General features: G+C 46.4%; 4 protein-coding genes, 1 non-coding gene and 1 pseudogene across 7 annotated transcripts; 3 read left to right on the top strand and 3 right to left on the bottom strand.

The window, feature by feature from the left end:
* Positions 1-387: 387 nt before the first annotated feature.
* Positions 388-194,479, top strand: LOC119379294 (U-scoloptoxin(11)-Sm5a). Of its 3 annotated transcripts, XM_037648562.2 has the most exons (6): positions 388-533; positions 46,789-46,918; positions 175,137-175,264; positions 189,738-189,902; positions 192,021-192,239; positions 194,221-194,479. In XM_037648562.2, exons 3-6 carry the CDS (start codon positions 175,157-175,159, stop codon positions 194,419-194,421), a joined length of 693 nt encoding a protein of 230 aa, XP_037504490.1. In that variant the 5' UTR covers positions 388-533; positions 46,789-46,918; positions 175,137-175,156; the 3' UTR covers positions 194,422-194,479. The 3 variants fall into 3 exon arrangements, with proteins under 3 accessions (XP_037504490.1, XP_049267886.1, XP_049267885.1); XM_049411929.1 differs by lacking the exon at positions 46,789-46,918 and having other exon boundaries at positions 406-533; XM_049411928.1 differs by lacking the exon at positions 46,789-46,918 and having other exon boundaries at positions 406-533; positions 175,137-175,276.
* On the bottom strand, positions 6,756-17,598 carry LOC119383257 (uncharacterized). Its single transcript, XM_037651323.1, has 3 exons — positions 15,763-17,598; positions 12,927-15,584; positions 6,756-6,869 (listed from the first exon to the last, which is right to left on the bottom strand). The coding sequence occupies exons 1-3, from the start codon at positions 17,596-17,598 to the stop codon at positions 6,756-6,758; spliced, it is 4,608 nt and encodes a 1,535-aa protein (XP_037507251.1).
* Positions 142,711-142,783, bottom strand: Trnat-ugu (transfer RNA threonine (anticodon UGU)). The gene has a single exon. It is a non-coding gene; the product is annotated as a tRNA-Thr (tRNA).
* Positions 194,480-225,677: 31,198 nt separating the features above from the next.
* Positions 225,678-256,111, top strand: LOC119379293 (signal peptide, CUB and EGF-like domain-containing protein 3). Its single transcript, XM_037648560.2, has 7 exons — positions 225,678-226,064; positions 226,242-226,328; positions 226,425-226,524; positions 226,581-226,669; positions 239,616-239,731; positions 242,286-242,442; positions 255,845-256,111. The coding sequence occupies exons 1-7, from the start codon at positions 225,983-225,985 to the stop codon at positions 255,976-255,978; spliced, it is 765 nt and encodes a 254-aa protein (XP_037504488.1). The 5' UTR covers positions 225,678-225,982; the 3' UTR covers positions 255,979-256,111.
* An 89,900-nt stretch (positions 256,112-346,011) lies between these two features.
* Positions 346,012-347,733, bottom strand: LOC125757492 (uncharacterized). The gene has a single exon (XM_049413089.1). It carries the CDS (start codon positions 347,731-347,733, stop codon positions 346,012-346,014), a length of 1,722 nt encoding a protein of 573 aa, XP_049269046.1.
* An 83,345-nt stretch (positions 347,734-431,078) lies between these two features.
* LOC119379292 (mitochondrial sodium/calcium exchanger protein-like) lies at positions 431,079-433,845 on the top strand (annotated as a pseudogene).
* Positions 433,846-487,377: the final 53,532 nt, after the last annotated feature.

The following is a 487,377-nucleotide window of genomic DNA, read 5'->3' as shown; positions in this document are numbered from 1 at the left end:
CGAGCGGTACGACCTTAGACGCCAGAGGCAGTTTTCGTTATTTTCCTGCCGAAGTGCGCGCGAAAGGGCAAAACAAATCCGCCTGTATTTGGCCAGAGGCTCAAACTCCGCGCGCAGTTTTCCCGCCTCCGCCTCGAACTGGCGGCGACCGAAATGCGCTCTGGGGGTCCCGTGGCACGGGCCTGCAATCTTAATGACCTGCGATGAACTCTGGCGTGGTACACTCGGCGGTTTACTACACAGCGCCTCTCTCCCGCGTCACCTCAGTGTGCCCTCGGCGGGAAGAAGCCAGCGCAGGTGATTGCGAGGCGGACGCGCTTCGCGATTGGTTCAGCCGCGGCCCACGTGAGAGGCCCGGGCCCAATAGAAATGGGCCCGAGCTCAGACCGCGCGGCGAGTTGAACAACGTCGGGTTGGGGCACCGGTGCTGAATCAGTTCGACGATAGCCCGCAAACCGGCGAGCGAAGGTCCCGGCGCTCCGAGGTGTCCCGTCTCTCGCCTTCGACTTCGTTGCGCGTTGTCCCGAAAAGCGGTGAGCGGGCCCCCATCTCCTCTTCTTTGCCTCCTCCTCAACTTGGACGCTCCCGACGCGCGCAGCGCGCGCGCGCGCCAAGTGTGAGGAGGTTTTAGAGTATAGTTTTTCTTGCCCTGATTAAGCGAAAAGATATCCAGGAACACAGCAGCCTATATCGACGCACAGCAATATCCGTAGTGTACGCGCCGTTTGGAGTACCGATGAAGTTGATCCCATGGAAATCGAGGCGTAATTAAGGAAAAAAGAAACAGTAGTGAAACACTGCGTAAAGAAAAAAAGCACACAAACAAGAACAAAGGCGATACCACAGTGTCGCCTTCGTCCCTGCACTCGTGTGTGCGCCGTGTTCTTTCCGCAGTGATTCACCAACAAGCCGAATTCTGTAGAGAAAAGGGAAACGAAAGAGGAAAAAAAAATAGCGCGCAAACTCACCTACAAAGAGTATTTTGGTGAAATGAGGACTAGAAAGTATGGTAATGCCATGGAGCGGCGGCACAAACTCCGTTAGGAACTTTTCTTCCGCGCATTTTCTGAGCGGAATTTCCTAAATCAAGCTTATTTCTTTTTACTTTCGGCGTTGTTCATCGAAGCGTAATCTACAAGAACAAAAAAAAGACACTTTTTCCGAGAACTTGCTTTACTGCGGAGTCGCCAACTATTACGAAACGCGACGCCTCTTGAACCAAGCGCAGTAGTCGCAAACGAATTCGTTGGTTTGATTTTGCCACGTGGATTTTAGTGTGTAGTACACTTCGCCTAGTTGCATAAGACACCTGTTGCGCAAGTTCCTTCGAAAGCAGCTTGGAGTGTTACTCTGACAAGAAGCGTGAAGTTTCTGTTTCACAGTATTATTATTATTATTATTATTATTATTATTATTATTATTATTATTATTATTATTATTATTATTATTATTATTATTATTATTATCATTTGCATACACAGAGGAAAGATGGAGAGAGAAGGCTGACAACTGCCACCTAGAGGGTTACAACACCTGCCTACTCTGTCGGGAGGAGGGAAGAGTTAGATGAAAGGAAGGTAGGAGGAAAGAAAGAGGATAGAAGATGGAAAGTAAAGAAAAAGATGACGAAGACCTGAAAAAAAATAAGTAAAAACACGAGAAAAAAAATTTTTAAACAGGTTGCCAGATCCGTTTGATCCATAAAAGTCACCACAGTGAGATGGACCTGATCGCGTCGAGAAGCACACCCTCTCGGAAAGAGGTAATCGTGAATGGTCGTGCATTTAAATCGAAGAAATATATATTCCTTTTATATTCCTTATTCCTTTATATTCCTTAATCAGCAAAGCCCGCTACGTAACCAATGCGGGACAGTGTAATATAAGATGCTCAAGTGTTTCACAGGAGCCACAAGATGCACACAAAAAACTGCCCACACGTCCTTGACCTGTATATAAGCATTCGCGCACCAACACAGAGTCAACTCTTAGCTTATGTAAGAGTGCTCTGAAACGACGAGTCAAGCCACGAGCACGAACACGGGGAGAGAACGATCCGTTCGCAACACACTGGTCTAGTTGCTGCTTTAGGAGGTGCCGGCGTATAAGCAGGAGAGCATTGTACATCATACACGAAATTTCCGGGCAATCACACTCATCATGCTTACAAGTTGAAGCGAGGCGATCAGCCTATTCATTTCCAGCAATGCCTACGAGCGAAGGCAACCACTGGGCAGCGAGGGACACCCCACGAGAGAGATTTTTGTCGGCAGATTCTGTGATACTGCATAGAATAAGAAAAATAATGCAAGACTAATTCCAAGCATAAACCGTCAACGAGTGCGTTGGTGTAGCACGTAGCGCACCTAGCCTAGGGGACTAATTCATGAAAAGCAGTTTTTGAAAAGGGGAAAAAAATGTCTGCAAATATGCGTGGGACTGAACAAAGAATATCCATTCGGACAACACTTAGGTGTGCTGGAATGAACTTTATATAAAGTGCACTAAAAACATCTTTCGTTTTACTATTTTTCGTGTGTGCTGCAGGTACAAAAGAGCTACAGAAATGGAACGCGGGCCCCGGCAGAAACGTGTGCTTCTCCGCCGTACTCTCAGAACTAACAGAGAAGCCACTTATACAGGAAGCAGCTTGTGCACCTTTAAAATACACACACACACACACACATATATATATATATATATATATACACACACACACACACCAGAGAGAGAGAGAAAATTAAGGATGCCATAAGGCCTTGGTCGACAGCCGCTAAAAATTAAATGCAAATGCGCTTTCACAGATGAGGCAATACTGAACAAAAGGAGATTATTGGCACCATAATATTGCTCCCTGTTGGGTTTTTTTTTTCGTTTTGACAGGCCTTTTGTCCATATTACTAATACACCTATCTTACTAACACACTCACATTTTAACGGATTCATACGAAAACAGTGCACTTGTGAAGTTGGACTGTCAGGGAAAGGCAACAATTAAGCATAACATAGGAAAATCACAAACCGGCTGAAGGCACTGCTGCCAATGGTGAGCTCAGTGTAAGTGCCGCAGAAGATGTATAAACTGCACAGTGCGACGCTGCACGATCGTATAAATTATACAAAACCTGAGAGTGAACAACCTTTTTATTTCAACGCCTTCTGACGCCTTCTCAAAGTAATGGCCTGTGTGAGTCTGCCTTTGTGCTCTAAAGGAGGACGCTGCAAAACCGCTCTTTTCAGCCACACGTGGAGTGAGTGACTATTCACACAATGTATGATGTGAATGTGAGGATTGATGATTTTAATGTGCTTTCAAAGGAGAGTGAAAAATATTCCGTGAAACCTGGAGAACTTAATGCTATAGTACAAGGCGAACCTACCATCTAATTATATTTTGATTACCGTATTGTTGCCTGAAAAAGCCGAGAGAAGACAACTGAGCCAAATATTCTATTCCAGAACAATAACGCTGTTTACGAGATAAGTTTATTTCATTGCGTGCTGTTCCCTGCACATGCGCTAACAATTATCTATAGATTCATGCCAGCACGACTAAAATAGAACAGCTGAGGAACCAGAGCAACTTGCATCTGTCTTCCTGTGTACGTGTTCTTGCCTATCTCCGCCTTCACTTGAAACATTGTACATAGAAGTTAGGCTGTGGATACGCTACGGTGGCGCATAGCCATATATTAAAAGCTTTCCGAAAACGAAAGGCGCATGTCGTTACCTATTTCAAAATGCTCGTAAATACAATCCTAAAGGCTGCGAGAGTCCAATGAACTTGAAACAGGCGGTTCGGCTCCTCTTTCCAAGGAACGCTAAGCAATGTTCACGACCGTGTCTATTGAAGAGGCGTGCTACACGGAAGTTATGTTTACTAAAAGTGTCCGTGAGGCCGCTGTCGTATCTCTGCGTTACACGTAGAGAGCACAATGCAAGAAAGTATATACGCAAACTTTTCTTTCTTACACGATGCTTTGGCCTCGCTTCGAAGCCATATCACACTACTTTCGTACACAAATTTTGTCCGTTTCGTAATAGAACACGCTATCATCTGGTTTACACACACACTAACTGATACATTAATACTTTAGAAAACGTACAACGTAAAGCTGTGAGATTCATTCACAATATTTACAAGCCCTCCCCTACAAACCTCTTGGCTGATGCAGGCCTATAGAAACTCTGTCTGTCAGGAATACACGAATGCATGACCGTTTTAGGATGGATAAAGCTAAGCACATCCTTCAAGGAACAGCGTAAAAAACGACAGGACACACAGAAATAGACACACACAGCGCTGTGTGCGTCTTCTTAATGAACTGTCGTTTTTCTTTTTTTTTGCGCTGTTCCTTTCTTAAGGTATGTACAACCAGCAAGACCAACTAGTACGTTTCTTTGCTCTCATCGCGTATGTCGCGAGACAGACCAAACAATACGAAGCAAGAAGAGCGTTCACAGCGACACATTAAAGTTCTCACTTTTACCACGGGTGATCGAAGAATGAAACATTCCCAACGCACTAGTAATTTCCTACCAGTCACTTGCAACATTTATTAACCATTTGAAAACATCACACTGACGACGCCACCTAGCACCATCGCATTTCCTCGTCGTAATTCCTGTTCTCCCTGCGCGTAATAGTTATGCATGTCAAGCCGCAAATATGGCCACTCGCGTGTTATTGCCTTCATAGCACACAAGTGACATCGCGTATTACGCTTCTATGATGAGTTCTACATTTTTCATAAGTCCCTTATAAGTTATTGCTTGTATAAATTTAGTTATATTGTATTTATGGTACACTAATACTGTTTTAGTAGCTAAAAGGTGTGAATAGTAGATTTTCATTGTTATTTTTGCGATACAGTATACGTAGCTTTCCTGCAACCACGCAGCTGTTTATTTTGGGGGAAATTAATATAGAGTATCCAGCTACGACGCACTTTACAATGATTGCATTGTTTTGGCATCTAAACAACAAAATTTATTTAAGATTTATGTACGGGCAATGTATAGCTGCATCGAGGATGACCATTTTATATCCGCCCTTACCACCCGACAATTTGTTTGTTCGGATAAAATTCGAGCAGGATTTTCAGATTAGGCAATGCGTATGTTAAATATCCACGTTTTTAAAGGGGGAATCATAACGGCTATTACAGTCGGCGAAAGCTTACAATCGCAGGGGCAAATACACGGCCGCCCAACTCAAAGCGGAAAGTCTGTCGGAAGCGTACTGTACGTCTTTTTACACTGGCTTCTCTAGAAATATATTTGAAGCGCGGAAGCGAAAATCACCAGTGGAATAGGTCGATATTGCGCTGACTTCTTAGGTTGTCACCGAGCACAGATATCTCAGTGGTATTGTTTAAACTTGTAGAAGTTGAAAAATAAAAGTTATGCATCGCTGTCACAGAAATTGCTCAAACAATATGGCCTGTCGTCTACCATTTCAAATCATTTTTTTCACTCTGGTTCTACAAAAATTGGCCTAGTATTAGGTGGGGTGACAACCTTACGAAATTTGCAGAAAGCAATGAGGTCAGTGAAGCACGATACGAATAACGACACGGAAAAGGTATCCGTCCTGCAGCGGTCACAGAAAATGAGGAGACAGCGATGATAGCGACGATGATAACAGTGTAGATTATTTAACGCTCGAATGCAAGAGCAGTTATCCGCAGATGCAATGAGGGGTGATAGCAAAACGTACGCCGCTAAGGAAAGCCAACCGAGTCGCCGAAGAAATTCGGCCTTCTCTTTCTCGACAGTTCCAGCGTTTCAATCTCGTGTTTCACATTTTCCGCACTTCTTTTTTTCTCCACTGACAAAGCGTGCGCGTTTTCGACAATTCAAACGAAGAGCACAAAATGGGCAGGCGAACGTACACGTCTTTTGTCGGGAGTACTCCGGCTGCCTCTCCGGAAAGCGGCCGATGAATCAGGCCTGTCGTTGGCGTCTTTGTGCATCGCGAGCCGCAGGGCGCAGTCATGATGAATTGGCGCTCGGCATCTCTTAGGATGGCATCGGCCACCCAGTGGTGCTCTTTTCTTGCTTGCCACGCGAATTCTCGCGGAAAACGCGACCCGCGTAGCGTCTGCTGCTTGTTGTTTACTCGGTTGAGACAGCGGCACACTCGCGCCCTTTTCCTCCGGCAGCTCCCGCTGCTGAGTCCATCGGTCGGCGCAAGAGTGACGTGCCGCTTCGGCGATAACCACTGGTAACATCAGCAACGTTGGGAAGGAAAAGGTGGAAACATTGCGTCAGTCTGAACGTCAATATGAAATGTCTTAAAGTGGGCGTTCCTTTACGCTCCATGGAGATATTTTTTTGTCTTCTAGAAATTCTACTTTTTGTTTTCAATTTTTAGCAACTGCAGAAATACAGTACACGCCTCTGCTCTTTGTGCGAGGCGTGTACAAAACCAGGCCACGAAGATGCCAGTGCGAATCATTCTTTGGCTCATTCTGCAAGCACTCTGCGGGCGATTGATAGTTATACATTTTCTTTCTCGCCACGATTCGGACATCATGTAACAAAATAAATTTGTTGTGTAGGAGAGGTTCCCACATTCACATAGAATACGTTGAAATCTACGTGGTTCCTTAGTGGCCTTAGTGGCGTTAATAAATGAGCCGTTTGCACTTTCTTGTATACATACGAAAAATAAACTCTCCAGCCACTTTGCTAAAGATAAACTTTAAAAGCTATTAACTGACCCGACGTTTCGGGACCGATTCGGTCCCTTCCTCAGGGGGCAAGAGCATGTCGGATATTCTCCCCATGTATCGCCATGGCCAGACTTCCAGTCTGGCCATGGCGATACATGGGGAGAATATCCGACATGCTCTTGTGACTAGGTTGCTGTGGCGCAAAAAAAGAGAGAAAAAGTTGAAGACATTTCCTCTTCAAAGCTGGGCGATCAATTCACTTTCCTTTTCTTTTTTGCATAATCTAAAGCCATCGTTTTCTTATTATTTTAATTTGTGGTTTGGATGTTTCTATAGATTTTCTGTGGTGTAAACGTAGACCTCAACTTTCTTAAGTTCATTTGAATATCTGATTATTGATATTGCAGCAAGGATTCCCCAGCTCGGGTAGGGGCTAGCGCATCGATGAGCCAAGTTACGCAAGAATGCGCGCCAAACTTTAGATGAAAGTAAATGTTGAACGGTCTTTGAAAGAGGGCCCACTGAGCAGGCGACCACAGCTGGCACAACTTTCCTAACCAAGGTCAACAAAGAAAACGTATCCTATTTCTGGAAGAAGCAAAAGACACGTTTCTCGACATCCTCTGTCATCGATAGAGCCCAAAGACGAGGCGAAATGAATGTCTGCCGAGCCTGGGCCTGAGAGCTGGTCATTTTCGTTGCGCTCACTCTAATTCCGTAAATGAACATGCCACGACACAGGTCTGCGCGAGCGCCGTATTTGCTGATAACCAAACCGAAGCGAGCATAGATTCGTCTTCAGAAGCACGATTATTAAGGCGAAAGCCTTAGATGCATGAAGCGCGAAAATTGACCGGAGTCCCGCGTCGACGTCTCCCGTCGGCGTCCACACGAGCGATGCAAAAAACTCACCATCACGTGATGACGTCACAGATCGCCAAAATTTGTGACGTCATCCCATGCATGTTAGCTAGATCAACGGGGGGCCGATCACGGAGGCAGTGCAAAACCAAGTGAAGTCCTTCCGATCCTCGAGGCAATGTAAAACCACATTAGGTTCAGAAAGCTTTCGGAGGGTGGCGGCGCAGGAACAATACATCGACTGAGAAGAAAAAGAAGATGGCTCTTGCCGTCTTAGGTGTGTGCATAAGGGACCCTGCATGTTTTAGATGCGAAGTATCTTATGGCGGAGTTCAATCCCGTGGTGGTGGTGGTGTGCGGCGTGACCACCCTTACTGCGCATGCGCATACCCTCTCCACTTCCCCTCTCCCCCTCTCCATTTCCCCTCTCCACTTCCACTCTCCCATTCCCCCTCTCCACTTTCCCTCTTTCCCCCTCTCCGCTTCCCCTCTCCCCTCCCCTTTCCACTCTTCCTCTGAAACGCGGACTAGACATGCCGAAATTCTCTCCTGTGCAACGCCGCGATGAACACCAGCGCATGCGCGTCCCCTCCCCCTCTCTCTCCTCTCCTACGCTGCCCCCCTCTCGCACGCCTGCCGACCGCGTTCCCCGCTCGCCCTGTGAGAATTAACGGCCAGGCTAGAGGGAAGACAAGACGCGCGTAGCGTTCCTCTTCGCGTTCCACGACGCGAGGTCGGTAGCATGCCCAAAGAACGCCAACGGAACGCGATCGTGCAAGTGCTCCGGCTTCGCATCGCCTCATGGTCCCCTTTAGCGGGAAATGGTGTATTTTTTAAGCAGCGACCAAAGTGCCCATATAGCCCAGTCACAGCAGATACATAGCATGAAAAGGACAACGGAAGATAAATGAGAAATGGGTAAAAAATATCCTCGCTACCACAGTCGTCACAAAACGCTTTGTCAGCCATTCCAATGCGAAAAGAAATGGACTTCGTGAAAGCCGCTCTTAGCTGAAACCGGCTAAGCAGAGCGGCCTCTTCTTTGGAGGAGTCCGGTCGGCATCTGAAAACGTAGTAAAGTGTTAAAGTAGTGTTGCCGGTTGTTCTGGCTACTTGCTGTGTGCCAAACGGAGCGCGTAAAATCTTGTCGTGGATGAACATGATAAAGTATCAAATATGTTGGCTGATTGATGCAGTTAGCGTAAAATTTAATGCTTTCGCTTTTAGTATAGTCATTTGAAGAAGTGAAAAACATGATGAGCAGCGGTAGCCTTCGTCACTAGTCTTTCGTCACTGACGTGACCTTCTGTCATTACGTCCTTCTGTGTACAGAAGAACGTATTGACGGCAAGGTATATTGATGAATTCTGATACTTCTTTTTAGTCGTGCACTTGGTCTATGAAAAGTATTGCAGCGAAGTTGCGTATGGCTGGTGTTTGATGTATTTTTGTGCTCGTGCGTCAATAATACTAAAAAAATACTTGAACGCTTGAGCTTCGCCTTTAAGAGTAGAACGCAATAGCGTAATCGGGACCCATGCGCATCGCCTTCAACCGTGCTGCAAGGAAAGGAACATTTCTGCGCGTAACAATGACGGTTTCAAACTATCCTAGAATGTCTGCTGCATGTGCAGTTGTGAAGTGCCCACTACGCCATAATTCTTACTTTTGCGAATTGGCGAAGTACCCACTACGCGTCTGTAAGGTGCCACGCGCAACTGTGCAGCTGCACACTTTGTAACAGGTGGGCAGCTTTAAACCACCCACTCGCTGCACAATTCACAAGCTTTGACGCCTGGCGCGGTTCTACAATTCTGTCACGCAATATTACATGAGTTAAGGAGACTCCTCCCAGTACATGGCATTCTTACAGCGTTATTCTACGAAGCAGTTTCAAGCGCTGGGGCAACTCCGTGGTAGAACACCTGCTTGCCACGCAGAAGGCCTTGGTTGGTTCGATTCTCACTCGGACCGAATATTTTTTATTATTTTTTTTACATCTATCTCGAATTTTCGCTCACGGACAACGCCAATTTTTCGCTCACAGCCAACGACGCTGAAGCCGGAATTTCCGTGAAACGAGCTCTTTAACGATATCGCGTGAAAGGGTGAGCGTGGGCTGATCCCGGAGATAGTGAGACACCAAGTCGAGTCTCTGCATCAAGAACCCCATTCGCTTGCACTAGCTGCATTGAACATTCGCTCGACGCGACTACACTCCGTGTATCTGTCGCATGATGTCATGAAAGATATGCCTGTCTTGTGTCACTCGTAAACGTGGTCAGATGCATTGTTTAAAGTCGATGGGTATACTCGAATTCTTTGTTGACAATACATGCACTCACGAGCAGGCGGCTTTGCCATATTCGCAAAAGGATAAAATGCATGTACAACTGTACAACCGTCACTCGCAAGAGGACGATGCGACCACCTGCTAGGATTTCTGTGCCGCACAAACGAAAGACGGAAGTGCGATATCCACAGGTTATTTCGAGGGACATCCAAAGGTGATATCGAGACGTTCATGACCGCAAACTTTGCATGGATTAGCCGTGATGCCACTACGTCTGGGATCATCGTTAGAGACTTCAATGTGGCCATATTAAAGCCAGACAAGTATTAAATCACTCAGGTTGCGCTAGAAGAGTTTGGTTCGAAGTGCCACGCCAACCCATGTCACTCAACAACGGTCGTGTATAGATTTAACTCTGGCCAAGAATGTGGGTAAGGTTTTAGCCGATTGAATCATTGTTTATTGCAGTAATCGCAAAGCTGCCGCCATTACCAAATGATAAAATAAATACATGTACCCTTGTATAACTCTGTGTGATGTGGCTCGTTGGTCGTCCACGTTCACAGAGTGGAAGGGCGCCCTAACTTTTTTTTTATGATGGAGGAGTTTGAATGAATTTTCGGTACTTGCGGTTCAAGAACGTTTCATTAAAGATCGGTGTGCCAGAGTTCTTGCATTCAGCTCCTGTGAGAATGCGGTGAGAATGCGGCAGCAGCCATAGCCACCGAACAGCCGCGGTGATACGAAGAAATGAGTGGCTCCCGAATACAAACAAAGGATGAATAACGTAGTAGGCGACATGTTAAGAGAAGAAGGCGGTCTGATGTCGCTGTCGTTCACGCGAATACTTTTCCCACCGCAGCTCATCTTCCCTTTCATCTATTTATAAACTGCAACATTTGGCACAGGAACAATCGCTGAGCCAGAAAGCCCAGGTAACTCTAGGAGAGAGCTGACCTGGATTCACTGTCTCCATAGGAACGGTTGGTGTGGAAGAAGAATGCGAACGGATGGCCCGGAAGCATCCATTACAGCTGCCTTTCCGATGCTTATTTTTGCGCCTTGGGTTTCCTACTCCGTCCGTTACAGAGCAAACACCAGATATTGAGTGTCACGTAAGCATGATTTATTCCGTGGGAACAGCGCGTGGCGTTTAATCAGTGGGTGAAGTCTGGCACTCTTTCTGAGAAATCTGTGTCTCTTTCGGTGCCGGTAGCGAAAAAACATCACAGCATATCCCCGTGGTGAATGATGATGAGTGGGGCGAAGCTCCGGAGGATATCATCGGTAAACCGTGAATCTTCTGTGTAACGCCCCATCAATCGTCATATAAAGAGTGAGAAACACTGTGTGTATATTACAAACATCGAACTTTTATTTTTCTTAATTAGATGATGCTTGGCCTGCGTTGTCCCTTCATTATCACGGCTTTATGGTCCGTGAAATGAAGGGATAGCGGTTCCTGTACGGGTTGCAATTGGAAATTTGAAAATACCAGGTCTATACGCGTCCCTCGGATGGTCGTTGGTTTCATATGATCAAAGTACGTGCACGTGAGAGCATATTTGGCTGCCATATGTTGTATTAACCACTCATTGTTCTTTTCGGTAATATCGATATTCAGGTCACCAACTAACACAAATGGTCTATTCTTGTACTTGTCATAATTACACGATGCCGTGTCAATGAATGTCTTGATATTCCCGCTCGACAAATTGGGTGCAAGGTACATGGTCATGATGATGCATCCATTAAAATCGATGGCAGCATATTCACCGTTGTGGCTCTGTGTCGTTGGTAGTAGTTTCAGATCTTGTGCCTTTTCTGTCTGTTTGACGTATACGGCCACACCACCTGCAGGACGCTCTGCATCATCCATGCACACGACTCGAACGTGTCGTTTGATATACGGTCTTTTGGCGTTCCTCGTCTCGGTAAGATAGAGAACGTCCACCGCAGTAAGTATGAGAGAGAGAGAGTGATTCGTGAAAGAAATGAAAAGGGGCGCTATTTTCTGCCTCCCGTCGCGGGGGCACGGCTCAGCGCCCTTAGGAATGGGGAAGGGGAAGTAAAGATGATAGAAGAAAGGAAGATAGAAGGAGTGATTAGCGTGGCAAGTGTGTCTTGTCCACGAAGGCGGGAGCACGAAGCCAAAGGGCTCGTCTATAAGCTGGCGAGGTCCGCAGAAGCCGCAAACTCGAGGAAGGCTCGCAGGGCTTGCAGCTTTGAACGTGCAGGAAAGAGAAAGTCCTCCACCGTTGTGGCAGGGAGCCCGAGCAGGCGATAGCGGCGCACCATCAACCGTCGTTCAGCGGCCAGGGCAGGGCAGGCGCAAATTATATGGTCCAAAGTTTCATCGTCACCGCATCTGCGGCACGCAGGCGATGAGCAGCGACCCTTGGAAAACATGCGTGCCGCAGGCCAAGCACTGCCGGTCCGCAGGCGAAGCAGTAGCCACCGCTCGCGTCTCTCCAGGCCGGTCTCTGGTAGGGGTGGCGGTGGTTTGCCGCTTGCCACGCGCGTGTCAGGGTGGGCCGCTGGAAGCAGCTGCCGCAGTCGTTGCCGGGAGTAGTCCGACAGGGCTATCGCCTTGGTGACTGGGGTGTCGCCGTGGTGTGCTGCCTTAGCGGCGGCGTCGGCCTCCTCGTTACCGGCTATCCCAACGTGCGAGGGAAGCCAGTGAAGGGACAGACGCACACCGCTAGTTTTGATGGCGGTTAGCTTGGCGTGCAGTAACGCCACGGTAATGCCGGCTTGGTCTGGCTGCAGCAGCGCTTGTAGGGCTGGCCGGGAGTCGCACAGGATCGCCACGGGCAGCTGGGGTGACATAGCAGCGAGGTAGTCAGCTGCCAAGTGAAGGCCAGCCAATTCTGCTGCAGTGGAGCTGGCGTGGAAGGGAAGGCGACACCGGATGGTCGTCCCAGTCGTTGGTATGACACAGGCAGCCGCGGCCGAGCGGGGGCTGTCCCGGACTGACCCGTCCGTGAACACCAGGAGGTGCCCCCGCAGCCTGTCGTGGAGCTTCGCCACGGCTGTCTGGTGGAGCTCGCACACCGGTGTTCGCCTTTTGCTGAGGTTGCCCAGCTCCAAATGCACGTCCAGAGGCTGCTGGTGTGGTGGAGGGGGCTGGATAGGACAGGGAGCCGCGGGCACCAGTTCTTCATAGAGTGTGCAGATTTGTCCCATTCGTGAAGCTGGTCGGCTCCGCAGTCTCCGTAGCAGGGCATCGCCCCCTGGGGCCCTGTGGAGACGGTCCACATGATTCAGCGCCTGTCGCAGCATAAGGAGAGACAGCGGCCACGTCTGGGCCTCTGCCAATGAAGCAGCCACGGGCGACTGGCGCGGGAGTCCCATGAAGCGCCGAATCGCCATGCGGTGTTGCCGCTCCAACTGCTCCTTGCGGTGTTGCGCCAGCTGCACCAGAGGCAGTGCGTAGGTTTGCACTGCCGTTGCAGCCCCCTGGTAGAGCTGAAGTGCCAGTCGCGGGGTGCACCCTTGGCCCCTGCTCAACAGCTTGCCCACAGCAGTCTGAACCCTGGTGGCCTTGAAGGTCGCGAGTTTGACGGCTGGTATCCAAGTGAGGCGGTGATCGATCTTTAGCCCCAGGTACGTCACCGCCTTGCTCCACGGGATTGGCCGGTCTCCCAACACAAGCCTTCGGATGGCCCTCCGCGCAGCGACTCTGGGGTGAACCAGCAGCGCCTCCGTCTTCGTGGGGGACACGATCAGCCCGATCGTTCTGAAGAAAGAGGTCACAGCATCCAGGGAGCGTTGCAGGGAGCGCCTGATGGTAGTGAGGTTCCGCCTGGGCCCCCTAACCCACAGTGCCACGTCGTCTGCGTACAAGGAGCACTGCGTGGGGTAGCGCTTGTCAACCGGTAGCATTCCAGGTAGCCCTGCCAGCACCAAGTTGAACAAAAAGGGGCTCAGGACAGAACCTTGTGGGACGCCGGCTGTCACTGGCCTTGGATCGCTGACCGCGCGTCCAACTCTAACCCGGAGGGTCCGTCCGGCTAGGAAGGCACGGATGAAAGCACGCAGAAAGCCCGTGATGCCGAGTGCGTCCAGAGCACTTTCTATGACCATATGTGGCAGGCCGTCGAAAGCGCTTTGGACATCCAGCAGTACAAGGAGGGCCACCTCGCCCTTGCTCCTAGCCTCCTCCAGGGTGGAGACGACGTCCGCAATTGAGTCTGCTGTGCAGCGGTGGCGCCCGAAGCCTGTCTGCTGCTCTGATAGGAACTCCGTTGCCCCAGCAATCCAACTCAAGCGTGCCAGAGCTATGGCTTCCATGAGCTTGCAGGCAGCAGAGGTAAGAGAGACGGGCCTGTAGGATGCAATGGCTGCACCAGGGCGGCCATGTTTCCGGACGGGCACCACCACAGCAGTCAGCCAGGCCTCAGGTAGGGTGCCGCTCTGCCAAACGTCATTGAAAGCCCTCAACAGGCGTTGTCGTGCAGCCACGTCCAGGTTACGCAGCATCTGGTATGTGATGCCGTCGGCGCCGGGGGCACTTCGGCGCTTGGTTCTGGCCAGAGCAGCATTCAGCTCGTGCTCGAAAATGGGCTCCTGGCACAGAGCTGCAATTTGGCTGGCAGTCCAGGCAGGGTGGTGGCCTTGCGGCGGCTTGGGGGTAGGCGTGGTGGTGATGGCCGCAGGTCGGGCTAATGGCAGTGCCGCGAAGCGATCGGCCAGCCGTTCTGCCAGTTCTTGCTCACTGATGCCCAAGCGGATGGCCACTGCAAGTACGGGTTGCCGCGCCATTGGTCCGATGACGAGAGACCGTAGAAGCCGCCATGCTTTTGCGCCACCTCTCGCCTGGCTAAGAGAGTGGCAGATGCCCTGCCAACTCTGCCGTCTGCGACGGTTGGCATGTCGCCGGCATACCGCATCGACACGGTTGAAAAGTGTTCGATGATCTGGGCGCTGGGCCTTTAGGTACTTTCTCTCAGCCCTGCGTCTGGCAGCCCGTAAGTTCAGGTGGCGGAGGTCTGGCACAGGATGGTTCTCGGGCACCCAGGACTGGATTGTGGCTGCTTGCGCTGCTGCTGCCACCAGATCCAGGAAGTCCTGTGTCTTCGGGGCCTCTTTGAGCTGCTGCCGGAAAGCTCGCCAATCGACTGTCCTGCACTGCCTGGTCCTTGGGATCTTCCCTCCCGCCGGTGTGATGACGATCGGCAGGTGGTCCGAACCCCAGCAGTCAGGCTGCGTTGCCCAGTGGTACCGGTCTCCCTCGCTAGCCAGGCTGACGTCGATGGCGGTGCACGAGGGTCGACCTGTTTTGCGGACGAAGGTGAAGGACCCGGTGTTCAGGACTTGCAGGCCCAGTTGACGGATAACGTCCACCAGATCCCTTCCTCGTGACGAGCAGGTGCGACTCCCCCACATGGTGTGATGAGCGTTCATGTCACCACATAGAAGGTAGTTGTGTCCGAGTCGAGCCGTCAGCTGTAGCAGATCAGCGGCGTTCCACCGCTGTCCCGGACGCACATACACAGAGGCCACTGTCGTATCAACACCACGTAACCGCACTGTCACAGCACAACACTCGAGGGCACCCCCAGTGACATCGGCCACGTTAATGTTCGCGTGTGGTAGTTCACGTCGCACGTACACCGCACATCGTGGTCGACCCTGGGGATGTGCACTCACCATGCACGGCGCGGCTTGGCACGAGTCGAGGATACATGACGTGGCGCTATGGTAGCCGATGTATCCGGGAAGTCGCAGGTCGGCTGTTGCTACGTACACCTCCTGCAAAGCGAGCACGTCATACTCGCTCCGCGAGAGGTGCAAGGAGAGGTCTGCATGCCGCCGCCGCAACGAGTTAGCGTTCCACTGAAGCACACACGGGCGGCGGCGGCGGTGGTTCCCTGCTGGTTGCAGATGATTGTTAGCCATGGTGGCTGTTAGGAGGGTGCACGCCACCTGCCTGAAGGCAGATGGAGCGCAGCTGGTTCTCAGGAGGCAGCAGGTCCGCAACTGCCCTTAAGAGGAGCCTCAGGTTTGCGTTCTCCTGATCAGCATGAGGCTGCGAGGTTGCCTTCGTGGGTGGGCGAGGCTTGGCTGAGCCCTGCTTCTTGGGACCAGCAGGCGGCTCCCGCTGTTGTGCGCCTGTTGGGCGCGGATCCTTCGATGGAGCTCCCACCGCTGCAGCGTAGCTCTTGCCTGTGGTCTGGTTTAGTTGAGGACCACTCGTCCCACTAGAGCTTGACCGCAAGGCTGCTTGAGCCTCGCGATGAGGCAGGTACGTGGGAGATGACGCCTTGATGGTGGCCAGGCGCCGCTCTCTTTGCCACAGCTGGCATTCCGCGGAGTCAGCTGAATGTGGCCTACCGCAGTGCAGGCACTTAACCTTGCTGGTGCAGCTGGCGTCCTTCCCATGGTGGTTACCGCAACGCAGGCACCGCTCTAGTCTCCGGCAAGCTGCAGTGATGTGTTCATAGCGTCCGCACCGCAGGCACTGAAGTGGACGAGGCCGGGATGGCCTCACTTCGAACGCCATGCGAAAAAGGTGGACACGGGCGGGAGGGACGGGGGAAGCGAACCGCAGTATCAGTGATGTCCCTTGTCGCCTGGCTGCAATCACCGGCACCTCGGACGTCACTGCAGCCAGCAGGGCCTCGTCAGTGTAGTCGCCGTCGACGCCCTGCACCACACCGCTGCTTTGTGAGCGGTCAGCGGGAGGGCGGGCAGTCACGGGTATTCCCGCGAGCTCCGACGTGGCCAGTAGGCGATCCATCAATTCTGCTGTAGATGCGTCGGCTGCCACGATGTTCTTTTTCGTGTTTACTCGCACCTCCTTGACGCCGGGCAGCGCAGAGAGAGCTTGCGCAATGGCAAGGCGGGAGGTGCGGTGAAAGGAAGCACCGGCGTTGGCCGGTCGGAAAAGAACTGTGCCGGAATCCAGCGGCGACAAGGCAGAGCGCAGCATGGTGTCTGCAGCTGCAAGCACTCCTGTAGAAGCGGCCTGAGTCGCAGTGGGCGGTTTGGCAGGCTCAGGGACAACGTGGGCAGTAGACGGGTGCGCGGCAGGAGTGGCCGCAGGTGCGGTGGGAGAGCCGATGTTCCCAACTGGTCGCGGAGCCGTCGAGGCGCGCTGGCGACGCTTCTGCGATTTTGAGAACACGGTCTGAAACTCGTTCTCGTTGGTTCCATCGGCGTCGGGGGTGTCGGGTTGCTCCTCGGCAACCGTATCACTTGGCGGTGCGGTAGGCGACATAACCGTGACACGTTCGGTTGCTACTGCTTGCATTTTGCGCGAGGCACCCTCGTCGTCGCTGCCCGACTCGCTAGGACGCGAACGCTTGCGCGTAGACGTAGTGTCCATGTCATCGAGCTCAGGTTCCGTGTCTACCGGCAGTGGTACGTTCCGCGAGTCAGAGACGAGCGCGGAAGAAGTCATGGGCCTACCGACTGTGTTGGGAACGCCGGGAAGGGCTGTTTGAAGTGCAGCCGAAGTATCCGAAGAGACAGCGGTGCGGACGGTTGGGCAGGAGGCTCCCGAGGTCGCCAGGCCCCTTGCGATTGCATTGGCTGCGGCAGCAGGCGCCGGTAGGTGAACCGCCGTAGGTTGCTTGCCGACGACCTTGTAGAGTCGCTGCGCTTGTTCATGTCTCAACCGCACCGTGTTGGCGTTGGCGATAAGGTTCCACAGCATACGGGTACACGCGACGCTCTCCGAACGCCTGTGCGACGATGTGCGAACGAGGGAGCGCCGTGCGCGTTCGACAGGCGTCGCCGAAGATGGTGGAGACTCCTCTGCCATGGTAGCCGTGATGACGGCTGCGTCAGAGACGCGCCGGTGACAGAAGACACTGTCGCAGGATTCAGGTCACGAAAGCGGTGACAGTGATCCAAATGCAATGTCCGTGATGAGCACTCTGGTCGAAAGAACTCAAACAGTGAAGGGTGAGGCTTGTTTCAGCTAAGTATGGGGTCCCGTTCCACATCGTGTACAAGCTTGACATAAAACCAGCTAGGCTTACATGGTAGGCGGGAAACTACAGAAGGCAACAAGTAAAGAAAACATAAGAGAACGGCAATCTTTTGCCAAGACGTTCGACCACTGCAAAGTTAACGGCTATCTCGTGGGTGGGTCTCTGTAGCCTTGTCTTCCAGCGAAAGAAAAATCACACCATCTCCCGCTAAAGGGGACCTGAGGCGATGCGAAGCAGCGTTTCGGCATGTAGAGCCCGCGTTTCAGAGGGGGAAGGGAGAGAGGAAAAGGGGGAGGGGGAGAGGGGAGGGGAGAGAGGAAAAAGGGAGAGTAGGAGGGGAAGTGGAGAGAGGGAAATGGTAGAGGGGAAGTGGAGAGGGAGAGGGGAAACTCGAAGTAGAGAGGTGGTGGGAGAGGGGGAGTGGAGAGGGAGAGGGGATGGTTGGAGAGGGTGGTCACGCCGCACACTACCACCACCACCGGATTGAACTCCGCTATAAGATGCTTCACATCTAAAAAGCGCGTCAAGAGGGAGCCTCATGGCGCGTTACTTCTGAAATGCTGTCTTCGGGCGTCGTTGAAAACACGAGACGTAGTGAAGAAGAAAGAACGCCACACAGGCGAACATGCACGAGTCTCGCTCGTCAACGTCTTCTTCTACTGCATACCAGAACGCGCGCTTCTCACGAACTAGAGGTGGCTACTACAAACAAACGAACAAACGGAGGATGGACAGACCCACGGCATAAGGAGCTTCACCCCTAAAAGAAATCATACAGTACAGCCCCGTGCCCCATGAAATTCCTTATCAATACGTGATATATGTATAAAGCGAGAGTTCCATACAACCGGGCATGACCAACTTTATGAAACATTGCGGCTGCGTCCCGTGCTACGGAGGCCTTTCAAATGCGGAGCAGGATTTACAATTCAGAAAGACATAGCAGGAACAATGATGGCTTCTATAGAATCAATTAAAGCGTAGCATGCGTCGTTATGGAAGCTAAGTCGATATATAAAGTAACAGTAGTACAGGCATTATAGGCGTTGTACTACTTTTACGAGACGTTGTGGGCTCAACAAGACAAGAGTGACTTGCGAAAGAAGGCAAAAGGTCGGGCACTGCGTCGTTGAGGTTTTGCGCCACTAATTGGTACAGGAAACATTTGAGTACTTTAACGAGTATCTATAGACTACATAGCTACCTTGCTTAGCCACATGAAAAGCGAAAAAATAACGATCAAGACATTGGCCAGGCAATGCCGTTCACAGTATGCTTAGAAAACGTATTCAAATCACTAGACCGAAACGGACTAAGAGATTATCTCGGCACGTTACGGTTTGAAGATCGCATTCTGCTCCTCAACAATTGAAGGAAGTCATTTATAATCCCAACAGGGAAAGTGTTGAGGTAGTGTTGAAGATCAATACGGACAATACAAAAGCAATGATGAATAGCCAGTAGAAAGAGCGAAAATTAACGATTCGCAACCAGCCTTTAAATCTGTGCACGCATGTTCGTTCAGGTCACTCGGTAACAGGGGACTCGACTCACGAAAGGTTACCGCCACAATGGTTCATTGGTTACGGTGCTGAGCTGAACGGAGCGAGCGACGGAACGGAAATGGCATGCGTAACATCAAGAGAAAGAAAGACGGCTGTTTTGATCAGAGAGCGAACAGGGATAACCGATATCCCAGTTGAAACTAAGAGGAGAAAAAATGGAGATGAAAGAGACAGCTTCTTTAGTGAGTACTGCAGAAGTCCACTCCAGATGCCACTCCAGATGGGTATGAAGAAGAATCAAGAGATATACATAGACACAGAACATTAATTAGGTGACGCAATAGAATTGGGAAGACATTAAAATAAAGTGAGGAGCCATTCCACTCTGTGAAGATGGGTGACCAGCAAAGCTGTTTACCGCGCGACGCAGAGGTTACGCAGAATTTTCAACAAAGTTAGGAACTAATTTATTTTCTGTATTGTTGGCGTGTTCTTTCTAGCGTTCGTCAGCTTCTTGAGAGGCCCCTTAAAACCGGAACGCACGTATGGCATAACATTTTCGCAAAGCCGGAATTTTTCTTATGTGTGCAGCCATCAGCACGCTTAACACGAACGCTCCGCAGCGTGGCCTGAAACAATTTGATTGACGCCAGCGCCGCGTACCTTTGGGTTCTGTTGCCGAGATGTTACCAATACATGCCGACGTACTATCCAAGTATACTGACGTATTATCTCGGCAACAGCGCCCAGCACTTCGCGGCTGGCATCAGTCAAACCAGTCCAGGCCACGCTGCGGAGCGTTCGTGTTAAGCGTGCTGACGGCTGTACACTCCTCCATGTCGGCTTGAGATCTTGTCCTGCAGAGGGATTTAATACCCCTACCACGAAAGTCAGCGAAACCTTCATAGAGAATGTTTTTACATTTGTCTTGTAGTCGGGGTACAACGCATTCATACGGTTGACATATATTCACATTCCGGAAGCATGGGCGTGTGGCCCAGTGGTTAAGACACTCTCCTTCGAAGTGTGGGGCCCGTGTTCAAATCCAGCCCCGCCAGAAAATTTCATTTTGTTTGCATTTATTTCTGAGAGTCTCCTGTCGGCGGACACGAACAAATCCCACCAACGAGTCATATATAGCCTCGTTGTACAATGTAATCGTATCGGGCAACAACAGGGGCGATTGGAGCCCGTTGGGAAGAGCCTTCCGCCCTGGAGCCGGCGTAAAGTAGGCTGACGGTGATGATTTCTTTACGGCTTAGAAATAAAGCTAGCTCTTTTTAGATGCGAAGTATCTTAAGGCGGAGCTCAATCCGGTGGTGGTGGTGGTGGTGGTGGTGGTGTGCGTTCTGACCACCCTTACTGCGCATGCGCATACCCTCTCCACACACCTCCTCTCCACTTCCCCTCTCCCCTTCCCCTCTCCACTTTCCCTCTCCCCTTCCCCTCTCCACTTTCCCTCTCCCCTTCTCCCCTCCCCCTTTCCACTCTTCCTCTGAAACGCGGGCTAGACATGCCGAAATTCTCCCCTGCTCAACGCCGCGATGAGCTCGAGCGCATGCGCGTCCCCTCCCCTTCTCTCTCCTCTCCTACGCTGCCCCCCTCTCGCCCGCCTGTAGGCCGCGTTCCCCGCTCGCCCTGTGAGAATTAACGGCCAGGCTAGATGGAAGATACGACGCGCGTAGCGTTCCTCTTCGCGTTCCACGACGCGAGGTCGGTAGCATGCCCAACGAACGCCAACGGAACGCGATCGTGCAAGTGCTCCGGCTTCGCATCGCCTCATGGTCCCCTTTAGCGGGAGATGGTGTAATTTTTCTAACAACGTAGGCTTTGCCAGCCACTTATCTTTTGATCTGTTAGTGCGTTGCGAAAAACGTTACGGGGATCACGCTTGACCGAAGCTCTTGCTGGACAAGAAGCTCGACTCACTACATAAGGCTAGACCACTTTCCAGGAATGCCCCATCCTCTCTAACGCCTGATATAATGTCAGGGAAAACTGATATAATGTCAGGAAAAAGAATGAATGACAGCTTGCAAAGAGTGGAGCGTTTCTCTCTCTCTCTCTCTCTCTTTTTCAGGAGCGTGCGTCACTTCTAGTGGGATAAGCTTGGTAAAGAAGCATGCCTTTGAACTGCAGTCGTTAAAAGCTATAAAAGGACGCCATTAAGGCTTCTGCAGACGTAAAGGACTGTCGTACGTGCTTTCTGAACTAAAGCGAGTGTTTCTGCAACCTTTTACAACATCTATGCTCGAGGCGCCCCGTAACAAGGATCTTCATTCCGAGAAGATATGGACGTCGCTCTCACGTTTCTAGGAAAGTTGATGACATGCTTAGTGAGAAAATGAAGCGGTCTCACTTAAATTCGATAATTATTGTATGGCTTTGCATACACCCATTTCCTCAGAAAAGGAACACAGACAGACAGACAGACAGACAGACAGACAGACAGACAGACAGACAGACAGACAGACAGACAGACAGACAGACAGACAGACAGACACATGCTTAGTGGTGAAAAAATGAAACTGTCACACACACACACACACACACTTACGTCCGTGTTAAGAAGCAGTATGCGAATGACCATCGTGCAGTCGTAGGTGCAATTATGAGACGTGCAGTGCGAGTGAGGAAAACCGGAGGCCGTGCAGAGAATAAAAAGAAAGTGATGTGGCGGATTCTGGCATTCATTAAACGCACGTGTCGGTTGGAACGTAATACTAGGAACATGAAAGAAAATGATTAAGAATAGAAGTGGTTAGCCAGTGTAAATAATGGTTGTGTATCGTGTGCTACGCAAATCAGTAAAAGAAATAAAAAGGGCTCCAGGAGAAAAGAGAAAAGCAAAACTGAGAAAAAGGGTGCGCTCCCTAACGCGATGCAAAGCGGGTAACTTAAAGTTCGCCGCACACTATATCTGTCCTGAAGTTGAGAAACGCGTTTAGAGCGTTCTGCGGTGAACATTGCGTTGATAAATGTCTGAGGGTTCTCTCCTCCGTCAGGGAAATTCGTCCAGTTTGCCAAGCGCTGTCGAGAGCGCTTTGTTAACAACCCCGTAATGAAAGAAGTCCCAACGGATATGACTAATCACCCTTTTCAATGCGGAACTGAGGAATGAATCAGCATTGTTTAGTATCTGTTCTGTTATGTTTCTTGAGCTCGCGGAAACTCCGAGAGAAATCGCAGTGACAGACGCGGATGAAAGCTTTAGATTCATATGTTGCTAAATTCAACATTCACGAGTAAGGGAAACATCGTTGCTTCGTCGGTTCCCGACAGTCGTGTTTGGTACACAATAGACACCTCGATGGCCAATAAACCGGTTTCATCTGCACCCTCATTGAATGCCGCCATGCGGCTCGGTATCGACTAACTAATTATGTTGGCTTTCTCGAGTGCGCGGTGGTGAAGAGTAGATTGATGACTGCGACCCGAACATGGAGGAAGTTTTTTCGTGTCTAGAGAGAGGATAACTCGCCTTGACAACCGCTGCCACACAGCAGCTGTGGGGCTAGGTAGTCGCAGGGAATGAGGATAGAGGTAGAGCCGTAGCATAGATTCATAAAACCTATATGTGTCGTGGGCAGACTACAACCTGCGGTCAGGTTGGCTTTCCTCTCATTCTGTTTTCATTGAGTTTTATTAAGATTCCGGAGGCCTTTTAGCTAGTTATAAATTATTAGGCATGTCCGTGACGTTCTTTACCTCTACACATTGTCTGTTGGCTTTCTGAAAATCGATCTTCTCAGTAAGCTGCACATCGAACACCGTCGTCACCAATGGTGCATTGTTTTCAGGTGCGTTTAAATACTCAGATACCTGAGTCTTCCAATGTGTTTACTTAACTAAGTATCAAACGTCACTTGTGCACACTTTAATTTGCTTTTTCGCAGGAGCTTTTCTTGAAGGGTGTTTCTTGCGCGCATGAAGGAGCAGCCCGTGAATTCAGTTTTTGTTTTCATGAAATACATCTTTAGCTAAGAAGAAAGCCTGGTAAACTACGAAAAAGCGGCGTATTATAGATAATCTCTTCGCAGCCCAGGTTGCAGCACTCTCCAGACGAGTTTCATTGGAAATGATGGGTGGTTTTTGAACTTCAGCTGACGTAATTGATGCAGGAAAAGGACGAGAAACATTTTAGAAACGCTAATTTGCTTAACATTTTCGGCTGGTGGACACACACACACACACACACACACACACACACACAGTGCCTCGGTCTATTTAGCCGGACTAGGGAGCTTTAGCTTCTATGAGGAAGTCCGCAGTTGATAGTTCTTAAGTACCCTTGTATATTGCAAAACACACATTTTTCGCAGTATTGCCTAACTATAGCCATTTTAACATGGTTGTCACTTTTTACGTCGGTATGCACTATCAGAACGTATTCCCAGGCGACCTGTGGAATCCGCTCACTCCCAAGGGAAGTGGATAAAAATATATGACACATATAATGCTTTCCTGCCCATTTTCTTCGGGACGCAGCAACGCTCCGGTGTGCTCAAGTTCGTCAGCCTTACATCTTGCCAAAATGTAGAGCCGCGCGCTTTTTTGCGCCTAGTACCGTAAAATCGAAAGCTCTTGAGACGGTCGTGGCCTTGCATTTGCTTCGGGCTTTCTGAAACTCTGAGCTGGCCTTCTACAAAAAAAAAGAAAAAAAAAAGCGCTATCGACGAGGCCCCTTTATAGTCATGTGTATCGCCCGGATGAGGAAGTCGTCAGAGAGACGTAGTGACGTACACAGTCGGCGAAATACAACATTTTGAAGTGATATACGCGTAACTACAAATTGTATCAAATAGGGGAGAATTTTAGCGAAAAACGCAAAGCAAGTCAGGTGGCATCAGACTGTTCGTGCCGCTCGTTAAATTAGCGCTTTTTTTCAAACAAAAATACAAAATAAGCTTCAGCAGGGATTGAAGAGTATGAAAACATGTTCGCATCTTCCTTTATATTTCTGGCTGTTTGCATGATACTTTGGTAACGCCTTAAGTTCTTTTGCTTTTCCGGATTGAGAAACTGGCTGCGTTTCTGAAGTAATTGTCGTAGGGCCGACTCTCCACCGAGAACCCTCATAAATAATGGAAATTTAAGGAATATTTTAGAGCAGCGCTACGTTTTCCTTGCTTTAAACTGCGCAAAGTATTACTGCGTCTGTTATATGTCCCATTCCTTTCTTTTCGCTTCGAGCGCGTAGTTTTTTATTCGCTTTTATTACGGATTAAAATCCCTTAAGCAAAGAGCGCTTACCAGGAGCCCAGATACCTTTAATAAGGCCTCACACGATCACTTAAACTTTTTTGGTTCGTTTCTCGTCGAGCTCAGCCCTCCCAACTTCGCTCCGAGAAAGAACGATCTCCTTTCGTATGGAAGTACACCTCGTCTTGTTAGTTTCAAACGACAGAAGCCCTCTTTTCTTACCCATCATATATTCGTGTTTTTGTAATCAGGACACGGAACTGCGCGGTTATTTCTCACACATAACTCGGGTTTCAGACAAATCACTACATGCACGGTGGTTTGGAAGGGCATGAAAATATTTTATTTTTTTTTTAAGCTTTCATAAATACTTTTCGAATTACTGAATTCTTTAAATATATGTTATGAAAAAATCCGTAAACAGGGGGTGGGTGCTCGAGCCGACGTTTCGACAAGTGGACTTGTCTTCTTCAAGGCTGGAACTGATTTCCTTAGCTGTAGTGTGTATATGCTTCGTGCGCTCTCCACCACAAGGGAGATGGGGAGGGCAATGTTGCCAGAGTGGGGGTGGGGCAGGGAGAGGCCGCCGTGACGAACTGGGCGAGTCATTAGGAAGGCGAAAAAAAAAAAGGAGCAAAAAGCGGGGGGGGGGGGGTATACGTTTCGCTGACTGATTGTCAGTGGAAGCACGTGGCATTTTACGAATTGTAGGTTCGAAATTCCTAGAAGGGCTTAACTTTCGGAATTTTCTTTTCTTTAACGTAGCTAGAGTACTCTACACTCTAAGAAAAAAAAGAGTATGCGTGACTCTTTTCGGAGAGTTCTGACTTGCCACGTATACGACTCTCTTTAAATAGTCACGGTGACTCTCTTGGTGGGTCAGGGTCGGCTCGCTCTAGAAGAGTCCCCTGACCCTCTAGGAAGAGTGCAAAGACTCTCATCGGGAGGATCACGTTTTCACTCATAGGGAGTCGGACGACTCTTGCCGGTAACGATCCTAGGGGGGTCAAGGGACCCACACCAAAGCATCAAGCGACTCCACAAGTAGTTTAAGCTACTCATTTGATCCTTGCTCTACTTTTGCGCGACTACTGTTGAAAATAGTGGAGTATTCATTTTAAGCAAGTCCAATAATACTTGCCGTTCTGCCCAGCGACTGTAAAAAAAGAATAGTTCAGTTTTAGCATTATTTTAATAAAACTCGTCCAAACAACACATATTTTCCAACAAAGTTATACAGAAAGCTCGAAAAGATGGTCTGTGATTTCCAATTAAGAAGTTTGGGTATTCCTCATTTACATGCTTCTATGAGTATAGCCAACTAAAATGTGTGACTGTGATGTGCACAGTGTCATATGGTGCTAAATGAACAGCAGAAATCGCCATCATGTTTCCATATTTATTCCTTGTGATTAAGAATAAATCAAAAAGTGGTGACGGCTGGAAGCATCAGACTTGTGGCTTGCTAGGTTGTCGCTCCTGTCCAGCGTGAGCACCATGAAAAACGGTATCTGAAAAGCAGAACGTCATATTATGATGAGAAAATGAAATTGCAGTAAAGGTTTGCACAACCTACACAATAAGTGGTTCACACAGACATAATAAAGGCTAACAACAAAACAACAAAGCACATCCTCCGGCGGCCAGGGGCATGCCGTGAGCGGTTATTGACCGCACGTTTTACAAACGTAACCCATCCTTAAATACTCAGATAAACAGATGCGAGTACTAGGGCCCGAACGACACCCAGCGCGTGCGTACGCCGTCTACGTCGAGATCAGGCATGTCAAATGCTAGAATTAGCGCACATAACTCCCACAATCACGTACACTCACTCGATTCTGTTATAACGCCCAACGTCATCGCACTGTATGCAAACCACGAAAACAGCAAACAGAAACGAGGGAAAAGAGTGCACGCCGGCGGCCGCAACAACGCGCGCCGTCGAAAGTCTAGAGCTTTTTCACTTTCACCGGCGAGGCGTGTCCAACTTGAATGACTACCGCGTACTTTCTGGAAGCCACCGTACTATATCTGCACCTCAAACTACCGTCTTTCAGCCAACAAAAACCATTACATATAGTGCGTCTGAGCGTTCTGTACACAGGCTTTTTTTTTTTCACGTTCCCACGCGTGGAAGCACGCCGCACACACAAGGTCGATGGAAATGTTATTATGAAGTAGACTAAAGGGCATCTCAAAACGCCATCTGCACCTTCAGTAGTGCAGACACGGCGTGCGATCAGCAAGAAATGACCTTTGATTATTGTTTGCATCGCTCACTTTATGGGAGCTTGTACAGCAACGCGCATAACGGTGGCAACTCGTTAACTGACAGCTATAGTTGGCCATCCGCAACAGCCCCGCGGACACAGGCTGCTGTTGGAAATGGCTGGCAGATAACTTCCGCAGAGCTGCTGCAGACGCCCAGCTAAAGCTGTATAATTAGTGCCTACGAAAGCAGTACACTCACCGTTAACTGGCGCCCGTTGTCCGTATCCACAGCTCCATGAATATTCCGCCCTCCAAGCGTCACTTCGTGCACGGAGCCGGCGTCAATACCACCGAAGACGCGCAACCAACTCATCCACGCAACGCATTCCAATAGACCAGCAGACTGAGACGACTGAGAGAGGAGAGCGGCGCGCCACCCCGGCGCCAACCCCGTCTGCGTCGCCGAGCAATGCGCTACAACGGCGCCAAAGGGCGAGCGTGCGATATGTATGGCGTATACGGCGGCTCTTCCGTATACCGAAGCCAATCGAAACGCGCTTCAGGAGGGTCCAGTGACTCCTTCCCAAATGCGAACTCTTTTTTTCTGCCTGTACCTTCCAAAAGGGGTCAGATGGACACCCGAGGAGAGTCACGGTTCCATGACCCTCTTTTGACTCTCTTTTTTCTTAGAGTGTAGCTACGTTAAAGAAAAGAAAATTCCGAAAGGTCTTAAAATTAAGGTCAGATGTGCTCTTGGTACCCTACCGCCTAAACTATTAGCGAAATGGAACAGCATTTTAGAAAGCGCGTCTTTGTCATTATTAGACATTTTAAAAGAACATTGCGGAAATCAACTTGCTTTAATAACCAACCAACTTAATAGCGTTAAACTAGCTGAAGAGGCAACTGAAGAACTTGCCCAATTTCTAGAACGCAGAGAAGATAAATTGCTGATCAAGGAAAAGCGCAAAGAAAATCACGCTACGAACTCTGCCCTCAATAATTCGATGAACACGGTAGAAAGCTCCGCAATTCCGGCCCAACACCCAGAACGCCGTAGCGAAGTGGTAGACATATCACAAGTCCAGTCGATGTAGATCTGCTCAAGCGCGGCCTTACATTTTGTTCCACAAACAATGCAGTGAACGAGTACGAGCTCCACAACAATATAACTGAGTTTTCAAGACGTTTGCGCATCAAGGAATTTTTCTTGTTTGATAAGGCAGATACGGAAGACGGAAGCAGTGACTCTGCGTCCGCCAAGCACTTGGACACCAGATACAGAACAATGCCAAGATCAATATATAAAGCTAGTGTCAAGGGAAACTCTGAGCACAGCTAAACGGAGTCGAAAGCCGAAGAACTTAACTTACGCAGAACACGAGGTCTTGAAACAACTTTCAAACAGAAAGGACATTGTTATAAAACTAGTGGACACGGGTGGTAGTATAGTAATCTGGCCTATAGAAAAATATAAAAACGAAGCTATCAGACAACTCAGCAACAACACGAACTATCGAAAATTAGCCTGGGACCCGACTCAAGAATATAGTAAAAGCATACAACATACGATGACGGATTTTCTAGCCAGGGAATTAATCACACACTTTGAGCACCGGTTCCTGATGCCTAAAAACAAGCAAGCAGACCGCTTCTACCTTCTTCCGAAGATTCATAAGGTGTCCATAGATGAACTGCTTATCGCGCAAATCCCGGGCAGGCCTATAGCATCTAACAACAATACACCTACTGAATCGCTATGATATTTCTAAATCGTTATTTATCTAAAATACCATCTAACCTGCCGTCTTTTCTTCAAGATACACCTCATTTCCTTCGAATAATAGATTCTATTAACGAAACACTAACACTCTCGGATCAGGCCATTCTGGTAACATTAGACGTCTGCTCCTTGTATACGAATATACCAATCGCTGAAGGGATTGAAGCGGTCTCAAAATCACTTATAGAAAACAAGCAAAGACACAATGCTGAAGTTTACCTATCGTTACTGAGATCAGTCCTGACGCTAAATTATTTTGAATTTGATTCGTCCTACTACCTGCAAACTTTCTGCACTAGTACGGGACCCCCTTTTGCGCCAACATACGCCAACATTTTTATGGGACAGTTAGAATCAGAGCTGTTGGAATCTTGTCCAGTGAAGCATTCCACCTATCTCCGTTACATAGACGACATATTTATCATATGGTAAGATGGCGTAAGTGCACTAAACGCATTCATTGACCACTGTAACAAGTTTTACTCTAGTATTAAATTTACCATGCACCATTCTTCCAGTGAAATTACCTTCCTAGACACGACGGTTTCTATTGAAGCAGGAAAATTAAAGACGACGCTTTACAGAAAACCGACAGACAGCCGACAGACATACCTAGCTTGGGATGTAATAATAGCGAAAGTTGGGCTAGTTGGTGGTTCATGCCTAGATACACTAGTCATCACCCGCGACACTGCAAACACGGGATATTTGTAGGACAGGCGAGGCGTATAAGAAGGATCTGTAGCGATGACAGTGACTACGTTCACCACTTAAGCAACCTAATGGAAACATTAGTTAAAAGAAATTACCCTCAAGATGCTCTAAACAAGGTCTACAACGAAGCATGTCAACTAGATAGGAAATCATCACCAGCTCAAAGGGCCCCCGTAGCACAGCCCAACCAGCCGCCAGCATTTATAACCAAATACTCAAATGCGCTACCAAACATAAGTAATATCCTCCGTAAGTATTACCCAATACTGGCAACCAACGAGCGCCTTAGAAAAGCGTTCCCCGGAGTACCAAAGTTCGTGCATCGCTGCGATAGGAATTTTAAGGACATGTTAGTGCATACAAAAGTAAACCCTCATTCTACTGCCCACATAACATCTTGTTCTCGTCCAAGGTGTAAGACTTGTAAACACCTTCAAGATGGTGTTATAGTTGAAAACACCAGAAGTGATTACGTCCATCATATAAAATCTAGTTTTACCTGCACTAGTTCAAATGTTATCTACATGACCGAATGTTCATATTGTCAAAAACGGTACATTGGCGAAACGGGACAACCTGTTAATGAAATATTAAACGGGCATCGCACGGACACGGCGAAGTTACCCAAAGCAGTGGCACAGCATTTTAATGTAGCAGGTCACAACTTCGAAGATCTCAAACCTTACATATTTCAGTCAAACTTCCGGCCCCCAAGAGACAGAAAATATACGGAGTCATACCTTATTCACAAGTTCAATACACTCCAGCCAGCAGGTATTAACGTTTTTGAGGGGGCTCTTGAATCTATTCGGTATGGTACATACACAACGAAAACCAATGAGAGTTAAGCCCTTCAAGGAATTTCGAACCTACTATTGTTCAAATGTCACGTGCTTCAACTGACAATCAGTCAGCGAAACGTATACCCTCCCCTCTCCCCCCCCCCCCCGCTTTTTGCTCCTTTTTTGCTTTTTTTTCGCCTTCCTAATGACTCGCCCAGTTCGTCACGGCGGCCTCTCCCTGCCCCATCCCCACTCTGGCAACATTGCCCTCCCCATCTCCCTTGTGGTGGAGAGCGCACGAAGCAAATACACACGATAGCTAAGGAAATCAGTTCCAGCCTTGAAGAAGACAAGTCCACTTGTCGAAACGTCGGCTCGAGCACCCACCCCCTGTTTACGGATTTTTTCATCGCAAGCTTCCATCTTCCACTTCTTGCCGTTTTTTTTTTTTATTATATGTTGTCACTTAAGGAAAGGGCGCTATGCACATTATAGCTGGTAAAATATAATCTGCAATGTGAAGCGTTAAAAACATCTATATGACATAACATGCCAGATCAACTGCGATTGCCGTAAAACGTCACATTATTTGGTGTAAGCACTATGCAGCTTTACGCCATCGATCTGCGCCTTGTAGGCAGTCATGGGCAGTAACTTGTCACTAGTAACGCGTTAGCGGTAACTAGTTAAACTTGTAACTGTAACCAGTTACTTTTTAGTTGGAGGAACTTGTAATTGTAACACTTACTTTTTTCACAGCAACTGTAAAAGGAAATACCGTTACAATTACTTCTGTCCTTATAAAAAATTATCCAACAGCAACACTCGTTAAAGGCTTTTCACTTTTTCGAAGTTTATTCTTTACCATATCATCTCCAGCCCTCAACTTTTCAGAATTGGGCTCCCCTCACAGTCACTAAAAGACGATGATCTTCCCTGCAGAAGACCGAGGTCGGTGGTCGGTCATTAACGCATCATGTAAATCAAGCATGTTGCAACTAAACAGAGTGCTAAGTTCACGTCCGTTTTTTTTTTTTTTCGGCATATATGTCTTCTTTTTCTCACTTGAGCGTCTAGCTCCGTTCTTGGGTGGAGGAGCATTAGGACGCCATGTTAATCGTGTTTGATAGGTGGCTAGAAACCAGCAAAACGTTAAACGGCTAAGAGCCAGAAATACCGTGAACTAGCGAAGAGATTTTTTAAAACTTCTTTGGAACTGGTGGTAAATTTTCACTCCGACTTAACGCAACAATTATTAACAAAATGACAGACGTTTCGCCTCCTATGCAGGTGGCATCCGAAAAAAAAAAAAAGACCGAGGTCGACCACTCTACTAGTCACACGTCCTTGGAAATGTCTAGTGGGGGGCCGGGGTCGTTTTTGCAAGCCGATGCGCCGCAGAGAGTAAACCACGATTCTAGGAGTTTTCTTTTCCCTCACCTTCGTTCACAAACCAGCGTCAGCAGTGTTCAGCAAGCTCCGACTTGCCCCGCCACGGTGGTCTATAGTGGTTGTGGCGCTCGACTGCTGACCCGAAGGTCGCGGGATCGAATCCCGGCCGCGGCGGCTGCATTATCGATGGAGTCGAAAATGTTTGAAGCCCTTGTACTTACTTTTAGATGCACGTTAAAGAACCCCAGGTGGTCGAAATTTCCGGAGCCCTCCGCTACGGCGTCCCTCATAATCATGTCGTGGTTTTGGGACGTTAAACCCCAGATATTATTAACAAGATCGGTCTTAGAACGCGTTGCATGGGTTGCTTTAGCAACATTCCGTTTGTGTTCTTTAGGCCTCGTTGATCCTTTCCTGTCCGTTTCGCCGATGCCCGCGTCGTACTTTTAGATGACACCGCCATGATCGTCCGCAGGTGTGCGGTCTTTGGATTTCGCGAACACATGTCCCAAGGTATATGTAATAACGGGGCTTAAAAACGGCTTGTATGCCCAGCGGGCGCGAAGCTCTCCGAACAGAGTCAGACACACCTTGAACGTACGGAACAGACGCAATGGACGTCGTCTCCACCCGTGATGCCCTGTCCGTTGCTCTTCACATGCGCCGAAACATCTTTGGACACTGCCGTCGTTCCAGCGCATCAACCACGTTTTCCACTTCAAGTATGAGGCGTACAAAATGATTGCTTGTGTTGAGCCCCCTTTTCCGTTTCCTTCGTCCAGGGTGCAGTTTTGAGTATACCCGCATGCCTTCGTACGTTCTTATTAAATAAATTCTATCATTTGATTTGTGATCTATTAGATTTTTTATACAGTAACGGAAAAGTAACGACGTTACTTTTTCACAGTAACTGTAACTGTAACAGGTTACTTTTAGAGACTGTAACTGTAACAGTTACTTTTTTGGCTTAGGTAACTGTAACACTTACTTTTTACTGGTAACGTGCCCATGACTGCTTGTAGGTCCAGCTGCTGAACCGCTCCATCACAGATGAGCGCGTACGACGCACTGCCTTCGCGCCACATTGTTTAGAACCCGTTCAGTCCCGAATTACGATGGAGGACATGACTCAACAACACTTTATCCCAAGCGTTCACAGCAAAGTGAAGGAAAGTCAGTGGAATGAGCGTCGTGCGCCTTCTAATCAGTACTCATAGTTATTGCGTAATTGTACCTCTTGGTTCAGTAAAGAACAACTTAGTCCATCTCCTTTCTTTTTAGTTGAAAAGAATTGACTGACCCGTTCAAGGTACAAGAACAAATTAGATATTGGCTGCAAGCGTAGCGAGAACCAAGTACATTGGGATGCGTTCGCCATTGCTAACAGAAGGCCAACACGTCGAAAATGTTCTAGATGTCTTTACCAAAGTGTTTTTTTTTATTTGTGAGGAGGTCTTCTACCACACAGCCACGTTACTTCTTGGCTTTGTGAGATTTGCTGTAAGGCATATAGATAAAACTTTATGGATTTTATGGTCTATGGAGTTATGGTCTATGGGTTTATGGAGTTTATGGATTTTATGGTCTTTTATGGATTCACCTAAGACGACTCGAAGGCGAGAGCCATTTTCTTCTTTTTCTTCTCAGTCGATTGTGTTGATCCTGCCCCGCTACCCTCCGAAAGCGTTGTGCACCTAACGTGGTTTTGCACTGCCTCCGTGATCCGCCCACCTTTGACCAAACGTCGACGCCATGTGATGACTTCATCATGTGACGTCACGTTATGTGACGTCATGATAACGTCACAGATTGTGGCCATCTGTGACTTCTTGCGTTTGATGAGGTCACTTCTTGCGTTTGATGAGGCATCTAAGGTTTTCGCCTTAATAAATTCGAGTGAAACTAAGGCCTCTAGCTGGGCTTCTTACCAGAACTGCTGCATAGATTCTGAAAACTTGTCCGTCACCCAACGATCACAATTTGCAGGTTGTTCTGACTTCGGTCCAACCAGGGCCGTACCCAGGAATTTTTTTCGGGGGGGGTTTGCGTGTAGAACGGCTGCCATTTTTTAAGATTTATACTGGCTTATTTTCGTGAATAAAACAAGTACATCGCTTACTTGTAATAATTCGATGGTACTTTTCAATTATTTGTACCCAAATAAAGAAATTGGTATGTCAACCTCAAATTCTGGTTAAAGCAAGAAATAAGTTTGGACAATAGCACCACCAAAGCCGGGGACACCGCGACCAACGGCTCCTGATGAAGTAACACAATGTAACCGCGGTTCAAAAACGGTATGTATGTGTTACAAGCTGCCACTGTAGCGTCGCCAGCGCGAAGTCGGCGACGGGAATGGCAGCAGGTTAGGTCGTTCCGTACGTAAGCAGAGACAGTGAAGAGATCAGAGACGTGTGAGGGGAGGCGAACCAGAATGTGTAGGTGCCATGCCACTCACCTTCCTTGGGCGCCCAGTGGTAAAGGCGTCACTTTGCCCAGCGTTGACTGTAGAACAAAGGTCACTAGTAGTTGCACTGCGGCCACCATCATTTCCCGGCGGCGCATGGGTGTCCTGCTTGTGTTCGTTCTCAGGTGATTCATATAAACCGGTGCATTCTCCTGAGTCGCTACAGAAGTTCGGACGCGCTTGGCTTTCCACCAGTGCTGAGGAGGGCGAAGTTTTATCCTTCGAAGGAGGCGGTTCTTCTCCGTCCGCTTCATCGGTTCGAACTTTCTTGAAGTAAGACGCAAGACTCCTTTGCTTCGTTGTTGCAGAGTGTCTTTTCATTTTGCTGCCGCAATCCTGTGCACGCACACAGAAGTGGCCAGTGGCTCCAAAAAGACGTTTGCGACTGCTTCGACTGCCTGGCGTGAACGGCGGGCGATGTTTTCTTCCTCTCTTATCCACTTTACAGTGGCTAGAATGTAGAAGTGTGATGAACGCGCCGGCTCCCGCGTGGCGCATGTGTTTTCTGAACGCCGCTACAGCTGGTGTGCATGCAGGCCCATTATTGTACTCCAGCTGCAGCAAACTGGATTAACGCTACTTAAAGACCTTTTCACAGAAGACTCCATGGGCACTGCATACTCCCCTTAATATACGTGAACCCCCAAGAATGCACTGCCGAGACATTTGCACTCCCGTGGTACAGTCCAGAAAGGAGGTGTTGCTCCGTTCCTGTGAAAAAGTCACCTTTTCACAGACGGCTCCCTGGGCGCCTGCATAATTCTCTCTGGGCTGCGCTAATTAAATAGCCGTGACCCCCCAAAAATGCACTTTGTAGGCTGTGACGTCAGCCTCTGTACTCCCGCGCGCAGCCCAGCTTGGCGGCGTTTTCTCTCCTGTGAAAGTTGACCGCTGGTGCCGGATTGTGTGCCAGCTGTATCCTCGCTTTGTGCGCTTTGTAGGGAGGCGCATATACCTTCTGTGTACAGAAGAGGTAGATTTCCTTGCGTGTGGTTAAGGTTGTTCGAAGTTGCTCGGATATGCCAGTCTTTCAGTAGATGTCATCTTCGATGATTCGTTTCGGTGGCGAGGACTACAGTTTGAGAAAAGTTTACCCTGCAGCCTGCGTCCTCGGAATGCGCCGCTGAGTTTTTCCGCTTAGGGGTTTCGTTCCCTGGCAAATTTGCGCACGTCGTGTTGGTGTTGCCGTTGCTGTCGAACTGTTTACGTTCACAGAAGGAGACGCGCTTTTCATAGGAACCCAAAGCCGACACGTGCGGTCCGCACAGACGGATAACTTCTCCAGCGGCAATGCACAAGGAAAGCATCTGGAATCAATAAAGGAGCTGCTACGGGGTGAAAGACGAAGGAACGCGAGGGCGAAGTGCAAAGCTGTACAAATAGGGCAGGTGCGAGGGAGGGAGCGCTGAGGTGTTCTGGTAAAAGGGTAGGTTTGAAGAAAGGAAGAAGAGGGAAGCAATGCCAGGAAAGTTGCAGTGTAACTTTGGCAGCTGGTGGTCGCTGTGAAGGCGTGTAAATATTTTAGTATCACCCGAAAACTTAAAGCATCAAAAAAATTTCGGGGGGGGGGGGGGTCAGAACCCCCTCAACCCCCCCCTAGTTACGGGCCTGGGTCCAACCCATCTAAAAATGTTTAGTATAGGATCGGCTTTGTTCCAGGGCACATTCAACGCATTCTGCTGTAGCAACACGCGGCGCGTTCAACTCAAAATGGAGCCATATTGAGTATTCAGGGGTTACATTTGCCCACAACGCAATTGCAGAGGCCTTTTGTTTGCCACCACTGGATATAAAACCAAAGAAAACACGTGCGCATGTGCGCACAGAAAGACACTGCCATAGCTTTGGTCACAGGGCAGCACGACGCATGCAAGGGAATGTTGTATATATACTGTATACGGGGTGTCTCCGAAAAGTAATCTCAGTGAGTCGATTAGAAAAGGTGTACAACACCATTAAAGGTTTCAAAATAGGCTCCTCCTGCGACAATACATCGCTTCCAGCGAGATTTCCAGGCATCGAAGGCGTCACGGTAGGTCTCCTCCGGAACGTCCTTTAAAGCCTTGGAGCAAGCCTCTTTGACTTTGTCAACTGTACCGAAATGATGTCCTTTCACGGTAGATTTCAAGCGCGGAAACAAAAGGAATTCTGGAAGAGCCATGTCAGAACTGTAGGGCAGCTGGGGAACCCTTGGTACTTTTGCATGGACAAGGAAGCGGGTCAAGACGAAGGCGGCGTGGACTGGCGCGTTGGCATCGGTGATGGTTGTTGACGGCTGTCCAGCGCGGGCTTCATCGCTGACCTCTACGACCTTCTAAACAGGCCTTATGCTGCCGCTGCACTTGACGTTGCGACTAATAATTATCAATGAATGTCTCTATCATAGGAAAAGTTTCCACTTCAGACTCGCCGAGTTTCGCGCAAAACATGATGGCAATCCTTTGTTCCAACGAGCGCTGCGTTGTCGCTTGCACGGGAAATTAAAACAAGTTTCGCGGAAAAGGCCTCTCCTTATTCTCCAGATCGTAGCATACGACAGTGCGACCGCACGTGCTTAAGTTAACTTCCCCCCTCCACCAATATCAAGTGGTCCTAGCCTGTTGTAAGGTATAGACGCTTTACAATTTGATCACTGACATTACTTTTCGGACAAACCCTGTACTACATGACGCCGAGAGTTCATGAATGACAAGAGGAGGCGCGTTATATTACACAAGAAACAACAAAAAAGATTACCTGTCACTCTTTTTGGTGAACCTTGACATACCGCGTGTATGTGGCATGTCAAGACTCACCAAAAAGAGTCACAGGTAATTTTTTTACAGTGTATATTAACCCTTTACTGCACAATTTTTTGTTTCGTCATAATATTATCCACGGAGTTGCACGGAAGCATACCAATAGTTGCACTACCATCGAAATTTCGTAGATTTTTACAATTTGTATTAGCAGAAAAAAGGCACGTTGAGTATTCGCAACAACGAGTAAGTACAGAACAATTGTTGAAGGGGAAAGATACTCAGTGCGTTTCGAACTCATTTGCACATGTCTATGAGTGGGTGCACTCATGTTGTGTGGTTCAAAAGAAAGCAATTGCTTGTTGGACAAAGCTCGTCTCCACACTTCTAGCAGTAGTACATCATGCAGGTTCCCGTGCAGCCAGGAAACTTGCAGCGCCTTTCCACATCAGACTGAATATATGAAGGAGGAGACAGACCGTAACAAAGCGAATAAAATTTGTGGCAGAATAGAGGTTAACACAGCTTTAGACTTAACAGGAAGCTTGTGTAATTTCAGAGTAGGCAGAACTTTTCTTACACGTTCCGGACTCGGTCGAGGAGCGAAGAGGAAGAGGATCACGAGGGCATGAGAGGCGGAGACGCTCGGAATTAACTATCGCATTTAGTTGCGGAAATGCAACAACACGTATAGGCGGCTTCAAAGGGGCTTTCCTTTTGTTTTCATTGCCATTTATTGGAATGTTGCGTAAATGCAACAATGTGCAGTAAAGGGTGGCGCTTCAGATTTCTTTTTATAAAACATCGAATCCTTCAGAATTATTATATTTCCCGACGCTCGCATTGAATTCATTATCTGAATTCTTAAAATTGGACGCATCTAGAACGTTACTAGCGCTTTCTGTGAATCTAACCTCACCCACACACATTAAAACACGGACGAGAAGGCATCCCATCAGATTAAACAGTGCGTGTATATAGTCTAATTCACGTCTAAGCCCCGTCCGTAAGCGAATATACTGCACTTCAACCCACGGGCCAGCGCTATCTCCATTGGCAGATATAGGCGTCACGAATGCGACAGGAGCCTTAGGTGGGGGAGGTTCCTTAGAATAAGAGTACGCTGCTTTGCTCCACGAAACATGACTCAAGGGAGCGTGGGAGCTGGCAGACGATGTGGTCGCAAGATTATCGAATCTCTCCACACGTGCGCCACGCGGCCAGAGGCCGCACAACTCCCGACGAGTGGCGCGTACGCCCTAATTCTTTAATGAGCGTTCGCTTAAATCTCCGAGCAGCGTCGGTAAGACAAATTAACTGCGCGCTTTCCTTTCCACGCATGCTCGCGTATTTTTGTGTGCAAGCCTATTAGCGATCGTGCGTGCGTGAGCGTGTACTCACTCACTCACTCACTCACTCACTCACTCACTCACTCACTCACTCACTCACTCACTCACTCACTCACTCACTCACTCACTCACTCACTCACTCACTCACTCACTCACTCACTCACTCACTCACTCACTCACTCACTCACTCACTCACTCACTCACTCACTCACTCAATGCCAACTATTAAGTCTACTGAGTGAATTTTACAGCTTTACTCTGGAAAGAAGAAACTAAGACGGGCAAAGTGTGCAGCACTGCAGCTTAAACAGCTTAAGGGCTAACTGCCGCCCGGATACTTTATTGACTAAAACACATGTCTCTTTTACAAACAGCGAATGAAACCAGGAAGAGCGCTTCTACTATCGCTTTCAACTGCACCTAGATGCTATATATTTTGCTCATTGAGCCAATGATTCTCCAAAGAATTAATTTGAATACGAAACTTGTTAAAGTGTCATTTGGGAACTAACTTACGAACTTAGTAAGGCGATTCGGAAGTCGAATTCCGCGAAGCGTCTCTTTTGTTGACCCGTGCCCGCTGGCTTAATCTCGGTTTCGTTACTCTCGTTCAGATTACTTTCATTATGTGTACGCTTAGTGTATTCCACCCCCCTTCCTCCCCACGGGGTACTAAGCTTTCCATCTCTAGGGGATTCAAAAAGCGCGAAAGCCTCGCTAAGCTTATCGCATGAATCATCAAGATCCTTTTTGGCATTGTTAAGCGAAATCTGTCTACGCAGCTTCAGGCGTGCGGAATTCTTTAGGGCAACGAAAAGAGCAAGGAAGGAAGAAATGCCAAACGAGAACAGAGAGTGCTAAGCGCCTCTGAAAAGCAAAACTAGAACTCTTCGAACAAAAGAAATACAAAAAAAAAAAACAGGAGCCACCAAAGACGCGCGAAACCGCTTCCCACGCGCATCCTTCGGCAGCGCCTTTCTCAAACCCCTTAGAGGCGCATTCGCGTTTGCTCAGCAAAGACAAAAAGCAAACAGAGCTCGCTGACTGCAGCGCTCAACGAGTGCCCTGTTTCGCCTCTTCTTTTATCAAGTCAAATGGTCGGTAGCAATTCGGACGTCCAGCTTGACTCATCGCGATCTGGAACAGAGTGCTATTCATTACAGCGTTCTTCGTGGGCGGCCACTCGGCAGTCTGATCTCGAATTTCGCGATAAGCTCACGTCTCACCAATGCTTTCTTCTCGATTATTCATTTCTCTTTCTTTTTTCTTCCTATCGGTCGCTTTCTTGTGCGCCACCGCCATTCTCTCTGCGTGCGCCCTAACGTTCCCAACAACTTTATGCATTACATGTATGCAAATCTAGATAAGCGGTGCAGTTTGTGTTGGTAGCTGTGAAGTACGATTTCAACTGCGTAATAAAAATGGGAACGTATTTCCTAGCGATCTACTTCAGTTTTTATTCGGCTCCACGCGGTTACTCAGCAGGTATGCAGGGTGCTAGAGACGGAAGGATTTTCAAGGAAGTAGCTCTAAAAAACGGCTAAATTGACGATCGCGTAAAAGTTACAACGCGTCAGTGTTCGCCGTTGCTGAGATGAAGAGTGGCGTATGCCCACCAGCCTAAAGGAAGACAAGAAGTACGACTGTTCATAACAGAGGTCACTTGCTACACTGATGTCCTGTCACTTTTACTATCTTTGTGCTGTCGCCAAATCAGTCATTGAGTAGCTTAGTGGAGCGGAAACTTGGGCTAGTTGGTTTTTCAAGCCAGAAGGCGGCCTCAACAAAATCATGCGAGCCTACGGGATCTGTACGATGGACTAGCGCCGTCAACAGGGCGAGCCACGCGAACGCCGCAATGGCGAAGCGAACGCGCAACTCGTGGGCCTCGAGCTACGCTTGACAGGTCACATATTTTCTAAAATTCTAACACGCAAATATGTCAGTGGAGCCGTGGTGGACCCACGCATGAAAGACTTTAGTGCTAAAAAGCAAAAAAGATAAGTCTTGTGATTTCAATTCTTGTTTATAACCAGATTAGTAGAGTTGTGTGATCTGTTACCCAACAAAGTAATGTATGCAATTTAAGATCTTAAAGTGATTTGTTGATATACCCGTACCAGCCGCGGAGGTCGCATTTCCATGGAGCGAAATGCTAGAGGCCCGTGTGCTTAGATTTAGGTGCACGTTAAAGAACCCCAGGCGGTCGAAATTTCCGGAGCCCTCCATAATCATATCGTGGTTTTGAGACGTTAAACCCCAACAATTATTACAGACACATACAGAAAATCACAAGGGAAACATAGGAGAACCGCAGTTCCGCTGTTTCTGGGTATTTCGCACTGGGTGGAACTGGGGTAACTTTTTCTTTAATTAGTGCTCGTTCATTTAGACACCTTGCGAGCGCGCCGCTGTAGCGCTTGCTTGCTACGTAAGTTTCTTTACTTTAGCGCCACAGATTTGAAACGCAGGAAAACGTAAATAGCAATGATTTAGCGGGCTAGAAATTTTTAAGCACGATGTTTTCGAATGCGATGCAGAATGTGGTGTCGAAAGCCCTGCAATTATCCATGGGGTGAATTTAATTAGGCAAATAATTTTTCACAATTAACTAAGCGTTCACAACAACACAAGCGTTGGCAACAACAACAGAAACTTACCAGTGTGTGCGAGGCGACTACTAACAAAACGCTTTTGGTAGCGTCTACGTATCTCGCGGCACGTTTTCTTTTTTTTAATTAACTCGGTCCGAGTTCTCTTGCACACATTGTGCAATTTCTGTGAGCCCGCTGTTCGTTGCCTGTATACAGGTCACACGAAGCAAGAGTACTTTCGCTGTGGTGCTCTTAATTATAACAAACCAAAAGCAATCTGCGCACACTGCCAGAAGCTTCCTAGTAGCTCACTCTACAAAGGTCCCCTCCCGACTTTGAAAGATCTCTCTGCATTTTAACTGTAAGTTACCATGTGTAATGGTGGTAATGTTCGTTTTTACTTTAGAAGTTTACGAAAAATTCCAAAAACGGACGTTTATCAAATGTTGTGAGATTAAGACTGTATAGCCGGCAGAAGAACCCGGGGTAGTTTTGGCTAATTATTGCCACGAGAGTCATTCGTTGCTTTTAGGGGGCGCATTAGAGGAGAGAGAGAGAATACAACTTTATTGTCGTCAGACATTACGGAGGTAGGTGATCCGCCAGGCTGAGCCTGGTGGCCACCTCCTCTGCCCTCTGTATGGCCTGGACCTGAACTTCCACCGCATTAGAGGAAAACAAGGTTATACACGATGTCCGCTAATGAGATGCGACCTTTCAATCGCCGAATAGCGCTTCCCCAAGCACCTGGTTTAGGCGTGGTAGCCTCATCATTTTGCCGCGTCCATTTAGAAGAACCTTCCGCAAAAGACCGTCCAAAAGACTCTGCTACTTTCCATCAAAGCCTCGTTAATAATTTCCTCCTTATTAACGCACGAACGCTCGTTAGCACGTGCCAGGAAACGACGCAGTCGGGTAACTTGGACGTACGGGGCACATGAGAGAAATCGAGGTCTTTCCATTCTCAGCATCTCCGATACTGGAACCGCCGGCTTCACTACCGCGGCCGATTGACATCACTAATTTTTTCCGCTTACGATGGTACTGCTTACACCTTATCACAACTGATGCCAACATCTCTTCTACGCAGGAGCTGAGAAAGATACATATGTACGTGTTTTTCCGCAAATAAAGCAGTTGTAAGTGGCACTGTCCTGTGTCCTTTCCCGTGATTGTGTTCTCTAGCGCCTTAAAGCAAATATGAAGGCACACGAACTCGCCCAACAAAAGGTTGCCTTAAAAGGACACTGAAGAGCAAGTCGATTTTTCTCATATTAGTGAAGTACTCTTTCACGATACCATAAACACCACGCTTGCTGCGAGAAGACTGTTAGTAAGCGAGAAAACGCGCAAAAACAAAATGTGGGTGGCGACGCCACCTTGAAGTTTCCGCACCATTCGCCGTGACGTCACATGGTTTGACGGCGCCTACTAGGGATACGTAGTTCCTGATCGGTAAAAATGAAGTACATAGTCCTCTGAGGGGGCCATAGACTTAACATACCAAGTTTGGAGTAATTTTGTTGAGCCAATGGCGCCAAAATATGACAAATACACTTTGAAATCTCTGACGTCACGCGGGGAGATTTCGGCGCGCAATTTAAAAATGTAACTTTGAACTTTTGTCCTGTATTAATAAACCTATGATGGCAAAATTAACGACGTTAGAGTTCTGAGTGTACAATTTATGAATCTAAACTGATTCATTGTTTCTCTTTAGTGTCCTTTATTACGATGGTGCGTGCCTGAGAAGTAGGGCGCGAAATGTCAGAAGATTCGCTACAACAGCGTGAGATCACGCCTGCGGGCGAAATTTCTGAAAATAATCTGATTTTTTATTGCGATAGTAATTATATGCACACTCTAAACGTGTTTTTGTCGTCGCTGTCGCCGTCATGTTCTATATAAAGTCCACATCGGTAACATCGCCCCGTGCATCGTATGCTATACCCGCAGGAAGAAGTGCGCGAGCACTGGCGACGAACGCGGCTGAAGGAGCGATAAAAGGAGCCTTCGATCTCCGTCGCACGGAGGGCGCATGCAATAACATCACCCCGCGTGTGAGACCTGCCGTCGATTGCTCCTCAAGCAGAGGGAAATTGCCCCCCTCCCTTCCCCCCCCCCCGGTCTTTCGTCGGGCGAAGGACCATGAAGGGACGCCGGGGGATGGATGTGGGGGGGTGGGGGCTGCGTCGCTCGAGCAGCAACTGCGAACTTTGATCATAAGGGCGCTGCTGCGAGCGCTGGCACGCGCGCTACCTCGGCAGACATCAGCAAACGGCTCGCATACCCGTGTACGCACTGTGCTCTCACCGCTTATTTCGCGTTGAGATGACAGACGGCACGAAAACCGCTTCGCTCCCTGGAGTGTCCGTATTTCTCTTACACCGGCATTTTGTAGAGTTAAGCGAGATCGGCTCCCAAAGAGTTAGCTGCTAGCCTTACTTCATATAACACTACAATTTGTTGCTATCGCATTCATTGCTTCGCCCTTGCAGCAAAACAGATTTTTTTTTTCACTGAAGTCTTCAAACTAGTTATGCCTTCATCAAAAAAGGCTTAATTACGCTTTAACATTTACAAATAAAACTGACCACTTGCCTTCTGGCATAGAATAGCTTCTTGTTTTATTTATTTATTTTAAAGCGCCTTACAAACCAAATTTACAAAACCCAAACTCGCATCCCTTCCTGGAAACATAGCCGCCTATCAGACGGCGCTCGAGCGTCTGTTACAAGAACGGCGCCTACAGCGCTGTCTCGCTATATTTCAAAAGCAGGCCGTACGCCTTTTCATAGCGACCTTGTAACGCGGTGTGTGGAACCATCGCGATCAAACGGCTGCCTTACGCAATGTAATTCTGTCTATCGTCCCGCTCGTAACATTTGCGCTGGCCGATGAATGGCAGCATTTACAGACGAGGCCGCAGAAATCTGTTGGCGCCACTTTTGCCAATATCTATCTGCGGTGGCCGCGCAGCGCCATAAACAGCATCGTATAAGCGGGCCATTAGGTGCCGCACGGCTCTGGTTTAGCGCGTTCAGTGAGCAAACAGGGCGCCTACTCGATAACGTCACCCTGAGGACGGCGCCCTGTCCTGGGAGCGCGGCAGGCCAGCGTCGTTACGCTGCGGCGTCAAACATGGTCTGCGCGCAAGGATTCACGTGCGCACAAACACTGCTCCCGCCAAGTGCGCGCACGCTAAGAAGCAAGAGTGCGTTTGTGTGATGCCCCCCCTCCCTTCTCCTCGCACCTTAGCGTGCCATCAAATCAGACGTGATTCAGCTTGCAGGGCCAGCGCTGCGATTCCTTTCTATACGCAAGATGGAAGCCGCCATGAAAAATATTTGGCACCACTTGTTATTTATTGCTCGCAGACGGGAAAGTAGGCAGCGTTCGAGACGGCTATAGCATTACACAGTTGAGAACTACTTATATACTCATATATACACGCGAAAGGGTTATACACTCACTAACATAGAGGTAAAATAAATAAATGTGAAGAGAAAAACAGGCAAACTAAAGCAGCAAAACAACTTCGCACGCACTCGCATTAAGTTGCATGTACGACTAGAGAAAAAAATACGCGTGTATTAAGGTAACTGATAATAAAGCCAAGGAAAACACAGCACAAGTTATTTGTAGCTCTAGATTGATCGAAAAAAAAAACATGCCACTGATGGAAGTTGAAACCACAACCTGCTAATTAAAGCCCGTTGCATTACGTTTCATGCACTTTCAGCGTTCAACAGAAGCATGAAAAAGACAGAGACAGAAAATACTAATTAACAGTAAGAAGGCTCGTCTTCAACTGAATTTATTACGCAGAAAGAACAGGTTTTTTTATGAATATTCACACGCCAGAACAGTAATTGTGGCGTATACATGAAGCCACTTATCATAAATGCACGGTAGACAGGTTTTCAAAAAGATGACCTGTTTCTTTCGTCGACAATGCGCAAGAGGCTGCGCTTACACATTTTTCATATTCTTTCTTTATCCAAAAAGCTTCGTGCGCCAGACTGCATTTTTCATCCTTAAGCCTGCCCAGGACGCGCGCGCCGTAGAAAAGTGATGTGCCCTGGCATGGCTCACAACGTCAGCTAAGTGACCTGCTCCCGCTATCGCCCTAACCTGCGCACGGTGCTTTCTCAATCTGTCGTTAATGCAACGACTGGTCTGGCCGATGTAATATTTGCCGCATGACAGAGGAATGCAATAAACGACCCCTGCACTGCACGCAAAAGGGGTAGCCTGCTTTTTTGCGTTTTTTTCCCCCACTTATTTACAGCACACGCGTCGTGAGGAGGTATAAGAATCAAAATGCTGTCAAGTACGCGAAACTTTTTTTTCATTAAAAAAGAAACATGAAAAATGTGATAGCACAGCCGCTCTATCGTATTGATGACGAAAGAAACACCTTTCTGAAAACCTGTTTGCCCTGCATTTATGATGAGCGGCTTCATGCGTGCGCAACTATTCTCGTTCTGGCGTCGGTTGGCCTATGAACAGTCAGTCTAAAAGTCGTTCCTTTCGTGCAATAAAATCAGCGGAAGACCAGCGTTCTTCCTGTTATTTGGTATTTTCTGTCTCTCGTGTTTTTTTTTCCCCCTTTTTTCTGTTAAGCGCTGGGAATGCATCCAACGTCAGTGTTCCAACTGGCCCAGCTAACCGCTTTAAGCGTTGCTTAATAAACTGAAGCTTTTAGCTAGTTGGTTCTGCATATTGAAAAGGAAACAGCGCGATTTTTTTTTTCAGACGGGAACAAGGGTACAGAGGAAACGACACCGACAAGTGCTGACTTTCAACTGAAATTTTATTGCACACGAAAGGTATATATGTTGCGGGAAAATTTGTCAACGGAAACATTAAAGCGTGACATGACTTCCTGGCATGATTACACGTGCTCCTCTAGATATGACAATTCTTTCTGCGACAGACAGACAGATTCTTTGCTGAATCATGTTGAGCCTTCATGCGCTATTTGGTCGGCTTCAATGATTTCTCAAGTGCGTTGGTCTTGATGTCTGCCGATAATGAAACGTTGCATTGCATACGTAACAAACAAATGCCACTCTTCAGGTAGTCCTCTCATGAAACACTCCCTTCACAAACACACATCCATATTTAAACTTTTTTTAGCGCGCACAAAAGACTGAAACACACATAAATCTACTAATCAAATGAACTCGGTTACAGCTATCTGCAGCAAAACCCGCCACTGTCGTCTAGTGGTAATGGTGCTCGACTGCTGACCCAAAGGTCGCGGGATCGAATCCCGGCTGTGGCGGCTGCATTTCGATGGAGGCCAAATGCTTGAATCCCGTGTACTTAGATTTAGGTGCACGTTAAAGAACACCAGATGGTCAAAATTTCCGCAGCCCTCCACTACGGCGTCCCTCAAAATCATATCGTGGTTTTGGGACGTAAAACCCCAACAATTAATTATCTACAACAAAATCCTGTAGGGCTGTCGGGGAACATATCCGTTTACGAGTAATCACAACGGGTAAATGTTTTCAAAAATGAAAGTTCATATCTGTCTAAGTGACTACATCGTAAATGGATTCATTATTGATCTCATAGCACACGATCTAGAAGGGCTCCAAACAGGCGCCTGTAGTGCCGTAGTAGTTGAAGGCTGTCTTCGTCGCTCAGTGTACAGAGCGATGTGTGTGGGCCAAGGCAAGACGTGAAGTTGAAGACCAAAGCCAACAAAAAATCAGTCTCGCCAATGCGGGGAAACATTGATTTTTTTTCCATAGGAAGAAAGCTTTAATTGAAGTAGAGAAGACGTTAGGCCACATCAAGAGATAATAAAAAAGTTTTTTTTCTTCGAGCTTGCTGGTGCACAGGTAAGCACCACCTTATAAAGCGGATGCTCATAGCATCCATCCATTCATTCTAGTGCTCCGTAGCATTAGGCTGACTACAGCGCGTTGCCAAACATTATACCAAAATGGCCGCACAGGCAAATGCGTCCAGGATTTAGAGACCATAAGCGAGCATTACAACCATGTAGATGCTTCCAGGCTGACGTCAGCGGTCACAACCGTTAAGATCAACAAATGCGTAGGGTCACGTCCCTATTTTTCGGTCTATACCGCTGACTTGGTTCAGAAATTATTCAGCCTCGTCGTTTAGATCTAGGGAATGCGTTTTTGGCCAGTCCGAACACGCAAGCGGGCGTCGTCTGCAGCTCAGTGTTCTGTGCCTGTCGTCTACGGAATTCTGTGCACAAGGGCCACTAAATGTGATGTTTGTCTCTCGATGCGCAGGGCGTGTCCAGTCTAGGCAGCGCGGCGGGCGCAGCTCGAAGCGAGCACCACAAGAGACCCCGATCAGCAACGCTCGGAGCCCGTTGACGTCACCAGTCGCAGGAGTCTCGCGTGCCTACAGCGCAAAGCTGTAAGTCGCCCCTGATGGCACAAATCTTGCTTGCGCCCGCTGCCGTGGCTACGACGAACGGCAAATGCTCGAGCGAGGCAAAGGAGGCCGGCACAAAAGGAATGGGCCTCGTGGAAAGACGGCTCGTGCGCTCCACTTACCCCCGTCTCTGTTGCTCGAAAGTGTGCCGCATTTTATTGTTGTTCTAGTTTCTCTCGTTTTTCGTTCTTTTTTACCAGTAAGCTCCGTTCGTGCCGCCTCCTGATAACGGGCTCGCATCGTGCTCACAATGCAGGGTCACGTTACGGTGCGGCGAGCTTTTGCGAAACAATTTTACAGGTGTCGCAGTTTAAAACAGCACACTTATTTGTACTGTTCGTTCCTTCTATGCTTGTTGTCCCACCTTTCTGTACCCAGAGTCCAAACTGCATGCCGGAAGATAAACACAGCTTGTAGACATACGCAAATATAGCGTAGAGGTGCGCGCGCTTGCAGGGAGAAGAAGGAAATGTTCAGGTGGCAGCGCTTTCGAGAAACGACAATATCTGTTCTTAAACGCCCCTCCGCCTGCGCTTGCTTGCATTCCCGCCTTCCTGCGTAAGATTTTTACTGAAAAAGTCTCAGTGTTTGCTTGCAAAGTGATTTGTTTTCCTAGAAGCCTTTCGCAAGACTTCGGGAAAGGCAATGCGCGCAGGGTTTATTTTATACTTTGCTCTAAACGTTCCGTTACTGAACGAAAAGGTTTTTTTTTCCTTTTTTGTCAGATTAAGACCGGTGCAGTTCGCATGCTGACCCGAACTTCGCAGGATCGAATCCCGGCCGCGGCAGCCGCATTTTCGATGGAGGCGAAAATATTTGAGGCGCGTGTACTTACATTTAGCTGCACGTTAAAGAATCCCAGGTGGACGAAATTTCCGAAGCCCTCCACTACGGCGTCCCGAACAATCATATCGTGGTTTTGGGTCGTTAAACCCCAACAATTATATATACTGTTCGCATGCTGCCTACGAAATCATTGCGCAAGCTTGATTGTTTGCCTAATTATTTTAACATGCTTCAAGACTGCAAGACATCGGGCTGTGTAAACGAATATTGAGAGCGCCTCACAATTTAGGCTGCAATAGCACATTCTTGATGCGGTAAAAGACACAGGTTTTGTGTACGGAGCCAAGGCAATTTTTCACAGTTGCGGTTCATGAAGATGCGACGTCCACGGCCCTCACTTAACCTCTTATCACTGCCGAGCAGTGATCAGCGGGTGCAGTATTGCTTCGGATCATCGGGCCATCTCATTTAACCTAATTTCTTATCATTTTTAACAGTTCTTTTAACCCTAGTTATCGAATGACCCACCGGAAGGAAACGGGCTTTTTTCTCAGTTGATTGTTATCCTATTTTCCTATTTTATAAAAAAAACGGTAAGATCGTTGCATGCAACCTTTCGTTTAGTAATTTCAACCGTCGCAGTAGAGTGGGCCCGAAGAATGAGCAGTCTGTGGGCCGTAACAGGTGCCTCCCTGGTTTGACTTCCTGGTGCGACTTCAAGGCCCTTTCCATGCACTTCACGTAAGGCACATGGGCAGAGAAATGTGCGGGTCGCCCTTGTTGACTATACTGTAAAAAGTAAAAGTGCGAAAAAACTACGCGAGAACGGGGATTGCATATATTAGTAAAGAAATATCTCGGTATGCCTTTCTTCTGCTCTCAAAAAAAAAAAAAAGGAAAGAAAAGCACGCCAGGCCTGTACGGAACACGCAGCACAGTCGAAGCGATAGCTGGAAGAGTGGCCCTTCTAGAGCACGTTGTAAACTCTCTGGGACGAGTGCATGCTACAAGTACACTTGTAAGTTACCCTTGTAAGTTACCCACTACGCCACAAATCATAATTTTTGCGAAGTAGGGGAGCCCCCACTATGCCAGTATTCGTCATTTTGCGAAGAAGCGAGGCACCTGCTGCACATCTGTAAGAATTATGGCTGAGCTCTTTGTAATGAGTGGGAAGCTTCAAATCTTTTTAATACAGTAGAATATAGCTGATAAGTTTTTCACGGGAACCGGAAAATGAAACGCATTATGCAAAAATCCTACTAACCAAAGAGGTTTAAAAAAGCAGGAAAACATGCATACTCCAACAGCAACACACTTTTAATGGACAGCATTGAAATAACTGGTCAATTTGCACTGCACTTTCTTCTTGTCAACGTCTAGGAGTAAATTCTTCTGAAAAGAAAAAAAAAAAAAGAAGCTGCAGTTTGCTCCCTCAGCTCTGCAATCGACACAAGCTACGAAGTGCGTCCACGTGTTCGATTGCGTCGGCTGCTACTGAACACCGGCCGCCATGGCTCCTTCCGGCTTCTAATGCATCGTCGTCGTCCCCACTATCGTCCGCAACTGCCGCCACACCGCAAGACCACGCAGTGACATCTTGCACGGTTCGCTAGATGGCGCTGCGCATCGCCTCGCGCATCATCACCATCATTGGATGCAGCAGCCGCGCCTGGCAGCGATCTTTTCGGCTCAAAACCGACGCAAATGTGCAGATCGTAGGTTGTTGGAACGCGGTTTCATCTAGTCTATACCGAAGAATAAACGTAGGATTTCTTGATATATCGGTCAACATCCAGTTTCGCGGTCGTATTATGAAATTTTGGGCAAAAATGTGACCGTATTAAGCGCATGAAAATGCATTATTTCTAAGGGATGTTGGCCGGCAATAAAAAGAAAAAAAAAAGGTATTAGGCCAAGATATGTATTATGTAGAATCGTGTCATTGAGATTCCACTGTAGTCATGATCTAATTTATAATTTATGAATTTTCTTGAAAACTACCCGGTTCTTGGCCAATCCCCCAGCGTGGGTGTGGGCAGCGGATACAAGGCTGTACTCTAATATTCTACACTAAACCACCCACTCGTTGCGCAATTCGCATTGTGTGACGCCTGGATGTTATTTTACTCTTCTACCACGCTATATTACATATTGTAACGAGATTCCTTGCCCGACATTACGTCTGTATAGGGTCTTTTTGCCAAGGAGTTTCAAGCGCCGGCGTAGCTCGGTGGTAGAATACTCGACTGAAACGCAGAGGGCCCGGGTTCAAATACCACTCGATACTGGATTTTTTCATTTCGCGCGACAGCGGCTCCGGACAAAGTTTATTTATTTATTTATTTATTTATTTATTTATTTATTTATTTATTTATTTATTTATTTATTTATTTATTTATTTATTTATTTATTTATTTATTTATTTATTTATTTATTTATTTATTTATAAATCCTACAATCCCTGGTTGGGATTTTGGTAGGGTGGGAAGATAGACAATACACGATCTGGTTCAATGATGTTTGTAGAACAAGCATAGCAGGCGCAACAGGGTCCCGTATTTCGCGAGACCGCAAACAGACGACGAAGTGCAACAAAGGAAATGCAGTTATACATCTGTCACACACATAGATACGCACGCACATATGTATTGCAATCCTCAACGCAATTATGTGCATATACAATCGAAATACAGAATATAGGTTTGTAAAATAACGAAGCATTAAACACACATAGGAGGCTCAAAAATAAATGTGTACTCATACTAAATACACGTATATACATATACACAAATGTAGATGAAAAACAGGTTTATGAGCACAAACTTGAAGTAAAAGTTGCCATCGAAGGCTGCAACACTTGGTCATTTGTTAATAAATTCCAATCATTGACCATTTTTGGGAAAAATATTATTTAAAGGAATTATTACGTGTTTCATACGGTGTTAATGTAATATCATGCCGTTGTCTTGTGCTATATTTGCAGGTGAATGGAATTATAGCACAAGACAACCTTAACATGTCCCATTAATATTTGATAAAGAAATTTCAAATGCGAATGGAGGTTTATCGTGGATAGAGTTTGCAGATTAGCTCTGGTTAACAGGTCTGTTACTGATGTGCGTATGTATAAAGCGAACTGCTCTTTTCTGAATCATTTCCAGTTTATCAATATTCGTTTTAGTATGTGAGTCCCAGATAATAGCAGTGCAGTCTAACCTGGGCAGAATAACAGATTTATATGCAAGGAGACGTACTGTGGAGGTGGATACTTTTAGTGCCCCGCGACGAAAAAAAAAAGTTGGCGTTGTGTGTGAGCTATGACTTGGTCGATGTGTTTATTCCGCTGGAGATCACTTGTTATGAGACGTTCTGAGTATTTGTACTCGGTTTATTCGGTAAGGTAATTGCTGTTGTAGCCGTAATGATAAGTGAGGGGCGGTTTTTGTGAGTGGTTGTCATTGCTACTGTTTTTTTTTTCAAGATTGAGCGACGTCTTCCAATTTTCACACTATGACACAACCTTCCACAAAGCTTGATTTAGGTGCAGCTGGTCAGTCGGGTTTTTAACCACGTGGTATAGAATGCAGTCATCGGCGTAAAGTTTAATTTTTACCGGGATGCCATCAATGATATCGTTTATAAATATAGGTGGAAGTGGTCCGAGTACCAAGCCCTGTGGGACACCAGATGACACTAAAGTTCTAACCAAACGATGTTAGTTAAAAGAAGCAATTTGTTGATGTTTGTTGATGAGCAGTAAAGTATGATGAAATCCAGGATATTAGCTTAGAGTTTTGAAGTACTGAGTTTGATCCATAAAGGAGTTTAGTATGAGAAACCGTGTCAAAGGCTTTACGAAAGTCTAGAAAAGTAGCGTCAGTTTGATTACCGCTATGAATAGACACCGCAAAATCGTGTGTAGTTTCCACTAATTGAGCTTGTGTGGAAAATCCCCTGCGAAACCCATGTTGTCCTTTGGTGAAGAAGTTTTGTTCGTCGACAAAATCTGAAATGTGTTTATGTATTACATCTTCCATCAGTTCACAAGCGTTGAGACTAATGACATGGGACGGTAATGTTTAACAGAGCATTTGCTCCCATTTTTGTGTTGAGGTATGACCTTAGCTATTTTTCAGTCTTTAGGATCCTCTCTCTCTTGCAACGATTTCGAAAACAATACGTGAAGGTACTCAGCCATCCTCTCCGCATACCATTTTAAAAATTAGTTTGGCCTATTATCGGCACCACACGATTTCCTTATCTATTTTTAAGAGAAAGTTAAGTATTCCTTCTTCACTAATGGCAATATCTGGTACTGGCGGAGAAGAAAGACAGAAATCGGGCAATAAATTGCTGTATTTGGTGAAAACAGATCGGAACTGAGCATTGAATGCGTTTGCTATCTTTGAGCTGTCCTGAGTAATAGAGTCACCAATGTCAAAAGCCGTGGAGGAACGTGACGAAGGAGTAATAAATCGCCGAAATTTATCCGGGGATGCCGAGACAGAGCACGGAAGTAGTGCACTAAAGTAATTTTGTTCGAAACGTCACCTTGAAGTTTGACGGTTAAGGTAGATATTTCCTGCCCTTGGGAATCCGTTAAAGAGCCCTTCTTTAATTTTTTAAGCTTTTTTTTTCAGCTGTAATGTAGATCGAGTTATCTAGGGCCCTTTATTTATTTTATTTTTTTGACAATACTTGGCACAGAACGGTCCATGCATTCCATAATAATATCATTTAAATGGTCCCAGAGATTGTTTACGCTAGCATCACTGCTTGCAAACGTGTCAGAAAGAAAAGACAACATATCTATTATAGAAACATCATCTGCCCTGGAAAAGTTTGGAAAATGGCAGGTTCTTCTATGTGCGTTCATAAATTCACCGGTGAGTGTTAGCAATATCATTTGATCATCAGAGATGCCAGGAATCTAACACAAGATGCGGGAAAGGCACGAATGAAGAACAAATCAAGTATAGATCTAGTTTGACCTTGTATCCTAGTGAAGTCATGAACAATTTGTAATAAATCGAAGGCAAGTACTAAGTCAATAATTGCTTCACCTACTCTGTCGCTTCGCTTCTTGACAGTGAACGAGTTCCTATCAATGTTTGGTACATGAAAGTCACCAGCTAAAAAAATTCGATATCCTTGTTTTACATGAATGCTCATATATTCTTGTAATTCAATAATATCAGTGGGTTCCGAGGAGGGTTACCTGGTAAATAACACCAATAACATGCTTAACATTTCCGTGACAAGTTTTGCAGAAAAGAGCTTCGACGTTAGGTATGTACATCGGGCATTTTAATCATGTTCAAAGAATTTTTGAAAAGAATGCCAACTCCTCCCCCTCTTGCTCCGCGATCCTTTCTGAATACATTGAAACCAACTGGCGCAAATCGAAGACCGAATCGTTTAGCCAAGTTTCTGTTAGTAGTAGAATACCGGGAACATGGGAAAATATAATAGTTTACAGTTCTGTAGTTTTGTTTATTATACTACGCCTCCCAAAACGCGCAATGTTCAGAACAGTGTGGTTCACGGGAAAGTCAAGTCACTCAGAACATTGCTACAGCTGTATTGGTAGAGTTGATGCTTGGATGTGCCATAAAGTACCGTATGTGCCGTCGCCAGGTGTTTTGTCACATCTCATATACTCTACGTATGGTGTGCTTATTTGCACTTGTATAACCTAATATAAAGCATCCCAGCGTTTGACATTCGCACCTCCTGAAGATAGCGATATTAGGTTATACGTAAAATGATAAAAACAATGGCATGAATCAAAAACGTTAAACTGCCGAAAAAGATGACACAGGGAAAATAAAAGAAAACAGAAGATGTATGTTAATGAAACTGCCTTATTATTTTTTTTTTCACAAAGACATGTCTAGACTAATTATATCTGTACTTCTTTGTTTGATTGCTTGTAAAGTTTCGGCAAACTAATTTCTTTTCATAGAGAAAGCGACGTCTAAAACAAACTCTGGATACATTTGAGCGTGTCGCGATTTTTTTTCAAGAAGAATGTGTAATTTTCTGTTTACGGTGTGGTATCCGTGCCTGTCCAATATGGGGCTAGGTTTAGCAGCCGAAGTACGTACAGCGCGTGGCTCGCAGCGTAGCACCATATATAGTAGTCACTTGCTGATGGCGTCTACACTTACGAAGATGCTCGCACGATAACAAACTTGTTCGTGCCACTTGATCAACGCGACCAGCGCACGTGTCCCATACTCGCGGGCATAAAGCACACCGTGTAAAAGCAGCTGCCAGCCTTTGTAAGAGGCCGGCAGAGCGTGTTACGGCGTTTGCTTTGCACTCGAGAATCTCGCACTTCTCACATTGTGAGCATTTGACAATTTCGGCTTTGCGCTAACGTATGCACGTGTCCAGTGTTTTCTCCGGCGTGAAAGCTGCTCTAGAAGCAATTTGGTGTGCATCAAATATAAGACCTGGATAGCAAGGAGGACCTTCGATGTCTTTTAAGGAGGATTGTGCCTCGCTTGTGGCACAAGAAAGGCGCGAGGGGGCTAGCCACCACATCTCGCCCGATGTGGCGGATACCACGAAACGATCGCAAATAAGGCCTTAGCATAAGCTCTGCCGCTTTTCACACTTCCTCGTACCTTCGAAGGCGTGGAAAATAGGTCTCTCGGCGTCAACAGAGTATTCAACGCGAGGTCGCCTATTTTTGGTTGGGGCAGTTTAGAGGCGCGGAATAACAATCTCGACGAACACCATATATTGTTGGCTTGTTCCCTTTTTCGGGGCTGCTACGTTGGTCATTGGACAGCTTTTTTCCCGGCCACCTTTTTTCACCGTAAATGTTCTTGTTTTTGGTGAAAATAAAGTTCTTTGATTGATTGATTGATTGATTGATTGATTGATTGATTGATTGATTGATTGATTGATTGATTGATTGATTGATTGATTGATTGATTGATTGATTGAAATTAGGCACGAAAATGTTTGCATGGCCGTTTCCGACTACCTCATGGGACACAAAAACAATGATACGTTAACGTCCAGGGTTAATCTATAGAAATTGCTGACGGTATTTTAAATAATTTCATTACCGCAAGCTCCGTCATTCTTTCGTAGACCATGGGTGTTCTTCAATAATGCCATTAGAATTTGCTAATTTCAACATTCCGATTTGTGCAATTTCGCTCTTCCTCGTCTTTTACTGGACCTTTCACGTTATCGCGCCTCCTCCCTACAACTGACCACTGCAGAGAAATAGCGACGAACCTTTTAAAGTTTTCACAGCGACTGTATCCCCAACGGTATAGCGTGACCCCCGTTCCGGCAATGCAGGCGCCACGTGCTTGAGTCGTTGATCTTCGCCGGCTTTTACCCGGACGGAGAACACGAATAGCTTTCCGCTAAAAGCAGCGCGTCACAGCCGTTGTCATTCTCGTCAGGTGCACCGTGATGAGCGTTGACAGCGACCAGCTTCTGTCGCAGAAGACAGACAGGGCTGGATCGTTCATAAAAGCGCCCCCTCATCGACCTTCCAGAGAAGCGTCGAAGGCGGAAGTTGATTCCGGTACAACGCGTGCGGCTATTTACAAGATTATCAATCAATCAATCGAGTAGGTATTACGCAATATGAAAAGTACAGTGGGCGCAAACCTTATAAGTTGCGCAACCACTGTCAGCTATGTGCCTAACATGTCTTGGACTTTGTCCGACTTTTCCGTAACATTTACACTAAATTTATAACGGAACGTCAAATCACAGACTTGAGCGCCAAGATACCTTCGGCGAAGTGTAATGTAGAAAACAAAGACACGAAATGGTTGAAGCCTGATGCATACTTAGCATTATGTAACACTGAGTGTCCATGATAAAATAAAAGAATTCCAGCACAGCATTACAATCGCAACTACTTGACAAGTAAGCTCATTGCCTGCCTTTTTTTAATGATTAACCAAGGCCTGCGTCTCCTCACTCACCCTCGCATTCCTTCATTTCTTGGGTTTATTTGATTTCTGGGTGTATTAAAATCACATAGCAGGGAGCACTTGGGCCCATATTTTGTAACCATTGATATCATTTCGCACTCTTTTCCTTCTTCATCCCTGACTCGCAAGTCACTGCGACACCAGAATAGTCAGGATTGGCCGTGCGGAGCTGTGAATAAAAAAAAAAAACCTATATCGTTACAAAACATGTTTCCTGTACTGTATGAGAGTCCTCGTACAGCAGAACGCCCTGGTTCTGTTTTGACCATCTGGAATCATATTTTGTAATCCCACATTCTATTTCTCATTCTATCTTCTATACTATTTCTCATGCTTCATTTCTTATCATATGTTGCACCGAGCGGTCGATACGAGCGATAACGGCTACGCGGCGGCATCCAAGTCAATGAGGAAGGACGACATGAACGAATGGAAAAACCGATAATTACAAGATATTGCTTTTGGGTTGCCTTCATCTGCGCCAAAAGCTTAGTACGCGAATTGTTTTGCTTTCCTCTCGCGTTGAAAGGCGGCGAGCCGCAGCATAAATTCGGACCCCTGGCCTTCTACGCAGCAGTAGAACGTCATAAACACGAAGCCACAGTGGCAGGATGGTCATCGGGTTACGTAATCTTTTTCAATAAAGGCGACGCTTTTTGTGGCCGGAAAAGAACACTACGTTACCGCTTGATTATGTTTGTATCCTGACCAGATGTTTCATGGTCAGTGGTTTTTGATTCCCCAAACATGCAAGTTAGATATGAAACTGGTTTTCGGAAAGTGTTCCATATGGAGCGGCAGTGCAGTCGTGGTCGAGACGCGCATGTTACATAAGAACGCCGATCAGTGACATGGAGAACAGAAACAATACTACCTGCCTTGTTTTTACTAGCAATATCTTCTTTCAACACCATTTTAATGTACATCTGCCTTTGAATCCATTGAAAAATTAACTCGCAAATGATTATGTAAAACTTTCATCTATGATATATTAACCCAGCTGCCTGCGGAACTCTATGGGCGGATAAGGTCATACTCTTGACATCAGCTATAGAGGAAAAATTCGGCAGATCCCACGTACCATGGGAATCGATGTTATGCGATGCACGCGGCGGGAAGGTTATTGTGCGTAATTTTTTACATGGAGGGAAACGTTACGAAATGACGCTAAATATATGTGCAATGGTACACACACACACACACACACACACACACACACACACACACGTTGAAGAGTCGCACATGTGTTATATAACCAGTTGTTTACAGTTGCGTAACGATGCCAACAGCAACATGGGTATTAACAACACTAGACGCGGTAAGCTATGTAGTGCCTATACTTGTCCGTTATGATGTAGAACGCACGCACGTTTCACGAGCCCGTGTGCACGTGTGGAAGGGGTTCTTGCAAGTTCTCAGGTAGATGATGGCAAGTATTGTAAATGATGTGCGCAACGCCGACCTCGCCGATTCAACTGCTTGTCTGTGTGTGTTCTGTGTCTGGCGGCCGGTGAAGTGGGATGCGGCCTACGTCGAAGTTGTGCATCGCAGTGTTCTTACATGTGCCCACGCCTCCGCACCTGCAATGAAGCCGCTTGCTGTGGACGATACAGTGGGCTCATGGCTCCAGGTTTTAGAAAGTGCTAACACGTCAGTTTCTGTGGGCAGAGCGTCTTTTTCGAGGTCGTGCACGTGTGCGTGCAGACTGTACGTTGAGAGCGGTGAGCGTGGGGTGATTGTTGTGGTTGTGGCATCGTATGAAGGTGGTAGCCCGGTCCAAGACAATGTCTAGAGGCCTGTTTGCTAGCCGGGTCATGTCGTCGACAGACTGTCTGTCCATAGAGCCGGTGACATTTCGGAACCTGAAGTCACCTTTTGCGTTGATGAGGTATAGGCCATCGAGGCTGGTAGCCCTGGAAAGTGCTATATACGTAGACCAACTCCAGTGGTTGGCGCTTATCGAATCCGCAGACTTCCTGGGCGCATATTTTTCCGGCGTATTTCGGGGTTGTGGTGGTTCGCATTACCATGGGCACCCATTTCAATTCTGTTGAAGGGTGTGCGGCAGTGATGTGTTTCGTCCTGGCTGGGACGAGAATGCCTACCGTGGACGTTGGAAATTCAACCCACAGTCGCACGAGGTTGCCGTGTTCGTCATGCTCGATGTACCACAAAGTGCTCATGTTTCTATTAACGAGGCCGTCGCTTACGTCGATGTTGGCCGTGGTCATGTACGGCTTGCCGATGCTCAGACAAATTGAGGCCGGCAGGCCACCCATGTCGCTTGCGTTCATATTGGCCACCTTGGTCAGGACATCACTGTGCACTTGCTCGTTCTTAAGCGAGCTATGTTATCGCATGCAGCATGGCATAACACGTTGTCCGCAGCGTCGAGGCAACGTTCATTATAGCAGTGGACGTGCGCATTGTTGTAGTATAGCCATAGGCGTGCGCAGGGTTCCCCGTTAGGGGGGGGGCGAAGGTTCATCGCAGCGCCCACCCACCCTACTAAGTCAATGATGGGGCAGATTTTGCGCCCCCCCCCTCTTAGGTGACTAGAGGGGTCAATGTACGGGGCAGATTTTGCGCCCCCCTCTTAGGTGATTAGGGGGGGCGGCCGCCCTCCCCCCCTGCCCCCCTGTGCGCACGCCTATGAGTATAGCCGTATGCCGTCAGGGCACTTAGCGGTGGCTCCTTCAAGTGTAACAAAGCGGCTCTCAACCAATCTGACGTCATACTCGTCGGCATGAGGCCATCACCCAGCCTCATAAGAAATGAAAAGAACACTGCGTCATTCTGGCGGACCACGTGGACGAGTGGATGGAAGTCAAGCGTCTTCCAGGGGAGTTCTGTCTTCAGCTCCCTCACTTGCCTTGCGTTTCAATGTGTGTGTTGATTGAGACTGCATCACCTGTGGCACGTACACGCATAACATAAACTGTGGCATGTTGGTATGTGCCATACGTGCGTGAGAGAAAGGATTTCATGAAGTACGCAACAGGCGTTTTGCGTCATTCATGTCATGACCAGTGATTCGTGTTCGTCATACACTGATCCCCTGCTATGCCAATTTTGTTATGCTACAAGTTATGGAGATGACCAGGAGAGCGCCCACACGTAGACAGACAGACAGACAGACAGACAGACAGACAGACAGACAGACAGACAGACAGACAGACAGACAGACAGACAGACAGACAGACAGACAGACAGACAGACAGACAGACAGACAGACAGACAGACAGACAGACAGACAGACAGGACAGACGATAGACAGACAGACAGATAGATAGATAGATAGATAGATAGATAGATAGATAGATAGATAGATAGATAGATAGATAGATAGATAGATAGATAGATAGATAGATAGATAGATAGATAGATAGATAGATAGATAGATAGATAGATAGATAGATAGATAGATAGATAGATAGATAGATAGATATAGATTCTTTTTTTTAGGGAGCGGAGGTGAGCCGTGCGGTTCGCTCAATTTCTCTGGCACATAGCCTTTAGAAGTTAGAGACACTCCCTAGGGATTTTCCACTAACCTCGACCTTAAACAGCTCCGCCGTTAAAAATGAACACGTTGATGTGGCATACAACGTTTGCTCAACAAGGAAAATCCTCCTGGTTTCACAATTTAAAAAAAATAATAGGACTACAGTAAACATAAGGCTAGGTTTCTGTAACCTTTAGTTACCTTCTTCAAGAAAGTTCACAGCGAGGTTGATCAGTTATATGTCGCAAAAAAGGCGATGTTTAAACTACAAAGCGGCCAGTGGTTTCAAGGGCCCGCGCACGTCGTAGCAAGCAGTAAGCTCCTCAGGCAATCATCAACTATAAAGTCAAACTTATCGGCGCTTGGAAATAAGAACAAGCACCGGACATTCTGCGGTCTTCTCCATTTCACTGGAGAGTTAACGCGAACTCATCGCGCTCTACGAAGCACACAAGAGCAACGTGGCCCGAGGGCGCAGCGCGACCGCAGATTCCCGCAGGAATGCTTGATTTACTGGTGGTCTTTTCTCTTTGGACGCATGTGCGAGAGGACTACGTGGGCTTGAGCCGCCGCAGATCCGCCGAGCTTCGAGAATCCGTGCCGAGCAGCAGGGCCTTGCCGATGTGCGTCCCGTATTCTGTCAAAACGGATGTTTTCGCCTCCGCGATCGAACAAGTGTGCCCACGTCTTGGCGGTGAAGGGGCTTTGCGCCGCCCGCGAGTGCCGGTCGCGATGTGTCGCTGCCGATGCTTGATCATACTGAGAAAGGGGACGCGGGATGGCGTGCTAGCGGCCACTCGGCACCACAGGAGTAAGCCGCTCGTTTGCCGGAGGCGGGATCTAGTCAGAAATCACGCGGTGAGACAGGCGCGGCCTCGGAACGCCCATATGGCCTCCTTCAGGAAAGGTATTCATAGGGCCCATCTGCTAAAAATATTTGCCTTCACAGGTAGATAGACATATTTGCTATATATATATATAGCGTACTTATAAATTTATACGTGTTTGTGCCCGATGGCCATAATGTATCTGCTCAGGTTTAAAGCTGCTCTTGTTCAAAAGGAAAAAAACATGTTCCTTTCCAAACAGTCTTGCTCTTTTTCAAACAAAAAACAACAATGTAACGACTAAACAAGAAAATGTGCAAACCGTTCGCCTTAAGGTTCAAGCGCTTCTTCACGGAGGCGATGTTGACACTTTCTGGTAAGTCGAGTCTGAGGGCAGGCAATCCTTCGACAGCTGTCCCGGGGACAAGCGGTCACGCAGCTTCATCACTGTTTCGGCTCCATGAGTACGGATTCAGTCGTGTGTGAGGTTATTCCACCGTTGGCGAAACTCTAGAATCTCCAAGGACATTACGTCATATAATATAGAATACCTTGTTGTGCCTCGTGCTTTGGGCTGCACAGACGCCTATAACGATAATGCCTGCTTCGAGATGTTTTACATCTGAATGTGAGGTGCCAGACGAATGACGACACCCTAATATTTTTCCCACTGCCGGTTACCGCTGCCCCAACAGCTCCAAGCACCTGCAATCGCAGACGAAGGCACCACAGGTTCGCGGGAAAAAAAGCTGAAATAACACCACTCAGAGCAAGCTCTCCTGGCAGATTTCACGAGATTAGCGTTCTTAGGCTCCTTCAGCAACGTCCTGCCGACGTGTTTGCTTATACAACAACAAGAAAAAACTCATACGATTACCATCCATTTATGCAAATGGCACTCTCTTGAGAACGGATCGCCATTTGTTTTTTTCTTGCTCGGAATATGAAATTGAAATACCCGATTCACATTTATCGGGGCTCTTGATAACATCTTAAGTCTGATATCAGGACTAAATTGTCTAGGTGCTTCCAGAAGCAGAAATAAACAAACATCCACCTTCACAGAGTGGAATGGCTCCTCTTTTTTTTTTTCCTTATCTTGACGAGTGTGTTTATCCTTGCTTCAGTACTGATCCTCCTCGCCAGACGGCATTTCTCCAAGCTCCAAATTACTTCTAGGTGCCTCGCTGAAACGGCTGGAAAGCCAGAAAGAAAACTGGTCTCACCATTTCAAGTGCTAAATATGCTGCCACGCACACATGGATGGTCATCAGAGATTACCGTGCTCGAAACGTGTGGGCGGACTATAGTTCTTATTCATTGTCATGTCAAAGGCAGCGCTCTCGTTGAGACAGACAAACACAGAAAACAAGTAATATCACAAACACGGGCGCTGATGCCTGCCCGTGTGTATTGTGCGTGTTGTATTTCGTGTTTATCTATGTCTCAACAACAGCCCCGTCGTTGAAATTATGTAAATAAGTTCTACCCGAGTTTTTTTTAGACCGCAAACTATCGGAATCGGCTCATATTTTTGCTTGGGTGGAAGAAGGAAACTTTTGGTCTGACGATTCCGTAAATAGCATTTGCACTGATATGGGCCGATCTCGAAGTTAGTGCAGTCTAATAATGTGGGCCGATTCCGAAGATAGCGCTGAAAAAAAAAATATGGGTCTAACCCCATTCGCGACGTTCTTCAGTTTTAAAGAAATCTATTAAATTTTATCATGCGAACAATATTAATCCGGCACCACTTCGATATATGTCTCATTTATAAGAAGATGGTGATTTTGGCACGTAGAACACACGAATTCAATTGTTCTAACTTCTAGAAGCGTTCGGCTCTTTGCTTGCATTGATGGTCGTTGTCGACTGTTTCTGCACAATTAATTTTATGTGAGGCCGTCTTCCAGACACTCTAGCAACGTGATTTTTCTTAACGTGTAGGAAAGTCTTGTTTCTGGCGCAAAGTTTGAAACAAACAGATAAGAGACAGCGGAGGGCCCGCTAGGAACTGTCTGTTCAAGTCCAAAGGTGCAACACGAGGTAAACTTTCGAGTATGAGTGTGAGCGGTCCCTTCTTTTCATGTTTGAAACTTTGCGTCAGGAACAACATGTTAAGAAAGCTTAAACGCAAACTATCCCAAGTAAGGTCACAAATGAAGCTGTGCGAACTCATATGGGTTAAGTTTCTTTTTAAGCGACGCAATATCCTAGGTCTAGAGCCGATTGATTCTTGACTCGTAAACACATGTTTTGTTGGGACAATGCGACGAAGTGCAAGCAACGCACAGAGCGCTCCGTTTGCAACGATTGTGTGATTCCACTGGCGTCTGTCATGTAAACATATGCAACGTTGTACGATATCGTTACGTAAGTGCATTCGCCATCCCTTGCAGACGTTCCTTCCTGCTACCTTTGTTGACTGTGCCTCGACAGTCACCACGGATCCGTAGTGACCAGTTCTATTTTTGTGCGACGAATGCTGATGCAGCCCGCACCAAATACTCGTCCGCTCCGAAATTTCTCCCTGCTTGCCCAGTTCTGCGATGACAATGTCGCCGAGGGCTAATGTAATGCTGTGACATTTAAGTAAGTTCGGCTGCACATCTGGCTTGAGCTCAATGCGAATGAGCGTGAGCACAACGCCTGGAAATGAGTTGTCAAAAACGCCAGGAAACCTTCGCAAATAGCCTCGAGTACGTTGACCACGGTGTTAACATCCTTATGCCAATGCTAATGAGAACTAACAGACAATAATGCTACAGAAAGCATAGAGGATGTTACTTGTAATTAGGATATAAATGTGAAGAAACTAACGTGCTCCGTGACGCGAACCGACAAAAAAGAGTGTTCCACACTCGCCGCCATGGCTGCGATCAGTGCTGACTAACATTCCTAGGTTAAAATACACATATACCCCATAAAGTGGACGGGAGGATGACCGCCGCCGTAGCTCAGTGGTAGAGCATCGGACGCGTTATTCGGAGGTCGCAGGTTCAGTCCCTGCCGGCGGCAAGTCATCTTTTCGTCCACTTCACTTTCTTCACATTTACGTCCTAATTACTACAAGTAACATCCTCTATGCTTTCTGTGGCATTATTGTCTGTTAGTGCTCATTAATATTGTGTCTAACAACGAAAAAACAAGCCCTTAAAAATAATCTTTCTTTATGCCAATGCTGAACGATATGAACAACGTGCGATATACGAGCGCGTTTGCGTCATTTCTTACCACTAGGAGAGGCAGGTGAATTCGTCGTTTCTTCATTTGACAGGAGATATGGCTTTTCCTATGACGTCCACTCCTTGCTTTGTCCCGGTCACGAGTTGCGCTTCTGGAGCTCCACGTGCAACAACCTCGGGCACATGTGGAATTTCCTGTTACTGGTTATTGACCTCGCTGCTCCGGAATCGGCTTCCATTGACAGTCTTGGCTCGTCACTGCTTACTGTGATAATGAACTTCGCGCGACAATCGCGGGTAATTCGGCAAACGGTGAACAAGCTGCTATTTTCAGTGGGCACGAGAGACTTGCAGCTTCGCAAATCTGTTGCTGATCTCCCCCTTCTTTCTTTCTTTGGCACGCTGTCGCTAGGTGCCCAGCCTTGGAACAATAAAAACACACCGTTTATGAACTTGCAGCGGTACTCCGTGCTTCCAGAGGCAGCAAAAACAAGGCCGCCCCAAACACGAACTTGCTGCTTTTCCGCCTTGCTGCGCATTTGGCATCTGCTTGGTTGTGCGTCCAATTTCGCTGCAATTCCCAGACCATCCCAGGCTCATAAGCTGTTACTCCCTCGCAGCTGACTAGGCCGTCTGTACTAATTCATAACCTGCTCTGAACGTGATTTTTCTTTCTCCGAATGGTCTCTGCTGTAACACGCTCTCAGTGATTTCAAATACCGGTCAGTCGCGTAGCATGTATTCTTCAGTGAACTCGGTTTCACCAGAAACCCACTTCTCGGCTAACTTAAGTACAGCATTGATGTAGTCGGCAATGGTTTCCCTTAGAGAAGTCCTACCCGGGGTACAGCATTGATGACTTCGGATTAACGTGCTCTTTCACGACGTCGACAATGACCTGGTACACCACGCAGGCCCGGACAGCTGCGGTACCGACAACGTCCACCGAAACAGGTTTGACCGCGCCTCGTTTTCAGTGAATTACTGAGTCGACACAGTATCAGATGGGCAACAGCCACGTCATCCCGCCATGAGAAGCGGACGCGTGCCTTTCAAATACGCCAGCCTCTGAAGATAGCGCAACAGCTCGAAAAGGAACGGACCGAGGTAGGAAAAGAGCGGCTGGAGATCGCCTATCATGGCCCTGCTTTTCATTTCTACAAACGTATCAATGATAATAAATATTTCCCTTATTTACACTCCGACGCTAAAAATCTTGAGCGGCAAAAAAAAAATGTTACCACGCAGGCTACGATTTGGTTGTAGCGAGTGTGGTCAGCTCTTAATAATAATGACCTCTGGGCTTTTACGTATCAAAGCCACCATATTATTATGAGGCACGCCCAAGTGGGGGACTCCGGATAAAGTTCGACCATCCTGGGTTCTGCTAAATCTAAGCGCTCTGATGTTCGGCCCCATCGCAACGCGGCCGCCGTGGCCGGGAATCGAACCCGCGCCCTCGTGCTTAGCAGCGCGACACCTTACTTGCTAAGCTACCACGGCGGACGTGCTCAGCCCTTGTCTTTTATGCTTCGCATATGTAAATCTTAGGTGAGGATCCGGGCCCACTACCATTTCAGCTATTCAGCTGAGAAGCTGGTTCGTGCATGTAAATTAAAACTCAACCTGCGTTCGTCAAAGAGGAGTCGAGACAGCGTTAACTAATCTACATTGGCGCTTCATTTCACAGTAATTTTGTTGTTTGCCATAACGCCCCACCCGCTCCCCTCTAATAATCAATCAATCATTCAATCAATCAATCATTTATTTAACGTGCCCAGGAACAACCGTGAGGTCTTTGTGCAGGCGCACGCAAAAAAAAAAATACAATAAAAATAAACTATACAATACAGACAGTCTTCAGAAATAAAAAGAGCAAATACACGTAGACAAAGAGAAATGAACACAAAAGGGGAGGAGTAAAATAAGACAACACGAGAAATATTGAAGGGGAATGAAAAATTAGATTGCATATATACAACTATGCGGAAAGACGGAGAAGGGAAGACTTTGTACATTGTGCCATACTATGTCAAAACAGTACAAAGCTCGGATAAAAACAATGATTGTGGACTATGAAAAATGTCAAGATCAAGAAAATTAACATTATAGAGACTTTGTATTCTGTGAACGGTAGAGTGTTGGAAGAAGCAGGCGGGTACATGAAACGGTCTGTTCTCTCTGGTTAACTTACGCGGAATTCGAAAATTAACACAATTGAGAAGTACAGGGCAGGATATGATACCGTGGACTAGCTTGTAAAGAAACAAGAGATCAGAACGATTTCGTCGGCAGTGAAGTGATGGCAATGATAATAATTCAGCAGTATTTGAACGAGATTTTTTAGCAAAGCGATGGTTATATATGCTAAGGAATTTTTTCTGGACTCGTTCAATGGTGTTACCGCTGGATTGAGCAATGCCGTTCCATATGACGGACGCATACTCCAGTTGACGAAGACATAGCGCGGTGTACAATTTTCGGAAGGGCATAGGAGAACGGAATTCTCTAGACAATCTGCAAACACAGCCTAGGGTGCGAAGACCCCGCAAAGCAACACGCTTAGCGTGAGCAGAAAAGTTTAACGTGCTATCAACAACAACACCAAGATCACTGATCTCATAAACCTTGCATAAGGACACAGAATTGACAGAGTATTGAAATGACACGCTAGATGTTTTGCGAGTGATAGACATGAATTTTGTCTTCGAGGCATTCAGAGAAAGGTTATTAGCGTTGCACCATTCGGAAAAAGAGCGCAAATCTGACTGCAGCAAGCGACAGTCGTTAACTGAATGAATTTCCTTAAAAATCTTGATGTCATCGGCATACAAGAGGAAAGAAGAATTACGAATGGCAAAAGAAACATCATTAACGTAAATTAAAAATAGGAGTGGGCCTAATACTGACTCTTGAGGGACCCCACTAGTCACTTTATACAAAGAAGACGTTTGGCCATTTACCGCTACATAACAATATCTATTGAGCAGATAGCTCTGCAGTAGATTCACAACCGACAAGTCAACATCAAATTGCGCAAGTTTAACCATAATCAGTGTGTGGCTGACTACGTCAAAAGCCTTGCTCAGGTCACAGTAGAGTACGTCAACCTGTCCTCTCTGAGAAATAGGTGTGGAGATCTGCGTCATGAAACTAGCAAGATTTGTGGTAGTTGAGCGGCCAGCGAGAAAACCATGTTGATTAGGAATCAATGAGCTTTTAACACTAAAAGACAATATTTTGTGAAGAGCCAGCTCGAAGATCTTTGATGTGGCACATAGTAGAGAAATCGGGCGATAATTAGAAACATCTGTTTTAGAGCCCGACTTAAATACTGGGAAAACACGAGCAGTTTTCCACATGCTAGGAAATGTGGAAGTGTCCAGGCAGTTATTAAATATCGTAGTCAGTACTGGGACAAATATACTACTATAAGCTTTTAAATAATAATAATAATAATAATAATAATAATAATAATAATAATAATAATAATAATAATAATAATAATAATAATAATAATAATAATATACTCGGACGTACGACCATTTTAACTGCAGAGCTGTTTATACAGGCCGTTAGTCTGTCCACCGTTTGCAAAAACTCGGTCTGTCTTTGGCGTGTATGTGCTACTAAAAGCGGATATGTGCCAAGCAGCTCCTAGCACAGCCGCCGATGCCTAGTGATAACCAATCGATAGCCAATCAATAGATAACCGGTAGTCGATAAATAACCAATAAATTCTAGAAAATGCTTGTATGACCTTAGCTTGACCCAAATGCATGACCGATACCTTGTGATAACCTATCGGTAGCAAATCAATAGCTAATCGATTCTCGATCAATAACCAATACATTACAGAAAATTCTTGGATGAGCTTGGCCTGACACAAAAAATGAGTGTACGATACGTTGTGATAACCAATCGATAGCCAATGAATATTCGATCAATGACTCAAATTCTAGAAAATGCTTGGTCGTGCTTACCCTAGCCATGTATAGTGTACTACAGCAAGAGTGCGGGAAAGGGAAGTGAGGAGGAGGCCACAAGCTCCGCCGCTTCCTCGTTCACTAGTGCGTCCCAATTTTCGTTTTGTGAGTGGCCTTGTGAACTAGGCAAGCTAAGACATATCCCATTGACGTCATCATGCTGCAAAACGTGCGTAAACCGACGATGTGTGCCCCTGTATCCACAAATGTGCAGTTGAGCCTCACTTGTATTTAGCCTTGATCTGATCCGTCTTGTGCTGCTGACGTGCCCCTGGGAGCTCCTTACGCACAGGACCTCAGGGATATTACCTCTTTCGCTCAAAATAATTCCTCTTTAACGAGTATGCTAGCATAGTGTCGTTGAAGTGTCATAAAGAAGGCAGCATTGGCTTTTTGCTTGTGTGATGTAGTTGGAGGTCTGCAAGACGCTTTTAAGGACACGAAGGGCTTTTTGCTCAATCCCAAGGGGTCTGGATCAAGGCATCGAACGCGTCCGAGGTTAAGGGAAAATTTCAAGGCAACTGAAACAACGAGACTAAGCGTTGAAGGAGAGAAGCAGCGTGCAAAAGGAAGAAAAGGAAATAGGAACCCACGAGCAAAACCGAGGACCTATACAACTCAAACCACCTAACAATTCCGCTTATAGATGTACTCGGAGGGTGACATAATGTAAATAAAATATATCCGTGACCAGTAAAGAACTGTGATCTTCTCACTTTTTACGTTTGAAGGAATGACGATTCTCATATTTGCAAAAGACCCAACGTGCTGAGCATTGTTTCTATAGGAGAAAACGTGTTAAAAATAAAAAATAAGGCATACGGACGTCTGCTTCTCTATTTTTAAGGGGATCAGCGTAATCTTGATCTTTGTAAGCAGGCTTTTCCACATTCTGTGTTGCAGTGAAGCCTACTCACAAAGAAACTGGCTGGCTGTCAGGCAATCGGCAGCAGATGTAAGCATGAAATGGATACCGGCAAAGCACATTGGTTGGAGAGCATACCAGCTACAATCATCTTAAAGCGGTTATTAGCCCCGAGAACGAACTCTGGCGGCGCGGCAGTCACGGTAATGTGACGTCACGGCAAGGACTCGCCTTTTTCTGCGCCCGCCACGCACCCACCCTTTGGCCTTACGGTGGTGATTACAGCTCATTCTTGCGATGCAAATCTCCCAAGGTAGAAGGTTGAACTTGTGTCCCGAAGAATTACCAATGGCATTAGGACGTTTTCAATTCACTAACTACATTGCGGTTTATCGTTCAAGTTACGTCTGCAGGAGACATTAGATGAATCTGTCCATCGTAAACAATCGCTTAATACATCCGGGACATTAAGCAAAGTAATACAGCCACACACGCAACGGTTTCAGAAATTCTGAGATGTTGGCATACTTCGATTATGTAAAGACTTATTTTCAACAGCCTGTCAGGGATTATGTGGTGGTATACCCTCATTTGCAAAACAAATAGCAGAAAGTCGAAATGAGCGTTCTGAACTGTTTTGATGGCGCACTCAACGACTTGGCCCAGGTTTATAACTAAACGTCCTCCGCCTCAGTGAGTCAACGACTGGTCTCGCACGTCATATCCACATACAGGTTGATAATGCTCAGGGGTATATCAAATGCAAGAAAAATTAATTTACGAGCTGGCTAGCTAAACTAGTACTTACAGGTGTAATAACGCCGTTGCTACGGTGCTGCATGAATATACAATCTGACGGCAATAAGTTTCCGCAGTTAACCTCAACTTGTTTTTTTAGTGAAATGAAGCCCCGAAATTATTGCGAGGGAAGCGTGAAACTCAACAACATGATGAGTGAGCGAGTACACAAAAACAAACACAACAACTGCGGCGGTGTTCTCGGGCAAGCGCTTTCGAGATATTTTGCGAAACTTAATACTGCATGCGTTTTTGTAACCGTGCGCGGGGCTTCGCACAACGGCAAAAACGCTGTCCGTAGATCGCGGATGCGTCCGATGCAGATCACACTTGTCGAGGCGAAGCCGTCATATCTTTTAAAGGAATCGCTTGTGAACAACGCAACCTAATAACGTGAATAAGGTATCTTGCATGTCAAGACCACGACATGACTGTGGGGCATGCGGCGGGTTAATTTTGACAGCATCAAGTTCTTTAACGAGCTCCTGTATTTAAGAAGAGGGCTGTTGCTTTTCACACCCGTCGGAATGCGGCTGCAGTCGTCGGGAATCAGACCTATCCCCGAGGTTGGCAGCGCCACACAACACCAAACCTGGTCACCCCTTTCAAAGTGTGCACGACGGAGCGCGGGCACCGTTGGCGATTGTAAAGAAAAAAAGTGCAGCTTTTTGACGTTTTACTGGAAACATTATCAATGCTGTTTTCGTCATTCGTCTGAAGCTTGAGACAGGCAAAAAGCGAACGCAAACAGCGGAACAGCGTACGAAGCAAGAACATGTTATGCCTGCGCGCCACGGCCGGCGTCGAAGAGTCCGTGCCGTGACGTCATCCAGGCCTCCCGCCAGGTGGCACCACCCCAACTTCTCGGGGCTAATAGTGCATGTTCGCAAGGGCACACCCCATCCCACCACGTCACACCATATGTACTCATACGGACGCCATTGTGGGATAAATCTTGGGCTTTACCTAGCGTATGCGACCGCGACGCGAGGCAGGCCTGATAGCTCACTGAGCCGGAATGAACCTCTTTTGAAATAAGCCTCGTTGCCAGTCTCGTCTCGGCCGAGCACCACCCGCGCTCCGTGGTTACGCAGCGGGGCACCATCTCTCGGAGGCGGCGCAAAACCCGCGCGGCGGAATTCACGGACCGCTCGCGTTGAAAATAGCATAGGCAAACCTGTCTCAACGCCAAAAGATGACAATGAAGTGTATGGTGGCCTTTGGAACGTCGCTATTGGAAGCGACAAATAAATCTTCAGCACACTAGAAGCTGCAGCTTCAGTTATATTCTGAACAAACATTAAGAACTCAGATGCAATATTTCTGTAACTTGTTTGGGCAGTAACTAGGGTATGTAATGCGGTCTTGTTCAAAAGCTTGAGGGCCAGAGACCGCATTTTCTTTCTTTCTACTGGTTGCCCGGATGTTCTCGTTTTGTCCTCGCAGCGGTGCCCGGACGTTCCAGTTTTATTGCCCGAATAACGGCTCTGGGTTTTGGCTCAAGGTCACTAGGACGTCGCCGACAACGGGAGCTAAAAGCATTTCATGCTTTAAAAATGTCGTCCACGCAGAAGCACAATGCAATAAATGAAACCAGCAACTGCCGAGTAGCACATTCTATTTATGTTCTTCAGTAGCTATGGTACGGCCCCGTATAGTTGGGACTCCCGAAGAGTAACGTGCCTACCAGGAAAGAAAGGAAACAACAAAGAGAACGTCAACGGCGCCGGCAAACACCAATGAAGATCGTGCGTCAAGCTCATGTGGCAAGGCAGACGGCGGTGCATGTCGAAGCGGGCAATGCGGTCTTCTAGGTGGGCCTGGCGAGCAAAGGTCACTTAATGTGCGCCTCTATGGCGGTGTCATCTTCGATATGTCGCAATAGGCTTCAGAGTCCTCACAATGGTTTGGAAGTTGATAGGCATGTTCACAACCTGCACTTAATACCAAACCTGGGCTCCTCCATGTCAACTCTGTGTCTTGGGCCAAACAGCTTCCCTCGTCATCCACCTTCGCAGAGTGGAATGGCTCACAAATTGTTTTGCACTTGACAAAGGTGAATGACATCTGACTGGCTGCCCCAGTGATGTAACAGGTAGTAGTAGTAATAGTTACTGTAGGCTATAAGGGCGAAGGTGTCTGGGTCCCCTTGTCCAGGGCCCCATTGCCCTGTGCGGCTCGCTGGGCCTCTCGACATCACAGGTAAGTTTTTAAAACTTGAAGCGTGAGAGGCCCAGAGTGGTCAAGGGTGCATCGGCACGTGCGCTCTCCACTTCCCGACCCTACATCGGTGGGGTTTGTGGCGGCACCTGGTGACGTAGAGACCAATTAGACGAGCACGGAGTGCGGCCTCCGCGATCTTCCGCGCGCCAGCGGACGGTCGTGGAAACCGGAGCATTAGCCCCGACCGCTCGGTTGAGAAGGAAAAACGCTGTTTGTGAGGAGGGTAACTTTCAGTAACCCATAGCACGGTTGACAAAAGGTGCTTCGCTTAAATTATGACGTGAATTATTTACTGTACTAGTATTGTAGCTTGACCGAATATAAATTTAAAAAAAACGTTTCAGGGACCCTTTTAGATTCCGTAAATGCACCTGAGTTAAGCCACAGCGGCCTGTGTGACCTAAGCCTAAATTGCTCTCGCAAAACGCTGACGCAAATATAAGTGAGGTTCTCACATTGCTTTTGTCAAATACAACAGGCGATACCTCAGCAATGCTGCGTTCAAGACTACCCGTGCACACAAAGACGCTGAGAACCACCCCTTCTACAGATAAACAAGAGACAGCAGCGGACGTGGAAGCTCATGTGCGAACGGGCATTCTTTCGACAGCATGGTCTGGCCTTGCATGGTGGCGGCGCAGGTGAACGAAATCGCAAAACGTGTATTCACAAATGTTCACATGCATTCACATATAAGCGAAGCTGAAGAAATTCTCTTATATGTAATATTCTTCGGCTTTAGGGAGAAGGAAATTAAGAAATAAAACATTACCTTTAACCCTTTTCATACTTCCGTCACCCAACCTAAGGGCGCGTAAGCTAGCGAGGCCGTGAGGGAGACACACCCTGTTGGCACTTATCGCTCAGTGGCTGCTCTAAGTGCTTTTTTTTTCTATCTCTCTGTAGTCGCACTGTTGCAGAAAACAAGGTATGGCCGAAACTTACCTGCGCATGCTCAGAAATGACAGCACTGCACATCAAACTGTGACACGTGCGAATATGCTCGAAAGGCACTTTTAAGCATGACATCTCGTTTTTACGCAACTAGCCGCCTGCAGGGTCCGAACCTGCAACCTGTTTCACATCTATATCACAATTACTAAAATTTACTTAAAACAGTATAATGAACCTCCCCTATACCTTCCTTGGCTTCATTCATTATAGGCTATAGTTTTCATTATTACAGTGAATGAAGTTACACGGCTGGTCACGTTGCACGCATTTCTTGCAGCAAAAATATGTTTCTTTGTCGCAAGCACACGCCAAAGTCCATTTAATGCTTAGTTTCAATTCGACACAAAATGGTTCATTATCTTTTACAAAAGCAGCGCGCTCGGAGCCCGTGGCTTCCATATTGGTGGCTGTAGCAGACGACGCCGGCAGTCGGGGCTGTGTCTAAGGCATTATTGGGAACGTAATATTTTTTTCGGAGCGGTTATTTAGCATTTCGTAAAGTCAGTGACGAAGCCACAGCAGTACTTTACTGATTTCGTCGAAGTGTAGTACAACAATGATAATAAAAAAAGGAGACGCAAAAGCGACTGCGTGCTGAGCTGGAGAGCAGTCCAACCTTGCACGTCACACGGATGCCTCGGCGCGTTGGAGCGACAATACGTCCTCGTCCCTAATAGAGGCTAATACACCGGTCATGCAGATCAAAATAGCGATGTGCCAACCCGGACGATACGCTATTTCCGTAGTTAACGCGCGGTAAACCGGCACTGCTAAAAGAGCAATAGTGATATGCCAAGCCTCAGGAATACCGTGCGTTTCTTCGTTTTCATGTCTATTTAAAACTGTGAGCAATTATCAAAGTTTGGTGGGCACTTGCAATCACGACAGTGCATCAAAAACGAGACGGCGATCCTCCACTTAACCGCTTATTGTGCTCAACGCTTTGAATTTAACAACAGCCTGACTACCCTACGCTGAAGCGACCGCTGCTGAAAGAAACTTCATGCACTGCGTCTGTACGGCGTTCTGTAAATTGTTATAAGTCTTTTGTCGTCCCCTTGATCGTTCTTTTTCTACACGATGACGCATCACTTCCGTATCTATTGACAGCTACACTTTCGTTGTTATGCCTTGTGCTTAGATAAGCAACTCTAATGTGAAATTGGCCCTTAAACAGCCCCGTGTTGCTATGCTTCGAAAGAGAGCCATTGCTTCTTTCTTTCTTCTTCGTAATTTCTGAAGCCAGCCTTTCGGAATAATAAAAATTGAAGCATCCTTTTAAAAAATTCCACGTGTTCTTGCAATGACGATTTGAATGCAAAGGAGTAGGCTCACATCATGCAGATGAGAAAAGGAGGAAACAATCCTTTATCGGGATGCCCCACAGAGAGTCGTTGTGAACCGCGATTCCTTTTCGCCCCTGAGGCCTGAAAAGCGGATCACGTGACTGCGCACTTCAAGCGTCGACAAGTCACTTCGGGGTTCGCCTCGAACTCGCAATGGGGTGGCGTCGTGCGCATCACTCTGAGTTCAATTCAATCAAGCTTCTATTCAATCAGCGGAAAATAGAAGAAGGCCCCGAGGAATAGGGTGCGAAGCACTGCCGTCGGAGCCCGCGGAAGACTCGTAACTTCCGTGCATCATTTCCGTTGCGGAAATGCGCAACGAATGCATGGGGACGGCAGACACTACTATAGAATTTCGCCACTTTGCATTCATGGTTGCGTTGATGCGCCATCGACTTGCCTGTCTCAAGAACGTTCAGTATGCTTGTGTGTTCTATTGCGTCACGCCGACTTTAGATCGACTTTAGATTACGCTCAAAGCCCCTGGCATGCTTCCTTCCGCTCTATCTCGTTTATGGAAGGCTTATGGAAGGTGTAGGGATAAGCCCCGTGAGAGTGTGTCACTTCACGTCGCCCTGTATTCGGCCTGCTTTGTTGGGCACCCCTATGTTGTAAAGCGCAAGCGTTACACTTTTTGGGCGTTGCGTTAGTTTTGCGTTATAACTACAGCCACATTTTACCAAACAGCGCACGCTAATACAGTAACTACAGGCTTATGTATCCAACAGGCATGGCCGTATTACAATTATATTACGGTTTCCGTGTCCTATTTGTTGACTCAGTACGTCTTCCCGTACTGTACTTCTGCTGAGTTTGTGAGACGTTTCCAAACATGATCTACTGGGCACCGCGTTGTCGACCCGGCGCAAAGCACCGGGGGCGACTTAAGCCCCTCTCTAATCAGGGTGTATGACTATGAACCATTGTGTGACACGTTCACAAAGTGACAAGAGAAGAAAAGGCAAAGAACGCTTAGTGCACGAAACGCGCATGCTTCACCATGCTTTAAGCTTCGCTGGAAGTGCGGAAAAGCTTACCCGAAAGCCGCCTCGCCTTTAGGGTCAAGAAGCTTTACCCGGACAGGAGAAGTGTTCCACCGCCTTGGAAGTTTTCATGCGCAGGTCCCCGACACTTGTAATAAGACGTGAACCCAGTGGCCCAGTGCATGAACTGTTTGTCTCGCTACGCGACTACTACGAGGCGAAGGCACTGGCTTCCTTGAGCGCCCGTCCACGTCATTAGTTACCTGCGCGGCACTCTGTTCTGGGAACTCAGATTGCAAATCAGGAGGGCTAGCAGTGTCATGACGATAAAGCGTGTCGCGCACATAAGGCGTATTTGGGTCAATGTGACCGCGTTTACACTGGAGGTGCGCATCGGGCGAAGCAACGTACTACGCGCATATGCTCTATTCTCGACAAGGCGCAGTATCCTCCGAAGCATCTTGTGCGCTGCACGGAACTGTAGGCCGCCGGCGGCATAAGCTCACGCTCGCGCGCTATTTGCGACAAAAGCTCCCGGCGCGTGTGCTGTTTTCAGCGCCTGGAATACAAAACTCAGTGTCTTCTTTTCCCCTCTTCGCGTATCATCGTTCCGTGTTTCGGGAAGAGAAAAGCGGCGCCTCAGAACCTTCTCCCCCCGCCTGCACTGGCCCCGAAAACTTTATGGTTAGATGCCAACTGAAGTCGTTTACTTTTTTGTTCTTTCTTTTTGAATAAAGGCAAGCGCGTTTTTTTTTTGTATGTAGGTGCACGAGTGGGAGTAGCATACAATGAATCACGTGACCGCAGCCGGGTTATTTTTTGTCGAGGAATTAAAAAAAGATCTTAAGATAGTCGAGCGCGGACGACTGCTTTGTAAGTAAAACTTTCACTCATACCGACCACTGGGGGTTGCGCATAAAGTATTAGCCGTTGTGCGTGACGAGACACACGGCGGTTATACATATGTTGTGTGTACTTTCTGTCATTTTTCCTGCAGATTAAAAAAATCATCGATGGCATGTAGCACAAATCTATTTCTTCAGCTAAATAAGTTACTCTCAGTGGCGGAAATTCTTAACTCGCACTAGTAAAGAAAATGTATACCTCACTAATTACAAAACTATGCTAATTATTTTTAGAATAATCACTTTGTGGTCCATATTACAACTTACAGCTGTAGCTGGTGACTTCAAAAGTCAGTTCCACCGGGAAAGAATTCTGAAAATGACGCCAGTTTCAATATACTGCCACATGCGTTTATTTCTGTGGCGGTCCATTTCGTGCGCAGCACGGTTTCTGTTCACCCGCCAATGTGGTCTAGTGGTTATGGTGCTCTACTTCTGACTCGCAGGTCGCGCGATCGAATCCCGGCCGCGGCGGCTGCATTTTCGATGGAGGCAAAACTGCTTGAGGCCCGTGTACTTATATTTAGGTGCACGTTAAAGAACCCCAGGTGGTCTTAAATGCCGGAGCCCTCCACTCCGGCGTCCGCCATAACCAAATCATGGTTTTGGGACGTTAAACAGCAAAACTTTTTATTATTACGGTTTCAATTCGTTTAAAGCGTCGCGTCGCTAGCGCGTCGTATATGCGTTTGAAAAAACAGTGTGCCCACTTTATCAGCTGATACGCGCGCTCCGGAGCGTACGTCTAGCGTAGAGGTTATAAATAGCGGACTGGCGAGAGTGCTGGCATTCTTTTCGCCAACACTCGTCCGCACATGCCGTTTTCGCGGCTGCCGAATAGTTTTTGCTTGAGGTTCTCCTATGGGCACAAGTTCGCCCAAAAAAGTTTATTTAATTTCGAAGTCGCCTCATTTCTGTGCCTACAGACGAAGACCTGACTTCAATGCGAATATATGCCTTCCCAAAGTTTGCCGGAAAATGCATTGGTGTTCAAGTAACCTTTTAGCATCAATGCATAATTAAAAAGAAGTCTTGCCCAAAAAGTAAGTGCAACGACAGCGCATTTTTACCGCAAGTTTCACAGCCCTTGGCTCTATACTTCTGCTAGCTCCCAAATTCGTTCTAAATGAATATGACTTGTGTAATCTCTGGCTTCAATTCGTGTATTGCAATATGCGCCCTACAGTAATCGATTAAAAAGGTCTTTAGTTTGTTTTAATGTACAGGGTCGACCCCATCTAAGCTGAACACCTCATTAGTATTCAAACCGGTAAAACTAGAACGTTTCTTATACTTCACGAGTGCAATGCCCGTTATATAACGTCTAATCATGGTGTCGACAAACACAGTAATGATTTTCCGAATTATGTATTAAACAACAGCTTCAATGAGGTCTTGAATACTAATGAGGTGCTCAGCTTAAATGTGGACGACTCTGTACATAATATGTGTTTCCATATACAGAGTCAGTAATGTCCACCTCCGAGTAATCTATATCAGTAAGTCGATTTGTGCTGTAAGTCACTCGAGACTTCTACAAAATACTTCACGTGAAAACACACACACACACACACACACACACACACACAAACACACACACGCACGCACGCACACGCACGCACGCACGCACGCACGCACACGCACGCACGCACGCACACGCACGCACGCACGCACGCACGCACGCACACACACACACACACACACACACACACACACACACACACACACACACACACACACACACACACATTCAATATGTAAAAACACTTAAAGGGGCTTCTACAATTCCGACAGATTACAGAGCAATAAACACATCGATACCTACGATATTCTTTTGCCGTTTTTCAAGCCAGTGGTAGCGAATTTCTATAACTGCGCACAGCTCCCGGACATTGAGGACAATTCGCTGCTGGCTTCTAAGCAACTCTGAATGTCGGGCACAACTAGCCGCGCTACTTCGCAATAAGGGTGTTGCGCTGTTGAGCTAGAGGACGCGGGTTCGATTGTCAGCCACGGTAGCTGCATTCCGGTGGGGGCGAATTAACCAATGTCAAATACGAAAATAAAGAAAGTTCCAGCAATGACATCAGTGTTTGGGGCTAGAGAAGACAGTTCTGATTGTCTTCCATTTATAGAATTACTGGAAACGCATCACGAACTTCGAGCCCAGGTACACACCATACCTTAACACAAATTTAAAGACATGAAAAATGCTAATGTTCGTATTCACATCGTTTCACACTTTGGAAATGGAAAGCCCCTTAGTGCTGCGCCGTAGCGGTGATAATAATACGATCATTCTTGGGGTTTTACGTCCCGAAACCACGATATGATTTTAAGGGACGCCGTAGTGGAGGGCTACGGGAATTTTTACTATCTGGTGTTCTTTAACGTGCACCTAAATCTGAGTACACGGGCCACTGGCATTTCGCCTCCATTGAAATGCGGCTGCCCAGGCCGGGACTCGATCCCGTAATCTGCGGGTCAGCAGTCGAGCACCTTAACCACTAGACTACCATGGCGGGTCCGTAGCTGTGATAACACAAATTAATAGAACAAAATAGATGTGACAAAAAGAAAATAAAGTTAAGCTAAAGCGCCATTCCAAATCAAACTTCGGCTCATGAACCCGCCACCCTCCACTACTGAGGCAGCCTGTTCTCTTTGGGGGACATCACTGTTGCGAGCGAGCCAGAAGTAACACACGTACACGCATTGTGGAACGCCTGTCGATGACCGATGCAGGAACTAGCTGGCCGCAGTAAGCGATGGTAGCGTGGGCTGTGATGCACAGGCCAGGAACTCGGACTTATCCGAAGCGATCGGTCTTGGGGCCCCCGGCTGTTTCTCGGATTCCGATCCCTACAAGGATTATTTACAGCCCCGTCTGCAGTATTTGAGAAATACAGGAATAGAAAAATACAGTATTGATCAAACTACGTGCCGTCGCGGACTCTTTACAATTTAAACTGAACAACTGTGTAGTGAGAACACTGGCTCATGGCTGAGGCATTTGTTTTCTTGTCTGTTGGCAACCCCTACGAATACGTCTACGGCTATAACGTGGCAAATGTCTTGTACTAAGTCTATAACATAGGAAGGGCCATGTACTAATATTCTTGCGCACTATAAATATTTTCATGGGGCAATGCAGACCACAAATGCAGCTTCGCGCCGGAAAATCACGATAATTCAGGACACAAAGTTACACAGGTATTCTGCATTGTTCAATTCAGTAAACACATCAGTGTCGCGAGTTCAATCACAAAATAGCGACGGCTCGGACGAGGGGTTATTGCGAAATAAGGTTTCTATCTCTCTCTCTCCCTTACTGCCAATGGTCACTGCTACGGCATTTTACTGGTGGCAAGGTCCAGCAAGGACCCCGGTACGAGTCAGTAGCAGGAGCACTAGTCAAAAAGCTCGGTGTTGTCTCGCACAACCACACGTGGCTTCAACTGACGCCTGTCATGACATCCTGCACATGCGCACAAACAGAAAGAGGTCGTATTTATATAGCCGCTCCTTCACTACGCAGCAAACTGCGACCTCGAACAAAACTGAAATATGCAGCAAAGAAATGACACATGTAGTAAACGAGGTCGTCCTATGCGACTAATCAGCGAACTGCTCAGAGGAACTGCGGAAGCTTGCTGGTTGTATTCCGGCACTGCGCATTGCAAAGAATTCGATATTCAGTGGCGGAAGCCGCTGATCAATCGCCCATGCGATTGCTTTGTCTCACGAGAAGGCGCCCAATTGTGCTCTTCGGCATTTATTTCATTATTTTGAACATAAAAGCGATAATACTTCTACAATACCCCGCAACACTAGTTTCATCTTTTGAGCTTAATATGGCCGCTGGCAAATCTCTGTACTTGCGCTGTCGCCTCTTTTCATTTCTGCTTTCTGCTCCAAAATACCAGCAAATTTTGCATTTCCATATACCGCAAGATTGAAAAAAAATAACTAAAGATGGCTGTGAGAAGCCCTTTAAGATTGGTATGTATATAGGACATGCCACTACCTTCAGAATATTGCCGTCTACTCCTCTGCGCATAATATAAAAACTGAAAGAACAAAGATGCGCCCTGTCATCATTGAAGACGATTATGTATAGCGGTGGCGGCGCTTCTGAAACAGTATTGGTATGTTATTTCCAAACTCATGAGCCCGTTGGAGCGACATATAACTTCACGAAACATTTGCTGGCCTGTCAGGTTAATCGTTGATGAGAAGTTACACTCTTTCACATGATGCTCGAAGCCGCTACGGACGCTAGATGTTGCACTCCCGAAATTCCTGGACCTGTCTACTTTGGCGTAGGCCCTCTTCGGGAAAGCGGGTAACTCAGCGGTCCGTCCGTTGCAACATATAGACGCTAAAGTTTTATGCAGCAAAGGTCGAAGGTGTTTCGCCGTCTTTCAAGCAATGAAAAACAGAGAACGTTATTCGCGCGGTTTCACGCGGCACTGGAACACACCCATTAACGTTGCTTTCTGAGGAGACCAGCGACAGAAGCATAGAGCATGTTGATCCGACTGCGTGGTGCAAAAATGAAGCAGCATTAGCAATGGTGGTTGGACAAAATTCATTAGCCTTATAAGCGTAACTGCGATGCTCGAGACATGTCGCCATTATAGCGTCATGCCTTTTTGGTGCAGCATAGCATTCGGGAGCACGCCGTTGGGCGATTCGAAGCCAAGCCGTGGTCATTACGAAACGTGGGCTCAGAAAAAGCCTGCGGTTTGCTGCGCCGCCCGCACAAGCCGTAGCAGCGCGGAGCATCTGCGTAATGACCCGGGGATCGCATCAAAGCAAAAAGTGCTTTGCGGCGGCCTCCATCTGTGGCGGAGGGGTTCGTAATTAAGTCGCCACGGGATCTCTGAAATAACGCGGGACACGACTGGCGCTGTTCGACATCGCCGGTAACCGCGCCGGCCGCAAAAACCCATGAGACGCCCCCGTCATCCAACGGTGAGGAGAGGCCTGTGCACCGGTGTTGAGTTGTGCGACGCAAACTTTTGCGTACACTCCGGCGCATACGTCGGTATTGTGGGTGTGCAGGAAGGAACGCAGCCGCTTCCATCCCATCAGGTCCCACTGACTTTGCAAGCGTGAACTCTCGCTTCGCTGTTGTCCGCGCGGTCGAGTTTTTTTTTTATAATTATTATTATTTCTGCATACCACGTTGACTTCGCCTAAAGGTATGCGAAGCGGATGTGTCGCCGGTTTTGCTTCTTTTTTTTTTTCTCTTACGCTGCCCGCGGCAATGAAAGAGCAGCCACTGCGACCGCAATTAGGATTTTCCTAGACATGCTTGCAATTCGTGGCCTGTTCATACCACGGACGACCGGCAGGCAGCGAAGCAAAAAGGAGGGTCTTCTTTGCAAGTGACCTTACGGTTAAATGTAGTGCATCCAACATATCACTGTGACGTAATCACTACGACGCCTACTGAGTCGCAGAGTATGCATCACTATATTTCTGCGACTATATGCATGCACTGGCGTCTCTCATAATCATATGGTGGTTTTGGGACGTTAAACCCCAGATATTATTTTTATATGCATGCACTATGCAAGGAAATGTCGACATGTAATGTGTTGCCTAAACCGTGGCAATCACATCGTCGATGATCAGGAAATCTTATCTCGGTCGTAACTCAGGCCACAAGAATAAAAGGCTTTGTTGCTGCTCTGCCCTCAGTGCGCGGCCGACATTGTAGCGCGTTATAGTAATGCCCGTCCCCTAATACCGATAGAAAAAGTCGAAGTTTTTGCCACAAATACGGTCTCCATCCTTGGTACAGCCTGCCGCCCCGTGAGCCACGGCCCTTATCCTCAATAAGGCTCCTATTTTGTGAGAAAATGTAAAGAACGAATTCGTTAGACGAAAAGAAAAAAGAGGAACTTAACCGAGTCAACACTGCTTCATACCATTAGGTCGCGTTAAAAAGACAGACAAAATAAAAACAACAGAAAAATAAAAGGGTGCGTCGGTGTCTTCCATTCTGCTCAGTCTCTTTTTTTCACCTAATCCACAGTAGATGAACGACTTTGCAAACCACGACAGCCTGCTTGTGCATGCATCATTTTTTTTTCCCCGCGTAACCACACAGACAATAACGAACGCGTTCCTTAAGCGTTTCCTGACCTGCCGTCAAGTAAAGCAACTGGAACAATGGGCACAGAAAGCAGCAGCAAAAACCGCAAACTGTGCACCATACCTACCATGAAAACTAACAGCCGTTGCTGCTTCAAGAGCCATCCAAAGACTAAGAGTGGCTTGATGGGCGAGTTGGTTCAGCATCTCAGTAGACTTTAGCGCAAAAAACAGCGCAATTTCTTTGTTCCTGTTCTTTTTGCGCTAAAGTCTACAAAGACCAAAGACTAAGCAAGCGCATGCACGTGAAAGATTGATCAGCCGCTTGTAGTTCCGAATTAATTTATTCGCCGCGGGTTGGCCGTTCTTGTTAAACTCGACGCCGAGATTGTTCCTAAGGCAACCTTACGATCATGCATGCGACCATCACCTACGCACTTTTTCGGCTGAATGAATGATGAAAGGTTGCAATTGTTTTAACGTGGCAGCGTTAAAGACCTGGTTTCGCAGAAATTCCGGCGTCGGCGTCGATTGTTGTGAGCGAAAAATCAGCGTTGTCCGTGAGCGAAAAATTGAGAAAGATGCAAATAAGGCAAATGAGAAAGACCTTCGGTACTACTGAGAATCGAACCCAGGTCTTCTGCGTCGCAAGCAGGTGTTCTACCACAGAGCCACGCGATTGCTTGAAAGTGGTTCGGAAAAAAAAAAAAACACGATATGAATGTCATGAAGTATAGGAGGAGTCCCCTTAACGCATCTAATATTGCGTGGCAGAAGCGTGTAGAACCGCGCCAGGCGTCAAAACATGACAATTGCGCAACGAGTGGGTGTTTTAAAGGCCCACCCATTACAAAGCGCTCATACGTAGTTAATCATCATCAGCAGCAGCCAATGCATCAAAAAGTGAGCAGTTGCCTTACGGACGCGTATAGTGGGCCCTTCGCTGACACGAAAAAGGAAGAATTATGGCGTAGTGGGCACTTCGCAACTCTACTTGTAGTAGGCATTCAAGGACATTTTGAAACGGCCAATGTTATGCGCAAAGATGTTCGTTTCCTTGCGGCACGGGTGAAGCACCCGCCGAGAACCGAAGCCAGGCTAGCAAATTGAGAAGGCGATACGCACGGGGCCCGATTATGCCCCTGACACACGGGCAAAAGTAAAGTGCTTTGAAGTAAACCACTTTTGTCGCCCAAAGGGACCATTTTCAGAAAGGAGTTGCGCCGATGACACACGGCACCGGACTAGTGCTTCAGGTGGTTCCTCAGAAGAACGCTGAAAATAAATGGCGCTTCTTCTGCGAGCGATGTATTTTTAAAAAAGCTATGCATGTAGATCACTTTTAGCGCTACCAGAACTCGAAAACGTTTGTTTTTAATGTTTGACGGCTTATAATATTGCTCACGTTCGTATATTTTTTTCTCTTTTTTTTTGCATTTTAGCAGCGACCTCGATTGGTTTTGCAACTATGAACAGTCGGTGTTTTGGTACCCACGTTCTTGCCGTCCTTTCTCACGTTTGTGTCAAAGTGCCGGCGTGCCGCGTTTTATTCATAGCGTTATTCACACAACTGTGATCACGTGATGGATTAGCGGAGTAATTAGCGATAGCGATAAAGGAAGAGTTGCGGTAATCCTGACGCTTGTTGCTCTCGGATTTCTTGATGGTTAGATTAACGCAGCGCAGGCGAAAGTCAAACGACTACTCGCCAGAGTCTTTACAAAAGAGCGCAGAGACGCGCCTTCACATTACAAGAGCGAACAAATGCATACAACAGAGGCGACCGAAGCCAGCGCACACCCGACGCGCTTCTCGCCGATGAGCGTCCCTTGCAGCGCACTCGCAGGTAGCGTGGAGTCGCGTGTTCCTCGATAAGCGAGTTGACCTTGCAGATCGGGTTTTGCAGGCACAGTGATGACAACACACATTGAAGACACCAACGTGGCGGCGCCAGTGACGTGATGCGGGCGTGCGAGAGTATAGTTACTGTAAACACAAGGAACACAAGCGTGACGCGCGCGACGACACACAACGTGTGGGTTTGACAACCGGCGACAGCCCGCACTGTGCCACTGGCTGTGTTCCAATTCTGGACAGCATCGTAGACAGTCTACGCTGACAGCTTAGAAGACAGCATCGAGGTCATGTTGTCCGACAAATGGAACGCGTCTAGAAGACGTCTACGCGACGTGACGCCACCTCGCGTCGAGAAGAGAAAGCTAAAAAAAACAAACGTAAATGTTCTTTCTTTAGCCTCTTTCGTGTTCAAACCTATGAAAAAATTAACGTAGCTTACATTGAGCGCCTGGAAATGCGCCTACTGGTGCACAGACGACCATACCGGCGTGATCCGAGCTACGCGAGCATTGCGCTCAGCCGCCATCTTGTTTGGACAGCAAAGTAGCCTGCATCGTTTTTGTCTTTCTCGAAGCTGTCTATTTTGCCGGCTACGTGAGAATTGGAATGGGACTTAAGATGGCCGCTGTCCACTTAGCTGTCTATTTAGCCGTCTACGGTGAGTATTGGAACACACCCACTGTCAACACCAACGTGGCGGCGCCAGTGACGTGATGCGGGCGTGCAAGAGTATAGCTACTGTAAACATTTACTGTTTAACAAATCGCTTCACTACTGGAAATGAACACATTTTCTCTAGGGGAAGCAATCACGGGGCAACCTAGCGTTGTGACACGCTTTCTTCTATTGATCAGCTCTGCACACTGTGTGCGAGAGTACTCCCTTACTGCCCGAAAAGTAGATGCGGGATCTGCTTTTCGGAAAAGAACTTTTGCCAGAAAGGTGTTACTCCTTTGTCGTGTGTCACTGCGCCTGAACGCCTTTCCGCAAGATGTCCCCTAGTCTAAAGGACTTTAGAGTGCCCGTGTGTCAGGGCTATTACGCTATCGCGTTCTACTCTCGAAGGCGAAGCTCAAACGTCCGCCAAGTTTTTTTGTTCTGTTTTTTTTTTTGTGCGGTACATGTCCTGACTCAAGCGCGATCTTCGTCACTCCCTTTCATGTTGCCGCAGAGAAGCTCTAATGAAAAGCTCCGTCTTAGAGCTAGTTCGCTGGAAGCATGTCGACGAAATCAGCACAGTAGGAAAACCATCATTAAAAAATCTGCAGGCCCTTTCACTAACACTAAGTAGAGCACAAGCGAAAGCCTACGCTCTCACGAAACACTAAATTAAGCGTTCTCAGTCGATTGCATTGTTACTCTCTATTACTCGTCCTCCCTCGGTCGCCAATCACAAATCGTTCGAGACGCTTAGACATGGTCACCGAGTTTACATCTCATTCACCATTAATACACTTCAACAATTCATTCACTTTAGCTCAGTTTTACATTTGATTCACTGTTATTTCAAATTTGATTCTCTTGCTTGTCTTTGCTTCTTCAATTGACATTCGATTCAGCTTTAATTAACTTAATTAATGTGTGACTCACCTTTAATGCACCACGATTCCCTTCTTATTCTCTTTTGAGTCACTTCAATTCACAATTGATTCATCTTGTGCACTGATCGCTTCTGATCATTTCGCATACTCTTACTACATTTCACGGGCCCTCACACCTTGCTTAGGCCCTCACGACCTCAATAGTAGCGACGCACTTTTGCGAGCCCGTCTCCATTAGTTTCGTGGGGAAGAGAGGATGCGCAGGGCAGTTCATATTCGCGATTAAGGCTACAGGAACGGTGGATTACCATAGCGCGACAGTACAACGCTTCCCCTGTTTCAGTATTCATTGTCGGGTATATACGCGTATCAGGGGTTCTTTTCCGTCAGTTGGGTGCTTTTATTTTAATCCACCACTCAAAAATTCGGCAGATCCCACGCGTTGTGGGAATCAGTTTCATGCGAAGCAGTCAGAGAGTGCTTCTATGCTGTATTTTTGGCTTCGAGCCAAGCGTTACGAGGTGGATCGACGTGGTTTTGTAAGTGTAGTAGCTGTGTGCACATCGTGGGCTTACCAAGCACGTCGACAACATTGGCGTTTAAAGGCTAACTTATGGTTCGACGCAGCGTCAGCCCTCACGTTAGAGTACATACGTCAGTATTATCAAAACTAAGTGCCTTTTATGGAGATAGCATGTGAATATCATACGTAACATTCGTTAATGTATTCCTCCGGGGTCGACCAATGCTTCAATATAGCTTGCTGAATCATAGGAATACAAATGTAATGTTTATTAAACTGTTATAAAAGCGGAGCCAACACTAGAACCACAGACGTTAATCTAATAGCACGCCTGTATCGTGGGAGTACATGTCTAGTGTTTATTGCTTTCTTGTAAAATTAGACAGCCAGCGCCACAACCACAACTGACGTTGCACCGACATTACACCTGCGCAGGCTGTTTTTCCAAACCAGTTTATAGACCTGGCGTGGCTCTGTGGTAGAATACCTGATTGCCACGTAGGATACTTGGGCTCGATTCCTGCTGGGATCCTAATTTTTATTCTTTCGATTCATCTGGTCAATGCTGCCGATGTCAGTTTCTCTTAACGCTCTCGCATTTAAATTACCAGTGTCTGTTCTCGCCGTTCCTGGATAGATATAAACCGTCAATCACCTATGGCGCATACCCGTTCACCGCGGCCCGTTGAAAACGGGTATGTGCCACACGTGTCTGGAGGAAAAGGTTTGCACGCGACATGATTTTCACGTTATTCATGTCATGACCCGACAGTCATATTCGTCACATCCTCTTACCCTCCCATGCCAAGTTTGGTCTACACCAAGTTAAGGAGGCAATCACGAGAGCACCCAGACGTAAACGGCTAGATTGATAGATACGTAGATAGAAACGCTCAAAGTGCCAAAAGTTCGCTAAGAAATGCTTCGCATTTAAAACGACCGATCTCGGTAATAACACAGGCACACAGGAACAAGGAATGAGACGCGAAAAAACACAGGCGTAAAAACGCACATCCACAGGACCTGGATCGAGCCCTTGACCCGAAGGTCAAGGTTTCTATACAGGCCGCGGTGATTGCATTTTGATGGATGCGAAATGCTAGGGGCCCGTGTACTAAGCGATTTCAGTGCACGTTAAAGAACACCACATGGTCAACTTTATTTCCGGAGTCGTCCACTACGACATGCCTCATGGTGTTGTGGTTTTAACACGTGAAACCCCCGATATTCTATCACTTGCCTTCATGTTAAATACATATACGGTGCGTCCCAGCTATGTTTTCCAAAGCTTAACGAAAAACAAAGCAAACACTCGTGCAATATCCAGTTAATGGGCCCATAGTGCTTGGTCACCTGTCCACTTTCGCCGATTCACTATGTTTGTGCATCAGTGATTCCGCTAATTAGAGAAACATAGCTGCAGATAAGACCAACACTACCATGGCTGACGTTAGCTGGGGTACCCTATTTATGCATACCTGTATCAACGCATATATGTATATGGTGATCAGAAGACGCCCCTTCTTCTTCACTGGGCGTTTCACTGTGTGCAGTCGGCATTTAGCGAAAATTGCCGATCTACACTTAAAAAACTCTGCTGCTTCACATGCATACGCAGCAATTAAACAAGCTATGTCTCGCATGTAAGACACGCATCCTTGAGCTATCTGCCCTATTTGTATACATTGCTTACCCTTGCAATTTTTCAAAGACGTCCTTCTTAGCGAGCCACCACCCACCCTTCCTTTCACATGTTGGCTATGTCTCTATCATCTTTCGTGTGCGCCGGCCCTCAAGGTAGTGCCGTGTAAAGCAGTACCCATGGTTATGTACAGTGCAATCTAAAAATGTGGGCTGTTCTTTTAAGCTTAAGCTGTAAGCTCCTCCTGCCCTCATGCGGTGGCGGACGATATAGAGTGTAGTGCGCAGTTTTCTGAACACATGATCGCGCAGACAACACTGACAGGCTGGATGTTTCTTTAAGTATAACAGTTTAGCAGACGAGGGCTCGCAAGTCAGTGTGCTTTGTGCACTTGCGCATCGCACAGCATAACTCGTGACTTCTCGCCGATATAAGGCGCTACCATATCATCGAGTAAATGCTCGCGCGATATTATTGATAATGATTGTTGGGGTTTAACGTCCCAAAGCCAGGATATGATTATGAGACGGGCTTCGATTCAGGTTCACTGCTGCTAGCGGTTGTTTTTCCGGAGGTTGGTTGAACTAGAGGGCTAGGCTGAACTCCATAGAGTTTCAAAAAGTCAATATTGCCCGGTAACATGAATAACGATTTCAAACTGCACTCGAAAGCGAAATTTGAGGTTAAATAGTCCTCATATATGCGCCGTTTTTGAAAATAGGCATTTGTAGGCACTTATAGGCATTTAGGCACGAACCCCAAAAATAGGCATTGATAGGCGCTATAAAAACACTACAAAAGCCCTTCTTTGCCTCTAATTCATGCTCATATATCAAAGTGGAACCACAGGAACTCAAGGAACAAAATAGCCATTTGCTTAAAATCCGGTCTCTCGTGATGACTGAGAGGAGATATTTCTATCAAGAACTTTCTATGAAAGAGTTTGCGGGGGGAAATTCACGGCACCTGCCCCCCCCCCCCCAACCCCCGTTCGTAACTGACGCCTCTGATCAATAAATATTGAGCTGGCGTATGTTTGCTAGTGCTTTGAAGTACGTGTTGATCGACGGGAGTATAAATGTGAGCCGACACGAGGCTGATGATAGTAATGCGGAAGTTGAATAGATAGCACCATAGGTCGACAAAAAAGTGTGGAGCTCAGTCAGACACACTCAAGAAATATATTTTGCGCTTAGGGCTCACTCGGACTAAGACTCACCAAAATTTTCCTTAAACGGACTCGCTGGGACTCAGACTCGCTAAAATTTTCCTCAACCAGGATCACTAGGACTCACACTCACCAACATATTACTCACAGGGCCCACTAAAACTCACGATTCGATCTGAGACTGAGTGAGTCGGCTCACGAGTGAGTTTGCCAAGCTATGACCACGGCGGGTGTCCGAGCGATATAAGAAATTGCAAGAGCGTACTACTAAGTACGAAAAAGCATGCTCGCTTTCCAGACATTACGCAACGGTGCAACACTGGTCAGCTTCTTGCCGTGATTGTTGAGTAGAAGTTTCAAAACGGTACGGCTTGGGGCCATGAAAATACAAGCTCAAGGCAAACTGCTTCATTTTGTCGGGCAATCTTCGTCACTTAGCCCTGAAGGAAGATCAGTAAAGCATTCAATAATGCCTACGAACAGCGCACATGAGCGGATGAGCCAGCTCTGCTCAGCAGCCGCCTCGCCATATCTTTGAGGAAACCGACTATCAGACTGATATGGAAGGAAAAAATGACTCATTTCTTTTCACGCGATAAATGTTTTATTTTCTTATTATGCAGTAAAAACAACCTTTCTAATCAAAACGCTGCAACAGCAAACACGATTTACAACCTTCGTTTATACAGTTTTGTCATTTATGTTCTGCTTACGCAGCCTTCCGCCACCAAGTGGTGCGGGGAAATTCGAAAATGAAGCATGTTGCTCCCTGGGAGCTGGTGGAAATATCGACGAATTTATCTGCCACTTTGGCCGCCACCACAAAGTAGCGCGTCATTAAAGGGCGATACCTTTTCGCTCAGTAGGACAGAGCACAGTTCCTGTGAAGCCACGCGCCTAGCTCGGCAAGCATGGGAATGGCTGACCACGAGTGCACGTTCCTAGCGCTGCCGGACGATATACTAGCGCACATCTTCACCTTCCTTAGCCCCATGGAAGTGATGGCCCTGTTGGCGGTTTCTCAACGCATTCGGCGCGTTGTCTGCTTCCCTGAAGTGATTCGCTACACCAGCTTCCACTTCACGCATCCTCCGGGGCTCTTCGCCAGTTTTCTTGACGCCGTTCGGGCATGCGCCATCGTTGAGCTGGACCTGAACAACTGTCTACAGCTGGGCGCCGCCACCATCGAGCGTTGCCTGCGATTTTGTGTCAACTTGAAAACACTTCGCTGTATCAACACGAAGATCCTTCCAGAAAATTTGCTAGCTCTCACAGCGAACGAGCTGAAGAATCTGACGTGTCTAGAATGGTCGCTGCTAAGCAAACAGTTCAGGCACGCAGCGACCATTCTTCAGCAGCTCAGGCAAAGGAAATTGACCTTCGGGCTGCAGCGCCTGAAGCACATGTACGTCGAGGTGTATACCGATAGGGCGATTGGCCACCTTCTGGTTTACGTGTTGCAGCATTGTCCAGAAATCACCTCCGTTCACGTGCACGAACATGATGCCAGACTCAGATGTCCTGGCCTTTCGCACTTGGTGATGGATGCCTACGCCAGACTCGAGAACTGGAAAGAGTTCACTTACACTACAGAACGCGTGGCCAGCACTCATGCGATGACATTTTGCATGCCGCGTCTGCCATCACCGGTCAGAAAGAGCGTCGCAGAACGCTGCCGAACTAATGTCGCGAAGTATAGAAATGCTAGTATGAGTAAGGAGCCGCCCCTACGCAACTGTGCTGAGCTGAACGACTCCTGTATAATACCGACATCTGAAGGCCTCATGCAGTTGCTGTTGTGCCTGGAGACTCCACTCTCATGGACGCTCCTCCGCGAGATGGCTAGAAGGAAAAATCGTGACTTGCGTGAGCTTCGCGCCCTGACGCTCGCCACCGCTCTCTGGCCCCATCATGCGCCTCGTGCGGCGATCACCTGTGCAGATGTCCGGCTGGCCGAATTCATGGCCGCTTGTTCTGGGCTCCGGGAGCTGAACCTTGCGTCGTTCCATGCGGGTGAATTCGATTGCTGCGAAGTGTTAAGCCGAGCCGTCATTCCTCACCTTCGTTCGCTCTCCTTGCCGGCGTGCGCAGTCAGCAGGAAAACGAGTATACCGCAACTGGCGAACGCGTCCTTTCGGCTGCGTGTGCTGGACGTCCGTGGTCAGAGACCCATCTGCGAACATTTCTGCGCTCGGTGCGTAAGAATTCCGACTTGCACGAGCGAGTGCCTGGCCTCGCTGCATAAGTTGTGCCCACTCGAGCGGTTGACGCTATGCGAGCTGCCGCACGTCCGCAAGCTGGATTTTCTGATGAACTGCTCTGTTCTCGATCTTCGGATACGCAGCACGGGGCCCATGGAAGATTTGTCGCCGCTGCTAAGGTTATGCCCGAAGCTACGCAGCCTCGCGCTCCACGGCAAGCACACGTCGGAGACTGCCTTGTGGTTTCTGAACGACCTTCAACCCACACAAAGTATGCGTCGCGTCTGCATTTCTCTCCACGAAATGCGTGACCAGCGAGTCAACCTGCTCCCATTGCTACAACGCCTCTTCCCGAACGCCAACACACTGCACCTACACACGCAGTGGAAGGGCAGATCCCGCTTTAACCAAATCTGGACACGGCTACCGAACGATGACTGTGCGTCGGTACTGCCGAACGACAACCTAGAGCTGTGCAATATCTGCGACTACACGGGGCTACAGAAACCGTTTCTTGGACAGTATAAGTATGCGAACCTGTGAGCCTCAGCGAATGGCTAAACACTGACACCTTTAGAGCCACTGTCAATTCTCGTGATGCTTAGAAACAAGATTCGTACGCGTGCCGAATGCGCATGGATCCCCGGTAATAACCAGTTTGTGATCGCGAAGGAACGGGCTTGTCAAATAGTATTCCGATGTTCGTATGATCCCTTCGCTAATACTTTCCGAAATCGTTTAGCTGTGTGGCCGAAAATGTGTGCCGTTTATATGTAATTTGCAATGGCTCTAATTAAAAAATACATTGAAAATTTGTCAAGCTTATGGTGAATCCAAAGACACCCTCTAGGAATGTGTAACGTCATACCATAGTAAGCGCAAATATCGATCTTAATATCGCAGTCACACGCAGTTGAAACTACTGAAGAACGGCAAGTGACGTAGCGGTTGAGATATCAACCGGATCACCCTGGCCACGTGACGTTGCCAACAAACAAGCGTGGTGCGTAGACCACACGTTATCTGTCGGGGCTGCAAATTATGAAACGCCTAGCAGATCGACGAATTGGGCTAGTTGGTGGTGGTTCATGATTTCTTGTTGCGCATCGGATTACGAGACGAGAACGAGACAGGGACTACAGGACAGGTGGTGCGCAAACTCCCATCTAGTTTATTCACATTTTGCCACGTGTCACAGATAGGTTAACAATCAGACAGGATGGATAACATGAAGGGCGGGACATAACGAAAAGACTATACAATAGAAAAGATGCCGTCGTAAGCATAGACAAATTTTCTGCAGATAAGTGTGTGTTATTTAAATGATATACACTGATCTGCCAAAAATTTGTCTATGCTTACGACGGCATATGCTATATTCTTGCATCTTTTTTTTTCTAGTCTCGTAATCCGAAGCGCAACAAGAAATTACGAAAACCCTGCGTTGCGCAAAAAAAAAAAAAGCAAAGCTTGCGCTATGTCGCGCGAGGCTTAACGGCAGCGAAGCTGGTTGATTCTCAAGTCTGCAGAAGGGTTTTGCAAGGCATCACTAGGTTATGCACAGACGCGACAGGCATTCCCAAATTCCGTGCTCAGAAACTCTCGATGAAACCGGTTATCCGCTGAACTTTCTCGACCACACGCAGACCGGGCACGGATTCGCGGCGATTTTAACGCGAAAGCGTTAAAGAGCTCGTTTCGCAGAAATTCCGGTGCCGTTGTCGTTGGTTGTGAGCGAAAAATTGTCATCTTGTCCGTGACCGAAAAAAATGAGAAAGATGCGAATAAAATAAATTATAAAAATCTTCGGGTTCGAGTGAGAATCGAACCCAGGCCGCCTGCGCGGCAAGCAGGTGTTTTACCACAGAGCCACACAATTCTTTAAAACAGGTTCGAAAAAAACAAACAAACATTATATCAATGTAGTGGAAGGAGTCTCCTTAACGCATATAATATTGCGTGGCAGAAGCGTAGAATTGCGCTAGGCGTCAAAACATGTCATTTGCGCAACGAGTGGGTGTTTTAAAGGCCCACCCATTACAAAGCGCTCAGACATATTTAATCATCATCAGCTGCAAAAGCATCCACAAAGTGAGCAGCCGAGTAGGTTCGCGTGTTGCCTTACGGGCGCTTAGTGGGCTCTTCGCTGATTCGCAAAAGGAAGAATTATGGCGTAGTGGGCACATAACAACTGCACTTGCAGTAGGCATTCTAGCATACTTTGAAACGGCCAATGTTGTGCGCACAGTCGTTCGTTTCCTTAGGGCACAGTTGAGGCATGCACCGAGAACCGAAGCCATGGCTAGCAATTGAGAAGGTGATGCGCACGGGGCCCGATTACGCTATCGCGTTCTACTCTTGAAGGCGAAGCTCAAGCGTCCTCCAAGTTTTCCATGTGCAGTAAAACCTAGGTGATACGAATCTCGCGGGGTTACCAAAAATATTTGTATCATCCGACATTCGTATCACTAGAAAACATGGAAAATTAGTATGCGACGAAAGAAAGTTGGCATACGTTTTGATTCAATGTTTCTCAGGGCCGCAGCGACGTCATGAACAGCTCTGAATGATTGCCAGTAAAGTTTTTAGACGTCAACGATCATACTTGTACTCGTAAATATACGGTGCATGCGCGTGTGTGTAATTAATGAACCAAATGTGCTGTGCCCCGTGACCGCTAGTAGCCCCTTCCTAATCTTACTACGCTTTTCTGCATGACACCAGAGTACTGCGGCGAAAGTGACTTAAGAAGCTCTTTGCACACGATAGACAGGGGCTAGAGGTGTGCACGGGCTCCGGGTAGCCCGAAAGCCCGAGCCCGACCCGGCCCGCGGGCCGGGCTCGGGCGGGCCGACGTATCTTCAGCTCGGGCCCGGGCCAGGCTCGGGATACCTGGAGTTTTATCGGGCCGGGCTCGGGCCCTGCGCAAAGCCCGACTCAAGCCCGAAATATAGAGAATGAGCGGGAACTGTTTTCCAGCACGCATACAGCGCCTTTTCCGCGACCGACCTTCACCGCTTTTCCTTTCCATTCGCTACTTTAAACAACAGGGGAGCAGGTAAACCACTGCCTCTGTTGCACTCCGACAAACAGCGAAGTAACACCATCTGAGCTAGTGATGGCGCCACGCGACTGTTCGCGTTAGATTTAAGGCCAAATCCCATATGAGTGAAAATGCACGCGACAGCGACGAGCGACCCGACGTACATCGCCTTCGTACAAGCTGACGCTTGCATGGGCATACCCCATACACGTGACGGCTTTGGCGAGCGAACTCCATTGTTGCTGGCATGAGGCCGTATACTTGTATAGCAAAAGCGCCGCACTTCGTTGAAGCCGGAATCGTTGGAGTGCTTGCTGTTTTTGCTCGACAATTTGTAATGTGTGTATTATAGACTGTTATTCGTGTGTCGTTTGATCATATTTGATATGCTCAACAAAGTGCCAAATTACCGGAAAACGATGCTTTGTTTTCGCAGCGAACCTTCAAAACGCCGGGCCGGGCCCGGGATTGTGTTTTCGTACGTCGGGCCGGGCCGGGCCGGCTCGCAGCCCTTTGCCGTCGGGCTCGGGCGGGCCTTCGACAAAGTCAGCGGGCCCGGGCCGGGCTCGGGCTCGGAAATACGGCCCGTGCACAGCTCTAATAGGGGCCAAGCTCCTTCGCCCATGACCGTTCGCCTCGTCTCTTGGCGTCTTCCTCCACTTTTAATGGGCCGTCATGACGGACCCGTAGCCCAAGTTTCAGCCTTGTTTCATAGAACGTCTGATTGCGGGGACATGACTTGCATCGACGTGGCAGGCACGTGTTAACACAGTACAAAGACGCTGCTGCCTCGAGCACGAGAGCACGCGTCAACGCGTCGGGAAAAAAAAGCGCGACTTCAACGTCATCTGTAATCTAAACGCGAAGGCACCTAGACGCCTCCAAGATTTGCGCGCACGATCTCGGAGGCAACGACGCACCGTTGATGATCGCGCAGCGCGCATGCCCGCGCCCGCGCGTGACAGCGCGGGCAGCACCTGTTCGTATCTGTGCGCTAGCGTACGTTCGTATCAAACGTCGCGGGGTGCAAATTGGTTCGCAAGAACCGTACTCCAATACATTGCAGGCTAATGGTCCTTGGCCGGGACCACATAAAAATTCGTATCCCCCGAAATTCGTACGATCCGTGATCGTACTACCGAGGTTTTAGTGTATTCCCTTCGCCGAGCAGCATATTCTGGCTGTTCCGCTTGCCGGCGATGCTTGGCAGCAGCCTCTTCGGCTCGACGTCTGCGAGCATATTACAGCTTGGCGGCACGTTGTCCTTCTTTATACGCGGCTTCTTCCGGGGTTCGTTTAGGTCTGCCCATGGCGAAGCAAAGGCGCAGCACACGCTCCCGACGTAACTGCCGGTATAGAGCGGCGACGACGAGCCGGCGCCGTGTCTAGGCAGGTGGGCGGAACTAGGCCAAGGTCGCGGGCTATGCGCAGTTGACGTGGGTGCCATGGCGATGCTAGGCGAGGTTTTCCATCGACGAGCACGGTTTTCGGATGGCTTCATCAGCTTCGCAGTTGAAACGGTCGGAATTCAAAAGAGATCATCGGGCACGTTCTTTTTGCGGAAACCGAGTTTCGAGAGATAGGGCGATAGATAACGCGCACGTATGCCAACGTTACATGCACTCGACGGAATATACCGCAATCCGCCTGGAGTAGAGCGCGCGCGCAGTCAAGCCCGTCTTTAAACTTCACTGGGCTTCACACAAGATTTGAGTTCCTCATCCAATTCGTGCAGCACAGCGTGTTTCCGTACCCTAAAGGGCGCATCAGCAGAACTTCCACTCGCCGTCACATTGGGTGGAGTGATGTGACCTGAGCAGCAATCAGGTACCACGTCCTAAATTTGAATGAACAGAAAAGGATCCGCCTGATGTCGCATAAGAATCTCTATTTTGCCAGTGTCAGTTGGTCCGTAACCTATGCGCCGTGCCGCCTAACGGTTTTCCCTATTTTTACAGCATTCCTACTGCCACAAACAGAGTCGCCAGCGACGTGCAGCTCTAACAGCGACATCATACGTGACGTTTCTGCTTAGGTCGCGTGAATATCCCGGATGTGATGGCGACAGGAAGTTTTGATTGCGCTTTCTATGTTACGGAAGCACGCTGGAGCACAATATAGCCACGCAACTACGCCAAGAAGCAAAATAGAAAGAGAAGAAAAAAAGGAGGTGGGGCTGGTCACGTCAACGTGGTTCTGCTTGGCCACTTGAGAGAACGCAAGAGGGGCTACGCTGCTCGGGGACGCTCGCAGCAGCAAAGCACGAGAATGCCGGCTCTAGCAGTGAACCTCGCTCCCTGAAGGCACGGTAACGGACAGTTCAGTTTCTTCTAACTTGTCCAATAATGAGTCGGTGTGGGAGAGAGAGAGAGAGAGAAAGAGAGAGATACGATGAGGAAAGGCAGGGAGGTTAACCAAGCTTTGTGAAATTTTCTTTCGGTAAAGCGCTCCGCAGATGGCACCTTAAAACTTCCATTCATTTGCAATGGGACCCTCCTTTTTAAAAATCGGATCTTGGAGACGACATCCGCCAGTGGTGAAAGTAAGGTCTGTTTATTGCGCTTACTTTCACCATTCCGAGAACGAAGAGGTGAACATTGTAATGTTCACGTCTTCGAGCCTAAGCCCCCTGAACATATTTCAACACTTGGTCCTCCACACAAACCTTTTATATTTCTTTAATGAGACAGTGCGATGTATTATTTACTGGCTGTTAAGGTCCCGAACGGGTGCTCGCTGTGTTGTTCGTTTTCGAAAGCCATCAGATCACCACCGTCATACTATGGTGGTGATATAAGGTTACCCAGCGCCCTTCACTCTCAACTTCACCCTTACCAAGTGGCGAAGAAGTATTACATATGCAGATTTGACGCACGTCCTCGAATTTATGTGAAGGTAAGCTTTAGTGAAGCCATTAATTAAACGATATCAAAGCGTTCACCTTGTACAACGCCTTTTATAGCATAGCGATTACGTGCCTGCCGCCCACGTGGTCCAAACGACCATTATTAGTCAGCGCCTGTGGGATTAGCCCCACTTCACGCTATATATCTCTAGGACGGCTCATCTTACTCAACAAAAAAGAAGAGCGAGTGGACGTGCCAAATTCTTGGAAATGAAAGAGCAATAGTTTCGCTTGGATAAATAAATCGTGGTTTTGAAGGCGTACATTTCTTGCACTGATGATATTTTTTCTGCCAGTCGTTGTTACTCAGCGAAATACCCGTAGGCAACACAGGATGATACCGGCACATCAACCAGGGTTGTGCAGTTAGGGCTACCATTAACCCGATTCGTTTTACGAGTGCTGTGTTTCATGTAAGCTATTCGGTAAGGCGGCAATCATGGTCAGCAAAGTCTGGGGGCTTCGCCTACAAAGTTTCGCAAAGACAGAACACCAGTGACCACTTCCATTGGCGACCAAGCTCACGCACTTATGCAAATGAGTAGTTGGAAACCAGACACGCTAGTCACGAACTTGAGCATTCAGCTGTCGCCAACATTCGTATTTTGCACGGAGTTTTAAGCACGCCACACGCGCTGAAAGTGCTGGTGTCTTATGCTCGTTTTCTTGCGAACGAAAGCCAGTGGTACATTCACGGAGAGTAAAATATTTCGCGATCCGAAGTGCGGATCACACGATATAGGCTGCGCTTCACTACTTCATATGATATAGGTTGCGCGAAAAACACACGCTTTTATTTTTCTGCGTACCGTGTCGACTTCGCCTAAAGGTATGCGAAGCGGATGTGTCGCCGGTTTTGCTTCTTTTTTTTTCTCTTACGCTGCCCGCGGCAATGCAAGAGCAGCCACCGCGACCGCAATTAGGATTTTCCTAGACATGCTTGCAATTCGTGGCCTGTTCATACAACGGACGACCGGCAGGCAACGAAGCAAACAGGAGGATCCTCACTGCAAGTGACCTCACGGTTAAATGTAATCACTGGGACGCCTACTGAGTCGCAGAGTATGCATCACTATATTTCTGCGACTATGCATGCACTGTGCAAGGAAATGTCGACATGTAAGAGTTGCCTATACCATGGCAATCACATCGTCGACGATCAGGAAATCTTATTTCGGTCGAAACTCGGGCCACAAGAATGCACGGCGTTGTTGCTGCTGTGCCCTTAGTTGGCGGCCGACATTGTACGGCGTTATGGTATTCACCGTCCACTAATAATATTGAAAAAGTCGAGGTTTTTGCCACAAATACGGTCTCCATCCTTGGTACAGCCTGCCGCCCCCTGAGCCACGGCCCTCATCCTCAATAAGGCTCCTATTTTGTGAGAAAATGTAAAGAAAGAATTCGTTAGTCATCGCACGGGTTTTTTTACGAAAAGGAAAAAAAACGAGATTCGGTTAAACTTATCGCCACCGACTTTGTGCTCCATCTAAAACTATATAGGTTCATTAAAAACGCACAGACAGAAAAAAACTGTAAAATAAAAGGGGGTGTCTGTGTCTTCCATTCTGCCATCTGTTTTTTTACGTAAGCCACAGTAGATGAACGACTTTGCAAATCCCGACAGCCTGCTCGTGCGAGCACCATTTTTTTTTCGCGTAACCACGCAGACGATAACGAACGCGCTCCTAAAGCGTTTCTTCACCTCCCGTCAAGTCGAGCAACTGCAACAATGGGTGCAGAAAGCGTCAGCAAAAATCGCAAACTGTGCACCATACCTAACATAAAGACTAACAGCCGTTGCTGCTTCAAGTGCCATCCAAAGATTGAGCAAGCGCATCACGTGAAAGATTGATCAGCCGCTTGTAGTTCCGAATTAATTTATTCTCGGCGATTCGGTCGTTCTTGTTAAACTCTACGCCGAGATTGTTGCTAAGAAAAGTTGTAAAGATCATGCATGTGACCATCAGCTACGCACTTTTTCGGCTTAATGAAAGGTTGCAATTGTTTTAACGTGACAGCGTTAAAGAGCTGGTTTCGCAGAAATTCCGGTGTCGGCGTCGTTTGTTGTGAGCGAAAAATCAGAGTTGTCCGTTAGCGAAAACTCGAGAAAGATGCAAATAACGCAAATAAGAAAGACCTTCGATTCTACTGAGAATCGAAACCAGGCCTTCTGCCTGGCAAGCAGGTGTTCTACCACAGAGCCACGCCATTGCTTGAAAGTGGTTCGGAAAAAAACACAATATGAATCTCATGTAGTATAGGAGGAGTCCCCTTAACGCATCTAAAATTGCGTGGCAGAAGCGTATAGAACCGCGCCAGGCGTCAAAACATGTAAATTGCGCAACGAGTGGATGTTTTAAAGGCCCACCCATTACAAAGCGCTCAGACGTAGTTAATCATCATCAGCAGCAGCCAAAACATCAAAAAGTGAGCAGTTGCGTAGGCTCGCGTGTTGCCTTACGGACGCGTAGTGGGCTTTTCGCTGATACGAAAAAGGAAGAATTATGGCGTAGTGGGCACTTCGCAACTCTACTTGCAGTAGGCATTCAAGGACACATTTTGAAACGGCCAATGTTATGCGCAAACACGTTCGTTTCCTTGCGGCACGGGTGAAGCATCCACCGAGAACCGAAGCCAGGCTAGCAATCGAGAAGGCGATGCGCACGGGGCTCGATTACGCTATCGCGTTCTACTCTCGAGAGGCGAAGCTCAAGCGTCCTCTTTTTTGCGTGCACGGTACATGTCCTTACTCAAAGCGCGATCTTCGCCACCACGTGGCGAAGATCGCGTTGCTGCAGAGAAGCTATAATGAGAAGCTATAATGCTGCAGAGAAGCTATAATTTCATGTTGCTGCAGAGAAGCTATAATGAAAAGCTCCGTCTAGGGCTAGTTTGCTGGAAGCATGTCGACGAAATGAGCACAGTAGGAAAACCATCATTAAAAAATCTGCAGGCCCTTTCACTAACACTAAGTAGAGCACAAGCGAAAGCCTACGCTCTCACGAAACACTAAATTAAGCGTTCTCAGTCGATTGCATTGTTACTCTCTATTACTCGTCCTCCCTCGGTCGCCAATCACAAATCGTTCGAGACGCTTAGACATGGTCACCGAGGTGTTAGTTCACATCTCATTCACCATTATTGCACTTCAAGAATTCATTCACTTTAATTCAGTTTAATATTCGATTCACTGTTATTTTAATTCAGTTTAATATTCCATTCACTGTTATTTCAAACTCAATATACTTGCACGCCTTTACTTCTTTAATTGACATTTAATCAGCTAATATTTGACTTTAATTCACATGTGATTGACCTTTAACGCACCTCGATTCACCTTAATTCTGTTTAATTCAGTTCCATTGACATTTGAGAGAGAGAGAGAGAGTGGTTTGTGAAAGAAATGAAAAGGGATTGACATTTGATTCATCTTGTGCACTGATCGCTTCTGATCATTTCGCATACTCTTACTACATTTCACGGGCCCTCACACCTTGCTTAGCGCCCTCACGACCTCAATAGTAGCGACGCACTTTTGCGAGCCCGTCTCCATTAGTTTCGTGGGGAAGAGAGGATGCGCAGGGCAGTTCATATTCGCGATTAAGGCTACAGGAACGGTGGATTACCATAGCGCGACAGTATAACACTTCCCCTGTTTCAGTATTCATTGTCGGGTATATAAGCGTATCAGGGGTTCTTTTCCGTCATTTGGGTCCTTTTATTTTAATCCACCACTCAAAAAGGACCGATCTCGGTAATAACACAGCCACACGGGAACAGGGAATGAGACGCGAAAAAACACGGGCGTGTTTCCACAGGACCGGCGACAACTATCAAACACTGCGCCAACAACACGAGAAAAACAAGCCTAAAGACAAACATAAACTTCTGATCAATATGCGTCCGCGGAGGAGTTAGCAAATATTTATAGTGTAGGAATGAGTACTACATTAGACGGGGACAAGAAAGAAGAATAGGGGGGGGGGGGGGAGAGAATCGGCCGTTGCGGGCTGATCTGTGTTGGAACACACGCAGGCTCTTCCTTGCCATTTTCGCGCTAGTCCTCACCAGGCCCGTAGGCAGGAATATTTTTTCAGGGGGGGGTCACTTAGTGGAAATCTTGACTATTTGAGAAAAACACCTATTTTCATTATTTATTTTTAGTAAAAAACCTACTTGACAAAAATTTGGCGGGGGGGGGGCGACGCGAGATTCCAGGGCCGTTCATGATGATGGTAGTTTTCTTAAACGCTACGCGGCGCTACGAAAAGCTTAAACAGCTCCGCTGTTAAAAAAAACGCCAGGCCTGCGCTGAAACCGCAGCACAGTCACAGCAAAAGCTGGAAGAGCGGCGTTTCTAGAGCCCGTTGTAAGCTCTCTTGGGGCTACAATACAAGTACACTCGAAAGGTACCCACTACGCCATAAATCACAATTTTTGTGAAGTTCGGAAGCACCTACTAAGCCATTATTTGTCATTCTGCGGAGAAGCGAGGCACCAGCTACACGTCTTTAAGGCATTATGTGCACTTTGTTGACGCGACGACTGATGACGATGAAGAATTACGGCTTAGCCCTTTGTAATGGGTCGGAAGCTTTAAACGGCCCACCAGTTATGTAATTTGCATTGGGTGACGCCCGGTCGCTATTTCCCTCTCCCGTCATGCTGTATAACATACGTTGACGTGGTAGAGAGAGGGGGGGGGGGCGAAGAACTTTACTGAGACCCCGAGGAAATGGATCATGCGCTTATGGGCTTCCTTGGCAACCAATACAAGTGCACTTGCGAGGAACCCACTACGTTATAAATCATTGTAATTTTTGAGAAGTAGGGCAGCAGGCACTGTGCCATTTTTCGTCATTCTACGGAGAGCCGTGGTACCTGCTAAACGCATGTAAGGCATTATGCGCACTTTGTTGATGCTGTGCCTGATGACGATGAAGAATTATGGCGGAGCCCTTTGTAATGGGTTGGAAGCATTCAACAACCTTCTGGTTGCGCAATTGGCATTGTGTGACGCCTGGTTACAGAATTCGCGTTGTGCGACGCTTGGTCTTATTTTACTCTTCTACCACGCTATATTGCATATGTTAATGTGGTTCCTTCCCGACATGAAGCCTGCATAGGACCTTATTGCAAAGCAGTTTCAAGCACCGGCGTGGCTCAGAGGTTGAAAACTGGGCTCCCACGCAGAGGGCCCAGTTTCGAACCCCGTTCCATCCTGGAATCTTTTTCTTATTTCGTTTTTTTTTTATTTCGAGCGATAGTGGTTACGGACACCGGCGGCGGAGGCGGCGGACAACTACGGCGCCGCCAAAAACGGCCGCTGAAATGATCTCATAACAGCTTTCGCTGTAAAATTGCAAGAGCGTACGCGGGTGTTCTTTGCATTTTGCCCCCACCGATAGGCTGCCGCCGTGGTTGAGAATCGAGCCCGCACCCCCATGCTTAGCAGCGCGACACCTTTCGTGCTATAAGCTACCACGGCGAGTGCCCGAGTGATATAAGAAATTGCAAGAGCGAACTGTCACGTACGAAAAAAAAATTTGCGTAGACAGCGGAGCTGATTGGCAGCTTCGCACTAGTGGTGCCAGGCCCGAAGGAAGTGCGGAGCTGCGCGGCCTTCTTTTTTTTCTCTTTAGTTTTCTTTCTTTCTCCCTCTCTTCATTTCTCTCTCCTCTCCCTGTTTTCTCTGTCTTTTTCGTCTCTATTCTATTTCTTTCTTTCTTTTTTCTTTGTCTCTCTCTCTCTCTCTTTCTCGCTTGGTTCCACTTTCTCTTCATCTTCGTTCTCTGTATTTCTTTCTTTTTCTTTGATTCTCTCTCTTTCTTTCTGTTTCTCTCTTTCATATTCTCTATGTACCATGCTTTGCTCTCTCCCTTCCTCCTTTCCCTTCTCCACACCCTCACGTCTCTCCTCCTCACCATCGCTTCCCTTGCGTACCCCCTTGCTAAACAAGGCTATGCTATGTCCTGTCAGCCTGCCTGGATATCCGAGTGGTTAAGACGCTCGCCTTCGGATCGTGGGAACGCAGGTTCGAATCCCGCCGCCTCGTAAGGACTTTTTTTTCGCCAATATTTTTTCTCTTGCTCTTTCTTTCCATCTCTTTCTCTCACCCCCTTGCTATAGCTTGGACAAATCGGCGCACGTGTTCTGGGAGCGAAGCTAGAGTGTACACTGTGTAGCGAAGCAGAAGACGAAGAAGGTGACGAAGAGAGCACGTGCCGGTTCGTGATGATTGTAGTTTTGGGTCACGACGGACATTTTACGCCGAGCTGGGACAGCTTCGCTGTGAAAACGAGCACGTTTTGCAAACATTACTCAACGATACCGCAGTGAGCAGATTCTCGCCGTGATAGCTGAGGGGCAGGCTCAAAACAGCACGCCATGGGACCATGAAAATACAAGCTCAAGGCAAATGCTTCATTTCGTCGGGCAACCTTCGTCGTTAAGCTAGAGGGGAGCTATTTTGTACGCGTTCTGTGACAGAACGGAACGAAACGTCACGAGAGGACGAGAGGGAGCCGCACGGTTTTGGTCGAGGCTCGTCTGACGGTCAGACGTGAGAATAGCAACCGGGAAAGGTATTGCTGTCAATCATTTTGGCAAAGAACGGGCACAGAACGGACGGAGACACCGTTTTGTCCGATACAACGGATACAGAACGGTCTCCGGACGACTTGGATTGAATTGAAACGTAAGCGCTGGGGCAGGAGAATCGAATTAGCGTGCTTTGTGTCTGGCTGACTCCAATCCCGCGCCGATAGTTAGCGAAAATTCAGCCCCCCACCACCGAACGACTCGTGAAATTGCGGCATCGCCTAGCGCCCACTCAAGACATTAACACAATTAAATTGTTAAAGTCATCGCGCTCTTCAGTTTCAAGCTTTAATTAAGAATGCCTCCCAATATTGATAGTCAACTTTAATAATTCTATATCTCTTTCATGCGTTGAAAACATTTCTGAATACCCTCAGCTCGCCTATTAGCTGTTTCCCCCCTCTCGCCCTCTCGTTACGTTTCGTTCCGTTCTGTTACAGAATGCGTACAAAATAGCTCCCCAGGGGAGCTTCGAAAAGTGAAGCGAAGACAGGGTCAAGCCACTTGTGACGCTGCGATCGGTGGTCGGCAGTATGTGGTCTATTTAGGCCCGGCGCGCGGCTCCACTGCTGTGGTGCAGAGGTAGAGTGTCCGCTCGCAAGATACCCCAGTTGAAGTTGCAGCTATAGGTGGTGCGTTTTCCTTTTTCTTTTTAACGGCGAAGCTGTTTAGCAAATCGTTACTCGTGAGTCGATCGCAAAAAACTATCATCATCATAAACGGGTATGTGCCACGGAAATTGGGTAAATCCCACTACTCACCACCGGTCCACTAAAAAAATGGGCAGAACCGACGCCTTGTGGGAATCGCTTTCATGCGAAGCAGTCAGCGAGTAGCGGTCCATACTGTATTTTTGGCTTTGAGCCAAGCGTTACGAGTTGTATCGACGTGGTTTTGTAAGTGGAGTAGTTGTGTGCACATTGGGGGCTTACTAAACTGCCGTTTAAAGGGTAACTTATTGTTTGACGTAACATTAGCACTCACTTTAGAGCACAGACGTGGATACTGTCGAAACGAAGTGCATTTTACGGTACGATTATGTGAATATCATATGTAACTTTTGTTAGCTTACTTCTCCGGGGTGGAGCAACGCTTGAATATAGACTGCTGAATCATATGAATACAAGGTATTGTTTATTAGACTTCTATGAAAGCGGAGCCAACACTGGAACCACAATTGACGTTAACCCGGCATGACGCCTGTATGTACATATGTAATGTTTATTGCTTTGCAATAAAACTAGATAGCCACCACGGCAACCACAATTGACACTGCACCGACATTACGCCTGCATCGGGTCTTTTTCCATAGCAGCTTCAAGACGTGGTGTGGCTCTGTGGTAGAATACCTGACTGCCACGCAGAATGCTTGGGTTCGATTCCGGCTGGGATCCTGATTTTTATTATTTGCATTCGTCGTGTCAACGCTGCAGATGTCAGTTTTTCTTTACGCCCACGCATTTAAATTACCAACGTCTGTTCTCGCCATTCCTGGGAAGATATAAACTGTCAATCACCTGTGGCGCATAGCCGCTCACCTTGGCCTATGGTATACGTGTGTATGCCACACGTGCCTGGAGGATAGGGTTTGTCGACGTACGCGACAGCATTTTCACGTTAATCCAGTAATGACCAGACAGTCATATTTGTCAAACCCTCTTACCCTCCCATGCCGATCTTCGTCTACACCAAGCTAAGGATGCGATCACGAGAGCGCCCAGACGTAGGCGGCTAGATAGATAGATAGATAGATAGATAGATAGATAGATACGTAGATAGAAACGCTCAATGTGCCTTGGGTTCGCTAAGAAATGCTTCGCATTTAAAATGAAGAAGGCAACAGAAGCGACGGCGTGCTCAATTATAAAAGCTAGCGTAGAGCTCGCGCCTAAATAACCATGCGCAGCCATTGGTCGTCCGAAGCTAAATCGCACTCCTGAGGAAGGATCTGAGAAGCGAGGCTTCCCGCTGCACGAGAACGAAATCGACGGCGCTGAGTAGATCCGGAAAACGTGGCCAGGGAATTGGAACACAAGAGACTGCGTCGGCAAGATCCACAACACGGGGATCGTATACACGAGAGGCATGCTGCTTACATGCGTGCTCGACGGCAAGATCCAGTCTACCGAGAAGCGGAGCGAGCTCGTGCTTCTACCGGTGGCGCCGACGCAAGGTTTCAGCGTGAGTTCCCTTCGGTGGAATTCGGTCATTCTTGACAAGACTGCGATCGCCTTTGGGTCAACACAAACTTGTCCACTCTTAGGACCGTGCGGTCAGCGGAGAAGCGCAGCCATGGCTTGCGTGTGCTGCAGGAGCTCTTCCCCCGCGATACGACCGAGCTGCTGGTAAATGTGCAGCTCTGCAGAAGATAACGCGAGACCATCCTTCGGGAGAGAGTGCCACAGTTCTGCCTAGATAAAGCCCAGTTCAACCTCGTTACAGCAATAAATATTCATGACACCGATCAGCTTCGCTGTGTATGGGCTTTGCGCGGCTTAGTGCAAGCTTGCGATCAATTTTTTTTTGTATAACTTGTTACAGCTCCATTCGTTTCCTTTTTTTATTTCTTAAAACTCGCTTCAGATGCTACGCATTGCCACAAAAAATTAACACAAAAATTTTTTTACAGTGAACATAAATATAAGTAGCGCCACCACAAGGGATTCAACAAGAACAAAGAAAAGTATGGCCTCCGAGATTTTCTGCGAATGCGATACTCGGACGCACGTCTATTCTTAGACGAAATACCAGAAGTGTTGCATTACACGTCGTCGCACCGAGGTGGTTTGTGCGCAAGTTTCATTTTCTTCGAAGGGAATAGAACATAAAACAGGGCCCCATGTAAAAGAAGTGAACTCATGGAGTGTGTGCCCACAAGCCTAATCGCGCGACGACTTGATAAGCAAGATTTCTGGGATTTTACCTAAGAAAAGGTGTGCGTCCGAGACTCGTATTCACACATAAAAACAGAAAATAAAAGAAATGTCGTAGGCCACATTTATCTTTATGTTTGTAGCGCCATGGTAATCCCGTACCGTGGAACTACAAATATTTCCGTTCACTCTCGGTCTTTCTCCTGTGGACCCCGGCTCACACCAGCGTCCCGCTTGCAGGCAACCAGGCGGCCCATACCGCGGCTCGAGGTCTCACTCACCGAGCCGCGGCCGACTCCACCCCAGAGAGAGTAAGAACACAACAGCAACCGGAATGGTCGTGGGGCGATCGCCTGACCACATTCAGCGACATCACACAACATTACAGACTAAACAGACGCAAATACCCTCCACCACACGACAAATTAAACAAAAGACAGGCCGTAACTTGGAGATTACTACAAACAGACACTTACCCCAGCCCGGCGATCCTACGCATCTGTTATCCGAGCTTGTACCCGACGGACGCGTGTAAAGAGTGCGGGGAAAGAGCCACACTGCGGCACATGCTTTGGGAATGTGCCGGGAGAGTTAATGTCGCTGCCGCCGCTCACTTCACGACGCATGTTAGACAGGGGCGAATTGCTACCACCGCGCGAGGGCAGGGGCCGACCGCCGCCGCGGCTGTGGTCACTGCTGAGGATCGGCTGCGTCGGCGTCGCTGCCGCTGGGAGGCGGCACTCACCAGCGACAAGCTGACCGACCAACTTTGGGCCGTCCGGCAAGCCGAGGATGCCGCCCGGGTGCAAGGGCTTCAAGCCGTCACCTGACGCCATCATCGACGGAGAGTGGGACGGGACAGGGGTTAATCCCCTCTTCCCCCCGCCTCGTCCGGACTTTTAATAAAGTTTATTCACTCACTCACTCTCCAATTTCTTTTATTTTCCTTGACATGTCGCGTGACATTTTGTGGCAGTGCGTAGAAGTGAAACGAGTTTTAAGAAAGAAAAAAAGAAACGCAATACAACTGTAACATCTTATATTAAACAAAAAGAAAAGAAAGAAAATGCACCATACCTGCAACTCGATAATGGGTCGTTTGAGTGGGAAGCGGGCATTATTGGTCTCGAGGCCCACCACTGGAAACGCCGGCGCCACCGTCGGCGTGACGTGCTTGGCAGGATCACGTGGTCTCAGCGGCCGCGTCGGCTGCTTGTGGAGCGCTGCCGCGTGCTTTGAAAACGAGTTTCAAGTACCACATGCGCTGCGGTCTGTTCAAATACGGAAGTTTTCTCGCATTTTCTGCTCAATTGAAACCATTTTTAATAGAGTGGCTGCCTCCGAAGGCGACGAACATGGGGCTCTACCGCTCAGTGCCGCAGTGCCGGGCTTACGCAACGGAGCCCAGTGTCAGCCTGCACCGGTAACCGCGGGACAAGAAACTGCGTGAAGCATGGGTTGTAAAGCAAAGAACCGGCAAGTAGCCATCAGCTACGAGTCTTGTGTGCAACAAGCACTTCCGCGACGAAGATTTTCGTTACTGCATCGGGACTGCGATGTTCGGTGAGTAGCAGACAGCGCGCCGGCAAATGATGCTTATCTGCCACAGGATGGAAAAGGCGCTACCTTTTACCACGTGCGATGCCATCTCAGAACCCTCCCGTGCGACCTCTTGATCGTCGGCCCCGTGCTCAGCGTCCACAAAATCGGCTGCAGATGCGCAAGTCATTGTTCAGATACGTTGAATTAAAAAAACGCACAGGGTCCATTATGCATTCGTTAAAGATGACTAGATGGCGAAAGCCATCTTCTTCTTGTCAGCCGATGTACTGATTCTCCCGCGCCCCCCTCCAAAAGCGTTCTGCACCTAACGCGGTTTTGCGCGGCCTCCGTGACCGATCACGGAGGCAATGCAAAGCGACCTTGACGTGTGAATACGTCATCATGTGACGTCACATTATGTGACGTCATAATGACGCTACACCGATCACCGGTCACGCCATCACCGATCACGGAGGCAACGCAAAGGGACCATGTCGTGTGAATACGTCATCATGTGACATCACGATATGTCACATCATGATGTCATAATGAACTTACAAATTTAGGAGGTCTGTGACGTCATGATGTTGTCATATGTTGACCTCATCACGTGAAGATTATTTTTTGCGCCACTCGTCTTGACGTTGCGACGGTCACTCTTCCTGTTTGAAGAGGCATCTGGCTTTCGCCTTCATAAGCTACGCGACGTTTGCTGGTGGACGTGCATAGCGAGAGAGTCAAATGCTGCGGCTGTGTGCTGTATTTATGTTGGCAATAACGTTTTTTTTTTTTTCAGTCAAGCTTGCGTTCCCCTGATGCAAACACTATGTGCTTTGCCCAAATTTATTTGTGCCACTCTCAAACTGACGTTGGGCCTCTCCAACCCCATCTATTTTCTTGGAGCCTCATTTATTTACGTGGGAAAGATGCCAACCTGTTGGCGTTAGACACGACACTGCTGCCAAAATTGCTGGGTACTCGCCAAATAATTACTATCCTGTTTTGCGGCTGCTGGTTGCTGCAATAACTTCTATTTTATTCACCGCTATTTCAAGTTCATGTGGGTCCTAGTTCACAGCCGACGTTGGAGAACAAGTCCGGCGAACGCTACTGTATTTTCTTTCTTTTCCTTGGCGTTGCATGCTACTGCATGCTTGGTCTCGTAGACTGCTTCTCCTTCCACCAGCAATCTCGAAGTGGTGAAGCTTTGGTATACGAATTTGTTGATGACAGAGAGCGGCAAGTTCACTGGAATGCAAAGGGAACGATAATTAAGGAGCATTAAAAAGGCGTCGCATTTGCTCACGTTTTGTGTGAGCACCAAACGAAACGAATGCGCTGAATAAAGAAACAGAAGCAGCGGCATTTGCCCGCAGAGAAGATCGATATGCAGTGCGAGACAACTTGTCAAATGACATTGAAACGTACGCGAATTTAGACCGAAAAACACAACACTGAATCGTCGAGACGGCAGGTCACAAAGTTGCCATGCGCACCGAAGCCGTAGTTGTAACGAAATTGTTTTTGAACTGCTCCGATAGCGTCCGCGCAACAGTAGTTGTTTGTGTACTCACAAATTCTCATATCTTGCGGCCTAAAGTTCAAAGCGCGGTGCCAAAACGCGCTCGTAGCAAAAGCGAAACCATCAGTACGAACATACATGCAGACGCTCATACATGCAGAGGCACCGTCAGTCGACGCGAACCCGTGCGATCGCTGGCTTGAGGCTTCTTTCAGTTATGCTCCGTTTGGTTATACAGGCAGTCTATTCTAACGAGGTATTTCACATAGTGCACTCAGCGAGTGACTACCTTTCACGCAAGCAGCCGGTTCAGGGGTCTCCAACGCGGTGACCGCGTGAAGCGGGTGCTCGGTTTTCTGCAAAGAGGCAGCGACTGTAGACTATCTTGTGCTTTCAGTTCGTCGAAAATGATTATTTTGACAGTAAAGAACACAGTTCCTTTCGAAAGCACTTACAGAAATGCCCTGGAGGGCTTCCGCGAGGTGTTTTTGTAGAGCGCCGACAGCAAAACCTATGGGGAGCGCGCCGGCGGTATCCTACCTAGCACGCAATCGAGGCGCGTCCGATAGAGGGCGACTACGTAACTCCTCGCCCCCAATACATGGCTATGCTATGCTTCACCCTTTCCCTACCTCCTTTTCCTCCTCCTCAACCTTGCTTCCCTTTCCCATCCCTTGCTATACCCTATACATGGCTATGCTATGCTTCACCCTCTCCCTTCCTCCTTCTCCTCCTCCTAAACCTTACTTCCCTTTCCCATCATTGCTACACCCTATACATGGATATGCTATGCTTCACCCTGTCCCTTCCTCCTTTTCCTCCTCCTAAACCTTACTTCCCTTTCCCATCCCTTGCTATACCCTATACATGGCTATGCTATGCTTCACCCTTTCCCTTCCTCCTTTTCCTCCTCCTAAACCTTACTTCCCTTTCCCATCCTTTGCTACACCCTATACATGGCTATGCTATGCTTCACCCTTTCCCTTCCTCCTTTTCCTCCTCCTCAACCTTACTTCCCTTTCCCATCCCTTGCTATACCCTATACATGGCTATGCTATGCTTCACCCTGTCCCTTCCTCCTTTTCCTCCTCCTCAACCTTACTTCCATTTCCCATCCCTTGCTATACCCTATACGTGGCTATGCTATGCTTCACCCTTTCCCCTTCTCCTTTTCCTCCTCCTAAACCTTACTTCCCTTTCCCATCCCTTGCTATACCCTATACATGGCTATGCTTTGCTTCATCCTTTTCCCTTCCTCCTTTTCCTCCTCCTAAACCTTACTTCCCTTTCCCATCCCTTTGCTACACAAACCCTATACATGGCTATGCTATGCTTCACCCTTTCCCTTCCTCCTTTCCTCCTCCTAAACCTTACTTCCCTTTCCCATCCCTTGCTATAACCCTATACATGCTATGCTATGCTTTCACCCTTTCCCTTCCTCCTTTTCCTCCTCCTAAACCTTACTTCCCTTTCCCATCCCTTGCTATACCCTATACATGTCTATGCTTTGCCTTCAGCCTTTCCCTTCCTCCTTTTCCTCCTCCTAAACCTTACTTCCCTTTCCCATCCCTTGCTACACCCTATACATGGCTATGCTATGCTTCACCCTGTCCCTTCCTCCTTTTCCCTCCTCCTAAACCTTACTTCCCTTTCCCATCCCTTGCTATACCCTATACATGGCTATGCTATGCTTCACCTTTCCCTTCCTCCTTTTCCTCCTCCTAAACCTACTTCCCTTCCCCATTCCTTTGCTAACCCTATACATGGCTATGCTATGCTTCACCCTTTCCCTTCCTCCTTTTCTCCCCTCAACCTTACTTCCCTTTCCCAAACCCTTGCTATACCCTATACATGGCTATGCTATGCTTCACCCTGTCCCTTCCTCCTTTTCCCTCCCACTATCCCTTTCCCATCCCTTGCTATACCCTATACTTGGCTATAGCTATGCTTCACCCTTTCCCTTCCTCCTTTCTCCTCCTCCGAAACCTTACTTCCCTTTCCATCCCTTGCTATACCTATAACATGGCTATGCTTTGCTTCATCCTTCCCTTCCTCCTTTCCTCCTCCTAAACATTACTTCCCTTTCCATCCCTTGATACACCCTATACAGTGCTATGCTATGCTCACCCTGTCCCTTCCTCCTTTTCCTCCTCAACCTTACTTCCCTTTCCCTCCTTTGCACAACCCTTACCATGGCTATGCTATGCTTCCCCTTTCCCTTCCTCCTTTTCTCCTCAAACCTTACTTCCCTTCCCATCTTTCTACACCCTATACGTGGCTATGCTATGCTTCACCCTGTCCCTTCCTCCTTTTCCTCCTCCTCAACCTTACTTCCCTTTCCCATCCTTTTGCTACACCCTATACATGGCTATGCTATGCTTCACCCTTTCCCTTCCTCCTTTTCCTCCTCCTCCAACCTTACTTCCCTTTCCCATCCTTTGCTACACACAACCCTATACTGGCTATGCTATGCTTCACCCTTTCCCGTCCTCCTTTTCCTCCTCCTCAACCTTACTTCCCTTTCCCATCCTTTGCTACACCCTATACAGTGCTATGCTATGCTTCACCCCTGTCCCTTCCCTCCTTTCCTCCTCCTCAACCTTGCTTCCCTTTCCCATCCCTGCTATAACCCTATACATGGCTATGCTATGCTTCACCCTCTCCCTTCCTCCTTCTCCTCCTCCTAAACCTTACTTCCCTTTCCCATCATTGCTACACCCTATACATGGATATGCTATGCTTCACCCTGTCCCTTCCCCTTTTCCTCCTCCTAACGCTTACTTCCCTTTCCCATCCCTTGCTATACCCTATACATGGCTATGCTATGCTTCACCCTTCCCTTCCTCCTTGTCCTCCTCCTAAACCTTACTTCCCTTTCCCATCCTTTGCTACACCCTATACATGGCTATGCTATGCTTCACCCTTTCCCTTCCTCCTTTTCCTCCTCCTCAACCTTACTTCCCTTTCCCATCCCTTGCTATACCCTATACATGGCTATGCTATGCTTCACCCTGTCCCTTCCTCCTTTTCCTCCTCCTCAACCTTACTTCCATTTCCCATCCCTTGCTATACCCTATACGTGGCTATGCTATGCTTCACCCTTTCCCTTCCTCCTTTTCCTCCTCCTAAACCTTACTTCCCTTTCCCATCCCTTGCTATACCCTATACATGGCTATGCTTTGCTTCATCCTTCCCTTCCTCCTTTTCCTCCTCCTAAACCTTACTTCCCTTTCCCATCCCTTGCTACACCCTATACATGGCTATGCTATGCTTCACCCTTTCCCTTCCTCCTTTTCCTCCTCCTAAACCTTACTTCCCTTTCCCATCCCTTGCTATACCCTATACATGGCTATGCTATGCTTCACCCTTTCCCTTCCTCCTTTCCTCCTCCTCCTAAACCTTACTTCCTTTCCCATCCCTTGCTATACCCTATACATGGCTATGCTTTGCTTCATCCTTTCCCTTCCTCCTTTTCCTCCTCCTAAACCTTACTTCCCTTTCCCATCCCTGCTACAACCCTATACATGGCTATGCTATGCTTCACCCTGTCCCCTTCCTCCTTTTCCCTCCTCCTAAACCTTACTTCCCTTTCCCATCCCTTGCTATACCCTATACATGGCTATGCTATGCTTCACCCTTTCCCTTCCTCCTTTTCCTCCTCCTAAACCTTACTTCCCTTTCCCATCCTTTGCTACACCCTATACATGGCTATGCTATGCTTCACCCTTTCCCTTCCTCCTTTTCCTCCTCCTCAACCTTACTTCCCTTTCCCAACCCTTGCTATACCCTATACATGGCTATGCTATGCTTCACCCTGTCCCTTCCTCCTTTTCCTCCTCCTCAACCTTACTTCCCTTTCCCATCCCTTGCTATACCCTATACGTGGCTATGCTATGCTTCACCCTTTCCCTTCCTCCTTTTCCTCCTCCTAAACCTTACTTCCCTTTCCCATCCCTTGCTATACCCTATACATGGCTATGCTTTGCTTCATCCTTTCCCTTCCTCCTTTTCCTCCTCCTAAACATTACTTCCCTTTCCCATCCCTTGCTACACCCTATACATGGCTATGCTATGCTTCACCCTGTCCCTTCCTCCTTTTCCTCCTCCTCAACCTTACTTCCCTTTCCCATCCTTTGCTACACCCTATACATGGCTATGCTATGCTTCACCCTTTCCCTTCCTCCTTTTCCTCCTCCTAAACCTTACTTCCCTTTCCCATCCTTTGCTACACCCTATACGTGGCTATGCTATGCTTCACCCTGTCCCTTCCTCCTTTTCCTCCTCCTCAACCTTACTTCCCTTTCCCATCCTTTGCTACACCCTATACATGGCTATGCTATGCTTCACCCTTTCCCTTCCTCCTTTTCCTCCTCCTCAACCTTACTTCCCTTTCCCATCCTTTGCTACACCCTATACATGGCTATGCTATGCTTCACCCTTTCCCTTCCTCCTTTTCCTCCTCCTCAACCTTACTTCCCTTTCCCATCCTTTGCTACACCCTATACATGGCTATGCTATGCTTCACCCTGTCCCTTCCTCCTTTTCCTCCTCCTCAACCTTACTTCCCTTTCCCATCCCTTGCTATACCCTATACGTGGCTATGCTATGCTTCACCCTTTCCCTTCCTCCTTTTCCTCCTCCTAAACCTTACTTCCCTTTCCCATCCCTTGCTATACCCTATACATGGCTATGCTTTGCTTCATCCTTTCCCTTCCTCCTTTTCCTCCTCCTAAACCTTACTTCCCTTTCCCATCCCTTGCTACACCCTATACATGGCTATGCTATGCTTCACCCTTTCCCTTCCTCCTTTTCCTCCTCCTCAACCTTACTTCCCTTTCCCATCCCTTGCTATACCCTATACGTGGCTATGCTATGCTTCACCCTTTCCCTTCCTCCTTTTCCTCCTCCTAAACCTTACTTCCCTTTCCCATCCCTTGCTATACCCTATACATGGCTATGCTTTGCTTCATCCTTTCCCTTCCTCCTTTTCCTCCTCCTAAACATTACTTCCCTTTCCCATCCCTTGCTACACCCTATACATGGCTATGCTATGCTTCACCCTGTCCCTTCCTCCTTTTCCTCCTCCTCAACCTTACTTCCCTTTCCCATCCTTTGCTACACCCTATACATGGCTATGCTATGCTTCACCCTTTCCCTTCCTCCTTTTCCTCCTCCTAAACCTTACTTCCCTTTCCCATCCTTTGCTACACCCTATACGTGGCTATGCTATGCCTCACCCTGTCCTTCCTCCTTTCCTCCTCCTCAACCTTACTTCCCTTTCCCATCCTTTGCTACACCCTATACATGGCTATGCTATGCTTCACCCTTTCCCTTCCTCCTTTTCCTCCTCCTCAACCTTACTTCCCTTTCCCATCCCTTGCTATACCCTATACATGGCTATGCTATGCTTCACCCTTTCCCTTCCTCCTTTTCCTCCTCCTCAACCTTACTTCCCTTTCCCATCCCTTGCTATACCCTATACATGGCTATGCTATGCTTCACCCTGTCCCTTCCTCCTTTTCCTCCTCCTCAACCTTACTTCCCTTTCCCATCCCTTGCTATACCCTATACGTGGCTATGCTATGCTTCACCCTTTCCCTTCCTCCTTTTCCTCCTCCTAAACCTTACTTCCCTTTCCCATCCCTTGCTATACCCTATACATGGCTATGCTTTGCTTCATCCTTTCCCTTCCTCCTTTTCCTCCTCCTAAACCTTACTTCCCTTTCCCATCCCTTGCTACACCCTATACATGGCTATGCTATGCTTCAACCTGTCCCTTCCTCCTTTCCTCCTCCTCAACCTTACTTCCCTTTCCCATCCTTTGCTACACCCTATACATGGCTATGCTATGCTTCACCCTTTCCCTTCCTCCTTTTCCTCCTCCTAAACCTTACTTCCCTTTCCCATCCTTTGCTACACCCTATGCGTGGCTATGCTATGCTTCACCCTGTCCCTTCCTCCTTTTCCTCCTCCTCAACCTTACTTCCCTTTCCCATCCTTTGCTACACCCTATACATGGCTATGCTATGCTTCACCCTTTCCCTTCCTCCTTTTCCTCCTCCTAAACCTTACTTCCCTTTCCCATCCTTTGCTACACCCTATACGTGGCTATGCTATGCTTCACCCTGTCCCTTCCTCCTTTTCCTCCTCCTCAACCTTACTTCCCTTTCCCATCCCTTGCTATACCCTATACATGGCTATGCTATGCATCACCCTGTCCCTTCCTCCTTTTCCTCCTCCTCAACCTTACTTCCCTTTCCCATCCCTTGCTATACCCTATACATGGCTATGCTATGCTTCACCCTTTCCCTTCCTCCTTTTCCTCCTCCTAAACCTTACTTCCCTTTCCCATCCTTTGCTACACCCTATACGTGGCTATGCTATACTTCACCCTGTCCCTTCCTCCTTTTCCTCCTCCTCAACCTTACTTCCCTTTCCCATCCTTTGCTACACCCTATACATGGCTATGCTATGCTTCACCCTTTCCCTTCCTCCTTTTCCTCCTCCTCAACCTTACTTCCCTTTCCCATCCCTTGCTATACCCTATACATGGCTATGCTATGCATCACCCTGTCCCTTCCTCCTTTTCCTCCTCCTCAACCTTACTTCCCTTTCCCATCCCTTGCTATACCCTATACATGGCTATACTATGCATCACCCTGTCCCTTCCTCCTTTTCCTCCTCCTCAACCTTACTTCCCTTTCCCATCCCTTGCTATACCCTATACATGGCTATGCTTTGCTTCATCCTTTCCCTTCCTCCTTTTCCTCCTCCTAAACCTTACTTCCCTTTCCCATCCCTTGCTACACCCTATACATGGCTATGCTATGCTTCACCCTTTCCCTTCCTCCTTTTCCTCCTCCTCAACCTTACTTCCCTTTCCCATCCCTTGCTATACCCTATACATGGCTATGCTATGCATCACCCTGTCCCTTCCTCCTTTTCCTCCTCCTCAACCTTACTTCCCTTTCCCATCCCTTGCTATACCCTATGCATGGCTATGCTATGCTTCACCCTGTCCCTTCCTCCTTTTCCTCACCCTCAATTCCCTTTCCCACCCATTCATATACTGTACTATAAGTAAAACCTCGGTGATACGAATCTCGCGGGGTTATCAAAAATATTCGTATCATCCGAAATTCGTATCACCAGAAAACATGGAAAATTTGCATGCGACAAAAGAAAGTTGGCATACGTTTTGATTCAGTGTTTCTCAGGGCCGCAGCGACGTCATGAACAGCTCTGAATGATTGCCAGTAAAGTTTTTAAACGACAACGATCATACATGTACTCGTAAATGTACGGTGCGTGCATGCGCGCGTGACCGCTAGTAGTCCATTCCTAATCTTACTACGCTTTTCTGCATGACAGGAGAGTACTGCGGCGAAAGTGACTTAAGAAGCGCTTTGCACATAATAGATAAGAGGCTAAGCTTCTATGCCAAGACCGTCCGCTTCGTCTCTTGGGGTCTTTGTCCACCTTTAATAGGACTTCATAACAGACCCGCAGCCCAAGTTTCGGTCTTGTTTCATAGAACGACTGATTGCGGGGACATGGCTTGCATCGACGTGGCAGGCACGTGTTAACACAGTACAAAGACACTGCTGCCTCGAGCACAGGAGCACGCGTCAACGCGTCGGGGAAAAAAAAGCGCGACGTCAACTTCATCTGTAATCTAAACGCGAAGGCGCCTAAAGGCCTCCAAGATTCGCGCCCACTATCTCGGAGGCAACGACGCACCGTGGATGGTCGCGCAGCGCGCATGTCCGCTCCCGCGCGTGACTGCCGGGTCTTCCGCGACAGCGCGGGCAGCACCTGTTCGTACCTGTGTGCTAGCGTACGTTCGTATCAAAGGTCGCGGGGTGCAAATCGGTTCGCAACAACCGTATTCCAATACATTGCAGGCTAATGGGCCTTGGCCGGGACCACAGAAAAATTCGTATCACCCCGAAATTCGTACGAGCCGTGATCGTATCACCGAGGTTTTACTGTACATGGCTATTCTATGCCTCACTTTCTCCCGTCCTCCTTTCTCTACTCCTCTCCCTCGCTTCCCTTTCCCACCTCTTTGCTATACCATAGTACGCGTGGCTATGGTATGTTCTATTTCTCTCTCTTTCTTTTATTTTCTCTTTCTATTTTTCTTTCCCTTTCTGTCTTGCTCTCTGCTTTTTCTATCACTTTTTGTGATAGAAACGTTTCTTTCTATCTCTTTCTCTCTCTGTGTAGTTCTTTCTCTGTCTTTCTACCTTTCTATGACTTTCTTCCATTTCTTTCTCTCTCTTCTCCCATTCTCTTTGTCTCTCTCTCTGTACTCGTTATCTCGCCCATCAGATTTATTGCATCTCCCGCCGGACAAATCGGCGCACGTGTTGTGGGAGCGAAGCAGAAGATGAAGAAGAGGACGAAGAGGAAGAAGACGACAATGAGAGCGCGTGCCGATTCGTCATTATAATTTCTGTTCGCACTACATTTTTTCACGCAATAAATGTTTTATTTTTCCTTTGCTACAACATTGTTTACAGTAAACAATGCTACAGCATAGTTTATAGTGAAAATCACATTACGGATCAAAACGCTGCAACAGCAAACGCGATTAACAACCTTCGTCATTTATATTTTGCGTAAGCAGCCTTCCGCCGCGAGGGCGGTGCGGAGAAATTCGAAAATGAAGCGTGTTGCTGAGGAAAAAAAAAAGACGTTAGGTTACACTTTAATTTTATTATTACGATTTCTAGTCAGGATCAGTACTCTGATCTGGATGTACAAATAAGTATTGCACTTTTTTCTTTTATTTGTTTGCTTTTTCTTTTGTCTTTAACTATTAGTTATTACTAACAATATTAAAACTTCATATCAACAATTCTTGGCCAATCCCCCAGTGTGGGTATGAGCCATGTTCAGGGGCAAAACAACAACAACAACCTAGGAGCTGACGGAGGTATCGACGAATTTATCTGCAACTTTGGCCGCCACCACGTAGTTGCGTGTCATGTAAGAGCGATATCTCTTTGCTCAGTACGACAGAGCACAGTTCTGTGCTCGGAAAGCATGGGAATGGCGGACCAAGAGTGCACGTTCCTAGCTCTGCCGGACGATATACTAGCGCACATCTTCACCTTCCTTAGCCCCATGGAAGTGATGGCCCTTTCGGCGGTTTCTCAACGCATTCGGCGCGTTGTCTGCTTCCCTGAAGTGCTTCGTTACACCAGCTTCCACTTCACGCATCCTCCAGGGCTCTTCGCCAGTTTTGTTGACGCCGTTCGGGCATGCGCCATCGTCGAGCTGGACCTCAACAACTGTGTACAGCTTGACGCCGCCATCGTCGAGCACTGCCTGCGATTTTGCGTCAACTTGAAAACACTTCGGTGCATAAACACGAAGATCCTTCCAGAAATTTTGCTAGCTCTCACAGCGAACGAGCTGAACAATCTGACGTGTCTAGAATGGTCGCTGCTAAGTAAAGGCTTCAGCCACACAGAGGCCGTTCTTCAGCAGCTCAAGCAAAGAAAGTTGACCATGGGGCTGCAGCACCTGACGCGCATGTACGTCGATGTGCATGCCGATATTATCATGGGCCATCTTCTGGTTTACGTGTTGCAGCATTGTCCAGAAATCACCTCCGTTCACGTGCACGAACAGGATACCATAATCAGTTGTCCTGGCCTTTCCCACTTGGTGATGGATGCCTACGCCAGACACGAGAACTGGAAAGTGTTCACTTATACTACGGAATGCGCGGCCAGTACTCATCAGATGGATTTTTGCATGCCGAGACCGCCATCACCGATGACAGGGACCATCATAGAACGTTGCCGAACCGATGTCGTCAGGTACGGAAATGTTAGTGTGAGTAAGGAGCCGCCCCTACGCAGCTGTGCCGAGCTGAACGACTCCTGTATAATACCGACATCTGAAGGCGTCACCCAGCTTCTGTTGTGCCTGGAGACACCACTCTCATGGACGCTCCTCCACGAGATGGCCACCAGAAAAAGCAATCACTTGCGTGACCTTCGCGCCCTGACGCTCGCCACCGCTCTCTGGCCAGATCATGCGCCTCGTGAGGCGATCACCGCCGCAGACGTCACGCTAGGCGAATTCATGGCCGCTTGCTCTGGGCTCCGGGAGCTGAACCTGGCCTCGTTCCATGTCGATGAATTCGATTGCTGCGAAGTGTTAAGCCGAGCCGTCATTCCTCACCTTCGTTCGCTCTCCTTGCCAGCGTGTGCACTCAGCAGGAAAACGAGTATACCGCAACTGGCGAACGCGTCCTTTCGGCTGCGTGTGCTGGACGTCCGTGGTCAAAGACCATTCAGCGAACATGTATGCGTTCGGTGCGTAAGAATTCCGACTTGCACAAGTGAGTGCCTGTCCTCGCTGCATGAGTTGTGCCCACTCGAACGGCTGACACTGTGCGAGCTGCCGCACGTCGGCAGGCTGGATTTTCTGATGAAATGCTCCGTAGCCGATCTTAGGATACGCAACACGGGGCCCATGAAAGATTTGTCGCCGCTGCTAAGGTTATGCCCCAAGCTACGCAGCCTGACGCTCCACGGCAAGCACATGTTGGAGACCGTCTTCCAGTTTCTCAACGATCTTCAACCCACACAAAGTATGCGTCGCGTCTGCATTTCTCTGCACAAAATGCGTGACCAGCGAGTCAACCTGCTCCCATTGCTACAACGCCTCTTCCCGAACGCCAACACGCTGCACGTACACACGCAGTGGAAGGGCAAATCCCGCTTTAACCAAATCTGGACACGGCTACCGAACGATGACTGTGCGTCGGTACTGCCGGACGACATCCTAGAGCTGTGCAATATCTGCGACTACACGGGGCTACAGAAACCGTTTCTAGGACAGTATAAATATTACAACCTGTGAGCCTCACCGAATGGCTAAACTGACACCTTTAGAGCCACGGTCAATTCTCTTGATGCTTCAAAACAATTGGCTCGTAAGCATCCCGAATGCACTCTCCGGTAATAACCAGTTTGTGACATGTTATGCAATGTTCATATGATATCTTCACAAAATGCTTTCCGAAAGCGTTCAAATGTGTGGCCGAACATGCGTGCCTTAAATTAAGTATGGCAGCTTCGCACTAGTGGTGCCAAGCCTGAAGGAAGAGCGCAGCTGGGTGTCCCTCCTTGTTTCTCTTTATTTTTTCTTTCTTTCTTCTCTTTCTTGCATCTCTTTTATGTGTCCGTTTCTTTGTATTTCCTTTTTATATTTCATTCTTTCTATATACGTTTATTTTTTTTCTCTTTCTCGCTCTTTCTATCTTTATTTCTCGTTCTTCCCACCCTTCTGCTCTCTTTCTGTCTTGCTCTCTGTTTTTTTCTATCTTTTTGTCGTGTCTGTTTCTATGTATTTATCTCTATGTCTTTCTCTGTCTTTCTATCTTTTTTGTCTTTATTCTCTTTATTGCTCTCTATTTTTTTCTTCCTCTTTCTTTCTCTCTCTTTTTTCTCTCTTTAGTTCTCTCTCTATGTTTTTCTGTCTTTTTATCTTTTTATGTCTTGATTCCCATTATTTCTCTATATTTCTAGCTTCCTCGTTCTTTCTATGGCTCTCTTTCTTTCCCGATATTTTCTATGTCTTTCTTTTTATCTCTCTCTTATTCACGTGTTCGTTTTCGTTTGACACTCGCACTTGCTGTACACGGCAGTGGGGCTTGCCCGATTCCTATGGCGCATACCCACCTGAGGAGTTTTGCACGACGGAGCACAAGTTACCGATAGCTTAAAAAGCTTCACTGTAGAGAGAATGACAAGAGCGCATGCCAGTTCACAACAAAGAGAGCGCGTGCCGGTTCATGATGATGATAGCTTTTTTTTTTTCTTTTACGACGGAGCACAAGTTACCGAGAGCATAAACGGCTTCGCTGTTAAAACTAGTGTATATGTGTAATTTTCGATGGTTCAAAAAAGTTAGAATTTGTTAAGCTTATGGTGAATCCAAAGAAACGCACTGGCAATGTGTGACGCCATACCACAGAAAGCGTAACTATATCGATCTCAATATCGCAGTCACACACAGTAGAAACTACCGAAGAACGGCAAGTGGCGTAGAGCACTGCACGGGCCCGCTTTATGAAGCCCGAGCCCAGCCCGGGCCCGTCGTTCCAAGCCCGGGCCCGGCCCGGGCCCGGGCGTTCATTACTAAACTAATCCAGGGCGCGCTTGTTTATGACCAGGCCCGACCCGGGCCCGCTAGAGGATATTAGTTGTTGATGTTGATTATTAATGATGCCGTGCGCTTTGTAGCGGGCGATCGGACGGAAAATCCGGTGTGTACATGCATCGAAATGTTGCTTTGCCCGCGGTGGTAGCTCAGCGGTTAAGCTGTTTAGCTGTTAAGTCCTAGGACGCGGGTGCGATTCTCGCGGCCACGGCGGCCGCAATTTCATGGGGGCGAAATGCACGAACACCCGTGTATATACTTATCTTGAGGTGCACGTTAGAGAACTAGAGGTGGTCGAAATTGATCCGGTGCCACTACGGCGTGCCTCGTAATCATATCGTGGTTTTGGCACGTAATACCAAGGAATATAAATGAAATGTACCGAATGTGTCGACCTCGAATAAAAGACCGAAATCTTTATTCCTCCCATGGGAACAACCGTGATCTGCCCATTGGTAGCGTTGTTATTCTATATATATATATATATATATATATACGCGATCTGGCGTGTTTATAGGGAAACCCACCACGATGTACTTGTTACTTTGACAAAGTCTGGTCCAGCAGACGAAACGTTAGTGAAAATATACAGTGCCACTCTATATATATATATCCTGGTGAAAAAAATAGCACTTCAACTGTTTTTCTATTTTTATTGCTAAGCTTTACAGAGAGCCAGCTCTTTGCATGTGTCACTTCAGCTTGGCACAGTATACCTTAGACCATGCAATGCATAACGTTCGCGTGTGCTCGAAAGCCCGACTTAGGCCTTTAATTAAGCGGGTCCGAGTCCGGCCCGGCCCGCAGCCCCAAGCCCGGGCCCGGCCCGGGCCCGCCAGAAAACTCTTCGGACGGCCCGGCCCGGCCCGCGGGCCGGGCCGGCCGGGCCCGGGCTTTCGGGCCGGCCCGGGCTCGTGCAGTGCTCTAAAGTGGCGTAGCGGTTGAGAAATCAACTGCATCACCCTTGCCACGTGACGTTGCAAACAAACAGGCGCGCTGCGTAGGCGAAACGGTATCTGTTGTGTCGGAAAATTATGAAATGCTAACGTTGCGCGAAAACGGTCGGAACTCGAAAGATATCGCCGGGCACCTTCTTTTCGCGGAAACCTATTCTGGAGAGATAGGGCGAAACATAACGCGCACGTATGCCTACGTTACACGCACTCGTCGGAACATCCATGGTCTGCGTGGAGTAGCGCGCGCCCGGTCATACCGGTCTTTAAACGTCACTGAACATGAAACTAGACTTCTGCAAGAGCATGGCACAAGCAGAACTTCCGGACCCCGTCACATTCGGGGGAGTCACGTGACCTGAGCCAGCATGTCGCACATGAGGTCATACCGCCTCCCAAATTTGAATGAACATAAAAGGATCTGACTGACGCTGCATAAGTATCGCTATTTTGCCAGTGTCAGTGGTTGGCTCGTGTCACTGCAGGGGGCCAGAAACCTACTCCGTGCTAAAGCACCTCTGCCTTCGGAAAAGTACCACCATCTGCTCTCTACTCCGCTGCCTCCTTTCCTGCGCGTCTCTTTTTTTTTCTTTTCTTTTTTGCTCTCTTTATTATGTGCTTGCGACAGGAACGCCCCCTCGGAAGCGCCACGTGAAGCATTCACATAGGGCCACTGAAGCGCTGGATGAAACACTATCGTTCCACCCAGCGCGGCTGTGGAGAGGCGCGTCGCATACATACGGAGAGCAGAGAGGAACTTTCAGCATGGCGTCTAGGCGGAAAAAACAAAAATATAAAGACGCGAAAGCGCGCGCTATCTCACGTGATTGCAGTCGCGCACTCGGAGGCGCCGGAGACAACGGAGCGGCGTTGATCGAAGGACTGGGGCACTTTTTCGAAGGTAGAGGGGCTGTACGCCACGCTGCTTCGTGGTTTTCACTATTTTGACAGGATCCCTACTAGAGCACTGCACGGGCCCGGGCCGACCCGAAAGCCCGGGTCCAACCCCGCCCGCGGGCCGGGCTGGGCCGTCCGAAGCGTTTTCCGGCGGGCTCGGGCTTAAAAGTGCGGGCCTGGGCCGGGCCCGGGCTTGAGGCTGCGGACCGGACCGAACTCGGGCCCGCTCATTAAAAGGCCTAAGTCGGACCTTCGAGCACACGCTAACGTTATGCATTGCATGGTCCAAGGCATTCTGTGCCAAGCTGAAGTGACACGTGCAAAGAGCTGGCTCTTAGTAAAGCTAAGCAAAGAAAATAGAAAAACAGTTGAAGTTCTTTTTTTTGCACCAGTATAGATATATTATATTAATACTGGTGCGTTTATTTTATGCTGTATGCTAATGATATAATTATATTGTACATGGCGATTACGTTTCCGTGACGACGTTAGAATATGAACGATTTATATTTCATCTGCTTATGGTGGCAACAAATTATTAATAAGGAGCCTCTGTTAAAAAATTGCGTAATTAATTTTTCCTACGCGAGTGTAGAAAAGAGCATTAAAGAAACTGTCCCGGGTTTGCTTCTATCCGCTTTTTCATGTTAGTTGTACACTTCTTTTAAATAAATTTTGTTGCTATGTTTTATTTTAACTATACATACTGTTATTGTAATGACTTGCCATGTGCCATATAGGCAACATTTCATTTATATTCCTTGGTATTACTACGTGCCAAAACCACGACATGATTACGAGGCACACTGTAGTGGGGACCGGATTAATTTCGTCCACCCGGAGTTCTTTAACGTGCACCTAAAGATAAGTACACGGGTGTTCTTGCATTTCGCCCCCATCAAAATGCGGCCGCCGTGGCCGCGGAAATCGCACCCGCGTCCTAGGACTTAAGAGCGAAACAGCTTAACCGCTGAGTTACCACCGCGGGCAAAGCAACATTTCGATGCATGTACACACCGGATTTTCCGTTAGATCGCCTGCTGCAAAGCGCAAGGCATCATTAATAATCATCATCAACAACTAATATCCTCTAGCGGGCCCGGGGCGGGCCTGGTCATGAACACGCGCGCCCTGGATAAGTTCAGTAATGAACGCCCGGCCCCGGGTCGGGCCCGGGCTTGGAACCACGGGCCCGGGCCGGGCTCGGGCTGGGTTCAGTCATGTACGCCCGGGCCCGGGCTGTGCTCGGGCTTCATAAAGTGGGCCCGGGCCGGGCCCGTGCAGTGCTCTAATCCCTACTGCCACAACCAGAATCGAAGCCGACTTGCCGCTCTACCAACGACGTCATACGTGACGTATCTGCTTAGGTCACGTGACTATGCCGGATGAGATGGCGGCATGAAGTTATGCTTGCGCTTTTTATGTTACGGAAGCACACTGGAGCACAATATAGCCACGCAACTACGCCAAGAATCAAAATAGAAAGAGAAAGAAAAAGAAAGGAGGTGGGGTTGGTCACGTCAACGTGGCATGCTTCTTCTGCTTGGCCACTTGAGAGAAAGCAAGGGGGGCTACGCTACTCGGGGACGCTCGCCGCAGTAAAGCACGAGAATGTCGACTCTAGCAGTGAACCTCACTCCCTGAAGTCACGGTAACGGACAGTTCAGTTTCTTCCAACTTATTCAATAATGACCCGATATGAAATTTTCTTTCGGTAAAACGCTCCCCGGATGGCACCTTACAACTTCCCTTCATTTGCAATGGCGCCCCTCCTTTTTACGAAGCGGATATTGGAGACGACATCCGCCAGTGGTGAAAGTAAGATCTGTTTATTGTGCTTACTTTCACCATTTCGAGAACGAAGAGGTGAACATTGTAATGTTCACGTCTTCGAGCCAGCCCCCTGAACATATTTTAACACTTGGTCCTCCACACAAACCTTTTATATTGCTTTAATGAGACAGTGCGATGTATTATTTACTCGCTGTTAAGATCCCAAATGCGTGCTCGCTGTATTGTTCGTCTTCGAAAGCCGTCAGGTCATCACCGCCATACCATGGTGGTGATATAAGTTTACCCAGCGCCCTGCACTCTCAACTTTGTCCTTAATAAACTTGTTGGCGTTTTACTCCACAACAACGATATGATTATGAGAAACGCCGTAGGGGAGGGCTCCGGAAATTTTGACCATCTACTGTTCTTTAACGTGCACCTAAATCTAAATACACGGGCCGCATGCAAGTCGTGATTCGATCCCGCTACCTTCGGGTCAGCAGTCGAGCGCCATAACCACTAGACCCCGTGGCGGGGTCAGCCGCACCCTTACCAAGTTGCGATGAAGAAATATATGCAGATGGTCCGCCGCGGTGGTGTTGCGGTTACGGTGCTCGGCTGCTGACCCGAAGGTCGCGGGTTCGATCCCGGCCGCCGACGGAAGCGAAATGCTAGAGGCCCATGTACTGTGCGATGTGTGCACGTTAAGGAGCACCAGATGGTCAAAATTTCCGGAGCCCCCCACTACGGAGTGTCTCACAATAATATCGTGGTTTTGGCACTTAAAACCGCAGATATTATTATTAAATATATGCAGATCTTACGCACTTCCTCGAATCCATGTAAAAAGAAGCGTTCGTGAAGCGGTTAATCAAACGATATAAAAAAATTGAAGGACACTTTGTAAATTCCAAAGTGTGTTCGGCGAAAGCCTGTGGCCATTCGACTGACTATGCCATGGTATCGTGGGAATCCACATTCTTGGTGCGCTTCTCCGAACCGCTTGCCATGGAATCATCACCGGGCCGCTTGGGAGCCTCCGACTAACTCGACTGTTGCAACGAGACGTCTGACGAAGGAGCGTTGCCGCGCACGCCGCTGTGCCATCACGTGATTGCTGATAGAGTGTGAGGAGGCACGGACAGACGCCGCCGCCGCGTTGCGCAACAGTTGCGCAACGCGCGTTGGAAGGAGCAACGCGCGACTGTTGCGCGTTGACGGACGGACGCCTCTGCCGCGTTGCGCAAAGCGCGTTGGAAGGAGCAACGCACAACTGTTGCTATGCGCCGCTGTGCCATCACGTGATTGCGGAGAGAGTGTGAGGGGGAGAGGCCACAGCTGGCACCGTTCCAGGGCACGGACGGACGGACGCCGCGAGTATGACACATTAAAGGCTTTCGCCTTAAAGGTGTTCGCCTTGTGCGACGCGTTTTATAGCATAGTGATTACGTGCCAGCTGCCCTCCTGACCCAAACGACCATGATTTGTCAACGCGCGCTGGATCAGCCCCAGTTTACCCTATATATCTCTAGGACCGGCTCATCTTACTGATCAAAAATGACGTCCGAGCAGACGTGCCAAATTCTTGGAAATGATACACCAGTAGTTTAGCTTGAATGGAGAAATTGTGCTTTTGAAGGTGCCACTTGTTGCACTGACTATATTTTACTGCCGCTCGTTGTTACCCTGCGAAAAACTTGAAGCACGCTTGAGCCTCGCCTTCAGAAGGAGAACGCCATAGCGTAATCTACCCTGTTCGCACCGCCGTCTCAATCGCTAGACTGGCTTCGCTTCTCGGTGGACACCTAAACCATGCCATAAGGAAAGCAGCGTCTGTGCGCCTGTAATACCCCTGCCATACGGCAAATATAATGGCATTTACAGCTAATTTCATTCGTTTGTAATGTTATTTATTTGCTGTCACACGGGGAAACTAATGCCATTCGATGAAAACATTTGCTGTCGAATGAGTTCCCGAAACACATTCGCATTCGATTTCGGACCGAATGCGTAGTCTCGACGCCAGGGACCTTTTAGGGAGATGACTGTTGACTTCATCATCATCATCATCATCAGCCTGTCTACGCCCACTGCAGGGCAAAGGCCTCTCCCATGTTCCGCCAATCAACCCGGTCCTGTGCTTTCTGTTGCCAAGTTATACCTACAAACTTCTTAATCTCATCTACCCACCTAATTTTCTGTCTTCCCCTCACGCGTTTGCCCTCTCTTGGAATCCAGTCAGTTACCCTTAATGACCACCGGTTATCCTGCCGACGTGCTACGTGCCCGGCCCATATCCATTTCTTCTTCTTAATTTCAACTATGATATCCTTAACCCCCGTTTGTTCCCTGACCCACTCGGCTCGCTTCCTGTCTCTTAAGGTTACACCTATCATTTTCCTTTCCATCGCTCGCTGCGTCGTCCTCAATTTAAGTTGAACCCTCTTTGTAAGTCTCCAGGTTTCTGCTCCGTATGTAAGTACCGGTAAGATGCAGCTGTTATATACCTTCCTCTTGAGAGATAGTGGTAGACTACCATTCATGATTTCATGATACCATTCATGCGTAGTGGGTAGAGCATCAGCTTCGCATGCAAGAGGTCCGTGGTTCGAATCCCGGTGCCGGACAATTCCCAACCGGAATAAAAAAAAATATTCGCGTGATGATGGAATTGTGTAAAAGGCCTGGGGTGCAGCCTCACTGGCGACCACAGCCAGCAATGCACACCCTCACCAGAGCAGGATTGGCCACCCTGGTGTAGTACTTGGCCACTACCTCCCACATGAATACACCACTTGACTGTTCACTTATGTATACGTAACTTTTGTAATTCATAAATATCTTATTCTTTACTAGATTAACTTATTACTGGTTTGATGACGTAATAGCACGCGCGAAAGTTTCTAAAAGAAAGTTACACTCAACTACAGCGGCTGGCCGCCGGCCATGTTTCATTTGCGCTATCTTGTTGTTGCCTGTATCGCGGGTGTTGATCGTCCGATTGCACGTTTTTTGGTGATCAAAGTGGTGACTTCGTGAATTAGCTGCCGCCGTCTCATTTCTGCAGCCGGAGTGTCAGTCGTGCCCTCACGTTTCAGTTCACTGTAACCACGCCCGGCCATATCGTCGACCATGTTGGTTTTCGCTTGGTTCTTAGCTTGACTTCGTTTGTGTCGTGAAGCTGTGGCAAGTTATGTAAAACGGCTGCGTTTATATTCTTGGAGCAACTTTTTAGTGATAGAAAATTAGTTTCGAGGATACGCACACGTTAGATGCAAGTTTTAATAGATTAATATTTCTCCCAAAGTCACGGCTCAGGAGCGCTAAGGTCATGGTCATCATTTCAAAATGATATTTGTTTTCATCGTGTGACAGCAGGCAGGTAAATGACATCAAGTTCACCTAATGTCATTCGTTGTAAATGACGTTAGATATGCCGTGTGACAGGGGTATTAATCAGCCCTTTCAAACTATCCTAGAATGCCTACTACAGGTACAATTGCGAAGTGCCCACCACGGCATAATCCTTCCTTTTGCGAGTTGGCGAGGGTAATAAGGCAAACACGCGCACCTGCGCAGCTGAACATCTTGTTTATGCTGTTGTTGATAATGATAATCAGTTACACATGTATGCTTTGTAATTGCTGGTTCTTGAAACCAACCACTCATCGCGTAATTCTGATGTTTTGAGGCCTGGTGTGGTTCTACGGTTCTGCCACACAATATTACATTCGCCAATGACATTCCTCATACTACGTAACATTCATGCAGTGTTTTTTTTTTTTTTCGAAGCAATTTCGACCACGCGCATGGCTCTGTGGTAGAACACCTGCTTGCCACGCAGTAGTCCTGGGTTTGATCTCTATTCGAACAGAAGATTTTTTATTTCTTTATTTGCATCAATCTCAAACTTTCGCTCACGGACAACGCTGATTTTTCCCTCACAACCAACGACTTCGACGCCGGAATTTCTGCGAAGTGAGATCTTTGACGCTGTCGCGTTAACACCCGTAGACAACAGAGGCAGATACCGGCACATCAATGAGGGTAGTAGAGTTAAGGCTGCAGTTAACCCATTTCGTTGAACGAGCATAGAGAAAAAAGAAGAGTAGCCACTCGAACCGTTTTGCGGCAGAGCAAGCAAGGGCCTGAACAACCGCCAGGTGGCGTAGTTATGCGCGCTTCCACTCGTTAGTCAGCACCTCTTACAGCCACCTCAGGAGGACCATCGAAACGCGTGTTTGGCATTAATTTTTTTTTTTTTGCAGGGAAAATATTTTACTGATGTGTACAATCCTCCACGTCGGCTCAACATTGTGTTCTGCAGAGGGCGTTCAGTGCACTACCACAAAATTCAACAAAGCCTGCACAGAAAGTGTTCTCTTTCTACATTTGTTTCGCACCGTGGGCACAACGCATTCATATGGTTTAGATATACACGTTTAGATATACACGTAGATGTACAGTCGTCAAGCATGGGTGTGTAGCCCAGTGGTAAAGACACTCGCCTTTAGCACATGAGGACGTGGGTTCAAATCCAAACACCGGAAATAAAATCTTTCTTGTTTTATTCGCTAATTTCTTTATGGCCAAGATCGTCCCTAATCTCGGAAGACATTATCGGTCTGCCCAGCCGCTCGTAGCGCTGACAGCTGTGCAATATCTCGTCCATAGGGTCCTACGGGAGGGCGGCAATCATGATCCACTCATTGTTCTGTATGGCAGCAATCATGACCAGGAAAGCCCGAAGGCCTTCGCCTACAAAGTTTCGCTTGAAAACAAAACTCCAGTGTGCACCTCCATCGGTGGCCAAGCTCGCAAACTTACGGCAATGAGCAGTTGGAAACCAGACACGCTAGTCACGAACTTAAGTATTCAGCTGTCGCCAACATTCATATTTCGCACGGGGTTTTAACCACGCCGTACGCGCTGAAAGTGCTGGCGCCTTATCCTCGCTTTCTTGCGAAGAAGGGCCGTGGATTCACGCAGAATGAAATGTTTGGCGATCAGAAGGTGCGGATTTTGGCTGGTCATCGTTCATCTTTCAAACACAGTTCTTCGCTGTCTGAAACTCAGTTCGGGAAGAGTCGTCGTCGCCACCATCGCTGAATGCGGTTGAGGAAGGAAGCTACATTCACACGCAGGAACCACTGAGTCTGCTCGTTCATTACTGCCGTCGGGATGAGCCCCCTTTTTTTCTTTCCTTCTTTTTTTTTGGGGGGGGGGGGGGCACCATACAGAGAGATTGAGAGGGACACCTGAAAGAAGCAGGAATACCGAAGGTTTTCAACAATCGGAACGGCAAGGGCCTATTAAATTTATGTTTCACTTCGTCAAGAAAATTTGATGCACGCCTCTGTTACGCGCACAGCAAATGAAAGATCCATTTAACTTCGCCAGTTATCATGCGTCCGAGGTTCTTCCTTACGCACAGCAAAATTTCTTACTGCGGAGAGCTCAGAAAGTAGAAGGAAAAAACGACGTGCTCACAAGTCCGCGGATGGATATTTATGTTTTGCAGTGCAAGCAGCAAGCTCAAGTCATTCCGGAACTGACAAGCTAATCTTGGGATTCAAAAATTTTTTTAGTGGTTTCAGATAAGCACACTGTGGGTTATAGTACTTCCTCAAAAGCTTTAAAAAAAGCAGGAAGGTGGCGGCACGGCGTTTCGAGAGGTACAGACGTCAGCGACGTTTATCGCGCGTGAAATGGTCGTCATAAATTTCGACCAAAAGCTGCGCGCTAGTTTCGTCTGAAAGGCTGATTAATATCGTATGGAATGAATGATTATCCGCGACAAGGCACGCAACACCGTCGCTTCCTCTGCTGCCTAGCAGGCTCGCCCGAGAAGTAAATATTTTTTTTTTCTGGCATGGGTCCCTACGTGGGAGAGGCCTGATGCGTGTTGAGACACGCTCTGCAGGGCTTCAGCACTGAAGTTTTTCGCACCATATGGGTGTGGACGAGCTATCTATAGGGAGTAGGTATACCTAGGCTTACCACAAACGTGCTAAGCCTGCCTTTTAGCGAACTAACCGCTCCATCACAAAAAAAGAAAAGAAGAAAAGAAAGAAAAATTTTAAAAGCGAGATAAATGTGGAGGTGGAAGAGGCGGGGGAGAGCGAGGGCTTAGCGTGCCTCTCAGGGCGCTGAAAGAGAGTTGAGTAATGAGAAAGGCAGAATGAATGGTGAAGGAAAAATAACTAGCGCATAACAAGCAAATGCTTTGCAGAGTTCTTGCGACTCATTTCACGTGGGTAGTAGCGAATGGCTGGTATATACAGGGTGCCCCAGCTATCTCTAGCCAGAGTTTAAAAATATGCCTACGCACTCAATGACGACGGGGCCAAATGCATGTTGCTCATTATTGCATGCAGTAAGTCACACTATTTTTTGCGTTCTGCTAAATTGCTTCATTAGACAAGATTAATTAACTAACCTTTGAAGCAACTAAGGGGACGAAACGTTCCAATGAGAAACCTCTAGATCAGTTCGTAAAACATTCGATTAGACAGTTTCTAAGTTCCTATCTGTTAAGCATTGGCGTTTCTCTGCTTGGTAAATGTGCCCGCGAAATACAAAAATATGCCACGAGATATGCCCGCTTGCATGCCGTGATTGCAGTGCTTCCTGACGTTCCGTGTACAAACGATATGCTTCCCTCGCGGTGGTTCATGACAGCGATAAGCAGACGCAGTGGTTATCGCTTGACAGGTGCGCCATGGCACAGCCACCACTATCGTCGCAGTAATAAAAATAATAATTGTTGGGGTTTAATGTCCCAAAACTACGATTTGCTTATCGGAGACGCCGTAATGGAGGGCTCCGGAAATTTCGACCATCTGGTGTTTTTTAACGTGCACCTAAATTTAAGCACACGGGCCTCAAACATTTCCGCCTCCACCGCTTCGGGCTAGGAAACTAGCACGACCTATTGGACCTCAAAATTCTTTCATCCGTCCTTCAATCCACCACAAATGCACCGCCGCGGCCAGTATTCGATCCCGCGACCTGCGGGTCAGCGGTCGAGCACCATAACCACTAGACCACCGTGGCGGGTCTACCGTCGCAGCCCTGTCGCCCTTTATGTGGCACCACACTCGGCCAAAATGCTATAAAACGAACAACGTTAGGGAGCACTGCAATCACGGCGCGCATAGGCGCGCGAGTGGGCATGTCACGTGGTATCTTTTATTTGTATCTGTGGTATGCCTGTGGCTTACCACAGGCATCTGTGGTAAGCGGGAAAACACTGTAATACCTAACAGATATTAATTTATAAACTGTCCAATCGGATGTTTTGCAAACTGGTCAACTTTCTTATTGAAATTTTTGCCTAGCTTGGGTGCTTCAAAAGTTAATTGATCTTGCCTAATTAAACACTTAAGCAGAACAAGAAAAATAGTGCGACTTTCTGTATGCAGTACTCAGCGGCGTGCATTTGGTCGCGTCGGCATATTTTTAAACTCTGGCTAGAGTTAGTTGGGGCACCTTGCAAGGTGGGAAGAAGGCCTCGAAATGTATTGGAAGGCGCGAGAGCCAAAGAGACTGCTTCTGCCGTGAAATTGTATAAGTAAAACGACTGTCCTTCCACTCAGTTGCGCAGCGCCATATACAGATATAGCACGAAATATACCACGTTAACTCAGCTGTCAATTCTTTCCCAACAGCGACGATAACTTTGAACAACTGTTAACTAAATTCTTGGCGTATACGCGCCAAAACCGCAGCATATATGATTATGAGGGACGCTCTGTAGCAGGAATGAGGTTTAATTTTACCACCTGCGATTCGTTATGCAGCACTTCGACATAAGCAGGTGAGCGTTTTCGCACTGCGCATCCCTCGAAGTTTAGCCATCGAAGCCATTATAATCGAACATGCGATCTCGAGGTCAACAGTCCAACGCCATACTCGCGTGCATGGTTACTGCCGGTACGTCAGCAACTTCCACTGACTGTTCTAGTTTTGGACGAAGACCCATGAATGCGCAGTGTACACGGATATTTTCCCTACGAGGCAGTTTTCCTGATGCGCAAAATTGGAGTTTTGCCCAAATAGCGCGCATCGAGCAGCTTAGCATATCCCGAAACGTCGCCTTGACTCTTTATATTGTTTGTATTATTTGATACGTCCGGCAGGCAGTGGAATTTTGCTTTCAATTGCCTATTGTAAAATCGCTCGTAAGTTCGTCCGCGTAGGCCCGAGCAACTAGAGCTGTCCGTCGCTTCTGATTACCACGCTTACTACTGCATTGGCTGACACACGAATAACGACAATTCACACAGCGCGCTAACGTAAGAGTTGTTTTTTGTCACGCTTAATAAAGAGGAGATACAATTTAGTGTTTACAAGCAGCTCCATTCTGCACTAATTTGGTAGCGCTGAAGCTCAGGGTACCTAGGCTGCTTTCAAGTTGTACAAAGGCACCGTGTCAGATTCGAAATTCGGAAGAGTCGCTCGCGGCTTGGAGAACATATTGAAAGAGCTGTTTTTCTGCGTACACGACGACCCATTGAATTCTTATTCTACACCGTGGCGCCACAGCATTGTGTTTCAGCTCTTCTTTCAGACACCCATAATGTAATAGGCAACCGACCAACATTCGTTAATCCGCTTCTCTGGTTGCAGAAGTACCGGCTCTGATGCGTTTATTATTTTATTTTCCTATCTATAACTGGTCACGTCATCCATCAATTAATTCTATTTCTTTTTTATTTCGTTTTAATGCTTTCCTAAACTTTTCTCTTTTTTTTTATTTGACTATTTAACTCACAGCGCTTTAGCCCGGAAACGTAGAAGTGTAAATAAATAGTTGGGGATACGTTCTTCTAAACCTATCTAAATATATATCCACTATTAGTGCCCTTCTCCAGTGTAATGTAGCAAACCGGATGTTCGTCCTCTGGTTAAGCGCCTCAACTTTCACATCTCACTTATCTCTCCTATTCTATTCAGACCGAGCGGATTATCACCTTCATCTTTTGTTAGAGATTTAACAAGACACGGCCTGTTCAGGACAAGCTTCCTCGCCGGTGCCTGCGGATACATTGCCGGAATCGCCAACTTCAGTGTCGAAACTAATGCTGCCGGTGCCCAGCTGCCAGTGGCGTAGGCAGAAATTTGTTTCGGAGAGGGCGGGGGGGGGCACCCCCTTGATCCGACTTGGGGTCCAGGCAGGCAAGTGTGGTCGAGTATCATTTTGTGGTCCGTATCCCATGGGAAAAAAAATGCCCCCACGCTCCCCGAAGGGAATCGTGAGGAAATGCGAATGCATTTCTTGCGCCGAGCGAGGGTACCGAGCGAGGACGGGAGAGTGGGGCGCCAGCGTTCTCGGCTCGGCGTTGGCGTTTCACAGCGGCGTCTCGAGCACACATTTCCGGATGTTCTTGAGAGGCGCCCAGCCAGCGAACGGTCGAGAGTGAGGCGCGAGCGGACGGGAGAGTGGGGCGCAGGGAGGAGAGAGAGCGAACGGCGAGAGAAGGAGCGGCGAAGCACTGCACCTACCCTCTCCTGCACTCTCTCGCACCACATGCTCCGGTTGCTAGTGGCGAGGATAAGCGCGCGCGCCCGCAGCTGTTGCTATAGGAGAGGGCGCCGCGGACAACGCCGGACGCCTGACATAGCCCGACTAAGAAATGCATTCGCATTTAAAAATTTCGGGGGGGGGGGGGAGCATGGGCTCGGTGTGCCCCTCCCCCTGGCTACGCAACTGCTAGCTGCACTTAACCTGTGACGAACATGGACGCAGAGTACATAGAGCAGAGAAAAGGAAATTAGGAAAAGGTTCGGACAGCTTCTGCATATATTCATAGGATTTCATCACAGTACGCCTGCTGCAGCGCTATCAGTGCAGCCCCTGAGAATGTCGATGGAGAAAGCAGATCAGACGTTGTAACCATTCGATCAGGAAAGAAACCCGCCACGGTAGCGTAGCCGTAGCGGGGGTTGCGTTCAGGGGCGTAGCCAAGGGGGGGGTGGGGGGGGTTCAAACCCCCCCCGAAATTTTTCAGTTTTGCTTGCGTATAGAGGCATGTACACATACAAACGCACGCACGAACACACATAAAGTATGGTTGAACCCCCCCCCCCCCCGAAAAAAATTTCTGGCTACGCCCCTGGTTGCGTTACTTAGCTCGTGGGCGCGGATTTGACTCCCGGCCACGGCGGCCGCATTTCAAAAGGGGCGAAATGCAAACAACATCCGTGTGCTTATATTTAGGTGCACGTTAAAGAAACCCAGGTGGTTGTAATTAATCCGGAGTCCCCCTCTACGGCGTGCCTCATAATCACATGGTGGTTTTGGGAAGGTAAAACCCCAGAAATTATTATTCTCCTTGTCAGGAATGGATGCGGCGAAGACACCTGTCCACAAAATTAAGCTGCTACGACGCGCCGCAACGAAAATATCCCGCGGCATTTTCTACGAGAGAAGCGTATAGGTAGCGTCATCGCTAGACACGAATCCACTATATGTGATAAAACGTAGCAGCGCGACTGGAAACAAATTGAAGGAGAAGACGCCCCCCCACACACACGCACAAACATGCGCGCACACATACACAAACAAACGCGCGCGCACACAAACACGCACACACGCACACACACACACACACACACACACACACACACACACACACACACACACACACACGCACACACAGCGTTTCTTCAGTGTGTCTTCTTCTTCGAGTCCGCGTTCGGTCGCGCTACCACGTTCTATTATGGATATCATTCAACCAGCCAGCCTATGTACTTTGGCTATCCGCGATGCGCAGCGCCTATAGGGGCGCCACTGAAAGCCGCGTAGCGGCGGCCGTTGGAACCGCTCGCGTGTCGCGTAGCAGACGCCTCATTTGCGTGCGCGCATGCGATTCGCCGGTTATGCGCGTCCCAGATAATTACTTTTGCGGCAACAGTGTGCGCAAAGGAGCCGCACTTTATAATAGTGGACATGTGTCCGATGTCACAGCTGTGTGGGACGGCAATGTCCCCATACGCGACAAGTGTTTGTCACAGACAATCGACAACAAGCTTCTCCTACGAAGTGGAGGTCATCGTAAGTACACCGCTTTCTTTATAACGTCCCGATCACTAACGCCTGCATGCGTTGACGCGTGAACCAATGTTTTTTCTCGACACAGTCGCTTCGTTTACGTGCCATGTGCTGATATAGTAGATTTTGAGGGAGCGCTGTCGCACCGGCGTATAGATTTCACAGGGTCGGCCACGTGAAGGGTCAGCGTTGGTAAAACTTTGAAACCAGCACGATAAACTTGTGAAAAAATAAACGATAAGCTTGTCGTCATCGGTGCAGAAGCGCACAGCGAACATTTTGCACCGATGATCGCATTTCAGTGCCATCAATAGGTAGAATGCAGCCGATTTCGTACAGCACACATGTGATTCCACCGCGCTTTTTTAAAGGAGCCGTCACCTGCCTTACATTCTCTCGCATTGCGCTTCGCGCCATTCGTTTTTCAAGTGAGCCAAGGTATCGCGTCTTATCAGTAATAACAACCTCATGTGAATTGTAGTGTCTACAATGCAGGCGAGGCGACCAAGTGTAAACGTAGTAGCGTTCGCTGAAAACGTAGCGATAAAAAAGAAGAAATAAAAACACGGTAATCGTTCTAACACTGCCGTAAACAAAGCGCGATTGCTTAGCTTCTACGTCGTACAGCCGCAATCCACCGCCGCCGTCGCTTTCGCTCATGAAATAGCACCGGAAACCTGTAGATGTGCGTTCCTGGCGATTTTTTGTGTGTGTTTGAGCAGCCGACAACGCAGCAGGTATTTTTCGACATCGCTGAGGCCCGCCAGAATCGTTAAATCACGATGAAAAACACATCCATCCGTGCACTCGCGTATAGACGCTCGCGGGAACACTGCTCGCCGGGCCCCGCGAGCGCTTCCGAGCCATGGCGGCAGATGGCGTCGTCGGCGCTTTGCGCATCGCCTATACGCGAACTCGAGTTACCTGATTTCACTGGAGATGTATCACAGCAATGCGAATGCATTATATAATGCGGGAGCATGTAATATGAAGGCCCATGCAGCGCATACCGGGTGAACACGACACGAGAGCAGCACATGAACGCAGAGGCACAAAGGCGTGCGTGTCCTCGTCTTGTTCGCGCAGTACACCAAGATGGCGTACCAGCAAGCCCACATCGCAGCTCCTTCTGCACATTTCTCCGTTATCCAGCAAGAAAGGTGCGCGGTGGCAAAATGCAAGAGAGAGAGATAAGACAAACAAAAATTGAGTCGAACTTTTAGATTGCAGCTGTTGCACTATAATATGAAATTGTAAAAAAAATGTTTATGGCAAGACAGCACCTTTTCTTCTTGCACTCGTATTGCAAGGAACTCTAACTTCGATGGTGCGTCTATCCCGTTTCTTAGTTAAAACAGGTAAAAACGCAGAAACCTCGAGCCCACACCTGTGAGAGTTCCGGCTCTGAGTAGCTGTGTAATAGACAGACAACTACAGGACGTGCTTTGGCAACGCGCAGAGTGTGCTGTACATTTTGTGTCGAAAGATACACGTTGAATTTGACTGCTGACAGAACTTTCTCTGCGCAGCTCGTCCGCAATGCGTAGTTTCTCGAGGAGAATCCACCTCGTCAAGCTGTACTACAGGCGGTGGCAACCTACGAAAAAATATAAGCTTCACCCATAGAAACGTGGCTCGCCTGCCATTCGCCTGTGTAAATTTGCCAAGAAACAATCAAGTGTCCGATTTAAAACCAGCGATACGAACGTATGTCCGTAGGCAAAACTAATTATCTTAAACACTCAAAACTGATCGACGTCACGAGAACGAATGAACGCGATTGGATAATGCATCTATGCAAGTTCTCTCTGACTGGAAGAGCGATGGCTGTGGGCGGAGCTTATATTTATTCTTAGATTATAGCCAACCACAGGAGCTCTTAGTCCTTTCTTTTGATGAAAAAGAAGTAGGCTAAATGGTTTCAATGGAATTGAAAGGGGTTCCCGGCGAACACCAGTGTCGGTAGCTAACAAAAATAAATAAATCTTAAAAAAAGTTTACCGCGTTCTTCGATACACGCAGAAGCGGATGACCAATGTGTTAAACCGTGCGAACTTCGTCATACCGAGTGTGGCGCCATGTACACATGACTGGCACGGCCTGTGGTTCACGTGTGCCCTTTTTTCTTCATTAACCTATCGTGTAGACCAAAACCGCATCAACTACGGCGAGCCGAGAAGCGAACCTTTTCTCTGTCCCTCGGAGACTATCATAGAGTTGGTATATATCAAAAGTTTGAATTCAATTTAATATGGTTTTCCCGTTACTGTGTGCTCAAAAGGCGCTCCGCGAATATAAAAGCGAAGAACCGAACCACCCGCTCTCATTTCGTCGAAGTAGCGATCGGTGCGCGGTCCGCTTTGTCGCCGCCTGAAGAAATCCGAATCGGGAAAAAGCTGCGCCTCTCTCAGAAGTCCCATTCATGCGAAAATAACGTCGTCGCCTCGAGAGATGTGCGAATTAAGGCGCGCTAGAAGACTGGGCAAACCAAAACGCCGAGGACTTGACGTTTCTTTTCGATGTCTCAGCAGAGCACAGCGACCGGAAGCTACGTGACCGTAATCCTCTTATCTGCCTCTGCAGCCGAGACCATGTGCTCACCACCGACACTTCACAGCTTCGTCGCATTTATACTACTCACGCATTGGCCGAGCCGGTGGTCGCGTTTATTAACGTGACCGAACTTAGCGCCTCGGCCAATATATTCGGTAAGCCCGGCAGTCTTCTCTCCAAGTTTAAGAAATAGATGCCGCCTTAAAAGTGCCGCAACTACAATGTTCTCAAAGGAAAGACTTTCTTCAAAAAGGTTGACCGTAGGAAGCCAACACTAGAGGAGAAATTATTTGTCGTTTTAAAGTTAAATGAAATGTTAGAAGGTAAAGGAAAATGAAAATGTACGAAAAACCAGCTCCCACCGGCAGCAGGTTGTTGTAGTGCTTTTTTTTTTCCTCTTTAACTTTCTTTTACCTTATAATTTCTGCACTTCAACTAAGAACAACAGCTGTTTGTCTATGCTTTTCTTAGCTTCATTAGGTGTATACGTATAACTCTATGTATAATAATAATAGTAATAATAATAATCTTTATTGTCATCTTGAGTTGTACAAAACGAATAACAGGCCTGTCAAAGCCAGACGGTGGCTTGGAGGACCAGATCCGGCACATTGGCAAACGAGAGATGACGTACATATTGGAGAGCTTGTCACGTAAAACAATCAGTGAAAGAAGACATGAAACTCATTTACGCTACATTTAAACACAATAACAAACAAGAAGCAAATTAGCGGAAGCAATACTACTTAAACAGCAGAAATGTGAAGTTAAGGATTGAACAACTTCAAACAGATTATATCCGGCATGCAAGAAACTAGAAAAAATAGTAATGCGATAAATGATGCAGCATTAAAGAGACTTTAGGCTGTTTCGTAGACTCTGTTTCGTCGTTGAAAAAAAAAACACTGTCGGGGAGGTCATTAAAAACATAATCAATCAATCAATCAATCATTTATTTAACGTGCCCAATAATAACAATAAGAATAATAATGATAATAATAATAATAATAATAATAATAATAATAATAATAATTATTATTATTATTATTATTATTATTATTATTATTATTATTATTATTATTATTATTATTATTATTATTATTCAGGTGTTATTCATGGCTCCCAGTCGCGACGCATGCTTGCTATGCTCCTGCCCGTTTTTCGGTAAGCAGCAGTTTTTCTGCTGTGAAAATTGCTCTAAACGTGTTCATGCGAAGTGTGTAACCTGGCCTGATGAAGAGCTGCAACTCCTGAAGTCTGGATCGCGCTCGTTTTGCTGCAATTTATGTGATCTGAGCCGTGCTGCTGGTAAGCCTAGCGAAGACAACTCGGCGGCGTGCATCGATGAGCATTGCAGCTCTCAAACTAGGGATGGTAAAATCGACGAATGATTAATCGATTAATCGATTAAAGGAGCACCATTAATCGATTAATCGTAATCGATTGCCGCGTTTCAATTAATCGAATTAATCGATTAAAACTATTCGATTAATCGATTACGGCACCTCCCCCCCCCCCCCCCCCACTCACAACACCGCCCTTTGGCCGGTGCGCATGAGTGTGAGGCGAGCAATCCGAGACGCAGAAGTTGAGCGCAGCTACTCTTTCTCACTACCGCGCATATTTGTACGCTAGCAGAACGAGCCCAAAGCCGGCGCCGGCGGCGGCCCTGTCCTACAGAGGCAGAAATGAACTCGCCCAGGTCTCCGTCGCCTACAGCGTCTACCTCCAAGCCCTGCCCAAGGCTTCAAGCCCCGGCAGGAGGAGGCCCCACACCGACGAAGCAGAGATGCACTTGATCGACCGCTTCTCATCGCCAACAGCCTACTTCATTCACCTCCTCGCGCCCCCCTTTCTTATATCGAGTGCTCGTTAACCGTCGGCAAAGTGGACGTGATGCTTGCTTACTATATTGCGCTATTATTACATTTTGTTGTGAACACTGTTTCCTTTGACATGTCATAATGGCGAGCAATCGCAAGAGGAGCACGGTGTATACGTTGTTCACAGAAGATTAAAAAACGACAACTGCGATGTGTGATACAGGCGGTAAGCACTGCTCGAAGCCAGCGACGGAAACTCTTTAGATATCACCTGCTGCTTCTCGCCCACATTATTAATGTGCCAAAGAGTCATCGTTAAAAAAAAAACGGCCATGAGCAAAATTACAATGCTAAAGACCCCGTTCCCGAAGGTACGAATCCGCCTCTTCAGACAAGTTATCGGCATCTCGCTACATAGCCAAGATCTTTTGTGTAACTTATCTTGAAAGTCAGGTCGCTCTTCAATTACATAAGCGATTTTTATGTTTCAAAATGTTGGACTGTTGTTAATTCGTATTCGTTCAAAAAACTGTGTCCTCTCAGGACCTCTTCCTTGGTCCCTGTGTTTTCAGCGCTATGGCTTTCTTGAATGAAAGCAGCAAGGCGGTGCGCCAACGCTCAACAGCGAAGTTTGTTGTTTTCTGTAGTTTTCAGACGTGCTAACGCATCGTCTAGTTGCTTCATTTGTTTGTCTTCGTTTTCGGCTCCGCGCTGTTTCTTCGTGTTTGATCGCACAAACTCAGCTCTCCGAGATTTTGATAAATTAGCAATTTTCTTCGCCTGCAGTCTCTATGGCAACTTTCTTGGGTATTTTATTTAACTCTCAGGTCCGCCGTGGTGGCTCAGTGGTTACGACGCTCGGCTGCTGACCCGAAGGAAGCGGGTTCGAACCGGCCGCAGCGGTCGCATTTCGATGGAGGCAGAATGGTAGAGGTCCGTGTACTATGCAATGTAGTGAACGTTAAAGAATACCAGATTGCCCAAATTTCCGGAGCCCTCCATTTCAGCGTCCCTCACAATCATATCGTGGTTTTGGGACGTAAAACCCCACATAGTATTAGTCTGTAACTCCCAGGTTTTAATTGTTTTTTTTTTTTCTTGTTTAACTGCACTATACAGTGGTCCAAGAGGTGCCACATTGTAATATGCATTGTTTATTTCTTGACTGGTTCTTATTGTCGTTATATTTTACTCCTAAGCAAATGAAAGATTATTATTTACCAATGAATGAAAGAGAGAAAATATATTAGAAGGCAAGGAGAGTGGCCTGCGCTTGTACGCCTGGGCCTCCTATACTGCGCTGGGGAAAATGCAACGGGGGAAAAATAGTGATGAAGTATGATGATGGTGACAGGAAGAAGTGATCCATATATATATAAAATAAGACAAAGGGGTCAAGGAAGCTAATGAAAATTTTCATTATACTATATACCAACTAGCCCAAATGCCCGCCTTATAGCGTACATATATATATATATATATATATATATATATATATATATATATATATACGTAGATTATGAAGAGTCTGTCTTCGGTTGCCGTAAAATAATTAGGAAAAAGGTATACGCTTCTAAAAAACTGTTTATTCGTCGACGTTTCGATCGGAGACCGATCTTCATCAGGATGAAATTTACCAGGCTTCGATGCGCTTTTATATCATCGTTCTCCGAGCCGAGAGAGAGGAAAAAATGGTTAAGAAAAAGTACATCCAGAAAAAAAAGAGGAGAGAGAGAGAAGCAAGAAACCTGACGAAAAAGAGTCGCGAATACGCTTGTGCACATACATTGACTGACATAAGAATAACACGTGTTTTTTGGAGAACAAAAAAAAAATTGTCAACACCCCACGTGCACATACTTTGGCCGACGAAACACACGTGTTTCCTGAAAAAAGACAAAAAAAGAAAGAAAACAAAAACTACGTTGATATCCAAAGATCGTCCAGGTGAGGTACATTCCTGTAGTCACTAGTCGAGTTCCAATGCTTTGAAGCCCCAACACAACATGGGTGCATTCCTCCAGCCCATTGTCGCTCCTCACGTCTTCGGCTCCCCCCCACCACATTTGCTCCAGAAGCCTGTGAGGGGATGAAGCTTCACAAGAAGGGATAAGCGCTTAAAGGCAGTCAACTCAAAAAGCTTAGTAAAAGTCCGGTATATATATACCCTTTTCATGATTGTAAAGCTAGCTTTCCTGCGATGCAGTTAGCCCAGTTCATAGCAGTTAGTCTAGTCATTTCTGCAAACAGCGTGTTCAAGCGCAGTTTGCTTGCGCTATGACGCGGAAACTGTATACTCAGCTCTATGGAAATAAACACACATCATAGACAAACCCCAGGGCATGCAGCTACGACCTCGTCTCCACTTGAAGCACAGCAGGTGCCGCCTTTAGTTCGGCGAACATGCAGCGCAAGGAAGCGCGCTCGCGGATTATGAAAATGGTCTAAGAGACCCTGGAGAAATGCAACTTTCAACTAACGCTTGCACTCCCACGTCAGCCAGCCTATAGAGGCCCCCGTCTTCTGCTGTTACGCGAAAGGACAGTCGCGAAACACAATGTGTTGTAATGAGAACTAACAGACAAAAAAGCCAAGGAAAGTATAGGGCATGTTATTTGTAGTAACTATGATGTAAATGTGAAGAGAGTAAAGTGGACGAAAAGGAAACTTGCCGCTGGCAGGGACCGAACCTGCGACCTTCGAATAACAAGTCCGATGATCTACCAACTGAGCTACAGCGGCGGTCATCCCCAGGTCCACTTTATGGGGTATATATGTTTTTCTTTGTGCTTAACAAAGAAAAACGATCCCTCAAAGTTCTCCGTTTTTTTCGTTTTTACGTTCTAATGTCTGATACATTACACACGCTGACAGTTCGGGCTTCACGGTGGTCTAGTGGTTGCGGGGCTCGACTGCTGGCCCGAAGGTCGCGGGATGGAATCCTGGCCGCGGCAGCCGCTCTTTCGGTGGAAGCGAAAATGCTTGAGGGGCGTGCACTTAGATTTAGGTGCACATTTAAAACCTCAGGTGGTTGAAGCTTCCGGAGCCCTCCAGTACGGGGTCTCTCATAATCATATCGTGGTTTTGGGACGTAAGACACCAGATAATAATAATAATAATAATAATAATAATAATAATAATAATAATAATAATAATAATAATAATAATAATAATAATAATAATAATAATAATAATAATAATAATAATAATAATAAGTGGTCTGTTTGAGGCCACTATGTTGCTGTGCAATCTCGCATGGGTGACCTCGAAAAAGAGATCACGTCAGCCTGCAATTATAGTATTATCGAGCGCTTCCACGATATCTAACGTACAAGCGGAGAAAAGGTGACGTCCCTTCGAGTGCGAGCGTCTTATTTACTTCCTCTTCCCCCTCGTCTCTGCTTTGCCTTTCGCGGGATTTCGTCATGTTGCATATTTCCGGTCCGTCTTTTCGACCAGAGTGGTAGCCGACAACGCCTCCGATTTAGGTGCGCTCGAGGAGGCAGGCTTCGAGGAAATACGACCTGCGACTGAATCGTCCATGGACGATGGCCACAGATCCTTCAATCCATGACATCATCCAAAGACGAAGGGCACCCTGTAACCACTGGGCGAAAGTGCGAATTCTCGCGAAGGCGCAAATGCGCACAAGTGATCTCTAGCGCGTCTGATAGAAAGACTTCGGTCCATATCAAACGCAACAATGCCTCCCAAACAATGAGATAACTTTTTTAAAGCACCCATAAAAATGTCGATTAATCGATTAATCGATTAAAACATTACATAGAAATCAATTAATCGATGAAAGGCTAAATCGACGAACGATTAACGATTAATCGATTAAAAATTTTAATCGACCATCCCTATCTCAAACCGGTTCCCTCTCCACGTGCACCCCTCCGGATGGCGATCTCGCCGGGCTGCGCCGTCTTCTCCTCGACGCTTTGGAGGGAATCTCGTTCCTCAGCGACGAGGTATCCCAACTACGCGAAGACAACGAGCGCCTCCGTAAGGATCACTCCCGCGGTGTTGAACAACAAGCCCGCGTGGTCGCCTCCCTTCGTGCAGAGGTCCGCTTCCTGCGTGAGGAGCTGACGCGCCGCACGGCCGGAGTGGCAGTGAAGGCACCTGTGATCCCCCCAGCGCATGTGATCGTTGAGCGATCAGTGACTTCCGAGCAAGCTGCCTGCTCTGAACCACCTCTCTCCAAAACTCTTTCATCTTCGAATTCGCCGCCAGCTGACGTACACCCGTCCGAGCGTGGCAGTGTGATGCCTGCGACAGCCTCTTATGCAGCGGTGACTGAGGGGGAAAGAAAGAAGAAACCCGCCTCTTTTGGAGCTATGACAACATCGAATATATCTGTAGCTCAACGGCCACAACGGCCAAAGGCCATTTTTGTTACGAAGCTGAGCCCGGACACCACTGTTGCTGACATCAAAAAACATATTGCTTCATTCGATCTGTCTCCCATCTCCTGCCGGCGACTTCAAACCAAATTTCAGTCCTATTCTTCGTTCTACATCGAAGTCGACAAGGAAACACTACAACGCCTGAATGACCCTTCGATGTGGCCCCTCGGATGCCTCTTCAAGCCATTTCGTGGGGAGCTGCGCAATGACATGCTTCATCCCTCTGAGCTAGTGCCTGGAATCGAAAGTGCCGTGTAACGTAGACATATTCTACCAAAATGCTCGTGGTCTACGTACCAAGACACGAGAGTTTTTCTCTAATGTTCTTTCGTCTTCTTTTCCTATTATTGCTATTTCTGAAACCTGGCTAGGCGCTGAAATTCCCTCATCTGACTTTTTTCCCCCGACCTACACCACCTTCCGCAGTGACCGAGATTTCAGTGAAACCAAGCAGAAAGGCGGTGGCGTGCTGATTGCCATTGACAATTCACTGAAATCCGTTAGACGGAAAGACCTAGAAACTATCGAAGAATCCATTTGGCTAGAAACCAACCTTGAGCGCAGTGAAAAATTGTTGATTGGATGTTTCTTTTTACCGCCCAGCATGTCCCCTGCCTCGTTTCATGATGTCATGTCTTCCATTGAACTTGTGGTATCTTCTCATAGTGGGCACAGAATTATTGTTCTTGGGGATTTCAATGCACCTGGAATTGACTGGAGCACGCTTACTTTTTCTCATTACAATCATTTCATAGAGAAAAAGTGCAGCCTGCTCTTGGACTTTCTGGCGTTTAATTCCCTAGTGCAACATAACTCAGTCGTCAATTCCAGTGGCAACGTTTTAGACCTGTGTGTGTCAAACGATCAACCCCTTGAAGTTTCCCGCTCCGACATCTCTCTTGTACATCCGGACAAATTCCACCCACCACTTAACGTAAGATTATCCGCATCAGCCGAAACAACGAGCTTCAGCAGTTACGTAAACAAATCTCCGAGATTTGCCTTCAAGCGAGGTGATTACACGGGCCTCTATCATCACTTGTCTACCGTTGAGTGGTCACAGGTTACTGACAAACCAAATGTTGATGAGCAGGTTGATCGGTTTACGGAGCTTGTACTGAGCAGCATGCGTAATTTTATTCCCCAATATACACCTAAACAATGTAAATATCCCCACTGGTTCTCATCTGAACTTATCAGTGCACTGAAGCATAAAGATCACGCACACAGGAAATCTAAATGTTCTCCATCCAGCGAGTGGAAGGAAGAGTTCAGCTTCCTTCGAACTCTCTCTAAACGCCTATATAAACGGGATCATAGTTCGTATATTGAATTCTTAGAAAAAAGCGCCTCTGACAGGCCGGCTGAGTTTTGGAAGTATGTACGTAAACGGTCCAGCAAAAGCGGAGAGTCCTTCAGACTACTGGACTCAAATAGGGTAGAAGTGTATGCCGTCGCTGACTGTTTTGCCACGCATTTCTCATCCGTTTATAAGGCCTCAGACTCTAGCACTGATATCAGACAACAGCCCAAGGCGGTTAGCTCATCCAGTGCTTTGTCGCTGGATGAAAATCTTATCTGCGAATGCATTAAGCGCTTAAAACCATCCTTATCATGTGGGCCAGATGGCATCCCCTCCGCCATACTAAAAGCTTTTGGTAGTATATTTGTCCCAGTACTAACTACGATATTTAATAACTGCCTGGACACTTCCACATTTCCTAGCATGTGGAAAACTGCTCGTGTTTTCCCAGTATTTAAGTCGGGCTCTAAAACAGATGCTTCTAATTATCGCCCGATTTCTCTACTATGTGCCACATCAAAGATCTTCGAGCTGGCTCTTCACGACATATTGTCTTTTAGTGTGAAAAACTCATTGATTCCTAATCAACATGGTTTTCTCGCTGGCCGCTCAACTACCACAAATCTTGCTAGTTTCATGACGCAGATCTCCACACTTATTTCTCAGAGAGGACAGGTTGACGTAATTTACTGTGACCTGAGCAAGGCTTTTGACGTAGTCAGCCACACGCTGATTATGGTTAAACTTGCGCACTTTGATGTTGACTTGTCAGTTGTGAATCTCCTGCAGAGCTATGTGCTCAATAGATATTGTTATGTAGCGGTAAATGGCCAAACGTCTTCTTTGTATAAAGTGACTAGTGGGGTCCCTCAAGGGCCGGTATTAGGCCCACTCCTATTTTTAATTTACGTTAATGATGTTTCTTTTGCCATTCGTAATTCTTCTTTCCTCTTGTATGCCGATGACATCAAGATTTTTAAGGAAATTCATTCAGTTAACGACTGTCGCTTGCTGCAGTCAGACTTGCGCTCTTTTTCCGAATGGTGCGACGGTAATAACCTTTCTCTGAATACCTCGAAGACAAAATTCATGTCTATCACTCGCAAAACATCTAGCGTGTCATTTCAATACTCTGTCAATTCTGTGCCGTTATGCAAGGTTTATGAAATCAGTGATCTTGGTGTTGTTGTTGACAGCGCGTTAAACTTTTCTTTTCACGTTAAGCGTGCTGCTATGCGGGGCCTTCGTTCTCTCGGATGTGTTTGTAGAATATCTCGAGAATTCAGGTCTCCCATGGCCCTACACAAATTGTACACGGCAATATGTCTTCCGCAACTTGAGTATGCGTCCGTAATATGGAATGGCATTGCTCAATCCAGCGGTAACACCATTGAACGAGTCCAGAAAAAATTCCTCAGCATATATAACCATCGCTTTGCTAAAAATGACTCTGGATCTCGTTCAAGTACTGCTGAATTATTATCACTGCCATCACTTCACTGCCGACGAAATCGCTCTGATCTCTTATTTCTTTACAAGCTAGTCCACGGTATCATATCCTGCTCTGTACTTCTCAATTGTGTAAATTTTCGAATTCCGCGTAAGTTAACCAGAGAGAACAGACCGTTTCATGTACCCGCCTGCTTCTTCCAACACTCTACCGTTCACAGAATACAAAGTCTCTATAATGTTAATTTTCTTGATATTGACGTTTTTCGTAGCCCACAATCATTGTTTTTATCCGAGCTTTGCACTGTTTTGACATAGTGTGGCACAATGTACAAAGTCTTCCCTTCTCAGTCTTTCCACATAGTTGTATATGCAATCTAATTTTTTATGCCCCGTCAATATTTCTCGTGTTGTCTTATTTTACTCCTCCCCTATTGTGTTCATTTCTCTTCGTCTACGTATTTTTGCTCTTTTTATTTCTGAAAACTGTCTGTATTGTATTGTTTATTTTTATTGTTTTTTTTTGCGTGCGCCAGCACAAAGACCTTACGGTTGTTCCTGGGCACGTTAAATAAATCATTGATTGATTGATTGATTATTAATACTATTATATTATTATTATTATTATTATTATTATTATTATTATTATTATTATTATTATTATTATTATTATTATTATTATTATTATTATTATTATTAAGAAGAAACCCGCCTCGTTTGGAGCATTGAAGACATCCACTATATCTGTAGCTCAGCGGCCACAACGGCCAAAGGCCATTTTTGTTACGAAGCTGAGCCCGGACACCACTGCTGCTGACATCAAAAAACATATTGCTTCATTCGATATGTCTCCCATTTCCTGCCGGCGACTTCAAACAAGATTCCAGTCATATTCTTCATTCTATATCGAAGTTGACGAGGACACGCTACAACGCCTGAATGACCCTTCGATGTGGCCCCTCGGATGCCTCTTCAACCCATTTCGTGGGGAGCTGCGCAATCACATGCTTCATCCCTCTGAGCTAGTGCCTGGAATCGAAAGTGCCGTGTAACGTAGACATATTCTACCAAAATACTCGGGGTCTGCGCACCAAGACACTCGAGTTTTTCTTTAATGTTCTTTCGTCTTCTTTTCCTATTATCGCTATTTCTGAAACCTGGCTTGGCACTGAAATTCCCTCATCGGACTTTTTTCCCCCGACCTACACCACCTTCCGCCGTCACCGAGATTTCAGTGAAACCAAACAGAAAGGCGGTGGCGTGCTGATTGCCATTGACAATTCACTGAAATCCGTTAGACGGAAAGACCTAGAAACTATCGAAGAATCGACCTGGCTAGAAATCAACCTTGGGCGCCGTGAAAAATTGTTGATTGGATGCTTCTATTTACCGCCCAGCATTTCCCCTGCCTCGTTTCACGATGTCATGTCTTCTATTGAACTTGTGATATCTTCTCATAGTGGGCACAGAATTATTGTTCTTGGGGATTTCAATGCACCTGGAATTGACTGGAGCACGCTTACCTTTTCTCATTACAATCATTTCACTGAGAAAAAGTGCAGCCTGCTCTTGGACTTTCTGGCGTTTAATTCCCTAGTGCAACATAATTCAGTCGTCAATTCCAGTGGCAACGTCTTAGACCTGTGTGTGTCAAACGATCAACCCCTTGAAGTTTCCCGCTCCAACATCTCTCTTGTACGTCCGGACAAATTCCACCCACCACTTAACGTAAGATTATCTGCATCAGCCGAAACAACGAGCTACAGCAGTTACGTAAACAAATCCCCAAGATTTGCGTTCAGGCGAGGTGATTACACGGGCCTCTATCATCACTTGTCCACCGTTGAGTGGTCACAGGTTACTGACAAACCTAATGTTGATGACCAGGTTGATCGGTTTACGGAGCTCGTACTGAGCAGCATGCTTAATTTTATTCCCCAGTATACACCTAAACAACGTAAATATCCCCACTGGTTCTCATCTGAACTTATCAGTGCACTGAAGCATAAAGATCACGCACACAGGAAATCTAAATGTTCTCCATCCAGCGAGTGGAAGGAAGAGTTCAGCTTTTTTCGAACTCTCTCTAAACGCCTATATAAACGGGATCATAGTTCCTACATTGAATTCTTAGAAAAAAGCGCCTCTGAAAGGCCGGCTGAGTTTTGGAAGTATGAACGTAAACGGTCCAGCAAAAGCGGAGAGTCCTTCAGACTACTGGACTCAAATAGGGTAGAAGTGCGTGCCGTCGCTGACTGTTTTGCCACGCATTTCTCATCCGTTTATAAGGCCTCAGACTCCAGCACTGATATCAGACAACAGCCCAAGGCAGTTAGCTCATCCAGTGCTTTGTCGCTGGATGAAAATCTTATCTGCGAATGCATTAAGCGCTTAAAACCATCCTTATCATGTGGGCCAGATGGCATCCCCTCCGCCATACTAAAAGCTTATGGTAGTATATTTGTCCCAGTACTGACTACGATATTTAATAACTGCCTGGACACTTCCACATTTCCTAGCATGTGGAAAACTGCTCGTGTTTTCCCAGTATTTAAGTCGGGCTCTAAGACAGATGTTTCTAATTATCGCCCGATTTCTCTACTATGTGCCACATCAAACATCTTCGAACTGGCTCTTCACAACATATTGTCTTTTAGTGTGAAAAACTCATTGATTCCAAATCAACATGGTTTTCTTGCTGGCCGCTCAACTACCACAAATCTTGCTAGTTTCATGACGCAGACCTCCACACCTATTTCTCAGAGAGGACAGGTTGACGTAATCTACTGTGACCTGAGCAAGGCTTTTGACCTAGTCAGCCACACACTGATTATGGTTAAACTTGCGAACTTTGACGTTGACTTGTCTATTGTGAATCTCTTACACAGCTATCTGCTCAATAGATCTTGTTATGTTGCCGTAAATGGCCAAACCTCTTCTTTGTATAAAGTGACTAGTGGGGTCCCTCAAGGGTCGGTATTAGGCCCACTCCTATTTTTAATTTACGTTAATGATGTTTCTTTTGCCATTCGTAATTCTTCTTTCCTCTTGTATGCCGATGACATCAAGATATTTAAGGAAATTCATTCAATTAACGACTGTCGCTTGCTGCAGTCAGATTTGTGTTCTTTTTCCGAATGGTGCAACGGCAATAACCTTTCTCTAAATACCTCAAAGACAAAATTCATGTCTATCACTCGCAAAACATCTAGCGTGTCATTTCAATACTTTGTCAATTCTGTGCCGTTATGCAAGGTTTATGAAATCAGTGATCTTGGTGTTGTTGTTGACAGCGCGTTAAACTTTTCTTCTCACGTTAAGCGTGCTGCTATGCGGGGCCTCCGTTCTCTCGGATGTGTTTGTAGAATATCTCGAGAATTCAGGTCTCCCATGGCCCTACACAAATTGTACACGGCAATATGTCTTCCGCAACTTGAGTATGCGTCCGTGATATGGAATGGCATTGCTCAATCCAGCGGTAACACCATTGAACGAGTCCAGAAAAAATTCCTCAGCATATATAACCATCGCTTTGCTAAAAATGACTCTGGATCTCGTTCAAGTACTGCTGAATCATTATCACTGCCATCACTTCACTGCCGACGAAATAGTTCTGATCTCTTATTTCTCTACAAGCTAGTCCACGGTATCATATCCTGCCCTGTACTTCTCAATTGTGTTAATTTTCGAATTCCGCGTAAGTTAACCAGAGAGAACAGACCGTTTCATGTACCCGCCTGCTTCTTCCAACACTCTACCGTTCACAGAATACAAAGTCTTTATAATATTAATTTTCTTGATCTTGACGTTTTTCATAGTCCACAATCATTGTTTTTATCCGAGCTTTGCACTGTTTTGACATAGTATGGCACAATGTACAAAGTCTTCCCTTCTCCGTCTTTCCGCATAGTTGTATATGTGCAATCTAATTTTTTTATTCCCCTTCAATATTTCTCATATTGTCTTATTTTACTCCTCCCCTTTTGTGTTCATTTCTCTTTGTCTACGTGTTTTTGCTCTTTTTATTTCTGAAGACTGTCTGTATTGTATTGTTTATTTTTATTGATTTTTTTTCTTTGCGTGCGCCTGCACAAAGACCTCACGGTTGTTCCTGGGCACGTTAAATAAATAAATGATTGATTGATATTGATTGATTGATTGATTGATTGATTGATTGATTGATTGATTGATTGATTGATTGATTGATTGATTGATTGATTGGTTGATTGATTGATTGATTGATTGATTGATTGTTATTATAACACGCAGAAGAGAAGTAGACTTGACCGGCACTAGATTGCCCGTCCAGTATACTGGTCTTTGGTTTGTGCAGTATATGTTTAATACGCGCTGTCCAACTGAAGAGGAGTTTCAGCAACCAACTAGCCCGTCTTACCGCTTTGACTGCTCTACGTCCAACAATCATCGAAGCTTGTATATGGGTGATCCATATATGCTTTGTGTGTAAATTTCGTCTTCTCCTCGCATATTTCACAACTCTAACCTGAATAAGCAAGTCACGAAGGCAGTGTGTAGATAGAACGTGAAAAAAAAATCGAAAGTAACACCTGACTTGTTATCTTCATTTCGTACGAAATTGCATGCACTGCGTAATGAACAATGGCATGCACCTGTAGTTCAGTGTTCGATTAAAATCCATATGGCGGGCACGGAACATAATGCAATCAAGACTCGGCAAACAATACAACATGCAATAACGGGTCTTACGTTTCGCTGCCTGCACGGTTTCCCTGTCGATAATAAAAGCGGGGCCCATGTGAACGCCGAAAAGTCCGAACTTGATTTTGCGAGTGTATGTTTTAAACCATTTTAACACCCTATAGGGCGTGGACACATCTCTCAGATAAAAATTTTGCATCAATTTCTTTCCTGCAGGCATGAAATTGCGAGCCTATGGATGGTACAAGGGTTTTTTTTTTTTTTATTTCATTCCGCCTCCATCACTAATTGGCCGCCGTGCTTAGGATCGACTGCATGACCTTGAGCTGAGAGCGAAAGAGAGATTAAAGGCAAGAAGGTCAACCAGACGAATGTCCAGTATGATATCTTATACGCTGGATGTAAATGGGAATAGGAAGTAGAAAAGAGTCTACACGGTCAACATGTGTCAGGATGCACAGAAAGAGTGCAAACTATCACTAAGGCCGGTGCACTTGAAGCAATTCAGGCACGCGTGATTATCCCGCCGCGCAAGCAACAGATGAGGCCACGGTTTAAGAATGTTCGCCTCAGAAAATGTCGGCTTAGTGCGGCCAGTGAACAGATGCCGCTGGTCATCGTAGTGGTGGTTTCTTAGGATCAGCAAGAAAAGCCTGTCGGTCTATTGGTCATGAGGAATGTAGTAAAAATAAGCGTTCTTAAGTTCCAAGCCGTGCGCGATGGAGTAACAATAAAATGAGGACCTGGGAATAAGCAATTGGGGCACGTTGCGCACCATTCCCATTTCACTTTTGCTGTTATGACAATTTGCGCTGAAAATATTTTGTGAACATCGCCCGCATCAGCATCGATAGGTGGTTGAAACTGGTTAAAAAAGATTTGCCCTGCTCTTTGTTCTGTATTCAAGAGTGAAAAGTAACGGACAGTTAGTCAATGAATCTGCAGGTATAGCGACAAAACTCGGGAGACGTTCTGAAAAATTAGTTCAGCTCGCATCACTGCCGTGGTGTGACAACATGGCGAATCGGAAGAAGTTTTCTGTTGCTCCTACTCAGTGCAGACTAAACATAGCACACGGCCTGAGCGCTTCGCGCCTCAGTGTCGCAAACGTTTTCGTTGACAAGACTCGGCGTGACGAACGAAAGACCGTGGTAAGCACCTTCGCCGGGTAAGAGTACTCGATCGATCGTAAGTGCTGCCGGCCCGCCCCGATGACGTCATGAATGAAAGCGCAAATCAGTGCAGGCGGTGTTGTTCTACCTAACTTCCTTGCCTGTCACAGCTCTGCAGTACGTTCTAGCTAATCACACTGGCCTTTTTTTTTCTTTGCTTTTTCTTGCCCATTGTGTAACTTTACTGTCCCGAATGCCAAGAATGCACGGAGCGAGGATGGGTAGATCAATGAAAACATACGTTAAAAATAACAACGCTGTCCCATCGAGCGAATGGTCATGCGAACTTCCTTTTTTTTTGTTTTTTTTCGAGAGTCTGCCCTTAGGCATAGTAATTCGCGGTATCAAAAATACACATTCAAATTTGCTTCTTGTATGAAGTGTAACAGTGAACGGTGGAAAGGTCCGTGAATCCTGTGGTCGAGGCCGGGTGGTCGGCAAAGCCTGAAGCCTGTTGCACGGAGGGGCGAAGACGGCTTAAATGCAGGCCTGTACAAGTCCACAGAAAGTGTGTCGCGTTGACATCGCGAATTGGAGCGTCACGAAATGGGCACGATGTACCATATGTACGGGCCACGGCACTGTTGCGCCCAGAGAGTGGTCACATATGGGATAAGCGCAACCCCGACGCGAAGCATCCGCAACGTAACCTCCTCTCAGCGGGTTAAACCACCAGGGAGGTCTGACCCACACAGAGGTATCGTGGGGTACGTCGGAGGCTTTCTTTTTCCTGAAGCATATCCGTCCGTGAGCGTCTTCAGGAAAATGCGGTAGGGGGTGTGGCTGGGGCGTAATTTGTGGGTGTGTTGCCAAATCAGATTTGACAAGGTCCGGCAAAGCGGCCCGAGACACCCACTGAACACGTATCCGTACAGTTGTGCAGGCAGCGCCATATGTGTGCAGAGAAGCGAAGAATAGTACTTCAATGCAGTTGACCTACTTTTGGCCTACGTATTTTTCCCTGCTCTCGTTTCATACCGCAGAATTACTACAAACATTTACGTATAACGAAGTATGTCCTCGCAGCTAAAAAAAAGACAACATTACAAGCTTTTCACATACGTAATTAGTGATAGCGGTCTGATAGACTTAGCATTCTATATCCCGAATACGGTCCGTAAACTTTTCCAAAGCGTTAGATTGACTGAGCAAGAGAGCTTGCCTGCGCCTGCTCGTATAGTCGGAGCGCGTTCAGTGGAACCATTTAATTTTCGACACGGGAATGTCGTTCTCCCCTGAATGGAATAATTAAGGTTTTTTCAAGTTGTCAATCCCAGCGTTTCTTTGCGGACGACAACGAGTATCTGTCGGCGCAGTGTTCCAGGACAATGGTACAGTTCGGAGCGCGCGCGATCCTCGGCTGTGCATTCAGGCCGAGATGAAAGCCAACCAATCTCGCGATGACTCCCGGAGGCGCTTTCTTAATTGGGCGTCAATGTCTCGACCTCGCTCTGAGATCGCATTCATCTTTTTTGCGCCGCTCTGAACACGGACATTGTTTCCATCAATGAATAAGCTGGAAGCACTGTATCACTGCAACCGAAATCGTTCCAGTAAGTGTAGAGAAACAATACAGAACTTGCTTTCTATAAGCTTTTTTTTTTTTCACGTTTTCATAAGATTAAAGCGTTCGCAATAGGATCGAGTGCGCGAGAAAGTTTCACGGCTCCTACTTTCAAAACAAGCGTGCATGCAGATAGAGAAGCAGCGCAACGATCGTACGACGATCTGCTCCAACGTTTGTGCGAAAAGCTCGTTACCATGCGACAGCACTATGATAAAAACGAGCAATTCGTAGACGCGGACAAACGATGCGGTCTTTTGGGCATGCCTAAATGTGTACTTGTTCACGCACTCGAGATGTGATTTCATAGAGTTGCATACACTAAAGTACGGTGGGTAAAAATATGGCCTTTGCAGCCGCGAACTTTATTAACGCCGGACAAGTTGTTATACAACGACATGTTTGTGAAAGGAGGACGCGAAACTCGTATGTGTGAAGAAATCACTGCGCGAAGTAAGAAAACCGTGCTATGAGCTCTCGCAATGGCTGCACTTGGCTTGTTAGCTCGACGACACGTGGTCGATCCTGTCCATCACCGGCGAGTGTCTTGAGCGCTCTTCTTGGAAGCAGTGCCGCCTGGAGCGGATAATCAGCCGTTGCGCAGTGACGGACCGCCGAGAGGCCACCGCCGTCACTCGATTTGGGCGCCAATCACAACAGCAGCATTAGCGGACAGGTTGCGCCCTAACGAACCTCGCCTGATCACGCCCCCAGCAGACGACCGACAGGCGCCGGGTTATTTTTCGAGCGACCGCGGCCACTCGACATGTATTGGCACGATCGGCTAATCCTGTCGCCGTCGCTTTGACTCCGCGGGACGGGCATTTTAGCCGCGCGTCCCCTGTTGTTGCTGCGTTGGTATTGACGAGTTGCGCTGCAGGATTGCAGAGCTTGGGTTAATTGGGCAAAAGATGATTGGAGCGAGTCGCTGACGTTCCAGTAGAAAAGCGAGTTCTTTGTTAACTGGATCCCCCAGCTTCCCATGAAGCGAGCCGACTTTCCTTAGCCAACCTCACAGGTCCCGAGATTGTTATTCTTTAAGAGGATGCAACTGAGCCAAGTGAAAACGGAGGCTACGCAGCGATCCAGCAGCGTTCTAATCACTTCCTTCCTATTTCGGCTTTCGCAATTAGTGCTGGGACTTAGACGGCGAGGATTACACATCGCACCTAGACTAGGAGATTCGAGGATTAGAGCATGTACGCTCATACGGGCTGGTTCCTATAGACGCCTTCAGGCGCTCCATGCTTTACGTTTCTAACACTCATAGACTTTAGTAGAAAAGCCTTCTAACTGGCGCTCAGATATTGGCGATAAAATGCGTTCTTGTCTGCAGAAATAGACACTGTAGGGAGGCTAATAGGAATCCGTTGATCAATTATCGCAGGGGTCTCAAACTCATTTCAGCTAGCGGGCCGCAGTCACGAAATTTAGTCCCGCAAGGGGCAGGGACAGGGATGAAGTTTGAAATGGGAAGGGTAGGGGGGGGGGGGGGGGGGGCTGAAGAACATGTCACCTAACGCCGCCTTTTGAAATAACGCATTTCCCATATCTCCTATATCGATCATTTCTGAAGGTTATTTGGCGTCAGGATTCGAGAAACCGACCTATGGATACTGATCTCCAGGATGACTCAAACCTGGACTCCCATTCTGAAATATAAATATTTTGTTTCACGGTCATGTTTCAACGCATGGTGATCGCATGGGGTGCCCCAAGGAAAAAAAAAGAATGCTTGAGACCAGTCCCGTTTCTGTAGCTTACCCGAACAAAGCGTTATTACTTGTAAATAACGTGTGTACCATTCAGCAAGGTCGTAAACATTTTAGTCCTTGTGAAGCCGCGGGCCGCGAGCGAAACGTCCGCGGGCTGCGTATTTGAGACCCCTTATTATCAAGGCGCAAACGAAGTGTCTTAATTGTTATTTTTATTTTTTTTAAGACAGTTTAAAAAGAAAAACATAGGAGTAAGTAGTGCTCCAAGAGACCGATCACACTCACACTGTCTTTTCTTGCTCGAAATTTTAAAGTCACAGTTTTGCCTGAAACACACAAAAAAAATCGATAGTAATAGCAATGTATTAAACAACTGCGCGAAGTTTGACTCCTATACACACAGCAATCAACACCAGCTCACTGATTAAATTAAGAGGCATATGTGTTAGTCGCGCAAAGGCAGATAGGAACAGGTATCACTCATGACCACGAGCACTCGTTGTTACAGCGCAGGCGTGACGAACAGTGCAGGCAGAGGTGAGCAAAGGTTCCGCGTTGCTCTTGTTTCAACCTGTTCAATAAACTTTGAAATGACGTGTCTTCCAACACTAGGCGTGCACACGAAGCCAACCAGCAGTCATCTCGGCTCGCCAGCTCTCGGCACCCGTCGCAGATATTACCTGCAAGGTTGCGCACGGGGTATACTGATACGCTCTGACGCATGGAGAGCTAGCCGCCCACGGCCGGGCTAGCTAAAGAGAACGGGATGGGAGCTTATCACGTTTTGTTATCTCATTTATTCCACCCTGAGCTTGAAAAAACTAACAGCGGACGGAAAACACCGACGACAAAAAGTCACATGTATGCACACGCGTGTGTGCATATGTGTGACTTTTTGTCGTCCGTGTTTTCCGTGCGCTCTTAGTTTTTTCAAGATGGAATAACAACGTGCCCAAACTGCCGCATTGCTGCACCCTGAGGGCCGAAGCATTGCTGAAGGGCGTGGTCTTTTTACAAGAGAATTGGAAAAAGAAACATTCCAATAAAAAATAGATTAAAAGTCAGTTGAAGAAGCGGATTCAGTGAATGTGAGTATAAATCATAGCCTAGATATAAAATTGGGGGCCCTTAAGCTTCGCCTTTAAGAGTTGAACGCGACAGCGAAATCCGGCCCCTAGTGCGCACTTCAACCACTAAGTGCATACTTGTTAATGTGTATTGTTACACAGGCACACAGACACACACACGCGCGCGCGCGAATGGTACATACAGGTTTTTGATCTAAAGCAAGAGTCGCATGGCCTCCAAGATAGACGCCGCGCGCTCGCCATCTCGGAGGCCATGAAGAGTCTCACAATAAAGCAGCTATGCGCGTACGCAAAAAAGTGCAGTATATGAGGTATTAACTAAAACAAAAAAATTTCAAAAACATAAAGCAAATATTCTTAAAACATAATAATATCTGGGATTTAACGTCCCAAAAAACAACCATATGATTATGAGTGACGCCGTAGTGGAGGGCTCCGGAAATTTCGACCACCTGGGATTCTTTAGCGTGCATCTAAATCTAAGTACACGAGCCTCAAACATCTTCGCCTCCATCGAAAATGCAGCCGCCGCGGCCGGTATTCGATCCCGCGACCTTCGGGTCAGCAGCCGAGCACCATAACCACTGGGCCACCGTGGCGGGGCTATTCTTAAAACTGGAACGGGGAAACAATTACATCAAGTCAAAACATTTACGCAGGTTTACGGAGGCCGTAAGTCCATTTAATGAAATTCTTACGAGAGACAGGTCGCAACATTTTTTTCAAAAGTAAAAGTCATTATAAAACATCGAAAACATTGTACACTTGTCATCTCATTACGACCTCATGACAAAGCATTTTTAGAAACTTCCTTTTTTTTTATTCACATTATGTAAGGAGATGCTGGCGCACAAATAAGGCGCCGGAGTCACTCCTTAGCTCTCGGAGTACATATGGTCCATAGACATAAAGTATTTAATTGGCTCAGTGTTCTACTCGTGCTGTCGCGAATACATTTGGCGCTTGTACAGCGAGATAGCTCACGTGGAGCTATTTCGAAACGAGGCTCATTACCGAAAAGACAGCACGTTCACTCTGTGGTCTCATCGCAGTTTAGTTAGCGTCGGCTCGAAAGAGATTCATTTTTAGCAACATTCTACGCGCGCACGCGTGTTTTGAGCCGCTGCGACAGGCGTGCCATTCGCTTCGTGACGGCTGCCATTCAGTCTTCTTCCGGTGCCATCGAGTGCCATTCGCCTTTTTTATCGATTTATTCGTGAGCTTTCCGTCGAAAATATGCCCTATACCCGAACAATATTCCCAGAGCCCGTTCGTCGTTTGTGACCCTGCGCACGTGTGTGCCTAAATGGGAGAGACAATTAAAGGCAGCATTGTTCCACGACAGTGTGACATTTCCCTCTGCCCGTGTTAAGGCACCAAAAGTCGCCCTTTCACAGAGTTTCGAATCACGATCTGCAAGTTGCAGCCTTGTAGCTTTGTTCTTCAGACGAAGTACTTTCCTGGGCGTTGACTACGGTTACCTCGCAATTATGCATGCAATTACTCGCCACCGGTGTTTGTGCATGCACGCCTGAGCAACGGGCGCTCTGTCTAAACGCGCGTGTTCCCCGTAACTGGCGGAGCATTCGAAAAACTCAGTGGAAATAGCTACAGGCGTAACGGACCGCGTTGTTCCGCGTGTTGGGAGCTGGCGCTCTTGCGAGGATTCAGCAGGAACTGTATACGGTCGATGCACTCGGCGTCATTGATGTTTATCTTGATTCTGCTTTGGGCACGGCCCGTTTCCTAGCACCGGCGCGTTGCAGTGACCTGCGGAAGCACCTAGGGAGAACAAATGTGCCTTCGCGTGGCTTAGAAATAATTGTTGGGATACTTTATTTGGTTTTGAACGCATGTTAAACAATAAACCTGCGTTGCTCCACAAGTGGTTACTTTTCAAATTGGGCCAGACGCAGGTAAAGCTTCTGGCGACGGCGTTGCGAGAGGTAAAAGAACAACCGAGTTTGGTGCTCTGAGCGCTAGTCTTTACGATATACAACTGCTTTTTGTGCCAGAATTGTGACCACTAACGCTGAACAACCTCTGATTTTTAAATGATTACCAAACCATCCATGCTGCCGTTGATATCGCAAATAACTTACGTGGTACGCTATAATATTAAACGCTACATAAACGGCTTAGCTTAGACATACTGTAGTTCTAGATATATATTATAACTCTAATATAGCTTGCATAGCGTAATATGCTACAACTGGTATACAGTAAAACCTCGGTGATACAAATCTAGCGGGGTTACCAATAATATTCGTATCATCCGAAATTCGTATCACCAGAAAACATGGAAAATTAGTATGCGGCAAAATAATGTTGGCATGCGTTTTGATTGAGTGTTTCTTAGGGCCGCACTGACGTCATGAACAGCTCTAAATGATTGCCAGTAAAGTTTTTATACGTCAACGATCATACTTGTAATCGTAAATATACGGTGCGTGTGCGCGTGTGTGAACCAGACGTGTTGTGACCCGTCACTGCTAGTAACCCCTTCTTGATCCTACTACGCTTTACTGCATGACGCCAGAGTACTGAGGCGAAAGTGACTTTAGGAAGCGCTTTGCACGCGATAGATGAAGGCCAGAAATTTTTACAATCGCTGTCTTTTGTTGCTGTTACTTTCTTATCCCGGTGGTGCTTTTTGGGAGATTTACGGCCGTTCCCGCACAATCGGGAGGTTTGCTTAAAATTTCGGGAGTCTCCTGTGCAAATCGGAGAGTTGGCATGTGTGCCCGTACGTTACGAGGCCTAGCTCCTTCTCCAAGACCGTCCGCTTTATCTCTTGGGGTCTTCGTCCACCTTTCGTGGGACTTCATTATGAAACCGCAGCCCAAGTTTCAGTCTTGTTAGAACGTCTGATTACGAGGACATGGTTTGCAACGACGTGTCAGGCACGTGTTAACACAGCACAAAGACGAACCTGCCTCTAGCACAGCAGCACGCGTCAACGCGCTGGGGAAAAAAAAAAAGAAACGCGACGTCAACTCCATCTGTAACCTAAACGCGAAGACGCAAAAAGGCCTCCAAGATTCGCGCGCACAATCTCGGAGGCAACGGCGCACCGTTGACGGTCGCGCAGCACGCATGCCGGCACCCGCCGCCACTGCCGCGTCTTCCGTGACAGCGCGGGCAGCACCTGTTCGTAGCTGTGCCCTAGCGCACGTTCGTATCAAATGTCACGGCGTGAAAATCGGTTCGCAACAACCGTGCTCCAATGCATTGCAGGCTAACGGGCCTTGGCCGGGACCACAGAAAAATTCGTATCATCCCGAAATTCCTACGAGCCGTGATCGTATCACCGAGGTTTTACTGTATGTAGTGCAGCACTGTAGCTATGTCATAGCAGCGAGAAGTCGTCAAGCGAGTCGTCAGTGGAGCCAACATTTCGGCTAGGGGATTTGAATGCGTCAGTGCAGCTATACGGCTTTGCATATCAGCATTTTTACTACGCCTAGGTCACTCTCCCTCATCCCAATACGAGTGGAGGAGCAGGAGAAAATGGTGTGTAAGGAAAGGAAACAGAATTATTTCGCATTTATCCGGATGCTAAATACGTTCTATATGCCGATGATGTCGGCATGTGTGTTTCGGCTGAAGACAGTGCAACACTTGAGCAAAAATTAACCAGATTCTTGTGAAAGTAAAGTTCTGGTCATGTTTTGATAATTTAAACATAAATACAAGTAAAACAAAGGCGGTACTATTTCGACGAAAAATAAAGCTATAAACGAAAATCTGCATTTTATGTACGGTGATAGTCAAATCGAGCTAGTAAATTATATAAAAAATCTTGGAGTTACATTTTCAAGCAGTATGCTTTGGAACAAACATATTGACAGTGTGATGGGACAATTATCTCGCGTTGTGGGTATGACATACAGCTGAAAAACAGTGTCACCATATAAAGTAAAGCTTCTACTTTATAAATCACTTTTCTATTTACACCTCACTTTTCTTTTTGGTATGGGGCTCCATAATTAACACGAACCTGCAAAAACTATACCTAATGCAAAACAAGTACAAGAGAATCCTTTTTAACTTACCGTATGATTCTCACGCAGGCGAATTGTTTCAGCAGGCTGGAGGATTACTCATCCATGACCTCTACGCTTTCAAATTAGCATTAGCAATCAGGCTCGAAGCGAAAGAAAATCGTCATTTTTTGCAGACCTCTCCCAACTACAGCCGAATATTACATTGCTTAATACACAAAAAAAAACAAATGTGGAAAAGAAAAATCCCCAGAACAAACTACTCCAAAGATAAATTATTGTACACAGTCCTTACACTACTTAACAAATATGTGAAAGCTGGCATAGATTTCGTGCACTGCACACATACTCAATTGCGCGAAATACATATGTTAAGTTTTTAATCACTTTCGGCAGTGTCATTGTTGTTATTTCTATCCCTTTTTCTTTCTTTCTTTTTTTGAGACTAAGCTCTCCTCTGTTTGCTGATGTTAGCATGCTAGTCAAGTTGCAGAAGGCTGTCTTGAAGGTCCACTTGGTGCATGATACTGCGAGGAAACAGCGCGAAAAGCGGGACTAAGTCAAAGGAACAAACAAACAAAAACAAAATTCGGCAGATCCCACGTACCAAGGGAATCCATGTTATGCGAAGCATGCGCGGGAAAGTGACTGTGGCGTAATTTTTCACATTGAGCAAAACGTGACGGAATGACGCTAGAGAAATGTGCTAATGGTATAGACACACACATATGTTGAAGAGTCGCACATGTATTATATAACCAGTTGTTTACAGGCATGCGCAACGATGCCAACAGCAACATCGGTGTTACAAACACCAGAAACGGAAAGCTGATATGTAGTGCTTATATTCTTCAATATTGGATGTATCAATATTGGATTCTTCAATATTGGATAATCTGTATCACCTGTGGCACATATCTGCATAACATAAATTCTGGTATTCGGGTATGTGCCGCGCGTGACTGAGACAAAGGGTTTCATGACGTACGCGACAGGTATTTTGCGTTATTCATGTCATGACCAGTGAATCGTGTTGTTCGTACATTGATCCTCTGCTATGCCAATTTTGGTATATTACAACCTATGGAGACGACCAGGAGAGCGCCCAGACGTAGGCGGCTAGATAGATAGATAGATAGATAGATAGATAGATAGATAGATAGATAGATAGATAGATAGATAGATAGATAGATAGATAGATAGATAGATAGATAGATAGATAGATAGATAGATAGATAGATAGATAGATAGATAGATAGATAGATAGATAGATAGATAGATAGATAGATAGATAGATAGATAGATAGATAGATAGATAGATAGATAGATAGATAGATAGATAGATAGATAGATAGATAGATAGATAGATAGATAGATAGATAGATAGATAGATAGATAGATAGATAGATAGATAGATAGATAGATAGATAGATAGATAGATAGATAGATAGATAGATAGATAGATAGATAGAAACGGCCGAGGTGCCTGAGGTTCGCTAAGAAATGCTTCGCATTTAAAAGCGCTTGTGTTGTTTGTTCCTTTGACTTAGACCCGTTTTTCGCGCTGTGTCCTCGCACTATTCAAGTTGCTACTGCTGACTGTTGCCGCTGCTGTTTTGCTCAAAGGTAGCTGCGGGCCCTTGTCAAGCTGCCTCAAGCGCTTACCTACAGCGGTCCTTCACCAATATAATGATGAAAAATAATTAATAATAATAATAATAATAATAATAATAATAATAATAATAATAATAATAATAATAATAATAATAATAATAATAATAATAATAATAATAAAGTATGAGGCCTCAGACACCACCTACCATTCCCTACGCGCCAGCTTACACCCCCCCTCCCCCACTGTTGTTAGGCTTGCACCCTAGATATCTTGCACATTTTTATTTCTGATTATTCACATAAGCGCACATTGCTTGCACAAGAAATCAAAATGACTATTTCAGTAATTAACAATGTCTTACTAAATAGCTTTTATAATAATTACTCTGTGGCAATTATTACAATACACAGACTGACCCCGATGACTTTGAAACTATCATCTACTTGAAGCGAATTCAGAAATGATGGCAGTTTCGAGATACCCGTTCCCAAAGTTTGCGACCGCGGGAAATGCATTGGTGTATCAGTAATTTTCGAGCTCCACTGCACAAGAGGACATCTTGTCTTTAAAAAAAAAAAGTAAGTGGAATGAGAGTACTTGACAACCATAATATCAAAACTGGCACTAGTTTTAATCCAAGTGGGTGTCTCTCGTGAAATTACTGGTTTCAATTCGCACATTGCAGAATGTAGAGTAATTAATTAACAAGTTAATCAGTAAAGTACTGGTAGATGTTCAATTGCCCGTTTTCATTCCCAGTGTAAGTAATGTTCGCCTATTCGAGTAATTCAGCTTAGGAAGTAGATTTAATTGTGCTGCGTACCACAGGGCAAGTAGACGCAAAGTTACACCAACCCATATTCTTTACACGATGTATCATGAAATTGTAAACATAAACACGATCTCCGGCATTATCATTAAAAATTTCTCTCTATCTGCAGAGAGAGAGAGAGGTAGAGGAAAGACAGGGAGGTTAACCAGGAATATGCTTCGGTTGGCTACCCTGTACTGGGAAGGGGAAAGGGGGTACGAAAGAGTGAAAGAGAAGAAGAGACTCGTTAACGACACTGCAAAGACACTGTCTAAAAGCAATGTGTGAGACCAGTCATAATTTTTCGTTCAGTCCGGTTTGCCGAAGAAACCGCAGCAATGCCTTTATAGCCACTCGCGCTAAAGACCGGGTAGGCCCTACGATTTTGTCCTCTGTTAGATGCCAGTTGTGTAGCTGGCCCAATGCGAGTGAGAGGGCTGCTCTTTGGGTGTCGAAATGGGTGCATTCGCAGAGAAGTTGCGCGATGGTTTCGCTGCACTGGGCTATCAACCATTCCAATGGTGAATGAATGTGCATTTGAGAATGCCACTCCAAGCCAAATACGGACGAGCAGGGTAGAATCACGTTGTGCTAGGTTGGATGGCACCTGTAATTGAAGATCTGGGTCTAAGGTATGTAGGCGTGGACTTGTAAAAGTCGGTGAATTCCACCTGTCTAGCGTTAAATGATGTTCTAGCACACGAAGGCGTCAGATCTTGATTACGGGATGACGACACTGCTGACGTCATCGTGGGCGGATCGGGCAGCTGCACCCGCTTGATCACTGCCCTGAATGCCGCAGTGACTTGGTATCCACTGGAATATTATGTTGTGTCCTTTCCCTGTGGCTTCATAATGGACGTGCCTGATTTCGGCAACGAGCTGCTCATGTGATCCGTGGCGTAAAGCGGAAAACAAATTTTGTAGGGCTGCTTTGCAATCACAAAGGATAGACCACGAATTAGGTGGTTCTTCTCAAGATAAAGGGACTATCCAAGGGCACCTCTCTCTCTGTAAAGATAACAACGAACATATCAAGATGCTTCACCGTTACTCATCTAGAACTAATCACAACAAGCATATTAACATTGCTGATCTGGCATTGTAACTAATCTGCTTTCCTTGTTTTCTGAATTCTTAGAGAGCTGGAATAATTTGTCCACAGAAATTATAAATACCGAAAGTATTGAGAAGTTTAGTTCTAAGATATTTAGTCGTATCATTTTACTTAACAATATTGTATTATGCATTCTTACAGCGTATTATTGGTAGTATTAAATAATCCTGTATTTGTATGTTGTACGGGTTAGTTCATATTTACTGCTCTTAATTTTTTATTTCGCTGACACTACTAGCCCTGCTTTTTTTTACTGTTATAAATATGCTACAACACTCATGTCGTTACCCAGTATCTGTAGCAGGCTGAAAAAGACCTTACAATGCTGACGAATAAAAATTTGATTGACACTCATCCCTGCTGACATGATCGGGGACTGAAGCTATTCAACACCGTAACAAATGATACCGCATAACGAAATTGTTGCATGCCACGTGTATGGGAATCATGGATAAACATTGCAACGATTACGAAAACTCAGGCGCGCTGCCTAACAGCATGGGCGTCAGCAACCGTGAGCCGTATACAGATGCAATAGACGCTCGAGTGCGCCAGTCGTGGAACATTTTCGAACACTGAACGGCCCACGCCTTTAGTGTTTGGTATTTCAAGGTTCGTTTGACTTTCCGCATAACTGGGCTGCGCTGCCAAGTTTTTGAACTTTCAAATGCGGTTAGTACTCTCTGAGACTACATCAGCCGTTTATTAGCACATGCACGAGGTTTGCTGAACCCGCAGGCCGCTCAGTCTTCGTTTCTGCGCACTATCCCGACCACAGAAGGCCTTGCACCCTTTAGAGCGCCCGAGCCAATAAAGTTAACTGCACTCTATTCGGATACGTCGAACCACGGTATACAGGGTAATCTAGAGAGTAGAGAACCCGAATGCAAATGTATGCACGAGAAGCAATTTCGGGACTAAACCGCCACCGGTTTTCAACCGCTGTGCTGATCTAATTTGTGTGCCTAAGCGGCTTATCGAGGGTGATTCACTCGCGAAGTCGTACTCGTAGGAGTAATTTACCGCTGGTGTCTGCCTTTTCAGGTGTGCCAACCAGACAATCGAATCCGCCACCGCTTGTGCACAATAAGCGTTCCTTGTGCACGTACTTACCGTGATTCCCCTAGAAAGTAGTGTTAAAGAAAAGCGTAGCGCTTCTTGGAAATTGAAGGTAGAATATTCGCGCGTAAATTATGTTTAAAATTTGGCTCCCGTACTAGGGCCAGGATGTAAGTCCCATACAGCAGTTTTTTTCCGCTGTTTGAACCGGTCGTTAGAGGCCATAACTCGATTTCGTTGATCTTGCTTGAAATCGATACGTACCCCGGTGGTATCAGCGTAAGCAGTTCTGTAGGGATGACCTATACAGCCGCGGCCAGGTATACCGAGCTCTTTGATAAGAGTGAATTGATCGATGGGCTACTCGGTAACAAACAGCATAGCAATTGACAACAAATGTCATTACTGGAACCACTAACGATTTTGAGATGCTGTCTTTCGTAGCTGATTGAGGCGCAGATATCCTGCTTCAGCTAAAGGAATAACAGCACGCTTTTTTGTGCATGATTGGATAGTGACCCGCACGAACACTGCATGAGCGTGTTCAACACGAGTCCACACTATAATGTGGATGTGTTCATAAATAAACGATAATGCGGGCGTCCGTCTACTTTATGAAATGACATACGGCTCTTGCGATATCAACCAACTAGCATCGTGTACGGCTACACGATATCTTGTTTGATACATTATAACGCTTGGGGTACATGCAGTGAACATTTACGAATGACCTTGCGCGCTAAGAAAAGAAAAAGAAAAGCAGCGACATGGGTCATTGAACATTCCGGGTCGTGTCACCGCTTCTTCGCTCCTGATTCTTATGTCGAAACTCCCCCTGCAGGCGTGGAAAGGCTGCTTTAGAATCACGGAGCGCTGTCCCACTTACATGATAACTTCTGTTTAATATAGCCAACAAAGATACGAGGGCAGCAATTTCTGATCTTGTGGATATGGCAATATGTAACATTTAGAATTTGTTACCAGACAAGCCTTAACAACGACAGTGGCCGCTCATTTGGCGTACGCGACTGAACCATTCGTGTCTGAACGCGAGTTGCATACACCTCGTCTAAAAGCGATAGAGGAAGCTACTTTAAAACGTTTTGCGACATCTGGCGCGTTTTGTAATACCTCGTATTTGGAGGCGCACTTGAGGTAGTTGCACATAGCGCAGCAAAGACAGGGATCTTTAAGAGGATGCGAGGCTTGTTTAGTTGAATGGACGTTGAGTAAATAGGGTGCCTCCCCTGAAAATAAGCACGAGGTCTCTCCCCTGAGAAGCATGCGAGGCTGCCGACAAATATGTTACTAAGTGATCAGAGTGAATCAGGCCCGGAGTAGTACCTTGTCTTGGTAAAGTATTTAGCCTAACCATCGTTTCAGTATTACGATGCAAATGCTGGCCGTTGCCCGGGCAGCAGTTTCCAAAAGTGAGGAAGTACACTTATGGTGCAGGCCGAGCAAGGGTTAGCTCGTTTTGTAGATATCCTAGCTGTAAGTCATTTATTTACTGCTATAAATAAGGTGGAACAGGAACTGTGTAATAATCAGTGGTTAGCGTGCCCGGCTCCATAATATGGTTGCCACATTTAGAGCACGGTGGTGGCCAAAGTTGTTTTCATTTTTCTTTGCCAAACGGTATGGGTGGGCAAAACCGAGGATCAAGAGGTGGCATGGTGACACCAATATATTGGAAATAATGGTCGGATAAAGAGAGCCGACCCACTTTCTCCTAACCGCCGCTGTAACAGTAAAACCAGAAACATTGTAAAGCGGGCTTGTCCTCAAGATTGCTCTTAATGTGAGGAAGCCAGCTTTCGGAAGTGTTCTTTCGCAAGTGTATATATATATATATATATATATATATATATATATATATATATATATATATATATATATATATATATATATCTTTTAATGCGAAGCATTTCTTAGCGAAACCAAGACACTTTGAGCGTTTCAATCTACGTAATCTACGTATCTATCTATCTAGCCGCCTACGTCTGGGTGCTCTCGTGATCACCTCCTTAGCTTGGTGTAGACCAAATTTGGCATGTGAGGATAAGAGGCTTAGAATAACAGAGAGCTGAGCTAGTTAGTAAGTATCCATTCTAAAAAGACAGGGCGTGCAAGCATGGACAAAAGAAAGAAGTCAGGACTGTCTGGTCATGGCATGAATAGCGTGAAAATCCTGTCGCGCACGTCGTCAAACCCTTTCCTCCAGACACGTGTGGCACATATTCGTATACCACGGGCTACGGTAAGCGGTTTGAGCCACAGGTGACTTACAGTTTATATTTTTTTAGGAACGGCGAACAGCAGGAATCGAACCCAAGCATTCTGCGTGGCAGTCGCGTATTCTACCACAGAGCCATGCCACGTCTTGAAACTGCTTTGGAAAAAGACCCTATGCAGGCGTAATGTCGGTACAATTTCAATTGTGGTTGCTGTATTGGCTATCTAATTTTATAACAACGCAATAAGCATTACATATGTACTCCTATGATGCAGGCGTCATGCCGGGTTAACGTCAATTGTGGTTCCAGTGTTGGCTCCGCTTTTATGGAAGTGAAATAAACATTGTATTTTATTTCTATGATTCAGCAAGCTATATTCAAGCGTTGCTCGACCCCGGAGGAATATGCTAACGGAAGTTACGTGTGATATTCACATCATCTCACCATAATGTGCACTTCGTTTCGACTATACTGACGTATGTGCTTTAACGTGAGTGCTGACGTTACGCCAGGCCACAAGTTACCCTTTGAAACGCCAGTGTAGTCGACGTGTCTGGTAAGGCCACGATGTGCACAAAACTACTACGCTTACAAAAATACATCGGTCCACCTCGTAACGCTTGGCTCAAAGCCAAAAAATGCAGCATAGGCAACTACTCGCTGATTGGTTCGCATGAAACCTATTCCCGCAAGGCGTGGGATCGGGCGATTTTTTTTATTTACATATTCGGAAGAAATATTCTCGCTGAACCCGAAGCAATATTTGCAAATGAAGATACACACGATTACAAAAAAAAACTGATAATTTATTTACTAACGTTGTGGCTGTTGGACGGTACAACAGTTTCTTCTTGTGAAGAGTTTCCTCTTCCTCTGCCTTTGTGCTAAAGTTGATAAAGGTGCGAATGAAACCTAATTACAGTTGAACCAAGAGGGAAACAACAGTGAATCAAATGTTAAAGTGAATCGAAGTCAACCAAATGTGGATTAACAGTGAAGCCGTTATTAAAGAGAATTCACGGTGAATTGAAGACGAACCAAACGCGAATTAAGTCCCAGCATGTAGGACACGTGGTGATGTTTAGGCGACCGAAAGAGAACAAGTAGTAGGCAGTAACACTGCAGTCGGCTGAGAACGTCAAAGAAATCTAGTGAGTGTCACGTGAGAGCACAAGCTTTCGCCGGTGCTCTGCTTGACAATAACTAAAGAAAGTGCAAATTTCTCTCCGAAGGCTCTGTTCTTCACCTGTTGTCTTAGTCATTTTTAATGCTTAGAAAAGGACCAGCCTTCTCGCTTTCTTCTTTTATCTTCTGAATGGGGGGTTCTAAAGTCATAAAGCGTTGTATGCTTCCTGCTACCATTGTTCTGTCGTCTGCATATTGTAATGTGGTTACCTTTGTTCCAACAATTTTCACCCCTATATCCCAAACTTCAAGGTTGCAGCTTCTGAGCACATATTTTATATATGAGTTAAGTAAGTATGATGCAAGAATGCACTCTTGCCTGACTTCTTTGTGAACCTTATACTCAGGTTTCTGAACAAGATAATGAAAAGCTTAATTAATTAATCAATCGCTTGTTTGTTTGTTTGTTTCTTTCTTTCTTTCTTTCTTTCTTCCTTTCTTTCTTTCTTTCTTTGTTTGTTTCTTTGTTTGTTTGTTTGTTGGTTGGTCGGTCGGTCGGTCGGTCGGTCGGTCGGTTCGTTCGTTCGTTCGTTCGTTCGTTCGTTCGTTCGTTCGTTCGTTCGTTCGTTCGTTCGTTCGTTCGTTCGTTGTGATGACAAATAAACAAACCCAAAGAAACACGGATAAAGCGGCTGCTATAGGAAAGGACACAACAGCACCGTGTTACCGAGAGAGGAAGAACAATTATTGCACATAGCGCAGACCAAACATTATTAGTATCAGGCACGTAGCCAGGATATTTTTTCGGGGGGGGGGGGGGGGGCAAGGTTTAATTGTTCGAAAGAAAGACTTCCCATGGCAAAAAGAAAAAAAAGTTGCCCGGAAATATAGAATTTCGGGGGGGGGGGGGGAAGCCGGGCCCCCCGGGCCACCCCCACCCCCCCTGGCGTACGTGCCTGATTAGTATTATTATTATTTTATATGCATGCACAAACACTCAAGGACGCACAGGAAAATAGGGAGAGAGCAGGCTGATAACTGCCATTTAGAGGGGCCCAAGGCCTGCCTACTCTTTCCGGAGGAGGGAACAGATAGAGGAAATGAAAATAGATAAAAAAAAGCAGGATATGAAATAGGAAAGTAAAAAGTGACTAGGACTGAAAGAAGTGAAACACAAAAAAAAAAACGTGTGATGCAGGAAACAACAAACATCAAATTCTCATGAACGAAACTTATATCATGGCAGACTTGAAGTTAGGGTTCCACTTGAGTGAAAGTTTAATTTGGCCAAAGGTTGAGCAGTTCCTGAAGTCTGCCAGTACTGAGACCTAAATGTGTACTCTAAGTACTGAAGGCCATATATACGAATTATTTCTTCAACATATAACGAAGGTTCGTCGGCAAATACGATGATAACACTAGTGCGTGCGACAGGAACCATCACGAAGAAGAAAAAACAATAAGCTAGATTGCGACCCCCCCCCCCTTTATTTCTACTTACAACGCTACAATGTTTGGCTCAGACCAACGTTGGTGTTGTTCCACTGCTCGCTTGGCTGCTCTTGTTGCTGTACTATACAGCGAAGGAGGCACAAAGAATACCCCTAGGCGCCCTCCGCAAATGGCGCCGTGAAAACATCATACCTGAAACTGCGTGCGCATAAATTCTGAGACAGCCTTGTGCAACACACATATACTGAAGTAGCAGCACGAACATGGAAGACGCCAAGGGCAGAAACCAGATGGTGGGGAAAAAACAGTGCCGTTTCTTTCAGTTCTGCGATTTTCATTCACTGTTCTGTTTCCTTCCAGAGCAAAAAAAAAAACAAATAAATAAAATAAAGCCACCAGCGATGAGGCCCTTAAGGCAACTGTAGGCGACGGCCAAGGCTGAGAAGCGAGCAAAGAAAGCTGCCGCCATGGCATCCACGCCACTGGCACTCAAAATCTGTCAAGGGGGCAACGACAGAATGCCTTCTGACATTTCACTCACACGACGAGCGCTATTGATACGACCCAGACTGGAATTCGAGAAACGTCCATTATAGATGCGCAACGCGCCCACAAAAGAACAACCAAACGTGCTAGCTCATTTTTTTTTATTAGGCGTAATTCAGTGAAAGTCGCTCGAGCATGCAACAATTTCGTCTATCCAAAAAAAAAGCAAAGTTGTAGCACTGCTGTGTTCCTAACTCTGTCGTTTCTATCTAAGTTGTTGAATGTCTAGTACACCACTGGTTTCCTCCAGATATCCAAGCTGTCAGAAATGCATTTTCCACGTGCGCTAAAAGATGTTTTAGGGCCCCGTGCGCGTTATCACAGGAGGTATTATACTTTTTTCTGCCTACCTAACGACAGCCGGCATACTCTTCAGGCTCCAAGCTGCTATAGGGGCCGGAGTGGTACGACTCGATCTCGCCGCTAGCACTCTTTCTTATTTTTTTCTTATTGAGAAGGAGAACACGAAACTTCAGCAAGACAATGACGCAATATACTGTTACCGACGTACAGAGAAAAGAGCTAAAAGGTTGAATGGTGAGGACTTGAAGGAAGAGGGCAAAATACGCTACAAAAACACTTACGCAACAGAATAGGCAGTTTTAGGATAGCGTACGCAAAGCATTGCGTTAGCGTTTTACGCCACTGCGCATGCGTCGTACGCCATCATCTTGCGGGCCCCCGTTGAGTGACGGAAATAGCGGGCGACCGCAACGAACGCTATAGCTTTGCTTACGCTATTCTAAAAATGCCTAACGCTGCGCAGTTGCGCAGCCACAGCCACCAGCTTGAGCAACTTGAAGGACAGCATATATACTCATGATTGTTGTGAATGTTGGGGCCAAAGCCAAGAAATCATCATGAGGACTCCGGATTAAAACTTGGACCACCTGGGGTTCTTTAACATGCACCTAAATCTAAGCAAACGAGCGTTCTATACATTTTGTCCCCATCGAAATGAGGCCCCGGAATCGGAACCGCGCCCTCGAGTTTAGTAGCTCGACACCTTGCGTGCTAAGCTACCACGGCGGGTCAAGGACAGCATAGCAATCAAGCTAATTTGCCGGGATTCATTGCTTTCGAATATGCTTTACGAACTGGGACAAAAGCATACTCTGATGCATCAATCAGCCCAGTTAGGTGCACTCCTGCACACTCTGACTTTCGCATTCAAACATTTGTGGAACGACAGAAATGATCTCACTGACAAATGTGACACCGGTTTTTAGTTAGATTTGCTGCATTTAAAAGAAAAAAAAAAATGATATTCTAAAGTCCGCTGGCGGTATTCGGGTTTCATAAGCACGCAATATCTGTTCAATAATTAGTAAACACCCCAAAAGACAACTTACTGATCAAGTCCTAAAGGTTAGAATTCTTCGACAAAAGATAATACGCTGCGAAGTGCTACTAACAAACATTTCAATATAGACAAAATCAACGTCTCACATTAGACATTACAACATGTATAACTTCCGGCTTGCCTGATTTTAGTTAAAAGCTGCACACTCGAGGTACTGATGTAGTTCATAAGACATGTGGGATACGTCATCTACGTCAACGTTACAAAACATTGTCAGATACAGCTTACAGAATCGTGAAGTGCGCTTTTGGTGTGTAGTTGCTAAGCTTTTCTTTTCTTTTTTTATGCTCTATTCGTATTTTTCTATTTCTATTTTTCGCTATATTCATAATCAAACACACAGTCGAAAGAGTCACTAAATTTGTCTCAACTTTTCCCCATCTCTGCGCCCAGAAGTGCTATCACTCGCCCCGTGGTGCACAGCAAATGAGTTCAACATAAATGTGCTGTATGCATGCATAGATGTATTTTGAATAAACTTACGAAGGATCCTGGCCTAAATTCACAAATATTTTCTACACACAACGCAACGCGAATGCGTAGTGAACTACACTCACTATAATGATGAACTTATGCCGCTTCTTGAAGCAAGAACAACTGATGTTTGGGGTTCTCAAGCTTCACGTAAGCGAGGAGGAAAGCGGTATTATTAAGAAGTTCGCGATAATTCTGAGCACCTATATTTCTCGTTGAGCGTCTACATATCTCAATGCACAATTTATTTATTTCCTCTGTGTGTGTGTGTGTGTGTGTGTGTGTGTGTGTGTGTGTGTGTGTGTGTGTGTGTGTGTGTGTGTGTGTGTGCGCGTGTGTGCGTGCGTGCGTGCGTGCGTGCGTGTGTGTGTGTGTGTGTGTGTGTGTGTGTGTGTGTGTGTGTGTGTGTGTGTGTGTGTGTGTGTGTGTGTGTGTGTGTGTGTGTGTGTGTGTGTGTGTGTGTGTGTGTGTGTGTGTGTGTGTGTGTGTGTGTGTGTGTGTGTGTTCTCTCTATCTCTCTATAGCGAACGAGTCAGCCAAATTGCGATGCCGCAACCTGGAAGCATCCAGCTTGTAGATGAAGATGGTCTTGTAAGCTATGAGATCAAAAGATGAACGACGTGTCGGCACTGTCTTCGTCCTTCCCGATCGCGTTCCCTGAAAACGCGGCTGGCGCTCTTAGTAATCAAACAGCGCAGCCACAGTAACCTAAAGCAATGACACAAAAAATGAAACGCGAAGCGCATCCTCGAGATCCGTGGGATGTAATGAATGAATGCTAGGTGAATTAGGGGCTGTGCCACTTCTTTCTGGTGGTTTTTCCGTCCTTCTGCATTCTTTTCTCCTACCTTACTTACGTGTCGCCGCTGATCAATACACTACCTTAACAACGGACTTTCCACGGGATCATTTGTCTCTGCAATGGGACGCAAGAAGCGCTACTTACGTTGCAAGAGGGTGGAAAAACTAACGATGGAAGGAGCTTCCGTACTTTACCAAGCACTGTGGTAAAAAGAAGAGAAAGAACTAGTTAGGTAGTAAAATGTGTTTGAGAAACAAGCTTTGTTCTATGATGGCATGACGGCCGTGTGACGGCTGCATCCTTAATTAACGCACAAATTTCACCAACGAACGAAGATGGCGCCCGAGTCGGCCACCTGTCTCACGTTCCAGCCTAAATACGCTGACAACAAAGCTTTATTTCTTCTCTACTGGGTGTCGGGTAACGCGACTCGGGACTAGCCAAATTTTCGCTTTCTGACTGACTTCGCTGCACGTAATGAACGCGGAAGTTACGCAAGAAAGAACCGAAGAAGGCTGGTAACTTACTAGCCCAGCACAGACTCCAAATGCGTCATTACGAATGTTGTACAGAACGCTCGTTTACATGGTCAGGAGAGCTTGATTAGTGCACCCATGCCCGGGGCCTCTGTAGGCACCTTCTTGGAGCACATATATATAGTATAAACGGCATTTGCATTTTCGTTGAATACAGATACAGTGACTTTTCTTGACCGTGACGCGAAAACTAACGAGGATGCTTAAACAACTCATCGGGGTGACTGCTACGTACAATTCGAAACTTGGAATTTGGTGCTCTTTTCGAGAGCGGACACTGGCGCAGACACAGATAGAAGGAAAGGTGTGTACCTCAGCACACAAAGGTCCATAAATCTCGTCATGCAGGTATTGCGCAGCCACACAAAGTGGTGCTACCACGCGATAACGAGATGACGTAGAAGAAAACACACACATACACGCACGCACGCACACATTTAAACCGGGTTCTTTTCATCAGGGAAACAGGTACCAGTTCTTGTTCTGTTCGCATCATGCATTTTGTGTGCGGATGCGAATGCGATGAAGTGCAGAGCCAGCTGAAAGTTCTCCCTATTTCCCCATGACGCAGCCACAAGACTCTCAGCAGCAATGGACCGTGGCGGCCTGCCGTGCTGGGTGCTGCTTTGCGCCGTGTGCCTAGTGCAGGCGAGACCGCGCTTCTACGGCCTGGCTCCCATGAAGCCCAGGAGTCTCACGGTGAACATCTCAGTGAGCCGCTCGATTCTTCCCTGGTCAAGGGTTAGACGAAACTGCGCCTGCTCAGAGCTCACGTTAAGTAGCGAGACTGCTCTAAATAAGGCGGGAAGGATATTCGTAAGCTCATGCCGTCGACTTGAGCAAGAAAACGGCAAGTGCTCTTGAATTTCATTTTCAAACCCAAGTATGCTCAGCGCAAATCGGTTGCCGACGCCACGTCTCTCTATTTTCTACCCGTTTATATATTACGGTTGTCTGTTTCCACTTTAAATCATGGAGCCAAAATTACAGTAAGGAGGGCGGAAGACGCCGAGGCAAAGGTATGTGACGGTGTTTGCATGACTTTGAATTCCAGCAGTTGCTAGCTTGCGTGAAGATGTTAAGGTATATTCGATGGCATTTTGCAAATGCACATCTTTACACGTGGCAATATAACTATACTTAGTGTACTTAATTACTGCTTGGTGTAGGTGCCGTCGTGCACTACATACGCCGAAATTAAGGCATATCACTTGTCGCATTGTTTTCAGGCAAATATTTTATTCTGAGAAACAGGAAACAACCCGGGCAATACGAGGTCATGGTGATGATTAGGCCATCGAAGTTTCTCAAGGCATCGGCACCTTATTGCAACCTTGCCGCAACGAAAGGAACGTTTGTGCGCGTAACAGTAGCCGTTTCAATTTATTCCAGAATGCAAACTGGATGTACAGTTGCGAAGTGCCCACTAATCCACAATTCTTCCTTTTGTAAATTGGCGAAGTACCCACTACGTGTACGTATAAGGTGCCACGCGCACCCGTGTATCTGCACAATTTGTAATGGTGGGCAGCTTTAAACCACCCACTCGTTGCGCAATTCAGATTTTTTGACGCCTGGTGCGATCCTCCTATTCTGCCACGCAATATTACATGTATCATACCAATACTGGGCTGAGAGCGGTGATTGCGTCCGAACAGTAGTAGCAGCAAGAACTGGACAGGCGCAGACAGAAAAATCCTATCAATTTTTCCCTTTTTTCTTTTTAAATTTTACTGCGTATCAAAAATTTCCCTATTTTATTATTTTTTTTAATCACGTTTCCTTTTACCCTGCATAGGCCTTAGTTTTTCATTTACAATAACCGCCGGTTTCTTGGCCAATCCCCCGTAGTGGGTAAGAGCCAGTACAGAGGTGCAAGCAAGCAAGCGTTGCAGCGACAACAGGCTAGGCAGATCAAGCTCGTGCCTCGGGCAGTGCCGGCGATGTGGCTGCAGCGCTGGACATTCCTCTTCACTACACATGAGTTAAGGAGACTCCTCCCACTACATGACATTCTTATAGCGCTTTTTTTAGCGAAGCTGTTTCAAGGACTGGCGTGGCTCCGTGGAAGCACACTTGCCTGCCACGCAGAAGGCCGGCGTTAGATTCTCACCGGGACCGAATATTTTTATTATTTATTTATTTGCACCTATCTCGATTTCTCGCTCACGGACAACGCCGATTTTTCATTCACAACCAACGACACCGCCACCGCCGGAATTTCTGCGAAACGAGCTGTTTAAATTGCGTTAAATAGTAATAATTATTTGACTAATATACACGTACACCACTGCGTAGGACAGTTTTCAAGCAGATACCATTGTCAAGGTGGCACTTTTAGTGAATTGGTTATGCATGATGAAATAGTATTGCGCAAATGACGAAACAGACACAGAATAAGGGAATAAAACCCACGGTGCGCTATACTTACAACTGATTTATTGAGAGGAAAGGATACGTGTATTTATACATGAGATGAAGCAAGCTCAAATACGCTCGATAAATAATCGGAGCCATGAGACACATAATGGATGTGTCAGCATGCCTGCCCTGTGTTTATCTGACAGGGAAATGGATTACGTTGCGTCCAGTGCGCACTGACAGAGCGCACACCGCTTCATCTCATCTATAAATGTACATATCCTTTCCCGTTAATAAATCAGTTGCAAGTAGCGCACCGTGTGTCTTGGTATTTTCTTCTGCGCCCGTGTCGTCATTTGCGCAATGTATACTATTTCAGAGATACTAATGCCCGTGTATAGATCTTGCTCAGTCAATAAGTCAGTCAGCATAACATATACAAGTCGGATTCGTCAGATGAAGAATCTTAAAATAAAAAGGCATATTCCTAGCAGTCTTCAACTCTTTTTGTTCCCCTTTAAATAGCCGCTAAGTTCTCTGCGCAACACTTAAGTTTGCAGCCTCCCTACCTACATTCTAAGAAAAGGAAAAAAAAAGAGTAATTTTACTCTTTTTTGGTGACTTGCCACATATGTAACTCTCATCAAAGATACACATTAACTCTATTTGTAGATCAATATATTCTTCGGAGAGTAGTGGGAGGCTGGACTCTCGAAGACAGAGTTAACGTGTACCCTTATAAAGAGAGTTTTATATGTGGCAAGTTAGGCTCGCCAAAACGAGTAACATGTGGTGTTTTTTTTTTTCTTAGAGTGTAGAGCTTCAGATATGTTATACGTTGTATGACAACTTGCTGGGCAGACTGTCGGGATTGACGTGTATTACAGCCCGATGTCACACCGCGAGGTCACGGCGTGATCACCGATCCGCTCCTGTGACCGTAACGCTTCTTTCTTACGCGCGCTTACTAAGCTGTCACATTCAAAAAACGCCAAATTTTGCCCACTTCTGTCAGTATCGCTGGTCATCACAGTTCATCCAGACGATATCGAGCCCACGGTCTGCCACATGCATTCTCGTCGCATCTAATTAACACTAATTGGTGTGGTTTTACGTCCCGAAACCACGATATGATTATGAGAGACGGCGTAGTGGAGGGTTCCGGAAATTTAGACCACCTGGGGTTCTTTAACGTGCACCTAAATCTAAGCATACGGGCCTCTAGCCTTTTGCCTCCATCGAAATGCTGCCGCTGCGGCCGGGATTCGGTCCCGCGACCTTCGGGTCAGCAATCAAGCGCACCTATACCCGCCGCTAGACCACCGCGGCGAGTATAATCGCATCTAACAGGTTACTTATGAACCCCTTTGCGTTCTGAAGCATTCCGATATGAGCAATCGGTCAAGGTAAGAAATGTCAACCAATAGATGTTTTGTACTTGGACGGTCATGGGTAAAAGTCGAGGCGCGGAAAGTGGGCTGGGCGCAACTCCGAGACAGAAATGACTCAGCGACCGGCGGATCAACGTCTAAGTGGTTTATAATCGCCCCGATCAGCGGCCTCGCGCTGGCCACATGATGAATGAACGGGGTCACTATCTAGCAGCTGCTCTCCGAGAGAAGTGGGGCGTCGACTCGGAGCAGCTCGGCCTAAATCCATTTATAGACGTAAACACGCCTTGCAAATATATGTAGCGTGGCGTAGGAAAACGCTTCTTACTTCAAAGATAATTGAAGCGCCTTGCATTAAATGTATATATATATACATAGAGAGAGAGAGAGATTCAGGTTGTGTAGAATTCGCTTCACAGCAGTGAATTCATTCCCGCGAGAAAGGCATCGCTATTTTCGTGGTTGCGTTTCCGAAAGCGTCATATCGGGTAAACGCGTGGCCAGTGTGTCTCCAACTGCTACAGTGTACACATGCCTGAGCTAGACAGCGTTTTAATCGGTAAATGTTTAGTATCGGTGCAGCGGTCACTTCGATTTTCTGTCGGCGGCGTGCGCCTCGTGTCACTTCCACTGCAGGAGTGCGCCACTGCTCCTCGCATTTTTAGGAGAGTAAGGAAAAGTTATGTACTGGAACCCTTTTGTCGTTTTATTGATGCGAAAGAGGATGGCCGGTAAGCCCCTACTAAATTATACATATTCATCTCAATTTTGGCTCTCTGCTTTCAAACAGAACAATTATTGCAGCCTTGTACTAATGCTCCATTTCCTCTAGAAGTCAATGCTGAAGAAATTGATGTTAATGGAAATCTTGCAACAGGACTTCCTCAAAACTTTAAGTTTTCTTTTTTTCAATAAAATCTTGTGCGATTGAGACCGATATTATGCTCTATGCGGTCGACTGGACTTACTCTGATTATTCTTAAATGAACAATTAGCAGGGCAACGCGAGAAGACACGGACAAAGAAAGTTAAGTATACGCCGGACTGCTTTCTTTGCCGATGCGGGCCTTTTCGCGTTGCCCTGCTAAGCGTTCCAGAATGCACCAACTGGCCCAAATAAAAGCGTTGCTGCATTTTTAAAGCTTAGGTTTGAGCTTATTCCATAAATAATAATGGTGTCACACGGTCCCTTTTAATCGCGATCGGGCACGATCTGGATCGAATTTCTCGATCGTGATTGGCTTCTTTCACGCAAGCTACAGAACGGAGCCAATCACTGTTTAAAATTTCGATCCCAATGGGGCTTAATCCCGATTAGCAAAGTACCGTGTGACACCCGCATAATGTCACGAATACACAATGTGTGATAGAAAGGAACGCTGCCTTAATATTTGTAGTGTTAAGGCGCAGCTGCATGAGAGTGGATAGTTAGCTAACTATAGACAAGCTAAACTAGCTAAACTATAGGCAAGCAAAATGTCAAATATTGGTGTTAGAACATAAGCTTGACCTAAGCGGCTAGCTAGGTTTCATCAGCAGGTACAAGGCTGGCTAGCTACCCTTGTACTTGCTGACAACCGTGGCCGGAAGTGTGCTAATGAAACACGATTTCACTGCCCAAACAAGCACCTTGAAAAAAACTTGTTCTTGTGCTGTTGTGACGTAAGCTAGCTGTAATAAAAAAAATAATAATAAAAAGAGAAAAAGGTGGGGGACCAGTTAGCGTTGACATCTTGTTGTGTTCCTTTGAAACATAGTCGGTGCGCCAAAGTAAATGGTGTTGCACAAAAGCGACTTGGAAGTAACAAAGGTATTGCGAGCTGTTTGTTTCGTGCACTGTACCACAGCGGTAATCTAGAGGTGTACAACATTCGCCTAATATGCAGGGGAAATACACAGATCGAATCCCAGTGCCGCCGCGAAGCCACCAGTTCCTTTCTATCGGTTAGTTCGCCCTCTCGCAGATGCGACACACCAGCGCCTCCTTTATCTTTCAGGCGCTGGACGATGCCCAAGGTTGCTTCTTTCTCTCCAATGCAACAACACGGAATCAGTAGTCATCAGCGCGTCAAAGAAGATTTGGAAGACGTCGGAATGATCGTTTACGGCAACATTACAAAAAAAAATAATTGGCAACGACCAGTCATCTAGCCGCACAATGCGGACACTGTGGCTGTAAACCTTTGTACAATAGAGCGAAAGCGCTATCCAAGACCACGAGTATTAACTGGTGTTATGATCGGCCTGCCTGGCTTGGCGCCGCTTTGACGCATGAGACGTTGCGGCTAAGACTACCCTGATTTCTTCCGGGTCAGGGGTTCCAGAGATGCCCCAAGAGCGGCGACAACACGAAGGTCGTTCGTCTAATATTCTCAGGTTGTCTGCGCCCCTCGTAAAACCCTTTGGGCACGCCTGACCGACTGACAGATTAGGAAGAGTTGTTGGCCGTCGAGGCGGCTTGCTTTGTCGTCAAGGTGCCCCGGACAAAGGACCCAGCGTCTGGGAACCGTCTGCGGATGCATTTCCCACGTTCTCCGTGGCGCCTTGTTGCCGCTGTTTCCACAATTCGTGCTCTGCCTCGCGCATACCCATCATTGCAACAGACTACGAAATTGACTTCCACGTAAGATTCAACGTCTTCGTGCTGTGCCGTGTGTGCGCGGTGGGCAGTGTTTTTCCCTCGCCATGGGACGAACTGGATGTGCCTCTTTCTTCTTTCGTGGGTTGGGAAGGAGGCGGCGTTTCACCTTTCCCTTTTGGGGACGGAGGTGAAGATGGAAATTTTCATTGGACTGTCTTGGCCTCCATTGCTTTTTCCTACAGGGAACCCTGGGAAGGCCAGCACATAAAATACGAGCGCCGATGCGCTCCCGACGAGCTCTCACAAGTTCTCTCAAGCTCTCACGAGCTCCGAGAGCTTCCATGATGCTAACCCCATCATGTAGCAACACGCTACCTGTAAATAAACGTTACTGTTAACAGCTCCGGGCTCCTCTCCTCGACATCTCCCCGGGACTCTGGCTGGCTCCGGTCCTATGGGCAGACCCCTGATTACATCAACTGGATGGCAGCGGTGTGATGCTGCTGACAACTGGAACACATCAACTGTTTAGCAGCAACGGGATGACCCATGCTTGACTCGGGCCTCAACGATATGGTGAGTGCTTGACTTTCTTTGAGTTTTGCCAGGTTTTAGCTTTTGAAGTTTTCTAAATCTGTGTGTAATCTTCTGTGCGTATAGGCTTCGTTGTACCGCTACCATACGTCACAGCTATTCACCATTTTAGCTTTCATGTTCTAAAACTGGCAGTGTTTTACCGTACGTCTAGGCTTCGCTTGTTCGCTACCTAACGTCACGGCGGGTAGAAAGTCCTCACTCGTGAAGACCATGGAGTTGGTAAAGAAGCTAGAGAGACCAGACCTCTTACTACTGTGTGAAGAGCTGGGAATTAAGGTTGGGAGAGAAGAGAGAGAGCCGCAACTGATTAGGGCAATTCAGGAATGCGGTGCGGAGGATGACGAAATTGAGGAGTGCTGGGAAGAAGTAGAAAAAAGGCAAAAAGAGGCCGAGAGAACCAAAAAGTGGGCCGAGGAAAACGAAAAAAGGGCCGCGGAAGTACGTAGGAGGGTGTCTGTAAAGGCGGTAGACCTTTTGCAGCCGTTCGAAGTCGGCTTGGACATCGCACTTTTTCTTGTGAATTTTGAGCGGGCATGCGAGGATGCCGGAATCCCCCTCGAAAGTTGGCCACGAGAATTGCTAACACTTCTCCCGCGCGAAGCCGCCGCTGTGATAACTAGACTCAGCAGAAAGGACGCTGAAGCGTATGACAAGGTCAAAGAGGCGCTGTGTAGCAATCGTCGCTTGTCACCAAAAGCATTCCGACAGCGTTTTAGGCATACGCGCAAAGCTAGGGAATCAGACGAGACCACAGCCGTAGCGAGTAGCTCAAAAGAGAAGCAGAAGGCGTTTGAGGCTAGAAAGCCGGTCGTCTGCCGCCGTTGCCAAGAGCCTGGTCATCTTTCGTTCGCCTGCCGAAAGCCTAGGAACGTTCTCTCTTTGGTGTCCCAAAACCTGCCCGAGCATTATCCCTCTCAGAATGACGTGGATATGCTTTCGAAAGGCCTTTGTTTTGGTGACGAATCGGCGGCAGCTATGACGGATCCGATGGCCTGTGAGTCTGCTCATGAGGTTCCGGAAGCAGAAAGCGCTAACGAAGCAGACTGTAAAAGTTCAGATGATGAGGCGCTTAGCTTACCACGAGAGGAAGAGGCGCTCAACATAGCGCGAGGTGATGAAGCGCTTAGATTAGCGCGAGACTCTCATCAAGGAGAGACATCTGATGGCGAGCCGGCTGGTTTAGCAAGTGTCGATTGTAGCGTAGTTTCTGAAGAGCAGACAGCTAGAAATAACGCCGAGGATAAGCCAGTTGAGCCGCCTGGAGTTTTGAGCAATGTACTTCCGAGTATTATTGCCGAGTCGGGGAGCGTTCCGTGCCGCCCTGAAAGAGAAAGGCGCCAGCGAAAACTTCGGGGAAAGGGGAAAGGTCCAAGTTGCCTCGAGCGAAGGCTGGAAACCCCGAAAAAGTTCTCTAAAAGTCAAAAGTTGCGGGTCTCGCACAAATCGAGATTAGGCATAAAGCGTGTCGCGAGGGCCAAGAAAAAGAGACGTCGAAGTGGTCGCCTGGTTTCATCATCTTTTTGGAAGGCTAAACGGTGGAGCAAGGCGAGGTGGTGCGTACGCGACTGTAACGACAAAGGTCCTCCCCCAAGTTTGCGAGAGGGTGACCGCTGCTCTGGGCGGCCCACAATGAGTAAGCTTAGGCGTCCGGGTGCGTCTTTGTCGGAGTTCGGCGCCCGCGGAACAAAGGTCACCGCCACTGTGTGCTTCGGACAGGTTGGCTTTTTGTCCCTCCGTCGCGATCTGGCCCATCGACAACTGTGGTATGCGCGTCCCCCCAGAGCACGTCTGAAAGGGTGCCGCATTAAATTACGCAGTGTCACGAAGGATACTAAGAATTTGTCTTGTATCCAGTTTTATTATTGTTTTGTTTAGCTGTCTAACGTTTGCATGTCTGCCGATGAGCAAGGACTGTGTCGATTTTTGAAAGTTTTATTTTCCTCCTCATCTTAACTGCAGACATTGAGATATTTGCTAAACTGCTTTTTTGCTTACATTTTGCAAAAGCTAGCACCCGAGTAGAGGGTTTTGCGCTGATTTTAACAGAGAAGTAGGCTGAAGGTAAAAGCCTCTGTTTAAACCTTCTGTTCTTGCAGTGAAGTGTAGGTTTTGTTTCTCTGTTTGTTTTATTTTCATACGCGCAAGTTTGATTTTGAGTTTTACTTACTGTGAGAGGCGTAATTCGTTAACTACCTCCTTTCGTTTTGTTTCGCCCGTAGCACCTGCGTGCCTTGAACGCTGTGAATCTCTCTGGGAAATGATACAAAACGTTAGGCTGTTGATTTGCTTCGCACGTAGTAGGTCTGAGTTTGTTATGGCTTCGTTATTTGATTCTTGATTTTCACGAGTGAGCGCACCAATTGTAAATTTCTAGGGAGTTTTACCAAAACTGTAACCTGGCATTTCTCGAGGTCAGTTGGGTGCTCTATATGTTTGTTGTGCCTCGGGTCTTGCGTGGTTCGTTTCTGGCGTTTGCTGGCCATGACTCAGGTCCAGAGATTGGTGCAGCCTGCGTCAACGTCTACAAGGCAGCAGATCTACGGTCTCTGCGGAGTGCCTTGGTGCTGCAACCCCTTCGAGACCTCCTGTGACGGTGGACGGGCTGTTATGATCGGCCTGCCTGGCTTGGCGCCGCTTTGACGCATGAGACGTTGCGGCTAAGACTACCCTGATTTCTTCCGGGTCAGCGGTTCCAGAGATGCCCCAAGAGCGGCGACAACACGAAGGTCGTTCGTCTAATATTCTCAGGTTGTCTGCGCCTCTCGTAAAACCCTTTGGGCACGCCTGACCGACTGACAGATTAGGAAGAGTTGTTGGCCGTCGAGGCGGCTTGCTTTGTCGTCAAGGTGCCCCGGACAAAGGACCCAGCGTCTGGGAACCGTCTGCGGATGCATTTCCCACGTTCTCCGTGGCGCCTTGTTGCCGCTGTTTCCACAATTCGTGGTCTGCCTCGCGCATACCCATCATTGCAACAGACTACGAAATTGACTTCCACGTAAGATTCAACGTCTTCGTGCTGTGCCGTGTGTGCGCGGTGGGCAGTGTTTTTCCCTCGCCATGGGACGAACTGGATGTGCCTCTTTCTCCTTTCGTGGGTTGGGAAGGAGGCGGCGTTTCACCTTTCCCTTTTGGGGACGGAGGTGAAGATGGAAATTTTCATTGGACTGTCTTGGCCTCCATTGTTTTTTCCTACAGGGAACCCTGGGAAGGCCAGCACATAAAATGCGAGCGCCGATGCGCTCCCGACGAGCTCTCACAAGTTCTCTCAAGCTCTCACGAGCTCCGAGAGCTTCCATGATGCTAACCCCATCATGTAGCAACACGCTACCTGTAAATAAACGTTACTGTTAACAGCTCCGGGCTCCTCTCCTCGACATCTCCCCGGGACTCTGGCTGGCTCCGGTCCTCTGGGCAGACCCCTGATTACATCACTGGCTATATACTATAGAGACATGGTGTTATACATAAACAGCGTGACCAAGAATTGCGTGAGCTGGTATGCCTAAAGAGAAATCCAGTACCTTTCTCGAGGTTTAATTTGTGACAGACGATTTTGCTGGATACTTGTCGTGTGTTTATTTTAATTCATAAGCATTTAAAGTGTTGACTTGGGCTAGCTGGTTGGTGCATACTATAGAAGAATTAGGTAACAGCGCAAAGAACGGGACAAACAGGCTGAGAAAGCGAAGCGCTGACTATCAACCACCTTGGTGGTTGGTAGTCAGCGCTTCTTTGCGCCATTCCTTGCGCTGCTACCTAATTCTTCTCGTAAGCCTTTCTATGCCGACTCAGCAAGAAAACAGTCCGTCCGTCCATCCCTCTATCACGTAAGACTATCATCGCTATAAAGAAATCGTTGCTGGGTTGGAAGAGGATTCGTTGGACTACGTCAACACTATGTCAACAGAATGGGACGCTATGTTTAACATGACAGCAACGAGTTTCTTCTTAGTAGTGAAAATTATGCCCTTCGATTTTTAGCATCACATTGAAGATCAGGGGTGTAGCCAGCAATATATATATATATATATATATATATATATATATATATATATATATATATATATATATATATATATATATATATATATATATATATATATATATATATATATATATATATATATATATACGCAAGCAAAATTGAAAACTTTCGGGGGGGGTGAACCCTTCCAACACTACCCCCCCCCCCCTGGCTACGCCCCTGTTGAAGATGTTTACTTAGCGACCATTCATGCCGCTTTGACTGAACAGAATTGGCGCGCAATGCTAAGTCGACGTTGTTCTCTCTTGGAACAGAAAGACTAGAGTCATCCACGTATGAAGTATATTTAGGCTCGTTATCAATGTTATTTAGATCACTAACATATACGTTAAATAAAAAAAGGACCCAGGATGCTGCCTTGAGGATGTCCACTCAGTAAATTCTTAGATGATGACAGAACGTCATTAATAGCCACGCTCTTTCCGCTTATCTGGTTATCTGCTTCTTTACAATGACCGTCCATTTGAAAGCACCGCTATGTGTCGCCTGAGCATGCGCTAGTCGACTGGTCCGCTCTCTCAAAGAACAATGCACAAAATGCCATCCCGTGCTTGTACTGAATTGTGCGCAGTGCGCTTCTTGCAGTGGTTAATGTAAACGCTCCTTTTACCCGCACGTTGTATTTGCAGGACAACCTGGTGCAGCACAATGAAGTCGATGCCACATGTCTGACGTATATACATGCATTGCAGAAGGACCGATTTGTTTTTGTTTCAAACTAACTTCTTTTTTTTTTCATGAACTATAAACCACCTAACCCCACAAGTGCTGCGGCTGCACTTTGCGGCAACTGGCAGAGGCGGGTTGTACTGTCGCTGAATCGAGTTCGCATACATAAAGGAAAACTTAATCGTACCGTCACAACATCGACGTGGCCGCCGGGCTCGTCGGATGCGGTCGCTGCTATACGCGCGCGCTTGTCGTATGAAAGGTAAACACTGGCCACCGGTGCCAACCGGATTAAAGAGGCAGCCGGGGCTGATTGCTTCCAGCTACAGTTTAGCGCAATCATCGATCGAGCGACAAGATAAAGAAATACCGTCGGAGGTAGGCAGGCGTTGCAGAAGCGACGATGCAGCATGATGATTGTGAATGTGCAGAGCCTCCCTCCGGCTCGACTCACGGATATGCTGAGCTCAATTTTACCCGCGTTTTACGCACGCAAGCCGTACGGCTGAGTGCTCCACAAACGAAATTATTCCTGCGCGATTACAACTTTCCACGAAGTGAGAACGGCGTGAAAGTGCGGGCGCCGGAGTGCAGGCGCGTGTGATGACGATGCGTACGATGGAGCCTTCGACATACGCGGCTGCCGCGCCGGTGCGGAGTTACCAACCGTACTCCGGCGGGCGCTTGGTTACCTCGCTACAACTTCGCATTTTCGTCCCTGTCAGGAAACACTCCCCCGGCTCACTGGACCTTGGAACGACCTCTCCGCAGCAGCAGTGCGGAAACAGTTTATCACTTTACAAACGAGCTGAAATAGTGACGACGCGGCCTCCGCGCTTCGCGCACTCAACCAAAACTACCTAGTATAAGTTCACATCGGCTCGTAAGTGGCGATCTAAGTGATGCGTCATTACGTCACAAAGGGACGCCGCATGATAAAATATACTGACAAGCACTCATTTACCGATGCGGTGCCCGAGAAAAAAAGAAATCACATTTACTGCGTGTATGGGTATGACCTGATAAAAAAAGTGATCGACAGCTTGCAGGCCTACTATAGCTGTTTTCCTACCAGCGACACATTTTCCTGACATCAGTATCAAATGTAGGAGGTATAACGCAAAACGTTCCTGTGGCCGACAACCATCATTTCTGCATCGACAGCCTCCAGCCACTCTTCCCATGCAGTGCTTACACTCTTGATCAGGTCCCGCTTAAAGTGCTAGATATAGCCAGGAAACCGGAAATTTTTCGTCTGGTTTCCTAGTTATAGCCAGCATTTAACAAGGACCTGATTAAGAGTGTAACATGCACTCCTCACCTCTCATTACTAGCGCCCGGCTACGGACTGTGCGAGCGCCCGTAGCACAGTTACGTAAATTCTGGTTCCTGTGGTGGCATTTTCGGGCAAACCCGTTCCGGGATTAAAAAAAAAAAGCCCTCGCGGCGCTTTTGCACTATAGGCGCTTCGAAGCATGAGTATACCATACATACATAGAGTATGTATAACCAGGCAGCATTCTTGGCGCAGTGCGAAGACTTCGCTCAGCTAGCGCCAGAAAGGCTTTCGGCCTTATACGCACGTTCGTCCAATGGCAGGTCCGAATATGACCTCCCAGGGATCCGATCTGTTTGTTCAAGTATGCGGCGTAATCATGCATGGTCTTATTACAGTGTCAAGCTGTACTATTTTTCGTGAAAAAAAAGTCACAGTTTCGCCGCAACGGCGAAGCAATGAATGCGATAGCAATAAATTGGAATGTAGCGCGAAGAACGGAAAGCAGCTCGAAATTGCCAGCGCGTCGCTCGAGCCCAAAGGACGCACGAAAAGAACACACACAGGACGAGCGCGAACTATCATGCGTCACAGCTCGACACTTGAAGCGCACTGCTCACACATAAAGCAGGACGCACGAAACGAACGAACAGGTACACACAGGACGAGCGCGAACTGTCACAGTTGTTACTTATTTCTGTTAGAACGGCGCGCTCCTTTCGCAAACGCGGCCGCTGCAGCGAGCGAAGTGATCTTCGTATGCTCTGTGACTTCAGCGCGGACATCGCGGGGAAATCACAAAACAGACACACCCCCCCCCCCGCCCGCCCCTTCTTTCCTCGGATAAGCGCACGAATGCGACCACGCCATGTAGGGCGAAGAGAAACGGCGTTCGCAGGAGCGGGGCGAGCTGGCCGACGCCTTTAAGTGCGCCCGTTTACGCCCGTTGCGCTCCTATAGCGTCATCTCGCTGGTAATGAAGAAACGCTTATAAGCGCCTGCCGTCTCTTAGTACTGCGGTAAAGGGTGTGTATATAACGCTCGCCGTTAACTACCTGGACGATCTGCGCTTTGTGGCATAGTGGTTAGAGCCACGCACTGCGGATCGTGAAGGCGCTGGTTCGATTCCGCGCTTCGGAAGCTGTTTTCGGAATTATTTTTTCTTTGGGACTTTTATATATATATATATATATATATATATATATATATATATATATATATATATATATATACGCTGCATGACGGCGGCGACAGCGACGGCAAAAACCAGCCGAGACGGTCCATATAATTGCTATCGCAATAATAGCACCCAAATTGGCCCATTTGCCAATCGATTCGGCCAATCTAGAAAGTGTGTCTCTTTATGTCACCGTGACATGATTACTCTTCATGCGCCTGTGCACTCGGATTTTGGTGTTCGTTAAGGAAGCACAGGGGATCAATCTTAAATGCCTCGTCCTGTTCCGGCGCTTACGTAATCTCGCTCAACTTCAAAGGAAACCTCCAAATTACGGTACCAGACACTTCGAGGATTGGTTAGTACCAACACCACGTTCAAACTGCGGAAAACAACGCCTTCACTACACAATTAGTAGCCGTACGATTAAACTACTATAATTCGGTACAGTTTGATCTTTTCACGGCCTCTCCCAAAGAACTAAAACGGATGTATGCGGTTTCATTATAGTATCTTGATCTAATATGCAGTACCTGTTTGATTTCGTTGGCACTAAGACGAAATTGTGAGTGGAAACTCACAATTTCTTCTTAGTGCCAATTTCGTCAAAACAAGAGAGAGAGGCGGCATCTGAAGTGACAAGAAGCGCACCAAGAAGTGCGCAGAGCATGCGTGCATGACATCGGGAACTCTGCCTCGTGGTGAGCGGCTATCCGTCAACCACATTTCTCCCATTTACTTAATATAGGCATTCCGTTCTGGGGCTGCATCTTTGGAATCTAAAGAAACAGCCCCAGAAGATGCAAAAGTGTTAGACGAATTGTTTGTGCATGCAGTGTAAGAACCAGTGCCTCTTTCGACGCTGGTCAAAACCGTCGGTGCGGTTAAGGTCGTTACGCCGAGGCAACCGGATACGTTAATCACAGGTCGCTGTGCGCTTTAACCAAGTAGTGAGTACTCACTACGCATAGCAGTTAATTAATTTCGCTGCTGTTACAACGTTTCATTGCTGACACGCGATTGACACACATCGGCGGCACGCGTCGCGGCAGCTAATTCGCCCATCGTGGCGCAGGGCCTCCCTGAGTGCATGGAAGACAGCGCTTGCGCCTATGTGCAACTCAACCTCGCCGGCATCAACTCCGAGCAACTGTGCCGCTGCTCCGACGGCCTCAGCTGCCCCCTCGACTGGGACCCGCTGGATGGCCGCACCGTGTCGCACGGCAACGACCAGTACAAGGTGCGCCCCTCATCCATTAATTGTATGCATGCGATTGTTCTTATTATTAATTACCGGCATAAATATACGCCGTTTCCACGTCTTCGAAAAGGCACCCAAACTGTCTCTTCACGGTGTTCGCAAGCAGCTTTACCACGAGACTCGTGTAACGCGCGCAAGCGAATTGGCGACCCGTTAACAGCTGAACAAGTATCAGCTGAGCAGAACAAGGTGTAGCACTTATCAGTTGTTTGATTCGTTCTAAAGTGCAGCATCCCTTTTGAAGTTATCATGAAGAATATTGTGTAATTTCATCCGAAGCCACGTTTTCTTTTCTTATTTTAAAAAAGGAAACAAGGAAGCTATAAAAACCGCATGGTTACACGTGGAAAGAGTAGTACAGCTGCAGTAGCTCTCCTGCTAGCCGCTAGGAGTGCCAGCTAGCAGGCGGCATTAATTACGGTGTGTGCCCTTACCCAGTGCATGCTTGAATTAACTGCCCCTGTTCCCTAATCTTTCGCGGAAGAAACTAAGAAGAACGCCGTGCCGCACACTTCGTAGGCGGATGCTTCCAGCGAACGAGTGTGCGCCAAAGGATCGGAGATTATGCCGTGCTCTACCATGCGTATGGACCGTATACTCGTACATGTGTGTTTGCTTGCGAAACTTTGATGCAGACATATGTTCGTACTCTTAGTACACTGTTGCTAGAATATTGCATGAGTCTTTAGGGGCTGCATCAAAAAGGTGCAACTGTCCGCCAGGTACGTAAACAACCACTTAGACCCCGCATTTACATATATATATATATATATATATATATATATATATATATATATATATATATATATATATATATATATATATATATATATATATATATATATATATATATATATATATATATGTGTGTGTGTGTGTGTGTGTGTGTGTGTGTGTGTGTGTGTGTGTTTGTGTGTGTGTGTGTGTGTGTGTGTGTGTGTATTTATGTATACGTATGTAAGCAAGCGCTTGTGCCGTTCAGCTTTTCGAATATTGCTTCACCGTCATGCGTTTTAGTTCTGATGGTGCATGTAGGGGGCTAATAATTGTTCATTAAAAACATCGGTTGTAGCAACAAAACTTAAAAAAAAATAATTGCTGCTTAAATAAATGTTCACAATAACCACTGCTTTCACTTCTGCTGCCTCTTTTTTGACCCTTAGTAATATCTACTTGCTAGGCCAAAAATCAGTAACAGGTACAAATTTATGAAAATTGGTATTCACAATTGCTTATCTGTCTGCATAAGTGTAGCGACATTTATGGCAAGTATATAGAAAGCCACTTTAATACAAAACATTCCGATAAATAAAAATAAGCCTGTAGGGTGAGTGTTCATCTCAAGTTGAACGAAACTTCTGAATTTCTCTTATTACACCTAAATGATATGCGCGTATTCGCCACTTACACTTGTTTGAACGTAAGCAGGCTTTGGCACAACCACTCAACGGTGGTTGTGCGACATCCTATAGCTGAAAAGGAATTGCAGGAGTGTCTCCAAGCTCAAGGAATTTTGCAGCAACGAAAAACCCTAACAACGCTCGCTACAAAGGCCAGAATCCAATTGTCGAAAGACCCTAGTTGGTGGCCCAGTTGTTCCCGATAAGGTGGCGCCTCTTTGTGTCACAACGGCACATTAAAGAAGTACAAAGAGATTTCATTGGCGAAACAAGAGAGAGAAGCTTTCCTAATTAAGCGAGGTCGCCTTTTGCTCACTGCGGTCGAGAAGGAAGACCGCTGGAGCAACTCTTTCTTTTTTTAGATGGGCTACAGCGCTAGACCAACTCGATCGACAGCTGTAAGCATGACAGAGCGATAGTGAAAAGCTGAGTTTATGGGCTTTAGCTGAGGCTGCGCCATAGAAAAAAGAAAAAGAAAACACGCATGGGATGAGAGGACAGCGTATCCTGCAGTCCTCATTCGCTTGTCCGAGTTTTCATTACAATATTCAGTCATAGACGAATATATTAACAAATTAATATTCGCAGAAAAGCGCCCGGCTGCGTTTCACTCCGCTCCTAGTTGAGACTACACGTATACACGACGCACTGTTTCACAGCATAGAGAACCACTAAGCCCGCTGACTCGTTTTCGCAGTACTGCGGGCGGGCGCCACGCCTGGCGCGCTGCCTGCGCGACCAGGTGGTGTACAGCACGGCGGTGAAGCTGTCGCTGCTGACGGGCATCAAGCTGGAGAACACGGCGCGCCTGCACTGCTCGTGCCCGCCCACGCACATCTTCTACCGCAACCAAACCAGCCACCAGCAGTACGACAACGGCGTCACCGCCATCGACGTCAGCACGCTCTGCAAACGCGTGCGTCTCTCTCTCTCTTTCTTCTGTGTCTCTCTCGAACTTTCATAACTGAGGAAGCATCTGCGGTGGCACAGGCCTTCACTGTCTGAGCATGCAGAAAAAGCGTGAGGTTCAGTTGAGGGGTGAGCAGAATTTTAAGTTTGTGAATTGGGTGATCGAATATGCACGTAGGTTAAAGTAGTAATGGGTTACAAATTGTATCACAATGTGACCGGGGCCATTCGCGGTGGCGAACCGCAGAGATTTTTATTATTTATTGATTGATTTATTTACAACAATAATGTTGCGGGAGAAAAAAGGTTCGCTTCATATCAATTTATAATGCAATAGTCATTTGTAGTCATTATTTTCATATATGTTCTTATTCTCACTTATACATATTACAGAATGAATTCCTGTTGCTTTAATTACATAGCATTATCGTGTCAGTCATGTTTTTGTTCTTTAGTAACGGTGAGCATTGCCTATGAAGCCACATTCTGTCTTGATAAGTTTTCTTGTGTTTTTGATGACTAAATATTCCCTTCTCATGCTGTTGCCATTTAGAGTTTTTGATGTTATAATGCCGTTAGGGACCCTTTAACAATTTTGTTGGGTTCCTAAAAGTGTAAATACATGTACCACAAAAATAATGAAATAAACTTCAAACTTCAAACTTCAAACTTCAAACCAGGGGAGAAAAACTGATCAATCAGCTTGAGGGTGTCCTGGCCACCCTACACGTATGTCAGCGTAAACGGTGGCTACAAGCAACAACTACAACTACAAAATGCACGCATAATATATTGCACATATATATGTGCAATATATTATGTGCAATATATATTATTATTAGATCTAATGAGTGCGCCGCTGCAGCACACGGGCGTAGCCGGAAATATTTTTCGGGGGGTTCAATCACCCTTTATGCATGTTCGTACGTATGTGTGTATGTGTGCGTGCAAAAATGAAAAAATTCGGGGAGAGGGGGGAGGTTGAACCCCCTCCCTCCCCCCCCCCGAAATGCTAATTTGGACTGGTTGTTAGTCCTTGGTTGGTTTGGTTCCTTCCCTGTTCCTAAGTTTTAGCTAAAGATAGGTGTTGCGAGCATATATATACCGGGTGTCCCAGCTATCTTTAGCCAAGGGTTAAAAAAATACAATATTAGAGGCAGGCTAGTGAAATCAGTTGCAAATTGCTGACAGTCACCTTGCGCACTACAGACAATTTTTTGTTTGGTAATTAATTAATTTGTTAATTAGCATTATTTAACTAAATTATTCGCTGATCTAATGGCTCGGGTGGTGCTACAGTAAGTAACCAAAGTCAACCTCCCAATGCTAATTTGGACTGGTTGTTAGTCCTTGGTTGGTTTGGTTTCCTTCCCTGTTCCTAAAGTTTTGCTGAAAGTAGGTGTTGTGAGCATTCGTATGACGCCGTTATTGGCTTTTCACACAGCCCTTTCTTGTAAATTACGCCCAGAAAACGCTCCGATTTTGTCATTTTTAGGAGTAAATCACATAAGTGAAGTTGACGAAATGCTACTCTGATTGTGTTCTGCTATAAAAAAACCATGTCTGCTTCCTATAACAAAGCAAACATTTTGACAACGAAGGGCGCAGTAGATTTCTGCCGAATTTCTTTCGCCCACGGGTTTTTTCAAGTACCGACCCAAAGTGCCCTAAGATGTTTAATTTTTTTTTCGCTGAAAGTATCTTGACGAGGAGATTTTCTTGAGACACAAATTGTAATTTTTTTTTCTTGAAATCGGAGGTGGTAGCCGAAGCTCCGGTTGGGAAAATTGGCGTGGGATGACCCAACATAGAAGGATTTAATGACTGCTTGACAAACTGACAGTTCGAGATGGTCTCGTTTTTTTATACCCTCGCGTATTTTGAGCTTTCCATCTCACAATTTTGCGTCTAATGAGTTCACACAGCATGTGTGGCCGCTACGCTCAGTGTCCGTCTCGTGGGAGTGACATATACCTGCTGTGTCGCAGCCTCCGACCTGCGAGCCCGTGGAAGAGGACGCCTGCATGGCCATCTCGGAGTCCTTCGTCACCGGGACAGTTTTCGTGAAGCGCGACTGCGCCTGCCCCGCAGGCATGCGCTGCCCGACCGACTTGGACCTGGCCGCAGACCGCGTCGAGCTAGCCAAGGGCACCTACTACCTCATGAACTGCCTCCCCGAGCGCGCCTGAATGGCGCGCCACAGCCGCCAATAAAAGCACGCGCGGCCCTCATCCGCCCTTTACCCTGCCCGCAAAGTGTTCAGTCGCGATCCATTCTGTACGCACCTCTGCCAGAAAGACCGCTGGAGGCCGCCACACTGGCGCCCGTGTCGGGCACTAGCGTGAGTCGTTCTTCGGTGTCCAAGGGTGGCACTTGTACTTGAGGCGGCGCCTACTTTGCTCTCCTCTCGCGAAAGCACCGAAGCGTGTGCGCAAATCTAGAACCACAGCAGCTGCCAACCAGGCGAAGGATCGCCGTGTGGGCCTCAATATTCTTTCTTCGCTTACTCTGACGCAGATTTGTGTGTTGTTACGTGCACAGCAGCGACGCTTGCACTCGCCCCCCTACTCTGTTCTGACGGTGCTGTTACTCTGCAGCGCGCTGCTGAGCGCACGCTCCATTAGCCTGTGCAGAGAGCCCATTAACGTGAATAAATTGTTCACTCTGGATCTCGCGCAGCATTTTACGCAACCTCACACGGGCCCTCTGGCAAACGGCGGCGGCGTGCAACTGACAAGTAGGCGCGGCTAGAACGACGTTGCGGCTCTTTTAAGCTAGTGGACATTTGGCCATTTCACTAACCCATTCACCGACGTGTACACAACGCAAGCGTAAGCAGGCTTTTAGGCTGACGAAACTTCCAAGCTTGCACTTGGTGACCTCTCGTTGACACGTGGGAGAATCGCGATTCATGTTTTTGCACACGTCGGTCACTCGGATTTCATATCGTCAGCGAAGCACTCTGCAAGCATTCAACAGCGCCAAAGTTTACTATTTCGCATATACTCTCCCTGGTTGGAAAGTCGCCATAAGTATAGGACGTCCTCGGGATGTAGAATGCTGAATCCTTGCTACCGTTATATATATATAACAATACCTGCATTAAAACGAAACTTTGTGCATCATTATCCATATATTTATTACAGCTATTGAATGACTTTCGAAATTTTAGAAATATTGCAGAGACGATAATGCCGCAAATAAACTAAACGGAAGCGATTAAATGGCGAAAGCGGGAAAGGATATGAAGCACGCGAGACAAACCTTTCGCGCAAAGTTGCACTCACGGACGTCGAAGAGCGCACATTCGCAGTTGCACGCCGCTTTCCCATCGCAAATGTCGCCCAAAAGACCTGCTCTGAGAGGACGCTCGGCGCAACATTCTACCGCCCCAGTTTGCCACTTACAGAACTCACCATGGAGGAGGGATCTCGAAGGCACCATGTAAAGTTGTGATCTCCTGTGTTAGATGGCCCCTTAAAAATCCCCCCTTAACAAGACTGAGAGATGATTTAGCGACATCCACGCGGCTCCTTCTGTAACCAAAACCATCGCTTTTCTTATTGTTGAAATGTTCATTCTTGTTACGCGCACAAATGCATATCTTTTCGTTCTTTTTCTTCCCCACTTGTTGCGGGAAAGTGCACCAAGAAAAGAAGCTAAGTAAAATTGTACGTACGTTGAGTACAGTCGAACCTCGTCATAACGATCGGGACCATAACTCATAGTTCGTTATATCCGATATTCGTTGTAACGGCAGAGATAAAAATCGGCTCTATCAAATCGACAGTCTGGCTCGAGCGCGAAACCTATAGATACAAGAACGTATTATTCTAGGCTCCAAACCCGCTGTAAACGAGGTAATCCTTACCTGTCTCCTTGCGGCATTTCAAACGTCGGTTCATAAGGGAGTGCATGACAGCCAAATGCCCATTCCGAGGCACTAGATAACCAAAATTTCGGCAACATTGGCAAAGATTTTTAAAAAATGTAGTTGTGAGTTGACTTTCTATATTTATTTTGCTTTTTATGCTATCTTTCCCGTTTTGAACCTCGCGCCAACTAAATATTTTTTGTTACAACCGATATCACGGTGGTTCTCGCATTTTCGGTGTCATTATAGAAAGGATAAATGCTACTGAAATGAAGCGCGGCCAACCAAAGGTCGTACTTAGTTCGCTATAACCGATAATTCGCTATATCAGTGTTCATTATGACGAGGTTCAACTGTATACCACGTGTGCTACAAGCGCATGTGCCCCCTGTTCAGAAGAGACGCAGCGTAATGGAATATGTGAAGGCAGAGCCCCATGGAACGAAATTCGCGACGAAGTGCACCTGAGCGTTTCGAGCGTTTCGATACTTCTTGAACTAATATGGCGCCGAACCTTAATCGCCCTCTCCATGACATTATCTGCCATTCCGATTGTTTGTCGAGATTCAACGCCACTGTATGGTGTGCAGCGTCGATTGGGAGACGCTGCGCATGGGATTCATGGACTGGGAGTTTTCGTAGTCGCCCAACAAGAACTTTTCCTCGTAATGCTATCTGGTTGTCCTCCACGGCGATGCTGTTAGTGGCTATTGTGAAGACGACGAGGTAGAACCTAGCAGCTTTGAATATACGATGCTGAGATCAGCCAATTTAATGGGAACTTGTTTTGCAAGTTAATACTATATCCAACTGGTAAGGTCGTCGCATTTCAGTCCCATGGGGTATTGGCAACGGAACTATAGAGTAGAAGCTGTACTTGTTTGGGTCGATAAAGGAATGTCAATAACGGAAAACTCGCACATCTGTTCAGTGCGTTGCTTATGGCATTAGCGAACTTCCGTGTACAATGCTTCTTTCCTCTGAAACTTGTAATGTAACCCCGTTACTTCTTGTGAATAAATGTAACCGCAGATGTACGACTATTTCACGTGTAATTGTACTACAAAGTTCATTCATTCCGTCGGAACCATAATAACATTTAATAGGTGATCTTTTCCGTTCCTTGTTTTTTATATTCACGTTCACACATTCTCTTAGGACGTTAATAACCACATGGATAGCTCGAGATTTGCGTAAACCTTTAACAGCCACAATGACTTTTGCACAAAGGTGCCGATGCATGCAAAAAACTTAGAAGTGTTGCTCTTGATGCGAGATACACACCGTTTCCACTTCTTTTTTAATGTGAATGTATCACTTTAGCTAGCACGACGGGTGTCGGATGAATGGACGATCCATCCTCATTTGTGACGTCGCACATGCACACACACGCACACAAGTGACGTAAGTGCAGCGCATATGAACACAGGATAAACATAAATAAATGTATTAACTATGCTCTGACCACGGGATTCGAACTCTGGGTCTCTAAAACATAATACCGATGCTCTAAACACCCCGCCACAACGCATATGCCTCGTAAGGCGGAATAGAACGCCTTTGAAAATGTCCGCGAGCGAGCAGGCGCGCTGAGACGCTTGGCGCGTTTTCACAATGCTGATTTAGTGCCGTCGAGCTGCCGTTATGTTATTCATACTAACGATGATAAATGGCACCAGTGAATTTCTCCTATAATAGTCTACTGGTTCGTACTTCTTTTATAATTTGAGAGCACCACAGCGCAGCTCAATGACAACTGATTTGTCGTCCGTCAGAATGAAAGTGAAGTTGGTGTACGACGCACCAACTTGTTTTAGAGCAACAGCTCCGCTCCAGGTCAGTGGAGCCCTAGACTAGGGGCCCCACCCACGTGCTTCTCAAACCCCTTTTCTTTTTTTTTTCAATAAACGTTTTTCCATTTCCCGGTACAAGCCCAGAAAACGACTTTGTGCGTGCGTCTCACCTTGAAGCTCAATCAACGTCACTTTCCCCCTCTTCCTCCTTGCACGTGCATCTTCATAGCAACGGACATGCGCAGTGTCGTTTTGTTCTCCTCTCTCGCGCACCTCTCTCCTAGAGAGGGGTGCGCGAGAGAGGAGGAAGAGCCTAGCTACTCTAGCCTAGCCGCGGGCAAATCGTCCACCGGCGGGCGCGCGTGCCTGGAGACCTCAACACCAGTCACGTGGCTTCCGCGCCGGTGATGCGAAGAGAAATGTAGGACAGCGTGCCGCTCATGGTGCGCTACTTGCCGCGCGGGAAACCACCACGACATGCTTTCCGCGCTGTACTGCTGCTATCGCTCAAGCTAGTTTTAACCGCGTTCAACCACGGCGTTTTGTTTCACAAATTTTCGCTTTCCAGAAGTCGCCATTTTTGTATGGTAGGTTTTGGTTTAGTTTATGCGGCTTAACGTCCCAAAGCGACTCAGGCTATGAGAGACTCCGTAGTGGAGGGCTCCGGACAATTTCGACCACCTGGGGTTCTTTAACGTGCACAGATATCGCCCAGTACACGGGCCGCCAGAACTTCGCCTCCATCGAAATGCCACAGCCACGGCCGGGGTCGAATTCGCGTCTCTCGGGTCAGCATGCAGAGTAACGCAAATACCGCGGCGGCTGCATATGCTAGGCTCACTTATGTGCCGACAGGGGACACTGCATAATCGTCTGTGCCCAAGATATTATATTAAGGCGAAAGCCTTAGATGCCTGATCAAACGCGAAAATTGACCGACCTTCCGCGTCGTTGTCCCACATCGTCGGCGTCAACACGATCAGTGATGCAAAAACCATCATCACGTGATGACGTCACAGATCACCAAACGTTGTGACGTCATCATGACGTCATGGCATGATTGCTTGTTCGTCAGTCAGTGCCTGCACAGATTCGTCAGTGCCTGTACAGCGGCTAACATCAAAGGACCAAAACGAAAGGTTTTATGGTCTGCACAGACTGGAAGTAGACAGGGAAGCCAAAATTTGGGCTCACAAGCTGGAGGCATAACAAAAAAATAATAAAAAATAAGAAGAAAACAGAGACGAGTATGAGGAAAGCGTATACCCCCCCCCCCCCTTTTTTTTTTGTGTCTACCGTATAGCTGTCAAAAGCGACCCACCTTAACTTTGTCCCTGTGAGTCGCTCGCAACGTGCGTGTTGGCTGCCATGTATATCTGTTTGAAATGAAATCTTGTCGTCGCCCACCAGCCGCTTTTCTGCTCTTTTTTGTCTCCGCATGTTTTGCTGAGGTAAGTTTGAGTCTGTGCACCGCTCCGCAAGTGACCACAGACAAACCAACTCTCTGAATGAAAGGAATACACGCGCTTTTCACGGCAACCAACATCACTACCACATGGCATTGCGGGGCAACGCACGCCACCGCAACGGGACAGCGTTCGGAAACAACCGGAACCGATGAAAAAGGTGCCGCGGGCTGAAAGGTGGGAACTAGAAAAAAACGAGATATAAGAGAAAACTGGAAGGTGGTGTCACGGCCGCTGATTTCAACAACGTCTTCAACAACCAGCCGCCATTTGCAGCTAGCAGGGATGAGCCCTGAAGTGATAATAAATAAAATAGCTTCTCACGTTTTGTCCATATTTTATGTTCACTGTTGAATTCGTTACATTATCATGAAAACGGCGTGACGGGAAGGGACAAAAATACTGAAAAACAGGAATGCAAGCAGTTGGGTTCGTGTGTTTTTCAGCCTTTTCATCCCTCTTTCCGTCTGACCGTTTTCATAATAATTAATCCGTAACAGCTCGCCCAATTGTCATTGAAGATATAGTCACTGAAATTTCAAAGTAACTCGAATCTCCTTCTATGAGATGGTCGCACACATGATAAGCATTATTTCATGGCAGTTGCATGCGATGCCGTATCGTATGTGTACTCTAAACATGTTTGGAGGAAAGAAAAAGTTTATCTTATTTTGTGTAAAATAAACAGTGGCCGCTGCAATTTTAGAGATCACTTTTTTTCGAAATGAAATTATTAAATCTAAAGCAACATACTCCGAGCCAAAATAAAGAATTTCGATGCATTAGGAAAGGCGCAGCGCCTCCATGTTGGTTAAGAAAAACATGCCCACGCGATTACTTCCGCAAAAAGCGATCGGTGCGCGAAGTTGCATCTTGGGCAAGGCAAGACCAAAAATTCCCAAAAGCTGCAAGTATGTATACAAGAAATATCGGTAATTAACTGATGTGTACACGCTAGATGGATTTTAGAAGAAGATTTCGGACGTCACAAGAACATGCACTCTCTCATGCATAACTGCCGCAAGCGCGCCGCGCATGTGATCCCGCGGGCGTCCGCGAAGCCAATTTCAACGTAACCGCGTTTACCTACTTGGTCATTCCATTTCGAGTTTAAAACGGATAAGCACTACACACCAAGCGCAGAGAATAAGCGGTCGATTTGGGTATTTGAGACGGCTTGCCGTTTTTTCCTGACCGTGTTCTGCTGCGACTCGCCTTTTTTCAAAGTTCGTCACGTTAGCTTCCGGTCTGACGTAACAGGGCTGACGGATTTCCGGCGCGCCCCGGTGCGCTCAGTTTCAGAATCACCTAGATCTGGGCCTTGAATTTCGGTGATTATTATCTCATATTACGTGCGTTTTTCCCAATTTTTAAGAAATGGGCTTGTCATAAATTGTCACGTCCTGCAACTCTTCCATATAAACAGCCCTAAAGTTAATAACTGAAAAGTTAATAAACATAATTTTGTTAATTACTCATTTGAATGTAAGTTTGTTGCGGCAAAGTTTTCCGCCTCGGCGTAGAGTTCGTTTGCGAAGACGACAGGGGACCGGCTGTTATAGCATTTTTATAAAAAATATGTATTCTCGAAAAACACACACACACACTGTATATTATAGCTCCAAACTACCGACGTGAATGCATGTTCTGACGTGCATGCAGGAGAACACCCTGCACTCCACCCTTCCTTGCTTGCTCGCCTTCGCACGCTCTTCCTGCTGCCACAGTGTATGGCACGCGGATCGTGATAGGATACCACAATATGATTTTAATGGAGCATCACGGTGATGGCGCGACGGGAAAATTCGGTTTATAGCCGCTGCCATATATAGTGCGTCTCGAAAATTTACCTAACCCTTGAAGAAGACCAGTCCACCGACCGAAAATATTGGGCAAATAAAAACTGAAGATAACCGCAAAGTTGTGCTTGTCGCCCTTCTATAATCATTTATACCCGGTTTTTAAAAACTATCCAGCATTTTACACATCACCTGAGACAGACAGCATAAATGTAGTCACTGATCGGGGTTACTCTAAGCGATGGGCATCATACTTGCGCGAGAAATCGAAATACGTAGTCAGTTCACTAACAATAATTGTAAATTTTCTAATTACTTACTTAGGGCAGATTCAGCCCGGGATTTCGGAAAGCATATCCACTTTGAACGAATATTCAGGGTGACACGGGTTTCTGAACGTTGATCCACAAAGCTTGAGACAAAAATAGATGGGCGCGTTTTAGTGAAAACGACGTTTTGGTGAAAAAGTAACCGGAAGAACAGTGCATTTGTTACTTATATTTGGTTTAGCAAATTCCGAGCACTCTAATCATTCTAAATGGATATGTTTTGCAAACTTCAACGCTGCAATCTGGCCATTGCAATTTATATCTATCGTTATATAAACTAATTAGGGAATTTTAGTTCATTTGTCGTTGGTGTATTTTAGCTTTTGTGCATTAAAAGGGTCATAAAGCACCCCTCGGGCTTGGTGAGGAAACACATCCTGCGGATGAACACCTCAGCCAAATCTTGCAGTCGTGCACGGCGAGGAGAGTTTACAAGCGGAGCGCCATTTTCCCCTCTTTTCATGCAGATGCCTGTGCTTCGAAGCTGCCGGCGCCTGCTCTTTAACGTCGAACAGCGATAGCATGCTATCAACATAAATCAAGAGCGGCGTTTGGATCATTTGCGCTTTTTGCCAAGGGGTGCCGCCACATGCATGCCGGCGTTAGGGTGCCTTGACGCGCGAGGCACTCTAGCCGCCGTCGCGCTCCACAGCCTGCTAACATTACACAGTGAGCCACACTCGCGCACATGAATCACAGCGGGAGATAGCGATCGCATTTCATCACGCGCGCTGACGTAACTTCCTTCCCCTGTGCCATCCCTTCCTGTGTAGCTTCCAGCGCGCTCGTCGGGACGAGAGAAGGGAGAAAGCGCTTAAAGAGCGCGACGAACCCCTGTAACTCCACTCGTTCTTCACGGATTCGAGAAATATTTGCGACAGTCTATTGGTGAGGCAACAAACTCCGATACTGAGTTCATACGATGATTGTTTGTAAAAGTTGTTCATGACCCTTTTAAAGCTTGATTGCTTCTCATTAGTATCCGCCGCGAGGAGCAGACTAGCTTTAATTATAAGCAGTACGACTTTTTGAAATTGTTGTATTTTGTAAACACATCCGTATATATCAGCCAACGCGTGCCCTATACCTGAAAGATCATAAAAATAACTTAAGCAAACTTAATTATGCCGTTAATTATTACGTAAGGCCATGTATCTTCTTTATCAGAAGCCAAACACGACGCCATAGAACAGCTATGCAGGCCATTGACTGCATTATTATTATGCCCCTTTGGGCGCGCGATGAAGCGGTTGAATATTACCTGCCCTTTGATGGTCCAAAGGGGTAGTACCGTTCCATAATTTTAGCACTATTGCCGTTTTTGACGTTATATACAGCAGTATTACTAAAATAAATGGCAAGCAGTTGTATGACTTCCATTATTTGCTGCGAAAAGGCTCCCGCTGGAATCCTGCGCTGACGTGCTATGCAGTGAAGGCGAGGCAAAGGAAAACTTCGTACGACCTTGTGGTTGTTCAGTTAGATTTTTTTTTCTCGCTTAAAACAAAACCTACTCTTTTCAAACTTCCTCTACGACATACCCACAAAGCACACTACGCAAAGATGCAAAAGTCATGTTTTTACTTGGACCGCTACATAGTGAAAATGAAGCCGCAATATGGGTCAAAACGCTATATTTCCCAACTTTGTCACAATATAGTGGCAACGTTTCTTCTTCCTTCGATCCCGCAGTATTTTTATTCCTTACTATAGGAACCTATAAAGCCCTCAATGTGAATATATTACTCGCGGAAAAATCTGTGCTCTTTCTAAGAAACGCTAAACATGTAGCATCTTGCGACTTTTCGTCAAGGCCAAACATAACAAAAGTTGAAACAAAAATGAATAAACTATCATAGTCATGAAAGAGCAGCGCCTTGAAATTAAGAAAAAAAATGTTTCGTAGTAATGGCTCGAACCAGTAATTTTATATCAATTGTTATCTACGACACAGTTTTGCTTCCGTGTCCCAAGTTCGAAGCGCCCTCTAGGCAATACAATTTTTTTCCGGAAATATAACGCCTCAATAACTGCTTCTGACATTGACATATACCAGCCCAATTTATTTTAGCATGATCGGAGATGGTCGAAAATTTGCCTGGTACACTTGATATGGAATGATATATATATATATATATATATATATATATATATATATATATATATATATATTAGAGACGTGTGTTGCACAATGAGAAATAAAAACAACCATTTCGGCAGGTGGCCAATTTCTTGTCAGGATAACCTGTCGGGCGCACTTCGTAGTAAACTCCAGGTAGAGCGTATCGCCGTAGCAGTACTCCAGATAAATTTTATTGTACCTTCAACATATGCGTCTATAAATCTTAGTGCACCGCTGTGTGTGTTTACCGGCACGAGCAGCGAGTGACACTCTCTGCTATTTTCCAAACTACCCTGTCTATCGCCGGTGCGAGTTGTACGATGACCCTAATAAAAAATTTAAAAAATATATATATAAAAGGGATGGAATGGGTTAAGCTAAGAGTTGTATATGATAGAGTGGACACTAAGGTATATGTCGTAACTTAAATTACACTAAGGAACCGGGAACGTCTGGCGTGTTGACGTCACATCCTCCTCCCCACATGCTCTCTCCCGGTCCTCCGTCCCGTTGCGCCAGCTGTGCGCCGGGTTACACTGCGTTTATTTGTTTATTTATTTATCATAGTACCCACAGCGCCCATGGGCATTGCAGAGGGGGGGGGGGTGAGGGGAAAGAATACAATGTTTCAATACATAACACAGATGATAATACTTCGAGCATAAAATATAACTTAAGTTCACAATACAATTCCGTATTCACACAACCGCGCGAATACACTAAAGTAGAGCCTGCAAAGAACCTGAAAATAATAATAATAATAATAATAATAATAATAATAATAATAATAATAATAATAATAATAATAATAATAATAATAATAATAATAATAATAATAATTAATCAATCAATCAATCAATCAATCATTTATTTAACGTGCCCAGGAACAACCGTAAGGTATTTGCGCTGGCGCACGCAAAAAAAACAAAAATAAACAATACAATACAGACAGTTTTCAGAAATAAAAAGAGCAAAAACACGTAGACAAAGAGAAATGAACACAAAAGGGGAGGAGTAAAATAAGACAACACGAGAAATATTAACGGGGAATCAAAAAATAGATTGCATATATACAACTATGTGGAAAGACTGAGAAGGGGACTTTGTACATTGTGCCACACTATGTCAAAACAGTGCAAAGCTCGGATAAAAACAATGATTGTGGGCTATGAAAAACGTCAAGATCAAGAAAATTAACATTATAGAGACTTTGTATTCTGTGAACGGTAAAGTGTGGGAAGAAGCAGGCGGGTACATGAAACGGTCTGTTCTCTCTGGTTAACTTACGCGGAATTCGAAAATTTACACAATTGAGAAGTACAGGGCAGGATATGATACCGTGGACTAGCTTGTAAAGAAATAAGAGATCAGAGCGATTTCGTCGGCAGTGAAGTGATGGCAGTGATAATAATTCAGCAGTATTTGAACGAGATCCAGAGTCATTTTTAGCGAAGCGATGGTTATATATGCTGAGGAATTTTGTCTGGACTCGTTCAATGGTGTTACCGCTGGATTGAGCAATGCCATTCCATATCACGGACGCATACTGAAGTTGTGGAAGACATATTGCCGTGTACAATTTGTGGACGGCCATGGGAGACCTGAATTCTCGAGATATTCTACAAACACATCCGAGAGAACGAAGGCCCCGCATAGCAGCCCGCTTAAGGTGAGCAGAAAAGTTTAACGCGCTGTCAACAACAACACCAAGATCACTGATCTCATAAACCTTGCATAAGGACACAGAATTGACAGAGTATTGAAATGACACGCTAGATGTTTTGCGAGTGATAGACATGAATTTTGTCTTCGAGGTATTCAGAGAAAGGTTATTACCGTTGCACCATTCGGAAAAAGAGCGCAAATCTGACTGCAGCAAGCGACAGTCGTTAACTGAATGAATTTCCTTAAATATCTTGATGTCGTCGGCATACATGAGGAAAGAAGAATTACGAATGGCTAAAGAAACATCATTAACGTAAATTAAAAATAGGAGCGGGCCTAATACCAACCCTTGAGGGACCCCACTAGTCACTTTATACAAAGAAGACGTTTGGCCATTTACGGCAACATAACAATATCTATTGAGCAGATAGCTCTGCAGGAGATTCACAACTGACAAGTCAACATCAAAGTGCGCAAGTTTAACCATAATCAGTGTGTGGCTGACTACGTCAAAAGCCTTGCTCAGGTCACAGTAAATTACGTCAACCTGTCCTCTCTGAGAAATAGGTGTGGAGATCTGCGTCATGAAACTAGCAAGATTTGTGGTAGTTGAGCGGCCAACGAGAAAACCATGTTGATTAGGAATCAATGAGTTTTTCACACTAAAAGACAATATGTTGTGAAGAGCCAGCTCGAAGATCTTTGATGTGGCACATAGTAGAGAAATCGGGCGATAATTAGAAGCATCTGTTTTAGAGCCCGACTTAAATACTGGAAAAACACGAGCAGTTTTCCACATGCTAGGAAATGTGGAAGTGTCCAGGCAGTTATTAAATATCGTAGTCAGTACTGGGACAAATATACTACCATAAGCTTTTAGTATGGCGGAGGGGATGCCATCTGGCCCACATGATAAGGATGGTTTTAAGCGCTTAATGCATTCGCAGATAAGATTTTCATCCAGCGACAAAGCACTGGATGAGCTAATAATAATAATAATAATAATAATAATAATAATAACAATAATAATAATAATAATAATAATAATAATAATAATAATAATAATAATAATAATATCTGGGATTTAACGTCCCAAAACCCCGATATGATTATGAGAGACGCCGTAGTGGAGGGCTCCGGAAATTTCGACCACCTAAGTACACGGGCCTCATACATTTTCGCCTCCATCGAAAATGCAGCCGCCGCGGCCGGGATTCGATCCCGCGACCTTCTGGTCAGCAGCCGAGCAAACTTGAAAATACCTCATGTGAGGTTATTAACGATAGCCCAGGGGCGTAGCCAGAAATTTTTTTCGGGGGGGGGGGGGGGGTTCAACCATACTTTATATATGTTCGTGCGTGCGTTTGTATGTGTGCGTGTATATATACGCAAGCAACACTGAAAAATTTCGGGGGAGGGGGGGTTGAACCCCCAAATCCCCCCCCCCCCTTTGGCTACGCCCCTGCGATAGCCGTTAAAGAGCTCGTTCCGCGGAAATTCCAGCGTCGGCGTCGGTGTCGGCATCGTTGGTTGTGCGCGAAAAATCATCATCTTGTCCGTGACCGAAAATCAAGAAAGATGCAAATAAAATATCTTAGGTTCGAGTGAGAACCGAACCCAGGCCGTCTGCGTGGCAAGCAAGTGTTCTACCACAGAGCCACTACATTTTTTTTCTTTAATGGCTGGGAATAATGCCATCAACTCTCGTCATCTATTAAAATATAATTCATCGCTTTAGAATTACACTCACATGCACATATGCACAAAACGCACATAATTTCACACAGTCCAAGGAATCTTCAAAAGTCCGGTAAACAGACACAAGCGTCCAGAAGTCCAAGCCACTCCGGAACCGGGTCAAAAGTCTCAGCAACACTATACGCACATTGGCTGCTTCTTCTGGAAAGACAGGCCTTGTCGAGTGAGGTGGCTCGCATGTTTGTCAATCATGAGCCACTTCGTCTTGAAACTGCTTTGGAAAAAGACCCTATGCAAGCATAATGTCGGAGCGGCGTCAATTCTGGTTGCAGCGCTGGCTATCTAATTTTATAAAAAAGCAATAAACATTACATTTGTACTCCTATGATACAGGCGTAATGTCTATTGTGGCTCCAGTGTTGTCTCTGCTTTCGTATAAGTCTAATAAACAATGCATTTGCTTTCCTGCGATTCAGCAAGCTACATTCAAGCGTTGCTCGACCCCGGAGGAATACGCTAACGAAAGTTGCGTATGATATTCACATCATCTTACCGTAAAGTGCCCTTCGTTTCGATAATACTCATGTCTGTGCTCCATAAGTTACCCGTAGTTGACGTGCCTGGTAAGGCCGCGATGTGCACACAACTACTACGCTTAGAAAAACACGTCGATCCACCTCGTAACGCTTGGATCAAAGCCAAAAAATGCAGTATAGACAACTACTCGCTGATTGCTTCGCATGAACCCGATTCCCACATGGCGTGGGATCTGCCGATTTTTTTTTATTTACGATACCCTCAGGGTCAACTGACAGAGGGGAGTGGTCAAAACATGAAAAACAAGATTGTAAGTATAAAGACGCAGTACAATGTTTCTGCATGATTATGCAGTAATAGTTAATGAGAGGCAAAACACATTGACTGAGAAGAAAAAGGAGATGGCTCACAATTAGTCACAAGTTTACCAACACAGTCAGTGCGAGTGCCACTCTTCGAGCCCTCTTGCATCAGGGTCGCTTTAATTTTTTTACTTCTATAATTTTCTTCTCGTAGGGTCCTCTGTGAATAATGGCTCAGGTAAACGTGCTATTGCAGATTCTACACTGCATGACAACAACCAATCCCGAATCACCTGCCCCGAGGATACAGCACACAGTACCGAGTACTCCTAGCTTTCCTTGATACACTTCTTGTACGTTCCAAGTGCTTAATATTATCGTGAGAATCTCGTCATGCCGGACCTTTCTTCGCAAATGGCAACTTCATTCCCTGAACTTCCTAAAGGTTTTCATCCAGGAACGACGCCCAGTCCCACTCCATATAACTATGATACTGTCACTTGTCCCGTTAATAGGAAGGCAATCGCCGGGCAGATTCCAAGGAGTGACGTGTAGGCCCCCCGAAACGCACCACGAAAGCGCGGACAATTTAGAGTTGGTGCTTTTAGTGCGCCAGCAAACGCTGGTTGTGGTCCAAAGACCGAGTCAGAGCCAAGAGTTGGTAACACTAACAAAATATATTCTCAGTTAAGGCAGTACAAACATACGCACTCGGCTGGTATCAATTACAGCTCACAGTATAACTCAGTGGTGTTTAAACACACGGGAACAGAACAAACAGATCACGCGCTACAAATATCCCAGGCCGTCTGCGTGGCAAGCAGGTGTTCTACCACAGAGCCACTACATTTTTTTTTCTTTAATGGCTGGGAATAATGCCATCAACTCTCGTCATCTTGTGTAGTAACGGTAGCCACCGTGCTACGAGCTGTAATTTCTCAGTTTTCTCCAAAGATTCTCGCATTTTTGAGAACATTAATAACAGTGATCAACACGTAAAGGCCTGGGGGTCTCCTTTCGGCGAGAACGGCACGTCAAGCGGCCTACTATAGGCGCGCTGCGCCGAAGAAGCTGCGAGACGGGCTGACACCATCGGCTGCGCTTCATGCTGCACTCATGGCGTCCTCCACAGTCAACAAAACGGTGAGTGGTCACGGCTCTTCTACAGATCAAGGTGCAGGAGAGCAAGTTGCAAAGAGGTTACGCGAGGATGACGAGACAGAAAATTCCACACGCTACAGCGGAGAGGACTTGGACCAAGCGTCATTCATGGTTGTGAATTACAAGATGAACAAAGGTGCTGGAATACCTGTTGTACTCAGGCCAATGTCACCTGAAGCAAGTTTCTGGAAAGTGAACCCGAACATTTTGGCATCTGCGGTAGTTGCGTCCGCACAAGAAAAAGTTATCCGTCATCGCCTCAACAAGGATGGTAGCCTTATGGTGACTGTGTCGACACTTCCTGCTGCTAATCGCCTGCTCGCCATCTCGGAATTAGCTGGTGTGTCTGTTGAAGCGCGAGTTCCTTACTCCTACTCAGCCACGTATAGGAAAATCCAGGACGTTCCCCTCGAATATTCGGATGAAGAGCTCCAGCGGTACTTACAAGCACAAGGTGTCATCTCAGCTAGAAGACAAGTCTCCTACGTCCCTTGTGATGAATTAAGGCGGAGTAGCAGAGTCTAGGCGGCGCTCTGTAATTCTCGAGTTTTCAAGAGACTCTCCTATGCCAAAGCGAATTGTTCTTGGGTTCTGCAGCTATCCCGTACTGGAATACATTGGATCAGCAACGCAGCGTTTTAGATGCCAACGACATGGCCATATTGCAAAACATTAAAACGGCCCCATCAGGTGCAAGATATGTTCTGGTGCTCATACACATAAGGAGTGCAAGTCACGAGCACCCTCTCTGTGCTAAATGTGGGGGTTCTCATCCGGCCTCGTACGGAGGGTGCCCTAAAAAGAAGGCAGCAACTCTGGCACGTCACTTGGAACAAATTCAGGGAAAAGCACCTAGACGGAATGAACCGCCACCAAACCCGGATGTAGTATTTACAAGTAGTGAACCACAGCACAAAGATACATCGCTTCCAGGAATGTCATCTAAAAAGACCTTTGCATCGGTCATAAAAGGCCATCTTGCAGAAGAATTGTCTTCGAAGACCCTACAAGCAAAGCCCCGAGGTATATCAAGTGCAGGCAACCGCCAGCACACACCTAAGAATCCACATACACCTAGCACCAGCCATGAAAAGCAGACAGACTCATCAGTGGCCAGCGACATATCAAGTCTACTTACCCCTATGATGTTTGCAGCTATCAAGGCTCTTCTTCGAGCTGCTCCTTCCTCTAAGAGCCTTCCTGAGGTGGAATCTGTTTTGGCGTCGGAGCACTTAGTGACGGCGACGTATCCCCTTCAGACACGCATTATGATGTACTGTCTGCAAATGCGTCAAAAGCGCAAAGCATGATTCGAAGGCACTCAGTATTACACTCTAAAAAGTAAAGGAGGAAATGGGGGGTCGAGGTTACTCCTTTAGGGGAGTAACTAACCTGCCTAACCCATTACTCCTTTTGGGGGGTAACTGCGACGGGACGAACCGTTACTCCCCGTAGAACTTGCTCCTTCAGGGAGTAACTGACTGGAGCAACGGATGCTCTTTCTCGATACTCCTCAAAGGAGGAACGGATAGTCTTTTCCGATACTCCCACGGGAGGGACGGTTACTCTTTCCCAATACTCCTGAAGGGAGGAACAGATAGTCTTCTTCAATACCCCCAAGGGAGCGACAGTTACTCTTTTCAATTACTCCTCTAAAGAGCAGCCGTTGCTCCTTTCCTAAACTCCTAAAGGGAGGAACGGATGCTCTTGGTCAATACTCCTATGGGAGTGACACTTGCTCCTTACAAATACTCCCGAGGGAGGAAGAGATAGTCTTTTAGGGGCGAAGCTCCTTAAGGCGGCACCCGTTCGTCCCTCGTAGTCGTCGTGATCGTAGTAGTGAGTAACAAGTCTTACGCTTTGACCTCCAAGGTGGTGCCGGTGGGAGATTTCTCCTGTGCGTTGTTGAACAATAAAAATTCGCAGCGTGCGCGTTAACTAAAAGCCGAATTCTTCTGTCTCTCATTCCCCATTAGCAGCCATTGGCATGTTCCAGTAGGAAACGTTAGTAGAAGTAGAAGTGTAAGTGTTAGCTAAAAGCCGACTTCTTCTGTCTCTCACTGCCATTAGCAGCCATTGTTTACCTCCAAGGTAGTGCCTGGTGAGATTTCTCCTGTGCGTGATTAAACAATAAAAATTTTGTTCAAAACGCCGTTGATTGATGAAATAAACCAACGAAAGACGCCAGATGTTTTGTAAAAGCAGAACGAAAGAACGCCAGATGTTTTTCTTAAAGTGTAGTAGTAGTAGTTGTATTTAGCCACCTCGCCCGATCGTCAACGGGCGAGGTGGACCGGCAACGGCGCGAGGACCCTGCCGTACGAGAGTTAAATCACACTAAAAGACATACTTTGCGGGCGATACACTCTAGTGAGCTTTCAACTTTTCGTCTTAATGTACATGATAAAGAAATTATTTCTACGAAAAACGCAAGGCACACCTTGAGCAATATGTTTGGTTTTGGGACGCTAAATGGAACCATGAGGCGATGCGAAGCCGGAGCACTTGCACGATCGCGTTCCGTTGGCTTTCGTTGGGCATGCTACCGACCTCGCGTCGTGGAACGCGCGTCCTGTCTTCCCTCTAGCCTTGCCTTTAATTCGCACAGGGCGAGCGGGGAATGCGGTCGCTCTTGGCGCTCTTTCGCTCGGGAGCGGACTTCTTCCTTGCATTTCACCGATCACAAGTGATAATGAAGGGACCACGTAAACCAACAGTACAATAAAAGTTTGATGTTTAATATACACACGATGTTTCACACTCTTTATATTATGTACTGGGCGCATTTCACGGAAGAGTTTCACGGTTTACAGATGATTCCCTCCGTAGCTTCGCCCCACTCATCATCATTCACCCCGTGGATATGCTGTGATTTTTTTCAATACTCCCAGGGGAGCGACGGTTTCTCTTTACAAGGAGGAATGGATGCTCTCTGTCAATACTCCCACGGGAGCAATGCTTGCTCTTTCTGGACACCTAAATGGAGTAATAATTACTCTTTCCCATTAGTCCCGCAGGGAGAAATGGACATTATCTCTCAATACCCTTATGGGAGCGACAGTTACTCTTTCACAACATTCCTCATCGGAGCAGCATGCAGTTAATCATCCTCAATGCCTCTCGATGGAGTAACGTTTGCTTGTATTGAGTGCTCCTGAAGAAACAGCAGTCCAGCTCTCCCATCGGCAAATGAAAAAAAGTTTTGAGGAACATGATTTTCATCGGGTTGCGCCAAGTCTGACACAAATGCTCCAGGAGAGGGCAGTAATCCAGATCTATTTGTGAGAAAAATACTTTATTGAAATCAGTCTGGCTGTTCACTGGCTCAAGATGGTTAGAGCCACACGGACGAGTGACGTCGGCCGCAAGACGCTCTGAACTTTCAGAACTTGACACAGGAGATCGAAGGTCCGCTGAGCTTTCTTGCTGAAAACAATGTTCAGCGCCCAGTATAGCGCGATTTGTGTGGCAATGGCTGCCAAAAGGCTAGTCTCCTTAATAGCAAGGCCCTCCAGGCGCACAATAAATTCCCTTGAAGTCAACAAGCTTCCATTGTATGTCACTGTCGGCACATGATGCGTCTTGGTGGGGTGCTACAAAACAAAAGGCACATTTTAACACAAGGCTTGTTGCTTCATTATTACAGCAGCTGCTTCATGTAGCAACAGATAAAACCTAATGCTTTACGACACACTGACAAATAAATGAAATTGCAACTTATTTGCAAAACATGGTTCGACACTGGTAAGAACATTCTTAACAAGTCAAAGCACTTGCAGTAAGGCTACAGGTTTATCCACAGGTTAGAGACTGGTCTCGTTTACACGGAAGCCAATTAATTGGTTCTGAAAAAAAAAACAGGGGCATTTGCTGTTTGCAGGCAGCACGTTACGCTAGCATACTTTATAAAGTAGAACCCTGCTGATACATTTTTCAAGGCCATGTGCAAAAAGAATGTAGGAGCCAGGAAATGGGGAAAAAAGTAAAAGTGAGTATCGTAGTGAAATCGACAATCATATCTCAGTGGTTATTGATGAAAAACAAAAAAATGTGCAGCGTTGGCTCCTGTACCATTTTTCCATCTGATCAGCACAATGCGAGCAAATTCGTTGTGGTAGGTGGGAGTTGAGCTGTTAGAATGAATTATCGACTTGAGAGACTTACTTTCCTGCACTAATTAGATACCCATTGTGCCACGTGGCTCCTACCATGATAACTTGAGTGTACATTTTTTCCGAATAAACCCAGTGTCTTTGGGTGGCCAGCACCTAAAACGGTATCTTGAAGCGACCTTCCGTCGTGATCCTTTCACATCCATAAACAAGATTATCGCTGGATGCACCGGCGGTAATGCAACGAGCAATGACGTTCTCAGCTCACTTGCTCAGCATTTTCGGCATAGTGCCAGGTTGGTGTGGCTTGTAAATGGCCGCATGTCTCGCAACAGTGAAAGACCAAAAACACAGCCCTTTCTCCCAAACTTCACCACCACTGCACGCATTGGCACACTCGGCCATGATCTCATCAATCGACAGAATTGTGGAGTTAAGAGCTGCATTATCGACGAAAACATTATTGTAAGCGATTCCATTGGAGGCATAAAAGAGCCGAGCATGCACAGCATGCTAGCATGACTACAGCAATGACTTGCAAGTAAACAGAGTGCGAGAAGACCATGCCGTCTCTGGTCTTGGTGGCCTTAATTTTGCCAACACCTCGCACAAAAAAACATTTTAGAACTATGTGACCTTACAGATGGCTGTAAATTGCAAAAGATGATTGAATAATTGATGATTGAATAAATGTTTAGGGGTAAAATAGACTTCAAATGTTCCCGAAAAAAATTGTGAAGTTAGAGAAAATAAGCGATTTGTCGCATGTTTGACCGTATTTTTCATACTGACGCGGTCCAAGTAAAAATCCTCGTCATGCGGCGTTTGATAGAAGACTTCGTCGTTAAGTAATGAGGAAAGTCTAATGAAATAATTTTTTTGTTTTAAGGAAGAAAATAATTTTTGAATTTGGCCCTCCGAACGCGGCCTGCATTTCATTTTGTTGCCACTTCGCCGCGAAGCACGTGGTCGCCCTTCCAGCTGACACTCGTCACAGGCAGCGGCAAGATGCGAGATGTATGTCAGTGGCTCGTGAGTGCTCGAAAGTCTTGTCGCGTTGATCTCAGGGCGACGAGTAATCAATTCGCGTTACAATGTGAGCTTGCTTGGCGGGCCCAATGGGAAGTATGGACGCCCGAGAGCAGCCTATGGCGTCGTTGGCACAATGTGCTAGAGGCCGTCTGCACAACTAGCATACACATACTGAAAGAAATAATGCACATTGTATACACGTTTTTTCGGGGTATACGTGTTGTGCAGACGGCCTCTAGCACATTGTGCCAACGACGCCATAGGCTGCTCTCGGGCGTCCATACTTCCCATTGGGCCCGCCAAGCTCACATTGTAACGCGAATTGATTACTCGTCGCCCTGAGATCAACGCGACAAGACTTTCGAGCACTCACGAGCCACTGACATACATGTCGCATCTTGCCGCTGACTGTGACGAGTGTCAGTTGGAAGGGCGACCACGTGCTTTGCGGCGAAGTGGCAACAAAAAGAATGCCGGGCACTTATGGAGCGCCAAATTCAAAAATTATTTTCTTCCTTAAAACAAAAAATGATTTCATTAGACTTTCTTCATTACTTAACGACAAGTCTTCTATCAAACGCCGCATGACGAGTATTTTTACTTGGACCGCATCAGTATGAAAAATACGGTCAAACATGCGACAAATCGCATAAGTTCACAATTTTTTTCGGGAAGATTTGAAGTCTCTTTTACCCCTAAACATTTTTGTACTATAACACACTTTCCTGAAAATCATACTACTATTAAGATTGGTTAGAGGGAGTTCGAGATAGCACAAGAAAAAATGACGAACATTGAAGAGTTTTGTAGTTTTGAAGATACGTAGCTGGTAGTGCAACACAAAAATTTCGGAATTAGTGAATAGGACATCTAAACAGAACCTCTGCGATAGCGCCAGCGTGGTTTCAAAGCTGAACACAGAAAAATAGATTTTATATACATTTTTCTATTAGGCGCGGTTTAACAAATACAAGCGAACTTCGAGGGGGCGCCATGATCGTCAAAATTTTTATCGAGCAAAAATGTTTTGCCACAATACTCTATGTCGCACAGGAAAAAGGCACAAATTTTATCAGCAAAATCTGCGATGTGCGAGCGCCACGTCTGGGACAATTGGCATGGAATGACCCAATAATAATATCTGGGATTTAACGTCCCAAAACCACGATATGATTATGAGTGACACCGTAGTGGAGGGCTCCGGAAATTTCGACCACCTGGGGTTTAACCTGCACCTAAATCTAAGTGCACGGGCCTCAAACATTTTCGCCTCCATCGAAAATGCAGCCGCTGCAGTCGAGATTCTATCCCGCGGCCCGAAGGTCGCGAGATCGAATGACAGGGTCAGCAGTTGAGTGCCATCCATAACCACTATACCACCGTGCCGGGGCTTATCCATTGAAGTTGCAACTAGCAACTGAGCAAAGAGGCTTATCCATTTGAGATGCCTGTTTTATAACGAAACTGACTACGAGCAAGACTTCGATTTGGGCGAGTTGGTACATGCTTAGCTGGGGAAAAACAGCGCAAAAAAGGACGAGGACGCAGGAACACAATACACTGTACGAGCGCTGAACTTACAACTGACATCTTTATTGCACCAACCGCTCGTTTTTACAGCGCATCAAGCCGAGCACGCCATTCCAATCAAACCGCCAATCAAATCATCAGGCATGCAAACTACATTGTCACTGAAAGCTATCACATGTACATGAATTACACCGTGCGCATGCATCTTCCACACTCAGATAAAATGAACAAACCAGTTCCTAACAAGGATGAACAAGCAACAACAACAACAAAAAAAAAAAACCAGCAATACCTTCCACGTTTTCTATGATGAAAGAAGTGAGGGCTAAATTCGGTGCAACAATGTTGTCATCAAGGCTTAGATGGGACCAAATTTGGCAATAACGTAAAATTTAGCGCTGCCGGATTTTTATAGAGTATGGACGAAGCTCAAAAATGTAACCCAACGCTGCAGTAATCGATGACAAACGCTGCTGCAACCGCTACAACATGAAGATCAAGCACTCACCGTTAAACCGATGGTGGAGACGTCAACTTCAGAGAACATGTCCAACTCCTTTATATGTTCCATTGAATCCCGCCCCGTCCACGGCGCGTCGAAAGTGACGACGGCATTTCTGTCGCCGTATGTAACGAGGCACTTCGATGACATTGGGCGACAACGGCGCAAGACAAAGAACAGTTCTCAAGCCTGCCGCGGTACATGCATTCGCTCACACATACACGGTGTAGTGTCTCTACGACTCGATTGCTCTAGTCCTGAAACACCCAAAAGTGAAACGAAGCCAGTGATTAAAACAAAACGAACTTATTCACTGATACACCAAAATAGGAAACGTCCACGCAGCTCAAAAGGTTCGCTGGCGACTGATGTTTTCCCGGTCCGCTGGGCCTGGATTCTCCTCCTTGCACCACAAACACACGCACACAAAAACAACCACCGACACTGGCATGGGCGTCAACAGGATTTTGCCTTGGGGGGTGCAAACCCGTGTTACATCGCGTCTGGGGGAGGAGGGGAGAGAGAGAGAGAGCTGGCATAGCTTGGGGTTGGGGGGGGGGGCAAGTGCCGGTGTGGCTTGAGGGGGGCAAGTGCCCCTTTTGCGCCCCCCTGCCTACGCCCATGGACACTGGTGCACGTGTCCCCGTTTTATGGCCCATTTCGGAGGGGAGAACAGTAGCGGTTTCAGTCAGGCGCGCTTTCAATGTTCCAAGGCCACGGTCGCGGGGGCCGTATGCTAGACGCGTGGCTTCCCAGCACTCCGAAACAAACTGTCCGCGCCACACGGCACGTATCCACGTGCGGTCCTCGCTGCCATGACCGCTGATTTATCAGTAGCTCTACTGATGTTTGTAATTTCTGCTGATTCAGTGAAAAGGCGACGGAATCTACTGCTTTTTGGTCTTTTTACAAAAATGAAAGGAACCTCTACGTTTTTTTTTAGTAAAGTTTACATTAATGTGATATCACCAGACAAACAAGAAATTTCCTTCTTTGCGATGTTCTCAAACGCAGCACTACTTTTGACTGACGAGTCATAGACACCATAGAGTTTCATAGAGTAAGTATTACAGGAAGCTCTATGTTATGAGCAAATACCAGCAAGTCGTGAGACAGAAATGTGAATGCACAACGCGCCCCACAGCACAGGGCCTACCTTTACCGTTCAATAAAGGTCATCCTGTCATCTCTCTTAACAATTTTAATTTAGTTATTTATTCATCCACTTATTGCTTACAAGAAACGAACGAGCATTGTTACGGCCACTAATATACATTTTCCAGGAACTGACACTTCGCAATGCTCTTAACGTGAAAATATGCTCAGTAGTGAAAGGAGATCTACCCGCTCACCCCCTCACCCCCGCGTCCCTCCCTCTCCTTCTCGAGGCATGCGGGAGTAAGTGTTGCCATTCGTCCTCCCGTTCCTCTCATTTTGACGAAGGACCAAGCCAGAGCCGGACCAAGCAGTTACCCTCCGAACTTTGCGCACGGCACGCATGCTTCTGCAGTTCGTCCTTCGAGGGAGTAAAGCGCCCTTTTTCGGATGAACTGCGCAGTTGCTCCCGAAAACTTTTTAGAGTGTACATATCAAGAAAGAAAACGAAGAAATGTGTTGTTTTGTGTGAGTTTCAGTAATTAATCGTTATTAGCGTGTAACTAATTATCTAATTATTCTGCCATCAGTCAGCCTCAATACTTGCATAAAAAGAATCAACTATTAGGCCCGAAAACCATGTACACCTTCTTTTTTGCTTGTATTCGTTTCGAGCGGAGAAAAAAAATACTCTTGACGTTGGTCCTGGAACGCGGCACGTCGAACGATCGTTTAAAATGGCAGTGTCTCCAGCAAAGTGATCCTCTGCAGCAATACACAGGGCAATGAAGTTAAATGACTGCTAGTTGTCCAATCAGGAAGCGTGCACGAATGTGCACACTGAGTTTCAGGCCATTTGAAGAAACACGCGGCATGGGACGCGCCTCCGAAGTTCGCGTCCTCAAACGAGGACGCCGTGTCGCAAAGGGGTATGCGCCACAGCGCTACTACTCATCGACGCAGCAATAATGGCTTCACCGGCAATGTCCTCACCTGCAGTTTGCATTAACAAACACCTCCGAACATGTACAATATTTCAGTGGAACGCTCGCGGTTTGCGCTCGAAGCTAACAGACCTCCGATGCCTTGTGCGAGCGTACCGCTTCCCTTCTATGGTGATTTCCGAGTCCCGTGTTGGTGAACAATTTCGGATGAATGGCTACTATTTTTATCATTCACGTCGGCAAAAGGGTATCAGCCGACTCCTAGTTGGCATACGAATCGGCATTCCTGCTTCTGAAATTGAAGTCGCACCACAAGATAGAGATGAATACGTCTGTGTAACTACAACGATAGCCTCCCAAAGGTTTACAGTCATCGGTGTATACCTTCAACCAAATTCGCCGTTTGATGTTTCTAGACTAGAAAGCTTGATAACGAAAACTTCCGCGCCGCATATTATATGCGGCGACTTCAACGCTCATAACGAAATTTGGGGCAGTTCGCCCACATGCACACGTGGAGCCAAACTTGCGGAGCTTTTAGCAAAGTATTCCATTCAACCGCTGAATGATGGTCGTGTTACTTACTTGAAGAATCCGAGGGTCACTAGTTGCATTGACCTATCGTTTGTATCAAGGAACACTACAAGGCTGTTCAGTTGGTGCACCGACTTGGAAACGCGAGGTAGTGATCACTATCCAATTCTGATATCAGCTTGTGATGCTCAGGCGTCACCGGAAAAAATACAGACAAGATCCGTTGACTGGGAAGCGTACACAGAAGCAGTAAATAGAGGAATCACAGCCGCAACCAGGAGCGCTGAGATCATTCCTACGATTTCCTACTGCCTCAGAGAAAACACACGTACCACAAGCAAGCACTGTGATGTCCCAGCCAATGATGAAGAATTTCAGAGACTAGTTGCGATACGAAGGCGAGCGGAACGAAAAGCGCTAAGGATTAAAAACATCGAAGATCTCCGTGCTTGCCGGCGTGCACAGAGACACATATCGTCGCTACTTAACCAAGCTGAAGAGGCAGAGATGGAGGAACTTTTGTGCAACTCTGGACGTCCGAAAACCGCTAGCCAAAATCTGGCGTGTAATCAAAGGAATCCGCAGAGAACCCCAGCAACTTCACCCGTTCACAGCGCTCTCACTTCATGAACAAATGCCGCTCAAGGCTGTTGCCAACGAATATTGTAGACGTCTGTCTGGATGCGCAGGACTGCTGCCAAGGACCAACAGTAACACTAATGTACCACGTTCGGCTGTACCAGCTTTGGATACTCCATTTTCCCTGGAGGAAGTGAGGGTTGCTATAATTGATTGTAACAAACGCTCTTCTCCAGGGCATGACGGAATTACTTATAAAGCTATCGCACACTTATCCAAAAACTCTCTTCTTCGGCTGCTGGAATTCAACAATGATTCTTGGACAAATGCAGAAGTTCCTGCTGAATGGAAGCTGGCAAAAATCATCCCAGTCATGAAACCAGGCAAACAGCCAACGAGCTATGCCTCTTTCAGACCTATAGCTCTTTTAAGTTGCATCGGAAAACTCATGGAGAAAATGGTACACAAAAGACTAACATGGGTACTTGAAAGCAGGAAACTGTACCCGCAAGAAATGAATGAATTTAGGCAACACCGGTCAGCTATTGACAATGTGATAGCCTTCATCTCATCAATTCAAGAAGAACTTACCCAGGGACACATACCAATTGCCATTTGTCTGGATATCAAGGCAGCACTCGACTCTGTGTCCCACAGTGCAATACTTGAAGCCCTGGTTGCCATCGGTCTTGGAGGAAGAGTATACACATGGATTGCGAACTATTTGCAAGGGCGACAACTGTTCATGAGCACCGCAGAAGGCCATACTGTTTACTACGCTATAAAGAAGGGTGTACCACAGGGTGCGGTGTTTAGCCCTTTATTGTTCAACCTTGTTCTTATTCACCTCAAGAAACAGTTACCACGTGGTGTCCACATTACAATGTATGCAGACGATATCTGCATATGGAACGCATCACCTTCTCGCTATGTCACTCAGCAGAGGTTACAGAAAGCGCTGGCAAACACCTCCCTCTATTTGACACACAGGTCTGCACCTATCTCCGGAAAATAGCGTCGTCATGGCCTTCTCTCGGAAGAGCATGAAAAAGTACCCACTAATAGTCAGTGGACGCGCTCTTCCTTATGTGCGATGCCAAAGGTTTCTTGGCGTAATCATTGACAGAAGCCTGTCTTGGTCACCACAGGTGAACAAACTTTGTGCAAGGATCTCTGCATTCTCACAAGTACTCCGCTATATGGCAGGATCACAATGGGGTAGCGGCTGCCACTCGATGATACTTCTACGCAAAGCTTACGTCGACAGTATTTTGCGCTACAGTCTGCCAGTACTACAGCGAATATCATTGACCAGCAAAAAGAAACTTGATGCCGCACGTAACAACTCTCTACGGATATGCCTTGGCCTACCAAAAGGATCTTCGTGCGCCGGAACGGTAGCGGAAGCAAGATGCTTACCTCTTGACGTACTCAGTAGGCAAGAAGTCTTACGCATTCATCTCCGACACATCACCCAAAATGGAAAACACTTCCTTGGCCGCATTGCTAAAAGCTGCGCTAACTCAAGCTTTGGACAAGCAGTCCGAGAAGTAACTGCCCCTATTCCTGTAATGATGCGAGAGCTCATGCCCTTGAATTTTCCACCTTGGACACTGTCGTCTATGCAAATCTGTTCACACATCCCCGGTATCAACTCGAAAAAGAATATGCCACAAGCTGAGATTTTGCAAATCACCCTAAAATACATCGCCAAGAAATACTCCAGTTCGGCTCACATCTTTACCGACGGGTCTTGCTCTTCCCATAGTTCGTCAAGTGGTTTATACATATCTTCAACGGACCAATGTTTCTCTTACCGTCTTGAACGACTAACGACAAGCACGTCAGCCGAACTGTACGCGATAAAGGAAGCCATTCTTTACATCCGGCGGCAACCTCCTGTACGATGGGTCGTTTTAACGGATTCGAAAGCAGCCCTACAGAGCATGAGCAACATCAACGCCACTCGTCAACAACATCCGGTGACCCGAGACATTGGTTACATCCACCACATGGCCACTGTGTCTGGTCACACTGTCATGTTCCAGTGGATTCCCGGACACTGCGGCATATACGGAAATGAAAAGGCGGATCTAGCTGCACGTAGAGGTATATGCTTAAAGGGACACTAAAGAGAAACAATAAATTGGTTTAGATTGATAAAGTGTGGTCGGGGAACTCTTGTGTAGTTTATTTCACCACCATAGGTTTATTATTAGAGGAGAAAACCAAGTTCAAGGTTTCATTTTTAAATTTCGCGCCGAACTTTGTAATTCGTGACGTAAAAGACTTCAAAGAGCATTTAACGTATTTTGGCGCCACTGGCTCGACGAAATTTCCACAACATCGCTATGTCAAGTCTCTGGCCCCCTCAGAGGAAAATGTACTTCGATTTAACCTACTGGGAACTACGGAGGACCAAGCAGGCGCTGTCAAAAATATCTGACGTCACTGCAAATGGTGCGGGAATTCCAAGGTGGCGTCGCCGCCTGTATTTTCTTTTTGCGCGTTTTCTCGCTTATTAAACGTCTTCTCGCAGCAAGCGTGGTGTTTTGGTATCGTGGAAGACTACTATACTCGGCGAACATACTTCACTAAATCAGATGCATCAGCAATGGCAAAGAAGAACGCCCACCGAGAGAGGGATCAGTTATGGAATCTTTCGCCTCAAGACCTCTTTCTCCGCTCCATAGACCCTGACTTAAAAACAAGACTTCCGCATCACCTTCCTCGTCACCTTGAGACACTCTATCATCGTCTTCGCCTCAACGCAGCATTCACCAATAGCTACATGTGCCGCCTTGGTTTGACTACTGACCCATACTGTGATAACTGTGGTGCTCTAGAAACAATAGAACATATTTTATTAGATTGCCAGGCATACAGAGAGGAAAGAACTTGTCTCGAAAGTAGAATATGCTCAACTTCCCAAGCACCGCTAGTCGGGAATATACTTGGACCTACGTCTTCTCCTTCTCAGCAACATACAATTTTAAAATTTTTGTTCCGATTCCTCGAGGACATTCACCGAATTGATAAACTGTAATTTAACTTACATCAGCATCATTACGTTGTGACATGTACATACTACGATCATATTATCTTCTTTTTTTTCTCCTTCTCCTTTCCTGCCCTCCTCCTCCTAGGGCCTTTCTGTCCTCACTCCCCTCCCCTATGCAGAGTAGCATGTAGGCGCCTTTAGGTAAGCCGGCAGAATTCTCTGTTTTTCATTAAAGAGCTTTCTCTCTCTCTCTCTATTCAAGAACAGTTAAAGTCCTGAATATTTACCAACGTATCCAGCCCTCAATTCTTGGAACGTAACTTGAATGCTTCTCTTCCAGGAAACACTCACACAAACTCCAGCGCTGATCGTGGTCGTTCTCTTCCGTCGTCGGTCCCGAATGTTTCTCTTCCAGGAAACACTCACGTAACTTGTCACTGCTCACACGGCGTCATCATCCTATTCTTCCAGATCGACGATCGACTGACCGCACATCATAAACGCGTCTTCTTCGGCTGACGGAAGCACACTCAACATAACTTCACCTTCTCCGGACCGACTGACTGCCTGCTCCCGTCGTCGGTGCACGCTTATATTTCATCGCTCCGGGGTTCCAGAAGTGCCAGAAGCGTCTAGTGTCTTTGGCGTGCAGCACAGCCAAAGCTAGGAAAAGGGCGAGATTCTACTCGTCAGTTCCAATCGCGGCGGCGTCACGGCGTTGCATCATCTTTCCTTCGTGGTCTTTCGAGACTTTGCCGGGCGTTTGATCCGAGGCTCTTGTTCGACGGCGGCCGTTCCGAAAGGGAAAGGAGGAGGCGGCGCGTCGGCGTCTTTTCATACTTGTGTTTTTCGTTGTGCGCGCGTGTTGAGCGAACGGCTGGCGCCGCGCTTTCCCGCTGTCGTCATTCTGTACGAACACATTGGGCCGGTAGAGCAAGTTCTAAGGATCATTTACAGACCGATTTAAGCTATGTGCGTAAACTCTGTAAATCACATAACATCACGTGACAGCTAGTCACGTGACTAAAATAGCAATAACCGGTCGCGTGATATGTTCTCGCCAAGAACCACTTAATTAGAACCACTTAACAGCGAGCCACGTGAATAAAATCACAACACCACGTAACAGCTAGCACTTGACACGTTCCCGCCAAAACCGCGTGACACGTGCGTGGGTAGTGTGAGGAACCGGCCGAAAAAAACGAGAAACAAAAGAGGCGCTTGTCTTATGTAGTTCTTCCTTTTCGTCCTCCGTTTCTTTCGCGCTGTTTATTAGTATGAACCGGCCGATACTGGAGTAGGATAGCCAAGCCTAACCACAACTAGTACTAATAGCAAAAACTTATCATGTCTAGGGAAAGCTTGACATCACTAGGAAAAACTTATAAAAAGATAGTTCGAACGCTGTTGGTACCAGCGTTGCGCCACGTGCAAGCTGCGCTTTTTTTTCTTTTTTGTCTTGTTTGTACTGGGCGCGACGGCGCGGTTTCAATGTACGACTTCGAACAAATCTGCATACCAGCATATATTCACTGTGGCAACGAGATGGGTTTCTGGGTCGTGTACACAGCAGTATATTCGCGTTTATTGTATTTTCAAAAACACTGAGAAGAAACGCGAGCTTGGGCAGCGCATTTTATTGTGAAAGGAATGTGGTTCAAACTAAATCCCTTAAATAAAATGCTTTAATTAAAGGGACCCTGAAACGGTTTTGACGATTTTGTACGAACACATTGGGCCGGTACAGCAAGTTCTAAGGATCATATACAGACCGATTTAAGCTATGTGCGTAAACTGTGTAAATTATTGCAAGGCTTTAAAGCTGCGAATCGCCACCGATTACAGCGGCTCAGCTGCGATCCCGCCCACTTACAGTGCATGTTGTATTGGAAGCGCGACGTCACGCAGGCAGCTGATCTGATTGGATATGTCCAGTCCACGTCACTGAACCTCCTGTGGGCAACGGGCGTCGTCTGCCTGTGTTATAACGTGCTCCGTGTTGACGAGCTGAGCGACAGTGTCTATCTCGAGGTTTCTTTTCTTCGACAAAATGATTTGCCCTAGCCGTGTTGTGTACAACTGGTGACTTGTAGCTGCGACATCGTGCAATGTTTGTGAGACATCTGGCGAGCGCAATAAGATCGGCTGGTAGTGTGGCGGCACCTGTCGGAAAAGATATCAACCACTCCGCGAGCTTCGTCTTTGTTGCCAGACGGCGTGCTGCCGGGCACACTGGGCCTCCGAGATTTAGGAGGTTAATTGCGCGCAATATCGGAGGCCATGACTGGGCGAAGTTTAAACTGTCGAAGGTCCGTCACAGCGCCCCCCTCCCAATTATGCCAATGTATGGTACAGACATTACCCCCCCCCCCGTGTCGCAGCGCCTCCTCCCTATTATGTCAGTATGTCGGGCTAACTGCGACCCGCCGACCCTCCCCCTCTTAGGTGAATAGGAGCCCCCCCCCTCCCCCCCCCCCCCCCCTATGCGCACGCCTATGATCATCGGCTCCCTGGGCGCCGGCGCCGCCATAATCCATCTCTGGGCTGTTGCTAATATGCGCTTGACTCCCCAAATATAATGCCGAGGCTGTGATGTCAGCTTTTGTACCCCCGTGCAACAGTCAAGGAGGTGATCCTCTTTAGAGTGTTGAAAAGAACGAGTAAAAACGGCGTCTTTTTGTCGCACAATGATAATCGCCATCGGGCTTGCTTGCGTTTCCTTGCTTAGCCGCCACGGTGGTCTAGTGGAAGCTCGAATGCTGACCCGCAGGTCGCGGGATCGAATCCCGGCCGTGGCGGCCGCATTTTCGATGGAGGCGAAATTGCTGGGGGCCCGTGTACTTAGATATAGGTGCACGGTTAAAAACAACAGATGGTCAAAATTTCCGGAGCCCTCCACTACGGCGTCTCTCATCTTTCTTAAAAACTCTGCACTCGCCTCATTCCTATCAAGAATGATATGCCGCTCTGATAACGCGCATGCCGTTCGTGACTTGTAAGTATCGGGCACCCTGCGATAATGCAAGGGACGGCACGCGGAATAGATGACGATGTGTCGTTGTGGGACGAAAAGACATCCTTTTTACTCGCTCTTTTGTGCAGGCTGTTTCACACTTGGGGGAAAACTCCTGCAGAAGTGTGAATATACGTTACCAAATCCAGAATTGATGTGAAATGGCAAAATACTCACGGTCTAAACCACGGTCGCGCCCACAGCGCCGCCAGCCGCGCGTCTATCTGGTCGCGCCGCCTTTGCGTGTTTCATAAGTGGTAGATGTTCTCTGGTTTCATTGCGCCTCCGAGATTGCGCCGTCTGCACCGCTAACGTCATTGAGGCTACACATTCATACAAGTGGTGCTTTTTCCGATCTCTGCATTCTGCATCAGCTGTGCGCAGGCGGAGGCTGATCTGAGCTGTTGACCGATTGGCTGTGTTTTTGTGCAACCGTACGCAACAAAGGCACAAAGGTTTGTCGCCCGTCGCGAAAAAAAGCTGCCGGCGAGTCTGCAGCGGCAAGAGGAGATGAAATGTGTTCCCCTGTCCCGTTTCTGCGCTTCAAGGTAGGATGAAGGAGGCATTGCGCCGTCCGAACTTCCCCCGTGCAAGGACTGTTAACGTGTTTACTGCTTGTGTTTCAACTGTTTGATTACCGAGTATCCGTACGTGAATGTAGTATGAAGGTGTCGACACAGTGCAAGATTCCACCGTCGATGCATCATTTCTCGTTTGGAATTGCCGCAAATATTATACTGTTCGGTAAGTTCGAGGCAGACAGGCCCATAACAAAAAGTGTGCGCCTTCACTTGCGCATCACGCGCCGATTGCCGGCCGATCACCCGCATGCTCTGCTCTTTCCTTTTGTTGGCTTGAACGATGATCGCGCGTTGCCTCGTAGCGTTGCCCGCTAAATGTGTTTGTTTTGCACACTTTCAGCTTTTACTGGTCACGTTAGAAGCACAAATGCGACGAACTGCACGAGCGAATGCGAAGCGTGCGTTCCAGGGACGTACGCAAGTTCAGGTGAAAAAACAAAACAAGCCTTGCTGCAGAGCGCCTATTTTTGGCACGGAATAGCGCGGGCATCTGTGGGTTTTAATTTTCTGTTTTCACTTGCAGCGTGCAATTGTTGCCCTATCCGAGGCCACTGTCCGAAACAAGCAGCCGGAAATGCCACCGACACACTGTGTGAGCCGTGCATCATTGGAACGTTCTGCAAGTAAGTGATGAATTTGTTGAGGCTATAAGCTGTATCTAAATATGTAACAATTCCAGGGACGCGGGCTGTCCATCTTGCGAGCCTTGCCCACCGGGCATGTCCACAGTACAACGAAGTGCACAGAACTGCACACCATGCGAAGCAGGTAAGGAAACGACGCAGCACTTGAATGGCCCATCATTTATGCAGCCCGTCACAACTGGTTTTTATATAGATGAGTGGATCAAATTTAAGCAAAATATATAGCCATACGAAGTTGCACGTTTGGCTTGCGTGTGTGGCCGTCAATTCACTCAAAAAGCTGAGCACACAGTACAGCATTAGTTTGGGAGATTTATTTTGATGACACATTTATAAGTGCATACATTTTAGTTTGATTTTAACGAAATTATTCAAGTCATTGTTTAGGCCAGGAACAGCTAAACAAAGACCGGCAACTTTCACTCAAGCAGAAACTGTACAACCATTGTATTTTGCCGGTTCAAACACATGGGGCAGAGACCTCAACAATACCACAGAAACACGAGAAGTTAAAGACCTTGCAGCGTGCGACGGAACGGAAAATGATGGGCGCAACTCTAAGTAGTAGGAAGACAGCAGAGTGTATCGGAGAACAAACAGGGGTAGTCGATATCCTAGTAGATATTAAAGGGGCCCTGCAACACTTTTCCAAGTACGTCAAATGGCTTCATTAAAAGAGCTTATTGCCTCACGAATCGACTGCCACAAAAATCTTTTGGATCTGTCAAGTACAGGCGGGGTTACAGGGATTTGTTGCACGCTTCAAGCGCTTTCTCTCTCCTTGTGTATTAGCGAGTGCGCTGAAAGGTACGCAGGGAGGGGGATGACAAGGGGGCAAGAAGATGTGTCCCTTCGTTGGCACGTGTCATGGCCTTGAGCACTTTCTTTTCTTCGAACGCATGGCTTACTTTCAGTGTGATTGCGAGCACGTGGTGGCATCCTGCGGCGGCCATGATAACTATGCAGCTCACGATGCTCAAATCAGCCAATGGCCGTGAACTTTGGGTTTGTGGCATCATTTGTCAAGAGAAGAGGGAATGATTTCCAACTGACTTCGAGAATTGTAAATTGCAGGCCGTGTGCTGTGCAATAAATAATGTTTGACACGCGTGTTCTCAGGAACCTCGACTACCGATCGGCGGAGTTTTCTGACCATGCTAAAAAAGTTTTGCAGGGCCCCTTTTAGAAATGGAGCTGTGCCGGTCATGTCATGAGACAGACAGATGATCAGTTTTAAGAACCCTGATATTTGGCTCCCAGTGTGGAGTCGGGAGGCCTAATCAGCCTCTGGTCGCTGAAAAACCGAGCATTTGTGTACTAAAGGGGGGGAGTGACAGAATAGATACCAAGAGATTGGAAGCATGGTCGAGGATGGCAAAGGGTTAGATGGAGCGACGAAATTAACAAATTTTCAGGCATAAAATGAAATCATTCAGCACAGGACATGGTGAGTTGTAGATCATTGGAAGAGGCCTTCGTCCTACTGTGGACATAAGATAGGCTTTTGATGATGATAATGGTGATGAAACAAGTACATATAGTGTTAATCTCCTGAGTGAAAAGGCTTTGTCCTAGCCACATTTTGATCGGAGTAAAATGTAAAAAACTTGAAGTCTTCAAAATTAATCTGATGATGCTCACTACAGCATGCCCGAGAATTGCATTGTGGTGTTGCAATGTAAAACCACAGAAACTGATTTGTTAAATTGTTTTTAAGAAAGGCATTTTACTTGCATAGAAGCATCAAAAGTAACAGTCACTGAAACTTTGCACTTTTTAGGAAAACTTGCAACTTTTTAAGAAATGATGGCATTTCTCAGAGCTCCAGCTAGAGCTAGTTATTTTAAAATTTGACAGCATTATAATTAATTGACCAAATTATAGCTGGATCAAAGCCCTTAGTCTGTTTCACTTTATGTGTAGTTTTACTTTCTGTAGTCTTCAAGAGCTTGGTGCAAGCGGAAAGTGTGCCTTCGGTCTCCTTCATTGCTTAAGAGCTTCTCGTTGCTTCTCTTATAAGAGAAGCACCAACACAAAGCTCAAACAAGACTGAAGTTCACAGAAAGATGTAGGCTTGAAGTAATGAAAAATCGTTTAAAAAGATGTTGCTGGAGACAATGGTTTCAACAAGAATACTTATCTTCTTTGAGACAACTGCCCCAATGAAGACAAGTCCTCTTGTCGAAACGTTGGCTCCAGCGACATCCTGTGTTCAATAATTTTTCATCTTATAACTCTTGGAACTCCAAGTATTATAAATATTGCTAGCATTTTTATATCATGACATATTTATTGTAGTTATCATCATAAGAAACAGTGTGCACCTGTAAAGACATTTTGTCCCCACATTTGTTCTCTCGTAACCAGAAATGTGCCTTTGTTCTTCTCCACAAAAGCCCATGAATGCTGCATCATATATGATGCAGCACTGAATGTGTGCCGCACAGAACCACATAGGTGTAATTCCTTGTTCAAAACATCGGAGCAGGCTGGTAAAGATGGAGTATAATTTTTAATGAAATATTTTGTGCACTGCTTTCTGGTGTAAGAAGAATTGTGAAAACGTCCTGCATATTCACAAACATTTTGCATGTTGTTTTATGCACTGCCGTCATGCACATATCAGCAGAAAGGTAACACAGAAATTATTTTGAAGTTCTGCTGCTTTATTGCTAGCATTACACAGATTCTGAGTTAAAATGTTGTATTATATTTATATATACACACTGACACAAAATTTCGAAGGCGAGATAATGAGTGAGATAGATTCGTGTGGTGACACACACGACATGTACGAAATATCAAGGGAAAATATAGCCTGGAACATACAGTAGACTCTCGTTAAACGGAACCTGAAGGGACCAGGAAAATGTGTTCCATTTAACAGGAGTTCCGTTTACTGAGAGATGAACAGGAGTGCAGTATCAAAGTATGAAACCAATTATATTAGATGCAGTTGTTCTGTTTAAGCAGCAGTTCCGTTTAACAGATTTCGGTTTACTGAGAGTCTACTGTATTTAAAATAAATTTTAAAGTCCCCGCAGGGGCGTCTGCGGAAGCAGGCGTTTGGTGTGTAGCGACACCACGGACCCGAGCTAACGGGGGGGTTTCGACCCCCTCCCACGCCTAGCCGTGCGTGGCTTTGCCGTGTCCGGGGAAAAGGGGATCCTGGGGGTTGAGCCGACGCCGAGTGATTGGACCTTTAAGGCCCCCCGGCAGAGGCAACACACCCCTTTGGCCCCGGCTTCACGTAGACGGCACCCCTGGGCTGACCCACCCAGGGGAAATCGGCGGTCGCCTTTTCCTATCCCCCTCTCTGAGCTTTCACTTTCCTATCTTCTTTCCTCGCTGTCCTGTCTTCTAATCTCTTCGGTTACTTCCCCATTTTCGTAGGCGGCCCGGGTTAACCGTGTATATGTGTCCTCTCTTGGACATAATATATTATGTTATAGCGGCATTGTACGGCTGGCGTCTACAGCCTTAGTTCATAAGTGCTGCAGCGTCCCCAAGTTGGACTCCATGGTGGGTGGCCGCCACTGCTGCCGAAACACACACAACTATAATGGAAACAGCTCCATTCCCCCGTCTCCTTGATCGTTACCCTCACAAGAGGGTACGCACCGATGAAGTGCTTAATTCTCTGACCCGACCAACAGAAACGTTTCCGAAATTTCATGTCCTTCACAGCCAGAACCCTGACAAACTCGCAAGAACTATCTCTCCATTCACAGTTGCAAAATCCTTGACCGAAGCCTTAGGGCCGGGCTACAAGGTAACCAAAATGGCGAGCGGTGACCTTCTTCTCGAAGTCACAGCGAAACAACAGTATGAAAAACTCAGCACTCTCGTATCACTTGGAAGCATAGCCATTACAGTGTCACCCCATAGGTCCATGAACACCTCACGCGGTGTCGTTTCTGAAGTAGACCTCCTTGACTTGTCTGAAGCTGAACTGCTAGAGGGATGGAAAAGCCAGAACGTAACTGATGTGAAACGAATCGTTATTAGAAGAGAAGGAAAAGAAATCCCAATGAAACACCTGATTCTTACATTTGCAACCAGTGTTGTTCCCCAAACCATTGAAACAGGCTACATAAAATTAAATGTCAGACAATACATTCCCAACCCCAGACGCTGCTTCCAATGCCAGAGATTCGGCCACGGATCACTGAGCTGCCGTGGTCATCAAACTTGTGCTAAATGCGGTGTACAAGGTCACCCCTCCGATAACTGTGCTGAGCCACCACACTGCGTCAACTGTAACGGCAACCATCCTGCATACTCACGTTCATGTCCATACTGGCAAAAAGAAAAAGACATCATCACATTGAAGTACAAAGAGAACATTTCTTTCCGCGAAGCCCGTAAAAGGTGCTCACCCTTCCACACCACACCCTACGCTGATGCGGCGCGCCGGGGGGCAACGTCGCATCGGCCTTCGCCACTCCTTCGGCCTGCACAGAGCGACCCGTCGGCTGTGGCGCCTGCCCCCACGGCGGTAGTAGTTAAGTCTACTCCGCCAACTCGCGAACAGGGACCGGCGACTCCAGGCACGTCGGGTCTCAAGGCCTCGTCTCACCAGGCGAGGCCCAAAACTCGAGCCACTAGCCCGACCGTGCGGGCATCCAGTGCCTCCGAGGAGGCAATGGACACGGCATTGGCACCACTGGTGCCGAAACACCGGCGCAGTTCTCTGGACCGCGCCAAGAAAACAAAAAAGCCAATAACGGGGCCGGATGACCGTCCTGCCTCCTGAAACAGTGTTTCACTTGAACACTCCACACTTCCTTATTCTACACACAGCACCTTTGTATGATTAATATGCACACACAAATATTACAGTGGAATATCCGAGGCCTTCTTCGAAACCTCGATGACATTCAAGAACTCCTTCACGAACTCAATCCAAAAGTGCTGTGTGTGCAAGAGACACATTTAAAACCACAACACACAAACTTTCTACGAAACTACCTCATTTTTCGAAAGGACCGAGATGATGCCACCGTATCATCCGGTGGTGTAGCCATTATAGTCAACCAATCAGTAGCATGTACACATTTACCACTACAGACGCCCCTGGAGGCAGTGGCTGTTCGAGCAGTTCTTCTAGATAAACTCATCACCATTTGCTCTCTATACATACCGCCACAATACCACCTACAAAAACAAGAATTCCAGTCCTTGGTGGATGAACTGCCGGAACCTTATCTGGTCCTTGGGGACTTAAATGCGCATAGTGGTCTATGGGGTGACTCTCGCTGCGATGCGCGAGGTCGTCTGATTGAACAGTTTCTCTTCTCTTCCGGCGCGTGTCTGTTCAATCGGAAAGAGCCAACATATTATAACCTCGCCAACAATACCTACTCGTCCATAGACCTCAGCATCACATCTCCATCCCTTCTTCCAGTCCTTACTTGGAAAGTTATTGGGAATCCCTACGGAAGTGACCACTTCCCAATAGAGCTAAGCGCTGCAATAACAAATCATGTCCTCCACAGGTTCCTAAATGGCAGACCGAAACAGCCGATTGGGAACAGTTTCGAAAACTTACCCTCTTAAGCTGGACTGACATGTGTACCTTAAGTATACAAGCTGCTGTGGACTACTTTGTAGCCTTTTTGATAGATGCTGCAAGCAAATGCATCCCACAAACAAGCGGACAGTCTCGAAAACAACGTGTCCCATGGTGGAATAATGACTGTCGAATTGCGCGAAACAGGCAAAACAAGGCGTGGAGGTTGCTTCGCGATTCTCCGACAGCAGAGAACCTTATAAACTTTAAGAACATAAAGTCCCAAGGCAGGAGGACGCGCCGACAGGCTAGAAGAGAAAGTTGGCAGAAGTTTTTATCAGGAATTAGTTCATATACACATGAGGGTAAAGTCTGGAACAGGGTCACTAGGGTAGTAGGAAGACAACCGTATTCACTTCCTCTAGTAAGCACAGAAGGTGACAGCTTGGAAGACCAGGCGAACTACCTAGGCGCACACTTCGAACAAGTGTCCAGTTCCGCACATTACTCTGAAGTCTTCCAACGGCACAAAACAAGAATAGAAAAACAGAAACTAGAGCGGAAAAGCACTAAGCACGAGGCATATAACCAGCCTTTCAGCTTAGCTGAGCTACAGGTATCACTAAGCTGCTGCAGTAATTCCGCCCCAGGTTCTGACCTTGTGGTATACTATGACATGTTGAAAAACCTACTTGCCGAAACGAAAAAAACCTTACTTTCCCTGTATAATGCCATCTGGTTTTCCGGCGAGATCCCCTCGTCATGGAAAGAGGCGATTGTCATTCCTATTCTTAAACAGGGCAAAGATCCATCCTCCGTTACGAGTTACAGGCCCATCGCGCTGACAAGCTGTCTGTGTAAACTTTTCGAAAAGATGATAAACCGCCGACTAATACATTTCCTGGAAACGAACAATCTACTCGACCCGTACCAGTGCGGATTTCGCGAGGGCAGATCCACCACTGACCACCTGTTGCGTATCGAGGCACAAATCCGTGACGCATTCGCCCACAGGCAGTTCTTTCTTTCTGTGTTCCTCGATATGGAAAAGGCTTACGACACAACATGGCACTTTGGAATATTAAGAGACCTGTCCCACCTTGGTGTACGTGGTAGAATGCTAGATATAATAGAGAGCTACTTGTCGGATCGTACGTTTCGAGTCCGGGTAGGAAATGTTCTATCAAGACCATTTCTTCAAGAAACGGGAGTGCCACAGGGTGGTGTACTTAGCTGTACACTCTTTATTATCAAAATGAATTCCCTGCGCCTCTGCATACCACGAAATATGTTTTATTGCACATACGTCGACGATGTACAGGTCGGTTTTAAGTCGTGCAACCTTTCGATCTGTGAGCGTCAGGTCCAGCTAGGGCTGAACAAGATCTCCAAATGGGCGGACGAGAATGGTTTCAGCCTTAACCCTCAAAAAAGCACCTGTGTCCTGTTCTCTCGAAAGAGAAGCCTTCATCCAGATCCAGATATTGACCTGCATGGTCAACATCTCTCCGTGAAGACGGAGCACAAATTCTTAGGCCTAATTCTGGATAGTAAGCTTACGTTCGTATGGCACATTAAATATTTAAAAAACAAATGCCTAAAAACAATGAATGTTCTAAAAGTGTTGTCACACACTACGTGGGGTAGTGACAAAAAGTGTCTGATGAACTTGTATAAAATCCTCATACGCACTCGCCTAGACTACGGGGCAATAATCTATCAGTCGGCGACACCAAGCGCCTTGAAGATGCTTGACCCTGTCCACCATCTAGGCATTCGCCTCTCTACGGGCGCCTTTCGCACCAGCCCCGTGGAAAGCCTCTACGTCGAATCGGACGAGTGGTCGCTACACCTACAGAGATCTTACCTATCTTTTGTATATTTTCTGAAGGTGAACGCAAACAAGGAACACCCCTCACACTCCACAATCAATGATTTGTCCAGTTCTGCCCTTTTCGACAACCGTCCTTCGGTGAGACAGCCGTACTCACTTCGTGTGAGGGCTCTAGCTGAAGAAATGGGTGTGCCAATTCTCGAACACTCTCTTATGGCTCCCGCTCCACATCTCCCGCCGTGGCAGTGGCAGCTTATAGACTGTGATGTTTCTTTCGTGGAAGTTACCAAGCACGCGCCACTTGCACATATCCGTACGCACTTCCTCAAACTCCAGCACAAATACACGTGTCCAGAATTCTATACAGATGCCTCAAAGTCCAATACTTCTGTGTCGTACGCAGCGGTTGGTCCATCCTTTTCCGATTCCGGTATTCTGCACCCAAACTCAAGTATCTTCACAGCGGAAGCTTACGCGATACTTGCGGCCGTTAAGCCCATAAAACAATCAAAACTACAAAAGGCAGTTATCTATACGGACTCCCTAAGCGTGGTAAAAGCTTTAAAAACTCTGAAAAAACACAAAAACCCTGTCCTTGTCTCGCTGTACTCTCTTTTATGCACGATATACACACTCGAGCAGCATGTCGTAGTGTGCTGGGTGCCAGGGCACCGCGAGATTGCAGGCAACGTGTTGGCGGATCACCTAGCAGTATCCGCCCACGGAAACAGTCCCAATACGCTCATAGCTATTCCCCCGCTAGACTTAAAACCCTTCCTCAAAAGAAAGCTCAGGGCCTTTTGGCAGACCACATGGGATATGCTGACAAGAAATAAGCTACACGTTATCAAACCGCATCTAGGTAATTGGCCGCCGGTATCGAAGTCACGCTACACAGAAGTTACACTTTGCAGACTTAGGATTGGCCACACATACAGTACACATTCATACATTTTGTCCGGAGGCGATCCACCTGTGTGTGACCATTGTGGCGACCCCCTCACTGTACTCCACACCTTACTGCAATGCATGGAACTTGACGATCTCAGAAAAAAGCATTTTTCATCAATCTACCTGCAGTTCCCACTCCATCCCGGTATGTTCATTGGCAGAGAACCACTTTTTAAATATCAGTCTCTCTTTGAATTTCTAAACGATGTCCATAACTTCAACGTTATTTTTCCAGGCGCTCGCAGCGCGGCCTCATGATTGAGGCTGTTGTTGCGGTAACTCTATCAAAGGAAGCACCTGCCTCCCGGCCTTTGGGCTCAAAGGACTTGAGGAGGCATTCGTGCAGTTATCCCGCCTCTTTATTGTAAATACCATGCTCACTCGTCATTTATCCCACACCCATAGATCACACCACTTATCACTGCCATAATTTTATACTGTATACACATCTTTTACGCTTCTTTAAAGCACGTCATTTTAGGCCTCTATACAGCCACAATACACCCGGTCATCGTAATCATTGGTCATCGCTAACACCACATAATAGACATGGCGCTCTTTGGCCACCCATGGCCCTTGCGCCACAAAACCCCACTAATCATAAATTTTAAAGTGCATGCCACGCGACTGTATTAACAAAGGAGGTCCCGCCTGCGGTGTGTAACCTTGGGACCTCCTCCTGCATATTTACCTGCAATGTATTATATTTTTGACAAGACTAATAAATATTGATTGATTGATTGATTGATTGACTGACTGAGCGAGATGCGGAGCACCTCGCGACGTTGATATCAACTCGGTTTTCGCGTAAACAACCCCTACGTCACCAGTTTGTGTTGGCTGGCTGCTGGCATGCGCCTTGCGGTAGCTGCGGCCTTGCGTGTACTGTCGGTGCTCTGTTTCACTGTTTGCTCGTCGTGCCTGTTGGCAGATGTTCCGCATCGCCTCTGTTGATAATGCAGCACTGACTCCACGATAAGTGTGAATATGCCGGGGATATATGGCGTGGTTGACTTTTGCCCATCACGTTCACATTTCAGTGCAACCATGCACAGATTTCCCGTTGATGGCCTTTGCCAGCAGAAATGGATTGAGTTTGTACGCAGTGCCGGTGTACGCACAGATTAGATGACAGCAATGGCGAGGACATTGTAAAGCACGTACAGGTGTAGCAGAAGAACTGTCAGTGTGCTGCCCACTGGCACGCACTCTAGCGCGCGGCACTCGCGGCACAGTTTTGTGTGGTGACATGGCCAGCTGGGTTTACTCGAAAACCGGAATTGCTCCTGCCTAGTTCGGTGCTCTTTGAAACCAGAACTGCGACTGGGTGCTCTAAAAACGTTTCTAAATAATTAACCATCACGCACTCGAGCAAACAAGGTTTCCAGCCGTGATAAGTGGGTCGTAAGCTACCTATAGTAAAAAAACAAAAAAAAGGTGCAAAATCTTTGTGTCAGTACTCCTTTAAGTATCATGCAGCCTGTTTTATAGCATCTGAATACCAATACCCAGCTGAGCATTATACAAATTAAAATGTCTCTTATACTTGAAAGGTTTGAACTTCACCACGGGTTTTCAGACTGTGTTTCCTAAACTCTGCTTTCATTTTAAGCATCTGCATAGGAAATTTTTCAATGTGCTTAATTGTGCATCGCACTGCCCTTTACATGCCCGCATTTGCATGGCTAAACCAATAATTTTTACCAACAGCAACCAAAGAATGGAATGAGCTACCACAAGTAATAGTACAAAAAAAAAATAAACCCCCTCAATTTCAAGCATTTAGTGACTCTTCATCTCAGAAAATAACACTGAATTTCTCTGATGTTCAAGTGTCCTGATCATGATGATGAATATTTACTGCTGATGTTCACTACAAATTCTAAGTGATTAATTAGTAATAAATAGATTGTATCATTTTGTCTCGAACTTACTTTTCTGAAAATTGTTTATTGCTGCTACCTTTAATGTGTTCTAGAAAAACTTGTTCCTGGGCATGTTGGCACCTAAGTTTGCTAAACATGTTATCTGGCGCAATGCTTAACTCTTTCGGGACCACGTAAAAAAGAAGCAATGGGGAATGGTGTCGGAAAGTTTTTTTAATTAAATCCAGTCATAGCGCTATATCTCTGTTACGTACATCAAAATGAAGCTAATGAAATGTTCTTTCATACAGATTGAAATATTACACATAAAGGTTATACATAGTAATAATAAAAAAATGTCCTTTTGAACACTTGCTCCAAGGGCAACATAAAAAAGTTGGAATAAACATAGAGACTTGTGCAAGAAAACTACAGTGAAAAAGATCCAAGATGTAAAAAACATGGCTCATTGCCTCTTTTCTTACTTTGAAAAGTTTGGTACACATATCTGCAACACTTTTTTGGTGTGCTTCAAAACAAGTGCAGTACTCATGCCCCATGGCTCTTGTGCCACTTAACGAAACAGTTCTGCACAGTAGTAAAACACAAATGTACTTTACAGGTACTGCAAAAACATTTGTTTTGAGCTCGGTTTCCTTCTGCTCATAACAGAGCTTGCAATTCTTGCGCCTGTCTACTTTCTCAGGTTTGTGAAGCGCGTGTGTCGTGGATGGGGGGGAGGAGGTGGAGCTGGCCTAGCGTCGTCAAGATTGAGAATCTCATGGGTGACTTCTTCTCTAAAAGTTTCTTGACTCTATTAAGCAGAAATAGAACAATGTGAACAAATAGCAAGCCTCTTTGGCTACTTGGGAGAGAAGCAAATGTGAAACTACGCTCACGTACGAGTACTGGCTGAAGTAACAGGTCGATCGTTGTCCGAGTCGCTTTCTGAAATAAAATCTGAGCACCAAAGTCATCTTCAGACTCCTCACTGCTTGACTCATAAAAAAAATTTTGGTGTTAAAGCAGCGGAATCACGCGATTCATATTGGTTTCTTTGTGTGGCCTGATGCAAGCCCAACGCCACGATCCGCAATGTTCGCTGCCATCGCTACCCACAGATCTCTCATGTATCGCCGCTTTCCAGAAAAATGGCACACTATGCCGATGCCCATCGTCTAGTGATAAAACTACATGCTAGATAGCAATACATGTAAAAACACGCGAAAATTTGAACTTGGCAGCGCACGGAAAGCCGTCATCCAATGGGGCGGTCCCGAAAGAGTGAAAACATGAAGAAAGGACAGAGAAAGGAGGCAGATGAGCGTTCCTCTGTCTCTTTTCTCTCTCTTTTCTTCATGTTTCAAGCATAGCACCAAAAATAGCATGTTTAGCAACCTTTAATGCGATTCCTCCACCTTCATAAATGACTTGTGATATCCCAGTTGTCTAAGTTGGTGGAAAATATATGTATATACTTATGTCATGTACTATGTTTAGTGCATGTTGCTTCATGGAAGTGGTCCTCCAGCTTTATGTCATTGTTTTTGTTCCACCTATTTTAAGAAGTTTACGATGAAGTGAATTGCACAGCTATAAAAAATTTGGCACTGCATTCATTATTGCAGTTTAACAAAGCTGAGCACAATGTAATGAAACTGTTTTGTCATTTTCCTTTCCTCTTATTGAAAACAGCCTATTCTAAATTTAACAACAAAACATTGCATTAGTTTGGGCAAATGTATGCATTGGCATATTATATACAAAACAACAAAGGATAGATTAATTTATTAATATGGGTACCATGAAGACAAGCTAGTGAGGCATAGTCAAGGCTTATACATTCTATTTTGTGTCAAAAATGCATATGAGCGTTTATGACCAGAATAATGGCTGTGTTAGTTTTACAGTGACACACACTAGCAGCTGACAAAGCAGTGGTTGCTATGTAACAGTAGTATTCTGCACAAAATTTGGCTCATGTGGCTTGCATCAGTTGAAGGCAGCAGGCAATATTTCTAGCCTTCAAAATCAGTCTGCCTCGTTTTACAGGGCAAATCTTGGCGTGGTATTGTGAATGTGTGCATTCTATCATCCATAGGTTAGCTGTGTGCCACAGATGTTTAGCAAGATTTGCTCTGACGACTGCACAATGTGCCAAATATTTGCCTGGCACTCCAAGATCCTGTCCAGAATTTCTGCTAGAATTTTAATGTGCTCATTCATCAAATGTTAATCACAGTATTTGTTCTGGAAACGCGAAAGATTGTCTTAACATGAAGAGTGATGTAATAAATTTTCTGAGCGAAGGTGCAAGGTTTCTGCCTTTCCAGACAAGCTTTTGCATGCCATAGTCATGTCCAACTTGCAGCTGTCACAATTTTTCCAAGTTCTTTCAAGTAAGAGATTGGTGGACATTTTTATTGTTTAGGTTATGCTGCCCTGCATTTTCTCATGTGTTAGTTTATTTTGTCTTATAGGCCTAGTAACTTTCCTTAATTTTTTTGATCTTGCATTTAGCACTGCTCTATATTAAATGCAGACTGCAGAAAACAAGAGCATAGGGTTTCTCATGGGTTCAGAATTGTGAGAACTTATTAGTGTAGATTTCCATGAGTGATTTTTAACATCCTCATAAATTACTAACCACATACTAGCTCAGTGGCTGTGGTGTTGTGCATAAGGTTGCAGGTTCGATTGCTGTCTACGATAACTGCAATCAAGTAGGAGCAGAATACAGAAATGTTTTTATACTGAGCTTTGGCCACATCTACCAGGAAGTGGAAACCAATGTAGATCTTTCTATTACAGCATTTATTTCATTGCCCGTGTGTTTCATTGGGATTGTTAATTCACATTCACTGACCATTACTAATTTTTATTCTGAAATGTTTGCTATTTCTCACAGGCTTCTACAAGCCTTTGCTTGGATCTGGCGCCTGCAATGCCTGCTCTCAAGGTAGCTACACCTTGCTGAGAGGTTCTACAGAATGTACAGTCTGTCCTGCTGGCTTCTATTGCTCAGTAAGTGATGTGAGCACTGTTTTGTTTTTTTTTTTTAGACCAAAACCTTTACTTAAACTGCCATTGCAAGAAAGTACAGCTGTAATGTTTATCCTTTATTTTATTTTATTTTTAACCTGAAACTTTTCGTGTTTGAACTGGTTAAACACTGACTCTACATTGGTGCAAAATTTTACTTGTGTTGCAGCACTCTCCTTCGCTGCTTTCTAATGCTTTTATATTACTATCAGTACTTACAAAAAAACGGCAGGAAGTGGAAGATGGAAGCTTGCGATAGAAAAATCCGTAAACAGGGGGTGGGTGCTCGAGCCGACGTTTCTGCAAGTGGACTTGTCTTCTTGTCGTTCCATCCTTAAAGTTCCAGCCTTGAAGAAGACAAGTCCACTTGTCGAAACGTCTGCTCGAGCACCCACCCCCTGTTTACGGATTTTTTCTTATCAGTACTTACACAACTCAGGCTTTCGGCCACCAGCCCTACGAGACACATACTTGCATGCTAGACATTGCTTGTAAAGCCGCTGTTCTGCTTGCTTCCTCTAGAGTAATCCGTTCACTGGATTGTCATGAGCTGGGGCATTTAAATCTGTCAAGCACAAGCGTGGAGCAGAGCCCCATGCCAGCGCTAGGTCTCTTGTGCCACACACAGTCGATCCATTTAGTTACGAGATATGCGTTATCCAACCTTCCTCGTTGGCACTGCGCTATCGCACCTCGTGGAAAGTCCATAGTCTTGGGAAGTGTTTTGCCCTTAACCCTTTAAGTGCCGATTAAATCGCGAAAGTTTGTGCGAGAATTGTCAAATTGTTTATAATGTCAAATGCTTCAGTAACACGTTCAAAACAGAAAAATACTTGTGAAAACATTTTACAGTAGATAAAAATGCTTGATTCATCACATTTCACACAGTCATGTAATATCCTATACCTGCGGCATTTGATGTGTATTCCGGAAGAAATTTCTGCAACTCCAGATAGTAAGGGTTCCATTTGATTTCCCGTGGACAAAATGCACTATTCATCGATAGTTCAGTTCAAACTAGATGAGGCTATCATCTGTGTGGTAGCGTTCAAAGCACGGCACTGCGCGATGTTCATTTATAACGCGCGGGAAACGCAAGGCGTACTTTTCGCCATGTAGTGTGCAAACTCTCATTCAGTAAAAGTGCCAATCGCGGAACCCATGCTGCAGTCTACGTTTTAAATAGGAAAACACCATTCGATGAGCTGGGCTCGTCAAAAGCCTCTTGAAACATTGCTGAAGACCCATGACGAACACGGGTCGTCATAAGCAAAAAAGTGACGACTGCTCATGACGAGCTCAGGTCGTCATAAGCGCTTAAGGGGTTAAAGGCAAGAAAAGGAGGCAACTATGTACCATCTTCTGTACAGGAGATGGTACTCGTGTAACAGCATAGCAGTTACTTGAGTCTTGTCATTGTTAAATGTAAGCACGTGAAGTTGTTTTGCCCCTGTTGACCCCACTGTTTCGTTAACATGCATGTCAAAACAGATCAGAGGATATTGGCCTTGCCAATCTGCCCAAGTTGATAAACATTGCTCTGTTGCAAATACAGAAGATGCTCCTGAAAAGGAGTATGCTTATTCTTGAAAGCCTCTGGAAGCTGCTGGCACATGTCAGTCTGCCTACACAGTGAAAATCCCTTGCATTTCATGAACCGGGTAATCCAATCCTGGCTAGCTTTGAATGCACTTCTTGAAAAGGCCTCAATGCCTGGCAAGTTCAGAGGCCTTTACCTTGAGCATCTCGGTGGTTGCAGACATGTGGTCTACATGGAGCTGCTTCACGAAATCAGTCCACGAGAAACCGACGACGACCCACGAGATTTCAGGACTATGTATAATGTGCCTTGATGTGAACATTGATTGTTAATTTTGTAATTGTTTTTGTAAGTATGTATATAAGGATGTAGATGCGGTCACTGACCAAGTCAAGGTGAAGAACAGAGACGTTTCGGGACCCATGCAGGATCCTTGTTCACACTCGCAAAGAGTGTGAACAAGGAACCCGTATGGGTCCCGAAACGTCTCTGTGTTCTTCACCTTGACTTGGTCAGTGACCGCATTCACATCCTCATCATGATACCTGGCCAGACGAACTTTCGTCAAACTCTTGACTAAGTATTTATATATTTAGGAGAGGATAGATGTAGTGTCGAAAGTTGACACTAGGTGTCTTTAGTTGTGTTCATCTGTCATCGAGAGATGGCACCACATCTGACTTTATATATATACACGGGTACACGCTGAAATAAAGGAGTTCTTGTATGGCATGGGTTGAGTGCGTTCGTTGTCCTCAGTCACGCCGCGTACCGATACTACAGGGGTCCTTCAAGCTTACTAATGAGTTTGGTCAATTTTTGTGGGCATTTGTGTGTGGCTTAACAGCATGGACACTTCACACTTCCTTGAGTTTATTTGAATAATATTGAGGGCAATACATCTAAGCTATGACCTTAGCATCAGTTTTGTAGGGAAGGTTAGGCTAAGGCTGCCATGATGCATCCCTTACTAATTACCTGGTTAATGCCTTGCAGTGTGCACATTGTGGTCCACTCCCTTGCCCTGATGAAGCCATTTGTCCCTCCGGGAGCATTCAGCCAACTTATTGTTACAAACCACTGTTTGTCAAGCATGGCTATTCTTGCTACATGTCTGATTCAGCGATTGGAATCATCATTGGTGTCTGCCTGTGTAAGTTCTTTTCCCTTCTTTATGGACCACTGCATGGGGAACTTTCTCAGTTTTTTTTACTTGGGAATTAATATAAAGAAAGCCATCTGCCATGGCAATGACAAGTTCATGCACTGATCATGCCTTAAATTCTTGGCTGGAACGAGCCATATTATTCCTTTTTTGTTCGCTTGTCTCCTGCGTTTTGAAGAGACGCTTAAAAAAGTAGTGATGGAAGAAGAGACTGTTTTTATATGTAAAGGAACTGACCACTACCTGTGCCATGATGTGGAAATGAGCAGACAGGGAGATTCAAGCGTGTTAGTTCCTGATGTAAGTAGGAACTAATTTTAACTTGCTACAGAAAGTCTCAAAAAGCAATGTCTTATGCCATCTGTCGAGAATCCTTTGTATACCATGGGATGAAGTCTTTCAGATTACTTTGTGTAGTTGGCTGCTGTTAAGTACGTCTCGCTTGCGATTTAAAATTGCAGTCTTTATATTGTACATACATTTCTGCTTTATGGTATGTGTGTTTGACACATGTAGGCAATTTCAGCAGACAGTCACTAGCTGCTAAACCTAGAATAGGTGGCGGTGGTGGCAGACCTTGGCATCAGCACAAAAGTGGCTTGTTGGCACCTCTTCATTTGTGCCACTGGACCATATTCTTGCTTACTACAGCCACGATAGACCGCTGCCTGCTTCAACTGCTGCACCGTCATCCCCCATATAGGACAGTCGTAACAGAACTGTTGCATAGTCTGTTTAGAATAAATGTCATGCTTAGAATAAATGCAGTGCCATAAAATGAATGCGGCCTGTAAGAGATAAGAAGTCCCTTACAGGCGCCACTTCGAGATGGAGCTTAGTCCTGACCCGTGATCTCCTGTAAACCCTCTGCTTAGCTAAAGTTTCGAACCTTTGAATATGCATTGATTGAAATGATTACAATGAAAAGAAGACACGCAGACGGACAGAGGTTAACAGGACAGAGCATGCTTTGTCCCGTTAATTTCTGTCTGTCTGTGTGTCTTCTTCATCGTAATTAATTCAGTAGGTGCATATTTGAAACTCCGAAATGAACCAACTAGCACCAGTCATTGCTTTACTGGCTAAGGAAGACATATATAATTTGAACGGGAAAAGCAGCAGTAAGAGGGAGGGTAACATTAAATTGTCCATAGCTCTGTTGATACAATGTGCTTTGCTTAAATTGTGGCATGAATGATTTGAAAATGTATCTTAATACTTCCACAAATTCAAAAAACAGTTTTAGGGGCCCTTAACATTAAAGGGGTACTGACACCTTTTTTCGAAGGCTAGTTTTACTCTGCCATACAAATCTCTTGTATGCAAAGACGGCTCTGAGCAAGTGTGAAGCTCAACAAAATGCTAAGATGTTTTAATTTGATAATAAAGTAAATTTTTCCATGGCGCACCTACTGACATTGACACTAGCTTGACATCAGGCTACAGTACAAATTCTGGTGACTTCACGCAGCAGTCTGTCTAGTTGTGATGACATTAGGTACCAAAACTTCCAAGATGGCCACTTGTGCGTCATCAAAACTTCCATAATGGCCGCTTGTGCATCACCAACGGAGCCACTGTGCGGAGCGGCTGTGGAAACGTCATTGTATGTTGTGCAAGTACGTGACGAGAAGCTCATACCGTGTTGTGACGTCAGGGTACAGTAGGAACCGAAACTAGCATTAAAAACATACTGTTATTACAGTCAAACTTCGTTAATACGTACCCGCTTTAAACGTACTAACGGTTAAAACATAGCTGCGACGAATCCCCGACCGAGTCCCATAGAGCCCAATGCATTCGCTGACCGCTTAAGCCGTAGTGGTTCGCCCTATGCCTACCGGTTAGTGCGTACCCTGCGTACCGCGGTAACTTTTTGTGCCATAAAATTTTACTGTGCTGCTCAACTTCCTGACGCCAGAATGTGCCGCGAAAGGTCTTCCGCCTTTTTGAGAAGTGCGCAGATCAGTCGATCCCCGATTCCGACTTCCGCGCGATTGCGGCGACGCCTTTGCTGGTAAGCATCGGGCGCATCGGGAAAGAACGAAGGCGAGGTGGCGGCCACCGACGAACGCGCCGACATGACTTATCGCCGACAACCTTATCACAATAAGTATCTTCAGCTATCTGCTCGGGCACGCGTGTGGCGCAGCGCTGCTTTTTAAGCCTACTGCACGCTTTTATTAGGCGACAACCTGAACGCGCTGGGCCACCGATCGCTGCCGCTTCGTCGTGCGCAGCCGTCTTCAAGGCTGAAGTTGAATTAATGGCACAAATGCTCGGTTAGGGTCGAAGAACTTCAGCCATGTACCAACTAGCCCGACAGCAAACGCTACTAAGCCGTCATAAGGCGCGCACCGCTTTATAGAAGCGAAAGCAGATCGCTGTTGCGTAGCTAGCGTTGCGGGTCGCGGGCGCCGAGGAACCTCGCTGGATTGACGCTATCACACTAAACGCACGTGTACGATACTGCAAGCGTAGCGCGGTTGTAACTATACTGCAAGCTTTTATTAGGCGGCTACACAACGCGCCTCCGTCCGCTGCCAGGACCGCTAGAGCATCGCGGAGTGCGCATCGCTTGCATGAAGCTCGTCATCGCTGCGTTAACCGAACAAGCTACTCGCCGCACCTGTGCACGATCTGGAGCGAAGTGGGTACGAACAACAGTCCCACGATAAATGCGCGCGTGCGGCACAGCAAGCGGCCCGGTAGTGACGGCGTGAGCCGAGTAGGCGACGCGCTGCACGCAACTAGCCGGGAGACGATCGGCTCCCGGCTCCACGCGGCCGTACCGCGTTTCACTGGAACTGTGTCAGTTTTCGTTTAGTGGCAGATCGCGGTTAGACGCACACACATATACCGCGGAAATCACACTGTCCCTTCTGTCGCTATGTCGGTCACTGCGTTGACCACGTATCAGGGACCCTGCAATAGTTTCGAAATGCTCTTCGGCGTCGCCACTACGCGTTATCGGGCGGTCGTGCGAGTGTGCCAGGATGTTTTCTCCACTTTGGCAAAAAGAAAGAAAAGGCTTTGCGGTGGGTACTTTAGGCAATATTTGCTGTGGCACTCTATTTATTTGGGCGATGGCGTACGCTAGGAGATGCAAATTTGTACTTGGTGTTTAATGCGTACTACCGTTTAGTGCGTAGTTATGCCGCGTTCCCGGCAGGTACGTATTAACGAGGTTTCACTGTACTTTTCCAGGGCGCATTCGCGCTTAGCACTACCTTTTCTAGGCTCTTGAGGGCTTGATCTTTCATTTGACGCAAAAAAACAACTGAAAATATTCGTGTCAATACCCTTTTAATATGTTCTATAGTGAGACTTGAACCAAAGTCCCTCACCTGAAGATCCCAATGCTCTACCTTTTACATCACAGATGCATGTGTGGCATGGGATAGTATACTTGTAATACTCTTTCCTGCACTTTGCACTGTGAGACATCTGGTTGGATGTGTCATGTTGCGCAGCAGCAACATTTTGCTCATATCATACAAAAGTGTGCCGAAAGTCTTCACTTCTTCTCGTGCAGCAGCTACAAGTATCGTTTGTGCTCTAGATATGGCACATTTGTGCTCTATGGCATATTTGGTTGGTCACTCTATATGGCTCAGAGCCGGTAGATGCGTGGGCAGCACAAAGTAGGAGCGGTAGATGCAGCGTTGCAACTCAGCCCCTTACATGGGTGCAACAGCTGCTCCAATTGCACCAATTGGATACAATTCCTTATTTTTGCAACAAGCTGAGCCAAAACTGCGAAATTTGTTGAAATTACACCACACTGCGCCAAAATGCCCAACTAGCCTCAAAATTTTCTCTTGTGGTAATTTTAGTGAGAAATGGAAGCTGCATTGGCCACCTGTAGTTCAGGCCAGAGTTCTCCAATCATACAAGTTGTGAAACTCTCCATTGGCCTAAATCGCGGGGGTATGCTGATTGTCGCATCATCTGTTAACCAAAAAAATTAACTAATAAACGCTCACGACAACACCAGTGCTGCATGCGGCATTGAGCAGCTTGCGACAAAGTCCACGGCTATCTAGTGTTTTGTATTGCTGCTCCCAGATGGACAATCTGCATGCCCCCGCAGAATCGGCCATGGGCATGTCCGCGATTTTGGAACACAGTTTTGCAACTGGTATGATTGAAGAACTTTGGTTTGGGCATAATCATCCAATCCAATCCAGATACACCGACCCTAACCCTAACCCAGCTGCGAAAAAAAATAAAAAGGAGAGCAGTTCTAAAAGTCCTTGGCCTTGTTCTATCGCGTGCAGAACGCTTTTTAAGCCACTTTTGTCGCAGTACACCGGTGCCTTGTGGGAAAGCATACTAAGATTTAGAAGAGTTTATTAATATTAGTTGTCACAGGACACAGAACATTTTAGAGTGCAGCGCTGAGGCGCCCATTCCTGCGTTGAGTGGCATCGCCATTGGCGTTGCTGCCGTCGGCGTAACCGATAGAGCGAACGAGGGCGAAAGAGGGTGAACGCGGAGTCTGTCAATTTCACGACCCATTGGCCTCTAGCCTCGCTTTCTTCCTCCGTCACGCGCGCTGGCTCCTCAGTCGGAGCTCGTGCTCATGCAGGGTTGGCACGTGCACTGTGGCTGGCTTCGCATGTTGTAAGGGGCTGTCGGCATTTCGCTTGGTTTGCAACGCCTGCAATGCACAGAGTGGTGTGTATCGTATTTGAGCGCTGACAGTTTCCGTGGCAATATGTAACAAATGTTACATCGCTACAACTACAGATAGCCAACACTTCAAGCACAGTTGGCGTTGCCCCAACACGAAGCTGCGCTCAGAATTCACATTAGGGAGTATCGTCCGTTCTTTAATTACTCATGCGTGCACATGCCATATAATGAGTACTAGTATGATTGCCAATGTCTAAAAAAAATTACTGGCAATTATTCAGAGCTGTGTATGACGTTTATGCAGTCCTGAGAAACAATGAACAACAACGTATGCTAGTTTTCATTTTTCACCACCTCCCACTCGCTCCTGCTTTACGAATCTCCTGAATTTCTAGGTTGCCAGGTTGGCAGATCCACATTAGCATTTGCATGCCTGTCAAATCATATGACAGGAGCTGCAAATGCCAATGTGGACTTCATCATTGTTTGCACTGTGGGGTGGTTCAACACACCGCTTTTATTGAAATAGCAATGCTCGCGTGCACTATGCACAAGTTAGCTGATGTTGAATTCTTTGTACATATTTTTCTTCTAAAAGTAAGCCTTCTTTGTTATACCGCTCCAAATTTGGGATTTGGTGCTAAAAAATAGAGGTATTTTTTTTCCCCTAACCTGCTCCAAATTTAGATTTTTGTGCTCCAAAAGCAACATTCTGCTGCTCCGAAAATTACTCCAAATCCTATTTCGGCTGTTGCACCCCTGCCTTTAGCAACCTTGGAGCAGCTAGAGAGGCATACCTGCAGTGCCATGGCATGGCCAGCATGGAAAGCCAGCATGTAAATACTTGTGCACGATGTCGGGAAATGGCAGCCACCAGCTCACATGCATGTGAACGCTGTTACAGCCATCTAAAACCACATGCACATGATATTTGAACAACAAGCAACTTAACTGGCAGACCCTGTCATAGAGCTGTTGAGCTGTGAACTGTACTCTGGCACTTCAGTGCACACAACATTGTGAAAAATTCTAGCTACTCATTCTCATGTTGCCGGAATACATTTGTACGCCTGTAAAGAAATTGCAAACATGCCGTGATGCTGGTGTTTATACCAGAGTGCACAAGATCTGATTGTATATGCTTTATATTGACATGCATACTTGTTCTCCTTTTTTTCGTGGCAACAGAGTTTCATCTTACTCTTACATGCATTATCGCTCGGCACAGGCCACGCCCACATATCTGGGAACCTTGTTGAATGTTTTGAAATGTTCTGCTCAGATTGCATACACAACGCATGTAGTTCAGTGCTTTCTTGAACTTGCGCAAGCACTATAGATAACTCTGGAATGTACAAGGATGCATGTACAAAAGCTGATGTGTTTCACCAAAGGTCAGATTATCGACGACTGTGCTCGCCGCTATCGTTGTACTGTGGGCATTACATCCTTTGATGGGCGCAGGGTTGCCCAATAAAGAGTTCAGTCTTTGCCAATTTGTCTGCTGTGTTCTCCTGCAGACTTAGAAGACATCCTTGAGGGCAAACAACACCTTCTGCTCATCTGGGAAACTTGCATTGCAAGAGGAATAGCTGCTATGTTGCATAGAGAAAAAGCGAAGGTGTTGCTGACAAACTTAAGCCACAAGTACAAATACCTGAATATTGGCACGACAATCGCTTACGTTGAAGAAATTGTGGAAGCATGCCTCTCGGATGCTACCACATCTACCCCAACGGCCCAAGTTTCGGAGCCAACCTCCAACATAAACGCAAGCCTTCCTTAAGAAAGAACAGCTACAAAGTCTCTGCAATAATACAGAGAATGTTCTTCAATATTTTTGAAGATTTGGCTAACAGCTGTTGCTAAGCATCACATTATAACCGAAGAATGTGCCCATCCATTCCATCAGAGCTCATACCAAGTTTTGGCACGAGAATACAAAGCCACAAATAAGCAAGTCGACAAAATGTTACATGACAGAATCATCCAGCCATTTAAAAGTTTGTGGGTGTCTCCAGTAGTGTCAGTCAAGAAGGATAGAACTTTGTGCCTCTGCGTTGATTACTGTTGCCTCAACAAAGTCACGAAGGATGTATACCTATTGCCACGAATAGACGACATGCTGGACAGGCTCTGCAGTACAAAGCGTTTCTCATTGATGGATGTGAAGACTGGATACTGGCAAATAGAAGTAGACGAGAGCGACTGAGACAAGGCCACCTTTATCACACCAGATGGCCTGCTCGGGTTCAGGGTTATGTCATTCTGGCTTTGCTCGGCACCAGCAATATTCTATCGTGTGATGGACACAGTGTTGGCAGGCTTAAAATGGCAGGCTTGCCTTGGCTACTTCGATGACGTTGTGTTTGCCCCAAAATTCAATGAACACCTTTGGTGCCTTGAAGCAATATTTAGCAATCAATACCTCTAGGTTCACCCTGAAGTAGGAAAAGTGCCGCTCACTGTATAAAGAGCTGTTGTTTTTGTGGCCACGTTATTAGCAAGTGAGGAGTCTGTCCTGATCTGCAGAAGACAGCTGCCATCGCTAACTTTCCACTGCGTGCCGACAAAAGGACAGTACACAGATTTCTTGTCCTGTGCGCCTACTATGGGAGCTTCATCAAGAACTTTGTGCAGGTTGCCAAGCCACTAACTTACCTCACAGACGTCGTGTTTAAGTGGGGAAATGCTGCTGGTTGAAGCATTTCAGGAATAGACCGATCTCGCCAGATGACCTGTGCATGCGCGAGTTTCCAACAGCGGCACTGCTGTCATCTTATACTCTAAGCGCAGATGGTGTGGCTGCTTGCTGTGTGCTTCAGGTATATTGGAGTTTTGCACGAATCTTCGGCACATAAAACGATTGGAACGCGGTGAAAAACTGTATCCGGATCTCCAATGCAAGTTATTTTATTTCAGGTTAAACTGCATCTTAGCGCTAAGAAAAAAACAGTCAATAGTGCTTACATGTGACCAGGTCGTCTCATTGTGCTGATGTGCTTGCATCGTTTCACTGAATAAATATTAGCAATAAAGAAAATGAGAAATCACGTTCTCGTCATCATGAGAGCAAAAATCTTCTTCGGTGGACGTCAGCACGCGAGCGATACAAGCCACAGTATGTGGAAAATAACTTGCCCGAGCTCCGTAGAGCTCTCCACGACTGTGAAGACTGGGGAAAAAAAACGAAGGGACAAAAAAAAAAAGAGCTTTTCGCACTCCTTTTTTTTGTCCAAGCAGCACTTTCCATGTACACTGTGTTGTCAACGTAGGACTTCAATGAAAGTAATGCCACACAACACCTGTGTTAATGAAGATGAAACTGTTGCTGTGAAGCAGGATAGAGGCGCATCTGCGGAACGGCAACTGGCCGCATGCCGTTTGCAAAAGTTGAATCTCACGGAAATTTCACGAATGGCAAAATATTTCCTGCTGCTCAAGGGATGAATGACTCGGTAAGAGATTTTGGCGACACACACAATGCGGCGGATAAGCAGTGGACCGCTCCAGCCGGCAGCGGTGGCCTCAGCCGATGGCTGGGCCCCGATATCGTCGCTAGGCCTACCGCTTCGAAACTGCAGTGTACAGTACGTTAATAAAAGCCGCCTATGCTCATGTACGAAGCTAAGTTTTGCTACCATTGTTACCGCTTTACGTTGCGTTTGTGATAATATTGCACATTGAAATGAATAGGGAAATCCCGGCGGCGGCGTTGGCTGTGATGCCGGCACGGCCAAGTTTTCGCTGTGCACTCACTCCATGGCGCGAACGGTACACAGCATGCAGTTGTAAACTGGGCTAGTATCGCAGGTCTTGTTCATGCTAGACACTCGACAGTCGTCATCGCTTTTGGTGAGAGGTCGGTTTAGGTATCGCTATATATTTAAATGATCTCTATTTGGCCTGGAAAACACTTTGTATCCAATCTGTCACTGCTGGCTGCGATCGCCCCGGTAAGGGGATCAAGCACACATTGTATGAAGTTTTGCTGTTGCTTATCGGCCCATCAGTCGCGCACAGCAAGCTTGTCATTCAGTAGGGCACTGCTAAACTGCCATGCATTGTACACATGGAATTCACAAACACATTGAACAAGAAAGTGCACGGTAGTTGCCGCTTTGTCCAACTTCGTTGACTGTTGCACACATTCTTGTCGGAGCTTCACATCCTTTGAGAACATGTGAAATCCAAGTCCTTTTGCTTCAGATTGCTGATGTAGCATCCTAGCACGAAGCACTAACTCAGCCACTGCAATTCATCGAAATACGGCTGCTAAAGCTCATTAATGCAGCTCACCAATGCATGTGCAATACGCAGCTGAACGTACCGAGTACTACAAGTACCGGCATGCACTGCAGCATTTGTGGCGTAGCGCAAATCACGGTGAGATCAGGCTATTTAAATGACTCCTTAAGTCACCACCAGTACTAGCACACTTCAACGATGATGCATGTTGTGTAGGGCAGGAGCGCGGCGTAACCCGCGGCGGGCCGACGGAGAGGCCGAACGACGGGAGGGCGCGCGGAGTACGACACGTTGCTACAATTCCTGGACGGGCTTTTCGCAGAGTCAACGAACGTGCTAGCCGAGCGGCACCTTTTCACGAGCCGCAAACAACTGCCCGGCGAAACGTTTCTCGACTTCATCACCGCGCTGAAAGAAAAGGCCCTGTCATGCAAGTTCGGCGCCACTTACGACGACAGAGTACGGGACCAAGTAATTCACGGGGTCGCCAACGCACATGTACGGGCCAAACTACTGTCGTACGGGGAAGCCCTTACGCTGCAGAAAGCCGAAGAAGTTGGACGCGACTTGGAGGCGCTCAACAAAGCCAACGCGGCGTTCGGAGAAAATGAGCGGCTCGCTCGCGGGGACGGCGGTAGCGTCCAGCGCGTCGGACGTGGCTACGCAGCAGCATCACAAAATGGCGGGTCGGCTTCCTCGGCGGCCCCGCATGTGACTCAACATGGCAGAGACCCAGCTCCCCCCAGTAGCATGAATAGAAAGCACAACAGCACTGGTGTCTCAGCATGGCACCAGGGGTCGCACGACACAACAATGCACACACTGAGATCCACACTAATGCAAGTAGCATTGGCCTTGGCTCCGTGCAAGTCCAGAGGAAGGATGGATTTGAAAGGGCTATACACCAGAGCACGCCTGTCTCGCACCCAGGCTGCTGGCGAGCCGAGCGGATACTCTCGCACCCAGACGCCGGGCTGACCGGGCTGCCGAGGCGCGCGCCGGCTGCACTAAGTAACAGGGCAAGCTGCAGTTCTGAAGCTTTAAAGTGCAAAAAAGTACCCGTTCACGCCGCTTCAGCGTATAAGAGCTCGTCTGGGCACTACTGCGTCGTCTTTGGATGCCAAAACAAGCAGCGCAACAAGAGGATAATAGCGTTGTCTGCGACGATTATACGACGCGCCACGGAAATAGTGCCGGTGCGGTATTTTCAGCTTCGCCGCGAGTGGATAACTGTGATTCAAGCAAAAAAACTAGGAGCCGAGTGAAAATGCTCGAGTAAGTACACTAAATGCGTGTATTCTGCAGTGTGGTGCCCACCTATTTCGTTTTGCGAACCTAATTTGCGTGACACGCAGCTGGGTTGAAGGCAGGCGCGAGCTTTGTGTGGGGGTGCACTTCATACCTTCGAGCGTTTCCTTTGACGAAAATGTAGTGCAAGGTAGTGCTTTCAAGCACAAGAAATCAGCATGCTTTGCCACTTTCAACGTAGTATTAAGCTTTAGTGCTTTTGATGGCATCCACGCCTTCGAGATTTCGTCTTCGAAAGGTAATAAATGGCACGGTGCTCCTCAACAGCTGGCCAGAATTTCGTGCTTTCACTGCAGTGTTCGATGTCCCCAAATTATTTGGACACGACGCATCCAGCTGCACATAATACATATATTGGCACGTAAGTAAAGAGTACTCGCGCCAGTGTCCTTTACGTCGCAGACGTAGCTAACCGGCTTAACTAATAGTAGCACAGTTTTCGCTTGTAAAACACCATCGTTACAAGAATAAAATCGCGCAGATAGCTTCCAAAAGGGATCGATGAACGTCACTGCAGGTGATACTCTCTGATAGCACGCTTTTGTGAGCAAGACGCATTATTGTAAGAGCGCTCGTGAAACAAAAATTACGTTCCGCGAAACTACCCGTAAAGCGTACTCTAATTATTACGCGATGAATGCTGAAATGATGAGCTTTCACAAAACTTTGTGCACAACTTGTAATATGGGGCAACAAAACATCGTTTCACTCTTTCGCGAGCTGCACTGCGATTACGATTCACGCGTACTACAGCGAGAACGTTTTTTTACAAATGTAACAGCGTACGTATCCGACGAGGTTGCTTCCGCAGCCCACTCAGCACGTACTGTATACATTGTGGACTTGCATGAGCAAGATGTTCTTTGATGTTCCAATAAAATCAGCGAAAATGTCCAGGCCAGAAAAGACGCGAAACACGCTCTCCGACGGGCTGAGTTTCGGGAGTTTCACGTTTGCTCTGTGCGGCGTCTGCTAGCGTGGCAGCCCGCGCACGTTGTTTCCTCGCGTGTGCGATAGATGGCGCGACGCGCGATGCAAATATGGCGATGCGCATGGAATTCGCTGTGTTCTGGTCTATAGCCCACACTAGCTAGTATCTATTGAAAGCGAGAGCTAATTATACCATGACTGAAACAGAATGCCTTGCCATTATTTGCGCCATGAGGAAACAACAAGCCCATCAGAGGTTTAAGCGATTCTGCATTTGATCTGACATGCGACGCTGTTTGCAGTGTACGACGATTCAGGACACATGGGGCAAACAAGCAATCAGCATGCAAGCTCTGCCCACATCTGACACCTCGGCATGCATGCTCGGAAGACTAGGTATCCTCTTCATTGAGTACAAAACAACCTTGCGCAGCCATTATTCATTCTGTAAGAACGTAGTCAGTAAAACCACGCCTTTACGAGTGACAAACACATTGCAACAGCCATCAGTCACTCACGACTACAAGCGGTTGCCCTAGCAAGACAGATGCTGTTGCTGATGCCGTGCACAATCGAACATGAGCTCTTCATGGAGCGCTTATTTTTGCGAACACATTTGAGCTTTGTATTCTAATGTGATGCATTTACATGTGCGTTTGGTTTTCTTGACGTCCTCGATGTGAAGGGCACAGGTGGAAGCAAAATAAGCTGGTTCGCTGAGACTGCCGGTGTCACTGCTTACCTGCAAAATTGCACCTTGGATCACAGCTCACTATCTCGATAGTGGTTTGAAAACGGCTGCAGCCTTCCAGAGATGACACTTCAAATAGGAATTACTTTATGTATGTTATGCTGCCGTGAGCGGCAATACTGGCAAATTTACCTCGGCCAAGGTGATGGAGCCATCAGAGCACTGAGGAATGGACATTACGCCACCAGCGGTGTAATGTTGGATGTCTCGCACGCTGACATTAGCTGCAGCCATCAAACCAACACGGCAGCTGCGTGGCAACATCCAGTAGGTCGCTCATGCATGCAGCATGCAAATCGACTCCTCGTGCTGTTGGGATCTTTCAAGTGTCTGTCGGATGTGGCTGTTGGCACAAATCGCCGTACGTCGAATCGCATCCAAAATCACATCATGTGTCTCACGTTTTATGTTGGCTAGCAAACTTAAAAGACACCCTTCAGGCTGTCTTGCATTATGGAGCCTCAGACTGCAAGAATTCGACATCACTGTGGTCAACAGGTGTGGACAGAAGCACCCTGATGCCATCTGCTTGAATTGCGCTGTAGACACATCACCGCAACACAACCATGCTGACAAACCTTTTCTGGGAACTATAGCACATACAACTTCACCGAACAGCGGCGAGCAGGCGCAGAATTAAGAAGCCTTGTTGAGTTCTTGTAGGGCAAGACAAACTTTGTCCCTAGGGTATTTGAAGCAGGGACTGACTTCATTCTGAAAAATGGCGTCATTGTCAAGAAGGACCTCTCACCAGTTTGCGCAACTATTTTTTCATTATGCCATCAGTGCTGTGACCGGAGTTCTGCATGTCCTAAATGACGACCCGATGGCTGAACGCCTTGGTTTTTCCAGTGTTCTCACGGGGATTCAGGAGGAAGTGTACTACTGGCCACACATGGAATGCCGACGCTGCCCATTACGTCGAGACATGTCGAGATTGTTAGATCTGCAAGACACCACTGAGATGGCCAGTGGGATTCCTACAGCCCATTTAGCCACCTTGCTGACCATTTCAGCAGATCGGCCTCGACCTATTAGGGCGCATTATATTCGCAGACGTTAACGTCCGGAAATATAATGGATTGCCATGGCCACTAACTACCTGACTTGCCACGCCAAAATTCCACCGCTGTTCTTAGAACCTGTTGTGTGCTTCAGTAGTGTATTGTCTCATATCTTATATATGAATCATTCGGTGGATCTTATTTGGACGATATATTAAATTTTTATGGTAGTAAGTTAGCACTGTATGTTTACCCTCAGTGCAGCAGAGGAAAAAAACATATTTGAAAACATATTGAATTGTTTACTCATGCAAAAATGTAACCTAGAAGCCACAAGCAAAACCGGATTATTCAAAACTGTGATGCACTGCCAGGTGAGAACAGGCAGCATGTGCATGTGTGCACAAGCAGAGCTACTATAGAACTTTGTCAAATGTGTGTTGGTTTCATTGTGAATGAATAATAGATGCTTCTTGTGATCTTATTTCTTTTTGTGGTTTCATCTTTGCAGCTATTGTCATAATGGTAGGAATCTTATCGGCCCGATACTACTACACCAGATGGAAGCGTCAATCTCAGAATCCAACTGAAATCAGCTCCCTGGTTGCAGAAAGTCGTCGGGACCCAGTCTACACTGGCCTTTAGTCATGGTTGACACAGGAATTTCTCGCAAAGTATCTGCTCACCTATGTTGACTGAATGCCTGTTTGAAAAGTATGATGTATCTACATGAATTCTGTTCCAAAGACCAGATCTGTGGCTTTGAAATGAATAGTAATGGAGTTTGATCGCCAAATCACAATCAACCCAATACATGAATGAATAAGTAGCATTTTATTATCACCTAGTAACCATACTTGGTACATACATTGTATGAAGGACCTACTCTTTTATTTTGCTACTGTTCTTTCTAAACTGCATTGACCCTGGCCTCTGGTAAGCTTAGGGTGCAATTGCAGTTGTTAAGCTATACTTGGGTTTATTGTTTTGGTCTATGCCTAGTAACTTGGCTGTATTTATTGCCTTTTTCAAGATATGGAGTGCTTGCAGGTGAAGCGTTACGAAGTGTGCAGTAGGTGCAGATTACGTTTGTCATCCGCTATATAGGACGACCTACCTGCTGACTATTAGCTAAGTATTTTCATAGGTACAGATGTCATCATTTCCATGGCAAACTGGTTTTGTGGAAATCATAGTGCTTCCATTGTTATTTGCAATGAGCATAGCTTGCTCTGAAATTCAGCATGTTCACTTGTTAAAAACATCTATAATAGCACCTATATCACATAGCGCAAAATGCAACATTATTATCAACCATCATCAAAGCTTTGAGTGCTCTTTAGTGCGATTGCCATGTATTGCATTCACATATTGTTAGTGATCGTCATGTTTAATGTTACCTAGGCCTTCTAATTGCCAGAAACTCTTGCAACAGTAAGAGAAGTGAAACTGCTTCGTAATGTTTCTCGCCAACCTCTGTGTTGAACCTTAAGTCTTGCTGTGGATGATGTGGCCCAAGGTGTAATTTGAGATTCTGGTCAGTTAAAAAAATGTTAAATTTCCTACAGCTTACGTAAGTTCCTGTGTGGATTTCCATTGGTACATCACAAAAATCTTTTTTATTTATCTTATAATAGTTCCTGGTTCTCATAAGGCACCTTAATTTTGAGTTATGCATTATAGCATATTTAAGAATGAGTAAGTCTTGAAGAGCTCCTCAGTAAAGCTTTTAAGTCGTCAAACATAGTATTATAATATGTCATATTTTTCTGTTTGTAACAGGTGCTACAAGTCTAGTGTAAGATTTGTTGTGCATTATTTCTTTTAATTGGGTTCAGATTGAATCAAGTACTGCATACTGATCCATGCAAGACAAGTTGGGAAAGAAGGAGCATTTGAAAGGCAGAAGAAAATGCAAACTAGTATCCCTTAAACGATGCATTAGAGCTTGCTGGTAAAAGTGAATAATGAACACTCACTTGTGTCAGCACAGATATGAATGGCAAGTAAAAGGTTAGTGCAATATGCTTCACTTTGAAAACCAAGTTGTGGAATGCAAAAATTAGAATTAGCCTACATTTATTGAGCAGTCACTTTTCAGGACACCACTTCCTCACTTAGAACATATGCTTGTGACAATAAGAACTCATGTCTGGGTGGGTTCAATTTATGGAGTGTAACATCATTCATCATGATAGATAAGGCATCACATGAAAATGTGAGTACATACTAGGTATTTTTAAGTATGATCAATCAAGAGTAAAGTAGGTTTCTGACACACCTGTGAAATTCTGTTCTAACTACAAGAAGGAACTAAAGGTAACTCAAGGGTACCACGCATCTTGATACGTAGTCGCAATCGCATGAAGCTGCAGACATTGTAAACAGAAAGGCAGTGAAAGTGGGGTTTTCATTTTCTCTTGACTTCTTGATTGCCTGTTGCAGCAGCGTTTCCTCATTCTTCCTGTTCACATGTTTTGTTAGTGATTTGGTGGAAATATTGCATGCTTAACAAGAGAAATCAAATTTTACCATTGAAATTTTAGACCGAAAATTATTGGTAGGCACTCATGCACAAGGGTTCTTGCCTCTCTGCTTTGCTAGGGTAAGGAGTCTAAATTCAAGGCATCATTTGCTAGATAAATGCAAGTTACAAAAGCAGTTGTGTTCTCCACATGATTGTTCAGCAACTTCTATACTTGTGCCACAATAATTTATCTCAAGCTAATGTCATTCAGCTGATGTGCACTACTGTTTAGGTGGGATGGTGGCTAGGATTACGTGGCAAAATTTTGCTGTGTCCACTGCTTAAGTTGCATGACTTGCAATAGGAATCACTTTACTCGCACAAAAGCAGTAAACTTTTTGGCCAGCATAATGTACCTGATACAGAAATGGCTATGGATATTTAAGTGTGATGATGCGGCCTTTATAATGCACTCAAAACATATACTACTCATGATAGTTATATAGGCAAAGAGCAAGCCAAGCAATTGTGCACGCAGGCATCAAAATGTATAAAAACTGATGACTTCATCAAAACACACGTATAGTCTGCTTCATTTTTTCCAGTATGAAGAAGTATCCTACCTAATGATGACATGCAGCACTTCCAGAATGTAGTACAATCATAATATGTCATGTAACCGGTATGGCTAGAGGGCACAGCAGAGAATAAGCCATCCCTCTGAGCAGTGGTTTCAGGAATAGCCACCTATTGCTAGTAGAGCAGGTTTAATAGCTACCAGTTGTCACCTGAAACTATCAAACAGCACCTACCATTTGCATGAATGTAAAACCTCATTCAGACTTTAGTAAATGCACCATGCCTTGTGTTTGCAAAATGGAAGTTGCAAAACATCGAATGTCTACTTCTCTAAAAAATGAAAATTGAGTAGTGTTCAGTAGTCGAGTAGTGCTTGATGCCTTTTAATAGTTGCACACACTTAGTTCTTTTTACTCGTAGCTTTGCTGCATATGCAGTGTATTTGCAGCACTTTATATGCAATAGGACCTGCTGTAATGGTCTTCGTTAACTTCACGTAACATTCTTTTTGGGTGAGAGTGGGTGCTGTCACTTTCTGAGATAGCTTTTTATCTAATGCAATTTTTGTACTCTGTGATTTGTGTTGCACTGTGTCCCCAACATGCTGAAGCCACATTGTGATTTCATTGTGAGAGTTGTGGTTCAATGAAGAAAGATTATTGTGGCCAGTGTTGATATTGGAAACAATGTGTGCTTGGTGTTATTGCATATTGACGTAAAAGTAATATTATCTTGAGCTGTATTTAGTAACACTTCATTTTTGTCTGGCTTTTTTTTTTCATCTTTCATGAAATATTTGCATTGCAGTATATACCAAAGTGGCAGTTCTGATGCATTGGTAATCTGTATGAACGGCTAAAACAGTGTGATCTGGACACAGGTAAAAAGAGACATGCAACATACACACAGGCACTGCTTCCAACAGTTTGTTCTTGTGGCCATGTTCCGACTTATGTACCCCATAGACGTCACCACAAATTGATCATATCTGTGCACAGTACAAGAAAGGCAGACAGTATTGTCAAGAATTTGTGAGAAACCTTGCTGGTGGCTTTCTTTCCAGTGCAGTCATGCACTGCAAGACTTCTAACTGTCATAGTTTGTTTGACACTTGAATAATTGCTGGCTAGAGCAGTAGTCTGCTTTCTAGAGAGATCGTTGAAACAGACGTCACAACAAGGCTTGATGAATTGTGTGTAAGCATGGCCATTTTAGTGCAAGAGGACCTGACCTTCGTGGAGTGTTGGGATGTGTTAATTAGATCAGGGAGAGAAATTTTTTTCGGGGGGGGGGGGGGGGTCAACCATACTTTATATATGTACGTGTGAGCAAAATTGAAAAAAAAAATTTTTTTTTTTTGGGGGGGGGGGGGTTAAGCCCACTTACCCCCTTGGCTACACCCCTGAATTAGATTTGGTAGCTTGACAATACTGACTGCCTTTCTTGTACTGTGCATAGATATCCTTTGCACAGAGTGTCTTGTGGCTAGGGGTTCAAGCATTCCAGGCAGCTTCGTCAATTTTATTTTCGAGTGCAAATTTTGAATCAAAATAATGAAAATGATGCTGTACCTAATTTAATGAGCCACAACACAAAGGCAACATTAAATGCATAAAATAGTCTAAAATTAGTTGATGCATATGCTGACTGCTGCAGGTTTTTCAGGTGAAATCAGCTATATACTGTTTTTATTAATTTATCTTAGGTGACTGTGGAAACACTTGAATGTAGCTGTAGTACACTAGTGGCTACCATTGGTCCTGACTTCAGCAGTGGTTTCCAGTTTGCAAATGGCTGACAACATGTGCAAACTTGAAATGACATGTAGCATGGTATCTTGATTTTCACAAATGCTGCAGCTACGTTCATTGTTAGTATGCATAGCCTGCCCATTTCAAGGCATAGAAAGATAGTAAGACATCACTTGAAGCCTCTCCTCTGGGTGCTTAAGTGTGTCTTTGGCAGCATTTTCTTTTGTGATGATCACTGTTACTTTTAGTTGAATAAATGGGCAGTATTGGAAGGTGGACTAACAGTTAGAGATCTGTTGAATATAATACTGATCTGAAAAGGCTTCTGATTACAATTTGTAGGTAAGCAATCCTAATTATTGCGTCGGTTTAGCGTTTAAATGTTTTAGATGTTTAGATGGCATTTTTTCATAGTATCGCAATTCTTGGCTGGTATGCTTGAATCCAGTGTCTGCAATTATTGAAGCAGTAGAGTGCTCTTAGAAGGGAAGTGCCTGAAGTGCCTACAGGCAGTGCGGAAAACTATGCTTACAGACAGATTAAACTCTGGAATCTGCCATTGAGTGCCAGTAATTTCGCATAATTCCACTATTTCAAAGAATACTTGCATTGTATTTTGTAGTTGTGAGAATGGTTTTTATGTCACTGTTTAAGTTGCCTTGCTTCGCATATTACTGTAATGTACATTTAAGAGAACTAGAATGGTTTACTGCTATTCTTTACTGTTTATCTGTGCAATGACTATGAAACTTTTAACATACTGCTGCTTTCTTTCCAATCGTCTTTTCTAAAAGTTTGCCTTCGTGCCTGATTCAACTTGTGAAGTTGTGTAAATCACGTAGTAGTGTCATTTGGAATGGCTGTGCCTAGTTTTTGATGTATTCACAATGCATATTCCATGTGAACAAAAGTTTATTGTTTGGTTAAAAGGGCTTTCATACTGAGACCTTGGTGCGTTTGTTTTATGCTCATGGCAAGCACCCTATCAGTTACATATGCAAGTGAAGTCCTGTAACCCCTGGGCTACAAGAATAGATGCCTCATCTCCCTAAAAAATAGTTAGTTTTGTAAATCCACGCTTATTGTATGTGGTGATACCATTTGTTGCTGTAATACAGACTACCCAAATAAGCCATTTATATAAGCCTTTCAGCATTAGAAGCACTGTTACAGTCGTGAATGTACCAGCTGCATTATCAAGTACAGGCCAAAGACAAATCCCTTTGCTGATGCGTACATGCGTATGCTTCTTTGGGGAATAGTTCACTTACTGCCATAACATACTTGCAAAGTACGTTTTGGGGCTTCATTCTTCCACTTTTATATATTGTTTCACATCTCGATTTTTTTTATCATTTTTGTTTACAGCAGTAGGTCTTTTTGTTGTTTTGAAGCACAAAATAAGGTCTATAACATTTCGGTGTAGTACGTTTTGTGCAGCAAAATGCATTGATACGTATGCTTTCATGTTAGAAAATGCAGGTTGGTTGTATAAGTTCATAACATCATGGAATCCTGCCTAGTTGTGACAAATTATTGTACGTGACATCATTTGCATGGGGAGCAAGTAAGGATAGCTGGAACTAAGCACTTTGGAAATGCTGTGTGTATTACGCTGTACTTGACCTATACAGGGTGTTTTAAGAAATTGTCCGAAAATCCTCAAAAAATAAAGAAAAAGATATTTGGACGCTCCTTTCATAATTACTTTTTCTGTGGCGGCAGGCATCTTAAGACGAGTAGAGGCATCAATTACAACATAAATAAATAAATTAAGTTAATTAACTTTTTAATTAGTGGAGACAGCCGGTTGGGTCAAATGCGAAAATTGCAGCCCTTCCTGCGAAGAGCCTGTTGCGGCTTTCAGATTTCACAAGAGCAGCCGCTGGCTATTAACGAATAATGAAATCTGACCAATTTCGCCGGCGAAATCGAAACTCAGAAGAGTGCAACTGCCATACTCTTGTTGGGACGTCCAGATTGAGTGAGCAGCGTTTTAACAATCATCGATTGACTCCACTTCATGGTTGTACAGGTTTCGATTGCAATTAGAGCATCGTATGGCGCACAAACGTTAACAAATGCACAAGAACAAACACCAATGCAATCACCGTAGTGAACAGTGACATTATGGTCGTCTGCTAGTTGCGCTTATTGGAGCTTCTGTTTTGGTTTCATTGGTGAACTTGGTTGCATTTCATTGTTCTACAATAATTACCAGAGGCCGATTTTTCAAGATCTCAAAGCGGCAATGGCCTCTTCGCATGAAGGACAGCAATTCTCCCATTTGATGCGACCGCCTGTTTCTGCTAATTCAAAAGGTAATTAATTAATTTTATTTAATTACTGCTGTAATTGACGTGTCTAGTCATCTCGAGATGTCTCCCACCACAGAAAAAGTTATTATGAAAACAGCGAGCAAATATTCAATTTCTCTTATTTTTGATTATTTTCGGACACATTTCTTAAAACACCCTGTATACTGGTATCCTTTACTGGAGGTAGGTCACGTGTGCTTTGTTGTGGAGATGACTGTTTTGATCGTAGCTAAGTTCCTCGAGAATTACGTTTTGTTGTTCAGACTTCTTTACGCCAAGTTTTCCATACACAGAACAGGCCTGCAATCTTACTTGTTGCACTTGCTTCATTCTAAGCACATCTGAAAAGGTCTCATGGCTTTTATCTTGCTGGAGCGGTTCTCTCCATTTCGCAAACTATAGTACAAATCTTTAAAGCAGAGATAGTCTTCCTTGCTCTGGCTTGTTTTAGTAAAACTGATCTTACCAATGCTGCCAATTTTTACTCGTAATTTAGTCATGATTAATATAGCACAACTGAAGCCTTTTCATATAATTTCAAGTAATTTCCAGTGTTTTCTTTGGTTCTTGTGTTTAGGTTCATATGTATGAATCTAGTCTTCTATTCTTTTCACTTTATTTTATTTGGGGGTATTTATTGGCTTTAGAAGTAATACTGTGTAAAGGTTGATATGCCAGAAATGTATGCATAGAATACATGTTTATTTCTATGAAATGCCTTCTGATTGAAGACCTTTAAATGCAAACAGGTGTAATCTTGTTTCCCCCTTTTTGCAAAAGAGGATAATTTACCGTGAAACTTGATTAATACTGAGGTCTGTGTGTATGTGCCGTGAGAAATTCCATCCGTCCTGTACTGATGCATACTTTCCTTTTCCGTATGTGTCCACTTGCCTAGTCGCTGTTCACAGTGTCAAAGTGACAGCAACCATTGAGGTCTGTGATTAATACGTAGCATTGAGGCTGTGAATGATATTTAGGGTCCTTTATTTTTACTTTTGCTTATGTTAAGAAACATAGTGTATTTGTAATGTATGCACTTCTCATTGTTCATCATGCAAGCTTGTCATGCAATGGTTTCGTAGTTTCTATGAAATGGGCAGCTTCCTCTTGCCGAAGTATAAATTTACGTGTATCTGAACCTCGTTTTGTCAAGTGAATTGTTTTTGTACTAAAAAACTGCTTTTTATTTTTTATTTCATTTTCAGAGAAATACTCGTAACAGTATTCCTCTGAAAACATCAACAAACTATGTCAAAGCTTTGCTTTTCTGTCCCCCCATTATTTTAATGTTATTTGCTTGTAACATTTAGTCAAAGGGTTGTGTACTTTTCTTTTTCACGGTGTTTAAAATTAACATTTGTTTTACATGGTAAGCTGTTACCACATTGTTACCTGTAAAGTATGATTTCTGGCCACGTTTTGTTAGAGCAGTGACTCAAACAAAGGCTGCAATAAAGCATGACACATTTTATATCATTGTAGTACGAGTGTTTTTTGGACCCTCCCATTTTAAAAAATGACTAGCCCTCTGCATGGCCACTGCAGTTCAAGGCTGTGTGAAAAGGAAACCGTTAAGTATTATGTGATACATTTGTATTCTCACCTGCTGGCACTGTAGACTGCTGTGATGTGATCATTAGAGGTTGTATTTCTAGGCATTCAAAAAGTGGATTTTCAGTGCCTAAGATGGGCACTTAAGATCGTAATTTAGGTGCAGTAAGCTTCAAAGTAGGCATGATAAACTGTTCCCAAACCAGTCTTTTTCATGTAGTACTAAATGTGTACGTATAGCCATTTTGTCATGGTAACAGAGCTATTTAGTGTCTACTTGCGTGGGCTCAAAGGCAACGAATGCATTTTGTGCAAGCATTGCTTCACAGAATGCATGAGAGGATGCATTTTGTCAGTCTGCATATTGCAACCGACATGAGTAATTCAATTGACCTTACACCATGATTAGGGGATATTTCGAAGTCGATATTTCGAAGGTTATTTCGAAGTAGGGGATATTTCGTAGCAATACATTCCCGCTTAAAAAACGCCAGGCCTGCGCGGAAAGCGCAGCACAGTCACAGCAAAAGCTGGAAGAGCGGCATTTCTAGAGCCCGTTATAAACTCTCTTGGGACAAGTTCACTAGCAGCGTACCCACTACACCACAAATCATAATTTTTGTGAAGTTAGGAAGCACCCACTAAGCCATTATTCGTAATTCTGCGGAGAAGCGAGGTACCATCTTCAGGGATGCAACAGCTGCGCCAATTGCGCCAATTTGATACAATTCCTTATTTTTGCCCCAAGCTGAGCCAAAACCGTGAAATTTGTTGAAATTGGGCCAGAATGCCCAACCAGCTTCAAAACTTTCTCAGTTGCGCAAATTTTAGCGAGAAATGGAGGCCGTGTTGGTCATCTGCACTGTGGGCATCATCATCCAATACAGACGCGCAGACCCTAACCCTAATTCCCACACAAGAAAAGAAAGAAGTCACAGTTTCACCGCAAGGACGAAGCAATAAATGCGATAGCAACAAATTGTAATGTTATACGAAGTGAGGCTGGCAGCAAACTCTTTTGTATCCGATCTCGCGCAACTTTGCAAAACGTTGGTTTAAGAGAATACGGCCACTCCAGAGGAAGATGCTCTTTCTGCACAGTGTCTTCGCATTGAGAGCGCAGCACTTAGAAGGGTATACAAGCCGCCCGCTGATGGCTGCCGAGATAGCGCGCGCGCCACCGCGCCCTAAGGGTCAAAGTTCAAAGTTGTTGCTCGAGCGACCCCCCCCCCCCCCGCTCGCGTCTTGTAGATGCGAAAGCATCTTATGCTCGGGGCGGTGTCCGTTCTGCGGCGGCGTCCTCACCCATATACTGCGCATGCGCCAAGTCTCCCCCTAGTTGGCGTGAGCGCTGCCTCCGCTTCGTTTCTCCTCTCCCGTTTCTCGCTCTGCTCCCGTTGCACTCTCATTCGCAACGGCGCTATGGGCGCTCGCGAAGCTGGACGTAAACGGCAACGCCGGCAAGCGAATCTCGAAGCTGCGAAAGCGCGCGTTCGCTGTGCTTCCGTCATTCTCTCTCTGTGCAACGGTGTGCGAAACGCCACGAACAACGTCAACGTCGGCGCTAGTTGCAGCGGCAGCGCCACCGCCGCGGAGCAGAGGAATGCTCGGGAAGCCGAACGTAAGCGTCAGCGTCGGCAAGCGGTAATTCAAACGCCTCGACAACCACCGTCTCATAAGTCACATAAGAGAAACAGAAACTTGATGCGCACCTCCCGCGATGCTTTCGCATCCCACCATGGTTGCCCGTAAGGGGAGTGTGTTTCATGTGTTTTCGTGCTCGTTCAAGATGGGCGGGGCGTGTTTCCTCTCTGCTTCGACGGCAGGCCTCCCGAGCAGAGTGGTGTTAGCGCATGCGCCCTCCGAGCGACGGAGATGGGCTGGCTCGTTTGACCTCTGCTGCAGCCGCGTTTGTCGCCCGAACTCGCGCGCTTTTATCCACGGTAGAACATACTATGCGCAGGGGGATGTTATCACTTTGGACTTTATGCGGGACATGACGGCAAAAACCCGCCAAGAGTGTCCATATAATTGCTATCGCAATAAAAAAGGACGGTGGTTCTCAAATTTCCTGATGCTTGTTTTATTGCGTGCAGAACGCTTTTTAAGCCACTTTTGCCGCAATACACTGGTTTCTTGCGGAAAATAGCACTGATATTTAGAAGGGGCTATTAGTACTAGCTGTCGGGGACACAGCACATTTTGTTCCTTAATTACTCATTCGTGCACGCGCCGTGTAATTACGAGTACTAGTATGATCGCTGACGTGTAAAAACTTATTGGCAATCATTTGGAGCTGCTGTGTACGGCGTTTCTGTGGCCTTGAGAAACAATAGACAAAAACGTGCGCCACTTTTCTTTTTTCACCACCCCCACTTGCTCCTGCTTTACGAATCTTCCGAATTTGGAGGTTGCCAGGTTCGCAGGTCCACATTAGCGTTTACAGTGCCTGTCGAATTGTTTGACAGGCCCTGAAAATGCTAATGTGGACGTTGTCATGGTTCGCACTGTGGGGTGGCTCAACACACTGCTTTTATTGAAATAGCAGTGTTCACGTGCACTGTGCACGAGTTATCTGATGTTGAATGGTTTGTACTTATTTTTGTTTTGTTTTCTAATAGTAAGCCTTCTTCGTTATACTCCTCCAAATTCTTTGTTATACTGCTCCAAATTTCGGATTTCGTGCTAAAAAAATTCAGGTTTTTTCTTCGTAACCTGCTTCAAATTTGGATTTTTGTGCTCCAAAAGCAACATTTTGCTGCTCCAAAAATTGCTCCAATTCCCATTTCGGCTGTTGCACCCCTGCACCTTTAAGGCATTATGTGCACTTTGTTGATGCGACGGCTGATGACGATGAAGAAATATGGCTGAGCCCTTTGTAATGGGTTGGAAGCTTTAAACGACCCACTAGTTACGTAATTTGCATTGTGTAACACCCGGTCGTTATTTCACTCTCCCACCACGCTATATAACATACGTTAACGTGAGAAAGAGAGAGAAGGGGACATAACTTTATTGAGACCCTGAGGAAATGGATCATGGGGGCCTTATGGGCCACCTTGGCAACCAATAGAAGCGCACTTGCGAGGAACCCACTACGCTAGAAATCATAATTTTTGTGTAGTAGAGAAGCAGCCACTATGCCATTTTTCGTCATTCTGCGGAGAACCGTGGTACCCGCTAACACCTGTAAGGCATCATGTGCACTTTGTTGATGCTGTGGCTGATGACAGGGGCGTAGCCAGTGGGGTGGTTGAAACCCTTTCTGAAATTTGTCGGTTTTGCATTGTATATCACACGCACACGTACAAACGCACGCACGAACATAAAAAAAAGAATGGTTGAACCCCCCCCCCCCCCGAAAAAAAATTTCTGGCTACGCTTCTGGCTGATGATGAAGAATTATGCCAGAACCCTTTGCAATGGGTTGGAGACATTCAACAACCCATTCGTTGCGCAAGTCGCATTGTGCGACGCCTGGTAACAGAATCGCGGTGTGTGATGCCATGGTTGTCATTTTACTCTTCTACCACGCTACATTACATATGTTAATGTGGCTCCTTCCCGACATGAAGCCTGTATAGGGTCTTTTTGCAAAGCTATTCCAAGCTTTAGGCATAGCTCAGAAGTGAAATACTGGGCTCCAACGGAGAGGGGCCAGGTTCGGACCCCGTTCCATCCTGGAATTTTTTTTCCTTATTTCGTGCGATAGCGGTTACGGACACCGGCGGCAGCGGCGGCGGCGGACAACTAAGGGCGCCGAAAATGGCCCTTGTTGTGATCTCATAACAGCTTTAGCTGTAAAAAAGTGCCTCCATCACAGTATCTCTGTGCCCTAGAAAAAAGATGCCATAAGAGGACCTCTGATAACACCTGCTTGTGCCCCTTCACCTACTATCTTGCACAAAATTCCTGACTATGCTACTGCAGTTTACAGTTCACTATTCTTAAACGTTGGTGCCTTTCTGTCTTCGATCACCTTATGGAGTGTAACATGGAGTTGCGCATCCACTGCCGTAGAAAAATACTTTTCATGATCTTTTGCTCTGAAATTGCTAAGGCATTTAAATTTAATTTTTATTTATTTGAAATGCTATATCACTAGACTGCGATGAGCCGTGTGTGAAAAACCTCAAGGAACGTTATGGTGATTTATCACCATATATTTACGTTTTTAAATATTTGTTCATATGTGTCTAGAAAGCTACTTATTTCTCGCGCTTCTCCAGTACTCAATATGGATGACGATAAAAGAAAGGAATAAGATTAGACCAAGATTGTCGAGGTGCCGAACCTGGAGTTGTACACATGATAGGGACACAACTGTCTAACATGGCTGTCTTTATATATCTACGTGTGATGTAGCTGTATAGAATTAAATGACATCAATTGATATTTATGTCGGACAAGATCAATTGCTGTCACACACATTCGTGCGAGTCTATTTCTCTTACCTCTTGTCAAAACATTTGCTTCTGTGCAAGTCAGATAGCACTGTCCAGCATGCCGCCAAAATGGAGGATAAAGTTGATTTTTTTTTTAATTGTAGTTCACAAACGATTAAGCATTGTGAAATGGCTTGCAAACCATTATATTTTTATTTCTACGAACCAGAGCTGAACGGGAACAAAATTGGAGCGCAGTGAATACAAACCCGAGCGAAACCAGAATTCATTAAAAACATCCTTTACACTCAGTTGCTATGACATAAGCGGGCCAGACCTACAGACATCTTGATTTGGATTTGTTGAGCTTGGCTCCTCACCAGGCGCCATCACAAGTTTTTATCGTCACTGTAAATTGTCTTTTTTTCTAATTTGTTGTTTATTAGACATGTTTGAAGAAATTGAGTAGTTTGTGCCAAATGCGGCAAATGCCAAGTTGACATTATTGTCTGTCAGTTCTAAGCCATCTTTTTTTCTTCATTCATAGCGAGGGTCTCTTCCGGCAGACTTGATGCCTTCAGATAGTATGCGAGGGATTACTGGTCAGCTACCAGCTCGTAAAAAGATCACGTGCTACGTGACGCCAACAAACAGAAAAGGAGCGTTCCACGCTCGCCGCCATGGCTGCGATTAGCGCTGGCTAACACTCCCAGGTTTAAATGCACATATATACCCCATAAAGTGGACGGGAGGATGACCGCCGCCGTAGCTCAGTGGTAGAGCATCGGACGCGTTATTCGAAGGTCACAGGTTCGGCCCCTGCCGGCGGCAAGTTATCTTTTCGTCCACTGTACTCCCTTCACATTTATATCCTACTTACTGCAAATAACATCCCCTATACTTTCCTTGGCATTATTGTCTGTCGTCAGTTCTCATTAATATTGTGTTTAACAAAAGAAAAACGAGCCCTTAAAGGGGAACTCCGGGGATTTTTCGATATTCACCGATTTCAACTAAACTTTCAACATATGTTCTCTTCGGTACCCTCATGATATGTGCCAAATTATACAACCGTAAGTCATTTAGTGTTTTAGAAAACGAATTTTAAAATTGGTCACTAATTCCGGAATCACGCGTGTTAAAGCGGGCCACCCTGTGTATGTGACGTAACGTGCCTACTCTTTTCCGACCCCGCCTCGCCAGCCTCGCCCTGCAGACGGTTGCAGCGCGCGTTTTAACGCGGCAGCGTTAGAGAGCTCGTGTCGCAGAAATTCCGCTGTCGGCGTCGGCACCGTTGGTTGTGAGCGAAAAAATCATCCGTGAGCGAAAAATCGAGAAAGTAGCAAATAAAATAAACGATAAAATCTTCGGTCCCAATGAGGATCGAACCCAGGCCGCTCGCGTGGCAAGCAGGTGTCTTACCACAAAACCACGATGTTGCTTGCAGCTGCTTCCGACAAAAACACTACATAAATGACATGTAGTAGAAGGAGTCTCCTTAATGCATTTTGTTCGGCAGGTGTCACGACGAAAACGAGCCCATACGGTAGGCGCATTCGCGAGGCCATCAAACTACGTCGAAAAACGCCGGGATAGTGCAGCCATCGCCGCTAAATACACACACGAACTTTCAAACAGCTCTAAAAATGGACAACTATGTCCATCTAGAGGAAAACATATCAAGCCAACGCAGCAAACGCTAGATAATGTGCTGCCATCTGTGAGGCATTGTGAGAAATATGTCTCGACTTTTCATGGCATCCGAGAGGGCCGGTGCGCGGCGTATATCTTGGAGGCCATGCGACTCTTGCTTTAGATCGAAAGCCTGTAAAATTCGCGCGCGTGCGTGCGTGTGAGTGTAACAATACACATTATAAGTATGCACTTAGTGGTTGAAGTACGCACTAGGGGCCGGATTTCGCTATCGCGTTCAACTTTTTCTTCTACGTGGCGGCGACGACGCGAGCAAAGTTTGGCTTTGTTAGCTGCAATCGAGGATATGGTGCTTAATCATTTTCATGGCGTCCTGCGTCGAGAGGCCGGCGCGGAAGCCAATCATATTGTGTGTGTATGCCCCAATCTCCTCGAGGTGGCGAGTGAGTCGATTCAGCAAGGCGTGCTCCGCAACCTTGCCGACGCAGGACGTCAGTGATATTGGTCTGAGGTTGTCAACACTTCATCGACGTCACCGAGCAGTTCCTGCTTCCAACGGGCCTGAAACGATGCCCCCGCGCTCATATAGGCCTGACTGGCTGTCCAGGCGGCGCTGCGAAAACGGTGCTAAAAAGCGCCCCCTACGATAAGTTCTTTGGTTTCGAGTAGTCAGACTGGCGGCCGCATGCAGCACTAAGCTCAGATGCGCAATGGAGCCGCCGCTGTCGGTTGTGCTGCGCTTTGGATCTCGGCCAATTTCTGGCGTGGCTGAGTTCTTCAGGCCAAGCAATCTGTGTAAACGCAAGAAGCTCGTCAACGTCAAGTATGTTTACGACGTGCAGGAGATTGAAGGAACCGTTTCGGCGCGCTGCAACTCGCAAGTGCAGCGAATCTCATACGACGTTGAACTCGAATTAAGTTTTACGAGGCATGCTCGCGCGATTAACGACAGTGCATAAACGAAAAGATTGCTGTTAAGAAAGCCGAAATGATTTGCATTACACGACGAAACGGAATCAAGAAAGGTCCAGTGACGAAGGCTAGCCGTCAGCGGCCCTAATGAGCGCATTCGCGCCGTGTGCCGTTTTCTGCCGCATTTAGTCGCAAACACACTTTTTCCCCAATGCACGGTCGTAATTTTCAACATTTGCTTCTAGGGAATTCGTCAAATTCTGTCAGCTTGCAGTGGCAGTCGAGAAGCGACGGCGCGCAATGTTTACAGCCGGCCGCTGGAAGCAGCCGGCTGTAAGCTGCCGGAAAAATCGTAGGCACATACGCAGGGTGACTCTTGGCATCGTTTTTCTCGTTTCCCACGAAATGCCGGCTGCATATCCTCGTGATCGCCGCCGTCGGCAGCCACGGCGTGCCGTCTGGACTGCACACAAGGAATATATACATATATAAACGCGTGCACGCGCGCACGAAAAGTAATCAGCACGTTACGTTGCAAACCACGTTTTGCTCGCGTACTCACTTCACGCGTCGGACGGCACGTATCCAGCGGTTCCGTCGCTCCACTTCGTACGGCTTTCAGGGGAACCAGTAAAACCGCACATTAGGATCCTTACCCCCATGTTCGAGGCAATTAACCATGCAACAATAACGGCGGCGACCGCGCTTCGGGACCTCGCGCTGCTCAGAACCGTCGCCCGGACGACCTGCTTTCGGCACGGTTTGTTGAAGCAGGGATCGCTCGTCAAACATGTCAGACTCTGCAGGCATAGTGGACAAGTTCCTGCGTACGTTTTAAGCACTTTTTGAGCCTGAAAACTAGGCGCAAAATTAAGTAAAGCGCTCAAAAGCAACTGAGAACTGCGTAACTCGCCGGTCGGCTAGGTCGGCGTCCATTTTTGACTACCCAAGCAACTTCGGCGCACGCCACCAGGCTCCGCCACAGTACTCTAAACTCCAGCGCGTCAGCCCTATAGTAGCTGCAATCATCGCTGAACTCGTCACTGGTAAGTTGAGACGGGCTGGCACAGCTTGATTCCGGGTCGGATGACATCGCCAGCTTGCTTTTCGCGTGATAGAAGAAGCGCGTGTGCTATGTTTACACCCTGGCCAGCCGTGGCGGCGTGTAGCGCACTTCGTCACGTCATCGCATACCCAGCTTAGCTCCCTGTTTCGGTTTCGACTCATCGTTTATTGCTTATTTAAAATTATTGACTAGTCTCTCAGCAAAATTAGCCACCCTTGCTGTTACAGGAGTGTTAATACTACTTGGAAACGGCATTATCTCAATATAAAAATGCACCGGAGTTCATACCAGTGACGAGCGCGGGAGTATCGCCTTTTGATTTCTACCCGCCGGCGCGTGAAGTAGCTCACACGCCCCACATCGATCTCCTCGTTGCTCAATATTGTGCGTGCTTACTCTTACGACCCGATGTCAATGACGACTAAGACGCTATGCAGCTAACAAAGACAAACTTTGCTCGCATCGTCGCCGCCTCGTAGAAGAAAGCGCGCGCTGCAGCCGTCTGCTGGGCGAGGCGGGTTCGGAAAAGAGTAGGCACGTTACGTCACATACACAGGGTGGCCCGCTTTAACAAGCGTGGTTCCGGATTGGCTACCAATTTTAAAATTCGTTTTCTAAAAAAACTAAATGACTTACGGTTGTATAATTTGGCACATATCATGAGGGTACCGAAGAGAACATATGCTGAAAGTTTAATTGAAATCGGTGAATATAAAAAAATCCCCGGAGTTCCCCTTTAAAAGCCATCTTATTTGCTTCATTCAAAGGGCAATGGTGCGACTTGGTCAGGGTGGGGTGGCTAAAACTAACGCTAACGTCGTCGTTACAGTGGGCATTTCGTCAAAACTTTCACTGATATCCTGGTTCGAAAGCGAGCGCATGTTTACATATTTACAGGAGATTATGTCATTTGAGAAAACATGAGAAAACAGCCAAGCCCTTCACAACTTCGCTTCAGAAACGAAGGCACGGACTCCTTGTGTAGTTCGGTCGCTTAAGCCGCATGCGCTGTAAAACCTGTAAAACGTCCAGACTTTGGCCCGGAAACCCTCAGTGATTGGCTTCACTTGTGTAAAGTTGTTCACGTTGTGCAGTCGCCACTGCCGCACAGCAACACTCGTTTAGAAACTCCTATCGTTCCGGCGAAGATTTTTGGGCCCGGAGCACTCATGACGATGAAGCACAACATTGCCGTTGTCAGATGAGCCGCAAACACCGTAACATCACGGCGAGAGCCTGAAGCCACATCATGTGGAGCAGCTTGTGTCTTTGCATGACAATTTGTAGTCTTTCGGTAGCAGTCACGCACAGTGTTATGAGCTCGATGGCATGAGCAGATTTCATTTCTTGTGTTCTTTCAAATTTCAATAACATCTTTTGTATTCGATATTCGATAGTTCTGGCCATTATTCTGCGCTATTCGATTCGAATTCGATTTGAGATAAAATTTCACTATTCGCACACCCCTGCTTTTATGTTGATGTGATGAGCCCCGCCTTCTTTTTTCCTTCTCTATCTATTTTGCGTCTGGGAATAGGCAAGTTGGCCCATGTCTCACCAAAAGTAGTCACCTCAACCGCACCTTTGAGGCGCACCCTCGCATTACCCCCAAAATTATGGTCAACCTAATTTTGGGGGTAATGTGTACCACACTTGTAAGTTGTTTATTTGCGATTCCCAAACCTGGTTGGATGGGAAAGTTGTAGGCACTCGCGTTGCACACTTTGACCGTCTATAACTTTTATTAATCTACACTTTAAATAATAATTATTACACTGCATATGCCAGAAATTAAAAGGAAAAGCGAATATAGTGGATCATGCTTGATACGTTCCAGTTCGTTAAATTTTCTCAGCTCTGAAGCACCGGACCTGTTTAGAGGGTGGTTTTTTTTTTTTGACAATACTGATTTTTATAAAAATGCTATGACAGTCACGCACCTGTCGTCTTCGCACACGAACTCTACGGCGAGGCAGCAATGTATTGCCCTAGCTATAGTTACTAAAATTAGTAATCAACCAAACGTTGTTAATTAACTTAATTGAGGGCAGTTGTTTAAATGGGAAGGTTGTAGGCTGTCACAATTTACGGCATGCCCACTTTTCAGAGGTCACAAAAGTTCACATAATTTGAGGCAATCATCGCATCTAATTTCAATGGCGATATCGAAATCGAGCGCGCAGGATAGGCGGCTAGCTGCTCTGTTGCGTCGCACCAAAACTAACCGCGACAAGGAAGTGACGAAACTTGAATCACGGCGCGTCGAAGCATAGCCTTGTCAGGAAAAACGGCAAGTCACCTAGTCCAGCTTGCTCCTGAGATTGCGTTTGGAAACCTTTGCTTCCACCCTCTCATTATCATCGTTCACTGCTCCTGCTTACAGCCTATATAGCTCATAAAGATTGTTTTGGCTCTGATGCCAATTTACGGCTGACGTGAATGTTACCTCGAAATGCGTCTCGTGCTCCAGCAGATACCGGTATCATGTGACTATAAAAAAAACTGTAGGTGGTTGCTTTGATTTGATGCCTCTTGCTGCCGCTAAGTCGTACAAGCTTGGTCGTCCAGCTCGTCGTAGCGCAGTATCGTAAACAAGGCGTTAAGACAACAGCAACGAGGTACTCGCACCACAGTGATTAATAATAAATGCGAAGCATTTCTTAGCGAACCTTTGGCACTCTGAGCGTTTCTATCTATCTATCTATCTATCTATCTATCTATCTATCTATCTATCTATCTATCTATCTATCTATCTATCTATCTATCGATCTGTCTATCTATCTATCTATCTATCTATCTAGCCGCCTACGTCTGCAGGGTGCTCTCGTGATCGCCTCCTTTACTTCGTGTAGACCAAAATTGGCGTGGGAGGTTAAGTGGATTTGAAAAATATGACTGTCGGGTCGTGACATGAATAACGTGAAAATCCTGCCGCGTACGTCGTCAAACGCTTTCCTCCAGACACGTGTGGCACATACCCGTTTACCACGGGCCGCGGTGTACGGGTGTGCGCCACAGGGGATTGATAATTTATATCTACCCTGGAACGGCGAGAACAGACATTGGTAATTTAGATGCGAGAGCATTAAGACAAACCGAGATCGGCAGCATTGACCCGATGAATGGAAAGAATAAATATTAGGATCCCAGTAGGATTCGAACCCAAGTATGCTGAGGGGCAATCGCGTATTCTACCACAGAACCACACCAGGTCTATAGGCTGGTTTGGAAAAACAGCATATGCAGGCGTAATGGCGGTGCAACGTCAAGTGTGGTTGTGGTGCTGGCTATCTAATTTTACAAGAAAGCAATAAACACTACATATGTACTCCTACGATACGGGCGTCATATTAGGTTAACGTCCGTGGTTCCAGTGCTGGCTCCGCTGTTATAGCGGTCTGATCAACATTGCATTTATATTACTGTGATACAGCAAGCTATATTGAAGCATTGCTCGACCCCGGAGGAATACATTAACGAAAGGTACGTATGACCTTAACATGATTGCATCATAAATTGCACTTAGTTTCGATAATACTGACGTATGTACTCTAAAGTGAGGGCTGACGTTACGTCGCACCATAAGTTACCCTTTAAATGCCAGTGTTGTCGTCGTTCCTGGTAAGGCCACGATGTACACACAGCTACTACACTTACAAAAACACGTCGATTCACCTCGTAATGCTTGGCTCAAAATGGCATAAACTACAGCCTAGAAGTACTTGCTCCCTGCTTCGCATGAAACTGATTCCCACAACGCGTGAGATCAGCCGAATTTGTTTGCTTTGCGATTTGCTTCGCTTTTTCTTGGAAGTAACATAGCGTCTATCTGGCCTTTTTCCTACAAGGTGGCCCCCATACCCCGTAATATGGAACCTCAAATCCATCATGGTAGCCGGGAGGCCCGAGTCGAGGTTCTCCGGAAAGAGCACTCAAATAAGAAGAGCGCAAAATATGTGGATGCAGCGTTCTACACTGGTAATCGCAACTGAGGCCACAGTGGTTGACCATCGTCTTTGCGAAATCACCAGTGCGTCAATCCGCTGCTACGGCCATCACTTATTTTTGGTCATTGCCATTGGCAACCACCAAAGACGGTCACTCCCTACGCATAGGCGTGCGCAGGCTTCTCCGGGTGCCAAGTGTCACCGCAGCGCGAAAACGAGCTCCGCAATGGATGAAAAAATGAAAATAAAGCGATGATCGTGCTTCTCACAAAAGCCTGCCATTGGTCTGCGGCTTTCTGTGGTAAAGGTGAGGCGTAAACAATTTTTTTTTAATGCAACGTCAGGGGTACGTGGCCGCTATGATCGTCATAAAACATGCGTAGCCAAAACCCTGCGCACTAAAAATGACGTGAAAGGTCGGCCTGAGTAAAGGTACGGGGCAGAATTGGCGCCCTCCTTTGATTAATAGGGGAGAGACCCCTGATCTAATAGGTCACCACGTAAAGGAGCGCCAGCTGGTTCACTACCAAGTTGTTGACATAGTTCCTTCATTTCTGCTTGTGCTATTTAACATATTTAGAACGTCTTACGCTATCAAACTTTTTAACAACCAGGGCTGTTTAAGCTTTTCGTTGCGCCGGGTAGTGCGAGCAGAAATTACCCTCGTGAACCGGCACGCGCTCGCTTCGTCCTCTTCTGCTTCGCTCCTACAACACGTGCGCCGATTTCTCCGGCGTGGAATGCAATAACTATGATGGGCGAGTTCGTTAGGTGACTAAACATCACTTTAAGGGGCTCTGACACAAAACACTGCGGCCGAGGTAGCCTGCGGGATCGATTCCCGTGAACATGCGCATATCATCTGCAAAATATTAAAGGGACACTAAAGGCAAATATTAAGTCGACGTCGATTGTTGAAATAACGGTCCAGAAACCTCGTAGTGCTACTTTTGTGCCAAGGAAGTGCTTATTTTGAAGTAAAATCACGTTTTAGTGATCCGCATCGCGTTAGCGCACTTCAAATCACCCGCCTGAAGCGGTCTTTCTCACGTCACTGCTGCCGTGCCCAACGTTGCCCGCCTTTACTGTGCGGCGGCGTGCACTGGCGGCATGCGCCATTCGGCCATCCGGCAACATCACATGCATGCGGCATTTTGTCGAACTTTCTGTCAGAGCGACTTTCACGAGCGCGCAAAACACACGCGGCAGTACGCGATACCGAAACTACCACTGAGACGCGACCGCATGAGCGAAGCAGGGTGTCGGGCGAAGCGCAGTTCGGGGAAAACGGAACCTTTGAACCACGCGCGCCGTTCCCCATGTCAACGCCAAAGAGGTTCTTGTTTCCATGAATCAAATAGAAACGAACGAGCAGCATTTTATTACGTATCTTGATGGATGGAGGGTTCTTTTTTTATTGCAGCTAGTTTGATTACGAGTGATTAATTGTAGTCGAACTCTCTCACGTCATCGGGATCATTTCCAAAATGTGTCGCTCGTGGCACTCATCGTGTGATACATTTAGCTGAATTTCTCGGTAAGCAGGGCACTGCTCTTAATATTGCCGTTTTAGACGTTGTCATACATTGAGCTTTCACTCTGACATAAATTGTTATTTGCCTTTAGTGTCCCTTTAACAGCGAATATAGCTTGGAAGGTATTTTATATGAATTTTGAAGTTCGCGTGCGCGATCCAGCGCTATACGCCGCACCTCGCGACATTGACACCCTTGAAAGTGACTCGAAGGCGCGTGCGCGATCCAGCGCTATACGCCGCACCTCGCGACATTGACACCCTTGAAAGTGACTCGAAGCCGACCCCACTACTTCCCCGACGTCACCACGCTGCAGCCGATATAACAAGTTATGCTGACGTCATAGTCGTCATTTCTCTTTTGCTGTGTTTGCGCAGCAGACTACTCTTCGGCGGCTGCTCACGAGTCCGTGGCCGCGGCGCACGCGTTGAAAGTTTTGTGTTTAGCTACACTGCTCTCCCGTTTCGTGTTCGAAAGCACTTCTTGATTTCCTTGTGCTGTCTGGGCTGCAGATCGCGCGGAAGTGCGTCACAGTTCTGTGTGCTGATGTAGTCGAGGGTTGCACACGCTAGGTGGTGATAATTGCACCCAGCGGCTTGTCGTTTTTGGAGCTCTCTCAAACCGAAACTGAGACTGGTCAGTAATGAGGAGCCTTTAATTAATTATGTGTCGCGCGCTGCAACAAACGATGTGCCGTGTTATGACTAACAGGCCCCCAGCAACACAATGCATGCAAAAAAAAAAACGCGAGGCCAACATTTTTGTGTCAGTACCCTTTAAATGGCGTAACTAGTCACGTGCCTAAAATTCACGTAAAAACTACACACGCGGCTTAAAATCACCTAATATCACGTAACACCTAGTCACGTGACTAAAATCACGTAACATCACGTAGACTAAAAACCACGTAACATCTAATCACGTAACTAAAATCACGTAACATCAACGTAGCATCTAGTCAAGTGACTAAAATAGCGTAACATCTAGTCACCTGACTAAAATCGAGTAACATCCCGTAACTAGTGTTACGACTGGCAGTCGGTGGCGACGCGCTGACCATGAGAATCTGCGGGCGAGGCGTTCTCACACTGCTAGAACACCTGCATCCTTCCTGGAAACGGAATTCCTGGGACGGGAAGCGACCGACAATGGGCAGAATCTCGACCTAATAGAGGGACGGCCAAGTTGGAGACATTTTCACAATGGGCCACCTGGGCTTGTATTGGTGTGCTGCGAAGACGACCTGACCTGTATGTTTTGACAGAAGTCGCCGCAAACCCTCTTCTGCCCTTCGGGGAAAGAAGAGTCCAAGGAACAAGCCTGAGGAACCTGTCGCCTTGCTTCCCCCACAAGCGTGCCGTCGACCACCTGACCCTTGCTGTTTCAAGAGTGCAACGACCCCTCGGCGACAGTGAAATGGACTGTGCCATGGTGGGTGGGGTCGTGTGTGTGATTGGTGGTCATCAAGAAGGAGGAGCCAGCCTGAGGGGTTAAAACGACGGTGCTAAGTGAGAACACGGCCGGTCTGGAGGCGCGCGCTCGCTCCTTCCTTTACGGCCTGCGCACGGGGGGCTGTTGCTACCTATGGCCGCAATTTCGTGGGGGCGCTCCGAGCCAACTGCTCCCCGGCCGTTGCGGAGGCTAAAGCCCCTCCATCGCGTCTACTGCCGCTTCGGAAAACTCATGGAGGGGCTTTAGCGGAGGCTAGCGCGCGCAGGGAGTGCTCGGCTTCCGACTTACCGTGGCGCTTTCTGAAGTTACTCTATAAGGTATTCATGGTACCAATGCGATAGAAACATGGTAGTAAGTATGTATGATGACTCTGGTAAATTCCGCTTTACAGAAGTGGTGGCGCAGGCCGCTCACAAGCCCGCTTCTGTTGCTCGGCAAAGCATCGACGCGGTTATAACGCAGCCTTGTTTTTTTTTAGGTTTCTGTAACTTCGAGAATAAGTAAGAGGATGAACATTGAATTTGGTTGAGGAAACGGTTTAATCATGGTTTAGGAAATGTTTATTTCAAATGTATGTGCCGGCCGTCGCTGTAGTTGAAAATAACAAAATTGCACATTTTTGTTGGAGGCATCTTAATTCGTGATTTAATATTGAAACAAATACTTCAAAAAAGTGAAAGTCACTGCATAATGGGGACGGCCACGCTGCAGACGAAGAGGAAACATAAAAAACATTCAGAGAATCATTTCAATGGGAAACAGAATGTTTTCATCGGTACTACAACAATATGCGCATGGTGAACCGAAAAAAAATATCACTGCTGGTAATACACTGTAGTGACGATCACAGTTTAAAGGAGTCAAGTCTGTCACAGCCTGATATGCTTCCGCGGGAGCTTGTGAATAAAACCCGAAGGCCTGTCATTCTGATCTGTTAACTTTTTTGTGTAGTTAATAAGAAGAATCCGGAGAAACTTCTCAGAAAAAATATGAGCCAGCACTCTCGCGTGACTCTTGTCCACACCTTCCGGACAGTCCAGAAGTGGCGAATCTTCAAGGTATGGCTCAACAGTCAATTGCAGAGTCTCGAGGATTTTCGTTCGAGGAAGATATTTGACTGCTTTCTCGAAGAACGTCACAATTGTGTCCGGCATTGATAGTAACTCCGGCTTTGGGTAGTGTAGATCATAGGCTTCTTGCTGACGGAGAAGATGATACAAAGGACTGCTCGTTTTGTTTGTCGTCACTAGCATGGCGCATGTTTCGTAACCGACGTCAGTGATGAGTTTGGCAATGTAACCACCTACATACACCAAGCCTGAATAGGACAGAGTTCGGTGGTTTGCGAGGAGGTTCTCGCAGAGCTTCAAGTTCCTCAATAACATCTTCCGAAATAGACATCGCCGCTTCTTCAATGTTTTCGTCGCGAATGCCCATGTATTTTGAAGGTAGCGCCTTTTCCTTGACAATGTGAGTCAAAGCAGCTGTGACGGCTCTTGCGTCTAGCGCGTCATTGCCCCCACACATTGCCCTCAATTTTCCAAACATTGCCTCTATAGGATCACTGTTAAATTTCTTCGTGAGCACATAGTTTACTCTTTTTCTCAGAAGAAATTGGACTGTCTCCACTGTGGACTTTGTGGTGAAAAGCAGGACAGTGTACGTCTCGTCTGTGAGGTTTCCTACGCCAGCGGTGACAGAAGAATCCTGGATGCGCTTAATGTAGCCTGAAAATTCATTTTCCAGCCACAGCAATCGGCTGTCGTCCTGCTTTGAGATGGGAAGTTTGCAGTCATTTCCACTGTACGTAGTGTTGTGAATGTCGAACTATCTCTTTATGGCTTTCATGAAGTTGACTGTGGATGCTGCATCCTTGAATAGAACAATAGAGGAGTTGCCCCTCAAGTTTCGCAGATGTTCCAGTGCGCCAATGACTTGGAGCGAGAATACTTGCACTGCACGCATTACATTCATCTCTTCCAGGTTAGATGGGTAATCCCCCCTGTGACGTTGTAAATATGCGTGGCCCACCAAAAATGCACTGCTGTGGCAGCTGGGGTTCTCTAACGTGCACCTAAATCTAAGCACACGGGCCTCAGGCATTTTCGCCTCCATCGAATATAAGGTGGTCGGGTCTTAAAATATATTGTTGTTGCTAGTAGCGCTGCGTTCCGTCTTCTATTGCCGAGTGCCGAGAAAGGCAGACTGTCCCCACACGCACCTGTACTTCCTTCACCGCTTGCTACAACCGAAAGAAGTAATTAGCACGAGAAATTGGCCGGGCACAGCTGGTTTACAACACGAAGCGCATACGGCGAAACGCGCTTTGGGCGGTTGGCTCGCGACGCCCTCACGCGGAGCGCGCCGTCGTGACTGTATAGAAAAAGTTCCATTGTACTCCCGGCGGCTGCTCAGGCCGTAAGGGAAGGAGCGAGCGCGCGCCTCTAGACCGGCCGTGGTGAGAAATGGGGCTCTGAGCCCTCGGTAACAGGCTCATCCAGTTAGCTCATCGCTGAACTCTGACCTTGTCTCGATGTAATTGAGTGTACGAAAAGTGCCAGTAAACTTGTTATTGTTTTCCCATCTTGCTAGCATCAGTTCCTCAACCCGGAGACTCGACTACGCTACCAAACGGAGTCCGGGTACGACGCTGCCCTATCGTAGCAACAACATGGTTGCCGAGAAGGGACGGATCTAAAAACACCGGTCGCAACAACTGGTCGCAGCGGTGGGATGGATCCAAATACCCAGGCACGACACTAGTCACCTGGCTAAAATCACGTAAGATCTAGTCACGTGACTAAGATCCCGCAACATCACGTAACAACTACTCACGTGACTAACATTCACGAATAATCACTTAACATCTAGTCACGTGACTAAAATCACGTAACATCACTTAACTACTCACGTGACTGACAATCGCGATACATCACATAATATCTAGTTACGTGACTAAAATCACGTAACATCTAATCACCTGACTAAACTCACATAACTAGTCACGTAACTGAACATCACGTAACCAGTCACGTGACAACCCGTAGCAACTACTCACGTGACTAAAAATGACGTAACGTCACGTAACGTTCAGTCACATGACTAAAATCACCTAACTAGTCATGTGACTAAAGTCACGTAACAACTAGTCACGTGACTAAAGTCACAACATTCCGTAACAGCTAGTCACGTCCCCGACCACGTAGCAGCTACCAGCTGCTACGCATACCACATTCATGTGTGAAGGGACACTAAAGTGATACAATGAATCGGTCGAGACTGATAAAGTGTACTCTGAGAATTCGAATGTAGTTAGTTTCACCATCATAAAGAGCAAATCAAGGGCAAAGTTCCATTTCTAAATTTGGCGCCGAAATCTCCGCGCGTGATGTCACGGATTTCAAACTGTATTTGTCGTATTTTGGGGACATTGGGTGAACGAAACTTCTTGAAACTTGGTATGTTAAGTCTGCGGCCCTCTCAGATGTCAATATACTTAATTTTTACCGATTAGGAACTACGTAGATCCCAGTAGACGCCGCGAGAATCTATGACGTCATGGTGTTTGTTGCACGATTTTCAAGGTGGCGTCAGCACCCGCATTTTCTTTTCGCGCGTTTTTTTGCTTACAAGGACACTTGTCGCCCGGTGTGCCACCCCCTGGCTACGCCACTGGTCCAGAAGCTTATTCATCTTTAGTACCAAACCGGAATTAATCCCGAAAATAGATCGCAATCACTTCGTCCGCCTACTGCCACTTCTACCAGTGTAGTCTTACCAGCGTAGGCCACCTTCTACCGGTACAGCATCGTTAGGAAGGCATACACCATTATAATATGAAAAAAAAAAGCGCCCCGTGCAAGCCGTGCATAGCAAACACTGCTGAAAACTGCAAGGAGAAGCCCTCAGAGGCATTTATACATAACTTGCAACTACGTCACACCGCGGAACTCTCGGATACAATTTCGCGGCATGCGCCGCCATTACCGAGCACATGGCAGCAGACGACACCGACTCAAGCTGTGCGGCTCTCGCATTTCCCGTCAACGCTGCACATCGCAACGGCGATTTGTGCGACATTTGGCTGCTGCACGAGAAGTGTAAATCAATAAAAAAAAAAAAAGACCAGACGCGGGGACAATTGCCAAACGTGATCACAAACCCGTGCGACCGCACGAAAGAGCTGTCCGAGAAGCGGAGCACATGGCTTATGCGCACGTAAACAGGAAGGACCTCAGACATTGCACAACGTTTGCGCGTGCAAGTGTAACTTCATAACAGGCAAGTTATGCTTCCGAATCTCCTCACCTTTTCGCCGAGTGTATCACCATGGAGTTATGCGCGCTCAGGTCAATTTTTGTCGAAACGTGAAGCACCGAATTGAACACAGCGATCGCGCCTTGGTGTTCGGGAAGCTCTTCGGGGAGCTCTTCGGTGAAACGAATCCCGAGTGGGCGCCAAACATGTCATTGGGCCATGGTTTTATGCAGCAATCAGCGACGAAATTTGTGCAGTTTGAGCGTCGCAAAATGCAGGCGGCGAAGATGCCGCTGTAGGTGAATCGTGCGAAGTTGTTTCTACCATTACGTGCGACACCACTGACGACACTGCAGGCTGCATAATGTCCTGGACGATTTTCGTTCGTCATAAGCGCAAGGCAAACGATCAAAACACGCGCACTACGCCGAACGATCCGCGCAAGAACGTAAACACAGCGCGGTCACTGAGACGCACGTGCTCGGTGATGACGAACGGAAGACAGGAACTGACGTCACTTGGAAGTTATGCATAGATTACATTGAAGAGTGACACAACGTTCGGGAACGAGATAAATGAAGGGATAAGCTTGACGGCTATTATTTTCATTCTGCAGAGGTCCAAAAAGACATCCTAAATTTGCTCCAGTGGTGGAAGTTAAGAACTACGACTGCCGACGCCTTCACATTTCGCAAGGCAGATGTGCGCCCCTGCGGCTAGCGCAAGCACTTCAAGAAACTTTAGCGCGGCAGGACATGTGATGCAACGGCGCATGGTGTGCTTATAGTGGAATCTCTTTATAACTTTAACACGAAAGTGTTTTATGCTGGGGTCCACCAAGAATTTCATGACGTATTTCCGTCACGGAAGTAGGTCAGCAAAATGAATGCCATCAGATGGCAAAGAAAAAAACTATAAGAAAAAGTTCCGATAACGGGAATCGAACCCATGACCTCTCGGTCCGCGCGATGGCTGGCGGGCGTTTAGCCCACTGAGCTACCACCAAACACATTACGGAGGCGGCATGAACGCGCCTTTTATCTTTCACACTTGCGTCTGGCAGTGATCATGGATGGATGGATGCTATGAGCGTCCCCTTTATAACGGGGCGGTGACATCTGTGCCACCAGGCTCGAAAAAAAAAAACGCGCTGTTGCAACGACCGTCCCATTCGGCGCGTTTCCAATAAAAGTTTAATTTCGTCAACGCTTTAACACACCGTGTGGTGGCGGTTTTAGCGCAAGCCTCGCTCATAGCATCCATCCATATCGACAAATAGCTCTCCGACGCTCGCCTGGCTGTCGCTCCGCGTTCCGTGCGCGCCCTGTGAGAAAGGGAAGACACGACGCGCGTAGCGTTTCTCTTCGCATTTCGCGACGCTTTGAAGGCGTGCATATCGAGCATTAGTGTTTATTGTGTGCTTGTTGATGCCATCTTTGCGCGGGATTCACCATATGCGGAGTCCACGTATACGTTAAGAACTTCGGCTACCACAAGGGTTAAATCAGGATCATGGGCGTTTGTCGTCGTTACGGAGATGTGCCACTAGGCGTCAACGTGAGTGAGATGCGTCCACATATCTGCCAAACAACAGTAGACATTGTACAAGCTCTCATATACCAATGCACAATAAATAATAAACTACTTCTGTGACGACACGTTTCACTTTCGTGTTATACCGATTCCTATGACAGAGGGATCAACCAACCATTTTTTGTACAATAACATGCGAACAAATAAACTATAAACTTTGCCACAAAAACTTAGACTGTATGAATAGCAGTGGTGTGATAGCTGAAAAGAATGCTATGGCAAAACGTATTTTTTTCCATTCGGCTTCATATACGTATTTCCAAAGTGCACGTGGTGCGCGCGGTTCGTTATAATTTTGTCTAGATTAGTGTATTTACAACAAATGTAATAAATTTGGCTTTTCCCTCTATTTCTCTTGATGTGGCAAGGTGCCACTATGATGAAGATATATGTGCTACATATCCAGAAGGGTGCACGGTTAATTGGCTTTGTCGTTACAGCACGCTTTAAAGGGACACTAAAGGAAAAAATTTTTGTCGTATTAGTAAATTACTCTTTCACAATTCCAAAATCACCACGCCTTCCGCGAGAAGACGCATGGAAAGCGAGAAAACGCGCAAAAAGAAATTACGGCTGGTGATGCCTCCTTGAAATTCCCGCTTCAACGCGCCATAGATTTTGACGGCGTCTGCTAGGTCCTACGCAGTTCCTAATCAGTAAAGATCATTGTCAGTAAATCAGTAAAGTGCATTGTCTTCCGAGGGGGCCGTAGACTTAACATACGAAGTTTCAGGAAATTTCGACAAGCCAAAGTCGCCAAAATACGAAAAATACGCTTTGAAATCTGTGTTGTCACGCGTGGAGATTTTGGCGCGAAATTTAAAAATGATACATTGACCTTAATTTTCTCCTTTATTAATGCATCTGTGTTGGTGAAACTAACGACATTAGATTTCTCAGAGTACAATTTATCAATATAAGCCGATTTATTGTTTCACTTTCGTGTCCATTTAAATTTCAACAGAGAGCGCAATAAAAACAAAGTGAAGAGAGCGTTCTGTTCTCTGTCCCCTCTGTTTTTATTGCGCTCCTTATCGAATCCAAACTCATGCTGCAAATCACCTTTCTTCCTACAATATCAGCTACAAAACGCTCTTGATGACCCCGATTGTATTCCTAGAAAATTAGGTACAGTGTACCACTGCCGAACAAATGTTCATCGTACCCAGTATGTCCGCTCAACTGTTTCCACGGTGAGCCAGCCCCTTTTTACAAGAAGGTACCGTAGGTTAAAGTATAGTTGCTAGCGAAGCATGCGCCAAGCATGCGTAGATATTCGCCACTTAAAACGCCTTGCGGTCGATTCTATGTTCGGGCAACACCACCTCTTGGCTCGGGTCCCTGTCGGGCCCGATCTGTGGTCGGGCCGGGCCGGGTAGGCGAAATTTTTTCTCGGGTTCGAGCCGGGCCCGGGTCTCGCTTTGAGTCGCCGGGCCGAGCTCGAGCGGGAAAATGTGGACAAGTCCCGGGCCCGGGCCCGGGCCGAGAATCACGGCCCGTGCAGTGCTCTATTCGGTCCCTACCGGCGGCAAAGTTGCTTTTACATAGTAAGCTGTTATGAGCTCACAGCATCCAATTTTGGTGGCGTAGTTGTCCGCCGCAGGCGGTGTCCGTCACAGCTATCGCGCACATTTACTCGGGGTTCGAGGCGGTTTCGAACCCAGACATTGTGTGAGCAAGCAAGTGTTCTAACGCAGAGCTACGCAAGTTGTTATTTTTTTCCCTCCTTCCCGGTTGTACGTCACACAAACCAGAGCTCGAAACTTTCATAAAAAGAACCTATACAAGCGAGAAAACGCATTACCAGGTGTAATATTGCGTTGCAAAAGAGCTGGCGTCGTAGCAGGTAAATTGTGCAACGAGTGGATGGTACAAAGCTTCCCATCCATTACAAAGGGCTCGGCCGCCATTCATCATCCTCGTTTCTCATGATCACCCACCACAGCAACAACAAAGTGTACAGGTACTACGTCGTTGTGTATATTGCCTTACAAACGCGCAGTGGGTCTCACGCTACTTCGCGAAATGTGATGGTTTATCGCGTAGTGGGCACATTGAGCGCAGTCGTGGGCCCACGCCAGCACAGTCACAGCTTACGCTGTGACTGTGCTGCGCGTTTTGCGCAGGCCTGGCGTTTTTTCAACCACTTTGATTCATTTTCATTTACGTCATAATTACTACACTACCGTTAAAAGACTACAATTAATGTCCCCTTTACTTTCCTTGGCTTCACTGTCTCTTGGTTTCAATAAGTTATGTCTAACAACCTATCGGACAGATGCGCCGGTTATGAGGACGTCGTCCAAGTAACACGCGACTCCTTCCAGTCCCTTCAGCATCTCGTCCATAACAGACTGAAAAATTGCCGGGGAGCTTGAAGTACCGCACGGCATGCACAAACGCTTAAACGAGCCAAAGTGCTTGTTAATAGTACGCTACAGTTCTAAGAATTTCATGCGCGGAAAGTGACGGCCGTGGTTAAATAAACCACAGTGCAGACTTCTCCACCAACCAGAACGGCGAAAATATCCTTTACCAGTGGCAGTAGGACAGTGTTCAGTCTTTATGGAAGGGCTATATATTCGCACAGACTCACCTTGTGCTCAGGCTTTGGGACGATGGCAAGTTGTGTGGCGCAGTCGCTCTGCAGGATGGGCTGCAAGATCCCTCTTTCCTTGAGTGCGAGTACTTCCTGTTCAGCGCGTAGGGAACAGGTGGAGCCCTGCAGAAGAGTATCTTCTTTCAAGATTATTTTTGCTTAATAGCCTTTAATCAAACCAACTTGCTCACTGAACACGTCACGATACTTCTGCAGCAGGTCTTTTGCTTTCTGCTCTGCTTCCACGTTGAAAATGTGACCATATGGTTCAACTTGAGCTGCGCAAGCCAGTCGCGTCCCAGAAGGCATGGTTGAGTTCCCGGAATGACAACCACCGGCAGGGTTTTCGTTTGACCTTCGTACTTGAATTTTCACTTTGCCATAGTGGGCTGCTGAATTTTTAAGTCAATTCCAAAAGGCGGCAGGTGGTCCGCCTCACTCTGCACTTCGACGGCATTGCCATGCTTCGTCATGCAAACTTCGCTAAATGCCCTACATTCTTGCACCAGTGACATCGTGCCTCAACATTGGCTTGCTTTGTGCTTATCGCAGCATCTATAGCAATTTCCATCAAGACCGAAACCTTGAGGTGCGCTCACTTTAGCCTTTCGTTGTGGGCGAGCTTCCTTGCTGACAGCGCGGGTGGCTTTGTCATTTTGTGGATTTCCCTGACGGTCGGAAGCTTTCCGACTCTCTTTAGGCGAGTTCTGCTGCTTTTTCCAAATCGCGAGCTGTTTCGAAGTTGAGCTCTTTCTTCTTGAGCAGCGTCGCTTAAACGGCCGTGTTTCCGAGCCCCGCCACAAACTGGTTACGTCATCCGGCTTAGCAGGTCCTTGAGGATCTTGTACGGGTGTTTCCCCAAGGTAGTGATGAAAGCGGACTTCTTCAAGGTGCTGTCTTCTATTTGCGTTATTTTGCAACAATGCTCGAAATGCTCAACATACGATTGGGATCTTCGTCATTGCCTTCGATGTAGGAATCGAACTTCCAAAACTTCGACGTCTCCAGCCGCTCCGTACCATAGAGTTTCCTACAATACTTACTAGAGGGAACTCTGGCGCTAGTGTCTATGGGAGTTGCAACGCATGACACTTCAGCTAGCATGGGAATGATGGGTAGTACACAAATTTGCCTAAACTTCGTACTTTCGGCTCCGTTTGGCTCCTCGTCGGCTGCATCCGCTTTGTCGAAAAACGAACTTCAGCAAAAGTCAGCAGTTTCACTTCGCTACTTTAACTTCTTTAGGCTCAGCAATTCAAATCTGGTCACGAAGTTCATAGCGATCCATTCTTTTATCCGAAAGAAATCCAAAACACAGCAATAAACAAAGCTACAAGTACGTTTGAAGCCGCAAGCACGAAGACTAGGCAAATTTGTGTACTACCCATCATTCCCATGGTAGCTGAACGATCGCAGCGCCAGAGTCCCCTCTAGTTAATTTTAGGAAACTCTATGCTCCGTACTAAGACAAACGCAGGACACTCGCGGGCCAGACGCTAGCCAGACACGCGGTGTAGCGAGGCAGACGCACGACCTCACACGTCGCTCGGTGCCGATGATAGCCAAGGATTCGCCGTCATCTCGTCGCCGGATGATTTAGCAAAACAGTCGCACACCAGGAGCCAACGAAGGAATTCTCTTTATTCAGTGAGCGCGCGGTGTTTATCTGTAGCTTTCTCAGAGCGTGTGGTGGCGCTACTGTGGTCATTGATATTGGCGCTTTGATAGAGCATCTCGCACCTCTGAGTTAACATGGAGGTTAACTTCGTAAAACATAACGTGCATAATACCACATGCCACCAAACGCATCACTGAACGAGCTGCTAAGCGTGGTTTGGCGCATCGATGAGGAGTGACGTAAAAGCAGGTGCCACGTGTGTTAATCAATATACATACATAAAAACAAAGAACGTGATTCGGCATGGCATGAGCAGACCGAAAAATAACACGTCAGCAGCTGAAGTTACTTGTGCACGTGGTTTCCTGCGCACCTGGAGCGCTCAGTTCCAATTTCGCAGCAAAGAAAGTAAAAAAAAACCTTCTCGCGCTGCAGGTTCTATAGGAGAATTTCTTGGCAAATCAGTTCTGCGGAATCCCGCAAGGTTGAGAAAGGGTCAATGAAAGGGAAAATTGGCATTCACCCGTTTCTTTCTCAGGAAGGAATGCTTCCAGCTTTTCCTTTTGACAAATCCGTATGGGTTTCCTTGTAACCTTGTGCTACAAATAGGTGGATGCAAATTTTTCTATTTCTTAGAAGGGGTTTCCTCATGATTTAAAAATTGATATGGGATCACTTCGGCACTACCTACAAACTTGCATTTGGAGGTAGCCAGGTAAGTACGCGAACCAAATAAGTAATGACTATTTAGCTAATTAACCAATCAATTAAAACACATTACCTGTTTTCTGACGTGTGCACTTCACGATAATTGATTTTAAGGAATCGCATTTTTATCATAAGTGATCTACTTTTAGAATTTTAGGGCAGCCTTCGTAGAAACGCCCGGTATATATTACGAATTGCGTCTGGTATAACTTAAGTAGCGATTACTCCCAGTGACCCCATCCAGCTCCCGCAGCAACGCGAACAAAGCTTTTCAGCTTTGATTTCAGTGTGGCGATGTGCATGACCTAGATAATCCAGCGTCCTCGGGTTTTGTTTTCTGGATATGCTTAAATAGAAGCAACCTAATCATAACCTCGAGATTCCGCTTATACACAGGTATACACTAGTGCACGTTTGATAATCATGATTCAGATGCGTTCGCGACAGTTACTAGGTTTTAGGGTGGGTATAGGAGCTCCTAGTAGTAACGGATGCTATATTATCTTCTTATAATGTGTTACTAACGCTTTTTTTTTCACTAGATACAGATACTAACCCGATAGTAACATATATGACAACGAATAAGTTACATGTAGTTAGTAATTATCGTAACCTTTTTTTTTAGAGTGTACAGAGTTCGCCTATAAAACTACACAAACATAAAAAAATGTAATTAGTGAAGAGAGTGTAATGCATGGTTATGTACGCAGTGATCTCATCTTTGCTGAAGTGTTAACTGCGAGGTAGACATACCTGAAAGTTTAAAGAAACTAATAAAACTGACTTTTTTATTAGAACCTCGGGGCAGTTATTTATGTGGCATATTTTCGGGCAGAGATATTTGAATGCATACCCTTAAAAAAATCTGGCACTGAGGCATTGCGAGTAAAGGGTAGCAAGCTTTTCAAGTTGTCCCTTCCATGTATTATAAATTCCACTTATTTTGTCTTCTACTGCCGCTTAACCCCGGCACGCGCTTTAGAAAGCCAACTTCACACTATAGTTACGCATGTGACTTCGGTACCCTCTTCGTCACTACTACCAATCAAGGTTATGCGGCTCCTCTGGATACTGTACAGCTCAGCACAGAACTCGACTGCAGCCTTTACTATAGACAAAATTGCTGATGGCACTGGTATGCTTATCTTTCGCTGGAGACATTTTGCTCGTGTGTTGACCAGCTGTAAGTATGATTGTATGTACGTATGAACTGCACAGAACACCCGCATACTTAGATTTATGTGCACGTTAAAGAACCCCAGGTGGTCAAAATTTTCGGAGCCCCCCCCCCCCTTCGGCGTTTCTCATAATAATATTGCGGTTTTGGGACGTACAACCCCAACAATTATTATTACTGTACGTATGATTGTTATGGCTCTTCCTCACTCTTACTTGCCTTGTAAAGTGTAATATCACATTTTTTTATTAACTCTGACAGTTCAGCGAGTTCTGTGTGCTCTCTTGAGCTAGACACTTTCGGACTTTGTTGTTTTTTTTAATGGGTATTTCTTGGTAGAGCTTACCTGTGTATTAGCTTGATGCCCCATCTCTAACTTAAACTGCGCATTGCTTTTGAAATGAATCTGGTCATAATCTCATTCATTATTTCTGTGCTATCATTATTTTTTTCGTCAGTGAGAGCTGTTTTACGGCATAGTAGAGAAAAAGAAAAAAAAACTTATAAATATGAATGCAGCCGTGCATTGTGCGAGGAGTCCATTAACGTTCTTTACATTCCCGTTCTAACGCCGTATATTTGTTCGAGAGCGCAATATATAGCCTGCATTGGTATGCGTTTCTCCAGATTTCTAAAGGTCGTGATTTACCTCGAGATGAGGCCCACAAAGCAAGGCTAGAATTCTCTTCAGGCACGGGACTTGTACAATCGTCGGTGGTGCTCGAACACTGAGTGTGATGTGCTGCGCTTTTCTGTCTTTTTTGTTGGACTCCTTACCCGTCTTTTTTCTTCTCCTCCTGTTCAAGCAGATGGACGTGGTGTCCATTTTAGGAGACGATTCCACTTCTCTTTCTTTGTTTATAGTTACGTGATAGTAGTAATTCTTGTGTATACGGAAGAATCGGAACGTATGCAGTTTAATGCAGGCTGGCGCTTCGTGGTTTCCACTGGCCTCCTGACAAAAAAAAAAAAAAAAAAAAAAATCGGAGGCCTGTTTGAATGCATGTGCGAGAGAGATAGAGCGAATAAATATCTTTACTTTCACAATTCAGCTTGCGAGAGGCGTCCTTACTACAGAATCCTTTGAGCTCTGGCCGCGTCTTCGGCACTCGCTACCAGCCTTATATTGCTGATGCTCGAGGTTGGAGCTAGAGTGTATGTGTATGAGAAGTTCATCCGTGACACAAATGGCAAACGTTGTTAGTTACTGTGAATCACTAATTCGATTAATCACCCATTTGGCGACCATATAGTTGAAATCAATATAATATCGCCATATCAGATCACGAGCTAGTAATTGCCGATATACTACATATCAGGCTACGTAAGATTAAAAGAAAATGAAGCAGAAACTCCCTGCTGGGGAACTGTGGGGCGTTATTTGGAGTTCCGTCATTAACTCAACCTATGGCGGCACCGACCGGCATTAGGCATCATTTAGCCAAAGTTAGCCAACACTAGCCGGCATTAACCAGAGCTGGTAGTTTGCAAGCAAAAGCGGTAAGCCAGCCAGGACACCGGTCACTCTGTCAGCTGTCCACAAAGCGCAAAGGGGGGGGGGGGGCGGTAACGTAGAGTACTGGACGAGTTGGTATAGATTCACGTCGAAGCGAAGCGTGAGGAAAAACAGGACACAGTAAAGAACCACCTGTCCTGTGTGTTCTTTACTGGGTCCTGTTTTTCCTCGCGCTTCGCTTCGACATGGATGTGTTTGATGACTGGATTTTCTACCATTAACATATACCGATATTTCAAAATCTGCATGGAACGACGTATGACAAACACGCATGACTTATCAAGTCATGAATGAAGTGGCTTGCATGTTCGCCTGTATCATGACACGAATGGTGTAAAGGACATGATGCGTGCGTCGTGAAGCCGCCGATGTTATTTCGTTAACTTAATTTGTCACATGTACCAGAATGTGCATGTCTTGACATGCACGCATCAAACATCTCAATGGCATTCAATTACACGAATGACATAACATTCATTTAATGTCATTCGCATGAACGTATAAATAGCACAAGATGACAATATACCGCTCCGGTCATTTCTTTAACTGAAATATCAGAATGTGCATAGCGTAACACAAAGGACATGGCGGTATGTTCTACATGCCATGACATATGTACCGCATCAACTCGCATAACACCAGCTCTGGTTGGCTAACTGACATCGAATGTTGTTAGGACGAGAAGGAACAGCACCAGAGTGATTGCTAATGTTGGCTAGTGTCGACTTATGTTGTCCATTCGTTCGTACAACAATGTAATGAAAATCTCACGGGGTCCTTATGCACTCACCTAAGACGACTGGAAAGCGAAAGCCATCTTCTTTTTCTTTTCAGCCGATGTACTTGATGTACTTAGAGTTACTGTATATGCTACCTTTAGGTAGCAGAGTTGCGCATCTGTTTTCCAACGCCGCTAGCAACCATGCATTGCGGAGAAGCTGACGCTCGGGCCAATTTTTGTATTTCTCGACGCCGCCGCTGCAGCTCACTCAATTAACACTAGTCATCGATAGCCAATGTTTATCGCCGGCCTTCGACACGCCAGACATCATTATCGGCGACGCGGTAGGCATGTCGCCTGCAAAAATGGAGTGTGACTTCACCGCATAGCTGTGGTTGCTAGCCGGACCTATGCGCTACTCTGCTACCTAAAGGTAGCATATACAGTGACTCTAGATGTACTGATCCTGCTTCGCCATCTACCGAAAGCTTTCTGCACCTAACGTGGCTCTAGGATTGGAGGCACCTCACCTGGTTTTGCACTGCCTCTGTGATCGGCCCGCCTTTGACCAAGCTACGATGTCATGAGATGACGTCATCATGTGACGTTACGTCACGTCACATCAATAAGACGTCATGTTGACGCCACAGTGACGTCTCAAATTTCGGCGATATATGACGTCATCACGTGATGATGATTTTTTGCATCACTCATGCATCACACGACGCGGGACGGCATTCAACTTTCGCGTTTGATGAGGCATGCGCTTAAAAGCTGGTTATTACATGCGAAGTCAGCACACTGGTGTGTTCAGCTCTCCCTGACGTAACTGATGTGATGGAAGACTATAGACTAGTCTTTAGACTATAGACTAGAGCGCTGCTCTGATAAAACAAACTTCAGCGCCGAGAATGCCCTCTCCACGCTGGCCTGTGTGACTGGCACCCAAGGTCCACTTGCGTTAATATAAACAACACCGGTGCCACGCTTTTCGTTTTTCCCAAAATGTCAACATATCTTTGAAATCCCTGCCTGAGATACGCGCTAATACTGTCCCCTGAGATATGCTCACGTTGCATGACAGGGGCGTAGCCAGAAATTTTTTTCAGGGGAAGGTTCAACCACCCTTTATGTATGTTCGTGCGTGTGTTTGTAAGTGTGCCCGTATATGCACACATGCAAAGTCGAAAATTTTCGGGGGTGGGGGGGGGGGAGTTAAACCTCCCGCCCCGCCTGGCACCCCAGTGTTGTATGACCTTGGTTGTTCCGCATTGCCAACCTTTCCCTTGAACCAAAAACCGATAAACATAGTTTGGGTTCACTCCGGAACGAAATAATAGAAGCGTTCTAGTAAAAATATCGTTGTTTCTCGTTTTTCATTTTTAGTTTTCGTTCCATTTCGACACACCGTGTAGCTGTCAGCAATTGATTTGAAGATTCGCATCTGTATGGCAGTTACCAGATGATCGTTGTAATGTTGTAATGTAAAAAAAAAAGTGTTGCTACTGAAGATGCCGTAGTGTCAGTACAGGTGCCCCAAAAGTAAAACGGAGCACGCGAGCTGTGGCCAAATTAGGCAAAAATGCATGTCAGCGCGCTCTATCAGCAGATGCGCTGCAGATAGCGAGACTGCGTCGGCATATCTGGCTGACCCATCCTGATATTCTGATGCTCGCCTTATCGCCGGGTCGAGCGAAGCCGCGCTGCTACCATCTCTGCTCAGGGGCGCTTTCAATGCTTTATGCATTTGTTTGCCCGCATCGTGAAGAAATCTTCCGAGCCGTGCGCTTTCTGCATTGTCAAGAATGTCACCACATTTGCCCCTCACGAGCAGCGATGATAGTAGCGCGACTTCGATCGAGCCGGCGATAAGGCGATCATCAAAATATCGGGATGGGCCAGATATGCCAACGCACTCTCGCTATCTCCAGCGCATCTGCTGATTGAGCGCGCTGGCATGGAGTTCTGCCCAGTTTGGCCACAGCTCGCCTTCTCCGTTTTACTTTTCGGGCACCTGTACAAATTCCGAGAAAGGAAAATATAGAAAAAAAAATTGGAGCAGCTATGAACTAATGGTGCGAAGATTGAGGAAACAGCGGAGCTGGTGACCTTTCCCTCCTCCTCACCCTCGCTTCCCTTTCCCATCCTCTTGTACACTATACTATACAAGACTATGCTATGCTTTACCCTCTCCCCTCCTTCTCACCCTCACTTCCATTTCCCACCCCTTGCTATGCTTACTATACATAGCTGTGCTATGCTTTGCTCTCCTCCTCGTTTCCCTCCTCACCCTCACATCACTTCTCCTCAACCTCACTTCCCTTTCCCACCCTCTTACTATATACTATACGATACATGGCCATGCTATGCTCTACTCTCTCCCTCCTCCTCGCCCTCACATCACTCCTCCTCATCCTCACTTGTATTTCCTACCCCCTTGCTATACTTACTATACATGGTTATGCTTTACCCTCTTTCCTTCCTCTTTTCCCTCCTCCTCGCCTTCACGTCACTCCTCCTTACCCTCACTTCCCTTTCCCACCCCCTTGCTACACTATACATGGTTATGCTATGCTTTACCCTCTCCCTCTCCTCCTTTCCATTCTCCTCATCCTTCCTTCCCATTCCCAACCCTTGCTATACTATATTATACATGGCTATGTATAATATAGTGAAACATACACTTCGCTTTGAACCACTGCGCTGAGGTTTGAGCGATTGGCGGCCACGGAAGGAACTCAAGCTTAAACAGCTGCACTGTTAAAAAAAACTGCACTCTGAAAGAAAGCAGTTATCATGACACAGGAAAGATGTCCAAAGCAAAGGGTGAGCCAGCATTACGTCACTGTCAAGTTTCAAAAACAGACAAGGAGAGACAAGAAAGAGTACTTGGGGCAGATATATGTGAAGGCTTGGAAAAAAACAGAATAATGGGAAACCCAACTGTTTTTCTCGTTTTATCCCGAGGCTTAAAAAGCGAAAAAAAAAAGTTAGCGGTCCAAATTTACCTTAAAAAAATGAAGGAAATTTATATAAACCATGCAAATGTTGCGTTGGTTTCTCTTTGCAAGTGTAAACATACAGGTTACATAGTTTCATCCAGCTTCTGTAACATTTTTCATGGTTTTGTTGTGCTGCATCTCTATCGTTGGTTGCATAGATGTGCACCCTCGACACGTCACATGGCCTGTCAATGCTACATAGGATCAGACCTTATACTAATAAAAAAAGAAATCGCAAAATAACATCTCTGGTAACGTTTTAATAATTATTATTTAAGAATGCTGTCTTTGAAATCCACGTCGTATGCTTTCCTAGCCTGTTAATAATAGACGTCTGAGGCGGTACGCAGAGCTTGGCAATTCAATGCAGAATTTTTTGAGTAGCTAATGCTCGCTTGAATTTATGGCTGTCAAAGCCAGCGTCACATCCGGTTGAAGATACACGTCATTTTCACAATGGTGGCACAAAAGCACGTCTCACCCTATCGTTGTAATTTTAGAAAAACTCAGCCTTCAGCTTTTGTCTGAAAACGAACAGCTTTGCTTCACTTTCTGTCATTCTAACAAAGGGACTCTCCACAGAAGTGCCGTCTTTTGTTTGACTCCCTGTTTTGATGTAAACCTTTATGTTGTCGTATTCCAAGGTTGTAGGCAGTCTAGCTGCATAACTTGGCTTGCGCACTTCTTGGTTTAGAACTAGCAGTTGTTGTTTCCGTAAGATACATTAATTAACTAGATTTCATGCCAGGTGGAAATTTATAACTCCTAAAAAATGACCAGGAAGACATGAGTCACATGACAGTAAATTAATGTTCACAACTTGCGAAATCTCTGTTTTACGCTGCGAGAAGAGAGAGGCAAATGAAATTAATGAATATTCACTGAGTCTGAAATCTATCGTATTCGCTCGTCAGAACGTCTTGTGGGTGATTCCACGTAAGATCGAACAAACGATGGCTGGTCGACCTCTCAAATTTATTTCAAAATTTTATATATTATTGCCTGATGAGTGGAAAGAAGAGATCCGCAATTTGTTTTGCCACCAAAATTTTTTTCGAACCACAGGAAATCAATAATGACGAAGAGGTGGAGTGGAGCGCTCATCCGCTCTGCTGTTTTGGCCAACTTTCGTTATGAATTGCACAAAATATATTAAAGTTAGGTAGCTGAAATTTATTTACCTTAATATATGCATGTTTTTGCTTCTGCTCAGGTATTTTTAGTTTTTATGTGTAGTGTATATGTTTTTATAAAAACCTCAAAATGGCCCAATCGGCAAAATTTTCTTTACTTTGAAGGTCTTTAACTCAAAAAAGCCTTGTAGCAGAGGTACAAAAATTCCGCATTACGTTCTTCGCATGTTTATCTGCCAAACTGCCAAATCTTGTATTTATATAGCTTTTCAGTAAAGAGATATCATCGGGCTAAGTTCAAGAAAACACCGAACGATGAAAACTTCTGACGACAATTAAAAAAAAAACCCATTTTTTAATTTCTTAAACTTTGTCCACTTATTCTCCTCCACATCAGCTTTCACAAGCATTAAAAACATGTTGCATAATGTCGTTGCAGTAATAGTTACGGTCCCTCCAATGAGACTCTTAGGCAAGGATGGGCAATTCCGACTTCTTGCCCAGCAAGTGTATAAAATGCAGGCAGGATTGAATTTCTTTTTATTAAAAGGTCAGCAGGTACCTAAAAAGGTGTCGCCGGCACTGAAGACGTTAATTTTGAAATTATTTGGTCACTGCAGCGGCCACGAGCGCGGAGCTACCGAGTAGGCGCGCGCGCACCCGAGATGCTCGTTGTAAGAGACAGGCGCAGTGAGAGCTCGTTCTCGTGTCCTCAGACCGATTGAGTTCGAAACAGTAACACCTCTCGGGTGACTTGAACGCACGTGCACTGGAGCTTCGCTATTCTATCCGCCCTCTGTTCGCATCTTAGCTAGGCGCTGATAACACGGCGGAAATGGAAGCAAGATGAAAACTCTATAAGGGAGTTATGAGCGCTCGCTTCACGCACGCTGCTGCCACAGAAACTGCGCTGCGCCAGTTGCGATCAGTGGAAAGCATGAACGTGGCGCTCCAGTGGCAAAGCAAAATATGGATTGTCAAAGGAAAGAAAAGCAAAACTATCGGTAACCGGATGCGCTTGTCTATATTAGATGTCGGCAGCAGACGGCGTGAACTGGCCGCGCGTTCGGTGCGCTGTTCACACTTCATTCGGCGCGGATAGTTCTTGTGCTTTGCTCTTACTCTACTCCTCCTGTGCGTCTCATGACGAGAAAGTATAGCTCTGAATGAGTCTATTGTGGAGACTACCTTTCGAAGCACAAGAAGGAGTACTGACACGAATTTAAAAAAAAATCGGATTGTTGCTCTAAATAAAAATACTGGTGTCGAGAAACCTAAAACGACTATTGTGGTGCCTGGGAATGCATCCTATATATTTTAATTAGCGCCACCTTAAAAAGACACTTTCGGTTTCGACATCGAGGGGGTGACTTCTCAGTGTCGTTTCATAGCAGTGTGACGTCACGGAGATACAGAAATTCGCGACGTACTAGCGGGAAATCCGTCATCTGCTCGTGGTGCAACAGATAACGATGAGTGAATTGTCGTCCAGTGACCCTGACAGTGATTTCTACGATTTAGGCTGCATGCAGGACGCAGAACTCGCGAACTCGGAGGAACTGTCTTGACTTGTCGGGATAATGTCCTTGCAGTGTGGCTGGCTTGCAAATGCTCAGCGACGAAAACTTCAAAGTCAAATAATATTATTTTATACGTGTTCTCCGACTCCACTGTGTGCACAGCGTGGACACTGCATACCAACGAAGCAAAAAATGTCCCTTTTGCGATGTCTCAAAATCGTATCAGTACTCCTTTAATTATTGCAAAGAAGCCAAAATTTCGGAGAGTTACCGTCCTAGACATAAATGCTTTGAAGGAACGTTTAACGCCCGAAAGATCAGTGACTTTGTGCTACGCGTGCTTTTGCTACCACTGCAATGAAAGATCTTCACGGAACGCACAGTTTAACGATGACATTCTTATGCCCCTGAAAAAGAAAGCGACGCAATTAACCAGATCACTGCGACTACCGGTGCACGCGCGTTCAAGACACCCGAGAGGTGCTGCTGTTTCGAACTAAATCGGTCTGAGGACGCGAAAACGAGCTCTCACTGCGCCGTCTCTTACAACGAGCATCTCGGGTGCGCGCGCGCCTACTCGGTAGCTCCGCGCTCGTGGCCGCTGCAGTGACCAAATAATTTCAAAATTAACGTCTTCAGTGCCGGCGACACCTTTTTAGGTACCTGCTGACCTTTTAATAAAAAGAAATTCAATCCTGCCTGCATTTTATACACTTGCTGGGCAAGAAGTCGGAATTGCCCATCCTTGCCTAAGAGTCTCATTGGAGGGACCGTAACTATTACTGCAACGACATTATGCAACATGTTTTTAATGCTTGTGAAAGCTGATGTGGAGGAGAATAAGTGGACAAAGTTTAAGAAATTTAAAAAATGGGTTTTTTTTTAATTGTCGTCAGAAGTTTTCATCGTTCGGTGTTTTCTTGAACTTAGCCCGATGATATCTCTTTACTGAAAAGCTATATAAATACAAGATTTGGCAGTTTGGTAGATAAACATGCGAAGAACGTAATGCGGAATTTTTGTACCTCTGCTACAAGGCTTTTTTGCGTTAAAGACCTTCAAAGTAAAGAAAATTTTGCCGATTGGGCCATTTTTGAGGTTTTTTATAAAAACATATACACTACACATAAAAACTAAAAATACCTGAGCAGAAGCAAAAACATGCATATATTAAGGTAAATAAATTTCAGCTACCTAACTTTAATATATTTTGTGCAATTCATAACGAAAGTTGGCCAAAACAGCAGAGCGGATGAGCGCTCCACTCCACCTCTTCGTCATTATTGATTTCCTGTGGTTCGAAAAAATTTTTGGTGGCAAAACAAATTGCGGATCTCTTCTTTCCACTCATCAGGCAATAATATATAAAATTTTGAAATAAATTTGAGAGGTCGACCAGCCATCGTTTGTTCGATCTTACGTGGAATCACCCTTATACTTTTACATCGGTTTTCGTGGATTTACTGTTAACCAATCATTATAAAAGGGACTACATTCAGTCTTAAACAAAAGGCCCAACCGTGAAAATTTGATAAAGTTATCTTGTGCCAAAATGACCCGCGAAAGAATTAAAATTCGATACTTCGGAGCATTTGGGCAGGAAGTTAAGAAAAGGAAGCTTGGTGTCAATATTAATTTAGTGTTGACAATTTTTTTTCTCGCAGCATGAATAAAAGGCTTTGAAGGAGTATTTAGTTCTTGTTAATTGCTTTCAAACGTGTTACAGAAGAAGCCCCGCTTGCGAGTTCTACTTTCTCCCTGTTCGAAGCGTCCAAATGCGACCACAGGTTTCACCTATATGGTTTTTGCCATTCAGAACCCGCAAGGTTGCCCACGTGGCATGTGAGATCCAGAAAACTACACACACAGACACGTATAGATTGTACACCATACAGACACGACGTATAGATTGTACACCAGATTGTACACCACACAGACATGACGCGCGAAGGCGCACGCGAGCGCTCGCTTCCTCATAGGTTCAAGACATCGTTTCGTACAAAATTACTGATACTTCATCAGAATACTTACAACACCTCCTTCTGTTACCTTTTTTATTGTTACATGGATGCAAAAGTAATTAAGAACTAAAAATTTTCACATGACGTGTAGCATCATCCGTCGGTCAAGCCGGTGCTGGTAAGGGCCATGCCGCAGTTGCAGGGCTCCAAGCGCTTCCGAACGCGCGGGGGGTTCAGGGTATAGTGTACTAGAATAACCTCCTAGTGACGCGTCCAGGAGGCAGGGACAATAGGCCGGTTGAAGCAAACGCCAGTAGACGCCACTGGTGGCGTTGCTGCGCTTTTTTCTAGTCGCGGAGCCAGTTCGCGCTGGTTTGGGCCGGTTCAGACGCGCTTTGCAGCTGCTTGCCTCGTGCGCGTCCCCTGCGACGCTACGTTCAACGTCGTAGTTCCTGTGAAAAAAAAAAAAAAATGGTGGATGACTTTTTTCTCCGGACGCTTACATGTGGGATGCTTCCATGTAGTACGTCTCATTGCACGCCGTAAAATGAGGTAAGGAAACGCCGGAATAATCTTGCTTAGCTGCGTTTCTGTAACCGAGAATAAATCACGAAAAGTTTGCCACCATCAATATGCGTCCGTCGAGGCCGTTATTTCATCGTACGCCTTCTGGCATAGCAACGCAGCGTAGACGTTGCTGAGCACTTTTGTGTAGTTTGCGATGAGCATGCGATTTAAATGTTGTGCTAGGTATTGCGCAATAGGAGCAAAACATGCAGAGTTACTCATATGATGGGTTTGTGCAAGTGGATGATAAAAAATGCGAATAGATACTGCTGCAGGCGATCTCCCTAACTGCAATGAGTCCGCCTGTCTGCGGCATTTACGCTAGCAGACGACTAGAAAAAGGCGCAGTGGCGGCGCCTGGTGGCGTCTACACAAATGGGCACGCGCGCTCCTTCTCAGACGCGTCACTAGGAAATTATTCTAGTACACTATAGTTCAGGGTCGACATCAGATCGCCGCGAACACTTGCGTACCGAGCGCGTTTTGCCGTGCTTGCTTCGTCTGCACATGCGCGGCCTCCGGAGCGCGTACAGCGCGCGCTCGACCAGCGTACGTGCGGTTCGGGCTTTAGCTACACTGGCCAAGCCGGAGCGGTTTCGCGTGCCCGTACAAGAGCCGTGCTACGCATGCGCGAGGAGCAGTGATGTCACACAGCTGGAGCACCGGAACGCTGGAACACTCTGAGCCCGTGGCTGCGGGCGCGCTGATCGCGTCCCTGTCGCGTGTGGAGCGTCGACTGACCGAGTGCGTCCACTGGTGCCACTGCATGAACGCGCAAACTGTGCCACTGGTGATAGCGTCCCTCTCCGTCAATGTCTGTGACGTCACGGAGGAAGTGCGCAGGGCTCCTCTTGTCTAGGTGGTGTTGACCGGGCACGAGACGCCGCCATAGAGACGGCATAGTGTTACTACACTGACTACCGAGCCGTCTTTGTGGCAGTAGAGAAATGACGTTGAGCAAAAAATAAATATACATGTGCTATAATGCGTACACCATGTGTGTGTCATTGAAGCAGCAGTAAGCATGATAATCAAGCTAATCCTATGACAACCAGGAGAGCTAAGAATAATCAGCTGAACCTTAGCTCACGCTGCGTATATCCTGGCATAGCCGAGCTAAGCCACTACAAGTTTCTTTTTTTTTGTGAGCGTAGGAGGAGGAGGAATAAACTTTATTATGAACCAGCAATAGTGTGAGCGTAGCAAGAATTGTATTTAAGAACTTTTCATCGGTGTACGCCTACACACAGGACCTTCATGTATAAAGTCATCGTTCATCCACAAAAATACGCGGTGTCACAACTATCGAGGTTTTTCTTTCAAGAAAGAGAGCATTCAAATATTAAAAGAACTAAAGCGTGTGCCTTCGACGATCGTGAATAACTGTATGCGTAAAAATGTAAGGCAATCGCTACGATTACCATAACTTCGCCGTGTGCGATTGATCGTACGTTTCATACGAAGGATTTCATGAGTAATCCACGGATTTAACATTTTCTCTCTTTTTTTTTTAGTGTGCAGAGGTGCATATATTTTATACGATCGGGCAAAGCAGCCTTGAAAAAAACCTCCTCAGCGCGTCGATATACACGCCCTTCTGTTCAGCAAGCAATTTGATCCTTGGGCTGATTTGAAGTGATTTAGCACGTCCATGTCTCTAGCTTTGATATAATCTCCAAAGCATTTTATTTCTAGACGCGCTGCAGAACGGCAACATGTGACGTCGTGAATGATGATGCAATGGGAAGACACATCATCAGTGATGCCCAGACTAACGCATTGCTCCGAGACACCTAAATCTAACAACAACAAAAAAACACACTCTCTTCACTGAGTCGGGTGGGACCAGTTAGAACTTGTTGCGATTAGTAGCAATAAACAACCAAGTGGAAAGGGGTGACCGTCGCCAAGAAGTGGCGACAACTCCTTTATTCATTTTTCATTTCAATGGAAAAAAAGACAGTAGGAAGACATTTTGCTTAAGTGATGTATTTTTTAAGGCCATCATGCTATGTTCCCTGCGTTTCTTTTTCATTCTTCATGGCTATGTTCCCTATGTTTAACCTGCCTCATGTTCACATGAGGCAAGTTAAAGTCATCAAGTTCTAGGACAAAATAATAATTATTGGACTTCATGTGGATCACTTTATTCATGAACTACTGAAAGTTGAGCAAGTTGGTACGGATTCATCGTGAAAGAAAGTGCCAACACGGACACAAGGAAAAAGTGGCCTTTGTGTTGTCTGTTTCCCTTCTCTTGTGTCCTGGTATGCGCACTTCCTTCAAAGATATGCTTCGTGAATTTCCCAGAAAATGCCCTATAAGGAACAAATTTTGACCCGAGTGTGCTTTGAACCATAATATTCCGTGCTTTGATACATATTTAATAATTGCGCACGTTTTTTGACGAGCACTCGTATACTGCCAGCTCGCCTGAGGCGGTCACCTACCTTATGGTCATACCCTACATCTAGGCATTCTCATTATTCCAGGGCTTATTCGCTTCTCTCACGGGTCTGCTTTGCTTACTGCCCTAAATCAAACCCCCGAACCCTTAATGCTGCCCTGTGGATCAACAGTCACTTGCCCGGTTGACCTTCATCCCGTTGCAGTTGTTGCCCTTCCGCGTCAAGAAGAACTACCAAAGTCAAGCACGCCGCCACTCAACTCTTCCACACCTTTGTCGACAGCCATAAGCCCTGATGTGACAGCAGCCCAGAGTCAAGATTTACTCACCTTATTGAACCGGCATCGTTCTCTGTTCGACATTAATTCGCCCGCCCTTGGTATGACCACTGCCGCTACTCACCGCATTCAGACGGATGGCTCTCGTATTATTCACCGGCGCCCGTATCGCGTGTCTCTGGCAGAGCGCAAGATCATCGAGGAAAACGTCTCAGACATGCTTCGTCGGAATATCATACGTCCTTCCTCGAGCCCCTGGTCGTCCCCAGTTGTTTTAGTGCAAAAGAAAGATGGAACAGTACGTTTTTGCGTCGATTACCGTGCGCTGAACAAGATAACGCGCAAAGATGTTTACCCCCTGCCACGGATCGACGACGCGCTGGATTCGTTGCATGGCGCCGAGTATTGTTCTAGATTTGATCTGCGATTGGGCTACTGGCAAATACCGATGTCCGAATCTGACAAACAAAGAGAAGACCGCTTTTTCCACCCCAGATGGGCTGTATGAATTTAATGTAATGCATTTCGGACTTTGTAATGCGCCCGCTACCTTCGAACGCATGATAGACAGCGTACTGCGCGGATTGAAGTGGAAAACCTGTTTATGTTATCTCGACGACATAGAAGTGTTTTCGTCCATGTTCCCGCAACAGCTGCAACGTCTCGAAGTCCTAGCCTGCCTTGCAAAAGCTGGCCTGCAGCTGAATACAAAAAAATGTAGCTTCGCCAGCCAGACCATCAAGGTTCTAGGGCACTTAGTCAGCAAAGAAGGGATTCGGCCGGACCCCGAGAAGCTTGCTGCTGTCCTCGAGTTTCCCCGTCCGCTGCGTCAGAAGGACCTGCGCAGTTTTCTCGGCTTGGCATCTTACTTCCGGCACTTCATACGCGACTTCGCAGAGCTTGCGTCTCCGCTCCATCAACTGCTCGCAAGTAACGCGCCCTTCATTTGGTGCAAAAGCTGTGAAAGGGCTTTCTTGGCGTTGAAGCAAGCCCTGACATCCGACCCGGTACTGTGCCACTTCGATCCAGGCGCACCCACCATCCTCCACACTGACGCTAGCGGTCATGGTCTCGGTGCCGTTCTCCTGCAACGGGACGCCAACGCGCGCGAACGAGTCGTCGCTTACGCCAGTCGTGCTCTGACTACTGCAGCAAATAATTACACAATAACAGAGCAAGAGTGCCTTGCTGTTGTTTGGGCAGTACAAAAATTTCGCCCATACCTCCATGGTCGCCACTTTACAGTCGTTACCGACCATAACGCACTGTGCTGGCTTTCGTCCCTAAAGAACTTATCGGGTCGCCTTGGTCGCTGGGTGCTTCGCTTACAGGAGTACGATTTCGATGTCGCCTACAGACCTGGAAAGAAGCACCAAGAGGCTGATGCTCTCTCTCGCTGCCCTATTCCCAGCCGTGATAACTCACCATCGACATCTTCCACCGAGACTACTCTACCCATCTCAGCGCTCAGTTGGCTAAGATCCGGCAACCCATCTGTCCTTGTGTCGCATCAACGCGTCGACCCTTACTGCAGCTCTATTCTAGCACGCATGGTTGGTACTTCTGCTCCATCGAATGCCCGACTGCGTCGACAACTTAACCAATTCAAGATACACAGTGGTGCTTTACATCGCTACGTTTATCACGTCGGTGGAAACAAATGGGTCCCAGTTATACCACGTTCTCTACAACGTGAGATTCTTCATGCATTTCATGATGATCCCACCGCCGGTCATCTCGACTACCACAAAACGTATGAGAAAATACGAAGTCGCTGCACCTGGCCTGGTCGTCACCAAATATGTTGCATCGTGCGTCCACTGTCAAAGCCGCAAGCGACCCACCACAGCTCCTTCTGGTCTCCTGCAACCTCTTCCTTGTCCCGCTTTGCCTTTCGAAGTCGTCGGGATAGACTTGTACGGCCCCCTTCCCGTGACCTCCAATGGCAATCGTTGGATTGTGACGGCTGTTGACCATCTAACCCGCTACGCGGAAACAGCATCGCTACAAGCGGGGACTGCCACTGAAGTCGCCGATTTTTTTCTCCGAAACATACTTTTACGCCATGGAGCTCCACGCGTGCTGCTCAGCGACCGCGGCAAAGTCTTCCTTTCTTCTATTGTTGCTGAGGTTCTGTGCGCCGCCAACACCATTCACAAGACCACTTCTACTTACCACCCGCAAACCAAAGGATTGACAGAACGCTTTCATCGCACCCTCTCGGACATGATTGCCGTGTACATCAACCCCGACCACACGAACTGGGATGGAATTCTGCCGTTCGTGACGCCGGCTTTTCTTCCTTTTTCCTGGTCTATGGCCGCTCACCGAGTTTCGCTCTGGACGTCTCGTTCCTTTCGGCTCCTGCAACCTCAGCAAGTCCTTTATCCGAACAATTTCTGCCTCGCCTTGCACACTGCCGTCACCTGGCCCGAATTAAAACCGGCATCTCCCAGGAAGCTCGCAAGTCTCGCTACGACTCGACTCACCGTGCTGTCGCCTTCACCCCTGGCGACGAAGTTCTTCTTTGGACTCCGGTGCGCGTTCCCGGCTTATGCGAAAAATTCATGAGTCGCTTTATTGGACCTTACATGGTCATTGAGCAAACATCCCCCGTTATTTACCGTGTCTCACCGCTTAGACCTCCTTCCGATCACCGTTGCCGTGGGACAGAAATCGTGCATGTTTCTCGGTTGAAGCCGTATACACGACGTACCTCTTAATACTGTCGCGCGGCCAGGCGGCCGCTTCCAGCGCGAGAGGGAATTAGTGTGAGCGCAGTCACTGACTCTTCTTTGTCAACTGGACACATAATCATCATTTGTACAACTTCCTCATCTGTATATATCATCATCAGTGTGTGTCAGCTCGAGTTCGACTCGAATAAAGCGGTTCCTTATATTATTAAGTACTTCGTTATTAGAAATATATATCAATGTTAGGCCACGTTTCAGTGATAACGGTAGCATGTAGATCAGCCCTAAAAATCAAGGATTCAACTTCTACTGGCTTATAAGAACACTACGAGCGTTTATTAGTCTACAGGGCCGCTGTTGACTCCCACAGAAGCACTAAACGAGGCGTCGCTGCAGCCTCTCAGAGCACCGAAAAACTTAATAGGTCCCGTCTAACCAGAAGTCAGTAATAAACAACTTGTCAAATTTTTAACCTCCGACAGCGATGTGAAATGGAGAGGAGCCATCATGCTTAGAATGCAGTTTCCCGCACAATAAGTGGTTACTAACAAGAACAGACGAAACAACACGGTACACGTCGACGACGGAAATAGGGTCAGTCAGACGCCACACAAAAAACAGCTTTGCGCGGAATGTAACTTGCTTTTGCGATTGACACCCATGTGAAGACTGCTGGCGTGGCCTAAAGTGTGCTCGCTGAGGGCCTGCACCATGGTCCTGAGGCAACAGTTGCAGCTGCCGCCCTCCATCCCAGTTCAAAGATCAGAACCCAGGTCATTAAGCGTAGAAGCGTTATTGGTGTTGAGAAGTGCAGGTTGGCGTAGCCATGCGTTGGTAGAATGCTCACAGGATTTACAGAACTCATCCGCAGTAGCTCAAGCCTCTATGGCTGGTTGTCGCAGGGCAACGCAACCTCGAAGTATCGCGTCGGGAGCACATTTTCTGTACCGTAGGATTCCTTAGTACGTTAACATCACTGACACAACTTTTGCGAAGAAGCTGGTTGTTTCGCGAATAACTTGAAGCAGCGCGAAAAAGCGAGGACAACGAAGGAACACACACAACAGGAGTGCTATGCAGGATGGCTCGAGTTTGACAAAACTCGGAATCTTTCCGTGCTTGGACGAGCTAACAGGAATCTGTCGGTATCTCTACTGCGTAAAAGAAAGCAAGAATACTTCTCTTCTCTTATCATTAATGCTCAGGGCAACACCGGTAAAATTTGGAATATTGTAACAGGTGCAGTAGGGCTTCGTTCAGAGCAGCGTATATTGCCTGATGTACTTAACCAGGATACAGCTGAAGAATTTAACGAGTATTTTGTAAATATTGGACCGCAACTAGCAAACCAACTTCCTCAAATCACCGAATGTACGCAGTTTATCCAATCTGTGGTGAACACTATGGTGATTGAAGATATCACAGTGGATGAAATAATAGCAGTTGTTAATGGGCTAAGACCTAAGGCAGCTGGGCTTGACCAAATACCTGTTAAGCTAATTAAGGACAATATTGACATCTTAGCTGGTCCCCTCCTACACCTATTTAATCACTCCCTTGATTCCGAAATATATCCTTCAGAATTTAAAATAGCAAAAGTAATTCCGATCTATAAGGACGGAGATCGTTCTAATCCATCAAGTTATCGGCCGATTTCGATTACTAGCGTTATCAACACAGTTTTTGAAAAGATACTATCGGTGCACATAAACAAATTCATATCCAAATACAATATACTGAGCCCCCACCAACACGGGTTCAGACCTCAGAAATCTACTTCTTCCGCTGTTTTCACCCTTACGCACCTACTGAATACGGCTCTCCAGCAGAATAAAATTGCGGTCGTTGCCTATCTCGACATTAGAAAGGCCTTCGATACAGTTGACCATCATATATTACTGAACAAGATTAACAATCTAGGGTTGAGGGGCAAAATCCACAACTTGCTCCGAAGCTACCTCAGTAACCGCAAACAGCAAGTAATACTTAAAAATTATACGTCTACTTCACAAACCGTACTAACTGGTGTGCCACAGGGTTCCGTCCTTGGACCCATGCTTTTCTCACTCTACATAAATAATTTCCCTGCAACGCTTAGGCATTCACAGGCTTTGATGTATGCTGACGACACCGCTCTTCTATTTACTGGTGACAGTCTGCTTGATATACAGGATAAAATAAATGCTGAGTTAGAAAATGTTTTTAAGTGGTTCACATCCAGTGAGCTGACCCTTAATCTTAGTAAGACTAAGTATACAGTTTTTCATTCCAGGAAGAAAAAACTCAATACTGAAACACTGGATATATCATTACAAGGTATAAAACTACAACAAGTTTTCTCCTATAAATATTTAGGCATTTTCTTAGACTCAGACATGCACTGGAAAACTCACATTAAACACCTTTGTTCCAAGCTTGCTTACGGATGTTATATTCTTCTTAAGGCTCGTGAATGTTTCGAATATCCTGTCCTACGCATTCTGTACTTTTCCTTTATACAAAGTCACATATCTTACTGTATTGATTCATGGGATAACACCTTTACAACTTACCTTGATCCTGTATTCCGTCTGCAAAAACGGGCATTAAGAATTATCACTTCTACGCGTACTCAATCCAGTACGTACTTGTACAGCTCATTGCATGTGTTGCCAGTGCATGCATTATATGAATTGAAAATTGCTGAGGTCATTCATAGTATTATCGATACCAATGATCCGCTTCCAATTACATTGTTTAAGATCCCGCTACGAAATACAAGAGCTGCAACTAATCAGTGTTTTAATCTGCCTCCATGTCATAATTTGTACGGGAAAAGGCTCGTGGAATTTAACGGCGCACTTATTTGGAATTCTCTGCCCATACATATAAAAGAAGCCCGCAACTTCAGGTCTGCTGTCAGAAAATACTTTTTTGAAAAATACTGTTGATGACAGTACACTTCTTTATATTTACATTCTTGCATAAGTTGTGCGTGTCAATGCTTAAGTTGTGCATGTCATACTCATTGTTATGTATTTGCTTTGTTCGCTCGCGTGCGAGAAGGATAATAGAACACTGATGTTATATTTATATTTGTGTATGAGTTATGTATGGTAATATTACTATTATGTATCACGTCTTCTGTTTCTGTTTGCTCGCGTGCTGCATTTCATACCCTAAGTTGTCTGTGGACCCGGAACTAGCCAATGGCTATGGGTCCAGTAATGCTTTTGTATATTGTAAAGTATTTTGTAAATAAAGAATGAAAAAAAAAACAGTACGAAAAGGTCAAGTCCACCCCTCAGCCCGCGCTGCGTTCCATTGGTAACGACGGAACGCGGCGTCACGTCACGCCATGCTCGTTCTTGTAGCAGTTTTTATCAACGCTGCTATCGCGCGCTCCGCACAGTCATCCTGTCATGACCGCCGTATAGCGCGAGCTCGGAGCAAACTCGTGTTCCCAAGCAGCTCGGGCCATCCTGCATAGCACCCCAGGAATAGTGTTCCTTCGTTGTCCGCGTTTTTTCGCGCTGCTTCAAGTTATTCGCAAGGTGAACAACCTCGCCCAAACCTACAAGTTGCTGCTGGTTGTTTCTTGCTAGGTGATACGGCTTAACAACAACAGGATGGCTTCAGAGGACGTTGTCAGGCCACTGCTGTGACGTCATGCTTCGTCCTAGTTTCTTTTTTTTTTTTCTTTATTTCACCGCGGCTCATGGTGCTTTGAGAGGAAGTCGGCTTGCCAAATCTAGCTGCGTAATGCCAACACACCAAAGCTGTCAAAGCTTCCGCCCTACTGGGCACAGCCGATCGTCGGGCGGTGATTGCTGCTCAGCTGCATCCTTTTCCCGAAATTCCGACTTAGGACCAACATTTTTGCCGATCTTTGCAGACATCCGACAAAATGCGGCACAATACATGCGTGCAGCCTGGGAGGAAACTTGTAACGTAGCTTCGACAATAAATGTACGCGCATTTCAGTTAATTTCATTTCTAATTTTATTTGCGAGCATATTTGTGCATGTCATTTAATTAGTTCTGATATTTTACGTATCAGTCAAATCCTGTCATCTGTCGCGCCTAATGACTTGCTGCTGAAAAAAAAAAGAAAAGCAGCGTTTCTTATTTCTATTTCTGCACTGAGCATATTTTCTGTTGTGTGTGTCTGTGAGCTGCGTTCAAGCATGCAGGCTGTATCTGCCTGGAGGAATTATGATTTTGTGACGTATCAGATCAGACAGACAGGACTAATTAGGCCTCTGGAAAACGTGATAGAGTGCACTCTATCGGGCTGGTGTAAAAGCAGCAATAACAAGAACACGATGTAAGTGAACCAGACGTATGCAATAATAATTGCAACGGCATGCGCCGCGGGTGGGGGCCGTTTCCAGCCCACCTGCTGAAGTCAGTTATATATGTGATTATCCATGTCAGCCGCTGCATCGCACCGTAAGCGGTGATCCTGCACTGATCTGTGGGCGAAATCCTTAAGCTTCCACGTGGCTTAGAATTCTGTGGCTTAGCGTAGCAGATGATTTTCTTGTTACTATGGTTTTCTATTGCCTCTTTTTTTCTTTCTCTCTCTCTCTCTCCTTTATTATTTTTTTTTTTTTTGACTGGTGATCTGGTTCTTTCTTGATAGTCGCATGTTTTCGGGCAGATCAAAGACCGCGAACAATTAGTTTCGCGGAGGAAAACAGGAAGGTTGCTGAGCATGTTGCTAAGCCGGTGCGAAACCGCGTACGCGGGATCATTACATGCGACTAACAACAGCTAACAGTAGCTTACTGCTGCTAGAGTATCTGTTGCCTCGTTGGACAGGGTTAGACAGTCAGATTATTGGGCGTCTGTCGCAGGCCCGCTGAATATCGCTGTGACTCGTTTAAAAGAGTGTTTCATACTCGCTTTCACGGCTAGGAGCGGCACTAACACTCCCGGGTTTTCATGTGCATAATAAATACCCGATAAAGTGGACGAGGGTACGACCGCCTACGTAGCTCAATTGGTAGAGCATCGGGTGCGTTATCCGAAGGTTGTAGGCTCGGTCCCTGCCGGCGGCAAGTTGTCTTTTCGTCCACTTTACTTTATATCGTAATTACTACAATACAGTTGAAACAGTACAATTAACGTCCCGTATACCTTCCTTGGCTTCATTATCTGTTGGTTTTCATAATCCTTTAACTACACTCACATCAGCGCAGTGCAGTTGTATTTGTGAACGCAGAGTTTATAATATTAATAAATTCCGGTGTTTTATGTATCCCACGCGTTGCACGTGTAATCCGCGTTCAAGTTAGGAGCCTCCTGTAGCCGTCCCTCAAGGGCATCAGAAGAACTTGAGTTTGCCCTAGTCGGTGTTTACTGCTTGACGTATTGACCGCTTGACAAAACGACGGCCGGCAACTTTCCGCCCGTGTCGACGTTCTGGGTTCCTTTCTCTGTCTTCGTCCTCTATTAGCAGTCATGGGGATACGCCCTGGGATACCGGCTAAGGCTCTTCTATTTTTTCAAAGGTAGCGACAACTACTAAGGAGTAGCGCTAGCAGACGATGCGCTGCTCGCTCTCGTGCATCTTGCAGACGCCTGAAACCAAACTCAGTGCGCGCTTGAACCGTTTGATTATTAACATCTGTGGCCTAAAATGCTCGTCAAACATCGAATTACAGGGACAATAATTTGAGCGAGGCCGGAGCACGTTAAACGTTGAAACGAAACGCATGCGTTTCCAAAGCTTCTGAGCACTTTTCCACAGCAGCTGTCATGCAGGGCATTTATTTTTTTCGTTCTTTGCATGTTTTGAAATTCGGCGTAGCTTGAAGTAGAGGTGATATTTGCGTGAGCTAATAGTACTTGTTTTTTAGTCCGAAAAAAAAAAAAGGCACATTGTGACCTTGCTGCTACTTTCGGAAACCCAATTGGGCAGCCAGCCCTCTTGTAGTGCGCAGTGCAAAATACGCGCTATTATTGGTTTCATCGCGTTTGTCAGCGTTCGGCAGTATTCCCACGGTTACGCGGCATCTTTAACTAACTTTATTAAATGCGAAACATTTCTTAGCGAACGCAAGACACCTTGAACATTTCTATCTATCTATCTATCTATCTATCTATCTATCTATCTATCTATCTATCTATCTATCTATCTATCTATCTATCTATCTATCTATCTATCTATCTATCTATCTATCTATCTATCTATCTATCTATCTATCTATCCGCCTAGGTCTGGGTGCTCTCGTGATCGCCTCCTTATCTTGGTGTAGACCAAAATTGGCATGAGAGGTAAGAGGGTTTGACGAATATGACTGTCGCGTACGTCGTCAAACCCTTTCCCCCAGACACGTGTGGCACATACCCGTATATCATGGGCCACGGTAAGCGGGTATGCGCCACAGGTGATTGACAGTTTATATCTTCCCTGCCTTCTCATGTTCTGTTTTCCTCCCGGGAACGGCGAGAACATACATTGGTAATTTATATGCGAGGGCGTAAAGAAAAACCGACAACGGCAGCGTGGACCGGGCGAATACAACGAATAAAAATCAGGATTCCAGAAGGAATCGACCCCAAGCATTCTGCGTGGCAGTCAGGTGTTCTAACACAGAGCCACGCCACATCTTTAAACTGCTTTGGAAAAGGACCCTATGCAGGCGTAATGTCGGTGCAACGTCTATGTGGTTGCAGTGGTGGCTGTCTAATTTTATAACAAAGCAGTAAACGTTACATATGTAATCCTTTCACACAGGCGTCACGCCGGGCCAACATTAACTGTGGTTCCAGTGCTGGCTCCGCTGTTATAGAAGCGCAATAAACATTACATTTATATTCCTATGATTCAGCAATCTATATTCAAGCGTTGCTCGACCCCGGAAGAATACGCTATCGAAAGTTACGTATGATATCCACATTATCGCACCGTAAAGTGCACTTTGTTTCGATAATACTGACGTCTGTTCTCTGAACTGACTGCTGACGTTACGCCAGACCATAATTAACCCTTTAAACTCCATTGTAGTTGACGTGCCTGGTAAGGCCATGATGTGCACACAACTACTTAGCTTACAAAAATACGTCGAAGTCGATCCACGCCGTAACGCTTGGCTCAAAGCCAAAAAATGCAGCATAGACAACAACTGCCTGATTGCTTCGCGTTAAACCGATTGCCACAAGACGTGGGATCTGCCGAATTTTTTTGTTTATAGAGTACTCTAATATGTTTACTTAGGAGGAAGAGTTGCACTGCAAGTATGTAATATGAGCAACTAGAGTACAAATATCTAGGAAATATAGCATGCCCACTATAGTGTCTCGACCATTTTAATGTTTATCTGTTTTTAAAGAAATGCATTTATTAAAAGCCATCCCCCGTCTGCTACCCCCGCCGCCTCCATGTCCCGCAGGTATAAAGGTATGTTTCAATCTTACACAATGCAATTTCAAATAAATTTGGGGTATTTATCCACCTACAGGCCCTAAACCAGACTATAACCATAAAGGCTAAGTTAGGCGGCTTTTTCTAGAGATGCAAGAAAATAAAAGAACAGCTATTTAAAAATTGGGTTTTACTGCAGGAATTCATAACAAACTTTTGTCTTTGAAAGGTTTGCTGTCAGCACTGATCGCCCCCTCATTCGCTTGCAGGGTGGCTTCCGTTCCTTCTGCCACTGGCCGATGAGCAAAGATGCTTGGTGCGGCATATTGTTTCAGCTTTTCTGCCCAGCGTCTTGCAGTATTATTTACTCAAGCTCGCACAGTGGTCCTCTAGGGAAAATATCACGCGGAATGCTTCTACGAAAAAGCCTTGATCGACGTCGCGCATAGCAGTGCGGCAAAACACGGCAAGGTGTGGCAAAAAACTAATCGCAAGTCGTCATTTCCTGGTGACCTTTTAGTGTTGAAGCCACCCCGGTGAGATAAACAAACGCAGCTGTATTGGGATCCCCAGCTATTTCGTGTGAGAAATACGGGGTGTGACTCTGCAATGACTACTACGCACAAATATATAGCATAAGAAATGCCGAAACAATAATAGCGTTGCTGAGATTGTGCTCAAAGCCCGCCGGCCAAGCGAAAGATTACTTGAAGTTATAAACATTACAAAATCACTTACTTCGCATATAGCCGGGTGTTTTCTCTGGGCACAAATTCCATGCGCCCGATTTTGTGGAGCCATACTTTCCTTCAGCAGATATTGTTGTCACCGCGACGAAAGGAAAGAAAAAATTTTTCTTTTCGTCTTCCGCGCGGTGAGGCAACCGACGGCACAGGAGCCCGGCATATAGCACTTTATAGTCCAAACGTTCAATAAAAACACAAAATTCCGGCATCCATTCCAGCATCGGGTACATAGGCACTTCTAGTTTGCAACAACAATGCGGCAGAGGCGCGTGAAGTAAACTCTGCTTATTAAAATGGTCCAACTCCACGCTTGAAAACAGACATCCGTACCTCCCGCCAGCACAGCGCTACCGCCTCTGGACCCTTTGGGCGGGGCGCGAAGGCGAAAAGGTCCCGTGTCGCCAACCGGCCCATCGCAGGGCGCGGCAGCTAGATCAAAACACTTCGCTACTTTTGAAAGATAAAGGGGCTTTAATACCAGCGGCTTGTTGATGCCACCTTCCGGTTGCGGAACTCCACCAGACCAGACCGTCCGTCATACAGAAGTGGATCTGAGGCCCACATCACAGGTCTTTCCTAGGATTTATGCATGCAACTGAGCTTCAGAACCACGTTTGGCGTGTGCTGATGCCGTAGGGAAAACTACCGAAAGCAAGCAGTTGTGAGCCACGCCGTCGTAGGGGACTCCCGATTAATTTTGAAGACCTGCGCTTATTTAGCGTGATCCCGAATCCAAGCCCATGCGAGCACATCGGCATTTTGCCCACGCAAAAATGCGGCCCACGACGCTGAAATCGAACGCACAACTTCGAGTTTACCAACGCAACGCCAAAACCACTAAACTGGCGCGGCCGGTCAGAAAAAAACGTCTATAGCCATAACGTCTGCAGGCATAAGCGTGAAATCGAAGAGGTTTCCTTGCGACCTTTTCATATTGCTAAATGCGACCGTTCAGGCCATATTTTAAGGCCAAAGCCTTAGATGCCTGCCTCATCAAACGCGGAAACGGACCGGCGTCCTGCGTCGGCGTCTCCCGTCGGCGTCCACACAAGTGAGGCAAAAAAAATCATCACGCGATGACGCCACCACATGAGGTCATCATGAGGTCACAGATCGCCAAAATTTGAGACGTCATTGGGACGTCAACATGACGTCTTATTGATGTCACGTAACGTAACGTCACATGATGACGTCATCTGATAACATCATAGCTTGGTCAAAGGCGGGCTTGAAGTGCCTCTGTTCCTGGAGTCAGTGGAAAACCACCTTAGGTGCACCTGGTCCCTGTGCCCTCGCTTGTGAACGTGTCTTATTTTCGAGCAACGTTTTATTTTCAAGCATGTCGAACACACTAGGCCAAGAACGAGTTTTACCAGGAGCAGAAAGCTTCCGGAGGGGGGCGGGGCAGGATCTAGTGAGAAGAAAAAGAAGATGGCTTCCGCCTTCCAGTCGTCTTACGTGAATGCATAAGGGACCCTGTGAGTTTTGTCCTTTAGTCGCCCTTGTCCTTTTATTGTTTCGTCATGAAAACCAGAACGCCAACAAATGAAAAAAAAAAAAAAACTAAGATGCCCTAATCTACAAAAGGATAAAAAAAGGCCTTAAAATTAGAATTTAGCAAAATGGAAAGGTCGCAGGGAGACCTATTAAGTGTCACGTTTATGCATCTTTGTCTTCGTAGTGTTCGGACAAAAAGATTGATTGATTGATTGATTGATTGATTGATTGATTGATTGATTGATTGATTGATTGATTGATTGATTGACATCAATGCTCTACAGCAACACAACAGTGGCTACAGAGCACAGTCTCTTTCTTCTTGTGTCCCTGTTTCTCGCGCTGTTCTTCATAGTCAGCCTGTAATTGGTCGGCATTTTTCGTGGTGACCTTCTCAATGAAATAAATAAATAAAATAAATAAATAAATAAATAAATAAATAAATAAATAAATAAATAAATAAATAAATAAATAAACGGAACAAAAAAAAAGAAATGTGAGCGTGGGGCGATCCAGGAGACAGTGCGATACCGGGTCTACCCGCTGCTGAGGTGAAGCAGGCGTCAAGCACTCCTGCAATAATAATAATAATAATAATAATAATAATAATAATAATAATAATAATAATAATAATAATAATAATAATAATAATAATAATAATAATAATAATAATGTCGATGTACATGGTGTAAAGTCCAGTGATGGAACGCTAATCTTCACAGCGTACATCAACATAGAATATCCACAACAGTCATTGAGAACTTCATGCGGAAGCACTTTGCAAGGGTGAGACAAGAACGAGACGCACCAGTGGTTATGGTCAGCGACTTTAATGTTGTCATTGCGGAAGCCGACAAGACGGACTTGTTCCTGTCGTTTGTCACAAAGAACTTGGGACTGGCATGCTACAACGACCCTAACCAACCACGCGGTACAGATCGTGTTTGGATTTGGTCTTGGCCACGAATGCAGCGAAAGTAGTGGCGGAATCTCTCAGGGCGACCACAAAGCGATTGCCACTATACCATTGCGCTAGAGAAAGCACAGTATACACACGTGAGCACTCGTAGCGGCGGTTTTCAACAGTTTCGCTGTCAGGGCCGGGAGGGCGAGTCATTTCTTTTGTTCACGATTCTAATTAAACTTTATTTTGGTAGGTGGCTGCTTCAGCGCACCCCATTTAACTCAACAAGGTTTCACTGACTGTATCATCTCCTATTACTGCTCAGAATAAAGCACTTTATTGATCTCTTTTTTTTTTTTAGTTTTCCTTTTCGCCGGATTTCGAACAGGTGGTCATAAATTGGTTAAAATGCCGCTTTGCTGCATTATGCATCCATCCGCATTTTTTCGTTTGCAAGGTACATGTTTATGGACATCGATAATGCAAAAAAGCCCACAAAGGCATATTACATTTCCTTCTGCACGCTCAATTTCCAGAACAAAGGGGGAAAAAACCTGCTCGTCTGATCAACAGTTCCGGTGTTCAACAACTTATCTCATGTGACTCAGCCACCGAGGGCTCAGTGGGAAAGACGAGAGGTTTATGCATAGCCGAGCAAATTCCATTATTATGGATTACCGGCTTCTTTTCGTTTTTTCCCCCAAGCCAAGGGCCCTGATCTCGCGACAGCGAGGAGCGGCGGACGCCGGCGTCCGAGCCGCTCTCCTCCTTCCCTGCGCTCGCGCATTCGAATAAGGCACCGAGCGCCCACCTGTTGAACTAACGCTCCTTCTGCGCCGTCTCCTTTCCTTCCTAGCCTAAATATATTGCCTGACTCACTGAGAGGCGTGCCCTGGAAACGCCGGATGTGCAACAGGAAGGAGCAAGGGGTGTTCGGCGTGGTTGACTTACTGCTCCACTTGTATTCGGCCGGCGGGTTGTTGCTTTCAGTGATTCCCCAGAGAAAGAAAGTTTCCACCGCCTTCAACCCCGATCACTACGTACGTCGAACTCGCTTAGGAGAGCACGTAATAATACACACACGAACGGTTCGCGCACATCAGGATGTTTGTTCGAACTGCGCTGAAATAAAGCGTAGGGAACACCCGTGTCTAACGCAAGCATATCGCTATCAAACCTCTGTTTTCTCCCTCTCAGTGGAATCACTGCGGAACATACGGCTAGGACCGATAGCTCCTGGCAAACGGACATTTGCAGCTCCTTACTAGTCCTGTAGACCTTCTTTCGTTTTTTTTTCTTTTTTCCTTTTTCTTTTTTTTTTTTTTTTTGCTGTAGCATGCTTCGTTAACGCATTCATATCGCACCACTCTTTTGCGAGAGATACCAAGACCTATTTCAATTTTAAAATAGAGGCACTTTATATTTTTCCCACATATCGCGATCGAGTGCTAATAAAAGTGGGCCTTCGCGTCGCATCTCGTAGGCAGTTTCGGTGGGTCAAGAGCCCATGCTCTCCGGTCTACGCGCGGCACGCATCACGGCGCGAGTGCCCGGCCTAGTTTCCCGCCTGTCGACCTCGCAGTTCGGGGTGCTTTCCCGCGCACGCGTGCTGCGCTTGTTCTGTTGCTGCGGTGAGCGTCGCTGGCGTCGTCCACCACTCTCCACCGTTGCACGCGCACGCGCTCGCCAGATCGTCAGGTTGGCCCCCAGCGGTCGGCTTCTCCGCCAGTCTTCTCCGTTCCGCCAGCCGCCGCCAGCGGTCGCCCACGCGCCGTTCCTGCTACTTCCAGTCTCCGGAGCAAACACTGGTGAGCCAACGGCTTAACCTGTCGTAACTTGACCGACCATTATCTCTATTTCCTCGTCTCCAGTACTGTTCTTTCTTTTTTTTCCTTCAAGGACAAAAAGGAAAGTTCATTCGCCACGTGTCATCTGACTCCGTAAGCTAACTTGTATTTGTGAAGTGTCGCGCTGTAAAATTCTTGAGCTTTGCCGGGAACCTTGACTTCATCGCACGAATGTGACATTAAATTTCTGGCGGTACGCTTGCACCTAATGTCACTTTTTCCCACGCGTTTGTTCTGTGGACGGTGTTCCCGTGTTAATCTTTTCAACGTTTCGTTTTCTTCGTTTCGCTCTTCTTCGTGAACGAACCAAATAAAGCAAAATCTTCACTAATACAAATATTTCAGCTGCTACACGCTGGCTGTCAGCGACGCGCAGAGTAGTGTCAACGTTACATGTCCTGATGAGACACGAAGGCGCAATTTGTCGAGCTGTCAACACGTGACTGGTTTGTTTCACGCTCTCAGCTTGGCTGTGCGCGTCGTACCGGCGACTCCTTGCCGGTAAGGAAAACGAACGCGACTCAGCCGCTTACTCGGCCTGTCTTGTTTGTTGAGAAGCTTTGGACTGAGTAGTAATGAGTGGAACCATACACACAGCAAGGAGGTGATTTTGGGTGTTCGCTCGCAAGAAATCTTTTCATTTGCAGACACATACATTGGCACTTCCTTCGCTCTCAACTTTATTCGGAGCTTGTTCTGAGGAACAGCCTACGCGTACGAAGGGCTTGGGAATCCGGGGTAGTAACGTGCTGGTATAGCGACTTGTCAGGCTAGTGCTGGGCAAGTGCAGTTTTTAGCTCCGCGTTGTCGCTCGTGCAGGTGCACAGAACACCTTGCGTGGCAAGTGCGGGTTTCCGAGCGCTTCTATTGTAGGCTCCGTTCATTTATGCACTCTTTTCTCATTGCCACACGCAGCACAGCTGCCGAAGCAATGTGACATGCAAGAAGCGGAACAAATGAAAAATGCAATAAAAGAAAAAAAATAATAATAAAATAAAAAGAAGCCACTAAACAGCAGTGAAACGCTATGCATGTTTTTTGTTACAATGAGACGGTGCTTTCATTTTGACATTGCCCCGGGAACCTCGAAAAAACGCATTGGAAACTGGAACGAAATGCATTGAGATCTAAGCATGTCAACGGGGAAAGCGTTTTCTTTTTTTAAACTTACTTTCCTTTTTCACCACAAGTGTGGTCACGTTTTGCAGACTGTGCCGTCGTGCTGTTTTTTTTTTTTACTTCATAATGGTGATTGTTGATGACGTTGCCAGTGATTCGAAATTTTGGGAAGCGAATAGAACTTTGTCAGAAGGGACTGTAGACCACTATCTGAAACAAAAAAATTGCGTCGTAGCACCTTCCACGAGCTCACCTCTTGCTTAAAAATTGAGAGCTGTCCACGTGGAACTACAGAAGAATAGGGAAATGTCATGGACTCTTGAAGATAATGTACCTAGGTGCTTTCTACTGTAAGACTAGAAGAGTGTTTCACGCTGGGTAAAATGTTGCGTGCCTTGCGTAGAGGGCGTTTGCTTGCTTCATAATGTTCCGTTTCCTGTAACGAAATCTTTTTACACATTATACTTGAAATTATATAAAAGAGGCTGATTCTGTGACAAAGCGTCCCTTCTTCATTTATTCCTGTTATTTAACTCAGCTATTTGTTTGCACAGCGAACAGCCGCAAAAGGCCATTTATTGGGCAATATTGCAATGGTGAATAATTTTTTTTGCCGTAATTATCGCAGAGTAACAAAATTCGATCCCTAATTACGTTGGAATACAATTACTGGCGCGTGAAATAGCTGTAGTTAGTCTTCAAAAGATAACTTCCACAACTATGAGATGTTCTGAAATTTAGAACTTAAGCGCCTATCAACTATTCAGCACAAATTCATAACTGTACAGACTATGTCAGCATTGAACAAACATAGATAAAAACTTTCTTCATAAGGCAATCTTAAGTACGCAGAAAGTACACAAAAAAGAAGGGGAAGTCAGGAGGGGGAGTACTTAATTTTTTTTTTTTTCGCTCGGTGACCCTAGACGACGTCAAGAGGCTGTTTTTGCAAAATATATATATATATTTTGCTTCGTTGTAATTACATAATGTTATGTGCAGCGAACATACCTGTAAAAAAAAGTAAGCTAAAAAGAAAATGATCTACCAATTGCTCTGCCATGTCTTGGCCATTTTAATGGGGCTATGCGGCAACTCTTTACCATTGTTACAAAATGTCTTATACACGAAGGGGTATCACTTCAATAACTTCTTCCCGCTAGGACTTTTTGAAAATTGATGTGTATTAACTGAGCAAGAAAGTGAAAAAAAAAGAAAAAAGAATCACCGAGTATTATACGACATCCCGTAATGCGTCATTTAAGCGCAGTTGTTTAGGTTATCCGACTTATGATATTTGAGGATAAGAATTTGAGAGAGAGACGTCCATTGTATGTCTCTGTGGAGGCAATGGTGACTTTCTGCTTCGGTGGAACTAACGGCATGAATGTTTCGGCGGCGCCAACCTCTGGAGCGGTGAAGATCTAATGCGTTGAAGTTAGTTCTTCCGTTTTGGCGCTTGCCCTCTCCTCCTCCATCTTCGTGGCTGAGGGAGAGTGTACGAAGCATCATGCACATACACGCGCTAAGGGTGGCAGTTGCTGCCTTGAAGAAGGCAAGATCACTTGTCCAAACGCTGGCTCCAGCGACACCCCACGTTCAAGAATATTCATCTCTTTGTTGAAACAAATTATCTATGGGGGAGCCTTAGTCAAGGGTCTTAGCCACTGGCCTTAGCCGCCCATCCAACATGGTCGTCTCGATCAGAGCTGGACAGCGGCGCCTCCCACTGCTCCAAGGTGTGCGTTGGTGCCATGTCTGCGTCTGTCAGGTGTGGGGAATGCGTTGAGCAGCCCCAGGTGATAAGCAGACGTCTGTCTGCAGCGCCTAAGAGATGGCGCTCGCAGTAGTCGTCCATGACTTGATCGGTAAAGTGCGCGGCTAGTGCATTCGCCGATATCCTAATTGGAAACAGAGCGGTGCACGAGCGGATTCTCTGTCGACGGCAACTGCTGTGCATGCAATGTACCGCACAATACATTGTCTGCGCCAGCCGCGCTACTTGCAGCGTTCGCGTAATCGTAGTACAAAATAGTCTCACCCGGCGCTTTCTGAACAACGAACGACGCGACCGTTCGAGGTGCTTCGTCTGCAACTGCTGCTAAACAAGCTGCCCCAGCGGAGGCTCAGCGACGCCGACGCCATGGAGAGCACCAGGAGTTTTCTCACTTTGATGCATTAAACTGATAAAACCCCTGGTGTCCTCTAGGGGGCGGTGTGAGAAATGGATTAAAGCTATAAAAACCAGCCATTACGTGTTTCGCTACGTCAGTCGAGTCGAGGCGCTGCGTTGGCACGGTAAGTATGGGGCTGCCGCATATTGTGACAACGCCCGAGAAGCAGCGCGCTCATAAAGAGCGGCGACGAGAGCAGAGACGGGAGTGCGCCTGTCGGCCCCGCTGGCCACGAACCTTCACATAGTGGAATGCTCTGGAGATTTTATCATGCAGCAGGCTTACGTACGTTACGTACGTAGACATGCACTCCAGCGTACTAAAAAGCCTGCCGCGGCGCGCGACGCGACGTTACGCAAAGCGCTTGCGTGATGCGTTCGTAGTGTCATTCCGCGGGGCTAAATCTCCAATCTTGTTTTTTTTTTTACATTTAGAGGATAAGGTTAAAATCTTGTGAATGTAAAAGCAATTTTTTTCGATTTAGGTCTCTGGTATTTAAATAAGGATACTTCAAATCGCGAAATTTCGAAAAACACATCTATCACATTTAAAGCTCTCTATCTCGGTAATTGAAAAAAAAAATATCACAATTGCATGAGCTGCAACTAATAATACATCTGTAGTGGATAAAGGTGATGTGTTATGCACCGCTATGGAATATGCCATTAATATTTGAGGAGGACTTTTGCAGTGCCCTTGTAAACATAGTAAGAAGTTTCCGTAAGGTGTAAATTAATTTTCATATGCCAGATTTGTCTGATTTAGGTGTTCTGAGATATGCCGTTTATGGAACAGTGATATTTGTTTTTGTTGCAGTTCTTATTCGTTTCTTGGAGAAAATATCTCTTTGACGTCAGCCTAGGCACTGCTGAAGTTCGCATCCCAGTAGAGATCTCCCTTTCGAAACCATATAGAGTAACTCTACATCGCAGTGGGTATTTACTCTGAGTAACGGCTCTCAACGTCAAAGGCTATAATTGTGGGTACTGCGAGCGCCAGATGAATAACGGAAGCCGGAAATACGTCATGATCACCATGCTCAATACACCACGTCTTGACACTGACGCGACGGTCGAAAAGTTTCGTCACCGGTCCACTCGCAGTAGTTTTGTTAATGTCTGGTGCATCACTGGCCTTTGCTCGATCGCGAAACTCACTTTGATTGCAAGTAAGAGGAAGTACCGCGTCAATGCGATGCTGTCGGCTCGCTTTCTGGCTGCACAAAAAAAAAAATCCCTAAGCCGCGTTCTGGCGTTTCTTTGGGGTTGTTAACTTGATAAGAAGTGAAGGACAACGCAACTTGTCATAGGATGGAAAATGATGGGAGTGACATTAAAAGATAAAAGACAGCATAGCGGATCAGAGAACAAACAGGTGTAGCCAATATCATAGTTGACATTAGGAGACAAAAATGGGCCTTGGCATGTCACGTCATGAGAAGGACGGATAACCGATGGTCAGTCAGAACTCAGGTTTGGATACCAAGAGGTGGCAAACGCAGCCGAGGACGGCGGTGGGGTGACGAAAAAAAAAATGCAGGCATAAAATGGAATGTGCTCTTTCAGAACAGGGCTAATATGGAGATCGTTGGGAGAGACCTTTCGTCCTGCAGTGAACACATCATCATAGGATGGTGGTGATGATCACAAGAAACCGTCGCGCCACCTGTCGGGCAGTGAAGGGCGGGATGGCTTACGCCATGTTACATCTCCTTGCACGGGGCTGGGGTGGTGTGAAGTGCGCTAGGAGCATGCGGGCCCCTGAAACGCGATTTTCGCTTATGCATTTTCTAGGCACGCAACAAGAGCGGCGAGGTTTTTGGAACGATAATTTTAACAATTCATGTTGACTTAATATTTGCCTTTAGTGTCCCTTTATGACACTGTAGACATACAGGAGGCTGCATGCGTGCAACTTTTGGCGTTTGAAATATAAGCGATGGCGTCGCTAAAAGCTCTAAAAAATATTGTAATTTATAATGCTTAAAATGAAGGGAAAAAAGCCGCAATTGTCACTTGGCGGGAGTGACACACGAGACAGATCATGGGCATTACTTCCGATACAAGGCGGCGCCCACTGCGGCCTGTGAAATCTCGGAGGCCCCGTGCTGGGAGTTACGGCAAAGCGAAAAACACCAGATGCACGTGTCGTTTGCTTAGGTACTCTTCAACGGCCGCTAACAAACAAAACTGTACAAGTAACAGAAAAAAAGTACAAATTAAACCGGCCTGGTGGATTTGACACAATTGATTCAGTGGCACATAATATTCATTTGTAACAAATCGAGGCAAAGTGAAATTCCGTTGCAGTTGGCCTTTAACAAAAGATGTTCTTTAGCTTCAGGTTCTCTACGGTAAGCACAATCCCTTCTAGTCTTGTACGACAGCGTCATCCTACACTCGGGAGCGTTTATTTTTGCAGTTCGGAAAGTGGTGTTTCAAGTGAGTACACCCTGCTTCGAGCCATTACAGAGCCGAGCGGCCATCTTTTTTTCAGTCTGTGTGCTCGCTGAGCCGCTCGTGTTGTCTCTCCACGTAAGCAGCGACGTGTCGGCGAATCTTGCCGTTAATTGTTGCGCAACGCACGATCTTCCGGCGTCGTCGTCTCCTTCGCTGAATATGCGATCGCGTCCTCGTAGAAGTTGTTGTCGGCAGCCGACTTCGACGCGTTCCCTCCCAGGACTGAGCGTATCGTGTGGCAGGAAGGCGCCTGCGCTAACGATTTAGAGCACCCGGGCAAAATGCGATCGCTACTTGTCACGCCACGGGCAAACGAGCGGGCTTAGTGATATTTGTGCTCCTTGGCGTCGGACACTTGCACCTCGACTCTGAAGGGGAAAGCGACCGAGGTGTAGAATTATCTTTCAGCCAGCGGAAAAACTTCCCGCGAGGGTTTATTCTGTAAACACGCGGTATGGTTACCTGTCATACTCAAAACCTTCGTTGTGCTATGGAGCCTCAACTGATCTTGAACAAGACATATACGCAATGGTTTTACTTGTTTACTTTTCACTTTTTTTTCTCAGTAGTCGAAGGTATCAGATATCACTCACTATCGCAGGGTCTTGAAGATAGCGTCGACTCTCCTCTTTCTTTCTTTCTTTCTTTCTTTCTTTCTTTCTTTCTTTCTTTCTTTCTTTCTTTCTTTCTTTCTTTCTTTCTTTCTTTCTTTCTTTCTTTCTTTCTTTCTTTCTTTCTTTCTTTCTTTCTTTCTTTCTTTCTTTCTTTCTTTCTTTCTTTCTTTCTTCGAAAAAGAAGAGTGCTCGAGATAAGAGCCAACATGCTCAGCCAGCTTTATTTTTTCCCCTTCATTTGTTCATACTGTATTTTACATTTAAAGTTTATTATTAGCACCAGCGTTAGTCATTGTTCAGTTAGTGCCATAATTTCACAGTTACTGTAACGCGATTTTCCTCTCATCGAAACATTGTGACGGGTCCTTCCAAGGCCGAGAGCGCGAAAGCACTGAGCTGCAACCACGGTCCTGTCTGTTTCAATTTTGTATGCGAGCGAAGACCGCGTTTACGATAGCCGCGCTTCGCACACTGCATGCCCTCCCAATTTGTGCAAAGCATACATGACGTGCGCACGCTTCACCGCAATAATACCGAACGCAGTGCTCAGCTACAAAACAAATGCGGCTCATTTACAACCCATCACTAGTCATGCAGATCAAACAGTTATGCGCATAGACATAAGGGAATACTAATTGGCTGGTTGATTGATCGATCGCTTGATTGGTTGGTTTTACCAACCCAACGATACACGGTGCTACAGAGAAGCCCGTATATTCCCGGTAAGCAACTTTTGTTTTTCTTGCCTCTTTCCCTTTTTTTCTCATTTCACCATTGCGCAGAAATGCAAACTTCATGTCAGATTGTACCACACTGAAAACCTTTTCTTAACAATAGCCTGTATCTCACTGTAATTACAATGCACCATATTCATTGTTTGGAGCTGTGACTTTGCGTATGGAGTAGAATCTACTTTTTTGTCGTCACGTAATCTTTTTTTAGCTGTACCAGCAGGCATTCATACAACCAGCGCCATATAGTTAGATTGCATATCCCTGTCGTTGTCTCGTCTTGCACCGTTTGCCCGTGTACCGTTACTTCGGTACTGTACTGAACACAGCCGACCCTGTGCAATACACGTAACTTATAGGTAGACGTACAGACGATAAAGGACGCAATTCAACGCACTTTTGGGACGATGCTTGGAAATGAGAGCGCCTATAGTGATGAAGCGCTATTTTCTTCTCGTTCTGGCTCACCAGAGGAGATACGAAAGCAGTTCGAGTTACATTAGAAAGGTTTACATCGGGAACGTTAACTTATGCAACGACTCAGGGCTGGGCAGAGATACTTTGAAATTGTATCGCGATACGATACAAGATACTCAGGCAAGAAGTATTTGAGATACTGATACAAGATACTACAACACTGATTGTATTCGATACGATACCTTCTAATTGTATCTTGAGATACTTCCATACATTCGGAAACTTGTTATATATCTATACAATGTAGCACCAAACGCCTGTACGCTAAAATTTTGGCTTGAAATTTTTTAAACTGCGACCAATTTTGTTTCCTTCAAATGAAATGTTTGGTATTATCTCAAAACGTTTGTCTTATTGGCGTTGTTTTAGCTGCTTAACACGACAGCTCTTTATACATTTCGCTGACAGCGGTTTTTGCTTGTCGCTTTTGTAATGGATGGGATCGCTGCTCTGCTTGCCGACCAGCTAGCGGGTTCTCATCTAATCACAAGAACTTCAATAGGAAGTCCCCGCACGATGGTGCAAATACCGCTGTGGAGCCTACCTTGCCCGTAAGCGTATTACGGTTTTCGCAATAACGTATCACCGGACAGCTGTACGTCGCCAAGAAAATGTGTAGCGAAGAAACACTTCAGACATATTGTACAGTTGCACAAAGCGCCGCAGGACACCGCCGCTATTCACACTACTGCCACTTCTAGCTCCGATTAGCTGCATGATGGTGATTAGTAACAGTAAAAGAATTTAGGGAAGCCTAAACAAGGAATATATATATATTGCTGAGGAGTGTCGCGAGCTCTCCAAGACCTTTACTACGCATAGCCAAGAGCGGCACAAAAGCATTCGCGGTGACACCACCACCACCAGTTCTGCGTCCACGTTCCTTCCTGGAGCGCTCGTATGGCTCTCGGTCCCTACCACTGCACCTGGCCTCTCTTCCAAACTACTGCCCAAATACGAAGGCCCCTACCGTGTCGTCGAACGCACGTCCCCGGTGAACTACCTCATCGAACCCATCGACCCATCGACGTTTATTAACGGGGACTCAGCGACGGCGCACGGCAGCGACAGTCGTAGATGTAGATGTAGATGTAGATCCTGTACAGCTGGCTCACACCCACTCATGGGGATTGGCCAAGAATCGGGTAGCTTAGAAAAAATTATTTAAAAACTAGTAATGAGAATAATTTCCTATTTTGTTTAACAGAAAGATTTTTTACAAGTTAATGTTGTGAGAATAATAATTTCAAAATAAAAAAAAAAGTCAAAGCGGGGCCGACTCTCTGCACGAGGAGCGTGCTCTCCAAGAAGAGAACGACCCACTGGAAGGCGCTCGAGAGGACGACCCATTACTCAGTAGGAACGCTTCGCTACAATATATATATATATATATATATATATATATATATATATATATATATATATATATATATATATATATATAGAAAAGGTGTCCCGTATCAAACACAGCGAATAAGCACAGAAACTTGATACAGGCGCCATCCCCAAGAAGTAATAACTTGCGTGTTACGTCCCAAAGCCACGATATAATTACGAGAGACGCTCTAATGGACGGCTGTGGAAATTCGACCACCTAAGGTTGTAAAACCTAAATATGAATGAGCACGCGGGCCTCTGGCATATTCTATCCATCGAGAGAGAGAGAGAGAGAGAGAGATAAACTTTATTTACAATAAAAAAATTCTTTTGGGGGGAGCCCTAGTCGAGGGCCCCACTGGCCTTGGCCGCCCGTTCAACCTGGTCGATCAGCGCTTGCTGATCGGCCAGGTCTGAGCTGGACAGTCGCGCCTCCCACTGCTCCAACGTGTGTGTTGGTATCGTGCCTGTGTGTGTCAGGTGTGGGGGGTGTTTAGAGCAGCCCCAGGTAATGTGATAGAGGGCTTCCTCCGCACCAGGGGCAGGAACTTCGATAGCACGTAGGGAACATGGCGTGTAATCTTTTTAAGTGGGGATAAACCCCAGTTTGAATTTTTCTCCAATTTATTGCCTCCTCTCCTGTTAGGCGTTTGTCGGGAGGGGCGTATACTTGTCGGGTAAAACGCTGATGGGCAAGCAGGTCTTTTGCGATTGTGGGCACAGGCTCTGGCTCCCTCAGCAGATTTCCGAACCCCCGCGCCTTCTGACATCTATCCATCGAAATGCAGCCGCCGCGACCTTCGGGTCAGCAGTCAAGCACCATAACCACTAGGCCATTGCGGCGGGTAACCCCTAATAGCTAGGATAATTAAATTCAGTGCCTATGGAAAATAGCGTACAACGGCTCCTTGGGACGCTCATGAGAAAAACAGCGCGTTCGATATAACAATGTTTCTCAAGTACCTTTCCTAACATATTCAAGATGGCTCCTAATAATTTACGTTATTATAATGCAAACTGAATTTCGCTATTTTACTTAGTAATAAGCAGAATTTTTGTTACTGTATACTCCAGGCGCACCCGGATTATTACATGTTTGTTCTCAACATCGCATCTGCGTAACAGCAAATTCAAGTGGAATATAGGTATCTAAAGAATTGCAGAAATGGCGCAGCCAGTTAAAAGCAAGAATAAAGTACAGAGCTTACCTTGGCAAAAGTTAAAGACTGTTGCATTAAGGAGACCGAAACAAAATTTTGAATAAAAGAAAAGGAGACGTACTTCAAGATAGAGTCTGTTAGGTGAATGCTTGCTATAGGTTCGGCATCGGTATCGGTGGTGCTATAGCTGTTTGGAATCTTCCTTTCATATAAGTCAATCTCATTGCATGTAAGTCAAACTTACATCCACGAGATTCTTCAAATCGCGATGTGTGAAAGCCACTAGACGCAAAGCAACCCCCCATTCTTGCATTCTTAAGACTTTGTAACGAAGCACCACACAAGAGAAACTTCGATAATGACGCTACAGCGGCATCAGAATGTGTGCGAAAGACGCCGCAGGCATTGCAGCACGCGGCACAGGACAGTGGCTAAGTGCCAGGTGTCATGGCACTCACACAACTAAACAGAAAAAAGAAACGAGAAAACAAAAGGGTCAACGCTGGGCCTTAGCCTTCGCGCGCTTCTTTGCCGAGACAACGAGAGTGCTACCACGCGACTATCCACCAATAGGGACGCTTATCCTCGCTGGAAAGCTCTGGCGGAAAAATAAAATAATGTCACTGCCTTTAGTTTTATTCTGGTGACTTAGTGGCAGCAGTATCAGCTTGAGAAGCGGAGTTCAGCCCACGTTTATTGCTTCGCGCGGTGGTGGTGCGATCGCAGTATCTTGTATCTTAAGATACACGATACATTCTTCAATGTATCGGAAATACAGATGCTGATACACGTCTTGCGAGACGTATCGCGATTCAGATACACGATACCTGAAGAGTATCTAAGGTAGTATCTAGGATACATATATCTTCGATACTGCCCAGCACTGTGCGAAGTTTCGTGCAGCCGTCTTCCATTTAAGATTACCTGCCCCTAATCAAATCACCGGTACGAATCAAATTGTTTGCTAAAGGCTGTCTCATTTACTGAAACTAACAGCTTCGAATATGAAGCGCTTGTTAACTCTAATATTATTTACAATTCTTCAATGTACATTCAATGAGATGAGACATTAATGCTGATAATGCGTTTTTAGAACAACGAAGAAACCGCTAAGTCATTATATAGAAATACCTAGGCGTCATGGATTACCGACTCCCTCAGTAAGAATGCGCACATTCTTAGTAATCTTGCTCTTCTTAGGCACAAGCTGAAGCAAACGCGTGCAGAAATGAGGTTACTAGCTTACGCATCGGTCAAACGACCAGGGCTTGGAAAACAAGTTCTGCGGAAACCCGCAAGGTGGACGACGGGTTATGAAAGGGAAAATTGACATCCACCAGCTCGTACAAAAAATGTTACAAGGAAATCCGTACGAATTTCTCTGGAAAAGTCTCTTCACGAAAAATTCGTCCCTGTTTTCAAGATAGGAAAGGCAAGTAAGCAAGATGACAATTATTGTGGCCACACAAAAAGACTCCCAAAATGGTGCAAATTGTCTATAGAGTGTATAGGCTCTTGGCTATAGGGGGAACTAGAAATAAATCTAGCTAGGCCAGTCTGCCTATCTTTTTTTCAACGTGCCCTAATTAGATGAACATCTCCTCAACGTCATAGCTGCCGTTCGCAGCGAAGAGCAACGCCAGCGCAACGTTCGCTTCCTAGCCCATGCATGCCGCCGTTTTGCAGGAAATGCGATACGTACAGTGCTTCATGTAGTGCTTATGTAATAATAATAATAATAATAATAATAATAATAATAATAATAATAATAATAATAATAATAATAATAATAATAATAATAATAATAATAATAATAATAATAATAATAATAATAATAATCAATCAATCAAACGTTTATTTAATGTGCCCAGGAACAACCGTAAGGTCTTTGTACTGGCGCACACAAAAAAAAAAAAAAACAAAGGAAACATTCATAATAAAATATCAGGGATAAAAAACGTTACAAAATTGCACAAAATAATAATAATAATCAATCAATCAATCAATCAATCATTTATTTAACGTGCCCAGGAACAACCGTAAGGTCTTTGTGCAGGCGCACGCAAAAAAAAACAATAAAAATAAACTATACAATACAGACAGTCTTAAGAAATAAAAAGAGCAAATACACGTAGACAAAGAGAAATGAACACAAAAGGGGAGGAGTAAAATAAGACAACACGAGAAATATTGAAGGGGAATGAAAAATTAGATTGCATATATACAACTATGCGGAAAGACGGAGAAGGGAAGACTTTGTACATTGTGCCATACTATGTCAAAACAGTACAAAGCTCGGATAAAAACAATGATTGTGGACTATGAAAAATGTCAAGATCAAGAAAATTAACATTATAGAGACTTTGTATTCTGTGAACGGTAGAGTGTGGGAAGAAGCAGGCGGGTGCATTAAACGGTCTGTTCTCTCTGGTTAACTTAGGCGGAATTCGAAAATTAACACAATTGAGAAGTACAGGGCAGGATATGATACCGTGGACTAGCTTGTAAAGAAACAAGAGATCAGAACGATTTCGTCGGCAGTGAAGTGATGGCAATGATAATAATTCAGCAGTATTTGAACGAGATTTTTTAGCAAAGCGATGGTTATATATGCTAAGAAATTTTTTCTGGACTCGTTCAATGGTGTTACCGCTGGATTGAGCAATGCCATTCCATATCACGGACGCATACTCCAGTTGAGGAAGACATAGCGCGGTGTACAATTTTCGGAAGGGCATAGGAGAACGGAATTCTCTAGACAATCTGCAAACACAGCCTATAGGGTGCGAAGACCCCGCAAAGCAACACGCTTAGCGTGAGCAGAAAAGTTTAACGTGCTATCAACAACAACACCAAGATCACTGATCTCATAAACCTTGCATAAGGACACAGAATTGACAGAGTATTGAAATGACACGCTAGATGTTTTGCGAGTGATAGACATGAATTTTGTCTTCGAGGCATTCAGAGAAAGGTTATTAGCGTTGCACCATTCGGAAAAAGAGCGCAAATCTGACTGCAGCAAGCGACAGTCGTTAACTGAATGAATTTCCTTAAAAATCTTGATGTCATCGGCATACAAGAGGAAAGAAGAATTACGAATGGCAAAAGAAACATCATTAACGTAAATTAAAAATAGGAGTGGGCCTAATACTGACCCTTGAGGGACCCCACTAGTCACTTTATACAAAGAAGACGTTTGGCCATTTACCGCTACATAACAATATCTATTGAGCAGATAGCTCTGCAGGAGATTCACAACCGACAAGTCAACATCAAATTGCGCAAGTTTAACCATAAGCAGTGTGTGGCTGACTACGTCAAAAGCCTTGCTCAGGTCACAGTAGAGTACGTCAACCTGTCCTCTCTGAGAAATAGGTGTGGAGATCTGCGTCATGAAACTAGCAAGATTTGTGGTAGTTGAGCGGCCAGCGAGAAAACCATGTTGATTAGGAATCAGTGAGCTTTTAACACTAAAAGACAATAATAATAATAATAATAATAATAATAATAATAATAATAATAATAATAATAATAATAATAATAATAATAATAATAATAATAATAATAATAATAATAATCAATCAATCAAACGTTTATTTAATGTGCCCAGGAACAACCGTAAGGTCTTTGTACTGGCGCACACAAAAAAAAAACAAAAAAAACAAAAAAACAAAGGAAACATTCATAATAAAATATCAGGGATAAAAAACGTTACAAAATTGCACAAAATAATAATAATAATAATAATAATAATAATAATAATAATAATAATAATAATAATAATAATAATAATAATAATAATAATAATAATTTTTTTATTGTAAACACTGCTACTAATAATGAGTAACGAGCAAGAAGCTTTCGTTAGCGCGAGATATGCAGGCGCTCGTTATGTCATATTTTTATGTACGCTAGTTTCCGCTTGAGGGTTTCACGTATTAACATATGAATACTAATTATAATAATATGATATATCGTGATCACTTGCTCACACAAATGTAACGCCTACATTTGTTATTATCTATTTCAAAATAGTGCACTTTGGGAAGAAATCGGGTATAAATTTACCTGCTCTTTATAGAACTTGTTCGGAGTCCAAAACTTGGAAGTTATCGGGTTTTGCGCGAAACGAAAGATCCTGGTTATATTGGAATCTAACGTGTACACCAAAAAGGGAGCCGAACTCCTCTGTTTTTGCAGCTTTGCCCCGATGTCGAATTAACACTGCCAGTTAGACAAATGCAGTCAGGTGCAAGTAAACAGGACCGACAATGGCCGCTCAGCTGTTGCGAGACTTTGCTGTTGGATAAGGGACCGATGGTTTCACTCCCGAGCCCGGCGGCAGCATTCCAGGGAAAAAAGTAACAATCGTTACAAAATACGGATCTCGGGGTCCTCATTTTGTAACAATATCTTTTTTTACGACCTTCGAAATAATAAATATAGAACTCCAGCCACCGCGTAATCCAAGCAAGAAATTCTCGTTATAATGAACGGTCACATGGCGGGGAAAGCGAGGTGCTCAAGATCGACAGTGCGATGAACACTGCAGTTGTTTAGGCTGACAACCCGGCACTCGCTGTGATATTAGGGAATCAATCATTAGCGATCAATCATGCATTCTTTGAATGACGATAAATGACCATTCTGTTCTTTCTAACCGAAGTATCAAGCATGGACAGCGATAGCGATGTGTGACGCTGTACTTGAACTCCTCGGACGGTGTTCCTGCGTACGCGGTCGCAACGTGTTGATGTGACGCAAGGCAGAAGGGAACTCTTGCGGTGCAGAAGGAACAGCTCCTTGTTATCTACCCCGCGTCTCACATCGATGGTGCACGAGATGAGACTGACTGGAAATTGTAGGGGTTTGTCAGCGTCCGATGAAATCTTACGTGCCGTTAGCTTGACGTTTACTGTCCGTTCTGTATATATGCCAGCGGATACACACAACAGCTCAATAAGAAACGCTAGTGGGTTGAGTCTGGTTGCACACAACGGCTCATACCAGCAACGGAAGGCCGAACGCTGCGCTGGTTCCGCAACGGGGATAAATGAACGTAGCGTTGACGAGCGTCGAATTCGTGTCGTCAGTTTGTTCTAGCGGACAAACGCGCTTCGCTTCTCTGCAAGTATTCTAGCCTTCCGCGCATGATCCGCGCATGCACCGTCGGGCGGCAGAGCACAGCAACGGCGACGGCGATTCCGCGACTCGAGTTTCCGTGCAATCGCTATCACAGGAATAAATGAATAAATGACAGTCGGAGGTCGACGCCTAGTGTGGAACATTGGTTGTTTTGAAGGCTTAAGATAAGCTCTCGACATGCGTAGTTGCAAATATTTAGGAATGATGGACTATCCCAACCATATATGCTTGTGAATTCTCCCTGGGATGGCTTGACTATGTTTATTTGTTATCAGTAAATCGAATCGTATACTGCCATACTGCTAACTTCTTAACATCTGTAAATTTCTTTCACCCAAGTCAGCATGGTTTTCGCAAAAATTACTTCTGTGACACCCAACTTGCTCTTGTTCTGCATGATTTACACATAAACCTAGATCGTAACGTTCCGACTGACACAATATTCTTAGATTTCGAAAAGGCATTCGACAAGGTCCCCCATGGTCGTCTTTTATTAAAATTATCCTGTCTTAACATCCACCCCTGTGTTTTAAACTGGATACGAGGATTTTTAACCAACCGTCAGCAATTAGTTTATGCCAACTCACGCTCTTCATCTCTAACACCCGTTCTTTCAGGTGTACCGCAAGGTACCGTACTTGGTCCCCTCCTCTTCTTGATATACATTAATGACCTCCCATGTAATATTTCTTCTCACATCCGTCTATTTGCAGATGATTGTGTTGTTTACCGCGCAATTACTAACCCCTCTGATCATTCCACATTACAATGCATACCCTCACCCGCATACAGAACTGGTGTAACACTTGGCTCATGTCCTTGAATGTATCTAAAACTGTGTTAATGTCTATTCACCGTCGTCAAAATCATGTTGTTTATAACTACAGCATCAATAACAACCAGAACGCAACAGTTGATTCATTTACAGTAAAACCTCGGTGATACGATCATGGCTCGTACGAATTTCGGGGTGATACGAATTTTTCTGTGGTCCCGGCCAAAGCCCATTAGCCTGCAATGTATTGGAGTCCGGTTGTTGCGAACCGATTTGCACCCCGCGATGTTTGATACGAACGTACGCTGGCTGCACGGGCGCGGGCATCATGGAGGAAAGAAAAAGAAAGGAGGTAGCATTACGTCACGCAGCCAGCCTTGGCAAGCCAACTCGCTTTGAAGCCAGCAGTATCGGCCCAACACGTGACCTTTTGCGTCAAGATCACGCAAGAAATGAGGTTTGCCGAGATTTTGGGTATGGCACCCGGTAGCTTTTAATCGAAGCGTGCTTGTTCGGCGCAGACCGGCCGGCTCACAGAGGACGTTCAAAAACGGAACTCCACCGGTAGTACTAAAACCTACCCGCGCGCTCTGACGTTTTGATCACGTGTTGGGCCGACACGGTGGGCTTCAATCGCGTGACGTCATGCTCCCTCCTTTGTTTTTTCTTCCTCCATGGCGGGCATGCGCGCTGCGCAACCATCAACGGTGCATCGTTGCCTCCGAGATAGTGCTGCACGAACCTTGGAGGCCTTTAGGCGCTTTCGCGTTTAGATTACAGATGACGACGTCGCACTTTTTTTCCCCGACGCGTTGACGCGTGCTCCTGTGCTCGAGGCAGCAGTGTCTTTGCACTGTGTTAACACGCGCCTGCCACGTCGATGCAAGCCATGCCCCGCAATCAGACATTCTATGAAACAAGACTGAAACTGGGGCTGCGGGTCCGTCATGAAGTCCCATGAAAGGTGGACGGAGACCCCAAGAGACGAAGAGGACGGTCTGGGCGAAGGAGCTCGGCACCTATCTATTGTGCGCAAAGCGCTTTTTAAGTCACTTTTGCCGCCGTACTCTGGTGTCATGCAGAAAAGAGTAGTAAGATTAGGAAGGGGCTACTATAGCGGTCACGGGGCACAGCACATCTGGTTCATTATTTACACACGCGCGCATGCACCGCATATTTACGAGTACAAGTATGATCGTTGACGTCTAAAAACTTTATTGGCAATCATGCAGAGCTGTTCATGACGTCGCTGCGGCCCTGAGAAACACTGAATCAAAACGTATGGCAACTTTCTTTTGTCGCATACTAATTTTCTATGTTTTCCGGTGATACGAATTTCGGATGATACGAATATTTTTGGTAACCCCGCGAGATTCGTATCACCGAGGTTTTACTGTAAATATCTTGGTGTGTACATCTCGCGTGACCTAACTTGGACCTGTCATATTAACCACATAATAAATTCTGCTAATCGTACTCTAGGGTACATACGCCGTAACCTTTCGCTCGCTCCTCCTTCTATTAAAAAAGTTGCCTTCGAAACCTTTGTCCGGCCAAAGCTAGAGTATGCGCATGCGATTTTTGATCCTCCCCACAATAACGCCATTTACGCCCTCGAGTCTGTCCAGAACCGTGCGGCACGATTTATACTATTAACTATTCATACACATCAAGCGTCTCGGCACTAAAAGCAGAGATTAACTTATCCGATCTGGCTAAGCGCCGCAAAATTGCACGTCTTAACCTTTATCATAAAATTTTCCATTCTTTGCCTTTAGAGAATCCATACATCAGAAGAGCCCACCGCATTTCCCGCAACAGTCACTGTAACGCAGTATACCCACCACAAGCCCATACTGTGACCTTTCACCAATAGTTTTTCCTGCGCAAAGCCCAAGACTGGAATGACCTGCCCACCGAAGTCGCCACCATCATCGACACCCAAGCATTCAAACGGCTCATCGAAACCATCCCATCATAACTACTATTATATTGTTAGCCTTTCTATCACCCACTCCCTCATGTAATATCCCAACAGGGACCTTTGAGGTAATAAAATGAATGAATGAATGAATGAATGAATGAATGAATGAATGAATGAATGAATGAATGAATGAATGAATGAATGAATGAATGGCTCTCTACTTTTGCTCATTGCTGCCTGTGATATTGTTAATGACTTGTGAAGCCGCTGATACCTCTTTGCAGAACTTCTGAGCCTGCACGGTTTTTAGCACCCGCGCGACCATTGTACTGAAGCCCAGATACTTTTTTAATTAAAGTTACTATAAAGAAATCAGGCGCTATGATCGCTCAGCTATACCATTAAAATGATGACTGTAATGCAGGGATTGACTTATCATCGTATTTGTGCCTTGAGAAGTCCTTGTGGTTTTATTTACAACGATGTAGTACCTCTATTCGTTGGCCAATATTTTGAAAAAAAAAAACGAATTATACTTTTGGATGTGGAACATGCAATTACACGTATAACCTCTGACCCCCGTTGCTATAGTCACGAACAAACGTTGCTTAGCTAGTCAAGTCACTTAAAACTTTCTAGATCTCTGGGTGTTAATGACCTGCGCCGTAGCTTGCGTCTTGCCGCTCTTCCACTCAGAGGTTTGGCTTATGCAGTACTAGTACTTTCATAACTATAGTGCGTATGCAAGACATAGGCTCTCATAAGTCTATTTGACCTATAGCTGTCGAATTTATTCCGAACCGCATCAGTAAGGTTTATTTTATCCGATTTCTCTTCTTACAATACTGTCCCTTAAACATGGAGCTGTTCTTCCGAAAATAAATATCAGACAGTAAATTCGACCAAATTTGTCTGTTTCCTAAGTTATTCAAGCGAATTCTATTCATTCGTCCAGCTCTCCACTCGTCACACCGCACAAGTCTTTTGAACACCATCTGCTCGCCCGCATGTCCGCACTTCAGCCCACTTTCTTTTCTTTCTTTTTTTCTTTTTCGAGCGTTCATCCAAAGACAGGAACGACATCCCACGTGCCGTCGAGCTACCTCACCAATCACGCTTGCCTCAAGTACATCATCTAATTTATCAACTCAGGCCAACTCGCTGCTGCGTCGGTTCTTGTGGAATGGCTTCATGCACAGCATTTTCATGGGCATTCCTGGCAGCGCTGTCGGCATGTTCGCTGCCGTTGATGCTACAGTGGCAGCAGCAAAGATTCGTTTGCTCGTGCGTGATGTCGTGGAATACGCTCGATTTTCTGCATAGCCGCATTCACGGCCCGGACCCGTCACTTCACTTCAAATTCCATCTGCCAGGACTATACCGATCCGACACAACGGTTTTCTACCACCTGTGGCTTGGAGCGTCATTCAAGAACACCTTTGCTTACCGAATCGGAATGGCAGACAGTGCGACCTGCGGTCATTGCGGCAGCGAATAAACCATTGCACACATCCTCTTTCATTGTCCTCGCTACAGCTCCAAGTGACAGTCCCTCTCAACAATGTTAGCACACCTCGATGGCTGGCCGCTTTCCGAGCAATCAGTCTTGGAATGCCGGAACGTTCGAGATTTCTAATCAGGAAGCAACAAAGGCACTGCTGAAGTCTCTACAATCAACCATCCTCGTTGAACGACTATGACACTCTCGTGTTTGAATGTGTGCATGTGTTTCCTTTTAACAGCGAAGCCGTTTAGCAAATCGTTCCTTGTGAGTCGATCGCAGAAAACTATCATCATCTTAACGGGCATGTGCCACTGTGCAGCTACCCAAGAACGAGTGCAGAGAGAAAGAGAGCAAAGGGAAACAAACAGAGAGATGGAAAGAAAGATATAAAAGAAGAGAAAGAAAAATTCTTGCCGAAAAAAATTTCTTTGCGGGCTTCAAACCTGCGTAACCTCGATTCGAATGCGAGCGTCCTAACCACTCGGCTATCCAGGCACGCTAGCGGAGCATAGCATAGCCTTGTATAGTACAGTGTAGCAAGGGGGTGGGAAAGGGAAGTGAGCGTGAGGAGGAGAGATGTGATTGGGAGGAGGAGGGAAAGGAGGAGGGGAGAGAGTAAAGCGTAGCACAGAAAGAATGGGAAAGAGAGAAATAGGCAGAAATAAATGCAGAGAGAAAATGAAAGAGAGAGAGAGAGAGAACAACGCGTCGTCTGGCGACCAGATACCGCACCACCTGACCAAGCCGCGCATGCGCAGTAGCTAAGCCACGCCCACCGACGGAGACATCGCGCGCAACTCCGCTCTATAGTGCATAGCCTGGCTGCGTGCTCCCGAGGAGCAAGCCGCGCATCTCGAAGCTGGACGTGTCGGTCGACGGCGCGTACTAGCGGCGATGGACCCGTGCTTCGATGTTTCAAGCTTTGCGCGACTTAGTGCAAACTGCCAGCAATTTTTTTTTAACCTCCCTCTCTCATTATTCTCTTCCTTACTTTTCTGTCTCCCCATACACCTTCCCCAGTGCAGAGTAGCAAAGCGGATATTTATCTTCCGGTCAACCTCTCTGTCTTACGCGTTACGTTTATCTCGCTTTCTCTCTCTCTCTCTCTTATTATTAGGTGGATAGCTTTTCCCCGATGCTCGACACCGTGACAAAACAAACAAAACTACACGTATGCACGTATTCTGCTCAAGCCGCTATCGCGCCTCGGATTCGCTTTCATATGATCGCCAGTTTTTCTTCGCACAAGGCTATACCGATGCGCTTACATAATTTCATCCTGCTTGCGGTGTTTAGACAGGCTCGATAATCTTTCTCGTAAGTGCCGACTTGTTCCTGAGAATAGTCCCACGATTGCTGAAGTGGCGTCTTGCAGCCACAATTATGGCAGTGCACACAAAGGTGACAATAAAGTTGTTTCCATCCATCCACACAAAGGTGACCTTGAATTGTGCGAATGACATTGTAAATATGCTTTATAAGCCGATCGCTGAGGCATCGGCCTAATTTTTCTGCAGGAGGTAAGTACCTCACAGACAATACATTGAACGTATTGTGTGAAGCGCTGTCCGCTCTTAGTTTTGCCTGGAAATAGTTCGTGGAAGGTAGCGCAAGTTTGTTTGCACAAAAACCATAATTTTTAAGCACAGAAACGACAGCACACACTTTCGGCAGCTGACCTACCCGCTTAAGCTTGCGCGAAATTCCATTAAGATGCGTGATGACAGCCCTTCTTGTTCTTTTTCACTACCTCTCCCTTCCGTCTTTTGTTTGCGCAACTGAACCAAAAACCTTTCGATTTCTTGAGAATGCTTTCTGCGACGTCGACCTGCTATCTTAAGGCATAATCAGCTGCACTTAGGCGGCTCCTTCCTTCTATGGCACTTTTTGACGGAAACGCTTTGCAGTAAGGTTGACTGAACGAGCTTTTTAATTTCGTGCCACTCTTCCGACCAATAAAACGTTAGTATGAAAAATAAATGAGCGAATGTGCGGATGTACTATACCTAATGGAGCTGCGGCTGCGCAACTTTAATTCTTGTTATGTACCGTCGAGGCGATGTCGCCTCCGGGTGACTCATAGGTATATAAGCACTAATAAGAACGATTTAATATCAGCCCGTTAAGCTCCCTGAGGGGCTTCTATGTGGCCAGCAGAATGCTATGGCCGACGCTTCCCTTATCTCTCCCTTTCTCTATCTTTATATCTCCACCATACCTTCCCCCAGTGCAGGGTAGCATACCGGTCCTTTTAGGCTGGTTAACATCCCTTGCCTTTCCTTTCTCTCCTATTCCTTCCTTCCTTCCTTCTCGCACTGGTTAGCAGCAATTTGGTTAGCAGCAATTTGCAAGGCATTGAACTGGCACACCATGACCGAGATATGAAAGTTTTACTTTCAGGATCTTTGCTTTGAAAGAGCATTCGGGTTTAATCTCCCTTATCACTTTGGTGTCGCTAATGGTTTATTTAAAATTTTCGATTCTGTCGCATGTATGCCGATGTTACAAGCGATGTTTTAGGATATAAAATAATACATTGCAACGCTAGTAGCGCGAAATGTTGACACAACGTTGTGGAAACATTGCGTGCTACCTGGGAAAGTATAGTACATACAACAATACGTTGTTTATTAGACATCTCAGAACGTAACCATGACTGCGCTGTGCTTAGTTTTATGCTTTGTGGCATCGAAGAAAGGGTAGTACTTCGTTTTCGTTTCTGTTTTTTTTTTTCAGCGAGGACATCTGCATGGTTTGGTGTCAAATAATTACGTGTGCTAAAAATCTGCTAGAATGGATAGGGTTTGGGCGTGTTCCACAGGCGATGTGGAAATAATGAAGCTGCGGGTTTGTGCCTGATTCCAAAAGCACGTTGTTCAGTGTTCGTTTTTTTAACAAGTGCTACCAGCTTAAGTTGATTACTTCCACTCGATAACATCCGCCGTGGTAGCTTAGCGGGGTGTGTGTTGCGCTGCTAAGCTCGAAGTAGCGGGTTCAATTCCCGGCCACGGCTGCCGCATTTCCATGCGGGCGAAAGGCAATAACACCCCTGTACTTAAATTCAGGTGCACGTTAAAGGGACACCAACGTGAAACGATGAATCGGTTTAGATTGATTAATGTAGGTCTGAGAATTGTAATGCCGTCAATTTCACCATCACAGATTTATTAATAGAGGAGAAAATCAAGGTCAAAGTTTAATTTTTAAATTTCGCGCCGGAATGTCCGCGCGTGACGTAACGAATTTCAAAGTGCATTTTTCGTAAAGCTGCTGTACTTTTCGTACTTTGGCGACAATGGCTCAACGAAATTTTCTTAAACTTGGTATGCCAAGCGCATGGCCCCCTCAGAGGACAATGTACTTCATTTTTGCGGATTAAGAACTACGTGGGCCATAGTAGACGCTGTCAAAATCTATGGCGTCACGGCGTTTGGTGCGGCAATTTCAAGGTGGCGTCGCCACCCGCATTTTCTTTTTTGCGTGTTTTTTCGCTTACCAAGCGTCTTCTCGCGGCAATAGTGGTGATTTTGGAATTATGAAAGAGTAACATACTAATATGACAAAAATCGTTTTTCTCTTGAGTGTCCCTTTAAATAAATCCAGGTGCCCAAAATTAATCCGGAGTCCCCTACAGCGGCGTGCCTCGTAATAATCATGTGCTCGCTTTGCCGAGTAAAGCCCCGGAAATTATTGTTGTTCCATTCGACGCTGCCTTTTCTCTCGCATGGCGACACAGTCGCAGGAGAGACGCCAAAAATAGCGGCCGGTGCTGAGTAACTCGTGCGGTGTCGCCACCAGCTACGAAGCTTCTGGTCGGCGCATCAAGAAGGGAGCGTCGTTATCAGACGAGTCGTGGATCCTTTAGATTGTATAATAATGATTTCTGGTTTTTTACGTGCAAAACCGCGATATGATTATAAGGCCCGCCGTAGTGGAGGGCTCCGGATAATTTGGACCACCTGGGGCTCTTTAACGTGCACTGACATCGTACAGCTCGGGCCTCCAGCATTCCGCCACCATCGAAATGCGACCGCCGCGGCCGGGATTCGATCTCGCGACCATCCAGCTGTCGAACATGACAACCACTAGACCACCATGGTGGTGCAATTTTCTAAGCCAATAAAAATTGCTAGAGTAGCAGTTGTACGTAAATGTATACCAATAAATAAGCTGTACAGCTATATACCAACCTCGGTTCTACAGTATATTTTTTCGAGATTGCTGAACGTGTAATAAAATATCGTTAGGGCAACACATGGCTAACAAAGCAATATTATCTGCCCAGTTACATTTTAAGACAGGAAAATCAGCAGAACAGACGCTTTTGCAGGTTAGTTAAGAAATAATTAACACTGAGGAACAAATATGCAGACTATCCGTTCTTTCTTCGTTTAAGGAAAGCGTTCGATTTAGCAACAAATGATGTATGCTCAGAAAACTACCGTCCTATCGCGTAAGGGGTATCTTACACTCTAACAAAAAACTACCTGTTACTCTTTTTGGTGAGTCCTTGCCGTGTACCGCCGTCAGAAATGCTGACGCTCTGTGAAGCCGATGCCTAGAGCCGCGGCCACTCATTTCGCCACGGCTGAAATCGCCATGAAAATTAAACTCAGCTCGCGCAGGACTGCGGGGTAAATTCGAGATCACTGGGAGAGGCCATTGACATGCAGTAGACATCGATTAGGTCGCTGCTGGTGATTATGATAGCGATTATTACTGTATGACGCGTGTGGATGTAATAGAAATTGAATCTGTATTTTTTTTTAAATCTTAAAAATCACGCCAAGTTTGAGATATTATTGCGATAGCAATTATATGGACACTCTCGGCGGGTTTTTGCCGGCACCGTCGGCGTCGTCGTTGCCGTCGCCGTCATGCTCCGTGTAAAGTCCAAATCGATAACATATCGCCCCGCGCATCGCATGTTCTATGCGCTAATAATAGCGCGCGAGCTCTAGGGACGAGCTCGGCTGAAGCAGAGATGAAAGGATCCGGCCGTCTCTGTCGCACCGTCGCTGGAAGGGCACATGCGATAACGTCGCTCCGCGTGCGAGGCCTGGCGTCGATGGCTCGTCAAGCAGAGAGAAAACGCCCCGCCCTTCTTTTGTCGGGCGAAGGAGCGTGAAGGAGCGCCGCTAGGGGAAGGGGGTCTGCGTCGCTTGATCAGCAACTGCGAACTTTGATCATAAGTTCGTGTACGCGAGCGCTGGCGCGAGTGCTATCTCGATAGACATCACTGGACGGCTCGTATACGTGGTGTGCTCTCACCGCTTGCTTTGTGTTGAGACGAGAGAGAAAGCGCAAAAACCGCTTCGCTCCCTGGAGCGGCCGCATTCGCTTTAACCTCCGTTTTGTGGAGTTACGCGAGATCGGATCCAAAAGAGTTAGCTGCTAGCCTCACTTCGTATAACATTTCAATTTGTTGCTATCGCATTTATTGCTTCGCCCTTGCGGCGAAACTGTGATTTTTTATAACATAATTTCATAAGTCAATCAAGTAATATCCAAAATGAACACGTTCCCTTGCTACATCAGGTGCAAAGTACCGCGACGAAAGGATAGCGGCTATTTAGCACTAGTGAAGACGAGGACAACGAAAGGAAGACACGCTGGACACAGTTTGTCCTCGCTTGCTTGCTTGCTTCCTCAAAAATATGGCACTTACCCACTCTGGGGGATTGGCCAAGACTGCGTGTCGTAACTTCTCTCTGATGCCTTCAAGAATGCGTATTAATAATAATAATCATATATATATATATATATATATATATATATATATATATATATATATATATATATATATATATATATATATATATATATATATATATATATATATATATATATATATATATATATATATATATATATATATATATATATAAACTAGGGCTCTACTACCGCCTTTCAAGATACACCAACCATGCCAGATCGCCACACTTAAAAGATGCCCTATCGTGGCAAATGCTGATGCACCACATCGCCGCAGCTGCTTACTATAGGAAAACTGTGCAGTATCAGCATCCAGCTGTTGGCCTAATCAACCGTGGCTCACACCCGCTGTGGGGTATTGGCCATGAATCGAGCTACAACTGTCCGCGAAGTTCCATTTTAAGCTTTTGTCGCTCCTATCGTAACGGCACTGGGTTTCTGCAGGAAAGAGATTCCTTAGAGGTGCATCTGTGCTATAGCTGCCGACTGTCTCCAACCAGCCTCTTAAAATAAAGAAGTAAATAACAATTTTCATTTTTTAGTACACTGAAGCTTATGTAATATTCGGCAATGTATGCCTGCCTTACCGAAGAGCTTATTTACAAAACTGCTAGGTTTGCTACGCTTATAGTAAAAGAAAAAAAAAACCATAGCTGTTGACAACGGTTACAAATATCACACTAAAGTCAAGTGAAATCGTGGAGGAGGTACTTTGAAGTTGCTGGAAAGAAAAGTCCTTTTACACGCGCAGACAGGACAAATGAAGCAAATTAGAAGGGTTCCGAGAGCGTAGGCATGAGCACCCGGCAACGATATTGAGGCAAGTGAGTACGACTGTGAAAGTTTCCCGAGAACCACTGACGGCGATTGGTGTAGGAGGAGGCATCGTCGAGGTGCTGTGGAGGCGCAAATAACATTTCGTCGTATAGTCAGTGTCTCTTAGGTAAGTGAAGGGCAATGTTAGCTGCACATGTGAAGTTGCCCTGGCAGCAGGGAGTGAAACAGCTTACTATCCACACTTATGAAACTCGCACCTGCTGTGCAAAGGCAACGTAATTCAACCTATTGTGGCGTTTTACTGAATGTTTAGAGGGCTACATAACCTTTTTAACGCTTTTTCGGGGGTCCTTATGCAGTGAATTGACGCTTTCTCGTCTACCGACGCATTCTGACGAAACTAAAGACGAGCGTATAATGCAGGTTACTCCTGCTCTGCATCCTATAGAGGCTGTGCCGCAGAGGAATAAATGTGGTTGCGTTGAAACAAATCACCAATATGCTAAAGAAAAAGATTATTTTCTTTAGCGAGAGAATGGTTGAACTCAAGGTCTCCTCTACTGTAGCAAACTACAGAATCGGATTGACTGTCTCACTTTTTCAAAGTATTATGCAACACTTTACTATTTTGCCACTTCCGCTTGGGCATGAAAGGAAAGAAGTGAACGTTTGCACACCAGACACTTTAATGAAACGTGTCTACAACTTCCCGTAGGATTACTTGTGGAAACACAAACACGTGTGCTTCTGTATGCTGCCGCCTTGTCAGAAGTGTTGAAAACTAAACCCAGCAGCCGTTGCACAGTTACTTTCACCGGTTGGGGTGGCGTTTGGATAGCTGAAAAAAATTCTTACATTTAACAACACTGCCCGCATGTCCCTATTCGCAGAAGAAGCACGACAACGGGCCCTGTGCGCGATGAACAACAACACTGTTGTCAAAGTAACTCCATTGTGCAAGTTATTTCAATGCACAATACTTGCAGCTGTTGGAAGTGATCGCCTCGTTAGTCGAACGCTGTCGTCTGCTGCCATTCGCAGGCAGAAGGCTCTATCACCTCCTTGTAGTATGCCACAAGCATATTCATCATGAATGCTTTGAGGCGACCGTCAGTCAGTTTGTAAACTGAAGTAGGAGGTTGGGGCACGCTCACAGTGAATAGACCGTTGAGGCACATGAGGAAGCTTGAGAAGTCATCTTCAAGATCTTGCTCATACAAGTAGACATGTTTTGGAAGCGCTTTCTGTGTGTGGAACAGGTGCAGTGCGTACGTGATGCTCATTTTCGTGAGCAAGGTCACGGCTGAGCAGGTGACTGGATCCACTGGCTCGGTGTTCTGTGCTGCCTGCAGCAATGATACCTTTCGATGGCGCAGTGAGAGTGCTTGGAACATCTGGTACAGGCAGTCATCCTTTAAGCGAGGAATCAGGCTAAGGCAGTCGCTGCAGTACTTGCGAGTCTGCTCGTCGCTTCCGACCTCAGTGAGAATGGCCTCGGCGAAAGCCTCGCCCACACTTGTCAGGAGCAGTGTCGACAGCTGCCAGGACGCTACGGCGCTACCCAGACGGCACTGTTGCAGCGTTCTCACGCGCAAGTGCTTGGATGTGCACCCCTTGACAACTAGTGCTGCGGCTCGGCACATCACTGCTTCGAATAGCGCGTCCACCACCTGCGCGCATGGATCCAGAAACATTTCCAGCACGCTGTCCGTCATCTGCTGCCGGATAGAAACGACCAAGGCTTCGTCGGCTCTCTCTTTCACAATTGTCGATCTGCCGATATTGATGGTGACAAGGTATTTCAGGATGTTGTGCGTCACTAGCACAAGGCGATACAGCAAGCAGACAGAGACGTCTTCCGACGTGTGAAGGTCACGCCTTTGAGCGACGACGGCTTCGCTGCAGAAGTTCATGTCATCGTCTTGCGCTGCGTAAGGCGCCGTCGCCCACGCAAGTTTTGTCCGAGGCCATTCCTGGATCGGAATCATGAGCTGGGTTTCTTTCAACTCCGACTCTGGATCATTCACTGTGCCACTGCATTTGTTTTTCAGCAGCTGCATTTTCTTCAGGAAGCACGCGGAGTCGCTGTTGTGCTGTTTCAGGCCAGACAGAACAGGAAATGCCACGTGGTCATGCGTCTGCCGAAAGGACTCCATAGCTAGCGACATGAAGTCCTTGACCTGATTTCCTTCGACGCCTGGAGGTTCGTACCCAACTCCGGCTACTCTCTGCAGTCTACAGTTTTCTAGAGGCCTCTTCTGCATCTTGTGTCGCAACCATGTCTGGCGGGCCATGCGGCAGTAAGCAACCGCATGCCGTCGCGACCTTACCACGATCGTGGGCTGCTTCTGGCTATAACCGATGGCTATCAGGTCGCTCGTCACGTCCGTAATGCTGTTGTGCAGCCCAAGGACCGGACGAAGCACAGATTCACGGCCCGCCGCTTTCTGTATGAAGTAGCCCTTGTAGCTGGCGTACTCCCAGAGCCAACGGTTGCGCGAATACCGGTACTTGGTGGAATAGATGAACACGGGACATGGCTGCAAAGCGGAGACGGCAAGCACCTTGCGTACCTCGAGTACAGTGTTGATATCCAGAAGACCCGCGACGGGCTCGCGCTTGCAGCTGGTTTTGAGTCTCTTTTCCCGCTGCTCAGTGTCCTTAGGGCGCTCCTTGGAAGGCGTCGAGGCCAGTGAGCGGGCACGGCTGCCGCCGGTGCGCTTAGGCATATCTGCTAGACACAATGGCGGCTGACCTTGAATTAACAATTGTATTATTGATGATGATGATTACGTTAGGACATAAGGCACATGTCCACAACCGTGTATCGCGTTTTGACCTCCCAAACCCCATATACATACACGTACCACCCAACAGCAACAGAACCACGTAGATCTACATTCACAGACGTAAAATGCTTACGCACTACGCCACAACTTGGAGTTGCGAGTCAGCGCTCGTCCGTGTCCCTTCTGTTCTTTCCGTCTTCGTCGATCCTCGCGCTGTACACAAACATGCTGCCGTACCAACTAGCCCAACTTTCAATACTGTTGCGAGGAAGCTTGCCTACATTTTTGTACACAGTTTTACCTGTCGCGCAAAAAATTAAGGATGCCTTCGTTGCCTAAATGATGAAGCGTTAGCTTCGTCCACCCTCTGAAAGTTTTTACCTATGGGTCGGTCGATATAGAGCGCGGCGCAAGCGCTGAAGCCTTCGTAATTTCGTGCCTCAAGGTATCCTGAGTTGGCAGCTGCACCTCACCGGCGACCTGCTGGTTGCGCTTTCCTGAGCGAGTTCGGGGAGGGCATCCTGGTTGGTGTCTCAGCCCGGATATGGTTTAGGGCTTGCGGTGTTCTACAAGACCTCAAAAGGTTTAGGACCCCCAGGTGCATGGAAGGCCTCAAGTCCGGAGCTGCCCTGCCTGGTCTGCTGCCTCTCGCCGCATCCTCGCTTGGTGCCCCAGCTCCCGAGGTTTTAACACCGGTGGGGGCGCCGTCTCAGCAGGCTGCCGCTGACCAGCGTCATCTCCTTTGCGTAGGGAGGGGCAGTGTGGTGCTTGGCCGCCAGGGGGACGCCATGGAGAAAGAGAATAGACGACGGCGACGACGACGACAAGTGCGCGTGTGGCACTGGGCTCGTGCTGGTGGCACGAGCACCCCCCCCCCCCCTTTTTTTTTAATTCACAAATCCTACTGCCGCACGAGTCGTGGCCGATCCCCCGTGGTGGGTTGTGCCATTCCTCTAGGAACAACCAACCAACCAACCAACCAGCTGGTGGCTGGGGCTGGACGCTGCCGGACGCGGCCGTCCTGAAATGTGACTGTGGGCCGGGACTACTGAGATGCGCGCGTCTTTCACAACAGAAAGATCTCCACGTATCCTCAAAGTATTACAAAGTGTGGGGCTTCATGAAAGTTTCAGTTCATTCTGTCGCATGTGGATGTCGAGCAAGGAGGTGGCTGATAGACTTGATAGAATGCCTTGCAACTTACGTCAATAAAGAAGGGTCCTAGAGATCCTCACCGTCTTATAAGTGAAGCTTTGACGGGGCATGTCCATTCTTTATGGTTTCCACCTCACCAGCCATGTGTGACAAAAGGGCTAAGCAGGGCAGGGGCCTCCCTGCTACATCACATCCACACGAGTTCAGCGCGTTTACACGAGCACGGCTCTACAAGATCATACTTGTCGCAACGCCATTGTGTCCGTCTTGCTCGACCTATGTTGATACTGGGCATTATTTGTTCAAATGTAGTGAATTTAGAGATCGAAAATGTTTGAAGCGTTGTAGCGTTTAGGCTCGCCACATGCCAGGGTGAACGTTACGGTGTGTCCGCGTGGACACTGAACGTGTCTAGGCTCCTCTTGAAGTTTTTAAACAATAGATACCTCGCCTGTGATTGCTGACGAGTAGCACTCGTTTCTGGGCGCTGTGTGCAGGGGTGGGGGGCGCGGCGCTGTACGTGGGATTGCTCACGGGCCGCCGGCATGTGAACTATTTCGTCGCGCTGCGCGCGCCTTCTTGTTCGCCTGCCCGTGCTGTGCTTTTAAAGGATGTCCATGTTTTCACCAAATGCTGAAAGGAGGCAACCGGGTGGGGCAATCGTCTGCATATATTGCAAGGCTAGATCTGCCTGCAACCAACAAGAACTTCCTCTTCCTCCTCCTCCTTATGATTGACGGGTCGAATTTTAGACTAAGACAAGACTAAGGGTTACCTCAGTTTGACGGGGAAGTTGCGAAAATTTTCCAATATTATTCTTGTTTACGATGTCATTAAATGCACCGGTATGCCGCAGCAGTAGCGGCACAATAAATTATTGTACCGATGTGGCGATATTGCGACTGCAGCTGTATCAGTGCAATGCAGCGCTTACATTAACGTGCAGTAGTTTGAAACGTTCATTGCTACCTTTTCCTAAAATGAAAACCCGATACCGCTGACATAAAATTGCGGTCAAGACACTAAAACTAATGCTGCTGATAGTGTAAGTCCACATAATTTCCGTATAAGTATCAGCTCTTCAAATAGCGCAATGTGAATATCGAGGTTGGGAGCAGAGGTAGAATGTTTCGGCTTGCACAGGGGAGTCATGTTCACAGTCAGGTTAAAGCGACAAAACATTCGCTCGAGCAGGTGATAACATGACCGACGCATGGTTTTGATGAAGCCGCTTTAGGTAAAGATGCAAGGCTACGTTATTTTATTTAACAAGTACACTATGGCTTCTACGAGTAAAAATAATTTCATCTTTTCATCTTTGCTTTATTTTGCGTCTTCACATACCTTACGAATAAAAGCGTGCACGAGCGTTTAGCGCAACTTGTACAGTTCCTTAAGCTTTCCAAGATTCCAGTCACCAGACAACCGTACTTTTCTTGCCATGTTAGCGTGTTTCGTTTTCAAGGCTGCATCCGGCAGTTGTATTATTGTTTAGGTCTGTGGTGATGAGAATTGCGCTTTTAGGTTCCTATTGTTCATTAATTTATGCAGAGGATGCCCTGGTGGACTCAGTGCTTCATTTATGTTGGACATGGCTTCCTTCTCGTCTTGCTTTCAATGAAGGAAGAGAATTTTTGAGGGCTCGCTTCTTCGTTTGACACAACGTTAATGAAAACAAGCAGATAATGAAGCCAAGGAAAGTATAGGGGACGTTAACTGCACGGTTTTAAGCGTATTGTGACAATTGTAATATAGATATGAATAAAGTAAGGTCGACGAAAAGACAACTTGCCGCTGGCAGCGACCGAACCTGCGACCTTCGGAAGAATGTAATTCTTCAATTCTGTAATTCTGTAATTCTTCAATTTTGCTTTGTTTTGCCCGTATTATCCTCAATGCAGGCAAATGCCGATCCGCCTCTGCCATTCTGCCCTTTGTATTCTTCTCATAATAATTCTCCGACTCCACGCGTCACCTTGAAGAGCAAAAGCCGCAATTCATTCGTAGCTCGCCTTGTCCCCTCTTGTAGCCCTGACTTTGAGCCTCCGCCCTGAGTCTCCTCAGACCGACAGGTCAATACATGTGCTAATTAGGCGAATGATTCATGCTGTTCACAATTCACGCGGGGGCCAGTAGGACAGTCGTGCTCATACGAGAAGTCTCGTGTCTTGTCCCGGTGCTTTGCACGACCCTGCATGCTATATGAGCCATTATTAGGCACCAATGAAACACCCCGCCTTTCCTGCCTTCCGTAACGTACAAGCTTGAACCGCTGCCAGCATCGCCCGCCAATACTTCTGTAATCGCAGCAGCGGTTCTTGGCTGCTGGATCGAGGGAGTCAAGTGTAAGAGGTTACATCCACTTGTGATATTAAGCCGATTTGAGCGTATGTTTATTCCGTCGGTATGATGGCCTGAGGCATTGCGGTCAAAGGAGCTCGTTCGTGCTAGAAAGAATTTGGAGGCACATGGCAACAACTAAAGTAATGTACTTGGGGTTCCCAACATTATCGTTACTGTTATGGAATTGTAAGGTGCAAGATAACTGATTAAGCAGTCTGCAGTTAAGCGCTCTCTGTTCCATTGTGAGGCCGGAGAAAGTAGTGGAAATGGATTTCCTTGTATTCGTGTGCTACAACGCGGCTCCCTTTCATGACCCTACCGCCACTTTGTGGGATTCCGCAGAACTGATCTGCAGTATTCAGTGTTCCGGTGCATTATCTTGAAATAAAGGCTCTGCCAGCCGTCCTGAGTCGTAATAAAGCCTGACGTGTTTGTTTCGCGGGCAGATGCATTCATAGCGGTTGGGTCGAAAAGTGATGAAACTTTCGTTGTTTTTTCGAAGATGTGTAATCATTGCCCTCTGCTCTCATGCAGGTGATCATTTAAAAACGTGAGGAACGAGGTAGTGCGTTGTTAATTGAAGAAATTGTTGGTAGCAACATTTACCGGCACAAACAAAACATGTATTTGGGTTCAGTGAGGGTTTTGTTTGACGGGCGTGTTTGACGGGTTCTTCATGTTCTATACCTTTTTTGAGAAAGTAGTGAAGACTGAAGCATTGATGACGACGTAAGACAATGGCAACGGACTCATAATGGAGTGTAGTAAATACATAGTGGCTATATTGGGCCACCAGACAAGGCCGGCTCATAAAAAAATTCGAGCGTCGTTGGATCCATGTGAAGAATTCCTCGACCTCGACTTTCGTAATGCAATCTTACAGCATATATATATATATATATATATATATATATATATATATATATATATATATATATATATATATATATATATATATATATATATATATATATATATATATATCGTTTGCGTTATCGCTAATCAAGGCTCGAGCACCATATCCGACACTACAAGTGACGCTATCGTTTCGTGTTTTGTTTTTTCGCGCTATGCTCGCTCATATTCCATTTTTCACTTCAAAATGAGACTAATAGTTCAAGTAAAGGTCGAGGGTCTAATTTATCAGCAACGGCTGAACATAAGAAGCCGGGAGGCGATGTTTAGACGACTTGTCTTCGTCAGGGCAAGTACTTTCCCTCCTGGCCTTGCTGCCAACTTCATTCACTGCGTTTTAAAATACCGCACGAGCCATTTATCAGCAACGGCTGAACATAAGAAGCCGGGAGGCGATGTTTAGACGACTTGTCTTCGTCAGGGCAAGTACTTTCCCTCCTGGCCTTGCTGCCAACTTCATTCACTGCGTTTTAAAATACCGCACGAGCCATAAATTGGGTATCTTAGAGAGCCTCTCCCTGCCGTACGGATACATCTGTCATTTTTTCACCAAACATTACTACGAATCTCAAGGCACACATATCTGCTATCTCTACATTAACACACTAGAAGGGAACGGACGTGCTTTATTGAAAGATTATTTTGCTGGACACGTTTCGCAACGGTATTTCGGTGATCCCCGACTTTAAAATGGCAGAGTAAAAGAATAGGTGTCACTGCGACACTCTGTACAACATCTCGAGCACGAGTTTCTCGCTGGAAGTTTATCTGATACGTGGCATATCGATTGTCTGTGGAGCCATTCAGACGACAACGCGTGTTCAGTAGCAGGACGACGTTTGGCGCGTAGGTGTAGCTCGATCTCCGGCTATTCCAACTGGCACCACCACCTGCTGTGACGACCCAAGCGGTTGGAAAACGCATCCGGGCGTCATTTCACTATCGGGTGTGCGTGAGTGTATGTGTGTGACATAGAACGAGAGCTACGGGGGCACGTACGTATACAGGCGTTTTCAATCGGCTTTAAATAATTTCAAAGAGATTGACACGAGGACGAGCACCGGAAATAGAGAAAACTCGAAACGACGCATCGCCACATAAAGGTTCAAACCATACATATGCGTTTGTTAGTGTTAGCACGGCTGATGGCTCAGATCCTAATCGAATTCCGTGTCTCTGTCTTTAGGACGCTCAACATTTCTTCCTTCTTTCAATTTGTCCCTTGCGCGACTTTCTGTGCTTTAAAGAGTCTATAAAGACGAGACGAGCGTCCGCTGTTTTGAAGTCGTAAATGTCACTTGTATAGGTTGCTCATGAAGAGTGACGAAGCATGATTTTGCATGGCTCGAAGCGTTATATTCTTTTATGAGGCCCAAGTTTCAAAACTGGGTTCAATTCCCATTCACGACAAATCGTCGTGCAACTATTCCTATCTATGAGAGGAGTAACTGCGCAAGAACGGAAATACAAAGTTCAGGTGAGAAGCGACCGATGGAAACACAATGTGATGCGCAGTTTGTTTGAACAAGTGCCTCATACAGGCTGGACGACGTTTCGATAGGTGGGCCCATCTTCGTCAAAGGCGAAGATAGGTCCACCTATCGAAACGTCGGCCGGCCTCTCTGACGTTCTTGTTCGGATAACCTGTATACTGAATAGGAACGGGCATGTCATCTCACCTCTGCCGATGTCGAAAGGATCTGTTTAATGTCATTTATATAATATTCTGCTATATGAAAGCTTATTTTAACATATGTTTAGAGCTTCCAACTGGGTTTGCTCTATTCGTACATTCCGGTATACGACGACGGATCGATGGCCACCTCGTAATCATTATTACAGGTGAAACAGAGGCCCACCAACACCGTATATAATAATGGTGGGGTTTTACGTGAAACACTACGGTGTGATTATGAGAGACGCCGTAGTAGAAGGCTCCGCTAATGTCGACCACCTGGGGTTCTTTAACGTGCACCTAAATCTAAGTACACGGGCGTCAAGCATTTTCGCCTCCACCGAAAACGCGGCCGCCGCGGCCGTGATATTATCCCGCCACCTTCGGGTCAGCAGTCGAGCACCATAACCACCAGACCACCGTGGCGGGTCACCGTCACTGCATGCAATTCGCCCTCTCAGAATTCGGTAGCCGGACGCTCTAACCACTCTCACGGCCGTTGGATGCAAACGCACATGTGTGATTGCATCCAGCAGCCGCGCCACTCTGTTACCGAGTAGTCATCATCATCATCATCAGCCTGCCTACGCCCACTGCAGGACAAAGGCCTCTCCCATGTTCCGCCAATCAACCCGATCCTGTGCTTTCTGCTGCCACGTTATACCTACAAACTTCTTAATCTCATCTACCCACCTAATTTTCTGTCTCCCCCTCACGCGTTTGCCATCTCTTGGAATCCAGTCAGTTACCCTTAATGACCACCGGTTATCCTGCCGACGTGCTACGTGCCCGGCCCATATCCATTTCTTCTTCTTGATTTCAACTATGATATCCTTAACCCCCGTTTGTTCCCTGACCCACTCTGCTCTCTTCCTGTCTCTTAAAGTTACACCTATCATTTTCCTTTCCATCGCTCGCTGCGTCGTCCTCAATTTAAGTTGAACCCTCTTTGTAAGTCTCCAGGTTTCTGCTCCGTAGGTAAGTACCGGTAAGATGCAGCTGTTATATACCTTCCTCTTGAGAGATAGTAATAGCGCCGAAATACTTGCGCTAGCTTTTGCGCCACTTCCACATATAATGGGGTACTTGTATTTAGGTGGCCACAACGGAAAATACTGTAGCGGAGGATGGCGACGTCTGGTACATCGCAAAGGCCCCACAATGCGTGGGATCCACCCAATATTTTATTGCTATCTTTATCTTTCTTTTTTTCGATGTTCTCGCAGACTTTATAGACGCTATTTAGTCGTAAAAACGACCCCTTGTCAAGGAGAAATTAAATTGCAACAGTGATTGACTGAATTAGCGTGCCTTCTTGGGATCACAGTATGTGCTGATTCAAAGCCACCTTAGGCACTGAGTGCAGGGTAACATTAACGCGAAGTAAAAAGGTGCAAACGTAAGCGGCAATGCGGTTATCAACAACTGAGCAAAGCCCACTGCTGCCATGGGTACCGCTGTCAGAGCACATTTTTTTTTTTCGTTTGTGCGACTTGTGACAATCTTATAATGGCAAAGTTAGAAGCATATGTATCAAGGAAAATTCGAAATAGCGAATGAAGATATCGTAAACGTTAATGTTTGTTTTAGGGTTTACCGAGCTCAAATGGCACTGTAATTCTAACCACTTCGTGATTTCGCATATCTTAAGTGATTTCAACAAAAAAAAGTCACAGCATATCCACGGAGTGAATGATGATGAGTGGGCGAAGCTGCGGAGGTTCATCGGTAAACCATGAATCTTCCGTGAATTCTGCCCAGTACATCATCACCGACGTGAGATCGGGCGCGTTTATACTAAAGGTTCGATGAGTTATGACGACTTGCAGCTCACTTTAATTTTACATGTACGCTGTGAATTTTCATTGTTTAGAAAACCATTGCTTTAGAAAACATCTGGCGTCTTTCGTTAAGCAGCTGGCGTCTTTTCGTTTTGCTTTAGAAACATCTGGCGTTCTTTCGTTTTGGTTTTACAAAACATCTGGCGTCTTTCGTTGGTTTATTTCATCAATCAACGGCGTTTTGAACAAAATTTTTATTGTTTAATCACGCACAGGAGAAATCTCACCAGGCACTACCTTGGAGGTAAACAATGGCTGCTAATGGGAATGAGAGATAGAAGAAGTCGGCTTTTAGCTAACACTTACACTTCTACTTCTACTAACGTTTCCTACTGGAACATGCCAATGGCTGCTAATGGGAAATGAGAGACAGAAGAATTCGGCTTTTAGTTAACGCGCACGCTGCGAATTTTTTTTTTGTTCAACAACGTACAGGAAAAATCTCCCACCGGCACCACCTTGGAGGTCAAAGCGTAAGACTGGTTACGCACTACGACTACTACGACTACGAGGGACGAACGGGTGCCGCCTTAAGGAGCTTCGCCCCTAAAAAAGTTGGTAATGAAGAAACACCAGCAAATTCGGCTTGGGAGACTGGAATGAAATGGTTTCTGGAATCCCAACGGTTTCTTTGTGCGTGTTACAGGGCGTGTAAAGTCGCAGAAGTACGTCTGACGTGTCTCTTCAGCTTTCATGCATCACACATTACGAGAGAGGATATAGTATATACTACGGAGGTGTTCAATATCAGACCCTCTATTTATTAAACAATGCGTCACAAGGCAGCTCGAAACAGCGACCGTGGAGTTAACGCACTCCTAGAACAGCTCTCGCTGATGATGTCTATATACACTGTGTAATTTGAATTCGAAGAACCCATGTGTTCCTTAATTTAAAGCTTAAACAGCTCCCGCTGAGGATGTCCGTAAAGGCTGTGTAACTTGAACCCGAAGAACCCGTGTGTACCTTAATTTACGTCCAGTTTCCCAAGGCTTACGAGGACCGCAGTCGTGTACTTCGAAGGAGAGCTTATTTTTCGCGTCAAGGAATGGAAAGGTGCTCGAAAAAAATATTATTGCGCTCGGGTGGCTTGTTCTGTAGCACGACTTCAGCACGCATTACTGATTAGGAGCTGAAGGAAATATCACTTTTAAGGGCTCGTTTTTCTTTGTTAGGCACAAGATTAATGAGAACTAACAGATATTGTCTGTTAGTTCTCATTGACTAGGAGCTGGTGTTTCTTTGAAGTTCATGAGGGGACGTAGCTGATATTACGTTTCCTATTTATTTTTTTCTAGCCGCGCTTGCGCGTATTTTCTTTTCGTTTATTTATTTAGCTGTTTTTTTGTTGTTGATGTTGGGTACGTTGTTTCGTTTGTTTATAAAACAATCACATATGTGTGTGCATGGTGTTTCACGTTAACCGCATACGTGACACCCGCCGTATAGTAGCTTAGCGCGTCAGGCGTCGCGCTGCCAAGCTCATATCGATGGGGGCGAAATGCAAAGAACACCCGTGGGCTTGGATTCAGCCGCACGTTAAAGAACCCCAGGTGGTCTAAATTAATTGGGAGTCCACCACTGCGGCGTGCGTCATAATCATATTCGTGATTTTTCCGCGTAAAACCTCAGCAATTATTATTATGTATGCGTGACAAAGAGTTTCGCACTTCAGCTGTGTGATGTGGGTGTTCGTCTCGCTTTTGCTTGGAGAAACTTCACTTCTACCCTTCGAGGGCGAGTGAAATAACAAGCCACCTGCTCTATACGACGCTGGTTTTGATGGCGCTGTCTATATGGCTTTCGAAAACCCTGTAACATCGCCTGCCGAATCATGTGACTGCATGCGCGTTTTCTCACTGCATCAAACTATCAAGGTTGACTAGGAAGATGTAAGAAGAGCGAACCTTCATTTTAGATGCCCGATAAAGTTAAATAAAGAATGAAAAAACAACACACAAAAAAACGGAAGACTTGCACGAAGAACAGACACGTTCGTTAAGGTCGCGAGATTTCCATTAGATAGCGTTGTCAACAGCGTGCCCTCATCGAAAGTCCACCGTGGCGTCAGGGCATATATGAAACGTCGGAGATCCCGCTGCAAGAATCATCTCTGCCATCACTTTTGCTCACGCAACTCTTAAGCAGGATCGGATGCTAAAATGTTAAGTCGAGCGGATACTTCCAAAATTCTACAATTGGAATGAATCAAGGGGTTCAGTTTTCATTGTGGAGGAGAGACACCGTTGTGCCACGAATGACTGTGCAGCAACTGATCAGCTCAGCACTCTCTTAATTAAGAAAAAAAAATGATTACCTATTACTATTTTTGGTGAGTCCTGACTTGCCAAATATAGAACTCCATTGAAGATACACGTTAACTCCCTTTTGGAGAGTGGCGCCTCCCACGAATTTCTAAGAGAGCATAAAGATCTCCAAGAAAAGAGTTAACATGCATCTTTAAAGAGAATTATATATGTGACATGTCAGAAATCGCCAAAAAGAGCAACAGGTAACATTTTTTTTTCTTGGAGTGCATGCGTCCAGCTTGCACCAATTGAAGCGCTCTCTAACGTTTCAAGAGCAAATTTATGAAAGTTTAGGTGCTTACCAACGATAACACACAATTTCCTTTCTTGCGAAAATAAATAAAAGAGGCTTAAGATTAACGCCGGAGCACGCTATCGCTTTTGATATGCTCCGAAAGCAGCGGGAGTTTTTCCAAAGAGTGAATTCGTGAACGTGGCAGCTATCTTCGTCAATAAACGTCGCTTTTGTTTTGATTGCATGTCCTGATATTTTGTGACGAGATGCGGTGAAATTTTATGGAACGCTGTCAGAGCAGGGCTTTTAAGACGTCTTCCCGCGAGGTAAAAGCGATTCAGACGCTATAGTGTATGTGTTGCGCTAGACGGCTGTCTCTGCGCGTACAGGAAAAGGCAACTTTTTTCCGTCCCAAGGTCTGCGATAATCTTCGTTCAACTAACGTGACCTGTTCGTCGGCGCTGCGGGTGTGTTAGTAGCTCAAGTGCACTTGTCTGTGGTGCACCCGCGTTAATAATTGCGATGGCCGAGTGTACGGCTGAGCGGTGGCTTTCTCATTGGGTCAATCTCGGAAGGCGTTCGTAAAGACTGCGAGCAATGCAATAGGTCATTACGTTACATTGTAGGCATTAGGAAATGAGATCCAGGGAAGAAGATCCCATTGCCAGTTTATATGTTAAGCACCTGTCATTGTACATCAGTCGAAACATAAGCCTACATCGCCTAAATGGCCACTATAAGTTGAATATTTTCTTTTCTTTCTTTCTTTTTTTTTGTGTTCGTGCACCTTAAAAATTTCGTTCGACAACTTCGTATACGATCAGTACTGATGCGTCAATGAATATTTCTGCAATGCCTTCTCTATACCACCACATGAAACAATGATCTATAATCGTTTGTAGAAATGCAGCGGACCTCAATTTTCCTATTTAACTGGATCGAGACAAATTTATTTATCTTTTACTGTTCGATACATTGATACATCAGTAGACGCTGTTTCATCCTGTTTTAAACAATGAGGGCTACGCTTGCATCATATTCGTTGCACTGGTTAATCACATGGTGTTAAATTTCCAGTGTCCTTCACTTTCTACACAAGTGGAAGCATATTTTTGCGCGAAGACACGTTCCATTTATGGGCTCGGATAAGTGGTCTGTTTGGAAAAGGTCTGTGGGGTTTCACGTTCCAAGGCGACTCAGGCTATGAGAGACGCCGTAGTGCAGGGATCCCGATAATTTCGACAGTCTGGTGCTGATTTACGTGCACTGAAATCGCACAGTACACGCGCCTCTAGCATTCCGCCCCCAAAGAAATGCGACCGCCGCGGTCGGGATCGAACCCGCGGCTTTCAGGTCAGCAGCCGAGCACCTTAACGACAGAGCCACCGCGGCGGCTCGCATCAGAACAGGATATCAGGAGCTCATAATGCTAATTTTATACATGCGGCGTTGTGGAAATGACCGGAAAGCGTTCCGCCGACCTTGTGTACAGGACCTACGTGGAACACAATTTGAGAATTATGTTTTGTAAAATTCATATGTTTTGAAAGCTTGCTGTTGATCCCTTTTTTATAACCACCCCATTCCAGACTGTAAGAAAAGTGTCATGTGGTATGACGAAAAATAATAAAACAACCATAACATATGAAAACGATGCATGACAAATCACAGGAACTGAGGAATTTAGCAGTGAGTGATGAAAAAAAACGCCAGGCCTGCGCTGAAACCGCAGCACAGTCACGGCGAAAGCTGGAAGAGCGGCGTTTCTAGAGCCCGTTCTAAGCTCCCTTAGGGCTACTAATACAAGTTCACTAGAAAGGTACCCACTACGCCATAAATCACAATTTTTGTGAACTTGGGAAGCACCTACTAAGCCATTACTCGTCATTCTGCGGGGAAGCGAGGCACCAGCTACACGTCTGTAAGGCCTTATGTGCAATTTGTTGACGCGACGACTGATGACGATGAAGAATTATGGTTCAGCCCTTTGTAATGGGTTGGAAGCTTTAAACGGCCCACCAGTTATGTAATTTGCATTGGTTGACGCCCGATCGCTATTTCCCTCTCCCGTCATGCTGTATAACATACGTTGACGTGGGAGAGAGACGGAGGGGGGGGGGGCGAAGAACTTTACTGAGACCCCGAGGAAATGGAACATGCACTTATGGGCTTCCTTGGCAACCAATACAAGTGCACTTGCGAGGAACCCACTACGCTATAAATCATTGTAATTTTTTAGAAGTAGGGCAGCAGGCACTGTGCCATTTCTCGTCATTCTGCGGAGAGCCGTCGTACCTGCTGATCGCATGTAAGACATTATGCGCACTTTGTTCATGCTGTGCCTGATGACGATGAAGAATTACGGTAGAGCCCTTTGTAATGGGTTGGAAGCATTCAACAACCTACTCGTTGCGCAATTCGCATTGTGTGATGCCTTGTTACAGAATTCGCGTTGTGTGACGCTTGGTGCTTATTTTACTCTTCTATCACGCTATACTACATATGCTAATGTGGTTCCTTCCCGACATGAAACCTGTATAGGACCTTTTTGCAAAGCAGTTTCAAGCACCGGCATGGCTCAGAGGTTGAATACTGGGCTCCCACGCAGAGGGCCCAGGTTCGAACATCGTTCCATCCTGGAATTTTTTTCTTATTTCGAGCGATAGTGGTTACGGACACCGGCGGCGGCGGCGGCGGCGGACAACTACGGCCGGTGAAATGATCTCATAACAGCTTCCGCTGTAAAAATGCACTGGAGGGTCAGACAAGATAAATGATGCGCCTGAAGGACTCTAGAGCGGTCATCTTCGTGTATTTTTTTTTTGTAGTTTATTCTTTAATATCCGATTAGAAATAAAGTACGTAATTTACTATCGGTCAGCTCAATTACTCTTAAAGCTATCACTTTTAAGTTTTTTTAGTTTTTCGAGAGGAGGATGGCGACGAATTTATCAAGGCAACTGAGTAAGGCGGATGAGGTGCAGTCTGATACGGCCGTGATTTTTTTAGATAGAGAGACGCAATACCTGTAGCTTCAAACTATCAGCGAGGTGATGGAGCGCGCCCTCCACATCAGCCAGAATTACGGTTTTAACACTCGAGGAAGTATAGGCGTTCGTATACGTCACACGCCGTTTAGTCGCAACAATACGCTACAAACATTCTATGGACGCATACCGCTGCGGTTCCTGTCAATAACCGTCGTTGCCTATGGCGAAGACACAAACTGCAGCGAAATTAGCGAGCTTAGAAGAAAAAGAAAAGCAAGGCTCGCATGGCGATTGCCGTTTGTGTAACAGATGAAGCACACGTGCGAAGGCCAAAGCTACGTTTCAGGAGCTGGACACATTGCTGAAAAGATTTCGCGATGCACGTCCTTCCAAATTTGTTGTCCACCCTTCAAAAGAAAAAAAAAATACAAGTTTGTAATATAGGCACTGCTTTAAAAAGGCGTTCCTCTTTGTGATACAACGTTCTTTCTTTTCTTTTCTTCTTTTTTTGCAACGAGAGAAGTACGGCTCGCAAAACTGTAATCAAGGGTAGGAAGACGAGCGTGGATCGTACTCTTTCAGAGCGCCTTTTCATCCTCCCCCGCCGCTAGGACCAGAAAGCCACAACGATACGGATGGCATCGTCCTGTCTAGAAGAAAAGATGAAAACTGCTATGTGCTCCCTGCTTCGACTGAATGCGTTCCGCAGTAGTAGAAGACTCGGCTTCTCCCGTTTCGTCAATTTGTTCTTCGTCTGCTCGGAAACAGACAGACAACGTTACACAAGGCAGTAAGGGAAAAAAAAGAAAGAAAACGAGAAAGCGAGCATGATCGAACTCTCGAAGCGCTCATTCGCTGCCGGCCTAAAACCGTTATGCAAGCTCTCGAGGCAAAAGCGCATGCGTCAAGCGCGCTGCAGCCGTAAACATAATTCTAGGCTTTATTGACGCAGCCTCGACGTCTGGTCCAAATGCGAAATGGCAAGTTCAAGTCACGCGGTGCAAAAAACAAGTTTATGACCGATGCTTAGAAGCCACGGGCTGCGAAGGTCACGAGGAACTATTCCAAAAATGCTATCCGTTACGCAGTGTGGCTCAAAATTTGACTGCGTGCGTTATCCAGAGTTTGTACGTAACCGGCAGCCGAGCCGGTGTGTCGAAATGAAAAGTCCTTGGCGCATCGTTTTTGCTTACTCAGAAACCGCGTTGCATTTCGAATGAAATGCTGCCGTAGCGCGTTAGCGTGTCCTGTTACGATATAGAGCATGATTCGTACAGCCCTGTTTGTCTCCCCTCGTCATCGTCCTGTTTTCTTAGCCCTCTTTTCTTCGAGAAAAACGCTCCTCGCTCTCAGCTCAGACCTAAATGTCGTTAAGTCTCAAATGTCAACACACAGTCCAGTGTCCGCGGGTCACGTTTACGCTTGTACTACATTGGTTTAAGTTCGGTAAACGTTGTTACTTTAATTTACCCCTGTACCGCGAAATTTTGCATTACACGTGATTAAAGTACGACACCCTACGTGGTAGTGTGCGCGGTAAGACGCTCACTCTATAAATTCGAAGCTCTGGAAGCGCGAGTTATAATGACTGTTTCATTTTGTATAATATCATTACTACATTCTCCCTCCGCACCATGCTGGCCTATGACCATTTGATATTTTTGTCTCTGTTCTCTCTATTTTGTCATGGACCTTCGACCCCCTCTGATACAGTTGTCGCACTTGTTTTGTTCACCTTCAACCAACAAGCATAAATTAGCACTCTCGTACTTTTGCTTCCTTCTGAATGGGTGTGTTTATGTTTGGTTTCCATGCATTTTTATCTTGTTTATACTAATGAAATAGCAGTTATGAGTGCGTGTATACGCACACCAAATGTATGGCATTATTTTGGTGCTTTCAACGCGATCATGCATATTCAAACAGAAATGTTTTAATTGTTTTGTGAGTGCGGACGGTAGCCTTGAAAGAGGTGACTTGCGGTACAGAAATTCGCGTGACCATAAAAAAACAGGGTTCGAGGCGGAAACGAATCCAGGCATTCTCCGTGGCAGTCAAGTGTTCTACCGCAGTGCCACAGTAGTGATTGAAACTGCTTTTATACAAGAGACTTTAAATAGTTTTTGTACATTCAAGGCTTTGTTTCATCAACACCTTCTCTCTCCTCTCTTTTCTACCTCTTCCCATTTCCTAACGCTGAGTAGCAGGTCAGAAAATTGATTCAGGCCGACCTCTCAGCTTTTCTGTCACAATAAGCCTCTCTCTTTGCAAAAGACCTCGTACAAGCGTCATGTTGGGCGAGGAGTGACGGTAACAGGCGTAATATTGCGTGGCAGAAACGTAGAATCGCACCATGCGGCACACCACCTGAACTGCGTAACGACAGAGTGGTGTATAAAGCTTCCCACCTATTACAAGGTACTCAGTCATCATCATCAGCCACAGCATCAACAAAGTGTGCAGGTACGCATAGGTGCGCGTATTACCAGGCGCGTTGTAGGTGCTTCGATAAAGTCTGCACACCTTTGAAGAAGACATACAAGGACAAAGGTGCTCGTATGAGGCGCTCAAAGGGTCGATTTGACGCAAAACATATGTACTGGCTCGTCTTGAGTCAACTGTCTGACATGAGTGCAGCCAGGCTGTCGCCGTCTTGCGTTGCAAGAGTGTAACACGTGCAGTTTGTTTCTTTTTTTCTTTTGCTGTTAATGCGTCAGGACTGTAACCGGAAGGTGCAACGGGGATGTTTTCCTTTGCATTACCGCATTGTTCCAACTACATTATAGTCTCAAAAAAAGAATCTGGCCGATACGATGCATTGTGGGAATCGATTTCATGCGAAGCCGTCAGCGAGTAGCTGCTTATGCCGCACTTTGAGCCAAGTCTTACGAGGGGGATCGACGTCCCTGCGTAATTTGAGTAGTACACACTCCATGGGTTTACGATGCACGTTGACTACACTGGCGTCTAAAGGGTAGCTCATTGTCTGACGTAACGTCGGCACTCGCGCTACAGCGCTGACGCCACTTTGGCCGAAACGAAGTGCAAGCAGCGTTCTTTGGCATATTCTTGCGGGGACGAGCAACGCTAGACTATAGCGTGTTGAGTAGGAGTACATGTGTAAGCGTTGGTTTGCTGCATCTAACTATGTAAACTCTGTGTACATATAAATATAACAAATGGAATTGTCTTTCTATTGTTTAATCCATGCAAAGTGTCATAAGGTTTTCAATGTGTATTTTCGCTGTTCTGGGTTGATATAGACTGTTCACCTGCGGCGCATATCCGCATACCGTGGACCTTGTTATCCGGGTATGCACCACACGTGACTATGGTAAAGGGTTTCATGACGTGCGCGACCAGTATGTCATGCTATTCATGGTATGACCTTTCAGTCGTGTTCGTCATAGACTTATGGCCTTCTGGTAGTGCAACAACCTTGCCATTTTGAGTTCGCTTGCACGTGTGTTATCCGTCCGCACTTGCGAGAGGTCTCGTTGCCACGAGTCATTGGTCGCGGTCGTTGCGCGGAGGACGGCAGGAAAACGGCCCCGTAAGAGAGAAAACCACCGAAAGTAAAAAAAAAAAGGTATTCATGATATTCGATGCGCTCATGGTCAGAACGATACGGGTTGTGTGACAAAATATGAAAGAAGAAATAAAAAAAAAAGCAATAACGTGGGTGTTATCCCGTGTATCTGTGCTCGGCAAATAGCTCTATCGAGGGATCAAATGTCGCTGCCTTGGCGCAAGACATGCGACGGGCTCTGGCTAGCCCCATTTGCACTGCGCTGATCCTGCCGCGTTCGTATACGGTACATTTCTGGCATCTAGCGGCAGAGCGAACTTCGAATGATCGATACTGATGTACGGACGAGTACGCCCGACACTTCGAATATCGACAAATGGATGCGCACGCTGGATACATTTTGTGTGCCCTATAGTGCTGCCCGTCAGCGCGTGAGTGCAGGCCACTTGCGGTCACTCGCTCAACGTGTACGAGAGAGCCACGCGTGCGTGGCAACCTGTTCACTCCATCCACACTTGTTTCTATTGCCGGTCTGTTAGGCCCGAAGCGTTCAGGTACTGAATAAGCGGTCGTTTCGCTCTCTAGTTAAATCAGCGCTGCTCCGAGTTGCCATCCTAACTAAATTTCACGCGTTGTTGCCAGAAGGTAAAGAATAATGCATAAAGAAACTAGCTGTCATCCAATGGGCAACACTTCGGTTTTTGCTAAGAAACGAGACTGACGGGACAAGCGCTAGACGGTAGCGCTTGTCCCTTCTGTGTCGCCTTTTTTATCCTCTATTTGCGCTTCACTGTACCAAATATGCATCACCAACTGGCCCGAAATTCTACTCTTTTTAAAGGTTAATGCTGGCATCGGTACAACGTCTGAAATTTCATACGATCAATCGCATCAGTTCGAAAACAAAGAATGGTTGGCCGCATTGAATGCTAATCAAGTTTCCAGCTTCTGCCGACCTCGTTTTCGTCTGACATCTGCAGATGAAGGAACACCCGTGGAGTGATTGATAGCAAGGAAAAAAAAAGCAGCACGGTGTAACATATACCCAATTGTTTTCGACTTACAGGACGTCGCGCTTAACCCTTAAGGCTAACCTCATAAGGCATCGTGTACTTAAGCCCAAATTTTCGAGCGTCCTGTACAAGCGGTTGGTTTACGTTGGCCAAAGTTTATCCGCAATGTACGCGCAATGTACGACCCGTCTTAGTGGCTCGTTCTGCTCTGTTTGTTTTTTTAAGATTTCCGGCCGTCACTGACGTATTCCAGATTTTCGCAGGTTGATCATTTCAGCCCGTCACTTCAATATGCGTCTCTCACTGTTCAGGTGTTGCTTTGGGTCGTAAAACTAATCAGCTGTCATCATTAATCATCAATTTTTTTTCTCACCACCTGCTAGGCGATTCAAATTCAAGTGTATTTTCCGAAATACATTTGGAATGGTTTTCAGGGCTAAAAGCTGCGGTCTGTAGCTTAACCGTGGCTCGCGGATACCAAAAACACAAGTCAGGGCTTGACTTCACGGCACACGTGGTGCCCGACCTCGGTGTACTACGTGCTAAATGATGAACAGAAACATGTCAGTAGCCAAAAGATCATTGGTCATGAGAATAGTGAACAGCGGAGCATGTAAACAGTGAAAAATGTTAAGCAGCATTGATTTTACATTGAATACAGCAAATATGTTACAATAATAAATGCAGTACTAAAAATGACAACGAAATATATTTTAATTACACAAGAAAATTACACAAGAAAAAAAAACATATTAAGAAAAACAGTTTACATATGTATATATATGCATGCATACATATATATACATATATACACATTTGTACAAATTAAATGCACATGCACAATACACAAGAAAAAAAAATTTCACTGCATGAACCACTACAACATGAAGCAGAAATAAAGACTGAATGAGTTAGCTGCTAAATGTATGCCAAAAATAAAGTAGATATTTCATTAGTAATATATTGCTTGTAGCGTAATGATAAAGTATTCATATTGACGATATTAAAAATAGTTGACGTAGTAATGTTAATGTGGGCTTCTCTATATCATTGTATCTATTAAGAATTGGTGGAAGGCTATGTTTCAAGGACTGCAATTTATAAAAAGTACAGAAACGCGGTGTGAGCCATAAATTAGTGCAGCGTGTGCAAGGATTACCGTACTGCTGAAGCAATTCAGTTGAGGTGATAGATGCTTGGTGGTGGGTGAAGATACATAAAATGAACGCATAACGCGAAATGCGTACATATGATGTGTTTTCATAAAGTTGTATGGCTTGAAATAATATTCTGTGGAAGACAAGCAATCAATATTGGCGATGTTCCGAACAGTTTTCTTTTGTAATAATTAAATTCTCGTAATGTTTTGTTTTGTCGCCATACCATACTATACAATAATTAATATGCGATCCGAAGAGCGCATAATAAATTGGTATTTTTGCTTGCACTGAAAGAATAGCGCGACAACGCGACATAGTTTTTTGCCCAAATTGTCAATGTGAGTATCCCATGAGAGATTTGATTGAGTTAAATGTAACGCCAATAATTTTGTATTCATTAACAGCTTCAATCCTGGGTCCGTCACAGTGTATACCTTGTTCTAAGTTAATTGCTCTATTTTTGGCACGGAAAAAATGCACCTTGTTTTTAGTTGGGTTTATTTTAAGGTAGTTAGACTGTCCAGAACACCAGTTTCTCAAGGACGTGATTACACTTTGACGCTAGAGCTTTTCATCAGGGCTGGAGAGCAGGATAGTGCTGTCATCCGCATAGACAATAAATTGTGAGCTTGTATTAATACTGACAATATCGTTTATATATACGTTAAAGAAAAGAGGGCATATAATACTGCCCTGGGACACGCCACATTTTATAAAAAGAGGAGATGAACGGTAATTGCCTATACACGCACACGGACTCCTGTTGGTGAGATACGAACGGAATATTTCGAGCTGCTTACCACGAACCCCGTAATCTGATAGTTTTAGAAGTATGTAGAAGTTTGAGTAGAAGTTCAGTGAATCAATGAAATCAATGAATCAATAATCAATGAAAAGACCGAGAGTTACAAGTTTATTTTTAATGTTTTGTAGCACGCACTCTTTTAGAGTTAATAAAGCTGTTTAAAGTATGCTAAAAGCATACTAAATCGCGTTTGACGAGAATAGATACCGATAGAGGTACCAATACGATCCATTTATTGTTCAAAATAACCAAATGAAGCGACGCTAGGATCACGTACTGCGGTAGCTGCATCTGACAGAACGTTGCTGACCCGTCACCATGATCGGGAATAGCGCTTTCCAAAACTGCCGCGGGTAACTTGACTGCACATGCACATATACAGAAGCAAATAAATGGAGAGGAGTAGTGCATCGAACGCGTCATGCAGGAGTTATAGGTTTCGCTACCTGTAGCGGCAAGATGTCCTCTGTACCACTTTCCCCTTCAGTGCTACTTCTGCACTGCACCTAATAAAAACGGCTACTTTCTGCTGTGCGTTCCTGGGCCTCATTCATTATTTCGTTCAGCAATTGTTTGCTGATACCTCCAGTAATGCCTCATATTGTATATGAGAACCACTAGCCCAATGAAACCTGTAAAAACATTACTTGTCTATTTGTCATCTTTGGATTGTTTATAGGCTTTTGGGTTGCTCTGCCTCTTTCTCAATTGACTGGTGAAAGTGATTTCAAATAGTGACCGGTGTTCCTTTAAACGATATAGCCTAATATAATACATGATCAAACTATTCACAAAACTCGGCCGAGCTTTAAAATATTCGCGTGCTCATTGCGAGAATCCAACCAACTTAGTAATGTTAACTATAATCATGAGCAACTCGGAGTACTTTCTAATATGACTTTAGGTAATTACTAACTGATTAATCAATTCTATATTATTGCTTAAAATAAAAAAAACTCCTCGTTGAGGGAGTTACAGAGTCTACGAACAAACATCGAATAATATATTCCCGTGATGATAGTTGCTGCATCGCTTTTTTTTTTATTCACGGCTGAAAAAAAAAAAAGATGTGCGCGATATTTGAAAAGGTATCAAGCTTGCACGCAGTGGCACTAGTGTCCTTAAATATGCTACGAGCGAATGAGTCACACTGCATGCAGACTGAGAGCACGAACAGGCCTTGAGCAGCGGAGATGGATTAAATCATTCGCGCAGCCAGATCGGGGGTTTGGGCGGCGCAACCCACACCCCCTCCCAGAATTTTTACATGCGGAGCACTTTAGGGGCCCGAGCTGTCGTGTGCTGTCGTATTCTGTTATCGTTTGGCGTGACGCAGGCAAAAGCAAGCATAAAAATAAAGGAAGCAAGCGAGAAATAGAAAGAGAGAGAAAGAAAGGGTAAAATAGCAAGGAAAATAGAAATAAAGAGAGAGAGAGAGAAAAAACTGCAAAAGAGAAAAACAAAGAAGGAGAGGAGGAAAGAAAGAGAAAACCGAACAGATACAAAGCAGGCTGCCAAGTTCCGCACTTTCTTCAGGCTTGGCACTATAGTGCGAAGCTGCCTTCATTTTTTTACATTTTGTATGTGTATATACACGCGCACGAAATACATAAATGGGCGAATTAAATTTCTGGCTGCGCCCCTGGATCCATTGCTATGGTTTCGCCTTCTACATTTGGCGAGATATGTTGTCTGTCGAAGCAATAGAGCAAATAGAGCCATGTGGTGGGCGCAAGCTAGACATCGGAATTCTTGAAGCTCTGTTAGAGCAGTTGAAAGACTGCATAAATAGAGAGCATCGTTCGGCAGCCGATGGCGACGCATTAGAGGTGACGGGTGCGGCCATCACCTGTCATATTTGCCTGAGGCCTATTCATGCATTCAGTCTGTGTATATTATCGATCGTTCGTCGGTAGCGTTGTAGGGATAGATGACACTATAACCGCGCGGTGCTCAAGCACCTAATCTGTGGTACTTCAAAAACCGTGCGCTTTCTTTACGTCTTTGAAAAATCCAACCACAGCAGCTATCATTTCAGAAAAATATTCGCATACTTGTTTATGACCTGTACAACTTCTACGAATGTATTGTGTTTAAGCAAATTATTAATGTTTATCAATTATAGTTAATTTTTAATAATTGTTGGGGTTTTACGTCCCAAAACCACGGTATGATTATGAGGGACGCCGTATTAGAGGGCTCCAGAAATTTCGACCACCCGGGGTTACTTACCACGCAGCTAAAGCTAAGCGCATGGGCCTCTAGCATTCTGCCTCCATCTAAATGCATGCGGCCGCCGCGACGAGATTTCGATCCCGCAACCTTCAGGTCAGCGGTCGAGCACAGTTATTGTTAATTAGCTATGCTCATTGTGAAAATAGTTTGAGCTAGTAGGTTGGTTGCTTTCTCGTAACGCGCACGTTGGTTTTCACATGATTTAATGCAGTGGTTATACAGTACGTTAAGCTCAATGCGAAATCACTAAAATAAAAAAAAAGTAACCAGAGACTTTTTTAAAAGATTGGTCGTGTATATTTTGCACGCTTTTCGAATATGTTGCACGCACGTATAGTTGGCGTCAAAAGTTTCTCTGACTATTAGGTCTGAGAAAACTTTGAATTTCCCAGCATTTTGTAACTGCATTCAGTCGAAGTGCACAGTACATGTTGTTAGCGCGTTTTAGAGCAGGACGGAAACCTAAGTTCAAGGCTGCCTGCCGAAGCAGCGGGAATTTTCAGTTTTTTCTCGTGTCAGTGTGGTCTCTAAACGTTTGACGCTGACTGTACGCATATACAATGGGAACAGCGCCTGTTTAGACATGGTGATGCGGCTTGGGCGCATACTGTGCCAGTGTCACCCAGCTGTTGCTGCTGGGTTCGAAATTTATTGGCCACTATTGCCACGAGTGAGCATGTTGCATGACCACTCGCGGTCTTATCGGGACTCGTATATCTTCTCTTGCACGACGGCGACGAGATCCAATGGGATTTCGCTTTGAGTGTTGCATGCGCCATGGTTGCACCTTCAGTGATGGGCGACAAGCAAAGTCGATTGCAGGTTGCAATTATTATTATTTGGCTTGAATACATATAGAGACATTAAAGAGAAAATTAGAAAGCAAGGAACAGGCTGAAACACTGCCACCGGAAAGCCACAACGCGTTCGTACTCTTCAGGAAAGAGTGGATAGTAAACACATCCGCATTTTACGAGTGCGTGCGCCCTGCAAGTTGAAAAAAAAAATCCGGCAGATCCCACGCACTGTGGTAATCAATGTTATGCGAAGCAGTCAGCGAGGAGCTGCATACGTCGTATTGTTCAAAATAAAATATAAGACGGTGGCGCAAAATGGGACAAAGACGAAACAGGAAGAAGAGACGTATACAAGCGCTCACTACCAACTGATTTATTCTCGAAAATACACTCGGCTTTCAGACAAGTCATGTCACGATATGCCATTCATTACTGCATGTTTGTCAAGCATGCATACATCCTGGCTATATACCATGCTCGTGAAAGCACCGCGACGGCTTCACGACATTCGCATCGTGTGATTTCTTGTATTCACGTTATAATACAGATGACATGCATGTCATGAACATTCATGTCGGGACCTGTCGTTTATGTTCGCTATAGACTCATGTCATGTCATACCAATTTTTGTGTATATCAGATTAATGAAACAGCGCTGTGAGAGCATCGATACCGTGTCATGTATGTCATTCATGACGTGCATGACACGCATGACATGCTTGTCATCCTTGGCAATCCTTCGCCAGCACGTCTGGAAGCCATGGGGTTGTTGCCACGATGCAACACTGGCGCATCACGCAGCCGGCTACTCCATCGCCGTGGACGTACACGTTTCTTAGCATCGATCGAACAGGAACGCAGACAATTTGGTGTCTTTATTCTTGCGTATAAAAACAGTACGACACACATTTGCGGTCTTCCGGTTGGCGATGGTTTCAACGTCGTCATGATAGCGGCCTCATGGTGAGAGCATGAATATCCTCATTTCATTTTCCCTTTCCTGAATGCGCAGGGAAACGGAGGATGCCGAATATAGTGATATTCCGCTGAACATAAGTAGCGCGCAAACGTAGCTTTCATATTACCGTTTCGATAGTGTAAACGGCTGCTAACAAAATATTGCGCTACGCGTCGGTGTATCTGAAAACGGTATCGATTCTGTCTACTTGGCTCAAACCGCGTCTCCCCCGATAAGTGGATAGATATATTGCGCAACCTCTGACGAGCTCGGCGTCGAGAAAGTGGGGCGCTACGAAGGCCGTATTCTGACTGCAGTCCCCACGAAAACAATCCCCGAATAGCGCGTCCAATCAAACCACGCGGGAGCGAATAAGCCGTTTCAGTTTCGACGGAACGATGCGCCGGCCATCAGGCTCCGATATCGGCCAACGCTATGCGGCCTCGGACAACACGCTTCTCTAACCTGTGCGTGAACTTGTGTAATTTAAGATAAAATGATGCATCGCAGTTGCACAGTAACCACAGCCATAAAAATGGTTTCGATAATTACGCAGTGCAACCGCGAATAATACTCATTTGTAAAAATTATCCACTTCACGTCTGTTACTCGGCTATGGAGCGGTTAGGGGCATTGGTGCTAGGCAACATCTGCCACCGAATAAATCGTACTGTTCGGAAGTTGTCTGCGCGGGGAGTCTGGTAATCACAATATTGTACAGGCACACGGCCTCAGTCGTGCTGTGCACGTGTCCTGTGGGACAGGTACAGTGACAAGCGTATTCTTGGGAATGGCATTTCGAGTACATTACAATTATATTTCACGGGGAAGCTTTTTAGAAGCTGTCTAGAACGGGGCGGCCATTAGTAGTCAGCTAGCCTGTGTCATTACAATAACAGGGTTGTCAGGTCGAAAAGATGAAAAATAGCTCCAAAAATTGGAAAAAAACTAGTCAAAAAGTAGCCACCTTGAGCCAAGGGCAGTAAACGTAGCCAAAAGTAGCCACTCGTGTTTAAAAACAACTGCGACGTTTTTATTTAAACGACTAAATCCAAGAGTTTTTTAGTAGAAATGTAAATAAGTAAAGCTAGAACCCTTCAGTATCACAATTTCCGAGATTAAAGCATAAAATGTTGACTTTAGCAATCATTTCGTGCAGGATGACGAAGTTTCTTGAGCTGTTGTGGAAATGACACTCTCTTCACGTGTATTGCTTGACTTTTCATAAGAGCACTGGAAGTACCAGCCTTGTGGTGACAAAAAAAAAATGAGCACTGCATGAGGGTGCTCAATATCACAGTTGCCGGGAATTTAGCATTAATTGTAGCCACTCTCGCAGTCGTTTCTCGCATGATGACCAACTCTCAGCAGTTAATATGTCCGAGTTGTCCGCAATACCTAGTTCTAAGAAATAACAGAGACAGTTCGTCGGATATCCGATTTCCATCGTCGATGAGTGCAGAGCGCTTTCGATTGTTCTGTTCAGTTAATATTACACTTTAAAATCGCGTTCAGCAAAAGGTGGTCTGCTAAATGAGGCCCCATGCAGCAGCTTTCCTTCGTAGCCTCAGCCACGTGCCTTTTCGTTTGTGTAATGCAAGCGCCAAAGTCAATTTCGGGCGCATTAAACACGCCTTGGTCGCCATGTTTTGACACCGCCTACTCGATCGCCGGTGGCTGCGACCTCACAAGATATTGATAACCTGGTTCAAATCGAGTGAACAGGAAAGTAGCCAGAAAGTAGCCAATTATCCAAGACGTTTTTTTCTGCCGCCACCAGCCTGAAAAAGTAGCCAAATTGGCGCAAAGTCGCCAAACCTGGCAACCCTGTAACAATAAGGTGCTCAATCTGTCGCACTTCAGCATACTATCAGTTTTTTCGTTCATTCATTATTGTTACTTTTATGAGGGAATTTGTGTCTATAATGTACTTTTATCTACGGCTGCAATGACCCTGGTTCCATAAATCTCTTCCTGCATTTTTTCATCAACATTCTAAGCGTCTCTTGCTTATATCAACCGCTGACCACTTAATACTTCCATCCACTTGGAAAGCTGCAGAGCCTCTGAAAGATGGACGCCTTTTTTGGTGAATATCTTGGCATTCTATTACATTGTGTTGACTTGTTCCCGTACTGTTATTGCAGCACACATTCCCCATCTTGCCGTGCATATTTGCTCCGGTATGTTTTTGTCCTCAAACATCCTTCTCAGGCGTCAAATAACAAAGCACTGCCCTTTGTTTTAGCATACAGATGTTCTCTTCTGACTTACTTTTCCCCCTTAATCGTGAATCCCCAGCGTCGCACTTGTTTCCGTCCTTCACATCTAATTTGCCGTCTCTGTTTTTCTCACTTTGTTTTTGAAGGCTTAACTGTCTGTCTATTTTACACTTTCGATTGTCCTTTACTTGTCGCTCAGTTTTCTTGATTTTTTTCCTCCATCCATGTGACACTATGTATGCACAAGTATTTTTGCACCCCAGCTGCCTATTTGTTTTCATCCACATGTATGAGCCTCTATTCAAAATTAATTTTGCTCTGCGCTTCTCTCACTTCAAACGAAATCCCTTCCGTAGAACCTTGCAACGCCTCACTTGTGGTTTTTTTCGCGCGCTCCCACTGCCGATCGGCCCACTGATCTTTGCTTAACATCCAACGCCGGCGAAACCTCCGATTTCAAGCACAGATCTGCGTTCGCAAACGTTAGCGCTGCTACCATTATGCCATTCCTGCAGCTACACACCATCTTATATTTATTATTGCCCCCAAAGCGCTCTGCGTTTGATTATCGCTGCATTTAGTTTGCGTTTCGTTTCGCGTCTATTCTCGAAATATCTTCGTCGATGCTTACATATGTATTTTCTTCATTGACCTATATGAATGAATGAATGAATGAATGAATGAAAGTTTATTAAGGCGAAATCCATATATGTCTCATGTGAAGGTGGCCCCAGTGAACGAAAAGCCAGTGCGAGCACGAAACGCTACAAAAAATTGTGATCTTTCAAGCGTGGCTCGCGCTGTGCGAGCTGCGCGCTCACTTCGTCTTTGCAAAAGCGTGAAGCCGAGGGTATAAGGAAAGTGAAGAGAGGGATCCCCAGGCGCAGTAAGCGTCATGAAAAACTTTGCGGAGCCGCATGGAGAGTATAAAAAAAGCGACGTCCGCGTGACTCGGTTTGCTGACGTCTATGGGGGAGCGAAAGCCCTGCAAAGGTGAGTGAACGCATGACTGTGCATATATAGGATGATAAAGCAAATTCAATGAGTAGTAAGTTAATTAGTGAAATTTACATTAGTGACAGTTAATGATAGCTAACTAGTGAATGTTGGACATCGATATAAAGTGCACAAATAGCCACACCAGACGGCTTCCGCCTTGGAGCCGTCTAGGGACCCTGTGAGTTATTATTATTATTATTATTATTATTATTATTATTATTATTATTATTATTATTATTATTATTATTATTATTATTATTATTATTATTATTATTATTATTATTATTATTATTAAGCAGTAAGCGAAGATATTTCTGGCTATACTTGCCCGGTAACGCCGGGTAAATCTTTTCACCAGCCTTTGTCCTTTACTGCCTCTTTCGATGCTTTGGAAGCCGGTTGAAATGGAGTGTGACAAATTGGAACGCACGACCGGTATAGAACAGGCAAATCATTTTAGTCGGCCCTTGAGTGCGTACGCGCACGCGCCGATCGTAATTTCGCTCGAATGCGATTGCATAAGAACGGTAGCGAAGCACGTGCGTGGAGAAGCTAATTGGCCTTGTAACTGTTCTCTGGCACTCGGACAACTTATACGCCGTGTACGAGAACGGCTCAACAATAGCGACCCTGCCCGAGAAGAGAAAAAGCGCGAACGTTAGACCTCTCAAGTAGAATTCCTGCGCTCAGTCCATTAGAGAGGCTCGCCGGTGCCAGCTGTCGGCCATTAGTGCGACAAGCCGCGACCGCCGCTTGCGGCGTAACTGGCGCTTCCTGGAACCTGTCGCACTGGCCTGCTCCTTTCCAGCGCCCACTGAGACGTCCGCGAGCCGTTTTATCTATGCCGGATGACATGTTTGCGTAGGCTATTAGCGTGTCTCTACGGTGACGCCGGCGGCGCGGCGTGGTTTCTCGATGGCGTCGAAAACAGCTCCGATGCACGTGCTCGTAGTTGTAAACGTCAACACGGGCGTGTATGCGCCGAGGGCAGCTTTTATCGCATACACGTCCAACTTGCAGCCGCGCGAGCCGTGGTCTTATGGTTTTACCGAGACCGCATACAAGAGAGAACGCGCCGCAGCCGTGTCCAGATAGATGCGATGCTGCGCAAAGCAGACGCGCGCGTCTGTCCCGTATGCGACGTTGCCCCAGCCGATTACCTCAGAGGAATAGTCAATGAAATGAATCGATCTTGCTGACACTAGTCAACAAACTGCGTTTACGCGCCGAGTGATACTTCTTGTGGATCACGCGTACACAAAATCTAACTAATGTGTTCCTCTATGCGAAGGGTACAACTAAACATGCACAATATTGATCGTAGAGTGCTTTAAAATCGAGCAAGGCACGTACACGATGGTGAAGGGTGAGCGAATTTTGTTCCAAGTGTCTCTTCTTTAGGGAACTGTGCGGCCGACACATGTTGGAACGAAGACGTTTCCTTGTGAAGCGGAGGCTAAGATCGCTAAAGTGGATAGCAATATGACATTTATACGCGAAACAGCTGTTAGAAAATTTTTGCTACTTCCAAAACACATTAGTCCAAGATGCAGGCCAATGCCTGGCTGAACGAGAACAAACGCGTACGTGTTTATTCTCATTCAACGCTTTCGCGCTCTCATGCTTTTGCGATGGTTCGCGCCCTCATTTTAATCGAAAATGGACTATGACGTCTTTGTCCCTCTCGATAGCTCGCCTTCATAAAAGTGTCAGCCTAAGCTCATACTAGATAAGCACAACTGCAAGAGAGAGGCAATGACGGTTAGGAAGAGCTACACGGAAGAGGCAAGGTCACTACACAAGAGGCAGTTGCCAACAATGCTGCTGCTACGCGGCCATTTTATGTAAAGCGCACGCCAGCTGTCTCCAGGAACGGATCAATCATCACTACACGTTTAAAAAGGACGAAAAGGCACCTCTGGCGAATTATCCAATAATATAGCCCGCTGGGCTCTTTACGGTCGTCATAGCCTTTCATAGTTGCGCAATTTTGCGTGTTTTACGAATTCGGTGCTGCGCGTAGTTACCTATAAGACACATTACAGAATTCTATGTTGCATATTCCTATTTCTGGGTGAATCAGACAGACGCACACTTTCACCCTGTGCACTTTTAGATGAGGCTTTTACATACTCGTCCATCGTTATTCAGCTTTATCGAAAGTGGTTCAGTGACGCTGTACATTCGAGGATGTATAGGCTTATATACAAGTTGTTTCTGCACATATACAGGCTCTTCTATTTTAACGCGATAGCGTTAAAGAGCTCGTTTCGCAGAAATCCCGGTGTCGGCGTCGTTTTTGTGAGCGAAAAATCAGCGTTGTCCGTGAGTCAAAATTCTAAAAAGAGACAAGGCGTGCAAACACGGACACAAGAAGGAGGTCAGGACACCACAAATGAATGTGGTGTCCTGACCTCCTTCCTGTGTCCGTGTTTGCACGCCCTGTCTCTTTTTAGAATGAATACGTACCAACTAGCTCAGCTCTCTGTTATTCAAAATTCTAAATAGATGCAAATGAAGTAATAATAAAATATCTTAGTTCGAGTGGAAATCGAACCCAGGGCTTCTGCGTGGCAAACAGGTGTTTTACCACAGATCCACGCCCGTGCTTGGAGCTGTTCCGAAAAAAAAAAAAAAAAAACCCTATGCGAATGTCATGTAGTGCGAGGAGTGTCGTTAACGCATGCCGTATTGCGTGGTAGAAACGTAGGATCGCACCAGTCGTCAAAAAATGTGAATTGCAGAACGAGTGGTTGGTTTAAAGGCCCTCCAGCTATAAAGCGCACAGCCATAATTAATCATCATTATCAGCAACAGCATCAACAAAGTGTGCAGCTGTACAGGGGCGCGTCTTGCCTTACGGACGCGTAGTGGGTACAATTCGCAAGAGGAAGAATTATGGCGTAGTGGGCACTTCGCGACTGTACTTGCAGTAGGCATTATTCTCTAGTTTGAAACGGCCAATTTTACGCGCAGAGATGTTTCTTTCCTTGCGGCACGGTTGAGGTGTGAAGCGAAGTGAGGCTAGCGACTGAGAAGGCGATGCGCACGGGAGAGTAGAGGGTATTCTGAATTAAGGAGGCCCACCTGTGGGAGAGGAGTTCAAGAGAGCAATGAATTATGCGACTTGGTGGCTGTGGACAGTTCCGTCCTGGGCTAAAGAAAATAATGGGATGGAACCAGTTATCATCGTGTCTCTGTCTCCGTTCTTGTCTTCAGAAACCACGAATGTCGGAGAGAATCTTGCAAGTAAACTGCAAGCTTGCAATAGCCTCAACAGTGGAACTGTATTGAGGAATTCGGTGATGTATCGAAGTAACTTAAGATACAAATGGCAAGTATCGTATCGGATGCATTTCTTCGGCTAGTATCTTGTATCTGTAATTCATATGCTTAGCGTCTCGATATCTTGTGTCGTATCACCACACAGTTGCGAAGTATCTTTGCCCAGCCCCGTCAGCTATGTAATACTTGAATAGCGATGAGGTGTCTTTAAAATTAGACGACCCCTGTGCGCCCACTTAGAATGACCCTTTATGCATCGATATGCCGTTGGTAACAAAGATGGAAAGTTCGTTCAATTTGAAACCAGTACTTGTTAAGTGTATTGCAATACTATAAATTCGTTGTTTTCCGGCAAAGTTTCTGAGAGTAGTTTACCATTCCTTCTTTCCTTTATCCTTGAATCGGCTGCCCAGCAATATCTGTCATTACGTGTACAATGAAAAATGTTCACCCATTGCGAAATTCTGCGTAACTTTGTGATTTGCCTTCATTAAGTCGCTAGCTTCGATTCACTTCAATTTAAACCAAATCCAAATTTAAATCGATTGCATACAATGCAAATAAGTTCTCCTGTTATCCTTTCTTACACAGATGTGCTTGCACAAGTATTATGTAGAAAATTTCCAAGTACACCAAAATGGCATCTTAGGGAGGGCTAATGAATCGGGGCCTATAGGCTGGCGTATAATGCCGAGGAAAGTTCCTTGTTGAGGGTGACTTCAAGACGAGGTTCCAAAGCTGAGCAAGAAAACTGAAAGTGAAGGTATTTATGGAGATCTCGTGCTCACATTACGTCTTTAAAGGAGTAATAGCTCTGTCGCACTCTGACTGGTTGGTTGTATCCTTCGAAAGCACATAGACTGATCCTCACATATTACCCGTCAACTATACCCGCATCTGTATTTTCGCCCGTTGCTAGTACCGGCCACAGCGTCGCTACCGCTCTTGAGATCAGTGACCCCGAACAGTTTAACGAGGCGAAACGCACCACACTTCTCACCATCCTATCGTTCTTCTGTGAACCGGCAGCTTTGACAGTGTGGCGTGGCTGGTCTTTACCTCCGGTAGCCGGAAGAGGAAGTGGGATGGCGTCATCAATAAGCCTAGTGCCTCTGAGGTCTACAACTCACTTACTTCAAGATTACTAGACGCCACGGTGGCTACAGCGTTCAGCTGCTCAGTGCGATTCAATGGAAGAAAAATGCAGAAACGCTGGTGTACTTAGATTTCAGTGCGCGCAAACAAATCGCAACTGGTGCAAGTTAAGCCGCTACGTGCCTAATAACTCGCTGTCCACTTTCGTAACGCCGATATTCGCAAGTTACGTGTTTTCCTTTATAACTGCATCCGTCATTATAACCGCTACTCGCTATTCTTAATTCAACCACTTTATAATGGCCATGAGATAAAAAAAATAGTGAATGCGGTGATGCCCAATTCTATCCGCTTACGAGAGTTGGTGCTTGGACGACTTGGTAGAGTTCACGACTATGCTTGGTACAGCACGCGAATGGTTGTTTTGGGAGGGAAAAAGGCAGATAGCAAAACAAAGAGCGCTGACTTCCAGCTGGAGGCTCTCTGCCTTTTTTTTCCTCCCATAACAACCATTTGTGCGTTGTGCTAAATACAGGCATTATCTATCCGCTTCCTGTAGCTCCAGCCGTCAATAACTACAGCAGTGCACATTACATACATACATACATACATACATACATACATACATACATACATACATACATACATACATACATACATACGTACATACATACATACATGCATGCATGCATGCATGCATACATACATACACACACACACATACATACATACATACATACACACATACATACATACATACATACATACATACATACATACATACATACATACATACATACATACATACATACATACATACATACATACATACATACATACATACATACATACATACGCGATTAGCCAGCGCCAGAGAAATCGATCGGCAGCTATATATTGTATTCCTTTCGAAACGGGCTATTTCGAATAAAATTCAGTTTTGTTCGGCCTATATATTGACGCGCTGTTTACTTAATGCGCTTTGACGTCTAAACTTTCTTGGTTTTGTTACGTCACGTGACAGGCAGGTGATGTTGGCGCGACCCGACATATCTTCACCAACAGCGAAATGCTAATAATGGCAACAGAGGGGTAGAATCGTAAATGGCATCTTTTGGTTTCGGTGCCGCTTAATCGTCCATAACCAGTGTGCACGAGAGCGACAGCTTTCGCTGGTCTCGGGACGTGGCGAGACAGACTGGTGAACTGCGCCTGGACCGACAATTCTTTTCCCACATGCGGAAAGGGAGCGGGGGAGGAAAGGGCTGTCACCACGAACTTGGAATAGCTTTACGTTATGGCCACCAAACCCAGATTTTGACGTTATTCTTCTGTAGAAAACATTTCCTAAAATATTCAACAAAAAACAAAGTTCATGCAACTTCTCATAATTTTTATACGCTTGCACTACATTTCTGTTGCGGTTGAACATTTGGCACGACAAAGAGTAGTTTTCATTTCTCGTTACGGATTTCAAGTATTATGTCTGCCAAGGACAAGGTAAGTAATGGGGGGGGGGGGATTTTGTCCTGAAGAGCGAAGGTAAGTTGCTTCGCTCACCGCCACCTTTCTACAGTATTGACTGTATTGAGGGTCGCACCTGCCACGTTGCGAGATATTGCTGCAAATTTATAATGACATTACTGAAAGCAACGCACGTGAAGGTCACTTCCTTCGTTCGCGAGGCGTCTGGGCGCCGGCACTGCTGCTACAAATTGTGCAGGTGATAGGTTACACGAGGTTCCGGGACTTGGCATTCCACGGTGAGCTTGATCCGATCGAGAAACAGCGCAAACGCTATCGCTACTCAGAAAGGTGTGTGCGATCCATTTACTTGGACCTGTTCTATTCTGAGCCGATACAAATCTCTGAGCATCATAGCAACAACACTGAAACTCACCGGAATCTGTCTCATGGTTATGCGCCCCCTACGGGCATTTATAAGACACGTTGCACCATGAGCTTACTTTTATATGAAAAGATGAGCTGTCTCCCCTCACAAAAGCTGATACATTTACTGCTTACATTCCAACCCCATCATATTTTGAGCCGTATGGCCAAGATATGATCTTGCCTGAGACACACACGTAAACATATTTGCCAACCAACCGCCTTGGCAAATGAGAGCGAAATGAGAGCGAAACTGAAGAAATGAACTAGGTCATTCTTGTTTACTCGTTTCAGTCCACGTCATCGATCGACTTCAAACTGGCGCTCATTAATAGCTTGTTTTACGAACAGACTAGTCCCGCAAAGTGCAAGCGCAGTAAACACTGTTACTCTTCAAGCACGGCAGAAACGGTGTCCATTCTGTGGCAGCATCAAGCGTATCAGAAAATCGCTGCCATTAGGTGTTCCCGTTCTCGCGCACATGCTAACGTGCCCCACCGCCCCCTCCTTTTTAAAGACAATGACGCACAAGGCCTCTTGCCAAATGGGCACCGAGGATTGTATAACGTGGGATGACGTTTTTTAAAACCAGCGCCCAATCTCGGCATTCACGAAGTGAATTGAACTCGACTCCTATGTTACGGACTGAAAACATGTGTTACAGCGTATCTATGTACGCGTAAGTAAGAAAAAGAAAAAAGAAAAGCTTCTTCGATTGAGTTACTCAGTTTCTTTGCCACTGAAGGGTGCACACGAGCCGGCGTGCTGCTCTAGTTGAATTTGACACGCGGTCCCCGCTAGCGTTCCTTCACCGTTAATTCCCACCGTCATTCCATAATACATGCTGTCGTTGCAGTCAAAACATTCCTTCTCTTATGAGAAGGAAATGCTAAACATTTGAGCGCTATATATAGTTGGGACGACGGATGGAAAACATGAACGAAGCTGCACCAAAACGTCAGCGTTATTACCAGGAACGCTAGGATTCCTTTGAAGCAGTACTCACTAATTACTTGCCTTGTCCTTTCTGGCTTTTCTGTCTTATTTCATTTTTCAGTGCTTACTGCTTTCCTGGTTCCTCCTTCCAATGCGGATCAGCCCATTAAGCCGCACCTTCCTGAACTGACTCGTATGTTTACTACTACACGCCGTGCTTGCGTTATTGTGCCTGCTGTGTGTCAGAGCACGATGAAATTAGGTATTTAAGTCTGCTACTGTCAAGAACAACGCTTCCCGAGTGCCGACTGGAGTGAAATCTACCGTTGAGCTGTCGTGCCCTGGCATCAATCGCTGGTGCAAACACACACACACACACACATACGTCGAAAACAGACGCCCGTTTTTCGTGTACAGCGTATGCGGTGTCGTGCCTGGGTATTTGAATCCATCCCTTCTCGGCAACCAGGTTGTTGCTACGATAGGGCAGCGTCGTACCCGGACTCCGTTTGGTAGCGTAGTCGAGTCTCCGGGTTGAGGAACTGATGCTATAGCAAGATGGGAAAACAATAACAAGTTTACTGGCACATTTCGTACACTCAATTACATCATGACAAGGTCAGAGTTCAGCGACGAGCGAATTGGATGAGCCTGTTACCGAGGGCTCAGAGCCCCATTTCTCACTCAGCACCGTCGTTTTAACCCCTCAGTTTGGCTCCTCCTTCTTGATGACCACCAATCACACACACGACACCTCCCACCATGGCACAGTCCATTTCAATGTCGCTGAGGGGTCGTTGCACACTTGAAGCAGCAAGGGTCCGGCGGTTGACGGCACGCAGGTGGGGGAAGCAGGACAACAGGTTCCTCGTGCTTGCCCCTCCGATTCTTTCCGCGAAGGCAGAACGTTCTTGCTCCTACGATTCTTTCCCCGAAGGCAGAACGTTCTTGCTCCTACAGTTCTTTCCCCGAAGGCAGAAAGTGCTTGCTCCTGCAGTTCTTCCCCGAAGGGCAGAAAAAGGTTTGCGGAGGCTCCCGTCCAAACATACCCGTCAGGTCGCTTCGGCAGCGTACCAAGCCAAGCCCAGGTGACCCATTGTCTCTGGCTTTGCCGTCCCAGACTTTGAGGCCGAGATTCTGCCCATTGTTGGTCACTCGTCGTCCCAGAAATTCCGTTTCGGGGAAGGATGCAGGTGTTCTAGCAGTGTGAGAACGCCTCGCCCGCAGATTCTCATGGTCAGCGCATCGCCACCGACTCCCAGTCATAACAGCCTCCTCCCTCGCCAGTGGAGAAACGGAGGGTAGCAGCCACCGCTGCTGCTCGAAGGGTCGACGGAATTCGCCACCGTGGAATGCCCAAAGCTCGTCTTCGCTTGAAGCATTGTCTGGTCAGTTGCAGCCCAAATTCTTCGGCCTCTCTGAAACTCAACCACATGAAGAGCAAGCACTCGGCCGCCTCCGAGTAAACCAGGCAAAAAGAGGGTTGGCAAACAAACTTTCATTACTAGCTTTTACGAAAAGCTGACACTCAAAACTCTCAAGACTTACTTATGCTGAGGAACCAAACGGGCTACTTTACTCAATCAAACAAATAATTGCACGAAAAAAAAAAACTCAAATATCAATTTCGAGACATTGGGAAGAGCACCCCAGAATCGCTTAGAAAGAGCGGCTAAGCGCGTCAGCGTTTCCATTCAATTTGCCCTTCTTATAGTTAATGTCGAAATGATATTGTTGAAGACTCAAACTCCACCTCAGAAGGTGACTGTTCCTTGATGTCGCGGTTTGCAGCCCGGCAAGGGAATAACGGTCCGTATCTACGCTGAATTTGACGCCTCCGAGATAACACTACAACTAATGAATGGCCCACATAATGCAAGCGCACTCCTCTTCTGAAGCGCAGTTCGCCATCTCGCGAGAGCTCAATTTTCGGTTCAAGTAGAGCACGGGATGTTCATTACCTTCGTCATCCTTGTGACATTGAACGGCACCTAGGCCTCGATCACTCGCATTACTCTGGACCGTGAACTCTCGGTCGAAATCAGGAGCTCGCAAAACCGGACGGTTAATCAGTACCGCCTTCGTGCTTAAGAAGGCAGCTTCCTTCTTTTCATCCTAGACTACTTTCGCCTGTTCTGTCCCGCGAAGAACATCGGTCAAGGTGTGACCAACGATGAATAACTTCCGATGCAAAGACTGCATTCCAGCGAGCCCCAAAACGCCCCTTCGTCCGTCTTTGTTTTGGGCCGCGGATAGTCTGCTACTCCTGAGCTCTCAAGCTCACTAGGTTCCCTGAAACCTAGGCCTACGCCGTGACTTAAATAGTCTACGATTGCACTTGCAAAACGATCTTCTAATCCTTTACAGTCAGAACCCTAACAAAAGGTTCGACCGCGTATCATACCTCTCTGAACTATCGCTCACATCTCAACGTCAGGAAAAGCTTAATGATCCGCTCAAGTGATCACCTGATAACTTATTCCAAAGAAAAAGAACAAAACCTAACGGGATAAACACTGCTTCCTAACAGGTTCATTCGGTTAAGTTGCCTGCCCATGCCAACGCCTCTGATAAAAACCACTGTGCTCTCCTGAGCGCTTCAATACCTCATTCCTATAGCGTTGCAAAAGACAAAGTACAACTAACCCTTCACCTAATCCCCCTAAGTTCTTTTAAAAGCTGATCCCTACGTTACGTTACAGCACACGTTGTACAACAACAAAAAAAATAACACCAGGTGCAATACACTTCAAAAGCACCTCAAACATTTACATTGGTTTTATGCTAAAACCTCGCACTAAAAGCCTGTCAATTCTAATAGCGCGTAACGAAAACTGCACCGCTCAGTGCCAAACTCATTTCGGAAACTGATGCAGATATCTCTCCTCAAGTGCTTATTCACCCCAAATCGACATGAAAGTGAACGCATACGATATCGCACATAAACCTTTCAAAACTAGGGCAATTACAGTTTTCGCGCTAAAAACACCTTCATCAGAAGTTCATCCTAACGATTAAAGAACTTCGATGCTCTCTTCAGCCTTTACTACTGCGTGGTTTTTCTTCTTAAAACTTTACTGTATCTTGTAACCCGCAAAATTAAACTGGCTGAATTCTACATTCCTAACAAAACAATGAGTAACCCTATTTTGCACGCATGCAAAATTACTCGAACGGACCGTTCTCCTTTCTCTTAGACTTCATTTCTATGCGGCTTTTCTCTTTTGAAACCTCATACCGCCTCTCATAACTTACAAAGTTAAAATTAATGAAGTCTGCTCTCCTTAAAAAAAAACGATTTACATTATGTTACATGCCCGTGCAAAATTACTCAAAATGACCGTTCCCCCTTTCTCAATTAGATTCGCTTGAATCGTACCCGATGGGGCCGCGGTCCTGCCTGCTTTCTAGCTCTCCAGAGGCCACAACATGCACGAGCCAACAGCTGCACTCTACCGTCACACTTCATTCGGCACCTCGATCGGCTCCCCTCAGGAAGGCGAATGGAATGCCAGAAACGGGGGGGGAAACGCTGTCCATTCTCCCTTTGTGCTCGCCTCCGCGCGGTGCTTTGTTCGCCGCCGTACACTGGCCTTTCGACTTTGACGACTAGGACACAGCTGCTCTCCCGAAGCTGTCCTCAACCTCGCCTTCCGTCGTGGGAGCGCACCTTGCTTTCTCCCTCTGCGCCCCTCTCGCTCTTTGCGGCTGAATGAACGCCTCAATTTACGTTTCCGCAAACTGTCCTGTCGCCTACCCTTTTGTCTTTTTCGCGCCGGATTGGGACCTTTCTTAAGCTTACTCTGTGCCGAATGCTTCCGCCGCTTTCTTTTTCTACGATGTCGGCGAACATCCTTTCTCTCGATACCTCGATCATCGCTTCGGGTCGCGACATGCGGAGTTGTGCAGCTCGTTGGTGCTTGTACTACACCTTCTTTCTCACGCAAGCTTTTCGATTTCTCCGCCACGTCGGACGTTAGGGCCACATTATCTGTGTCAACTCTCACAAATTCTGAAACTGGGCCCTCTCCGATGGTATCGCTGCACTCCTGGACCGTCGCGTCTTTGCTATGGTCAGCCGCCCCGTGAACCGTATGTACTTTTGACGATTCTGAAACGTCCGCCGAACGCTTTCGCCTCTTTCTTTTCTTGCGCTTTCGGCAAACATCCTTTCTCACGACGCCTTCATCATCGCTTCGGGTCGCTACATGCGGAGCCGTGCAGCTCGTTGGTGTTTCTGCTACACCTTCTATCTCGCCTACACCTCTCGAATTCTCCGCCGCGTCGGACTGTCGGGCCAAATTATCTGCGTCAGCGCTGATAAAATCTGAACCTGGGCCCTCACCGACGGTATCGCCTAACTCTGGAAGCGTCGCGTCCTTGCTATTGTCAGCCACCACGCTAACCGCGTTTACTTTTGACGATTCCGAAACGTCCTTTCGAGGCACGAGGAAGGTTTCCAGCTTCTCCTTGAGCCCATCAGGGCGGCTGGTACCAACCTCGTCCACGGAAGGAACGTCTTCCGGAATTGTCCCTAACTCTAGACCGGCCAAGGCCTCATTCTCAACCTGCTCTGCTTTCATGCTCTCTTGAAACGGCGGGCCTTTCTCTGGCGCGATCTCGCCAACGGCGACCTGTCGCTCGTTGTTCTCAGGAGAAGGATCCCTTTGCATACTATTCTTGCTTTCCTCTCTCCTGGCGGAAGCTCCGAATCTCCGGAACAAAGATGCCTTAATTACATCGTAGTTGTCCGCGTTCTTCTCACTGAGTCGCGCAACAACCTCAACTGCCTCACTGGGCAGAACTGACATTAACCCCTGAGACCAAGTGTCTCGCTCAAAAGACAGCTCTTCACACATTTGTTCAAATTGAGCAAGATATAGGCCGATATCCCCTGATACCACATATGGCTGCATATACCTTGACATCTTGAACTCTGCCTTCTTGTTGAGAAGAGGTACCACTCGCTGGGGACAACTGCCCGACCTCTTACTCAACCTTAGGAATTCTACCTTGACTTCAAGTTTACGGATCTCAATCTCTTGCTCACGCATCCTTTCCTCATGCTCGCGTCTTTTTGCTTCGCGGCGTTCCTCTCTTTCACGCTCACGCCTCTTTTCTTCCCTTTCGAGTTCTGCGTGGCGTTCCTCTCTTTCACGCTCACGCCTCTCTTCTTCCCTTTCGAGTTCTGCGCGGCGTTCCTCTCTTTCTCGCTGTCTGAGCTGCTCTTCCTTTTTTTGTTTGATGCACTCCCATTCTTCACAGAGCTCCTCATCATCGGCCCCCAAATCAATGATTGCCTGTATGATTAGGGATTTTCGCGCCAAACCCTTTGTAACGATCCCCAATTCCTTACATAACAGCAACAAGTCCGGCTCCTGTAGCTTCTGTAAATCCATGATCGTCCCGAGTGCCCGCTACTTCCAAAACAACTATCCGAGAGTACGTAACCTTGAGTCTCTCGGCAAAGTTATCTACCAGTTCTAAAACCCTCGTTTAGAACCTGGTCCACATCAAAGGAAAAGCCAAGCACTCACCCACACGTGATCGATGTTTCGAGACAGCTGCATTCCCTTAGGCCGACTGTTGTTGTCGCTTGTAGCTTCAGATCCCAGCGCTGATCACCAGTTGGCGTCCCTGGGTATTTGAATCCATCCCTTCTCGGCAACCAGGTTGTTGCTACGATAGGGCAGCGTCGTACCCGGACTCCGTTTGGTAGCGTAGTCGAGTCTCCGGGTTGAGGAACTGATGCTATAGCAAGATGGGAAAACAATAACAAGTTTACTGGCACATTTCGTACACTCAATTACATCATGACAAGGTCAGAGTTCAGCGACGAGCGAATTGGATGAGCCTGTTACCGAGGGCTCAGAGCCCCATTTCTCACTCAGCACCGTCGTTTTAACCCCTCAGTTTGGCTCCTCCTTCTTGATGACCACCAATCACACACACGACACCTCCCACCATGGCACAGTCCATTTCACTGTCGCTGAGGGGTCGTTGCACACTTGAAGCAGCAAGGGTCCGGCGGTTGACGGCACGCAGGTGGGGGAAGCAGGACAACAGGTTCCTCGTGCTTGCCCCTCCGATTCTTTCCGCGAAGGCAGAACGTGCTTGCTCCTACGATTCTTTCCCCGAAGGCAGAACGTGCTTGCTCCTGCAGTTCTTTCCCCGAAGGCAGAACGTGCTTGCTCCTGCAGTTCTTCCCCGAAGGGCAGAAAAAGGTTTGCGGAGGCTCCCGTCCAAACATACCCGTCAGGTCGCTTCGGCAGCGTACCAAGCCAAGCCCAGGTGACCCATTGTCTCTGGCTTTGCCGTCCCAGACTTTGAGGCCAAGATTCTGCCCATTGTTGGTCACTCGTCGTCCCAGAAATTCCGTTTCGGGGAAGGATGCAGGTGTTCTAGCAGTGTGAGAACGCCTCGCCCGCAGATTCTCATGGTCAGCGCATCGCCACCGACTCCCAGTCATAACAGCGGCCTCATTCCGCACTAGGCCAAACTAGAGCTCTCCTTCGCTTGGAAGTGCGCACTTTGTAGTGTCAACATGTTTTCTTTTTACAGTGAAGTTGTCTTAGGCTGGCCTGCGCCGTAGTGATAGTAGTAGTCGCCGTCCGCAGAAAACTCCTAATGGGTTCATTGTCTGAGCCGGCAGGTCACGTCATCTCGCTTTGACCAATCAGGTGTAAGCGCGCGCATTTCAAATCTAGCGGCGGATTCACTACATCACGTGATCTCGCTAGCCAATCATGTAGACTCGCGCGTATAGACGTCGCCGTGCCGCAGACGCAGCGTTGTGAGCGCGCGCGAAGCCGAGGCCAAGCGCCAGCGGCAACGAAGGGCAGCAATGGCCACTGCGAGAAATGCCGGAAGGGGGTTCGTCGCACACGGAATGCTTCGCTGCATGGGCGTCGGCAGTGGGGTGCAAAGGAGGCACTTGCCCCCACCCTTGCTGCACCAGCGCCCTCTCCCTACCCCAGCCGCGATGCAACACGGGTTTGCAACCCCCAAGATAAAATCCTGCCGACACTCGTGCTTCGCTGTCCGTTTACCTTGACGGAGTGTGTGGGCCGTAGATTTCGTTTTTATATTGCCTGCCAGATATGCTTGTTTTCATATGAGTGAAATCGATGGCGAAGTAAGTAGTCCCTGAACTTCTTCGTCTATTATAAGCCCTACAGATAACGTCCATCAAAGTTTCAGAACTATGGACGTGTGTGCAAGCGACGAGCCAAAATCAAGGAGATGGCGCGTTTCGAGTGAAATTTAATTGGAAGGTACTTAAACCAAGATACTTTGATCACCAGCATAGGATACCATTAGCCTCCTTATGAAAGTTGAGCGGGAGTATTCGAGATAGTGCTTGTGGTGATTGAAAAAAATGTGAATCGCCGGAGCACAGGAAGCGGAAATCGACAACTGTCCTGCATTGATTTTCAGAAGTGCAGCCTGAGCCTATACGCCGATACCATTCGTCTTGTCCCGTCCAGAGCCCAACTGAACACGCCCTGCCGCTGGCATATGATACCGGCGGTCCCCAACTTTGGGTAGTCACCACCGCTTTCCCGCCGCACTTGGTAGTAGTGCAATTACAGTAATTCAATTGCTTTTCGCTGCAATGAGTAATGTTATTAATTATTTCTCTGTGCTAGTAATTAGTAATGTAATGAATTACCTCAAGCGAGTTATTTCAAGAAAATTACTCACAACCTTCCAAATTACTTTTGACTAAAATAGGGCATGTCCGCTTCCTTTATGGCATAAAAAATTGACCAAGAAAGGAAATAAAAATAGCACATACAAGTTAACCTGAGTGGCAAACCTCAAGCGTGGGAATCAGAACAAAGATCTTTCAGACTTCGCTGATATACTGTGTGCGGTACGCAAAAGTGTACATGAGTTAGTGCATGCATGATGAACATTTGTTAAATTTGGAAGTAATACTTTTCAAAAGTAATAGTAATGTAATGTCGTATTAGTTTCGGTCAATTGTAATTTTAAATTTAATTTATTACTTCATAAAAATTTTGAAAAGTAATTAGTAATGTAATTTAATTACTTTCTAGGAGTAGTTCTGCCATCTCTGGATTCATCGAGGGTAAAGCCGAGAAGGATGCTGCTGTGCACTCTTCTAGTGAATTACCAGTGGGACGTGGTGGGGCGTCTCCTTAACCCGGCCCCTGCTCATCGTCACTTCCCTGCGTCCCCCCACACTGAAGTGTCAATATCTATAGGGTTAGAAAAAGAGGAAATGTCACAAGAACCAATGTACATTTTATTGTAGTTGCTATTTAGCGGGCTGAAGGATGTTGTTAACAACTACGAGCATTGTTTGTGCGTGTGGTAGCCGTATAAGGAGTAGGATGGTGATGTTGGTTGCAGGCGAATCTAGCCTCGCAAAATATTCCGGCAATTGCCCCTCCTGGGTGCCTCCGTTCAGAAAATTTTAAGAAACTTGGACGTCGTTTAAATGCGCAGCGCATACGGCTAAACAAGACTACGCGCGCAGCGTGGCGGAACAGTACACAAATCAGCGACCCGTGGGCAGTCCATGGCTCACAGTGACGCCAGAGTTACCACAAAGCTTCGACTTGACAAAATAAGGGTCTGCCCTGAATTTCACTACGTAGGCTCAGTATGAGATCCAAGCCCAGGAAAATTCATATATACTGTTGAGTCAACTCGAGACCGAGCAGCTCGATTCATTTTTTCTAATTACGCTCGTGATTCTAATGTATCAATATAGAAAAAGCATTCACTTATCGGAATGAGCATCTCGCCGCTTCTCGCCGTATGTGCCTTTTCCTCAAAAACTCACGTGGTCCCTTATGCATTCGATGGACCCTTATGCAAAGCTGGTCCTTTATAAGCTGGTCCCATGTGAATGGTCCCTTAAAGGACCATTCACGTGGTTCCTTATGCAAAAACTGACGTGGTCCCTTATGGACATGGTCCCTTATACATGGTCCCCTATGCATTCGGCCCTTATGCATTAAGACGACTCGAAGGAGAAATCCATCCAGTGTGGCTACTTTACCGTGAACTTCATGTCACGCGGACGCCGCGAAGACGAAGTGAACGCGCAGCTATGGCACCTCAATGCACGAGGCGCGCGGGTGGTCATCTGACTCTTATTGCGAGAGCAATTATATGGACACTCTCGGCCAGTTCTGGCCGTCGCCGTCGGCGCCGCTTTGCCGTGCCATATATTGCAGCAAGACTGAAAGTTGGGCTAGTTATGTTGGCTACACTCTAAAAAGTTTTCGGGAGCAACTGCGCAGTTCATCCGAAAAAGGGCGCTTTACTCCCTCGAAGGACGAACTGCAGAAGCATGCGTGCCGTGCGCAAAGTTCGGAGGGTAACTGCTTGGTCCTTCGTCAAAATGAGAGGAACGGGAGGACAAATGGCAACACTTACTCCCGCATGCCTCGAGAAGGAGAGGGAGGGACGCGGGGGTGAGGGGGTGAGCGGGTAGATCTCCTTTCACTACTGAGCATATTTTCACGTTAAGTGCATTGCGAAGTGTCAGTTCCTGGAAAATGTATATTAGTGGCCGTAACAATGCTCGTTCGTTTCTTGTAAGCAATAAGTGGATGAATAAATAACTAAAATAAAATGTTAAGAGAGATGACAGGATGACCTTTATTGAACGGTAAAGGTAGGCCCTGTGCTGTGGGGCGCGTTGTGCATTCACATTTCTGTCTCACGACTTGCTGGTATTTGCTCATAACATAGAGCTTCCTGTAATACTTACTCTATGAAACTCTATGGTGTCTATGGCTCGTCAGTCAAAAGTAGTGCTGCGTTTGAGAACATCGCAAAGAAGGAAATTTCTTCTTTGTCTGGTGATATCACATTAATGTAAACTTTACTAAAAAAAACGTAGAGGTTCCTTTCATTTTTGTAAAAAGACCAAAAAGCAGTAGATTCCGTCGCCTTTTCACTGAATCAGCAGAAATTACAAACATCAGTAGAGCTACTGATAAATCAGCGGTCATGGCAGCGAAGACCGCACGTGGATACGTGCCGTGTGGCGCGGACAGTTTGTTTCGGAGTGCTGGGAAGCCACGCGTCTAGCATACGGCCCCCGCGATGTGGCCTTGGAACATTGAAAGCGCGCCTGACTGAAACCGCTACTGTTCTCCCCTCCGAAGTGGGCCATAAAACGGGGGACACGTGCACCAGTGTCCATGGGCGTAGGCAGGGGGGTGCAAAAGGGGCACTTGCCCCCCTCAAGCCACACCGGCACTTGCCCCCCCACCCCAAGCTATGCCAGCTGTCTCTCTCTCTCCCCTCCTCCCCCAGACGCGATGTAACACGGGTTTGCACCCCCCAAGGCAAAATCCTGTTGACGCCCATGCCAGTGTCGGTGGTTGTTCTTGTGTGCGTGTGTTTGTGGTGCAAGGAGGAGAATCCAGGCCCAGCGGACCGGGAAAACATCAGTCGCCAGCGAACCTTTTGAGCTGCGTGGACGTTTCCTATTTTGGTGTATCAGTAAATAAGTTCGTTTTGTTTTAATCACTGGCTTCGTTTCACTTTTGGGTGTTTCAGGACTAGAGCAATCGAGTCGTAGAGACACTACACCGTGTATGTGTGAGCGAATGCTTGTACCGCGGCAGGCTTGAGAACTGTTCTTTGTCTTGCGCCGTTGTCGCCCAATGTCATCGAAGTGCCTCGTTACATACGGCGACAGAAATGCCGTCGTCACTTTCGACGAGCCGTGGACGGGGCGGGATTCAATGGAACATATAAAGGAGTTGGACATGTTCTCTGAAGTTGACGTCTCCACCATCGGTTTAACGGTGAGTGCTTGATCTTCATGTTGTAGCGGTTGCAGCAGCGTTTGTCATCGATTACTGCAGCGTTGGGTTACATTTTTGAGCTTCGTCCATACTCTATAAAAATCCGGCAGCGCTAAATTTTACGTTATTGCCAAATTTGGTCCCATCTAAGCCTTGATGACAACATTGTTGCACCGAATTTAGCCCTCACTTCTTTCATCATAGAAAACGTGGAAGGTATTGCTGGTTTTTTTTTTGTTGTTGTTGCTTGTTCATCCTTGTTAGGAACTGGTTTGTTCATTTTATCTGAGTGTGGAAGATGCATGCGCACGGTGTAATTCATGTACATGTGATAGCTTTCAGTGACAATGTAGTTTGCATACCTGATGATTTGATTGGCGGTTTGATTGGAATGGCGTGCTCGGCTGGATGCGCTGTAAAAACGAGCGGTTGGTGCAATAAAGATGTCAGTTGTAAGTTCAGCGCTCGTGCAGTGTATTGTGTTCCTGCGTCCTCGTCCTTTTTTGCGCTGTTTTTCCCCAGCTAAGCATGTACCAACTCGCCCAAATCGAAGTCTTGCTCGTAGTCAGTTTCTTTATAAAACAGGCCTCTCAAATGGATAAGCCTCTTTGCTCAGTTGCTAGTTGCAACTTCAATGGATAAGCCCCGCCACGGTGGTATAGTGGTTATGGATGGCACTCAACTGCTGACCCTGTCATTCGATCTCGCGACATTCGGGTCGCGGGATAGAATCTCGACTGCAGCGGCTGCATTTTCGATGGAGGCGAAAATGTTTGAGGCCCGTGCACTTAGATTTAGGTGCACGTTAAACCCCAGGTGGTCGAAATTTCCGGAGCCCTCCACTACGGTGTCTCTCATAATCATATCGTAGTTTTGGGACGTTAAACCCCAGATATTATTATTGGGTCATTCCATGCCAAGTGTCCCAGACGTGGCGCTCGCACATCGCAGATTTTGCTGATAAAATTTGTGCCTTTTTCCTGTGCCACATAGAGTATTGTGGCAAAACATTTTTGCTCGATAAAAATTTTGACGATCATGGCGCCCCCGCGAAGTTCGCTTGTATTTGTTAAACCGCGCCTAACAGAAAAATGTATATAAAATCTATTTTTCTGTGTTCAGCTTTGAAACCACGCTGGCGCTATCGCAGAGGTTCTGTTTAGATGTCCTATTCACTAATTCCGAAATTTTTGTGTTGCACTACCAGCTACGTATCTTCAAAAACTACAAAACTCTTCAATGTTCGTGATTTTTTCTTGTGCTATCTCGAACTCCCTCTAACCAATCTTAATAGTAGTATGATTTTCAGGAAAGTGTGTTATAGTACAAAAATGTTTAGGGGTAAAAGAGACTTCAAATCTTCCCGAAAAAAATTGAGAACTTATGCGATTTGTCGCATGTTTGACCGTATTTTTCATACTGATGCGGTCCAAGTAAAAATACTCGTCATGCGGCGTTTGATAGAAGACTTGTCGTTAAGTAATGAAGGAAGTCTAATGAAATCATTTTTTGTTTTAAGGAAGAAAATAATTTTTGAATTTGGCGCTCCATAAGTGCCCGGCATTCTTTTTGTTGCCACTTCGCCGCAAAGCACGTGGTCGCCCTTGCAGCTAAATCTCGTCACAGTCAGCGGCAAGATGCGACATGTATGTCAGTGGCTCGTGAGTGCTCGAAAGTCTTGTCGCGTTGATCTCAGGGCGACGAGTAATCAATTCGCGTTACAATGTGAGCTTGGCGGGCCCAATGGGAAGTATGGACGCCCGAGAGCAGCCTATGGCGTCGTTGGCACAATGTGCTAGAGGCCGTCTGCACAACACGTATACCCCGAAAAAACCTGTATACAATGTGCATTATTTCTTTCAGTATGTGTATGCTAGTTGTGCAGACGGCCTCTAGCACATTGTGCCAACGACGCCATAGGCTGCTCTCGGGCGTCCATACTTCCCATTGGGCCCGCCAAGCAAGCTCACATTGTAACGCGAATTGATTACTCGTCGCCCTGAGATCAACGCGACAAGACTTTCGAGCACTCACGAGCCACTGACATACATCTCGCATCTTGCCGCTGCCTGTGACGAGTGTCAGCTGGAAGGGCGACCACGTGCTTTGCGGCGAAGTGGCAACAAAATGAAATGCAGGCCGCGTTCGGAGGGCCAAATTAAAAAATTATTTTCTTCCTTAAAACAAAAAAATTATTTCATTAGACTTTCCTCATTACTTAACGACGAAGTCTTCTATCAAACGCCGCATGACGAGGATTTTTACTTGGACCGCATCAGTATGAAAAATACGGTCAAACATGCGACAAATCGCTTATTTTCTCTAACTTCACAATTTTTTTCGGGAACATTTGAAGTCTATTTTACCCCTAAACATTTATTCAATCATCAATTATTCAATCATCTTTTGCAATTTACAGCCATCTGTAAGGTCACATAGTTCTAAAATGTTTTTTTTTTTATGCGAGGTGTTGGCAAAATTAAGGCCACCAAGACCAGAGACGGCATGGTCTTCTCGCACTCTGTTTACTTGCAAGTCATTGCTGTAGTCATGCTAGCATGCTGTGCATGCTCGGCTCTTTTATGCCTCCAATGGAATCGCTTACAATAATGTTTTCGTCGATAATGCAGCTCTTAACTCCACAATTCTGTCGATTGATGAGATCATGGCCGAGTGTGCCAATGCGTGCAGTGGTGGTGAAGTTTGGGAGAAAGGGCTGTGTTTTTGGTTTTTCACTGTTGCGAGACATGCGGCCATTTACAAGCCACACCAACCTGCCACTATGCCGAAAATGCTGAGCAAGTGAGCTGAGAACGTCATTGCTCGTTGCATTACCGCCGGTGCATCCAGCGATAATCTTGTTTATGGATGTGAAAGGATCACGACGGAAGGTCGCTTCATGATACCGTTTTAGGTGCTGGCCACCCAAAGACACTGGGTTTATTCGGAAAAAATGTACACTCAAGTTATCATGGTAGGAGCCACGTGGCACAATGGGTATCTAATTAGTGCAGGAAAGTAAGTCTCTCAAGTCGATAATTCATTCTAACAGCTCAACTCCCACCTACCACAACGAATTTGCTCGCATTGTGCTGATCAGATGGAAAAAAGGTACAGGAGCCAACGCTGCACATTTTTTTTTTGTTTTTCATCAATAACCACTGAGATATAAATGTCGATTTCACTACGACTCTCACTTTACTTTTTTCCCCATTTCCTGGCTCCTACATTCTTTTTGCGCATGGCCTTGAAAAATGTATGAGAAGGGTTCTACTTTATAAAGTATGCTAGCATGACGTGCTGCCTGCAAACAGCAAATGCCCCTGTTTGTTTTGTTTTTTTTCAGAACCAATTAATTGGCTTCCGTGTAAACGAGACCAGTCTCTAACCTGTGGATAAACCTGTAGCCTTACTGCAAGTGCTTTGACTTGTTAAGAATGTTCTTACCAGTGTCGAACCATGTTTTGCAAATAAGTTGCAATTTCATTTATTTGTCAGTGTGTCGTAAAGCATTAGGTTTTATCTGTTGCTACATGAAGCAGCTGCTGTAATAATGAAGCAACAAGCCTTGTGTTAAAGTGTGCCTTTTGTTTTGTAGGACCCCACCAAGACGCATCATGTGCCGACAGTGACATACAATGGAAGCTTGTTGACTTCAAGGGAATTTATTGTGCGCCTGGAGGGCCTTGCTATTAAGGAGACTAGCCTTTTGGCAGCCATTGCCACACAAATCGCGCTATACTGGGCGCTGAACATTGTTTTCAGCAAGAAAGCTCAGCGAACCTTCGATCTCCTGTGTCAAGTTCTGAAAGTTCAGAGCGTCTTGCGGCCGACGTCACTCGTCCGTGTGGCTCTAACCATCTTGAGCCAGTGAACAGCCAGACTGATTTCAATAAAGTATTTTTCTCACAAATAGATCTGGATTTCTGCCCTCTCCTGGAGCATTTGTGTCAGACTTGGCGCAACCCGATTAAAATCATGTTCCTCAAAACTTTTTTTCATTTGCCGATGGGAGAGCTGGACTGCTGGTTTCTTGAGGAGCACTCGTAATACAAGCAAACGTTACTCCATCGAGAGGCATTGAGGATGATTAACTGCATGCTGCTCCGATGAGGAATGTTGTGAAAGAGTAACTGTCGCTCCCATGAGGGTATTGAGAGATAATGTCCATTTCTCCCTGCGGGACTAATGGGAAAGAGTAATTGTTGCTCCATTTAGGTGTCCAGGAAGAGCAAGCATTGCTCCCGTGGGAGTATTGACAGAGAGCATCCATTCCTCCTTGTAAAGAGAAACCGTCGCTCCCCTGGGAGTATTGAAAAAGACTCTCTCTTCCTCCCTCGGGAGTATTTGTAAGGAGCAAGTGTCACTCCCATAGGAGTATTGACCAAGAGCATCCGTTCCTCCCTTTAGGAGTTTAGGAAAGGAGCAACAACTGCTCTTTAGAGGAGTAATTGAAAAGAGTAACTGTCACTCCCTTGGGGGTATTGAAGAAGACTATCTGTTCCTCCCTTCAGGAGTATTGGGAAAGAGTAACCGTCCCTCCCGTGGGAGTATCGAAAAAGACTATCCGTTCCTCCTTTGAGGAGTATCGAGAAAGAGTAACCGTTGCTCCCGTGGGAGTTTTCACAAAGAGCATCCGTTGCTCCAGTCAGTTACTCCCTGAAGGAGCAAGTTCTACGGGGAGTAACGGTTCGTCCCGTCGCAGTTACCCCCAAAAAGGAGTAATGGGTGTGGCAGGTTAGTTACTCCCCTAAAGGAGTAACCTCGACCCCCCATTTCCTCCTTTACTTTTTAGAGTGTAGTTATTTGCCCATTATGTGCCATATATATAGCCAGAACTTTTTCGGGGGGGGGGGGGAGGGCCCACTTGCTGAAAACCTTGACTACTTGAGAAAAACACCTATTTTTATTCTTTATTTTAGGTAAAAACACCTACTTCACCAAAATTTTTTTTTGGGGGGGGGTCCCGGGCCCCTACGCCCCCCCCCCCCCGGGCTACGGGCCTGATATATATATAGCCGTAGCCGGAGGCGCGCAGCCCCAGTCCGTCAGGGCGTGGTCGCCTGTACTCCCGCGCTTATTTCTTGAGGAGGGGTTCAACAGATGGCTCATAGTGTTATACGTGTTGTGCTTTCATCGTAAAGTTTTCGTTGAAGCCATAGACCGCACGAAGATCATTTCGCTCGCTGCAGCACGGCCGTGTTTGCTTAAATAGTGAGCTGCTAGCCTTTATTCGTATGAGATTCCAACCTGTTGCTATCGCATTCATTGATCTGCCCTTGCGGCGAAACTGCGACTTTCTTTGTTCCAGAAGCCAGCTTTTCGTCGAGGAACCCTTCTCAAAAGCTGCTTAAAGCTTTCGCCTTAGACATTACACTAACACCGTCATTTTTAAAGAGTACCTGTTCCATCGTATATCCTACCTGTCATGCTGCACTGACTACCAATGCAATGTCTGTGTCCCATCGAGGAGCGCCAACCTCTACTGTAAACTCTTTTATTGCAACTACTTAAAACGACAGGAACCACTTCCCGAACACTATCGCTGCTTTCTCTGATGCCACCGTATTATAAGCAGCTGTTACCAATCGCCTGACAGTATGGAAAATAAATAAATAAATAAATAAATAAATAAATAGTAACTCACCTTATGGAGACAGCTACAAAATATGCTGTAATATTCGTGATGGCTTCAATTGTTCTTTTCCTAGATATGGGTCAGTGTTAGCTCTAGGCTCTGATCACTCCCTACTCTGGAATTGTTTGCCTCTCCCTTTCGTTGTGAAAGGCTTCATTCCGTTAATCCTCCTGACCCAGATTTCCGCATTCGCTTCTTTAATTTTAGATAAAAAAACACGATTTTTTTCCCCTTTATTCGTGACACGAGTGCATCCCTGTGCATAATGGAAACTATATGTGATTCCTGCCGCCCCTTGTTGACTCTAAAACATTCCTTTCATTTGAATTCGGATGTCGGGTCTCTGTCGGCGCTGCAATTTTAATGGGTACCCCCGCTGCGAGAGCATCTGCCAATGTGACAAAGAAAGCGGCAAACAAAGTAATAAAGAAAAACGCTCGCTATGGGCTTACTCACTGCCACCTCCTCAACTTGCGGTTGCGCTCGAAGCATCGACTACAATGCTTCGCCGCCGCAAACACGATGCTAGCGGCAGGAATTTGATTCAATGGGATTGGAAAGGCGCTTCCAAATAAATACGGCTTGGCGAACTTTGCCATTTCCGGTCGTCGAAGATTACTAAACTAGATTTTAGAGTAATGGCTCATCAGCATTCGCTTGGGCTCGCTCGTAATTAAAGGCCAACTGCAAGGAGATATTACTTTCGCACAGCTGTGTTCAATTCAGTTTCTTTTTCATTTACGAAAAAAAAAAATGTTATGGAGGAGTATAACGTGTAGTAGACACAGCGGAATATTGGCGAAACTGTGGGAATGCTTACTGTTTAATTTCTTAAGGAAAGAAGGAAAACAGGAAGGAGAGGAAAGGCAGGGATGTTGACCAGTTTAGCACAACCGTCTTGAGAGTTTTCAAACAACACGTAAGCAGACGACGCGTGTACCTTGTGGTTGGCGGATATGACCTCAACCCGATAGCCTCTGATATCGTCAGCGCGGTGCGGTGGAACGACAGACCTCGTTGGTGATGTCGAGAACTTTAACGGTGGTATTGAACCCTTTGGTTTTTTTAATTGTTTTTTTTTATTTCCAGAGAGCGAAAACGGCGGTGGTTGTTTCAGCTTTGGCATACAAAAAACGTCGATTTCTGCAAGCTTTTCTAAATTAAATTAAATTCTCGTGTTTCATGCGGCAAAACCAGGATATGACTATGAAGTATGCCGCAGTGGCGGACTCCGGGTTAATTTTGGCGACAAAGTTTCTTCAACGTGCACCTAAAGTACACAAGCTTATTTTTGCATTTCACCCCTAATGAAATGCGGCCGCCGCGGCGGGAATCGAACCCGTGTCCTCGAGATTAGCAGGTCACACCGTCGTTGCTAAGCCAGCTAAGCTACCAGGGGGGGGGGGGGTTCTGTGACGCAGTCACTCGCAATTCAAGTGGAAAATTTTGCACGCAGATCTCGACACCATACAAGACTGGGCTTTTACGCGGTGCTTCGTTGCTGTGACTTTTAAGCGCCGCTGTTTGAAGAGAACGTGGTGCGTGTTTGTTTCAGTAAGAGGGAAGGAGTTGGGAGGAGAAGGAGATACTGCGTATTCTTGTAATGCTTCGCCGTCAAACCACTGTGTCTGCAAGAAGAATCGCTTACGCATCTGAACGCGGTCGCAGGGCACGGTCCTCGTCACTGTCATTACGTCCCTAAGACGTAATGATTAGATGGAAAAAAAAAAACACCACGCAAAGGCCAGCTTTAATTAGCTCTTTAATTCGGCACTCGCCAATGGCAAGCCGCTCGTAATAACGACGTGGTCCTCACCTCTGACAGGCATAATGCCGGCGTATCACCTAAAGCTCACGTGTCATCCGCTGTATACGTAAACTGTGGCATTCTTAAGCTCTGAATGAAGCACCTAACAAATAGATAACTGTAGCCTTAAAAAACCGTAGTGCGGGAAGACTTGACGCTGATCGTGCTGGTATGCCTTCATTATAAACAGAAAAGTTGCGAAATAAAAAGAAAGTAATAGACATGGGGACAGACATGAATGACGTTTCTTTGACGTATACGGGCGCCGCTGTGCATCGCGACGTCATTTCACTCAGTTTGGAGCATTTGTGTAGGGTTAGTTCCATGGAACATCCCATGCAGTGACTTGTCCTCTGTACCTGCAAAGCGACAGCTGACAGTCGCCACGTGCTCTTTGCGTGGAATTTGTTCCGGCATCTTTTGTTTAACTTTATGTCGTTGCCATCGCCTGCCATTTTGCCCCCAATTTCTTCCTGAATTCCACACCAGCTGCGCGTTTAATTTGTTTTTGCGCATAATATTTTCGCTGATTCTAGGAAGATACAAGAGCGCTTCATGCGCGCTTCACGCGCCTATGCATAAGTACTTTTAGTGGACAAAACTTATTCGCTGATCTGGGCGGGCACCGGACTGGTAACAATGCGATAAATATTGAATAAGGGCTTCGAGAGCATAATTTTGCGCCGGTGCTTATTCTGTAACGAGGAAAATGAAAGTACAGACGGGCCTCATTATTAAAGCATGACCTCATTCCCCTCCCGAACGCTAGAATTCATTGCATACCCACAAAATGTCGGCTCTTCTATGCCGCCTTCGCAGCGGGTTTATTACGCTGCGTGGACATTGCGCTGGGCGGCGATATCCGGTGCTACGTGAATAATTCGGAGAAAAGATGCCACTTTACATGTTCGTATGCACCTTTCGTTTAACGCGCATGCTGAACTGCTTACGATTGAAATAAAAAAATAATAAGCTTGTTCAGTCTGGTGCCAGGCTCTGAAGTTGTCACTAGCACCATCTAATTATGTCACCATGGATTGCAGCGCGAAACAAGCGGCAAGAAAAAAAGAAACGAGGACAAGCTTTTGTCTTCGTCTTATCTTAGTCCTTGTTTTGCTCTGCAACACTACGCGAATACGACTGGCTCAATCCGCTGCCCTTTTGATTATGTTGTAGATAGAACACAGTACAAAACGTACAGGCGTGAGCACAAGTATACGGACCACGGGATCGCGTGGCAGAATGGATCAACGCGCCATCTAACGACGCGGCGCATGCTGTCGAGAGCACCACTGAAGTTGCGGTGCGCATGCGCGTCCTGTCATATCAGGTGGCCTCTTATGTCGCTTTGTCTGACGTGGTTATGGTGCTCGTAGACAAAACGTCAACTGGGTGTCGCTTTCCTTGCTCCATCGCATCTTTGCCGTTGTTTCACGTAGCGGCTCCCGCGGGGCTGGCTCGAGCGCCTGGCGCGCATCGCTTTTTACGCCGGCTAATTAGCCTGACTAAGCATAGCTATAGCATTCTATATTCTAATAAAGCCAAGCACATTTATTTAGGTTTTCTGATGATGCCGTATGGCGTCGCCAGAAAACTCAGCCCTGCTTGCCTTTGCCGCGTTAAGCGAAGTTGAGCATAGATGAGCAAGTTAAGCCAAGTATAGCCGACCCTAATTAAGCCTAGTTGAGCATGGTATCACCTTATAAAGCCAAGCATAAGTAAGTTTATTTAAGCTAATCCTAATCAAGCCTAGCCCAGCTTGCCGTTGCTATGTTAAGCTGGGATGAGTTGAGTCAAGGCAAGTATTGCCAAATCCAATTAAGCATAGTTGAGCATGACACCTCCTAATTAATACGAGCATAACTAAGTCTAAATAAGCCAGATCTGATGGTGGCTAATTAGTCAAAGTCGAATTCTTCATGAGCCTAGCGAAGCCAAGCTTACGTAGATGATAATTACCACTGAACGAGTCCATCATAATTAGGCTCTATTAAACTTAATCGGGCCTAATTAAGACAAAGTCTAATCAGGGCTGATTAAGTTATGTGATATCGAAGGAATTGCACTCGCGATAGATGAGTTTCATGTGGCATAGTCGCGCTAATTACTCCTAATCAAGCCAATTATCTAGAGCCATGCTTAGTATAGATAAATCTCAATAAGCATTGTTGAGTATGATATTATATAATAAGCTGAATATATTTACCTCTAAGCCAAACTAATCCCAATTAATTCAAGCAATACAAGTCGAACTCTCAATGAAGCTAATGAAGCCATGCTCACAAAGATACTGTTTATCACTGACCAAGCTGAAGCTAATGAATCTCTAATAAGTCTAATTAGTGCTACTAAGCCTTATTCTCGCGCTAATTAAATACGGTTGGCCTAATTCAATTTAGATATGATCGAATTATTTGGGCGATACTATTCTCAACTATAATTAATTAGATTTGTCTGTAATTACCATGGATCCGTCTAATTAGCTTAATTAGGTGTAATTAGCCTAAGCCTGTCACATAAAACAGGTTTCTTTGGCGTGTTTCGTTTGATCGCGGACAACTTAATCAGACCTAAGTAAAATCTGCCTTAATTGACGCTAATTGGACTTCATTGAACTTTATTAGGCTCGACTCGGTCAGTGGTAATTAGTATCTTCGTGGGCTTGGCTTCAGTAGCTTCACTGAACGTTCGACTGGGATTCTTTTGGTGCAGTCGAGATTAATTAGGTTTGGCTTAATTAGATATAAATATGCTCGGAATAATAAGGTGATACCATTCTCAACGGTGCCTAATCATATTTAACTATTCCTACCGTGGACTCGTTTAATTAGATTAATTAGGCTAATTTGCATAATTATGCCTCACGAAACTCAAGTATCTCGGGTGGGTTTCGTTCGATCTTACACTACTTATTAAATTCTTATTGGGTTTATTCTTAATTAGCTATATAATTAGCTTAATTGAGCTTAAACTATGCTCGATTCACTTGTGTCAAAAATAATTAGCCTCTTCCTGAGCTTGGCTTCTGCGGATCATGGGGAATTCGACTTGGATTAATGGGCCACAGTTAGGTATGACTGATTTTGACTTGATTATGCTCGGCTTAATTATGAGATACCATGCTCAACTATGCTTAATTATATTTGGCTCAACTCAACTCATCCAAGCTTAACATCGCAGCAGCAAGCTGGGCTAGGCTTGATTAGGATTAGCTTAATTAAACTTACTTATGCTTGGCTTTATTAGGTGATACCATGCTTAACTAGGCCTAATTAGAGTCGGCTACACTTAGCTTGACTAGCCTCATCTAAGCCTAACTTCACTTAACACGCCAAAGGCAAGCAGGGCTAAGTTTTCTGCTGACGCTGTGTGGCGTCATCAGAAAACCTAAATAAATGTGCTTGGCTTTATCAGGTTATACAATGCTAGCTATGGTTAGTTAGGCGAATTAACCGGTGTAAAAAGTCATGCTCGCCAGGCGCTCGAGCCAGCCCCGCCGCAGCCGCTACGTAAACCAACGGCACTGATGCGACGGAGCAAAGAAAGAGACACCCAGTGGACGTTTTGTCTACGAGCGCCATAACCACGTCAGACAAAGCGACATGAGAGGCCACCTGATATGACAGGACGCGCATGCGCACCGCAGCTTTAGTGGTGCTCTCGACAGCAGGCGCCACGTCGGTAGGTGGCGTGTTGATCCATTCTGCCACGCGATCCCGTGGTCCGTCTACTTATGCTCACGTACTACATCCGCTCAAACCTTTAACTAGCATGCGTGAGTGGTGACGTTTATGTGCGTCAGCGCCATATAACGGAGCCAAGTTGGAAACAGGGCGAGGGTAAGCGCATGCCCACAAAGCGCGCTAAGCTGGGGCCATCGCCTGCTAGGCTATTCTTTTTTAAGGACGTCACACCATATCAGCGCACTTCACACAAACAGGCACCGCGAACAGGCGAATGCTTTTGCTCGAATTTCCTGCTCGGGAGATGAACGTTGCAACAAGCAATCGAGGAAATACAATTTAAAGGTGCGCCACACGGCCGCACTCGTGAGATAAGCCGGAGAACATCTGAAGTGCGCTAATATGGGTTGACGTCCTTAACAAGGAACAGTCTAGCCCAGCTCAGCGCTCTTTGTGGGCATGCACTTACCCTCGCCCTGTTTGCAACTTGGTTCCGTCATATGGTGCTGACGTACAGAAAAGTCGCGGTTGTACTTGCAATGAAATTCGTGGCCAATACCAAATCAGCATGGTCTCGGTGTATGTCCCGTCGTGACACGCCTATAGGTGCAGTCTATTGTGTGTGTGTGATCCAAGAGGGGGGCGACGCTATGACCCTCAGTGATGTCTGCGCACGACAAAACGTTTATGATGGTACTTCCGACTTTCAGCGATAAGATAGCGACACGAATGCTGCATGTATGGTGTATGCACCGATGCCGTCTAGAACAGAAGAACGATATCCTTGCGTATCACGATACGGTGGGGTTGAGGATCATGGAATAATAACATAATAATTGTGGGGGTTTTACGTCCCAAAACTACGATATGATTATGAGGGACGCCGTTGTGGAAGACTCCGGAAATTTCGACCATCTGGTGTTGTTTAATGTGCTCCTAAATATAAGTGCACGGGCCTCTAGCATTTCGCCTCCATGAAAATGCTGCCGCCGTGGCCGGGATTAAGGATCGTGGAAATGTTCAGTACTTCCTCAAGAGAAGCGTTTTGGGGCCACTATTATTCCTTATATATGTAAATGATTTAGTGCGAGCAATCCCTAACTCAGTGTCTATTAAACTTTTTACGGATGATTGTGTTGTGTTTTAAGAAATAACCTGCTCTGCAGACCTGTAACAGCAAGCTCTTCGCCACATTGAATGCTGGTGAGCAGCATGGGACATAGAATTAGGCGTTGGTAAAACAGTGCTCTTAAATATAACGCGTAAAACAAATCTTAGTGTGTTTTCCTACAATGTTCATCGCTCCCCTATCCGATCAGTAACACAGTATAAGTATTTAGGGATTACTCTTTCTAGTGATATGACATGGGGGGCACACACTTCGTCAATTTGCACTTCGGCTTTTCGGAAACTGTGCTTTTCTTAAAAAGGAAGCTTCCAAAGGCAACTGTGAATGTTAAACTTCAAGCGTATAACGCTATTATCAGACCTAAATTGGAGTATGCATCCATTGCATGGGATCCGTACAGTAAAAAAAGATATACAGAGGTTAGTACGGCTGCAAAAGAAAATCATCAGATTTATATATAATAAATACAAAAGATTAGATTCACCAACTCATCTCATGAAAGCTCACAACATCCCCACATTGGCTGGTCCGCAGAAAAATCAGTCGACTCAAATTCTTGCGCAATATTTGGAACGGAAAACTTAGTATGTCTGCACCTTCATATTTAAAGCCCACTACAGGAAGAACGACGCCCAACACTCACAAACAAATCCTACAACACATTTTTGCCAAAACAGAAGCTTTCAAACAGTTTTCCCCCGCACTGTTTCGGATCGGAACAGTCTACCTGAGTTAGTTTACTAGGCGGACAATTTTGTTGAAGCTCTTGCACTAGATTTGTCGTGCTGAATATTGTACCACTGAAACTGTTATACTAGTCGTGTGAGTGTTGTAAACTATAGGTGCTGTTCTTCATTTCTTTTGCGAAAGATCGTCCTAGCGAGACGGCCGTATTGCGCGTGGTGCTGGTATTGTTATAAATTATTAAAGACGATAGTCTTTCTTGGGGAACTTAAACGCAGAAATTTTGGTCTGTCTTTCTGTTTGTCGGCACGTCACTCGATCGATTCAGCCACCAGGCCAAAGTTGAACCACTTGCCCAAGGGCCAGCCATCTTGAACGGCTGACTAGGTTCATACTTGTGTACATTGTTGATCAAAAAGCAAACATTACGCATATCTGAGGCGCAACATCACTAGGTAATTATAAGGTGGTGTGTTCCTTTAATAGATAATACATAGATACGTAATTCTAGAGACCCTAGTTTCTTAAGCTGCGCTGAAAATGCGACTGCGCTGAAACTTGCCTTCCTCCGTGCCCTCTGCACGAGCTCATTGTTGTGTTTCGGTTTCGGTTCAGTATTGCACTGTACGAATTTATGTACGAATGCCATGGGACGCCGCTTTGGCATTCCTGTTTTACCCAGGCGACGTGTAAATAAAAGAGTGTGTGGAGAGTACTCGTTGAGTGCGGACCTTTCTTCTGCTTCGGCGCTTCGCGCCAAACCGCGTGTTCGGGCTGGCTGGCGTCCCCGCCAGTCGCGTTGGTCACCGCCGGTCTTCGCCTGCTGCTGCGCCGGGACTACCAGCCCGCAACACAGCACTCATGTTTCCCGACATATTGCCAGATGGCGTCCATATCTCACGCAGTGCCTCTTCTATCGTCTTTAGACGACATTTGCAGCGAAGCACGCAGATACACGGCCAATTTTTTCTGCGCTGTTCTCCTTTCTTTGTAATTCCACTCCTGCCTGGGTCATGCTGACCCGCAGTATTGTGAAATAAATAAATATCATACCAACGCATCGTCTCAGCGCATATGGTAGGTCTCCGCTGGAGTAAATACGTTTTGATTTTGTCGCGTGAAACGATGCAGTCAACACCTCGTCGGCAACATTCACCACAAACGCGATTGTTTGACCTGCCGAGATTCGCTGATTATAACGGCGATTTCGCGGCATTCCGTGAGCGATGTGAAAAACGTGTCAGGTGTCTTAACGCGCTCGCTTGCACTCGGGACATGTTAAATGTGTTCTATTTAGCCTGATGAGGCATCGGCCTGTGGTGTGGGGTTAGAGCGCCGGACCTCTGTACTAGAGGCCCAGAGTTCAAATCCTGCCGTCACCCGCCCTGTTAGCTTAGCACGCGAGGTGTCGCGCTGCTAAGCTCGAGGGTGCGGGTTTGACTCCCGGCGGCCGCATTTCGACGGACGCGAAATGCAACAACACCCCGGTGCACTTGGATTTAGGCGCACGTTGAACAACCCCACGCGGTCGAAATTAACCCGGAGTCTCCCCCTGAGGCGTGCCTCATAAACATGTCGTGGTTTTGGCTCGCAAAGCCCCAGCAGTTATTGCTATTATAGTCCATGGTAATTTTTATTTATTTATTTATGTTTATATACTGTGTTTAGGCGCTCCACTGGCGTCACTCGCACGAGCTGTATGTGGGTGACTCCACCTGCCAGGTACATCGCTCATCCGTCGACAAGCCAGCCAAAAAAAAAGTGATATTCTCATTTTAAGATAGATTATAGATTTACAACTCGCACGTCCACACAGAAAAGCCGCTCATGACAATCGCTGGCACGTTCGTATGCATTCCCCGCAGCTTTAAAAATTGTCCCTGGAGAAAGAGGCATCTCGCTAAGTGAACGCTGCCAAATACTCGGTACAAATGACCGCCTATGCAACTGTGTGTTTCTGACCACATGCAGGGGAAAGCTTGCAAGGACTCTGTAAGTTCACGTTATCGAAAAAAGAAAAAACTAACAGGGTCCCTTATCGCCTAAGACGACTCGAGGGCGAAAAGCAGTCTCCTTTTGTCGTCAGTCGATGCACTGATCCTCCTCCGCCCTCCTCCGAAAGCTTTATGCACCTCACCTGGTTTTGCACTGCTTCCGTCCAACCGATCACGGAGGCAGTGCAAAGTGACGATATCGTGTGATCACAGCAGCATCTGACGCCACGTCGTGTGACGTCATGATCACGTCGTGGTGACCTCACGACGACGTCACAAAATTTGTATATCTGTGACGTCATCACGTGATGATTTATTGCATCACTCGTGTTGACGCCGACGGTCAATTTTCGCGTTTGATGAGACGTCTAAGGCTTTCGCCTTAAAAGGATTGTTTTTCATCCGAACACAAAGACTTGGTCTCGCCCGCTTACAAAATGCAGCGGTAGGCACCGAGTGCGTTTGCGAAATGCCGAAAAATAGATGAAATCAGTATGGCAAAATGAAATGAAATGTGCGGAAGGGACGGGGAAAAGAAGAAAAAAAAAATATGCAGGAGGATGCACAGAAAAACAGCGGCCATCAAAAAAAAAAAAAAGGAGGGGGGGATTGGGCCTTGCCGGTGTCGTTCGCCATCTCCTCGAGAAGCAGCGAGTTCGAATTGCGCATTGCACCCCCACCCTTTATTTTTCTGTTCCCGTCTACATCGACCACTTCTATTTGAGTCAGTGCGTCGGGATGCGTGTCGTTTTCTGCTTGTGCGAGCACATGCAGTAGTCGTGAGCGACGGTGATGAAAAGATGTGCCGAACCCCTAACCACCGACCACTTAAAGACATAATTTAGCCGCGAATTAGAAAACACATAAGAAAGGGAGGAACACGATGACAGGACGAGCCGCTCGTCTTGTCATCGTGTTCCTCCCTTTGTTGTGAGTGTTCTAATTCGCGGCTAAATTATGTCCTTAAGTAAATACCAACTAGGCCAGCAAACAGTCTTGTTAAAACACCGACCCCTTACGGTAGTGATAAGAAATGATACAAAGCGTTTTCGCCTCTTTCTGCTTTTTTCTTTGTCTGCACTTTATTTATTTATTTATTTATTTATTTGTTTGTTTATTTATTTATTTATTTATTTATTTATTTATTTATTTATTTATTTATTTATTTATTTATTTATTTATTTATTTATTTATTTATTTATTTATTTATTTTGCTGCCCTGGCGTCGTCGGTCTGCGGCGTCAGACGAGGAACATACCGCAGCGACACTACTGCGACTCGTTCCGACATCAGCGCTCCAAAAGAGTCCCGCTCCTTTCTTATTCACTTCATTCACACATACATTGCCCGGATTCAAAGGACCAAAGGCAGATTGACTCTGGCTGACTCATTTTTCCCTCACCCATACATTGCTCAGTAGTAGTGCATAAAACATTTTTTTTTACATTACAGCATAAATATTCCAGAAGCAGGAATAACGTCGCGACATGTACCTTAACTTGTGTCACAGAGACGCAAGAATGCAATATCAATAGCCCACAACAAACATGAACATCCGCAAGAAAGGGAAGAGCATGTTAAAAAAAGGATTTTGTAAAAATAAAAATGAATAAAAATTTACCGGCAACATATTGAAAGTACAAGATGATGTCAGCACTATGGCACAGGGCGGCCGTCGTAAGGCGCCAGCTGCGCTCCTCCCGAAAAGCGCACCAAGCGGCGGCAGGGACAACAGTGGCACGTGAAGCACACGACGCGGAGAAGGCTCTGCTGCCTTCGGCCCGAATTCAAAGAGAGGCGGCGGCATTTATTTTTGAACAATTCGAAGCTGTATGCTGTTGCACTTGTTGCCCTGAGGCAAAGAGAAGCGGCAGCAACAGTGTTCTTTTGAACAATGCACGAAGCGTTCGACTGTCGGACATGTGTTCAGACAACGGGGCCCGTCGTTGGCCTTCAGGGAGACTCCAGCGCAGTCGTTTGCGGTAGTGGACACGTTTAATAGCCGCCAAGTCATCTAGTAAGAATGACACGTGTCCCTCTCATGTCCACACCGATGAGCGCCGTCGGAACATCAAACGAGTGAGCTTCTTTGCGTGGTGCTGTGCTTGTAGGCGTTTTTTTGTTTTCGTTCGGAGGCGGACCATTCGGGGCACGATGCCTCCTCCCTTTCGGGACTGCAAATGAGACAGGCCCGATTGGCAACACGTTGTAAAATAAGCATCTTTGCATTTTAACTGCCGAACTCGCTGTTCCTCAACGTTGTCTGGTGGGCTCTTGGTGGAAGGGCGAGTCCTGACAGCACCCATGGCGCTGCCAGTTAATTTGCGCTGCGGTTTTAAAGGATTGACAAGCTGGCGTACGCGTTTTCGTGCATCTGCTCTAGAGAAGAGTCACCGCTTGCACGAAGCAGGTCACGTGCACGACATCACGGAATATAAAGGCGAGAACGAGTGCAAATTGGGTTGCAAGTGCGCCCCGCAGACGAAGCTTAACGCGATAAGCTACGATGTGGAGCTAGATGTAAGTAGCACCATTTCTATTTCTTAAATGCGAAGCATTTCTTAGCGAATGCTAGGCACTATGAGCGTTTCTTTCTTTCTTTCTTTCTTTCTTTCTTTCTTTCTTTCTTTCTTTCTTTCTTTCTTTCTTTCTTTCTTTCTTTCTTTCTATCTCGCGTACGTCGTCAAACCCTTTCCTCAAGACACGTGTGGCACATACCCGTTACCACGGGCCGCGGTGTACGGGTATGCGCCACAAGTGATTGACAGTTTATAGCTACCCAGGAACGGCGCGAACAGACATTGGTAATTTAATACAAAAACCGACACCGTCAGCGTTGGCCCGACGAATGCAAAGAATAAAAATTAGAATCCCAGCAGGAATCGAACCCAAAGGTTCTGCGTGACAGTCAGGTATTCTACCACAGAGCCACGCCAGGTCTAGAAACTGCTTTCGAAAAACACCCTACGCAGGCGTAATGTCGGTGCAACGTCAATTGGGGTTGTGGTGCTGGCTATCTATTTTTATAACAAAGCAATAAACACTACATAATACATATGTACTCCTATGATACAGGCGTCATGTCAGGTTAACATCTGTGGTTCCAGTGTTGGCTCTGCTTTTATGGCAGTGTAGTAAATATTACATTTGTATTCCTATATGATTCAGCAAGCTATATTCAAGCGTTGCTCGGCCCCGGGGAAATACGCTAACGAAAGTTACGTGCGATGTTCACATCATTGCACCGTAAAGTGCACTTCACTGCGATAATACTGACGTATATGCTGTAACTTGAGTGCTGACGTTATGTCAGACCATAAGTTTAACCCTTTGAACGCCAGTGTAGTCGACGTGCCTGGTAAGACCACGATGTGTGCACAACTACGGCACTTGCAAAAACACGTCGATCCACCTCGTAACGCTTGACTCAAAGCCAAGAAATGCAGCATAAAACTACTCGCTGAATTCTTCGCATGAAACAGATTCCCAGAAGGCGTGGGATCTGCCGAATATTTAATACTTTGTTATTCTGTCTACACGTTAACGTTGTCTCCCAACACTTAAATAGGACGTCTCCTATTCTATTTTCGGCTTTCTTTACGCGATGCTTGGCCGATTGAACATGTTCCTCCGTTGTACTTCCTGCGCATTCCTTTTCCCGTTTTGTTTCCCTTTTCGATGCTTCGCCGATTCTAATATTTTAACAGCTATCTTCAGTCTGTGTGTTTCATGTAGCTTAACGCTACTGAGGCCGTACGTTGGCGGCCGGTGCGCGAGCAAGGCCGTCGTCGACGGCGATTGCAGACGATAACCGATGGAATTGGATGTACTCCCCAGTTTTATCCATGCTTGCATAGCTGTTTGTGCAGCCTACAGTGCAACCTGTCTGCTCGGGCTTAGCTCCCCGAGGCATTTCGGCAGCGCAGGACACATAATAATAATAATAATAATAATAATAATAATAATAATAATAATAATAATAATAATAATAATAATAATTATAATAATAATAATAATAATAATAATAATATCTGGGGTTTAACGTCCCAAAACCACGATATGATTATGAGAGACGCCGTAGTGGAGGGCTCCGGTAATTTCGACCACCTGGGGTTCTTTAACGTGTACCTAAATCTAAGCGCAGGACACAAGCGACGAAAGCACAATGAAGCGAAGCCAACATCCAGCCGCGCGTCCCCGCAGCAAGCGCCTGCCCCTTTCCGGCACCCGAATGCTATTAGTTGCGCGCTTCCACCGAAAGAGGCGCCACCAGTCCAAACTCGCCCCGCGCCCGGTGCCTATACAGAATGTAGCACGGTCATTTCTGAGAAAGAAGCAGAGTTGTTGCTCCATTCACATAGATAGATAAACATTTTGATGAAGCTGGAGATGTTTGCCTGGCTGTTCGCCTGACATGCTACTCCAGGTGCTGGCTGACGATTATGATATATACAGTGATAACCACGTAACACATACAGTCACACAAGTTTACAAAGTTTCGTTCAGGCTCGTGGCCCGCAAGAAAGTCAACAGCGCTTTCGTGGCACGTAGCGCACAGGTGCTGCTTTGTACACATGTGCGCTATTCTATGTTACAGTAGATCCACTAGCCGTACATTGACAAACCTGCTTTTGTTTCTGTCGTTTCAGGACTGGCCGGGCCACAAGCATCGAGCTGGAGTGCGTTGCAGAGGTATTCAGGGGTTCTTACTCAAGGCTCGCGGTGTACGTTCTGTTTGCAAAACCAATCATTCATGCAGACACACAGAGGTTATTTAAGCATATTTTTATTGCTATATGCAAGAAAGAGCAACAGCGTAACGTGGTAGCTTAGCACATATATAATGGCTGCTCGCTCGCTCGCTCTCTCTCTCTCAGCACACACCTTCCAGAGCCTTGTGGGAGGAAAGAAGACCGTGCAGTCGCGTTAGTAAGAGAGCTCGACAAAAACAGGCTGATTCCATTGTTTACTTTAAGTAAAATAATATCTGGCGGGAACTCCCTATCAGGGAGTTGTAGCTATTGTGGGATGTTACTTAGCGGTCTTGTAGAAGGAACCATGTACTGCAAAGCGTTTTCAACCATGGCAATTTCTTGCCTGCCAGGCAAGATGACGCGGAGACCCGTGGCGCACATTAGAGTATGCGTCGCTGGGATCGTCCCACTTTGCTGTGACACTGTCCGCGGGGTCGGCACAATAACCAGAGTGGATTAACCGTAGAGATGTCGCAATACTGAACTGCACTTTAACGGTGAGAGGCAGAACAAGCGGGTGCACAAAACCACAAATCTGGGCAACGAGAAATGTTTGCTTTATTGATAGAATTATGCTGCTTATTATATATGTTTGGTGCAGGGAGGATAGTCGCGCACGGTTTCTTATTTTACTGTGAAATTTCGTATAGAATAGTGTCGTCAACAAGCACACCTGTGGATGTCGTTCGGATTTGATTACATATAAGCCGACTCAAGAGGGCAACAAGTTTTTTAATTTACACGGAACACAAATAATCTCGGTCAAATCGGCATCATAAACCACCAGGATACTAGCCAACGAATGCTACGCATTAGTAAACGTGCGGGTCATAATTGAAGCAGACGAACTGGCTGCACACTCTTTCCATCTTTTCTTCCCCTTCGGCATGATTACAAACAATACTGCTGAAAATGCGTTCTGTGGTAGGTAGACTAACAAACCGGCACACACATACACACACAAACGCGAGCGCGGGGGGAAGGGGCGGGAGCCAACAGACAGACAGACAGACAGACAGACAGACAGACAGACAGACAGACAGACATATAGACAGACAGACAGACAGACAGACAGACAGACAGACAGACAGACAGACAGATAGATAGATAGATAGATAGATAGATAGATAGATAGATAGATAGATAGATAGATAGATAGATAGATAGATAGATAGATAGATAGATAGATAGATAGATAGATAGATAGATAGATAGATAGATAGACGGACGGACGGACGGACGGACGGACGGACGGACGGACGGACGGACGGACGGACGGACGGACGGACGGACGGACGGACGGACGGACAGACAGACAGACAGACAGAAGACAGACAGACAGACAGACAGACAGACAGACAGACAGACAGACAGACAGACAGACAGACAGACAGACAGATAGATAGATAGATAGATAGATAGATAGATAGATAGATAGATAGATAGATAGATAGATAGATAGATAGATAGATAGATAGATAGATAGATAGATAGATAGATAGATAGATAGATAGATAGATAGATAGATAGATAGCAGTTGTGCCAAAGTTCAAATGATTGGAAAGAGTGACGGCTTCATTGAAAGATGTTAAATCTCGGAAAAGAGAGGAAGACTCCCCAGCATCTTTAGGGTGGGCATTGGACTGAATAAATTCAGAGCGACAATACGCGATGCGAGTGCACATACAACAACCTCGATTGCGCATTCAAAAGTCGACCTCCTTTTAATGCCAATGAACATTGCTGTATATGCTGTTTTTCTATCGCGTCAGTTGACGGGGTCGGCTGGGCGAAGACGCCGTTTTCCGGGATTGCAGACAAAGCATGCAGGGGTTGATCCCTTCTTCCAGGTGGCAGGAGCTGGCCCTTTTCTTGGTCGCAGGGCAAACGCTGACCGCGATGCCGTGAACTTCCAACGAAGTGCAGGTGTTTGTTCGTTTCCCCGTTCGGTCAGGTGCTCTGGCACAACAGTGTGTGTGTGTGTGTGTGTGTGTGTGCGTGTGTGTGTGTGTGTGTGTGTGTGTGTGTGTGTGTGTGTGTGTGTGTGTGTGTGTGTGTGTGTGTGCTTTTTTACAGCGGATCTGATAAGCTTTTCGTAATGCCATTTCGCGTCGACAGATAATTATCATCATCATGGACCGGCACGCGTTATCTTCATCTGCTTCGTTCCCAGAACACGCGCGCCGATTTGTCCGGCGTGGGGTGCAGTAACTGACGGATGAGAGAACAAGTACAGAGAGATAGAGAAAAAAAGAAAGATAAAAAGAAAGAGAGAGAGAAATTCTTGGCGAAACAATTTCTTGACGAGGCTGGATTCGAACTTGCGTACCCACGATCCGAGGGCGAGCATCCTAACCACTCGGCTATCCAGGCACGCTAGCAGAGCATAACACAGCCATGTATAGTATAGTAAAGCTGTCTAGGAGGTGTTGGTATAGCAAGGGGGTAGAAAAGGGAAGTGAGGGTGAGGAGAAGGGAAAGGAGGAGGGGAGAGGGTAATAATAATTATTATTGAGGTTTAACGTCCCAAGACCACTACATTATTATGAGGGACGCCGTAGTGGAGGGCTCCGGAAATTTCCACCACCTGGTGTTCTTTAACATGCACAGACATCGCACAGTACACGGGCTACTAGCGTTTCGCCTCCATCGAAAATGCGATAACGTGCACCCAGTAAGCCATGCACGCACGAGCGTTTTCACGAATCCACCCATAGTCGTCACTGGAAGTCAAGCTCACCCGCTCGTGCTGAGTACTTAAGCACAATATATGTATTGCGTAGTACCGCGACCAAGTAGATAAGAACGTGGCCCACATCCGTTATCATTATGGAGCTTGAAAAAATGGGACACTGCGGCGACTGTCAAGGTCTCAGAACTACTCAGCTTCGGACAATATGACCCGCGCACGTGTACAGAGTCCTGTAGTCATAATGGTCCTATTCTGAGTACTATGAAAGTTGGATAATATTCCAGAATGGACAACGCTTAGCGACGTCCGCCTACAGTTACCGCAACAGCTAACCGTCGTGAAATTGCGGATTTCGATTGCGCCTACTTTGGGCAATCATTGTTCATCAATGAAGAAATGCTGGGTTGCCTCTCAAAATCGTTAACGGGGCCCTGAACCACCCCTCGGGCTTGGTGCAAAAACGCATTCTACGAACAGCAAGCACTGCTGGAAACAGTTCAGCCAAATATTGTAGTCGTGCGCGGCACGTGGAGTTTACAAGCGGAACGCGAAGTTGCCAATTTTTTCAAGCGCCCTCTCTTCATACAGAGGCCCGTCATCACCCAATTCGGTGGGCGGGGCGCCTGCTGTATGTCGTCAAAAAGCAGATTGCTGTTATTGGCTGAAAGCTGCTCTAACAATGACGTCATACGTGACCCTCCTACTCAGGTGACGTAACCCCGAGCAGTTGGCGTGCAAAGTACGCTCTCCCATTCCAAGGAATACCTGCGACGTATATAGGCATGCATGCGTATGGGCTTTTACTCTCTCTCTCTCGAAGCGTGGCTCCCGCTAAAAGAGAGGCGCGCGGCCTTATGCATTAAACGTGGGCGACACGCAGGCATTTCGTGCTTTGCAGACACTGTCGCCACCGTGCGATCTACGTGTCGTGCTTGTTGGTTTGCAAACTTAGTGATTGGGGTCATATAAAGGCATTTTATTCCGCCTGATGGGGCATGCGCCTGTGGCTTATAACGTTGGGGCATCTAACTTCAGCACTAGAAATCCCGCCGTCGGAACAACGTTAAAATTCCTATTAAATTGATCTGCGTGGACGTCACTCACGCGCCCGCATGTGTGTGACGTCACACCGGAAGCTCGATCGTCCACCGATCTGGAATCGTCGTGCTAGCTGAAGAAATGCTATAAGCATTTAAAGGTGCATTGAAATTCTTGAGGTCCCGCTGACGTAGACGAGCGCTGTAGTTTACGAACAGCAAAGTACAGTGAAACCTCGGTGATACGATCACAGTTCATACGAATTTCGGTGTGATACGAATTTTTCGTTGGTCCCGGCCAAGGCCCATAGGCCTGCAATGTAATGGAATACAGTTGTTGCGAACCGATTGTCACCCAGCGACGTTTGATACGAACGTACGCTACCGCCCAGGTACGAAGGGGTGCTGTCCGCGTTGTCGCGGAAGACGCACCAAGCTCGTGCGAGCGCGGGAACGCAAGCGTGGGCATGCGCGCCGCACCGCCAAATTTTCAAAATCACGGTATAAGAAAAACTCCTTTCTTATGGTCAGAATAAACCACTGACCTCCATTAGTGGAGATCAGTGGAATAAACCTTCAGATACACGTCATGACCTCCGAGATTCTGTGCGCGAATCTTTGGGCTCTTATTCGCCTCCGTGAGCCTTCGCGTTTAGATTACAGAGGACATTAGAGCCATGCTTTTTTTTCTAGTTCGTCGACGCGCGTTGCTGTCGTTGTACTGTGTTAACACGTGCCTGCCATGTGCATCAGACATCCTATGAAAGTGGACGAGGCCCGAAAGAAGGCGAGCACGGTCTTGGCGAAGGAGTCAAGCCTCACAATGTCAACATGCGCGACCGTTGAGGTCACACTTGTGTGGGCACGGCCATAAATCTCCCCAAAACATTCCCAACACCTCCGGGATAATAAAAACCACACCGGACCATGGTTCAGTAATTTTGTGGCCTTGATCCATCGCGTCAAAGCACTTCTTTGGTTACTTTCGCTGCAGTACTGCGTTGTGATGCAAAAAAGCATACTAAAATTTGGAAGGGGCTACTGCTGTCACGGGTCAGAACGCACCTGGTTCATTAATTAAATACGCGCGTATGGGCCGTATATTTACGAGTGCTGGTATAATTGCCGACATCTAAAAACTTAACTGACAATCATTAATTGTTCTTCCTGACGTTGCGGCGGCCCTGAAAAACAATGAATGAAAATGTACGCGAGCTTTGTTTTGTCGCATGCTAATTTTCCATGCTTTCTGGAGATACGAATTTCGGATGATACGAATATTTTATGCGTTCCCCTGAGATTCGTATCGCCGAGGTTTCACTGTAGATTCACCTTTATTTCGTCTAGTAACAGGAAGTTTTAGAATAGGGCGCCGAAAGCTTTGCGTGCGCTATCGCATGCGTTTTTTTCTACCGCGCATGTATCATCCTTGTACACGCGCGTCATCTTTCGAAAATAGCGTGCGTACTCAAGCAACGAAAAGCTTGCGTGCCCAATTCTAAAGCACTATAATTAATTTTTACTTTTTGGCAAGTCAGAGTTCTGACGGATGTTTAGCCATGCTCAACTTAGAAGGCGTCGTGATAAAGATGCGCACAAACAGATAATGGAAATTTATTGCCGCCCCGCATTAACGACACCTAGAGCCCTTTTCAACCGTTTCACAATTCTCCTTTTCTGCTGCGTATGTATCATTCAAAAAGCGACAGCGTCGAAATTGGGGTCAGCTTTGTTGTGCAGACATTGAAAAGGTCAGCCGCACAATGGTTCGGACGCCCAACTTGCGTCCTGCTGTCACCGCATTCATAACGAATGAGCCCATCGCTTTCGGCGATCAAAGCGTAATCTGGACAGTTCGAAGGCGCACCCGCAGGTCCGAGAACTCAGGATAGCTCGATTCTCGTGCGGTGAGGGCTTTTGTAAACAAGAACGCGATTAGTAATTAAGCATGGTGCATCGGGCTGTGCCGACATTGTGTGCCACTGAAAACAAAGCACATACGGAAACTGCTAGCACAATAAAGCCCGGCCATATGCCTTGCGAACCGCCGCAAACGAGTTTTGCCTCGGTTTCTACCTCTTTCGGTAATTGGTTTGGGCCGATAGCTAATCCGCCGACACAGAAGTGCCCGCTTTCGTGTCTATAAGGAGCGGGCGTGAACTCGTTAGTTGGTGCCAGGTAAATAATTCCTATAGCCCTTAGAAACAATCTTTCTTGGCTGCTTGTTATCCGCGTCGAGATACAAGCCGTGCCAGGGGCTCTGAACGTCAGGTGCGAAAATTGCGGACGTCGTGCATTCCACTACCTGGAGTTTTGTTTTGCTTTTATATCAACCACAAACCTCGAGAGGGACAGAGTCCGAGAGGAAACATCGTGCACGAAGCGGCGACTTCGGCAAAATTGCGGCAATATCCCGCGGCGCACGCTACAACACGCGTGGTTTGAGGCTGCGCTCGCAACTTCACGAATCTGTGCTATGTATACCACCTCAAGACGCATACGCGGTGGCAGTTACTTGCAACAAAACCTAATTTTGTGCGTTCAAGTACACAAGTAATCGAAACAACTGTGCACGCATAGGTGTCGCAAGTTAGATGGCACATTATATATATATCTATATATTATATATATATATATATATATATATATATATATATATATATATATATATATATATATTATATATTATATATATAGAGTGATGTCGTGTGTGTGTGTGTGTGTGTGTGTGTGTGCGCGCGCGCGCGCGCGCGTTTGTGTCGACAAGTGGATTTCATTCCAAGTGCATATGCCTTGTAACTCACCGGCTGCAATTCGTCGATTTCAACATGCACCGCAAATGAATTTATTAGGAAGTTCATCAGCTGTTTTAGTTAAATAACTCCTTCTTATCGTATCTGAACATTTATGCGCGTCCGCCGCACCAGTCAGTTTACTTTTCAATATTTTCTATCAGCAGCCCTGTGTTTAAGAACTTAAGTGTGAACTGAAACTTCCTTAACTTAATAATTTCATAAATTTAATAATGACATTTTGAATCTGAAAGGCATTGCGAGCATAACGATGCAGTGAAACTGGCACGAATGTTTTTGCCAAACCTTATTAGTCAGAAAGAGGCATAAAATCGCAAATCCCTCTCGCGGGCTACCCCTATTCGTAACGCAGATTTAACTGTAAGCCAATAAAGGGCGCTTATTTGGGCTGCACAGTACGTACTCGAACGTGCAGCTCCGGAGTCAGAAATATGTTACGGTTGTCAACAGAGCGTCGTCCCTGTGCTGTTTTTTTTTGGGACGTTAAACCCCAGATATTATTATTATTATCCCTGTGCTGTTCCTACGTACGAGCTAATAAATGGTTTAGGACTGAAAAGTGGTAGTGAGATAACTAACATTCTCTGTGCAGTAGAACGAGCAGAACGACATCTAAACTCTTTGATGACACATATTTCCTTCGTGGTTTGTCAGGCCGTTTAAATTACACGATCCATGAATCGCACTGTTCCTACTGGTGACGGGACTTGTTTATATAAAGTACACGCGCGCACTGACCTACGTATCGGCGGCGATATCAGCTGCGACTGATTTTTTTTTTTTTTTCGCTACAGACTGAAGCCGCTACACTGAAGCTTGTTTCGCGAACACCACGACGAAACAGTTTTTTTTTTTTTTGTAACGCAATACAAGCCATAGCTCTTCGCCACATGCTTTTCGTGCTGTGACTAAACGACTCTCAAGACAAGCATCGTGTTCGTCTTCAAAACAAGCAGACGCCTGAATCAGCAGGAGTAAACCGTACCCACGGATGTGTGTGGGTGATGTCCATACGTGAAGCCACCGCTCATAGCTCTCACCTTCACAATATTTTTATTAACATTAAAATTCAAACCTCAGTTCATTTCCTATCTGCTTTCTACAGCTTCATTGCCGCTTGGCTTTTCTTTAGCAATCATCGAGCTTCTCAATTCTCCATCTCGCTCGTTCCTTAATGAGTGTCATCAACAGAACTTTGCATCAGCATCACAGCTCCATACGTTTTTCTTTTAAACATCGAAGCTGTTTAAGCAATCGGTAACTTGTGCTCCGTCGTGCAAAACTCCTCAGGTGGGTATGCACCACAGGAATGGGGAAAACCCCACTATACCGTGTACAGCAGGTGCGAGCGCTAAACGAAAACTCTGCTCGGTGAAGTGGAGCACGTGACAGAAAGAGAGAGAGAAAGAAAGAGATAGGAAGAGAAAGAAGGAAAGAAAGAATAAAGAGAAACCCAACTGCGCTCTTCCTTCAAGCTTGGCGCCACCAGTGCGAAGCTACCATAATTTCTTCTTTATGAAGAATCCTGTTATTATCTCCACGTGGTATAATTGGAGAAAGCTTAGGAGTGTGCACGCTTTCTTTTGTGCCATCCGCATGAGCTGGGAAAACAAACGTTAGAAAACAGACATCGGTGGATACCAAGGGTTTGTACTGCGATTAAAGCGGTCAGAATTACTCGACATACTTTCAATGTATTTGGAATCGCATGTCATTAGAGAGCTTGGAGTCCATGTTGCTTTTTTAACGTATTTTCTTCTAGCTCATGTTGACACACGCGGCTTATGGTGGATCATAATAGGAACAGTGGTGAGGATGATGATGCATGACGGTGCACAATGCACCGCAGCTCTGTGTAGTAAAGGTCACAAACATTCACGTGAAACTCACGTAAATACACAGGGTCAGGCCGTACGAAACGCGAGTAATGCCAGAGAATGCCACAGAAGGTCAACTCGCATAAACTGCATGAAGTCGTCTCACAACGTTTCAACAACGAGGCTCAGAATCTCACCGTTTGGCTGAAGCCATGAAGATGAAGAAATCGACTAGAACATCAACTAACGCTTGAGTCATAAGTCATGTTCCTTAAAGTATTTTTTTTTCTTTTCGCTGCGGTGATGTTTCTACACCATTGCAACCTGGTATTGCACCTGGCAATCATTGCAACTTGGCAATCATTGCAACCTGGCAATGAGGCAATTCTCTTCGTCCATCTCAATATTCTCCTCCTTCAGCAAGTAGCTTTGCGTTGAATGCGCTTTCCACAACTTTCCGCATCCCACTTGGGGACCCGCCCGGGTAAGGAATTTCGTAGACGGTCCCTGAAAGCGCACTACGTGCCATTTTGTTCCTCTTAATTGTTTCTATGTCGATTTCACACTTCACGAAATTTTGCTAAAACTGCTTAATTACGGAAGTGCTCTCTTATAAACTTATGTTATAATTTTAATTATTTAACGATAGCTTGTTTCTCGAGAGGCATTTTGACAACCTTATAGTCCTTAACGCGCACTTAAATATTAGTACACGGGTGTTCTCGGTTTCGCTCTCACCTAAATGCGGCCGCCGTGGCCAGGAAACGAACCCACGCCCTTTAGCTTAGCAGCTCCACACCTTCTTTCTGAGCTACGACGGCGGGTACGCACGGGGAACACAGCTCGTGTATTTTCCTGTATTTGTGTCTGCTTGTGTGTCTCGAATTATCGCCCGATCTCTCTGTGCCACATCTAAGATAGTTTTGCTTGGCCCCGCCACGGTGGTCTAGTGGTTATGGCGCTCGACTGCGGACCCGAAGGTCGCGGGATCGAATCCCGGCCGCGGCGGCTGCATTTTCGATGGAGGCGAAAATGTTTGAGGCCCGTGTACTTAGATTTAGGTGCACGTTAAAGAACCCCAGGTGGTCGAAATTTCCGGAGCCCTCCACTACGGCGTCCCTCATAATCATATCGTGGTTTTAGGACGTTAAACCCCAGATATTATTATATATTAAGATAGCTTAGCTTGCTCTTCACAAAACGTTGTCTTTTGGTGTGAACAGCTCTTATATATTCCGAATCAGCATGTATTTATCTCTGGTCGCTCAACTACCACAGATCTCACGACGCAATTCTCGACGCTTCTTTCTTCAGACGGGGTAGGTTGACACCATTTACAGTGACCTCAGCAAAGGTCACTGTAAATGGTGTCACGCAGTCAGCCGCTCGCTGCTTCTGGTTAAGTTTATGCACTTTGGCGTTGACTCGTCCCTTGTCAATCTCATGTGCAGCTATTTTCTTGATAGATAAGCTATGTTAATGTAAAATGCCAAGCGTGTTCTTTGTACAAGGCACGTAGGGGAGTCCCTCAAGCGTGAGTGTTATTGCCGTTCCTTTGATCATTTTTTGTTACTGACGTTTCTTCACCAATATGGAGTTCTTCCCTGCTTTCTGTGGACGACATCAAGACATTTAAATAAATTCATTATGTTAATGACTCTGATATTCTGCAATGAAATTTGTTTAATTTTTTCCGGTTGGCTCAAAAGTGATAACATCACCTCGAATACTACGAAGGCAAAGTCACAGCTTTCACTCGGAATAAAGAAAGTGTTCCATTTTCTTACGCTGTCGATTCTGCACCGTTACGCAATATTTGTGACATCAATGATATCGGTGTTCTCTTTGATACAACCTCACACATTTCTGTTGACATTGAGCGCGTTCGCGGGGTCTTCGCTCTCTCGCCTCTCTCTGCAGACTATCGAAAAAGTTCATGTCCCCAATGCTTTTCCTCAAATAGTGCGCAACACTTTGCCTTCCCGAACTTGAATATGCGTGTGTGATTTTAAATGGCACTTGTAAATCAAACAGTGACATTAAATAATGAGTACAGAAAAAGTTATTAAACATAAATGTCATCATCGATTTGCTAGGGCAGACTGTGGATCTTGTCTAAGCACGGTTGGATTATTGTCATCGCCATCACTTCAGTGCTGACGAAATTGCGCTGATCTGCTGTCTCGTCAGACTTCACGGTATCATAACCTGCCCTCAACTGCTGGGTTGCATTGTTTTTCGAATCCCGCGTAAGATAACCAGAGAGCATCGACCTTTTCACGTACTTCTCCTAACACTCAACCATCCACAGACTACGAAGTCTTTATGATGTTTATCTTCTTGATCTCGGTGTTTTTCATAACTCGCAGTCATTGCCTTTTGCCGAGAAACTGCGTTGTTGCAACGCCGTTTCAGACGTTGTTCAAAGGCCGTTTCTCCTTTTTCTTTTGAACCTGTCTTACGTTTTGTGGCATGTATACATTTGCTGCGTTTATTTTCTTGCATTATACTCCGTCTTTCTCTGTATGTTTATATTTTCATTTTTTTAAGTTACGTCTCGCCCGTAGTTTTTTTTCTCTTATTTTTTTTCTGGTGGGGCTTTTTCTGTATGCCTGCCCCAACACACTCATACGTTGCAGTTCTTCATTTGGAAGGTTAATAATAATAATAATAATAATAATAATAATAATAATAATAATAATAATAATAATAATAATAATAATAATAATAATAATAATAATAATAATAATAATAATAATTGTTTTATATTTGCGTGCGCCTGCACAAAGACCTTACGGTTGTTCCTGGGCACGTTAAATAAATGATTGATTGATTGATTGATTGATTGATTGATTGATTGATTGATTGATTGATTGATTGATTGATTGATTGATTGATTGATTATTAAAGACATAAGAAAGCTAGGAGTATGGTGGCAGCTGCCTACTGTTCAGGAAGAAGTTGAAAGCAAATATGGAAAATACAAGATGACAAATTTCAAAGGCTAAACTTAGACAAAGGACACAGGTCGCTCTATTACATGAAAGTAAGAAAATAATTTTTGAACTATCGTCAATAACACGCAGCTAAATCAGCCATCATTTGGTAAGTTTAAATTAAACGCACCTATGTTGCAGCTTGCAGTGATTGTGCAGGCATTTGAATGACTGACCCAGAGCATTCATTACGTGAGATCGGTCATCCCTAAACCACACTCATATTGGAGACGTTATCCGGATTAATTTTTAGCCAACAATGCTGCTTTAATCGCTGTATCGAAATCGAAGCACGATGAAAGTTCTTTCGTTTCGCCGCCATGGAAATGCGAACGTCACCGCCGGGAGTCGAACCTGCGACCTCGCATTCAACGGCAAGACGTCACTGAAAATTCCCTGACCTTCTTGCAGCCCGTGAGATTCATACGAGCGGTATATGTTACGGCATTTAAAAAGCGCCCGTTCGCCAAGCTGCTCTCGGCATTAGCGAAAGCCGGCCTTTTTTTTATGCGCGGCGCGCAAGCAGCATGGGATCTCGTGGTTGCCTCAGCCGCGCGCCGCCGAGCGCTGACAAATCCGGCGCCCGCCGGGCCGCAGCGGGTGAATGAAGATCGGTTACACTTTCGCAACACACCCACGGCCAAACATCCGACGCCGCTGGTGAAGGGCGTCGCTTGATGTTCCGCCAGAATGCCCCGGCTTGGGCACAGCAGCAACGGCGCATACTCGATTTCCAGTGCTTCGGAGCCCGGCGGCGTTTCCCAGAATGTGCGCGCCTGCTCCTCGCGAGGAGACGGCCTGGAGTGTGTGCGTGGCGCCGCCACCCGTTTCCGTGGTACGTGCTCATTTCACGCTTTTCTTTCTTTCGCGGCCGCGAGAGGTGATGCGTGACTTTCTGCTGCGTCGATTTGTGACGCTTTGTAGCAGCCGGTGGCTTTTCTGCACGCGCAGCGCGTACCTAACGGGCTGGGCACGCTCTTCGCGCCGAAACGTCGCTACGCGTGCAGTGCTTATCCGGGTCTAGGTCGGTTTGGCGTTGTCTAGTACGCAGGCATAATCGCCGTGCTAGCCTCGATACGGCTAATAAACCAGCTTTAATTGCTCTGCCCTTCATTGTGACACTTCTGAGAGCCTCACTTTAGCTTCGAGACGTTGGGCATCATCGATCAATTCATAATGAAACTAATTCCCCATTAGTTTCACTGCTCCAAATTGACACTGATGTTGCGGGTAGAACGTGGGACACGCTTTGAGATATTTCTCAATCGTCGTTCAGCGTCTTATTAGAATATTGCGTGCATGAGTAAGCTACTCTTGAAAAATTGATCCTTTCAAGAAGAGAGAGGACAAAAAAGAGATGAAGGAACGGTGTATATCGAGCAGATTTTATGCAAGATACCGTGCGCACGGTTTGGGAAACATAATTGATTGTTTACGGCTCAACTTTGCTTAGGTATATCTATCGACCGCCTACCCCCCCCCCCCCATATTTTTTTTTGTTTTTACAGCGAACAAAAAAGAATATGGCGGAGTATCGTATGTAATGATATACAAATACAAAGCATTCGTTTTACAAGAAGACCATTCGATGAAGTATAGTTTCCGCTAAATCAAAATTGTTAAAATTTCCTGTTCTGTCGCCAGAACACTTGCAAACTTCGCCCTCTGTGAAAAGGTTTTCCGTTACGTGGACTACTTCTTCATTGTAATCGCGATGCAAATCTAGCACCCCAGACAGCAGAAATTTCGGAAATAATCACCGACGTACTCACAGTTTTTACCCCCGCCACCCAACTTTTCAATGAACGCCGTCTGTAATTGCTCAATTTCAACGTGACTTTTCCCGACGAAAACGTCTGCTGGCTATGCGCACCCCACGCTTTACTGCATTTCAGTGAGAACCCCTGCACTCCCGAATTCTCTGAACTGCCGGTGATATCTCAAGGTTGAGTCAGCCTTCACTACCCAAGGGCAGGGACAGAAACGCAGGCTTTTATGAAAGTTTGTTTCAAGGCTTAGCCGAAAGGTACTTGTTACATTCCCTACATCCACTGCGTTTCGCATCAAATTAAGAAAGCCGCCAAGGGAGCGAGCGTTGTATTTTGAGCCCCCAACGAGCTGACTCGTCTTTGTAGGCGCGTTAACACTGCATGAGGAGGCCAAAAATATGGTTAACAAAATTTACTTACGGGGTTTCACGTGCCACGAACACGAGGCCGTTGCGATGCGCACCGTAACAGGGAACTCCGGATTAATTTTGATCACCTGGTGTTCTTTAGCGTGCACCAAAATTTAACAGGTCCGTGAGTCAGGCTAGTAGGTTAATGTTCAGATATACTAACGGATCTTGAAGCGCACCGACACACAGAGAAAAGGAATTAGAAACGCAGATGGGCTGTCCTGTCTTCTTTCCTCGTTCCCTTTGTCTGTGTGTATCGAGATCATTTAACATATATGTGAAGCTAAATCTAAGCTCATGGGCGTGCTTCGCATTTCACCCCCATTGAAATTCGACCGCCTTCGCCGGGAATCGAACTTGCACACTCGAGCGTAGCAGCAACACATTGCCAAGCTACCACAGTGGGTTCGAGAATACGGTGTGAGGTTAGTTTGCTGCCCTATCCTGTAAAAAGCCCTACCTCTGACACACGGGTCGTTGTTTCAACCAGCGGCTCTGCGAACATGCCAACAACTGTCGCCACGAGAAGTGGCAACATGCACGACTCTTCACTGCAGTGCTTGAGGGTGTGCTGCATACTTCAGAAAGCGTCAGGTGACATGGCGCTATCACAGCACATGTGCTTGCCTGATCGCCCAAGCCGACGCTGTTAAGAAAATAAAAAAGAGGGTGAAGCATGCAAGCACGAGCACTTTATCGTAAACTCTGACAAAATGTAAACTTCGGTTATAGTGACAGGGCGTAAAAGGATCGTGCACTTGGGACCCTGCATATGTTTCATCGTGCAACTGTTTTGTACTCCGAGATTGAGTCTTGCAGTCACGTGTTGTGTTTCCTTCCTATTTATTATTGCTGCCCTTGCAAGAAACCCTCCAAGTTGTTAGCCAGCGCCGTTCATGATGTGTGTTCGCTTTTCCTATTTCGTCATCGTCTTACGCACTGTTTTAACTACTTACGAGGTTAAATCAACTAGTCCTGCAGCGGTTCACGCTTCTTAAACGCCTTATTAGTTGCAGAAGCGTGAATCGCTGGAACGTGATAGAGCCCAATGAGCCACATTATGCAAAACCAATTTTCAATGTCAATGCACGCACTTGCACCACTTATTTTGTCAGTTAAAAGCCGTGGTGGAGCCCGCGTACAGCCAAATGTAAAATCTCGACATCGGTTTGGGAGTGCCACTTCACCCCGCAAGCATCCTGTCTGAATCAGAGCAGAAGAAATTGCTACTTTCGCGCTCTGGTTGGTGGGCGCCAATTAATTGTGTTCTGCCGTTAACGAGGCGCTTCGCCAAGGAGCGCCGCTCCGGAAGCCCTTCTGTGTTGCGCAAATCGATATAGCCAGCAGGGATAGGCGGAAGCTAACAGGTGCCGTCTTACGAGTCGCTCAGAAGGAAGAAAAACCTATCTCAATGCCCCCCGGGTCTAAAAAGGAGAGGAGGCCATGTTCGAACACAGTCAGTGTTTGCACATCGAACACACGCGTGCCGGAACGAAGTTGGTCCGGCGGCTCGTTTGCGCGACGCATGTCCTCTTGGCTTTCGCGAACGATCCTCCTGTTTTCTTACAACGTTTACGCTGGCCGCTCCTTACTGCGCTCGCTGGTGTCTGGGCGCGCGGTATACTTCGCCGGCTTCCTCAACTTTCATCAGAAGCGCTCCTTTCCCCCCACTCTTTCAAAACTAGCACGGTCGCGGCTTATTTGGAAACGAAGCGCCTTGTGTCCATCGCCTACCCACGCTGCATGAGCTCAGCCGCCCTATTACCTGTATTGAAAGCTGTACAAACCGAGATCCTCGAATGTGTTTGCGCGCTCCTTATACGTCTGTGCTAGCCGCACAGATATTGAAGTGTAGATGAGGTTGCACGGGTGACACGGCCCAGCTTCTCTCCGCGTTATGGCTGCGTGATCAAGGCGTACTACGTAACACGGCACCCCGTACAACGTACATATACATGAAGCGCTTTGAAGGTAAGGTTGCTGTCGAACCTACCGCGGTGGATCAGTGACTATTGAGCCATTGAACGGCAGGCCGAGTGATCGTAAGTTGGATTCCTGGCACTCGCATTTCATTGGGGACGGAGTGAAAAAAAAAGAAGAAGCTCGCGTATTAGTATTCACTACGTGGGTGCACGTTAAATGTTACTAGGTGGTCAAGATTAAGCCGTACTCCCAACTTTGGCGCCGGTCATAGTCCACAGTGCAGTTTGGAGGCATTGAACTGCGCAACCTGATTAAAATGATATTAATTGAAGTAATGTAAATGATTTCTGTGGATTGTGCGTATTCGTGCGCAGCAATGGGTCTCGTAGCAATAGGTCGTCAGAAGTTTGCACTTTGCATGATGTTCTAAAGCTTCTAGCGTAGTGTGTGCGAACTGCCGTCTGTCTCGGATCATTACAATATTAAGTGCGTTGTCGCTGGTCCTATAACGGATAGCTGTTTACATTAATTCGCTTTACGGAATGATGACGCAGCCAAGTTCTTTTTAAGGGCCATCCACGAGGCGACTGCTTAGTTGCGAAGCCTCTCCCTTATCGGATGTGCTTGCTTGATAAGCACGCGTGGGACGATGTATCGCAGTTCACAGCGTGTAATGTGGGATGGCGTGTCTTGTTATTCATTCTCACGCTTCCCACGAGAACGGCGCAGCGGTTATATTTTTGTGGCCGAAATGGGCCTTACGAAATTCTTAAACGTATTATCTCAAAAACAGAATCTCTGCGTCTGCATGAATAACGAAAAACTGGACTCTACGCGTAGGTTGAAAGTGCGACGTACCATTTTTCGATAAGAAACCACCATGATGTTACGTGCTACTCTAGGGGGACGAGAATTTTCGCTTTCTTATAATTTCCTCCAGGTTCTGGATTGCTGCCGAACTGATTTGTTGCAGTAACAATTAAGGTAGTCTGAGAGTAACGATGTTCTAAGAATAAACATATTATGCGTGGGATACTCGCTTCTCGACTGCGACACGTGCTTATTGTGAGAGTGATGTTCTCAGATGTATCGCAGCCTTGCTTGACTTATGCAACAGCGTCGCTTCGTCAACACTTTATGCAATTCCCAACACTTTATGCAACAGCACTTTCGATGGTGCTAGCGGATGCATTCTGAAAATATTGTTGATTTGCTATTACGTATTGAAGCAGTTACGTACCTCGGCTGCCTTAGTATCCCATCAACGGATCTTGTATATGTCGACTCATAAGTCACTTTTCTTGAGGGAAGTATGCAGCCTCAGGGTGTGAGCCAATCGATCGGTGTTACCTTATCCTCTCGAGCCACGTCGTTGTCGCTCACATCGCGTGCTCCTCAGCATCGCAACAGCGAGGCAAAATTAAATCGATGAGTTCACTGTCCACTCGTTTCCCTCAGCAGCCGTCCAATTAAACTCTGAATGAGTTTGTCGTCGAGTACTTGCTGTGCTGACTTAAAGGGACACTAAAGGCAAATAACAATTTATGCCAAAGTGAAAGGTGAACGCTTGAGAACGTCTAAAACGTCAGTATTATGCACTGCAGCGCTTTAGTAATCGAGAAATTAAGCTAAATGCAGGACACGATTTGCGCCACGAGCGGGACATTCTGGTGCTGTTCCTTTGACGTAATAGGCCCTCAGCACAAATTATCAGTGGTACTCAAACTAGCATTGCACTGCATCACAAGATGGAATAAAATACAGCTTGTGCATTTCTGTTTCATTCATGGCAAAAACAACTTCTTGACGTTACCCTTGACAACGACGCGGGTGGTACTCTGTTGTAGTCTCGTTATCGAGCCCTGCTGCGCGTGCTTTGCTCGTCCACGAAAATAGCTGGGCGGCGCCAACTCACCCTAAAGATATTCGTGATCTACCAAGAGCTTTTATCGCGTTTCGAAAGAACGTCTTTGCGCATTTCAGAGCCCCGATCTCGTTTATCATTGTCTACAAACTCTTTGTATGTAGTAAATAAGACATTTTATCCTTATTTTTGTCTACACACTGCAAATTAACGCACGAGGCATCTCTTGCATTAAGGCAGTACTGCATATATCCTTACGTGACAAATGGACGATACGTAATGCCCTTTGCACCTGTCATTTCAAAAAAAAAAAAAGAGTAGGGCGGAAGCAGGCGTGTTTCCCGTCTGTCTGAGCAATTAGCGTGGCAGACGTGCTGGGCGAACTTTTTATCAGTGCACAAAGGACGGACGCTAGCTCGTCTACGTAAGACGCTCGCACCAGCTGGTCCCGAGTGTTCACGATCGCGACGGACACGCAACGCTCTCCACGATGCCAACACAAACAACGCATGCCAACTACCGCATCCGCCTCAGCGCTCCTTTGTCTCTTGTGAGGCCATTCTTTACCGACTTTTTTTTTTCTTGCTTTGTGCTGCTCTCTAATCGACAAGACTAGTAAACATCGATAGCTGCGAGAGTATGGCGTGTTATAAAACAACGGTTCGTTATCGAGCTAAGGGGCGAGGCTAGATAAATACGCCGCCGTCTCGAACCTCAAAGCGTCGGCGTTGATAAAACGAAATGAGGTCCATTTGTACTAATGCCTTCTGAGCTATCTTACGGCTTCGTAAAGATTTATGGAATAACACCGATTGCCCCAGTCTATCAGCACACAATACAGCACATGTATTTCGACAGACTAGCGCCAAAAACAAGAATGCACGCTAAGCCCCGTGGCATAACAAACGGAAAAGGAGAGAGAGAGAGAGAGACAAACAGACAGACAGAACGCCGCTCTTTCTTGTTGCATGCGTAGCCGTCATCTGAATAGAAGGACCTCGGAACGTGGCAATGACAGCCACAGCCTAGCCATAAACGCCGGCGCTTCTCCCCCGCTCCACCTCTGGCGTCCGTGGTAGCACCTGAACCGTGATTCGCTGGGATTGTTTGCAGTGCGCCGCAGGCGTTACGTCACGTCGAATCTGCGGTGCCCTAGTAATCACTCAGTCGGACAGATTGCCGCGCTGTGGCTGCGCGCGCGCAGAGCTGGGAGACTGACGATCGACGGACGCTCGTGGAAGTCGCTGATCGTGCTCGTCCGTTCCTTTCGTGACCACGGTACAGAGACGGTCGCCGTGTTCTTGCGGAACGTGCAGCGAGGGTTCGCTACTGGCGCCCCCGCTCGGTTGACAAGGGCAGTTGGGCCAGTGATGCATGCGCGCAAGGAATTCCCTCCCACCCGAAGGAAAGTTCAGCTAGTGCTGCAATGGGCACGACCGCCCTGCACTTCTCGGAAAGCCACTGCAGCTTGGTGAACAGCCTAGCCAACGACAGCGCCAGTCGCTGCTTGCTCGCTAGAAGCCTCGAAGACTGTGATGCTGGCCGCGCGATTCTGCCCTACGTGGATTTTCTGTACTGCAGAGGAGACCAGGGTGCGAGCTTTCCCTCGCTGCTACTTTTGGGCCTGTGGCTCGCGACCTTGTTTGTGGCGCTGGGGTCAACGGCCAGCTCCTACCTGTGTCCAGCGCTCGTGCATATTTCCAAGTCCCTTCAGCTCTCCCAGGGAGTCGCTGGCGTCACTTTTCTGGCGTTCGGCAATGGGGCGCCGGATACTATCGCCACGATCGCCAGCATCCGGCGGGACCACACCGCATTGGCTATCGGCGAGCTATTCGGAGGAGGCACCTATGTCGCGACCATCGTCGTTGGCCTTATCTTCATCAACAACGACTTCGAGCTGATCCACTCGTCCCTGCTGAGAGACATCATCTTTTACCTGGGCGCTTCCTTTTGGGCCTTCACACTTTATTTGGACGGATGCATCAGACTAGCTGACGCGGTTGGCTTCATCGCGCTTTACTTAGTCTACATAACGGTTGCGGTCTGGGGTCAGAAATTTATTGCCAGACTGAGCAAGATTCGATTCCGCCGTCAAGTCTCTGCGAGCAGGCGCATCTCCCGGGTCAGTTTCAGCAACGTTGATAAAGAAATCAGCCAGTCCTTGGGCAGCAGTCGTCACGCCAAGAGCGACAAAGGTGATGAAGAAAGTCAAGACCTGGCTTCGCTTGCCGAGGTGGACGACGTGGTCAACACGCCGCCACCGTTTCTGACCAGACCCCGCTTGCGTCGATCGTCCTCGGGTATAAGCCTACACCACCATCATGAAAATGCCATCTACTACTTCACCACCTCTGTCGAAGAAGAGCCCGAAGAGCCGCCGGAAGTGGTGGATCCACGGCGTACATCGCGAACGAGCCAGGCTTCGTTCAATTTCGTCGCTTCTTCGGTCTTCCCTGGTGAGGCGACACCGCTGCTCGGTCAGTCGACTGACGAGAAAATGCCGCCGACATACAGTGAGTGGATCGAATTCCTTCTGCACGTTTCCCCCGTGGAACCGGGCGAGTGGAAAGACAAGCGCCTCTGCTACAAAGTCTACGACATACTGACCCTGCCCATTTCGCTGGTGCTTGTACTGACCATACCGGTGGTGGACCACGAGAACCGTCGCGCCAATTGGTCACGACCGCTGAATGCCCTGCACTGCGTCACTGGTCCGATCGTTGCCCTCAGCATTTCTGGAATCCTAACCCTACGCATTGGCGACCTGGTGCCTGCCTGGTGCTTAGCTGTTACGTTAGGCGTCGCGTCGGCCTGCCTCGTTTGGTTCACATCGTCGGCGCATGAGCCACCGCGCTACCACCTTGTCTTCGCCTACGCCGGCTTCGCCATGTCTATCATTTGGATCTACGGCATCGCCACTGAGATAGTGGCACTCCTAAAGGCATTCGGCGCTCTGTACGGTATTAGTGACGTCATTCTTGGTATGACCGTTCTCGCATGGGGCAACAACATTGGGGACCTGGTGACCAACCTGCAACTGTCGCGCCAGGGTTTTCCGCAGATGGCCATGGCAGCCTGCTTCGCCGGACCTGTGCTAGCGCTACTACTAGGTATCGGTGTCGCTTTCAGTATGAACCTCGTATCGCGATCGGTGTCCAGCATAGAGCTACACTACAGTGAGCTGCTCCCGCTCATCTATGGGCGCTCGTGGTTGTCCTATTTGTGCTGCTTCTGTCGGCGCTTGTGACGTGGTTCCGCTCGTCTCGCGTTGTCGGGGGAATCCTCATACTGTTCTATGTACTCTTTCTTCTCTCTACTGCGCTTGTTGAGATATACCTTGTCCAAAAGAAATAACATAGGCAGCGTGTTGCACATCTAGACTACTATATGACAGCTATCTGCATGCGTTCCTGGATTCCGCGTGTGTAGCCGTAGATTCAAGCGCTGATAGCTTGAAAGCCCCTGAGAGCTGCGCTTTTTTCTCTCTCAAAATATAACCTAGTGCTCTTTCGCGAGAAAGTCTTAATTGGGCTAGTGGCACCGTGGGCACTAGTTCTTCTGTCAGTGTCGTTTTAGTTCAACCGTGTCGCCATTTTTATGTGTTTTAAGATTGTTTCCGGAAGTCATACTGTACTGTCTGCTACATTTTGAGTCTTGGAAAGCATGGATCGCGCTTTCGCCGTATGGGCGAGCGGCAGAGTACGACTCATTGTTTTAAGCTATTCTCCTCATTGGCTGTGCACAGAAGGTGTTTGTTGTGTAGGTTGTACGCGCACGTTTATTTTATTGTTCTTGAAGCGCACTTGACTTGTACATCACCAGAGGCGAACGTTTATTAAACTTTTTCCAACACTGCGCTGTCGCCGAAGGCTTCTTTCTGCTTTCGCGCCCTCTCTTCCTTGTTTCTTTTTTTCATTTTATACGCGCTCTGCAGCGCTCATATACTTCTGACGCTTTATTCAACTTTGGCACTGGCTCATTTTATCGATGTCTGCCTTGTGTAAGCCACACCCGTTTCTTCGCTAGAGCGAATTTATCTAGCATTTTTTCCCGAGCTTTGGTCGTTCTTTCTTTTTTACTCGTCATCCAGAAATTGTAGCATTGCTGCGTTTGCAGTTATATGGCGCGACTGACAGGTGCAGTACGGGGGCAAACCTTTCGATGCGCAGTCGCCTGTGTATCGAAAGGTTTTATCACAGGAATTACTCGCAGTACGAATCGGGCTGCGCAATGGCTACTTGGCTTTCAAGCGTCCTGGCATCTGCTCTATCTTGATTACTATCGCTTCTGTTTCTGTTGGGCTCAATCGGCCTTCAGCAGCGTGCTATCCAACAAAAGCAGAAACTAGCGCACATTCGTCCTTCGTGATACCCGCATAACGAGCCTATTTTAGTATTCCCGGAAGCTTGGGAGGCGTTATACTCTTCAGTATAACGCCTCCCAAGATAACCTTGTGTTGTGTAGAATAATATTTAAATAAGTAGGTAAGCATTGCACATGCAATTATGTAGCCACATCGGCGTGCACGTGTAATATAGCTAAAGTTAGGACTGTTTGGTTGCCCATGCGTGAACCCCCCCCCCCCCCAAAAAATAATTCTGGCTACGCCCCTGTCCTACATATCACAAACGCACTTGTTGACCCTGCGCAGACGCTTTGAATCACATGGTAACTCTTTATGCAATCCAAAACGAGTCTGGTGAGCCAGTTACCAGTATCTGTTGCGCTTTGTCCCCTGGGTCTCCAAACATGGGCGTCCGGAGGGGGGTGCAAGGGGGGGCGGCTGCCCCCCCCCCCTTGGAATTTCGGATAATAATTTTCTATGCAGTAGCTTCAGGATTGCCAGCCAACTTTGCACGTTACACACTACCATAGGTCGGCAAAAAATGTGGAACTCACTCATTAAATATATTTTGCCTTTAGGACTCACTCAGTCTCGCCAAAATTTTTCTCAACCGGACCCATTCGAACTCAGACTTGCGAAAATCTTACTCAGCCTCACTCACTGCTCGGTCTGAGTCTGAGTGAGCCTGAGTGAGTCGACTCATGAGTGAGGTTGCCCACCTATGCACACTACTATTGACTAATCTTGCCAGTGATGTCACGGCAGTGAAAGAAAAGCTACCTGTGTTGGACGCGAGCCCCCTCCCCTCTCCCCCCACCGCTGATGCACCCCCCTGCAAAAAGTTCTGCGGACGCCCTTGTCTCCAAATGATTATTCAGTATTAAAAAAATAATTATTATTCAATGGAATCACGATGGCGCGTCGTGTGTTTCCATACCTTAAAGAGCGCAGTAGCGAAACTTCCAGTCGCCACCACACGAGGGTGGCGCTCACGTGACTTGAACATGAACGTCACGTATGACGTCACGCCACCGCCATACAGTTTGAACGAAAGGAGAATGTTCTGACTGGCGTTGCATAAGCGTCGGTATTTTGTCAGTGTCAGTGGTTGGCCCGTGTTAAAGGGTGGGGAGTCCAGTAACCTACACGACCGGCCGCTTCGCTGTTCTCACTATTTTGCCGGCATCACTGCTGACAGAACCAGAGCCGTCAGCGACGCGCCGCCCTGCCAGGGACGCCGTATGTGACGCTTCTGCTCCGGTCACGTGACTCTCCCGGATGAGGTGGTGACCGAAACTTCTGTGAGTTTTTTGGAGATCGGAACGCGCTGGCGCGTCTCTAGCAGTCGCTAAATTACTAGCCTTTTACGTCACCGTTCCTTTCTATCTCTCTCTTTTTTTTTTTTTGTTACCCTTGTTAACTGTGGGCGTCAATACACCGCAATGAATTGGTTCGTTTCTTTGTTTCTTCGTTTAATTGCTTGTTTGTTCGTCATAAATTCCCAGTTAAATCAGAAGCAAGCGGCAAGAAGTTCGAGTTTCTGACACTCGTCGTTCCTGTTACTTCCTTCTGCATTTTATGGTGTGTCGAGCTCATCTGTATAAGCCTGTTAGCGTTTTTTTCACTTAAGTAAAGCACTTAAGCCGACCGCAAAGAAACATTAAGAATAACTACTTGGCAATCGGGTGCACGCGTTGGCGCGAAACTTACTGGTATTCAAACGTAGGCACGCTAACACGTGATCAAAACGAACTGCCTGTTAGCTTTTGCGCAGTTATTTTACCATTTGTTGTTTAGCTTCAAAACACATCCGCAATGCGCAGAAGTGACGAAAAGGAGAGTCGCGAGAGCAACTGCTGAAGAAGACATACAGCCTCGAGTGTCTTGCTTTCATCCGTCTGTTTCAAACTTGGGGCAACTTCTCGACAAATACCTTTACCCGCCACGGTGGTCTAGTGGTCATGGTGCTCGACTGCTGACCCGAAGGTCGCGGGATCGAATCCCGGCCGCGGCGACCGCATTTTCGATGGTGGCGGAAGTGCTAGAGGCACGTGTTAGGTGCACGTTGAAGAAACCGAGGTGGTCATAACTTGCGGAGCGCTTCACTACGGCGTCCCTCATAATCATATCGTGGTTATGGGACATAAAACCCCAGTAACTTTTTTTAAAAATCGACAAATGCCTTTGTACCGCGTGCGAGCTTTTTCATGGGCACTTTGGGCACAGCGACAGCAGCACGAAAACACACATCCTAGCTTACGGTAGAAGTAAAATGAGACGGCCGCAAGTCGCCTTCGCCCTTTGCTTTTTTTTATCTTCTATCCCGAGGCAAGACTGCCCGATAATTGAAAATAATGATGTGACCACGCTCAGGTATGTTTACGATCGAGGTTAGAAGCGTAAACGTTCGTGCGTTTCAGCTCGACGAAGTAATCTGATTAACACACGCGAACAATTAGGCATGGGACCTCTCTTATCTAGCGCACGGTGCGACGTGTCATTTTCGTTTGAGTGATAGGCAGGAGCACCCTGGTGCTTTCTGGTAGGTGCGAGGTGCAAGTACAGCAAATGCTAAGTTGCACAATTAAGTTTTTACATGGGAAATCGTGTTTCGTGGTCCTTACTAGTCCTCAGATTTGCATCCCGCGATATTTTCAGGCTTTAAAAAGAATTACGGATTCGTCCCCTCAATACGTGTGGAATTCAAATGGCTTGAGCCTACACTCTAAGAAAAAAAAAAACATGGTTGATCCCTTCAAAATTGGCTAGCGCGAAAATCGACAAGGACTAAGAAGGAACACTGATGTACAGGACAGGCGCTACTCGCAACTAAGCTTTATTCAGAAACGTCTTCCTACATATATACACAACCGAGTGGCGCGCGCAGGCGCAATGCACATGACAGTCGACAATGCTAATCAGGATCGGGAATTTTGAAGATTATGAACCAACTAGCCCAACAACGTATACTATTATGGTTGATCCCTCCGTCATAGGAATCGGAATAACACGAAAGTAAAGCGTGTCCTTACAGAAGTAACTGAATGTTTACTGTACATTGATATAAGAGAGTTTGTACGATGTATATTGATGACCGGCAGCTAATGGCACCTTTTAACGTGGATGCACCCACTTTGATGATTGGTAGTACATCTCCATCCCGACGACTAACGTCCATGTTAAATGATTAAACAAACCCTTATGGTAGCTGTAGTAGTTAACGGTGAAAGCGTATAATTACAGAACGAGGTGTGATAGCCAGAAGAGCGTTGCATATTGGACGCAGATCTTGGTCGCCATCCCGCGGCATGTTAAAATGTGATTGAACACCACGGCCGTACTGGAGGGGAACGCAAAGCGCGTCGTGCCGCCCCGGTAGCCCGGCCGCGATTTTTTTCGGGGCGAGCGCGTGAGCGTGGAACGTGGTGTTACAGCCAGATGAGGCAGGCGCGCGTCGCACAGCTATTTTTGGTTTGGATTAGCAAGGTGCTATGAGCGAGGGCCGACGCTTTTACGACGCTTGCGCTAAGGGCGCCACCTCGCGGTGTGTTAAGGCATTGACAAAATTGAACTTCAATTGAAAACGCGCCGAATGGGACGGACGTGTAAAGCGTTGGAGGTGCTAATCGCGGGGGCCACAGTAATGACGAATTACTTTACCGCTCCCAGAGGGCAACACCACCTCGCTGACCGGAAGAGTGGTAGATATAAAACGCGCGTTTGTAAAACCTCCGGAGTCTGTGACCGTGGCACAGTGGATAGAGTGCCCGGCATCTGTTGTTGCGGACCGAGCGGTCGTGGGTTCGATGCCCGTTGACGGAACTTTTTTCTTTGCCATCTAATCGTGTAAATTTTTTCGACGTCATTTCCGCGACGGAAATACGTCACTGAAGTCTTGGTGGACCCCGGCATAAAACACTTTCGTGTTAAAAATATCGAGTATTTGGGGATTATTTCTGCCACACAACAATAATAGTCATCTGGCTTGGTCGCGTTTCCTTTCTCGAAAACCCGGCTCTCGTCACTTTCCTATCAAGAATGCTATGTCACGCTGATAACGCGCGCGCCATCCGTGTCCGGGAAGTGCCGGGACCGCGGTGATAACGCAAGGTGGATGACGATTATCGTTGTGTGGCAGAAATACTCCCCAAATACTCGATTTTTTTCTTATAGTGTATGCGGACGCGATCGAAGCGTTATTTTTAAAGCGAAAGCTTTACTGGCCTGGTCGAGCGAGTTTCGCTGTGTATCTCCGCGTGGCCTTGAAGTGAAGAACGGATACCCCGTGACAAGCCGCCGCTGCCAGCCGTGTCCACGTGACTAACCACGTGACTCGCCGCTCTCTGTGCCACGCCGGGCCAGCGGGCTTCACTTCAGCCGTTCTGCCACGGTCGTGCGATGGAAGGAGGGAGCGAGGACGCTAGCCCATTTGTGCCGAAGTTGTCTGCGCGGTCGCAGCGGCGACGGCGGCAAGCTGCGTCGGACCATCCTGCGTGTGTCGTTCGGCTTGCTAATGAGTTAAAGCGGAAACGGCAGGACAAGCGCGCAAAGTGGCAGGCTGAAACGAGTGTAGAACGAGAACTTGGGCGAGCTAAACGTCGGTAGTGTGTGCACGCTGAACGGAACGTTCCACTAGCCACATCGTTCGGCTGGCAAACTGTGCTTCGGCTACGAGAGCACACAAGCATAGCCAAGCAAACAAGCTTTCGCTTGCATAACCATGCCTAGCCGAGCTAAGCCGCAGTAATTGCTTTGAGCGAGCATCTCCTATCGCCCGCATTCATCTATACACCTTTTCAAATTCTCACGCCAGGGGGGCGCCATATTGAAATGCGCGCCGCCTAACGTGCAAGATTGGCGAAATCGCCATCTTGGGCTGCGCGTACTCGAACCGGCGCGCTATCCATTGGTGTGAGATCTCTGCTAAAGCCTGTGTTTGCTGATTTTTCGTTTCTTTAGACTGTTTTGCTTGATATCGTCGCTGCCACTGACCGATTCGTCGCTGTCTGAACCGTTCAGCGGCGCGCATTCGCGCTTGCAACGCAAGAATGAGCTCCGCGTCTGCGAACGGCAGTGCTTCGTCGTCGGTACCAGTAGCAACAAGCGTAGTAGAAGGTCGATCACGGCGTGAAGTGTTAATAGTCGGTAACTAGAATGTTCTTGCAGCTGTCTACCGATTTCCTTTATTGGCGTACTAAACGTCTACGGATCATTCATCAGTTTCAACCTCCGCGCATTCTCGTTCGCGGCGCGTAAGTTTGTCAGCTGTAAACTGTAAACACCGCACAATCCTTCTTCACAGATACCTTGACCTACATTCACCCCAACGACGCCTAAGACTAGGTCGAGGACACGTGTGAGTGGCCAGGAATACGGCGAGTGAACATTGTTAATATATTGTTGAGGCGAATGTGTGGGGTCTTTGCCAGGTGTGCAACTACGAGGCACTGGAGTCGCACAACTACGTGCAGTCTGGCTGGGTGGGTGAGTCACTGGAGCACAATGTGAAGGAAAAAGTGGTGCTGGTGAAGGGGAATGTGACACCGTCGCAAGCCGTGAACAGTAGGCCCCATCGCGCGTGGGTTGCCGCGAGGCCCTCCGGTGAAGTACGGCGCGCGCAGGCTGCACATGCGTTACCGGACAAGGCGGAGTTTGCAGCCGTGTCGGCCGCTGTATTATGGACGATATGAAGTACGAATCCGTAACATTCTTACGAGTTACTAGGTGAGTCATCAGTGGCTTGCGTACCCTCCTATCCAGGATGCTGCACGGGAACGTTGTTCTCGTCGGTTTTCTTGCCGCCAACGAAATACTGGGAAGAGAGGCGTGACGATGGCGACACGCGGAAGTTCTTCCGATTTACTGAAGCCACCCACTGCTGCCGCAATTCAGGCGACGAAGGAAAACGATGCAGCGCGAACATGCCACACTTGCACTCATCGCGTGGCGTACTGTGCTGCGGACACACGATTGCACCCAAAATACTTCTATTCAGCTGCTTGTTCGTTCACTCGTACACGGCACAGTGATGGCCAGATGACTTGCTATGCGAATGCAGTAAATTTTCTGCCATGGTAGTCACTTCGTATCGGACACAGGCGCATAACACAGTCACACAAACGCGTACCAAAGCTGCCAAAGCAACACAAACACTGCAGTGGCGCAGCCCAAAGCAGGATGGCAACACTGAGAGCATACCCTCTACCCCTGCAGCTGACTGGTTCGAGGCTGCTCCTGTGAAAAGGTCTATAGCCTCTTCCTGCCAACGTTTATAGAACTTGCTTCAGTTGCCAAACTCCCCGCCTCCGCCGTACTCTGAAAGCGGCGCGCAACCGACTTCCGGTGCAGGTGGCGCTACTGCAGCAACAGGCTCTACGTAGCAGACGGCGAAGCGCGACTGAAGGCTGCGGACAGCTGCGATTGTGCTCGCGAATATTGAATAGCTTATCAACAGAGTTACGAAAACGACTTTTCCGTTTAGGTAATCGTGTTAAAAGCATGATTGTCTGCAGCAATATTTGAGACCGGGTCTGCACGTGTTCTGTGTTACGCGAATGACAGCAGGCACCGTGAGCACGGCCGTCGCTGCTACTCTCGTCATGTTCATTGCTACAGACATTAGCGTTACTTACTGGCTAAGTGCAATATTGAAATACCAGTAGAACTGATTTCACAAGCCTTTTTTGCCTGACTATATACCAGAAGAGTCTGTAAATCTTTTCGTAGGTATTTGGAAACAAATAGGTCATTGCATAATTTCGTTGGAGGCTCGCGAGGGAATCCCTTCGTGCTGTCCCTCCTCTGATAGCTTTCGCCTTGCCCAATTACAGGTTTTATTGCAATTCGGATTACTGCTTATGTGAAGCGTCCAAGGAACGGCAAGAATACCACGAAAGGCCGCTGTACATTGTCGTTAATTATATCAATATAAAACAATGTAGTAGCCACCGTAATTGTAGGGCACGTTTGTAGAATTTCAGTCTCGCAAGCTCGTGATACAGAAAGGTATTGACGTGTCACTCGATGAAATTTGATCGCGATAAAGTGTGACCAGGATCAAATCTTTCGGTCATGACTGACTCACTCGTGCAAATTGCGGAAAGGAGCCAGTCGCGCTCGATATGAACTACGTACGTTCCGACCGGCCGCGACCATCTGAGATCGAGAATGGCCTTAACATGTACGATTGTGTCCTCAGCTCACACGACATAATTCGCACTTAAGTGCCGAATGTTGCGTACAATTTAATTCTTCATAAAAATATTTTTGAAACTTTCGTGCACTTACTGTTTTTTTTCAAACAATCTTATTCTCTTTAAAGCATTAAACATTAAAATTGCACCGTTATGTTCCAGCTCAATTATATTTTTACTGTTTTGAAACGACAACCTTTCATCTAATTTTGCTACTTTTTTTCCTTGTCATAGTATGCTTAATGTAAAGCACGTTCTTCGTTATGACCTAGAAATTTTAACCTTTCCCTTCAATGAAGTCGCCGAGATAACAGTGGTTAATACTGGCGTAGCCGGGGGGGGGGGGGGTGTTCGGACCCCCGAAATTTTTCTGTTTTACTTGCGTATATATACACGCGCAAACATACATAACGTATGATTGAACCCCTCCTCCCGAAAAAAAAAAAATTTTGGCTATGCTCCTGGTAGTTAAAGCTGTTCGGCTGCTGACCCGAACGACGTAGGTTCGATTATGGTCGCGGTCTTCGCACTTCGATGCAGGCGAAATGCTAGGTGCGGTCATTTGTTTCGCGGTCATTTGTTTGTCCTATTGCCGCTGTACAGCCCGGCACAAAACATGTCGGCATTGAGGACGCGTAACACGTGTAACATTTTTGCTGCGTATTACAATATCCGGAATCTCTGTTCGTCAATAATGCGCAGTGACGCATCTGATCCGGCGCGCCGATACGGTAGCAGCCACCGTAGCAGCGGCCGCACCGGCGCACCTCGCTGAAGCCTGACGCGACAACAGCGCCACTCGCCGCCTCCGCTCGCGGCGGAGCCGCGCAACAGAGCCGAGTTCTCAAACTGAAGTAGTTCTAGAAACGTTGCTTCCTGCTGCGCAACGCATGGACCTACTTTGGCATTTTATGCGGCATACTCATGCTTATGTCGCATCTGTAGCGTTCCTGTTACGGGTTGCCGTTGTTTACAAAAGAAATGCGGATTATAGCAGCCATCGCTCGCGTTATCGTAAGCTCGTGAAGCAGCCTCGGCAATTCTTTTTAATCCCATAGTCTCTTTTCTGTGCTGCAGCACAGTGCGACTCGTTGACAATTCCCTGCACTCTCTTTCGCTCGCTATATATATATATATATATATATATATATATATATATATATATATATATATATATATATATATATATATATATATATATATATTGTAGCGTAGTGTTCTGGTCGCTACTTGGTCGCCGCCGGAGAGATGACACGTACAAACAGCATATCCATATACTTTCTCCTAAACTGATTTATTTGGCTTAAGTTTCCTAATTAGAGGTTGCACACACTTGCACGCTACATAACTCTTGACAACTAACTCTGAGCAGCGCTCGCTGCAACCTGCTCTCGTGGCCTCTCCGGTGCGACTCTCCTCGGCTCCTCTGGAAGCGTCCCGAGGCCACCGCAGAGACCAAACAAAAAAGGGCCACTCAGAAGTCTCCGTTGACGACACCCAATCGGGTGTCACGAATTCAAACAGGTACACCCAATCGCTGGCGGTCTCCACCGAGTTTGAACTCGATGACCACCGTCATCCTAAAGAATAAGGATCTAAACTAAAGTAAAAACACACAGAAAACTACCGCGGCATCCGTTAGGCTTCCACCGTACAACTCACCCCGCATACCTTCCGGCGCCGCGGATGCAAAGCCGTCTGCGGTCTTCTAAATGGGGACCGGACCCTCGTAGGAAGGAAGATAATGCGCTCGTACAACAAAGCCGGTGAGCCACTCAAGGACAACACCGCAACCCCGGCTCTTGGGCTGACCCGCGACATTGGAACGAGCCAAAAGTTGAAAGAAAATAGCTACATCAAGGTTTACGCGACAATATATATGAGCGCCATATGACGGTTTGCAGTCATGTGGCGCTCGTTGGGACATTTTCATTTTGCGCTTATTTTGTTATTAACTAAGATCAATTATGCGAAATTTTTAATATTCACTTTAGAGCCATTTGCGTTTAGTTATGTTGTAGAGGGCATTCCAAAACGACCGATCCAATTTTTTGTGGCAAGGTGCATGCTGCGTGGTGATTTTTTTTTTCTGGTGTTTAAAGAAAGCCGCGAAATATGAAATAAAACCACCTGACTACGCTCATGCGCTGCCGTATTGCAGCGTTCTCAGCCATGGCTCAAGCGAAATAGCCGTGCGCGCGGACCGTGGCGAAATGAGCGGCCGCGGCTCTAGGCATCGGCTTCCCAGCGCGTCAGCATTTTTGACGGCCGCACACGGCAAGGAACCGACGTCAGCCCTGATAAGCGATAGGCTGACGGTTCGCGTGCAAGATAGGTGGGCGTTCTTGTACGCGAACACCCTTCGGCACTATGGGCCGCCCACCCCCTGTCTGCCATGGTTCCAGCTTAGATGCACTGAACACCCTATACCGCTGCTGTCTTCATTGTAATCTCGTTTGCCCTCATGAGGACTCCGTTGGCCGATGTTATTATTACTCTGAATCAGCGCGCCGGCGCTTGTGCGAGTTACATTCAGTCGGCTGGCTTGTAGAGTGCCCGGGCACGCTGTATCCCGTTCTTTGTAGCAGCACGGCAGCAGCTTTAACGCAAAAACGACGAGGGAACATTTCGCTGCAGCTGTACAGCACGATGGCCTTGATCGAATGACATCGAAATGCGTTAACGCTCCGCAATACGAGGCCAACGTGAAACATGCATGTAGTGAAATTTGCAGAGGAACTTCAGCTAGCTCTTTCTGTCGATGACGCCGCGAAGGGACCGCATGGTTTCAGAGAATACGTGAGGCTATGTAAGCTCGACCAGCTGTCGCCAACGACGGCAAAGACGTATACACCACACACCTCGAAGGCCGGGTCGCTGTATCAGCTAGCACACAGACACGTCGCGGTATTTCCTAGCACTAACTATAGGTATTCTGCGCCGGCCATGACATCGCGCGAGAGAAACACAAAGAAGTTATCAGGCAATCAGCATTTTCAGCTGTGCATTCCCTTAAACGCTTCTGGAGTTTTGGCGCCAAGCAAAAGTTTCAACAATTTCAACAAACAGAGACATGAAAGGCCATGATTGGTCTGAAAGTGTGCCTCAGACATGCACTTGTCAGTATTTCTTATCTTGTTTTCGTGTCTAATCAAAGCGAGGAAAATTGAAGAGCGCGACACTGCATTAGGGGCCTCTGTGAGTTAATTAAAACACTTCGCCTTCATTAATGGCTGTATAAATCTCATTTCCTTGGTCATTCGCTCTCTATTGGCTTCCATTTCGATTGTTACATGTTGCCGCTGCGCGTACCAGACGCACAGTTACGACCTCTCGAGAAAGCGTGAAACCTCCTCCGCGACGTACACGTGGTCGATTCATTACAGCCAATCAACGTCCTATTTTGTTGCTTTTCCGGCGGTCTGTTCAGTTTACAAGTGAAGCCGGCATTTATCTTAATTCTAGTGTGTATGTCGAAGTACAATGAACTGCAAATCACATATAAGGCTCGCTCTAGTTGAATGACTTCCATGTAATCAAACGCAGCAACAGCGTCATTATCGCGTCTAGATTTGTACCATCAACGGTCGTTAGGTATAATCGGGCGCACCTGTGTACTTTAGAGTAGCTATTGTTTGAGAGTAATATGAAGTATTGGCCTTACACGTAGCCTAGTTAGATATATAGTTTGGTGGAAACCGCTTCATCGCAGTGAGAACATTTCAGGCGCACGTGAACTCTAGAATTATTGAAGCGTTACTACATTGTCGTTTCGGCGTCAAATTTCAGCCTCGACTGAGTTGCTCAGACGGGAACTTTTATGCATTGTTGCTGTATAGCCATAGTCAGTGTTTACAGCCACGCGGTCCGTACATGTGAAACGTGCCAAGGTCACCAGTGATTGAACTCAATGCCGATCTGGCGCTTCTATATATACGGCATCCATGACTTCGAACATATTCGCCTCAATCACTCATCATCAATCACGATCGAATCTCTCGAGCGTGATTTAAGTTGTGTGTGTGTGTGTGTGTGAGAGAGAGAGAGAGTTAGTGTTTAGGGCACAGTAAAGACAAAGACCATCAGGCGCAGAAAACGTAAAGTACATGTAAACAGTGGTCACGCAACTACCTAGCGAAAGCCAAACAATTGAAAATAACATTAGGAATGGGCCCAAATCAAGTGTCAGCATGAAGTCACAATATTTCAAGTTGATACTCTCAGGAAACCTTCAATGCGCGAAGATTTACAAATTCAAGTGTATAACTCTGCAACAAAAAGAAACAGATATGTCGTATTTGCTTTAAAACAGCGGAGGAAAACAAATAAACGGCCGAGCCAGCCAAATGAAAGCAGACAGCGCTGTCTTGCCTGGCTCGGCCGTTCATTTTCCTGCGCTGTTTCAGTTCAAAAATGACAAACCAACTTGCCTAGTCTTCAACATTAGATATGTCGTATATAGTTTCTTAAATTTATTCCTTACATCATAATAATAATTGTTGGGGTTTAACGTCCCAAAACCACAATATGATTATGAGAGACGCCGTAGTGGAAGGCTCCGGAAATTTCGAGCACTTGGGGTTCTTTAACGTGCACCTAAGTGAAAGCACACGGGCCTCAAGCATTTCCGCCTCCGTATTCGTTAGATCGTAGAAGGCGGACAAATTTGCGGTATCAATTTGCAGTTCACTTGGTTTTATTACAATGCTTATGATACTTATACAAGGTCTCAAAGTTTAGGAGTCCATTTCAGCGTAGTGTATCTGCAGTAACTTTGTCTGTTTTGTCTGCCTCCTTTCACGCCAACCGAGGTCGCATCTGTAAATGAACAAACAGAGACAGTAAAACAAAGAGACGTTCTTGCTTGCGCCTCCTTTATCCAGTTCAATCCAGACCAAACAGGCCAGACACCGATACGCGCCTACACTATCGGGTGCAAACTTGCTTTTCACTTGTGTTATCCCTTACTTCTCATCGCACACCTTTATAACGATGTCCTTCGCGGCAGTGTCAGTTTCAGCCACGCGTTTTGTTCCAGAAAAGAGAGATTGAAAAGTGAAATCGCCGTGGCGGAGCGTTTTCTTTCGCGACAAGTCGCATACAAAATTATTTTCTGCGTATTGTGACGCGCTCGGTGGAATAGCATAAAGAAGCTTTTGCGAATATGTTTGCTAAGATGAAAAATTGGGCAGCGCCCTACTGACGCTTTTCACCCAAACTGACCATTTGCGGACTTCGCTTGACCTCGGCGTCCTTCCACTGTGAATGCACTTCGGCCTGTTCGTCGCCTTCGATTACACATAAGCAAAACAACTTCTTGCTCTTATTGACTCCAATACACGTCTGTAAACTTCCACTGTCCATTTCTGTTGCCTCTAGCGATGTGCAATACGATCCAGGTCCATCAGTGAGAAAACTCCGCTATGGTCCATTAGGACACATTCTTTCGTGTACGGGATGTCCAAGCTAACGTTAACGAAGCTTTAAAAACAAGAGACAAAGCAGTTCTGGTAGAATATGCTGTTATGAGAGCTTTATGGCAATCGGTCGTTCTTCTTTCACTACCAGCAACATGATTGCGTAATATTTATTTGGCTAATTAGAAAACTAATTTGAGTGAACCAGCTTCGCTAACGTTTGCTGTGACACATAAAGCACGAAGTTTTTATCGAAAACGGCAGCCCTCTGCGTGACCAATCAATTGCGTGTCGACAGAGGCAACTTGAAGAAGCGTCTCATATTTACGTGTTCTTCCTAAGTAATTAATTAGTAATTGTTGCCAATGATACGTTCTGAACTACGATATCTATGGGATGCGTGTCAACAACAGGTGACAGAGCGACTTTGATAACAAAATCAATTTTAGTTTGTGAATTGCGATATCTCGCGCGGCTCTTTTTTCTTCGTATCGCAGAAAGGCCGCGAAACACAATGTACCACGTGGCTTCGCTCTGCATGGTAGCGTAGCCCGTGCCCTCGCACATCGACGACAGCTCTCTTTAATGAGCGCTGCCGGAAACTAAACATCTTTCATTTTACGCATCACCTTTCATGGTGCGACGAGTTTTAGCTGGTTCTATAGCGCACCTGTGGCGTATGATGTAAAGATACGCACGAACATGGCCACGGCAGAGCGATAGCAAGCGCACAGGCAGACCCTCGTGAAGCATCCTTCCAGCCTCCTCCAGAGCTTTTCCTCTGAGAATGCAGAAAGCTAACCGATTATACAGCTATAGCTTCGGTGCGCTTGTTATCGCTTCATCCTATCCGTATTCGTGCGTGCGTGCGATTTTTCCACCACGTGTCATCAGCATGCTCCGCACGCTTGAAAACGCGACGCACTGTGCGAGGGCGCTGCGCTAAAGTCAAGATGCATGTTTACTTTCCTTCCACTTAGCTCGTTAAAGAGTGATGTCGTCGCTGCCAGTGAACGCCTGGTCACGTGGTACATCTTTTTTTGTGCTTCGCTGGCTTCGTTTAACAGTTGAAATATAGAGCCGCGAAAAGTATGGCGTGTCGTACACTATAAGGAAAAATCGAGCATTATCATTGCTGCCACGCAACTACAATCGTCATCTACCTGTGTGCTTTGCTTGCGTTACCATTGCCATCCCGGCACTCCGTCAAGAGTCGAGCTTTTAAGAAAGGAAACGCGAGCAAGACAGATGGTGATTATTGTTGCGTGGCTGAAATACTCCCCAAATACTCGACTTTTTCTCAGAGTGTGTACTCTAAAAAAAGAGCGCGTAAAAAGGGTGTGTTTTTGTCCCACAACAATAATCGTCATCCGGCTGTAGCTTGCGTTTCCTTTCTCAAAAGCTCGGCACTCTCCACTTTCCCGTCAAGAATGCAATGCCGCGCTGATAGCGCGCATGCCATGTATAACCCGGAAGTGCCAGGCGCGCGGCAACAATGCAAGCAAAGGCACGCAAGACAGACGGCGGTTATTGTTGTGGGACAAACCTTTTTAATGCCTACTGAAACCGCCTACTGAACTGCACAAGGGGAGAAATTCGGCCTTGTTGGTAAGACATTAGGAAAATTTTTGCAGCGCAAAATAACACAGGGACGAGAAGGGAGGCGCACGTGTTGTGTCCTCCCTTCTCGTGTGTTATTTTGCGCTGCAAAAATTTTCGCCTAATGAAACCAGCAGACAATGAAGCCAATGGATGTGTAGGGGAGATCACTCGTATGTTTTAACTGTAGCATGGTAATTATAACTTTGTGGCTGTGTGTTGTTTTTTAACCCGAAAGTGTTTTATGCCGGGGTCCACCAAGTACATCCGTCACGGATATGACGTTGTTAAAATGGACGCCAACGTATGAGAAAGAAAAAAAAATTCACCGCCATATCCACGAGGTGAATGATGTTAGAGGAGCTTGCTCGGAGGTGATCGGGTAACCCGCGAATGCTCGCACACATTTCTGTACCATCATATATAGATGTGACAACGTTGTTATATATGCATTACATACACAATGTTTATTAATGTATGGTTGGATGCAGTAAATACATTTGGATGAAGTATATATACATTTGGATGAACTATAAACATTATATGTACACAAGACATGTTGTTTACCAAGTTGAAACACATTCCTCTACCATCATATATAGACGTGACAACGTTGTTATATACGCATTACATACACAATGTTTATCAATTTACGGTTGGATGCACTATATACATTTGATGAAGTATATAATTATTTGAATGAACTATAAACGGCGAGCCCTGTGCGCTTCGGCCTCCCGGGCTCTCACCGCAGGGTCTTGGCGTCGAGCCCGAGCTGCTTCTGCTCGGCGACATCTCACCGCAGGGTCCGCTTGACGGCGCGCTTCGCTGGCCCGCACCTCCGGGTCCGCTTGACGGCGCGCCCTCTTCGCTTCGGCCTCCCGGGCTCTCACCGCAGGGTCTTGGCGTCGAGCCCGTCGCGCTGCGGCCTTGGCTGGGGTGTTCATGATGCGGAGATGTATCCAAGCGAAGATGTATCCTAGAAGAGTCACCTAACCAGCGCTTGCGCCACTTGCGCCGAGCGTGGTGTGCGCCGCCTTGAGCGGTGGCTGGCGGTGGCGCGCCATCTAGTGAGCATTCTTGAAGTCACATGAGAGAGCGCAGCTGCGCCGAGCGTAGTGTGTGCCGTTTGAGCGGTGGCGCAATCTAGGGAGCATTCTTGAAATCACCGGAAAGAGCGCAGCTGCGCTCCTGGCGGGACCCATGAGAAGTAGGGAGCCGACGGTCACTGCGATGTGGACAAGGTGCGAGCATAAGAAGCTTGGCGAGCAAGCTCCTAAAAACCAAGAAAAACATACCCCGCTGGGAATCGAACCCACGACGTTGCGGCCGCGACGGCAAGCAACCGACGCCGTACCGTCTAAGCTAACTCGGGAGAAGCTAGATACGGCGCGAACGCGCCTTATCTTTCACACATTCTCTTTCGCGGCGGGCGGAGCGGGGCGGTGCCGCCGTCTGTGAGATGAGAAAAGAAGTAATGCTTTACGATCGACACTCACTAGCGCTTACTTTGAGATTGCACGCGATATCGGACGTCATGGTTAAAGCGTCTCGATACCAGAGAGGTAGACTGGCCGCGCTGGCGTCGCCGAGGCACCCTTGACGCAGTTACGTTCTTTGCCTTTGGCTTCGTGTTAGCGTGCGTCGGCTCATCGGAGTAGTGCAGCTTCCACGTGCACCAACGGGATTTCTCCGCCGCCGACTGCTTCAATTGCGAGAGCACCGACTAACAAAACTGCTGCAATATGCGTTGCAGAAAGGACGCGATTTCGACGGGCGATTGTCGTGCCTTCGTGGAGCGAGACAGAGAGCCAGCGGGACGCACGCGTTTGCGGCTCAGGCTACGAACCTCTACCTCCCGTGTAGCTGAAGCGCAGTGTGTGTTATGTATGCATGAGTACAGGCGTCCGCTACCCATTACTAGAAAGCGCACACCGTGCCGTTTCTCTCCTTAATTGACGACGCTTTGAAGAAGTGCATACCGGGTACCAGTGTTGATTATGAGCTTGTTAATATCATCCTTACGCGGGATTCACGATTGGCTGTGTCCAAATATATGTTCACACCGTCAGCTGCCACAACGGTTTAATCATGATTATGGGCGTTAGTCGTCGCGATAGAGACATGCCGTCAACATGGGTGCATCCACGTCAAACGGTGCTATAGCTGCCAAACACGAATAGACATTGTACAAGCTCTCATATATCACTACACAATAAGCACTACTTCTGTGAAGACACGTTTCACTTTCGTGTTATACCGATTCCTATGACGGAGGGATCAGCCATGTTTTTTTTTTCTTAGTCTTTCTTGCCCACATTTGTCTAGCACTGTGGCCAATATAGCGTAATCAGTGGTAAAGATGCGATTGCACAATCACTGTCCGATGGACGCTCCACGGGTGACATACTATGCGTTTCTTCTTCGAAGAGTCTACGTGTAATGTTCCCCATCATCCCTGTAGTGGGAAATCAAGCAGCAGTGATCGAATCATAACAGCGAGGTTAAGGAGATTATCCATTTGGTATATGAGTGTGGCTAACGGTGTTATGTGCAGTCTTTTTGTTTTATGAGATTGCTTTATGCTATCGCAGGTAATTTTGGGCTGCGCGCATGACAGAGTCTCTGATATTGCGTTCGCGATAACGTAATCGACATAGTACATACTTCAGACTGTATGTGGATTATGGGTTTATCACCTATTGCTCCAGTAAGTGCATTTTGTCTTTCATCAGCAAGAGTGACATCTAGCCGCTCTGCCTCCTGTTGCTATCTGGCAGCGTGCCTTCTACTTAGGAGGCAGCTTTAGGCGGTGTGGCTAATGAGAGTGAGTTTCCGCACAAACGTTTCTGAAGAAACTATGTGTGCGCGGCATGTGAAGCCATCTTGCTGGCTCGCCCTGATGTGAAAGTACGTCTAATGCAGTCATCGGATCTCGGTAGGTATTTTAGCTATTCCACACCGCGGTAAACGAAAGTTTCAAGTATCCGTTAAACTATGCCTTAAAATATGTAAAACATGGAGAAAGATAAAAACTTTATCTGGAAAAATAATAAAGATTAACCAGAGGGTTCTTCGTTGAAACACACATGAATCCAATGAACTTACTATACTATAGTTGGGTACTAAAGTGCGGTTGATGTAAATTTAATGGGGGAACACAATAAATATGCATGCGCAATTAAACGCATACAAAGAAATTCCCAGAGCAAAAGCCTGCTTGGTAACCAGTTTACATTGAACGTGCACTAACAACAACAACAACACAATAATAATAATAATAATAATATAATAATAATAATAATAATAATAATAATAATAATAATAATAATAATAATAATAATAATAATAATAAAGAAAAGAGAGCAACATACTTAAAGTAGTTCAAGAACTCTTGCTCAGCGTCACTGCGCGGCAAGGAACGTAAAATGATGATAGCGAGGAACATACGAGTAAACCCGCCATTGAAGCTCCGCAACTTCAAATTAACCGAAAGTACACACAGCACTCTTGTGAAGGGAAAACACGCGAGCATATTGTCCGTGGTACACTGTGTCTTCTATACAAGTTGCGAGACGCTAGCGGCAGCTAGGCGCCGTGATTACTATGCCGTATCTTGGCGTTCGCGGCTCTTTCGGCCGATTATAGCTGCCTCTATAGTCAAGGCTTTCTTTGGCAGTCCGCTGGCAGCGCCATAGACAGCCCCCGCGAAGCGCAGCCCACGCGCTCATGTGTTTCCATTCACACAAGCGTTGTGTGCTCGCTTTCATTCTATCCATTCGATGTTTGCTGTGAAAGCCTGTGAACTGACATTGTATGTCAGCGCAGACACATACGCAACAGAGGAAAATAAGTGCTGGTGGGACAAGCGATATACACAAAATACACCACCGAATTCGTAGAGAGCAACCCTTGCGCTCTGTCCCCTTCTTTTCATTAACGTGTGTGTGTGCGCGCGCGTGTGTACGCGAGCGTGCGTATGCATGTATGTAGTACGCACGCACGCACGCACGTATGTATGTATGTATGTATGTATGTATGTATGTATGTATGTATTGCGCGCGCGCATTTGTGTGTGTGTGTGCGGGCGTGTGTGTATTATAATATTAATTATTGGGTTTTAACGTCTTAAAACCATGTTATGATCATGAGAGAGGTATAGTGGAGGGCTGCGGAAATTTCGACCCCCTGTGGTTCTTTAATGTGCATCTAAATATAAGTACGCGGGCCTCAAGCATTTTCGATGGAGGCGAAAATGCAGCCGCCACGACCTGGATTCGATCCCGCAACCTTCGGGTCAGCAGTCTAGTACCATAACCATTAGACCACTGTGTGTGTGTGTGTGTGTGTGTGTGTGTGTGTGTGTGTGTGTGTGTGTGTGTGTGTGTGTGTGTGTGTGTGTGTGTGTGTGTGTGTGTGTGTGTGTGTGTGTGTGTGTGTGTGTGTGTGTGTGTGTGTGTGTGTGTGTGTGTGTGTGTGTGTGTGTGTGTGTGTGTGTGTGTGTTAGAGCACTGCACGGGCCGGATTTTACGGCCCGGGCCCGGCCCGGGCCCGCTTTATGAAGCCCGAGCCCAGCCCGGGCCCGTGGTTCCAAGCGCAGGCCCGGCCCGGGCCCGGGCGTACATGACCGAACCCAGCCCGAGCCCGGCCCGGACCCGTGGTTCCAAGCCCGGGCCTGGCCCGGGCCCGGGCGTACTTCACCGTACCCAGCCCGAGCCCGGCCCGGGCCCGTCGTTCCACGCCCGGGCCCGGCCTGGGCCCGGCGTTCATTACTAAACTAATCCAGGGCGCGCTTGTTCATGACCAGGTCCGACCCGGGCCCGCTAGAGGATATTAGTTGTTGATGATGATTATTAATGATGCCGTGCGCTTTGTAGCGGGCGATCGGACGAAAAATTCGGTGTGTACATGCATCGAAATGTTGCTTTGCCCGCGGTGGTAGCTCAGCGCTTAAGCTGTTTCGCTGTTAAGTCCTAGGACGCGGGTGCGATTCCCGCGGCCACGGCGGCCGCAATTTGGTGGGGGTGAAATGCAAGAACACTCGTGTATATACTTACCTTTATTTGCACGTTAGAGAACTCGAGGTAGTCAAAATTTAAGGAAACCCACCACGATGTACTTGTTATTTTGACAAAGTCTGGTCCCGCAGACGAAACGTTAGTGAAAATATACAGTGCCAATCTATATCTATACTGGTGAAAAAAAATAGCACTTCAACTGTTTTTCTATTTTTATTGCTAAGCTTTACTAAGAGCCACCTCTTTGCACGTGTCACTTCAGCTTGGCACAGTATACCTTAGACCATGCAGTGCATAACGTTCGCGTGTGCTCGAAAGCCCGACTTACGCCTTTTAAAGGGATCGACGACTGCCCACAACATGAAATGAGATGACTGCACTGATGGAAAGATGGTCCGTCGCATTGACTCAAACCAACCCTGTTTATCTCGTGAGACGCGGATTTATATTTTTATTTCTTCATTGAAAGTCGCGAAAAATGACCTTCGGCGCCTCTGGCGGCAAAATCATACATGGTCCGATGAAGCCGGTCACGTGACCATTGATTGGTGTATGCGTTCGATGACTTTTCTGTTAGTACTGAAATGTTGTTCATTTCTTTATATTAAAAGATATTACTCCATAAAAATGTACATATAGGCCTGCGTTAGTTGTATGCAACAAAGTGGCGCTGCCTTCGCTTGGCGTAATGATCTCATGCCGCGAAAAGCCATCCATGACACAGGCGCAGGCAACCTTGGTCGCAGGCGCGCACAACGCTGTACAAATACCGAGAAGGTGTATAAAGCCACATCATCTCATTGTAACAGCTTGCTATTTCCAAAAATGGCTGGAAAGCTCAAAATAATGGTGGTTAAGCATAGCTACAGTAACTCCTGCGAAAGCAGAACGACAGCTTTCACAAGGGCTAGCGGCATTGCTATCAATAATCAGCTATGGTGGCTAGAGGGGGAAGTGTGACGGGCGAGAGCGGAGGGCTGTACGAATTCCCAATGAAAAATGGCGGTCACACCAGGTGGCGCTACCTGCGCCGTAGGTGCTCGCGGCGGCATTTGCCTGCTTTGCGTATGGCCGCTAGACGTTAGTTTCGCTGGTTTCTAATAATCGCTTATACACCGCGCCCGTGCTGTTAAAGGCGCTACGTGTTTGTTTCGCTAAGAAGCATGTGTTGCAAGTTCTTAGCGGTCTTAAGCAAGAGGGGAAAAAAAGAAATCAAAGATTGCTTTTAAGTCAGGCGGAACTGGCGTGCCTCCAGGTTTTCATATTTAAATGTTTCTTAATATCAGTTTGCTTTGACATGTTTAACGTGCAACAGTGTTCAAAAACTGGGCTAGTTGGTTGATTTTCATGGTAAAATCAGCGCAAAAAGACGGCAGCACGAGAAGAAGAACGACACAAGACAGGCGGTGAACCGCTGCATGGTCCTGTGTCGTTGTTATTATCGTAGTTATTTTTGCGCTGCTTTTACCCATATTTATAGTCCTGCTTCAGTTGAACTAACCACTTGCTCGGCAGCATTATAGCTCAGCTGACTTTAGAGTGTTTTTTCCTCTTGGTGAAATGTAAACTGTTTACAATCGTTCATAGCGAGTACATTGGCTGCAGTGCATTGCATTATTGTTTTTCCTCTCTTATTCCGCACCCACCTCCCCCGCCCCCACCCCCTTCATGGGTGGTTAAGCATAGCTAACTAACTCCTGCGAAGCAGAACGACAGCTTTCACAAGGGCTTAGCGGCATTGCTATCAATAATCAGCGGTGCTGGAGCAAGCCTCCATGCGTGTTTGGAGCCTTTCAGATCGAAAAATACTGCTTATAAAATAACTACGTGCTTTTAGGATAAACCACTGCAGCTACAAACGCTACGAAGGGTAAGCTTCCTGTCGCGCCGTAAAAAACTGGGTCGAGAAAAATCAGTTGTCGGTCACGGGCCAAACCGCTCTTTTCGCCCGCGGCCTCGCCGTCACGTGACCCTCCGCTTCCGGTTGGGAGAGGCCGCGGGCGGCCCGGGGCAACACCCCGGGGAGGGAGGGCGCGAGAAATCCCGAAAACATTTTCACGGGCCGCCCGTACCGGCCCTCGACGGCGGCCCGCGCGCTCGCGGGGGTGGTGTGTCAACAAAACCGGGTTTTTATCATCTTTTTTTGGCAGCTGGGCACGCCGGCGACTATTCGAACACGTGTTTCTGTTTGAAAACAAGCACGCGGGATCATTCGCGTCGTTTTTGCGGCCCAGTACTCGTTCTACCGTGCTTGTGTAAAGATGACTACGTGGAGCGACGATGCTACGTTATACTTTCTCCCATTGGTGGAGCAGTTCCCGACAATTTTGAACGAATATATCTGCAGATCCTCGTCGTCCTCAACCGCTGGCGCGAGAGCCATAGCCGCCAGGTATTTCTTTCGCGCAACCTCCATGTTCAAACTGAGAACTTCCGTAGCGGTACGTTCTTTTTTCTTAGCTTTCGTGTTGTCACCTGGTATCAATTAGGTCTTTCGCGCGTCTCGCGCGGTTCTTCTCAGTGCATTTCTTTCCGTCACGGCATTTTTTTTTCTTGTTCGCATGCGAAGCGCTCCCGACTTTCGCCTGTGGGCAGTGCCTTTTCCAATTTTCCGGCGCTTCCTATCCTCTTTTGTCTAGCTCCGTAGCCTTCGCTGCTCTCCCCTCCCCCTATTGTGACCTCTGTCAGCGACTAACCACACGCCAACCCTTTGACTTACGCCACCAACCTCTTGGGAAGCCACACACCGTGCTCTGCCCGCTTTTACACGCGTTTGTTGATGTTGTTCGTTTCCTTAGTTTGTCAAATTTTTTTATACCATCACTCCTGGCTTATTTGTTTGCTTCTTTTGCAAAATAGGCTTTCTGTTTCTGCCAGCTCTGTGTGTACTGCGCGAATAGACAGACGGCTGAGCGGAGCCTGGGGTCTTGAGGCGTGTGAGAGGCACGCGCACCGCGTGTGAAAGTCACTGTCGCAGCGTCGCCCACCAAGCTGCGGCGAGAGGCTTGAACTAGCCTGGCCCACGCATCTCCCTCTCGTTTTGGTCCTCGCGTGTGTACGGCGCAAGCGGCCGGGCCCCTCGCGGCCCCGGCGTCACGTGACTCAGCCGCCCGCGGCGGGCGGCAGTTTGGCCCGTCGTCTGGATGAGCGGGTCCGAGTCCGGCCCGGCCCGCAGCCTCAAGCCCGGGCCCGGCCCAAGCCCGCAGCTTCAAGCCCGGGCCCGGCCCGGGCCCGCCGGAAAACGCTTCGGACGGCCCGGCCCGGCCCGCGGGCCGGGCCCGGGCTTTCGGGCCGGCCCGGGCCCGTGCAGTGCTCTAGTGTGTGTGTGTGTGCGTGCGTGTGTGTGTGTGTTTGTGTGTGTGTGTGTGTGTGTGTGTGTGTGTGTGTGTGTGTGTGTGTGTGTGTGTGTGCGTGCGCACGCGCGCTTTGCGTTATCGGTCCGTGTGTTGTCGGCAACAAAATTACTGGTTCTCTAGTCGTAATATCGCGCGCTGATTGCAGGATGAACACGCCACATGTATTAGATGCGAAGTATCTTAAGGCGGAGCTCAATCCGGTGGCCGCGGTGTACGGCGTGACCACCCTTACTGCGCATGCGCATACCCTCTCCACATACCTCCTCTCCACACACCTCCTCTCCACTCACCCTCTCCTCTCCACTCTCCCTCTCTCCTCCCCCTCTCCCCTCCCCCTTTCCACTCTTCCTCTGAAACGCGGGCTAGACATGCCGAAATTCTCTCCTGCGCAACGCCGCGATGAGCTCGAGCGCATGCGCGTGTCCTCCGCTTCTCTCTCCTCTCCCACGCTGCCCCCCTCTCGCCCGCCTGTCGACCGCGTTCCCCGCTCGCCCTGTGAGAATTAACGGCCAGGCTAGATGGAAGGTACGACGCGCGTAGCGTCCCTCTTCGCGTTCCACGACGCGAGGTCGGTAGCATGCCCAACGAACGCCAACGGAACGCGATCGTGCAAGTGCTCCGGCTTCGCATCGCCTCATGGTCCCCTTTAGCGGGAGATGGTGTAATTTTTATAGAAGTCTAAAGTCAGCCTCACCACTAAAAATCCGCTCGCGAGCCATCTGCGGACTTCTCGTCCGAACATTGTGCTCCCTGAGCGTGACCTTTACCAAGTCCGTTTAGAGGCCATGCTAAGCGCACCAGTGCCAACGCTGAACTACGGGATGACCGCGGTGACCGATTGAGACCGATTAAGCCGATTAAGGACGATGCGCGGTCACTCAGGTTGATGCATTTCAATGACGGCGCTGTAGCGCACGAGTAGGTTTTAGTTAAAATTTCGGCAATGCTGTTAGCACAAGACAGTGGCGGACAGCGGAGAGTGGATCAGCTTTTAAACAGGGTATTGTTCCAAAACTCCTCTATGTTCGCAGGGTTTCCAATGGGTCTCATCAAGGCCACTATAACGGTTCGATTCTTTTTCGCTGAGTTCTATTCTGTTCTCAAATCGGCGTTCTGGACCGGCTGGTATCTGTGATAACGTGCATGCAGTCATAACGTCGCTCGTGACGTTGACAATGAGCATCAAAATAAATAGCAATTTAATAAGAATCAATTACGAAGTCTTATGTGTCAAAACAACGCTGTAAATATGAGGCACACCGTGGCGGGAAACTGCAGATTTATTTTAACGACGTGGAATTCTTTTAACATGCACGCAAATCAGTCTAAGTACTCGAGTGTTTTAAATGCAAAGCATTTCTTGTCGAACCTTTGCCACTTTGAGCGTTTCCATCTATCTATCTATCTATCTATCTATCTATCTATCTATCTATCTATCTATCTATCTATCTATCTATCTATCTATCTATCTATCTATCTATCTATCTATCTATCTATCTATCTCCGCCTACGTCTGGGTGCTCTCGTGATCGCCTCCTTAACTTGGTGCAGACCAAAATTGGCATGGGAGGGTAAGAGGATTTGATGAATGTGACTGTCGGGTCATGACATGAATAACGTGAAAATCCTGTCGCGTACGTCGTCAAACCCTTTCCTCCAGACACGTGTGGCACATACCCGTTTACCTCGGGCCGCGATGTACGGGTATGCGCCACAGGTGAGGTGATTTACAGTTTATATCTATCTAGAAATGGCGAGAACAGCCATTGCTAACTTAAATGCGAGAGCGTTAAGAAAAACCGGACATCGGCAGCGTTGACCCGACGAACGGAAAGAATAAAAAAAATAGGATCCCGACTGGAATTGAACTCAAGCATTCTGCGTGCCACGCCAGGTCTATAAACTGGTTTGGAAAAACAGCCTATGCAGGCGTAATGGCGGTGCAACGTCAATTGTGTTTGTGGTGCTGGCTATCTAATTTTACAACAAAGCAATAAACACTACATATGTACTCCTACGATACAGGCGTCATGTTAGATTAACGTCGGTGGTTCCAGTGTTGGCTCCGCTTTTATAGAAGTCTAACAAACATTACATTTGTATTCCTATGATTCAGCAAGCTATATTGAAGCATTGGTCGACCCCTGAGGAATACATTAACGAAAGTTACGTATGATGTTCACATGATTGCACCATAAAGTGCACTTCGTTTCGATAATACTGACGTATATGTAGTCTAACGTGAGGGTTGACGTTACGTCGCACCATAAGTTACCCTTTAAACGCCAATGTTGTCGACGTGCCTGGTAAGTCCACGATGTGCACACAGCTACTACACTTACAAAAACACATCGACCCACCTCGTAACGCTTAGCTAAAAGCCATAAAATACAGCATAGAAGTACTCGCTGACTTCTTCGCGTGAAACCGATTCCCACAATGCGTAGGATCTGCCGATTTTTTGCATTTCGCCTTTATCAAACTGCGGCCACTGCAGTCGAACGTACGACCTCGTACTTATCAGTGCAACGCGATTCAGCCACGGTACCACCACCGGGAGTGGAGGGGGGTGAAGTATCATCCTCATTCCAGCCCTGTATTTGTGTTCGCTTCATGGGCTATAGTGCTTGGCGCGACATTTGTGCCAAAGGGAGCGTTAATGTGGTACGCAAAGGAGACGCGAAAAGCAACGACACCCACTTGCAGATGGCCTTTGTAGAAGCAAAAGAAAGGATTGGGCGTAGATCTTCTCTTTACAGCCCCTTAGAGGCTTTCACCGCCGAAACATGGCAAGAAAGGAGAAGAAAACAAACCAATCAGCAGGCGAAAAATAAAATTGGCGTAGCTTGCAGTGGAGAGAAAGCGGAGCTGGTGGGTCCCTATCAGTGACTGAGTCCCTATAAGTGATGGGTCCCTATAAGTGACTGAGTAGTGGATCATACCAACGAAGTGACTGGCGCGTGAAGGGGAATCTAGTGAAAGAGAACGAAAAAGGATGGAGTTGTGTTGGATCGTGTTTGTCTGAGTTGCCCTTGTACGTTACAATATGTAGTCCTGGATTTTACTGTTTTGCTAAGTTTCGCAAACTTCCTTTCTTTCTTCCTCTATTTCTTTCTTTCTTCTTCTCTCTGTTTTTTCTACGTCTTTTTTTCCTGCTTATTTCTATTTGTTTCTCTTTCTCTTTCCTGCTCTTTCTCTCTTTCTTCCTCTTTCATCCCTTTCTTTCTCTCTTTCTCTCTTTCTATAATTGTCGCTTGCTTCCTCCTTCTCTCTATCCTTTTCTCTCTCTATCTCTTACTCTCTATTCCTTTGATTGTCTCTGTTTCTCTCTTTCTTTCTCTCTGTTTCTCTCCTTTTCGTTCTTTCTGTGCTACGCTTTACTCTCTCCCCTACTCCTATCCCTCCTCCTCCTCACCATCACATCTCTCCTCCTCACGCTCACTTCCCTTTCCCACCTCATTGTTACACTATGCTATGCTATGCTCTGCTGGCGTGCCTGGATAGCCGAAAAAAAAACCTGGATAGCCGAGTGGTTAGGACGCTTGCCTTCGGATCAAGGGTACGAGGGTTCGAATCCCACCTCGTGAAGAATTTCTTTTCGCCACGAATCTCTTTCTCTCTCTCCCTCTCTCTTTCTCTCCGTGCTCGTTCTCTGACCCGTCTCGGGGTTTTACAGGCCACGCCGGAGAAATCGGCACACGTGTTCTGGGAGCAAAGCAGAAGAGGAACATGAAGCAGAGGATGTGGAGAGCGCGTGCCGGTTCATGATGGTGGTCATTTCTGTTTCCGACAGGCACATTACGGCGAGCTTAAACAGCTTCGCGGTTAAAAACACATGCAACGGCGTTGTTCAACGCCTCGGGGACCCCCGATTTCCCCTTTTCTTTTTTTGCGGCAAAGTATATGTAGGGCAAACGGGACGCTGAGAGACTAACAGGTCAGTCGACGTCTCTGAAAGTGCGGAGCAAGTGCACGCACCTTGCGGTGCACTGCAGTGAATGCGGCTATACTCTGCACTTTTAGAGGACGCCGAGGTGATGGGCAGAGTTGAGACAGGCTGGAACGGCAAATCCCTGATATTGGCCAGACTGGCGCACTTGCACAATCCTGTGTCAGTGTGCCGTCGGTGCGGATGCTCGAAAAATAATTATTCTTAATGAGCAGGGGGGCCTGTCATGTGCGTATCCTGTAAGTTATCCTTCCCCTCAGTTTTCAGTTTTTCTTTTTTTTTGTCATTTAGTGTCATCTACTGTCGTCTCTAGATATGACAGAAAAAGGTGACAGGTAACTCAATCATTCGATTAGGCTCAACGAAGGTTATGTTGACTTTTTTAATCTTTTTGAAATCTTCGCTGCTGCGTCGCATTTTTGCATCTTTTGTTTTTATTTGTTTATTTTATTTTATTTCCTTCTGATTTGTTTATTTAGTTCTTTTGCTTTCCTTGCTGTTTATTTCGGCCAGAAATCGGACCCATTACAGAATGGAGGTGCACGGGAGAGGTCCGGGAAGATATCGCTATTCAAATTGTTATCGCATCTGTCCAACTACTTGCTGCACGCGGCCCCCACCATGCATGTAGTTTTTTTCTCCTCCAGTATTGGTCGCTTTGTAAAAAGAGCGAACCGGTGTGACTACATGAGCAGGAAAATGCCCTTGGGAGCATTGTGCTTCAGGGAAAGTCAGTCACAAGTGAGCGCCTTTCCTGTACACGTCTCTTCTTTCGAGCTGTGGTGTTACAACTGAAGAAAATAGAACTCAATAGCTCGACGCACAGAAAGAGCACAAGAACGTTCGTGTGAAGTGTCGTGTCGGACTGGAAGCGCTCTTGTTGTTCTTGTTTTCAATTTAATCTCCTTTCTTATACGAAAAGTAGTGGTTTATTGATTACTTGAATTATTTTTAACCTGTATTAGACAGCAGAAAAAAAGCTACCCCGGATTACTGCATTTATTGCTGTAAACAGCAAGGTCTTTGCTGACGATGCCACAGTGAGGCTGAAAGACCATGTCGTGCCCTATCTCTGCAAGATGATGATGTATTTATTTCCTTATGATTTCAATTAGCTTCTATTTGAATGTTTTAAAGCAGGCTGAAAGCTGCGAAGAGTTTAGAATCACAAGATGTGACCCATCTCTGCACCTAATTCATCGGAGGCGTACTTCCAAATGGAGCGGAAAGTTGGAACCTCGGTCATTGTGGGTGTTTTTCTTAACACCTTGAATTTGTTATAGACTTCCTGGGAACTACGAAAGCTGCTGCTGAACTGACGGCCTGTTTCAAACTGTAGGCATAAATATGCATCCGTATCAGTAAAAGCAATCAGTAAAAGCATCAAATATGCATCAGTAAAAGCAACGTCTATTGCTTTAGAGTTAATTACTTAATTGGCCTTCTTTGTTATTACGCGAATGTATAGGTTTACTCGACAATGTCGTCGGTACCACAACAGTGATGAGGGTTTCGCCGCAGGTTCATGGTACGCAGTCTTAATGAGCCCTAATCGCTCGTGGAAAGGTCTTTGAGGACACCGGCAGCGAAGCTGTGTCAAGACCGTGGAAGTTCAGATATGCGCTTCGAGAGACTCTACTGCTACGTTCACATTTTGATCGTATGGTATATCACGATGGCATTTGTTGCTGATGCATCAAAATAGATCTAAACACGTGTCTATAAGCCATGATACTGTGCACTAAAAATATGAATGTTGGCTTCGTATGTCCTCGAAAAACTGGCAGCCTGTAATTTAACAGGAACAGTGACTTGTACAGCTACAACATACATTGCACTGCTTTAACCAAAGTTTACCCTAGGGAAATTTAAACACCCGAGTTTAATGAAAGGTAAAGTCTTTCAGATAAAGTAGGGGCTCCACGAGCGGTTGCGGTCAGTGATGGCGTTAAGCATAGGGTAGCATACGTGGTGCCCTATGCTCTGGCTCTGGTTGGTGACGATGAAGGTCTGTAACTTGCCAACGCAGCGACAAGCTCCTCGAGGGACGATCGCACGTTCGTCTATGGTACGCGCGAAAGCCTTGAAAACACATCTACCTTCACTTCAAGTTGCGAGCCGCGTTGGCAGAGGGCCGAAGCAGAGAAGGGTTGCCTTTGTTGCGAATAAGAACGAAATCCTCTTATTGTCCTCCATACGTTCGACAGCAATCTGATAATCAAAGAAATGGCAGAAAGGTATTCATCGTTTGTCTTCGAGTTTGTCCATTCAAAGCTGGACTTTCCTGAGTACACGTCGCGACCCTTGACAAAATGCATGCGCCGATACCATCTTTCCAAATATGCACACATCCTCTCTAAATTCTGTATCGAAATACGTTCTTGTTCGCTTTGCTGCGTGCAGATAAATGCTTTCATTGCATCCTATATCGTGTTCTCTATATTAGGTGAAAAGCCTTCCTGACATTCATTGTCTATATTGACCTTGAAAATCAACCGAATTTAATACAGTAGCGCAGGATCCATGAACTCCACGGATCTTTAGTTAAGTGGGAAGATGGCCGCTCCCGTCTGCCTCTAAATTGCTTTCCTGAAAAAAAAGACATATATATATATATATATATATATATATATATATATATATATATATATATATATATATATATATATATATATATATATAATATATATATATATATATATATATAATATATATATATACACACTGTCACAGGGTCGTGACGTCGGTGTGTGTGTGTGTGCGTGTGTGTGTGTGTTTGTGATAGGGTGAGAGTGCGAGAGAATGGGACGACACTTGATTTTTTCTTCTTTCTTGCTGTTTCTCGCGCGCCATTTTTAAAATTCGCTAAAGCTGCATACATGCAGTGCAGCATGCACCCGATGTTTTGTCGATTGTGGATATATACAAGCGCCAGAGACATTCAGAAACACCGGAACGCTTTATCGGCTATTATATATCTTGCAGCTTAAACTGCATATGGTATAAGATGCAAACAACACCTAAAAAAGAAAGCAAGAAACTCTTCAACACACGTGCCCGAGCAAATTTTCGGCTCTCTCCTAAGGGTCACGTTTTCTCGATGTGAATAACAAAAAAAAAAAATCCGGCAGATACCACGCACTGTGGGAATCGATGTATTGCGAAGCAGCCAGAGCTGCATACATCGCCTTGTTTGTATTTGAGGCAAATGAAGTCATTCATGTCATGACATCTAGTGCACTATATATCGCATGTTTGTCATGCATGCATATGCAGTGTGGTATGTACCATGCTAATGAAACGTATATTCTGCTTTATACAATGCATGACCTGTCATTAATGTTCGTCACACACTCATGTTACAGTCATGCCGTACCAATTTTGTATATATCCACTTAACAAAACCGCGGGAAGGGCAACAAGACAGTGTCATGTAAATTATACCATACATGACATGAATGTGATAATTCGCATGTTAGGACCTGTCATTTATGTTCGTCGTACAGTCACGTCACGCAATACCAATTTTGGTGCATATCAAGCAAGCGAAACGGCCGCAAGCACACCATGAGCGTGGCATGTAAATCATACCTTACGTGACATGCATATCATGATTTTCATGTTACCACCTGTCATTTATGTTCGTTGAACAGTCAAGTCAGGCAATACCAATTTTGATGTATATAAAGCTGGCGAAACGGCCGTGCGCGCACCGTGAGCCTCGCATGTAAATCATGCTGTACATGAAATGCATGCCATGATTGTCATGTTACCACCTGTCACTTTTGTTCATCATACATTCGCGTCACGCAATGCCAACTTTGGTATATATCAAGCTAGCGAAACGGCCGCGAGCGCACCATGAGCTTGGAATGTAAATCATGCCCTACATGACATGCAAGAAACGATTTTCATGTTACCACTGTCACTTATGTTCGTCATACAGTCATCACGCGCAGTACGAATATTGGTGTATATCGAGCCAGTGAACAGGCCACGAGAGCACCCTGATTGTGGCATGCAAATCATGCTGTACATGATGAAATGCATGTCATGGTTGTGATGTTACCATCTGTCACTTATGTTCGCCATACACTCTTGTTTCTCCATACCAATTGTGGTGTATATCAATTTAACGAAACGGCCGCAAGAGCACCAAGACCGTGGCATGTAAATCATGCTGTACATGACAAGCATGTCATGATTTTCGTGTTATGGCCTGTCATTTATGTTCGTCATACAGTCATATTATGCTATACCAATCTTGGTATACATCCAATTAACGAGACGGCCAGGAGAGCACGAAGTCGTAGGCGGATAGATAGATAGATAGATAGATAGATAGATAGATAGATAGATAGATAGATAGATAGATAGATAGATAGATAGATAGATAGATAGATAGATAGATAGATAGATAGATAGATAGATAGATAGATAGATAGATAGATAGATAGATAGATAGATGCTTCGCATTTAAAACGACATCCCGCACCTATCTACATTTCGTTTAAAGGTTGCTGTAGCCTTCAATTGAATATTTCATGCCTTCATTTACATTTGTCGACGTAAACTTGAACTACGTATCTTTACTTTGTCGCTCCTACAGCACGAGTGACACAGTATTTCGTGTGGGCCCTGTTACTCTGAGTGCTGCCTAGCACCTCACGTATGGCAGTTGGTGTAGTGGAGCGGGTGAAGGTAGTGGTTGTGTTCCCAGTGACGTGATTTGCCTGGTGAGTTACTCCGACAAAAGTTTTTCGCGAGCCATGCTTTTTTTATTAACGTTTGCTGCATGTTGCAGCACGCTTTCGATGTCTGTTTGACTCGTTTGAAAAACGCAAAAGCGAGCTCGTTGCTCCCAATTTTCACGCTCAAATCCTCGATATTAAATAAATAAATAAATAAATAAATAAATAAATAAATAAATAAATAAATACTATTAAGGAACAACGCCACATAGTTCAGATGCGGGGTACAAGTTTTTATGGTTGATCAGCGAATGGTTGTTATAATATACTTAGGTACATTTCGAAGACACGCATTTAGTTTTGACGCTAATATTATTGTGCGTTTAATATACAACGAGACAGTTCGATCATAGTATGGAAGTCACGGCGAGTAATATTTAAATTTGAATCGATCATCAATGCAGACGTTAGAAAGCTATGAACCAAGTAACATACCGTGAGGTATTTCTTTAAAAAAAATTGTTTTTATATACGTGCGTAAAGGTCAACAGACTACCTGTTTTCTGTGCATTTTCGATGGAGGCGAAAATGCTTGAGGCCCATGTACGTAGATTTAGGTGCACGTTAAAGAACCCCGGGTGGTCGAAATTTCCGGAGCCCTCCACTACGGCGTCTCTCATAATCATATCGTGGTTTGGGGACGTGAAACCCCAGATATTATTATTATTATATTATTATGTTTTCTATCTATACTACGTACAACAGCAGCGAATTAAAGGCGGATGCCCTAAATGCCGTCAGTTTCAATTTGGTGGAGGGGAAGTGATTATTAATGCTCTCAAATTCTTTCGGAAATAAATAGCCACTGATTCGATGACCTACGTGCCATCTATCGCTTTTCTCCCCGCCCATACAGGAACTGGTGTCAGCCATGACAGTTAGAAGACGCTGTTCTGGGCCACGATACGCAAGGACTGGCGCCGCGCCCAAACTCGGCTGTTGAGAGAGCATTCGGGCACCCGACCGAAGAATTCCCGTGGGCAGCGAATTGCCGCTCGCACTGTGCTGGCGAACACACAACCCTGGCCGGCGTCTACGCCGGCGGGCTCCCAAGGCAGAGGGGCCGCGCGAGAGTCCTGCTGTGGTGCACTCTCTTCTCAAGGCAGTTGGTCAGTGCGAAATGTACAGCGAGGGTTATCCGTAGGAAACGAATATTGATCTGTGAATTGTCGTTGTACGAGTTTCAAACTAATACCCTTGTTACACAGGCAAGTTAACCGCAGTTAGGACCAACCACGGTTAACCGCGTTGAACCACGGTGAGCGCCAACCACGGTTCGCCGATGTTACACGGCGCACAAACGTCGTCGGCTAAAGCGGACTTGCTTTGGCGTGAATGGCTCTGCGTCTGGCGGCAGTCCGGCATTCAACTATAGGCTGTTATTGCCGCGTCCACTTTCGCATTCCTTGAGGCGCTCCGTAGATGACGCAAATTGTTTTCCAAAAGCCTAATCAGACTTTCCATGGTTCGTGCAGTCCAATTCGTTCGTTTTTCATGAACGCTCGCCGGCGTGCACAGGTCCTCCATAGAGGCCGCCATTTTCTCGGTTAACTGCCAAACCGAGGTCGCTAAGCTCGGTTTGGTGCAACCGCGGTTTCGCATACCGTGTAACGCGCGTAACGCGTAACCGCGGTTATACTAACCGAGGTTTAGGCTGTCTGTGTAACAATGGTATAAGTATTCTCTAAATGTAGCAGCCGTTGCATTCCTACATATAATAGATTGACTTAGTAGATCACCCAATATGAGACTGTGACTCTGTGAACACACTGTGGCTCATGGGCGTTGGCAGGATTTTGTTTTGGGGTTTGCGAACCCGTGTTTCATCGCGATGGGTATAATGGGAGCGCTGGTGTAGTAGTGGTGTGTCCTCGGCAGTGAGGGGTGGGCGGTGCATCTTTTTCACCCCCCTCTTGACGCCCATGGTGTGGCTTGTGTGCGTACGTGTCTGTGAACATAGTGTTGTGTGTTTGTGCGTTTATAGTCGGTGTCACTTCATCCCTCAATAAACATCTGGAGCAGAAGCCAGGTCGTCAGTAAAGCTGAAATATCGAAAATCTGCTCATTGCGACGTTTTCTGGTGCTTCGTGAAAATAGAGTTAACGGCGACAGATATGCGACACCTGACATGAAATTTAGACCTCCCATTTTATAGTTAAAACAGGCGAACAGCGTCTTCACTATTTTGTTGGCACTGGTTTTGTTGGCTAGCGGCAATGTGTATGTATCTAGGACGCAGATATGCTATATGACGGCGCCCGTACTCTGTTGGCTTTAACGTGTAAATAAGCTTGGTTTACTGCAATGGCCCTTTCATGTCTATGGAGGCATTCGGCAGCTGAGTTGCGGGAGACGAGATTTGAAAACATGAAGTGAGGCTGCCAACACTTCATACCTTCATGTCATGTCGGCATTTTGCCGACTTGTCACGCTGGCTATATCCCCAGCCTCCAATCGCGGTTATCGCAAAGATTCACCAAGTTATTTCGACCAATTATGATCAACTCTCTCCGTCGTTATGTACTGCACTATTCAGCGCGGCTCAGTCGATTAAAAAAATATAAAAGGCGGCTTAGCCATTTTCCCGCCAGTATTTACACGCGTACCAACAGCACCTGTGTCTCTGTACTCATTTTTGCGCTGTTTTTCTGTCACGAATCCATGCAAGTCTTTCAACTGTCAGTCGTAGTAAGTTTCCTCTATTAACTTTCCTTGTAGCGTTTGGGTCGACTCGCACCTGCGACAACGCGCTCAGCGGAAAAGCTGACAAATGATCGACACTGCAGCGTGGATATACAGTGCGTTTCATTCGAGCAAGCGTCGCGAAAGAAGTGGCTGAAATTCAGACAGGCAGACAGACTCTTCCACGTCTAGTGAGCTGGCATAAATCTCTGGTCCGCCTTTTTCCCCCCGCACACTCCAACTGGTTCTGCTTTTACGTCGCGCACACAACGGCTGGCACACTATACGTGCGGGACGTGCCAGCGCATTTTCTCGCCGGCTAGACCCGCAGCGATTGCGCTTTTTTTTTTATTTTAACATCCAGTAAACCTAACGCCTTGGTAAGCTTGCTGGGCATATGCCGGGTTGGAGTGTCAACTCAGCTCTCTCTCGTCGTGAGAGCTGAGTTGATGCGCCCTGAGGGGTAATGTAAATAAACAAATAAATCTATGTACCAGATCACACCTAGGGTTTCTGAACATTTGATGTTGCGGTGTTCACACATGTTCAATGGCGCAGGAACGAAGTAGCTCAAGTATACGTATTTTAAAGGGCCCCTAAACCACTTCGGATCATTTTTTAACACGAAAGTGTTTTATGCCGGGGTCCACCACGGCTCCACTGACGCATTTCCGTCACGGATATGACGTTGTAAAATATAAAGACTAACATATGGTAAAGAAAAAACTGTAAGATAAAGTTTCGTCACCGGGAGTCGAACTTACAACCTCGTGATCGCCAGCGCGCAGCGCGAAACGACTCCGCCACAGACGGCATGTTCTCTGCTATGCTAACGGCGAGCTATTTATGTACACCATTTGCCGGTGGCGGTACTCAGAGATCGTTGGTACAGCGTGTTTTCGTTATCACTAGCGAGATGGCGCGAAGGGCTCGAAGAGCGCGCTTTAGAAGTCGCCCCCCCCCCCCCGCGCGGATTAGCGCGCGCCTCGACAGGGCGTGGTCGCTCGTGCGGGCGCTTTCGTGATCTCGGTGGTTTGTACGTCTTGCGCTCTGCCTGCAAGTTTCCGTTGAGAGCACGAAGGTCACCTCCGCTCACTGCAGCGGCCGCTTTTGCGAAAGGAGCGCGCTGCTCACACAGAAATAAGTTACAACTGTGACAGTTCGCGCTCATCCTGTGTATGTTCGTTCCGCGCGTCCTTTCTGCTTGAGCAGCGCATTGCAAGTTTCGAGCGGCTTGCCGTTCTTCGCGTAACATTACAATTTAATGCTGTAGCATTCATTCCTTCGCGCTTGGGGCAAAAGAATGCACAACAAACGCTCAACTACGTCTGTGAAGACACGTTTCACTTTCGTGTTATACCGATTCCTATGACAGAGGGATCAGCCATGTTTTTTTAACATTTCAAGTAAACGTGCGCATCGAGTTTAGAATGCCGTCACGACCAACAATGCCAAACGCGGCAGCGCGACGAGCCGCGGTTGCGCCACAAATTCTAAGAAACGACCCCTTCTCCTCTCCGGGCCTTTCAATAATCGCCAGTGTTGGCCGTGACGTCATCATTCGCGTCTGGTCATGTCATCCACAAAAAGAACCTGTTTGTCTGCTCGCATGTACGCGCGCTCACCACTCTTCCTCCTCGCATGGTGAGGAGGAGCGCTCGGCCAGGAGGGGAACGAGCGAAGGCCTCTTTTGGATCTTCAAACGCGTGTAACTCCGGTATAGGCTTCCAAATCAACGTCGAGCGGCGCCACTGCCCTTGACGGAAAGCGCCATCTATGGCAGAAACATCGTAACTTGGAATATCCACTGCGTCTCCTTTCGCTACAACACTGTCGCCCCCGCTTCCGCGCGCGTGCAGAGCTCTAGGATTGCATATAGGGTGCGTCACAATGTAACCATTGCTGACTAGCCGGACGCTACGGAGTCGATATTCTAAAAAATACCCTCGAAACGTTGACCGACAGCTTAGCCATCGAAGAATTGTATATTACGAGCAGAAGGCCTAAACAAGGTTGTTCGTCTTCGCCCACGCATGCTTTATGCCTTTGTCGGAATTAGGGGGATCGTTGAAAACATAAATGACAATCTCTTTAACGGGAATGAGCTGAGCGCCGCACGGGCTGGGAAGGAAAGAAACGCTGGGTTCTCATAAAAGATTTGGCTAGGCATTGCAAGGCTTGGCTATGTGGAGCGTAGAACTATATTGCTTAGCGAAATGTCGTCGTGGCGACGTGAAGTGAGCGACTAATTAGTATGTTCTTCATTAGCTAGGTCTTAATTTGGAATGTTTAGTTATTGATATCTTAATTAGCTGGTTCGGAATTAGCAAGATAATAATTAGCAAGACCTTAATTAACATGATATTAATTAGCAAGGTCTTAACTTGCATGAGCATAGTTAGCAAGGTCTTAATTAACGATTAACCTTATTAGCAAGGTCTTAAAGGGGCCACGCCCCACCACGGTGGTCTAGTGGTTTTGTCGCTCGACTGCTGACCCGAAGGTCGCGGGATCGAATCCCGGCAGCGGCGGCTGCGTTTTCGATGGAGGCGTAAATGTTTGAGGCCCGTGTGCTACGGTAAAAGAATATTTCAGTGCAAAATGAGCCCTAGAAGTCGCCGGCTATAAACCCCACCTACCGCCGGCGACCGCCATTTTGCCATGTCGGGTGTGACGTCATGTGCTGTATGGAGCGAAGCCGTCGTCTTCTACTAAAGTTTCAGCCACTGTAAATCGTTCAATTTCAATACCAAGCTGAAGAAAGCTGGAACAGCGAGATTGCACGCGCATCTGACCACGGAACAAAATCGTTTGCCGGAATGCAGACGCTCGCAAAACAAGCAGCTTGTCACGTCATTGCTCGCGTGCGCCAGTATTGCCCAACCCTCAGGCCACTCGCGTGTTTATAAAAATATTCAATTATACATATCTTGTTTGTGAACCCAGAAGGATTAACCCACATAACACAGATTATGGTCGAAAGCCGGTGTCATGGCCTCTATAAGAAGCTGAAGAAAAGGACGAAGAGAACGCGCTAGAACATTGGTTCTCAGTCATGGATGTTTGTGGACCAGTGAAAGTAATGAGGGACCCTTTGCAGTGAGAAAAAGGGGGGAGGGGGTTATAACTTAACACAAAATGCAGCGTGAAATGTGAAATATTCGCCTTTTATTTCTCCCTGGCAAAGAATGGTCAAACTAAAGTGCCACGCCAATTCGATCTGAACAGCTTGTCAATATGTTGTGCGGTCTGCAGCCACATTGATTCTCTTTCTAGCTACCTTTGCTCTTCAAATATGCAAGCCTAGAAAATGTATGGTTGCGTGCATATGTCGTAGAAAACTGCAACAAAAGCTTTACAGCCATCTCATGGAAAAGGGGAAACATATGGCAGCTCCGCCACAATGCAAAATTGTCACGCGGTGAAGCATACCAAAAATCAGAAGGGGTCGCTGTCACGGAACATAGTGTGCCTCCAAAAAACGCGTCTTTTTTTTCGAGAATGGATTTCGCCGACCCCCAAAAATGGCCTCGCGGAACCCCTGGGGTTCGCGGACCCCCGTGTGAGAACCACTGCGCTAGAAGGTAGAGGCCACCCGCCACGGTGGTGTGGTGGTTATTGAGCTCGACTGATGACCCGACTGCTGGCCTGACTGTTGACATCGAGTCCTGGCTGCCGCGGCCGCATTTCGATGGAGGCAAAATGTTAGAGGCCCGTGTAATTAGATTTAGGTGCACGTTAGAGAACCCCAGGTGGCTTGATAAGGCGCGCACACAAACACGGACACAAGAAGAAAGGCGCAAACAACACAGGCGCTGACAGGCCTTGTCAAAATGAACAACTGCCAACGAGCCCAATTCGCCGTGCAACCCTAGGTGGTGAGCCCCCGCTAAGGCGTCCCTCATAATCATATCGTGGTTTTGGGACTTTAAACCACGGCAATTAGTTAGAAGTTAGATGCCGATCATGATAGTTTTTTTTTTTTTTCACTCTGCACGGCCTATAGCCTCGAGCTTAAACAAGTCCGCTGTTAAAATTGCAGCTGTCAAGTCCCTTTGGTGCTCACATGAAGTCGCAGAACGTTTGCTTTTCGTAAGAGTAATCCACGGCAACAAACTAATTTATTGTAATCAGACGCGTCTGATAAAGTGCCTAGTTCTCAATTATTCATGTGCGCTTCCGCTGCCGGGCGAGGGGGGGGGGGGGGGTGCAGCTTCTAGGCCCGCGACTCCGAAGTGCTCCGGGCCGAATGAAGAGCGCGCGCGCACACATTCGGCTGCGATGCGCGCCGCCGCTGCCAAATCCGGCGAAACACCGCCATCGCCGGCAGCGTCTAGCCGCATAGCTCGGCCGCGCGAGCGTCGCGCCCATACTTGAGCTTGGGGCACCGTTTCGGAAAATTCTCGCGGCTGCACATTTGTTGAAGACGCGTGCACAACTGCAAGTTTCGACCTCTGGGTGGCTTAGGGGCACTTTACTGAAATCAGGTTTAATATCGCGGTTTATTGATCGATTACGCAAAACAGAGGTGTGCGCACTGCCACTACTGGTGAGCTGGGCTAGCTGGTGCATAATATCTTGAAAACAAACACGGCGGCAAACACGAGAACCAGGGAACGCAAGTCTGTCCCGTAGTCGTCTTCACCTGACTTGTGTTTTTTCACTTCTTTTGTTTTGACTGGCACTACTTTGTAAATCAACATCTAGAGCTTAAGTCGTCTATTTGGCTAAGAATGTACGTACACCCAACACAGGTAGAATGTGGGAAAAAATGTTTCGCTTTGAAATACAATATTCACCGTAATATTGTCTCGAAAAGCTAATTGCTGATAATTGCAAAGCTAATTGTCTCGAAAGACGGCTAATATTACGAAGAAAATCTTTATATAGATGGTTATCAGAACTCAGTGCAACGAGTGCATTAGTACTAGTTCCTGAAGCAAGAATAAATTACTGTACTTTTAATCTAAGCGCTTATATTCTCTGGAATATTCTTGTTTCCTTGTTCTCATGGCTTTTTTTTTTTTCATGTCACTCTTTTGTGTTTGCGAGGATGATATTTATGAGGAAACTTGTTCGCGACTGCCTTGTATATTCATAACTTTGGGACTCATATCACTGCGTTTTTGTTTTTGTTTTTGCTCACCACAAGTACATGCCCATTCGTTATTCAGTGTTAAGGTTGCCATTCGCTCTAAATATATCCAGGCGTAATTTGACGAATTGCCCTGCGACAGTTCTGTAAAACTTGTTGATTTTTCGTGATGAGTATAGTTAAATCACAAAAGGAAGCAGGCAATTTTTACTTGGGTCGCAATGGTTTGAAATAAAAAACCGCCCGTGTACATTATCATAAATATTTCTGTGATACGACAGACGGCGCGCTGTGTCTTCAAAAGGCTAGGCGAATTTTGCACATTAAGGGCTTCTGATTTAAGACCTTAGAGATGGTTGTTTCAGGCACGTGGCATTTAAAGGTGTGGTCCCGCACTTTTATGCTGCACTCGAAGTTTACAGCATGGTTTAGCCTACCTCGTCTATTGGGGTCGAGACTAAAACTAAGGAATTATTCAACGAATTTAGGGGATATACGGACATTGGTGCCATGGCTATGGACTAAATATTATCCCGGTCGATTCCGGCAGTTCTAATATGCACCCCAAACTTATTTATTAAGATTTTTTTTGAGCGACGCGGGGTTAATTAACGAAATGAGCACTTGGATTTTTAGCGCAAGTATAACGTTCAGCACTTCCAATAGTTCACCTAAAGAACTGAAACACTGCGGCTGCCCTATGTATTACAGGATACTCGTTCTAAAAAGCGGAATTAGCCGTGATGTAAAGTGATGGCGCGCTCTTTGAGGGAAGCTTTCATGTTGAGGTTGCCAAAAACAAAAAAGAATTAATCTCTCCCCAGGGCACTTATGTTGCTTTATGCTGGGTGAGAGAGACAGAATTTATTTACAGAAAGGCAGAGAGGTCGGCCTGAGCTATAGTTTGCTCTGGCCTGCTACCCTACACTGGGGAGGGGGGACAAGGGAGCGAAAGAGTGACTGCCTATTAATGTGCGCAGATGCCTGCAGTGGCACAGTAACCTGACTTGCGTTTGTCACAGGGGCAAAAATGGCAAGGTGTGAATGGCAGAAACTCTCTCAACTAATTGAAAATTTAGCCTCATCAAGCATTTCCGAGGTACAGACTCGATGCAGTTTGCCCAATCTCGAAAGATATTTGTGAATGGTACCGATTGTACGCTTCCTTGCTCCTCTACAAACAGGTGCACCGACGCGTCGTCTCTTCAGCCGCCATCGGCGTGTCCATTTTACCAGCCTGCTGATTCTACCATCTGTCCCGTGGTGCCCACGTCGCTGGCGAGCGCCCAGGGAACTAGTGCCAAGCCCGAAGACAGCCGTCCGGGCCTTGGTGAAATCGCAGACTCGTCGTCGCATGATTTCCAGCGGGTGTCGCCGCATTACGTGCTGTCATCTCCGACTCAAGAACCGATCGTCGCGGCCTTGAAGTGCGATGAAGGATCTCAAAGCTGCTGCTCAGAGGGCCAAGACAGCTCGGCAACCTCGCTCCAGTCCGCTATGTCGGCGGCGACTGCGTCCCGTTTTAGCGATAGCGATTGTCTGGACTGTGTCAACGTTCGCCAGAACGACGGCGAACTCGAGCCCATCTGCAACGTGCCTCCTGACGCCACAAAAACGCCCCATCGGGCGATGGTGCCGTCCGGGATGCCGTCGCGGGTCATCGCCACTCAGGAGTGTCATGGACCTCATGCCCTAGCATACCCGCATATGTCAGAATCATTTCATCAGATTAACGAAGACCCAAATCGTCTTTCTAAAGAAGATACCCAACAATCTAAGCATCCAGTGGAAATTGCAGAGCATCAGGCTGATCTCGGTACAGACGAGGACTTCACGAGGTGGGTACCACAGGCGATTGTATAGCATTGTATCCGTCAAGAAGCCTGCGTCTTTCCTTGACCACATTCAATGCGGTTCTTCCAGAAATGGAGACTGTAGAAATTCTAATAGTAAAGGCCTAATTCAAAGCCTAGTGTCATCTGCTTTGTAATCACCTTAGCTGAGCAAAAACTACAAAATACTGACCGCTTCACTAAGGCCCGATAATTTAATGCGTGCTGAAAACCCTTCTACACTATTAAATATCGGCCTTGTTTTCTTTTTCTTTTTTTTTTCTTTAGAGGAAGCAATTTTTTTTAGAAAACGTGCACTGAGAAATTCTGCTCTGATAAACTAGAAGCAATTAGATTTTGGTGTCTGACGTTTCGAATGCACGATGTCATCATGGGGCCCGGCGTGGTGGGGGACTCCGCATTAATTTTGACCGCCTGGGTACTTTAACGCCCACCTAAACCTAAATAGAGAGGCGTTTATTGCATTTTGCTTCCATTGAAGTGCAGCAGGCGTCACTGTGAGTCGAACCCGCGACCTCGTGCCTAGCAACACAGTGTCGGAGCCGCTAAGCCAACACGGCTCTGGCTGATAGCAGTTGAGTTGTCTTTAGCGAATGTCTAATCATGCAACACAAGCGCTGGGATTTTACTCGATGTCTAGATAATATTTTTAGCTTGACATTACGCATGTAGTGTACTGTTTGGTTTGTTTTACAGCTAAAGCTGTTATGAGATAACAACAACTGCTTATTTTGGTGGCGTAGTTGTCCGCTGCCGCCGGTGTCCGTAACCGCTATCGCACGAAATGAAAAACAATTTACCCAGGATCGAGTAGGATTTGAACCCGGGACCTCTGCGTGGCAGTCGAGTATTCTACCACAGAGCCACGCCGGCGCTAGAAGCTCGCTCGCAAAACGACCCTATACAGGCGTCATGTCGGACAAGAATGGCGTTGACATATGTAATATAACGTGGTAGAAGAGTAAAATAACAACCAGGCGTCACAGAATGCGAATTGCGTAACAAGTTGGTCGTTTAGTGCTTCCAACCCATTACAAATGGCAAAGCCATAGTTCTTCATCGTCATCAGCCACAGCACAACAAAGTACACATAATGTCTTACAGATGTGTAGCAGGTAGCTCGCTTCTCCGCAGAATGACGATAATGGCGTAGTGGGTGCTTCCCTACTTCACAAAAATTATGATCATTATGGCGTCGTGGCTACCTTGCAAGTGTACTTGTATTATATGCCCCAAGAGGGTTTACAACGGCTTTAGAAGGGCTGCCTCTTCCAGCTTTCGCTGTGACTGTGCTGCGTGTTCCGCGCAGGCCAGGAGTTTTTTTTTTTATTTATTGGTTCTCTATGTATGCTTATACTTCTTCTATCAATGCGGCACGATATTTCGCCAATCCTCTATAGACGACACGAGCCATAGGATGAAAGGATACAAGTTTGATTTCCTGTCATATATCACTTATGATCGCTCTCCTTGGTATTTTCATCTATTTCATTTCTTTTTTGGCCTTTTTGTGTTCTTGTGTTTTTTTTCTACTACCACTCGATTCTTCATCTGTCCTTCACGGAGTGTAATACATTTTTCGTTCTCATTGAGCGCGTGATCATCATCAGCAACACCAGTCTACTTGTTGTTCATACCTAGTCAGCAACAGCAACCTCCATTGCTACGGTTCAGGTAATGCTTCAATCGGGCAACGAAAACTGAAGCGGGCTGGGATTCAAGCCGTTTATTCTTGGAGTGTTTTGTCCCCGCAGGTTGGCCTGCAATGGTGTCGAGCCTCTGCCGGCCAAGATCGTTGGCGGCCCCGAGAGCGTGGCGGCGGTCATTGGCGGCCACGTTCACCTCGCTGTCGTCTTCGTCGGCACGCCGGCCCCACGAGTCACCTGGACCAAAGGCGTGAGTTTATCAGCGAAATGTTTATGGCGCTGGCACATAGCGACATTATGCTTCTCAAGGAGCACACCGGAAGTCACCCCCAACCTACCTGAAGTTGAGGCTTGGTTTCAATGCTATGAAACCCAATAAGAAACAAAACCATAAAACTCATATTGCCACGAAGTTGTGACGGTGAAGAAAGCAATCACTGCCGGTAAGCTCTTTATTGGGCGAACCTGTGGCCAGAAAAAGAATGACTCAAAGTGCATCGATATCGGCGCAGACAGTCGTCGGCCGTCGAATAACCTGATCAGTAGTTAGGAAAGAAGATGACTTTTAAGGGCTCGTTTTTTCTTTGTTAGACTCAATATTAATGATAACTAACAGACAATAACGCCAAGGAACGTATAGGGGATATTGTATGTAGTAATTAGGATACAAGCGTGACGCCAACAGGCAGAAAAAAAAAGTGTTCCACACTCGCCGCCACGGCTGCGATCGGTGCTGACTAACACTCCAAGGTTTAAATGCACATATATACCCCAGAAAGTGGACGGGAGGGTGACCGCCGCCGTGGCTCAGTGGTAGAGCATCGGGCGCGTTATTCGAAGGTCGCAGGTTCGGTCCCTGTCGGCGGCAAGTTATCTTTTCGTGCACTTTACTTTCTTCACTCTTGTATCCTAATTACTACAAATAATATCCCCTATACTTTCCTTGGCCTTATTGTCTGTTAGTTCTCATTAATGCTGATCAGTAGTAAGGCACGTTGGCACTTATACATGTATGGCGTCTTTTTTTGTTTCTGTTTTTTTCTAGAAGAGCCAAATGCACTTTAACTGAAGCTGAGAAAAACGAACTTTTTTTGCTACTGCCAATATGGTCGGGCCTGCTCCAACAATTTTTGCCAGTGTTTTCCTGTCCCCTAAATAAGTCAAATTTGTCTTGCGGCTAAAATATATATAGCCCACTATCGTCGGTATTCAGGAGTAAAGTTTGTATTTGGCTCTTATAGATTGGAACATTTCATTTGGACTTGACTTAGCTCGTAAAAGAAGTCTAAAACGATTGGAATGTACGATATAGCAATATTTTGCGATACAATTAACATCATCCTTGTGCTTCCGTCGGTGCCGTCCTCCGTCGCATGCGCGCAATGGCGATGACTAGACTTGAAGAGCAAGTGGTCCTTCCTAGCAAAAGGCGCACCATTCTGGATTGTCGGCAGCGTTTTCTTGTTCTTGGCATCTATTGAAGGCCTTGAAAAGTGCTCCACCTCTTCTTCTTCGAAGCTCGTTTTTGTCGTGCCGCTTCGGATCGCTTCTTTCTTCAAGGAATAGATCGGTGCCCAAATCTTCATTTCATAAATCTTTTATTTCAAGTATACCGTCTTGGAGCGAAAGAAGGACATGATACTGCAGCGCTAAACTCGAAAAGAACGCTAAGAGACAAAGAAGTAGGAAAGTCGGCCTCTTACTCACTATATTCGAGTTTTTCCCTACAACCTCATGTCCATCAGTAAGTGCCAAATCCCCTAGAAAAACTATTTGTGAAACATAACACGATAGCAAAGCAACGAGGACACAAATGAAACAGATGGATGAGACCGTGTTTGTTGTTTTGTTCACGATTGTTGAAGCAGCGCTGGTTTAATGAAATGTGGCTCAGTTTGATTGAAAGAGATGCAGCATTTGGCTCATTTATTATTAGAACTGCCTTTTTGAGTTCACGTTACAATCAGGAATGGCCCCATGCTGATTCTAACTGTTTAAGACGTTAAAGATACTTAGGCGCGCTTTACGCTCCCGTGAAATTTAGCCCAGTTTCGGTTTCTGCATTTGGCTTTTTGAAGAAAAAAAATGCCACATGTTGCATCGAAGATTCCAGGCTTATCGTCGGTGACCGCGTTATTTCCAGAATAAACTGTACTGTTTCGCGTTGCGCGCTCAAGCTTGTCAGAACAATCTAAAGTAATCGGGAATGTTTGACATTCCGTCGCGCCGTGCGCGCAAAGAGTGATTACGGTGCAACGGGTCGCTTACACGAAAACTTGAAAAAGAAGCACGCGTTGCACTATCAAAAGGGGGGTATTAATTGTTGCGGTTGAACGGCCCAAACCACGATCATGAGAGACGCCTAGTGGAGGGCTCCGAAATTTTGACCACCTGGGCTTCTTTAACGTGCACCTAAATCTAAGTACGCGGGCCTCGAGCAATTTCGCCGCCATAGAAAATGCGGCCGCCGCGGCTGGGATTCGATCCCGTGGCCTGCGGGTCAGCAGTCGAGCATATACAGTAACTCCAGGGGGAATCGCGAGAGAGGCGCCCGGCTGCAGTACGCGCTTCATGACGCGCTTGGGCGGTGTGTCGTTACATTGCTTCAAGGATAATCGAATTAACGTCGACCGTCATCCTGAAATGGTATCTGGCGGAATTTAGTTATCTTATTATTTATTCCCCTCGCGAGCAGCTGGAAAAAATGTCAACGAATGAAACGCTCGGCTGCTCTTTCGCATGACGTAACATAACCGCCACCATTTGATTCCACCACGGTGTCCCATTCGACTCAGGCTAAATTACATTACGCGACGTTTGCTCAAAGCTCTACGGAATGAAAAAAATAGAAAAAGTAAATGCGGTGAGAAGAGGTCATGCATCGTCTTTCATTGCTCCGCAATCTCTTCTTCTCCGCAGTGCACATTAGAAATGCTGGGAAAAGGGCGCGCACACAGAGCAACCATTATAACAGTACAAAATAGTTGTTGGCCGGGTTTCTTGGCGCATAATACGGCAGAAAGAGGAAAAAAGGTAAACGGAACGAACGATACAGTGCCCTTATTCTTCGTTCTCTTAACTTTTTATCGTTTTTTTTTCCCCTCTGCGTGCCGAATCATGTTGAAATACAAAGAGTTTGCGAACACTAGCTACGAGCGATGCTGTGGTTGTGTTTCCTGGCTTAAGTGATTGATTGCAGCAAAGACGCACGGACGAAGGAAGAAACACGAAGACACTCCTCCGTCCGTGCCTGTAATTTTTCCTGCAACCACTCAACATGCAAGATCACCACTAGCCCAGATGCAAACCGTTTTAAGTGACTGAGTAGCGCTTTAGGGCTAAATCGCGAGTAGGCATGCATTTACATTACAACATACGAGCCACAATGGTTCGGTTTACTCATGAGTCGCTACAGCCTCTTTATATCCTACAAAGCACTTCTGTGACGTAATTCATCGATTCAAAAGCGAATCTTCTATTCGCTTTCTTTTTTAGTTCAACTACCACATATCAGCAATTCTTTATTGTGATTTAGTGCGTGATTTACTTTGTAAATAAAAATGTTGTGACTTTTTTCTCGAGACATTGTCTTCAGGAGGGTCCCGTTCATATTAGGTGAACTTGAAGTTCGCAGTAAAAATTTGTACAGATTTTCGACGCAGTAGTAGCCGTGTTCGAATTTCTATCCCGCTCATTCTGTAACTAGAAAGTGCTAGGGAACGGAGGCACGAATGCGATGCAGCCGTTGCTGACCATTTCTTCAAGCTCCGTTGCTTCGTGTGCGAAGGTTAGCTGTGTCTCTCTCCTTTTTTTTTTCTTTTTTAACACGAAAGTGTTTATGCCGGGGTCCCCCAAGACTTTAGTGACGTATTTCCGTCACAGATATGACGTTCGTAAAATGAACGCCAACAGATGAGAAAGAAAAAAAAACATGACTGATCCCTCTGTCATAGGAATCGGTATAACACGAAAGTGAAACGTGTCTTCACAGACGTAGTTGAGCGTTTGTTGTGCATTCTTTCGCCCCAAGCGCGACGGAATGAATGCTACAGCAACAAATTGTAATGTCACGCGAAGAATGGCAAGCAGCTCGAAACTTGAAACGCGCTGCTCAAACAGAAAGGGCGCACGGAACGAACATACACAGGATGGCGCGAACTGTCGCAGTTGTAACTTATTTCTGTGTGAGCAGCGCGCTCCTTTCGCAAACGCGGCCGCTGCAGTGAGCGAAGTGACCTTCGCGCCCTCGACGCAAGCTTACGGTACCGCCACCGGCAAATGGTGTATGTAAATAGCTCGCCGTTTGCATGGCAAAGAACGTGCTGTTTGTGGCCGAATCGTTTCGCGCCCCGCGCTGCGGAGCGAGGGGTCGTAAGGTCGACTCCCGGTGACGGAACTTCTTCGTCTGTTTTTTTTTTTCTTTGCCAACAGTGAGTCTTCATATTTTATGACGTCATATCCGTGACGGAAATACGTCAGTGGAGTCGTGGTGGATCCCGGCATAAAAACACTTTCGTGTTAAAAACTGTGAGAAAAGAGTTCCTCCTCCAGGAATCGAACGTATGACCTCTTGACCCGCGACGATAAGCGTCCGGCGCTCTACCGACTAAAGCTAACGAGGCCGATGTCCGACACTCCTCAAACGCGCCTTATATCTCTCACACATTCTCTCTCGCACGGTGCTCTCTGTTGGCGTGGCCAGACGGGGTGGACCAGTGCCGCCGTCTGTGAGCACTGACGTGACGTAATGCGCATGACACTTACTAGTGCCGATAGAGAACGATTCGGCGTCGGCGACGATGCAGTTAAAGCATGGCCTCGGAGGCCATGGTTCACGGACGCCATGGTTAAAGCATCTCTTCCCATTGAAAAACACTGGCCGCGCTAGCATCGGGGAGCCGCCCTAGACGCAGTTACGTTCTTCGCATTTCGCTTCAGCGTGCGACGGCTCGTCGTCGGAGTAGTGCAGCGAGGCCCCGGAAAGTCTCAAGTTCCAGCGATCGCCGCAGAGGGCGAAAAAATCAACCGCGGGCGAGTTCCATCGAGATGCGCGGAGAGTGGAACTACTGACTCCTCTTTTATCAGTCGGATAAGTTAGTTCGCACTTTCCGTGTTAGGGCGCTCAACGCGGCCGAAAATTTTATTTCAGAATGTATCAGAAGATTGTTAGAAGCTTGGTTACCGTGTCATTTTTCATAAAGCTGGTAGGGATCGATGTTTGTGTTCTATAATTAATACGAGAGCTTGATTGTTTGAGGCCCAGTATTTAGATTACACTGACGCTCGAAAAGCAGCAGCCCATTGGCATCGATTGCGTTTTCGGTCTCTTGTTTCATTCAATTGTATCGCGGTCGTTTCTTTGATCGGCGTTACGCATTTCCGTTTTAAATCAGTTTTGACGTAGCAATGCGAGTTTGTGCGCCAAACTTTACATGCCGCTGCCTCATAGCGAACGTGTCTAAAGCCTGTGAATCATGTCAGCTGCGGCGCTTCACCGGCTGCACCAACGTTTATAGATGCTTTATAAACGTGGGCTGTACAGCTTCCAGCGTGAAAATTCAACCCCGGCAAAGAGCTCGGAGACTACCTACGAAAACGGAATAACCATGCACCATGTGGGCGTGCGCACCGGTGAGTGAAAATGCGCTGCGTTTCGTCTGACCATAGCTTTTTTGTTTTTGTGTTGAATGCGCTACGGTTTTTGGCCATTTTATAAGGTTTTGCGACTCGTCCAGCTGATCAGATGCACACCTTATGGATTTCAATGACATTTTCTAAGATTATTTACCTCGTTCTCACTTTTGCTGAAAATCTCTTTTCTGCTAAACTTTGTAACACAGGTCACAGCATAAGTTTTACCGGTTTCTGCACAATGAGTCTGCTGCGATAAATGCTCATCAATTCATGCATGGTAGAGCGAAGTGAACTTACAGCATGCATACGCATTTGTACATTTTCGTAAGTTTACAATCATACATATTACATTTGCACATACCATATAGTTTATAGCGTTGGGCAATTTACTAACTTAGTATCCTCTAATTGAGGCTTGGTCAGACGCTGTCCGCTGAAGGTCACCGCTAAAACAATTCACAAACAAGCAATGTTATGTGCACGCTATTTTCCTCGTGCAGTGTTCTCATATTCATTCTTCTCAGACATGAATCACAAATCCACTCATGCTTCTACCATAGTAATCATGACTGTTTTTTGCCTGCTCAACCCAACCACAGCCTCCAAGAAACTGCTCATATCAGCACAAGCTTGGGTGCTTTATCTCTGAACCTACTTTAAGTTGGCAGAGGATGTGTCATTTCTGAAGTAACTCATGGTCCAAATCCTCACAAGTTATGGTTGTGGGCACTTTATTATTGAACCAATTTTTCTTTATCATTTCCTTCTTGCTCTTTCTCATGACTCAATTTTTTCTTCTCAGAAAACTGGACAAAAGAGAGATCATTGGTTTCCAAGCTACCCACACCAAGTTGTAAGAAGCTCAAGAGTCGTCATACTGACAACCCTATGCGCCACCGGAAGTTTACCAGGCGGACGTATGAAAGCCTTATACTGAAAAAACAGTGATAGTATACGATATGTTGGAGCAGTACAAAATTGGGTGCACAATTATTGCTTCTTGCTTCATGAATTACTGAAGTTAGAGGAAATGTGCTGGCTTCAAATTCTTGGATAGTGCATGTGATGGGGTACACATAGTGTACTTCAATCTGCGTGTCAAACTTTGCATAGAAGGAAAGAGGTGGAAATCTTAAGGGCTCGTTTTCTTTGTTACACACAATATTAATGAGCACTAACAGACAATAATGCCAAGGAAAGTATAGGGGACGTTATTAGTAGTAAACATAAGGTAAATATGAAGAAAGAAAAGTGGACGAAAAGATAATTTGCCGCGGACAGGGACCGAACCTGCGACCTTCGAATAACGCGTCCGATGCTCTACCACTGAGCTACCGCGGCAGCCATCCCCCCGTCCACTTTATGGGGTATATATGTACATTTAAACGTGGGAGTGTCAGTCAGCGCCGCCAGTAGCCATGACGGCTTGTGTGGAACACTCTTTTTCCTGCCTGTTGGCACGTGACTTATTACGAGCTGGCAGCTGACCAATAATCCCTCGCATACTACCCGAAGACATCAAGTCTGCCAGAACGAGACCCTCGCTATGAATGAAGAAAGAGGCGGAAATCTAAAGGGCTCGTTTTTCTTTGTTATACACAATATTAATGTGCACTAACAGACAATAATGAAAGGAAAGTATAGGGGATGTTATTAGTAGTAAATATAGGGTAAATAAGGTTCGTCACTGCAACCTCTTTTGAAACACAAGCCAAGTTACCTTTTCAACGTGATACCGTAAATGGTGTTTTCCCAGAATGGGCACACTGCGCTTGCATAGGCGGCTCCACCAGCGCGGCGGCGTTCAGCGCCAACGCGGCCGTTTCTGCGTCCCTGGGGTTATAGCGTTCCCTCCCAGACCACACGCGCGGCTGCTTGTGCAAGCATGGTGTCGTCTGCATGCGTTCCTCTGCAACTGCTGGCCGGTTTTCAGACCGTCGAAGGTTCGGATTAATTTTTCAGGGGAGTAAACATTGATAAAGGCAAGCTTCTGTACGAGGAAGGTCTTGTACAGTCGCGCTCAATGTGAATTGCAACACGGGTGCGCGTGGCCCCACGAGTTTAATGACTGCGCACGGCTTCAACTTGCTTAATTTCTGTAATTAATATTATTTTCTTATTTGGGAACAGCCCCCAGTGAGAGAACAGCGTTTAGTTGTAGAAATAAGGGCTAGTGGAAGCAATGCGATATCTTTAAACTCGTGAGGCCACACGCTCCCGTTTGCAAGTCATATTGAGCGCGACTGTACGTAGTGGTAAAGTACTTGTCTCTGAGGACGGAAGCGTGATGACAAGTCGGTATGTGTCCCAAACGCGCATCAACGCTCCGTCGAAACTATGAAGTTGAGAGTAAGTAAGCATTTTTATTCAATGGTCTCGTTTTATTTCATTCTGTTTTGTTGTTTTGAAGCTCTCTCAAAAACAGATGCGTCATTGACGCGACCTGCGACTGCCGAGCAGGCATAGCCGGCTAGTGCAAGTACGCTGCGGCAGTGGACGCGTGTACCTGCAGACATATAGAACACTGATTTCAGCACGAAGATTTTGTTATGTAAAGCTAACACAAATATTATACGAGCATGACAAGCGCTAAACAGGTACACCAGCCCTAAATATATAAATGCATAGGTCGGCAAAAAATGTGAAGCTCACTCAAACTCACTCACGAAGCATATCTTGCCCTTAGGGCTCACTCGGACTCAGTAGCAACAAACTTTTCCTCAACCGGACTCACCCAGACTCAAACTCACTATAATTTTTTCAACCAAACTCACTCGGTCTCAGACTCACTGTAATATAATTCACTCGGAATCACTAAAACTCACGGGTCGATCTGAGTCTGAGGGAGTCGACTCATGAGTCCATTAGCCTATAATTAGCTTTTTCTACCAAAGTGTCAATGCTCTTTAACACCAATGTCTCGCATAATCAGTGCTCTACTTAGCACATTTTGATATCGTACCTTCAAATACGAGCTATCAGAGTTTGCAATTCAGTAAGGACAATTTATTGATAGAGATGACTCACACGAGATATTTTTATCAATAACTTCCCGTGAAAGAGTTTGCGGGGGGAGGTCAAGACACCGTGTCTTGACCTCCCCCCGCGAGCTGCGCGGGGAAAGAGGGAGGAGGCTCCTCCATCTTTCCCCGCGCAACTCGCTCCGCTGATCAATAAATATTGAGCCGACGTATGAACGGAAGCGCGTGGAAGTATGCGATAGTAGACGTGAGTATAAACGTGTGCCGACGTAAGGCAGACAGTAATGCTGAAGTTGAGGTGATAGGACCATAGGTCGGCAAAAAATGTGGAGCTCACTCGGACTCACTCATAAATATATTTGGCCCTTAGGGCACTCGGACGCAGACTCACCAAAATTTTCCTCAACCGGAGTCACTCGGACTCAGATCACCAAAATTTTCCTCAACCGGGCTCGCTCGGACTCAGACTCACCAAAATTTTCCTCAACCGGACTCACTCGGACTCAGACTCACCAAAATTTTCCTCAACCGGACTCACTCGGACTCAGACTCGCCAAAATTTTCCCCTACTGACTCACTCGGACTCAGACTCACCAAAATTTTCCTCACCGGGCTCACTCGGACTCAGACTCACCAAAATTTCCTCAACCGGGCTCACTCGACTCAGACACATCAAATTTTCCTCAACCGGACTCACTCGGACTCAGACTCACCAAAATTTTCCTCACCGGGCTCACACGGACTCAGACTCACCAAATTTCCTCAACCAGGCTCACTCGGACTCGGACTCACCAAAATTGTCCTCAACCGGGCTCACTCGGACTCAGACTCACCAAAATTTTCCTCAAACGGGCTCACTCGAACTCAGACTCACCAAAATTTTCCTCAACTGGACTCACTCGAACTCAGACTCACCAAATTTTCCTCCACCGGCTCACTCGGACTCAGACTCACCAAAATTTTCCTCAACCGGAGTCACTCGGACTCAGACTCACCAAAATTTTCCTCGACCGGCTCACTCGGACTCACTCACCAAAATTTTCCTCAACCGCGCTCACTCGGACTCAGACTCGCCAAAATTTTCCTCAACGGACTCACTCGGACTCAGACTCACCAAAATTTTCCTCAACCGGGCTCACTAGGGCTCAGACTCACCAAAATTTCCTCAACCGACTCACTCGGACTCAGACTCACAAAATTTTCCTCAGCCGGACTCACTCGGACTCAGACTCACCAAAATTTTCCTCAACCGGACTCACTCGGATTCAAACTCACCAAAATTTTCCTCAACCGGGCTCACTCGGACTCAGACTCACCAAAATTTTCCTCAACCGGGCTCACTCGGACTCAGACTCACCAAATTTTCCTCAACCGGGCTCACTCGGACTCAGACTCACCAAAAATTTCCTCAACCGGCTCACTCGGACTCAGACTCACCAAAATTTTCCTCAACCGGACTCACTCGGACTCACTCACCAAAATTTTCCTCAACCGGACTCACTCGGACTCAGACTCACCAAAATTTTCCTCAACCGGGCTCACTCGGACTCAGACTCACCAAAATTTCCTCAACCGGACTCACTCGGACTCACTCACCAAAATTTTCCTCAACGGACTCACTCGGACTCAGACTCACCAAAATTTCCTCAACGGACTCACTCGGACTCAGACTCACCAAAATTTTCCTCAACCGGACTCACTTGGACTCAGACTCACCAAAATTTTCCTCAACCGGGCTCACTCGGACTTAGACTCACCAAATTTTCCTCAACCGGCTCACTCGGACTCAGACTCACCAAAAAATTTCCTCAACCGGGCACTTGCGATACCGATTCAGCGTGAAAAAGACAATATCGCCATTTAAAGACC

This window comes from Rhipicephalus sanguineus, chromosome 1 (assembly GCF_013339695.2).
Source record: "Rhipicephalus sanguineus isolate Rsan-2018 chromosome 1, BIME_Rsan_1.4, whole genome shotgun sequence".
Classification (NCBI taxonomy): domain Eukaryota; kingdom Metazoa; phylum Arthropoda; class Arachnida; order Ixodida; family Ixodidae; genus Rhipicephalus; species Rhipicephalus sanguineus.
Note: the sequence above shows the minus strand (reverse complement) of the source record. Positions and strands in the feature narration are given on the sequence as shown.

Coding starts and splice junctions, on each gene's coding strand:
- LOC119379293 (XM_037648560.2), top strand. CDS start 225,983: ATGAAGGTGTCGACACAGTGCAAGATTCCACCGTCGATGCATCATTTC. Junction 239,732..242,285: donor CTGCTGGCTTCTATTGCTCA/GTAAGTGATGTG, acceptor AATGCCTTGCAG/TGTGCACATTGTGGTCCACT. Junction 242,443..255,844: donor CATCATTGGTGTCTGCCTGT/GTAAGTTCTTTT, acceptor TCATCTTTGCAG/CTATTGTCATAATGGTAGGA.
- LOC125757492 (XM_049413089.1), bottom strand. CDS start 347,733: ATGCCTAAGCGCACCGGCGGCAGCCGTGCCCGCTCACTGGCCTCGACG.
- LOC119379294 (XM_049411928.1), top strand. CDS start 175,157: ATGGACCGTGGCGGCCTGCCGTGCTGGGTGCTGCTTTGCGCCGTGTGC. Junction 189,903..192,020: donor ACGGCAACGACCAGTACAAG/GTGCGCCCCTCA, acceptor TCGTTTTCGCAG/TACTGCGGGCGGGCGCCACG. Junction 192,240..194,220: donor TCAGCACGCTCTGCAAACGC/GTGCGTCTCTCT, acceptor GCTGTGTCGCAG/CCTCCGACCTGCGAGCCCGT.
- LOC119383257 (XM_037651323.1), bottom strand. CDS start 17,598: ATGGCAGAGGAGTCTCCACCATCTTCGGCGACGCCTGTCGAACGCGCA. Junction 15,585..15,762: donor TGCGCTCCATCTGCCTTCAG/GCAGGTGGCGTG, acceptor CTCGCTTTGCAG/GAGGTGTACGTAGCAACAGC. Junction 6,870..12,926: donor CACACCAGCAGCCTCTGGAC/GTGCATTTGGAG, acceptor TTTGCGCCACAG/CAACCTAGTCACAAGAGCAT.